General features: G+C 33.0%; 3 protein-coding genes and 3 long non-coding RNA genes across 15 annotated transcripts; 4 read left to right on the top strand and 2 right to left on the bottom strand.

Annotated features, from left to right (window-relative positions):
* Positions 1-920: 920 nt before the first annotated feature.
* On the top strand, positions 921-12,393 carry LOC126882420 (uncharacterized). The gene is made up of 2 exons (XR_007697336.1): positions 921-2,033; positions 8,822-12,393. It is a non-coding gene; the product is annotated as an uncharacterized LOC126882420 (long non-coding RNA).
* LOC126882418 (uncharacterized) lies at positions 4,049-5,472 on the bottom strand. The gene is made up of 3 exons (XR_007697334.1): positions 5,269-5,472; positions 4,908-5,169; positions 4,049-4,560 (listed from the first exon to the last, which is right to left on the bottom strand). It is a non-coding gene; the product is annotated as an uncharacterized LOC126882418 (long non-coding RNA).
* On the top strand, positions 5,557-6,933 carry LOC126882419 (uncharacterized). Its single transcript, XR_007697335.1, has 3 exons — positions 5,557-5,698; positions 5,798-6,063; positions 6,411-6,933. It is a non-coding gene; the product is annotated as an uncharacterized LOC126882419 (long non-coding RNA).
* Positions 12,394-30,681: 18,288 nt separating the features above from the next.
* On the top strand, positions 30,682-108,170 carry LOC114332915 (ubiquitin carboxyl-terminal hydrolase 7). Of its 4 annotated transcripts, none has more exons than XM_028282698.2 (14): positions 30,682-31,187; positions 44,601-44,785; positions 44,896-45,150; positions 45,205-45,355; positions 45,415-45,683; positions 51,090-51,264; positions 64,267-64,605; positions 73,349-73,820; positions 76,558-76,933; positions 79,278-79,540; positions 82,539-82,823; positions 87,137-87,378; positions 94,659-94,802; positions 96,990-108,170. In XM_028282698.2, exons 1-14 carry the CDS (start codon positions 31,097-31,099, stop codon positions 97,088-97,090), a joined length of 3,348 nt encoding a protein of 1,115 aa, XP_028138499.1. In that variant the 5' UTR covers positions 30,682-31,096; the 3' UTR covers positions 97,091-108,170. The 4 variants fall into 4 exon arrangements, with proteins under 4 accessions (XP_028138499.1, XP_028138498.1, XP_028138501.1 ...); XM_028282697.2 differs by having other exon boundaries at positions 96,987-108,170; XM_028282700.2 differs by lacking the exon at positions 30,682-31,187 and adding an exon at positions 31,261-31,461 and having other exon boundaries at positions 96,987-108,170.
* A 26,952-nt stretch (positions 108,171-135,122) lies between these two features.
* Positions 135,123-175,312, top strand: LOC114332916 (serine hydroxymethyltransferase). 2 transcript variants are annotated; one of them, XM_028282701.2, is made up of 8 exons: positions 135,123-135,318; positions 135,812-136,077; positions 142,378-142,523; positions 149,796-149,926; positions 163,781-163,976; positions 164,078-164,263; positions 165,732-166,037; positions 174,990-175,312. In XM_028282701.2, exons 1-8 carry the CDS (start codon positions 135,259-135,261, stop codon positions 175,226-175,228), a joined length of 1,530 nt encoding a protein of 509 aa, XP_028138502.1. In that variant the 5' UTR covers positions 135,123-135,258; the 3' UTR covers positions 175,229-175,312. The 2 variants fall into 2 exon arrangements, with proteins under 2 accessions (XP_028138502.1, XP_028138503.1); XM_028282702.2 differs by lacking the exon at positions 135,123-135,318 and adding an exon at positions 135,400-135,628.
* A 40,811-nt stretch (positions 175,313-216,123) lies between these two features.
* On the bottom strand, positions 216,124-473,142 carry LOC114332917 (myosin heavy chain, non-muscle). Of its 6 annotated transcripts, XR_007697311.1 has the most exons (17): positions 472,538-473,142; positions 299,340-299,496; positions 292,769-292,893; positions 290,885-290,899; positions 284,901-284,921; positions 273,662-273,754; positions 272,883-273,045; positions 269,493-272,285; positions 266,113-266,269; positions 265,867-266,056; positions 261,301-262,075; positions 260,943-261,242; positions 260,564-260,886; positions 248,877-249,169; positions 232,317-232,358; positions 230,513-232,138; positions 230,017-230,474 (listed from the first exon to the last, which is right to left on the bottom strand). XR_007697311.1 is itself a non-coding variant. In XM_028282707.2 (16 exons), the coding sequence occupies exons 1-15, from the start codon at positions 472,889-472,891 to the stop codon at positions 247,537-247,539; spliced, it is 5,769 nt and encodes a 1,922-aa protein (XP_028138508.2). In that variant the 5' UTR covers positions 472,892-473,142; the 3' UTR covers positions 230,017-232,138; positions 247,515-247,536. The 6 variants fall into 6 exon arrangements, 5 of the variants coding, with proteins under 5 accessions (XP_028138507.2, XP_028138508.2, XP_028138504.2 ...); XM_028282707.2 differs by lacking the exon at positions 232,317-232,358 and adding an exon at positions 247,515-247,546 and having other exon boundaries at positions 230,017-232,138; XM_028282703.2 differs by having other exon boundaries at positions 230,017-232,138.
* Positions 473,143-529,140: the final 55,998 nt, after the last annotated feature.

The following is a 529,140-nucleotide window of genomic DNA, read 5'->3' as shown; positions in this document are numbered from 1 at the left end:
TTTTTTATATATTTTGACCCGCAGAATACGAATTTTTTGGGTAACAGTTTATCCGGATCCGGATGTCGATAAGATTGTTATAGACAAAGAACTTGAGGAATTACATAACAGCGATTTCTCGCAAAACAAAACATCTTTTTGTATTTTTTGGGTCATTTTAAACAAAAAATATTCCTACAAGTTTTTTCGTAGAATGCATAGTTTTCGAGATAACCGCGGTTGAACTTTCAAAAAATCGAAAAATTGCAATTTTTGAACCCGAATAACTTTTGATTAAAAAATAAAGTAGCAATTCTGCTTACCGCATTTGAAAGTTTAAGTCAAATTATATCGGTTTTGATTATTTGCATTGCTAAAAATTTATTATTTTATTGTTAAACAAAGCTATAAACACCTAGTATGTGAGTGATGTTTTCTATGATTTCTCATTTAAAATCGAACGAGTAGGTAGAGTAGCTACAAGTGCAAGCGAGGCAATTTCTACGTAGCATGCGTTAAAACGTATGTATTAGGCACGGGAAACACTATGTGTTTATAGATTAGTTTAACAATAAAAAAATTAATTTTTAGCAATAAAAATAATCAAAACCGATATAATTTGACTTAAACTTTCAAATGCGGTAAGCAGAATTGCTACTTTATTTTTTAATCAAAAGTTATTCGGGTTCATAAATTGCAATTTTTCGATTTTTTGAAAGTTCAACCGCGGTTATCTCGAAAACTATGCATTCTACGAAAAAACTTGTAGGAATATTTTTTGCTTAAATTGACCCAAAAAATACAAAAAGATGTTTTGTTTTGCGAGAAATCGCTGTTATGTAATTCCTTAAGTTCTTTGTCTATAACAATCTTATCGACATCCGGATCAAGTGTTACCCAAAAAATTCGTATTCTACGGGTCAAAATATATAAAAAAAACTTGGGTAAGTCCATCTGAATTAAGGAGGCCGTTGTACCCCCCCTGGCGACAGGACTAATTTCCCTGGTAACACATAAAAAATTCGCAATTGAATAAAAATGGTATACATTTTTATCTTAATTTTCAATTGGAAATATTGATAATTAATTATTAAAGATTGTCGATCTCTTGTCCCGACAAATTTACAGCCTCGTTTCTTTAGTCGGACAACGTAAATATGTTAATTATGGCAGGTTATGTTTTGCGATTACAAAATTTCGGACACCAATAACAAGTGATATATTGGAGGGTCCTTTATCCAAATATAGCACTGTCCGACAAAAATTGGGTATCAGATAGCCCAGTCCGACAAATTAATTTCAAAACTTTTTATACCGTAACCGCCGCGCTACTAGCCACACGGGTGGATTGAGCTAATACAGTCCTGGACCCTTCACACTTGTTGCACTGTTTACTTTTATGTCTAGAACGTCAGAAAATGTATAGAAACCAACGAACTGTCAACACTGATGGAATCGCCATGAAGCGAACTTAATGCCTTCAGGATGAGATAGAAGATAATCAGGTAAAGGAGGGAAGATAATCGCCATCTTTCGTAAACAAAACAAATTGACAGTGCTAGTCAGGGTTGTCAGATTGGGGTATTCAATTTTGAGGTAATTTAAAAGCGTATAGGGGAACTTCTCTAAGCAGAAATGGTTGGGAGATTTTTTGGGGTGAAAATTATGGAAGATTTTAAGGGGTCATGGGAAATTAAATTTGCGAATTTACACATAGAACTGTATATTATACTCTCATATAATCGAAGAAGATAGGACCTATGAATTATTTCCAGGGCCCTCTGTTGATAAGTAGTATAATTTTTGTTTACTGTTCTCTACATTTGATTACTCATTTATTAAAATGCGGCAAAAATTTAAATTTGGGTGATTTGAGCTTCAATTTGAGGGAATTTCAGTTTCTAAGTGGGGGATTTATAAAATCACATCTGGCAACTCGGGTGGTAGTTGCAGCAAATTTTACCTGAAAAATTCTCTGTCTCTCTAGGACCTCTCTCTTGTATGTTACAGGCAATCTCGCTTCACTGTTTGAATGGGACGGGGCCATTCCATTAGTGTTGATTAGGGAATCCATCGACCTGTCAAAGTTAAATCACGTGATCTTTGGTTGGCACACAAAACCGTTTTTAACCTAAACTCAATGTAATTTTGGATTTTTCGTATTTGTTTTTCGTCGTGATTTTTTAGCTAATTTAGTATTAAAAGACATTCATTAGATTAATTAGTTTATAAACTTTACGTTTTTGGTGATTTTGAGTGCTGACAACATGCCTGTGACTTGTATAGTAGTGAACTGCGGAAGTCCAACTGATCGGGATAATGTTAATTTTAATTTGTTTTTTGTCGTGATTTTGAGCTTAATATAGTATTTAAAGACATTCATTGGATTAATTATTTTATAAACTTTACGTTTTTGGTGATTTTGAGTGCTGACAACATGCCTGTGACCTGTATAGTAGTGAACTGTGGAAGTCCAACTGATCAGAATAATGTTAATTTCAATTTGTTTTTTGTCGTGATTTTGAGCTTAATATACATAGTATTTAAAGACATTCATTGGCTTAATTATTTTATAAACTTTACGTTTTTGGTGATTTTGAGTGCTGACAACATGCCTGTGACTTGTATAGTAGTGAACTGTGGAAGTCAACTGATCAGAATAATGTTAATTTTAATTTGTTTTTTATCGTGATTTTGAGCTTAATATAGTATTTAAAGACATTCATTAGATTGATTATTTTATAAACTTTTCGTTTTTGGTGATTTTAAGTGCTGAAAACATGCCTGTAACTTGTATAGTAGTGAACTGTGAAAGTCGAGCTGATCGGATAATGTTAATTTTTTTCGTCTTCCCTCTATAGGGCTTTTCATTCACAGTCATTTGTTTTGAGCTTCTGTCATATGTCCTATAATCCGTGTATAGTAATATTATACACGAATTATACAACATCTAACAGAAGCTCGAAACAAATGACAATCGATGAAAAGCCCTATTAGAAACTCATTTATGTTTCCTCGCCTAACTAAATTATCAAAAAACAGGACGCACTCATGCTAGGAATTATGGTTTTTATTAATATTATTACAATTATTTATATGTGACACTAACGTAACTAGTGACATTAATATTAGGCTAATGTGACAAACTTTATTAATACTAAATTTTAACATTTATCCCCTATTTTGTTAAAACAATATTATTTTGTTTTTCATTCTATTCAAAATAAATGCAGTTTTGACAGGGAATTTGTTTTGTTATTTATTTATTCCATATAGACCTGGATCCCGTGTACCAAAAAAATTTGATTAATAGCAAGCTGAAAATTTATTAATAGCTTAACAGTGTCTAGTCCGACAAACTTTGATGTATGGGAACACTAGAAGTTTTAACTGTGGAACAGGTTAAAAATTTGGAACGTCAAACTACGAAAATGTTTATGTAATTTGTCAGATAAAACTTCCAATTGATTTGCTACCAATTCAATAAAACCCTCATGCAAAAACCAGATTGGTGAAAAAATCATCAACTGGGCATTTTAATGAGTAGAACACGAAGACCATGTCAAACTACAGGAATCATGTTGGTTAGTAATAGCAGTCTGATTTTTGCATGACAATTTAATGAAAGGGTAACAGATCAATTGGATGTTCTGTCCGACAAAATATATGGGATGTTTTTGTAATCTGATGTTCCAAATCTGAGTTTCCAAACTGTTTCACAATTAAAACTACCCCTGTTCCAGTGTCACAATACATCAAAGTTTGTCCAACTGGACACCGTTAAGCTATTAACAAATTTTCAGCTTGCTATTAATCAATTTTTTTGGTACACAGGATCCAGACCTAATAGGTTTGTTCGTAGTACGACACAAACGATTAGCAACTGCTGTCAACCATCAGATGCATGAGCAGTTAACAGTTAGTGTTGTGCAGTTAATAGTTAGCATTCATAGACTACAAATGCGCATGTGTGATGGTTGGCAAGAGTTGCTGATCGTTCTACGAACAAACCTATCAGTAAGCACAATTTGTGATATCCATGGGTAGTTACTAACAGAAAGAGGCAGGATTCGATTTTTAAAACATTTATTTTAGAGTCAAAACATAGTCGTACCTTAAACAATAAATGTATATTATCATTACAAGTTGATACTAATTACAAAAATAAATACACATCTAAAAGACCAATACATAATTACTCATGATGAAGAAGTACATTATAATTAAAAATGAATAACCATTTTCATATCGCTGCAACACAATGCCAAAGCCATCTTATATTTCAGTTCGTTTAGTGAGCGCAACAAGCACTCTGACCGAACAGTTTCAAAACTCATTAGTTTTTCATCAGAGAATGCATATGTTGCTATCTCCAAACCATGTAGCTGTAACATATGTACATGCATTGGGTTCTTCTTCGTCTGTCTTGCTCTGGGCATACTCAGCTAAAAATAGGATTGCTGCAGACTTCACTATTACCGGCCATACGCATACAATGTGCATTTGCTATGTCATCAGAACTGGCTATCACCCCACCCAAGCATTTAGTCGTTTAGCATTAGCTTTTTGGAAATGCTTCACCTAAAAAAAATATTTTATTTTTTTTGGAAATTCTTCAACTACAAAAATTTATTTTTATTAGAGTATTTGCGTTCTTTACAATGATTGAGAATATTTTATTTAAAATCAGACATTCATATAATATAATTTTAGAACAATCATGACAGTAATTCAAATCGATGGCAGTAATAAATCATTTTCAGAGAATTATGGAGTTCGCAGTTTACATATTAGGACAACGATATGTCTGGTTTCATACAGATATATAAACGTAAATAAATCTAATATTTAGAACCAATTTATCCAAAAGACACTAATACTGTTATCCATATATTTCTTAATGGTGAATAAATAAAATAAAGGCATACCTTTCCAACAATAATATGGAAATCAGGAAATCATTAACAATTTTTACTCCATTCAAAACAAATCCAGCTGTAAAATATTTATGTGCCTGAAGGCTTTTGTATGCTTTCATCTGCTGCTTAGAGTAGCAACTATGAGACTCCACCAGATCTGTATAAATATCTATAATAGTAACTTGATGGACTGCACTTTACTGTAAAATCCAATTCTGACTGAATTCCGTATGGATCTAAATCCCCAATTATTTTCAGCTTCAATAAATATCTAAAACAATAAAAGAAATAATGTTATTGCTTGCAAAATTCATCATTATTGATAAATATCGGGGCAAAATGAACAGTAAATAAACATTGTTTCGCCTACCTTTCTCGCAACATCTGGAGTTTCCAATAATAATTTCCTTAAATAATCAGTTTGCATTGTGGTAAAGTTTATAAAGTTCACAAAAACAGGAAACGAAATCCAAATGAATTGAAAATAGACAAAATACGACGATAAACAATGAAAAATCATTGAAAAATAGATACAAACATAACCTCTTCGTTAGTTTGTGTGCCAACCAGAGGTCACGTGGTTTGGATTGCCTAATTAGGCAATCCAAACCACGTGACCTCTGGTTGGCACACAAACTAAAGAAGAGGTTATGTTTGTATCGATTTTTCATTGTTTATCGTCGTATTTTGGATTCATTTGGATTTCGTTTCCTGTTTTTGTGAACTTTATAAACTTTACCACAATGCGAACTGATTATTTAAGGAAATTATTATTGGAAACTCCAGATGTTGCGAGAAAGGTAGGCGAAACAATGTTTATTTACTGTTCATTTTGCCCCGATATTTATCAATAATGATGAATTTTGCAAGCAATAACATTATTTCTTTTATTGTTTTAGATATTTATTGAAGCTGAAAATAATTTAGGATTTAGATCCATACGGAATTCAGTCAGAATTGGATTTTACAGTAAAGTGCAGTCCATCAAGTTACTATTATAGATATGTATTTATACAGATCTGGTGGAGTCTCACAGTTGCTACTCTAAGCAGCAGATGAAAGCATACAAAAGCCTTCAGGCACATAAATATTTTACAGCTGGATTTGTTTTGAATGGAGTAAAAATTGTTAATGATTTCCTGATTTCCATATTATTGTTGGAAAGGTATGCCTTTATTTTATTTATTCACCATTAAGAAATATATGGATAACAGTATTAGTGTCTTTTGGATAAATTGGTTCTAAATATTAGATTTATTTACGTTTATATATCTGTATGAAACCAGACATATTGTCGTCCTAATCTGTAAACTGCGAACTCCATAATTCTCTGAAAATGATTTATTACTGCCATCTATTTGAATTACTGTCATGATTGTTCTAAAATTATATTATATGAATGTCTGATTTTAAATAAAGTATTCTCAATCATTGTAAAGAACGCAAATACTCTAATAAAAATAAATTTTTGTAGTTGAAGAATTTCCAAAAAAAATAAAATATTTTTTTTAGGTGAAGCATTTCCAAAAAGCTAATGCTAAACGACTAAATGCTTGGGTGGGGTGATAGCCAGTTCTGATGACATAGCAAATGCACATTGTATGCGTATGGCTGGTAATAGTGAAGTCTGCAGCCATATTGCAGCAATCCTATTTTTAGCTGAGTATGCCCAGAGCAAGACAGACGAAGAAGAACCCAATGCATGTACATATGTTACAGCTACATGGTTTGGAGATAGCAACATATGCATTCTCTGATGAAAAACTAATGAGTTTTGAAACTGTTCGGTCAGAGTGCTTGTTGCGCTCACTAAACGAACTGAAATATAAGAAGTCTTTGGCATTGTGTTGCAGCGATATGAAAATGGTTATTCATTTTTAATTATAATGTACTTCTTCATCATGAGTAATTATGTATTGGTCTTTTAGATGTGTATTTATTTTTGTAATTAGTATCAACTTGTAATGATAATATACATTTATCGTTTAAGGTACGACTATGTTTTGACTCTAAAATAAATGTTTTAAAAATCGAATCCTGCCTCTTTCTGTTAGTAACTACCCATGGATATCACAAATTGTGCTTACTGATAGGTTTGTTCGTAGAACGATCAGCAACTCTTGCCAACCATCAGACACATGCGCATTCGTAGTCTATGAATGCTAACTATTAACTGCACAACGCTAACTGTTAACTGCTCATGCATCTGATGGTTGGCAGCAGTTGCTAATCGTTTGTGTCGTACTACGAACAAACCTATTAGGTCTGGATCCTGTGTACCAAAAAAATTGATTAATAGCAAGCTGAAAATTTGTTAATAGTTTAACGGTGTCCAGTTGGACAAACTTTGATGTATTGTGACACTGGACCAGGGGTAGTTTTAATTGTGAAACAGTTTGGAAACTCAGATTTGGAAAATCAGATTACGAAAACATCCCATAAATTTTGTCGGACAGAACATCCAATTGATCTGTTACCCTTTCATTAAATTCTCATGCAAAAATCAGACTGCTATTACTAACCAACATGATTCCTGTAGTTTGACATGGTCTTCGTGTTCTACTCATTAAAATGCCCAGTTGGTGATTTTTTCACCAGTCTGGTTTTTGCATGAGAGTTTAATGAATTGGTAGCAAATCAATTGGAAGTTTTATCTGACAAATTACATAAACATTTTCGTAGTTTGACGTTCCAAATTTTTAACCTGTTCTACAGTTAAAACTTCTAGTGTTCCCATACATCAAAGTTTGTCAGACTAGACACTGTTAAGCTATTAATAAATTTTCAGCTTGCTATTAATCAACTTTTTTTTGGTACGCGGGATCCAGGTCTATATGGAATAAATAAATAACAAAACAAATTCCCTGTCAAAACTGCATTTATTTTGAATAGAATGAAAAACAAAATAATATTGTTTTAACAAAATAGGGGATAAATGTTAAAATTTAGTAATAATAAAGTTTGTCACATTGGCCTAAAATTAATGTCACTAGTTACGTTAGTGTCACATATAAATAATTGTAATAATATTAATAAAAACCATAATTCCTAGCATGAGTGCGTCCTGTTTTTTGATAATTTAGTTAGGCGAGGAAACAAATGAGTTTCTAATAGGGCTTTTCATTGATTGTCATTTGTTTCGAGCTTCCGTTAGATGTTGTATAATTCATGTATAATATTACTATACACGGATTATAGGACATATGACAGAAGCTCAAAACAAATGACTGTGAATGAAAAGCCCTATAGAGGGAACACGAAAAAAATTAACATTATCCGATCAGCTCGACTTTCACAGTTCACTACTATACAAGTTACAGGCATGTTTTCAGCACTTTTTTTTTTATTAATGGCTTTGACATAGCCAATTAGCCATTTTCAGCACTTAAAATCACCAAAAACGAAAAGTTTATAAAATAATCAATCTAATGAATGTCTTTAAATACTATATTAAGCTCAAAATCACGATAAAAAACAAATTAAAATTAACATTATTCTGATCAGTTGGACTTCCACAGTTCACTACTATACAAGTCACAGGCATGTTGTCAGCACTCAAAATCACCAAAAACGTAAAGTTTATAAAATAATTAATCCAATGAATGTCTTTAAATACTATATTAAGCTCAAAATCACGACAAAAAACAAATTAAAATTAACATTATTCTGATCAGTTGGACTTCCACAGTTCACTACTATACAAGTCACAGGCATGTTGTCAGCACTCAAGATCACCAAAAACGTAAAGTTTATAAACTAATTAATCTAATGAATGTCTTTTAATACTAAATTAGCTAAAAAATCACGACGAAAAACAAATACGAAAAATCAAAAATTACATTGAGTTTAGGTTAAGAACGGTTTTGTGTGCCAACCAAAGATCACGTGATTTAACTTTGACAGGTCGATGGATTCCCTAATAGAAACCGAATGTAAACATAACCTCATTACTAGACGTTTCATATCCAAACAAAGCGTTGTCATGAAGCATCTATACTAGAGGTACAGTTGAGTCCGGTAATCTTTACCTGTGCGTCATAATTTAAAGCATACGAAATAAGACGATGATAAGTCGGAAATTGAAATTTACTAAACGCATCAGCAAGTCACTTGCTGTTGCGTTTAGTAAATTTCAATTTCCGACTTATCATCGACTTATTTCGTATGCTTTAAATGATGACGCACGGGTAAAGATTCCCGGCCTCAACTGTAGGTAGCTGATTTGTGACGATACCGACAAAGTATAAGTAGACTACCACTGTTTAAAAATAATTTTGTTTTTTATAAGTTTGCGTCATTTTTTTTATCGGACAATTACATTTTTAATAACCATGTATTATTTGAACGTTAAAAAAATTAAAATTATGACTTTTGTAATCGCAAAACATTACCTGCCATAATTAACATATTTACGTTGTCCGACTAAAAAAACGAGGCTGTAAATTTTTCGGACAAGAGATCGACAATCTTTAGTAATTAATTATCAATATAGGGGAGTACAATTAGAACGAAGACATGCATTGTTTCGGAAAAATTCAAACAAGCTTATATTTTTCTAAAACTTTTTTTGTTAGTTTATATACATGTTAAAGTAAACAGTTCTTCTCGCAGATTTGGCCGCTAATTGTTTATTAATTGTTTAAACAATAACAATTGTTTTGTATAAATAATTTTAAAAATATCGTTCAATTCATAATTTTACTTTGATTAAATATGTTTCTATTTTGTTTCTGATTATGCCGAATCCGAATATGGCATTGCAATTTGAAAATTCTTTTACAGAAGCTCTTATACAGTGTGTCTGCGTAGCTAGGAACCACATGGAACACTTTTTTATTATCAATTTTACGAAAAAAAGTTATTATTCTTAATGAAAGGCTCTGAATAGTCAAAAATCTAAAACTCAACCATCAGATATCAAATTTTATCAATTTTGTAGGAGTTATGTCAAAAATATGAATTTCGTTAAACAGTAAAGTACCTTTATATTCCAACATATCAAAAAATGCTATTATGAAAAGTTGTTTGAAATTAGAAACTATGTCTAAATATACAATTATATCATTCCAATCGAAAAAAAAAAAAATTAAATTTTTTCTCAAATTACGGATACTCATCATCATTTTATTACAATTATGATAACTATTTTATTATCACTTTTACGAAAAAAAGTTATTTTTTATAAAATGTTCTAAAATCTAAGATACAACCATCAGACATCAAACTTTTTAATTTTATAATATGTAAAAAATATGAATTTTTCTTAAGAGCTAAGTGCCTTTATTATTCACAATATTTTAATTAGAATGATGTAATTGAATACTAAAACAAATTTTTTAATTCCAAACAACTTTTTTTAATAACAATTTTCGATAGTGTGAAATGTAATGGTACTTTACTCTTGAGTGAAATTCATATTTTTTGACATACCTCGTATAACATTAATTAAATTTGATATTTGATGATTGCGTCTTAGATTATATACGATGCAAAGTATTTTATAAATAATAACTTTTTTTCGTAAAACTGATAATAAAAAAGTTATCAATAGGTTCCAAGTTACGCAGACATACTGTATAAGAGCTAAAAAAATTTTTTTTGCTGAACGTTTATTATTATTGAAGCTTATTATTAAATGTATTTTAGGTAAGTTTTACAGAAAAAAGTTTTGATCACTTTGTACAAACATTTTTTAGCTGGTAATTTTCGGTTTTTGTCTTACATTTTTGTTATCTTTCTTAATTTTTTTAAAAAGAAATAGTTTATTTCATTTCTAAAGTAAAATAATTTAGTACATTTTAGAGATTACATCCTAAGCTTTAAAAAAGCACTTATAAAACTGTAATAGATCTGTTCAAACTTGAGTAATACCGTCTTAAAGTGGTGATAATTCTATAAAACTACGAAGATTTCAAAAATTACATTTTTTGAGACGTCATATCATTTGAATTAAATTATTGAGATTTTTTTTAATGAAACATCATTTAGTAAGATGCTTGAAAGGTAAGTTGTGCAAAACTGAGAGTGTTATAAGAAAAACTGTATGATCAACTATTTTTAATGGGAAATACGCCACAATTTTACCAATTTGGGCTTCGAAATGTTAATAAAATCATTTTTTTGGTAAAATTGTGGCTTATTTTCCATTAAAAATAGTTGATTATAAAAATGTCACAAGGAAATAGCTTCAGAACAACATTAAAAAACTATTAGTTACACATTTTTAAACAAAATTCATGTAAGGCACCCTTTTCGCCCACACCGTAGTTATGCCCATACATTTTATTTTTTTCTATTATAACCATAAGATAGCTTAATTATTCTTCTTTCGCGGAAACGCGTCCAACCTGCACTCAGACTCTTGGTGGTAGACTTGCTCAAACGAAGCAATTACATAAAACCATTTTTAAGACTTTTGTTTTGTAATCATTTTTGAAAAAGGACGATGTACTGTGGAGTAACAATATAAGTGAATAGAGGGTGACTTGTTTTGTAATCTATCTAGACACTAATGGTCTATATTGTTCACTTTTATAATTAACGTCGAAACGGTCTTTTAAGCAGCATTTTCAATTATGAAATCACGATAAAGTTGAAGCTCTGGTGCTCCTGGGTTTGACTATTCAATCCTCAGGTCTGACTTAACGCCTTCTTAGTCAAAGCCCAAGTAAATGACGTTAAACGGCCTTTAAATAATTTTTGTCAAACCTAGGAGAGACTAATTTGGCCAGGCAAACGTCGAAACTTAATTTCATGAAATGGGGCTTTGACCAGTCAAACTCCAATCGGGTATTAAAATATCATAATTTGTTAGATTAGGTTTAATAAAACGTAATTTTTTTATTTTAATGTTTATTGTTTATATATTTTCGTAATTAAAATAAAAAATGAGTCTTTATTCTCACTAGTCCTGTCGTCAGTGGGGATACAACGGCCTCCTTAATTCAAATGGACTTAATCAAGTTTTTTTTATGTATTTTGACCAGTAGAACACGAATTTTTTGGGTAACAGTCGATCCGGATGTCGATAAGATTGTTATAAACAAAGAACTTGAGGAATCACATAACAGCGATTTTTTGCAAAACAAAACACTTTTTTGTATTTTTTTGGGTCATTCTAAGCAAAAAATGTTTTTACAAGTTTTTTCGTAGGATGCATAGTTTTCGACATAAGCGCGATTGAACTTTCAAAAAATCGAAAAATTGCAATTTTTAAACCCGAATAACTTTTGATTGAAAAATAAAATAGCAATTCTGCTTACCGCATTTGAAAGTTCATGTCAAATTCTATCGGTTTTGATTACTTTCATTGCTAAAAAATAATTTTTTATTGTTAATCAAAGCTATAAACACGTAGTGATTGAATGATGTTTTCAATGCATTTCTCATTTGAAATCGAACGAGTAGGCGCGCATACAGACAATTTCTACGTAGATTACGTACATTAAAACGCATGCATTGGGCACGGGAAACACTATGTGTTTATGGCTTTGTTTAACAAATAAAAACTTTTTTTTAGCAATGCAGATAATCAAAACCGATAGAATTTGACTTGAACTTTCAAATACAGTAAGCAGAATTGCTATTTTATTTTTTAATCAAAAGGTTTTCGGGTTCAAAAATTGCACTTTTTCGATTTTTTGAAAGTTCAACCGCGTTTATCTAGAAAATTATGCATCCTACGAAAAAACTTGTAAGATCATTTTTTGCTGAGAATCACCCAAAAAATACAAAAAAAAAATGTTTTGTTTTTCGAAAAATCGCTTTTATGTAATTCCTCAAGTTCTTTGTTTATAACAATCTTATCGACATCCGGATCAACTGTTACCCAAAAAATTCGTGTTCTACGGGTCAAAATACATAAAAAAAATTTGGGTAAGTTCATCTGAATTAAGGAGGCCGTCGTACACTCCCTGGCAACAGGACTACACATGGTGAGGTCTTATGCCATTTATAATTGCACATTACGTTAGATATTTTACATTTACATAATTTTGAAGAGCATTTTTGAAGTTATACTTCTTTAGGCGCGATTGGGAAAAAATTGAGAGTTAATTTCTATAAAAGCGACAGTATGAAGTACGCGTACACCGACAGTATGAAGTACGCGTACACCGACAGTATGAAGTTAGTTGCTAAATTTTTAGTTTGAGATGAATAAGAGTTTAACTGAAATAACTAATTTTTTTAATTTTTGGTATTGTTTTAATAAAATTTTTTGGAAAGTATTAAAAATTAAAATTAGTTTAATATTTAAATAAAATACAAATAAACTGTCTAAAATATATTTATTTCGTTGAAATCATATAATAGAAGTATAACTTCTAACGTGCGTACAAAGTACACACATTCTTTTTTAATAATACAGTAATAAATTTGATTTCAGATTCATATTTTTAGACCAGGGCGCATCTGTAAAAATATTAGTACATTTGGACGTTGAGAGGTGACTCAAATTTTTTTGCAAAAATTGCTTGAAAATGACTCAAATAATAATATATGAGTTATCCTCCCTCTCAAAAAGGTCCGGAGCATTGCTTAAATAATCAAAATGTCAAAAAATGAAGGAAAAATTCGATTTTTTCTTCGTTTTTTGATTATAACTTTAAAAGTATTCATTTCCGAGAAAAATTGTACTGACGTAAAAGTTGCATAACTAAATTTCCTACAATATAGAATTAGTTAAAAATTTAAAAAATAGTTACCCTTGTTGCAAAATAGCAATAATTGCGAAAAAACCATACAAAAACAAGTATTCGCATTTTACGTTTTTCAACCATTTATGCTACACTTAGGACCTTCATATGTTACCCAGAAAAACTTTATGATACAGTAAAACAATACTGTAAATTTCATTAAGATCGGTTTAATAGATTTTGCAAAATAAATTTTAGACCAGGGCCCATCTGTAAAAATATTAGTACATTTGGACGTTGAGAGGTGACTCAAATTTTTTTGCAGAAGTTGCTTGAAAATAACTCAAATAATAATATTTGAGTTATCCTCCCTCTCAAAAAGGTCCGGAACATTGTTTAAATAATCAAAATGTCAAAAAATTAATGAAAAATTAGATTTTTTTCTTCGTTTTTTGATTATAACTTTAAAAGTATTAATTTTAGAGAAAAGTTGTACTGACATAAATGTTGCGTAATTAAATTTCCTCCAATATAGAATTGGTTAAAATTTTAAAAAATAGTCACCCTAGCAATAATTGCGAAAAAACCATACAAAAACAAATATTCGCATTTTACGTTTTTCAACCATTTATGCTACACTTAAGACCTTCATATTTCACCCAGAAAAACTTTATGATACAGTAAAATAATACTGTAAATTTCATTAAGATGGGTTGAATAGATTTTGCAAAATAAATTTTGCAATCCAGCTTTCGTCAAAAAAATTCATTTTTTCAAAAACAGGACTGATAATAAAGCAGATAGCAAGTTGAAATATTTTTTGCGTATAGGAGTGTACTGTACCTTTCATTTGCAATTTGCAATATTAAAATCGATTAACTACCACGGCGTCACGAATTTTTTTAAATAAACATTAATTATTGGTGCTACGCGCAGGACAGCGGATAGTTTGCTCTGATTGGGCATTCCAATGACCTTTGATAACGATTGATACTTTTTAATTTTTATTACATTTCAATATAAATAAATAAATTTGTTTATTGCAAAATAAAAACACATACTGTATCCTTTGAAATAACACTTTTTTTAGCAAAAACTTTCATTGTTCATATATTTTAACTTAGAGAATAAAAGTTAATTATTTTTAAACATATGCAATTGTTTAAACAATATTTCACAAACAATAATAAAATTAGTTTGATTTTTGTGGAATTAAAATATTAAAATACAACAAAATATAGAGTAAGAAAATAATATATTAGATAAAAATTGCAAGAAATTTTTTTGGAAATCACCTTGTTAGGTCTGGATCCCGCGTATGAAAAAAAGTTGATTAATAGCAAGCTGAAAATTTGTTAATAGCTTAAGGGTGTCTAGTCTGACAAACTTTGATAAATGGGAACACTGGAACAAGGGAAGTTTTAATTGTGGAACAGGTTAAAAATTTGGAACGGTCAGACCACGAAAACGGCACATGTATTTTGTCCGACAGAACAGACTTAAACTCTACGAACAGAGATTAAACTCTCATGCAAAAATCAGACTGCTATTTATCACCAAATGGGCGTTTTAATGAGTGGAACATGTAGAATATGTCAAATGACAGGAATTATGACAGGTGATAAATAGCAGTCTGATTTTTGCATGAGAGTTTAATCTCTGTTCGGAGAGTTTAAGTCTGTTCTGTCGGACAAAACAAATGTGCTGTTTTCGTGGTCTGACCGTTCCAAATTTTTAACCTGTTCCACAATTAAAACTGCCCCTGTTCCAGTGTTCCCATATATCAAAGTTTATCCGACTAGACACCCTTAAGCTATTAACAAATTTTCAGCTTGCTATTAATCAACTTTTTTTTCATACGCGGGATCCAGACCTGTGTGTGAATCGAACATCGCTGTCCTGCGCGTAGCACCAAAAATTAATCTTTATTTAAAAAATTTCCTGACGCCGCCGTGGTAATCAATCGATTTTAATTTTGCAAATTGCAAATAAAAGGTACAGTACACTTCTATAAGTAAAAAAAATTTCAACTTGCTATCTGCTTTATTTTCAGTCCTGAAATTAAAAATAATGATTTTTTTTTGCGAAAACTGAATTTCAAAATTTATTTTGCAAAATCTATTAAACCGATCTTAATGAAATTTACAGTGTTGTTTTATTATATCATAAAGTTTTTTCTGGGTAAAATATGAAGGTCCTATTTGTAGCATAAATGGTTGAAAAACGTAAAATGCGAATACTTGTTTTTGTATGGTTTTTTCGAAATTATTGGTATTTTGCAACAAGGGTGACTATTTTTTAAATTTTTAACCAATTCTATATTGTAGGAAATTTAATCACGCAATTTTTATGTCAGTACAATTTTTTTAGTCAGTACAAAAAAACCAATAAAAAAATCGAATTTTTCCTTCATATTTTGACATTTTGATTATTTAAACAATGTTCCGGACCATTTTGAGTGGGAGGATAACTCAAATATTATTATTTGAGTTATTTTCAAGCAATTTCTGCAAAAAAATTTGAGTCACCTCTCAACGTCCATCTCAAAACAGATGCGTCCTGTACTATTTTGTAATACAGCTTTCGCAAAAAAAATTCATTTTTTCAAAATGTTACATGACTAAAAATAAAGCAGATAGCAAGTTGAAAATTTTTTGCATATAGAAGTGTACTGTACCTTTCATTTGCAATTTGCAAAATTAAAATCTATTAACTACCACGGCGTCAGGAATTTTTTTAAATAAACATTAATTATTGGTGCTACGCGCAGGACAGCGGATAGTTTGCTCTGATTAGGCATTCCAATGACCTTTGATAATGATTGATACATTTTAATTTTTATTACATTTCGATATAAATAAATAAATTTGTTTATTGCAAAATAAAAACACATACTCTATCCTTTGAAATAACACGTTTTTTAGTAAAAACTTTCTTTCTTCATATATTTTAACTTAGAGAATAAAAGTTTATTATTTTTAAACATATGCAATTGTTTAAACAATATTTCACAAACAATAATAAAATTAGTTTGATTTTTGTGGAATTAAAATATTAAAATACAACAAAATATAGAGTAAGAAAATAATATATTAGATAAAGATTGGAAGAAATTTTGGTGGAAATCAACTTGTGTGAATCGAACACCGCTATCCTGCGCGTAGCACCAAAAATTAATGTTTATTTAAAAAATTTCCTGACGCCGTGGTAATTATTCGATTTTAATTTTGCAAATTGCAAATGAAAGGTACAGTACACTTCTATAAGCAAAAAAAATTCAACTTGCTATCTGCTTTATTTTCAGTCCTGCAACATTTTAAAAAAAATGAATTTTTTTGCGAAAACTGGATTGCAAAATTTATTTAGCAAAATCTATTAAACCGATCTTAATGAAATTTACAGTGTTGTTTTACTATATCATAAAGTTTTTCTGGGTAAAATATTAAGGTCCTAAGTGTAGCATACATGGTTGAAAAATGTAAAATGCGAATACTTGTTTTTGTATGGTTTTTTTCGCAATTATTGCTATTTTGCAACAAGGGTGACTATTTCTTAAATTTTTAACCAATTCTATATTGTAGGAAATTTAATTACGCAACTTTTATGTCAGTACAACTTTTCTCAGAAATGAATAGTTTTAAAGTTATAATCAAAAAACCAATAAAAAAATCGAATTTTTCCTTCATATTTTGACATTTTGATTATTTAAACAATGTTCCGGGCCATTTTGAGTGGGAGGATAACTCAAATATTATTATTTGAGTTATTTTCAAGCAATTTCTGCAAAAAAATTTGAGTCACCTCTCAACGTATATCTCAAAACAGATGCGCCCTGGACTATTTATCATTTTAATGTTTACGCTAGATTACATACAAAAACCTCATAAAATTCTAAAATAAATGAAGATTTTAGACGTTTTCATCTTTTTTATATAAAACAATTTATTAACTATTTTATAAAAAGTTTAATTTTATTATCAAATGACTGATTGTGACATGGGAAACTGGAACAATTGACTAGGCTTTGTTTACAAGATCGAATGATAGAAATAAAATAAATTATCACATCAGAATGACGAGTTTTAAGTATTGCTTGTTATCACAATAATTCTAACCAATAAATTTTGTCATGAGTTAGATTTCCAATAATTTTATTATATAGTTCGTTCACTGTAACTTTTTCCATGCATGAAATTATTCACGAATTACTTTTTATACTAGGTCTCTTTTTTACTCACAGAAACTAGTATCGCAAAATTAAGCCGCTTGTCCATAGAAAAGCATAAACAAGGATAAACAATATGGCATGTCGTTGATACTTTGTTTACAATGAATTTTGACTTTTATGGTTTTAAGAGACAGTGACAATAGCGCATTTTTGTTGGTTATTATTTGAATTTATTGTTTAATTGGTTTTTCATATCATTTAACTTTTAATCTTTATATATGTTATTGTAATTTTTATTTTTAAACATAATTGTTGTTAGAACGACTAACTACTATCCTCTCTTAACCTTTAACTACACGCGCTGGCGTATTTTGTACGCCAGATATAAGAATTCACTGCAAATATATTTAAAAATCTAATTTTTGACCTTGCTTATCTCTCTAACCTATCCTTGGAATGTGCTTTACAATTTGGTTTTAGTTTCGTTATAATCGGCGTTCTGGGAAGATCGTAATTTACATTTTATTATTTGTTGTTTCCGGTGGTGGACAATAACCCCACGGTTATATTAATATAAATCGTAATATAAGTACATATTTCAATTGTTTTTTAGTCATTATGGCACAAAATATATTTTTCTTTATCAACAATACTTTTTCTCCTGTAAAAAATCACATTTTAAAAAATTTTTTATTAGTAATTTTTTTTATCATGGAATCCAGTTATTCCATGATTCCAGTTATAAATCCCAATTGGCTTACTGAGAAGGAACTCCAAGTATTCACTGATGCCGAATAAGGTTTATAACAAACAACTAAGTGTATTTAAAAAAAAAACAAATCCGCTGTTTTTAAGTGTATTATCTTGTGGCGTATAAAGTACGCCACGCGTGTAGTTATGTTATAACTTGATGCGCGGGTAGTTAAAGGTTAATTTGATTACTTCCGGTAAGTACCTATCTATTATTTTTTTTACAAATGGTTCTGTCGAATGGAAACTTACTTGTTTATGTTCGAGATTACTAGTTAAATTTTGTTTTTTTTTATTTATTTATTACCGTTCTGCGTTTATCTTTATACCAGTAATAGTCGGTATGATGTTCAAGCTGTTTAATGCTGAGTCCATCAAGCTCCTCAATAGTGAAAAAATATTAAACACTTCAATAAAATAACTTTATAAAATATGTCTACGTGATAATAACCATTTTGTTAATTATTACCACTAACAGTATGTATAGTATTTTTACTACAATAGCAAGATTACGTAGGTCAAAATTTCTGACGTAAAAGCACTGTCAAAACATTAGAATGTGACTTTTCATCATGACCACGTAATGTCATTACTTGTCAGATCCCATATAGCACACAACGTCCGATGTACGTCCATATAACGTACATTTAAAGTCCAAACGTCCATGGACCAAAACTGGACGTACTATGTACGTACATTACGGGACGTCCATTGGACGTTTGATTTCAACGTACATTGGACATCCATTTGTGGTCCATGGATATTTTACACAAAACGCTACTATTATATTAAGTCCCAATACAAACTAAATGAGAATCTTCTTGACAACGTTGTCGCTCTTCGCGCTATCGGTCGTGAAAGGTAGTATTAGAGAGGTACTTTTAGGGGATTATCGCTGTTAATTGTTGTGGAATACTGAAGGATGGTTTATTTATGATAATTCACAGAATGGCAACCGCGCTTGTAATATACAACAACGGTACTGACTCTAAAAATAGTTTGGAACAGAAACAGAACAGAGATTAAACCTCTTTTAATGTGCATGCTTCCTAGGGCGTCATTATCTGAATCTCGTCTTTATGAAAATACATCCTGTGATATATTTGTGTTTTCTGTTTATCGTGCAAGTGCAGTCGTGCATTAATGAAGTTCCTAGTTCCTATAATAAAGTATATATTATAATGAAGTTATAGTAAAGAGAAATAAAAAGGTCTTTTGTGTAATATTTTTAAGTATAAGTTTAGTATTATAAGGAACTATTTCCTATAAAGGCTTTTTGCTATGTATTCACAAAATTATGGATACTAGATTTCTTTCTGAAAAGTGCCCTACAAATGTCCATAAGACGTACATTGAATGTACATAAGGTGTACACTGAAAGCTTCAATACAACGTACAATGTACGTTTGTAGCGGACGTTCTATGGACGTCCAATTTTGTGAACTCTGGACATTCGTTGGACGTCCATCGGATGTCCATTGTACCTTAGCGGGACGTCCATTGGACGTTCCAATGTACACAGATGTACGTCCATTGGATGTCCATAAAACGTACTTGTGCTATCTGGGATATTGTTCTTTGTTTTTGTTTACTATACGCTCTGAGCTTCGCTGGTGTCGCTCCTAGCGGATTAGTAATGCAACTTTCACCGGTAATTTTTAAATGTATTATTTAATTGTTATCGCTTAATATTTACAACGCAAAAAAGTAATTAAATTGTAATCGATTTTTTTAAGATTTTGCTAATCATTTTGACGTTCTATTGATGAAATATTAATTTCTTACTTCGGATACTTTTACAATTATCGTGTAGATGGCGCTAAGATTGATAGATTAATTTATAATTACATATTACGGAACATTAAAAAAACTTAAATTCAGTATTTAAAACGTAAGTATATTTAAGGTAAAAATATATACCACAGCTTTGACCAACTAATATTTTTTATAATTAATGTTTTTAATTTTAAATTAATCACTTTGACATTTATGTTAAATTTCCACTAAACGTTTACAGACTTGTCACTACTGGCGCTCGCGAATTTTTAAATATCCCCTCTACGTACGAGCTCACAGCATATAAAAATAATATCTATAATTCTTTATTCTAATTAATGTTGTCAATCGGATTTCATCAATTGCCGAAATATATTAATCATATGCCAAAATATTTGTTAATGTTAACGAAAATAATGATATTCCATAACATCAACTCTAGAATTGAAATTTGTGTAGCACCTAGCACAGCTAAAATACGGCACCAACACGGAACTGCCCGATCTTGTATAAGCGTCCACATGGTAGTTTAATAAGAAAAACGTAATCGCGATTACATTGAGAATTTTAGAATTATATTAATTAAATAACAAAAAACATTTTTATTATTATCAATAATATAAATTTTCTAAAACAATTATTTAAGTTCAATATTCCAAAAAATACGTACGCTACTACATTCAAACGCAAATGACAGTTCAGTGTTGCTGGTTGCGGTCAATTATGCTATGAGCTGTGAAATAATCTATTTTAATGATTATACCTACACTATGATAATATTGTTGCTAATTAATATATTTCGGCAAGTAATGAAAACCAATTGACATCATTAATTAGAATAAATAATTATAGATATTATTTTTATAGTAAACAAAAACAAAGAAAAATATCTCTGACAAGTAATGACATAAACGTGGCCATGATGAAAAGTCACATTCTAATGTTTTGACAGTGCTCATACGTCAAAAATTTTGACCTACGTAATCTTGCTTTTGTAGTAAAAATACTATATCAATAATATTACACATCGACATACGTTTCACTTTATGTTTTGATTTAACTTGTTTGACAATGAATCATGACGCATGGGCAAAGATAAAATGGAACAACTATATGAGTTAGATTTCCAATAATTTGATTACATCTAATATTTCACTGTATTTGCATAGTAGTCCAAGTAATGAAGCTTAAAATATGACAAAACCTCGCAATTTTTACAGAATGGATCAATTTGGTTGAAAATTTGAGAATAAGTAGTGAATAGTCCAAGGATCAAAATCTATATGATGCTGAAAGGCGCTTTTACCATGGGGGTGGTTGCCACCCCATGTCGGGGGTGGAAATTTTTTGTTATATTTTGACCGCAAAAGTTGGTAAAACATTCATTTTAAGCAAAAAACGTTCCATACATTTTTTTGATAAAATTAATAGTTTTCGATTTATTCGCTATCGAAAGTGTTAGTTTTATATCGAGAAAATCAAGGTTTTTAATCAGTTTTCTGCTACTATCTCAAAAAGTTTTTGTTTTATCAAAACAACTTTACTTAACAAAAATGTAGGTACATTTTGAAAAAATAAACAAAACCGTTTTTTTAAATTTTCTAAGACCAATAGTAATCGAGCTATATTTTATTATATTTTAGCTCTTCTTCGTCAAATGCTATATATTGTAGTTTCAAAGTCAAAAGACGGGAAAACTATGCATTTTTCGAGGATAGCTTGTTGAAACTAATTTAAAGTATTTAAAAATATCTATCTCCAGAAATAAAAAAAAGTCTCTAGCTCAAAAATTAAGTGACTTATAATGAAAAGAATGTCAGTCCCTATTCTTTTCAGCGAAAAAGTGATCGGAAACAAGCCCGTAATTACCACGCTAATTAAAATTACTCATTGACCTTATTTGGCCTTCTTTATTTATGTATTATTAATAGGTTCTAGAAGTTTGACCGGCTTAGAATGCTTAGTTGGAGTTAAAAGCGAATGACGAATTTCTGTAGTTTGGTCAAAAATGCCCTTTTCTTCAGAATAGAAAGATTAGCATCAGAGATACGAAAAAATGTTTAAATATGAAATTGGTTTGCAAAAATTTTTTCTGCGGCAAAAATTTAGTGAGCTATTGACAATTAAAACTTGTGATCACACGCAAAAGTCACCTTTACCAACCCTTTCAAAGTCACCGCTTTTTGCGACTGAGGATTTTAAAAGGATTTAGTATTAATAGCCTTATAGATCTTGTAGAGACCTACAAAATTATTTTTTAACAAACTTTCTAAGATAATAGTTATTTATGTACCAAGTCAGTAAAGTTACTCTTTATCGAACGAGTCTGATGTTATGAGCAGAGCGAGAGAGGCGAATAACAGACGAGTTCGATAAAGAGTCTTTACTGACGTGGTGCATACAAAATTATCGCCAATCATAAAAAACATTAACACTTACTTAATTACATCCTAATGAAAAAAGAGTGTGTGTGTACTTGGTACGCACGTAAGACGTTATACTTCTATTATTATAATTTCAACGAAATAAATATATTTTAAACAGTTTAATCGTATTTTTATTTAAATATTAAAAATTAAAAATACCGTTATTGTTTATGAAGTGTAGCCTTCTGCATCGCAGTTGCTTTTCCCTTGACGAATAGTAGAAAATCTAAATAAATATATTTGCTAACAAATTATGATTAATATCTGTCACCGTCCTATATACATATAATCGAATTAACAAAAACACCATTTCATAATATATTTGCATTATTGCAAAACTTAAAAGGTTTAAGAATTTTCATGAAATTCATAAGAATTTCGTATGACAGTAATGACGATGACAGAATGCTTTTGCATGATGGCCGATTTCGATGTTTAATCGATAGTCGTTCAAGTAATCAATATTTACCTAATTACTAAAAATCTGTAAAGTTTCGATTTATGTTTTATGAATATATGTAATTGCAAAATACTACAGAAATTCACTTTCTGACATAAATTTAATTAATAATAAGGTAAATTTTGTACAATATTTTTAATAATTGAAGTAAATAAATTTGAAGTTCACTCAAATAAATAATCGATTACTGCCATCGACCGCTTACATTCAATCTCAGTTAATTTGATTATTCCGGCAGGTAAAGTAAAATTCTTCTTTCAGTACAATAAACTGTTACTTTACTGTCGCAAATGGCGTCAAATGAATACAATAATGAATAACTTTAGTGACGGTTGGCGATAAAAAATAAAAATTCAATATATACTTTTTGAAAATAAAATGAGAAATCCAATTGGAAGCATAATAATGTAAGTTAGCGGTGTTTTTAGTCATTGACCTTATTCATTCTTCTTTATTTATTTATTTATTATTAATAGATTCTAGAAGTTTGACTGGCTTAGAATGATTAGTTTAAAAAAAACTGGAGATAAAAGCGAATAACGAATTTTTGTAGTTTGGTAAAAAATGCCATTTTCTTCAGAATAGAAAGATTAGCATCAGAGATACGAAAACATGTTTAAATATGAAATTGTAGGTTATTTAATTCCCAACAACTTGGTTTGAAATAATTTTTTCTACGGCAAAAATTGATGAATCGTAAATGAGTATGTATGTATATCGAAAAACATTGATTTTTTCGATATAAAACTAGCACTTCTGATAGCGAATAAATCGAAAACTATTCATTTTATCAAAAAATGTATACAACATTTTTTGCTCAGGTTGACTTTTGCTGTCAAAATGTAATAAAAAATTCCCCCCCCCCTAGATGGGGTGGACTTTGATTTTGATCCTTGGACTATCCACTACTTATTCTCAAATTTTCAACTAAATCGATCCATTCTGTAAAAATTGCGAACTGAAAAGCTTCGGTTCCTGGACTATAGGTTGTTTCATTGTAGTTTGGACAGTAACTATGAGCATTTTATGTGAAACCCTCATGTAACAGTCCTATTAATTTTGTGCCGTTTTGCCATAAAGTTAAGACTCCCGTCTATATTATATACATAGTAAAACTGTTTTGGGAAATAACTTTAATAACTAAAAAAAATCATTTTTATCAAAAATTTTTAACTTGATATTAAAATATACACATGGTAACAAAGAAATATGTTGTCCTTGTAGATGATAATAAACATTCTGATCAATATTATTATTATTGTTTTATTTTACTTGACGACATTATCCTGTGCATTAAATATATTCAACTTTGCGATTATGAACGAAAAACTCCTTGACCAGTCCCATATATTATCCGTGCCAGTCTGAGATTATACAGTGAGAGCTCTTCAATACTCTGTATATGACAAAAAAGTAATGAGTAATGCCTACACTTACTCCAGGGTAATAAGCTAGAGATAGACCATGTTCTGGACACTCACTGACTACTTTTTTAGTTATTGTAGACCTATAGGAAGAAAACCTACCTATTTCCTGCCTAGAGTTCGCGTCCGTTTTCTAATTATTAACAATTTAGTGCAAATATCGCGATTTTTTCGATTTTTTGCACCCCATTCAAAAGCTAAACAGTTAACATAAAACTACAAAATTTAATTTTTTAGAACATTGAAAAACCTAAAAAATGCCGATTTTTGTAAGTTAAAAGATTAATTTGTTGCTACGCAAACTACAAAATAAGTGAAAATCGTTATTTGTTAATAACTTTTACTAATACTACTTTAGAACTTTAGTGTTTCACCCAAAGTTGTGTATTGGGGTACTTAACAAACCCTCAAAATTTGAGACCGATCCATTAATTAGTTTAAAACTTATTCTATTTGTTTATCCCAGAGACCTTTATTTTGTAATAACATAAGACAGAAAATAATGAAGATAAGGCAATTCTGCGTATGTCAAATGAAAGTAGAAAAGTGATACTATTAAAATGTACTAAAAAAAAGTAAAAAAAAATTATCTAATATAGTCAAAAACACTAATGCCAAATTTTTGAAATTTTGTAGTTTATAAATATTTAGAACAACTTTAAAAATATTGTCCGTAGAAAAAATCATTGTACATATTCGAAAAGTTGGTATTTTACACGAATTTTTAAAAATGTTGTTCAGTTGGTGACTAGTCGTGGTAAGTGAAGGGGGAGCTGGGAGCCGACAAATGCACGAGTTCAAAAACTGAAAAAGGCAACTTAATACTACTATCATTTTCTATATCTAGGGATCTACTGAATATATTTTGATCTTTCTTTTTTTAATTTGTATGTAATTTTTCTGTACATTACAAATATGTAATTTGTCTATTTGCAATTTGACATTTATTAATTAATAAAAAGTTTAATTTGTTGCAAACAATTTTTGAAAAAATAATTTTTTCCCAAAAATCCATGTTTTAATCAGACTATCATTAATAATCATACAAACAGTTAAGGTATACTTTAATAAATAAATTATCTTCAATAAATAATTATCTAATAAAAATAATGTATTTATTAAAGTGAACTTTAACTTTTTGTATGATCATTTTTGTAAAAAAATATTTTTTCAATAATTGTTTAAAAAAATTAGACTGATTATTAATTAATAACTTTATAAACAAATTGCATATTTGTAATGTACGTAGAAATTACATACAAATTAAAAAAAGAAAGATGAAAATCCATTGAATTGATCAGGAGATACAGAAAATTGTATTAGTTTGAAATTGCTTTTTCGGTATTTTAACTCAGTAGATTCGTAGGTTCCCCCTAGTAACCGTTTGAACTACAATTTTGAAAAATCGTTGAGGGTGCTGTGTTTATGCAAATTTTTTAACGAAAAATACAAATCCCATTATTTAAAATGGCATCAATGAAATTCCTTAATTATTATAAACGAGTCGTCGCTGGACCATCGAGGTGTAAACATCGTTAAAGCGCTCCGAAACCGGTGATTAAGAATTCTAATTATCTTATCAACAACAATAAAAAACCCATTAGCAATAAGTGAGAAAAACAAAACAATATGTTCCCTTCGGGGAATCTTATTGGGTTCAGCAATGGACAACCAGTTTATCAACAACGAAACATACAGAGTGATCCAATAAATCTACAAATGACACAAGCAACCAATAACCAACTACAGTGGCAGAAACAATGATGAACCAGCCAGAAAATTCAATGAACATGAATATGCCAACTATGCAACAACAGTATCATACAACTCCTATACAGACAGTAAATACAAACTATTACTCTCAACCAGTTCAGCAGCAAATACTGACATCAAGTAAAAATAGTGCAAATATCGAAGACAGAGAAACTCACTATATGACATCAACCAGCGAAGATGAAGAAGAAAATCAGACAAACAGTAAAAACGCATGGTAAGTCATGGGAAGCAATAAAAGGAAGAAAATACATAACAACAAACAAAATCCAAGCGAAATTGAAACAGGTAACCGATTCCAACCGCTGTCGAATGAAACAGAAGAAAATACTGGAAACGCAGAAACCAACAAAATAACAAAACCTCCACCAATATTTGTACACGGGGTACAGGATTTCAACGAGATGACAAAGCAATTAGAGGAAATAGCGAAAAAAGAAGAATACCAGACAAAAAGTTTAATAAACAACGTTGTCAAAATAAATTGTGAAACACCAGAAATATACCGAAAATTGGTTAAGGAGTTCAAGGAAAAAAATATATACCATCACACGTACCAACTAAAAGAAGATCGAGCCTACAGAATCATGATCAGATACTTACATCACTCAACCAATACTGATGACATAAAAAATAAACTATCTCAGTTGGGGTACAAAGTGAGAAACATAGTCAATGTAAAAAAACAAAAAACTAAAGAACCACTGAATCTCTTCTTTGTAGATTTAGAACCCGCGCAAAACAATAAAGATGTCTATAATATAACAGGCCTACAGAATAGAGTAGTACTCATAGAACCTCAACGAACTCAAAAAAACAGTATAATACAGTGCACGAGATGCCAACAATATGGACATTCAAAATCATATTGTAATAAACCATTCATCTGTGTAAAATGCGGAGGCTCACACAATACCACCACGTGCAAATAGTCCAAGGAGACGCCAGCCATATGTGCGTTATGCAATGGAGGCCACCCAGCCAATTATAAGGGATGTGATCACTATAAGAAACTTACCAAAGGAAGCAACAAAAACAATGGAGCGCATCAAAACCCATCAGCAATCTACACAAATGATATATACACAAGAAACACACAACAACGATCCAATCCACTGCTCCAGGGCTTGAGCTACGCTGAATAAACACAACCAAACAGAAGATACAACCACTGCGTTAAACAAGTTTTTGGAAGAATTCAAGAATATTCAACCAACTAATCCAACAAAATAGCATGATGCTTATCAACAAAATGAAATAAATGGCTAAGTTTCTACGAATAGCCCAATGGAATGCCAACGGCCTTCCAAGCCATACAGAAGAAGTGAAAATATTCCTAGACATAAATAAAATTGACATATTTTTAATTAGTGAAACGCACTTTACAAACAGAACTTATTTTAACATACCTAAATATAAACTATATCATACTGAGCATCCTGACGGCACAGCCCACGGAGGTACAGCAATACTCATCAAAGAAAATATTAAACATCATGAACTACTGAAGTACGAAGAAGAACACATCCAAGAAACGACAGTAAGCGTTGAAGCACTTCCATATAATGGCAACGTAACACCTGTATACTCGGTGGTGTAGCTAGCCCCACAGGGGCCCCATATCATAGTTTGGCGCGGGGCCCTTTTCCACAGATCTGGCATAGTGCTAAAAAAAATTTCAACAAAAGAAGCAAAAACGCTTGTATAGAATAGAATAGAAATATGCTTTATTGTCACTGAAAGTTTTACAGTTTTATGGACAAAGCTTACAGAGATTAGGAAAAAACAATAACAAATACAGTTTACTGAAATTACAAAAATCGTCAATATTATTACAAAATAAAACAATACAGGGTGTTTCATTAATAATTGGAAATATTTTAACTGTAGATTCCTGGGCTCAAAATATTAAGGATCAACCCTAATCACCTACTCCGAAAATGCTTCCTAAGGGAGCTGGAGTTCTTTGAAGATATGGTGACTTTGAATCAGTTTTTTTTAAATACCTCTAGAACACTTCTATTTATAAAAACGAAAACTGGTACGTCTATTTATCTTCCAGAGATAAATCGATTTCATAAATTGTGAATTTTTAGTACCGGTTATATGCGTCCTCTTTGGGTGGGTTAACGGTTATTTTATCGCATAACTTTTTTGTCTTTGACTTTTAAGTATTTTTGACACTGGATTATTAAAGCGTTAGGTATTCTAGTATGTACTAAAAGTTATTCTTACTTTAAGTCGGTAGGATACACCGTTTTCTAGAAAAATCGATTTGAAATTTTTTCGTTTTTTGAATTTGATCGAAATTTAAAAAAAAATCAAAAAAAGCGGTGCATTTTACGGACTCAAAGCAAGAGTAACTTTTAGTACTAGACTACCTCATAATTTAATAATCTAGTGTCAAAAATGTTTCAAAATTAAAGACACAAAAAATAATGCGATAAAATAATCGATGACCGACTCAAAACGGACGCATATGACTGGTACTAGAAATTCGCAATTGATGAAATCGATTCATCTCTGGAATAAACGTACCAGTTTTCGTGTTTAGTTGTTTTTCGTAATTTTTCTCACGTTAAAAAAACACAAAATTTTCAAATCGACATTTCTAGAAAACGGTTGTATCCTACCGACATAAAGCAAGAGTACCTTTTATTACTAAAATGCCTCACAATTTATTAATCCAGTGTAAAAAAGGCTTAAAAGTTAAAGATAAAAAAGGAATATAAATAAGGCGTACCAGTTTTGGTTTCTCTAAATAGAAGCATTCTGGAGGTATTTAAGAGAAAACTAATTACAAGACGCATATTTCAAAGAGCTCTAGCTTCTGTAAGAAGCATTTTCAGACTAGGTGATTTGGGTTAAATCTTAATACGTATTTTGAGCCCAGGAATCTACAGTTAAATTATTTCCGATTATTAATGAATCACCCTGTATATTGCAAAATTTAAATAAATTACAAATTGCATAATACAATCTTAGGGACTACTATAAGTTCAGCGTATAACATTCCAATATAGATAATAATAATAAATCTAATAAACTCTAATAATCCAAAGTCGAAAAACAGATTTTAATTGAGACTCATTTAAACAGATTCAGTTTTTTCAAGCCAAGGGTGAATATACATTGAAAAGGAGCGTAAACAAAGAAGCTCTATTCTTTAACGGCGAGCGACCGGCAAATAGATATACCTAAATACAATTTATAGATATAGAACAGATTACATGAAAATATACGCAAAACAATACAGTGTTTCAATGTTTCAAATTATCAAAGGTAAAGCGATTACAAATAATATTGCAATTTCGCATTATACGTTATACAATGTCTCACAGCCAACGGTGAATAGGCAATAAGAAGTAGCTTGAAAACAAAAAACCTCTGTTGTTATAGAACGGCGAGAGGCAGACAATATATAGGTACATGTACAGTACATAAATATAGTTTATAATAAAGAATCCATTACACGAAAACGTCGATATCCTAACAATATATGTACCTACACTGTTTCAAAGCGTTTTAATAGTGAAATAATTGCAGAATATTTTGTTCAATTTTTTGAATGGAATTTTATTTCGACATGCCGCGTTGGGCCCCTGAAAGTCGGGGGCCCCGTATAATTGATACGGCGGTAGCTACGCCTCTGTGTATACTGCCCTCCTCGCCATAATCTAAAACGAGAACACTATGAAGAATTTTTCCAAACCCTAGGACCAAAATTCATTGCTGGGGGAGATTACAACAGCAAGCATACCTTGTACAGTGTCCTATTATTAAAATCACTTTTTCTCTTTTCTAGATTATTAATTTTTATTGTATATAGTATGTATATAAATTATTGTAATCACTGAATACATAGATAGTGAAAAAATAATCCTATATGAATAATTTACGCGATTAAACAAGTAACTGTTACCAAAAACTGAACGAAATAGTCATATCTATGTTGCTGATGACGACATCGCTGTCAGCTAATGTTTACATCTCTTGCTGTTTCTGCATAGATTATGACCAATATTATGACACGTTTGTGAGTAAACTTTAGAAGAGTATGGTGTACCTACATAACATAAAGATTTGCTCTTGAAGAGTTATTGTAAACGTGAAAGTACACAATTTAAGTATATTTATAAATATATAGTTTACGTATATTAGGGTAAGTATCAATCTGTATAATGTTCAAAATGCTGGAAGAATATTGTTAATTTTTATAATTAGGTCAAAGTACGGTCCTGTAAACGAAGATGACATAATAGGGTTTGACATTAGTACATAGAAAACTGTTTTATAGTTTTAACACTTCAACTTTTAGGTACTAGATGGCATAACATTTCGTTGACAGCTAGAAGAAATTTCTGTCTAAAATCTGTGCGCAAGACTGTAGAAAATACCTCCATTTTGTTTATTTTCTTATGTGAAAAGTGTAGTGTCGGCATTGCGGTAAAACATCATTTAACAAAGCCAATGGGCGCAAAATAAACAAAAATAATTCGTAGCAGTCGAAAAATATAGTCGTATATATGTTCCTTGTTCGGTTCCCTCGTTTAGAGGGTTTACAAAATAGCAGACATTGGGCGCATCGCGAGTAAGCACTTTGTCAAATTGACTACTGTGTCCGGCACTAAAAATAATTCTCAAAATACTCCAAATAACAATAACTCCCTTCATCGTGGTGTTGTGGCAGACAAAGAAGGTGTTCTACATACAAAGAAAAGTAAAATCGTATTCGGCTCTGTTGGCAGAGATAAAACTGTGCCCCTTTTATCGCCACCCCCAATAATGAACCACGTGACAGGTCACTATCGCCGGAACGAAGACAATCCCCAGAATACTAACGTCAATGAAGTTGAGGACATGGAAACTCAAGAAGGTAAGTTTTTACTCTAAAAAGTTGTTATTTTAAATGTCCCGGCAGCCATGACAGTTCCATTTTCCATCTGACACATGACAAAAAGGTCTTCAACCAAAACTTCGTATCACATTTGGTGGAGTCATGGCCAGCCTTTTCTGCAGATTTTTGTACTTTTTACTATAAGGTACTAAGTGAATTTAGTCGGCTGTGCGGCCAAATGTCCTAAATTGAAGTCTCTGTCGGTTTTCAAGGTTCAGCAGTTGAAGTTATTTTGAATTTTCATTAATCTGAGGTAAGCAAATGTGAAGAAGAAGGATCAGGTTGAGGATGTCCCATAATCTTGGTTTTTTTTATTATACAAATCCCGGTTTAATTTCCAATGCTTACAACCACATAATCAAATAAAGTGATTAAGGTGCAGTGATCCTTGGACACATAATATTGACCAAAAATATAGACTGAACATGACATGTAAGGACATTCCCACTTCTTATATAGAATCCTATAAAATTGTTAGAATTGATTCATTAACATGAGTTACTTGTATTAGATTGTATTGCAAAAGTATTTTTATTGTTTCTAACATAACGGTATATAGTACAAAAGTAACAAAATACAATAAACATATATCCTAAAAATATCATCCATTGTTTTTCATAAATCTGGCAAAATTTCAACAAATTAAGGCTATATTATTCCTTTCTTTATCTGCTGTCTAACATTACTGTTTTTTTTAATTTATGGTAAAATTGGGACATAAGTTGCAGGTATTGCCTACATAGACCAAATTAAATACCCAGAAAATTTTCTCTTTATAATAAAATGTCTTCACTTATTTGTTGTTGATTCAAAAATGAATGAGTTTTAATATGTGCAACATACAAAATCAGGAATTGTGTATAAATCCAATATCATTTTTCTTTATTATCTTAATCCAGATTTTTAGAAAGGCTGTACTACCTTTTAATAATCCAGATTTTCAGAAAGGCTGTATTGCAGTCTTTTGTTTTTCTTACCATAAATAGATGGTCTTCTTATTTGATGGTTCTCTGTTTACTATGGATGTCACTTTGATGATTCTTGCAGTCAGCTTATGAGAATGTTTTTCTGTTGTTTATATCATATATTTCCACTGGTAGTATACTTTTCTTATTTGTAGACAATCCGCTAGTAGCGTTAACTATGATTATAGGTCACATGGTACACTCTGTCGATGCTGGGGATGATCTTATGTGTGATTTACAAAAACAAGAGATAATATAAAAAATTTTTATTAATTTTGTGCTAATGTATCAATACATTATTAGAAATTTGCTATAAATGCTCTATATGGTAGAAAATGTCTGATATAATACATAAATCTTTACCTCAGAGGTAAACTACACTATGTAATTTCGAGCAACTGTGTTTAGCGTGTGTTTGCAACGAAGTGTAGAGCACTTAGGATGTTAATAAGAATCTGATATATCCCATAATTGGCTGAAAGACAATATGACCATATTTTAATGATAATGTAACCAATTTGTATAATACAACTAATAAAATCAGTAGATTAAACGAACTTATTCAAAACAACACCTTGTCAACATAGTGTAGTTTACCTCCGAGGTACAGAAATATAGTTTAAATATATAGAATAATACGAAGAGATTTTAAAGCCAACAGCTGAAGTGTGAAGTCATGACAGTCATGTTGTTATTATCACTATGTAAACAAAGGTTGAAGAGCCAGGATTTCTCAAGCCTTTTTCATTCCTATAAAGTTGAAATTTTGCTTCCTCTGCTGCTTTTTCTACTAAAGTATAGTGTTTTTTAAGATAATTAAAACTACCAATATTCTGTCTTAAATTTCTATGAAATAGTTTTTTTGTGATATTCCCCAAGCAAACTCTTTTGTGAACCATTGTATTTTGTATAATAAAAATGGTAATGTGCTTGGCCTTGGGTTGTAAACATGTAAACACTATATAGTGAAAGAGGGATATGTAGATTTTTTGTGTTTCCAAAGGATCTGGTTGAAAAGAAGATGTGGATTTCATTACTAAGATAAAAAAATATAGTGAAGAAAAAGCACTGAATTTATCACTCATGGAGGATGGCTTACAAATTATGCCACCATGAGAAGCACTGTCGACATGTTCTATCCCCTTCATGTCAACCCTCCTAGCGGATACCAGTTTTAACCATATTTTCATTGATATTTTGATATTTGGTATTTTTTATTTTAAATTTTGATATTGGATTTTTGTCTCCTTTGTTTGTCCTTTTAGACCTGAATCCTGCGTACCAAAAAAAATTTGATTATTAGCTAGCTGAAAACTTGTTAATAGCTTAAAGGTGTCTAGTCCGACAAACTTTGATTTATGGGAATACTCGGAACAGGGGAAGTTTTAATTGTGGAGCGTAATTTTAATTGTGGAACGTGTCATCCTCACAAGTTTATGATTGTGAAAATTAGCAAGTGTACCGGGTGTCCCAATAAGAATGGCACTCGGCCATATCTCAGGAACCGTTTATAGTACAGCTTTATGAAAAAAAATTTATAAGAAAAGTTGCCTCGAGAAAAGCCTGGAAATTATTTTCATAATTGTAAGTCCACCGCTAGAGGGCGTAATTGAATATCAAAAATTAAAAAATCAAAATTTGCCTAATGAAACGGCACTAGAAATCCGATTATCGTATTCTTCATAAAATTCTGCACATATTTTATTTCACAAGTTTAAGTCTACCTGTGCAAATAAGAGGTGGGGGTGAGTGGGAACCTTGTTATTTATTTTTATTTTTATTTTATTTATCAACGGGCAATCACCCAATTAAAATACAGTATAAACATTAATCACAGGAGATTTATAACCTAACCTAAAGTAAATTTAAAAATTTTAATCATACAAACTAGGAACATTAAATAAATAACAAACATTAACAAAAAATGTACAAAACACAAGGATATCAAGTTATCACGCACAGTTTTTAAGATGAGCTTTAAATTTATTTGGAAAACTGTAACAATCTAAACCTTCCGAATATTGGTTCGCAAATCTAGGTGTTCTGGACATGAAGGAGTTGTGTCCGTAGTTAGTGCGATGCGGTCTAATGTAAAAAGGTTATGAAAATGTTGTTGTGAAAAAATCGCTCTAAGTCCGGTTCTGCTTAATCGATTTTTACAAACTTGGTCTTGTTGAAAACAGCTCTTTTTCATCAATGTAATAGTTATAATTTGGAAACAGCCTATTACGTAATATGCCGGCTAGGAGGCGCTATTTATTTTCTTTTTAGAAATCTACTTTTCTTCGGAAAATATTAAATACAAGTATTTATTTTTTTCCTGTATTACAAAATTAGACCAAAGTAGCAACAGAATACCGAAAACCGCATGTCTATACCTTTTTTCTATCTCGAGATATCTTAAGAAACGTGTAAATTTTAAACATAACTGTTGCTGTCATATAAGTGGAAATATATAGAAGCAAGTTTATTTACAAAATAATAGTGTGAAATTAATAGTGTTTATTTACAAAACAATACAGTGGCGTGTAAGTGAGAGTTTATACCTTCAAAACACTGCCCGGAAAAAGGTAATAGATTTATTATATTTTATTTATTATTATATTTAACGATATGGCCACGTGTAAAGAACTGACTCAGATGGATGGTGAAGAATCTGATGATAGTAAGAGAAAGAGGGATGGAAAAAAAGACGACCAAGATGAAAACCCTTTCACAAAAAGCAGAAAATTATTTAGGTCTCCAGCTAAGAAAGATTGTGATAATACAGAACTGAAAGAAATGATGATCGCTCTTATGAACGAAGTTAAGGGAATACGAAAAGACCAGCAGAGCTTTCAAGAGGAAATTCGCAATCTAAAAAAAGAAAATTGTGAGTTGAAGGGAAAGGTAAATTTCCTAGAAAGCAGGATAGAAAAGATGGATAAACAATTTCGAAAACAAAACATTGTGATTAAAGGACATGATTTCAAAGAAAATGAGGAAATTGAAGATGCCACCAACTTCATAGCAAATCAATTGAATGTGAACGTTAAAATAAAAGATGTGCAGAAAATAAGAACCTCTCAAGGGAAACTGCCAGTGGCGATAGTAAAAATGGATACAATGAAGGATAAAGAACTTATTATGAAGAACAAGAGTAAATTAAGAGGAACGCGGTACTTCATTGAAAGTGATCTAACACAAACCGAAGCCAGGCTACAGAAAGAGTTAAGAGATATGGCGAGAGAAGAAAAAGGAAAAGGTAATGAAACGAAAGTCGGCTATCAGAAAATATGTATAAACGATGAATGGTGGAAATGGAACCATAGTACCGAAAAATTAGAGAAAATGCAAAAAAACTAAGTCTAAACAAACACAGTGGACAGATAAATACGGAAACGAAAAAGGCACGAAATATGATTATGATAGGACAATGGAATGTTAGAGGGACTTTTGAAGTAGGGGCACTAAAAAATTTATCAGATACATTGGAGAAATATGAGATAGATATTGCAGCTATACAAGAAACTAAACAAAAAGAAAATTTCTGCATAGATGTGGGAAGCTATGTATTCTTCAACAGTGGAGACAATGAACGTATATTTGGAGTTGGATTCTTTATAAAGAAAAAATTTGCCAGTCTGGTGATAGATTTTGAGGCAGTCACAAGCAGATTATGCAAAATAAGAATGAGGGGAAAATACAGAAAAATATCCCTTATAAATGTACATGCACCAACGGAAAATACAGAAGAAGATGTTAAAGATAGCTTTTATGAACAGTTAGAGCATCTGCTCTACCAAATACCATCATACGACACAAAAATAATTGTAGGAGATTTCAATGCCAAGATTGGCAGAGAGGACGTATACAAACAAATAACAGGGGGGAAAAGTAAACACAGGGAGAGTAACCTGAATGGAAAAAGAGTAATAGAATTTGCTTTCGAACACAATATGCGAATTATGAGCACTTATTTCGACCACAAAGAAATTCATAAAGGTACCTGGGTATTACCAGATGGACAAACAGTAAATCAAATAGATCATTTGCTAATAGAAGCCAAACATGCAAGAGCCATACAAGATAGCCGAAGTTATAGAGGTGCAGATGCAAATTCTGATCACTTTTTGGTCAAAGTCAAAATGGAGCAAATAATTCCCACAATCCCTAAGACTAGTTGCACAAAAATGAAAAGATATAACGGTGCACTACTTCAGAATGAAGAGGTTAAGAAAAAATTCAAGCAGAAAATTGAAGAGAAAATAGAAAGCCAGACAACAGTAGATGATATAGAAAGCAGATGGGTACAGCTAAGGGGAAACATTCAAGAGGCAGCCGACTTAGTATTACTAAGAAAAAGACAAAGTAAACAAACAGACTGGTACGATGAAGATTGTAATAAAGCAATTAGGGACCGAAATAAAGCCAGAATAAACAGCATAATGAGAAATAATGAAGAAAGTAAACAAGCCTATGCTGAAAAAAGACGGGAAGCAAAGAAGATCTGTAGAAGAAAGAAACGGTTAAATCTAAAGCAGAAATTAGACCGAATTGAAGAAGATTTTTTAAATAAACAAGTCAGGAATTTCTACCAAGAAATAAAACGCGACAGAACCCAGTACAAAACCGCATCAAGATATTATAAAGATGAAGAGGGAAATCTGATAGGTGGAATAGATGAAAAATTAAGAAGATGGGCCAATTATTTCCAGAATATATTATGCACAGACGATCAAGACGAAATAGAGCAAATGCAACTACCACATGAAGAAGAAAGAGACCCAAATGTGAATGAAGAAGTACCTACCAAGGAAGAAATTATAGATATCATAGAAAGCTTAAAAAACAACAAAGCACCGGGAGAAAACGGTATCATTGCAGAGTTTTTAAAAGATGGTGGCGAAGGGCTTCAAGAAGAAATCACCGAGTTAATATGCGAAGTGTGGATCAAAGAAAATATACCCAATCAGTGGAAAGAAGCTATCCTATGTCCTGTACATAAAAAAGGAGACGTTACAGATTGTAGAAATTACAGGGGAATAGCTCTACAAGATACAGTATATAAGATTCTGGCCATATTAATTAGAAATAAAATTAAAACAAAAGTGGAAAATTGTCTAGGTGAATATCAAGCGGGTTTTAGAGCACAAAGATCGGTAATAGACCAAATTTTTGCAATGAAACAAATTTTATCTAGCTCATATGAATTCAACCTAACATTAAATATGTTATTTATTGATTTTAAACAGGCATACGATACCATAAAAAGAAGTAAAGTATATGAAACGCTAGAATATTTTGAATTTCCACCAAAAATAGTAAGATTGACTAAATGCATACTTAGTGACACTAAAAGTAAAGTTATGATAGAAGGACGGGTTTCGGATAGCTTTATCACCAATAGAGGCCTGCGACAAGGTGACCCGTTATCAACAGATTTCTTCAATTTAATTTTAGAGAAGATTATACGAGAATGCAATATCTATACTAAAGGCACAGTTTATCATCACAGGCATCAATGTGTAGCATACGCAGATGATATTACCTTAATAACAAGGAGACCTGCAGAATTAAGAGAAATCTTCAATAGACTAGAAAGAACAGCCAAGGAATATGGTTTAGAAATAAACGAAGAGAAAACGAAATATATGGTGATGAAGGGAAATGAAAATCATCTGGGACAGTCCTTTAAGATACAAAGCCCAAGTAAAGAATATAACTTCGAAATTGTCGGCCAATTCGATTACTTGGGAGTAACACTAACAAATAGGAACGAAGAGAACCAAGAAATAGCAAAAAGAATGGCGAAAGGTAGTAAGAGTGCTGGAAGTCTAAATAAGATACTGAGGTCGAAGATAATATCCGGAAAAGCAAAAAAACGAATATATACAACAGTTATCCGACCTACGGTACTCTATGCTAGCGAGACCTGGACATTAAATAAAGATATGGAAGTAAAATTAGATAGATGGGAACGAAAGATCCTCAGAAGGATATATGGAGGTTTAAAAGAGGGGAATATCTGGCGAAGAAGAACGAATGAAGAAATAATGCAAATATATGGACAACCAAAAATAACAACACTCGCCAAAATTCAAAGATTAAGATGGCTTGGGCATATAGCAAGAATGGAAGAAGGAAGAGTTCCCAATCAACTAATAAACACGGAGGCTGGTACAAAAAGAAAAAGAGGACGCCCCCGAAGAAGATGGTTGGAGTCTGCAAAAGAAGATCTGAAGTCGCTGAGGGTACATGATTGGAAAAACCTAGCACAAGACAGAAAGAAATGGAAGAAAACAATTGAAGCCTTGGGCCCCTAAGGCCTGTTGAGCTGAACTATATATATATAGAAGCAAGTAGTGTGCTATGGAAAAAACAAAGAAACATTTTCCAGGTGTCACCGTATATAATAAATCAAAACAAAATATGAAAAACTCTACTACTGGGGTAACGTCTTTGGGGATATTTCATTGCATATATTATTCTAGCCGCAACAGTTGCATTTCTTATGCATTCAAAGAATGTGGCAATCATGTCAAATGCTTCTTAGTTTGTAAGAATCATCTTGAGTTTCACTCTGTATAAATTTTATATAAAATTTAATAGAAACAAACCGCAACAAACCATCAATGAACAAATTTTGTATGTTTTACTGATTTGACACATAATTTGACACATGATGACTTCTTGAAGTTAATACTTCTAATAGTTCTATTTTTTTCCATAGCACACTACTTGTTTCCACTTTGACTTCCTTAACTTAGTTTACCGGTGACAATAACAGTTCTGGATTTATCTTAGTTGGGAATAGGATAATTGATATTAAAATACAATGAAATAAAAATTAAAAATTTGTGTAGAAAATCTGACGTTTTTACATTTTCTACAATTCATCGAGAGAAAAGCAAATGCGAGGAGGCAACAATTCATAAAAATTTACATATTAACGCTATTTTTTGGTATTATTTTAAGTATTAAAATTAGTGTAATATTTAAATAAAAATAAAATTAAACTGTTTAAAATATATTTATTTCGTTAAAATTATAATAATAGAAGTATAACTTCTTACTCGCATACAAAGTACACACACTCTTTTTGTTATATTTTATAGTGTTATTTGTCTTATTGTTGTTTTGATTCATTATATACGGTGACATCTGGACAATGTTCCTTTGTTTTTTTCCATAGCACACTACGTGCTTCTACATATTTCCACTTATATGACAGCAACAGTTATGTTTAAAATTAACACGTTTTTTAAGATATCTCGAGATAGAAAAAAGGTATCGACATGCGGTTTTCAGTATTCTGTTGCTAATTTGGTCTAATTTTGTAATACAGGAAAAAAATACATACTTGTATTTAATATTTTCCAAAGAAAACTAGATTTCTAAAAAAAAATAAATAGCGCTTTCTAGCCGGCATATTACGTAATAGGCTGTTTCCAAATTATAACTATTACATTGACGAAAAAGAGCTGTTTTCAACAAGACCAAGTTTGTAAAAATCGATTATGCAGAACCGGACTTACAGCGATTTTTTCATAACAAGGTTCTCACTCACCCCCACCTCTTATTTGCACAGGTAGACTTAAACTTGTGAAATAAAATATGCACAGAATTGTATGAAGAATACGATGTTTGGATTTCCAGTGCCCCTTCATTAGGCAAATTTTGTAAAACTTCGATTTTTTAATTTTTGATATTCAATTACGCCCTCTAGCGGTGGACTTACAATTATGAAAATAATTTCCAGGCTTTTCTAGGGCAACTTTTGTTATAAATTTTTTTTTCCCAAAGCTGTAGTATAAACGGTTCCTGAGATATGGCCGAGAGCCATTCTTATTGGGACACCTGGTACTTAATAGCAAACTTTATATACAATATATGAAAAAATGTTTATCCGACAAATATATTGGGCATTTTAGTAAGTCTGACATGTAGAACATGTCAAATGACAGGAATTATATTGGTGGTAAATAGCAGATACATAGGACGTTTTCATAGTCTGACGTTCGAAACCTGTAACCTGTTCCACAATTAAAACTTTCCCTGTTCCAGTGGTCTGGTACATCAAATTTTGTCCTACTAGACACTGTTAAGGTATTAACAAATTTTCAGCTTGCTATTAATAAACTTTTTTGGTACGCGGGAGCCAGGCCTATTTGTTTTCTGTCCTTTGTTGTCCATTGATTAATTTTTATCTGGAGCGTTTTTGGTATTTATTGTTTGTAATTAGATCGATGACTGGTGTATACATGAGTTTTCTGCCCAGAAAATTTAACTGCAAACTTATTTAAAAGACAATAATAACTTTAATTCTCTTTGGATACCCTAGCAAACTTTCATGGCATTTATAGCCAGTGCCAGAATCAATATAGTTAAATTATTGTCAGATTTTTTAGAATGTATGTTCCACGTTAAAAAATTGATGAAATTATGGAAAAATGATATGATCAATTAAGGTACTAGTACACTTTAGAAGACCAAAAACAAGCATTTATTCAAGATTTTTTTTCTCAGAACCTTTATTAAAAATGAACATAAATCTTTTTACATATTAATATCTAACTCTTAGAGAATACAAAAAACCTACCTTTTTTCATTTATGCACGTACACTAATATTGGAGAGGGCGTCAAAGTCGAGGCATCGAAAAAAAGGAGTTCCGATGGCGGACAGTTAATCTCAGGATTGGGATCTCTAAAACAAATAAATCGTACGGCATTAGAAAAAGGAAGGTTTCTTACGTGACAATTTACCACCGTTAGTAAAAAATTCCGCAAAAATAAGATTTTACGGAAATTTGAAAAAATTTTGTGAAAAAATCGCCCGTTTTTCTTCAGTTTTTCATGGTTAAAAAATATTTATTGTTTATTTTTTGGCCAAATTGTGGTAAATTGTCACGTAAGAAACCTTCCTCTTTCAAATGCAGTACGATTTTTTTGTTTCGGATATCCCAATCCTGAGATTAACTGTCCGCCACCATTTTTCGAGGCCTCGACTTTTGTGGCCTCTACAATATTACTGTACGTGCAAAAATGAAAAAAGATATATTTTTTGTACTCTCTAAGAATTAGATATTAATATGTAAAAAGTTTCATGTTCATTTTTAATAAGGGCTCTGAGAAAAAAATTCTTGAAAAAAATAATTATTTTTGGTCTTCTAAAGTGTACTAGTACCTTAAATGAGTTTAGAATTTTTATTGTTGCTGGAACAATTCAAATAAATCTCAATGTCAGGCAGTTGCCCTTAAAATATTATATGAAATTTTTCAGTGAAAGACTATGTATGTATTTGTAAAAGCATTCCCAATAACAACTGCTCATGTAATTATTAACATCTTTTTATTTGTGTTTATTAAGTATTTTTACTAATATCTGTTAATAATAAACACTATAACATTCAATGCAAATTTTGTTTATTTACTTAATATAACAAAAGTAATCTTCATGTTGATCTTTTTGTTGCCATGTTAGATTGTTTGTTGAAAATATTTGTATTATAATTTTTTATCAGGCTTAAACTTGGTTCATGCAAATTTTAATATACTTTTATAGTATATATAATGCTCCTTAATAAATAAGATATCTCTTTAAATGGCACTCCAGATTTTTAGTAATAATATAAAAAATTAAGCATAAGTCTTCCTAATATTTATGAGAAATTATTATTATTCCCTTATTAAGAGGTTTATATTTTATATTTTTTGTGAATAAACTTCTCTAGTCTGCTCTGTTATATACAGCTCTCTATTATTTCTACAATCTAATCTAATATGTCTCTATCTGTTTCATTTACCCAATATTGGACATAAGCCAATTTCTTCCATTCTGGTTTGGTTTGTGACATTTTTAAGGTCATCTGCCCATCACATTTGTGGTCTGCTAGGTATTCTTCTGATGTCATACAAATTGCCATTTTGTTTTGATAAGTATTTTTCTTTCTATATATCATTTAGTTTCTCCTCTAATCCATTTATTCGCATCTTTTACTTTTTAGTTGTAAATTTAGCAATTTTTTCCCATACCGTAAAATGGGGTTACTTTGACTGCTGGGGTGAATTTGACCGAAAACATAGAAAAATATCTATTGTAATATACTTCAACCACCCTGTATAATTTTTAAAATTATTTTTAATGATTCAAATTTATAAATATCTAAGAATTCATTTTTAAATTAAAAAAAAGAATTAATATTCCAAGGGTTGTTAAATCCACCGATATAACGAATTAAGAAAAATGGTTTAAAAACGGTCAAATTAAGCCCACCTAAAAGAAAAATAAGTTTAACAGGCAAAAACCATATACGGTCAACTTCCCCCCAGATGGGGTGAACTTGACCAAAGGCATTTTTTATTTTTTTTTTCAGTCATGATTATTTTCTTGTAATTATAATCTAAGCTACTGAAAGTAGACGCCTAAACCCATAACATATTTGCATATACAAAAATGTAGCAAAATTTAAATTTTTTTCCTATTTTTTGACAGTAGCAAAATGTATTTTGAGTTAAATAGATTACATAAATTCTTCTTTTTGCGTCAATTAATTATTGGCCAAAATATCCCAAAAAATTATTTTTTGGCCACTCTGTATAAATATTTATGTTAATGTTTAGGTATATTACTGAATAGAGAATTATATGGTGGTGTACAAGATCCATTGGTGCTTGATAGACATCCTAACTTTTTTTATGGGTATTACTTGATCAATATTGCTTACCTTCTAAATCAGAATTATCAATATCTGAGGTATCCTGTGAGTTCTGTAATTCATCATCACTCATAACTTCGATATCTGACAAATTATTGATAATATAAGGAGTTCAGCTTCAGTTAGTGGCTATGTTTTTAATATATTCTTAATATTTTTTAGCCATGTTGTCGAAATAAGAAATCTGAAAATTCAATTACCTTTGAGTCACCATGTTCATTTAAAAGAACACATGATTTTTTGTAAGAAACTATAAAGTATAATATTTTTCATGTTTATGTACATACATGTAAAAACTAACAACTACGTAAGTACAGTAGACTCGCGATTATCTGAGTCTGGATTAGCCGAGCCCCTCGGTTAACCAAGACAAAAGTCATAACTGGTGAGTTACAACTTTCAACTTTGGCACAACATCGCCGCCTCAAAAAGAGGAATGAAGCTTACGCAAAAATCAATCAAAAACTTTTTAAAACAGTAACAATGATAAGGTAAATGTTTTTATCTTTTATAGACAGTACTGTATTAGTTTTGTCATTAAAATATCCACAGTTATGGTTATTTACGTGTTTTTCTATCAATATAACCAATCTCAGTGTTAACCGAGTTTTTCCGTATCCGAGGTAGTCACGGTCCCAGTTACCTCGGATAATCGCGAGTCTACTGTATCTATAAAATAATATTTAAATCAGATTTTAACTAACCTAACAAGTTTAAACACAAAGGAAATATCATGAATTGCAGATAAGCCCAAAATATGTGTTCCCATGCGCTATTTATCAAGCAAACTAAGCTATTCAGAACAAGTGTGACACTGTGACTAATACATTGGACAAAGACGATGTGTGTCTAGAGGATCACAGTGATTCACTATAAAAAATGTGAATTAGCTATTGTTGGCGATTATGAAAAGTTGTTCGTTTAAACGAATATGGTGACTGAAAGGGTTAAAATGGTTTTTCCTATTATTCAAACTAACTAGTCTTTGTTTGTACATTTCATTTTAATTTATATTTTCAACCATAACTGTTAGAATGACTAACTGTTGCTCTCTTATTTGATTACTTCTGTTAATTATTTATTTTTAAGCTAAAGAGGCAGGAATATTTTTCAACCTACAAATTGTCATTATATTACATGAGTCTAGCTATAGTTCTGTCGAATGGAAACATATTTGTTTATTTGCGAGATTACTGTTTAACTCTGTTTTTTTTTTAAATTTATTTATTACTGTTATATATTTATCTTTATATTAGTAATAGTCAGTATGATGTTCAAGCTGTTTAATGTTGAGTGGGGTAATTTCCTCAATAGTGAAAAAAGATCAAACACTTCAATAAAATAACTTTATAAAATATGTCCACTGGGATAATAGCCATTTCCTAATAATTATATTGACAGAACATGCCTACATACAGTCGGAAAAATGAAAGAATACCCATGAACGATCACATCAATCACTTATTTTGTATTTGCTGTCTTTTTCTATAAATAACAAACAATTATAGAAAAAGATAGCAAATACAAAATAAGTGATTGATGTGATCGTTCATGGGTATTCTTTCATTTTTCCAACTGTACATTTTATTTAATGTTTTGACTAACTTGTTTGAAAATCAATCATTAAGTTTGCGCAAAGATCCATTGGAACAGTTTCTATGTATCTTTAATTTATATTGTTATAGAATCTGTTTAAAAATTTTGTTAAATATTATAATCTATATTGTAGTGACTACAATGGAATACATCACAGATACAGCTGGGGCAGACATGGATCAGACTCAGAATGGAGAAGTTTTAGTTGGTCCTCAGCCTGATCCAAATGCAGTTGTGCAAGATACAGAAATGGAAGAAGATGAGGCTCGTTCTGATGCAACATTCAAGTTTACTGTACACAATTTTAGTAAGCTCAAGGTAAAGTTTGCATTAATATTATTAAACATAAGGTGACCATTTTACCTAGATTTTTCTGTTGATCTGACTCAGAAAATCTATGTAAGTCAGTGACTATTGTATGCTTTTAGGACTCTGTACTCTCTCCTCCATGTTTCGTGAGAAATCTGCCCTGGAAGATAATGGTAATGCCTCGTAACAGTCATTCTCAAGATGCTAGGTCTGATAGACCAGCTCAGAGATCCTTGGGTTTCTTTTTGCAATGTAATGGAGAAAGTGAATCCAGTTCTTGGTCATGTTATGCAGTTGCAGAGTTAAGAATGCTTTCAGTTAAACCTGAAATAGAGAATTTTACTAGGAAAATTCAGCATTTGTTCTATTCAAAGGTTTGAGGATAAATAATCAATGTTGTATATTATATTAATACTTGAATTATTTAGGAAAATGATTGGGGATTTTCACATTTTATGTCATGGAATGATGTGTTGGATCCAGAGAAAGGTTTCATCAAAGATGATGCAATCACATTGGAAGTCCAGGTTGTAGCGGATGCACCTCATGGAGTGTCCTGGGATAGTAAAAAGCATACAGGTAAGTTAAAATAATATTCTTGTCTTAAAAGGTTAACTTTTTAACAATTTCTATTTTAGGATATGTTGGTTTGAAAAACCAAGGTGCCACTTGTTACATGAATTCCTTACTCCAAACTCTGTACTTTACCAACCAGCTGAGAAAGGCTGTCTATAAAATGCCCACAGAATCTGATGATTCCACAAAATCAGTAGCTTTAGCATTACAAAGGGTTTTTCATGAACTACAGTTCTGTGATAAACCTGTAGGTACTAAGAAGCTTACAAAGAGTTTTGGCTGGGAAACTTTGGACTCTTTTATGCAACATGATGTTCAGGAATTTTTAAGGGTAGGTTAGATTATATTTTTTAATGTGAAGATTGTACTGTAAATTATAGAGTGCAAAATTATTGAATTGTTCTGCACTTGGAAGAAAGTACAGTAGACTCTCTCTATAACAAACACAGGTATTACGAGGTTTTGCTTATAAGGAGGTACACTAGATGTCCCATGAAATTCCGGTTAAACTATAACACCTCTATAAAGAGGCATATTTGGTTATAACGAGGAAAAATGAAATCAAAGAATGTGTTTTTTTACCTGTTTTTAGCGCAGTAATGGCTAATCAAAGAATGTGTTTTTTTACCTGTTTTTAGCGCAGTAATGGCTATAAATAAATACCCCAACTGTCTGTATACAGGAATGCCCAACATCTGTGTGCTTATCGAGGCCAATGCTGTAATAAACTCCATCGCCTGTAATAAACTTCTTCCTTCCTGTTTATCTATCGACCGATATTGTAGGAAATTTACAATTTATGATGGCCAAGTTTCATTGTTTAGGTTGTCCATCTACACCTAATAAACTATGTAAGAGGCATTAAAACATTTCAGTGGTGGTGGTATGCACAACATTATTGTTGTGTGATATAACGAGATTCGCTTATAACGAGGTAATTAGTCCGCCATTTCAGTTCTCCTTATAGAGGGAGTCTACTGTAGTTATGTGCTGAGATCTCTGTATAGTTTCAAAATTGTAGGCACTAAGTTATGAGAAACATGAATACATTAAACAATGACATTGTTGCCAGGTTGTTATAGATATTTATCATACACATAATATATAATAATCATCTTATATTTTACTCTACAACACATGCTCCACATGTTTCTATGGATTTAAAAATGTATTTACATTCATTAACACATTGGTTTCGTTACGAGACAAATAGACCCCATACTAGATTAACGGTTGGCTGCGTCAACTTTCTTGTAACGCTCAGTGGCAAATGGGGTATACAGGACATATACGAACGTAATCAACGCAAGTTTATAAATATCTCTCATTGTAGTCAAAGTGTTGAGATTGCCAAATTCTTGCAAAATATCCTCACACAAAAATCACAAGGATTTAAATTAGGAGACCTTGCTAGAAAAGCAACTGGACCGTCTCTTCTGCTTTTGATCATCACTCACATGGCAATTATTATACATAAATGTATGGAGAAACATACTATAATGGACCAGACAATCGTCATGCAGAAACCATGAGTTTTGCTGAATGTTTAAATTAGTAGCATCCAAAAATCTGGTGGAAGCTTTTGTAAAAAGTTGTGATATCCTGATCATTTAAATGATTTGGTTATTCTACAAGCTCAAGCAGATTATCGCTAAAAACACATATCCATACATTACTCTGAACCTTTCCTAATGTTTTTTACACGAGGGAGGATTCTCACCAACAGGAATAATAATATTCATTATGCATATTAAAAATTCCACCACTTTTTAAAAACAGTAAAATATGTAGGATAGAGAAAACATTGAAATTTGAAAAATATCTTCTTGGTGCCTTCTCCATTACTGAAGGTTGGCTATAACTATAAGCCGACAAGCCAGTGCTGGCGCGTGACCTTGAGCGAAAATACACAGCGCCAAATGCAGAATACGAGAAGGTCAGCCGCCACCACTCGCTTGTCGCACTGTACAGCAAATTGCTTTCCAGCTTGAGCTGTTCTTAGTTCGAAAAATATGTGAAAATAAAATAAACTTGTAGCAATAAAGAAAAATCTTGATAAAGTATTTCTCCATTCACAGGAAGTCATAATATTGATCTCCTATTCACGTTGATAACTTATTCATTCAACCACAGAAAATGATTTAACCACAAAATATCAGTATTCTCATTATCAACAATTTTTTTTATGTGCTGACACCCCCAGCAAGTCAATTTATTGTTATTGTTTTGCAGTTATTTTCTTGTGATATTAATGCAATTTACTATTTTTATTAAGAATAAGCCATGGTTTTAATTAAAAAAAAAGTTTTTTTGAGACTTCGATTTTTACTTCGCAAATCATTCTCAAAATACCTCAGAATTGAAACATCAAATAAACTTATTTTAAAGTAAAATTGTGGCTTATTCCTAATAAAAATAGAAAACTACTTTATTGTGTCCTGCCAGCTGTTGAAGGTCTGTTTTTAGTTCCAAGTTGTGGACTTCATAACCTTAAGTACAGCTTGGTTGTCTAATGTAATAAATATTTTGGTTGAATTGAGGCGCATTTCAGCCACTCTTAATAGGGAACTTGCATAAAATTTTAAATTCGAAAAAAATGTTATAAATCACAACAGAACATAATTTAAAACATGTATCAAAGATAAAAAATTTTTGTTTGTCTTTCGTTTGGCCCCTAAAGACGATTAAAAATTCAAATTATACCAGCGAGCCCAAAACGCGTCGTGACGTCATCCGGTTGTATGTTTACATTCTGGCCAACAAGGTAAACAAAATTGTATATCATTTTAAATTAGACATTATAAATGTCAGTAGAAAATGAAGTTATGTGACGTCACAAGTGTTTTTGATCCTTTGAACTATTAATAGAAAATTTGTACTTTTACAAAATGGTTCCATTTTCCATAGTAAACCTTCTTTCCTTTCCTTCAAAAACTGTATCAAACTCCAATCTCAACAAACTGGTATATATTATTACAATGACATTAATGACATACGATAAATGTCATTAGAATATAAATATTTTTCACTTATACCGCGACGATGAGCTGGCCAAATACCCAAGTAGGTGGAGGCCAATAAACTAAAGAAGGAGAAGAAGAATATACCTAAATATAACGCTGTGTCTAGGTACACGCTAACGTGTACGCAAATAAAAAAGTTAGAGTGTCAGAGTGTTGGAATTTGTTTAATCGCGTTGTGTTTACACTTTAATTTTAATATTGATTAGTAAAGAGATTTCTTATTTTTTATTTGTGTTTTATTTTTTATTAGTGTTTGTTTTTAAATTAACTATGCAGTGTGGACAATTATTTAGTTGTTTTAATGAGTTTAACAACATTTTAAAACAGTATGAAAAAGTTAAGAGACTATAAATTAATATATATTTTTTTAGTTATAAGTGAAATAGTATTACCGTCCAAAATTAAAATAAAAGGAAGACCTAAAGCTTTCACAATAATAATTAACTTGTTCTGAAGCTATTTCCTTGTGCCATTTTTGTAATCAACTATTCTAAATGGGAACTAAGCCACAATTTAACTAAAAAAATGATTTTATTAACGTTTCGACGTCTAAATCGGACGTCGTTGTCAAAATACAAAATATTATTAAATTAAACAAAAATGTTGCTTAGTAAAAAATTTTTTCTAATAATTAATTTAATCTGACTAATTTTTGTATTTTGGCAATGACATCCGATTTGGACGTCGAAACGTTAATAAAATCATTTTTTTAGTTAAATTGTGGCTTATTTCCCATTTAGATTAGTTGATTATAATAATTAACTTAGGTATGTATAAAAATTATTTTAACAATATTTTGTACGTGTCATGTCAACTAAATACATATATTTATTTTGCTAACCTAAATATATACTTTTATATATATGTACATTGATTTATTACAATTAAGTTTGAAACATCTGAATAGTTCTGCTTCCCTTCCCTTAACAAATATTTTTGTATCAAACAAACACTAAACATATCAAAATAGCATGTACCAAAATATACAGTCATTGCGCACGCTAAATAATGACGTCACTGGCTTGATGAAGTTTAATTCGCGTGTACCTAACTTTTTTATTTGCGTACATGTTAGCGTGTACCTAGACACAGCGAAATATAACCATAATAATAACTAATGTAAAACTATGTGACGTCACGGGTCGTTTGAACTATTTTATACCACAGAAGACTTTAAATATGTATTTCTAAGTTATTACGAGTTTTTGAAGTGTGAAATTTTGGAAATCTCATTTTTAAACAAAACTGAACATTATTATGTAATAAAAAAAGTGCAAGTTTCCTATTACACAAATTGATTGCCAGCAGTTGTACTTAGGGGTGCGAAAAACCTACAGGTTATAACCTAAAACCAGTTTTTTTACTCCGCAATAATAACCACTAATAATAACTTTTTAATGGAAACTGATTTGACAACACTGATGACTGATTTCTATTTTCGATCCCAATTGGCTAGCTCTAACTTCCAGTTCCCTCGACTCAATATACTCTTTTTTTCAATAGTATTATAATATTGATATCGATTTGAATGTGATTCCAGTATCGCAAACCAAAGTGCAGTGTAAATGTTGGGTATTGGCTATTGATTAAAAAGAATTGAACTTTGGAATAACTTTCAGATGAAACTGGAAGTAAAAAAACCAGTATAACTGAAAATCAGTGTTTTCTCAATAACCCCAATTGCTAGTTCTGTTTGAAATATTGTAGTTTCGACAGTCTAGTGTTTGGATTAGTAATCCATATTCCTACTTCCTCTTTAGTTTTTGATCTTATAAAACTGAGGGCACTTCTTATGATTTTGATTCCTGTTAACTCACACTACACTAGGTTCGCTTTCAAGATGCAGTAGAAATAAACAAACCAAGACACATTAAATGCCACTAGGAGCACAACCGAATCATAATTTACAATGTATATACATTGTAAATCCCAAATCATGATTTCCAAAGTTTATACATTGTAAATTATGATTCGGGAGTGCTCCTAGTAGCATTTAACATGTCTTGGTTTGTTTATTTCTACTGCATCTTGAAAGCGAGCCTAGTATAATTTATGATCATTTTTACTTTGAGTTAAAAATCTTGTTTTGCAGGTATAAATTCTGTGGGAATCTTCATGAAATGCGTTGTTACAACCTTTAAAATTAGAAATGATATCCTGTCAGGTCGCCCGATTTTAGGTAATGAGCCTTTATTAGCCAAAAGGCACTTTGTACAGTGTATACACTGGAGAATGTGTTTCTAAAATACAAGGATTTGCAAACAGCCCAAACTTTAACATTAGTAACTAATTTTGAAGTGGTGCAACAGTTCTTTTTCCTGGGAAGCATGGTAAACACCATTAAGGTCTACGCTCGACTAGAGCGTCAACACAAATGTCACAAAACGTCATAACACAAATGATGATGATGATGATATGATCTGCCTGTGAAGTCTGTTATTCTTTCTCTTCTTTCCAATGCCAGTCTTACCAATCTTGAGAAGGAATATCAAGAATCGTTTTTATATGCATGCACATTGTTATTACTAAATTCTATTAATATCATAATCATAATCTACATAAAAGTAGATGATTCATAAGTAGCTTCGCCTGAACTTTTTATGAAATTTTTACTACGTAATTGAAAGATGTGAAAGTGAAAGATTATTGCTGACAACTTAGTGCCTACATAAGTTTTATGTCTATGTTTTGCTGATCTTTCCTCTTATTTTCAGGTGCTATTAGATAAGTTAGAAAGCAAAATGAAGGGTACTTGTGTAGAAGGAACTGTGCCCAAATTATTTGAAGGAAAAATGATTTCATATATAAGATGTAAAAATGTTGATTATTCCAGTACTAGATCAGAAACTTTCTATGATATACAGTTGAATATTAAAGGAAAAAAGAACAGTAAGTATCAAGTGTGGTCCCATTATAAAAAACATATTTTTATATTATATTTTTCCTAAAAAAATGAATTTATTAACGTTTCGACGCCCAAGTCGGGTGTCGTTGTCAAAATACAAAATAATACTAAATAAACAAAAATGTTGTTGCTTAGTAAAAAATTCTTCTAATAATTTATTTAATCCGACTCATTTATATCGGCAATTCAGGCATGTATTATACATTTTAAAGTAGAAAACTTTAAAATGATATTACCAATATTGATGAGTTGCGTTCCATTACAACGACACCCGACTTGGGCGTCGAAACGTTAATAAATTCATTTTTTGGTAAAATTGTGGCTTATTTCCCATCGAAAATACTTAATTATAAAAATGCCACAAGGAAATAGCTTCAGAACAATATATTTTTCCTATAAGAATTTTTCTGTTTATGAATGTGAGTTATTACTATGCTTTGTTTTTAAACCAGGAGGAGTAAACTAAAAAAACAGATTCACACCTAAGAAAGTCACTAGAAAAATCACCAAATACATCTTCTTTTTTGGTTGATTATGTCGGCCTTCGGAAGTAATCCATAAATATTATATTATACTAATAAGTCGCTAAAGAGTTCTAAAAACATTTGTTTTTTTATATAAAAGCAGACTAAAAATCTAAAAATTAAAGGAATAACAAAGAAAACAAAAAAATCGCTGATATAACTTAATTAACCTATGAAATGCCAATAGTATCAAAATTCCATAAATGTCAATAGTGTCAAAATTTCATAACAGTGGAGAAAACTTGCATGCGGTTGTACCAATTACAAACAAGCATTACAGCGCGGTAAATTTGAATTACTCCTGGTTTAAAACCAGAACAGGATGCTTCTTCTAAAAGAAAAAACGTTTAATTGCCATAAGTGGTTCCTGAGATACAACCGGTCAAAGTTGACCGGCATGTATGGCGAAGATATATTTTTGAACCATCACCTTTTTATTTCGGTCCTCTTTCTCCACACAAATTTTTATATCTTTAAAAGACTCATAACATCCACAAGGAAAAAGTTTTCCTGTAGTTGACCGTATACCATATAATACAATAAAACGAATAAAATCCTTTATAAAAGGTATATATTTAAAAATCCCTAAAAAGGTCTACATCACAGAACTAGTTTTCGATTGGATGACCAATCATCATCAGTGCTTACCTAAAATGAATATAACGTGATCTAACATGCTAACGACCAAAATACAATATTATAAAAATATATGGGTAAAAACCCTTTGAAATAATAAACCCTTTTATAAAATTGTATTTTGGTGGTTAGCATGTTAGATCACGTTATATTCATTTTAGGTAAGCACTGATGATGATTGGTCATCCAATCGAAAACTAGTTCTGTGATGTAGCCCTTTTAGGGATTTTTAAATACATACCTTTTATAAAGGATTTTATTCGTTTTTTTACTCATAACATAATTTTGTAGTCTCCCTTAAAGAAATAATATGGGCTTCATCTTCGTAACTGTATTTATTGAACATAAACGTTTCTTACACATAAACAAAAAAAATGAATCTTCTTCTTCTTCCTTTATTGGGTTATATCCCTCGGGATAATTCGCCCAGCTTACACCAGGGAAATACTCTTGTCTTGCTATGGGCAGTCGAATATTTCCAAATATATATGTTAAAGCCTCAATTTTTTTAAATATATATTAGCAGGAACATCTTCGTATAGGGCCAGACAGTCCCTACAGGAAAGGCAATATTATACCATAAGGGTTAAGACTTTTATCATTTGGAGGTCCAATATCTTTTTATATCTTTATCTTCTTAATTTTTGTAATTCAAATTTGGGAATTGATTAATTTATAAATTAAGTTTGGCTAAGTTAAGGAATTTAAGGATCAGGTTAATCCTACGTGGATTAAGGTTGGACATAAGTAGGCAAATTTCAATGGGAGTAGGGATATTTGTCTTGGCTAATTCTTTATATAGGTCAAAATTGGGTGACATATTTATAGGGCACTCAAAAATCAGATGATTTAAGGACCCAACTCAGCCACAGTCACAATATGGGTCATCTTTTACTCCTATCCTGAATAGGTGAACTGGAGTAGCACAATGACCTGTCCTCATTCTAATAATGGTGGTTATATGTCTTCTGTCTTGGTATGCAAAATTGTGGTACCAGGGGAGTTTATCTATCTGACCTACAATTTTAGAGTAAAATGAATTATTTCGATTTTTCCCCTGCCATTCTTGCTTCCACCGATTCCAGATGGAATGCTTGATGTCTGGTAGAAAGTTGGAATAGTGAAGAGTGATACCAGCAGCTACATTTAAGGTTCTACCTATATTAGCTAGTTTATCAGCCACCATGTTCCCTTTAATATTCGAGTGTCCTGGAATCCATGCCAGACTAATATTAACGTTATTTTCTTTCGCTTCAATGATGCCTCTCTTGGTCATAAACGATGAATGTTCTGTTTCCATAGAATAGGTTGATCTGCCTATTTTCTGTAAGGCACTTTTAGAGTCCGAGCAGATGATTGCTTGTTTAATCCCATTTTTCAAAATAATTTGGAGGGCATGATTAATTGCGACAATCTCAGCCGTACATATTTGGGTATACTTAGGTAGTTTACTGGTATAAGAATAGTTGATCTCTCGGCTAAAGACACCAAAGCCTTCTGATCCTTCATCATCAACCGAGCCGTCCGTGAAGAATTTGGTGTGACTAGGTTTATTTAGAATTATTTTTTGGAGTTGAACTGAGGCAAGTTCATCTGAACGATTAGATTCAATATTTATGATTGGAATTGTTGATAATTGATGGTCTAGTTCAAAGTTATGGCATGGGTATAAGTCACTTAAATATAAGTTGGGATAAGTACTTTTAAATTTGTTTTTTAAAAGCACTAGAAATGGAATATTTCTGTTTTTCCAATGATTTTGGTTCCTTTGAATTGCCGAGTCTAACAGGTCGAGAGCGGAAATAATTGGGTTGCCAATTAACATTAAATTTTTTAATATAAATTTAGAGCTAAGCCATTCCCATCTAGATTTAAGCGAGATCTGACCACTTTCACTTAAGAGATCATGAATTGGGGTAGATTTCATGCATCCAGTTATAATTCGGATACTTTTGTATTTTAGTTTCTCCAATCTTTTAATTAATGAAGTTGGACAATCGAAAATTACCTGGCAGCCATAGTCTAGATGGCTCTGAATCAGACCATTGTGTACAATTTGTAAGGTTTTTGGATCACTTCCCCAATAAGTCCCACAAAGAGCTCTCATCACATTCAGGCCACGATTTACTTTTAGTTCTATTGAGTTTACATATGAATTCCACTTTAAGTTTTTTTGAATATTTACCCCCAGGTATTTGACTGAATCCACCCAACCAATATTCTGGTTACAAAATATTACGTTAGGGGGAGAGATTTTCGTGTTTCCTTTTGTAAATAATATTGCAGAAGATTTGTTCTTAGACAGATTTAAATTGTGGTCTAGCAACCATGATTCCATCTGAATCAAGAATTTATTTACATTAATTACCAATTCATTAATATCACTCCCTCTAATCAGAAGAACCAAATCGTCTGCATACTGAATTAGTTTGCATGAAGAGGGGATTAAATTATACAGGGAAAGACAATATAGGTTGAAGAGGATAGGGCTTAATGGGGAACCTTGGGGTAGTCCCAGACTTGATTTTCTTGGGCCATGGGTTTGTCCCAGTTTGTCTTTGACAAATAGCTCTCTATCATTTAGAAGGCAGAAAATCAAATTAGCCAGTTGGGTTGGAATGTTATACTTTAATAATTTGGAATACAAGAGTGATATATTGACATTATCATAAGCAGAAGAGATATCTAGAAATATGCCAATAGTGTATTGATTTTGAGCGAAGCCTATTTGAATTGTTGAGGTGAGGTATGTAAGGCATTCCGTACAACCTCTACCCCTTCTAAATCCTAGTTGTAGTGGATTAAAAATCTTATTATGTTCCACAATCCACTCTATTCTATTATTTATAAGAGTTTCGAGCATTTTGCCTACACATGAAGAAAGAGCGATTGGTCTAAAGTTTAACGGATTATTACAATCTTTATCTTTTTTGATTATAGGTAAAATTACTGATTGTTTCTACTGAACAGGAACGATACCCGTTCTAAGACTTTCATTGAAAACTTGAATTAATAACAAAGATCCAACAACGGGAAGATTTTTTAACATTGAGTAGGAAATCTGATCCAAACCAGGAGCCGAGTCAGATTTAATTGAGAGGGAGTTCTGATACTCGTCGAGAGCAAATGGTGGTTCTAGGGCTTGAGGAGATCTAACCAATACTTTATTGACAGCGGAAAGGGGGGTTAAGCAACATAGAATTTCGTGGGATATAGGAGTAGAGGGCAATTGTGTATATATTGAAGGTTTCGAAGCCGATACCTTATTAATTTTCTCCCACACAACTTTTAGAGGAGTGTTTCTATTTAATTTACTGCAAAATAGTCTGAAACTATTTTTACGTTTTGATTTTGGAATTTTCTTGATTTGGCTATATTCTTTTTAGCCTCGATATAGTTTTCCATTGAGGGGATATTTTTAAATTTTTTTAAGGCAGGCACTCTCGCAGAGACGACTTCAGCACATGAGTCATCCCACCATGGAATGTGGTATTTGGAATTATTAGGAGTGTGAAGCCTAGTTATTGTTTCATCAGCTACCGATGATATGGAGTTAGTAAAAAATTCGTAATCTTCCCTGGGAGAAGCTAAGAAAATGCTGTTTAATTTGTTATGATAAGTAGACCAATCAGCTTTCTTTAGATTTCTTCTTTTACAAAAATGCGGGGGAGATTGAGGACATACACCTATCTGACATATTTGGGGAAGTGGTCACTAGTTCCAGTATCTGAAATAGTGGACCACTTGCCCACACTGGCTGCCACATCGACTGATGCCATTGTTAGTTCTACTACCGACTTACTGCCTCCTGGGGCCACCAGTCTAGTTGGGGACCCATCATTGAGAAATACTAGCTCAAGTTCCTCCAAAGAATCAAAAATAATCCTACCATTGTGACTGTCTCTAGAACTACCCCATGCCTTATGATTACAATTTAGATCACCCATGATTAAAAATGGCTTATTAAGTAATTTAACAAGGGAAAACCAGTTGGATTTGGAGATAGAGTTGTCTTGTAGACAGTATATATTAAGAATATTCAAATTACAGTTAGGGAGAAATGTGAGTTGGAATTGGACATCATGATTGAAGCCTGGATTGGCAATTTGAATTTCCCTATAATCAATATTGTTTTTGATAAGAGTAATTAATCCGCCATAGCCATCCTCTCGATCTTTTCTGATTATTTGATACCCTCTACATCTTATAACATGTTGGTTTGAGAGCCAAGATTCGCTAATAAGAATTATATCTGGGTTAAGGTTTTTTATAAGGATTTTTAGATTGTCAGAATTAGTGTTATACGAACGTATATTCCACTGAATAATAGTTATCGGAGTGTTAGGATTCATTATAAAGAGTATGTTTGCTAGACCAAGGAGTCAAAAGATCTCGAATCCTCAGGCTCGAGATCCTCTATTCCCCTCCGACCCTGGTTTACATTTGTATTGAAAGGTGATACACTTTTGTTTATGCTAGTCTTTAGATCTGCCATACTGTAAGGAATGGAGTATGATTTTGAGTTTATTAAGTCCCCAATGAAGGTCATGACGAGCTCCCTGTGAGATTGGTTCAGCATAGACATGGCCTGATTGAAATCCAAATGAAGTTGGGATAAAGATTGTGAGTTAGTGATTTGAGAATCAGAGTGAGCAGGATTGAATTTTGAAGTCGAGGGCTCATTTATTCTTCTACCTGATGGATTAATAAGTAGTCTTTGGTGGGAGATTTTATCATAACCTGTATTTTCTTGTATTGAAGGTCTTCTTCTTTTTGGTGGAGATTGAGTGACTTGACTAAAAGGTTTTGAATATTGAGCTGAGGCTGCAGACCTCCTCTCGTGTGGTAAGATGCCATTAGAATTATTCTGATCGCTATGTAAGGGGGGGGGGATCGTTTATGTTTAAAGATGAAATATTATGGATCCTAGGAACCTGCTGACTTGCCTCATAGAAAGATAGATTAGAAAAGGACATTAGATCCTTAATATCTTTTTGTCTGACTATCTCTCTACAATTACGACTACTTGATTCATGGTCAGAATATTTGCAGAAAATACAATATTTTGTACACGTATTAGATGAAGAATCCTCATGAGAAGTTCCGCATCTAGCACATTTCTTTTTTCCTCTACATTGGTTCGTAGAATGGCCATAAAGTAAGCAATTTCCACATTGAAGAACAGTGCTGATGAATGGTGTGACCCTCATTGGTAGTTGATATATGGAAATTTCTTTAGGAATAGTTTTTCCTGAAAAAGTTATGCTAATAGTTCCCGTGGAGACAAATTCAACCTTTGAATCCACTTGTACTCTCCGGTTCATTCGCTTTACACTTTATATCTTACATAAAGCCAAGTTGGTTTCTGATGCCTCCTTTATTTCTTCCTCTGTGAATCTTTTATTAACTCCCCTTACTATACCCCTACAAGAAATCTGATGAAATGGAATGAACACGTCATACCCTAGGGCTTCCCAATCTTTCCTCACAACGAAATCGTTGGCTGCTTTTCTAGTGGCAAATAATACCCCTATCCTGTTTTTACCTTTTCTACTGATTTTCGTGATGTCTTTAATTTTTAAAACAGAAATAGATTTAGCTATACTTAACACGTGGTAATCTCCAATATTTTTATCCTGACCCTGGACAAATACTTCATAAGGACCTATGTCGGTCTCCGAATATAGTATTTGTTTTTTTCCTTTAAGACTTTTCTGAATAATTGGAGGTTGAGATTGACATTCATGTTGGTTATACTTCCTGCCAAGTATGAAAATGATACGTCGAATAGTTTTAAAATACTGTAACTTTAAAAACCTGTAACTCAGTAAGGAACCACATTTTATTTAAGAGTTTTAGGTTAAATCTTCGTATTATGTGCTAAGGTTTCTCCAGTTACTATATGGACAATTATTAATGAAACACCCTGTAAGAATCCTTAGATTCGATTCCAGCAATAAAATTGCTGGTAAATAACTTTTCCTTGTATTTTGTTAATTAGCCCAGAGTATTTGTACAGTATGATCGCGCCATGAGAGAATATCTCTAGTGAAGCGCACTGACTTAACAATCGGGTAATACTAAGTCAACTGAACTACCATCTGAGCAGACGAATATATTTGTAGAGGAAGGATAATTAGGAGACTAGAAGGAACTACAGCGTGTGTAATTTACCAAGGAAAAAGTTGTGTGCAATATTCAGAAACCGTGAGAGAAAATCTCATAAATATAACGACCAATGTCGGGTTAACAATCGGGTAAATATTGTATTTCAAAATTAAATCTAATTCAAAACAAAATTACAAAATAAATAAAAAGAATTACGTATTTATCTTAGTCATTATCATATTATGATATGTAGGTAGGATACTTTATTTCTTCATAAAATCTACCTACGAATTTGGTAAAACAATAAAAGAATAATGGTTATTCATTGATTACTAAATTAGTTCACATACAAAAAATAAAAAAATACTCCACCCAAATGCACTGATACATCTGTTGTAACCCTTTTACTGGACAATGATAGGTTTACAGTATTTGACAAAAATATAAGCAAAAGGCTCTACCATCTGCCTCCATAGAAAATTTTAGCTTTTGTTTTATCAAAAAGAAAAAGGAAACAAGAAAGATATTGTAATCTACAGTTAAATCAGCTTTCACCATAAACTTGAAGTTAATAGAATGAAACTGGACCTTTTTATCGGCATATCGTAATTCCGCCATCGATTTTTGGAGTGGAATATGTCAGTTTGCATGAAATATGGGTTGTTGTTTTTCATTCTTTTTTAATATCTACTTTTTCTGTTCCCTTCGTATTTAATTCGATTAGAGCCGTAATTTACTTGTCCTCTACTCTCCTCTCTAAAGGTACGATTCCGACAACGACTGCACGTGAGTTGCAGTTGTCGCCGTGACAGACGTCACTACTTGGCACTATTAATTTGTATGAGACTGATTCCGACATCTGACTGCAACTTCTGTCCGGCAGAACATCAGTTGCTAATAATAATACAAATTAATAGTGCAAAGTAATGACGTCTGTCATAGTGACAACTGTAATTGTCGTCTGCAGTCGTTGCCGCTTAAATCTAATTTGATTGTTCGTTCTCCTCGCTCTTATTAGTATTGGTATTTTTGTCTTGTATATATTTTCCATCTCAAGATGGACTTATTTTCTTCACCAAGCTGAAGGGTGCGTAACCCACTACCTTTGTTGGTCAGGGCGTCTCTAATATTTTTAGGGCGGCCTGGTCCTTATCCATTGTGATAAGGAGCTTACCGTCCTTGGTGCTACGCAGCGTCCTGATTGACTCTGTGGCTCCCGTGGTCTTAACCGCCGTTTTGACCGAGCTTAATAAATCTTTGTATGATGTGTCTTTTTTGGACACAATCATACCATATGTGGGGCGGTTCTTCCTCGTTGCAGTGGTATAGATGTTTATTGTGACCTTGGTATTTCGGAATATCACCTCCCACATTTTCTGGAGCCCGACCACCGTAATAAAACTAAGGTGGTGCAGCGCAACTACCGCTTCCGGGTTAACTTCCTCTCGGATCTGTTCCAGGCGCTCCCAGAGAACCCGCTCGTCCAACGTAAGATTAACCCTTATAACCTTGCGTACCAATCCCGCCGATGCCTTAGACCGTACTGATGTTCTGCTCTCTAGGACGTCAAAGTCGTTTTCGATATCTGCCAGCTCTGGGAATCTATCCCTATAGAGTCTTTGAATGCTCCCCTCCATTTTTGTATCCGTCGGTTCGACGAAGACAACCTTGTTATATTCATCAGTCGTAGTTACCGGATTTCCGACTGCTATCTTGGTTCTCTGATATACGCTGTTTGCCCAATCTTGCTCTCGTGTTCCCAGGTCCGATTTGTTTTTAATCGGTACATAAGCAAAAACAAATCGGGGTTTAGGGTTGTAGATCGGGACAAATAAACAAACAAATAAATGACCGTTTTGGAGTATAATTTTCAGAGTCAACTCCGAATTGCATGAAAATCTGGTTTTAGGTTTTACTTACTGTCTACTTCAAAGTTACAGTTACAGGGTGACAGTTACAGTTACCCCTTCTCGGGGGTAAAAAAAACGCGCGTTTAAAGTAAGTCCCAAAATGGTCAATTGACTAACTCTAAAAAACTTTTGTTCTATATAATTTTTAAACTAAGTCAATACTTTTCGAGTAATTTTATCGAAAAAAATATGTAGCCTTTAAAAAAGCAAAAAAAATGTATGTTCAGAAAGTCTATAAAACCAGTAAAAGCAAAGTTGTAGCTCATCAAAAATACGTTCTTATTCGTCAAATTCCAAATCGAATTTTTTAACTTGAAATAACCAAAAAATTAATCAATTTTCGGGCAAAACCTATTGAAATTTTTTAAAATATTGGAAAATGCCCTTTTTTCAAAATAATTAAAAAGTATTAGGGATACTAAAAATCCCAAGGACTAATAAGTACGTAGGTTTTGCTTTTATAAATATGATAGATTCATTTTGATTTTCTGTAAGACAAAAATTGGTTAAAATATGGCTGTTCATATTTTGCATACACTCGTGATTAGTGACTCGTTCAGGCCCTTTCAATCATGTAAAAAATACATAAGTAAAGTAAATTGTTTGTAAAGCTGTAACGATTAATTTCATTTGGGGTGCTAGGTAGGGGGAGATTTGCACGCTTTTTTTACCAAAAAAATGGAGTCAACTCGATTTTGAGCATAATTCGCTTAGTTTTGATGCTAGAAACTTTTTTAAAACATAAAAATAAAGCTTTATTAAAAAAAGTTTTAAATGGTTTTTTCCGAAAAGTGCTTCATTTCTTGGTTATTTCACGTTAAAATATTTGATTTGGAATTTGACGAATAAGAACATATTTTTCATGTGCTACAACTTTGCTTTTGCTGGGTCTATAGACTTTACGAGTTCACCATTTTTTTCATTTTTTTATATTGGGTATGCTACATTTTTGCTAAGAATATCTTTTTCGATCAAATACTTACTTTTTGTGAAAATCGCCTGAAAACGTGATTTTTTTTGTCGAAAAATACACATTTTCAATCGTAAATAACTCGAAAAGTATTAACTAGGTTAAAATTCTATAGAACTAAAATTGCTTAGAATTAGTCAATTTATCCATCTCCGGACTTATTTTAAACGCGCGGTTTTTCACCCCCAACTAGGGGTGACTGTCACCCCCCGAGTAAAAGCAACCAATGGCACAAGCCGTCCAAATTTTCATGCAATTCGGAGTTGATCCTGAAAATTACACGGTATCGCCGTATTTCCCGTTGAGGTTGGGTGTATTTCCCGTTAAAAGGTGTTTCTATAATCTGTATTTAATCCTACATAATAATAATAATCAGACGAAATTACAAAAAACAATCGTAGATTAAGTAAATTATTTATTTTTTAGTAAAATTATATTTTTCATTCGATTTTGCCGCTTTAGGAGTGCCTTGTTTTTATAACATAGTTATAAAATTCGCTGCAAGTCCTCCTGAAATTGGTTTTCGTGGGTGAAAATCGGGACATTTGGTGTCCCGATCGGGTACAAATCGGTACGCGTCCCCAGATCCCTGAAAATCGGGACGTCCCGCGCAAATCGGGACACCTGGTAACGCTATCTGTTACCCTATTCCAATCATCAAAAGTGATGATTTCGTCAAGGGAACTTACAAACTGTTTGACGCCGAAACCGTGCCAAGGTTCTGTTTGAGTGCTAAACTCCCGAGTTACAGGTCTATCCCTACAGGGGCAAACCGTCCTCTCGGGGGTAGTTTGTGTTATTGCGCACTTCATAAGCTGCGCAGTAGAGTCAGAATGTGGATCGGTCTGAACGTCCACGTCTATCAGCATTATATCGGTTTCCTCAAACCGCCTTTTGTCTATCCATGTTTTTAGTGACTCATTTTTCATATTATTTGTGTTCTTCTGTAACGCGAGTACGCGAGCAAGTTTGGCATTTAATATTGCGTTAGTTAGATGGCTCTACTCGAGTTACTTGGGAACAAAAAAATAATGAAGAAAATTGCTCCATGGGAAGCCGAGAAAATGCATTTTTTTAACGTATACCGATTTTGAACTTTAAGATTACATTTTCTCCAACCTAATTTTTGATTGAAATTTTGCTATTTTTGTCAATTTTCACTCGTAATATCGATAGTTTTTATTATAACAATATATGTTGTGAGTATTTTAAAGATATGAAAATTGGTGTGGAGAAAGAGGACAAAACTAAAAACGTAATGGTTCGAAAATTATGATCCTATTGTTTATATCTTTGCCGTAAATTCCGGTCAACTTTGACCGGTTGTATCTCAGGAACCACTTATCACAATTAAACATTTTTTCTTGTAAAAGAAGCGTCCTGTCGCTTTTTTTCCAATACCGTTTTCATGATTTAATTTAATTTAATATTTTCCGAGATATTCTAATTGTTTATAAGCCAAAAAATTGTTTATAAATTTAAAATATTCCAGAGGCCGCTTAAATAGTCCAATTTCAATTCTGTAAAGTAGATTAGATAGGTACAGTGTCTTTTTTAACCAAAAATCATAGTAATTATTATGTATCATAATTATTGTGGTTATTATAGCGACCGTAAATTTTTAATTAATAATTCAATTGTTGCTTAACTGTTCATTCAATTTCCATGGGCTTCTGGAATTATCTATACGAAAAGAGCTTTTATATTACCAAGTTATTTAATTATTGATAAACAATTAGTTATCTAATACCGGGTGCGGCAAAAGTCAGTTCCCGCTATGTAGTTTCGGGCATAAGCGCGATAAGTACATGCTAACAATCGGCCTCGCATAACAGGTGTTCCCTACTGTTTGTAGGGTTCCCCTTAAGTTTCGTTCATTTGCCTGTCGCGTGTTGGTGTTCGTTGTGGGGTCTGCTGAATAATAGTGTGCAAACTCTCCCACAGTTGAAGACAATTATTGAGGAAGAGTTTGAACACCTCCGTCAGAACAAGGCAATCCTCAACCGAACATGCCGTAGCGTTGCGAGCCGTTGCGAACGTTGTATCGAGGAAGATGGACACCAGTTCGAACATAAAGCTTAAATTTTTATATGCACTTTTGTAACCCAAATTTGCGACTTAATTAAACGTTTTGCATTTTCATTTTCCGATATTTTTCGATTGTGCAAATCGGGGAACTGACTTTTGCCGCACCCTGTATTTTAGTTGAAAATTAAAGATTTTGTTGGAAAAACCCGCATTTTCCGGGGAAAATTTTCGTCGAAATAAATCGGGAAAAAAACGTCTATGCAGAATATATTTACGGTGAATTTTTATTGGGGTGTTTTTGGAGTTATAGAGCAAAAATTGAAAAAAAAAAAAACACGATTTTCGGGCGCCATTTTGTTTATAAAAAAAGTAGCACACTATCTGCGGACTTTGCATACCTATATTATTAATATATACAATCATAAGATTCGATTCCAGCAATAAAATTGTTGGTATTTTTGGCAACTTTTTCTTGTATTTTGCTAATTAGTCCAGAGTACACTTAAAACACGATACCACAGGTACACGATATAAAAGTGTATTCCAGTAGGCTTCTTGTAATAAATTATATTTTAAGTGGAGGTTTCTCCAAGTTTCATGTGAAATTGCATAGCAGTTCGTTGCCCTATCGTGATTTTAAACATTTTCTCAGCTATATGCATTGTTTACAAAAGCGGGGAACTTTATTCCAAATAGTAGGCGTCAAGCTTAACAGCTGTCGATCGCGGCCGTTTTACACATACATACTTTATTTATTCAATACCTAGATTTCCTTAATATAATTTTCGAATGATTTGTGAATTGTTTTAGTCGATGAATCCTTTAAAGACTACATAGCCAAAGAGACCTTAGATGGTGATAATAGATACGATGCAGGAGAGCATGGTTTGCAAGATGCTGAGAAAGGTGTCATCTTCAAAGAATTCCCCCCAGTATTGCATCTACACCTGATGAGGTTTCAATATGATCCTGTGACAGACAGCTCAGTGAAATTCAATGATCGGTTCGAATTCTATGAGAAACTCTCGTTGGACGCCTATCTCCAGGAACAGGATCCCAACAACCCTGCCAATTATACTTTGCACGCAGTTCTTGTACATAGCGGTGATAATCACGGAGGACATTATGTTGTTTTTATTAATCCGAAAGGTAAGGGTTTGTTTTATTTTATAATGATTTCCCAATCAGAAAAAAAGCGAGTCATCCTACATGTCAACCAAGCGCACAAGTTAGAAAACTTGTTGCCATCTAAAAAAAGAATGTGTGTACTTTGTATGCACGTAAGAATACTTCTATTATATGATTTCAACGAAATCAATATACTTTAAACAGTTTCTATACTACTTTCCAAAAATTTTTATTAAAACAATACCAAAAATAAAAGAATAAAACACACACAAACACATTGAAAAATGCCACAAATGATTTCTGAACAATAATTGTTGCCAAAAATTTTAATTAAATACGTATTTTCTGAAAAAAATTATATAATAATATACTTATGGTCGCCTCGTATTTCCGTGAAACTGTGTAAAAATATAATGTATCTTTAATAAAAGCAAGCCATAAAAATGAAAGCAAAAGTACCCTACCAGGAGTAGTTATTAACTGCAAAACTATCAATGACTAAGATGTGTAAAATATAAAAGTTTTAAGGTTCTACATTCAGATGTTCCTGGTATGATATTTTAAAATATGGGCAATCACCCAGTTAAGTTTTCATCGAACTGTTGATCAGTCCACGTGGACAAAGAGCCACTCAAAAAATCGGATATTGCTGTTGTGACCAATCATAATGCGGTATCTTTTATCGGAAGAACTACTCACCCTTCGCTCAAGATATAACAATATTTGACTGAGCGAGGCCATGCCATAAAATAGTTTATCACAAAGTGTCATCTTTCGGCTGATTGCAGCCGTCCAGTGGTGTGCACCAGGGACCCGGACCGTACCGCTAAAAACAGAAAACCGAACCGAAACGGATATTTTTTAGTGGACCAGAACCGAAACTGAACCCTTATTTGATATTAAATATAATTTTTGGAACCGAACCGTAACACTTAATTTTTCAAACGGTTTTATCGGTTTTTTTCGGTTTTGTTGTTTATAATATTGTTATTTTTGTTTTTTTTTTTATAAGTTAGTGCAAACAATTTTGCAGTGTTTTCCACTTTTGTTAATAAATAAAAAATACATTTCAAGATGTTTTATTATTTTTAAAATCAACTCAAAAACGATAAACAACAACTATGTTTTAATAATTTCCTCTTTTAATTCTGATCAACAAATGTTTCTGAAGTTGTTGAGGAAAATATTTTTTTTTGTATTTCAGAATATTGTCAAATATTTTATTTAACTAAATCGATGTCGCTTTAGCAAATTCTAAAATAATAATTTTTTTTTTATTTAAATTTATGTGTCTCGGCAGCAATGGCCATTGACACAAACAATATTGGTTATACAATAATTAATTACAATAAGGACTTAAAACTGATTAGGTATTATAACAGTTAATTTCTAAATTTTAAATAACATTACGTAAAAATTACGAAGAAAAAAAAATTGGATATACAATCATTGGATACTATAGAGACGTACAACTAATTATAAAATTGCTTCGGTCTTCTTGGGATACTTCGGACGTTGTTTAGTCATAGTAGCAGTTGCATATGAACTAGTAAGATTACTGGAACAATTGGGTCCAAACATGGTGTTGCTAACAGTGGGGGAACATTGATTTAAATTGTTACTCATGTAGTCAAAAGTAACTTGAATTTGTTTATATTAACGCTTTGGATGTCTGGAAATAAGTGATAACCTTGGATACACCACTGCAATACTGGTTGCCTAACCGTTGGCGTCCGTTGGGACGGGATAGCAACAGTGAAAAACTATTGACAGTTTGACACTGAATGGGTTTAAATTGGACGATTATTAAGTAAAACATCTCTTACTGACTGAAGTTACAACTTGTTCTTGATGATTAACACGTAACACAATTGTTATTAGTCACTATTTGAGCGAAAACTAATTTTAGTAACTAGTATTTACAGTAATAATTACAAATTTCGGCACCAATTTACAGATCGATACATACACGTTCTGACGTTAGTTTGACAGACCAAATAATAAAATTAATCTATCCATTGTTAACTTTTGTACCTGATCAGTGGTCACTAATAATTGATATTCGGTGATAAATCTTTGTTATGTTGGTTGTGACGGTAAAATATAATTTTAATAATGTCAACAATTAATTATTAGATTATGTAGAATGTAATAGAATACAGAGATATAAATGAATTGAGCCATACTGGTAGGGGAGCTCAAGCGGGCATTTTTGCAGTTACTTGAGCGAGCCAGAAAATCACATGGGGAGAAACCTTGTAGGTCCTATGTAAATGTACCCCTACCATATATTGGATCTTAATACAGGAGGATCCGAAAAAAAATATACCCTTAGAAAAATTTAAATTGTCACATTAAGATAAGGTAAGTTAAGTACATACAGAACAGTGTATATTTCAAAAATCTGACGGTTTGAGGGGGCGCGTAAGAAAATGTGCGAGTCACAAAGCTTCACAAGAAAAAAGCGAACATGTTGAGAAATAAACGTTAGATCGAAAAACTAAAAATTACGTGTTCAATATTTTTCAAAAATATATCGAATGATACCAAACACGAACTCCCACGGAGAGGAGTGAGGGTAAATTTTAAATAGGAACCCCGCAATATTTTGCGAAATGAACATCAGATCGAAAAAGTACAAAATACACGTATCAAAATACACTGTCGGAAAAAATACATGTGCCGTTTTTGTGGTCTGACCGTTCCAAATTTTTAACCTGTTCCACAATTTAAACTTCCCCTGTTCCAGTGTTCCCATATTTTAAAGTTTGTCCAATTAGACATCCTTAAGATATTAACAAATTTTCAGCTTGCTATTAATCAACTTTTTTTTCATACGCGGTATCCAGATACTAATAGATAAGCACCAGACTATTTAAAAGTATTACTAAGCTTTGTTTTTAAACCAAGAGGAGTACACTAAAAAGACATATTCACACCCAAGAAAGTCACTAGAAATATCACCAAACACATCTTCTTTTTTGGTTAATCATATCGGCCTTCGACGATTATCCATATTATACTAATACGTCGCTAAAGAGTTACAATCTAAAGGTCGATAAAGGTATATCTATCAATGGAGAATTTTGGAACAACTTATGAGTTGCAGATGATACAGTAAAGGCCGGGACACACACATCTGCACCGAGCCCACACCGAGCACAGACAGCATGGCCAGCCTTGCTGTCTCTGCTCGGTGCGGGCGCGGTGCGGACACGGTGCTGGTTCGGTGCGGATATGTGTGTCCCGGCCTTAATAATAACGGATTAAGACAATGATTTAGAATTTAGAGAACGTAATGCAACGCCTTAGTGAACGCTGTCATGAGTACGGACTGAAGATTAATTTAAAGAAAACTAAATGCATGACCATGACTAAATTAGCACACGCAAACATCCAATTGACTATTGAAGATACTGTAATTGAGAGTGTGGATACTACAAATAATTAGGAACATCAAATGTGGACCAAAGCAAAGAAATTAGGGAGCGTTCAAGTACGTACGTAACGCGGTTTTTGAAGATTTTTGACCCCCTCCCCCTTCGTAACGCACCTTAATGGGGCGTTCACGTATTACGTAACGCAATTTTTGAAGATTTTTAACCCTCCCCCCTTACGTAATATTTGAACGGCCCCTTACGACACGTATTGAAATAGTACGTGCATCATTCATTAAACTTACAAAGTTTCTTTGTTATTAGGATATAAGGTTAGAACTACGCCTAAGGATGCTTCTGTGTTACGTGTTCTCTACTCTTCTTTATGGCTTGGAAGCGTGGACACTAACAAGTCCATCAATTAGTCAAAAGATTACAATAACATGAAAGTTATCAGAGATAAAACAGTAAGGTTTACTACTTATGAGCAGTTGTGTTACTAAAACATATAAATTTGATCATACTTACTGTTTAATTATATGTGATAATTAATGTTATTGACAATTTTTTATACAGGTATTATTATTTTACAATAAGATCTGTTCAGTCGAGTCGATTAGTGTTATCACTATGTACCTAGGTATATCACAGATGTTGATAACACTGATATTTTTTTATTTAAACTTTTTCGTAAAATAAAATATTTACTCATACCCACATAATTTGAGGAGATGCGATGGTCTCATTTACAATTTACACTTAAAATCAAATGTTTGCAAAATAATAACTTTTATTAAATTTAAATTAGATATCTACGCTACTGTTCACTAAATTGTCACCCTGGTCACTCTTAACAGTGTTGCCATTTTGCTAGTATCTGGTCCGCTCTTGTTAGCGTAAATTTTCCAACGGAATCCCGTCTTTACCATACAATCCTAAAATCTATAAAAAAAAATAAAAAAAATGATATAACTTGCATTGGGCTTGAACCTACTTCCCCATGTATCCCGCCGTACGAGAGTCGAAGCGATTTCAAACTGCACCACCTTCGCGTATACGTCATGTGGGAATATACACAAACTGAACAACTTTTTGACATTTTGTTTATATGAATTATTATTAGTTTGATTTTTGTCGAATTAAAATACAACAATATATAGCGTAAGAAAACAATACATTAGATGAAAATTTGTAGAAAGTTTGTTCGTAATCAGATTATGTAAATTAAAGCATTGCCTACTAGGGGTATAGCATAGCAAGTACTAGGTAAGTACATTATTTTTTTTACATTTTCCAAATAGGTATGAAGATAATTTTTTATTGGAATACAACTGAAACATTTAGAATTACGTACCTGTGGCTTTTCAAAACTATTTAAAAAGTCACTATAATTATAAATTTGATTTTATTTCTGTCCTCACAACAATAAAAACTAATATATTATACAACATTTTTGTTTACCGATAACCTCCATATTGAACAATTATTGACAGATCATTTCAACACCCAATCAGAGCCCGTATAAAGACTAATACCAAACTGTCGGTGTGCGCATGCGCGCAGATCTAGGGATGTAAGAAGAGAATATTTTCGAGAATTTTCTATACTGTTTTCGCCAATTCACCTAGTATATTTTTTGCATCCCAAACATAAAGATTATTATTCTTGAAACTCAAACACCTACTTGCCGCTTCGCTCATGAAATGCTTTTTCACTTTCACGCGATTTTAGATCAAATCTTCGAAAATCTGAGTAGCCGGGGCTGGGGCTGGGGAATCCCATGAACCACTAGCTAGGGTATTTACAGTGTCAGTATTTATTGTTTTGGTGCTATATTAACGTGCAAATATTTAGAATGGATCGAAGTAAAGCATAATTTACTAAAAAACCTAAAACAATCACTATACTACTCGTGAAGTCGATCGAAGTTCAGCGAGTACGAGAGTGTAGACAGAGACTTCATGCGATTTTGCTGCGCCTCGGCTTATTTTTTATTTATTTATTTTATTTTTATTTATTCCTACTTGCATTCTGTGGCGGTTTTTGAGACCAAGTCAAAGGAACCGAAGTCCTTATCGCCCGGCGTGAATGTGTTCCTCACGAAGTAGAACGAGTGTCTAGTGACGGGTACTTCGGACTTCGGTAAACTTTCCCGAAGTAACTTTGCGAGAGTGTGGTGCTCGCTTTAAAAAGGAATATATGGAATTATTGTAAAATTAAAAGCGTACAAGGTAAAACAAGTACTTTTGTAAATTTTGTGATAGTCATTACTTGAAAAATGCAACAAGAATGACAAAACATTTAGTAAAATGTGTTAAATGTCCAGTGGCAGCGAGACAATTATTTGAAAAGGATCAACAGAAACATTCATCAACTGCTTTTCAGCTAACACAGTTGTTAGGTTTGTCCAATGATGGTAAGCATGCCTTCATCCAGTGCATCGACTGAAAGAAGTTTCAGTACTTATGGTTTTATCCACTCCTCTAAAAGAAACCGGCTTACTGGTGAAGGGGCTGATAAGGTAACTTTTATTGCTCACAATTTAAAATTGTTAGATGTAGACCAGTCCATGACTGAGCTGGCGACTAGTGAAAAACAAAATCCCACAACCTCTCATCAGTACATTGAAATGCAGAATGTAGATGACCAGGATGAGCTAATGATAGAAATAGATTCTGAATCTGAGGCCTCATCTTTTTCAGATTAGCTCACCACATCCAGTATTTGCTGTTAAGAAAATTTCATTTTTTTTTTGTCAAAAAAATTTTGTTTTCTGTTGTTTTTGTATTTTCTTATATATAAAGAACACTGTTGTTTCGTCTCATAATTTTGTATATAATTTAATGACTTTTAATACCCCATTTCATCTTTAAGTATATCCAAAAGCGCGTCATAAGGTTCATTCTCAGAAAATTCTCCATATTGAGAATATTCTCGGGAATATTCTCCGATTTTTCATTCTCGAGAATTTTCCAACACTACGCAGATCAATATAAATTCACCCTCAATCTCAATCGCGCCTAAAGAAGTATAACTTCAAAAATTACAAATGCAGGCAGGGGCTACTGAAATCACATCAGTGCATCCACTATTCAATAGAATCACTTTAATAATTTAATCATTTAGAAACCTTTGTCAGTAATTGTGTGTGTGGTTGGGATATTGACTACGAAATCTAAGGCTTCATTCGCCTAATCATATTTACCTTTGATTCTTATAACAATTATCAGTAATTCGAAAGTAAAACTGAAGAAACAAAATCAAATCACATCTTCTAATGGCGCTACAACCCTTTGTGAGTTTTGGCCTACCAATGTTCTTCTATTCTGCCCTGTTGGATACTTTCCTTAGCAACTACCTGATGTTCTTGGTTTTAAGATCTCCCTCTATGTGGTCTATCCATCTTTTATGGGGCCTTCCTCTTGTTCTATTTCCTTGGGGCTTCCATCTCTGGATTACTTTTACAGCTCGATTATCTGGCATTCTTTAAAAGTGACCAAATTTTTCTAGAAAATGGTGTATCCTATCGACCTAAAACAAGAGTACCTTTTAGTCGTAGAATATCTCACAATTTAATAATCCAGAGTCAAAAATGCTTAAAAATTAAAGATAAAAAAGTTATGCGATAAAATAATTGTTGCCCTACCCAAAACGGACGCCTATGACCGGTACTAGAAATTCTCAATGCATGGAGTCGATTTATCTGTTGAAGATAAATATGTGTACCAATTTTCGTTTTTATCAATAGAAGCGTTCTGGAGTTATTTAAGAAAAACTACTTACAAGACGCCATCTTCAAAGAGCTCTAGTTCCTTTAGGCAAGCCGCACACCAAAGAAACATGAAACGAAAAACATGAAACGTGAAACATGTTTCATGAAAATAAAACACTGCTAAACAAATTTCAAAGTCCGCCTACCAATAAAACAAGTGTGATTCATGCTCATGACACATTTTTATTTTCGGAGAGTTTCATAAATGGCCGGACGCATATTTGTTTAGCAGTGTTTTATTTCCATGAAACGTAATTTACGTTTCATGTTTCTTTGATGTGCGGCCTGCCTAAGGAATCATTTTCGGACTAGGTGAATTGAGTTAAAATATCTTAAAATTATCTGAGAAATCTCCTGTCTTCGTTTGTCGGTAGAGTTTCTGGACATCCTGTATTTGAACACATTTTTGTAAATTTGTTTAAGTCGATAATAAGTAATAACAATATAATAATTTATCTTTTGCATTTAGCAATAAGACAAGTGAATTTTTCAATGAGTTTGATGAAATTTTCTCTTCAGTTTTTTAATTTCTTATGTAAGTTTTCTCCAATATTTGAGCCAGTAATATTATTCAATCTTACATTAGCCATATCTTTCAGGTTAGATATGATTTCGATACTGAATTTATCCACCTGGATTTACGAAAAATATAGAGGCAAAGCTGCAGATAGATATACAGAGTGACTCAAAGAAAACAGTCCACCTCGATATTTGGCAGTATTTCTTAGTTTTTAAGGAAAACGACACAGGTCGGTTTTTGATATAAGGGGAACACATTTTTACGGTACATACATCTGTCATTTGTCAACCCCCTCCCTTCCACATCCCCACCCCTTATTTTAAATAGGGAATAGGGGTCGTGTGCTACCTCATTTGAAAGCTTATTCAATTCTCTATTCAGTAATATTAACATTGACATAATTATTTATACAGGGTGTCCAAGAAAAATTATTTTGAATTAAATTAATTGACACAAAAAGAAGAATGCATGTAATTTATTTAACTCAAAATACATTCTACTGCTGACAGAAAACAGAAAAAAATGTTTATTTGATAAATAAACATTGTTTGTTGCTTAAATTCAATATTCAACCTACCAAGAGGCAGATAGGTGGCAGCTTGAACATTGAAATTAAGCAAAAAACAATGTTTATTTATCAAAAAACATTTTTTTTGTGTTTTTTGACAGCAGTAGAATGTATTTTGAATTAAATAAATTACATACATTCTTCTTTTTGTGTCAATTAATTTAATTAAATTTTTTTTCTTGGACACCCTGTATACATAATTATGTTAATGTTTATATTACTGAATAGAGAATTGAATAACCTTTCAAATGAGCTAGCACACAACCTCTATTCCCTATTTAAAAATTAGGGGGGGGGAGTGGAAGGGAGGGGGTTGACAAATGACAGATGTATTTACCGTAAAAATGTGTCCCCCTTAGATCAAAAATCGACCTGTTTCGTCATTTTCTTAAAATCTAATAAATACTGCCAAATATCGAGGTGGACTGTTTTCTTTGGCCCGCTCTGTATTAACTGATAACATATATTGGCACTAACTCATCAATAAGTGATATCGTGTTAAGTCAATCTAAGGTGTATTATTTTAGGTGATGGTAAATGGTGTAAATTCGATGACGACGTCGTTTCAAGATGTACCAAACAAGAAGCATCTGAGCACAATTTTGGTGGACATGATGAGGACATGAATATGACAGTAAAACACTGTACTAATGCTTACATGTTGGTGTATATAAGGGATTCTGAAATGCCCAAAGTATTACAAGATGTGACAGATGCAGACATTCCCACAGAACTGGCCGATCGCTTGGCAGAGGAAAAGCGAATGGAGCAGGTGAGGCGTAAAGAACGTAACGAGGCCCATCTGTACATGACGATAAACGTTCTTTTGGAGGATGCGTTCGATGGTCATCAAGGCAACGATCTTTATGATCAAGAAAGGGCTCTTTTTAGGGTGTTCAAAATCAAAAAGATGGCCACTGTTGCCGAACTAATGGAAATGCTGGCGGACGCCTTTAAGTATCCTCCAGAGCAAATAAGACCATGGCCTTTTAGTCAGAGGTTAGTAAATGTGTTTCTATTAAAGCATATTAGCGGACTCATACACCAAAGCAATATCCAAACGCAACATGAAACACTCAACATCAGGGTTGAAAGGTCAGTTTTTATTTCGTCAGTAGTTTTGCTTTCAAAAAATCAATAAAAATAAGTAGATCTTTTAAGACATGTATAATACAGTAAAACCTGTGTTAACGGCCACCTATACTAACGGCCAGTTTCAATATTCTCCAAACCAATTATAAGTAGATTCACTTATTTATGACCTGGTATTTAAGGCCACCTGTATAATACGGACGCGGCCAAATAATCTCATATTTGTAAAAGCCTTCATAGAAATTTACCTGTTAAGCTTGTCAGGCACGGAGAGCTAATTAATTGTTAATCATTTCGAACTAATAAATTAAAATTTGTTTTTAATTTATTAATTAGAAATGATTAATAATTAATTAGCTCTCCGTGCGTGACAAGCTAAACTGGCTTGGCCATTTAGAAATAATGCCAGATAATCGAGCTGTGAAAGTAATCCAGAGATGGAAGCCCCAAGGAAATACAACAAGAGGAAGGCCCCGTAAAAGATGGATAGACAATGTAGAGGGGAATCTTAAAACCATGAAAATCAGGCAGTGGCGAAGGAAAGTATCCGACAGGGCAGAATGGAAGAACATTGTTAAGCAGGCCAAGACTCACAAAGGTTTGTAGCGCCATTAGAAAAAGCAGAAGAATTATAAATAATTAATAATTAATTAGCTCTCCGTGCATGACAAGCTTAACAGGTAAATTTCTATCTTCTTCTTCAAGTGCCATCTTCGCGACGGAGGTCGGCAATCATCATAGCTATTCGGACTTTAGAGATGGCTGCTCTGAAAAGTTCATTTGATGTACATTGGTACCATTCACTGAGGTTGCGCAGCCATGCTATTCTACGTATCCCTATGCTTCTTTTTCCTTGGATCTTCCCCTGCATAATGAGTCGGAGCAAGTTGTATATTTCTCTACGTGTAATATGTCCGAGATATTCCAAATTTCTGGTTTTGATGGTATTTAAGACTTCCATTTCTTTATTCATCTTTCTCAGAACCTCTTTGTTTGTGACATGTTCTGTCCGTGATATTTTCAGAATTCTTCTGCGCATCCACAACTCAAATGATTCCAGTTTTTTCATTGATGCCGCACTCAAGGTCCAAGCCATTCCGTAAAACAAAGTCAAGAAAACGTAGCACCTAGCCAACCTTACTCTTAACTCTAACTTTAGATCTCTTGTGCACATTTTGTTAAAATTAGCTCTAACCTTTTCTATTCTAATTTTAATTTCCTGAAAGAGTTTGAAAGAGTAAAAAATTTAATCATTTGAAGAGTTGATCATTATTTCAAGATATACATATTGGTCTACTCGTTTGACATTGGTACTGTTATGAGGAGATTCTCGTTATTTCTTTGCGTTTTAGATATTCTCATAAACTTTGTCTTCTTGATGTTTATTGTTAGCAGTGGCGGATCCAGAATTTGGGGGGGGGTCTTAGATCTTGAGGGTAATTTAATAATTACAAAATTGGAAAAAATCCTTTGTAAAAGGTATAAAATTTTATTAAAATTCCTTTAAAGGGCTACATCACAACAAAACGTTTTCGATTTTTATAAAAAAACATAATCAGTGTTAGATAAACTGGATGCTAGCTGAGCCACAAAAGAGCTAGCATCCAGTTTGTCTAACACTGATGATGATTTTTTATAAAAATCGAAAACGTTTTGTTGTGATGTAGCCCTTTAAAGGGATTTTAATAAAATTTTATACCTTTTACAAAGGATTTTTTCCAATTTTGTGATTGATGGTATACAGCCAACTACAGGAAAAACATTTTCTTTTCCTTGTGGATTTTTTAATTTAATAATTACTTTTCTCTGATGCAAGCTCACTTAGTGGGTTTTCAATTATTTTTTGGATGGACCTAAAATGTTTTTTTGTTGTTTGACGGCTCCCGGTTTTTATTTTTTTAGGCTTATTGAATTGATATTTATTTTCGTTTGGCGGGGAGGGGGGAAGTCATGACCCCCCGTGATACCTCCCTTGGACCCGCCACTGATTGTTGTTAGACTGTATTCTCGGCTATACACCGCTATTTTGTTCACCAGTCTCTGAAGATCTTCAATATTTTCGGCTAAGATGACAGTGTCATCCGCATATCTAATGTTGTTAATGGGAACTTCATTTATTCCAGCAGTTTCGCCCTCAAGAGGATCTCTTCCGAGTAGGCATTAAAAAGAACTGGCGACATTACGCATCCCTGTCGCACCCCATGTCAATTTCAATCTGTCGTAATTTCAATTTCCTCTAACAGCTGTTCGTTAAATTTCTGTGAAGGCTTTAAAAATATGAGATTATTCGGCCGCGTCCGTATTATAAAGGTGGCCGTAAATACCAGATCATACATAAGGGAATCTACATATATTTGGTTTGCAGAATTTTGAAACTGGCCGTTAGTACAGGTGGCCGATTTTGACAAGTGGCTGTTAACACATGTTTTACTGTATTGTACATTTCTTAAAAAATCTACTGATTTTTTGAAAGCAAAACTACTGAAGAAATGAAAACTGACCTGGCAACCCTGCTCACTGCCTATCTTTCCGCAATGTATGTTATATGTGATTTCTTTAGGATATTGCTTTGGTGTACTAGCTCGCTTAACTCGGCCATACAACATATTTTGTGGCACAGAAAATAACATTGTTGCTTTTTCAGGTCAAACCAAACCATCCGACCCAGTGTTTTAGATCTCGAAACAGACCTCCACAAGCCTGTAATAGACACAGCAGAAAACGCGAATCCTTGGAACATATTCCTCGAGCTCCTTCCTCCTGATTCGGGGCAATCGACACTTCCGACGTTTGACAAGGAAACAGATGTATTATTGTTTTTCAAAATGTACGATCCCAAGCAAAAGAAAATCCACTATTGCGGTCACAGCTATTTACCCGTTACGAGTAAGTTAGTGGATATTATACCGTTGCTGAACGAAAGAGCAGGATTTCCGCCAGATACCGAATTGTTACTTTATGAGGAAATACGACCGAATATGATAGAGAAAATTACAAATTTTAATGATCCTTTAGAAAAGGTAAGTTTATGTAACACACAAGCTATATAAAAAAGTTTTTTTATACAGTTCATCTAATAAGTGCCTTGACGCGTTTAGATACTTTATATTCAATTTTTGTTCCGACGTGAAAAACCATGACATCCAACGTTATGAACTTTTTCATTTCCCATTCCTCACTTAAAATTCTCACTATTATTCAGTACGATACAGTGTACTTTTTCAATATACATATCTGTTGGCGATCATAATGTTTCAATCATAGTGTTGGCGATCATCATGGCAATCTTTATCTTGTCTGCAGCAACGAAGAAAAGCTGCACAGATGTTATGTTGAACCAAGTTCTGAGGATCTTTAACCAGGATGTTCTTCCTGGACCTCGCCTTCCAAATATTTTTCCCTGTAGAGTGGCTTATAGGAGGGTAAACTAGAATTCAAACAGTAAGGAATGCACCTAATTTTCCCCTTCTTGCCATATTCTAAATTTGAAGAAATATATAGGGAATAATCAGATTTTTTTTGACATGCCATTCCTATAGGGCTTTTCATTCAGTGTATATTAATATTATACACAGATTATACAACATATGACAGAAGCTCCAAACAAATGACAATCGATGAAAAGCCCTATTACAGCGACCATTTTATTGGCTAGAAGCAGTGACGATTATATATGATATTCAGATATTATATTTGGCCAGATGGTAAATGGTAACTGACGTCTGTCATAATATTGTAGGTTAAATATAAAGTCAAATTATATTTTATTTATTTAGTTAATATTTTAACAACAGTTTATTTTTTAACCAACTTCACTTTCCTTGCCCTATTGGGACCGTGCAAGTTCGGCAAAGCGACCTCTATTTCTACGCTCTGTACTTTTATTCGCACTTTTAATTATATTGGCCAATTATATTAGTCCTGGTTGCTGGATAATTGTCAAGGCCATAGTCCAAAAAAATAATAAGAAGAAAAAATAAGATGCAGGTTATGTTATGCAAACGTAAACACTTGTATGTAGTAAATAAAATTAGTTATTAAAATGCAGTACTGCAAGCAAAATACAATTAATTAAATTTACCTTTATATAATAATTGCATATCATATCAATATTGTGGAGCAATATATAATTTTTCTGCTTCAATGACAGAAGGTATGAAATATTACGTCAATTTGACAATTTCAATTGACAATATGAATTATTTAAGATAGTTGCAATATTTCTCCGCGACTCGCGCACGGTCGTTTCTCGTTTCCCTTCCAAGTACTTGCACACCGCGAATCCTTGATTGGTCTTGTTGTATGGTCGGTTTAATTAGGCGTTATTTTAAGAAATGTTGCTGGCTAAATGGGCACGGCTCACAAAGGCCATAAAAGAAGATGAAAAAAAAAAATAATCAAACATTTTTTTAAAATGGCATGGACTTTATGTCAATCAGCCAGTCACAACATGAGGTATCTAGTGTCATGTGTAGTGTGTGTGTTGAGTAAGTGTCTTGTTACTTTGCAAAGTCGACGTCATTGTCTTTGCAAAGAGACGCTAATTGTATCCGAACGTCTGCGGTCCCTCCGGTGACAAACAAACATCTTAAATAACCTTATATCGGACAATGCCAGTTTGACACTTATAGTAAAGATAGAGATAGTAAAGATCTTTGTTTCATACTCTTAAAGACAAAGAGAAACAGTGTAGGCTGGTTTGTTAAATAAATGTTTTTTTATTTGGCAACAGGCCTTGCCAAACTTGACGGTACCAAAAAAACTAATATATGAGGAAAAATTTGTTGAATTTGTTTGCCGTTAAGTTTGTACCAGTAGGTTATGATGTCATTAAATCTATGACGTGCATTCCTAATTGTTTGACTTCTAGTTTATATCTTGGATTCATTTCCTATAATGTGTCCAAAGTGCTGTAGTTTTCTAAATTAGATGGTATTCAGTACCTCTTGGTTTTTCTTCATTCTTCTGAGGACCTCTTCATTTGTAATTCAACCAGTCCACGGGATCTTGAGTATTCTCTGATACAGTCACATCTCTTGAGTCACATCTCTTCCAATCTCTTGCACATATTTTTGTTTAAAATCCACAATTCAACACCCTAAGAAAAGGACAAGACGTAGCATAGCAACATTCTTACCTTTATACCAAGAGATAATTTGAAAGAATGCGTTCATCTGGTTGAAGGTGGATTTAGTTTTTGTAGTGCGTGCTCATATCTCTTGGTTGTTGGTCCATTCTTCATTTATTATGGTGCTGAGGTAGTTGTAGTACTTCTGTTATCTTTTTCTTGCTAATTATCATGAGCTCTGTCTTTTCGACATTTATGAAATAATTCAATCGTTATACAAACTTTATAACTTTCAGGTATTAGAAGAATTAATGGATGGTGATATAATAGTGTTTGAAAAGGAAGAAAGAGAGGAACTTTCCGACCTTCCGACATGTGTAGATTATTTCAAAGATTTGTATTGTCGCGTTGAAGTGACTTTTGTAGACAAGTGCATACCCAACGACCAGGGATTCACAATGGAGCTGTCACAGAGAATGACATACGATCAGTTCGCCAGAGCCGTAGCGCAGAGGGTAGGAACCGATCCCTATTTGTTACAATTCTTTAAATGTCAAAGGTAAGATCTTATTGTCGAATAAACGTTTTTATTCAGTTTCTCTCCCTTTTAATGTCGACGTCGCAACTGCAACTCATGCATGACCCCCCTTGTCAGTGATTTTTTTAAAAAATTCAATGTTATTTCTGGCTTTTTAAAATCATAAAAATTTATTTACGAATGTATCCGAACAAGAATAATTAATTAATAATTCACTTAAAAATAATTTAACTTAATAAAAAAATATGAACATACTAATTAATGAAGAACATAATTAATAATATAGCATACATATAAATTCATTTTAAAAGCCTTTTTCTTTTCCCAACCATTTGCAGATGTTATTAATAATAAAAAAATCAATGGGAAAATCAAAGTAGCTGGCTGTATCCCATAGTTAAAAAACTAATACAGAAGTAAAAACTTCAATTTGTATCTTGGTATAAAAATGTTTATTAAAACTTTTTAAAATGTTGTCCAAATGGATTGCAAAACGTTTTCGATCTGATTTAGATCATCCTCAGTTTCTAGAATGAAGTATTTCCACGTTAAATTGAAAGCAAAAGGAAAATTATGACTGTTAGTTAAAGAAAAAACATGTGGCAAATACTTACATTCTGCTAAGTCAATGAAACTAGCACACTAATGAAAGTGGTGACATCGAAATATATGGTTTACATAATATAATTTTATAAAGTAAGGCGACGTTAAGTCGATGTTAATAGATTTTATCCTAGTACTTAAAGTGCAACATGGTCCCTTGCTCGATTGGAAAGCGTGGTTCTTGCCAGTTCAAAAGACATAGAACAACTGAGATGTAGGAAGTAAAAATCTAGTTGTCAAGAGTGACATGACATGTCAAGGTAGTCAGATTTTGGTTATGACCTTAACATGAGTGTAGTTTTGAATTTAAATTTTAGTTATAATGTAATGGTTGTTATTAAATGTCTTACAATGCAATTCTAAAATGCAATAAGTATAATTGAGGCGGTAGCTAGAAGAAGGGCCTATCTGCCAAAAGTGTATTTTGAGAAACAAGCATTTAAAGATTTAACATCTATGCCATAAGCGAATCAACACTTGCATTTTTTAAGCGTTATAGTTTGAATAATTTCGATAATCCATTGATAAAATAATAGAAAACAGTTTAATAATATACCGGGTGGTGAATTGGAAAACGGGCCATAGGAAACCCAATGTAAAATTCTAAATTGTTGAATTCCTGCTTCCCTAATTATTTTACATCAAAATTCATGAGAAACTATTTGTAGAGGATTAAAAACTGTATTAAAAACAAAAGTTAAAATTGTTCTACGATTTAAACAGAGTCCAAAATTTTGAAAAATATAATACATTTGCCATACCTAAGTACTATTTCTGACAGTACGCAAACTATTGACTTTATTATTATTACGTGAATAAAACATCTTTATTATTACTACTTTCTCCTCAACTGAGGACATCTTTTCGACTTTATTGTTTTTTAAACAATAAAAACGATAAAATAAAAATACTGACAGCTCAAAATATGGTTAATATAATAATTTCATTGTGACCGAAGGCCACCTTATACACATTCTTGCACTGTGTGTGGCCTAAATTTGGCAAATACTTTGATAAAATTTATTATATTTTACAAAATTTTGGAATGTGTTTAATTCGTAGAACAATTTTAACAATTGTTTTCAATAAAGATTTCAATCCTCTACAAATAGTTTCTCATGTCTTTTGATGTAGAATAATTAGGGAAGCAGGATCAACAGTTTAGAATTTTACATTGAGTTTCCTATGGCCCGTTTTCCAATTCACCACCCTGTATATTTATATTATTTATATAAATGTAATATAAATATTATAACCAATATATAAAATATAAATAATAATACCGATATAAATCTTTCTCAGCTGTTCCAACACTTCTCTAAAAAAAGTGTTGTACCAACATAAAAAGCCGTAATATGTCAAAAAATTAGGTGGACTGACAGAGAACAACATGAAGAATTCAATTCTGTGTTCTCCAGAAAAAGGGCCTATAGAACTATAGACCCTTATTCTAGCTACCGCCTCAATTCATGGTTAAATCTATGACATCATAGATGGTATGAAAAGATTAATTTGTTTTAAAAACGAAATAAGTGAAATATGTTTTACTGTAAACATCATAGTTTGTAAAGGGAAAGAAAAGAAATGACTATGGTTTGTTTTTTAACCCAGAGGAGTGATTCAAATTTACCTCGCCGTAATGCTTGTTTCTAATTGGTCCAAACGAAGGCAAGTTTACTCCACTGTTATTAAATTTTGACACTAATGACATTTATGAAATTTTGGCACTTCTGTAATTTAATAGGTTAATTAAGTATATCGGCGATTTTTTCTGTTTTCTGCATTATTCCTTTAATTTTTAGATTTTTAGTCTACTTTTATATAAAAACAATCGTTTTTAGAACTCTTTAGCGATGTGTTAGTATATTATAATATGTATGGATTATCATCGAAAGCTGATATGATCAACGAAAAAAGAAAATGAATTTGGTTACTTCTCTAGTAACTTTCTTGGGTGTGAATCTGTCTTTTTAGTTTACTCCTCTTGGTTAAAAAATCAACTATAGGCTGATGTAAAACAAAAAATAAGAGTAAAATAAAAGAGTAATGTTGGTTGCCTAATATGAGGGTGGAAAGGAATAGTGTGTATTCATGTGAATTAGAAATATAAATTAGGATATCCTAATTTAACGTATATTTTTTTTATTTTTGAAAAATGGCTTTGGCAGAGCCAATTAGCCAGACTTGTTTGTGATTGATTGCAGATTCATAGTCATAAATTTCTTATTTCATAACATAAGTACATATTATAATATTATTTGTAGGTACATTGTGTTGCTTTTTTTTTATTTTAACGTATATTGATGCGCACATTTAAAGCATTACTTATTCATAAAAATCATAACTTTATTTATGAGAATACCAAACAATTTTCAATACATACATTGCCCCTAATAGAGTTTCTTTTGATTTTCAGTTATAAAGATAGTCCTGGTCACCCGTTGAGGTGTACATTCGAAGGTACTCTCAAAGACCTACTAGTATATTCAAAGCCAAAAGTCCCGAAGAAAATATTTTATCAGCAACTTAGTATTCGAGTCAATGAATTAGAAAATAAGAAGCAATTCAAATGCGTTTACGTGGGCTCGAAGTTCAAGGAAGAAAAGGAACTGATATTATATCCAAATAAAGGTGGAACCGTGGCAGATCTCTTAGAAGAGGCGAAAAAGCAAGTCGGAGATTGTGGTACTGGAAAACTTAGGTAAGTTTATTCCTAGATATTATAAGTATGGTGCTTCTTAGAGGCTTTTTTCAGTGCGACACAAAAAAAGGTACGTCCGTGATACATACACATTTATAACATTTATTCCAGTTGTTGATAGATGGCGCTATAATCGGAAAAAATATTTAGTTATTTAGCTATTATCTATACGACTATAATTTAAAGTTCTTCTCAGTCTTTCAGTGTGTCATCATTAAATGACGTAATATATGATTTTAAGAATGTAGAGAATCACAGCATGACATTTTAGTTAAATCTGACAGTTGTCAGAATCGTAATCGTAATTTGGTATAAAAACAAATCAATTGTGTTTATTTCATTTATAAAAAGGTATGTTTTTGATTTGTATAGTCTCAATAAATTGTACAGATTGTAATCGTATAGATTATAGCGCCATCTATCAACAACTAGAATAAATGTTATAAATGACTTTAATCAATAGCGTACCTTTTTTTCTGTCACTTCCAACTTAATGCGTTAGCAAGGAATCGAAAAACTGTGACGCACTGAAAGATGCCTCTGAGGAGGAGTTTACCTAATAAAAAGTAAGTAAAAAAATTAAAATTGGTTTTATACTAGGGTCATGCGTAAAGTAAGGTTCCCCATGCCGCAGAGAAAGAGTGCGACATGCTGGGAGAAATCTGGCACACTGCCTACACATCAACTTTCTCTCTCTCACCCCATCACATTTCGCCTCGCTGCATTGCTCAGGGTCGGCCTAGTAAATAACTCGTAAAGTATTGACAGTGAAAAAACTCTGAACAAAAGTTGCTAAGAATTAATCAGTTTATCCAATTCCGGACTTGAAGAAGCTGTGAAAATCAGGCAAAATCACGCATTGGCACAATATCACTTTTTTCTTTATGAATTCTATGTATATGCCAAATATCACTTCATTTCAAGCAGTATGATACAGTTGATCCAAAAAACGGCACAACCCAGACATCCAAAGTGAAAGTTATCCTTCAACACCAAATTGTTCTATATGCTCCACATGTTGTTCAGTAAAAAGTCACACCATTTTGAGCGTCGGGTTTGGGTGGTAGGTGCGGGAGAAGTCGGTAAATTAGGAGTTTTTTACGTTTTTCGTCAATATTTCTAAAACTATGCGGTTTAGCGTAAACAATGTTCTATACAAAAATGTTCTACATTCAATTCTAAGTCCAAGTCCAAAAAAAGTCCAATGCATAATCCTTCTAAAATGAACGGTTCAAAAGTTATGGAGATAGTGTATCGTGGGCTTACAACCAAAAGGCACTAAGTCAGAATTTTAACTTTTGAGATAAATGGATTTGAAAGTTTAAACACTCGTGATAATTCATACAGACATAATAAGCTATTTGAAACATTAAATATATGAAGACTACTTTAAGAGTTTTTCAAATAGTTTATTATGTCTGTATGAATTATCATGAGTGTTCAAACTTTCAAATCCATTTATTTCAAACGTTAAAATTCTGACTTAGTGCATTTTTGTTGTAAGCCCACGATATTATAATTGGTCCAAAAAAGGCCTAGCCCCGTCATCCCAAATTAAAGTTTTCCTCCAACACCAAATTGTTCTGTATGGTCCACATATTGTCCAGTAAAAAGTTACACTATTTTGAGCGTCGGGTTTGGGAAGCAGGGGAGGGGAAAAGTCAGTAAATTAGTGGTTTTTTAGATTTTTCGTCAATATTTTTAAACCTAAGAGGTTTAGCGTGAAAAATATTCTATACAAAAATGTTCTACATTAAATTTGAAACGAAAAAGATCCTATGCATAATTGTTCTAAAATCAGCGGTTCCGGAGTTACGGAGAGTGTAAAGTGGAGGTTTTCCATATTAGACAAGGCGGAAACGGCGGGTTCGTTGGGAAAAATATTCCCATGAGATATTTTTGCATAATCACATTTGTGAGACATCCCAGAATAAGGTTCAAGAAGTCGCCCACGTGAAAAGTGGGCCAATTTTTTTTTAGCAATTTTTTTTATTCAAATTGCAAAAATCAATATTTTTGGTCCGGACTATTTTTTTTAGGTTTTTTGGACCATTATGGACAAAAAAGGTCTCTTATAATTTGTCTCTAAAGTTGATCTTTTTCGAATCTTTTTCGAGTTATAAGCAATTTAATATTTGAAAAACGCGAAAATGGCCATTTTTAAGACTTAATAACTCGGTTAAAAATTATTATTATGAAAGTCAGAAAGTGACTAAATCAAAGTTTAAAGTCTCCGCTACATGATTCTGAAGAAATCTGTGTCATTAATTTACTACTAAGCTGCTATTTTTAATTAATAACAATGAGCTGTTAGATCGTATTGACGCGGTTGTAAATGTGAGTGCGAGTAAGATGCACAATTGGACTGCTGGAATGGCTTCTCTCTCGCACTCAGCATTTACAGATGCCGCACACGTGCATGACGCTTATTATTTTTACTTAAAAATAACACCTTAGTAATAAAATAATGACAAAAATTTCTTCAGGATCTTGTAGGGGGGGCTCTAAACTTTGATTTAGTCATATATTGCCTTTTATAATAATAACTTTTAACCGAGTTATTAAGCCTTGAAAATCGCCATTTTTCGTTTTTTTCAATTTTAAATTGCTTATAAGTCGAAAACGATCAACTTTAGAGAAAAATTATAAGAGATCTTTTTTGTACAGAATAGTACAAAAAATCAAAGAAAAAATTGTTCGGGCCAAAAATATTGATTCTTGCAATTTGATTAAAAAAAAATTGTTAAAAAAAAATTGGCCCACTTTTCGCGTGGGCGACTTCTTGAACCTTATTCTGGGATGTCTCACGAATATGATTATGCAAAAAAATCTCATGGGAATATCTTTCCCTTCGAACCCGCCGTTTTCGCCTTGTCTATGTGTTTTACACTCTTTGGACAAATTATAACATTACGGAAGAAACTAATTTTTTAACAGGATTTTGTTTTCTAAATATAGTTTGCTATTTCATTGGCCGGTGGTATATTACTGATAAGCCCTTGATGGAACGTCAATCTCACCTAGAGGCTTCTACAGGCACAGGCCATATATATCTCTGGTACGGAGAAACCTAATCTGAACTTTCTATGGACAATATCGCATAAATATCTTTCCAATAGTAAAATTTTCGTTTCAAATTTAATGTAGAACATTTTTGTATAGAATATTGTTCACTCTAAACCGCTTAGGTTTAGAAATATTGACGAATAACGTAAAAAACTACTAATTTGCCGACTTCTCCCCTCCACCTCCCTCCAAAACCGACGTTCAAAGTGGTGTAATTTTTTACTGAATAATATGTGGACGATATAGAACAATTTGGTGTTGGAGGAAAACTTTTATTTTCGATGACGGGGTTAGGCCTTTTTTGGACCAATTATACCATACTACCTCTGTAACTTTGGAACCGTTCATTTTAGGATTATGCATAGGACCTTTTTTGTTTAAAATTCAATGTAGAACATTTATGTATAGAACATTAGTCAAGCTAAACCACATAGTTTTGGAAATATTGACAAAAAACCTAAGAAACTCTTAATTTACCGACTTCTCCCCCACCTCCCTTCCAAACCTGACGCTCAAAATGGTGTGATTTTTTATTGAACAATATGTGGACCATATAGAACAATTTGGTGTTGAAGGATAACTTTCACTTTTAATGTCTGGGTTTGGGTCTAGGTATACCATACTAAAGTGGTTCACTAAAATAATTCACTTTTAATTAGTAAGGCAGACCTCGTTTTTCTCACCTATCTTTTTTAATAAATTTTTTTGATTTTTTTCCATTTTTTTATTCATATTAAATTCAATTCTAAATGTATTCCATCCATTACAGCATTTAAAACTCTGTGTTTACGTGCTTTTTTCAAAAAAATGACTTGGTGCAAATGATGAAAATTTGGAGCTAACAGAGCTACGGGACAAGGTCGGTGTTACTTTTGTCGGAGAAAAAAGACCGAAAGTCCAGGCATAACTGTATTGTGTGTAAAAATTTTGTGTTGCTCATTCTGTGAAAAATTTCATGTGTTTGTCTTGCGATGATAATAATTTTTTTTGAGTACTTTTTTGACTCCTTTTTTGTAGAATTATGTTTCGTACTATAATAAATAAGTCCTAATTATCTTTCAAATTAATTTCCACGTTCACATATAAAAAAATGGATATACAGATGGGGTGCAAATGCACCCCGCACCGTTGTTTACGTAAGAATCTAAGCACCGCCTTACGAGGGTTAATACTTGCTTCTTCTTTTCTGTGATTACTCTTTGGTTTTTTTTATAAAAATGTTTAATTAATGATTTTGTTTTTTTCAGGTTAACAGAAATATGTAGTAATAGGGTATCAATGGGGCCAAAGGAAGACACGCCTTTAGAGCAGCTAGCAATTACAGCTACGAAAATATATAGGATCGAAGAGGTGCCTCAGGAGGAATTGCATCTTGCCGAAGACGAAACGTTAATTTCGTGTGCTCATTTTCACAAGGAGGTCTTTTCGACGTTCGGCACTCCTTTCCTCATAAAAGTCAAACAGGGAGAACCGTTCGCTAAAGTAAAAGGTATGTTATTAAGATCAGATTCTTATACTAGACTTTTTAACCCTTTCACCCCCAGCTACTAATTTTTTTGAGGTAAATAATCCCAGCGATTTTAAGTTTGGACATACGGCGTAAGTTTTCATGCTTATATACCAACGGCCGTACGTTGTACGTCATAGGAACGAACCTACACTGAAAAATGTAATAACTTGTACAAAAAAAAAAAGATATTTTCTATTAAAATGCATGATACCGTATAACGTTGAGTGAAAAGTATAAAGAGACGCAACCAAATGTACTACTTTGTGCCAAATTTTTCTCACGGATAGATGGCACCTGTACATAATTCTCCAGGATTTCCCACACTTTTTACTTATTTGGATTAGAGATTCAGTGGCGTATTGTTTTATAATAGTATGATACAATTGATTCAAAAGATGGCATAACCCAGACATCCAAAGTCAAAGTTATCCTCCAACATCAAATGTTCTATATGGTCCATATAATGTTCAGGAAAAAGTCACACCATTTTGACCGTCGGGTTTGGGTGGGAGACGGGGGAGAAATCGGTAAATTCGTAGTTTTTTATGTTTTTCGTCAATATTTCTATAACTATGCGGTTTAGCATGAACAACCTTCTATACAAAAATGTTTTACATTAAATTTGAAATAAAAAAGGCCCTATGCATAATCCTTCTAAAATGAACAGTTCCAAAGTTATGGAGGTAGTATAGTATAATTGGTCCAAAAAGAGGCCAAACCCAGACATCCAAAGTAAAATTTTTCCTCCAACACCAAATTGTTCTATATGGTCCACATATTGTTTACTAAAAAGTTGCACCATTTTGAGCGTCCAGTTTAGGGGGAAGATGGGGGAGAAGTCGGTAAATTAGTAGTTTTTTTTACGTTTTTCGTCAATATTTCTAAAACTACGCTTTAGCGTAAACAATGTTCTATACAAAAATGTTCTACATATAATTTAAAACAAAAAGATCCTATGCATAATTGTTATAAAGTCAACGGTTCCAGAGTTACGGAGGGTGAAAGGTGGAGGTTTTCGATACTTTTTATATATTTTTTTTCAATTGATGATGATTTTGTGTGGTGAGGTTGACGTTTCTTCAAGGGCTTATCACCATCGGCCACTGAAATAGCAAATTTTATTTACAAAACAAAATCCTGTTAAAGAAAATTTCTTTCATCAGTAATAATATTATAAATTGCCCAAAAAATATAAAAAGTTTCGAAAACCTCCACTTTACACCCTCCGTAACACTGGAAACCTTAATTTTATAACAATTATGAATGGGCCTTTTTTGTTTTATATTTTATGTAGAACATTTTTATATAGCACATTGTTAACGCTAAAGCATAGTTTTAGAAATATTGACGAAAAACGTAAAAAACTACTAATTTACCGACTTCTCCCCCATCTCACCCCAAACCGAACGCTCAAAATGATGTAACTTTTTACTGAACAATATCAGAGGCAGAGGTGTAAAAATAACACAGAAAGAGAAATACAATTAAGTTTTTTATTGTTATGATACATAATTTATACTTTTGTGATACAACAAAAAATCGGGGTCTGAATCACTGTCACTCATGATAAGAAATAGTTTTCGAGATAATATAAAATAATTTCAAAGAAGACTGCACTTCGAACTACAGTTTAAAATTAAATCGAAAACTAATATCTTTTCGATTTTATTTATTTATTTTAACCGTAAGTAGCCTATCAGCCGGGACAGATAAACTTTTTTCCGGATTATTAATTTAATCCTCAAGAAACTCTGTACCTGCAAAATATACATTCTCTGGATCTAATTCAGTCATTCAGTGTTTACCTGATTGTATTCAAATTTTGGGTAAATATACCTGAAATCTAATGAACCCCTTTTAAAACACAGTATTTATCAATCATAAAATAGGTTTTCCCAAAATGTACTTACTAATTCTGATTAACTATTACTAAATATAAAGGTCGCATATTTTTCTGCCTGTCTTTGGACAAAATTGTTTGTTTGAAAAGGGGTCGACCCACGATATACTAAACTGTGACTAAACTAAATAATTGAAGACAGATACTAATTTTCAATATTTATTTACAGTGGAACCCCGATAAGTCGGCCTCCGATAACCCGGATCGATTTTCATCAGATAAAATAAAAATGTTTTCACTTTGACTGAGTTTTTTTACCAAGAAATAAACAATAATGTATACAACTGTACGTAATTTAGATTTACTGGACATAAGTATTTAATTTTTTTTGGCAATTATAATTACCTTTATCTGTAAGAGTACCGTATTTTATTAATTTTTACCATATTCTCCGGCTAACCCGGATCAGCCGCGGTCCCGATTAATCCAACTTACCGAGGTTCCACTGTATTTATTTATTTATTTTGAAACGTTTTTTTCAGTGTAAGCAAAAAATCCAAATAAAAACAGTTGAAACGTAATAAAATAAATTTGACGTACGTCGTACGTCCTGAAGTATAGAAAGTGGACATACGTCGTATGTCCACTGGTGCTGAAAGGGTTAAAGGCATTTTATATTAAGCAATGACAGATAATACAATTTCTTTCTAAGACTGATAATAAGCAGCTTATGAACTAGCAATTACCATTTATATGCCAAAACAAATATCACATCTAAAAAACGAGTGCCAAGTCTAGACAAGTAATTGGACTTAGTAAGTTCTAGGTTTTTACCCAAAGTGACCGGAGATTGATATCTGAACTCTTCGGGTAACTTTACATCGATTGATGTAAAGGAGGACACAAAAAGTGTAATAGATAAATCTTTGTATTGAGAGAGACTGTTTTAAAACTTTTCATGTAAATAAATTTTTTCTGTTTTCATTATTTATTAAGGCGCTGTAGTACCCATTACTCATTTGGGTACATCTATATCTAAGTAATTCTATTTTTTCATATATAGTTTTACATTTGAAGTTGTGTTAATATAGTTGTTCCATTTTATCTCTGCCCATGTGTCATGATTCATTTCCAAACAAATTAAATAAAACAAAGTGAAACCTATGTCGATGTGTATATACATTGTGTATACTATATATACAGTGATGAGCGTGCTAATAACCGGCAAAATAGCGCAAAAGATGGAAAACGTATTAAGTTGTGAAAAAGAAATGAAACTAGTCGAGCTGGTAAATTTAGCGATATTAACATAAAAATTTATATTTTTCTTTACATCAAGAACTTCCTCCGCCACCTGAATACATATTTAAATATAACCTGCCAAAGCAAGATATTTCTACTATCGTCAGATTAAAAACTCGACACGGGAAATATGAGGCACATCTGCACAAATTAGGAATAATTAATTCATCAGTATGTTTTTGTGATAATGTTTCGATTAGAGATTTAAACCATATTTTCTTGGAATGCAAAATTAACGAGAGATATATAAATCAATTATATTACAATTTACGACAAACACAAGTTTATTTTCCAATTAGTATAGAATATCTACTAAGTTGTCATAAAATGGAAATATTTAAATTACTCATAAACTACTTGAAAGAAACAAATATAATCATTTAAGTGAAATACGTATAAATATAACAAAACTAATAAATTGAGGTAAAAATAAAATAAAAATCTGTGGCTAACGGACTCGCATCCAAGCCATTTTTTCACACACACACACACACACACAACATAAAAATTTACATTATATTGATTGTTTCCCACCTTTACACGTATCAGTGGAGCATGTCAACTAAAACTGTCACTGGCAGTTGCTAAACTCGTCCAATTGACCATTCCAGGTCACGTGACTTTCGACACCGTTGCTGAGGGGCAAAAATTGTGTTTTTGGTGTTATTTTTGCTATTTTTTCGCCTTATTATAAAAAATCTGTGGTTTTAACTACAAAATTTCAAATATTGGATAGGACACCCTCGTAGGGGATGCAAAAACCCGGTATAATCAGAAAATCAGTTTTCTTGGCCCATATCGTCGTTCTGTTTACAGTGTATTGTGATTATAGTGATTTAAAACATTTCGGTCTTTAAATGCGGCTGGTATTATAAAAAAAACTTACTTTATCTCTTTTACCTTTACTGGAACACTTTCAAACTGAACAAAACGCTGGTATTTTAATCATATTCTTAAATTAAACACTGGTTTTCTACACTTTATCTAGTTTGTTTACAATATTTTGCCCACCAGTCGCTGTCAAATGACGTCACCCTGGAATGGTCTATACGTCTAAAGGTGGGAAACAATCAATATAATGTAAATTTTTAGGTTAATATCGCTAAATTTCCCAGCTCGACTAGTTTCATTTCTTTTTATCTCACAACTTAATACGTTTTCCATGTTTTGTGCTATTTTGCCGGTTATTAGCGCGCTCATCACTGTATACTATACACATCGACGTAAGTTTCACTGTATGTTTTGATTTAATTTGTTTGAAAATTAATCATGACGCATGGGAAAAGATAAAATGGAACAACTACACTCACCGGCACAAAAAACGGGCACCCCAAAAATGGGTAATTTTTAATGTCTTGTATTTCCTAAACCTGATGTCCGATTTAAGTATTTTTTTTAATATGTTATAGCCTTATTCTTTAACAATATCGCTGTAATAATATTGTTGCTAGACAGGTACATTGTCATTGTATACAGGGTGTACGAATCAAACTGTGTTTTTTTCTCAAATTTTGGAACACCCTGTGGAATGTTCTAGCTTTTATAAAATACTGAAATTAAAACCCAACTATAGCCTCAGGTTTTCTTAACATTCTGTTTTCTGATTCATTCGCTTATGTTGGATAATGAAAAGGTTAGGCACTTTAACAACTACCCCTGTTTTTCGTCAATTTTTAAATAAGTACGCCAAACTTTAAGGGGTAATTCGGCATGATAAAATAATGACAGTTTGCTTTATAAACGTATGCCCGCAAATGCTTCGTTTCCGAGATAGGGGGTGTTGAAATTGTTCTTACAAACTGACGATTTATTCATTGCTCTAGAACGGTTTGTGATATGCAAATGAAATTTGGTAGATTTTAAAAGGTAGTTATTGCGCATTTTTTGGCATACAATTAAGAATTTTATATTCACCATTGGCGTGCATACGGGTATAAACATTTTAGATATATCCCGTATGCACGCCAATGGTGAATATAAAATTCTTAATTGTATGCCAAAAAATGCGCAATAACTACCTCTTAAAATCTACCAAATTTCATTTGCATATCACAAACCGTTTTAGAGCAATAAATAAATCGTCAGTTTGTAAGAACAATTTCAACACCCCCTATCTCGGAAACGAAGCATTTGCGGGCATACGTTTATAAAGCAAACTGTCATTATTTTATCATGCAGAATTACCCCTTAAAGTTTGCCGTACTTATTTAAAAACACCCTGTATTGACGAAAAACAGGGGTAGTTGTTAAAGTGTCTAACTTTTTTTATTATCCAACATAAGCGAATGAATGTTAAGAATGTTAAGAAAACCTGAGGCTATAGTTGGGTTTTAATTTCAGTATTTTATAAAAGCTAGAACATTCCAAAATTAGAGAAAAAAACACAGTTTGATTCGTACACCCTGTATACAATGACAATGTACCTGTCTAGCAACAATATTATTACAGCGATATTGTTAAAGAATAAGGCTATAACATATTAAAAAAATTACTTAAATCGGACATCAGCTTTAGGAAATACAAGACATTAAAAATGACCCATTTTTGGGGTGCCCGTTTTTTGTGCCGGTGAGTGTATATAAATAATATTACCACATATTACTAATAGTCGGAGAGATAGAAATGGATTTTGCTCGTGATAAGTAATATGGACAAATTATACGGGGATATGTTGAATTAGTTGTGTACATGACTTTACCCAGCGGGCGGAAACCAGAGTGGAGGACGAGGGTGTTTATAAGGGGTCCTAATCGCGGTTTTGATTATTTTTTTTTGCGACGCTCATGATCGAGATAATGCACCAAAATTTGGGAATAGGTAGGTCATGACATAACTAAGCAAAATCTTTAGGGACGGAACGCTGTTTGGGGGACAAATGGTTGGGGGCAGGAGTGAATATAAAAATTATAAGGTGTCTTTTGTGACCTTAGTGATCGAGATAGTGCACCAAAATTTGGAAATAAGTAGATCATGATCATGACGCAACTAAACAAAATCCCCAGAGGCTTAATGCCGAAGAGGGAACAAAGGGGTAGGGGCAGGGGTAAATATATTTATAATGGGTTTTTTTTACGTTCGTGATCGAGATGGTGATGATGACCAAAATTTGGGAATACGTAGATCATGACGTAACTGAGCAAAATCTCCAGGGGCGGAACGCTGCGTGGGTGACACAAAACAGACCCCTGCCCGCCACCCCTTTGTCCCTCACGTAGCGTTCCGCACCTGGAGATTTTACTTAGTTATGTCATGATCTACTTATTCCCAAATTTTGGTGCATTAACTCGATCACGAACGTCACAAAAAACTCCTTAACATTTTTATATTCGCCCCGGTCCCCACCAAGCAGCGTTCCGCCCTTGGAGATTTGGTTTAGTTACATCATGACCTACTTATTCCCAAATTTCGGTGCATTATCTCGATCATGAGCGTCACAAAAAAAAAATAAAAACCGCGACTTTGACCCCTTATAACTACCCTCGTCCCCCACTCTGGTTTCCGCCCGTTGGGTGAAGTCATATACACAACTAATTCAACATATCCCCGTATAGTTTGTCCATATTACTTATCACGAGCAAAATCCGCTCCCAGCTCTTAGACTATAATAAATACCTAATGCAAAATATATTAATTCTTAAAATCAGATCTCGTGGGCGCAAATGGGTTAATCATTTTATGGTACTGTGCACCTATAGTGACTTGACGAATTATCTTAAGATCAGACGTCTGTCTTTTGAGGCATGCAACAGTTCGCCAGTGTTATTCATGCCTGTCCAATTCTTTATATTTCGTAGCCATTGCATTTGTTTGCGACCTACTCCTCTCTTGTCCTCAATCTTTCATTGGATGATTAGTTGAGTAATTGCGTATTTTTCCCCTCTCAGGATATGGCCCAGGTATCCAATTTTTCGTGCATTGATCAAGATGAGCAATTCTCTCTGAGATCTTTAATAAAAAGAAAAATATTTTGAACACAACCAAAGAATTTGATTGTGAAGTTATCAAGTCAATCAAAGAAATATTGTAATTTTGCCTGTTTGTGACTTTAGTCATTGCTCAACTAACCATATTAATTTTAAAATAAAAAATTTGGTAGTAATGGTCTTCTTTTTTACAGAACGAATACAGAAACGATTGGCTGTGCCCGAAAAAGAATGGGAGAAATTTAAGTTTGCAATCGTGGCGATGGGTAGGCCACAGGTTATTCAAGAAGATGAATATGTAATTAATTTAGCTGATTTTAAACCTGTTCCTAATCAATGTAAGTATCTAGTAAATGTTTATACGAGGACTTCTCTCTTTCAGTTGTGGCCAGCAAATTAACAGACTTGATAAATATCTTCTTCGTTTTTTCGAAGAAGGAACTGTCACAGAATAATGTCTCGGACAGAATTCTGTCTGCCGTCTCAACTCCATCCAGATCCAGATGGTTGGGTGCTTGCATCCGTACCATGATCAAAACTTCCTAATGGGTTTTTTGTGAAGTCCTTAATTGCCGTTTGTTAGATGTTTTTTCAACCATCATCCAAGTTTTTTAACTTCGGAGGAAGAGTTTTATAATTTTTTCAATAAATTTTTTCACCAATGGGATCCCCCTTTAAGTCTTTACTAGTAGTACTTTTTAAATTTTGACCATAGCTCTGAAGATGGCTTTGTAAGCCGAAAGCGATCAGCTAAGAATTAAAATTATTTTACACACTTTAAAATGCTTTTCTTTTCCCATTCATTCTTTTCTTTTTGTATACAGGGTGTCCCGAAAAAATTGGTCATAAATTATACCACAGATTCTGGGGTCAAAAATAGGTTGATTTAACCTCACTTACCTATATACAATAGTGCACACAAAAAAGTTACAGCCCTTTGAAGTTACAAAATGAAAATCATTTTTTTTTCATATATCGAAAACTCTTAGAGATTTTTCATTGAAAATGGACATGTGGCATTCTTATCACAGCAGCATCTTAAATAAAAATTAAAGCGAAATTTGTGTACCCCATAAAAAATTATGGGAGCTTTGTTCCCTTAAGCCCTCCCAAACTTTTGTGTACGTTCCAATTTAATTATTAGTGTGGCACCATTGGTTAAACACACTGTTTTTAAAACATTTTTGCCTCTTAGGACTTTTTTGATCAGCCAATTATCAAGATATTTTGAATATTTATCGAATCAACCACATATTTGTATATGGTTAAGTACGATTATTGGGACCATGCAAGTTCGGCAAAGCGACCCTTATTTCTACGCTCTGCAACTTTATTCGCACTTTTAATTATATTGTCCAATTATATTAGTCCTGGTTACTGGATAATTGTCAAGGCCATAGCCCAAAAAAATAATAAGAAGAAAAAATAAGATTCAGGTTATGCTATCAAAACGTAAACAATTGTATGTAGTAAATAAAATTAGTTATTAAAATGCAGTACTGCAAGCAAAATACAATTAATTAAATTTACCTTTATATAATAATTGCATATCATATCAATATTGTGGAGCAATATATAATTTTTCTGCTTCAATGATAGAAGGTATGAAATATACGTCAATTTGACAATTTCAATTGACAATATGAATTATTTAAGATAGTTGCAATATTTATCCACGACTCGCGCACGGTCGTTTCTCGTTTCCCTTCCAAGTACTTGCACACCGCGAATAGAGACCTGTTAACAATCTGAAAATGTATTTATAATTTACATTTTTAGGTATATTTTGAAGAAGAAGCCACATCTCGATAAAAGGTGACTTATCATAAAAAGACTAAGAGGCAAAAAAGTTTCAAAAACACTGTGTTTAACTAATGGTACCACAATAATAGTTTAATTGGAACGTACACAAACATTTGGGGGGTTTAAAGGAACAAAACCCCATAAAATGTTTATGTGAATATATTAAAAAAGTAGCCGCATCTCGATAAAAACTCGCTTATCGAAAAAATACTAAGAGGCAAAAAAGTTTTAAAAACGTGTTTAATGGTACCACAATAATTAATTAATTGGAACGTACACAAAAGTTTGGGGGGGTTTGAAGGAGAAAAACCCCCATAAAATTTTTATGGGGTGGACAAATCTCACTATAATTTTGTTTTAAGATGATCCTGCCATAAGAATGATACATGTCCATTTTCAATAAAAAATCTTTAATAGTTTTCGATATATTAAAAAAAATCGATTTTCATTTTGTAACTTCAAAGGGCTGTAACTTCTTTTATGAGCACATTTGTACTAAGGTAAGTTAGGTTCAATCGAACTATTTTTGATTGCAAAATGTGTGGTATAATTTATGACCAATCTTTTCGGGACACCTTTATATATTCTCCAGATAAACATACATAGATAATATAGCAGAAAGGTAGTACATAGCCCTAAATTCAAACAATAATGATAATAGATCTCAACCTATTCTTTACTTTAAGTTGTCTTTGTTAATAATTTTTTTCTTGCTTTAGCAGCGGGTAGTCCTCGACCCTGGTTGGGATTAGACCATGTGAATAAAACTCCAAAAAGGTCGAGGTTCAATTACCTGGAGAAGGCCATCAAAATCTACAACTGAGACTGACAGAAGAGACATTTAGTGACAAAATCTCTATCACCACCTAACCAACCGATGACCACCAAACCTTCGAGTTATGGCCGACATGTACCCCCGCCTACAACTTTCCCCCCTACAAGCGAGGTGTTGCACGACATTGTCACTATACCGCGCTAAATAGTCAAGACGCCTGACGATAGGACTCAGTGTACATTGTAAGGGCGCCGTTTTTCTTTCGAAGTCTTGTTTATAAGAAGTATTACATATTGGAGTCACCCGGTGCTTTATTTTTATATTAGGTGAGCTTTGATTTTGTGATAATTAAGAAATGGAGGCATCGCCTTTTTAAACCTGATTTTAGTCTATGTGAAATTGATTTAGGCCTTGTTGCGTTGTTTTTTAATTATAGCTACCATAAAAGAGCTAATAGATAAGATCATTAAAACCTACTAATGCATTTTGATCATTAAAACGTTCTAATGAATTTTGATTAATAAAGCGTACTACTATTAAAACATTTGATCATCTGGTATAAAAATAAATCTCCGGGTGTATCGGGGAGGAAGGACATTGCGGAAGACCAACTGCGTCTTTTAGACTTAAACTTGTCGCCAGCATCTCGACTAAATATGCTTATCCAGATTATTCTCAGAGTAACTTAAAAACAGGCAATTATCAGCTATATATAACACTTGTAAATATTTATTTAACTGACAAATAAAAAAGTCTGTCTCTTGTTTTTTAGGGTGTATTCACATGTTGATATTTTGTAGAGGGTTATTCAGGATTTCGAATGAAATCATGTTTTTAATTAATAATTATATTATTTATCACAGGTCACAGATTTTATATTATCTTCAAGGTTGTACAAGATATCGATAGTTATAAAGGTTATGGCAAAGATGTTACTAAAAGGGATGTTGCAGTGTGCGTTGAATGGTAGCAAAAACTGTTTATGGCTTTAGAAAGACGAACATCTGTCTGATGGAAGAAAGTAATGATGTTAATGTAAAAAAGCATTGTATGATGTAAACAATTACATGAGTCGCATTCTCAAAATATTTATTATTTATATATCAAATATTTGACAGGAACCAAATTTTTTTGTTGATATTTGCTTTGGTTTATGCAAACACTAACTAAATCTATTCGCCAATCTTACTAACTAGTTATTAGAGAGATATTGCAAATTTAACACAGCCTACGTTGCGCTATTTACACCGCGCCATTTTGATAGAATTGACATTTCTCAGACGTTTCATAAATGCAGATATTGCTTAACATTTTGGTTGCGGTATTTTACGGCTCGATTACGATTAGTTGTTTATCTAATTTGTACTCAAAATCCAGAATTTAATGTAGATGGAAGAAAGGTTTGTATTTTCTTCCAAATATCGACCAAGAAGAAACAAATGATCCTTGAATGTTCTTATAAATAAAAGATTTTCCTATTGCACTCTTCATGTTTTCCTGAACTAACGTCCAATTTTCTGGAGAAGTCAATGGATTTTGACAAAACTTGTTTTAATAAACATAAATCGTCATCAGACGTAAATCTAATTCGTTTGCTACTGTCTGAGGTACCCATTTTAGCAAATTATTACGAATAAATTTGGTTTAAATGAAAGATAAACAACAAACATAACCTGAAAATAAAATAGCGCAACGAATACCGCACAACGTAACGACTCCCCTAATAACGGCAGGCCGTATTTCCAATAACGCAGCGTAAGCCAGATATCACATCTGCGCATGCTCTACTGTCAAAATAACGCGTGCTGCAATACAGCAAGTGCAAAAAGACTCTGCAATATCTCTCTATTGTTTCGTCTATAATCGTATCGAAATATGTTAAATTTAAGAATATTTCTTTCAAAATGTAAGCGTTCTATTCGCGGTGTGCAAGTACTTGGAGGGGATACGAGAAACGATCGTGCGCGAATAGCTGAGAAATATTGCAAATTTCTTAAATAATTCATATTGTCAATTGAAATTGTCAAATTGACGTATATTTCATACTTACTGTCATTAAAGAAGAAAAATTATATGTTGCTCCACAATATTGATATGATATGCAATTATTATATTATAAAGGTAAATTTAATTAATTGTATTTTGCTTGCAGTACTGCATTTTAATGACTAATTTTATTTACTACATACAATTGTTGACGTTTTAATAACATAACCTAAATCTTATTTTTTCTTCTTATTATTTTTTGGACTATGGCCTTGACAATTATCCAGTAACCAGGACTAATATAATTGGCCAATATAATTAAAAGTGCGAAAAATGTTGCTGAGCGTAGAAACCAGGTGTCGTTTTGCGGAAGTTACACGTTCCCAATACTTATTCTTAAGTAAAATCGTTTTATTGATAGGATTGGTGAAAAAGATAATTATACAATTTTATTATATCTTTTCTCATACCACCTCATTATACAGCTTTCAGTTTTGTTTTCACGATGGTACATTTACTCATCAGAGATTTGTTGAAAATTACGAAAATGTAACATTATTAACACGTTGGCTTCCGTGACACACAAATGTTTTGTCTCAATAGCATAGAAACGGAAGTCTCGTGGCCGTAGGGACCCATTTTGAAGTGAATACTTCTTATCGTTCGGTATGGAATTTTGGCGGGTGTAAAGTCATATTGGTCGTCATTCAAAATCGAGACGCAAGAGTGTAATTCAAAAATCGTAGCGCGAGAGGTTAGCTTGCGGTTACCCCTCTTGGTATATGTAGGTATGTTACTTAACGACGTTCTACACCTTCGTTGCGTGGTATGCCTCTCAGAGGAAAGGGGGGGAAACTTATATGCAAGCGAAAGTTCGTAACAATGCATTTATACGCTCTGAGCTTCGCTGGTGGCGCTCCTAGCGGATTACTAATTCAACTTTCACCGGTAATTTTTAAATTTATTATTTAATTGTTATCGCTTAACATTTACAACGCAAAAAAGTAATTAAATTGTAATCGATTTTTTAAGATTTTGCCAATCATTTTGACGTTCTATTGATAAAATATGAATTTCTTACTTCGGATACTTTCACAATTATCGTGTAGATGGCGTTAAGATTTTTAGATTAAATTACAATTACGTATTACGGAACATTAAAAAAACTTAAATTCAGTATTTAAAACGTAAGTATATTTAAGGTAAAAATATATACCACAGCTTTTATGTCAAATTTCCGGTAAACGCTTACAGACTTACCACTACTGGCGCTCGCGAATTTGTAAATATCCCCTCTACGTACGAGCTCACAGCCTATAGCAGAATACTTAAATCATATGTTTCAGTATTGAATACTTTGTAAAAATAAATTATAATAAATTACGGAATTAATTATAATAAATAAATTAAAAATAAATGGTACGGTAAACAATCCTCATTTTTTAATATGGTATTCCTTACAAAAAAACCTTTAATTTAAGCACAAATAATTAAAAATCGTAAATTTGTTTCAAAAGTTATTAACTTTTTAAGAATTCCCATAAGAGCCCGTGTTAAAACTTAAATTTGACCCTTAATAGTAATTAAACGGCACGGTAAAACAATTTTTAAAAAATCAAGTCTTAGTTTTTTGAAGTAAACTATAACATACTAAAATTTCATGCAAATCCTTAATTCTTTGCCGAAGGTGTAGAACGTTAAGTTTATATATACTTAAACAAATTATACAGGGTGTAACAAAAATACAGGTCATAAATTAAATCACATATTCTGGGACCAAAAATAGTTCGATTGAACCTAACTTACCTTAGTACAAATGTGCACCTAAAAAAAGTTACAGCCCTTTGAAGTTACAAAATAAAAATCGATTTTTTTCAATAGATCGAACACTGTTTGAGGTTTCTTATTGAAAACGGACATGTGATATTCTTATGATAGAAACATCTGAAAAAAAAATTATAGTGAAATTTGTGTACCCCATAAAAATTTTATGGGGGTTTTGTTCCCTTAAACCCCCCAAACTTTAGTGTACGTTCCAATTAAATTATCATTGTGGCATAATTAGTTAAACACAATGTTTTTAAAACTTTTTTGCCTCCTAGTACTTTTTCGAAAAGTTAGTTTTTTTTGAGATATTTTGAATATTTTGTCAAATACACCACATATTTGTGTACCTACTGTTAAGTACGATTTTAGAGACTTGGTAATAATATGAAAATTTATTTATAAATTACAGTTTGAGGTATACTTTGAACCATATTAAAAAAGAAGCCACATCTCGATAAAAGGTGCCTTATCTGAAAAATATTAAGAGGCAAAAAAGTTTTAAAAACACTGTGTTTAAATAATGGTACAGCAATAATAGTTTAATTGGAACGTACACAAACATTTGGAGGGTTTAAAGGCACAAAACCCCCATAAATTTTTTATGTAAACATATCGATTAAAACTGGTTTATCGAAAAAGTACTAAGAGGCAAAAAAGTTTTAAAAACATTGTGTTTAACTAATAGTACTACAAAAATAATTTAATTGGGACGCACATAAAAGTTTGGGGGGTTTAAGGGAACAAAACCCCCATAAAATTTTTATGGGCTGCACAAATTTCAATATAATTTCTTTTTAGGATGTTCATGCCATAAGAATGCCACATGTCCATTTTCATTAAATAATATCTTTCTATATATCGGAAAAAATCGATTTTCATTTTGTAACTTCAAAGGGCTGTAACTTTTTTATGTGCATATGTGCTAAGGTAAGCTAGGTTCAATCGAACTATTTTTGGTCCCAGAATATGTGATTTAATTTATGACCTGTATTTTTGTTACACCCTGTATAGGTACGTTATATTAAAATAATATACGTATTTAAAATTGAATAAATGAATTATATTGCTTACATAGATTATGTTATATTCAAATAATAATTAATATATTTGTATTTATATCAGCAAAGCATATGTTATTTACGATTGATTTTGACACATCTGTCAATGTCAAAATAAATTTTAAATTATTCATAGCTATTAATAAAATATAAATGACATTTGTTAGTAAATTTAATTAGTATATAAAATAAATAATAAATTTAAAAATACAATTTGAGTATTTTGAAAAAAATAATTATTTAGTAACGACTTTAAAAAGGTTTGTACACTTTTGTCTAACGGGCACCCCTTTAACGGAAGTACCTAATAATAATGGACTCTTCCATCTATTGTTTACGATTCACATGCGTTGACGATTTACTATACTTCATCAGTAATTACATTTTTCGCCAACTTAAAAAAAAATATTAAAGAAAATAATTAAAAGTTTTGCGGTACTTTATTTATACTTATTTAATTGGTTTAGATGTACGTAAAACATTTATTATTTTAAAAATTTGAAATTGTTTTATATATTTATATTTATATATTTTATTTGAAATAAAAATTGTTTTGAAAGTTTGTTAATGGTAAAATTAACGGGTAAAATCACTAGTATATATTATATTAAATTGGATATATATTAAATTATAGGCATAATGTATATTAAATAAAATTAAATCTAATGGAATCGAATTGAATCGAACCGAATATAATCGAATATATAAGAAGTATTCATACACTCCGCAAGTGCCCCGCTCTATTTTTATTTTAACATTATGGAGCCAAGGAGCCAAAATTTTCATGTTTTGTAATTAGATTAATTGATTTAATAGCTTTCCTCTACTTTCTTAATTTGATTATCTTGTTTCTCTCCCATTTCTGCAGTTGTTCCCAGCTGTGATTCCATTAGTTAAGTCAATAGGGAACTTACACATTTTTTTTATTACATAATAATGTTCAGTTTTGTATAAAAATGAGATTTCCAAAATTTCACGCTTCAAAAACTCATAATAACTTAGAAGTACAAATTTAAAGTCTTCTTTATTTTAAAATAGTTCAAACGACCCGTAACGCCACAGAGTTTAACTATGTGGTTCTGTTTATGGTTATATTTACGTATATTCTTCTTTAGTTTATTGGCCTCCACCTACTTGGGTATTTGCCCAGCTCGTCGTCGGGGAATAAAGGAAAAATATTTATATTCTAATGACATTTATCGTATGTCGTTGTAATAATATATACCAGTTTGTTGAGATTGGAGTTTGATACAGTTTTTGAAGGAAAGGAAAGAAGGTTTACTATTGGAAATAAAACCATTTTGTAAAAGTACAAATTTTCTATGAATAGTTCAAACGATCAAAAACACTTTTAACGTCACATAACTGTATTTTTTACTGACGTTTATAATGTCTAATTTAAAATTATATATACAATTGGTGTAGAATGTAAACATACAACCCCGTGACGTCACGACGCGTTTTGTGGTGGCTGGTATAAGTTGAATTTTTAGTCGTCTTTAGGGGCCAAATGAAAGTCAAACAAAACTTTTTATCTTTGATACAGGTTCTAAATTATGTTCTGTTGTGATTTATACCATTGATTCATGCCATGGATCCATACAGACATGTCATGAAACAATGGATCCATACGTTCTGAAATAAAAAGAGATGAAATTATACCCTGTTTTTTAACTAGGAGGAGTAAAGTCAAAAGACAAGTTTACACCCAATAATGTCACTAGAAAAATCAAAAAATATTTCTGTTTGATCATGTCGGCCTTCGACGGTAATCCATAAATATTATATTACACTAATACATCGTTAAAGAGTTCTAAAAACAACTGTTTTTTTTTATATAAATGCAGACTCAAAAACTAAAAATTAAAGGAATAACGCATAAAACTCAAAAAATCGCCGATATGACTTAATTAACCTTTTGAATGCCAATAGTGTCAACATTTCCTAATTGCCAATAGTGTCAACATTTCATAATTTAGTGGAGTAAGCGTGCCTGCGGTTGGACCAATTACAAACAAGCATTACGGAGAGGTAAATTTGTATTACTCCTCCTAGTTTTAAAATGAGGTATAGTATTGGTGGAAAATTATCTCGATAGAAACCCACTAATTTACATTGCAATTGTCTTCAATCAGTTTTTAGTTTATGCGAAATAAAAAAATGTCATTTTGACATCATATGTATAATTATGATTAAAGTCAACTACTATCTTAGGCTAACGTGTAAAGGTGGGAACTAACTTTTGATATGTAAATTTATAGGTTTGTATCGATAATTCGACTACCCACCTCTACAAGTTTCATTTCTTTTTATTTCACCGCGTATTATGTTTTCCATCTTTTGCGTTATTTTACCGGTTATTAGCGCACTCATCACTTGACAAGTTCCTTGGTGCTTATTTTCGAGATGTAATCGATAAACTTTAGTGAAAATTTTGATCGTGCAAGCATTAAATTGAGCAGCAGTAGATCAGTAGTTCCGCGATTCAATCTCACTATACTGCAAATTTGATAAAAGCAATTATGTGAACTAAGGTCAGAAAAGCTCAATTTGTCCCATGAATTAATTGGTTAGTGATAGTTTTATTAATTATTGAATTTTGTTAAGATTGTTGGAAAGCTAAGAACATTATATTCATTAAATTCCAGAATAGCATAGCATATTTTATAGTAAATGTCTTAAATAATTGGTCACATAAAGTAAATAATCGGCAATTGATACACTCACAGGCAACTTTTTGTGATTTGTATTGAAGAACTACATTACAGACAAAAGTTAATTTTTGTTTGTGTAGTTTTGATATCCAACTGCTTAATACAAATCATTTGACCAGTTGTTTATTTTAGTTGACCTATTATTATCAGCGTTTTGTAGTCTATAGAATATGGTCAGTTGACCTGTAATTTAATGAAGATGAAGTTTATTACTCACAAATGATTTGCTTGCTCATATTTTGACCTTTAGAAAAAAAAATACTCGTTATGAGGTCACAAATATCTTAAATTTCGTTTCGTCTTGTACAACTCTGAACAACCTTTCGCTAAATTTTGAATAACCTGGTCTAATATGTTTTGAAATGTAAGTATCATCTCTAGTTTTATAGCCATTTTGGTTGACTTTTTTAAATGTGTACAAGATGGCCAGCTTTTTCAAATTTTATTGGTTAACTTACTATACATTACGTTCCTCTTGATCTGTTCAAATTCTTGTCCTTTTCTTTATTTAACAATTTTGTATACGTACTGTGAACATATTGGGGAATCGAAATAAAGTTTACTTTAAAACTTTATTTGTGATAATCTTAGTTGAATCTATATTATGAATTTTAATTGTTTCAAAGAAATATACTAAGGAAACGAATATGAAAAGGTATTTCAGCATTCTACAAAAAATACTAATGTGATGTTTTTAATTTTTGTATAGTGTGTTTATTTATTTTTTATTGTTTTACCCCGCCTGAATGTCTGAAACTACCTTTATATTCGATTATACACACGCGCTTTTAGGCATCTGTCCTTTAGTTTTACGTGTCATTTGCTAATGTGATTCGTTTTTAAAACTGGACATCTTGTATGTGTCCTTTAATAAACTTTTTTGAACGTTTCTATCCCTTTTATTGGTCTTTGTTTTATTTTTGTGTGGTTTAAATTCTGAGTTTCGCCTTATATTTTAAACCTGACCTTGAATAAAGCAAAATGTTCACCAAAGTTAAAGTAAAATATTATTCTTTAAAAATCTTTTATAGATCAAGTTTTATGGTAAAAATCACATAAATGGGGAAAATAAAAACTATTGAGAGTGTTGTACAATCATCAAATTTTTCGCAGTTTGTTTACGAGTGTAGTAAACATGAGAAGGACACAACGTCCAATCTAAGTTTCCAAACTGAACCAAATTCATCATAATTCATCATTCAGTACCATTGCCATAAGTTCATTAGCCAAGAAGTTCTGCTATAACATGGATCCCTTTTACCATCAATCTTGTGGTATCTTGATCAGTGTGTATATTTTTACATTTGTTTAGGTAGTTTAATACTTCTGCGGAACTTGTCGATAACCTGCATGTGTCTGTAACACCATATCTCGGATGCCTCGAGTTTTCTTGAAAAAGCTTTGGGATGTGTGCAGGCCTCTACTCCGTATAACATAGAAAATACATAGCATCTGATGATAGATATTTTGGTAGCAAGTGGTAAATTGCGACTTCTGAAAAGAGACTTCATCATTATGAACTCTGATTTCGCTTTTCCTACGCTTTGTTTTATTTCACAAGAGTGGTCCCATTACCTGTTTATATTGGTACCAAGGTATGTGTAGCTGTCCACCCTGTCAATTGCTTGTTGGTTAACCAAAATCCGTGTATTAATATTTCGCGCTTACTGAAAACATGTACTTTGTTTTTTTCGTATTGAGATCAAGTCCCTGTTCTCTACTTATATCTGATATGCCAGACATTATTCTTTGCAAACGATCGAGGCTATCTGCAAAGTATTGCAGGAGTTTTTATCATTGTGGTCTCCAGAATTCCCTCGGTTCTATTTGTGTTGGATGGTGTTGATGATGTGCCGTTTTTGGCATGTTTTTGTACATTAGGTTTTTCACTTCTCAGTGCAAGAACTGCTACGTGCTTTTTAAATTGCCAGATCAAATATCTTCATTTAACGATCGAATGATAAAAAACAAACAAAAAATAGTAAGTTCCTTTGTAAGAGGTATATTTAAAAAATCCCTAAAAAGGGTTACATCGCAGAACTTTTTCGGAATACTAATTCCATCATCAGTGTTAAATTCCAGTAATGTACATGCCTGAGACTCCAAAACGTTTGGGCAAAAACCCTTAAAATGTTATAAAGATTAAAAAGAATGTGTGTGTGTACTTTGTACGCACGTAAGAAGTTATACTTCTATTATATGATTTCAACGAAATCAATAAAACAGTTTATTTGTATTAAAAAAAAAGTAATAACAATTGTCCGTTCGTGTCCGGATTCGAACCAGGGACCTCCGCGTTACGTAGTCGAATCCTCTACCAACAACCCATCAGCGTTTTGTTTTGACGGCTGCTCGGACGTAATTACAAACGACGGTGACAAATAAATCAAGTGAAGTATAATTATATAAAAATGTTTAATACTTATTATCTTATTCCCAAGGATGACAAATTTAAAGACACAAAAATTCTAATAAATATATTTACTAAAAACACTAATATATTCTTTTTAAACCTTAGTTGCGCTGATATAGACATAACTTGGATGATTTAGCAACTAACAACATACTTTCTGTGTGCGCATGCGCCGAGGATTATAAAATTTCACTCTCGATAGTAAAGAAGTATAACTTCAAAAATTTGTTACATATTCTTATTTAAAAGATGTGATGTATAAAATATTCCTGGATTTAACCTAGGACATCACAGGACTCTTCCCACGTGGGTTGCAATGTCCAGAGGGCAGATCCTCACATAATGGACTCTAATTGGCAACTGGAGTTTACGGTTGTACACGTTAGAGTTGGTAACTAAGTTGCCAATTAGAGCTCATTATGTGAGTTTATGCCCTCTGGACATTGCAACCCACGTGTGAAGAGTCCTGTGATACCCTAGGTTAAGTCCAGGAATATTTTATACATCATATCTTTTAAATACCAATATGTAACAAATTTGATCTTTACGACATTTAAGGGGTTTTTACCCAAACATTTTGGTATCTCAGGCATGTACAATACTGGAATTGTACACTGATGATGGAATTAGTATTCCGAAAATGTTCTGTAACCCTTTTTAGGGATTATTTAAATATAATTTTTACAAAGGAACATACTATCGTTTGTGATTTATGGTATACAGCCAGCTACAGGAATTTATTTTCCTCGTGGATTTTTTTAAACAAACATTTCGTGAGCTACAATTCTTATTGATAATTATTAGTGAATTTTGTTATATTCAAAGCTCAGGTATATTTTTGCAGATTTAAACCAGAGTTGAAACCGATGTGGACTTTCTCCTTATTTTTATACTTTTTTGTCATTACTACTAACAAAACAAGATTTAATTATTGAAAATGAAATATACTTCTGTTTCGATCCAAAGCCGATTTTATTTTTCAACATTTCCAGGTCCTAGATTCGTTTTGCTTGTACAATATTTTGTATCAAATAGAAAATGTATTTATTGCAACTGTGTATATTTCGTCATTTCAATGAAAATACTTGCTTAGATTTTAAAAGTACTGCAATAAAAAATAATGAAAATTATATTTTGAGTTTTCTTGTTAAACATGTGTAAGCAGATTAATAATATAAAATAAAAAGAATTGTATGTTGATTTGCGAGCTTTTAATTCATTTTTTGTTTCGTTATTCTTAACAGAAATTAAGACTGAGAAAGCTTCAGATCATCATAAACGTTCACACCTTGATAAAAATTGGAAAAACTGGAGCATTGTGACAATGTTTAAAAAAAATCGAAGGTTACAATAAACAATTGAGACATTTTCCTGACACAGATGGAAAAAAAGCTCACGTAATAATGATTGAAAAACCAGGAAAAATGGCTTATTTCCACAGAATTATCGACCGCTAAGCATATTAGCCAGGCGCTAAAAGAAGAATCTGAAGCAATCGGAACAATACCTGAAGCACAGTTCGGATTCAGATCTGAGCACTCATGTGAACTTCAAGGGCTGAGACTAACAGAATATATCATGAAAGGGTTCAACGAAAAGAAATATACAGCGGCCGCCTTTCTAGACGTCAGTAAAGCATTCGACGGAGCCTGACACGACGGCCTGCTGTATAAAATGAACCAATATGGTTATAGTGAGGTGATGACATGTCTTCTTCCGTCATACGTAGCCAACAGGAGGTTCAGAGTTCGAATAGGGCCGACCCTGTCCGAAGTTGGAACCATGGAGGCTGGTGTGTCACAGGGGGCGGTATTATCGCCATATCTATATACCATATATACGGCAGCTACCCCAACCGAACCCAGATCGTTGCTAAGTCTATACGCAGATGATGCAGCGATAGCTTTTAGCAGTACCACCCAGATTTAGCAACAAGACACAAAAAGCTCTTGACGAACTACAAGAATGGTGTGTGCAGTGGAAAAAAGCTTCAAACCCTGACAAAACACAGGCCGTCATGTATGTACCAAAAAAAAAGAGGCAGGCCAAATGAGGTACTATCCCTTTTTGATACCCAAATTGAATGGTCAAATCAAACCAAATACCTAGGCGTAATGTTGGACAAAAGGCTAACCTTTACAGAACACGTGAAACAAACGATCAACAAAGCTAAAGCCCTTAGAAGTCAACTCTCATCGCTAATAGGTCGAAAAAGTAAACTGAGATTTAAGACAAAGATTAGGATGGCAAATTTGCCGACACTATCATACGCCTCAGCCGCATGGGGGCACACGTGCAAAACCAACAAGAAAAAAAATACAAACCATCCAAAACCACATGATCAGGGAAGCTTTGAATATATCTAGATATATCCTATTAAGATACGTATTTGGACATACGCAACAAAAGAAAGTTCTGAGAATGATAAGACGAAAGAGCACACGAAATATTCAACAATATCAGGAACTATCCTAGCAGATTATTAAGAGAATTGACTTACTATGACGAAAACCAAAGAACGGTACATATACGGCCCAGACAGCAGTTAGCTGGATATAGAGAAAACCTGGATATTTGGGTCACATTACCAGAGGAGAGAAATATGAGCTGCTGAGAGTTATTATGCAAGGAAGGACCAAGGAAAAAGAAGCATAGGAAGAAGACGCATCTCCTGGCTAAGGAACCTTAGAGAATGGTTTAACTGTAGTTCATTACAACTGTTCAGAGCAGCAGCCAACAAAGTGACCATAGCCATTATGATATCCAACCTCCGCTAGGAGATGGAACTTTAAGAAGAAGAAGAGAAAACCCTTAAGAATGACGAATTGAGATAGCCACGGAATAGTCGAAACACAAACGTCGCCCTTCAGGTAGGTCAAATGGACCATAGTCGCGGAAGTTGAGCATCGAGGTCACGTATCGACAGACGTGGGCTTGATGGCCACACCTTTCGGGCGCTCAGCCGTCGAGAACAAAATTTATATAATTCGCCGGCTGAGTGACAGAGCAGACACGGTCCGGACAGCGAGACACCGATCTAGATCGGTGCCTTGATGCCCGGAATATACTTTTTTTTTGGACACAAGTCCAAAGTCAAGTAATAAATTAACAAGTCATTAAGATAGAAAAGCTGTTCTAGCTACCCCTAAAATCAGGTGGCTTAACCACATGAAGTAATACAGAGGATGTCCCATTACCCAGGGCATCCAAAGTAACGTTAAGTACAACGTCTCCCCCATTCGGTATGTCCTTTGATGAGGTGGGGTGGTGGTATAGCTTGGGGGTCAGATAGGTACCACTCCATTACGGAGTGTGGAGATAGGATAATGGAAAATGTTATTGAACGTGTAATAGTAAAGGTCGGCGCCAACAGTTAGAAGACAATGAATTCCCATGGTTATCCCAATCGCATTAAATAATGGTTATTAATCCTTTTTTTTAACAAATAACGAGCTGCGCCAGAGAGACCCTCTCTCCTGTAGACTATTCAAAAAGGCTCTGGAAAAAGTAACCAATATGTATAAGTACAGTTCACCAAATATAGCTGAAAGTGTGAAATTCCCATTGCCTACGCTAACAATGAAGTGAGAACGCACATACAAACGGTCTGGACCGTCAGTGCGAGTGCGAGGTCCGTCGTTTGACGAATGCACATCATGATCGTCACGTGTTTTCACACTTTCAGCTATATTTGGTGAACTGTATGTCACAACTTACAATCAGTTGTTCAATACATATTATATAAAAACCGCACTAACAGCAAGTGCGGATCCAGAGAGGAGGCCATGACCGCCCCCCCCCCCCAATCCCGAGAATTTAGACAAATGGGAATATGTTGCTAGAGAAATAGGAATACTTTAATAACGATACGTTTTGAATATCTTTATGGCACTCGAGTGCCAATTTTTAAAAATTTTTGACAGACCCTCGGTATTCCCCCAAAAAAGTTCATGCCCCCTCCCGAAAATCGGTCCGGGATCCGCCTTTGACTAACAGAAGCGGGTACAATAGTCCAATCAACAGTTATTTTCTCGTGGAATTTTGAGAATCGAGGTCGATTTCCTTGAAAATTTGGATTTATGTAGTATTTATAACCTTTGTTAAAATCTACCCTACGCCGAATACCTTTGAAATTTTCTGCGAGACGATAAAACAAAACGCGCCTGCCAAACACGTATCGTTATCGCCAGAGGTGTGAATGCGCTAATAAACAGAGCGACTGAAATAGAAGATGGTCTTGTAGTGCGTTTCCAACTTATATTTTCGGAGAAATCGAGGTATTCCATATAGGGCTTTTCATCGATTGTCATTTGTTTCGAGCTTCAGTCATGTGTCACATAATATTAATATATCTACGTCATACGTCTTTGGTTTGTATCATTGGTTATATCAATAACGTATGACGTAGATATATTAATATTATGTGACACATGACAGAAGCTCGAAACAAATGACTGTGAATGAAAAGCCCTATTAGGACACTATTCCATATTTGGTTACTTTCCTCTAAATGATACTGAATAATAAAGTAATTCCTGGTGAATATATGAATATTCTGAAAGATACAATATACTGGGAGTAAAAATTAGTATTATGACAAATGTGGGACAGTCCTATTTCATGTAATACAGTATTTCTCATTATCATTTTTCAGTGCGTAACAAATGATAGGAAAAAGGGTAAGTCCGTGATAATACACATTTATGACATTTATTCTAACATGACATTTTAGTTAAATCTGACAGTTGTCACATTTTATTTTCAATTTGGAATAAAAACAAATCAAAAGTGTTTCTTGCATTTATAAAATGGTATTTTCTTTGATTTGTATAGTCTTATAAATTATACAGATTATATTTGTAATATTATTATCTAATTAAAAAAAAAATATTTTTTTATTATGGCGCCATCTATCGACAACTAGAATAACTAGAATAAATGTTATAAAAATGTCACCGACGAAATGTAATCACCGACGTGCCTTTTTTCTGTCACATACAATTTAATGCGTTAGAAAGAAATCGAAAAACTGTGACGCACTGAAAGATGATCATGAGAAATACTGTAGTAAGATTTTGTCAGAGATCAGTGTTAAAGCCATATCTATAATCATTTCAAAAAAATTTCAAGTAATTATATTATTAGGTCTGGATCCCGCGCATGAAAAAAAAAAGAATGTGTGTGTACTTTGTACGCGCGTAAGAAGGTATACTTCTATTATATGATTTCTTAAAAATAAATATACTTTAAACAGTTTGTTTTAATTTTTTTAAACACCAAACTAATTTTGTGCTTACCGCTTTCAAAAAAAAAAATAAATAAAAAAAGGTATAGGATTGCTCCGGATTCGAACTCAAGACCTCTCGATCTCTGGCCGAATGCTATACCAAATACGCTACGAGGACTGTGTCTGTATCGGTTCGGACGTACCTAATGACAATTCACGGTAACAAACAGACAAGGTGAAGTATAATAAATATACAATAAAATGTTTTAATAATACTCATCTTACTCTTGAGGAAGAATATAGTCTTTTCGGATATCTTGGATATTAGTGCACCCTATGTAACGCACAGCTGAATCTTATGTTTGTGCGTCACAGTGTTGCCATGCCATTTCTTTCATAATTTCAATCAATGTTAAATGTACCTACAAGAATAATAGAATAAGAACGTTTACTTCTCCGTCATTATACTAGGTAGAATGACAAATGAGGTGTCAAATGAAAGCTTATAATCCAAGAATAGTACTAAATGTGAGAAACTAGACCTAGATTGTCTGTCCCTCAAGAAATAAGCGTTATATTGGGGATTTCTAATGTCGACATTAAAAGTTGCACTATTTTTTTTTTCTATAAAACATTTTGATCTAAAACTTACCAAAAAACTTCTTTGTACTCTGTACTTTCAAATAAATGTGATTACGAATCTAAATTTTAAACTTCGTCATACAACTTTTGCGATTAAACTTTGCAATGCACAAATCCGCACCTTTTTCTTTGAAAAATTCATAACCTTTATCATGATAAGAGTAAAAACTTAAAGCAGGTACCTTTGTCTTCAGAAATGTTAGAGCTATATACTGTAAAAATTTCAGAAAAAAATATTACAATGGAACAGAGTTGTAGCGAGGTAAACGTAAAAAACGTGATTTCATTTTTTTTTATTTTTAGGTTAAAATTGCGATTTTGACAATGTTCCCCCGCATAAAATTTAAAATAAACCTCATTTTCGTTTTCAGCACCCTCGAAAATATAAAGTATGAATAAAATTAGCCATTCACCCCTCCGTGGTCAGTATTTCGAAAACTAAGCGCTTTTTTGAGGGTGTCCCGCTCGTGTATAATATCACAAAAAATTGTACCGTGATAGTATGAAAAAATAGAGGATACAGCAACGGTGTTACAAGTGATGGTCGGATCCAATGCCAAAATCTACACAGACATATTAGGGTGCACTAATATCCAAGATGTCCTTCTTTTCACTTCACACCTTTTCTTGCACTGATATATTTATACATAACTTGAAAGATTTAGCAATTAAACGCCATACTGTCTGTGTGCTCATGCGCGCAGTATTATGAAATTTTACTCTCAATCGCGCCTAAAGAAGTATAACTTCAAAAAGTTGATTAATAGCAAACTGAAAATTTGTTAATAGCTTAAGAGTGTCTAGTCGGACAAACTTTGATATATGGGAACACTAGAACAGGGAAAGTTTTAATTGTGGAACAGGTTAAAAATTTTGGAACGGTCAGACCACGAAAACGGCACATGTATTTTGTCTGACAGAACAGACTTAAACTCTCCGAACAGAGATTAAACTCTCATGCAAAAATCACACTGCTATTTATCACCAAATGGGCGTTTTAATGAGTGGAACATGTAGAATATGTCAAATGACAGGAATTATGACGGGTGATAAATAGCAGTCTGATTTTTGCATGAGAGTTTAATCTCTGTTCGGAGAGTTTAAGTCTATTCTGTCGGACAAGATAAATGTGCCGTTTTCGTGGTCTGACCGTTCCAAATTTTTAACCTGTTCCACAATTAAAACTGCCCCTGTTCCAGTGTTCCCATATATCAAAGTTTATCCGACTAGACACCCTTAAGCTATTAACAAATTTTCAGCTTGCTATTAATCAACTTTTTTTTCATACGCGGGATCCAGACCTATATGTGAGGTTTCTTCATATAAACTCATGTTTTTAATGTTTTATTCCATAAACCGTTTCAAATTTTTATCAAAGAAAGCATGGGTTATTATGGCAACAGCCATAACTAAATATAACAAGGCTAGTTGGTAATTTATCAGCATATCTCCATATTAGTTCATACAATGTTATTTGTAATTATATGTTGCACACATATCAATTTTAAAGCTAAAAGAAACTAAATTTATATATCAGTATTTGTCAAAACCTGATAATTATTTAAAAGAAAAGAGCTTAAGCGTGAAATAACAGGCTACGCTATATAATAATGATAAGAGAACCAGAAAATACTCATCAATATGAAAATATTTCGTAATTATTTTTATCTTTATTATTATCTTCACAGTCCCAGAGAAGTGGAAAAGTTTTTTTTGTGTTTATGGCATAGACAAGAAGTGGCATAAACTTTTAAAAATTTTGTAATAATACACTCACCGGCACAAAAAACCGCCACCCCAAAAAATGGGTCATTTTTAATGTCTTGTATTTCCTAAACCTGATGTCCGATTTAAGTAATTATTTTAATATGTTTCTTATTCTTTAGCAATATCGCTGTAATAACATTGTTGCTAGACAGGTACATTGTCATTGTATACAGGGTGTACGAATCAAACTTTGGAACACCCTGTGGAATGTTCTAGCTTTTATAAAATACTGAAATCTAACTATAGCTTCAGGTTTTTTAACATTCTGTTTTTTTATTCATTCGCTTATGTTGGATAATCAAAAAGTTAGGCACTTTAACAACTACCCCTGTTTTTCGTCAATATAGGGTGTTTTTAAATAAGTACGGCAAACTTTAAGGGGTAATTCTGCATGATAAAAGAGTGACAGTTTGCTTTATAAACGTTTGCCCGCAAATGCTTTGTTTCCGAGATAGGGGGTGTTGAAATTGTTCTTACAAACTGACGATTAATTTATTGCTCTAAAACGGTTTGTGATATCCAAATGAAATTTGGTAGATTTTAAGAGGTAGTTATTGCGCATTTTTTTGGCATACAATTAAAAATTTTATATTCACCATTGACGTGCATACGGGATATATCTAAAATATTTATACCCGTGTGCACGCCAATGGTGAATATAAAATTCTTAATTGTATGCCAAAAAATGCGCAATAACTACCTCTTAAAATCTACCAAATTTCATTTGGTTATCACAAATCGTTTTAGAGCAATAAATAAATCGTTAGTTTGTAAGAACAATTTCAACACCCTCTATCTCGGAAACGAAGCATTTACGGGCATACGTTTATAAAGCAAACTGTCATTATTTTATCATGCAGAATTACCCCTTAAAGTTTGCCGTACTTATTTACGAATAACAGGGGTAGTTGTTAAAGTGCCTAACTTTTTTATTATCCAACATAAGCGAATAAAACTAAAAACATAATGTTAAGAAAACCTGAGGCTATAGTTGGATTTTAATTTCAGTATTTTATAAAAGCTAGAACATTCCACAGGGTGTTCCAAAGTTTGAGAAAAAAACACAGTTTGATTCGTACACCCTGTATACAATGACAATGTACCTGTTTAGCAACAATATTATTACAGCGATATTCATAAAGAATAAGGCTACAACATATTAAAATATTTACTTAAATCGGACATCAGGTTTAGGAAATACAAGACATTAAAAATGACCCATTTTTTGGGGTGGTGGTTTTTTGTGACGGTGAGTGTAGTTTATTGCAACATTTATCTTTTATTACAAATTTATTTTTGAACGGGGACTGTTGTTTCTTTTTTTTTAGATTTTTAGTCTTATTAACGGGTCTCAGGTGAGACTCGTTATAATATATTGAGCGAATATCTGGCACTTGGTCGTAAGACCTGTTCCATTAACTCTTGTTTATAACAGCTACAGCTAAAAATCCAGCTTCAGTGGATAAGGATGGAGTGTAATAAAGATTCTTATAGGTATGGAACATAAAACAAATTATTTTTCACTGTGTCTTCTTCACTATTAGTATGGTATAACTAGACCCAAACCCAGACATCCAACGTGAAAATCTCTTCCAACACCAAATTGTTCTATATGGTCCACATAATGTTCAGAAAAAAGTCACACCATTTTGAGCGTCGGGTTTGGGGATGGGAGAGGGAGGAGAAATCGATAAATTCGTAATTTTTTGCGTTTTTCGTCAATATTTCTAAAACTATGTGGTTTAGCATGAACAAACTTCTATACAAAAATGTTCTACATTAAATTTGAAATAAAAAAGGCCCTATGCATAATCCTTCTAAAATGAACGGTTTCAAAGTTACGGAGGTAGTATAGTATAAATGGTCCAAAAAAAGGCCTAACCTAAACATCCAAAGTAAAAGTTTTCCTCCAACACCAAATTGTTCTATATGGTCCACATATTGTTCAGTAAAAAGTTACACCATTTTGAGCGTACGGTTTGGGGGGGGGGAGAAATCGGTAAATTAGTAGTTTTTTTAAGCTTTTCGTCAATATTTCTAAAACTATGCTTTAGCGTAAACAATTTTCTATACAAAAATGTTCTACAAAAAATTTAAAACAAAAAAGGTCCTATACATAATTGTTATAAAATCAACGGTTCCAGAGTTACGGAGGGTGAAAAGTGGAAGTTCTCGGTACTTTTTATATTTTTTGGGCAATTTCCTACTGATTTTCTTAACAGGATTGGGTTTTATAAATCAGATTTGCTATTTCAGTGGCCGATGGTATGTTAGTGATAAGCCCTTGAAGAAACGTCAACCTCACTACCCAAAATCATCATCAATTGCCCAAAAAATAAAAAAAGTATCGAAAACCTCCACTTTTCAACCTCCGTAACTCTGGAACCGTTGATTTTATAACAATTATGTATAGGACCTTTTTTGTTTTAAATTTTATGTAGAACATTTTTGTATAGAATATTGTTTACGCTAAAGCATAGTTTTAGAAATATTGACGAAAAACGTAAAAAATCTACTAATTTATCGATTTCTCCCCCATCTCCCCCCCCCCCCCAAACCGGACGCTCAAAATGGTGTAACTATTTACTGAACCATATGTAGACCATATAGAACAATTTGGTGTTGGAGGAAAACTTTTATTTTTGATGTCTGGGTTAGGCCTTTTTTTGGACCAATTATACTATACTACCTCTGTAACTTTGGAACCGTTCATTTTAGAAGGATTATGCACTGGACCTTTTTTATTTCAAATTTAATGTAGAACATTTTTGTATAGAAGTTTGTTCATGCTAAACCGCATATTTTTAGAAATATTGACGAAAAACGCAAAAAATTACGAATTTACCGATTTCTCCCCCCTCTCCCAACCCCCAAACCCGACGCTCAAAATGGTGTGACTTTTTTCTGAACATTATGTGGACCATATAGAACAATTTGGTGTTAGAAGAGAATTTTCACGTTGGATGTCTGGGTTATGCCATCTTTTGAATCAATCTTATCATACTATCATATGTCTTCTTACTATTCTCTGTAGGCTTATATGTCGGTGCTTCCTTAGGATTAATCCTTCGTTTTAGAAATTATCTGACATCGTCTCCTCGGTCTCTCCGTTGATCTCCTTCCGGCTGACGATTTATATCTGCCTATCTGCTATTTATCTTCTGCCATTTTGGATGTGTCATATCTTCATTATGTACTCTGCGTCTTACTTATAATGTTTTATTTGTTAGAGCAGAGGTTCTCAATCTGTGGTACATGTACCACTGGTGGTACATAGCATTATTGGCGGTGGTACACAAAACACAGAAAAATTAAAATAGTAGTACTTAGTAAGTATTGATAATACAATTTAAAAATATAGGTGGTACCAAAAATAATAAAAATAACTGTAGGTGGTACATCACTCAAAAAGGTTGAGAAGCGCTGTGTTAGAGGAAAGTAACCAAATATGGAACAGTGTCCTAATATGGAATACCTTGATTTCTCCGAGATTATAAGTTGGAAACGCACTACCATACCATGTTGAGCTAGCTACATGTGATAAAATGGCTAAATGCTAGGTGTGATGAGATAAATGTGATATAACCAGGCGAATTAAATTTGGTACAGTACAACCAGAAGTTTCAGAAACCTCAGGTCTTCATCTTCAGCCTGTTTGCATCCACTCCTGGACAAATGCCTCCCCATGAGTTCTCCATTCTTCTCATTTTTGTGCTATTTGGTGCTAGTTTGTTCCCATTTTTGCTTTGATGTCGTCTAGGCATAGTTTTTGTGATCTTCCTCTACTACGGCTGTGCTCGCGTGGTCTCCAATGTACAACGTTTTGTCGTGCCACGTGTCCTACCCAGTTCCATTTCATTTGCGCAATTCTTCCAATTACATCTTCCACATTCGTCCTGCTTCGCACGTCCTCATTTCGTATGTTCCCTCAGAGATACTCCTAACATAGCTCATCGTTCGATCGCCCTCTGTGTCATTCTCAATATACAGCGTGTCTACTTGAGTTGGAAACATATGGGAAACTTTTTTATTATTAATTTTACGAAAAAAAGTTATTCTTTATAAAAAGTTCTGCATGCCCCAAAACCTAAGATTCAATTATCAGATATCAAATTTTCTCAATATTATACGAGGTATGTCAAAAAATATGAATTTCGGCTAAGGGTAAAGTACCTTTATTTCTCTCAATATCGAAAATTCTTATGGTAAAAAGTTGTTTGGAATTAAAAACTAAGATGAAATATGCAATTACATGCTTCTTATTGAAAAAAAATATTTTTCTCAAATTTATGGATACCCAACATCGTTTTTAATTATTACAAATATCATAACTCGTTTATTATTCATTTTACGAAAAAAAGTTATTCTTCATAAAAAACTTTGCATGGTCTAAAATCTAAGACACAACCATGATATATCAACTTTTATTAATTTTATACGAGGTGTGTCAAAAAATATGAAATTCGCTCAATATTATAGCACCTTTATATTTCACAGTATTTCAATTAGAAGGATGTAATTGCATATTGACACATAGTTTTTAATTCTAAACAACTTTTTTAATAACCGTTTTCAATATTGTGAAAAATAAAGGTACTTTACTCTTGAGTGAAATTCATATTTTTTGACATAACTCGTATAAAATTAATAAAATGTCATATCTGTTGGTTGAATCTTCGGTCTTAGGACATACAGAGATTTTTATAAAGAATACCTTTTTTTCGTAAAAGTAATAATAAAAGAGTTATCGTATGTGTAATGAATAAAGACGAAGTTAGTATCAATAAATTTGAGAAAAATTTGGAAAATATTTTTTTCCAATTAGAAGCATGTAATTACATATTTGAGCTTGGTTTTTATTTCCAAATAACTTTTCATAATAAGAATTTTCGATATTGAGAGAAATAAAGGTACTTTACCCTTAGCCGAAATTCATATTTTTTGACATACCTCGTATAATATTGAGAAAATTTGATATCTGATAATTGAATCTTAGGTTTTGGGGCATGCAGAACTTTTTATAAAGAATAACTTTTTTTCGTAAAATTAATAATAAAAAAGTTTCCCATATGTTTCCAACTCAAGTAGACACGCTGTATATTGGCTGATACCTCTGTAAATGTCATGGTCTCCATTCCATAGGTCATAACTATTAGAATACTAACTTTAGATTTATTGGTATCTTTTTGTTTTTCAACACATCACTGAGTCTTCCTACTGCTGCTCAAGTCATTCGGATTAGAACCGCAGTGGCGGCTCGTGACCTTCAGTATCCGGGTAGGCAACACATATGGTGTATAATAAAATGTACATACCTATATAGGTACAGGGTGTTTGGTAAAGAATGGGCCATAGCTTAACGTTACATTCCTGAGCTTAAAATTGGTCGATTTAAGCTAACTTACTTTAGTACCAAAGTTAATAATAACCGAAATACAGGGTGTCAAACTTAAACTTTTATTTTATTTATTCTTGAATATTTCCTGACAGACATGGGATAACAACACGAAATTTGGTAGGTAAGCGGGGTTTTTTTCGGATTAGAAATCTAAATTTGCCACCAAAAATGATCTATTACCCAGAGGGCGCTACATACGTCTTTCAGCGCTCATTTAATACGTTCAATTTTTTTTTAACTCCCACGCCACGTAGTTTTTGAATCAACATTTTTATTCTCTTAATATTTTTACTTTAAAAAGGACTACATTCATCTCGCTAAACTCAACTATTTTCGAGATAAACGCATTTTAAGTCTGCGATACAACATAATTTGTGCATATCATTGTAGTTAGACCCGAAAAATAAATAAATTAGTTACAAATATACAGGGTCTTCCATAACACTATACCGCATCAAGATATGTTTTTTTAAATTTATTATACACAGGGTGTTTGGTAAAGAATGGGCCATAGCTTAACCTTAGATTCCTGAGGTTAAAATAGGTCGATTTAAGCTAAGTTACCTTAGTACGAAAGTTGATACTTACCGAAATACATAGGTATCAAAGTTAAACTTTTATTTTATTATTCTTGAATATTTCCTGACAGGCATGGGATAACAATACAAAATTTGGTAAGCGAGGGTTTTTTGGGATGAGAAATCTACATTCGTCACCAAAAATGCCAGAGGGCGCCACATACGTCTTTCAGCGCTCATTTAATACGTTCAATTTTTTTATCCCCCACTCTACATACTTTTTGAATCAAAATTTTTATTTTTTTATTATTTTTACTTAAAAAAGGCTACTACATTTATCTCGCTAAACTCAACTGTTTTCGAGATAAACGCATTTTAAGTCTGCGATACAACATAATTTTTGCATATCATTGTAGTTAGACCCGAAAAATAAATTTGAAACCATAATAATTGTGCCAGTTCTCATATTTATGTCGCAAATTCCATTTGAAGAAATTTGAGATACATTTTTGTAAATTTTTATGATTTTAAGTTATTTTTCGGGTGTAACTGTAACTACAATGATATGCTGCAAAAAATTATGTTGCCTCGCAGATTTGAAATGCGTTTATCTCGAAAACGGTTGAGTTTAGCGAGATGAATGTAGTATACTTTTTTTAAGTAAAAATATTAATAAAATAAAAATTTTTATTTAGAAAGTATGTAGAGTGGGTAAAAAAAAAATTGAACCTATTAAATTAGCGCTGAAAGGCGTATGTGGCGTCCCCTGGATAATACATAATTTTTGGTGACGAATTTAGATTTCTCGTCTCAAAAAATCCCCGCTTACCAAATTTTGTGTTATTATCCCATGTCTGTTAGGAAATATTCAAGAATAAATAAAATAAAAGTTTTAACTTTGACACCCTGTATTTCGGTTATTATCAACTTTCGTACTAAGGTAAGTTAGCTCAAATCGACATATTTTAACCTCAGGAATCTAATGTTAAGCTATAGCCCATTCTTTACCAAACACCCTGTATACAGTGTGTCGCATTTAAGATGAAGACACCCTTATATTTCGGTTATTAAAATAAATACAGATTTGAAATTTTGCAGTCATTGATTTTGATGGTTTACACTTCTTAAGATAGTCAACTGAAATTGAAATTTTAAACGCGGCCTACTGCGAATTCACAAACAGGACGAATTTTCAATATTTTGTTTCGCTTTAGAGATATCGCAAAAAGTTATTTGGAAAAATTGTTAGAAATATTATTCTGACCCCACATACCAAATTTCATGACAAAATTCGAACTTTTCGTTTTCTTCAGAATTGGTAGTCAAGATCCTAAAACATGCAATTAGTCCTGTCGCCAGGGGGGGTACAACGGCCTCCTTAATTCAGATGGACTTACCCAAGTTTTTTTTATATATTTTGACCCGCAGAATACGAATTTTTTGGGTAACAGTTGATCCGGATGTCGATAAGATTGTTATAGACAAAGAACTTGAGGAATTACATAACAGCGATTTCTCGCAAAACAAAACATCTTTTTGTATTTTTTGGGTCATTTTAAGCAAAAAATATTCCTACAAGTTTTTTCGTAGAATGCATAGTTTTCGAGATAACCGCGGTTAAACTTTCAAAAAATCGAAAAATTGTAAATTTTAAACCCGAATAACTTTTGATTAAAAAATAAAGTAGCAATTCTGCTTACCGCATTTGAAAGTTTAAGTCAAATTATATCGGTTTTGATTATTTGCATTGCTAAAAATTTATTATTTTATTGTTAAACAAAGCTGTAAACTGTAGTAAACACCTAGTATGTGAGTGATGTTTTCTATGATTTCTCATTTAAAATCGAACGAGTAGGTAGAGTAGCTACAAGTGCAAGCGAGGCAATTTCTACGTAGCATGCGGTAAAACGCATGTATTAGGCACGGGAAACCTATGTGTTTATAGATTAGTTTAACAATAAAAAAATTAATTTTTAGCAATGCAAATAATCAAAACCGATATAATTTGACTTAAACTTTCAAATGCGGTAAGCAGAATTGCTACTTTATTTTTTAATCAAAAGTTATTCGGGTTTAAAATTTACAATTTTTCGATTTTTTGAAAGTTCAACCGCGATTATCTCGAAAACTATGCATTCTACGAAAAAACTTGTAGGAATATTTTTTGCTTAAAATGACCCAAAAAATACAAAAATATGTTTTGTTTTGCGAGAAATCACTGTTATGTAATTCCTCAAGTTCTTTGTCTATAACAATCTTATCGACATCCGGATCAACTGTTACCCAAAAAATTCGTATTCTACGGGTCAAAATATATAAAAAAAACTTGGGTAAGTCCATCTGAATTAAGGAGGCCGTTGTACCCCCCCTGGCGACAGGACTAAATTGGCAGTTCCGAGATGTAGCTCGACACAACCAATGTCAAAGGCTCAAAAAAATCTAGCCTACCTATAGCCCGAAAATACACGGCCAGGCAAGCGACAATACAGCCGCTGTGCTTAGCGTAAAGAGTGAGACAAATGCCCCACCCCCTCATTTATGGACAAATGCGAATTCGGCTACTTTTTAGAGAGCCTGCCCTAGGGTAAAGCCGTCGTAGTAATGCTACGCTACGGGGAGCGTACAATAATTATTACAACTTCAGAGATGAATTAAAAAGTAGCTTTGCTTTATTTTAGATTTTTAGATACTTCGGTATTGTCTCAAAATGTATAAATTACAGTTTTGAAATAAGTAATTTATATTAATAAATAATTTATCATTGTACATTTGAAGAGGTTAGGCGGCGCCTACCTTGCCTACCCTGACGGGCCGCCCCTGTAGAACCGTGTGACCTAGGTAGGATACTCTTCGACATTTTCGATTTCACTTCCATCTAAGTCGATTGTGATATATTGATTGGTCATCACTTTTGTTTTATTTAAATTCATTTTTAAACCGACTTTAAAGGTGTATAAAGTCATTCTAGCCTCAGCCGCAGAATTACCTCGTGCAGAGAAAATATCATGGTGTTGGAGGTAAATAGATATTCACATTTTTAAAGAAATTCCTCAAAAGGAAACAAAAAAGACATCAACCTAAGACACAGTTAACAGAAATTTCTTTTTGAAGTGAAAACTTCTTTAGGGACGTTGTGCGATTTTTGGATAGGGGAAAAAGCATTGAATTCGCGACCGTCATCGCTTATGCTATATATTATTTGTATGTATATATAAATTGTATAGAAGTATTTAAATTTAAAATAAATGTAAAACCTATTTTAGGATGGGGAAAAAAGATTTATTTCGCGACCGTCATCTCTTCAGCGAAATAAATTTTGTACGTATCTACAGCGTGTCTACTTAAGTTGGAAACATATGGGAAACTTTTTTGTTATTCATTTTACGAAAAAAAGTTATTCTTTATAAAAAGTTCTGCATGCTCTAAAACCTAAGATTCAATCATCAGATATCAAATTTTGTCAATATTATACGAGGTATGTCAAAAAATATGAACTTAGTTCAAGAGTAAAGTACCATTATTTCTCTCAATATCGAAAATTCTTATTATGAAAAGTTCTTTGGAAATAAAAACTAAGATCAAATATGCAATAACATTCTTCTATTTGGAAAAAAAATATTTTCCAAATTTTTCTCAAATTTATTGATACTAACTTCGTTTTTATTATTTACACATACGATAACTCTTTTATTATTACTTTTACGAAAAAAAGGTATTCCTTATAAAAAGCTCTGTATGTCCTAAGACCGAAGATACAACCATCAGATATCACATTTTATTAATTTTATACGAGGTTTGTCAAAAAATATGAATTTCACTCAAGAGTAAAGTACCTTTATTTTTCACAATATTGAAAACGGTTATTAAAAAAGTTGTTAAGAATTAAAAACTATGTTTCAATATGCAATTACATCCTTCTAATCGAAATATTGTGAAATATAAAGGTACTATAATCTTGAGCGAATTTCACATTTTTTGACACACCTCGTATAAAATTAATAAAAGTTTATATATCATGGTTGTGTCTTAGGTTTTAGACCATGCAAAGCTTTTTATGAAGAATAACTTTTTTTCGTAAAATGAATAATAAACGAGTTATCATATTTGTAATAATTAAAAACGATCTTTCGTATCCATAAATTTGAGAAAACATTTTTTTTTTTTCAATTAGAAGCATGTAATTGCATATTTGATCTTAGTTTTTAGTTCCAAACAACTTTTTATCATAAGAATTTTCGATATTGAGAGAAATAAAGGTACTTTACCCTTGACCGAAATTCATATTTTTTGACATACCTCGTATAATATTGAGAAAATTTGATATCTGATGATTGAATCTTAGGTTTTGGGACATGCAGAACTTTTTATAAAGAATAACTTTTTTTCGTAAAATTAATAATAAAAAAGTTTCCCATATGTTTCCAACTTACGTAGACACGCTGTATATTATGTGTATCTGTTACCGGCCAAACCCGATTTCAGGACAAACTAGTTTGGCCTAGGCCAAACTAGTTTGTTCTAAGCGCGTTAGGATAAACTAGTATGGCCTAGGCCAAATAGTTTGTCCTATCGCGCGTAGGCCAAACTAGTGTGTCCTAGGCTAAACTAGTTTATCCTGATATAAACACACACTGATATCCTGATATAATAAAGACTCACACTTCAGGATAAACTAGTACGGCCTAGTGTAAACCAATTTAGCCGAGTTGAAAGTAATTTAGCGAACATGTAAGGACTTTTACATGCGGGGAATTCCCAAATCACGTCCCAATAGGGATGGCAAAAAAAATTATACATCGATATATTGTATCATATTATGATACATCGAATGAAGATATTGATACATGCTATAAATCAATATGCTTCTTTTCATGAGCATATTTCAGTGCGTCACAAATGATTGAAAAAAAGGTAAGTCCGTGATAATATACATTTTAGTGACATGACATTTTAGTTAAATCTGACAGTTGTCACATTTTATTTGATTTTATGCCAATTTGGCATAAAATCAAATCAATTGTGTTTATTGCATTTATAAAATGGTATTTTCTTTGATTTGTATAGTCTTATAAATTGAACAGATTATATTCGTAGATATATTTTATATAATTCGTAAATAATTTTTTTTCGATTATAGCGCCGTCTATTGACAACTAGAATAAATGTTATAAATGTCACCGACGAAATGTAATCACCGACGTGCGTTTTTTTCTGTCACATGCAATTTAATGCGTTAGAAAGAAATCGAAAAACTGTGACGCATTGAAAGATCCTCATGAGAAAAAGCGTACATATATTCTTGTATAATTAAATAATATAAAAAATTATCAATAAAAGCATAAGGTTATCTCCAAAAATGAAAAGAAAAGATACACTTACGAATAAAATCGAGTACGAATTAATATTGTTTTCACCAATTTTGAAAAAATGTGAAAACGTTGAATTATCCACGTACGTCTGTTCGTCCGTCTGTCCGTCCGTTCGTCCGTCTGTCCGTGAACTCAACTCCTCCGTCATTGTACCAGGTAGAATGACAAATGAGGTGTCAAATGCAGGGCCGCGTTTAGGTCAATTGACACCCTAGGCAATTCTCTAGTAGCCGCCCTTCAAGCATGTACCATTTTTGCGAAAAAAAATGCAACCAGATTTTTTTATTTAAATACGAATACATAAAAATTGTCATTCCAGTTCGATCATATCAGATTTCTTTCTTGATTTTTCTTTGGAAAAATCATCTATAATGTCATCATAATTTATCGCCTTTGTTACGTCACTTTCTATGGACAAACTCGACAAATTGTTAAGAAGTTCTTGCATCATGCTTGATCGGAAATTATTTTCACGACTATTTTCAATTCTTGACATTTTCGAAAATGACCTTTTAGCGGACACGTTCGTTGTCAACTGGGAAGCACAAATAAATGCGCAAAGCAATATCAAAATTAGGGAAAATATCTTTCAATCCCCTCTTCTTTAAATATTTAGATATGTCAATTATTGGTGATTGGTGATTTTATTGTGGTATCCAAATGACCCTTTAAGGGAATGCATTCATGTATGAATGATGTAGGTATCTATTAGTGCAGTCAGTGAGGGTGTTTGGCTCTGAATTCCATCCTACTGCATCAATTTACTTGATATTTTCACTGTAAGTAGGGAATAGCTCAAGAAACAAAGTCTATCCTATATCCTATGGCGCTTTTAACTTAGGGGTGGTTCCCACCCGTTCTCGGGGGGTGGAAATTTTTTTTATCAAACTAACACCGGAAGAGACCTGAGAACGTAATTCTAAGCAAAAACTGTTTTGTAAATTTTTTTGAAAACTCGATACTTTTTGAGTTATTTTTGGTTAAAAATTTGCCATTTTCATTGAAAAATGACACTTTTCGGAGACTGTTTTTTGGGAATACCATAAAAATTATGCATCTAACGAAAAAACTATATAAAACATTTTTTTAGTTTATGAAAAATCAGAAAGATTCATTTTTTCATAAATCTTCTAGTTTTAATAAAAAAAGACATGGTAGGTGAAAAAAGATTTTTTTTGGTGCATGCTCAAATCGGTGTATTCAACTTAAAATAACAGAGAAATGGTCCATTTTAGGGGTATAGGTATAATGCTACGAATACCTTGTGTAGCGCTTGAAAATACCTTTAAAACGAGAACTGTTAAATGTCAGTTACATTCAAACTAAGCGAGATAGGGTGCAAAAAAACTTACGACTAATGTATTTTAAGGAAAAATCAGTATAAAATAAGAAAACGTATATATAAATTTAGAAAAAAAAAGTATATTTAACCCCTCATTCACCAGAATTTAAATGCATCGTTATCCCTCTACAATACCTTCTACTATAGTATTATATCTATATTCAAAAAGTTGGGCAAGTTTAAAATGGATGGTTTTTGAGAAAAACAAGATCAAATTATAGAGCACATTTTTAAATTTCCTTAAAAATCTTCCTTTTTCTCCATGTGATTCGAAAGTGATAAAAGATACGTAAAAAAATACCTGACAAAAATGTAGGTTTTCTTTTAGATAACAATTTTATTTTTCTTTCATAACTGTATCTCATTATCATTTTCGAGTTACATGGAGAAAAAGGAAGATTTAAAAAAAAAATTAAAAATGCTCAGTAGTAATTGCACAAGAGCTCTAAAATTCTATATTAATTTTAGAGATCGAGTGCAATTTGTTGCGATTATTTCATGAATAAAACTGTTCAAAACCAAAATTTTATTGTAATTTATTTATGTAAGTACAAATTAATACTGTTAAACACACAGTTGATATAAAATATTTTACGGTTGAAAGTCATCACTTTTATAACTTTTAAAACATTAATTGTCATTAATGCCTCTGAATGTATTTTTTCGTAGCAACGAAGGGCATCTGACGTAATATACTTGACGACGGGATATTATCAAAAATTATCACCTTAATTTGATCTTATTTTTTTCACAAACCATACATTTTAAATCCGTCCAACTTGTTGAACATAGAAATAACACTATAGTAAAAGGTATTGTAGAAGCAAAACGATGCATTTAAATCTGGTGGATGAGGGGTTAAAATATACATACATACTCCGCATTTTATCTCAAAATAAATTATTTATCCTTTTTTGTTGCACCATATCTCGCTTAGTTTGAATGTAATCGAAATTTAACATTGCGGTCGTTTTAAAGGTCTTTTCAGGCGGTACTTACAAAAGATATTGATAGCATCATACCCTTAAAATCGACCATTTCTCTGTTATTAAGTTGAACACACCGATTTGAGCATGCACAAAAAAAATGTCTTTCACCTACCATATCTCTTTTTATGTTATCACTAGAAGACTTATGAAGAAACGAATCTCTTTGATTTTTCATAAGCTACAAAAATGTTTTATATAGTTTTTTTCGTTAGATGCATACTTTTTAAGGTATTCGCAAAAAACCGTCCGAAAAGGCGACATTTTTCAATTAAAATGGCAAATTTTCAACCACAAATAACCCAAAAGGATTGAGTTTAAAAAAATTATAGAACAGTGCACCCACCGCCTTTGCGGTGCTGCCGACTGCCCAATAATCCCTAAATTTACAACTTCTGTCCTTTTTGGATGAATAGTGTTAAGAAAATGCAATTTGTTTTCTAGAAATGAATGCCCACTTATATTCCATTGATGGATGTACGATGTACTTAAATGTTATTCGATTTCAATTTTATAATATGTACAAATATTTTTTGTACAGTATTTTTGTCGCCCTCTCATAATTTGCCGCCCTAGGCAACTGCCTATATTGCCTAATGGATAAAGCAGCCCTGGTCAAATGAAAGCTTATAATCCAAGGATGGTACTAATGGTGAGGAATTTGACCTAGGCTGTTTGTCCGTCGGTCCGTCCGACCGCGAACATAACTTAATATTATTGTTTGTTTGTTACGAATAATTATAATTTTAATAAAAATGATTTTTTTTTCTTCTTCTTGGTTTTTTTTCATTATGAGTTTGCCGTTTTCGTCTTCCATGGCACTCTATTCTCCCAGTCGCCATCTTTGAGGTCTCTATCTACCATAGCATTTCCTATGTGAGTTTTTCATCTCACAGCAGGTCTTTGTCTCCGTCTTCCTCCTCGCGGGCACCAGTCCAGTAATCTTTTCGGCCACCTGTGCTCCGGCACAGGGCCGTCTTAACCCGGGGTGCAAGGGGTGCGAAGCACCCGGGCGCCAAGTCGAAGGGGCGCAAGCCCCTTCGACTTGGCTTGCGCCAAGACCGACCTAACTCGACAAGACTCGACCTAACTCTTGTTAGGCTCAAACTTGCGCTTCTTGTCCTTAAAAAAACTACAAATAACAAAATTATACAAGTGCACTTTCGGTATTTTTTACAAAGGCATTAATGCTTACTACACCTACGATATAAAAATGAAATATGAAACCAATTTAGATTAGGAGCAAAGTTCCAATTCTGCTGACAAGAGTATAATTATTGCGGTTTTGCGGAGCTATATATGTAAAAGCGCCGCATTACTATGGCCCTTTTCACAGACATTTTTCAGTGCGTCACAAGTAGTGAGAGAAAAAAAAAAGGTAAGTCCACGATAATACACATTTATAACATGACATTTTAGTTAAATCTGACAGTGACAGTTGTCAGAATCGTAATCAGCCAAATATGAAACGGGTATTGCAGTATAACCCTTTTATTTGCAATTTGGTATAAAAACAAATCAATTGTGTTTATTGCATTTATAAAATGGTATTTTCTTTGGTTTGTATAGGCTTATAAATTGTACAGACTATAGTCGTATATATATAATTCGTAAATCATTTTTGTTCGATTATAGCGCCATTTATCAACAGCTAGAATAAATGTTAGAAATGACTGTAATCACGGAAGTACTTTTTTTCTGTCACTTCCAACTTAATGCGTTAGAGAAAAATCGAAAAACTGTGACGCACTGAAAAGTGCCTATGAGAAAGAGATTAGTCGTTATTTTTTAAAGTTGGCGGTAGAATCTTTTATGATGGCCGAAGTTAGTCTAAGTTTTTTACCGATACTACCGGACAAAGATTAGCAAATTACTTGTTAGAATGTTTGAAATTAATGAATATTGATTTAGATGATTTACGACGCCAAGTGTATGATAATGGGATAAATATCAGAGGAAAAAATATGGGCCTTCAAAAAAATGTTTAGCCTTAGATTAATCCTAGTGCTCTTATGTTCCTTGTGCAGCTCACAGCCTTAATTTAGTGCTAAAATTATGCTGTTAAATGCTCATTGGAAATAACAATTTGTTTTTTCAATTGTTCAAGAAATTTATGTTTTTTTTTCTCATCAACATTACGGTTGAATGTCATAATGAATAAGATATCTACCCACTTTTACATTAAAACCGCTTTCAAATACGCGATATGAGAGTAGAATTGACTCATTAAAAATACTTAGTTTTAATATGGGGAAAATTTACGATGTATTATCCTCAATTTTTGACAACAACAACAACTACGACAATGACACAAGAAACATCGCAAGCTGAATTAAAGAACTTAAGAATTAAAGAATAAGTTTATCGGCTCTGCCGTGACATGGTACAATATTTTAGCAAAGGTTTAATATTATTATCAACAAAACTTTGCAAACGAGCGATATCATTATTTCCGAAGCTGCCAAGATGCTTGATCAAGTCAATAAAGATTTAGACAATAACCAGAGGAGGATTTGAAGATTTGCTGTCCCTAGGCTATCCACAATTTACCGCCCTCCCCTCCGCATTTTTTACCAAAATTTGCCGCCCTGGGCTATACCTTATTCAGCCCATATGTAAATCTAGCCCTGTCAATAACCACACTGACACTGCGTTTGAGCAGATATTAATTTACTCAGTATCAATTGCTAAAGAACTAGATTGTGAAACTAAATTTTCTGAAACCGTTCATCCATGTCCCCGAAAAATACATCTCAATCTCAATTACGAGGCTGCAGACGAGCCTCTTTTAGACTCAGAACAGAATGTTAAAGTTAACTTATTATTATTTATTGGACATTGTCATTGCAAAATTAGGTGAAAGATTTGAAATGTTGAGCAAACCTAATTATATTTTTTCTTACCTGGAAAATGTATTGAGTTGGAGAAACTCCGAAGAAAACTTAAAAACAACGCAATGTTTAAATTGAAAAAAAAACTAGCGCATGAAATGAGAATGAATTAGAATTTCTTACCAATATTTTTTATAAATAAAGACATAACCCCACTCGATATTATCGGTTATATATGTATATTCTAATAATTTACTCTGTGTTTCCCAACTTTTCTAGGTGTCTAAGGATATATTTAACACTTCCAGTAACAGTAGCTGAAGATAAAAGGTCTTTTTCTAAACTTAAATTGATCAAAACTTATATCTTATCTATCTGCACTCAACAATGGACCAAGACAGATTAACAAACCCGGCTTTAATACTTAAGTATAAAAAAGCAAGTAAAAATAGGTACCACCGAAGTAATAAAAACGTTTGCCAAATTAAAAGCTAGAAAATTTGACTTTGATATGTGTTATAAAATTGATCTTGTTTGAATACTGAAACCACGTTTTTTTTTAATATAGTTTAATTAGTTTTAATTTTACCGTAACTATAACCTATATGATCTTCTGACCAAAGGGGGCGCAAAGATGAGTATTGCACCCCGGCGCCGTGTGTGCTTAAGACGGCCCTGTTCCGGCATTATTTGCACATGCCCGTATCATTTCAGGGCTCTACTTTTATTACCATAACTTTTTTGTAATTGAGCATTCTACTTCTATTCCGTTTCATATTTCCTCTGTTCTTATTCTATACTACCTGGTGATTTTTAGACACCTTCTCGTTTCTCATAAACTCCAATTCAACTGTTCGTATTTTATTTCGTATTATTGTTGTCACTGGCCATTCTTCCGCCCTTGTAGGGTAGTATCAGGGCCGGATTTAAGGGAGGGCAGGCTGGGCAGCTGCCCGGGGTCCCCACATTTCGGGGGCCCCCACAAAGTCCTAAACATAAGAGATTCATTTAAACAGATATTGGCAGGAGATACAGGAACAATGTATGACAAGTATAAAATGAAGGAGCGAAGGAGTGATAATATTGCATTGTTCATGGTTATGTTTTTGACCTTCCACCGGGTGGGTGTATTGCTTCGTTTGTAAATTCTTATCAAGTGATGAGAAGAGAATTTTGTGATAGGAAACATGCAGATGCAGATAGTAGGCTTATGGATCACGAAATGTCTAAAGCACACGAAAGAATTGGGCGTATAGATACTGAAGTAGCAAAACAGGCCGAAGAAATAAAGAATTATTGGAAAATGGTAACTCAAAGACTATAATTTTAGCGTTATAAAGTTTATTTGTGAACGAGATTTAGCATTTCGCAGCGAAAAGGAGTTGTCGAGTTCATCACAAAATGAAAATTATTTGAAAATACTCCAGTTATTAGCTGAATATGATCAATTTTTGAAGCATTATATTTTAATAAATATTCAAATCCTGGAAGCGGACATGTCAACTATCTTTCATCAACCATATGTGAGGAAATTGTACATCTGATGGGTCAAAACGTATTAAATGAAGTAGTTTCAAGGATTAAAAAGTCAAAATATTATTCAGTTCATACAAATCAATTAACTGTGATATTTCGTTACGTAGAAGGTTTCACTCCTGTTGAAAGGTTTACCATATTTTTGCCAAATCTAATGAAATTTTTGCAAGAACATGATATCGATCTGAAAAACTGCAGGAGACCGTTCTACGTTAATGCGTCAGATATCAGTGGAAAATACAATGGTGTTCAGGCTGGAATTATAGAACAAAAAGGTACATATCATACGTGGGTGCTCCGTGCTCGGTGAAGCTGCTTAAATGGATACGGCATGCGCTCCCCTACATATAAACAACAAACCGGTTAAATCACTGATTGGCGATCACCAACGTATCTACTATGTGGAGCTGCTACACCGAGCACGGAGCACCCACGTATGGATACGTACCTTAACATCTTGGAGTTGTGGATTCCTTGTGTCGCCCACTCTCTAAATTTAGTTTCAAAAGCTGCAACTGAGTGTTATCATGCATTAGCATAGCACCGCATTCTTTAATTTCTTAGAAGAACTAGCTTATATGTATTTTTCACTTCCTCTACATATAGATACAACTTAACAGAATGTTTAAAAGCTTCGTCTTAAATAGACAGCAATACAGACCGTGCCAAAAATATTATTGTTCCTATAAAAGAGCAAATACTAAGTACTAGATGGTGATCGAGGTAATGCCGCAAAAGAACTAGTTAAAGGTTATAATCAGATTAAAGGAGCATTATCCAAAATTTCGGAAGACTATGAGTAACAATCTAAAACTCATTGCAAATGGTTTGTTGTACCTATAATCGAATGTGTTTACTGGAAACAGAGAGTATATCAGGGGGGACAAACAGCACAAGTCGTATTCTTCAAAATCCAAATATTGACCTTAATTCAGGAGTGGCAGCACTTAGATCACTTATACAAATTTTACAGTCAAGACGTGAAAATTTCGAAAGATATGAGAACATCGGGGAAGTTTAGAACTCAAAATTTTATCGCTATTATAGATTACGTCTAAGTCAGAGGCTTTCTGCATATGATTCTATCCATTCCAATTTTGGATTTTTACATCATTTTGGAAAATTGGAAAATTTAACTCTGAATGAAATTGAAGCTCACTCACTAAAGCTTACCAACATTTATAGCAATGATTTAGATGAAAACTTATGTGTCCATCTGGTAACAGTTTGTAAGATTCTTCAATTCATTTAAAGAGGAAATCAGCTCATCAAATATAAGCAAAGAATTTCAAATGTACCAACTGCTAAAAAAAAAGAATATGAATGATGCTTTTCCAAATGTTGAGGTGACACTTTGTTAATATTTAGGTCTGATGCTAACTAACTGCAGTGGTTAGAGATCATTCTTAAAATTTAAGTTAATTAAAAAACGACTTCGGTCTATGATGGGCCAAGAGTGTTTGACTCATCTCTCTACAATGAGCATTGGTCACGATGTCTAAATGCAACTTATGTCCCACATAATCAAGAAATTTTCAATTAAAATATCTCGAAAAGTTCCCGGACTTTAACAATACATCTTACTATTATTTTTAATATTTTACTGTAACGTAACAAGTTACAGCTCTTGTACTTTTTATTATTTAAAATTATATTTATAAAAGTAGATCAATATTTTTTAATGGTAGGAGGTAGGGCCTCCACACCAATTCTGCCCAGGGGCCCCCACAGGCTTAAATCCGGCTCTGGGTAGTATTCAGCACTATGCCCTGAAAAATCCTTTTTTGTTTTCTTTAGTTAGAGTGTTCTTCCATACCACTCCATGGAGTGCTTTCGTGACTTGTTTTCCCCGTGCTATTTTCATTTCTATATATTTCATACAAGTGCCATCTCGGCTTATCATTTACCCTAAATACTTAAAAGTCTTACAACTCTTAATAGTGTCTTCTAAACTTACGTTTAAATCAGCAACCAGTCTGTAATCAATTACTTTCGACTAGATTAAATTGGTTTTGACTAGGCTAAACTAGTTTATCCTGATATAAAAAACATACACCTCAGGATAAACTAGTTTGGTCTAGGCCAAACTAGTTTGGCCTGAAGTGTGCGTCTTTATATCAGGATAAACTAGTTTGGCCTAGGACAAACTAGTTTGGCCTACGCGCGATAGGACAAACTAGTTTGGCCTAGGCCAAACTAGTCCTTTGGGGTTCTGCTGTGATCAAAGGTGCCTTACAAAGCTTTCGCTTCTTGTTGGTTGGGGTATTTCTGTGGAAAATTCTCAATTAATAAATAAATAAAGTAATTATTAAATAAAATAAAATTGTTCCCCAGAATACTTATTATAACGCACTGATAACATAGTATATACATTTGGTTCTCCTATATATTTATAAAAACATATTTATCTTAAACCGGCCCTTGTAAACAAGTGTATATACCACCAGCAAATTTAAATGTTTTATTTGTCTTAAACAGCAACCAGAAGGTTATATAATGATAATGAACGACAAACAGTTACGAAAACTGATTACATAGTTAATTTATTTTTCAATATTTTAAGATATCTCCAAGCAACACTATTAGAATTTTTAAATCCACCATGATTTCCCGCCGCGCCTTTTTCAAAATCAACAACCTGTTGATTTACCACGTTCCTCAGGTAAGTGAAAGAATGTAGATAATTGTAGTAATTAAATAAGTTTTTTTATTAACGATGAATAGTAGGAAACTGTTTCTTTCTCCTTTCAAGCTTGTGTTAACGTTTTAGATATTGTTGTTGACCTCTTTCTTCATTAATTTGACCGGTTGCTTGTTTGCGTCTTAGGGTTATCGCATGGTCTTTTATAGACGTCTTTTTACAATTGATTAATACAATCAAAAGTTAGTGAGATATAAAACGAATTTTAGTAGTAAATAATTTATAATCGGTGTTATAAAGCAAGCTAAACGTTTGTAGATATTTATTTGAGGTTAGTATACCATAAGTACCATAACCTTAGCTGTTACCAATGTACACATAATGTACATTACTGTTGGTTTTTAATTTGCTACTTTCTCGTATTTTATTTTAATTCATCGAGTTTATGAATAATAATTAGAATTAGTTTATATTGTTGACAATGAAAAGTGTTAAAATATTTTTTCAACCACAGGTCCAAAAAGTGTTATTCACCCAGTTAGTTCCAAGAAGTTTTAGTACAGCTACTAACAGAATGGCTAATGCTGATATCTCCAAGACGTTGAATGCCAACCTTTGGGATTCAGATCCTGAGTTGTGGGATATCATCAAGAAAGAGAAGAGGAGGCAAATTACAGGAATAGAGCTGATCGCATCAGAAAATTTTACCACCTTATCAGTATTACAATGCCTAAGTACTTGTCTACATAATAAGTATTCAGAGGGATTGCCTGGAGAGAGGTGAGTTTTATTTATAAAGTTTTTAAATATATTTTTGTATAAATTTTGTCATTCACTAGTATAGAGGATTACTATTGGTGTTCCTGAAGCTTCTTAAGACTTCTCAAAAGCTGGAATGTATTTGTTTTTCAATTCTAGTAAATAGGTGTGTACTGTAATGATGTACTGTACTGGAAAGTCCATTTTACACAATAGAACTTTGGTTTCAAGAACTGGACTGCTTTCTGGTCTAATTCAACCGCTGCCTGTGTACAGGTTTTAACTTAAATCAAGTTTATTTTTCCAAGAGTTGGAGACACTACTTTCTCATTAGATCTAGACCCAATTGTTGTTCTAGGTATTTGTGCTGTTGTTATAAAAAAAACCATCATGTTTTGCAGCAGTCTTTTTAAAGCTCCAGCAGATCACTGAGACCTGTCACTCCTCTCCAATAGGAAAGTATAATCCAAACTTTGTAATTTTTTATTGACAACATGGAAACCCTAGATACCTTTTCTTCTTCTTCTTCTTCTTTTGGCATCATAACCCTGGATGGGTTTTTGCCTATCTGGCTATGTCCTTCCATTCAGACCTCTCTTGAGCCCTTCTCCATTGTCTTATATTCATAGTTCATAGTTTTCAGGTCGTCTTCCATGTCATTCAACTAGTGATGTTGATTATAGTTACTTTCGAGTATTCATTACAAATCGTTACTTTTGTATAAAGTAATCATTTACAGTATTCGTTACTTTGATTATTATGATTACTCTAGTCTCATATCGAGAATCGCATTTCTCAGTATTTCATATAAGTATAAGATCCGATATAACGACCTTCACTGATCTATTTAATAGATAGAAATTAAATGATATATAATTGTTCTGTCATTGCTGCTCCACAATATCAGTAATCTCGAGTAATCTGTTTGCATCAATTAAGTGCCAAAAACAAACCCTCGAAACTCTAGATGACGTACCTTAGCAGTAACCCTGGGCACCCAGGTGCTTCGGAGGTCGGTTCTGATTGCAAATTCGTGTTCAGTGACTTCAAATACCCCGAAATAAGAAAATCTGGCCCTTAATATACTGATTTTAACATCTTTATGCATTTTTCGATGCGTTTTATACACTTTAAAATGTAGTACAGTGGAACCTCGATAACTCGGATTAATCGGGACCGCGGCCGATCCTGGTTATCGAAAATCCGGGTTAGCCGGAGAATATAGTAAAAATTAATAAATAACCTCCATTACAATTACAAAAACATGAAACACATATGCACAGTACACATCTAAATTACGTATAGTTGTATAGAGTGTAGAGTTTTGTTCATTTCTTGGTAAAAAACTCAGTCATACTGTAGAGATGTACCGACACCATAATATGGTAGGTCTGGATCCTGCGTACAAAAAAAAATTGATAAATAGCAAGCTGAAAATTTGTTATTAGCTTAAGGGTGTCTAGTCGGACAAACATTAATATATGGGAACACTGGAACAGGGGAAGTTTTAACTGTGGAACAGGTTAAAAATTTGGAACGGTCAGACCACGAAAACGGCACATGTATTTTTTCCGACAGAACAGACTTAAACTCTCCGAACAGAGATTAAACTCTCATGCAAAAATCAGACTGCTATTTATCACCAAATTGGCGTTTTAATGAGTGGAACATGTAGAATATGTCAAATGACAGGAATTATGACAGGTGATAAATAGCAGTCTGATTTTTGCATGAGAGTTTAATCTCTGTTCGGAGAGTTTATGTCTGTTCTGTCGGACAAAACAAATGTGCCATTTTCGTGTTCTGACCGTTCCAAATTTTTGACCTGTTCCACAATTAAAACTGCCCCTGTTCCAGTGTTCTCATATATCAAAGTTTATCCGACTAGACACCCTTAAGCTATTAATAAATTTTTAGCTTGCTATTAATCAACTTTTTTTTCATACGCGGGATCCAGACCTATGGTAGCATAATATCATATTATGATGCTGCAATAAATTTATTTTAAAGATTCGTCTTTATCAATCCTACCTATAAAAAAGTTATAATGTTTCTAGTTTCTTTTCCATTGTCACTGCAACATTTTTACGTTTTGTTACCATTACGTAGACAAAGCAAACACAATCTGAAGCACGATTACATTACAGAACGGAAGTGATTAATAGGCTGTACTACACACAATACAAGAATTTTTAAATAGTCACGTCTTTTTTAAACAATGCTAAGACAGTTTGACATAAATAAAGAAAAAGGAATACAGACAGGTGTCTGTTCTTTCCGATAAGCTGAGACGGTCGCTCTGGCTGCCGCCGTGTGCATGAATCATTTTTACTATTGTACTTATGTGTTCAAATTACACAAATACACATTATCTCTGAAATATTATTTGGCCTACATACATTTTTATTTGATAAAATTGTTAAATTGTTTATTTGTTAAATTTTTGTCTGATGAAAATCGGTCCGGGTTAGCCGGACTTCCGGGTTATCGGGGGCCGACTTATCGGGGTTCCACTGTAATGCATTTCCACCTATTTTTTTATTGTAGACTTTTTTCCAGACGTCATCCTAATCCTAAATACAATGCAAAAAGTTGCAAGTCTCTATGTACCTACTATATTTAAAAATATATTTATTCCTGTGTTTTTAGTGTTAAATGTCCTGGTCTAATAAAAACAATGCCATACCTACATGTAAAATTAAAGTTGATGATCATAGTCTAGAACAGTGGTTCCCAACCTTTTATGTCTGGCGACCCACCTTCTGATATTTTTTCATACTCGCGACCCATCCCTCACCCATGATGATATGCTATTCTGTACTCTGTACGTCACTCAGCTACTGTAAAGCCGATGCCGCACTGCAGGATGCTAGATGGTGGCTTGGATGGTGGATTGTAAAGGTGGAAGGTGGAGGGTCGCTGCATCCTGGACGCAGTGAAAAGATTGAAATACACAGTATCCAACTGACTGCTGAGGAGACATCATGCCTCTATCTAAAGTTGCAAAAAAAATGTTACTATCTTCGGCAATTATAATGGCAAATATTGTAAAAAAAAATTTTTGTCATTATTTTATTACTAAGCTGTTATTTTTAAGTAATAATAATGAGCGCCAGCACGTATTAGGCTGCCGTCTATGGTGAGTGCGAGAAAGATGCCATTCCGGCAGCCCAATGGGGCATCTTACTCGCACTTACAGCCACGTAAATACGATCTTAAGCCACGTTTACACGATGACAATTGTCGCGACAAATTGTCAGAAGACAACTGACTGGCATGAAATGATTGTCTTCGTCTTAACACTTCAGGCCAATTGCCTTGCCAACTGCCCTCACAATTGGCCTAAAATTCAGTTGTCTCCGGGAGTAGACTGAGGACAATGAGCTGCGCCCAGTGAGCCCCCCACCACTCGAAATCTCAATTGTCGCGACAATTGGCGCCGTGTGAACGGTGTAGGCCAGTAGTGCTGTCTTGTTTTTTGCCAGTTCCCTCTAGTTCTCTTGTGCCAGTCAAAACATACACGTGGTTTGTTTTATTAGTGTTACGTCTGGTTATTCTTTAGCAAAATGGCACCAAAGTGGAGTGACAAAATGAATTTAAAATTCGTTGAACTTTACAAAGAACACAGGTGTTTGTGGGACCAGCAAGACGACTTGTACAAGGATAGAAATGCTAGGATAGAAATAACTCCTCTTCTAGCACATTGCAAGACTCACTGATAAATTCCCGGTAAAGCTGATTTAACATTAAGTTTTAAGTCCTCACCAGATACAACAGATGACGAGCAGTCGGCCATGTTTTAGCTGTCTACTGTCATGGCAATAGTTGGCCCCGTATAAACATCTTCTCGTTCAACTGGACTGGCCTCCGACAATCTGCAACCACGTGATGACAATTTTATTGTCCAATGACAATTGTCTCGCCAATTGTCATCGTGTAAACGCGGCTTTACGGCTTATTGTTAATACTTAAAAATAACAGCTTAGTAATTTTTAACAGCTTTAGTCACTTTCTGACTTTCATAATAATAATTTTTAACCGAGTTATTAAGTCTTAAAAATGATCATTTTCGCGTTTTTCAAATTTTAAATTGCTTATAACTCGAAAACCATCAACTTTTTAGACCAGAATGGTCTAAAAAAGGTAAAAAACCATTTGTCCGGACCAAAAATATTAATTTTTGCAATTTGATTAAAAAAAATTGTTAAAAAAATTTGGATCACTTATTCTGGGGTGTATTACAAATGTGATTAGGCAAAAAATTATTGCCCTTCTTTTATAAACAGCACTTATTACGCTTTCCTCCATATATGTAATATATTTATAGCGAGGCTACCCGGATGGATTATCAAACACGACTGATATGGGTGGATAGACGCCTGGCGGACCACCGGATGGGTAGATGGTAGTGAGAGGCCACTGCGGCTACCCTCGTTGTATTATTCGTGGTATAAGTAGCTGGATGGTCGCCAGGCGGGTATCTACCATCCACCATCCTACCAAACTTCCTGCACTACGGCATCGGCCGAAGAGCCACGCCGTGACCCACCTGAACTCTGCCCGCGACCCACTAGTGGGTCGCGACCCACCGGTTGGGAAACGCTGGTCTAGAACAGTGGTTCCCAACCTTTTATGTGTGACGACCCACCTTCTGAGATTTTTTCATATTCGCGACCCATCCCTCACCCATGATGTTATATATTTACAGTATTCAGCTACTGTAAGAGCCACGCCGCGACCCACCTGAAATCCGCTCGTGACCCACTAGTGGGTCGCGACCCACCGGTTGAGAAATGCTGGTCTAGAAGTATTATCATTTCTACATATGTTCCGGTCAATCTAAGCTATTTTTTTCTAGGGCTGATAAGAATAGTGTGTATTTATTATTAAAATCTAATGTGTTGCATTTTTATTTTCAAAAGAACTATCATCAGTAAAATTCTGTGAATTATCTACCTCGACAAATTGTAAAGAAATCTGTTTCTGGGTACATGCTTTGTTAAATGATATACCTCCCTCTGTTTCAGCTACTTCTCAGTGCCCTGTAATCCTATAAAACTCTTCACAGCCTTCGCCCTTCATAGATAAAATTTTAGTTAACTGTACTGATACCGAACACTCGTGGGATACCGGTCTGACTCTGATATCAACTGAGTAGATACGATACTCAAAATCAAAATAAGTACTCGCTCTGATACGATTGGTACAAAGTAACGAAGTAATCAGAATAATTAAAGTAACGATTTACCTCTGTATAGTAATCGTTACTTTCAGTATTCGTAAGTAACGAGTATGTACTTTGTAACGAATAGTTACTTTTTCAACATCACTACATTCAACCACCTTATTCTGGGTCTTCCTTTTTGTTCTTCATCCTATCGGCTTCCATTGCGATATTTTCTTTATTGATTTTGAATCTTCTTGTCTCTGCACATGTCCCAGCCAGGAGAGTTTCTGACTTTTAACAAATCTTAGAATATCTTTTATACTCAAAAAAAGATACATGGAACTTGAAATACAATAGAACCCTGATTATCCACGCTCCGTGGAACCGTGTTCCATGGTCGTGGCATGGATAATTGAAAAGCAGAGATAAACTGAACATTTATTTCTTATACAGTGATGAACACGCTAATAACCGGCAAAGTAAGGCGAAAGATGGAAAACATATTAAGTTGTGAGATAAAAAGAAATGAAACTTGTAGAGTTGGGAAATTTAGCGATGAAAACCTATAAATTTACATTATATTTATTGTTTCCCACCTTTAGACATATCAGAGGAGTATGTCAACTAAAACTGTCACTGCAACAGAACAGTGGCAATTGCCAAACTCGTCTGATACGTCTAAAGGTGGAAAACAATAAATAGAATGAACATTTATAGGTTTTTATCACTAAATTTCCCAACTCTACTAGTTTCATTTCTTTTTATCTCACAACTTAATATGTTTTCCATCTTTTGCATTATATTGCCGGTTATTAGCATGCTTATCACTGTATATTGTACATATGTATATTTGTACCTACCGTAAAAAGATTTCAAACAAATCTGATAAATTCAAACTAACTTTTAACACCTTGGCTTCGTTATGAGAAAAATAGACCTCATACCAAACCAATTTGTATAATCCAACTAATAAAATAAATGGATTAAAAGAACTTATTGTGTAGTGTAGTTTACTTTTACAATACCATGTTGACATAGTGTAGTTTACTTTTGAGGTCCAGAAATATAATTTATTACTACTTTATTACATTGAAAAGTTCAATATTTCATATACAAAATAGTAATGACTTAAAAATATTTCATTTTAATTATAGATATTATGGTGGAAATGAATATATTGATGAGATTGAAAGATTGGCCCAAAAGAGATCTTTAGAAGCCTTCAACTTAGATCCTGAACAGTGGGGAGTAAATGTCCAACCTTATTCTGGGTCACCTACCAATTTTGCAGTCTACACAGGTAATTTCATAATTTTATAATTGAATCAGTTGTTTAAAAAATCGACCTGTTCAAAGCAAAGTTGTGGAAAAGGACAAAAACATCTCGAGGTTGCCGAGTTCTCTTGATACAGAAACATTTTCTCCACTCTTTAGGTTCATTTAGAATGTTAAATCGGGTCGGGTTTTTCTTGAAACATGTAACTCTGTATCTAAAGCGTCGTTTAAACACAACGACAAGTCACAGCAACTAGTTGTGATGACAAGTTGAAACGCTGTTTAGACGCTGCGATTCAATGCGATACCACCTTCAACCCAACTCCAACTTTGATAAGTTGTGCGATGCACCGTTTACACACAATGATAAGTTGCAACAACTCGATTGACCTTGATAAGTTGTTTGATTTATCGCTGTGTTTAAACGATCCTTAAGGGTAGTATAAATACAATAAAACGAAAATCAATTTTTTTGGACGTGTTGGTTTTCTGAAACGACTGATTAAATTATTAATAGTCCTCTTCTTACACAAAATGTAAGATTACTAAGGCCATAATAACAGTTCATAGCAGTAAACAATAATTTCTATTGGATATATGCCAATATACTAATAATATGTGAGTGAAAACTGGTAATTACAGTGTAAAAAAATCATATAAGGACAGATATATCTCAAATAATGATTTTAATCAAAGAAGTTAAGAGATTTTTCATGTCTTGGATGATCACCACATCATTCTAGACTTCCTCTCATGTGTATATAAAAAACAAATCTTAACACATTCACGGACATGACTTCATACGAAGTCACTTACTCCATAAGAAGATGTGAAGCGTGTCCGTGAATGTGTTAACTAAACCGAATGAAAAACAAAATAGCAAGCAGGTCAAAATAAAATATAATTTATATAAAAATCATATTATTATCTGAAACAGATTATGACTATTATTTTCTTTCTGAATATTTGACTAAGTGAATTTACATATAGGGGTAGAATTTTAAAAGATATTATAAAGACAGAAAAAGCAAATTTATGTTTATATGTATCTTCTAGCCCTAGCCTGTATTTAATTTATTGTTTGATAGTTATATTACTTTCATAATATCAGTTTGGTTATTCATTTTTTTCTCAAAATAGTTTTAAACAATGAATACTGTCTTGAAGCCTTAACTCTTTTTGAAGAGTAACGCAATTATCAATATATCACAAGAAGATTAAAAATGTCATTTGTTCTAATATGTGGATAATTGAGCAGTTATTTAGGAAAATGGCACCAATGAACAAAGGTATGAAAGTGGTTGAAAAAGTATGACATCTGATGTAAATACAAGGTTCATTTTTTTATAAAGGAACATTTAACAATGCAGATCAAAAATCAAGTTGTAGACCAGTTAGTGGTTCAAGTTGCTAAGGCATTACTGGGTGGTAAGATTGGAATTTTCTCCTTCAAGATCTCATAATTGGAATAATGCACAGTGGCAAAGTGTTATGTTTACAAATGAATTATGATTTTGTGTGCATTCTATGGATAGTACTAATGATGTTTTAATTTACCACAGTGTCCAATGCATATTGATCTTGCTGACCATATTCGCATATTCTAATCTTACGGCAACGTTATTCTCACGCAAGACTATATTATGTGATACCACATAGGGGTCCGGACAAATAATCCCATACAAAAAATCCACACAAATTATTCCTGGACAAAAAATCCCCGGACAAATAATCCCTGGACAAAAAATCCCCACAAAAAAATCCCGGACAAATAATCTCCACAAATTTTTTTGGACAAAATATCCCCACAAAAAATCCCGGACAAAAATCCCCAAGAAATATTTGCTACCGATTAGTTCTCTAAAAATTTTTCCCGAAATTTTAACAAATTTCGAATTCCAATTCCATGCTGAAAACTTCAAATTTTACATGACAAAAGAGTGTGAGTTTTTTCAAAAATCGTGGAAGATATGGGGAATGAGCTAAGGCCCCGTTTTCATGACAGGCGCTTAACGCGAGTTTTGATAACGCGCAATTACAACTACATACATTTTACTGAAGACCGTTCACATGCTAACGCGCGTTTTAGGTCATTTTAGACGCGCGTTGGCATGTGAACGATCTCAAGTAAAATGTATGTAGTTGTAATCGCGCGTTAAGCACCTGTCATGAAAACGGGGCCTTAGCTCATTCCTCATATTTTCCACGGTTTTTGAAAAAACTTGTTAAAATTTCAGGAACACTTTTAGAGAACTATTCGACAGCAAATATTTCTAGGGGATTTTTTGTGGGGATATTTTGTCCAAAAAAAATTTGTGGGGATTATTTGTCCGGGATTTTTTGTGGGAATTTTTTGCCCAGGGATAATTTGTGGGGATTTTTTGTCCGGGATTATTTGTCCTAGCTTCACCACATAATAATATGTTCAGTATTCTTTTTCTCATGATCATCTTTCAGTGCGTCACAGTTTTTCGATTTCTTTCTAACGCATCAAATTGTATGTGACAGAAAAAAAGGCACGTCTGAGATTACAGACATTTACAACATTTATTCTAGTTATTCTAGTTGTCGATAGATGGCGCCATAATAAAAAAAATAATTTTTTTTTAATTCGATAATAATATTACAAATATAATCTGTATAATTTATAAGACTATACAAATCAAAGAAAATACCATTTTATAAATGCAAGAAACACATTTGATTTGTTTTTATTCCAAATAGAAAATAAAATGTGACAACTGTCAGATTTAACTAAAATGTCATGTTAGAATAAATGTCATAAATGTGTATTATCACGGACTTACCCTTTTTCCTATCATTTGTTACGCACTGAAAAATGCTCATGAAAAGGACAATACCTCCCAATCTGTAATTGATATAATATTTTTTCTTTCCTGGTATTATATTTTCATGCTTGTCTCTTATTCTTTATTGAATATGTATTACCTTTTCTTTTTTGCACCACTTTTAGGTCCCACTATATTTTGTAAGAAAAATATTAATATGAAAATATTTATTTTTACATGATAATAAAAAAGTCATTATTAAATTCAAATACTTTATACAATTTAAAAGTCCCTCTAAAGATATCCATTCCAAGTTCAATGACAAATATTTGAGATAGGGGATTTAATTACCAATATTATGCTCTTATCTATAATAAACAAAAAATGATTATTTAAATTCCTATCTATGAATGTTTCTAATAGCCTGAAACTGTGTAAAAAAATAATACTGAATATTTAACCATATTTTGTAAGTAAAAATAAACATGGTGAATTTTATTTTTCATCTTATTATTTGAGCTAGATTACTTTTTAACATAATTTGTAATATATGTATTATACCGGGTGGACCAAAAGTCAGTTAACGCTGTCAAAAAAAGTCACGCGCACGTTTGCGGCGTCTCCAAGAAAATATATCATGCTCTGTGAAGGGCCTTGCAAATAATCCACAGTTACAAGGTATTCGATATTTTAAGCAAGACGGTGCACCGCCTCATTACGGATTGCAAGTTCGTGAGTTTTTAAATGACCAGTTTAGTAATTGGATAGGGAGAAGAGACACAATTGAATGGCCCGCGCGTGCGCCAGATTTGACACCCTGTGATTTTGCCTTGTGGAGAGTACTTAAAGATGAAGTTTTTGCCAATTTGAAGTTCTCCGTGCCAACTTGGAAGTCTTTAGAAAGACTTGTTTCACTGTGTATAAGCGTTGCCAAAAATGTATTGATGAAGGTGGTTTACATTTTGAACATAAAATATAAAGCATGCACTTCTTTGTAGCTACTTATTTACAATATACAATAAACGTTATTTTTACTTCCGTTATTTTTGCTTTTATTAATATACAAAACGGTTAACTGACTTTTGGTCCACCCGGTATTTTGTCATTTTCTATTGATCCTTTCCACAATTTTCTGTTTTTATTTCGCTTTTATTCTGTTAACTTTGTGATTTTGACATTTTACTCTATTGGATCCAACCATCTTTTTTCATTGATTTTCTTTGTTTCTTCTTGATATACACTGGAGTGTAAAATTAACCGGACACCTTAAAAATGGGTCATTTTTGATGTCTCGAATTTCCTAAACCTGTTGTCGGATTTAAGTGATTTTTTAACAAGTTATAGCCTTATTCGTTAGCAATATCGCTATAATAATATTGTTACTAAACGGGTAAATTTTCATTGTATACCGGGTGTACCAATGACACTGTGTTTTTTTCTCAAACTTCGCATCACCCTGCATCTAGCATTTATAAAATACTAAAATTAAAACCCAACTATAGACTCATGTTTTCTCAACATTCTGTTTTTTATTCATTCGCTTATGTTGGACCATAAAAAAGTTAGGTACTTTAACAATTACCCATGTTTTTTTTTCATGAATACAGGGTGTTTTTAAATAAGTGTGGCAAACTTCAAAGGGTCATTCTACATGAAAAAATAATGACAGTTTGCTTTATAAACCTATGTCCCCAAATGCTTCGTTTCTGAAATAAGGGGTGTTGAAATTCTTCTTACAAACTGACGATTTATTTATTGCTTTAAAACCGCTTCAGGTATGCAAATGAAATTTGGTGGGTTTTAAGACGTAGTTATTGTACATTTTTTGACATACAAGTAAGAATTTAATATTCACCATTAGCGCGCATACGGGTAATATGAGCGATTATATTATCCGTATGTGCGCCAATGGTGAATATTAAATGCTTAATTGTATGTCAAAAAATGCGCAATAACTACATTTTAACACCGACTAAATTTCATTTGCATATCTCAACCAGTTTTAAAGCAATAAATAAATCGTCAGTTTGTCAGAAAACTTTCAACACCCCCTATCTCGGAAACGAAGCATTTTCGGACATACCGTTTATAAAGCAAACTCTCATTATCTTTTTAAGCAGAATTTCCCCTTAAAGTTGGCCATACTTATTTAAAACACCCTGTATAGATGAAAAACATGGTTAGTTCTTAAAGTACCTAACTTTTTTATGGTCCAATGTAAGCGAATGAATCAAAAAACAAAATGTTGAGAAAACGTGAGGCTATAGTTGGGTTTTAATTTCAGTATTTTATAAATGCTAGAATGTTCCACAGGGTGATGCGAACTTTTAGAAAAAAAAAACACAGTTTGATCGGTACACCCGGTATACAATGAAAATTTAACTGTTTAGCAACAATACTACTACAGCGATATTGTTAAAGAATAAGGCTATAATATATTAAGAAATCACTTAAATCGAACAACAGGTTTAGGAAATTCCAGACATCAAAAATGACCCATTTTTAAGGTGTCCGGTTAATTTTGCACCCCAGTGTAGATGACCCCAAATAGTTATTACTCTTATTATTCTAGTTGATTTTCCTAATAGATAAAATCCATCCAATGTTCATTAACTTTTTCATATGACTTTTTTAATGATATGTTCTCGACATTAATATTACAAGAGAGTGAGAATAAATTGACAATATGCGACAATTTTTCATTGGGCAATAGACACGTCGTCGTGTCTATTGCCAGACAAGTTTGAGAAAAAGTGAAGCATTATTTTGTTATTTATTCTTACTGTCGTGTGATATTCGAAAGGTTATTTTTTAATACTTACATATAAAATTCAAGTCTTTGTATAAAACCATTCAGCGACATTGATCCCAATTAATGTAACACACATTTTTCAACTTGTCAAAGTGAACAGTTCAGTTTTGCAAATATTTAGACGAACATATTAATCAAATATTAGTTAAAATCATTTATAAATACAGTTTTATTCATGAAATAATCTTACCGAAGTAAATCGAGCGCTTAAATTTGCCGATTTGTGTTCTCCTCGTGACAATTTGACATTAGATGCAGAACTAAAAGTTTATTATGGATATTTTCTTAAATGTGACAGTTGTCAAACCTAGAAAACTAGTTGCAATTAAACAGAAGCAATCTACTTAAAAAAATTCCACTGTAATTTTCTACAGTAGAAAAAACCAATGTAATAATAATCTGATTGGACAGAATTAAACACGTGATGACAAATCTTACTACACGATTGGAAGTTAAAATCATTAAAAAATAATCAAGTAAATTATTTCTACATGTTTTCTACTATATGTAGATTTAGAGAAAAAAGTGGTACTCTTTAAAATTTTTGAATTTGTTTTCTTGTATCTTTATCCATTGTTTTTTATAGACATATATTGATAACTTTATTAAAAGTCTTTTATTTTTATAATGTGTAAAATCTCAAACAAATCAAGAAACTAATATCAATTTCGATAATCTTTATACACAGGGTATGCCACTGATAATGTTTAAAAGAATTAATACAGAACACAGTCAAATTGACCATTGGTACTGTTACAAAACTGACTTTTAGGCACTAATGTTTAGTTTTAGTTGACTTTATTTATTTTTAATAACTTATGTACTTCTAAACAAATGAAAAACACTGAATTTATATCCTTTATTTTACAAACTACGATATCTAATTTATTTATTACACTAAATCTAATAATTTATCTAATTACAAATTCAAAAATATACCGCGCCCGTTACATATCAAAGTACACCGACGTTTTCAAATTCACAACTGAACTGCTAATTACAAAAACCTACTATTTATACAATTTTCAATGTTCTAGAAATAAATAACATCTCGAATAGTATTTACACGAAACAAGAAAGAATTTACTCCAAAAGTCGAGAAGGAATAGAACATCATAAATCATAAAAAGGTTACTTGGTAAACAACACTCGGGTCTGTTAGACCGGGAGCTGAAAACAGTCTGCGACAAATTATGTCACAGTACTATTATTGGAATTATCTGTAACACATACAAACATGCAACAACCAAGCTAAAAATTCATAACACTATTGAAAACACGACTCCATGCCACCAAAGATAATTACCGCCGTTTTGGGACACGCTTGTAAAATAAAGTGGGAAATAAATCCATACAAACAGAATGGCAGCGATTGACTTAATAATCTTTGATTTGTTGACGACCTAGTATTCATTATAGACAACCTAGTTGAAGCCAGGGAAATGTTAAAAGAACTACAAAGTGGTACACAAAAGTGTAAAACTCAAACAAAACAAAGATAATATTCAACTTGTTCCTCAGTGAAATCATTCATATTGATCAAACAGAAGTAGAATTGGTCAAAAAATGTACATAATATATCCAAAATATGGACATATTATATTCGAGTAAGAAGGTTAGAAACATATTGACACAGCAAACTGATTATATTAATTTGATAACTTATAACTAATGTTTTGTTTTTTATATTCTGTAGCTGTTGCTGAACCACACGGCAGAATAATGGGTTTGGATTTACCAGATGGTGGTCACTTAACACATGGTTTCTACACCCCATCTAAGAAAGTTTCAGCTACTTCCTTGTTCTTTGAATCACTGCCATATAAGGTAATATTTTGATATTTGCTATGAAAATTACAATTTTTTTTAGAGAACACTCGAGAGTTACTTCCTTTTGAGATGTCAAACTATACACCTAAATCAACGCCAACTATGCATTTCCAAAAATTTTAGTTTTAATTCCTTAAATCAAGCCGCGGCACAGTGGTGAATTACGCCGAAAACCTGGCCAAAATGTAAAAATTTAAGTTTGTAGGTATACCTATACCCCGAGAAACTTTATATGAACATTGCTCTGTAGGTTTTTGAGAATCATAAACGGCCGTTAAGGGTAGACCAATACAAGCAGATCATGCATGGGCGCCCATATAAAAAATCTTTAGGGGAGGGACCAGACGTGAAGATGTTGCACATTACATTTTGTATACTTTGGATGACAATATATAGTTTAAAGCAACAAAAAAGCTAGGGGGCCGTGGCAGTGAGATCATATATTTATATTAGTGTAAAGTTGTGATTGAACGACAGCGGACCGTATAAAAATTAAGTGTGTTATACAATAATATTGGGGCATTGTTTGGTTTTCTTTAGAACTATAGACGTGTATTATTTTGTTAGTTTATAGTGGTTGCTATGTCTGGAGGTAAGTGAATTATTTCAATATACTTTTTGGACTTTTTTTTCGTAAAATAGACTTTATTTACAACATATTTGCAAAATATTGGCAAGAATTTTCAATCGTTTTAAGTTTTCCAAGTTTTAAAAAGGGAAAAGTAAAAAAGTCTACCTTGCCCAGCAAAGATATTTTTCTTAATAAATAGTTGAAAATGTATATAAATAATCCGCCAAAAATCATCTGTATCCGGTGCATCCTTAGCGGAATTTTTCATTAAAAAAAATATAACATGCTGGAGAATTTCTACATTAAGAGACTTTAATCAGTTAATAAAGTAAGAACAAAATATGAAGCATCTGATCCCAGTAAATTTACAGTTTTTTTACACAAGAGCCGCCGTTTTTTGTTATTTTTTTTGCTTTCTTCTTTTTCTTAATCTCTAAGTCCTTTTACTTTATGTATAATCCTATGTTTTTGCTCCCTTATTTTTATATTTTTTTATAATTTTGGTCGTGTGAGCCAAAAATTTTAATTTTTTAAAAATGAAATGGATAAACGAAACTTTGTGTTAAGAAGCCACACATTGGTAGGTAATAATTATAATTAATCGCATCCATTTACAAAACAATTAAGATGTATTAAGAGTTGACCTACCTATTTTTGGCTTCTTAATAAAAAGTATCGTTTATGCATTAAATTTTTAAAAAAGGCAAAATTTTTGGACTCACACGACCAAAATTATTAAAAAATATAAAAATAAGAAAGCAAAAAGATAGACCTATACATAAAAGTAAAAGGACTAAAAGATTAAAAAAAAATAAGAAGAAAGCAAAAAAAAATAACAAAAAAGGGCGGTTCTTGTGTAAAAAAACTGTAAATTTACTGGATCAGCTGCTTCATATTTTGTTCTTACTTTATTAACGTACCATAACATTAAAGTCTCTTAATGTAGAAATTCTCCAGCATGTTACAGTTTTTTAAAATGAAGAATTCCGCTAAGTTTGCGACTTGTTGCAGATGATTTTTTGAGGTATATTTATGCACATATTGAGTTAATTTAATAAGTAAAAAATCTTTGCTGACCAAAGCTGACTTTTTTACTTTTCCCATTTTAAAACTTGGTAAACAGAAAACGATTGAACATTCTTGCCATCATTTTGTAAATATGTTGTAAATAAAGTTTATGTTAGGAAAAAGAATCTAAAAAGTATATTAAAATACTCCACTTACCTCCAGAAATAGCATCCACTATAAAATAACAAAATAATACACGTCTATAGTTTTAAAACGAAAACCTAACAATGCCTCAATTGTATAACACACTTTAATTTTATTCGGTCCGCTTTCGTTCAATCCCAACTTTACACTAATATAAATATGTGATATTATGCTTGTATTGTTCTACCCTCAACGGCCCTTTATGATCCTCAGAAACCTACAGAGCAATCATATAAAATTTCTCGGAATATATAAACTTAAATTTTTGCATTTTGGCCAGGTTTTCGACAAAATTCACCACTGTGCACATCTGTTTTAAAACTACTCTGTTTGGCTTTTAAGCCAAAGTTTCACAATTATTGCTTCACCCTGTATAATTATTATTTATACCATTGAATAGCATTTTTTATAGCCTTTTCAATGATGTATCACAAGTAGGGGTTTGCAATTTAAACTTTTTTGGTTGTGATGGGTGGGGCTTAGGGGGTTGATGGGGGTGAGTTCTCTTTCATATCATTTTAGTTCCCCCTTACTATCCTAGAAACGGTTTCAAGCATTTTTCGATATCAGCTTTTGTTCGTGAGATATAGCCATTGTAAGTTTTAAAATTGACACACTGTATGGTTTAAAGGGTACACACTTTGTCTGGTAATGAATAATAATTGGCAATGCTCCTGGATGATAATTTATAATGGATGGATGATAAGTTTATTTCCACTAAAGCGCTTATCAAGCAAATTTTCCAAAAAATGAGCTGGGGTCAAAGCCATTTCCATACGCTCCTTGAGCTCCTTCGTATCATGTACAAAAATTTGCCATTTACATGTTTCAAACAAACACTAATACTCTGGGCTAATTAGCAAAATTCATGGAAAAATTATTTACCAGCAATTTTATTGCTGGAATAGAATTATAAGATCCTATATATTAATAATATAGGTATGCAAAGTCCGCAGATAGTGTGCTACTTTTTTTATAAACAAAATGGCGCCGACAAATCGTATTTTTTTCAATTATTGCTCTATAACTCCGAAGATTTTAACTTTACAACAAAAACACCCAAATAAAAATTCACCGTGATTAAATTCTGCATAGAGACGTGTTTTTCCCGATCTGCTCCGACGAAAATTTTTCTCGGAAAATGCGGGTTTTCCTAACAAAACTCTAATTTTCAAATAAAGTTTTAGGTAAGTAATTATTAATCAATAATTAAATAACTTAGTGACATCAAAGCTTTCTTGGTATAGATTGTAATTCCAGAAGCCGGTGAAAATTAAGCGAATATTTTAGCAACAATTCAATTGTTAATTAACAAATTATGATCGCAATAATAACCAAAATAATCATGATACATTGATCAAACTTCTAAAGATTATAAAGATGAGATGCTTATTTAATATTTTATCGACAAAATATAAATTTTTCTTTTTTTTTGCATAATCTTTAAATTTTGAAAAAAAAATAGTTATAATACGCTGGTCTAATTAGTAAAGTACAAAGAAAGGTTATTTATCAGCAATTTTATTGCTGGAATCGAATTATCAGATCCTATATATTATTAATATAGGTATGCAAAGTCCGCAGATAGTGTGCTACTTTTTTTATAAACAAAATGGCGCCGACAAATCGTATTTTTTTCAATTATTGCTCTATAACTCCGAAGATTTTAACTTTACGCCAAAAACACTCAAATAAAAATTCACCCCCATTTAATTCTACATAGAGGCATGTTTCTCCCGATTTGCTCCGACGAAAATTTTCCCCGGAAAATGTGGGTTTTCCCAACAAAACTCTCGAATTTTCAAATAATTTTTTTGGGCCAGTAATTATTTATCAATAATTATATAGCTTGGTGAAATAAAAGCTTTCTTGGTATAAATTATAAATTCAGAAGCCGGTGAAAATGAAACGAATACTTTCGCAACAATTAAATTGTTAATTAACAATTTACAGTCGCAATAACAACCGAAATAATCATGAGACATTGATCAAACTTAGAAAGATTATAAAGGTGTGATGCCTATTTAATATTTTGTCGACAAAATATAAATTTTTCATTTTTTTGCATAATTTTTAAATGTTTAAAAAATTGTTATAAACAAATTAACATTTCTCAGAAATTGTTTATTATATTCTAATTTTAAAAATACTTAAAATGCGTATTTCATATTTCTTGAAAATGAATGCTTTAAAAATTTTTCCAACCATTTGCCAAAAAGTTATGAAACAGCAAAGTAAATATACGATTTCTCCGTTGTTTATAATTTGTTTTAATTGTTTCAAAGCTTAAAAGTGAGTCTATGGTACAGTCTAATTACTCACAAAGAATGTCAAAAATTAGTGCAATGGTTATATTTTAATCAAAGATTAAAAATACTTTTTTTTTTTTAATTTTTAGCGCAAAAGTAGGCCTGATACAGAGTCGGAGCTAAAATGTTCACTCGAAGCGACTGACACGCAGCATACATTATTTATTAAAATACGTCGCGCGGCCGCCGGTCGTTGCTCCGAGTGAAAATTTTAGCTACAGTACTGTATTATTCTACTTTCGCGCGTGTAAATTACAAAAAAATATATTTATAATCTTTAATTAAAATATAACCATTAAACTTATAATCTTTATTTTTTTGTAAATAATTAGCTTGTACTTTAAACTCACTTCTACGCTTTGAAAGAATTTAAAAAAATTATAAACACCGTAGTAATCGTATGTTTACTTTGCTGTTTCATAACTTTTTTACAAATGGTTGCAAAAAAGTTTTAAAGCATTTATTTTCAAGATATTTGAAATGCGCATTTTAGCTATTTTTTAAAATTATAATATAATAAAAACTTTCTGAGAAACGTTAATTTGTTTATAACTATCTTTTTTAAACATTTAAAGATTATGCAAAAAAATAAAAAATATATTTTGTCGACAAAATGTTAAACAGGCATCTCATCTTTATAAGATTTCAAAGTTTAATCAGTGTATCATAATTATTTTGGTTATTATTGCGACCATAAATTATTAATTAACAATTGAATTGTGGCTAAAATATTCGTTTAATTTTCACCAGCTTCTGGAACTGCAATCTAAACCAAGAAGGCTTTTAAGTCACCAAATTATTTAAATATTGGTAGATAATTACTTATCTAAAACTTTATTTGAAAATTAAAGATTTTGTTGGGAAACCCGCATTTTCCGAGGAAAATTTTCGTCGGAGCAGATCGGGAAAAACACGTCTCTATGCAGAATTTAATCACGGTGAACTTTTATTTCTGTTTTTGTTGTAAAGTCAAAATCTTCGGAGTTATAGAGCAATAATTGAAAAAAATACGATTTTCGTGCGCCATTTTGTTTATAAAAAAAGTAGCACAATATCTGAGGACTTTGCATACCTATATTATTAATATATAGGATCTTATAATTCGATTCCAGCAATAAAATTGCTGGTAAATAACTTTTCCCAAAAATGGCCTATTCTCCGATAATCAGCGCAGACTATAAACACCACAAAATAACTTACAGTAGGCGTTATTGCAATAGCCAACTTGCAATGCGAATTGATAAATAGTAAATAGTCTGGGGTTCCTCCAGGCAATAGCTCCTAATTGCAATTGGTCTTATTATTATTATTATTATTAAAATCAAAATTATTAATATTATGTTTAAGAAATATGATTTAAACAATGTTTTTTTCTAAGTTTTATTTGTTTAAAACAAAAAATTGAAAAACAAAATAAAACATGCTTTTTTTCAACCCTGTTGTCAGGAATTGGGTAGAGTACTAATTTTTTCATATGAATCTACACTTACTATAAAGCTTTTACGATTTAAGTTATCTTTTGATCCATTGTAATTCCGTTATTTATGACGCCGTTTCCAATTTCGTGATATATGCCTCCGAAATAATTCAGCATCATCAGCCGTTTTGAGTCCACTGTTGAACATAGGCCTACCGTAAATGATTCCATTGCATACTATTTTGTGCATCCTCGACCCAGTCATGCTGGATGCTCTTGATGTCGGAGGACGTCCTCGATTACGATAAGCATCGTGTCTAGGTCTCCATTTTAGAAGTTTCTTTGTCCATCTTCTATCTTTGAATCCGGCAACATGTCCTGCCCAGTTCCATTTCAGTGTTGTAATCCTTTGAACTGCGTCCGTAACACCAGTTTTTCTTCTAACTATTATAATTGAAACTCTGTCTCTGAGGGATATTGGGACCGTGCTAGTTCGGAAAAGCGACACCTTGTTTCATAGCTCAGCAACATTTTTCACACTTTTAATTATATTGGCCAATTATAATAATCCTGGTTGCTGGATAATTGTCAAGGACATAGCCCAAAAAAATTATAAGAAGAAAAAGTAAGATTTAGGTTATGTTATTAAAAGGTAAACATTTGTATGTAGTAAATAAAATTAATTATTAAAATGCAGTACTGCAAGCGAAATACAATTATTTAAATTTACTTTTATATAATAATAATTGCTTATCATATAAATATTGTGGAGCAACATATAATTTTTCTTCTTCAATGACAGTAGGTATGCAATCTATACGTCAATTTGACAATTTCAATTGACAATATGATTTATTTAGGAAAGTTGCAAGATTTCTTCGCTATTCGCGCACGAATATCCCCTCCAAGTACTTGCACACCGCGAATATTCAGCATTGAGAAATCCACGAGGAAAAATTTCCTGTAGTTGGCTGTATACCATTACAAAAACATAAAATCCTTTATAAAAGGTATATTTATTAAAATCCCTATACAGGGCTACATCAAAGACAGAACTAGTTTTCAATCGGTTGACCGATCATCATCAGTGCAATCCTAAAATGTGTACAACCAGATAAAATGATGCAAAGTATTTGAAATGTTGACTAAGGTTAAAAAATTTTTATAGGTTATACTCACTTAGAATCTACATGCAAGCCACCAAAGTAAAAATAACAGGGTAAAAACCCTTTACAATTGATCCGTCATCGGAACATATGACTAAGATGTGAATTATAACATGGATGATTAAGATATCCAATGTTTTTCGCCCGAGGTACCAATGAGCTCTATCTGACAAGTTCACATAGAGCTCATATAGAGATAGAGCTCATTGGTACCTCGGGCGAAAAACATTGGATATCTTAATCATCCATGTTATAATTCACATCTTAGTCATATGTTCCGATGACGGATCAATTGTAAAGGGTTTTTACCCTGTTATTTTTACTTTGGTGGCTTGCATGTAGATTCTAAGTGAGTATAACCTATAAAAATTTTTTAACCTTAGTCAACATTTCAAATACTTTGCATCATTTTATCTGGTTGTACACATTTTAGGATTGCACTGATGATGATCGGTCAACCGATTGAAAACTAGTTCTGTCTTTGATGTAGCCCTGTATAGGGATTTTAATAAATATACCTTTTATAAAGGATTTTATGATTGAGAAATCATTATTTGTACGAAAATATGTTGTATATGTTACGATATATTCGTATTTTTCATTACACTATCCGGTTGATTATCTAAATGTCAGCATGATGCAAAATTCTATTTACTTGCCATAAAAACAAGTACATACCTACGTATCGTCGATTGTGTCATTCAATTATTGTTGTGGATACTACGAAATTGGGTAATCACAAAGATATTATTATGAAATTTATGATGTTGTTAACTTTCGTTTATTATCTTTGATGATGAAATAGTTGAAGAAACTGTAGTTTTTTTAAATAAATTCTAAAAATAAAATTGATATACATATTATGTAGTTTTCTCTATGAAAAACACAGTAGATATATTTAAATAAAACAGATGAAACAGAGAATGTGGAAAAATCCCCTTACGAACATTTCACACATCCACTACTTCGGGATGGGAAACATTTTTTGAATAGAATCAAAGATCCAAACACCAGTTCTTAGACATGTGTTTCGCCCTCTTCAACCTCTCTGGGCTCATCAGTGAAGGTGAGAGGTTTATTTTTTATTTAAATATACATAATATATTCCTGAAGAATCGTGTGATTCCTTGAAGAATCGTGTGATATGAAAAGCATTGGCTAGTTTATAGTACAACGGAACGGGGCGACAACGGGGACGTACGCCGTCTATTGTTCTAAGGCACGTGCCGTCCACGTCCCGTCGTAAGATAAATTTAGCTTTAAGCAGTTATACTATGTTCGTTCCCAAGGTAAGCTCGAGGTCATACTGATTAAAGGTTATGTCGTGTCGTCGCAGCTTGTCATTGGTCAGAAATTGATTTCCCAATTTCAGTTTAGAAATTAATTTCTAACCAATGACAAGATGCGATGACTACACGCGAACTGCACTTTTTCTAGCAGGGACATCTATGTTCCCTTAAGGCCATCGGTACATAATTCACAAATATTTTACGGCTATCCCTACTTTTTCTGTCTTTACACGGCAAATTACGTGTAGTAAAATTCACACTGGTATGGATATGTAAACATTACTAGAATGTAACTTTGGTTTGAATGTACTTGGATAACTGTTATTTATATAATTGCAAATTATTAATTAAGTTAATAAATGTCATAATTTTTTCACTAACTATGTATTCTTTCTTTCTTTCTTTCTCCCCTTCCTTGTACCCTATCAGGGTGTCGGATTTGGGATCGCTATTTTAATTTACATTCACCCATCTCTTCCATTCTTTTCTGTTTTCTCTACTATTTGCTGTATCCATTTTTTTCTTGGTCTGCCTCTTTTTTTTTGCAATGTTCCTTGCTTCGTGGATTCTTCTTGTAATTCTGTTGGGTTGCATCCTCATCAAATGCCCATACCAATTCATTTGTCTCTTTTTTAGTTTATTCATTATTGGTTCTTGGTTGGCCATTCTCCTAATAGTCTCGTTGCTTAATCTATCCCATTTTGTCTTTCCAACTATCTTTCTTAAAATGTCTCATCTCCATTGCATTTATTCTGCTCTTATGTTTTTCCAGAATTGTCCAGTTTTCACTTGCATAGAGCACAGTCGGTATCACTATTGTGTTATATATGTTTATTTTTGTCTCTCTTGCAAGTTCTCTTTTCTCCAGTATTGGGGATAAAGCATAGTATAACTTGTTTGATTTCTTTGCTCTATTTGTTATTTCCCAGTCTATTTCTCCGTCGTTAGTAATGATACTTCCCAGGTATTCGTAAGTTGTAACTATTTCCAGTTCTGAGTTTTTGCATTTTATCTTTATTTCATTATCTTCTTTGCCGTTGATTATCATTATCTTACTTTTTTCCTCGTTTATTTCCATTTTTAGCTCTTCTATTTCCTCTACCATATATCCATTATTTTCTGCATTTTGTTCTCGGAATCTGCTATTAGTACTATGTCGTCCGCATACATTAAGGACTCTATTGTTACCGGTTGTAATCTATGGTATCCTATTATTGTCTGTAGTTGGTTGGTTGTTGCTCTAGTTTTTCTTATTAATTCATTCATTACGATTATGAATAGCAAGGGGCTGAGCCTATCTCCTTGTTTAATACCTCTATTCCAATTAAATTCTTCTGATCGTTCCCCTGCTATTTGTACTCTTCCTTTTGCCTCTTTGTAAGTGCTTTCTATAATTTTTATCAATCTGTTTGGTACATTTATTTTCCTCAAGCATTCCCCTATAATTTGTCTTTCTATCGTGACAAATGCTGCTCTTAGGTCTATGAATGCTAATACCAGTTTTCCCCCCGTGTCTAAGCATCTTTCGATTAGGTTCCTGATGGTATATATCGCTCACTGATTTCTATAGTGGCACAACCGCAAAAATGAAGTTCTGAGATAATTGACCATGAAGTTTCGTGACATCATAAAATACCATTCAAAATTACAATTTATGGATCAGAGGTCGACAGAAGAAACCAAATACTTGTCAATGAATGGTTACATATTACTTTTTTTTTCATTGTATGAATTTCGAGAATTTTGATATACATATGCCAGTATTGAATTCAAGTTTTATAGTGTTTTGGCAAAGATGGTCGGTCGTAAGTAGTGGCATAAAAAGTTCATAAAATAAACGTTTTTATTTTTTAATTTGTTAATCATGTTTTTATTCGCAATAAAGATATAATATATATGAACACAACAATATTTTTCTTACTAATAACTAAAAAGAATTTTAAAATGATTATCAGTTATAGAAAAACCTTGTTTATAGAAACAAGAGTAAAAACGTGGAATGTAAGTTGATGTAAAATTCACTGTGACTTTTATTAATTGCATTATATCGAATAAGATACATTAGATCCTCATAGTTTTTTCTGGAAATTGGAATTTTATTTTGATAGACCCTATTAATTTCAATGTCTTTAAAAAAGAATATTTTGTTAGGATTTATGGTCCGTATTTCTTTGAATAAGTTGACCATTTTAATATAAAATTCGTTAAAGGAAGTTTTATACAGGAAAATGCTATGATTATCCTTTTTGACTTCCAGTATTGAAACATCACTTAACAAAGACTTCTCCCTAAAGACCTAAAGTATCTAATACATAAAGTCGAAATGAAAAAAACTTTGCACACCATTACTTGTGTACCTTGTTTAACAAAATAAAAAGCATTGTTATTGGTTCTTCTACCACTCTTTGCTACATTAACCTGTTCCATCAATGCAATTATAATGTTTAGCTGATTGGAAATATCTCCCAAATCATAGTATAACTTAAAAACGATCGTCTCTCTTCTTCTGTGCATATCCGGTACATGTTTGCCTACATTTTGTGATGTCACACGGATCTTTAACTGGTCTGGCTGGAACGTCTATCTTCCTGTTGTACATTGTACATTTGATAAGATTGTCCAGAGTTTCAGAGGCCTTTAATTCTGTTTTGTATCCACTTCTTACATTCTCCTTCTTCTTACATTCTGAGTGAAATATAAGAAAAAGTAAACCTATACTGACACAACTTTTTCTTTCATGGCATAAAGTAAAGTATTTAAATTAAAGTAAATTCTATACCGACACAACCTTATATTTTGCTGACACAAAGAGTATGTTTTTGCCAAAAAATTCATTCCATACTAGCACAACTTTTAATGTGCCGGTATAGACTAAAAAATAAGATATTTTTATTGAAGTTTATAAAAATTAAAAAGTGGCATAACATTAGTTTTATGAAAATGTGCCGGTATTCCACGTAGAAGCAACAAAAACACACCTAAAGTCAACGTCATATTAAATATGTGACGGTATAGTGCTGCCGCTCGAGCGAAATGGAGGGAAATATGCACGCGGTACAACTCTATCTAGGGGATTCTATGCAAGCTACCTTTATGCCGGTTTCTTTCAATTATAAAGTAAAATTTCGTGATTTTTAAGTAGTGGTTATCACAAAACACCATTTTCTGAAAATGTGCCACTATAGAACTCAGTGAGCGATATGTTGTCATTTGTTTGTCTTCCTGGTCTAAAGGCCGCTTGTTCATCTCCCAATTTCATTTCTACTTCTTGCCTTAGTCTTTTCTCTATTATTTTCGTATACATTTTAAAGCATACCGATGACAGACATATAGCTCTGTAGTTTTCGCAGTTTATATGTTCTCCTTTTTTGTATATTGGTACAATTATGTTATTCTGCCAGTCTCTAGGGATTGCTTGTTTTTCCCACGCCTCTTTATATATTGTCCATAGCCAGTTTATTCCCTCTTCTCCCATGTATTTTACCATTTCCATTTCAATTTCATCATCTCCTCCTGCCTTGTCTGTTTTTATGTTTGATATTCCTTCTATTACTTCTTCTCTACTTATTTGGTCTATCTCTGTGTTTTCTTGGCCTTCATTTATTACGTTGTCAATCTGTGTCAATATGTGTCAACCATAATATTCTTTCCATACCCTAGCTATTTGTTCTGGGTTTATTTGAATTTGCATTGATCTATCTCTTACTGCATTTATCTCCTTTCGTTTTCCCCCTTTCATGTGTCGTATTGTCGTCCAAAAGTTTCTATTATTTGTTATATCCTTGTAGTTTTTCTCCAAATTCTTTCCATGATTTTGCTTTTGCTTGTGTGACTGTCTTTTTTACCAATCGTCTCTGCTTGTAATATTCTTCTTTATCTTCTTCTTATCCCGTTTCGATTTATTTTTTCCATGCCATTTTCTTCTTTTTTATTTCTGTTTTCACTTCTTTATTCCACCATCTTGTCCTTTTCAATTGATTATTACATTTTTTGATTCCACATACTTCTGCTGCTGTTTTCTTTAATACTTCCTTGTAAGTTTTCCATCTTTCTTCCACTGTCCATGTTTCTTTTTGGCACTCTATCTGCCTCAATCTTTTATTGTTTTCCTTCTTGTAAAGTTCTCGCACACGTTCTATCTTTAGTTTGCTTACTTTTACTTTCTTGTACTCTTTTCGTTCCACCTCCTCAATTTTTTCATCCTTCAGTTTTGCAGTGACAAGCCTGTGTTGTGTGGACAGCTCCGGCTCTTTTTCCGTTAAGATATTTTGTATTTTTTGTTCCAAATTTCTCGTATATACGATATAGTCGATTAAGCTCTTTGCATTTCAGTGATTCAGTGATTCAACTATGTATTCAGTGATTGCAATAATTTATATGTACAAACAAAAACTAATACTCAATCGAGAAAAGAGGAAAAGTGTTAAAGTGATTTTTTAATAATATATTGTTACTATGGAACGCTTACAATTTTGAACATCTTTAACAAAAAAATACTTGGATCACAGATATATCCTGCTGTATTCTCTGCTTGGATCTTCCATAAATAATAAACATAAATAACATTTTATTAAGTTCACGTCTTAAATCAATTATTTATCAAAAATACACTATCAATATTATTTAATCAACAACTCAAAATATTCCCGATGCCAAGTGTCACTGTCTTGTCATCATATTTTATTTGACTCAGTGCGTTGTATGACAAAGATAGCGAATTTTCGATTGGTGTCCATTTTTTTCGAATCCTGAAAAAACTAATAAATATTTTTAAAAAGTTTAAACGCAGAATGAAAGACTAAATTATTATCGAGGGCCGAAAGTCCCTTAGAATAAACAAAAAGTTTCTTTTGAATGAGATATTTGAAATTAAAAGTCACACTACATTTTCTCTTAGTTTTTCACCCCTGTAATTTATTAAAATAAACATTATAGAAGTTTTCAGGGACTTTCGGCCCTCGGTAAGAACGTAATCTTTCATTCTGCGTTTAAATTTTTCAAAAATACTTATTAGTTTTCTCAGAATTCGAAAAAAAAATGAATCCCTATTTAAATAGCATTGCAGCCGAAAATACGTACCCATCCCCTTAAAGTGAATCCTTTAACATCGACCTAGTGTCATATCACTTTCACAACTGATTGTTATTTCACAATGTAATTTAAAGATTTTAACACCTTGGCTGCGTTAGGAGGCAAATAGACCTTGTATTACATTAACAGTTGGTTTCGTTGACTGTGTAGTAATACGCTCTGGCAAAGGTTCATTAGGGGACATATATGCCTCGTAACGCACTCAACGCAAGTTTTAAAAAATCTCCAAACGCAGCCAAGGCGTCAACCAAAATGTGGGCCAGTTTCAACTACTAATAGAATGTTTCACTGATGATGCTCCAACTGGACTGAAGACGTTCTGAAGAATTGTAACCCATTTGGATGAATTTAAATTTTGTTTAAATAAACCATACCATCACACATTCAAAGTTTTTTAATTCATTGTAAGGTTAGTTACTTTTTTTATCCTGTTTTCCATTTTTTACTTGTTTATTTGTTTCAACCAGCAGATCCATTTTGTTCGTATAATCATTCCCATAATCGGATCTAATCGTATCTTTTTTTTAATGTTGTTTTGAAGCTATTTTCTTGTGGCATTTTTGATAAATTTCACGGATCTTTTTTGATAAATAGTTAGAATTTAATTACGATACTATTCTATAATATCTTTATTAGTCCTTTTGAATGGAGTATGTTTTAACATTATTATCCATATATTTATCTTGATTTCGATTTTCCTCATTTCCAGCTTTTTACTGTTGTGTGGTGTGTATTATTGTTGTACAAAAAAAGTAATTTTTACGAAACTAAACGAAAATTTAATTTTATCTTTTAGGTGAACCCAGAAACAGGTCTTATAGACTACGATAAACTCCAAGAATCCGCAAGACTGTTCAAACCAAAGATCATAGTAGCTGGTACAAGTTGCTATTCGAGACCATTAGACTACAAACGATTCAAAGAAATATGTGATGAAGTTGGCGCATATCTAATGTCAGATATGGCGCATATTTCTGGTTTAGTTGCAGCAGGTAATAAAATATTAAGTATTGTTGATCTAGAAAAGGCTTTTGATAATGTGATGTACATTAAACTAGTATAATGTAGTAATGACTATTGTGTGGTATTGCAGGTGTAACTCCAAGTCCTTTTGAATACAGTGATATAGTCACGACGACGACACACAAGAGTCTTCGAGGACCTAGGGCTGGTGTTATATTTTTCCGTAAAGGAGTACGGAAAGTCACTCCCAAAGGAGAGAAGATCATGTACGACTTGGAAAACAAAATTAATCAAGCAGTATTTCCAGGATTACAAGGTAACGCTATAACAATATTTATTAGGGAGTAATAAAGAATTGTCAAGTTTTTTGGTTTATTAAACTTTTTTTTAAAGCAAGCAGTAAAATCACATGTAAAAAGTTTTATGAGTTATTGTTACATCGTAGATTGTACCTAAAGGGACTGTTTAGCTTCTTAGACCCTTAGACACTGCGATCTGAGATAATACATACTGCTGTCAGTAATGAGTACTTAAACTACTGTTTCCTCGCTACGCTGATCATGCTCTCATGCTGTATTTTTTTTTTCAAACCTTAGCTTTATCGCTGTTTTTCTGGCCACTTTTCAGTAGTTCCTTTTCATATTCGGAAATATGGGCTTTAGTATAGTTTCGGGATGACTGCTGCATTTTTACTTCTTCCGTGTTTGCTTTACTTGTTTGTTTCTGGTCCATTTTTGTTTCACGAGAAGCTAGAGCATCGATGGACACTCCTGGTAGAGCTCATGTTGAGCTTATGACCTGATAGTAATTATGTAAATGACAAATGTTACTATAAAAAAAATTACGTTGTTATCCTATATCGCTACATGTGAATTTGAACATTTTCAAACACAATTTTCAAAACAGTACTGGACCTCTTCTGGCGACTATTGGTCATTTTTTGCACATTCTTAACATCTTGGAATTTTAATCCTTTTAGAGCAGAGCTGAGCTTAGCTTTGATTGACCAAAAAAGTGTTAGATGGAGCGATGTCAGTATGTATATTCATAAAAACATTATTTTTAACAATTTGTGTATTTTATTTGCTTTTACGTTATAAACATGAGATATGATGTTTATGATGTCGGCAACAAAGCAAGTAGTGATATTGGAAAAAAATAAAAACAATTAGCCAGTTATCTCTATTTACAATTAGTTTATTTTACAAAAACTATGACCTCGGTTACTGTACAACGCACGTAACGAAGAAATAATCGTTTACTTTGACGTTATCGCTAAAATTGATATGGAAAAATACCAGTGCTGCATTTCAAGCATATATAAATCATGTAATTATTGTGTTAAATTTGAAATAATTGTTTTTTTTTATTTATTAACCAGGGATATCTTTATATTTCTGTTCTTATATTTTTGATCAACACATTATGCCAGAACTTTATATTGGAAATGCTGTTTAGCATTTCCAGGAATGTAATCAACCTTCCGGTCTAAGTCCGTAATGTTCAGCGTTAACAGGGATACCTCTTGTATGGTGTGGCTCTTACCACTCATTATGATCTGGACTTGAAAGAGACTGAGGCTCTACTTGAAAGAGCTATATTCACTTTATCTAGTCCTATCAGCTTAGGAGGACTAGTTTTTACTCAAACTGATACAAAGGTATTACCTCTCCAAGACCACTCATCTCTAAAGGTTCAACTAGAGCTGTGCTACTGTTAATTGTGATTAAATAAAATTTTGAAACATCTTAAATACTGATATAAATATTAATCTTCATTTTTAGGTGGTCCACACAACAATAGTATTGCAGGCATCGCAACATCTATGAAAGCGTCCAAAACTCCAGAATTCGTTGCGTACGCGAAACAAATCGTAGCCAATGCCAAAAGACTAAGCGACGGTCTTCAATCCAAAGGCTACAAGGTGGTCACCGGTGGCACTGACCTTCACGTATTGTTAGTCGATCTGAGATCCGCAGGCTTGACAGGATCCAAAGGAGAGTACGTGCTGGAAGAGGTCAATATTGCTTGCAACAAAAATACCGTGCCTGGAGATAAGAGTGCATTTAATCCCTCTGGAATTAGATTAGGTTGGTAGTGGTTTTAGTGGTTTGTGATAATTTCAGACTAATGCTCTTTGGTTAATTTCTAAACTTGATTCATAAACCTAATAAATAATATGTACTGCTTTAGAAATTTGCCACAAAAAGTATAATATGTAGTTGTATGTCTGGACATGGTGCAGAGAATATGCACCAAAAAATGTAAAAAAAATAATTTTTAAAAGTTTATTAAGCAATATAAGACCCTCCTTCGGGAGAAATGACAAAAGTGTAAGTTAATTTTTACAAAAGTTATAAAAATTAACGATTTTTAGAACAACAGATCAGTTTAAAAAAGTTACGAGTACGCTATTTTGAGGGTTTCTCTATCTCTTAACAGATAAAATGTTTATCTTCTTTCTTAACCTTCTATCGTTCATGTTTAGACATAGAACCCTTCCAACTCCTTCCATCGGTCTCTATCCTGAGCAACATATTTCCAGTTTGTTCCAGCTATTCTTTTAATCTAAAAAGGGGTAGTTTCCTAGGTTGGCTGTATACCATATGGTTAAAAAATCTAACATGAAGTAAAAACCACTTCTATGCAAATAGTGGAGTCACTGAAGGTGGATATGAGCTATTACCTCCGATTTCGTTGAACCTCCATCGATTTTCATGAAAATTGGTGAGTGGTTAGAGGATATCTCGAGGAACAATGGTGACATGGTGCCAACTTGCGCTTTTACCCTGGGGGTGGATGCCACCCCTTCTGGGGGGTGAAAATTATTTTATTAAAAATAACCCCATAATTCGATAGAGGGACAAATTTCAAGCAAAATTTGTTATATAAAGTTATTAAAATAAATCAAAACTTTTTGAGTTATTAAAGATCAAATATTATAAGTTTTCTTGAGAAAAATGCATGTTTTTAACCAATTTTTCATCAATAACTCAAAAAGTGTAAGTTTTTACAAAAAAGTTATTATTAACAAAATTGAAGCTAATAAAAAATGAAATAAACCGCTTACTAGAAAAACCTTTTAGTTTTAACTAAAAGTGAGTTATAGGTAATTAAATGTATATTTTATTCGGCGAGTAAAAAACTCGCTAAGTATTCAAGCTGAAATAACGGGAAATTGATGCACTTTATAACATAAACTTATTAAATATTTGTCAAAGTACTTAAAAATATCTATCAAGTGAGCCCCCGAACATGTTGATAGCGTTAAAATGTATGCTTCAAAATTTATCTTTTAAAAATGTTTCCAAAAAATGTTATTGTTTTTTTTTAATAACTCCGTTCGTGTTTACGATATCAGGTTCATCTAAAACCTGTTTGAAAGTTAATTCCAAGTGCTATTTAAGCACGTTGAACCTAATCTTTTAAACCCCTTACTTTTTTAAAAAATAAAAGGTTAAATGACCCCGGTTGCATGGTTCCCACAGCAAAATTTAAGATTTAAACGTTTCTATCTCGGTTATTTTTTACCCTATTGAAATAGTAAAACATGTAAAATATTTGGCACATAAAAAACTAAACTTTGGTTATATATAATTTTTTACGTATATTGAGTAGTTTTGGAAATATTATCAAAAGAATATGAGAATTACAATAATTTTAAAAATTATGATTTTTTTAAATCATATCTTTTTTTCAAAAATATGCATTCTAAACCGGTCAAAATTATCGAAAACATTACTTATGCTAATATAAAGAAGTTCTTGTAAGGATTACTATAAATTTTAATTTTTGTGGAAATGGCGTATGTTTTATTTTTCACTTTTTTCTAAAAAGTTCGAAACGGTTCTTTTATTTTCATTATAACTTGCTTAATTTTGACGCTATTACCTTATTCTGAAGCTCATTTGATAGGTATTCCGAAGTACTTTGACAAATATTTAGCAGGAATATTTTATACATTGCATCGTTTTCCCGTTATTTAAGCTTGAATACTTAGATTTGAGTACTCGTCGAAAAAAATACACATTCAATTGCCAATAACTCACTTTGAACTAACATTAGTTTAGTTCTTTATTTCAGTTTTTTATTATCTTCAATTTCAGTAATAATAACTTTTTTGTAAAAGCTTATAGTTTTTGATATATACGTGAAAAACCGATTTAAAACATGCATTTTTTTACGAAAAAATAAAATCTTTTGTCTTTAATAACTCAAAAAGTGTTGATTTATTTTAACAACTTTATATAACAAATTTTGCTTATAATTTGTCCCTCTATCGACTTATGTTATTATTTTTAATAAAATAATTTTCACCCCCGAGAAGGGGTGGCATCCACCCCCAGGGTAAAAGCGCAAGTTGGCATCATGTCACCTTTGTTCCTTGAGGTATCCTCTAAATACTCACTAATTTTCATGAAAATCGATTGGAGGTTCAACGAAATCGGAGGTGAAAACCTTCAGTGACTGCACTAAAAAGGTATATTTACTAAAAATTTTAAAAAATCCCAATGGATTGAATAAAATATGTCCAATTCAGAACGTTTTCGGACCTATCAGTCCATCATCAGTGAATTCAAATACTTGCTAAATAGCCCCAGAACCAAACAATGGTTGTAATTATAATAGAAGATAAGATTGAAAAATAAAGATTGAATTATAATTACAACCATTGTTTGGTTCTGGGACTATTTAGCAAGTATTTGAATTCACTGATGATGGACTGATAGGTCCGAAAACGTTCTGAATTGGACATATTTTATTCAATCCATTGGGATTTTTTAAAATTTTTAGTAAATATACCTTTTACATAGAAGTGGTTTTTACTTCATGTTAGCGTTTTTTATTCTTTTAATATCATCAACCCATCTCATCTGTGGTCTTCCTCTTGGTCGTTGACTTTCGTAAGGTCTCCAATGTTGTATTGTTGCGTTCTAACGATTGTCTTTTTCTCTAGCAGTGTGACCTGCGAAGCTCCATTTAAGTTTGGCAATTATTGTTGTCATGTCCTCGAGTTTTGTTTTTGATCTTACCCAGTCGTTCCTCTTTTTATCTGACAGTCGTATATCTAGTGTTGGAAAATTCTCGGGTATAATATCACAAGAGAGTGGGAATAAATTAAAAATAATGCGACAGTTTTTCGAAAATTTATTGTCTGGCAATAGACACGAGAGCCCGCAGGGCTCGAGTGGCTATTGCCCAATGACAACAAATTTGAGTCAAAATAAAGCATTATTTTCTTATTTATTCTTACTGTCGTGTGATATTCGTAAGATTATTTTTTAATACGTATATTATGGATATTTTCTTAAATGTGACAGTTGTCAAAACTAGGAAACTGGTTGCCATTAAACAGAAACAATCTACTTAAAAAAATTCTATCGGCAATTTTCTACAGTAGATAATTCTCAGTATAATTTTAATCTGATTGGACAGAATTAAACACGTGATCAAATATCTTACTATTGGGACCGTGCAAGTTCGGCAAAGCGACCCCTATTTCTACGCTATGTACTATTATTCGCACTTTTAATTATATTGGCCAATTATATTAGTCCTGGTTACTGGATAATTGTCAAGGCCATAGTCCAAAAAAATAATAAGAAGAAAAAATAAGATTCAGGTTATGTTATGAAAACATCAACAATTGTATGTAGTAAATAAAATTAGTTATTAAAATGCAGTACTGCAAGCAAAATACAATTAATTAAATTTACCTTTATATAATAATTGCATATCATATCAATATTGTGGAGCAATATATAATTTTTCTGCTTCATTGACAGAAGGTATGAAATATACGTCAATTTGACAATTTCAATTGACAATATGAATTATTTAAGATAGTTGCAATATTTCTCCGCGACTCGCGCAGGGTCGTTTCTCGTTTCCCTTTCCAAGTACTTGCACACCGCGAATAGGATTGAAAGTTAAAATCATCAAAAAATAATCGAGAATAAAAAATTGGAGAATATTCCCGAGAATATTCTCGATATGGAGAATTTTCTGAGAATGAACCTTATGACGCGCTTATGGATATTGTTAAAGATGAGATACGATATTAAAAATCATTAAATTATATACAAAATTATGAGACGAAACAACAGTGTTCTTTATATATAGGGTGTCCCAAAAATTAGCGGAACGGTCGAATATTTCGCGAACTAAACATGGATCGAAAAACTGAAAAATACGTTTTCAATAATTTTTAAAAATCTATCCAACGACGTCAAATACGTTCCCCCAACCCCATTCCCTAGAGGTGGGGTGGGGGATAACTTTGAAATCTTAAATGTTAACCCCGAGTTTTTATTTCAGATTTGGATTTCTTATGTAAAAGTAAGTAACTTTTAGTCGAAACATTTTTTCGAATTACGGATAAATGGCGCTATAATCGGAACAAACAATTTATCGTGACACCATAGGTAAATTATAGAAACGGTCTGATATCTCGAGAAATACACTTCCAAATGAAAAACCAAAAAACATGTATTTAATATTTTTTAAAAACCTATCGAATAACGCAAAACACGACCCTCATCTCACCCCCTAGAGGTGGGGTGGGGGTAACTTTAAAATCTTAAATAGCAACCTCCATTTTTTATTGCCGATTTGGATTTGTCATGAAAAAGTAAGCAACATTTATTCGAAACATTTTTTAGAATGATTGATAGATGGCGCTAATAAATAGTCTTTTTCCAATTATAGCGCCATCTATGAACAATAATTGTAAAAAATGTTTCGAATAAATGTTGCTTAATTTTTCATGACGAATCCAAATCTGCAATAAAAATGGAGGTTGCTATTTAAGATTTTAAAGTTACCCCCACCCCACCTTTAGGAGGTGAGATGGAGGGTCAGGTTTAGCGTTATTCGATAAGTTTTTGAAAAATTTTGATACATATTTTTTGGTTTTTCATTTGGAAGTGCATTTCTCGAGATATTAGACCGTTTCCATAATTTACGTATGGTATCACGATAAATTGTTTTTTCCGATTATAGCGCCATCTATCCGTAATTAAAAAAAATGTTTCGAATAAAAGTTACTTACTTTTACATAAGAAATCCAAATCTGAAATAAAAACTCGGGGTTTCCATTTAAGATTTCAAAGTTACCCCACACCCCACCTCTAGGGAATGGAGTGGGGGAACGTATTTGACATCGTTGGATAGATTTTTAAAAATTATTGAAAACGTATTTTTCAGTTTTTCGATCCGATGTTTAGTTCACAAAATATTCGACCGTTTCGCTACTTTTGGGAACCGTGTATAAGAAAATACAAAAACAACGGAAAAAAAAATTTATTTGACAAAAAAAATTAAATTTTCTCAACAGCAAATACTAGATGTAGTGAGCTAATCTGAAAAAAATGAGGCCTCAGATTCAGAATCTATTTCTATCATTAGCTCATCCTGGTCATCTACATTCTGCATTTCAATGTACTGATGAGAAGTTGTGGGATTTTGTTTTTCACTAGTCGCCAGCTCAGTCATGGATTGGTCTACGTCTAACAATTTTAAATTGTGAGCAATAAAAGTTACCTTATCAGCCCGTTCACCAGTAAGCCGGTTTCTTTTAGAGGAGTGGATAAAACCATAAGTACTGAAACTTCTTTCAGTCGATGCACTGGATGAAGGCATGCTTAGCGTCATTGGACGAACCTAACAACTGTGTTGGCTGAAAAGCAGTTGATGAATGTTTCTGTTGATCCTTTTCAAATAATTGTTTTGACAAACCGGACATTTAACACATTTTACTAAATGTTTTGTCATTCTTGTTGCATTTTTTAAGTATTGACTATCACAAAATTTGCAAAAGTACTTGTTTTACCTTGTATACTTTTAATTTTACAGTAATTCCATATATTCCATATATTTAAAGCGAGCACCACACTCTCGCGAACTTCGGGAAAGTGCACCTAAGTCCGAAGTACCTGTCACTACACACTCATTCTATTTCGCGAGGAACACATTCACGCAGGGCTATAAGGACGTCGGTTCGTTTGACTTGGTCGCAAAAACCGCCACAGAATGCAAGTAGGCCGAGACGCAGCAAAGTCGCATGAACAACCTGTCTACTTCGATCGACTTCGCGAGTAGTATAGTGAGCGTTTTAGATTTTTTAGTAAATTATGCTTTACTTCGATCCATTCTAAAGATTTGCACGTTAATATAGCACCAAAAGCAATAAACACTGACACGGAACACCCTAGCTAGTGGTTCATGGGATTATCCAGCCCCGGCTACTCAGATTTTCGGGGATTTCATCTAAAATCGTGTGAAAGCGAAAAAGCATTTCATGAGCGGAGCGGCATGTAGATGTTTGAGTTTCAAGAATAATAATGTTTGGGATGCAAAAAATATACTAGGTGAATTGGCAAAAACAATATAGAAAATTCTCGAAAATAATTTTCTGTCCGATAATATTCTCGCTGAGAATTTTCTGGCCAAGAATATTCTCGTTGTCGAGAATATTCTCTTCTTACATCACTACGTATATCTAACATTGCTCTTTCTATTGTGGCTAGTTTATTCATATTTGCCTTGGTTGGGGTCCAGGATTGACATCCATATGTCATGATAGGAAGGATGCACTGGTTGAACACTTTGCTCCTTAAGTATTGGGTGTTTTGCGGTTCTTAAGTATCCAACTAAGATTTCCAAATCCTGTCCATGCTAGTCTTACTCCTCTAGTAATTTCCGCACTTTGGTTCTCTTTGTCAAGTTTCAGGATTTGGCCTAGGTAGATATATTCCTGGACTTGTTCTATATCACTGCTATTTATAGTTATACGGCTGGGGTCATCTGTGTTTGTCATTGTTTTTGTCATATCCATCTTTAGGCCGACGTATTGGGAGCTGCCTGCGAGTTTCTCCATCATAATTTGCAGTTCCTCGAATGTGCTCGCTAGAATTACAATGTCGTAAGCGAATCGGTGGTTTAACTTGTTGCCATTAATGCCATAGGCTGGCCAATTTGTAGTTTTGAAAACGGCTTCTAGGGTTAGGTTGAAAAGCTTTGGCGATATTACGTCTCCTTGTCTCACTCTCCTCTCTTAATGGGGATGGGATTTGTATTTTCGTTAATATTTATAAATGTTTATATTTAAATATAAAGTGGACTCTCTCTATAACGAACTCGAATATTACGAGGTTTCGCTTATAACGAGGTACATTAGGTGTCCCATGAAATTTCTATTGAACTATAACCCTCTATAACGAGGCGTATTTGGTTATAACGAGGAAAAATTAAATCGAAGAATATGTTTCTTTACTTGTTTTTAACGCAATAATGGCTATAAATAAATACCCCAACTGCCTGTATATAGAATTGCCCAACATCTGTGTTATTATCGAGGCCAGTGCTGTAATAAACTTCTTCCTGTTTATCGACCGATATTGAATATTGTAGTAAATTTACAGTTTACGATGGCGAAGTCTCATTGTTCAGGTCGACCATCGACACCTAATAAACTACGTAAGAGGCATCAAAACATTTCAATATTATTGTTGCCTGATATAACGAGATCCGCTTATAACGAGGTAATTAGTCCGCCATTTCAGTTCTCGTTATAGAGGCAGTCTACGTAGTTACCTTTTTAATGATAAGAGAATATTTTGCAAAATCGGTAATAAAAAACAACATCGAATTTTCTGTAGAAAGCATATAGGTTTTGTTACTATACGTATATATTAAGAGGAAACAATAGCGATCAACAGGTAGCGAAAACTCGTTCCAAAATTGCGGCTGTAATTTTGAATATTTTTTCGAGATATTTGGCACACGTATTCGTAATATAATAAAGAATGGCGGTACAGAGCCCAATTTGAAAAATATATTAATATGTGGAAATTACTCTGTAATTAAATAAAATATTAAAAAAGCGAGCCTGTACCGCCATTAAGAAGAACAAAAAAATACACTTTCTTCAAATAAACTTTTTTATTTGATGCCTAGATTTTGTGTCATTTTGGAACTACTAATGAAATAAAAAATTTTAGTAGTTCCAAAATGACACAAAATCTATTCATCGGATAAAAAAGTTTATTTGAAGAAAGTGTATTTTTTTGTTCTTCTTAATGGCGGTACAGGCTCGTTTTTTTAATATTGTATTTAATTACAGAGTAATTTCCACATATTAATATATTTTTCAAATTGGGCTCTGTACCGCCATTCTTTATTATATTACGAATACGTGTGCCAAATATTTCGAAAAAATATTCAAAATTACAGCCGCAATCTTGGAACGCGTTTTTGCTACCTGTTGATCGCTACTGTATCACCTTAACGGAAAAAGTCGTCAAATACCTGGTTATTGTGAAGTACTGAACAGTTAAATTTTGGTTATTTTCCATTTGAAGTATGACTTGTTGGACTATTATGTTCATTCTGCAAATAAACATTACTCTGAACTTAAAAATTGTGATTGGAAAACAGTTGGTTAATTAAAGAGATATCAGTCGTAAAGGAAGTTTTTTATGACCTAAACCCTCAAAGACACTTTCAGTTAGTGCAGATGGGATGGACAAGTTATATTTAACTAAAACAAGCCTAGTTTAGGAATGAATGCATTTCAAAATAAATACTCATTATTTCACACAATTTTCATTTTAAAGAAAGTTTAGTATCTATTCTGCGTTTCGCAGTCACTTTGCAGTGCGAGCAGTATATCCCCTTATAAAGCCCATGGAACCTTGCAGCTCAGTGTTGTCGGTTTTAAGTAGACGAACTTTAAGTCCGTCTAAATAGATTATTCCAGAAGCCCACAACATTTTGATTTGAAAATGTGTGGATTTTATTATTTTTATCTAATTTATAGATAGGTACTATGAAAGATATTTATACGATATTAACGCTGATGTTTATTTCTTAGAACAGAAAAATAGCAATTGCTTAAAATATATCTCTTGGCAACACCGTTCTTCGTAAGACTCTATACTGAAAAGTGACCGTGAAACGGAGCATAGATTTTTTCCCACGCCATTAATCATCCATTCTTCTTCATTATCCAGTAAATTCATAATGTATATTTGTATTTGTAGGAACTCCTGCCATGACAACTCGCAACATGAAAGAAAAGGATATCGATCAGGTTGTAGACTTCATTGATAGAGCTTTGAAAATAGCCAAAGAAGCAACAGCCCTTTCCGGACCCAAGCTTGCCGATTTTAAGAAAGTGATTCATGAAAATGCTGACATCAGCAAGAAAGTAGCAACTTTAAAGGATGAAATAAACAGATACAGCGAAAAGTTCCCTCTTCCGGGGTATCCTGAATATTGAGAATCTCCGTTCAACATTTATTTATTGTGTCATATTCTAATTTTTAAATTTTTAAGATTTATCAATAAAATATTTTAATAATAAGATTGTTGTTTTCAATTCCGTATTATGTGATATGGAGAACAAAAGTATGCTCTACGCATAGTTTGGGGCCAAATGTGGAATTTTAATATGTCTGCCGTCCTTAGCCAAAACGCCGTATCTGCAGAGACATCACATTTGAGTAAAATCAGTTTTTGTTTAAATGTCTAGCCGTTGCAAACTATTTAGAATTTTTTTTTATTTTCTACTTTATAATGTTGTTCTGAAGCTATTTCCTTGTGGCATTTTTATAATGAACTATTTTAAATGGGAAATAAGCCACAATTTTACCAAAAAAATGAATTTATTAACGTTTCGACGCCCAAGTCGGGTGTCGTTGTCAAAATACAAAATAATACTAAATAAACAAAAATGTTGTTGCTTAGTAAAAAATTCTTCTAATAATTTATTTAATCTGACTCATTTATATCGGCAATTCAGGCATTATTATACATTTTAAAGTAGAAGACTTTAAAATGATATAGCCAATATTGATGAGTTGCGTTTCCTGGGACGACTTTACTAAAAGATAGTTCATTCGATTACATGAAATCTCTGATTTTTCTCTTTTTACTATCTGTTTCTTGTTTCTGTATCAAAGAAGCGGCTCTAATTATGCTAAATGAAAACAATTGTGTCGCAAATTCCTCGGTAGAATGCAGTAGGATGTGGTTACCCATAGGAAGTCAATAGAAAGAAAATACCACGATTAGTAAGTCATTAACATATCGAGTTAATACATATTTTATATTTTAGTTTTATTTATATAATATCTATGTATTATTAATATTATTTATAATTTAAAATAGCATACATACATTAATGTCAGAATTTGGTATTAGTTTTGAGAGTAAACTAAATGTAAGCCCAAATACTTACGATGTCGGGATAGTATCACGAAGTTTTTCCTGGTTTTCCGTCGTGATTTACTATGGAATCTCTAACGCGAGAATTTTACTGCCATCGTTGCATTTGTTGTCTTTTTAACCCTTAACTTGGCGGTGTGTACTCCAGGATACGTTGTTTATTATAATTAATTTCTCTATATATACGTAAAGTTGCCGCGAGATTTTAAACGTACCTTCTCTATAAAGTATTCCCCTAACCAATAAATTAATTTGAATGTCATACACAGAAATTTCCACCAATGAGAGAGCGTTTTATGTAAGCGTGCTAAAAATGGCTTCCAAAAAAGGTGTTAGTTTGTGTCATTCGCAAAGTAAATTCATTTTTTAAATGTTTTAAGTTATTATATGAATTGGTAAACTATAATTCTAGATAATTAGGCTTGCAAGAAACAATCGTATAAAATAATATTCAGGATTTGTTTATAAACAAACAGATAGGATCACTTTGAAAAGTAGTATCTCTGAAAATACATTGCCAGGTTAGCGACAATTTAGATAGTATCCTTAAATATACATTGGCAGGTACTGATGAAAATTGAAAGAGTATCTTTTTGGATACATCACCCGGTATACGGACAAATGCTAACTGTTTCTTATTAGCTACTTTGCCCATTAGAGAATTAACAGAAAAGTGATAAAAACATTTGGTATATTATGTTTGTAATGATTTTTCGTATGTTCTACTCCAAAAGCTTATATGTATGTCCCAGCTTGTATGTATGAATCATATATGTATGTCCCGTCAATATTTCTTGAAAGTATTAGTATAAAAAAATGTTACAGTATGTTTTCATATTATCGAATTCTATTTTTTACATATTAGGTATATACAGTGCGTCTATAAAGTAACACATAAATTCATTAGATGTTATCTAAATAAACATAGAAATTCCCGAAACAGATCGATTTTTATTTTTAAATTACGATTTTTTGGCATAATACTAGTGACGTCATCCATCTGGCCGTGATGACATTATCGATGACACCGAAAAAGAAGATTTGTAGTCACGTCATATATTCGTAGAATATACCTGGAGAAGATGTCAGAAAAGATCTTTTCGGACACTTTCCAACTTTTACAACCAAAGGACGATGCCGAAACTGTTGCAAAGGGCAAACAGCAATGAGTTGTACAAAATGTAGGGCGAGATTATGTTTGACGGAATCCCGTAATTGTTTTTATGATTTTCATAATAACTAAATTTTGTAATTTTTTATACTTATAATTACTTTCTACTTTTATTTTTTGAGTGTTCCAAGTTTTATTTGAAGTTTTGAATTTAAGTTTTAAAAATAAATGTTTGATTATCATTGTAGTTTATTTATAATTTATAAATGTACATGATTATATATTAATTGATACAATACTATGTGTATGGTTGAAACCCCTACACAAAAAGCCATCTATTCATAATTGAAGTAACACAAAATTCCACAAAATAAAATGACAACATTAAACAAATCTACAAATGTTTTGCTAAAAGTCTTGAAAATTCTAAAGACTTTTAGCGGAACAAATTATTGTAGATTTGTTTATTGTTTTCATTATATTTTGTGGAATTTTGATAATTTTGCTTTAATTCAATGGCCCAATAATATTTAATATATTGGTCCAAACTACAAATATATATCTTGGCAATGTATCTTTCTAGATACGGAGGTATTTTTTTAATAACCTGGCAATGTATCTATTGGGCATCATTACTTGTTTTATAGTGTTCCTGGCAATGTGTCTTGCGAGGTACATTGTAATGTACGGTACGCCTAGTAGTGTATCTTATGGGATACAATGTCAATAAAATGTCAAAAAATTTAAAATAGAAAAAAAACTGTAATTGACTCTGATAAGGGAGCCCTCTAAAACTGACATCCAGTAAGCAAAAACATTTTTCTTACAGCGGTTATAGGCGCGCCAAGTTAAGGGTTAAAGACAGATCACATGCTATGATTTTTTGTGGCGGATATTCTTGGGTTGGGGTTGATTTCATGTAATCGAATGAACTATCTTTTAGTAAAGTCGTCCCAGGAAACGCAACTCATCAATATTGGCAATATCATTTTAAAGTCTTCTACTTTAAAATGTATAATACATGCCTGAATTGCCGATATAAATGAGTCAGATTAAATAAATTATTAGAAGAATTTTTTACTAAGCAACAACATTTTTGTTTATTTAGTATTATTTTGTATTTTGACAACGACACCCGACTTGGGCGTCGAAACGTTAATAAATTCATTTTTTTGGTAAAATTGTGGCTTATTTCCCATTTAAAATAGTTCATTCTACTTTATATACATAATAAATATTATAGAATTCATATTTATACATAAGATTGGTAAAAAATATATTATTTGCTCTAAAAAATCTTGTTACTGCGTTCTTTCTAAGTATACTACATAAATAAATTAACTTCTTCCTGTTTAGAAAGAATGCAGTGCTGCGTTTTCACTAAGCATCTCATTATTTTATATTATAATAAATACAATACAGTGCTAGTCAAAAGTCCGTACCCCCCCTCTTATCTTTTGAACGGTTATACGTACAAAAGTGAAATTTGGAGGGAGGAAATAAACGGACATAAGCTCCTTAACTAGTCATGACAGGTGACGTAATAGTGACAGATGACGTTACAGAGCCACTGTGACCGATAATTTTAAATGGGACCTTATGGCAAGTGATACCTCGTTTGAAAGGTATTTAAAATACCTATTCAGCCATACTAATTTTTTTGGGTGTAGGTGGATTTTTATTTTGGTGAATAAATTAAATAAATATAATATTGTAGTTTCTCATTTAATTAACAAAAATTCAAATGTCCATCTATGGTTTCTTTGTCAAAAAAATTTGACGTTTTTCAATTTTCTAGTAGTTTTTACGTAAACTTCAACCCTTTTGACAAGTAATCATAGGCAGAATTTTGAATTTTTATTAATTAAATGCGAAACTACAATTTTATATTTATTTTATTTTTTCATCAAAATTAGCTTAAACTCAAACAAAATTAGTATAAATGAATAGGTATTTTCAATACCTTCCAAACGAGGTATCACTTGCCATAAGGTCCCATTTAAAATTATCTGTCACAGTGGCGCTGTAAAGTCATCTGTCACTATTACGTCATCTGTCATGACTAGTTAAGAAGCTTACGTCCGTTTAATTCCTCCATCCAAATTTCACTATTATAGGTATAACCGTTCAAAAGATACGAGGGGGGGGTACGGACTTTTGACTAGCACTGTATAACGATGAAAAAGGAAAATAAAATAAACATTTGTTTGTTTATAAGAAGACAAGGTTTTATTACAAACGAAAGCAAAATATTGCGGCAAAAATATATATATATATATATATATATATATATATATATATATATATATATATATATATATATATATATATATATATATATATATATATTGTTATATTTCTATTTGATATGAAAATTAAATTTTGATAATTATAAACAGAATTCAATTTAATATAAAATATTTTCAATTTTCTCAAACCACGGGCATATAAATTTAGAACAACCTGTATACAACAAATTGTTATATTTAATTTTAAGAAGTGGTTAGACGAAGCTTACGAAACTCGGGACAATGCGCTTAGAATAAACAAAGTGAATGACGCGTACCATTATCGTAGTTCGCGGAAGGTTCGATCATTAGCCTATGCTAAATAAGACTCAGTTGAAAAAGATAATAGGTCATTATCGTTGTTCGCGGAAGGTTCGATCATTAGCCTATGCTAAATAAGACTCAGTTGAAATAGAGAATAGGTCATTAAAATTTGTAAATAGTAGAAAGTAATTTTAGAATGGGAATTAACTATTTCTTTTTTGAAATCCATTAAGCATATTTAGAAAGATTAAAAATTGGTTTTGAGGAATACTGCGAATGAGAGTTGGTGGTGGAAGGTTGATTTGTGAATCTGGAAGGGATATTTAGAAAGTAGGGGAATGAATGAAAAATAGAGATCAGAATGTTTTGAGCTGTCGAGAAGTGAAGTCCAGTAGTAGACGGTAGTGTACGGAGAGTGAGAAAGCCGGTGTAGTTCCGTGAGTGTGGAGTATCTATCGTGGAACGAGAGGTAGGCCAGGTTGAGAGTAAAAGAACCTCCTTGAGCCAAGAGTGTCCCGGTAGCTGATTGGAGTTTCGAAAAAGGTAGAAACACGGCATCACGACAGAAGCAGGAACGGGAGCTATACGAGCTAGTTTTCAAAGGAGAACATTACTGGAAGCCAGGACGAGGTTTTGATCGCAGCCAAGGATAGCAGGAAACGGGTCTTGTGTGAAGACATTCTCAGTTCACCAGAAAAAGGTCAGTCTCGTTTGTTTGGACATGAATGTATGGGTTTTTCGTATTAAATACCACATTATAAATTGAAGAACATAATAAATAATATCAGAAAAGCTTCATCAAACTTAAATAGAATTGTTGCTAATAAATCCTAATAGTTAAATGCTAATAAAAACTTTCAATTGGAAACCAAAAGGAAATAAGATTCCCATTTGTAAATGTTATGTTTAAGAATAATAAGATCTAGCAAATATTAAGCAGTGATTGCCATTTAAATAAAATAAACAATATTTTGATTATAATTGTAACCCATATGTGTGTATTATTTTACTCTTTTCTTTCCTATCCCGATTAGGAACCATTGAGAAATACTTAGAAGCCACGAGAGTAAGTAATTAATTTTATAATTCGCCCTGAGATTGAAAACATATTGATATGTGATCTGGTAAATTAATTAGATTATGATTAATGCATTGATTAAATTAAATGACATATAAGAATATTATCTCATATCAATAATCAGGATCACATCAACTGTCGTCCAACGTGGAAAGGCATTGAAAAGTATTTCTAGTGGCAAATTTGAAGGATAGAAAGAGTAAAGCCGGTATTTGAAAATTTATATGCCTGTGGTAAAAAGTGAGATACTTACATTTGATAACATAAAATTTTAGATATCTTTAGGTACAAATTTTACATAACTGATTTAATATTTTATTTTTACGATATTTACATTTGATATATTTATTGACAAATTATAATATTTGGGTGAGAAAAAGTCGTCTTGGTAACATACTAGTAAAATTTCATATTTGGCGGGGACAGTACTTCTTGAAAACAAATGTCTGTGACAAGAAGCCAAAGCAAAGACAACAAAAAACAAAAAGAACATTCAAATCAAGAGAATAATTCAGACCAAGAAGATATTTTAGACACGACAATCATGGCATCAGAACAGCAAGAATTATCAGGTATAGATAAATTATTACAAATGATGCAACTCCAGTCACAAAGAATGGAACAGAAAATGGATGAAACACAACAAAAATTGGATCAAAAAATGGATGAAACACAACAAAAAATGGATGAAACACAACAAAAAGTGGATCAAAAAATGGATGAAACACAACAAAAATTGGATCAAAAAATGGATGAAACACAACAAAAAATGAAACAAGCAATAGAAGAGAACAACAAGAAAATGGAGGAACGCATAGGAAAGTATGAAAAGGAAGTAAAAGGATGTTTGACAATGATCAAGAACGATATGGGACAACAAGAGACAGAGATTAAAGAAATCAAAAGCAAAATAAAGGAAATAACGAATTGCCAGAAAAAGGAAATAGAAAATTTGGAAAACAAGTTGGAAAATGCTATTCAAGTAGACAGAGAAGAAGTGGAAAAAAGAATCACAGAAATAGAAAAACAAGTCACCGAAAACAGGACGCAACAGAATGTCGGAGAAAGAAGAGAAATGGTTATACATAGCACAGATGACGTGAAGATAAGGTTTGGCGGGGATGTAAGAAGATTACACCCAGTGCCGTTCATAAATAGCCTGAAAAAGAAAATACAGCACATCGGAAATTTCGAAACAGCAAAAGAAACTATCAGAAACCATCTCAAATATGAAGCAGGCCTATGGTTCGACTGCAAAGAAGAAGAATTTGACAGTTGGCAACAATTTGAACAAAAATTTTTGAATTATTTCTGGGGAAAAGTCCAACAATTGGAAATTAACAAGGAATTGCAAAATGGGAAATACAATGATAGGATGGGTATATCAGAAAGGACATATGCATTACAAATTTACTATAACGCAAAACATTTACAATATAATTACTCATCGGAACAATTAGTCGAACTGATTGCAAGACATTTCGAAGAAACGCTGGAAGACCATATCACATTGCAAAACTACAAAGACATAGATAGTTTATGCCAATTCCTACAAATAAGAGAATCACGTTTAAGAGAAAGAAAATCAAGAAGGTCGCGAGAAGATTACAGGCCCCGAGAAACACAGGATTACAGAGATAGAAATCAAAATAGGAGGGACTATACAAGACGAGATTTTAATCCCAGAAGGGAAAACGAAAATAGAGACAACGGAAGAGGAAATTATGAACAAAGAAATAGGCAATGGAATGAGGACAGAAATCGAGAATACCAGAATAGAAACACCACACTCGCAAATCAAGAAAACAGAAATAATGGTAGACAAAATGAACAGGGATATCGAGAAAACCGAAACAGATCCGACAGACCAAGAGAAAATAGAAGAGAAGTAAATAATACCCAGACAGATGAATATGACGGAGAGAGACATTATGACGAAAATATAAACAACGATGAGCAACCGGCGTCTTTTCACGACGGCGCTCACTAAAAACCAAAAATCAAACAGGAATCTTTTGTAACCCCAAGGAGTTTATTAAATTGGCAAGAAACAACGAAAAGAAAAATGGAGTTAATTTAAAATTTGTGGATGGATTTATCAACGAGAAACCAATTAAAATTATGATAGACACTGGATCTGAAATAACATTGGTCAACAGAAAACTAATAGAAGAAGTTAACTTAACAAATTTAATTTACAAAATACCTAGGGTAAATTTAGTGGGCGCAAACAAACGGACATTGGCAACTATAAATGAAGGCATACGAGTAATGGTACGACTGGGTAAGAAGATGTATGCACTACAATGTGTAATAATGCCAAACATGTCACATGACATGATAGTAGGAGTTGACGAATTGGCAGAAAAACATGTAGTGATAGATTTGAAAAATAATACGATGAATCTAACAGAAGAAAAAGAAGAAGAACAGGACAAGGAACAGGAGAAACAAAATACGGACGAATCAGGTAAAGAACAAACAGTGGAAATGAATTTGGCAACGAAGCAAGGACAAAGAAGAAAAGGGAGAAAAAGTCAGAAAAAGACAAAAGAAAATGAAACCTGTGGCTCCTCAAAAGAAGAGTTGAGCCCAGAAGAAGAAAAATTGAGAGTATCAAAAGCAAAAGAAAACTGGGATTCCTCAAAAGAAGAGATGAGCTCAGGAGAAGAAGAAATAAAGCTAACAAATGAAAGCGAAAAAGATATGATCGAAACAGTGGCATTTGAAGAGGAGGCATATGAAAACGAGGATGCAGAATGCACGGTAAAAGTATGTGAAAAATCTGAGGAAAAAGACAGAAGATTGATATGGGAAAAAGGGAAAGACAACATAATAGCCGACACTCTAACACAGGATGAGGACACTGAAAATAAGGAAACAATTACTCTACAGGTGGGACTAATTAGAGTAATACAAGAAGAAGGGGTATAAGACGTAGATTAAAGTAAGGAAATATACAGGGAGTTGGTTTTGCCTCGAGAAAATTTATTTAAAAATGCAGATAAATTTTATCGAATACAAGGCGGGGATTTGTTATATTTCTATTTGATATGAAAATTAAATTTTGATAATTATAAACAGAATTCAATTTAATATAAAATATTTTCAATTTTCTGAAACCACGGGCATATAAATTTAGAACAACCTGTATACAACAAATTAGACGAAGCTTACGTAGACGCAACAATATTATTACAACGATATTCTTAAATAATAAGGCTATAACATACTAAAAGAATCACTCAAATCGGACCACTGGTTTATGAAATACGAGACATCAAACATGTCCCATTTTTAACGTGTTCGGCTAATTTTGCCGGTGTATATATATATATATATATATATATATATATATATATATATATATATATATATATATATATATATATAGTTCAAAGTGTTTCACTGAATAGCCCAAAAATTTATTGACTGCATTCCCCAAAAAAATTTTTATTACAATTCCAACAGTCATTACATATTAACAATCATATATATATATATATATATACAAGCTGTACGCTCCCGAGGAAGCTGAAGCTGTTTTCACTTGAAGATCCTTTTTGTGGGGGATCATCCCATTCTGACTTTGGTTTTACAATTGCTGGTGTGACTTCGCTGTTTCCACTACCTTTCTCCATTCTTCTCTCTCTCTGATTTTGCTTCCTATATTTCTAATTTCCATACTTCTTAAGTCTTCTTCCACTTGTTGTCTCCATCTGAGTTTAGGCCTGCCTCTGGTTCTTGTACCTGGTGGTATCCATTCGGTTATAACTCTTAACGGATTTTTCTTCTCTCTTCTCATTATGTGTCCATACCATCTAATTCTCTGTGCTTTTGTTGCTCTTACTATGTTCTCTTGACCCATCCATTCTTGTATTTCGTGGTTCATCCATTGCCTTGCATCCTCTTCGTTTTCCCTCTTTGGTCCCAGAATTTTTCTCATAATTTTTCTCTCAAAAACTTTCAGCTGCTCTTCTTCTCTTGCTGTTAATGTGAATGTCTCCAAAGCATATAGCACTATTGGTCTTATGGTCGTTTTGTAGATTTTCATTTTTGTATTTCGGCTTATCTTCTTATCTTTGAAAATTTTTTTATTTCTGTAGAATGCTTTGTTTCCTGCTTGAATTCTTCTTTTCATATCTACACTTTCATTTCTTCTGTTGACTAATACTCCCAAATATTTGAATGTTTCAACCTCTTCGAAGCTGTGTGCGTTTATTGTCATTTCTGTCAGTTGCGTCTTCTTTTTTTTACTTACATTCATGTATTTTGTTTTATTTTCATTTATTTCCAGACCTCTTAGTTTGGATTCGTTTTCTATTTCTTGAAAGGTTTTCTTTAATGCCTTTTTATCTGTTGCTACTATGGTTATATCGTCCGCATATCCAATTATTTGTACTGTATTTTTATTTATAGTTCCTGCGTTTGACAACTTTTTTATTATCTTATCTAATGATAGAATAAATAGTACAGTTGAGAGCGCATCTCCTTGTCTTACTCCATTTTTAATTTTTATTATTTCTGTTCTCTCTCTTCCGGTGTCTATTGTTGCTTGGGAATCTCGCATTGTCATTTCTATCATTCTTATAATTTTATTTGGTATTTTGCTCTCTTGTAAGTCTTGGATCATTTTTCTTCTACTTAGTTTGTCAAAAGCCTGTTTAAAGTCTAGAAAAAGTATATGTGCTTCTCCGTGGTACTCGTATGTTTTCTCTATCGCTTGTTTTAGTGTATGGATAGCATCTATCGTGGATCTTCCTTTTCTGAAACCGTACTGGTAGTCTCCTATGCTTTGTTCTGTGTATATTGTTAGTCTGTCTCTAATTATACCAGTCAGTACTTTATATGTTACATTCAGTAAATTAATTGCTCGGTAGTTTTTACATATCCTGTGGTCTCCTTGTTTTGGGATTGTCACAATAATTCCTTTCTTCCATTCTTCGGGCATTGTTTCCTTATTCCATATATTCTGTATTAGTTCATAAATCTTTCTGTATAGTGCTTCACCCCCGTATTTTATAAGTTCTGCACATATTCCGTCGTCTCCCGCTGTTTTCCCGTTTTTCAGTTTGCATATTGTATCTTTTACTTCTGTATAGGTCAATTCTTCTTCTTCACCTTGTTCCGGGTTCATTATTGTTTCTCTTTCTTCTTCTACATCCGTTTCTTGATACATTTCTTCGAAATAATTCTGCCATGTTTCTGCTTCTATGGCTACATTAGCTGTCCGTTTTCTACTACCTAGCTTTAAGTATTGGTACAGTGGTTTTGAATTGTGTCTCTTATTTTCTGTTTCGATCTCGTTCATAATTTCGGCTACTTTTTTATTTTTCTTTGATTTAAACAATTTCTTTGTCTTTTTCCTTTGATCTTGGTATTTTTCTCGTTCCTCTTCTTTACCTGTGCTTAGCCATTTCAATCTTGTTTTATTCTTTTCGTCCACTGCTAGTTTGCACTCTTCGTCAAACCAATTGTTTCTTCTTTCTTTTTGCATTTTTCCAACTACTTTCTCTGCTGCAGTGTTTATTCCTTGTTTGATTTTTTTCCACTGCTCCTCCATTTCTTGTTCCTCCTTGAACTGCATCTCTACATTTACTTCTTTTACAAATCTTCTTTTTACTCCTTTATCTTTCAATTTATCTACGTCCCATCTTCCCTGTGCTTTTCGTCTTTCATTCTTTGTTGTTTTTATTTTACATTTTGCAATCACTAGCATATGGTCCGAATCGATGTTTGCCCCTCTGTGAGATCTCACGTCATTTATCGACTGTTTGTGTGACTTTTTAATAAGTACATGGTCTATTTGATTCCCCTCCAGACTGCCTGGTCTCATCCATGTTATCTTGTGTATGTTTTTGTGTTTATATCTCGTGCTACTTATGTCCATGTTTAATGCCGCTGCTAAATTACATAATCTTTCTCCATTATTGTTTGTTGTGCTATGTAATGAGTTTTCCCCTGCAACCTCCCTAAAGCATTTTTCTTTACCTATTTGTGCGTTGAAATCGCCTATAATAATTAATATATCTTCTCCCGGGATTTTTTCGGCATTTTCTTCTAGTGTTTCATAGAACTGTTGTTTTATTAAGTCATCACTGTTTTCTGTGGGTGCATAGACATTTATTATGGACAACTTGTTCGGTTTGCTGTTTACTCTTATGTATGATAATCTTTGACTTATGGGTTTAAATTCCATAACTTTATGCCTCATTTCCCCTAACACAATAAAAGCAGTTCCTCCATATCCTTGTTTTTCTTCTCCAGCATACCATACTGTATAATTTTCTTTTTCGATTTTTCCATGTCCCCCCCACCTGGTTTCTTGAATTCCTGCAATATCTATATTGTATTGTTTCAACTGTGTCGCTAGCTCTTCCATTTTTCCTTCTTCTAGCAGTGTCCTGACGTTCCATGTTCCAATTTTTTTTGTCATTTTTTTAATTCTCTTCCTTTTTTTTGTATTTTTCTTATTATTTTGAATATACCGTAACTCATTTACCTCTTCGTTTGCATTGTCTGTTTCCTTTTCATCCATCCGTTCTCTTTTGTCTAGTTTTTTGGGACATTTTCAATTTCTATAAGTTTATTTTCTCTTGCATTCCATTTTAGCACTTTGTCATTTATTTCTAATTTCTGGTATCTTATTTTTACTTTTGCTCCTTTGCTTCTCTGTTGTTTTGCTATGTCTCTGATTTCTTTTTGTATCTTTGCTTCCTTGAACGTCAGCGCTGCATCTATGTATATTTCTCTACAGTCTCTTGTGTATTTGAGTTTACCTTTTTCTTGCAGTATTTTCTGTTTGTCTTCCCAGCTCTTCGTTTCTATTATACATTTCTTGTATCCTATCTTAAACGCACTTTTAACTTCTATTTTCAGTTGCAGCTCTGTTTCCATCATTTTTTGTATGTTTTCTCTTAGTCTAACTTCATCTTCCAGATCTACCTGAATTCCTGTTATGATTAATTTATTGCGTATTTTTTCTTTATCGATCTTCTCTAATCTATTCTCCATGAGTGTTAACGCTTTTTTGAGTTCTTCGTTTTCTTTCTCCCATTTTTGTTCTTTTTTTTTCTACTTCTCTTTTTAAATTTTCTGTTTCTGCTTTGTTTTGCTTAAGCTTCTGCTTAATATCTTCCAGTTCGTTTTTCATATCCTTGATTTCATCTTTAATCTCTGTTTTGCTTTCCAGAATATCTTCTTTAATTTCTTGCCTGATCTGGCTCAGCAATATCTTAATCTCCTCCATGTCCGCTAATATTGTACTTACTTTTTTTATGCGCGTGTCTGGAGCTTTTTTGCTTTTATGTTGCTCTTCTTTGTCTTCTTCAATCGAGCTGTCGTGCTCCGGTTTGTGTCTTTTTCCTTCTGTTTTATTTTCTTCGTTGTTCATCTATTTGTCTTGTTGTTTGTTTTCTAGACTGAAAATCTTTATCAATATAATGAGAGAAAAATATATTTTTAGTTCACTTAAAGCTTATAATATACACAAAAAATAGGAAAATGTAACCTGTGTCTAATAGTAATTATTATTATTATTATCTTCTTATTTTTAATTACGTTTTGGTAAGGTCTCAGATATTTTGCACACGCCGGCAACGTCGCAGAATATTTGGCCGTACTTCTGTTTGCTAATTTATTTATGGCTTTCAGTAATTAAATATTCATTAATGTTTAATTATACACGTTTTTGTTATATTCAATGTTTGTTGTATTTGTAACTTAAAAAAATATTGTTCTGTATAATATTATTGCAAATCTCCTCTCTTACGTGCATCAAATTAACAAAAAGATGACTTACAGTTGAAATGTTGAATTCACCACACACTTTGTGAAAATTTCACCAAAAACCAATGTTTACTTCCGTACTAAAACAACTTTTTTCACCAGAGAGCAAATCAACTTGTGTTCACACCAACTTTTAACACTCGAATCAATCGAAACAATCATATATATATATATATATATATATATATATATATATATATATATATATATATATATATATATATATATATATTGATAAGGGGTACCCTGTCGCCTCAGAAACGGTGAATCGGTAGACGTTGTCGCCTCATTTTGGTGAGGCGACAACGTTTTGGGCTGAAAATTTCAGGACAGCTTCCCAACCACCTTATGAGTCGATGTGCAAAAAATAGTTTTGAGGTGACAACGTACCCCTTTTCACTATTTTTTGGTTCGTTAGTTCGGCAGTATATCACTGGCGCTAGTATCGGCATTGCAGCAGTGACTGGCTGTATGTTATCGCCTCAGCATATAAATTCTACTTTTTGGTTAACAACCGGTACCTTGTCGCCTCAGATTTTGGCAACGTCGCTTTCAGTTTGGATTGGGTATTATGTCGTGAAATATAAAAATATGCGCCGTAGGTACCGTAACAAGGCAGCTAAAAAGTTTATGATATAAGTTGCAGCTTACGATTTAAAATTGTTGCCTTATACAGGGTGTCCAGAAACTCTACCGACAAACGAAAAAAGGAGATTCCTCAGATAATTTTAAGATAATTTAACCCAATTCACTTAGTCCGAAAATGCTTCCTAAGGGAGCTAGAGCTCTTTGAAGATGGCGTCTTGTAATTAGTTTTTCTTAAATACCGCCAGAACGCTTCTATTTAGAAAAACGAAAATTATTACGCATATTTATCATCCAGATATAAATCGATTCCATTCATTGTGAATTCCCAGTACCGGTCATAGCCGCCAGTTTTGGGTACGGCAACGGTTATTTGTTATTTTATCCCATACCTTTTTTATATTTAATTTTTAAGCATTTTTGACTATGGATTATTAAATTGTGAATTATTCTAGTACTAAAAGGTACCCTTGCTTTAAGTCCATAGAATATACCATTTTCTAGAAAAATCGATTTGAAAATTATTCGTTTCTTGAATTAAAAAAGAATTAAAAAAAAACTATATAGAAAACAAAAACTGGTACGTTTGTTTTTATTCCAGAGTTAAATCGGTTTCATTAATTGCAAATTTTTAGTACCGGTCATATGCGTCCGTTTTGGGTAGGTCAACGGTTATTTTATCGCATAACTTTTTGTCTTTAATTCTTAAGCATTTTTGACGCTAGATTATTAAATTATGAGGTATTCTGGTACTAAAAGTTACTCTTGCTTCAAGTTGGTAAAATACACCGTTTTTTAAAATTCTTTTCAAATTCAAAAAACGAAAAGTTTTCAAATAAATTTTTCTAGAAATCGATGTGTATTACCGACTTAAAGCAAGAGTACCTTTTAATTCTAGAATACCTCACAATTTAAAAATCCAGAGTCAAAAATACTTAAACGCTAAAGACAGAAAAGTTATGCTATAAAATAACCGTTGCCCTACCCAAAATAGACGCCTATGACCGGTACTTAAAATTCACAATGGATGGAATCGATTTATCGCTGGAAGATGAATAGGCTTACCAAATTTCGTTTTTCTGAATAGAAGCGTTCTGGAGGTATTTAAGAAAAACTAATTACTAGATGCCACCTTCCAAGAGCTCTAGCTCCCTTAGGAAGCATTTTCGGACTAGGTGAATTGGGTTAAATTGTCTTAGGAAAATATCTGAGAAATCGCCTGTCTTCGTTTGTAGGTAGAGTTTCTGGACACCCTATATAAACAAATTCCATAAGAGAGAGAGCATGCCGGAATAAAAATATTTTAGCTGGTCGCATAGGAATTAATAAAAATTACAAACAGAATATTAGTAATCATGGAGCGTATGTAATACTTAAGTAGTTATTATAATATGGAACTGAACAAGTCTATGCCCAAAGGATCATGAAGACGAAGGGATAGGAAAATTCTAACCAATTATTAATTTAATCCTAAAAATAAAAAAATCATTATATTATGTGACTTTATTACAAAAGTAAGAACATAAATGATTTTTTCTGTAACCGCAGTAGGAAAAAAAATAACAGTTATGACAGAGGATAAACACTGATATACTATCGAAATTACAGAAAGTTGAAAAACACAAAAATGAACCTGAAAGGGTTAACTCAAATAAAAATAAACTAAAACCAAAATAAATATCTTTATGTGAGTGACATGCAAAGTGCATGGGAGTGAACAGTTTCAAAAATATCAAAAATGAAACAACAAAACACTATCCAACATCAGAAGTTTATTACTTCTGCTCTGAAAGAAAAACCCGTATTCTGACATTAAAATGTTTGAATAGAAATGACAACAGTAATATTTCAAGCAAAAAAATATAGGACGATAAAATGAGAAACTAACAAAAATAAATTGACAAGACATCCAAAAAAACGTTGTCCCCAAATTAAATGTTAAGCGGCGTCCTCATTGAGTCGACGTTGTAGATCGACTGTGTTTATCGACAATCTCGACTGAGTGTGTACGCGGCAATCGACTTTGTCGATCGACAAAAGATGTCGATCGACGTGTCGACTGATTTTCCATGCTCTGTCGGTAAAATCAAAGGGTAGTCGAGTCGAATCCGAAGTGTGGACGTACATTCAACCTTCGACCTTCGACATTTAAAAATACAGTAAAAATAATTCAGCGTGCGGCGTAGTCTGCCTCATCTAAAGTCTCGTGTTTTGTACTTGTCGGCAAAATGGAATGGGAAAAGAAAAAGTGATTGCATTTATTGAAGCTTACAAATTAAAAACAAATGTGTACACTAGAAGCAAATATTATATGGACCGAAACATGAGACACGATGCTTTGATGGAAATTGCCAGTGAATTTAATATAGAAAAGCAGGTGATAGAATAGTCTTTTACGCGATGATTTACGTTTTTAGTTGTGATAATAACAAATGCGGCACAAACAATAATGGCGTCATCTTCGTCACAAATTTTCGTTTCGACTGTCGACAAATATTCTGCCTACCTGGGCCCTGATTCTAAATCAAATTTCGACACTAAACAAGTCGCTTTCAATATGGCGACGGTTGAAATGCGATTGTGCGAGCCTTGTGGATTTTAGTTGAACTAACGAAGTGACGTCATGAAATAGCGACTATCGAAATTAATAGCGACTTTAAAAAGGGTGTTGATATTATAATTTCGACTGTCGAAATTATTTGACACGGAGATGAATGAATGGCCAAAAGCGAGGTTAGGTTTAGTTTAGATGTGTTTTGTTTATTTCTTGCAAGGAAAACTAAAGCAAAAGGTATTATAATATAGCTGGTTTAATTGAAATTTGCTTGTTTTGAGGAATTAGATAGAATAGTATTAAATTAGAAATATAATAATTGAGAATGTCCACAACATGAATCATCAACTCAATGAAAGATGTAAGGTAATAATCTGGGAAAATTAGTAAAAAACAAGAAACATTAATTACCAGCTATTTTATTGCTGGACATGCTGAAATCAAATCTTAAGATTTCCTATATTAGTAATATAGCTGTGCAAAGTCCACAGAAAGTGTGCTATTTTGTTTATAAACAAATTAGCGCTCCGAAATCTTTTTTTTATTATTGCTCTATAACTCCGAAAATTTTAACTTTAAACCAAAACACTCACATAAAACTTGACAGTAATTTAATTCTGCACATTGATAATTTATTCCAATTTCCTTCGACGGAAATTTTCCTCGGAAAATTCGGGTTTTCCAAACAAAATCTTTAATTTTCAACTAAAATTTGAGGGAAGTAATTATTTATCAATAATTAAATAATTTGGTGACAGTGACATAAATCTTTTTTGTTATAAGTGTCTTGAAGATATGAAAATTTGTATGTACAAAGAGGACCGGAATTAAAAGGTATCTAATGGTTCAAAGATTAAAATCCTGTTGTTTATAACTCTGTCGCAAATGCCGGTCAAATTTGACCGGTTATACCTGGAATCACTCCTCGCAATTCAATTTGTTTTTCTTCGAAAAGGATCAACAGCGTTAACTTAATTTAATTAAATCTAATATTTTCTGAGGGGTTCTATTTGTTTATAAGCCAAAAAATTGTTTCTTTATAACATTGTACGTTGAATAGGTATAGTGCTTTTTTATACGAAAATCATAGTTATTCTGGTGTATCATAATCTTTCTGGTTATTATTTCGACCGAAATTTTTTAATTAACATTTTAATTATTGCTAAACTATTGGTTAGATTGTCGCCGGTTTCCTGATATACAGAGAGGGGCTAAATTATGGAATAAATTCATTTTCTCTAAAATGGACGATTTTAGAGAAAAATCCCGAAACAGGTCGATTTTTATTTTTAAATTAAATTTCTTGGCATATATTTCAAACTAGTGACGTCATCCATCCGAGCGTGATGACGTAATCGATTATTTTTTTTAAATAGGAATAGGGGTTCGTGTTGTAGCTCATTTACAAAGGCGTTCAATTCTCTATTCAGTATTATAAACATTAATATCATTATTTATACAGGGAGGCCAAAAAATTTTTGAATTAAATTAATTGACGCAAGAAGAAGAATGCATGTAATTTATTTAACTCAAAATACATTCTATTGCTGTCAGAAAATAGAAAAAAATGTTTATTTTGCAAATAAACATTGCTTTTAGCTTAAATTAAATGTTCAAACTGCCAATAAGTAGGAGGGAGGCTGTTTGTGATTTAATTTAAGCGAAAAGAAATGCTTATTTGTGAAATAAACCTTTTCTTCTATTTTCTGACAGCAGTACAATGTATTTTGAGTTAAATAAATTACATACATTCTTCTTTTTGCGCCAATTAATTTAATTCAAAAATTTTTTTTTGCAACCCTGTATAAATACCTAATGATAATAATGTTTATATTACTGAATAGAGAATTGAACGCCCTTTCAAATGACCTACCACACGACCCCTATTCCCATTAACAAAATTATCGATTACGTCATCACGCTCAGATGGATGACGTCACTAGTAAGAAATATATGCCAAAAAATTCTAATTTAAAAATAAAAATCGACCTCTTTCGGGATTTTGCTCCAAAATCGCCCGTTTTAAAGAAATGAATTTATTCCATAATTTAGCCCCTCTGTATAATCTACTATAATAAATCTTTCATGTCATCAATTATTTAATTATTGATAAATAATTAGGTACTTCCCTAAAATTTTAATTGAAAATTGCAGATTTTTTGGGAAAACTCGGATTTTCTGAGTAAAATTTTTGTTGAAAGAAATCGGAAAAAAAAATAACTTTGTGCAGAACTAAATTACGGTGAATTTTTATTTGCGTGTTTTTGGCTCAAAGGAAAAATTTTAGGAGTTACAGACCACTAATTGAAAAATAAAGAAGATTTAGAAGTGCTAATTTGTTTATAAATAAAATAACACACTTTCTGCGGACTTGTCATACCCCATATTACTAATAAAGTAACGCATAAATCCGTTATTTCGTAAACTGGTTACTTTAGGAAAATTCCCGAAACACGTCGATTTTTATTTTTAAATTACGGTTTTTTGGCATATATATCATACTAGTGAAGTCATCCATCTGGGCGTGATGACGTAATCGATGATTTTTTAAATGAGAATAGGGGTCATATGATAGCTCATTTAAAAGGGTATTCAATTCTCTATCCAAGAATATAAACATTAACATAATTATTTATACAGTGTGTTCAAAAAACATTTTTTAATTAAAATAAGTGAGACAAAAAGAAGAATATAATGTAATTATTTAATTCAAAATACATTTTACTACTGTCAGTAAACAGAAAAAAATTTTATTTGACAAATAAACATTGATTTTCGCTTAAACGAAATGTTCAAACTGCCAAACGACAGGTGGGTGGCAGCTTTAACATTGAATTTAAGCAAAAAACAATATTTATTTCTCAAATAAACATTTTTTTCCTGTTTTCTGACAACAGTAAAACGTATTTTGAATTAAATAAATTACGTACATTCTTCTTTTTGTTTCAATTATTTTAATTAAAAAAATGTTTTTTGAACACCTTGTATAAATAATTAGGTAAATGTTTATATTAGTGAATAGAGAATTGAATACCCTTTCAAATGAGCTATCACATGACCATTCTCATTTAAAAAAATCATCGATTACGTCATCGCGCCCAGATGGATGACGTCACTAGTATGATATATATGCCAAAAAATCTGAATCTAAAAATAAAAATCGACCCGTTTCAGGATTTTTCATTAATGTCGCTGGTTTACGAAATAATGAATTTATGCGTTACTTTATGGACACACTGTATATGCAATCTTAAGATTCGATTTTAGCAATAAAATAGCTGGTAAATAATTTTTCCCAAAAATGGCATTTTTTCGATAATTTTCCCAGACTATCAACAAGTTCCAATAAACGGGAGCGCCAACCCAAATTCTGAGCAGTCTCAACATGATAAGGTTAATATCCCCAGTTGTAACTAATATCGAAATGAATAAGAATCGCTATATTCTGCGGCTGTCATGGCGGTGTCGAAATGAAATTGCGACTGTCGAAATGAATTAGAATCAGGCCCCTGGTGTGAACATCGAAGCTTTTTCGATTTGTCGGTCGACAGTGTCGATAGACAGAGTCGATTGACAATGTCAACTCAATGAGGACGCCGCTTTAAGGAACAAGAGTCTTCGACAAAACGAAAGATGTATAGCATTTACATTTACGTTAATTTTGGTAATTCTTACTTAAAAAACCATAAGAGAGAGGATATAAACTATGCATGTAGTGGAAGAATGCGAACCCTCTCTATATTTCTTATTAAGTATAGAACGATGGTAAATAATAATACGATTGTTTTAAAGCATATTTTAAGACCCAAAAATTTTGACGATCTCAAGTGTTCCAAGAGTTTTATATGTCAAAAATGAATAACCATTTTCAATTTCGTTGCAACGCGAAACTACAGGCGCATCATATTCTAGTCCAATCAGAGAGCGCTGCAAGCGCCTCTACAGGTTTCGAAACTTATTAGTCTCTCATCAGGAGGCGGATATACTGCTCTCTCTGACCCAACTAGGACAAACCCCGGCGTGCAGTCACGAATTGCAACGAACGAAATGGCAGGGATGCTCTAGCGGCAACTGCTAGCAAAAGACTAAGTTTTCAACCTAATAGCACATAAAACAACACCAAAAATGTTGCTCCACATCCTACCAGATTGAAAACAATGGGAACCTTCTCTGGTTACACCTTTGAGGCTTCTAAAATTTCCAAGCCGTAACGGATGCTGAGACTAAGGAAGATGAGGGAATTTTATAATTCAGTCTCATCTGCTCAGCGCGGTAAAGTTCCAACGAGAATGGTTTCCTTCGTACTCCAATCAGAGTAAACATGTAAATCAAAAATGAATAACCATTTTCAATTTCGTTGCAACACGAAACTACTTAGTCTTTAGTTTTATATGTATATAATAGTTTTAAAAAGACGTTCAGTTCTCCTACTCGTATTATCGCGTTGCACTTGGGTACGTATCTAAAACTATGTTGCTATGAACACCTCCATTTAATACTAAAAGGATCAGCTGATTTTACGTGTTCAACAGAAAGACAAATACAGGAATTGCCCAAGGGCTATAAATACATAATTTGAAAACGTTGCTGACAAATCGTTGGAGTTTGGAAATTGCTTCTCTCGCTAACAAAGATATTCAAGAACAAAAATTGCCAAAGCTAGTACCACTTGTACGTGATATTAAAATATTCTGAGAAGAAAGTATTAAAATTGGTGTGAGGTGTCAGAAGACGTTTGAGAGCAATATTGATAATTTTGAAACATAAAAATTTAGTTAACTATGCTCTAGCATTAGCCATTATTTTTAACAGAAGACGAATAGGTAATGTTAAGTATTTAAAAATTCAGCACTAGTAACGAAAGATAAACGGACTTCAGTGATTTTGAAAATGTTTTAACTGAAGGAGAAAAGGCACTTACGAGAGGACAAAAAATTCCAGTGTGTTCTGGTAAAGGTTCTTGAGCTGTTGTTATTTTACTTCCAAAAATGTTGCAAGGTTTCATAGAAACTTTAATAAAACATAGACATAAATACATATCTGACGTCGTCCGACGTTAATAACTATATGTTTGCAGTTCCAGGCAGTAAGCTAAAATGGGACAAAGGGGATGTTTCGATCCGTAAATTGACAAGCAAAATGAATTTAACAAACCCTGAAGCTATATCAAGCAACAAATTACGCAAAAATATTGCAACAGTAGCACAAATTTTAAGTATGTCCAAAAATTAAACTAAAGAATTTGTCAAGTTTATGGGGCATGACGAAAAAATGCATGATGAATGACATGAATTACATGCTGACATTTATCAAACTGTAAAATTGTCAAAATTTTTAATAGTAATGGAAAGGGATTCTCTTCCTTTAGAATATAAAGGAAAATCGCTTGAAGAACTAGATTTTCACCACGATTTAGAAATGCGGAAGAAAATAAAAAAAGCAATCTTCAAAATACGAATATTAATTTTCCAAATATTGAAGGTATGCAAGAAGTTAAAAAAAGTAAAGCGTTGGTTGCAAAAGATAACGTTCTGGCTCAAACAAGTAAATAATTTAAAACGGACAGTGACGATAAGTACTATGCAAATAAAAAACTACTCAAAGCATCAAAAAACTAAGCAAGGGAACATTCCGAATGAGATTCATATGAGATTCATATGTGCCTTATTCATGTGTGTCAACACTTTTCAAATTATATTCAATATGGCGTATATCCATCTATAATAGATAAAAAGGTGAATTCCAATATTATAAAATCAAAAATTCAACATCTTATAAAAAGAAAATATTTATATCATATGTAAGTTTTTTATGCCCGGTTGCACCAACAGATCTTAGGCTTAAGTCGAGAATATCATAAGAATTAATATAATATAATTATAATATATTACAATAAGAATAACATAATATAATAATAGATATAATTGATAATAAGGTAAGAATCTAAAATTATGGTGCAACGTAAGTGATACTCAAGGAGGCCCTATTTATAAGTAGAGCTTAGCTAATCTGGAACTTAAGATTTGTTGGTGCAACCAGGCATTATATGATGCTTAAGTGAAAATATAGAAATATTTTATTTTACTTTTTGTTGCTATTTTTATAATTTTTTTTTATTCTTAGATATAATAAACATCTAACCAACGCCTCAATTAAAGGGTTTGACATTTAAGCAAAACATAATGAAATCATTTTTGTAGAAGAAAAAAATTAAATAGGTACCTAAAAACCTACCTTTGAGTTTTTCTCAAAATTTTTTGAGATTAGGATAAAAAGACCACTACACAAATTGTAGATTTTTTTATCGCCCACAGCTTTTGCGTTGAATTTTTTAAACGATGCAATGTTTAGCCAGAAATTTCAGAAAACCATTTTCGCCCTTAAAACCACCCCACCTTCACCACCTTATGGATTATTTTCGTACACTTTGCTGTAAGAATACGTTTTGTTGGAACATTTTTACAGCTATGTATACTAGTTCACTGGTTTTTAATTAAAATTTTTAAATAAACCGTTGACACTTTTTTCTGTAAGATAGGTAATAATATGTTTACTGCAAATAATAAATTATATCGTAAAGAGCCTTTATAATTTTACTGTATAAGAGCAATAATTCACACAAAATAATTTGGCTTAGCTTAATTTATTGCAAAATACTAGCTTTGGAATATCAACTAATAAAAAATTTTTAAACATATAATCCAAACAAGCCATGTTCATATCTTAAGCTTATTTAACCTTCCGATGACCAACCTTTTTCTGTTACACGGATGACCAAGGGGGGGGGGGAAATGACCCCAGGTCAAAAATGACAATTAACAAAAAATTAAAGTTTTTTTTTCTTTAGTTTTTTTTGGCATGGACTTTATGTCTTTCAGCCAGTCACAACATGAGTATTAGTGTCATGTGTAGTGTGTATGTTGAGTAGGTGTCTTGTTACTTTGCAAAGTCGACGTCACTAGCGTAAAACTACTTGTAATTACACATAATAGACGCCATTTTACTAAACATCAACTTCAGAATATATTTTTTATTCGTAAAATATAGGGAATTTTTTGTTATTTCAAAATATGAGGATATCTAGAATGATATTTAAGTCAAATAAAAAAATAATGAGTTAAAAATTGAAAATACTTTTGAATTTATTAAAGAAAAACATACGCTGGGGTCACAATTTCCCCCGCTTGGTCATCCGAAGGTTAAAATATCAAAAATAACCATCCTTTATTTTTAATGTAAACAACAATGGAACATGTGAACAAATTCCCACTATTTCTTTACCTATATCCGTAATAAATACCTATACTACCTCTCGCTGTGCACCAAAGTTCGACCCACTCAATCCTTTATTCATTTTCGAATATTTGGCAACGCCGTCTGAGGCAACAACGTACCGGCTTTCATTCTTAGTCATATATAGTTGTGAGGCGACAGCGCATTGGATTTAATCGTAAATTTATATATAAAAAAAACATTTAAAATCGTTTCCCCTCTTTAGAGATTCTTAATTAGAAAGTTCCCCTCATTGTATATATGCATATATTTTTTGAAAAATAGAACTACAAAAGGGTGAGGCGAGGTCGTCATAGTTTTCACCGCGAGGCGACAACGTACCTTTTATCGATATATATACGTATATTATATTGAGTTATGTTTTAATTAAGCGAACTTTATTCAGAAGTGGACACGGGCACATTTAACCAAAAGTCTTTTCTATTTTGTGGCAAAACCTGTTTAAGGTTTTTTAGTATAGTGTCCCTTTTTTCGACAGGAAATTCACAAGGCTGTGAATTGTGAACAATTAATTATTAGGCATTGATTTAACTACTTTTATGACACATTTTTATTTGGAAATTCTACGACCTACGACAACCAAAATACTTCGTACCGAATTCGGATTTCCGACACACGGTATAAACTTTGCGCTGTTTAAAAATGTCTGATGTAACGTAATAAAAGAATCTCGCATCAACAAACAACATACATACACTTACCTCAGGAAACTCTACATTTAATTGAAGTAATTCATGATATTCATTTTAAATGAGATATAAATATGTCATCTTCTGTGGTTATAGGCACAATTTCAAGAATATCCTTGGATAAACACAACAATTGGTTACTTATTTTGTTATTTGTCTCACCTAGTAAGTAGTACCGCATTGTCTTTTGTCTTTAGACCCATACATTATTTCTTAAACACAAACATCGGTGTTTAGATTTTCTGTTGATAAAGCAATCGCCCTCTGCTGTATTAACTATGTTCTATTTGACATTTTTAAGGTACTAGTACACTTTAGAAGACCAAAAATACAGTTGAGTCCGCGAATCTTTACCCGTGCGTCATCATTTAAAGCATACGAAATAAGTCGATGATAAGTCGGAAATTGAAATTTACTAAACGCAATAGCAATTCACTTACTGTCACTTGCTGTTGCGTTTAGTAAATTTCAATTTCCGATTTATCATCGACTTATTTCGTATGCTTTAAATGATGACGCACGGGTAAAGATTCGCGGACTCAACTGTAAGCATTTTTTTAAGATTTTTTTTTCTCAGGACCCTTATTAAAAATGAACATAAATCTTTTTACATATTAATATCTAACTCTTAGAGAATACAAAAAATATATCTTTTTTCATTTATGCACGTACACTATTATTGTAGAGGGCGCCAAAGTCGAGGCCTCGAAAAAAAGTAGTTCCGATGGCGGACAGTTAATCTCAGGATGGGGATCTCTGAAACAAAAAAATCGTACGGCATTTGAAAAAGGAAGGTCTCTTACGTGACAATTTACCACCGTTAGTGAAAAATTCCGCAAAAAAAAGATTTTACGGAAATTTGAAAAAAATTTGTGAAAAAATCGCCCGTTGTTATTCAGTTTTTCATGGTTAAAAAATATTTTTTTTTTTTGGTCAACTTGTGGTAAATTGTCACGTAAGAAACCTTCCTTTTTCAAATGCAGTACGATTTTTTTGTTTCAGATTTTTGCGCCCTCTACAACATTAGTGCACGTGCATAAATGGGTTTTAAAACATAGGCTGGGTTTCCCTTTCCTTGCAGTTTTAGATTCAGTTCATTTAATTTCTCTGTGATATCCACCATAAAGTAAAATTTTTGCAATCATTTGTCGTTCCCTAACTCAGGGTGATTAATGCCTTTTTCATTTAGGAATGTATTTATTTCATTCAAGCACAAAGCAAAAGGTTTCAACACCTTACCTTTGGAAAGCCATCGCACTTTATTGTGAAGAAGGAGGTCGGAATACTGTCTTTGATATACTCACCATCTGAGAATGGTTTGCCTTTTTTGTATAAGTGTAAGTGACTGAGAGAATCTGTGTCTAATCCTCATTAATCGATTAAGAAGGCATTTTAAATGTTTTTTTTTTGTAAAATAAATAATATTTGCATGTGGAACTAAAGAGCCGCATGCGGCTCGCGAGCCGCAGGTTGCCGACCCCTGCTCTAGGTGGATAACTGTAGCGACAGACAGAGAAGAATGGAAAAGGATTGGGGAGGCCTATGTCCAAAGATGGACAGACGAAGGCTAATTAGGTAGATAGATTTCCTACATATTGTTGATTTTTTAGTTTAGCTCTCTTACTTCGTGGCATATTTTTGTTTTGCATACAGGAACATGGGGGCGCCACTAATAAAGTGTCCCGAGACTTTTTTGCATATTGTACTGAAAAAACAGTATCATGCGTGTACTGTTACTTATAGCTATAACAAACAATCAAAGTGAGACATTACAAGAAATACACAACAAAGCAAAAGAAGGGCATCAGTGGCGAAGAGATTGATACCTTCCTAGACCCTACATCCGTAGAACCAGTCCTATATCACACGCCAAGAGCCGTGCCGTTATATGGAGTTCCCGGTAGAGATAATCTTTAAGAAACTCGTAAGAACAGATGTAGTCCAGAGAAATAAGGTTTTTCTCGTGACACATCCCCCTCCAGGCCAAAACCAAATTTTTTGAGTAGTATGAACATCTACATTAATAACCTATATATTTCCTGCAGCCGATTTTGATGATATACATAGTTATAAACAAATGAAGATCAAAAAACGCTAAATTTTCGCTTTTTTCGTCTATTACTAAAAAGTGAAGCACTTTAAACAAATTTGAGAGTAAGAAGCTGATAAATCATATAAAAAACTTCAATATGGCTTTCGCTGCATATGTCTATCCTTATTTGTTGCTTAGAAAATTGCAAATTGAGTCATAAATTTTGAGATTTTATAAATGTTCATAACTTATGCAAAAATTAAGTTAGAATTTTCTTATTACACGAAATGCTGAGACTTCTAGTGCTTAAATTATATTCTAAATTTCAAAGCAATTGGTTAAATAGTTTAAAAGTTATTTAATTTGTTTATCCCAAATTAATTTTTTTTGCAACACTGTAAGTCAGAAAACGATGAGGTTACAGTAATACTTCGGACAGTTTATGAAAGAAGAAGATTTATGCTATAAACTTAATTTAAAAAAAATTACAAAAAATAATTTTAAATAGTGTAAAATTATTTTGCAAAAACATGTCGATTTTTTGCCTATAAACAATTTGAATAACTGTTTAACCCTTACCCGTAAAAAAATTGTTTTTTCATATTTAGAAAGACTTAATTTTTATACATATTTAGAAAGAAAAACAATTGTCCTAGGACAATTAGGGACGAAGTTAGCCCCCTTCTTTTTTTAATTCACAGCAGCTTTGTTTATAACAATTAAGAAATCAAATTAGCCGTATTTGAAAGAACATACTTCAAAGTTTTAAAATACCAAGTATACAAAAGATTTCGTTTCAAGGAAATCGTCCACAAAGCTTACAAATATGGCCCTTAAAATCGGCTGGCCTTGAAACTTGGGATAGCGATGAGAGGGGGGAAGGAGCTGTTAGCTGTATCTCTGGTTCTCGATTATTTATTTCGTTGTTTCTTTTTTTAATTTGTATGTACTTTTTACGTACATTACGAATATGCGTTATTTAAATAAACTAATTGTTATATACACCATAAAATTTGTTTAAACAATTTTTTAAATTTTTTAAATAATATTTGATGTAACTTTTATTGTAAAACGTACATATTAGTTATACAGGGCATAACAAAAATACAAGTCATAAATTAAATCACATATTTTGGGACCAAAAATAGATCGATTGGACCTAACTTACCTTTATACAAATGTGTACATAAAAAAAGTTATAGCCCTTTGAAGTTACAAAATGAAAATCGATTTTTTCCAATATATCGAAAACTATTAGAGATTTTTTATTGAAAATGGACATGTATCATTCTTATGACAGGAACATCTTAAAAAAAAATTAAAGTGAAATTTGTGCACCCCATAAAAATTTTATGGGGGTTTTGTTCCCTTAAACCCCCGAAACTTTTTTGTACGTTCCAATTATTATTGTGGTACCATTAGTTAAACTCACTGTTTTTAAAACTTTTTTGCCTCTTAGTATTTTTTCGATAAGGCAGTTTTTATCGAGTTGCGGCTTCTTTTTTAATATGTTTACATAAAAATTTTATGGGGGTTTTGTTCCTTTACACCCCCCAAATATTTGTGTACGTTCCAATTAAACTATTACTGCGGTACCATTAATTAAACACAATGTTTCTAAAACTTTTTTGTCTCTTAGTATTTTTTCGATAAGGTACCTCTAATCAAGATGTGGCTTCTTTTTTAATATGGTTCAAAATAGTCCTAAAAATGTAAATTATAAATAAATTTTCATACGATTACAAAGTCTCCATAATCGTACTTAACCATATAAAAATATGTGTGGTGGATTTGACTAATATTCAAAATATCTCAATAAAAACTGACTTTTCGAAAAAGTACTGAGAGGCAAAAAAGTTTTAAAACCATTGTGTTTAACTAATGGTACCACAATAATAATTTAGTTGGAACGTACACAAAAATTTGGGGGGGTTTAAAGGAGCAAAACCCCCATAAAATTGTTATGGGGTGTCAAAATTTTACTATAATTTTTTTGTAAGATGCTCCTGTCATAAAAATACCACATGTCTATTTTCAATAAAAAATCTCTAGTAGGAATTTTCGATATATTGGACAAAATCGATTTTCATTTTGTAACTTCAATGGGCTGTAACTTTTTTTATGTGCATATTTATTACTAAGGTAAGTTAGGTTCAATCGAACTATTTTTATGAATAGTTATGCGATTAAATTTATGACCTGTATTTTTGTTACACCCTGTAATTATTATATACTAAACCTATTCAATTATTCCTAAATCTAAAATTGGCTTATAATATTGAATTGAAAATAAAAAATCTCAAATAAACTAGGTTTTATTTCTTGATAAACATGCTACTAGATAAACGAAAAATGAAATGTAACAAAATTAGAGAGAGGATAAAAGAACAAAATTATTTTCAGAAATTTTCTACAATATGGTATTAATTGTATCTTACAACATTGAAAGTTATAATTTTAAGATTGCAAAACAACAAAAATTAAGATATTTCATACATTTTGGAATGATAACAAGACTATTAAAATAAAATTAAAGAAGATTTATCTAGGAATACTTGTATTTTTATGAAAAACGTAACAATTATCAGTTACCTATTTATTATAAGCTATTGTAAAGTCAAGTGCATATGATCCACTCCTATGATTGCCAACAAAGTCATCCTAAAAATATCGTAAAAAAATTTCCAAAAATTGTTTACACAATTTACATAGTTAATTAAATAACCACTTTATTAACAAAAAACATATCCGTAACGTACGCAAAGAGTACATACAGATTAAAAAAGAAACTCCAAAATAAATAATAGAGAAAGATTGAGGTTTTGGTTATCGAAGTCCATAAACTATTTATATCTCTGTACTAACAAGAACTCGGTACAACCAGTTTGGCAAGAGCATATAGTTTATTTTAACAAAATATCTGGTATAAAGAAGATCTGTTGATCGGATCGGTACTAACGGTTCTTAGCTTAATATCCAACCCCAATCAATTACGTTTATCTCTTGTTTGGTGGTTCTGTAATTTCAGTTTTTCATTCATCTAATAGCATGTTTACCAAAAAAATAAAACCTAGTTTATTTGAGATTTTCTAATTTCCATAGACCAATACTATTTTTAGAAACAATTGAATAGGATAATTTGTTTTTTCATACATTAAATTATTACTAAGTTTAATAAAAAACTATGTATTATTATATTATTCATAAATATTTATGTTTTGTGATTAAAATTATTTCAAATATTATTAAAAAAAAGTTGAAAAAAATTGTTTAAACAAATTTGATGGTGTATATAACAATTAATTTATTTAAATAATGCATACTCGTACTTTACTCAAATAGTACATACACATTAAAAAAAGAAACGTCAAAATCCATAGGCGAGAACAAGAGATACAGCTAACAGTTCCTTCCCCCTTCTCATCGATCTCCCAAGTTTCAAGGCCGGCCGATTTTAAGAGTCACATTTTGAAGCTTTGTGGACGATTTGTTTAAAAGTATATATTTTTTATATTTGGTACATTAAAATTCTGAAGTATGTTTTTTCAAATGTGACTAATTTGATTTCGTAATTGTTATAAATAAAGCTGCTGTGAATTAAAAAAGGGGGAGGGGGCAACTTCGTCCCTGATTATCCTAGGACAATTTTTTCTTTTTTTAAATTTGTATAAAAATTCAGTATTTCTAAATATGAAAGAATAATTTTTCTACGGGTAATGGTTAAAAAGTTATTCTAATTGTTTATAAGCCAAAAATCGACATGTTCTTGCAAAATAATTTTGCTATACTTGTAATTATTTTTTGTCATTTTTTTTAAATTAAATTATTAGTATAGATCTTCTTCTTTCATAAACTATCCAAAGTATTACTGTAGCTTCATCATTTTCTGACTTATAGTGTTGCAAAAAAAATTAATTTGGGATAAACAAATTAAATAACTTTTAAACTATTTGACCAATTGTTATAAAATTTAGCGTATAATTTCAGCACCAGAAGTCCCAGCATTTCGTGTAATAAGAAGGTTCTAGGTTAATTTTTACATAAGTTATGAATATTTATAGAAACTCAAAATTTATGAATTATTTTGCAATTTTCTAAGCAACAAATAAGGATACACATATGCAGCGAAAGCCATATTGAATGCGATGTTTAAAGTGCTTCACTTTTTAGTAATAGACGAAAAAAGCGAAAATTTAGCGTTTTTTGATCTTCATTTGTTTATAACTATGTATATCATCAAAATCGGCTGCAGGAAACATATAGGTTATTATTATAGATGTCCACACTACTCAAAAAATTTGGTATTGGCCTGGAGGGGGTTGTGTCACCAACAGGATATTTTTTGCCTTATTTCTCTGAACTAATGGGCATAGGCGTAACCAGGATAATCCTAAGGGGGGGGTTACATCTACGTGAAAGGGGGGGGTTACAACTACTGGAAATATCTGAGGGATATGATGTTAAGCGTATAGAGCTGAAAGTACATCCCAATGGGGGGGGGTTACAACCCCCAAAACCCCCCCCTGGTTACGCCTATGCTAATGGGTACATTGTTACAAAACTGACTTGACTACGATCTTTTAGGCACTAATATGTAGTTTTAGTTGACTTTATTTATTTTGAATAACTTCTAAACAAATGAAAACACTGAATTTATATCTTTTATTTTACAAACTACAGTATCTAATTTATTTATTACACTAAATCTTATACTTTATCTACATAATTACAAATTCAAAAGTAGACCGCGCCCGATACATATCAAAGTACACCGACGTATTCAAATTCACAACTAAACTTACTAATTCCAAAAACCTCTATGTATACATTATTACAATGTTCCAGAATAAGAAAGATTATTACGGAAGAATTCATCTTATTCTAGAATAACAATCGAAGGGTTATTTACATAAATATCAAATAAGCATTTTCTAGAATGAAAAAGAAATATCGAGGTGTGTACCTTTTAAATAGGTCCCCCTTTTAACTGCATCCACAAACACATAAATCAAATTCGGTAAACAAAAGAGGTCTGTTAAATTATAATAAATAGGCAAGGAGCTGAAAACAGTCGTCTGACAAAATTATGTCACAACATACAACATAATATTCGAAGGATCGTCATGCAAGACAGAATTACAAATACACCCATCCAAGAAAAGCTTCAGTAAGTACACACCACTTCGGGAGGTGATCATAAAGAGCACTAAAAATTCAAAATTAAAAAAGACAGAATTCAAGGAGAAGAATGTTAAAGCATCCGAAAAAAATGTTAAATGGCTGTCAGATAGAGCTAACATTTTAATAACCGGGAGTCAAAACCAGATGAAAGCTCCAAAGATGAAATGTCTCTTACATTACATCAGATATTATTCCATTGTCAAAACTAACAAAAAAAAACAGAATAGGAAAAGGATTAAAATCTGTATTTCTGACATCAACTTCACATAAAACAGCAAATTGAAATATTAGAGCTGGAGAATAAATACAAAATTGAAGAGAAAAATGAAAGAAGATTAAGAAAAATAAAATACAGTAAGAAAGGTATTTAAATAAACGCCAACTTTATAAAAAAGGATAATATGAATATTCTTCTGAATCGAAGGCGCAAATGTCACCTCATGATAATAGCAGCAATTAAGGCTTTCCTGAAAGTGATGCCAAAAATAAATTATCTGAATTAAATCCCCGAGAGTTTGTGGGGTAAGTTATAGTAAAAGTTTACGGCAAAACCAAAACCATTTCGAATGATTTTGATAGAATAAAGGATTTGTATTTGATAAATTAAGAGCCATCTTAAGAGCTTTGAGAGATTGTAGAATCGACTACCGATATTCCAATATTATTCAATATATACGTCCCGAAAAGATTGGTCATAAATTATACCACAGATTCTGGGGCCAAAAGTAGATTGATTGAACTTCACTTACCTATATACAATAGTGCACACACAAGAAAGTTACAGCCCTTTGAAGTTATAAAATGAAAATCGATTTTTTTTCATACATCGAAAACTCTCAGAGATTTTTTATTGAAAATGGACATGTGGCATTTTTATGGGAGCAACATCTCAAAAAAAATTAAAGTGAAATTTGTGCACCCCATAAAAATTTTATGGGGGTTTTGTTCCCTTAAACCCCCCCCCAAACTTTTGTGTACGTTCCAATTAAATTATTATTGTGGCACCATTAGTTAAACACAATATTTGTAAAACTTTTTTACCATATTTTGAATATTTGTCGAATCCACCATATATTTGTATATGGTTACGTACGATTATAGAGACCTGTTAATAATCTGAAAATTTATTTATAATTTACATTTTTAGGTATATTTTGAAAAAGAAGCTACATCTCGATAAAAGGTGACATGAAAAAACGACTAAGAGGCAAAAGTTTTAAAAACACTGTTAGTCGAGGAAATAAAGCTAGAAAAATGGCAAAACCTCGCAATTTTTTCGTCCAGCATCGATTTGTACAAAAATTTGGGATTAGGCTCATTTCATCCTCTAGTTCATTTTCTATATTGAGCCGTTGTACGCTTTTGGTTTTTTAAGGGTGAAAATGACCCCTAAAAAAACTACTTGTAAAAAATTATAAAACAACATTTTAAACTTTAATATTGTCAACATTTGGTTCTTATTAGTTACATAATGATTGTTTTATGCTTTAAGATATACTATCATAATATTTAAACCCTTAAAACCACCCTTGTTGGAGCTATATATAAAAAATTACTTATCCTAAAAGAATAATTTCGCCTTGCATCGATTTACATTAAAATTTGGGATTAGGATCATCTCACCCTGTACTTCATATTCTATAACATGCTCAAGGGCGTCGATTATTTTTAGGGGTGTAAACTACCCCTTATTGTCAAAAATTATATAAAAACATTGTAAACTTTAATATGGGTAAAATTTGGTTTTGATTGGCTAAAAATAATGATTGTTTTATGCTTTAGGATATAATATCATAATATTTCAACCCTTAAAAACCACCCTTAAGAACATTATAATTTTTATAAGTAGATAATTTAATAGATCTATACAGAAAAAAAGTATAATTAAAGAATTACAAAAACATTTATTTACAAAAAAATACGAATTTACAAATATGTATGTAGAAGTACAAATACACATTGTTTTTAAGTCATCTTCCAGTATACGAACCAGTTCTGTGGTATTATACTATTATACATGCATTGAAAATGTTCCACAAGCGGACTATTCGAATATTTCAAAAAAACGCGTTTTATAAACATAGCTCTTTCATTTTTGGCGATAAAAAGTTTTTTTCAAAAATGATTTTGTAGGATTTTTGAAGAACTATAAGACTGTGTAAATTAAATTCCGTTAGATCCCTTACTTTTTAATTGCGGTGGTTTTAAAGGGCTCGAATAAGGGGGTGTTTGCTCGTAAATAGAGGTTTTAAACAGCTATATCTCGCTAACTATTCACTGTAATGAAAATCTATGCAAAATATAATTTTAGTTATTAAAAAAGCTATAATTTAGTAATCTATCATTTTTTTCGTATCTCCAGTATTTTTTGAGATATTTGGAAGTAAAACGTGAAAAATACGAAAGTGCAAAAAATTAATTTTTCTTTATTTTTTCCAATTTTTCTAAATTTTGGCCTTTTAAATAGGTGAAACTTCTTGGGTGTACTGACAATATAAATATACAAGGAATTACAGAAAGGTGAAGACCAATTTTTTATTAGGAGGGTAGTTAGGGGTTTATTTTCAATGATTTTTTCGTAGAAAAAAGCAGGTACCGACTTTTTTGAAGTTATACTTCTTTACCGGCGATAGAGGGTGAATTTTTATATGTTGAAACCTATCAGCCCGGCGCATGCGCATTATAACTTTGTTCTGATTGGATGTTCAAATGACATGTCAAAAATTATCCGATATGGCAGCTGTAGGACAGCTGTGGTTTGGAGGTAAAGGTAAAGGCAAACAAATGTATAATATATTAGTTTTATTGTTGTGAGGACAGAAACAAAAAAGTTTATAATATTGTAGTGACTTTTAAATAGTTTTTAAAAGCAACAGGTACGTAATAATTGTTAATGTACCATGGGTATAAACCTACCTATTTGATCTGCCAAAATACATAGTATGTAATACTTTTATTCAGTGGCGGCTCGTGAGTAAAAATATCGGTGGGGCACTTTTATTTTGAGCGGCAAATACAAAATTATGAACACCGAAAAAATGTTAGTAAAAGATAAATGTTGCTAGTAGCTACATGTATCTTACTCATGTACTTACCCATGTATCTAAGGATTCTAGTGAATAGCCTTTTTTTTTCATCACTAAGTGGGGAATCTGCTAACAGACGTCGGAGGTAAACATTTCCGAGAGTGCTGGGTTCCTGAGCTAAACCCTCATAAGTGTTAAGTCGACCAGTTTGGCCGCAAGTCGGACCTCCCTGCCCTCCGTAACTCCGATGTGGCCGGGACCAGCTAAACCCCACCCCTCTCATACTAGGGCATCAGAGTGGAATCGCTCGTTAGAGCATAACTTCTCCCCGATGTCCTTCTTTTGCCCGATTCTCAGCCGCTCGTCATCACGCATCAGCTTCCATCTCTCGCACTCATCCGACCACCACGTCCTTTACCACTTTGCTATCAACCACTCCTTCTTCCTATCTCTACTTTCTCTTTTATCGACAGCACCTTTCTCTCATAAATGTGGATGTTATCCCACCATCGCTCATACATCACCATATTTTCTACCATTTCTCTCACAGACTCAAAGGCTCTCTCTAGCTCATTCCTATCCCTTGCCTAGTCAATAGTCCTTGTTTATTAGTAGTTATAAGTTCACAATACTTCCAAGCACATCACCACTCCAATATAAAAAAAATGTCTTATGCCCTAAACAGTTTTTAATTAGCACTATTGTATTTTAGACGCAGGATTTATAATTCAGTTCAATGCGACGTGTTTTTTGGCTTGCAAAATGGTCAATTACGAGTTCGTTAAATTTGTGGCAGTTAGACATTAATTGTTTTTCAATGGACAGCATCGCTAGGGCATTGAGTCGTTCTTCTGACATCGTATTCCGTAGAAATGTTTTTATCCTCTTTAGGGTTGAAAAGGATCTCTCTGCTTCTACTGTTGTCATAGGAGTTGTTCATGCAATGTTAATTAATTTAATGGACTCTGAAAACAAATCAGTAAGATTGTTTTCAACAAAAACCTCAAGCAATGGCACGAGACCACTCGCCGTTCCAAAGTCAGTCCTAGCGTATAGTACACATAGCTCCGATTTTAATTTGGTGGCATCTACAAACGGATAATGTTGCAAAACAATCTTCAGCTTTTCTTCGGGAAAAATAAGTTTATAGTCTGGAAATAATTTGGGATCGAATAGTGCTGCAAGAGTTAAATGGGCCGTGAAAGAAAGTCGATCCTCAATAGTGACCCTTATTAGATCACAAAAAATTTCTTTCGCCGCCACGTTGTTATTTTGCTGGGTTCGTTTTCTTTTCCCAGTCGAAACGCTTGGACTACTGTCATCAATTATTATGTTATCCCTGATAGTTTGAATTTGATTTTTAAATTCCTGTATAAATATTTGAATTCTTGCAGGATCTAGGGCTCTTATTTGCAGTTGTTTATAAAGAATCTCAACGTGCGGCATAATATTATTAAAAAAATTCAGCCAGTATAAAAACATATCATCTTTTAATAACATAAGTAAGCCCGAAGCTTATTGAATGGTTTGAGTATCTCGTTCGTTTTCAATGATTTGTTCAAAACATTGCATGAGATCGTCTTTGTGACTGAATATGGTGATTACCGCTCGGCTGTTGAATGTCCAACGAGTATCGGATCCCCGGGGGGCGTTTCGGAGAACGAGAAAAGAAAGAAGAAAACCCAGCTAAGTTAGCAAAAAAAAACTTTTACTATTTTATGCTCAGAAGCTGCCTTCGAGACAATCAAATTAAACTGGTGTGCATAACAATGGATAAAATGAGCATACGGAAAAGAACGTCGAATTATTTCTTGAACTCCATTGATTTTGCCTGACATGACAGCGGCGCCATCATAACTTTGGCCAATTAACTTATTAGGAGTATGGTTTAAGTTTAAATTATTCAATTGCTCCAAAATACACCTACTAATGCCCTCTGCATTATGAGAATCAGGTAAAAAATATCCCCAAAAACGTTCAAAGATTTGGTTGCCAAGGGTATATCTCAAAATTAAAACCATTTGATCTTGAACGGAAACGTCAGTAGTCTCATCAGCCTCGATTGCCACATAAGGAGCCCTTTCTACCTCTTTGCTTATTATTTCACGAGCTACATATAACATTGAATCCAGGAGTTCGTTTTGAATAATTTTTGAAGTTCCCAAAAATGTTGTATTATTTTCGGTTAAATGTTTTGCCAATATCGTGTCAACTTCTCCCATTAAGTTGACAAGTCCCCTAAATACTCCAGGATTCGTAGATGTCACACTTTCATCGTGACCTCTTAAAGCTAATTCAAACGCTCCGCAAAATTTAATACAGTCGATTATTCTATTTAAAACATACCTGTTTTAGGTCACTATCTCGTTATGTTCCTTTATTGATCTTCTAAAAGCCGAATCTAACTGTGATTGAATATTTATTGACCCTAATAATTGGTATTCAACACAATAGTGGATGTGTTTGGAGCTAACATTGTGTTTTTTAATTTTCTCTGAGAGATGTTAGGATATCGACAATAATGAAGTCAGAATTGAGAATTGTACACTTAACAGATCGAAAACTACGCTCGGGCTGTGTCCTAGGAGAAGTATACTGGTGCGATACCGACTGCTAAGCCATACACCGTAACGTTGCCAGTTAGTACCTGCATCTGAGGATATTTCTTATTTCGCACACGCAAGTCATCATCTAGCGAAACGATATTTTTCTAACTTGACAACAGTGAGCCCGGTCGCTCAGGAAAGAGCCCTTCCTCGGGTGCGGGTATAATTAAAAATTACACTGTGTAGTAGTTTTTAATCAATGGTGCCAGTGGACGCTGTTAATTTATATTTCTAAACTTTTTGGAGCTTCGCGTCGCATCGACTGAATATTTATTAGAATTTTAAATAAAGAAAAATTCATTAAACATAAATTGTATGAGATATCTACTACATTACATGAGCTAGTGGGAGGGCAGTGCCCCAAGCGCCTCCCTGCCACAGCCGCCCCTGCTTTTATTTATATAATTTGATTACCATCAAAATTTCTATCAATATTCACCTAATATATTTCTTACTCTATGTTTTGTTGTATTTTTTCAATTTTAAATCATTTCAATTCAAAATTAAAATAATTTGTTAAATTTTCAAAATATCAAAATATCACAAGTTTAATCCGTTTAGTTAGTCGATCTTCGTAAATAATGACACATAGTGTCCGTGGCTAAGCGTTGAAGGCGAATGTATTCCAATACCAACCGCGCTTATCAGCGCTGGTTCGAGTCCCAATAGAAACTTTCTTTTTTGTTTTTTTTTAATACATTTTATATAAGTATATTTATTATATAATTGTATTTTCAGAAAATACGTATTTAGTTAAAAAAATTTTCGACAATTAATGTTCAGATATCATTTGTGGCTTGTTTAATGTGTTTTTGTGTGTTTTATTCTTTTATTATTTTAATTTTTGGCACTGTTCTAATAAAAATGTTTGAGAAGTAGTAAGTATAAATTAGTTTAATATTTAAACAAAATATAAATAAAAAGTATATTAATTTCATTTAAATCATATAATAGAAGTATAACTTCTTACGTGCGTACAAAGTACAGACACATTCTTTTTTTTTATCATAAATCGCTCTATTTTCATGTTAGAAATTTTTTATTACTATTCTTTGAAAGGTTTAATTGTATACTTGAAAATAGATAATTTAAGTTTTCCTCGAAAATGCAAAGTTTTCCCCTTATTTAGCTTTGAATATGTCAAATTATGCATTTGACAAGAAAAGCTAACCTTTAACATGCCGTATCTCGGTTTGTATTGGTCTTAAAGCTATTATAGAAAAAGAATTTAGTTTGTGCTACTAAAAGATACAATTTTGTTATCTGCAGTTTTTTTGGATTAAATGCATATTTTTCGAGGTACAGTGGAACCTCGATAAGTCGACCCCCGATAACCCGGAAGTCCGGCTAACCCGGACCGATTTTCATCGGACAAACATTTCAACAATAAAAATGTATGTATTATGTTAAAACATTTTATCTGCAGCCCAGCCGCTTCTGGAATGTCTTAAAAATATCGAATTTCATTGATAAAACTTCCATTCAATCATAATATAATATTTGAGAGATAATGGGTATCTGTGTAATTTGAACTATATGATAGTAAAAATGACTCATGCACACGGCGGCGGCAGAGCTACATTCATTATCGCAAAAAACAGACACCTGTTATTCCTTTATTTATTTTCAACTGTCTTTTAAAAAATTGTTTTTTAAACAATGGTCTTTTAAACAATGAAAGAGTCACTGTTCTTAAATTACATAAGCAGACCAGACGAAATTATTGACACAACTAAACTGACTGAGTTTTTTTACCTAGAAATTAATAATACTCTATTATTGTCTATACTAAACTCTATACAACCATAGGTAACTGTGCATATATATTTCATATTATTTTGCTTAGTATACTGTATTTTATTAATTTCTACCATGCTCTCCGGCTAACCCGGATTTTCGATAACCCGGATCGGCCGCGGTCCCGATTAATCCGGGTTATCGAGGTTCCACTGTATTCTCAAAAAACCCTCTAAAAAGTCGATTTTTTCGACGAAAACCGTTACTTTCAAGCGCGAATAACTCGAAAAATATTAGTTTTACGAAGAAAATGTAAAAAATATTTTTTTCTTAGAATTACTTTTTACATCGATTTACATGGTTAAAATGTAATAAAAATTCCCACCTCAGAGATGGGGTGACAACCACCCCCAAGGTTTTAGCGTACAGCGGCATGATATAGAAAATGATCCTTGGACTATTCCCTACTTTCTGTGAAAATTTCAAGTAAATCCATGCTGGACGAAAAAATTGCGAGCCAAAATGCTTCATTTCCTCGACTATGTGTTTAACTAATGGCACCACAATTACAGTTTAATTGGAACGTACACAAACATTTGGGTGGTTTAAAGGAACAAAACCCCCATAAATTTTTTACGTAAATATATTGAAAAAGAAGTCGCATCTCAATAAAAACTGGCTTCTCGAAAAAATACTAGGAGGCAAAAAAGTTTTAGAAACGTTGTGTTTAACTAATGGTACCACAATAATGAATTAATTGGAACGTACACAAAAGTTTGGGGGGGTTTAAGGGAACAAAATCCCCATAAATTTTTTATAGGGTGGACAAATTTCACTTTAATTTTGTTTTAAGATGTTCCTGCCATAAGAATGATACATGTCCATTTTCAATAGAAAATCTCTAATAGTTTTCGATATATTAAAAAAAATCGATTTTCATTTTGTAACTTCAAAGGGCTGTAACTTTTTTTATGAGCACATTTGTACTAAGGTAAGTTAGGTTCAATCGAACTATTTTGACCCCAGAGTGTGTGGTACATATAATGTATGACCAATCTTTTCGGGACACCCTGTATATGCAAATACCACAAAAGCAATAAACCTCCATACCCAAACTCAAAAAATAAAACTAAAAAGGGGAGTTAGACAAGGAGACAACATGTCACCAAAACTATTCAATGCCGTAATGCAGCATGCATTCCAGGTGTTAGAATGGGAAAAAAGAGGGAACCACCTACGATTTGCAGATGCATAGTTCTAATAACTGACGACTTAAAGGAAGCCCACGAAATGCTGCAAGAACTGCAACGATTTTCTCAAAAAATAGGGTTTCTCCCCATCTTTGGTGTTCCCCTCATACTCTTCCCAGTAACTTGCAAATCAGCAATTCTTCATAGTGGGTGATTAACGATAATTTATTGGGTTTGTACGTTAAGCATGCCCGAGCCATCTTAGTTCATGCTCTATCATTTTGGCATGAATTTGTGCCACTCCAAGACTTGTTCTAATACTTTCATTCTTAATTTTATGCTTTTTTTGTCACCGTAGTCATCGATCTAAGCATTCTCTTTTCCTCAACGCGCATTCCGTATCTCTCTTTTTTCTACTTCTTTTATGTTTCTTTTACTTTAAACGACTAAAAGCATTGTTGTTTAAGGTAAAAGAAATTATAAAAAAGCAGTATAAAATTTGACACATAAATAGTACTACACGACATAATAGCATAAAATATTTATTTGAGCCAAAAATTTGTTGAACAGAGAACAATCTAACACTATTTATCCTTAAACATACTACTGCTTTATTGACTCATCTCTCACTACTGAATCTTTTCTTGAGTTTATATTCTGTACTATTTATTTCTTCCTCGTGTAGAAGACGGTGCGAAGAACTAGAAAGGAAATAAGTTGTTAAATAAGCTATGTAGCAACATTTATTAAGGGAAATCTAATCTAAATCTATTAAAAGCAATATTAAAAGTGGACTAAGTTGTGGTCTAAAAAATTAAGAACACTATTTTAGGTACAATAACTGCTTTAACAAAAATGTTATGCGAGTAAATTTAATAAATTTTCCTAGATATATAAAAAATAAATCATAAAAACTATTACAAATATTTACCAAGCAGAAACATACATCAACGACAAGAGTTTATTTTTAACTTAATAACATAAATATGTGTCCTCCTTCAACATTAATTGTTGCAGAACATAATCAATTAGCCTATATTTGTCCACTGCTGAAAATAGGTTTCCAGTAAAATTTTCCACTTCTTCTCTGTATTGAGTTCTTGCATTCAATTTGTGGTGATGAGCTTTATATCATCTGTCCACAGTCCATCTAGTCGGTGATCTTCCTCTGCGTCGAGATGCCTCTTATCTTGATCGCCATTCCAGAATCTTTCTGGTTCATTTCATTATTCCATTTTTATATAAGGGAGATTTCCACGTATAGGAGAGCCATCCCAACAGTGAGACAGTTTTTTTTAGTGTAATTTTGTTTTTATCCATCCAAAATGAAAAAATTAAACGCCAGCATAGGCGTTGACATTTATATTAATCTCTCTTCAAGTGAAATATTTGTAACTTTGAAGTTTGATATTTTTTTGCAAGAATATAGATAGGTGCATTTGTCTAACTGTAGGACATATACCTATGCAAAAAATCCACAAGGAAAAAGTTTTCCTGTAGTTGGCTGTATACCATGTGATACAAAAAAACAGTAAAATCCTGTATAAAAGGCACTTGCCGTCTCACTTCCAACATGTGAACAAGTCATTATAGATATCTAGATCTCAGATATTACCTAGGGCAAATTAGATAATATTTTAAACAGCCAGGCTTAAGGTAGCATTTTATACCTATGTTTCCTTGACGGACTACTTTTACTGGGCTTTGACCCACATATTTTTGTATAATACTATCTTGGTGGTTAGCATGTACATTGCACGTAAGCACTGATGATGACTGGTAAACCAGTCGAAAACTAGTTATGTGAATTTGATGTGGCCCTTTTGAGGGTTTTTGAATATACCTTTTATATAGGATTTTACTGTTTTTTTCATACCTATGCCTTACAGTGAGACACTTTAAATCCAACAGTGAGACAGGGAAAATAAATGAAAATATATAATCTAGCATGTCAAAAAATCTTATTTAGGCTGTTGTGTTTTGAAAAAGTTTATTGAGGATATTATTATTCAGATTAATATATCATTCTCATAAGATAATTTTGATACTGATTGTTGCGAACATAGTTTATAAATCATATTTATTGAACACAAAAGACACTTCCAAAATAAACAAAAAAAGATACAGAACATCGTCGGCTAGTGTGCCCACAAGGAATTGGGGGTGGCATGATGAGCTTAATATCTTTTAAGGCAACAATAGGTTCATCTGGAATATTAGGAAATACAAATTTGCTGGTGCCCTTCGTTTGTTTTCTAAGATACGAAATTTCATACTCTTCTGACTCATTTCTTTTCAGGACTTTTCCAACATAATACACCTTCTCCAATTTTCCAGGAAATTCCACGAACACAAAATCATTTTCTATGGGCTTTCTATGAAGCTCCTCAAATCCATCTGGATTGATTGTATAGTAGCAGTCATCCGCTGAGGATGAACCAAGTTCATGTTCCTCTTCTGAGCTTTCAGAACTATCTTCAAATATTTGTTTCTTGACCTTTTCTACTTTTTTCACTTCGATTTTATCAATTTTTCTTTTCTTCGTAATGCTTCGTTCTTCTATGGCATCTTTTTCGGGTGTGTCAGTAGCTATAATACTTTTGCCCGTTCTTCGCGTATTTTTAGTGTTCTCCTGCTTTTGGAAAGCCCTTAAATTCTTCTGGGCTTTTAAAAACATCTGTGACAGTCTTGCCATTTTTATCGTTCTGTTTTTCTTTGTTGATGTTGATGTACTTGGTAGATCGATGGACTTTTTTTGGCTTACATCATCTTTTAAATCGCGATCGGTAACAGCGCTTGGTAGAAAGTCTATATCTGTGAAGACATTGGCATCGTATGGATATATACCACACTTTTTGAATGCATTTATAATATTGCTCGGTGTGAGAGCTTTTTCATGAGCAAAACCGACGCACTCAGCTACCTCATATATTAGTATAGTATAGTTGATCCAAAGGATGGCATAACCCAGACATCCAAAGTGAAAGTTATCCTTCAACACCAAATTGTTCTATATCGTCCACACAATGTCCAGAAAAAAGTCACACCATTTTCAGCGTCGGGTTTGGGGGGAGAGGGGGGAGAAATCGGTAAATTCGTAGTTTTTTAAGTTTTTCGCCAATATTTCTAAAACTATGCGGTTTAGCATGAACAACCCTCTATACAAAATTGTTCTACAGTAAATTTTAAATAAAAAAGGTCCTATGCATAATCTTTCTAAAATGAATGGTTCCAAAGTTACGGAGGTAGTATATTATAACTGGTCCAAAAAAGGCCTAACCAAAACATCCAAAGTAAAAGTTTTCCTCCAACACCAAAATATTCTATATGGTCCACATATTGTTCAGTAAAAAGTTACACCATTTTGAGCGTCCGGTTTGGGAGGGAGATGGGAGAGAAGCCGGTAAATTAGTAGTTTTTTTACGTTTTTCGTCAATATTTCTAAAACTATGCTTTAGTGTAAACAATTTTATATACAAAAATGTTCTACATGAAATTTAAAACAAAACATGTTCTATACATAATTGTTATAAAATCAACGGTTCCAGAGTTACAGAGGGTGAAATGTCGAAGTTTTCGATACTTTTTATATTTTTTGGGCAATATTTATGATATAACTATACCAAAAACCCAGACATCCAAAGTGAAAGTTACCCTCTAACACCAAATTGTTCTATATGGTCCACATAATGTTCAGAAAAAAGTCACACCATTTTGAGCGTCGGGTTTGGGGGAGGAGAGGGGAGAGAAATCGGTAAATATAACAAGTATCGAAAACCTCCACTTTTCACCCTCCGCAACTCTGGAACCGTTGATTTTAAAACAACTATGTATAGAACCTTTTTTGTTTTAAATTTTATGTAGAATATTTTTCTATAGAACATTCCTTACGCTAAAGTATAGTTTTAGAAATATTGACGAAAAACTTAAAAAAACTACTAATTTACCGACTTCTCCCCCATCTCCCCCATCTCCCCCATCTCCCCCCCCCCCAAACCGGACGCTCAAAATGGTGTAACTTTTTACTGAACAATATGTGGACCATATAGAACAATTTGGTGTTGAAGGAAAACTTTTACTTTGGATGTCTGGGTTGGGCCTTTTTTTGGACCAATTATACAATACTACCTCCGTAACTTTGGAACCGTTCATTTTAGAAGAGTTATGCATGGGGCCTTTTTTATTTCAAATTTAATGTAGAACAATTTTGTGTAGAGGGTTGTTCGTGCTAAACCGCTTAGTTTTAGAAATATTGACGAAAAACTTAAGAACTACGAATTTGCAGATTTCTCCCCCCTCTCCCCCCCCCCCCAAACCCGACGCTCAAAATGGTGTGACTTTTTTCTGAACATTATGTGGACCATATAGAACAATTTGCTGTTGGAGGATAACTTTCACTTTGGATGTCTGGGTTTGGGTCTAACTATACCATACTATATGGAGATTCATTATAACATGTTGAGAATGCTTTGAATACCCCCACATCTAGTGGTTGCATCTTATTTGTGGAATGAGGAGGAAAGATTAGAATTGTTACTCCGGTGTCTTTGGCCAAATTAAGAACACGAATACTAAGATGACTTTCATGATTGTCATAGATTAAAAGCGATGGATTTTCTTTAGAGCTGTTAGAATATTTTATAAAATGCTTTATTACTTCTAAAAAAAGATCAGCATTCATCCACCCACTTGGAGTAGCAAGCCCAACGTTCCTGATGGGGAGCCTCGTAGCATATGCTCCTTTAGATGCACCCTAGGAAAAACCATTGCTGGTGGTAGGTATTGTCCCGTGGCATAAACGATGCAACAAGTGGTAACCAATGTACCTCTCTCCCCACTTGTTACCTTGCTAACTTGCTTTTCTTAGCCCCTTTCTCAGCAACAACCTTTGCTGATTTTTGAACCGTCGTAGTCGTAGTGTCATCCAAATTGTAGATTCTTCTTCCGTCAGCAAACGCATCAGTTCTTGAATATATATTCTTCAAATTTAAGTAAAAAATTGAAACATTATGTCTATTAAATGACGTCGCACGGGATAAACTACATTCTTCGGGGGTGCGAAGCGACAGTCGAACATGTCCCTACACCCTCTTATTCCCCCTCCCTGTCTTAGACCATCTTTTCTTATAAAATTTTCTGACTTAAGGTTTCTAGTTATATGTACTACTTTTTTTTCTTCTTTTATGGCCTTTGGGATTATATGTACTTACTTCAATAAAAATGAGGATGTGTGGTGTAATGCTAGTTACATGCTAATGATAACTAGAATCCACACCAGTGACACCAAAATCCACAAAGTTTGTTATTTTGTTTTTGTATAGATTGGCCGATATACTTTGTATCTCAATTTTGTTTTTAGTCAAATTAGCTCTAGTTTATTTGTTAGTAATTAGTGTTCTATGTACTTACTGCAATAAAAATGAGGAAGTGGCGTCTTCTTCTTCTTCTAATGGCGCTACAACCCTTTGTGAGTCTTGTTCTGCTTCCAATGTTCAATTCCCTGTCGGATACTTTCCTTCGCCACTGCGTGATGTTCATGGTTTTAAGATACCCCTCTACGTCGTCTATCCATCTTTTACGGGGTATTTCTCTTGTTATATTTCCTTGGAGCTTCCATCTCTGGATTACTTTTACAGCTCGATTATCTGGCGATCTTTCTGAGTGACTAAGCCAGTTTAGTCTTTGTGACTTTAAAAATGTAACAATATCTGCGCTCTGCATTAGTTCATCCAGCTCGTGATTCATTTTAATTCTCCACGAACCATCGCTGCAATGGGTTGGTCCAAATATCTTCCTTGGTATTTTGCGCTCAAATATTCTCAGTTGATTTTCATCAGTGATTGAGAGGATCCACATTTCACATCCATATGTGACCACTGGTCTAATTAGTGTTTTATAGATTCTAAGCTTAGACTCACGATTCAGTAACTTACTTACTTTTATTAAATATTTGTATGCATAAAAATACTTTTGTTGTCATTTATTATTGAGCCTAGGTAGGGAAATTGGAGGCACATTCGTAGGTATGGTTGTCTACCTTCAGATTCTCATGTTGATTCGACTTTGTGCACTCCATATATTTTGTTTTACTTTCATTTATATATAGACCAAACGTAGCAGCTTCCCGTTTCAACTCTATAGCTTTTTCGCTTAGTACACTTTTGTTGCGGCTTATTATGGCAACATCATCCGCATATGCGCATAGATCTTAGAGGAAGTGGCGTAATGATAGTTTATAACTAGAACTAGCTCACAAATAATTTGCTGGTATGTCCTTAGTGACACCAAAATCCACAAAGTTTGCTATTTTGTTTTTGTAGGCTATTGTGGTTTCACTCGTATTACGTGATTTAGATATTCGAAAGACCTACCGTTATCATTGTGACTTTACAATCTTATGTGGTGTGGATGCTTTCGGGAGGCCCTAAAGTAGTCTGTAGGTTAGCATAAAGATACCGAAAAGAATTCGATAGACTGACGGAGCCTAATCATGTCACAGTGGTATGGGTGATAGGTCATTGTTTATTGTGCAAATTCTGTAGTTAATCTCTGCGCTAGTGCTATTTCCATGTATGTGTTGACAAATGCTCCCAGATATACAAATTCGTTAACGGTTTCAATAACTTTGCCTTCTATAACGAGTGGCGAATTCTACATGCATTTCATTTTGTTGTTTATTATTCGGCTGCTTTTAATACGACATAAGCCTCTCGTATGCCGTTCCTTGTTCTCCGCAATATATCAATATCTTTATAGCCAAGGATTTGCACTGATATGTATTATATTGAGCTTGTGGTTTGTGACATGTGCGCATTACTTTATGTGGTGGGTATCTATGCCATATTCCAGCGACTTTTTCTAAAATGTTTCTCAGAGTGTAAATCTGATATTGTCGATTTACCAGCTATAAAATCCGCTTGGTACTTTCCATTATTTTCGTGCATATTGCGTCATACCGTGGCCATATTTTAGAGTAATAGGATGTCGGTCTCCATATTTCTTTTAAAACTTGGCTGTCATGCTGTAATTATATCTAGGTCACCATATTTATACAGGGTGTTTCATTAATAATTGTCCATATAGAAACTGGACAAACCTTAGCACAAAATACGAAGATTTAACCTAAAACACTTAAATAAAATGTGGTTCCTTACTGAGTTACAGGGTGTTTTATCTAAAAATTTAAAAACTATTTTTGCTCAGCATTTTAAAACTATTCGACGTATCCCTTTCATACTTGGCAGAAAGTGCGACTACTATACACCCTACTAAATTATGATAAACAAACATTTCTAGGTACTACCAGAGGCGTGCGACAGGGGATAGTAAATGGTTGACCCTTCTCAAAATCTACGCCACTGGAGGAATTACTATTTTAGTGATGGAGGAATAATATACTCTTCATTGGTAATGATAAAGCCATAAGTTTTCGAGATATTTGAAGTTAAATATGAAACGGCTCAGTTATTTTGATTAATTTATGATATGATTCATATGATTAAAATTTAAAAATTATTTGTACCCAGTATTTTAAAACTATTTGGCGTACCCTTATCATACTTGGCAGAAAGTGTAAGTACTGTACACTCTACTAAATTAAGATAAATAAACGTTTCTAGCTACTACCAGAGGCGTACGACAGGGGATAGTGTTTGGTTGACCCTTCCCAAATTCTACGCCACTGAGGAAATTGCTATTTTAGTGTAATTTTTTGATTTTCCAATACTTTTTATGTAAATAATATACTCTTCATTCGTAACGATAAAATGATTAGTTTTCGAGATATTTGAAATTTAAAATGAAGCGACACAAAATACATTAATCAAAATCACCGTGTCGTTTCATTTTTAACTTTCAAGATCTCGAAAACTAATGACTTTATCGTTACCAATGAAGAGTATATTATTTTCACAGAAAGTATTGGAGAATCCAAAAATTGAACTAAAATAGCCATTTCGCCAGTAGCGTAGAATTTGGAAAGGGTCAACCATTCACTTTCCCCCGTCGTACGCCTCTGGTAATAGCGAGAAATGTTTGTTTAACATAATTTAGTAGTTTGTATAGTACCTATACTTCCTGCCAAGTATGAAAAGGATAAGTCGAATAGTTTTAAAATGCTGAGCAAAAAATGTTTAGATAAAACACCCTGTGAGTCAGTAAGGAACCACATTTTATTTAAGTGTTTTAAGTTAAATCTTCGTATTTTGTGCTAAGGTTTCTCCAGTTACTATATGAACAATTATTAATGAAACACCCTGTATAGGTATGCCGAAATTTATCCATTCTAGGTAATGTTTATGGGCATGTTTCAACTGAATTGACGGGAGTCAACGTCAGTGACGTTCATTTCTAACGTCAAAAATTGTTGGTGGTTCCGTTTCACTCTCATCTGTTCTGCTTATTACCTACTTACCTCATCTCTTTCGTCTTCAAATTTGTCTTCCTCTCTAACCTAAATAAAATGTTCCATCTTCGAATTAATACGTCTTTCCTTGCCGGTAAAAGCTCTATATTTAGGATTTCTCATCAAAAACTCTTGATTCTTCCTCGCTTTTATGGATTTCTATATCTTTAAATTCCTTATTTAAGTGGTTTCCTTTGTGCATCATCCTGTTTTCTTCTCTACTCTGGTTCTACTTCTTTAGGAAAGCATTTTTCTATAGCCTTCCTTTTTTCTCAGGTTGTATTCATCATCAAACCAATGATTTTATATGCTATATGGTGACTTATGGTGTAGATTTCTATTTCTATTTTTACTGTTGCTGCTGCATTAACTTCTTTTATTCGAGTCCAGTAGAGATCTATTTATTTCAATCCTTCAATCACATTTTGATTCGTTAGTGTATTGGTAATGTTTTCCAAGTACCAACCGGCATCTGTTGTATCTTCGTTTACATTTTGATTCATTATTCTCTTGCTAATGTTTTCATAGTACCGTTCAGTAATTATCACATGTGTCAACTTTTGTACATTCCAATTTTATGTACTTTGTCTTCTGCTTTGTTGGCGTTTGGAATCCCAATGTTGAGATCACTAAGTAGAGATCCGAGCCCATATTGACGTGTCTATAACTGCTTCAGTTCATTACGTAAGTCCCGTGTCTTGGATATATGAAGATGTAAGGCAGGGTTTAACCCTCATGAATATGTAAACCCGAGCAATTTATCGATCGAGTTGTTTCAATTTATCGTCGTATGTAAACGGTACATCGCAGAGATTTATCGCTGCGATGTAACGTAAATAAAAAAATCGATAAATCGTAGCGATTTATTGTCACGATAAATTATCACATTTACCGCAGCGTCTAAACCAGCTTTAAGAAGGAATCAAACTTGTTATTCCATAACTGGACGTTTTTATTTCTTGTGCATGTCATCGTGTTCAAAATAGGTGTGATTGTCATGTTTAGTGCTGCCACTAAGTTTATCCGCCCTAGTCCATTATAGGTACTGTCGTTGTTGACTATTCCTTGCAATCGTGGGGACTAAAGCCGCTCTCATCCTATTCTCTAGTACCTATTTTGATATCATCATTCCTCTCAGTCTTCCCACAAATGGACTTATATTTCTCTTTCTGTGATCTCTGCCAATGCCTTCTCTCTTAGTCTTCCTCTCTCTTTATTTTACCTTGTGGTGTTAAGAGTTCTTTCTTTCAGCAGCCATATGTCACTGCTATAAGTTGTTATACTTTTATGATGCCGTTATATAATATCCTTTGTTTATTTTCTTTTGTTATATTTCTAGCTTATATTCTTCTAGTTTTTGTGTTTAATAACTTCATTCATCATTCCTATTTCATGTTGATATTTCTCAATTACAACGCTTTGTTGTTCCCGCCGATACGAAACAAATGTTTCGTATACACATGATACGAAATGTGTTTTCTCGATGTTTGTCTCGTAAGTCCCACATTTTGCATTATTTTATTAATTAGTACTCAGCATCTTCATAATCCTGTGCAAGTACTATCTGGGTCATCTACAAAGCATAATGTGTACACTGTATGTACTATTGAGGGATATACCCATATTTTTATATTTCCCTTTACAAATTTCTATAGCTTTTTCTAATAGATTTCTCTTCCATTACCTTTTGGTTTTATTCTGGCAGTGTTGTTTTGTTTTAAAATCAGTAACAGTATAAAATCAATAGTCTTTTATTCTCAGACTTACAATGAACTCTACTTTATCCATATGTTGACGGTCATTGCAGTTGTAATACGCGGTTCTTTCCAACGAATAATTATACGAATTGGTTTTTGTGTATTTTATGTCGTGGTAGGAGTAGATCACTGCTAGCTAAGTGCAAACCATTTTCAGTGGTTTTACTATGCTCATTATACTTACTTTACTCCTCTTGATTTCATTTGGAACATAGGGCCTCTACAGTCCCCCTCCATTCATCTCTGTTTCTGGCCAGGGCTTTCACCTCTTTTCATGTTAACCCATTGTCTTCTAGCTCTCTAGGTAATATTTCTTTTCCAGGATGTCATTGGCCTGCCTTGTTTTCTTTTTCCAGTTGGTTGGTAATCCAGGGCTTGTTTGGTTATATCATCTTCATTTTTCCTTAATGTGTGTCCAATAAACTTCCATTTGCGTCTATTTATCGTTTTGGCTATCGGCTCTTGATTAGTTTTTCTCCCAAGTTCCTTGTTACTTACACGATTTGGCCAATATAATATTTGCAATATTCGCCTAAGGCATCTATTTACAAATGTTTGAACCTTTTGTATAATCTTTTTCTCTATTTTCCAAGTTTCTGCTGCATATAGCAAAATGCTCTTTACATTTGCATTAAATATCCTGATTTTGGTTTTGGTTGTTAATTTATTGGACTCCCATGTTTTCTTCAGCATATAGAATGCTTTAGTTACCCTTCCATTAATTTCCTCTTCTATTCCACCGCTAGAGTCAATTATGCTTCCCAGATAGCAAAACTTCTGTACATTTTCTACTTCTTCTCCTTCAATGAATATCCCCATTTCTCTTTCCGTATTTATCTTCATAAGTTTGGTTTTCCTTGTGTTAATCTCTAATCCTATTTTTCTTGCTTCTTTTGTCACCTTTTCTGTTTTTTTCTGCATTTGTTGTCTTTTTTCGGACACCAGACATATATCATCCGCAAAGTCTAGATCTTCAAGCTGACCGAAAGCATTCCATCTAATTCCTGTTTTATTTTTCGTTGCCTTCTTCATGACCCAGTCGATTAAGATAAAAAATAGGTTGGAGATAGAATACACCCCTGTCTGACTCCACTGTCTATGTTGATTGGTTCTGTGAGTTCCATTGTGCACGATTTGTGCGGTATAGATTTCATAGAACATTTTGATAATTCTTATGTATTTTAATGGAATTCCATATCTCTTTAATATTTCCCACATTTTTTCTCTGTTAATCCGGTCAAAGGCTTGTCTAAAGTCAATGAAATTTATATAGACTTTGCTCTGCCATTCTCTTGTTTGTTCTACAATGTTTCTTAATGTGTTAATATGATCTATGCATGCTTTATTGCTTCTGAAGCCCGCTTGATTTGGTCTTAACAACTGGTCTATAGTTTCTTTCATTCTTTCTAGTTATGCTATTATACATATTTTATATATTTTATTCTTTGCAGTTGTAATACAGTATACGTTCTTTCTAACGAATAATTGTACGAATTGGTTTTTGTGTATTTTATGTCGCGGTAGGAGTAGATCACTGCTAGCCAACTGCAAACCATTTTCAGTGGTTTTACTATGCTCATTATACTTAACGATAATTACTGCAGTTCCACGGTGTACCGGGTGTCAAAATAAGAATGGCGCTCGGCCATATCTCAGGAACCGTTTATAGTACAGCTTTGGGAAAAAAATTTTTATAACAAAAGTTGCCTCGAGAAAAGCCTGGAAATTATTTTCATAATTGTAAGTCCACCACTAGAGGGCGTAATTGAATATCAAAAATTAAAAAATCGAAATTTTACAAAATTTGCCTAATGAAAGGGCACTGGAAATCCGATTATCATAATCTTCATAAAATTCTGCGCATATTTTATTTCACAAGTTTAAGTCTACCTGTGCAAATAAGAGGTGGGGGTGAGTGGGAACCTTGTTATGAAAAAATCGCTGTAAGTCCGGTTCTGCTTAATCGATTTTTGCAAACTTGGTCGTGTTGAAAACAGCTCTTTTTCGTCAATGTAATAGTTATAATTTGGAAACAGCCTATTACGTAATATGCCGGCTAGGAGGCGCTATTTATTTTCTTTTTAGAAATATAGTTTTCTTTGGAAAATATTAAATACAATTATGTATTTTTTGTCCTGTATTACAAAATTAGACCAAATTAGCAACAGAATACCGAAAACCGCATGTCGATACCTTTTTTCTATGTCGAGATATATTAAGAAACGTGTAAATTTTAAACATAACTGTTGCTGTCATATAAGTGGAAATATATAGAAGCACGTAGTGTGCTATGGAAAAAAACAAAGAAACATTTTCCAGATGTCACCGTATATAATAAGTCAAAACAAAATATGAAAAACTCTACTACTGGGGTGACGTCTTTGGGGATATTTCATTGCATATATTCTAGCCGCAACAGTTGCATTTCTTATGCATTCAAAGAATGTGGCTATCATGTCAAATGCTTCTTAGTTTGTAAGAATTATCTTGAATTTCACCCTGTATAAATTTTATATAAAATTTAATAGAAACAAACCGCAACAAACCATCAATGAACAAATTTTTATGTTTTACTGATTTGACACATGATGATTTTTGAAGTTAATACTTCTAATAGTTCTATTTTTTCCATAGCACACTACTTGTTTCCACTTTGACTTCCTTAACTTAGTTTACCGGTGACAATAACAGTTATGTATTTATCTTAGTTGGGAATAGGATAATTGATATTAAAATATAATGAAATAAAAATTAAAAATTTGTGTAGAAAATCTGACGTTTTTACATTTTCTACGATTCATCGAGAGAAAAGCAAATGCTCGGAGGCAACAATTCATGAAAATTTACATATTAACGCTATTTTTTTGGTATTATTTTAAGTATTAAAATTAGTGTAATATTTAAATAAAAATAAAATTAAACTGTTTAAAATATATTTATTTCGTTAAAATCATAATAATAGAAGTATAACTTCTTACTCGCGTACAAAGTACACACTCTTTTTTTGTTATATTTTATAGTGTTATTTGTCTTATTGTTGTTTTGAGTCATTATATACGGTGACATCTGGACAATGTTCCTTTGTTTTTTTCCATAGCACACTACGTGCTTCTATACATTTCCTCTTATATGACGTTTCTTAAGATATCTCGAGATAGAAAAAAGGTATCGACATGCGGTTTTCGGTATTCTGTTGATAATTTGGTCTAATTTTGTAATACAGGAAAAAAATACATACTTGTATTTAATATTTTCCAAAGAAAACTAGATTTCTAAAAAAAAATAAATAGCGCCTTCTAGCCGGCATATTACGTAATAGGCTATTTCCAAATTATAACTATTAATTGACGAAAAAGAGCTGTTTTCAACAAGACCAAGTTTGTAAAAATCGATTAAGCAGAACCGGACTTACAACGATTTTTTCATAACAAGGTTCCCACTCACCCCCACCTCTTATTTGCACAGGTAGACTTAAACTTGTGAAATAAAATATGCACATAATTGTATAAAGCATACGATTATTGGATTTCCAGTGCCCTTTCATTAGGCAAATTTTGTAAAATTTCGATTTTTTAATTTTTGATATTCAATTACGCCCTCTAGCGGTGGACTTACAATTATGAAAATAATTTCCAGGCTTTTCTCGGAGCAACTTTTGTTATAATTTTTTTTCCCAAAGCTGTAGTATAAACGGTTCCTGAGATATGGCCGAGAGCCATTCTTATTGGGACACCTGTTACAATATCTATACCTTCTGGTGTAGTTTTTTAATTGTACACGGCGTTTAGTTATTTCATAACTAAATAATGTACATTATTTAGTTACGAAATTTGAAATAACTATGGTTTGTGAAATGGAATTTAGATATCAGCATTATATCTATGTTGATAACATGTCAGTAATGAAAACGGCATTAAGAAAACTTCTTCGGCATGTTAGGCTAGCTCGTTGGCGTTTTAAGTGCCATTTCGAAACACTTAATGATTTGGATAGTTCAGAGATCACTGTAATCAAAAGGTGATCACTTTGCACCCAATTGTTCAATGAGACCTTTCATAATTTGTGTTTGTTCGAACATATTTATCACCTTTTGCTTCGTGAGACGTTCTTAATTGTTCTTGTAGCAATATGACAAAAACTGCGCTTTATTTTTGCCGTTTCTTAAATTATTGTTCCTGTAGAAGTCTTAGATAGAAAGTCATAGGATAGAAAGGAAAGGGAAAGTTGTTGTGAAAGGTTTTAAACAAACGGTCTAAAGTGATGATGTAGATATAGTTTTATTCAACTCATCAAAGAATAATGAAAATGAGCCCTGAACCCCCATAATTACGCTTAAAGATATTTACAAAATGCAAGAAGTTGTTTATACAAAAACATGCATATCAAAATCATGTTTCGACTAAAATATAGATGTCTTTACAAAATATATACTCTACAAATATACTTGTGTATCAAAATGTTAATGTCTATACTATTTTTCATTATATATTATTACATTAGCATTGACTATACTTTCGAAGTATGTAAAGATGAAATATATTAAAAGAATAATTGGTATTGGTACGCGATAAAGATAACTTTACCCAATTAAGAAAAATACTCGTCATCAGACTAAAAAGTACGTAGATAATTAAATCAAAATAAGTATCAAGATGAAGTTTATATAAATAAAAATCTTAAAACATAAAAATTCAATATGTAAAAAAATAATGTACGCTAGCCCATTCGTTTTAGATTGAAAGAACCAGCTTTACCAATAAATCCATTAAATGGTAGGCCCCTTATAGTAAATAAATGCTTCTGGCCAATTTTCTGTAAGTAAAGTTGGATCAAGATGGCTTTATTTCACGACTGGCTTGATGCTGGGAAGCAATTATAATCCACGTTTTATCGAAGGTTTATCAAGACTTCAGTAAATAAAAACTGTAACTGATTACAGTAACTAGAATATATAATTACATAAAATAATTGGCGAATAAAGGGGAATAAATAATTAGGATGACGAAACATGAAAAAAGTAATCAGAATATTCTTACGTTTCCTAAATGCCAACAATCCGAAAGAAATATAATCGAATCATGGTAATACCGAATAAACCAATAGTTATACTAAAATCACAATAAAGATACACTAGAAATAAACAAACCAAAACACGTTGAATGTTACGAGGAGCACTCCCGAATCATGATTTACAATGTATATACATTATAAATCATGATTTGGGATTTACAATGTATGTATATACATTATAAATTATGATTTGGGAGTGCTCCTCGAACATTCAACGTGGTTTGGTTATTTCTAGTGTATCTTTATTGTGATTGTAGTATAATTATATTCTGCAATAGTTACGATGTTTTAGTATTATAGTAGAAACTTGTAAATTAGCATTAAATTTCATTTTTCACCAATCAAACAAGCTATTAATCATCAGAACTATAAATAGAAGTATCCTCAAGGATATATAACACACCCACTATCAGTATACCTATTTTTGATATATGTACTACATATGTACATCAAACCTTTGAAGTAAATTCTTTTTAAGTACGAAAAAATTACGTTTTAGAACAAGTTTTTAGCCAGATAATAATTTTTTTACCAGCTTTAAGATACTATCAACTGAAAATACGTCTTGATCCAACTGAAAGTTTATAAATATCTTGCTAAGTACTAGAAAAACATAAATGTATTTACAAAGAAGCAAACTTTTTCGCTAGGTGAATGATATTTTATAATACGTCGATTTTAGATAGAAATGAAAATTTTTTGGCCAAATATGTGTTGAGAGTAGTGTTAAGGTAAGAATGCACATATAAGTGAATGGTTTCTCTGCAATTATGCTCCATATGGATTGAAAATTCACACGGCAGTAATATGTTACATTATTAGTGTCACAAAAGCATCCAGAAATAAAGAATTTACAGTATACATAAATGTATGGGTCATTTTACGAAAGAAAAGCAATTATTGCAAGCATTTAAATCAGAAAACTGCTTTGGTCTTATACAATACAATCTGAAAATTGCATAGAGTGTAATAATTCTATATTATTGGTCTTAATAAAGAACAATACTAGTTTGGTAAGAAGTATATGTACACGAAGTATGACATATGACGTGTACCTCAGCATTTTGTCACTCTAACCTTAATACTCATCGAAATGTTTATTTCCACTCCTATCTAATTATCTGTTGTTATTAATGGATAAAAATTAAATGGGCAATATTTTAATATAAATAATTTAGTTGGGGGCATCATCCCCATCCATGGCCTCGTCCTGCGTGGTGGAATCGTCACCGGAACCGTTTCCACTGGTCTGGATGGAGCCCCGTTTCGTGGAGCTCAGTCGTGACGATGAAATGCCCATAGTGCCTCGCCTGCAAATATGTCCAATTGTTATTAGTACTACAATAATATTTCTGTTGGCATATACAGTTTATAAAAAAAACATGCAATAAAAAATATTCATAACCTTTCACAAATAATAATAAAAAAAATCATTCTAACAAATACGTGGGTGTGTGGAGCATGCTAGAAATCGTCTGTATACTGTACCATTCGTAGCAGGGGTGTGAAAAACCCTCGCACCTCGATTTTCTAGAATGAAAAGAAATATCAATTTGCGATCGTACACAGATTCGTACTTCTACTGAATATAGCAATTACATTTTACAAGGAACGTGATGATTGAGCTCCTAAGGCAGAATGGCTCGAAATAAATAGTACTGATACAGAGCGTATAGTACCCAAAACAGTACGGATTTCATATCTTCAAGGTACATTTTTTGTGAAAAAAGAATGTGGCACTCCAGGAGTGATCGAGGAGGGGAAGCATAACTCTCTTACCTTAATGAATTTGATTTTATTTTAATTTATTTTATTAATAAATACCCATGTGCCTGCGTTTACTACACTACGTAGTGTGTGGTCGCGCAATCTTCCATTACCTCTTCGAATAATTATTCGAACATTGTAAAAATTATTGAAAATATGTTTAATTAAGTCCATCTTTGAAATGCAACAGTGCCAACGCTGTAAATATGTACAAAGAACAATTGTTTAGTCTTAATGTGATGTGCCTAAAAGGCAACACGCCCTTTTAAGCTCATTTTCAGTGTGTTTATGTGTTTCAGTACGAGGTCGATGCAACACGCTGTTGCTCCCTCAACGTCACTCAAAAGTGCTCATCGTCATATCAGACGGTCAAGATCAAGATGCAAGTTGCATGAGCCACTCCAGCGCATCCTCGCGCTGTTGCCGTCTGCACTCAAGAGTGTGTTCTCAGTCAACATCACGTTGGAAGTGTAACAAGTGAATCCATCAAGGATAAAAAGTTTGACTCCACGCAAAGTGCACCTTCGTTCTCTATCTCTAAAGATTCGTCAAGGACAAAGTGTCAGTTCCGTTAAAAGTTAACGCAACACTCTGTTGCATCTCGACACATCGGTCAAGAATAAAGCATTCTTCAGAAGAAGTCCTCTCTCTATTAGTGCTACGAAGCACTCTCTATTACCAGTGAATTTGGACAGACAATATAGTGTGATTTGAGTCGACATCCCAGCAACACGCCCGTTGCTCGTAGCGGTCAAAAGAGTGAGCAAAGCAGTGTGACTTAAGAAAAAGAAATCTCAATATCTCAACCTTATTGTGCTTTAGTAAACTCCGTCCCGGACCTTTCTCCAATTAAAGGTACAATCAATCAAAAGTATAGTGCCCTTTGTGTATCAAGGTGTTAGATGCTCGCTTTGTTCTTGGCTGGTATCTGTAAAAATCCACAGTTGGCACATCGCCTCCACAGCCACAGCCTATCAGTGAATTTGGACAAACAATATAGTGGGCACACGCATAGACATTTTGAAAGTCTCATTACACTAGTAAGTAACATAGTTTATAGTCGTTTGTTTCTATGAATGATCATTTGTTTGATTTATTTGTTTATATGTATTGTTTTGTTTTCTCTCTATTTCCTAGTGTGTTGTGTTCCATTTTGTTTTTCTCTACAATAAATTATTTTGTATTCTTTTTGTAAAAGCTCTTTTTGAACCCTAGTTCTAGAAACCCCCTTTATTACAGGTAATAGCCTTATATTCCTTTACAACCAGCATCCTATAGCAATATATACAGTCTCTCTCTCTCTTTTTTAGGCTTTATGAACGTCCTATTGTCATGTGATAGTATTATTATCTCAACAAGTGCGTTTCTTTAACTAAAATTCGGGATAGGTAAAATTCGCTAATTATTTTAGGCACAGTAAGAGTCTGTATCTAAAATAGTAGGACCAAAAAGAAGACGTATGAGCACAATGCGTTGGCACAATGAGCATTTTTCAGTGCGTAACAAATAATAGGAAAGAGGGTAAGTCCGTAATAATACACATTTATGACATTTATTCTAACATGACATTTTAGTTAAATCTGACAGCTGTCACATTTTATTTTCAATTTGGAATAAAAACAAATCAAATGTGTTTCTTGCATTTATAAAATGGTATTTTCTTTGATTTGTATAGTCTTATAAATTATACAGATTATATTTGTAATATTATTATCTAATTAAAAAAAAATATTTTTTTATTATGGCGCCATCTATCGACAACTAGAATAAATGTTGTAAATGTCTGTAATCACGGACGTGCCTTTTTTTGTCACATACAATTTAATGCGTTAGAAAGAAATTGAAAAACTGTGACGCACTGAAAGATGATCATGAGAAAAAGAATATGAGTCCATTTTCAGTAGCACATGCGTCGACAGTAGAAAAGCAAACTTTCCACTCATGGACGGGATAACTATATTAAAGGGTACCCCCGTTAAGACAGGCAAAATGCTCCCACTCCCAGAATTAGAAAAAATAAGACTCAGGACACTTTTGCACACCGGATTAAAATTTGAACCACCAAATTTTTGCTACATGTTGCACAGTGGTCCATAAAATGAACCACGTAAGTACCAATCTATTTTTATCAAGTTACACCTGCGCAAAAGGTTTGTATTACTTATTCCCTCTGTTCCTATTAAGTATAATCATTAATTGGTAAAATTCCCACGGGTTAGTTATCAGCCAAACGCAAATGGTTATCAGTTGTTTCTTGAAAAGCGAGGTCATTTTACACGTGCAATTGAATGTTTCTGTGCCGCAAGTATCTAGAAAATCTATAAAATCTCGTGCCGCAAAGAATTAACCCACCACCCCCCTTTTCCCACCATCAAAAAAGTCACTTTTCGTTTTTATTTTTTTAGGTGGAATACAATCAATTTTAAAACTTAAAAAATTCACACGCATAGTTGAGGCGTTTACAAAACATCTCTAGTTTTATAGATATGTAGCTTAAGTATACATAACCTCAAAAAATTTTTTTTTTAAATAGTAGGTATAACTTTTTTTGGAGATGGCTGCAGGTCTAATTTTTTTTTATTTTCTGTATTTTATCAACAAATATATTTCTAATCTTTTCAGATTTTTCCATAAGGTTAGCCCACCTTCAAAAATCCAAAAAACTATTTCTTATGGGGTATTTATTGGTTTGAACGTGTTCTTCCCATTTTTGAATGTTCTAGAGGACTCAGTTACTTCAATTTATATATAATCTATAAAAAACCTTGATTTGATCTATCTTGAAGTCTATAAAATATGGAAAATAGATACGTGTGATAAACAAGAACGAAAATCTGAAATATAAAACATATAATTTGGCATTTACAGTAGACATATTTAGTTGGGCGCACGATAGTGGAGCTTCAGTTGAAAACTTATACACTTCAAACGCCGTGAAACCTCTTTTTTTTTCGAGTCATTCTGCCTTATAGTCCTGTCGCCAGTGGGGGTACAACGGCCTCGTGAATTCAGATGGACTTACCCAAGTTTTTTATGTATTTTGACCCGTAGAACACGAATTTTTTGGGTAACAGTCGATCCGGATGTCGATAATATTGTTATAAACAAAGAGCTTGAGGAATCACATAACAGCGATTTTTCGCAAAACAAAGCATTTTTTTGTATTTTTTGGGCCATTCTAAGCAAAAAATGTTTTTACAAGTTTTTTCGTAGGATGCATACTTTTCGTCATAAACGCGGTTGAACTTTCAAAAAATCGAAAAATTGCAATTTTTGAACCCGAATAACTTTTGATTGAAAAATCAAATAGCAAATCTGCTTACCGCAGATGAAAGTTCAAGTCAAATTCTATCGGTTTTGATTACTTTCATTACTAAAAATTAATTTCTTTGTTGTTAAACAAAGCTATAAACACAGTGATTGAATGATGTTTTCAATGCATTTCTCATTTGAAATCCAACGAATAGGCCGCATACAGACAATTTCTACGTAGATTACGTACATTAAAACACATGCATTGTGCACGGGAAACACTATGTGTTTATGGCTTTGTTTAACAAATAAAAACTTAATTGCTAGCAATGCAAATAATCAAAACCGATAGAATTTGACTTGAACTTTCAAATGCAGTAAGCATAATTGCCATTTTATTTTTTAATCAAAAGTTATTCGGGTTCAAAAATTGCACTTTTTCGATTTTTTGAAAGTTCAACCGCGTTTATCTCAAAAACTATGCATCCTACGAAAAAACTTGTAAGACCATTTTTGCTGAGAATCACCCAAAAAATACAAAAAAATGTTTTGTTTTGCGAAAAATCGCTGTTATGTAATTCCTCAAGTTCTTTGTTTATAACAATCTTATCGACATCCGGATCAACTGTTACCCAAAAAATTCGTGTTCTACGGGTCAAAATACATAAAAAAACTTGGGTAAGTCCATCTGAATTAAAGAGGCCGTTGTACCCCCCGGCGACAGGACTATTAATGGTTATTCATTTAATTTATTGTTTCAAGTCTGTATGATTTCTACTTCAGTTCTACGATTAACAATTCTATTTGGGATAACAATATGTTTATATATTATATGTATTACATCTCAATAGAATGTTACATAAAATCATCTTCTACTTTCTACAGTAAAATTCACGAAAATAGTACAGCGTTAACCTGAGGACATTGTAAATGATCTTGAATATTTCTGAAACACGGACTCTCAAAAAAAATCGACAGAAGATCGAAGCCTTTGAAATGTGGGTCTACAAAAGAATTCTACGTGAGTCCTGGACAGAACACAGAACCAAGCTATCAATTTTGGAAGAGATTCATATAAAAGACAGGCTATTTAAAAAAGTAAATCGAGCATACCTAAATTACATAGCCAGAAGAATGGGGACCATGAAATTAACTTTCGTAAGAAAAGGTAGAAGGCCGAAGATCAAGACGATGAGCAGACCAAGGGCCTGATTCTAATTCATTTCGATGTCGCAATTTAATTTCGACTCCGCCAGGACATATACAATTTATAGCGATTCTTATTCATTTCGATATTAGTTCCAACTGGGGATATTAACGTTATCATTTTGACACTGCTCAGAATTTGAGTTGGTCCTCCTGTTTATTGGATTTATTGGCTATGCAACCACCGCAACGTTTGTTGATAGTCTGGGCAAATTATCGAAAAAATGTCATTTTGGGAAAAGTTATGTACCAGCTATTTTATTGCTAAAATCGAATCTTAAGGTGATACAGTAGCGATCAACAGGTAGCAAAAACGCGTTCCAAGATTGCGGCTGTAATTTTGAATATTTTTTCGAGATATTTGGCACACGTATTCGTAATGTAATAAAGAATGGCGGTACAGAGCCCAATTTGAAAAATATATTAATATGTGGAAATTACTCTGTAATTAAATACAATATTAAAAAAGAGCCTTTACCGCCATTAAGAAGAACAAAAAAATACACTTTCTTCAAATAAACCTTTTTATCCGATGCCTAGATTTTGTGTAATTTTGGAACTACTAAAATTTTTTATTTCATTAGTAGTTCCAAAATGCAAAAAAAAAGTTTATTTGAAGAAAGTGTATTTTTTGTTCTTCTTAATGGCGGTACAGGCTCGTTTTTTTAATATTGTATTTAATTACAGAGTAATTTCCACATATTAATATATTTTTCAAATTGGGCTCTGTACCGCCATTCTTTATTATATTACGAATACGTGTGCTAAATATCTCGAAAAAATATTCAAAATTACAGCCGCAATCTTGGAACGCGTTTTCGCTACCTGTTGATCGCTACTGTTTCCTCTTAAGATTGCAATATATTAGTACAGGGGTGGCGAACGTGCGGCCTTAAGGCCGCATGTGGCCTTTTCTTGCCCAAGTTGTGGCCTGTTCATAAATTAAAAATTATAAAAATTTTACGATACTAAACGATAAAAAAAAGTTTACGATACTAAAAATACCATTAGTAATCATTTATTCAAACAAAAAAATTGTTTCAAATACCGTTCAATTATTGGAAGGTACGCCACTGACTAAGAAGGAAATGTCACATGCTATCTGCTATCACCTCGATTCCTTCCCCGCGCCTATAAAATGTTTGGCTTCAAATTTCGGTGAACAAAGAGTAGAGCATGCCTAGTCCATCTTTATTTATCCGTCCATGAAAACGATCCTCGCAGTTGCATAAAGGAACGCAGCCAAGTAACGTCGAGGCGACGAAATTGCCGGTGTATAACTGTATCAACTTTACTAAATGTTGTTTATTTTTTGAAGAACAAAAGAAATATTGCGATTTATCAGATAAAGAATTTTGTAGAAATGCTGCCTTTTTATGTGACATGACAATGAAGCAAAATGAATTGAATTTGAATTTAAACTTGCAGGAAAAAACTAACGAAATGTGGCAAAAAATTCAAGCTTTTCGAAAAAAACTTTTATTCTTTAAATCTGTACTAAATCGATTAGAAATTTCTAAAGAACATTTCCCACAGTTATCGGAAATTATGATGGAGCAAAATTATTCCCCTCAAAATTTGGATGAGTATGTTTCTGTTCTGGATATATTAATTAAAGAATATAATAAAAGGTTCTCAGATTTTGAAAAACTTGTCACACTTAAATTAACTTTCGAACCACACCTTGTTGATATCGACGTAGCGCCCAAAGAATATCAAATGGAATTATTTGAGATAGGAGAAGATAATATCTTTAAATCACAATTCGATTCAAAAAAAGATCCTATTGAAATATGGAAGACTGCAGTTATTTATCCTCGTCTAAGACAACACGCACGAAGAATTCTTTCATGTTTTGGAATTACATATTGTTGCGAGGCAACATTTTCATACATGACTCAAATTAAAACCCGCCTAAGAAATCAAATAAGTGATGTTCATTTGGAAGATCAACTTAAATTACGTACCACGTCAATTGAACCAAATATTTCTTTTTTGTCATCCAATAAACAACCACAGAAATCCCATTAAATTTTCTGGATCGTAAAATTAAATGTCAAATTTTTTGGAATTTATTAATTGTATGTCATTTTAAAAAATAAACTATTTAATTGCAAAGAAAATTATGCATTTTAATTTTGCATATAAATCCCTTTAATTAAATCGTATATCTATATGGATGCGGCCTTCTCAAAAATGGTAAAATGAAAATTGGCCTTCTAATATAAAAAGGTTCGCCACCCCTGTATTAGTAATATGGGGTATGACAAGTCCGCAGAAAGTGTGTTATTTTATTTATAAACAAATTAGCACTCCCAAATCTTCTTTTTTTTTCAATTAGTGCTCTGTAACTCCTAAGATTTTTCCTTTAAACCAAAAACACTCAAATAAAAATTCCCCGCAATTTAGTTCAGCACAAAATTTTTTTCCGATTTCCTTCAACAAAACTTCTGTATATCAGGAGGCCGACGACAATCTAATCAATAGTTTAGCAATAATTAAAATGTTAATTAAAAAATTTCGGTCGAAATAATAACCAGAAAGATTATGATATACCACAATAACTATGATTTTCGTATAAAAAAGCACTATACCTATTCAACGTACTTTACAGAATTAAAATTGGTCTATTTAAGCGGTCTCAGGAATATTATAAAGAAACAATTTTTTGGCTTATAAACAAATGGAACCACTCAGAAAATATCAGATTAAATTAAATTAAATTAACGCTGTTGAAAAGGGCACAGCTTCTTCTTCGAAGAAAAAAAAATCGAATTGAGTGGTTCCAGGTATAACCGGTCAAATTTGACCGGCATTTGCAACAGAGTTATAAACAACAAGATATCAATCTTAGAACCATTACCTTTTTATTCCGATCCTCTTTGTACATACAAATTTTCATATCTTCAAGACACTCATAACAAAAAAGATTTATGCCACCAAGTTATTTAATTATTAATAAATAATTACTTCCCTAAAATTTTAGTTGAAAATTAAAAATTTTGTTTGGAAAACCCGAATTTTTCGAGGAAAATTTCAGCCGAAGGAAATCGGAAAAATATCTATGTGCAGAATTAAATTACAGTGAATTTTTATGCGAGAGTGTTTTTGGTTTAACGTTAAAATCTTCTGAGTTACAAAGCAATAATTGAAAAAAAGATTTCGGAGCGCTAATTTGTTTATAAACCAAATAACACACTTTCTGAGGGCTTTGCATAGCTATATTACTAATATATGAAATCTTAAGATTTGATTCCAGCATGACCAGCAATAAAATAGCTGGTACATAATGTTCCTTGTTTTATACTAATTTTCCCAGATTATTACCTTACATCTTTCATTGTGTTGATAATTCACGTGGTGGAAATTCTCAATTATTATATTTCTAATTTAATACTATTCTATCTACTTGCTCCAAAACCAGCAAATTTCCATAAAACCCAGCCATATTAATACATTTTGCTTTAGTTTTCCTTGCCTTGCAAGAAACAAACAAAACACATCTCCTAAACTAAACCTAACCTCGCTTTCGGCCATTCATTCATGTCCGTGTCACAATAATTAATAATTTCGACTCGAAATTATAATATCAACCACTTTTTTGGAGTCGCTATTAATTTCGATAAGTCGCTATTTTATGACATCATTTCGTTAGTTCAACTAAAATCCACAAGGCTCGCACAGTCGCATTTCAACGTCGTCATATTGATTGCGACTTGTTTTGAGTCGAAATTTGAATTAGAATCAGGGCCCAAATGAAAACTGGTGGGTAAATTCCTACAAGAAGCCGTCCATCTAGCACAGGACCGCAGACAATGGAGACAGCAAGTTAACAATATTTAGAGTTTCACCACGCCCCGACAAGGGCTCAAGGAATGAGGAGGAGAAATGTGCCTACTATCTTTAAAATACATGCATATGCTTATTTCTAAAGACTCATAACAGATGATTTAGTTTAATGAACGCGAATCTTATTCTTTCTTCTTCTTTTGGCATCATAATCCTGGATAAGTCTCTTGTGCCCTTCTTCTCCATTGTCTTATGTTCATGGTTTTCAGGTCATCTTCCACGTCATCCAACCATCTCGTTCTAGGCCTTCCTTTTTTCGCCTTCCATTGTAATATTTTCTTTGTTGTTTTTGCATCGCATCACAGTCTTTGACTTTCCACAAATCTTACAATATCATAACCTTCATTCAATTCATTAACCTCGTCGTTTCTCCTGATTCTCCATCTTATTACATATTATTATTATTTTTTAGTGAAAGACTTTCATATTGACTAATTCGTATTTTTAAAATTTCTGTATATTCTATCAATATAAACTCACGTGCATAGAAATCGGCCCACTTAAAAATTTGGTCATTTTTGATGTCTCATATTTCCTAAACCTGTTGGCCGATTTAAGTGATTTTTTTAGTATGTTACAGATTTATTATTTAAAAATCTCAATATGTTAATATTGTTGCTAGACAGGTAAATGTCATTTTATACTGGGTGTAACAATCATACTGTGTTTTTTCCTTACAGTTCGGAACACTCTGTGGAATATGTTATAGCCTGAGTCTTTAACAATACCACTGTAATAATATTGTTGCTAAACAGGTAAATTTTCATTGTATACCGGGTGTACCAATCAAACTGTGCTTTTTTCTCAAAGTTCGCATCACCCTGTGGAATATTCTGGCATTTATAAAATACTGAACTTAAAACCCAACTATAGCCTCACGTTTTCTTAACATTCTGTTTTTTTTATTCATTCGTTTATGTTGAATAATAAAAAAGTTAGGTACTTTAACAACTAGACATGTTCTTCATCAATAAACGGTGTTTTTAAATAAGTGCGACAAACTTTAAGGGATAATAATTATGTAGAATTATTCTGCATGAAAAAATAATGACAGTTGGCTTTATAAACGTGTGTCAGCAAATGTTTCGTTTCCGAGATACGGGATGTTGAATTTAAGACGTAGTTATTGCACATTTTTTGACATACAATTAAGAATTTAATATTCACCATTAGCTCGCATACGTGTAATATGACCGATCATATTACTTGTATGCACGCTAATGGTAACTATAAATTTCTTAATTTTATGTCAAAAAATGCGCAATAACTATCTCTTAAAACCTACCAAATTTCATTTGCATATCTCAACTGGTTTTAAATCAATAAATAAATCGCCAGTTTGTAAGAAAAAATTCAACATCTCGTATCTCGGAAACGAAACATTTGCGGATATACGTTTATAAAGCCAACTGTCATTATTTTTTCATGCAGAATTACCCCTTAAAGTTTGTCGCACTTATTTAAAAACTCCGTGTATTGATGAAGAACATGTCTAGTTGTTAAAGTACCTAACTTTTTTATTATCCAACATAAACGAATGAATCAAAAAACAAAATGTTAAGAAAACCTGAGGCTATAGTTGGGTTTTAATTTCAGTGTTTTATAAATGCTAGAATATTGCACAGGGTGATGCGAACTTTGAGAAAAAAACACAGTTTGATTGGTACACCCGGTATACAATGAAAATTTACCTGTTTAGCAACAATATTATTACAGTGGTATTGTTAAAGAATCAGGCTATAACATGTAAAAAAAATCACTTAAATCGACCAACAGGTTTAGGAAATATGAGACATCAAAAATGACCAAATTTTTAAGTGGGCCGATTTCTATGCACATAAATTTAGGTACGAGAGTCATTCGTAAAATAAGGTTCACTATGCAGCTGAGAAAAATTGCCAAATGCTGGAAGAAATCTGGCAATGCCGCCTTATACATTAACTCTGCCTCTCTCTCACCACACCTTTTTCGCCTCGCTGCATTGCTCAGTGTCGGCTTAGCAGCCTTCGAAGATCCCGGTCGCTGTTACCGCCAATGTGAAATTCATGCTGTGATACGTGTTTTACATGCAAGACGGATTTCACCTATTGACACTCATCATCAGTTAATCGAAGTTTATGAGTAAAATTGCGTATCAACATGTTCACAATGAACGGAAATTCTCAATGAAGATGAAGAATTCAGATTCATCATGAATTTCCGTTAGACCTTCATGGAATTCTCTACACCATTTGCGAACATGTTGAACAGATATGGACTTTTACTCATAAACTTCGATTAACTGACGATGAATGTCAATAGGTAAAATCCATTTTGCATTTAATAAACGTATCACGGCATGAATTTCAAATTGGCGGTAACAACGACCATGGCCTCCATCTTCGAAGGCTGCTAGGCCGATACTGATCAATGCAGCCAGGCGGAAGTGGTGGGGTGAGAGGGAGGGAGAGTTTATGTGTAAGGAAGTGTTGCCAGATTTCTCTGACGAATTCTCTTACGAATTACATTAGTACTTAATCTTGGAAAAAATTACAACAAAATTAATATATTCTTGAATTTTTTTTATTACTTTTTGTGTCATGAAATAGCGTTTGTAGTTTTAAATACCACGTTATAGAATTAAATGTATACATAAGAGCCAAAGTGGCTGTCTTTTGTAAGTGCGGTTCAATGTTTACGGAACTAGCCTGCCTAAACGCTAACACTGAGTATTTCAGGTGAATTTTACTATAGTCTAGTCTTATATAGTTTACTATATAAGACAACTTTGTTGACCATTTATATCTCTGGGTATACACACACAAAACATAGATGCTTATTAACAATTCTCTCAAGACTTTGGTAACTTTGTACATAGATAAATTCTTCTGTTATAGTAGCAAAATAGAGAGTGGTGGACATAAAATGGATTATGTATTTCTTTCAACAATACGTATTAACCAAACCTATCGTAGGTGGATTAAAAATTAATTAAAAAACAACTTACCATGCAAAATAAGGACTGTTGCAGAAACTACTTTTAAATATGTCTCAACATTTTTATTACATATAAATTACAATTTTCCCAAAATAGCTGCGTGGAGGATACGAATGAAAACTAATTAATTATTATTGATACCAGCTTGTGCGAGTAGCCTTTGCGTACCTTTGTTTATTTTAATGCATCTACCTTTTGCTGCTGCTAGCCTACCTAGAATCTGGAGAACATATTCGGCCAAACCAATTTTCAAACACGGAGACAAAGATGCAAGAAACCAACTACAGGCCTATCAGTTTAGTTGCCATAGCTGCTAAAAACATGGAATCAATTATTGCTGATGTTTGAGCGAGTTTTCCAATAGAACAACACGGTTTTACTAAAGATAGGTCTTTGGCGGCAAGAGGCAAGACACATCATATAACTTTATGTGGAGCTTGAAGAAATAAGGCTAGCGTCAACGTAGATAAAACTGAAGCCCTAATACAAGCAAGGAAACAACGAAACTTGCAGAATTTGACAACATACGACGCTAACATCTTTTTCTTTAAGTGCCATCTCCGCGGCGGAGGTCGGCAATTATCATAGCTATTGGAATTTTAGAGACGGCTGCTCTGAAAAGTTCATTTGATGTACATCCGTATCACTCTCTCAGGTTGCGCAGCCACGATATTCTGCGTCTCCCTATGCTTCTCTTTCCTTGAATCTTTCCCTGCATAATCAATTGGAGCAAGTTGTATCTCTCTCCACGTGTAATATTTCCGAGATATTCCAATTATCTTGTTTTGATGGTATTCAGGATTTCCGTTTCTTTATTCATCTTTCTCAGAACCTCTTTGTTTGTGACGTGTTCTGTCCACGATATTTTCAGAATTCTTCTGTACACCCACAGCTCGAATGATTCTAGTTTTTTCATTGATGCAGCATTCAAGGTCCAAGCTTCCATTCCATAAAACAAAGTCGAGAAAACGTAGCACCTAGCCAACCTAACTCTTAGCTCCAACTTCAAATCTCTTGTGCAGAGCACTTTTCTCATTTTGTTAAAATTTGCTCTAGCCTTTTCTATTCTGATTTTGATTTCCTGTAAGTAATCTCCTGTAGAGTTGATCATTGTTCCAATGTATGCATATTGGTCGACTCGTTCGATATTGGATCCGTTTATGAAGAGATTTTCGTTATTTCTTTAAGTTTTCGATATTCTCATAAACTTTGTCTTCTTGACATTCATTGTCAGGCCGTATTATTGTCCAAACTCTGCTATTCTAGTCACCAGCCTCTGAAGATCCCCAATATTTTCAGCTAAGATGACAGTGTCATCCGCATATCTAATGTTGTTAATGGGAACTCCATTTACCTTTATTCCAGCTGTTACACCCTCAAGAGCTTTTTTTCAAGATCTCTTCCGAGTAGGCATTAAAAAGAATTGGCGACAAAACGCATTCCTGTCTCACTCCACGTCTGATTTCAACTTCCTCTGACAGCTGGTCGTTAACACGTACTTTTGCTCGTTGCTTATAGTATAAATTCAATATAATCCTGAGGTCATTGTAGTCCAGCTTCTTTGATTCCAGGACATGCATTACTTATTCATGTAGTACTATGTCGAATGCTTTATTATAGTCAATAAAATACGCATACATATCTTGATTGACGTCCAGGCACCTTTGTATAAGTATGTTAAGTGAAAAAAGAGCTTCACGAGTTCCCAGGCCTTTGCGAAACCCAAATTGCGTACCATTAATGTCTATGTTCAGTTTATGATATATTCGGTTATGGATGACTTTCAGTAGCAACTTTAGCACATGGGACATCAAACTAATGGTGCGGTAGTCGCCGCATTTTCTTGCCTTTTTCTTTTTAGGGAGGCAAATTGGTCGACGCTAACATAGAAGTAGTAAAATAGCTCACATACCTGAGCGTACAGATAACTGAAGACGACAGCGAGAGGGAGGAAATACGGAAACGGATAATGCTGACTAACAAAGCATACTTCTCTCTGTCGCAGGTATTTGGATCCAAAAACATCCATCAGAAAGTAGAGTTCAATGTACATGAAACTATCATACGGCCAATAGCAACATATGGCACAGAAACATGGATCATGTAATTTACTAATACCTTTGAAAGTAATATATTGAGAAGGATATTGGGAGCCATCTGCGACAATGGTGGGACTTTGGAGACATACTGTGGTGACAGTAGGGGAGAGAGGTCTTTGGTGACAAACTTATCAAACCATTTATCGGACTGAATTTTGGCAGATGACAAATAAAACAAGATGGACATAGTTTAAATGGATTGTAGTAAAGTGCCTAGTAACCAATTGCTTGTTAAGTTGAATCACTGTGGAATAAGGGGATAGCTATTGGAATAATTATTGATTTCAACGTTTTTTACCGATCGTCATTTTCCGGAAAATATCAATCTTACTCTTAACTGACGAGAAAGAAGTAATAAGTGGCGTTTCAAAGGAATAGGTGCTCGGTCCTATATTTTTTAACATATACGCTTGATCTCCGTTCTATTGTTTTCCCTAGTGTGTTAATCCTTTGCAGATAACAAATAAATATATAATCTAGCAGAAAACAGTGCTACTATCTAAAAAGGTGTTTGTTGGTATGTTTTAAACCAATTGGACTCACATTCTGATCTCCGTATTTTTTAGACTAGTTATTTTTAGACTATCATAATGCTATCAATAATACAGTTCTTTTGTAGTTACCAGAAGAGCTATTTTGGGAAAACTGTTTTTTTTGCTTTAATCAAAATTAAAAAAGTTCTTTACGAAGTGCTATAAATTTTTCAGAACAGTCCTTAACAAAACGCAAACCAAAATTGGGACAATTTATACAAAACAAAGCTCTATACAATCGTTATGTTCACTTCTGTGGAAAGTTAATATCCCATGGGAATGGACACAATTATTCGGATAGGCTCAGGGTCACAGTAACTTAGGTGTGGGGACACTCAAACTCACTTAATTTCGAAAGCAACCCCCCACATTTTCTTTATTGCTTCCGGTAAACTCGTTTGCAATTGTTCGTTTGTAGTGAAAGCTGGCGGGGTTGTGAGCTGAGATATGCTAGATAATAAAATTTTTTGGATGGTTTAAAGTTCGCATTTTTTGTTTCTTCTTGGGAAGTAGTACTACAAAATAATTAAAATTATCCAAAATGTAATAAATCTAATCGTTTTTTTAACTCTTCCGAGATAGTAGAGTTGATGGCGCTTGCATAATATGATATTAATATTATGTTTAATAAAAGGAGACATGATAAAAACACTAGAATTATTATGCACCCAATAATCTAATTTTTTTTTTAGAAAAGTTAGTAGAAATTATTTTTTTATTCTCTAGTACTGCTCCAAAGTAAAAACAAAAATAACTAATGTTACATATATTCCCAGAAATCCTTAAATAATTAGGAATATTTACAATGGTTAGAAGATATAATATAGTTATGAATAATAAGTAAAATATGGAAATATAAATGAATTTTTTTAATTGTGAAGATGAAAAAATAATGATAATTGTTGTTATATACAGTTGCCAGCCAATTAAAGAGTTATTTCAAGCTGTTTTTGGCACAAAATTTATTCGCTTTAAAATTTTTTCGATTATTTCAATGACATACCAAAATATACCTCCGGCTTTGATCATTTGAGGCTAAAAAAATAATTATTTCATTTATATAACAAAAAAAGGGAAATTTGTAATTTTATTGAATTGCAAAATAATATATTTTTTTATATAGATAGTCAGGTTTTATTAAAAAATTATAAAAACAACACTTTTTTAGCAGATTAAGATATAAGAATAAGAGAGATAGATTAGAGAACTCATATGTGAGCGGAAGCTCCAATGATCGTTTAAGAAGCAATGCCTTTAGCAAAGCAGATTTGCTTCTGTTTTTTCTATTATCAGACCTATGGTCTATTCATTGTTCTGATCCTGTCTTCTTGCTACGTAGGTTTCTAGCTCTCTCCACCTTTCTGGAGATGCAGTTTTCCGAAAGGAAGATAAATGACTTTGCCATCAAAGCACTACTTATACTGATCACCTCCTGTCCGTTCTGAACAGACTTGATGCTAGAAACGACCTCTATAAAGCTGGAACCTTTATTTAATTCCTTACTCTAAACATAAGGCGTTTGGGTTCTTATACATATTATTCACAATATGTAATGGTCAAATGAGCAGCGGACAAAAACAGATTGGGTAATAATAGTTTTTCATGGTTTGAATTGAATGGCTATTTTGAGTTAGCCAATCATGAATTCTGCCTAATAAACTAATAATTATTATATTTTATGAAGAGTTTAAAGTATCATGATTCCAAAAATGGATTATTGTTTAACAGTAACTCAATGCCCCCAAAATCGAAAAAAGTAGTCAGGTGAAAAATTCATGAGCAGTAACTCAACATATCACTCCACGTGAGGGGTAATTTGATGAGAGAGAGACAAGTACTACGTAGAACCTAAGGAGTAACCTTGCTTTATTTATTTTTTTCCATGTGATAGACTCTCAAAAACGAGGCATTAATATTATTCTCTTATTTTTGGAGTTTTCTAAAGTTTTATCAATCTTTAACGTTCTTGGATGTAGTTCAATGAAGATGTGGGAAATTAGGTCATTATTTAGATCTATTCCAGCTTTCTTAAATTTTAGCATTAAATTTGTAACATGCATTTGCTGTATGAATTGTGTGATGAAGAAAAATAGTTCTACTAAAGTAAGATATATTATGAAAAAGTGTATACTCTGATTGATTTTTTACACTTATGACACGAGATAATTACATTGACAATATTTTTAGTCGTTATTCTGATGGACATATTATGAATTGGTTTTCCGATAATTTCGACTTTAATATACAACTTGTATGTAGAGGGATATAAATAGATATTTTATTTAATATAATTTAACAGAAGCCTCAACTTTCTTGAATATTTACAGATTCTACACAATTAAAAAAAGTACTATTTTTAACTCACCTCAGTTTGCTCTTAAGGTTATTAATTTCCCTGGTCATAGACTCGTGTGACTCAAGCATATCTTCGCATTCCCTTTGCGCCTTTCGTTTCTGTGCTTTTTCTCTCGTAACTTCTTCTTCGGCTTCGTCTAACTGCCGCTTTAATGCCTTGACTCGGGCGTTGCCCTTTTCTACCTGCTCTTTGTATTGGTCTGCATGTCGTCGTTCGTCTTCCAGCTGCATAACCAATTCCTTTGTTTTCTTGTCCAGTTTTCTATTGGTTTTTTGTTGGGCCAGGCGCTCTTTCGCTTCAACCTATAAAGCACAATCAAATTAGCAAATTTCTCTTTATATAAAAACAAATTAATGGCATGATCATAAATAACATCGAGATACGCTGATGATACAGTTCTTTTAGCCAAATCACATGAAGATTTACAGATACTGCTTAATAGAGTGACCGCAGTCAGTGGTTATATAAATTTCTCATTAGGTCTCTTTGCGGATTCCTATTCAAAAATGTCCCCTTTAAACAAATCTGGTGCCGGGCTGAATTTTTGGGCAGAAATTATTTGAACAATTTTTTTAAACAAATAAAAAGATCACCTTTTTTGTTCCAGAAAATATTTTTTAGGTTTTTGAGTAATTCTAAACAATAAAGGTAGCTTGGGATTGTTCTCAAAAATTGATAGTTTTCGTGTTATAGGCGATTTCAAATCTGAAAAATGGAAAAATACGCACATTCGAGGCTTAAAAACTTATATTGAAATTAGTATTTTTGAGGTTGCCAAAGACTTAAATTGAAGTTTAAACATTCTAGACCAGTAAGGATCTGTTTTTAGGTGGATGTGAGAGGTGGCATTCAGATTTTTGCGGATAAGGTTAGGTGATAACTTCATTAATAATAATTGATTTATGCTCCTTCTCAAATATGCCCGGAAAATTAATAAAAAAAATAAAATATTTAAAAATTTAAAAAAATTTCGTTTTTTTTCTACTTTTTTTGCTTATAACTTAAAAACTATTCATTTTAGAACAAAGTCCTATAGGAATAAAACAAAGATAATTAAATTTTCTATCAGATGCGATTGGTTAAAAATGTCTTAATTTATCACCCTTACTTCAAAATAGCAATAAATATAAAATAATAACAGGGCAAAACAAGCCTGTCCTTATTCAATGATTTTCCATCACTTAGGTTACACTTGGAACCTTCCTAATTCGCTTAGAAAATTTTTGTAATGTGCTAAAACCGTACACCAAATTTCATTAAAATTGACTTACTAGATTTTGCATAATAATTTTGCAATCTAAACTTTTTTAAAAAATTAATTTTTTAAATCTTGCACAACAAAAACTAGAACATACAAAGATTTGTCAATTTTTTTACATATAAAGAAGTACTCCACCTATAGTATTTTTACTACAAAAGCGATATTACGTAGGGCAAAATTTTTGACGTAAGAGAACTGTCAAAACATTAGAATGTGAATTTTCATTATTGCCATGTTTATTATAAACAAGGATATAATGAAGAGTCACATTCTAATGTTTTGACAGTTCTCTTACGTCAAAAATTTTGACCTACGTAATATCGCTTTTGTAGTAAAAATACTATATCTAATGCACTTTACACTTTACAGAAATGAAATCGGATTATTTAAGCAGCCTCAGCAATGTTTTAAAGTTATAAACAATTTTTTGGCTTATAAACAAATTAGTGCTGTGGCCAGGAGGGGGTGCTACGGGTTCCTTTATTTAGATGGACTTACCCAAGTTTTTTTATGTATTTTGACCCGTAGAACACGAATTTTTTGGGTAACAGTTGATCCGGATGTCGATAAGATTGTTATAAACAAATAACTTGAGGAATTACATAAAATCGATTTTTCGCAAAATAAAACATTTTTTTTGTATTTCTTGGGTAATTCTAAGCAAAAAATGTTCTTACAAGTTCTTTCGTAGGATGCATAGTTTTCGAGATAAACGCGGTGGAACTTTCAAAAAATCGAGAAATTGCAATTTTTGAACGCGAATAACGTTTGATTAAAAAATAAAATAGCAATTCTGCTGACAGCATTTGAAAGTTTAAGTGAAATTATACCGGTTTTAATTATTTGCATTGCTAAAAATTAATTTTTTTATTATTAAACAGCTATTTGTTTATAAGCCAAAAAATTGTTTATAAATTTAAAACATTGCTGGGGCCCCTTAAATAATCCGATTTTAATTCTGTTAGATAGGTAGAGCACCTCTTTATATGTAAAAAAATTAGCCAGCTTCTAAATGGTCTACTTTTTGTTCAGAAAGATTTTAAAAAATTTGAACTTTTTTAAAAACATTTAGATTGCAAGTTTATTATGCAAAATTTATTTGGTCGATTTTAATAAAATTTGGTACACGATTTAAGTATGCTACAAAGAATTTCCTAAGCGAATTACTAAGGTTCTAAGTGCTACCAAAGTGGTTAAAAAATATTGAATAACAATAGACTTATTTTGCCCCCTTATTTTGTATTTATTGCTATATTGCAGAAAAGGTAATACCTTAAGACATTTTTTACCAGTCGTATATCATACAAAATTCAATTATCTTTATTTCATTTCTCTACGACTTTGTTCCAAAACGAATCGCTTTTAAAGTTATAAGCAAAGAAAACAGAAAAAAATCGATGTTTTTCGAAATTTTTAAATATTTTAATTTTTTCATTAATGTTCCGGGCATATTTGAGAAGGAGCATAAGTCAATTATTATTACTGAAGGTGCCACCTAACTTTATCTGAAAAAATCCGAATGCCACCTCTCACATCCAAAAATAGACGTTTTTTCGCAGATCCTTACTGGTCTATTCAGTTTCAAAATTCTGAAGAGTGATCGGGCCCAACTTCAATTTAGACCGTTGTTTTTTAATTGTTAATTATGCGTGTCCATCCGATTTTTTTTTTGCCGGTGCGGCGCGCTCTATTTCAACAATCTTCTATTTTCCCCCGAAAAATATTTTTTAGATTTTTTGGGACATTCCAAATAAAAATGTTTTCTTGTCATTTTTCTCAACAGTTTTGGAGTTCTAAGCGATATAAAATCCTAAAAATGCAAAAATACGCATTTTCGAGGCTTGAAAACTCAAGTTAGTATTTTTGAGGTTAGTAGAGGCCAAGTACTTCAATTGAAGTTCAAGATTCTGTAGAGTAATCGGGGCATTTTATAGATCTTAAGGCGGCGCCTACATTGGATCCGTTTTTCTCCGATCCGATCTGATATCGACCGACGCCGACGTCGAACTGCTTCTCTGCTGTAGCTTCTCCTATCAATCACCGGATATCGGGCGATTTACGGATCCAATGTAGGTGCCGCCATTTAATACCATGAGTTTGTTTTCAAACCGACGCACTGTGGTTCTAAATGCCGAAAACGTGGTTATAAACCTTTAAAAGCGTATATTTTTTATACAATTCGGAATTATATTCGTTCTTAAGGTTTTTTGGCATCGCTGATTACGAATCTGACATTATTTTTTCTAGAAAACAAAATGGCGGATTAAACATGGAAGAAAAAAATTGAAAATATCAATCAAAACGCAAATTTTTTTGTCACAATTTGGTAGTTTAAGGTCGCTGATTGCAAATATAATATTACTTTTTTTTTAAACAAAATGGCGGATCCAATATGGCCGAAAGAAATTCGAAAACTTTAATTTAAACTTATATTTGTTTAAAATTTTATATTACAAGGGACTTTTGAAATTGCTGATTACCAGTACATTTTCTTTATTAAGTACAATATTCAGAACCAATTACTTGTTGTACAACCGCCCATACATACTCAACAATCGCCAGAATCATGTAATATGTGTCATTTCCCACTTTCGTATTTAAACAACTGCTAGCAATGCATAGGCAGCTAAAACAAAGTGATTCTGTATGTTCTTACTATACATTTTAAGATTTTAAGATTAATAAACATTAGTCGCAGAATTTTGTACTTTTTGAATGTTTTGAATTTTTAAAAAATTTTGATTATTTCAAGTATATTTTCACTATTTATGCATTAACAAATTTAAGGCATTTATTGTTACTAAATCTTAAGTTAATTTACATCTTTACATTACTACACACTTAAAAAAGAAGAACATGGTTTACAGCGATAAAATTGATAAACTACAAAACGTTTTAAAGCATTTTCAATATATGCGTTCTTTTTCACTTTCTCTGCCGGCGAAAATAACCTCGGACATGGTTTATTTGTTCCTGAGCTATGAACCAGAATACATTCAGACTGATCCTTATAATATAGTCGGTTCGCTAAATTCAGACACAATTGGCTAGTGATTTTAATAAGTAATTTAGATAATTTGGTAAAATTGGCAAAAAAATAATTACTAAATAGTTAATAATTACCTACTAAATAGTTAGTAATTTTGCCAATTTTGGCAAAATTGTCCAAAAACAAAAAAAAAACCTACTAAAATCACTAGCCAGTTGTGTCTGAGTTTAGCGAACCGACTATTACCTGCGTATTACGACTGTACGATAGTATGAGAAAACAACTGCAAACATGAAAATGGACTTTTTTTTCGCCTCATGACCACGTTTTCTGCATTTGGAACCACTATGCGACGTCGGATCGGATCGGAGAAATACGAATCCAATGTAGGTGCGGCCTTAATCGAAAACTGTCAACTTTTGAGAAAAATGAGAAGAGATCTTTTTTGTTTAGAATTACGCAAGAATCATAAAAAATATTTTCCGGAACAAAAAAGGTAATCTTTTGAATTTGTTTAAAAATTGTTTAAACAATTTCGCCTGACGTCTTCAGATTTGTTTAAAAGAGGCATTTTTGAACAGGAATCCGCAAAGAAACCGAATACTTCACATTAATTAAAGTTTTGTATATTATTAACATTTAGTTAGGAAGAAATTGGTAGGAAGAAATATGCATGGCTCCGAAACCTTCGTCAATGGACTGGCTTATCAGCAGATCAATTATTACATGCCGCGCAAGTTTGAGAACGATATCGGCAAATTTTCATGGAAGCTATTCACGCCTAAAATTGGGGCACGGTACTTAAAGAAGAAGAAGAATATATTATTAACATAATTTTTAGGGCCGGTTGTTCGAACGCTAATCAACATTGATCACTATCAAATACTTAATTACTGTCACAACTGTCAATGTCAACTTTGGTTGGGTTGCTGAAAACATAGTTAATTATAATTATGAGATTAGTTAGTCAATTAACATAATTGATTAACTAATTTCATAATTGTCATCAATAATTATGTTTTCGGCAACCCAACCAAAGTTGACATTGACAGTTGTGACAGTAATTAAGTATTTGATAGTGTTCAATGTTGATTAGCGTTCGAACAACCGGTCCTTAGAGTTTTTAAGCCACAAAAATGGTTATTTTCGCATTTTTCAGATTTTAAATCGCTTAAAAACTCGAAAACTGTTAAGTTCTGAGAAAAACGATAAGATATCTTTTATATTTAGAATGACCCAGAAAACCTAAAAAATGTTACCTGAAGCAAAATAGGAGGTTGTTGAAATATAGTGCGCCGCACCGGCAAAAAAATCGGATGGACGCGTATAATTAACAATTAAATAGCAACGGTCTAATAGGCTATTGATTATGTATTTTAGAAAGGAACTACAACGTTAACGGGGTTTTATTATTTCATGCAGTAAAGGGACCTCTAACTATGAAAATCCTGCGGAGTGCTACCATTTAAAGGGGTGCGTTTTTGAGGAAGGGGTGAATTAGTCCTTAGGCACAGGGCGAATTAGGGTGACTTCTATGCACTTTTGGTACAAACATGTCTACAGGATAATTGTTCTAGGTTAAATTTACTATCGAAACATCACATTTTAAAGTAAAAAATATTTTTTCTTACAAAAATAATATATTTAAAAGAAAAGCAAGAAAAAAACATGAAAGATAGCAATGTTGTTTTTTGTCCCTGAACTTTTTTCCACGGAGATATAGTATAGGTATAGGCATTGCTTCAAAGAAAAAAACTTCCATCCTTCTTCTTTAAAGTGACGTTTGGTAGAAGTCTCTATGATATACAGTTTCTAAAATATGATTTTTCAAAGTTCGCCACTCACAGAGATTTTGGCCCATTTTCCTTGTTACTTCTCAAACATTGTTCTGTAACTTTTTTCTGCGTAGCTTTAGGTATACGAAATGTTACATTATAGAAAGAAAAGTTAATTGCCTTAAAATGGTCTATGTTAGAAGGCTTTATGCCCATTTTTAAGCAAGATATGGTTGTTCAAAGTTTTATACTTTTAATGATTTTTGATATATTTTACGATTATTTTTAAATTTCTCATTATAACTTTTTTTATTGTATATTTAGGTATGTATATTGTACAATAAAAAAGAAAGCTTATTTTCTTTACTTTAAAATGGTGTAGGGTAAAAAATTCTAGGACTATTTTTAAACAAAATATGCTTTTTCAAAATGTGACATATACACATGCAGTAGGTCCCACTAAGTTGGAACCACATGGAAAACTTTTTTAAAATTAACTTTATGAAAAAATATTATTCTTTATAAAATGCTCTGCATAGCCTAAAACCTAAGATGCAATCATCAGATATCAAATTTTATCAATAGTATAAGAGGTATGAATTAAAAAATATGAATTTCGCTCAAGTCAAGTACCTTTATATTTTACAATATCGAAAAGTGATATTAAGAAAAGTTATTTGGAATTAAAAATTACATTATAATATGCAATTATATTCTTCTAATTAAAAAAAAAAATAAAAAGAACCTTAAATTTTTTCTCAAATTACGGATACTCTTGGAAATCCTACGAATATCTTGTTTAAAAATAGTCCTAAAATTTTTTGCAATAAGCCATTTTAAAGTAAAGAAAATAAGTTTTTATTTTGTTCTACAATATATATACCTAAATGTACAAGAAAAAAGTCATAATGAGAAATTTAAAAAATAATCATTAAAAATATCAAAAATCATTAAAAGTATAAAACCTTGAAAAAGCATAACTTGCTTAAAAAGAGCCCCGTATAACTTTATACAATAGACCATTTTAAAGGTACTTGACTTCTCTTTCTACTAAATGTACCAGTATGTATACCTAGAAATGCGTAGAAAAAAGTTACAGAACAATGTTTGCGAATTAATGGGGAAAACGGTCCAAAAATCATGTGAGCGGCGAACTTTGAAAACTACTATTTTGGAAACTATAAATCCTAGAGACTTTTACCAAACTTCATTTTAAAGAGGAAGGATGGAAGATATTTTTCGCTGAAGCAATGCCTATACCTATATTCCCGTGGAAAAAAGTTATGAGGAAAAAAACAAAATTGCTTTCTGTCGTGTTCTTTTCTTGCTTTCCTTTTGAAAATATTTTTGTAAAAAAGAATATTTTTGACTTTAGCATGTGATATTTCGATAGTAAATTTAACCTGGAACAATTTTGCTGTAGACGTGTTTGTACCAAAAGTGAATAGAACTCACCCTAATTCATCCTGTGCCTACGAACTAATTCACCACTTTCTCAAAAACGCACCCATTTAAATGGTAGCACACCGCGGGATTTTCAAATTTAGAGGTCCATTGATCAGATGCGATAATAAAATCCCGTTAACGTTGTAGTTCCTTTTAGCTTTCTTATTTTGAAGATAATCAGTAGCCTATAAATTGAAGTTAATAGTTAGACCGGATCACTCTTCAGAATCTTGAAAATGAATGTTTAAACTACAATTTAAGTACTTGGCAACCTCAAAAATACTAATTTAAATATGAGTTTTTAAGCCTCGAAAATGCGCATTTTCGTATTTTTCAGATTTTAAATCGCCTTTAACTCGAAAACTATTAACTTTTGAGAAAAATGACAAGATACCTTTCTTGTTTAGACTGACCCAAAAAACCAAAAACATATTTTCCGGAACAATAAAAGGTGATTTTTTTGTATAATTTGTTTAATAAAATTCTTTAAACAATTTCTGTCCAAAAATTTCGACCAGCACCCTTCAGATTTGTTTAAAAGGAACATTTTTGAATAGGAATCCGCAAAGAAACCGAATCAGAAATTTTTTCAGACGGGAGCTGTCTCACCACATGAACTATATGGACTATCGCTCAACATAAGCAAGACGAAATAATATATGACAATAACAAAGACAACTCAGGACATTCGTGAGATATATGTACAGAATCAGTCTATTGAAAGAGTAAGGGAATTCAAATATCTGGGTACAACCAGTAATGAAAACAATGATCTCAAGAAATACGAATCAGAATCGAACAGGACAGAATAGTCGAGGAAATGAAGCATTTTGGCTCGCAATTTTTTCGTCCAGCATGGATTTACTTGAAATTTTCACAGGAGGTAGGGAATAGTACAAGGATCATTTTCTATATCATGCCACTGTACGCTAAAACCTTGGGGGTGGTTGCCACTACCTCTCGGGGGTGAGAATTTTTCTTTAATTCTAAGAAAAAAATGTTTTTTACATTTTCTTCGTAAAACTAATATTTTTCGAGTTATTCGCGCTTGAAAGTAACGGTTTTTCGTGGAAAAAATCGACGAGGGTTTTTTGAGAATTACTCGAAAAATATGCATTTAATCAAAAAACAACTGCAGATAACAAAATTGTATCTTTTAGTAGCACAAACTAAATTCTTTTTCTATAATATCTTTAAGACCAATACAAACCGAGATACGGCATGTTAAAGGTTAGCTTTTCTCGTCAAATGCATAATTTGAAATATTCAAAGCCAAATAACGGGAAAATTTTGCATTTTCGAGGAAAACTTAAATGATCTATTTTCAAGTATACAATTAAACCTTTCAAAGAATAATAATACAAAATTTCTAACATGAAAATAGAGCGATTTATGATCAAAAAAAGTCGGTACCTGCTTTTCTCTACGAAAAAATCAGTGAAAATAACCCCCTTACTACCCTCCTAATTAAAAATTGGTCTTCACCTTTCTGTAATTCCTTGTATATTTGTATTGTCAATACACCCAAGAAGTTTCACCTATTTAAAAGGCCAAATTATAGAACAATTGGAGTTTAAAGAAAAATTAATTTTTTGCACTTTCGTATTTTTCACGTTTTACTTCCAAATATCTCCGAAAATACTGGAGATACGAAAAAAATGATAGACTACTAAATTATAGCTTTTTTAATAACTAAAATTACATTGTGCATAGATTTTTGTTACAGTGAATAGTTAGCGAGATATAGCTGTTTAAAACCTCTATTTACGAGCAAACACCCCCTTATTCGAGCCCTTTAAACCCACCCCAATTAAAAAGTAAAGGACCTAACGGAATTTAATTTACAGTCTTATAGTTCTTCAAAAATGTTCAGCTATGTTTATAGCTATGTTATGGGACTTAAAAAACAATGTGTATTTGTACTTCTACATATTTGTAAATTCGATTTTTGTGTAAATAAATGTTTTTGTAATTCTTTAATTCTACTTTTTTTCTGTATAGATCTATTAAATTATCCACTTATAAAAATTATAATGTTCTTAAGGGTGGTTTTTAAGGGTTGACATTTTATGATATTATATCCTAAAGCATAAATCAATCATTATTTTTAGCCAATCAAAACCAAATTTTACCCATATTAAAGTTTACAATGTTTTTATATAATTTTTGACAATAAGGGGTAGTTTACACCCCTAAAAATAATCGACTCCCTTGAGCATGTTATAGAATATGAAGTACAGGTTGAGATGATCCTAATCCCAAATTTTAATGTAAATCGATGCAGGCCGAAATTATTCTTTTAGGATAAGTAATTTTTTATTTATAGCTCCAACAAGGGTGGTTTTAAGGGTTAAAATATTATGATAGTATATCTTAAAGCATAAAACAATCATTATGTAACTAATAAGAACCAAATGTTGACAATATTAAAGTTTAAAATGTTGTTTTATAATTTTTTACAAGTAGCTTTTTAGGGGTCGTTTTCACCCTTAAAAAACCAAAAGCGTACAACGGCTCAATATAGAAAATGAACTAGCGGGTAAAATGAGCCTAATCCCAAATTTTTGTACAAATCGATGCTGGACGAAAAAATTGCGAGGTTTTGCCATTTTTCCAGCTTCATTTCCTCGACTAGAATATATACAAGAAGAGAAAGAGACTTCTCTGCTATCGAGACTCAAACCTTGAGTTAAAAATACGACTGCTGAGATGCTATGTGCTATCCGTATTATACTACGGGATTGAAGCGTGGACACTGAAGACAATTGACGTGAGGAGACTGGAGGCATTCGAGATGTGGATCTACCGAAGAGTGCTGAAGATCTCATGAGTAGATAGAATAACCAACGTAGAGGTAATGAGACGTATGCATAAGGAAAGAGAAGTATTTCTAATAATTGAGGGGGTTAGAATTAAAAGGTTTTAAGTGCACTTTTTAAAATTTTACTCTAAGTACAGATTCGCATACTTAAATGGTATGAGAACTTGGTGGTAAAATGATTTTTTAAGCATATTTCGCCCTACAGTCGCCATTAATCGCCATTACATTTAGTTCACTGAAAACAATTGCAGTTTGCTTTGGTAGTAAATGGGTTTAACCGTGCGCTTTAACCGTTTTACCACAAAACTATTTTTAGTATTCTGTAAAAATAAATAGTAATAAACGGGTTTAAGTGCGCTTGAACCATTTTACCACAAAACTATTTTTAGTATTCTGTAATGTGTAAACACATGTTAATACAGGATTAATTTGAAGTAAGTAAGTATTAGATATCCTCGACACCTAATGGTAAAAGAGGCAACCGATTATGATGATGATGAAGTATTAGATTTGTGACCAGTTTTGAAGACTAATTAAGTATTATACAACGTGCCAGTTGTAGTTACACTGTGGATAACAGCTGGGACAAAAATGATAGTAATAAATATGTAGTTAACATCTGCACTTAAACCGTTTTACCAGTAACTTTTGTCAACACCATGTACTGATTCAAGTACATTTTTTAAATACATAATTGAAAAAAAGGAAGGATATAGTAAGAGTAATAATGTACCGTTATATTTATATCATTTTATAGTACATTGTACACTAGACATATTTTAGTTTAATGACTCCTAGAATTGATAAAACTCAAACAACTTTGAAGCTGATTATCTCAGAACTATCAAAACTGCACTTAAACCCTTTTACGTCTGGCCCCCTCAATTAAGATAATAAAACTGAGATATATGGGACATGTGATGAGATAAGATAAATATCTAATACTCCAGGTCATTATGCAAGGAAAAATCCAGGGAACAAGATGCACAGGAAGGAGACGGAACTCATGGCTGAAGTACCTTAGGGAATGGTTTGGATATAATATGGGCCATTCCACGAACATACGCCTGTTTTGGATTACTTCGACAACGAATATTTTACTGTGCAACATAAGAAGTACGAAAGTAAATGGCGCTAATAATTATTCCAATAAACAACAATGTAATTTGCAATTTACTTTCGTTCTTCCTATTTTGTACAGTAAAATATTCGTTGTCGAAGTAATCCAAAACAGGCGTATGTTCGTGGAATAGGGTATAACAACGAATTATTTAGAGCCACGGTCTCAAAAGTAAAAAAGTCGCTCTAATGATTGCCAACCTTCGAAGCGAAGACGGCACCTAGAGAAGAAGGAATAAAAACAAATACAAGCTTTTGACAAATAGGAATAAGTATGTAACTCACCTCAAGTTGTTCTTCAAGATTGGCAATTTTACTCTCCAACGCAGCAATGGTTGCCTTAGTCTTGGTTCGTTGAGCCGTTTCGAGTTCGGCCAGTTTAGCCTTGAGCTCCTTGTTCTGCCTCTCGAGTAAAACTCTTTGGGATTCCTGTTTTTGCGCCGTTGATCTTTCACTAGTAAGTTCAGCAGTTAACTGTTCAATATTCAATTGAGCTTTCCTAGTTCTATCTTGTAGAATTTCGTTAGTACTTTGTTCCTCTTCGAGTTCTTCCTCTAACGTTGCTATTCTTGCTTCTAATCTGCGTTTTTCATCGATAAGTAGTGTACCTATAATATAAAATAAAATTAATAAGCATTACGTTTAAATATATTTATTAACATACCCTTATTATTGCTATTGCTAATTTCTTCCAGTAATTCGTCCCTCTCGGCCTCGGCTGCCCTTCTGAGTTTATCGGAATTCGTGAGATCGTCCGTTAATTGAAGTACTTCCGCTTCCAAAGTCTTGACTTTCCTTTCAGCCTCTTTACTTGCCGCTGCATACTCATCTCTGGCAGCTCTGCATTCTTCGGCATCCCTGATAGCTTCTTTGCACTGTTGTTGTGACTTCTTCAATTGCTTGAGAGCATCTTCCTTTACCTTACAGTGAAGTTCGATCTGTCCCTCTAACTCTTTAATATCGCCTAATAAATTAATATAAAAATAACAAACAAAAACAAAATAAAACTGAAAAATACTTACCCTCGAGCTTCTTTCTTGAACTAACAGCTGCTGTTCTTTGTTTTCTCTCTTCGTCTAGTTCGGCTTCAAGGTCTCTGAGCTGTTTGACAATGCCCCGGCGTTTTTCTTCAGCCTGCTCTTCTTTAGCTTGTATGTCTCGTTCGAACTGTGCTCTAAGTGCCTGCATGTTGACCTCTAATCGAAGTTTGGCGTCTTCAGTCAACTGTAGTTCATCTTCAAGCTCTTCATTCTGAGCTTTAAGTTCGGCCAATTGACTTTCGAGCGATCTCTTGGCCTTTTCCAATTCATGTACATTTTTGTCAGCCGTTCCTTGGTTGTTGACAAGTTCATCGAGTTCGCCTTGTAGCTGTCTGCGAATTCTTTCTAGCTCTTCGATTTTAACGTTAGAGTCGTCCAGTTCCCGTTTCAAGGAGAGTACTAAGGTTTCCTTGTCTCGTGCTTCTCTTTCAACAATGTCCTTTTCTGTAGCCAATTGTTCACTAACAGCTTTCTCTTCTGCCAACACTTTATCGAAATTTTTCTGTTTCTTTTCTAATTCAGATACTTTCTGTCTTTGAGTTTCTAGATCGATATTGGCGTCTTCTAATTCAGCAGCAATCTTCTTTTTACTTCTTTCCAGTTTATCGTTTATTGTTGTCAACTCTTCGACTTTACTCTGGAGAGCTTCAAGGTCTTTGGCCAATTTCTTCTTGCTTTCTTCGAGTATGGCGGCCTGTTCGGCTTCGTCTTCTGCCTTTTTCTTGGCTTCGGCCAGTTGAACACTCAATACAGCAACCTAAAATCCAGAAACAATTAGGAAATATGTCAACATTGGTTTTAACACAATAGATTAGTATTTTTTATGTAAACAAATAAAGGCTTCACTTATCCGACAATATTAATTTATTTAAGAGATGTACAATCTAGCATTAATCTACTCTTATACAGTGATGAGCGCGCTAATAACCGGCAAAATAGCACAAAAGATGGAAAATGTATTAAGTTGTGAGATAAAAAGAAATGAAACTAGTCGAGCGGGAAATTTAGCGATATTAACCTAAAAATTTACATTGTATTGACTGTTTCCCACCTTTAGACGTATAGGACGAGTTTAGCAACTGCTACTGTCACAGTGACAGTTTTAGTTCACATACTCCTCTGATACGTGTAAAGGTGGGAAACAATCAATATAATATAAATGTATAAGTTAATATCGCTAAATTTCCAGCTCGACTAGTTTCATCTCTCTTTACTTCGCAATATATTATGTTTTCCATCTTTTGTGCTATTTTGTCGGTTATTAGCGCGCTCATCACTGTATACCTAATTAATTATTTCCATAACAGGTGTGAGTTATTAAGCAGTTTCCCTAAAATAGTTTACGTCACAATGGAAGATATCAAAGAAGAATTTAGAAAACTAATGGAAAAATAGACAAAAGTAGATAACAGGAAGAAAATGAAAATTGATTATATATGAAAATTCCGCCACCCAAAATTTTTGATTAAGTTTGATAATTTATAACTTTATTATTTGTGCTCCGATTTTGAAGATTCTTGCACCAGTTTGTAGGTACATGTATTGGCATCGTTTGATATTATTCCGGTAACAAAAAAATTTGCTTGCTAGGCATTATACAGGGGTGAATGGAAGCGTTGTATTTTCTCCTAACTTTAAAAGTGATGTGGAAAAATGTAATTGCTGATTTTGTTTCATAGTCCTATCATATCCCGGAGGCATCACTAAAATTTTATTTTTTGAATTATCCGAATATCTTTTTTCTTGTAAGAGCTGTACCATTTTTTGTAAATAAAACACTGACTCATAAAATAGAGGTTGGATTGATAAGATTAGAATTGCCCGTATGCAGTCCAGATCTCAATCCTATCGAGCATTTTTGGGATGAATAATTAAAAAAAAAAGCTATTAGCCGTCATCCTAGGCCTTCAGAAAATTTGGTACAGTTATGGCCCTGGTAGAGGAATATCGGGCTATTCCCCAGGCAAGGATAACACATCTTTATTCGATGCTAAACAGATTTCGAGCAGTCGTTGCTGCAAGAGGTGGACATACCCGCTATTAAATTGTTTTGTTGTTAATTTTGTTTCGTTTTGTTAATTTTAGTGAGTTTGATGTTTTTAATTAAATAAACCTTCAAAGCAGTGTTTTCATTTACAGCTTACAAGAAAGAGATATTCGGATAATTTAAAAAACAAAACCTTAGCGATACCTCCAGGATACTACAAAAGAAGTATGAAACAAAATCAGCTCTCCAATTTTTCCACAGATTTTTTTAAAATTAGGAGAAAAAAACAACGCTTTCATTCACCCCCGTATAATGCCATCTAAGCAAAAAAATTTTGTTACCGGAATAATAACAATCAACATCAATAAATGTACCTACAAACTGGTGCAAGAATCTTGAAAGTAGGAGTACAAAATAAAGTTATAGATTGTCAAACTTAATCAAACATTTTGGGTGGCGGAATTTTGTGCCGGTGAGTGTAGAAACCAAGTTTCTTAAAGGAATCTTAATAGAAGTAGAAGTAGTAATTATATATTTGCAAGCCTTCCATATACAGTATGGTGCAAATGAAAGGAATAAATTCCTTATTTCGTAAACCGGTGACATTAAGGAAAAATCCCGAAATAGGTCGATTTTTATTTTTAGATTCTAATATTTTAGCATATATATCACACGCGTGACGTCATCTATCTGGGCGTGATGACGTAATCGATAATTTTTTTTTAAATGAGAATAGGGGTCGTGTGCTCTCTCATTTGAAAGGTTATTCAATTCTCTATTTAGTAATGTAAACATTAACAGAATTATTTATAAAGGGTGTCCAAAAACAATTTTTTAAATTAAATTAATTGACAAAAAAAGAAGAATGTATGTAATTTATTTAATACAAAATACTTTTTACTGTTATCAGAAAACAGAAAAAAAATGTTTATTTGAAAAATAAACATTGCTTTTCGCTTAAATTTAACGTTCAAGCCAGCTCCCGGTAGGCATATTAGGTCTGGATCCCGCGTATGAAAAAAAAGTTGATTAATAGCAAGCTGAAAATTTGTTAATAGCTTAAGGGTGTCTAGTCGGACAAACTTTGATATATGGGAACACTGGAACAGGGGAAGTTTTAATTGTGGAACAGGTTAAAAATTTGGAACGGTCAGACCACGAAAACGGCACATTTATTTTGTCCGACAGAATAGACTTAAACTCTCCGACCAGAGATTAAACTCTCATGCAAAAATCAGACTGCTATTTATCACCAAATGGGCGTTTTAATGAGTGGAACATGTAGAATATGTCAAATGCCAGGAATTATGACAGGTGATAAATAGCAGTCTGATTTTTGCATGAGAGTTTAATCTCTGGTCGGAGAGTTTAAGTCTATTCTGTCGGACAAAATAAATGTGCCGTTTTCGTGGTCTGACCGTTCCAAATTTTTAACCTGTTCCACAATTAAAACTGCCCCTGTTCCAGTGTTCCCATATATCAAAGTTTATCCGACTAGACACCCTTAAGCTATTAACAAATTTTCAGCTTGCTATTAATCAACTTTTTTTTCATACGCGGGATCCAGACCTATATGCTTTTTGGAAGTTTGAACAATTAATTTAAGCGAAAAGCAATGTTAATTTTTCGAATAAACATTTTTTTTTGTTTTCTGATAACAGTAAAGAGTATTTTGTATTAAATAAATTACATACATTCTTCTTTTTTTGTCAATTATTTAATTTAAAAAATTGTTTTTGGACACCCTTTATAAATAATTCTGTTAATGTTTGCATTACTGAATAGAAAATTGAATAAACTTTCAAATGAGCTAGCACACGTCTATTCAAATTTAAAAAAAATATCGATTACGTCATCACGCCCAGATAGATGACGTCACGCGTGTGATATATGTTCTAAAATATCATAATCTAAAAATAAAATCGACCTGTCTCGGGATTTTTCCTTAATGCCGCCATTTTACGAAATAACGAATTTATTCCTTTCATTTGCACCATACTGTATATTGTTTACACTATTTTCCCCAACTTTTTGCACTTAAAAAGCAAAAAAAAGAAGATAAATGCATAAAGTAGAATATACGTGTATAGAGATGGAGAGAAGATAGAAAATTATCAGGAAAAATAATAATTAATCAAGGTAGAAAACTGAGAACATAAAAATGTCTTAAACATGATGCTATGTAGGAAACGTTTCAAATAGAAAAAAATAAATAGTAAATATTTTTCAAAAATATTTAATGTATTTATATTTACAATACGTTTCACCACACCGCGGCCGGTTCAGATGATCAGGTACATCTATTGTGAAGGTTGGGAATGAGGTCAAAATCTTCTCAGAATCTCATTTTGAGAATTTTGCAACTAGAGCAATACAATACAGATACACTCTAGCCAACTACTTTATTACAAGAACTATTATTTACCCAGTAGTTGTCCTTAAGCGATTTTTTAATAAAAATGATCAAGTTAAATTAAATCAGTAAAAGAGACTAATAGTTTTGATGAAAATATACTTCGAATTTTGACAAAATTTGAAACAAAACGACAGAGTAAACTTACCTGTTTTTCTATGTTTCTCTTAGCCTCCTCTTCTTCCTCCATCTGTTCTTGAAGAGCTTCTTTTTCTGACTCTAGTTGTCGCAGTTTAGAACTTAGAGCCAGTTTTTGCTTGGTTTCTTCCTCAAGAGCAGCCTGTGCTTCACTGAATTGTGATTCTATCGTTGTTTGACTCTTAACAGCAGCAGATGCCCTGGAAAATCAAGTAATATAAATAGAGGAAACTATTGAAATATATGTGGTACTTACTTTAACTCAGCTCCTTCAAGTTGTTGGGCGACGTTTTCTAATTCTTGCTGTAATTTGATTGTCTTCTCTTGTAATTCGACCTTAGATCTTTCTACTTCTGTTAGTTTTGCGGAAAGTTCCGCTAATTGACCCTCAGCTTGTTTACGACGTCTTTCACCTAAAATTCAAAAAGTTCTAACTATATTTTAATGAAATAATAGATTTATATTTCGAAATTACAAATATCTAAGTCTACCGCTTCGAAAGAAGTATCTGATAAAAGAACAACCAATAAATCATAAAATTGCTATGTTTTACGTTGTGAACAATACACAATTTCCAAAAATAATGACAACTTAAGCAAAAATTATGTACCTCCAATACTTATGATAAAATTTCCCAAATATTTTCCAGGTTATAACATACGGTTACTGTTTATTAGCAAATTATGTTCCGTATGATCAACCATTCCAATGTACGGTATGTTCCGTATGATCGGTATGATCAACGATCATGGGAAATACAGAAACCAATTTACGTCTGTTTTATAGATTTTGAGAAGGCGTTTGATAGGATTCAGCATGATAGTCTGAATATCTAGAAATAATTGGAATATATGATAAAGATCTGATACTTGTACAACATCTATATTGGAACCAAAAAACTTCTAGTCTGATAGACAAAATTTGCACTCACAGAAATTTCAGACAGGGTTGTGTGCTATCCCCAACTGTTTAACGAAATAATATTTAACGAAGCCTTGGAAGGACAATGTACAGGGTGTTTGGTAAAGAATGGGCCATAGCTTAACCTTGATTCCTGAGGTTAAAATAGGTCGATTTAAGCTAACTTTTAGTACAAAAGTTGATAATAACCGAAATACAGGGTGTCAAAGTTAGGCTGTCATTTTATTTATTTTTGAATATTTCCTGACAGGCATGGGACAACAACACGAAATTTGGTAAGTGGTGCTGGTACTGTACATCCTACTAAATTATGTTAAACAAACGTTTCTGGCTACTACCAGAGGCGTACGACGGGGGAACGTAAATGGTTAACCCTTCCCAAATTCTACGCCACTGGCGGAATTGCTATTTTAGTCCAATTTTTTTATTCTCCAATACTTTCTATGTAAATAACATATTCCGCATTCGTAACGATAAGGCCATTAGTTTTCGAGATATTTTAAGCTAAAAACGAAGGAGCATAATACACTAATCAAAATAAGTGCCTTTTCATTTTTAACTTCAAATATCTCGAAAACTAATGACTTTATCGTTACGAATAAAGAGTATATTATTTGCGTAAAAAGTATTGGAGAATCTAAAAATTATGCTAAAATAGCAGTTTCATCAGTGGCGTAGAATTTGGGAAGGGTCAATCATTCACTTTCCCCTGTCGTACGCCTCTGGTAGTAGCCAGAAACGATCATTTAACATAATTTAGTAGGGTGTACAGTGCCTACACTTTCCTGCCAAGTGTGACATGGATACATCATATTATTGTAAAGTATTCATATTTTTAAATAATTTATTCTTTATTTAAAACTTTAAAAACTATGTGTGCCCGGTACTATAAAACTATTTGTCATATCCTTATGATACTTGGCACAAAGTATAGGTACTGTACACCCTACTAAATTATGTTAAATAATCGTTCCTGGTTAATACCAGAGGCGTACGACAGGGGAAAGTGAATGGTTGACCCTTCCCAAATTCTACGTCACTGATAAAACTGCTATTTTAGCATAATTTTTAGATTCTCCAATACTTTCTATGAAAATAATATACTCTTCATTCGTAACGATAAAGTCATTAGTTTTCGAGATATTTGAAGTTAAAAATGAAAATACACTATTATTTTGATTAATGTATTATGCTCCTTCGTTTTTAGCTTCAAATATCTCGAGAACTGACGGCTTTATAGTTGCGAATGAAGAGTATGTTATTTACGTAGAAAGTATTGGAGAATGAAAAAATTGTACCAAAATAGAAATTCCGCCAGTGGCGTAGAATTTGGGAAGGGTCAACCATTCACGTTCCCCCGTCGTACGCCTCTGGTAGTAGCCAGAAACGTTTGTTTAACATAATTTAGTAGGGTGTACTGTACCAGCACCACTTACCAAAATTTCGTGTTGTTGCCCCATTCCTGTCAGGAAATATTCAAAAATAAATAAAATAAAAGTTTAACTTTGACACCCTGTATTTCGGTCATCAACTTTTGTACTAAGGTAAGTTAGCTTAAATCGACCTATTTTAACCTCAGGAATCTAAGGTTAAACTATGGTCCATTCTTTACCAAACACCCTGTATGTGGAGTTCGAATTGGGGGAGAAACTACTAACAACATCAGATATGCAGATGACACAGCGATCATGGTTGACAGTATCGAAGATCTTCAATTCCTTATAGATCGGCTCACTAGAAAATGTTCCAATCACGGACTTAGCATAAATACAACAAAGACAAAGTTACTTGTGGTTAGTAAACAAGACGTTGGCCCTATGAAACTATGTAATTATCAGTAATGAACCGATAACAGTTAACCATTTTAAATACCTAGGATGTTGGATAAACGAGACACTAAATCCTGATGAAGAAATTAAAACTCGTATAGAAATTTCCAAGAGGAGCATTTAAGAAACTTAGATCTATTCTGAGCAATTCTCAGCTGAACTTACAACTAAGCATAAGTTAGTAAAATGTTGTGTATCCTGAATTATTATATGGATGTTAAACCTGGATCATTAAGGTTAATATGATGAACAAATTAGAAGCCTTCGAGATGTGGTCATATCGTAGAATGCTCAGAATATCATGGATTCAACGCGTCAGAGTAGGTCAATGATAAAAAAGAGAAAACTTGGATATCTGGGGAATATAATGAGAGGTAGCAGATACTGGATATTGCAGTTAATACTCAACGGAAAGATCGACGGAAAAAGAGGAATTGGTAGGAGAAACATTCATGGCTCTGAAACCCTCGTCAATGGACTGGCTTATCAACAGATGAATTGGTACATGACGCGAAAGATCTAGAACGATAAAGGCAAATTGTCATGGAAGCTACTCACACCTAAAATTTGGGCATGGTACTCAAAGAATAAGAAGATGATCAACCAAGCGAAAGCTTACAGAGATAGAGAAGAGTTTCTCGTTAAACAAAAGCATTAGCTAAAATTATTAAGAAGAGTCGTGTCTTACGAAATGTTATGAAAGATTACCCAGGAACGATCACATCAATCACTTATTTTGTATTGGCTGTCTTTTTCTATAAATAACAAACGTTTGTTATAGAAAAAGACAGCAAATACAAAATAAGTGATAGATGTGATCGTTCATGGGTAATCTTTCATTTTTTCGACCGTATTTGGACCAAATATGAAATATTGAAATATTTACCTTCTTGTCTGCTCGCTCCAACATTTCTCAGCTCGCTTGTAAGATCTGCATTTTCGGCTTCAAGGCTCTGTTTGGTCTTCTCCAAGTTGGCTTTTAGTTTCTTCAGGTTCTCTAACTGTTCATTTAAGCTACCCAGCTCTTGTGAATGCTTGTGACGCATATCAGTTACAGATACTTCGTGCTGTTGAGCCTCTTCTTCCAAAGTCTTCTTCAGTCCTGCCAATTCTTGTTCTCTCTTCGATCTGAGCTCTTGTTGAGCAGCCGTTGTATCTAAAGAATCCAAAAGTTCGTTTTTCAGTGCTTCTAATTCTTCATTCAAATCACGTTTCAATTTTTCAGCTTTGCTTCTGGCTGCTTTTTCAGCCTCTAAGTCTTCCTGTAGCTCGGTAAGTTGACTTTCTAGTTCTCGTAAAGCTTTTTGTGATACAGCTTTTTGAGCACTTTCTTCGTCAACTTTAACCATCGCTTGAGCCAATTCTTCCTCTCTTTTGCCCAATTGTAGTTGGAGTTCTTCAATTTGTAGACGTTTTTCGTTGACTTGCTCCTTCAAATCATTCACTTCTGTTTCTACTTTTCTTTTTGATCTATCAGTTTCTTGTCTTTGTTGGTGATCTTTTAATAACCTTTCTTCTAGTTCAGCAATTGTAGACTCGTGTTTAGCTTTAAGTTTGGACAGATGTTTAGCTTTCTCTTCTTCCTCGGCCAATGCCTGGCTTAAATCATTGCTCCTTTCTTCTAATACTTTCTTTTCCTTTATTAATTTTTGATTTGTATCGTCGCTCAGAGCCAAATCCTCTTCTAATTTCTTTAATTTGTTATCACATTGAACTTTTTCCAACTGTATCTTCTGTCTGGCAGCTTCTTCTTCTTCTAGCTGTTCTTCCAAGTCTTGAATAGTCAGCTGTAATTTCTTTTTATCATTATTCAAACTAGTAGCTCGCTCTTCTTCTTCTTCAATTCGAGCTTCAAGATCGTGTAAAATTTCTTCTAATTCTTGTTTGCGGGCTGTTAATCTTGCCCTCATTTCTTCGGCTTCGGCACACAGCTCAACTTCAGCTTGGAGCTGTTCTTGAAGAATGACCTTTTCTTCTTGGGCTTGCTGATACTTCTTCTCGAATTCCTGTGCTGTTTTAGCATGATGTTCTAATTTATCTTTGACCTGTTTAAGTTCGTCTTCTTTTTGCATGAGTTTTTCTTCCTGTTTAGTGACCTCAAGAAGAGGTTTAACTTTCGTGTATAGTCTCCACCACTGCCAGTTTCTAAGTTTTAAGTAAGCAGAACAGTTTCTTTGAATGATGCGAATAGCATTAAGTTGTTGTACCCTCTTTTGGTAGTTTCTTCTAGACAAGAAACCTCTACAGAAAGCTTGGAAGTTAACGATAAGATCGGTGATTTTGTAATCTCTTTCTTCTTCGAGATGAGCTAGGACTCCAGCTCTGAAGAATATTTTCGACTGTCCTACTCTATATAGGTTTTTGTCTAATTCGAGTGACTTAATCATAGCCTCGCAAGCCTTCTTACCGTCCATGAAGCCTTTGTTAATAACATTTGGAGTAAGTAGTTCATACCGTTGCCTGAATTCTTGGAATGGTATTCTGTTTGGAAAACCTTGCCTGCAAATACGAATTCCTTCCAAAACACCGTTACATCTCAATTGGTCCAGAACTAATGGAGCATCGATTTTTCCAGCCTTCTTATCGTGGTTTGGAATAATACACCGAACAAAGTTGGGGTTAGTATTGCGTAAGGTAACCATCAAGTTGGCCAGTTGTTCTTTGTATAAGTAAGAAACAGTTCTAAACATTCCTTTAGCTCTTCCTATGGTCTCAGCATCTTTCCAGATGTGTACAACGAATGGATCTTGAGACGTTTGTAACAAAGATACCACATTTTCGTTTTGTGGATCCATGTTCTTCATCAGCCATTGATTGGCACAATAATCTACTTTTCCTGCGTAATGAATTATGGAAAAGTCAGCAACGCCACGGAAGTCACTCTTTTTGAATTTAGGATGCGCAGAATGAGATGCAACTAGCTTGTCAACAAATGTTTTGTCGGTAGCTTTAGGGAATAAACATTCTTCATCTAACAGAGCCATGATACCCATTGGTTTGTCAATCAAGTCAATGGTAGGTTGTAAATCTAAGCCAAAATCAATAAATTTCCATTCAATGCCTTCTCTTTGATATTCTTCCTGTTCTAAAATGAACATAGTGTGATTGAAAAGTTGCTGGAGCTTCTCGTTGGTGTAGTTGATGCATAATTGTTCGAAAGAATTGAGTTCGAAAATTTCAAAACCTGCAATATCGAGAATACCGATGAAGCTAGCTCCTTGCCTCTTTGTTCTTCCTAGAGATCTGTTGATGCGGGTAACCAACCACTTGAACATACGTTCGTAACACGCCTTGGAAACAGCTTCTACAGCAAACTCAACTTGCTCTTTGGTTTGGCTCTTGGTGACGAAATCTCTGCCAACTTTGATTCTCGGTTTCAAGAATGCCCTGGTCATGTCCGTAACAGACAATCCTAGCAAATGGGCGATCTTCTGAGCAACAGTGTTATCTGGAAGAGTGGCTTGATCAGAACTGCGGTCTTGTTTGAACTCCATTTTGCTAAATAACATCACCGCTGATACGACTCTGAAAATGGCACTGAAGTCTTCGCTAGTCATTCCCATGATATTCATACTCTTGACAGTTTCATTGAATTCGAGTGAATCATCCACTCCTGGAACGATATGATTGTCTTCTCGGAGAAAGCCGTACGATCGTGGGTCTTCCAAAATAAATTCCTCTGAAAAATAATTAATATTAATAGACATTCGTGATTATACAATAGAAAATAAAATTAAAACATTAAGTACAACTTTTATTGAAACTAGCGAAGTAAAAAACTTCACTTCTGGTAAATGAGTAAAATATTAAAAAAATACTAAAAAATGAAAATATCCAAACGGATTATAACTTTCATCAGAACGTTTGCGGTCTTATCAGACCACCATCAGTGAAAATATAGTTAGCAACGTGCAAATAGGTTTGTTCTAGCAAACAGTCAAACTAGTCAGAAACCGTCAGCAAACAGTTGGTCAGTGAGAGAACATAATAAAGTCACCAGTGCTATCCCCTCTACTCGCGCTGGTCCACTATTCGCTGATGGTTTCAAACCGTTTGAAACTGATGCTAGAACGAACCTAATAGCTACTTTTATGGTAATCCGTTTGAATATTTTCATTTTGATGTAGAAAAGTCTTTCCGTTGTAAAAACGAAAACCTATCCAATGTATCTATAAAATAGTTTAAATAGTTTTGTTTAATTCCTTCCCTTTGTAACTAGAAATAAAAATTTATAGAAACAAAAAAAATTGTCAGAGAGAAAAATAGTATGACTTACTTCTCTGGGCATCGGAAGCTCCTGAAAGAAGTTGGTAGAAAATATGGAAGGTTCTCTCCTGTTTCGCTTGTCTAATGGCACGGGATTTTTCTAATAGGTAGGTTTCTATGTTGGCTCCAGCAATGAAACCAGAGGCATCGAAATTGATCCTGATGAATTTTCCCTAAAATATATTATGAAATTAAATTTAGTTTTGAAAGGTTATTATTTTTTTGTTGAAAACTTTGACAAAACGTTTTATAACGACCATTTATTTTCTCTCTCCTATGGTGTTACGGCCCAAGTCGGGCCCTGGCCTTACCCAGCATCCGCTTACCTTGGGTTTTAGTCCTATTTTGGCATTTAAATCGCCTTACATATCGTAAAATTTTCGTGGTCTTCTGTAACAGCTGTATACACGTCATTGTCATCAGAAAGCCGTTCCATTTCTTGTACCGATGTTGGTACATAGACTTGAATAATCTTCATGGAGTAAGGGGTGTTACTTATGCCTGGTTGCACCAACAGATGTTAAGCTCCAGCTTAGCTAAGCTCTACTTATAGATAGGGCCTCCTCGAGTATCACTTACGTTGCACCATAATTTTAGATTCTTACCTTATTATCAATTATATCTATTATTATATTATGGTATTCTTATTGTAATATATTATAATTATATTATATTAATTCTTATGATATTCTCGACTTAAGCTTAAGATCTGTTAGTGCAACTGGGCATTAAAGGCATATTTAGACGCTAGTCGAAGTTTGGCAGACAAAATAAAATATAGATACTTACGAAACGCGAAGAGTTGTCATTCTTGATAGTTTTGGCGTTACCGAAGGCTTCTAAAATTGGATTCGCTTGAAGCAATTGCTGCTCTAGGCCACCCTATAGAAAGAAATAAAAAAATCTATAAGATTAAATTAACACACATTATAAGGATACAAAACACGCAAATTAGTTTACCTTTAGCGTCTACTATGTAGGGCACACATACTTCTTTTTTTTATTTAAAATGTCCACATGTGTGAACAACATAAATGATAAAAAGGTAATGTCTATTAGATTACAATTTTAGTACATATAATGTAATGAGTTAAGCCGAGGCCCTGATGTATGGCTTATATTGAGGTCCCTTTTACAATGAATGAAATACTCCTTAAATAAGCCAATGTTACATAGTGCCTTAACTAATGGGCAGTTATGCTAATAAAGAAATATGAGAAAGAAGTATGAGCAACCAACAAACGAAATTAAGATGATATAGATTTGTATAAAACACCTAAATTTTAAGCCTTTTCAAAATACTATTTCTTGTGGTCAATAAATCAGGTATCATTTTCGCTAGAGGTAGTATTTTTATTTATAAATTATGTATTATATTATTAGTAAGTTTTAAAAATACACACACCGGCAAAATTAGCCGAACACCTAAAAATGGGACATGTTTGATGTCTCGAATTTCCTAAACCAGTGATCCGATTTGAGTGATTATTTTAGTATGTTATAGCCTTATTATTTAAGTATATTGTTGTAATAATATTGTTGCTAGACAGGTAAATATCATTTTATACCGGGTGTACCAATCATAATGTGTTTTTTTCTTAAAGTTTGGAACAGCCTGTGGAATATTCTAGCATATGTAAAATATTAAAATTAAAACTCGATCGTAGATTTAGGCGTTCTTAACATTTTCCTTTTTGATTCATTTACTTATTTGTGATAATAAAAAAGTTATGTGCGTAAACAACTATCCATGTTTTTCATCAATAAATCCTCATACTAGGAAAGGAAAGTATGCTGATGTTCATTTCGCGAAATATCGCAGGGTTCATATTTAAAAGTTTTAATTTACCCCCACCCCTCCCCGTGGGGTGTCGTGTTTAGTATTATTTGATAGATTTTTGAAAAATATTGAACAAGTATTTTTTAGTTTTTCGATCTGACGTTTATTTCGCGAAATATTTGCTTTTTTTTTGTGAAACTTTGTGACTCGCCCATTTTCTTACGCCCCGCTCAAATCATCAGATTTTTGAAATATACACTATTTTGCATGTACTTAACTTACCTTATCTTAATCAGACCATTTCGAGTTTTTCTAAGAATAGATTATTTTTTTTCGGTCTCTCCTTAATGAATTCCATCTGCAAAATACACGTATTCAATGTTTTTCAAAAAACTATCGAATGGCACCAAAACGACACGACCCCCACGGAGGCAACGTGGGGAGTTACTTAAAATCTTAAATAGGAGCCTCCAATTTTTATTGCAGATTTGGATTCTTGACGTAAAAATAAGCAACTTTTATTCGCAACATTTTTTCCAATTATGGATAGATGGCGCTATAATCGGAAAAAACGATTGGTGGAAATTGAAAATTAAATTAAAAAATGGAGTGTCCCACACTTTATGGAATACTTAGCTTAACTTTTTTTTGGTTTTAGCACATACTCTTCACAATCCAATAGGTCCCCATAACGCTCGAGTAACTGCAAATTTAGCATACTGCCCTCCCCTACTATGAGGATTTATTGATCAAAAACATGGCTAGTTGTTAAAGCACATAACTTTTTTATTTTCCAACATAAGCAAATGAATCAAAAAAGAAAATGTTAAGAAAGCCTAAGGCTATAATTGAGTTTAAATTTCAATATTTTATATATGCTAGAATATTCCACAGGGTGTTCCGAACTTTAAGAAAAAAACACAGTTTGATTGTTACACCCGGTATAAAATGACATTTACCTGTCTAGCAACAATATTATTACACCGATATTCTTAAATAATAAGGCTATAATATACAAAAAGAATCACTCAAATCGGACAACAGGTTTAGGAAATTTGAGACATCAAACATGTCCCATTTTTAAGGTGTTCGGCTAATTTTGCCGGTGTGTGTATTATATTCGTTGCTTTATCTGCAAGACAGTACCGAGCATTGTGCAATATTTGCATGTGCAACAAAATCTGCTTAAACTACACAGCAAACCTGGAATCTTTCTCGCGACCTAACATATGTTTCCACAATTCGAATGACTTTTGTCCACCTGAATCCATCATTTTACTCCTAAAACCAAAAAAAGTCCAAACGATGGACAAACATTTTCAACCAAAGACAAGGTAAAACGAGTTTTTCAATAGGAAAGTTGTGAATATGTGTTTTATGTGTCTGTACAAATGTGTTTGGACTCCAAAACAATTCCATTCAAGAAACATCCAAAGAACTAAAATTGTTATATACAAAATACTGCTGGGACCGGTCCTCACATATGGAGAAGAAACATAAAACATCTTTAGGAATATTCGAGCGTAAAATACTCCGCAAAATATTTGGATCTATAAACGACCAAACAGTGGCGCAAAACATATATCTACGACGGAAAAGCAGGAACTCGTGTGGTAAGATGATGATTTTACAGGAGACCAAGAAAACCTGGGTGTTTCATTTTTCATTTAGGGCGCATCTTATTATGTTTAGTAGTATCGTTTTCTGTAATTTAAAGCCTTCCGGAAATTTTCCCAGCTTTAACCGCTGGTTAATAGGTGCCGATACACTTATTCTAAAGCGAAAACCGAAGTATAGTTGGTTCGCTAAACTCAGACGCAACTGGCTAGTGATTTTATTACTAACTATTTAGTAATTATTTTTTTGCCAATTTTACCACATTGGCAAAATTACTTACTAAAATCACTAGCCAGTTGTGTCTGAGTTTAGCGAAGCGACTGTAACTCATTTTATACAAATCTTTCAGTTACGATGTCCTGCCTTTCCGCCGTCGATATGTAACTTTGAATTATACCAATTCTTTAATGAACCACACGTCGTAACATACATTAAAATACGGCGGCTTGCTTGCTGCTGACACAGGAACACCTGCAGGAAGATGAAGCAGAGGCAGGCCGTGAATTAAGTGGTTAGATGGAGTTCAGGATCCACTAAAGAATGTATTGCTAAAAATAATGATGACAATAAATGTGATTATGAGTATTATTCTAATTTTTTACATCAACTTCGCGACAAAATGAAAGTGAAACAACCTCACTTTGTAAAAGAGATTTATGGTTCATTTTCATCAGGATAGCTCACCTGTCCACAAGTCTGTTATTGCATTCTATTCATTGCACTCTATCTAATCCCTTAAAACGACCAACCTCGTAGTTTGGAATCTTGTGGAGGCCGTAGCTCTGCACTTATAAATAATTGGTCCGAAATAGTCTTTCTTGTTTTTTTCGCTTTCGTACACTTTCGTGCATAAAAATCGATTCAAGTCACAATTTGGGAGTTCTTTTTTAATTTCTAGAAACTACCTAATTAAGGTTTTATAATTTAATCATTGTAAAATTTATTAGTACAATGCATATAAACTGAAAAACACTGCTCAACTTGTTTTAATAGCTAGCGGAATGTTTGTTGTAGATAAGTTATCCCTCTAGAAGGAGAGGCTCTAAGAGTCTGTGAAAAATATAATATATCTTATATGTCCATAATATATCCATAATATATCCATATTATGGGCATTGGAAACTATCATCTTCGACCAGGAACAGGCAGAAAACGTAAACTGCAAACGAATCCGACAAGGGTTTCATTGTATCAAGTTAGTTGAATAACTGTTACCTAATGCAGTTCACGTGCATAGTTGTATCTAGTAATTGAACAGCATGAAGAAGACTAGATCATCCACATTACTACATTAGAGCAGTGACTTTTTTCTCTGACGAGACCTGTATATGTCTTCATACTCTTTATCTAAGGATGAAAGTATACAGGGGATAAAGTGGGAGGTTAGCAGAGTGCTGCATTGAGAAGCAAATTTGGTATGGTGGCGGTTCAAGCGTGATCTGGGGTTGCATTCAATGGACGCACAAACGGATCGTGTTTTAATTATCAGACGCACTCACGATAGAGAAAGTTTAGTAGCCATTAAGTATATTGATTATATTGGAGAAAACTTTATTTTTATGCATGAAAATGCAAAGTAGTATAATGCTAGAATTGCCCAGGACTACATTCCAGAAGTCGGTTTTCAGATTCAGTAGTCAGCTTGTAATATCCCGAAATAACCAAAGTACGTGCCTCCTAGCGGCGGGATACGGGCAACAATACATTGGCTTATAGGGCAGTCCTTACAGTAGGGATCCTGGCCTATACAGAAAAATGCAGGCGGGTGTGGGGTAATACTGCACTTTGGTTGCATTGGTGGTGTATTGGCTAAACGTGCAGGGCAGGGTATGGTGCTGATAGAAAAGGCATTCAGGCATCAAATATCCAAAAATATTTTCAGGCCATAATAATGAAAAGACCTTCTCCAAACGCAGTAAAAACTTATACTGAAATGATGGCATCTCCTGAGGTAAAATGTTCCGGAAGTAAAATGAGCCTCCGTTCGGATCTCCGGGTGAGGACTATCTCAGGGGGAACACCATTGCAGGTTAGAAAAATCAGGATAGGGTCTTGGAATCTTGGTAGTCTTACAGGTAAGAGTCTGGAGTTAGTGGATGCGCTCAAACGAAGAAGAGTTCAAATTGCTTGTATTCAAGAAACTAGGTGGAAAGGACAAAGGGCGAAAGAACTAGGTGAAGGATACAAATTGTAGTATGTAGGGAGTAGTAACACTAGAAATGGAGTTGGTATAATTGCTGATAGTGAAATGAAAGATAACGTAGTAGAAGTTGTAAGAACGAGTGATAGAATGATGTCAGTGAAATTTGTAATTGATAAAGAGGTATTGAATGTTGTTTGTGTGTATGCTCCCCAAACAGGTCTGGGTGAGAATGAAAGAAGAGCTTTCTATGATCAATTAGGAGACGTACTGAGTGATATTCCAGCAGAGGAGAAAGTTATAATAGGAGGTGATTTCAATGCACATGTGGGCCAAACCAAGACAGGATATGAAACAATACATGGGGGATTAGGCTTTGGAACTAGAAATGAAGCTGGAGATGACATGCTTGAATTAGCAACAACATTGGATATGGCGATTGTTAACACATCCTTTAAAAAGAGAGAAACTCAACTTATTACCTACAAAAGTGGACAACATCAATCCCAAATAGACTACTTCATGATACGGAAAGAAGACATACGTGAATGCAAGGACTGCAAGGTAATAGTGAGTGAGACAGTAAGCCAACAACATAAGCTGCTTGTTCTGGACATCGAAGTAAAAAGCGAAACTAAACAAAAATATCGGAGAGGACCACAAAAAATCAAATGGTGGCTGCTGAAAGATGAGAAAGAAGGTCTATTCAGGAGAAGAATAGTAGAAAAAATATGTTGGAACATGAAAGGAAGCCCTAATACAATTTGGAGAAAAATGGCCAGTAGTATTAGAGAGACTGCTATTGAAATACTTGGGAAAACGTCAGGAAAAAAGTTTGAGGATAAAGAGACTTGGTGGTGGTCAAACGAAGTACAAGGAAAAATAAAAGAGAAGAGAAAATTATATAAAAAATGGCAAGAAACCAGATCCAACACAGATCTTCAAAACTATATGGTGGCGAAAAAGGAAGCGAAAGTAGCAGTAGCAAAAGCCAAAGCAGAAGCGTATTCAAACCTATATGATCAACTTGATACCAGGGAAGGCGAAACGAAGATATATAAAATAGCCAAACAGAGAGCAAGGAAAGCAAAAGATTTTAATCAGATTAGATGTATCCGTGATGAAAATAATAAAATACTAGTTCACGAAAGGGAAGTCAAAAAGAGATGGAGAAAGTACTTTGACAGCTTATTAAATGAAGAATTTGACAGACAGCCTGTAGAGTCAACGGAGACAGTAGCAGCAATGGTCACCAAAATAACCAACGAGTAAGTGGCTCAAGCGCTTCAAAAAATAAAGAAAGGAAAAGCGGTAGGACCAGATGATATTCCTGGGGAAGTATGGAGAGCATTGGGAGAGACAGGAACAAGGTGGCTAGCAGGTCTATTTAATAGAATTATGGAAGTCGGACAAATGCCAGACGAATGGAGAAGCAGTATACTGGTACCTGTTTACAAAAACAAAGGAGATATACAACAATGTACAAACTACAGGGCTATAAAACTGCTTAGCCACACCATGAAAATATGGGAAAGAGTAATTGACAGACGGATACGTGAAGAGACCGAAATATCCGAGAATCAATTTGGCTTTATGCAGGGTAGATCAACAACAGATGCAATTTTCATTATAAGGCAGTTGATGGAAAAATACAGGAGTAAAGAAACAAACGCTCATATGGTATTCATTGATCTTGAGAAAGCATATGATAGAGTTCCTCGAGAGATTCTGTGGTGGGCACTCAATAAGAAAGGAGTCCCTGGTGAATATGTAAAGATTGTGAGGGATATGTATGAGGGAGTAACGACTAGTGTTAGGACAGGTGTGGGAGAGACTGATAAATTTCATGTGAAAGTAGGATTGCACCAAGGCTCTGTGCTTAGTCCGTATTTATTCTCATTAGTTTTGGACCAGATAACAGCGAAACTACAGGGTAACATTCCATGGTGCTTAATGTATGCTGATGATGTCGTGTTAGTAGGAAATAGTGAAAGAGACTTAGAACAAAAACTGGAACAGTGGAGACAAGCTCTGGAGGAAAAAGGTTTAAAACTTAGTAGGACAAAAACAGAGTATTTGGAATGTTCATTTAAAGATGGAGCTACTACAAATAAAATGGTATCTTTGGATGGTGAAATGATTGTGAAAAGCAATAGTTTTAAGTACCTAGGATCGGTATTACAGAGTAATGGAGAAATAGATGGAGATGCATGCAGTAGAATTAGGGCTGGATGGATGAAGTGGAAAGAAGCGAGTGGTGTGTTGTGTGACAGAAAAATTCCAATGAAGCTGAAGGGAAAATTCTATAAAACAGCCATAAGACCGGCTATGATGTACGGAACTGAATGTTGGGCAGTGAAAAAGAAAGAGGAACAACGAATGCATGTGGCGGAAATGAGAATGCTTAGATGGATGAGTGGAGTGACAAAGAAGGATAAAATTAGAAATGAGTATATTAGGGGAAGTCTAGGTGTGGCACCAATTGATGCCAAAATGAGAGAGCATAGGTTAAGATGGTTCGGTCATGTTCATCGTCGAGACGTTAATCACCCAATACGAAGAATAGCTGAAGTGCAGATTCCTGGAAGGAGTAGGAGAGGAAGACCAAAGAAGGCCTGGGGGGAGGCGATAAGGCAGGACATGTTGGTAAAGGGGATTAACATTGATATGACCCAAGACAGAATTGTGTGGAGAAATGCAATTAGGGAAGCCGACCCCGCATAGGGATAAGGCAAAGAGAATGATGATAGTCAGCTTGTAATATAGTCCCAACCTAAACGAAATCGAATACTAAATTTATAGAATGAGCTAAAACAAAGATGGTTTCAGTCCCAACATCGATTTCACGGCTCGAAGAAAAAGGTTGAAAATAATTTTTTTTTGATATTTTTGGTCTTGTTTTTTAAATCTTATTTCTTCTCAAAAAGAAATAAATGATGTTCTATTAATTTAATTACAACATTTTTACCTCAACGCTGAATGTACATACTTGTTTATTATCATTTTAAAGTAAATTAAATTATCTATTTTTGACGTATAATTTCTCAAAACAACAATAAAATTCAAAATGGTGACGTGGGCTTATTTCTGTGGACGTAAATGTATTTGGAAAAAACAATTGATCACATAATTTTTTTTAGTGATGAAAATGATATCCAATTTTTGTAATTTATAAAGAAGTATTTTCATGTATTATCGCTTAAAGTGTTTTATACAATCTATATAAGTTCACAAATTCGTTTGACAATTGACATTTATACTGAGGGATATGGTAGCAAATTACTGTTAGGACTGTTTTAAGATACTAATGATTTAATAGCATAAATGTTTTAAAAACGTATAAACATTTTCAATTTCTTTGCAACCTGAAAACGCAGCAGCATTATACTCTAGTTAAATCGGTGAGTACAGGAAGAGTCTATACCGGTTTCGGGGCTTTTTTTGCCCCTCATCAGTAGCCCCATATCCTCTTCTCTCCAATTCAACCAGGTACCTCGATCTGTGCCTTCCCAGATTGAAAAGAAAGAAATGTCACGGATATCGTAGCGACATCTGCTACATGTCCGAAGGCACAGATCGAGGTACCTGGTTGAATTGGAGAGAAGAGGATATAGGACTACTGATGAGTGGCAAAAACGCCCCGAAACCGGTATAGACTCTTCCTGCACTCTCCGATTTAACTAGAGTATAATGCTGCTGCGTTTTCAGGATGCAAAGAAATTGAAAATGTTTATACATTTTTAATTCATTTACTCTTTTGTGGAGTACTTAGGAAACCTTCTAGGTTGCAGTGAGCACACCCTTAGATATATGATCTTCCCCATTAAAGTTCAATCTTTTGTTTTGACCTAACCTATAGCTTTTATATTGCTTTTGGAATTATTTCTAGTAGCTCAGTAAATGAACGGGAAATACGGCGATACCGTGTAATAATTGTCAGGGGCAACTCCGAATTGCATGAAAATTTGGATGTAGGTACTACTTACCCTCCACTTCAAAGTTGAAATTGTGCCGTTGGTTGCTTTTACTTGGGGGGTGACAGTCACCCCTTCTCGGGGGTGAAAAAACATACGTTCAATATAAGACCGGAAATGGATAAATTGACTGATTTTAAGTAACTTTTGTTCTATAGAGTTTTTTACGTGAGTGAATATTTCGAGTTATTCGCGATTGAAAATGTTTTCGACTAAAAAAAACTACATTTTCAGACGGTTTTTCGCAAATACATAACTCAAAAAGTAAATATTTGGTCGAAAAAAATGTTCTTAGCAAAAGTGTAGCTTATAAAAAACCAAAAAAATGGTGTATCAGTAAGTCTATCAATCGAGTAAAAACAAAGTTGTAGCTCATGAAAAATACGTTCTTATTCGTCTAATTCCAAATCGAATATTTCAAGGTGAAATAATTGAAAAATTCAGCACTTTTCGGGAAAAACCCATTCAAACTTTTTAAAGTGTTTATAAGAACGTTTATTTTAATTGTTTATAAAAGTTTATAGCATTAAAAATAAGCGAGTTACGCTCAAAATAAAGTTGGCCCTCTTTTTTTTTGGTAAAAAAATCATGAAAACCTCCCCGTGTTTAGCTTCCCAAATGAAATTAATCGCTACCTCTTTACAAACAATTTACTTACTTATCTATTTTTTATATAATCTGCCAGTCTCAACGGTTTAAAATGCTTATTTTTGAAAGGGTTATAGTTGAAAAAGCTTGAACAGGTCACTAATCACGAGTGTATGCAAATTTTGAACAGCCATATCTTAACCAATTTTTGTCTCGCGGAAAAACAACATGAAACTAGCATATGAAGAGCACAGGGGAAAAACAAGGAATATCACTTTTTTATTAATTTTGGTTTTTCTCGCCATGTGGTAGCAAAAACTAAGTACTATCGACTAGCCTATCGATTCAGGACCATAAACAAAAAGATCAGTCTAATAAATATTTTCTAAGAATTTATATCAAGGCGAATGACCAGGATTGTCCGCACGCCACAGGACAAAAATAAGGAATATTAGCAATTTTTTGGTGCATTATTATATCAATAAGTTAATATAGATTCATATTACATTAAGATTATAGAATAAGAATTACTAGAATTCTGCTAAGAACCTCCCAAGTAGTTTTTAGATATCATAAGAATTAAACCGTTATTGATGATTATCTCAATATGTATAAAACGTGACATTCCTTGTTTTATAGCTAGTTTTTAATAGCAAAACCTACATTTTTTACTGTTTAAGATTTTTCTTATCACTAATACTTTTTTTAAGCTATTTTGAAAAAAGGAAACTTTTCAAAAATTTTTGGAAAATTTTTTTTTACTATAAAACCAATTTTTTTTTTAAAATAAGCACTTCAAACCAGTCAAACTTACAGATCATATAAACAATGCACATACAGTTAAACTAAATGGTAAAGGGGTAACGATTAATTTTATTTAGGGTGCTAAATAGAGGGAGGTTGTCACGATTTTTTTTTTACCAAAAAAAAGGACCAACTTTTTTTTTCAGTGTAACTCGTTTATTTTTTATGCTACAAACTTTTGTAAAAAACAAATATAAAGCTTTTTTTAGATACTTTAAAAATGTTAATAAGGTTTTCCCGAAAAATGCTTAATTTTTCGGTGATTTCGCGTTGAATTATTCGATTTGGAATTAGACGACTAAGAACGTATTTTTCATGAGCTACAACTTTGCCTAATTTATAGACTTTACTGATACACCATTTTTTTCGCTTTTTTATAAGCTACACTTTTGCTAAGAATATTTTTTTCGATAAAATATTTACTTTTTGAGTTATTTGCGAAAAACGGTCTGAAAACGTAGTTTTTTGTCGAAAAATCAACATTTTCAATCACGAATAACTCGAAATGTATTGACTTACGTAAAAAACTTTATGGAACGAAAGTGGCTTATAATCCGTCAATTTATCCATTTCCGGGCTTATTTTAAACACGCGTTTTTCACCCCCCGAGAAGGGGTGACTGTCACCCCCCAAGTAAAAGCAACCAACGGCACAAATTCAACTTTGAAGTGGAGGGTAAGTAGAACCTAAATCCAAATTTTCATGCAATTCGGAGTTGCCCCTGAAATTACACTCCAAAACGGTCATTTATTGGGCTATAAGGCGGGTATAACTAACAATATAGATAATTTTGTTCTCTACTAAAAATCCATGAAAAAAGCACTGGAATTTTGAGTAAAAAAGTGTAATATTTTAATGATAATTATTATCCTCCCTTCATTTCTGAAATGCTAATAACAGTAACTGACTCATCAGTTGATAAAATGCCAACGTGTGAATATTGTGAACTTGGTGTACCTATGTGACGCAGCCAGGTGATAAAATAATAATTAAATACGGGTTATTCTCGAAGCCGAATTTTTCCAATGTTAACAACAACGAAAATTATTTAAAAAATGTGGGGAATCATGACACTATGCATGATTTAGTCGCAAAAAACATTGTGCAAACATCAATCTTACATACCGAGAATTCCCTTGTAGGACTCTGGCATTGACCGCATGTAAAATAAGGAAAAATGGTGCTGAGAGTTTTAAAAACAATTTAGGTAGTGTATATTAAACCATACAACGGAAATATTTTCAAAATATAAATACATATTCTCAACAGTTTTATGTATAAATTAAATGAGTCGAAGCTAAATTAATTGATCAATAAAAACAGACCGTTTACAAACAGTTTGAAATTTTGATGAACGGATTTTACATAAACTACATACTGTAAATAGGTCTTTTTTAGTGTAAGTATATTTTTATTATCTACCTTGTTCTACTGAAAGTACCTATCATCGTCATCATCAATGGCGTTACAACTCTTCATGAGTGTTTGTGCTGCGTTTTCCCATTATCTTACTCCCATCTTCTCCAGATCCTCTCAAACTGCATCTTTCCATATTTTTCTAGAGCGTCCTACAGATAAAGTGTCTATCCTCTATGGGTATTGACTATCACATTGGACCACAAGTCTATATCTACTGCCGTTCTGAATAAACCTGTTGACGCCATTCCCAACCATATTCCTAAGTTCCGCAGTTACGATGTTCTGCATCCTGCATCCTGACGACCTTTGACCATCTACTTTTCCCTGCCGAATAAGCTGCAACAGGTGGTACTTCTCATTTCTCATGATGTGCCAAAGTATTCCAATTTTCTACCTTTGATAGTTTTTACCTATTCTAGTTCACCACCGATGCGTTGTAAGATGGTCCCATTAGATATGATGTATCTATGAGACTCTGAGTATATTTCGATGGTACCATTTATTCGTTTACATGAGACGTCTGTGAGAGTCCACGCTTTTGCTCTGTAAAGCAAAGTCGGATTACAGGACACTTTTTACGCATATTATTGAATGTTGATTTTTCGACTCCACATCGTATTTCTCTTGAGTCGTCCTAGTCTTTATTTAAGGAGCCTCCTAAGTATGTTATTGTCTCAGCTATTGGGGAAACTACATTGTTGACATTAAATTGTGCACTGACGATGTCGTTCTCACTAATAGTTAGTCTTTGTGTTTTGTTAGGCAGGCCGCACATCAAAGAAACATGAAACGTAAATCACGTTTCATGGAAATAAAACACTGCTAAATAAATAAACGTCTGGCCATTTATGAAACTCTCCAAAAATAAAAATGTTTTATGAGCATGAATCACACTCGTTTCATTGGTAGGCGGACTTCAAGATTTGTTTAGCCGTGTTTTATTTTCATGAAACGTGTTTTACGTTTCATGTTTCATGTTTTACGTTTCATGTTTCGTTGGTGTGCGGCTTGCCTTAGCCCAGCCGCACACCAAAGAAACATGAAACGTAAATTACGTTTCATGGAAATAAAACAGTGCTAAACAAATAAACGTCCGCCCATTTATGAAACTCTCCGAAAATAAAAATGTGTCATGAGCATGAATCACACTCGTTTCATTGGTAGGCGGACTTTGAGATTTGTTTAGCAGTGTTTTAGGTTCATGAAACATGTTTTTTGTTTCATGTTTCATGTTTTTCGTTTCATGTTTCTTTGGTGTGCGGCTGGGCTTAGAGTTCATCTTCATACCATATTCACAGCATTTGAAAACCCTGCCACACTCCTCTGATGTTTCATTCTCGACTCATACAATGGTCTTTTGTTGTATTATATAAGATATAGCATTTCTTTTATCTCTGCGTCTCTGTCGTCTGTTCCTGACTCTTGTAAGATTGAGATGAGTTTACTACGCTTGACTCTATTGAAGGCCTTTTCAAATTCGATGAAGCACGCGAAGACTTCTGCATTAGTCGAATCAATAAAGTACTGAACCTCCGAAAAAAAAACGACAAGATGGATCTTAATAATTCTTTTTGCATTCGATTCGTGAATGCGCAGGAAACTTTGTGACCCCGAGCCATGATATAATATTGAAAAACTGCATACAAAAAGTGCATCTCAAACAGATAATAACAAAAATTCAGAACTCGTCAATTATCGGCGGAAATGAGTTCATTTTGTTACTTGGGGTTTTTTGGGGTCGCTGAAAACGAATATGACGTCGAAAGTGATCTCCGCAGTACCTGGTGCCCTTACCTCGTCTTGCGGAGTTTTCGGCAAATTCATTAAAAAATTAGTCAAAAATCATTACTTGGTGGTTTTGGGGTCGCTAACGACGAATATGACATCGGAAGTGATTTCCGGAGTACCTGGTACCCAGGGACCCCAGGGTATCTACTGTTTATCTCGTCTTGTGGAGTTTTCGGCAAAAAATTTATTAAAAAATTAGTCAAAAATAATTACTCTGGGGTTCACTAACGACGAATATGACATCAAAAGTGATCTCCGGAATACCTGGTGCCCAGGGTAACTACTTCTTCTGGAGTTTTCGGCAAATTCATTAAAAAATTAGCCAAAAATCATTACTTGGGGGTGTTTGGGTCGCTGACGACGAATATGACATCCGAAGTGATCTACGGAGTACCTGATACGCAGGGTACCTACTGTATACGTCGTTTTCTGGAATTTTCGGCAAATTCATTAAAAAATTAGTCAAAATTCATTACTCGGGGGGTTTTGGAGTCTCTGACGACGAATATGTCATCGTAAGTGATCTCCGGAGTACCTGGTGCCCAGGGTACCTATTGTTTATCTCGTGACTAACGATTTTTGACTAATTTTTTAATGAATTTGCCGAAAACTCCAGAAGACGAGGTAAACAGTAGGCACCCTGGGCACCAGGTACTCCGGAGATCATTTTCGATGTCGTATTAGTCGTCAGGGACCCCAAAAACCCCCCGAGTAATGAATTTTGACTAATTTTTTAATGAATTTGCCGAAAACTCCAAAAAACGAGGTAAACAGTAGGTACACTGGGTACCAGGTACTCCGTAGATCACTTCCGATGTCACATTCGTCGTCAGCGACACAAAAATCCCCCGAGTAATAGTTTTTGACTAATGTTTTAATACATTTTTTGCCGAAAACTCCACAAGACGAGGTAAATAGTACCTGGGCACCAGGTACTCCGGAAGTCACTTCCGATGTCATATTCGTCGTTAGCCACTCCAAAAACCCCCGAATAATGATTTTTGACTAATTTTTTAATGAATTTGCCGAAAACTCCACAAGACGAGGTAAATAGTAGGTACCCTGGGCACCAGGTACTCCGGAGATCACTTTCTACGTCATATTCGTTTTCAGCGACCCCAAAAACCCCCGAGTAACAAAATTGAACTCATTTCCGCCAATAATTGACGAGTTCTGAATTTTTTTTATTGTCTGTTTGAGATGCACTATAAGAATGCATTTTTTGTATGCAGTTTTTCAATATTTAAAGAATTATTAAGATCCGTCTTGTCGTTTTTTTTCAGAGGTAAGGCCGATTTTAGTGCTTTATTGCTTCGCCTATATTGACGTCAGGCGACCGAAAAATAGGACTTGTATGGAGAGTACAGCCAGACCCCCTTCTAACGCAAAAATGTGTGTTGCTTATGTTTTCATCTAGATTTTTGTATACTCGTGTTTATTATAATAGTAACGAAAGCTTTCAGGGCGTGGCTCGTCAGACTAATTATGCCGGATTTATGTTACAACGGGGACATGGACGGGACGGGGCACGTTCAAGGATAGTCCGATATGAAAAGCATTGGGTGATATATCTTACGACGGAACGGGGTGAGACCGGGATGTGCCGAGGACGTACGATTTCATTTGTTCTGCGCGCCGTGCCGTCCACGTCCCGGTGTAACATAAATCAGTCTTTATTATTCTATCATCGGAGTATTTATTTGCATTTGCTTTTTTGGGAATCGGAATGAACATTGGTAATAAAATGAATCATTTGGTATTTTTCAAAGGAAACTATTGAAATTTATTGATTGAGTTTTGGTCAGGTTCGAAGAACATTTTGAACTTGGTATCAAATGCTTAGTTCTTATTGTAAGAAATTTGTCACAAGGAGCAGATATTGGAAGTGATTCTATTTGAGAGAAGTGTGATTTGAATATTAATACATATACATAAGAATATTTTCTTTTTCTGAGAATGAGTTTGACCCAATATACTCGTTAGCAATTAAACAATCAGTTTTCATCGTAGAGACGAAATGCCGTCAAGTTAGACTTAATAAATTACACAATTTTTCCGTTTTTAGTTTAATATTCATTACCAAAAATTGAGAGAATAAATATACTATATGTGAGATTTTTTAAGATACAATTACAACTATAAGCATATAAGCAAAGAAACGTATATACAAATATATAGATTCAATAACATTCACTCTTCGCTAAATTCTAAGTCACAAAAATAACGTTTTTGTGCTAGAGGTAGTTTGGAGATGTGAAAAAATTTCAGATACATTTTGATTTGAACATCTCATTGAGCACTTATGATTTTTATATTCTCTCTTAATCGAATTCTAGACCATAATTTTATACTTTTTCTATAATAAGTATTTGGCCTGAAGGGATGTGCTAATATGTTTATTATCACAGACTTGAGAGATTTACGTAAAAAACTGAAAAGGTTAAAAAACTGAAAATGTAAAATGTATTGATTTTTCTGTTGATTGCCCAATCAGAACAGTAACAATAATACAGTACGGACAAAGCAAAAAAAGCACAGTGTGTGTTAGTAGAACTGTATGTAAACAAACGGTGGTGAAAGATGAGACCGTAGGAACTTTATTCTTCAGCTGACTTCTTCGTTTTAAAGTTTGGTTATCATATTTGAATTTTAGATATAGCTGGCCTCAATAGTTGATTGTAGCTGCGATTAAACTGCACTCTCAAGTTTCGTAGCCATGATCTTGGTCTTTTTTCTATTTTCCAAAATATTTCCTTCAAGAAATACCTGCACTTCTTCTTCTTGCAGTACCGTCTCCTATCGGAGGTTGGCTACCATCACAGCAATCTTAACTTTGTTGGCTGCAGCTCTGAACAACTGTATTGAACTGCACCCATACCACTCTCTTAAATTTCGCAACCAGGAAATCCTCCTACGTCCCACATTTCTCTTTCCCGAGATTTTTTCTTGGATGATGAGTCTTAGCAGAGAGTACTTTTCTCCTCTCATTATGTGGCCTAGATATTCCAGTTTTTTCCACTACCTGCACTTGGTGTGATTTTATTTCTTTGATGCTATTTCTATATCTAGTATCAATCATCAAGTAGTGTATTTGGGATTTCGTAAGATTTTTCAGTATATTGTAACGATGTCCAGGTGTAAAGTAGTCTCCCTATTGGAAGCCTGCAAATGTATTTGAGATTATTAAGTCAAGTTCTCGACAAAATGAATTACACGATGACCTTTTTCATTACGAGTTCTCAATTCGTAGTTTCATATACATTCTTTTAGTGTGACTTGTCTAACCCTAGGATTCACACCTTCCATTACCATTGTAGTATCTTTGAACTTTATTTTATAATAACGTTCTTTGCATCTTCAAAGAAACGTTATAGTTCTCTATAACTAAAATTCGCTATAATTATAATAACGCTTCACAGCGTTTGATCTTTAGAATACAAAATGAACACTTCGGTAACATACGTACCTACTTTGTTGCTAATGAACAAATGTTCGGAATCCACAATAAATACCAAAAAGAGACTAACCATGAAACGTACCACCTACCCAAAAGTAGTAGGTACCTATATTATAGAAAGAAAATCTGAATACATTTAATTGTTAATTTGATATACATAATTTTGGATACACTTATTTTTATAGATACCATCTAGACACCTTTAATTATATCCTTCCAAAATCATTAAATCAATTTCTAGATCAAATAATGACTCAATAACAAATTATTACATATACTTGTATCTTCAGGCTCATAGATACATTTATCGCTCCTTATCAGACGGTATCGATAATTTTTTCACTTTCTACAAACGATTATCTATTACCAAATACACTTATTTACACAACAAATATGTTGCTAGCCGAAGCGAAAATAAAAGTAATAAAAAATATGTACTACTTACGATAAGATCTTTCTGCTGTTTATCCCCAAAAAACGAGACCATGCAAAGAAAATTCAATATTAGATAAAACGACAATCACCTTTTAGAGAAATAATAAAGTATGTACATTAAATTAAATCTGAATTGCTACTTCTAGGTTTTTCAGTTGATGGAAAAAACATAACTATAATCATAATATCAACGCATATGAAATTTGGTTTTCAAAGATTGATAACTTTACTTCCTTACGTTCTTATATTTGCCATCCAATTTGCTATTATTCGAAACCACGGCCAAATATCTAGCTCTCCTAGTTACAAAAAGCGATATTTATTTTGATCTCTACCGACCAAATTTGAAAATATAAATATACCATGGATGATTTAACATTAACTAATTACACATCATGTATTATTGAGTATCAAAATGATTAATAGTTATTTCTTTCCTCGTTGATAAGATGGACAATAACATCAAAAATGATAACAATAACAGTTTACGGACCGATTAAAAGTTTGGAAATTATATAAAACTTTGACCATAAAAACCATTCAACGGTTCTTATGCTTCTTTTATTGATTTATTTATTATGTTTCGTATTATGTCCTCTCCTTCCAAGTTGGCGATCCAAATGGCAATTCTATGTTGGAAACTGCAGCACGAAATATTTCTGCAGATGCGCGGCCAAACCATCTACTTACGGTCCATGAATTCTGGCGGCTTCCTACTGACCTTTACCCTCTATTTAGATAGAGGTGAAAGATACGAAGTAGTTCGTACCCTTCACCTCTTCTACTTAAGACTCAAGTACGGCATTTTTATTTCTTCAATCATTTAATAGTTCTTTTTATCTACCTCGTGCACCGGAGAACTTTGTAGTTGGTGATATTTTGTATCCATGAAATTCGCAGTATCCTCCTGTATACACACGTTTCGAAGCCTTCTATTCTTTTTCCTATTTGTGAGACAAAATGTATCATTTGATCATGAGAGTTCTTAGCTTTAGAGTAAGATTCTTTTCCTCGCTTTTTGGTTTGGATAGGTTTAGAGTTTAGATGTACGCCGAACATTTCGTTATAAAGGTGCGTACTGAGCGTGCTGTAACAAATTGCTCTGGTCAGTACGTGTTTGCGAGCAAAATTCTGCCGAACCGAACGAGTCGATCATTTTCGGAGGAGTGTCGGTAACTCTTGAAAGATCTTCTTCTTCTTAAAGTGCCTATCCGTTTCGGATGTTGGCGATCATCATGGCTATCTTGACTTTGTTTACCGCAGCGCGGAACAGTTTAGTGGTAGTTGTGTTATACCAAAGAATGTTGAAAGATCAATAGTGAGTATTTGTTCGTTGATGTACAGTGGGTACGGGCGTACTCAAGTTTCTCTCAACCACGGTCGGACGAACACTGAAAGAATATGAGCTAAAGATGGGAACGAGGCGAATATAACGAACACTTCGAATAACCTGAGAATTTACTTTTTTGTGCGCACTCGGCTCGTTTGGAAGAAAATGCTTTAGTCAGTACGCACCTTAACGGACGACGGAATTTATTATGTTTCGTAACTCTGGTACGTTGTGTACTACTAGGATGGTGTCGTTTACGTACCTATACCTACAAAAAGATACGACTGATAGATAAATTGATAATACAAATACTCATTATGGACAAAAATTTGGTTACTGCCTTTTCAACCAACAACTAAAACTAATCAGGAAGTAGCAATTTTCTCTTCTTTATCATAAATAAACCTTAATCCCAACAATCACCTTTCCAGCAAGAAAAATACTCTATAGATGCATTTAACTCATGCTTCTTGTATTTTACAAATTGAAAAGTGACTTTTCTATATGTACAGAACTTATCTTGAGCTCGAACAAACTTTGAAAAAGAAAAGACGAACGACTTACCGCTCCTGCTCCTTTGGGTGATTTAGAGGCCGCTACGTAGGCCAAATATTGGATTACCTTCTTTGTGTTCTCTGTTTTACCTGCACCTGATTCTCCCGTACAGAGAATAGACTGGTCTTCTCGTTCTGAAATATAAAACAATAAGTTAGAATGAATGATGTTACAATATTATTAAAAAATGTAACGGAACACCACACACGCCCGTTTGTATACTTAACAACTAGAAAAATATTCGTTTTATCTTAGTTAATATGACAGACATAATAATAACAGTCTTAAGTTTTATACCGCTAATGCGGCTTTGGGATTATAGCAAGAGTAGTCTGCTATATCTAGGGCCTACGGTATACAAGGAAGGTAACAGGGCCAGTGCTACGCTTCAACTGCCTATTATTACCCCTGGTTTTACCCAAGGTACTCATTTTTATTCAGGCTGAGTCAACCTGGGGCCTAAAGACATTTTAAAAATGTCTAGATGTTCTCACCGTCGTCGCTGGGTTTTGAACCCCGGCCTACCTGCGTGGAAGTCAGACATGCTACCGCCTGAGCTATTCGGGCCCTTACAGATCCCCCTAATATGACAGACATCCTTACATAAAATAGAGATTAGCGAGAGGTACGTAAAGCGAAGAGGTAAGTTCCGTAAACATCTAAACATTCCGATGTATTTGGTACCTAGGAGTTTTCTATTGGTTCCTTGCAGCACGCGGCCATAATTCAACCAATAGGCCGCGAGGTGCCATTCGCGTATACGGAATGTTATTCGGTGCGAAATTCATATACGGAATGTTAAATGTTCGTAGACGGAAAAAGACAACTTTTTATTAGAGTCGATTAAAAGGAGATTGATTAAATACTTGTTAATGTATTATTAAATAACGGTGAATAAAAAATGAATAAGAGTATGTTATATATAAAAAATGATTGGCTAATGCGAAATAATTCCTTCGGTGTGGAATTGGCCATATTTTGTATGTGGGTTTTTTAAAGTCTTCTTCTTTTTCTTCCTTCATGTATGTACCGGGTGTCCCAATTAGAATGGCTCTCGGCCATATATCAGGAACCGTTTATAGTAGAGCTTTGAAATAAAAAATGTTATAACAAAAGTTGCCTCAGGAAAAGCCTGGAAATTATTTTCAAAATTGTGGGACCACCGCTAGAGGGCGTAATTGAATATCAAAAATTTAAAAATCTAAATTTTACGAAATTTTCCTAATGAAGGGGCACTGGAAATCCGATCGTCGTATTCTTCATAAAATTCTACGCATATTTGATTTGACAAGTTTAGGTCTACCTTTGGAAATAGGAGGTGGGGGTGAGTGGGAACCTTGTTATGAAAAACTGGCTGTGAGTCCGGTTCTGCTTAATCAAATTTTGCAAATTTGGTCTTGTTGAAGACAGATCTTTTTCATCAATGTAAAAGTTATGATTTCGAACCAACTTACCGAGTAATATGCCAGCTAGAAGGCGTTATTTAATTTTTTTCAGAAATATAGTGTTCTTTGGAAAATATTAAATACAAACATGCATTTTTAATACCATATTACAAAATTAGACAAAATTAGCAACAGAATAGCGAAAACCGCATGTTAATAGCTTTTTTCTATCTCGACATATCTTACAAAACGGGTAAATTTAAAAACATAACTGTTACTGTCACCGGTAAACGAAATAATTCATTAAAAGTAGTGTGCTATGGAAACAACAAAGAAACATTTTCCAGCTGTTAACGTATATTAGGTCTTTTCAACGCTTCTCATTTGTTTCGAGCCTCGTTCATATCTCGTATATTAATATTATACACGGATTATACGGCATATGACAGAGGCTCGAAACAAATGAGAAGCGTTGAAAAGCCCTATTACAAAGAAATAAAAACAACTATTTAGTGATGACATAAACGTTCAAATTTTTACCCATCATTTTCGTTGCAAACATTTACTCTTTCAAGAGTAGATTGAACAGCAGTCTCAATTTCTGCTCTCGATATGCTTTGAATGGCTTTTAGTATTCTCTGGATAATGTATTCTAGAGTAGTGTATGATGGGCAACAATTTGAATATTTAGGTCGTCACTAAGTAGTTCTCTTTGTTCTGTGTTATATTTAATTTTAATAGTATTGTTTCTCTTTATATTGTTGTTTTAATTAATTATATTTTTATACGTTGACATCTGGAAAATGTTATTTTGTGTTTTTCCACAGCACACTACTTTTCATTAACTTAGTTTACCGGTGATAGTAACAGTTATGTATAAAATTTACACGTTTCTCGAGATATCTTGAGATAGACAAAAGGTATCGACATGCGGTTTTCGCTATTCTATTGCTAATTTAATCTAATTTTATAAAGTATGATTAAAAATGCAAACTTGCATTTAATATTTTCCAAAGAAAACTAGATTTCTGAAAAAAATAAAATAACGCCTCCCAACTGGCTTATTACTTATTAGGATGGTTCAAAATTATCACGCTTACATTGAAGAAAAAGATCTGTCTTCAACAAGACCAAGTTTTCAAAATTTGATTTAGCAGAACCGGACTTACAGCCATTTTTTCATAACAAGGTTCCCACTCACCCCCACCTCTTATTTGCAAAGGTAGAGTTAAACTTGTTAAATCAAATATGCGCAGAATTTGATGAAGAATACAATAATCGGATTTCCAGTGCCCCTTCATTAGGAAAATTTTGTAAAATTTAGATTTTTTTATTTTTGAGATTCAATTACGCCCTCTAGCGGTGGACCCACAATTATGAAAATAATTTCCAGGCTTTTCATGAGGCAACTTTTGTTATAAAATTTTTTATTTCAAAGCTCTACTATAAATTGTTCCTGAGATATGGCCGAGAGCCATTCTTATTGGGACACCCGGTACATTAGGCTTTAAAGCCTGTTTCTTCTTCAATATTACCCTCCTAAATTGATTAAATTATCGCACCATCTTTTTCTTGGTCTGACAATACTTATTCCATCCATTATACATCATTCGTACTATCCTATCCTCTGCCATTCTACTAATGTGCTCGTTCCACTCCTGTTTCCGTTTTGTCACCCATCCATTTATATCTTCTACATTGCATGCTCTTCTGATGTTTTCGCTTCTCTCCCTATCCAACAGACTTTTCCCTGATATTCGTGGAAGTATTTTCATCTCTGTGGTTTCTAGTAGTAGTCGTCTCGTTTTAGATGTGTCAGGTCTTGTCTCCGCCGTGTATGTCAATATAGGTATATGTAATTGCTGCTTTTGTGTCTTGTCTCAGGGGTTTGTTCTTCCGGATTGTGTAATTAAGAGACCCCGCCGCTTTACTTGCTTTTGAACTTTGTTGTCGTACTTCTTCTTCAACATCTCCGTAACTAGTTATATCTATTCCTAGATATCTAAACCTTGCTTCCTGCTTTATTATTTTTCCATCAATTTCGATTTTACATCGTAGTGGGTATTTAGATGTTGTCATACATTTAATTTTTTCTGCTGATATTATCATATTGTATTTCTTGGCTGTTGTATTGAAGATGTGAGTTAATCTTTGGAGATCGTCTTCTGTCTCGGCGATTAATGCGGCGTCGTCTGCATAACATAATATTTGGATTTCTTTGTTCCCCATTCTGTAAGGCCGATGTCAGATTATGCGTTTTGACCGGATGCGTTTCCGCCGCATCCGGTGAAAACGCATAGTGTGACAGATCGGTCCGGTTGCGTTGGAAACGGATGCGTTTTGAGTCATCGGTACGCGCTTACTAACTGCACCAGACTAAACGCATAGTGTGACAGGTCGGTCCGGTTGCGTTGGAAACGGATGCGTTTCCGCCGCATCCGGTAAAAACGCATAGTGTGACAGATCGGTCCGGTTGCGTTGGAAACGGATGCGTTTTGAGTCATCGGTACGCGCTTACTAACTGCACCAGACTAAACGCATAGTGTGACAGGTCGGTCCGGTTGCGTTGGAAACGGATGCGTTTTCACCGCATCCGGTCAAAACGCATAATGTGGCATCGGCCTAACCATGACCTTTACGTACTGCTTCTATTATTTCGTCCATTATTATATTAAAGAGCAGTGGGCTTAACGAGTCACCTTATCTGACTCCGCTTTGTACTGGTATAAACTGTGTTAGTTTTCCATTTATCTTTGCCTGTATTCGATTATGGAAGTAGATGTTTTCGATGGTTTGTATAATATTGATTGGTATGTTTCTTCTATACAGTAGGTGTAAGACGTCTTCGACTTGGATGCGATCGAAAGCCTTTGTCCGGTCTATAAAACATAGATATGTTGCAATCCAATATATCCGTGGAATATATTTATATAAATGCAAAACTATTTTGATCTGGAACCCCTCTCTTCTTCTTCTTCATGGGCCATCTCCTTTAAGAAGGTTGGCAACCACCATGGCAATTCGCACTTTCGATACCGCTGCTCTAAAGAGATCAGCATAAGTGCAGTTAAATAAGCTCTCAAATTGTTTAACCAGGAGATTCGTCTTCTTCCATGACAACTTCTACCCTGTATTCTTGTATTACTAATTGCAACAAGTTATAACGCTCGCCTCTCATGCCATGTCCCAGATATTGCAGTTTTCTAACTTTAATTGTATTTAATTAAAACCTCTTTATTTTTTCTCATTCTTTTCAACACCTCGACATTCGTGACTCTATCCACCTTATTCTTAATATCCTTCTGTAGGCCCATAACTCAAAGGCTTCGAATATGTCCGAAACATCTTTCTTTAATGTCCAAGCCTCTAATCCATAAAATAATAAGGAAAACAAGTAGCATCTCAGAAGTCTTATCTTTAAAAGAAATTGTAATGTCCCTGCTACAGAATACTTTTTTCAGTTTGTTGAAAGCATCCCCTCTCTTACGAACAATAACACTCTAGCAAACTATATGCTCCCGTAACAGATCGTCACTCCTACGAACCATTGGTGATGGCATGTATAGAGTTGTTATTTTATAAAAAAAACTTATTTTTAATTTGCCTGCATTTAATCTATGATAACTCATTCTGTTGGTAGATATTGTGTGTAGTTGTTAATACAGTTGTATAGCAGAAAATTAGTATCATTATATTTGAAATACAATAAGGAGATATTTATTAGCTATTTTTAGTAAATAAATGAGAATTATTCTAAATAATAAGCACTCATTATGATATGCCAAACAGGTGATTAAAATATATAGCAGTGAATATGTAACTCATACGTTCATGGTAGTGTCTACTACTAGTACTAATACGTACTAATAGTACTACTATAAGTATGCAGCCTAGAGTTGAAATAGGTATACGTTATACGTTAGGTTAGACGTTAGACAGAAGCTTTTTAATTCTTGTTTGATGTACTTAACCAACATTTTTAAGTAACTCCTTAGAGGGATGGATCTTTAAGAAAACAGAACAAAAATAGATACAGGACTAATAAACATGCACTAAAATCAGTGAGAAGCAGTAAAAATTGGGGGAGAAATATCCAAAGAAGTCGAAATTAGGTGAGGAGCCAGACAAGGATGTATATTGTCACCTCTATTATTTAACGCTAACTCTAAAGAAATCTTACGGGAAGCTGTCGAATTAGCAACAGCAGGGATAAAAGTAAATTGTTTTTAATTAACAATATTAGATATGCTAATGATACTCATACTCGTAATAATAGCTCATAAAATCTAGAAAAAATACACTGGCGGGCAAAAAATTTAGGTCACTAGATGAATTATACACGTTTGATGCCTCGAATTTCCTAAACCTGTTGTCCAATTTGAGTGATTTTTTAGTATGTTACAGCTTTATTATTTAAAAATCTCAATAAGTTAATATTGTTGCTAGACAGGTAAATGTCATTTTATACTGGGTGTAACAATCATAAATACTGTGTTTTTTCCTTAAAGTTCGGAACAAACTTTAAGGGGTAATTCTGCATGAAAATATAATGACTGTTTGCTTTATAAATATATGTCCACAAATGCTTCGTTTCCGAGATACGGGATGTTGATTTTTTTCTTACAAACTGACAGTTTATTTGTTGCTCTAAAACCGGTTGCGATATGCAATGAAATTTGGGGTAAGTTTTAAGAGGTAATTATTTCGCATTTTCTGACATACAAATAAGAATTTTATATTCACCATTGGCGTGCATACGGGTATAAATACTTTAGATGCATCCCGTATGCACGCCAATGGTGCATATAAAATTCTTAATTGTATGTCAAAAAATGCGCAATGACTATCTCTTAAAACCTACCAAATTTCAGTTACCAACCGTCAGTTTGTAAGAAAAAATTCAACATCCTGTATCTCGGAAATTAAGCATTTGTGGACATATGTTTATAAAGCAAACGGTCATTATAGACCTGGATCCCGCGTACCAAAAAAAGTTGATTAATAGCAAGCTGAAAATTTGTAAATAGCTTAACGGTGTCTAGTCGGACAAACTATGATGTACGGGAACACTGGAACAGGGATATCTCGATAACTCAAATGAAGAATAAATTATTAAAAGGGATCGTTGAAATAGTAAATTGTACGTGTTCTACGACAGAAACTAACTTCCTTTCTAAAGTAAAAAAATATCTTACCTTGTAGCATAGATCGATAGGCAGTGTCTGTAATGGCGAACACGTGAGGAGGAACTTCATGTCTCTTGATTCCTTTATACCTCTCCATGATTTTATCTGTGTATATGGGAAGCTTTCTGTACGGATTCACGACCACACAGAACAAGCCGGAGTAGGTCTGCAAAAAGGAAACAAAAAAACATTACATACGTCAGAGAGATGACCTGAGATTGATTCGGTTAATTAAATTGTCGGTGGTATTAAGGTAGTTGCATTAATTCCTTACAGATGTTTAAAAACCAAACTTGCGATTGATTTTATCGTAAGACATAAATTCCACTAAGACCTTTTTATTTAATTTTAATTTATTTTGTTTTATTTAAGTTTTAAAAAAATAAGTGTAATGAAAATACCATTATATAGTATGTCCCTGTAAGTTGGAACCGTACGGAAAACTTTTTTATTATTAATTTTACGAGAAAAAGTTACTCTTCATAAAAAGCTCTGCATGGTCCATAACCTAAGATTCAACCATCAAATATCAAATTTTATGAATTTTATACGAGTTATGTCAAAAAATATGAATTTCGCTAAAGAGTAAAGTAGCTTTATTTTTCACAATATTGAAAATTGTTATTATGAAAAGTTGTTTGGAATTAAGAACTATATTATAATATGCAATTACATTCTACTAATTGAAATTTTTTCTTAAATTATAGACAACCAACATTCAGTTATTTCAATTAAAATCATTCTTTTGTTACTAATTTTACGAAAAAAGTTATTCTCTATAAAATGTTTTATATGTATAATCTGCATTTTCTAAAACCTAAAATCTAACCAAATTTTATCAATTTTATACGAGGTATGTCAAAAAATATGAACTTCGCTCAAGAGTAAAATACCTTATTTTTCACAATATCGAAAATTATGATTATGAAAAGTTGTTTGAAATTAAAAACTATGTTCCAATATGTAATTACATCCTTCTAATTGAAATATTCTAATCTAAACTATAAAAGTACATGTACATTACTCTTGATCGAAATTCATATTTTTTGACATACCTCGTATAAAATTCATAAAATTTGATATAAGATGGTTGTATTTTAGTTTTTATACCATGCAAAACTTTTTATGAAGAATCACTCGAAATATTAATAATAAAAGAGTTATCAGAATTAAGGGGCTTAAAATAACTAAAAATAATGTTGAATATCCATAATTAAATAAAAAAATTAAATTAGAAGGATGTAATTGCATATTAGAATATAGTTCTTAATTCAAAACAACTTTTCCCAATAGCAATTTTTAATATTGTGAAAAATAAAGCTACTTTACTCTTAAGAGGAGACAGTAGCAATCAACAGGTAGCAACAAACGCGTTCCAAGATTGCGGCTCTAATTTTGAATATTTTGTAGAGATATTTGGCACACATATTCGTAATATAATAAAGAATGGCGGTACAGAGCCCAATTTCAGAAATATGTTAGTATGTGGAAATTACTCTACACCTAAATAAAATATTGAAAAAAGGAGCCTGTACCGCCATTAAGAAGGACAAAAAATACACTTTCTTCAAATAAACTTTTTTATCCCATGCCTAGATTTTGTGTAATCTTGGAACTACCAAAAATCGATTTTTTTATAACAAGAAATCGAACGTCACTGACTTGGCAACATTTCGCGCCTATGTGTATAAAAATTATTGTTTTTGATAGTGTAAACGTCACTGTCAGTGTCGAATTACCGACGCAATGTTGCCTCACTTTTGAAAGTTCGCAGAACTTTCGCAATATTGGACCGCGTTTGTTGCCACCTGTTGATCGCTACTTTATCACCTTAAGCTAAATTCATATTTTTTAAAACATACCTCGTATAATATTCATAAAATTTTATATCTGATGGTTGAATCTTAGGTTTTAGACAATGCAGAGCTTTTTATGAAGAATAACTTTTTTTTCGTAAACTTAATAATAAATAAAAAAGTTTCCCATATGGTTCCAACTTACAGGGACATACTGAATTTTAGATGAAGTGTTAAAAATGTTTGAAATATCGTAGAATATATAAAAAAAAAACCTATAAAACACATCCATCAAACTAAATTTGGAATTGGAACTGTTTATAAGAAAGGGAAGCAATAGTAGTATGTAGTAGTCTAATTAGTGAAAAATTGACGTTCTAAAAAAAAGATACCAAAGCCTTTCTATTTTAGATTAAAACAAATTAGCTATTTCTAAACAAAATTTAAGAACCAATATGTAAGTGATGGTTTCAATATGAATTCATGCTGTAGAATATTCTCGTTAATTTTTGGTTTTTTTAAGAAGTGGTCATAAATTTTGTTCTTTAAAACAAATATTTTTTAAAACTCAAATTCCGTAATATTTTCAGCCGGAAAATGAAATGAAAAAGGTATAAACTAATTGACTACGTAGAAAACTACATATAATGAAATAATTATAAATGCTACTTATTCTCAAGAGCTACAAGGGTAATGGACGTGGATGTCATCAGATGGAAATACTAAAAATGAAATTGACTACTTACTAGCAAATAAAAAAAAACATTATACAAGACCTCACAGTAAAAAACCCAATATTTGGGGTAGTGATTACAGTTAAGGACAAAAATAAGTATTATTCAGAAAAAAGATATGGTTCATTCCACCAACATACGACTGTTTTGGATTATCGCGACAACGAATATTTCAGTGTGCAACATAAGTACGAAAGTATATGGCTCTAATAATTATTCCAATAAACAGCAATGTAATTTGCAATTTATTTTCGTTCTTCATATTTTGCACAATAAAATATTCGTTGTCGAAATAATCCAACACAGTCGTATATTCGTGGAATAGGGTATAGAAGACTGATGCACTTACTCTATGAAAAAATATTATAGTAAAATTAAACGATAATAAGGAACCATATCAAAATAAATTAAGAATAGTTGAGGAACTTAAACTGACAGACTATAAAAACGATTAAAAATTGTTAAATTGGAAGAACGAGAAACACAGGAAAAATATAACACCAAAACAGTGTTGAGAGAAGAATTTACTGGAGTAGAATTTAAAAAAATGTTTTTTGGGTTGCAAACTGAAAGTAAAGCCTGGTGGTGACAACTACGGCTAAGTGGTTCTTGAATATTTGTTACTATCTTCATTATTTTTAAATATGTACTCTTGTACTCATATAGATTAGGTATATTTATGTTATAACACATAATGTATTTCTATCGTAAAAATAATGTTAATTTCTTTCGATTCACAGAATAACAACTTTTTCAACATTTATGGCCGGTTTCACCAACGACAAATATAGTAGCTTATTCGATGAATAAGTTATTCGACCAATAAAACTGACATTTCCCTATTTTACCAACGTCAAATAAGACTTATTTTATTTATTTACCAAATAAATATTTACTCTTCGAATAAATTGACAAGTTAATCTCGCTGTAAATATCTTATTTAGCGTCTCTTTGCAAAGACAATGACGTCGACTTTGCAAACTGGCCAGTTGGTTGTGAAAACCAGTGCCAATAAAACACAAAACACACACACAACTTTAAACTATCAAAATTGTATTGAAACAATAAAAATATAATCCACTAATAAATTGTATTCGATGATTTATTTGTTTTTGGTGAAATCGGCCCTTAGTCATAAATATGAAAGAAAAATATATAGTATTTCCTTAAGGGGAATTCTAATAATTATGTAATTATTACAATATTTTATAAAGTATTACATTTTGTCATTAAAATCGTAGAAATGTCTCCATCATATGATGCAATCGACAGGTAAAATAAAAAAGGAAAGAAAGTAACTAAGTACTTTTCTTTCATTTAGTAATAATTAATACAACTTCTTAATACCTCCTCTATCTTAGCCACAAATCAAGACCTTTATTTTATTCAAAGTATTACCAAATAATATGTATAAAGGAAAAATGATTGTCTTTTCCATTTTAAATTTTTCTTTACTCAATAGCCAACGACACTGAATTGAAGTTTAGTTCTATTGGTGTCAAATGCTTTTTGCTGAAACAAAAAAAATTAAAAGAAACCTGTTAAAAATTATAGTTTACCAATAAAAAGAAAATGTTAGAAATAATAAAGTCTACATAATAATAGGCTCCCAATGAGCGACAGATCAAATGCCCTTATGTAATGTATTTGGGAGCAAATTTACGCAAGTACTTTCAACACATAAAGATACGGATCTAATGGAGAAACTAAGTGTGTTACGTTGCCTAAAAATTCGAACTACATAGTCGCAAATTTCTTAGTGTGATTAGTGAACTGATAACTCAAAGCTGGATTTCCATAATTTACTTGTAATTCACTAATCTTTCCATTTGTTCTTTCAATTAACTTGTTATATAATTTGGTCATCAAGTAACAAATTTGCCACTTGATAATGTGTAGCCGGTGGACCTAATTGGGGAATGTGTGACACTACTAGATTGCCTGAACGAGTACGTCTACACAGGTGGCTGCACGAGTACGTCTACACTTTTTTGTTCTTGCTGTGGCAGAAATTAGATTCGTCCAATAATTATTGGAGATAAGCTAGTATCTGATGTTGCCAGACTTCATAGTTTTTCCAATAGATATAATTAATTGTTGGTAGGGTCAAAAATGACCCTGTCATTGTACACTAACAGTGTAAGTACCCCTAACAGTGTAGGGTTCATTTGTGTTTTCTGGTTTATTTACCTACTTATTTACTTTTTTAAATGTTACTATCTCTGAAAATTGCAGAGTCTACACAGTAGTAGATAAATAATTTTATGACTTCGTAACAAAAAAATAGATAATATAAACAACCGACTATTTTAAAAGATAAGTCGCTAACTAATTATTAATATGTTTATGGGTTTATTTCTTAGAACTTGTTAGTGTACTCAGTGGTGTTTTTGCATTTATATACATACATAATATTATATTTTACTATTCCACGATAAGTTTAGGAAAATATCAAAATTGTTTGCATTATGTAAATTTATATTCTCGTTTTCAAATATATTGATGTAGAATGTAACAAAAAAAATGGTTGAGATATGGAACATGAACTTAGCTGTGATATTAACACATTGGGAGAAACCTTGTTCCCTGAAAATGTACCTCTACCATATATTGGCTCTTAATGCAGGGGAGTTCGTTAAGGGGCGGAGGGGCGAGCGAAAAAAATCTGTCCTTAGAAAAATGTCAAATTAAGAGTCAGATTAAAAAAAAATTTAATGGTACTAGTTAAATTTTAATATTGACTTATAAGCTTTCGTAGTTTAAAAGATATTAGGTCTGGATCCCGCGTATGAAAAAAAAGTTGATTAATAGCAAGCTGAAAATTTTTGTTAATAGCTTAAGGGTGTCTAGTCGGACAAACTTTGATATATGGGAACACTGGAACAGGGGAAGTTTTAATTGTGAAACAGGTTAAAAATTTGGAACGGTCAGACCACGAAAACGGCACATGTATTTTGTCCGACAGAACAGACTAAACTCTCCGAACAGAGATTAAACTCTCATGCAAAAATCAGACTGCTATTTATCACCAAATGGGCGTTCTAATGAGTGGAACATGTAGAATATGTCAAATGACAGGTGATAAATAGCAGTCTGATTTTTGCATGAGAGACAAAATAAATGTGCCGTTTTCGTGGTGTGACCGTTCCAAATTTTTAACCTGTTCCACAATTAAAATTGCCCCTGTTACAGTGTTCCCATATATCAAAGTTTATCCGACTAGATACCCTTAAGCTATTAACAAATTTTCAGCTTGCTATTAATCAACTTTTTTTTCATACGCAAGATCCAGACGTATATGTAAAATTATAAACCAACAAAGAATACAAGTTATAACAAACCAAAAATCGACTTACGAGGTTTTGCAGTTTAACCGTCGATTGTCAAAATCGCAATTTTACCCAAAAAAAAAATGAAATCACGTTTTTCTTATAATTACAAGTTGCATTATTTTGTTTCTATAAAACATTTTATTCTTTGTACAATATATTTTAACATAAACCTGATTAAAAAGCTAAATTTTAAATTTTGTCACTCAACTTCTGCGATTAAACTTTGAAATTCAAGAATCTGCACCTTTCACTTTAAACAATTTATAACTTTTATTATGAGACAGAAATATTGAAACAGGTACATTGTCTTCATAAATGTAAGAAATATATACCTACTATAAAAATTTCAGAAAAAAATATTAAAATGGAACAGAGTTATTAAAGGCAAAAAATGTGATTTATTTTTTTTTTATTTTTAGGATAAAATTGCGATTTTGCCAATGTTCCTCCACGTAACATTCAAAATAGACCTAATTTTCGTTTTCAGCACTATCAAAATCATAAAGTATGACCAAAATTAGCCATTCACCACACTGTGGTCATCACACCACAAAGTATCTCGAGAAATAAACGTTCTTTAGGGTGTTCCGCTCGTCTAGAAAGTCACATAACTTTTTTCCTATTGAATATTTTGACTTAAAATTTTCCAGAAAACTTCTTCATGAATTATGTTTTATTGCTGTGTTGGTTAAAAATTATAAGCTAAAAAGTTTGTCACTTAACTTTTTTAAGTAAACATGAAACTAACGAAATCTGACAACAAAATGTTTAAAAGTTAACAACTCGTCTTTTAATGTGTATAAACATTTTGTATGAAGCTCGTTGTTATCTAAATACTTTAAAGATGACACAGTAAAATTTTCAAGAGGAAATATTTACCGCGACCAAAGATACAGCGAGGCAAAGTTGAAAAATCATCAAAATTGTTTTTTTCGCATTTTTGCATAAAATTTGATTTTTGAACATGTTCCACCAATTCTAGATAAAAATAAATTTCATATTCAGATTCAGCGACCTCGAAAACATAAAGAACCACCAAAATTAGTCATTCACCTTAAAGTTGATTTTCGTGGTCGGTGTAACGTAATTTTAGGGGTTGTTGCCGCTCGCCTATAATGGTTTGTTTTATTGGAGATAATCGAATACATTTGGTGCACAGCATAAAATAGTAAGCATGGAAAATTGTATTTATATTATAAAAGTGTTTTATATATCTTATATTATGTAAAAGTGTGATGTAACCTTTGCAAAAACTCCTGCACACATTGAAAACTACTCTTATTTCTCTAACAAATATATCACTTGCATCTGTTAATAATTTAGAATCGTTGCAATGAATCCATTGCAAAAATTTAAAATCTGATCCACGCCTATCGAATAATACTCGAAAGAAATCAATACTTTTTCTCGAATCCGAGAAACGACTCGTTGGAGTAGAACGTCTGGTGTAGTAATTACATACTCGTAACGAGCGTACCAAAAGAATCGCGGCTGTTTTGCGACTCCTTAATCTCATTCAAATGACTACGGTAAACGAACATAACAAAGATTTTTTCCAAATGCTTTTACACACATTCACCTACAGATTATGTTGATGAACTAGCTAGACCAGTTCTTAGACGATTCCAATCGAAATAAAGACGCCTTTTTTAGTTGGGCTTAATTTTAAGTTGATTGATTTTATGTTTTACAGAGGTAAAACTGCTTTCTTGTGACATGTTTAAGAATATTTTTTTGTATGGGATTAAACCACAATTGATTGTAATGAGAATTACCTTTTACATTTTTTGTTGGCAGTGGCTTACTTGGCCTCGATCTTGTAGACAGATAGCCATATTTTGAGTGAAATTCTAAGAGGTGATGTTGTACCCTCTGATTGATATCAAATTCTGGTCTTCCTGTGCTCATGTAAATAATTGCAGATGATGGATATCTGATCTATTAACTCATTATTGTTGGTATATTCTTACTGCTGACTTCGTCTTGCAATAGTGGTAACCGGAGACTGCTATATTCTATTGATGAGTTTGCTACACATTTTTCTTCAGTTAGTAAGATAAGTACTGCTTCTTTGATTTTCCTCTTTTTGCTGACTGTTTCTTTCATTTCTATTGATGCATCTTTCCATTGTTTGCATATGTGAGATCTGCAAAAGTCTCTGTTTTTATTGTATGATTCATGCATATGCATGTGTTCACCATTTGACATCATGGAGCAGAAGCACTGAATAAGTATTTTATAGACATTAACTGCAAAGAAGAATAAATTAAGAATCAATCACCAAGAAAAAAGAAAACAATAACTCATTATCTTTTCTGCGATGTGTTAATCACAAAGGAGGACACAGGATATATGTATAACCAAAGTCTACAAAAATCCAACACACACCAACAGACATTTCAATTATTACATAAACCACAACATAATATCAAAAGTGAAATCATCAAATAATATATGATAGAGAACACATCTTCTTCTCGTAGCGCTACAACCCGGGGTGGGTCATGTCATGGCTGACTGCACAACTTACTTCCATCTCGAACTGTCGTCCATGGTAAATATATGCCAGTGGATAGCATCATTGTTCTTAAATCTGACCATATGCTGTGTCTCAAAGCAGTTATTAAGGAGTCTGGACATGCCCAGCCCATCTTATACGTGGGGATTTAATTTCGTCGCTCGCCCCATACATCTGCTTGGCCTCAGCATTTGTTCTCTTTCGATATTGGTTGACTAGAGAACACATGCTTTAACTAAAATGAATTTCAGGAAAAAAACACCGGAATAAAATAAATAAATACAACAACAAAACAACCAACACACAGATCTATTGTTTCCAAAACCAAACCCACCAACACACATAAAATACCCATATGATACGATTCATTGATACTCCTATTGTCACACTGACTGTAACGAATTATAATAAAGTCGTGACTGTCAGCGCTATTAGGCCTGGATCCCGCGTAAGAAAAAAAAGTTGATTAATAACAAGCTGAAAATTTGTTAATAGCTTAACGGGGTCTAGTCGGACAAACTTTAATGTACGGAAACACTGGAACAGGGGAAGTTTCAATTGTGGAACAGTTTAAAAATTTGGAACGTCAGATTACTAAAAAGTCCCATGTATTTTGTCGGAGAGAACATCCAATTGATTTCTTACCCTTTCATTAAACTCTCATGCAAAAATCAGACTGCTATTACTAACCAACATGATTCCTGTCATTTGACATGTTCTTCGAGTTCCACTCAGCCCAGTTGGTGATAAACACCAGTCTGATTTTTGCATGTGAGTTTAATGAAATGGTAACAAATCAATTGGAAGTTCTGTTCGACAAAATACATGGAACGTTTTCGTAGTCTGACGTGCCAAATTTTTAACCTGTTCCACAATTAAAACTTCCCCTGTTCCAGCGTTCCCATACATCAAAGTTTGTCCGACTAGACACCGTTAAGCTTTTAACAAATTTTCAGCTTGTTATTAATCAACTTTTTTTGGTACGCAGGTTCCAGGTCTGTCTAGGCTCATAGCTTCGAAATTCTTTTACTCAATTATTTGTTGGCCGTTCTATCTTCTTTCTCCCCATTTTTCCGTCATTTATTAATCATTTGATTTGTTTTTGTTTTGATTTTCGATGTAACATTTGGTTTTTCATATTACATCCTCATTACCTCCATATTTGTTCGCTTCCTCCAAGTAAGTATTATCTATCCTTTTTATTCCCCCAAACAATTTTCTTACAATCTTTCTATATCTTTAGCTTTTCTCGTTGGTTCATGATTTATGTTTTGCTCGCATATACAACCGATGATCGTATTACTGTTTTATAGTTTTTTTTGTTCTCTAGCATTATTATAAATTATAGTCTGTTCAGTGTTAATGTTTGTTCTGACGATTTCTTTCAGTATTAAGGTAAACAAATCCGTTAATAACAGGTCTCAGTATTTTAAGCCTCTATTTACTGTGAACTGTTTTGAGAAACTTATCTGCATTACCTATAATTATGTTTTTGAAGTTATACTTCTTTACGATCGAGAGTGAAATTTTATCACATGCTGGGCGCATGCGCACACAGACAGTATGTACTTCGTTGCTAATCTTTCAAGATGTATGTATCAGCGCTGTCAGCGCAAATAAGTCATATTATATCATATAAAAGGATATATTAGTGTTAAGTAAATGAATTATTTATTATAATTTTTGTGTCTTTGGGTTTGTCGTCCTCGGGAATAAGATATTTTATAATAATAGTAAGCATATTTAAAGTATTTTTGTATACTTCACTTGGTCAGTATATGAGAAATCTTATAACCTGTCAAAGCAGAAGGGATATAGCTCAGTGGTAGAGCGTGTGACCGGAGATTAAGAGGACCCGGGTTCAAATCCCGGACGATTCATATTTTTTTTTATATTTTTGGTATCGTTTTAATAAAAATTTTTTAAAAGTGGTAGGTAAAGAAAATTAGTTTAATATTTAAATAAAATACAATAACCTGTTAAGTATATTAATTTCGTTGAAATCATAATAATAGAAGTATAACTTCTTACGTGCGTACAAAGTACACACACAATCTTTTTTTGTATTATGTAGCGTGATTTTCACGAGTCTAAAGAAACGTATCCATTAAGTTGGTGCTCCGCGCTCCTCCACATAGTGGATACGTTTGCGCCCCCCCTCGGTGCAACAGTACGGGATCCGTCTCTGTGCTCCAATCGGTGGCGGTTTATACGTAGAGGAGCGCCTGCCATATCGATCGGAGCAGTGGCACGGAGCGCGGAGCACCAACATGATGGATACGTGCCTTATATTAGCGATCTTTTGGGATCATATTATAGCATACTTCGATCGATAGAGTCGTAGGTTTGTTTAAAGTAAATAAATAACATGTGTAGTCCCAAATTTTGTTTGTGACCACTGTTCTGTATTAATTTTCACATAAATGGTGATTATAAGGAGGGTCAAATGTTGATTATAAGGCGACTACTGTCACTATAGAATTCTAAAACTCAATATATTGAATTTTTTGAATTTAGCATACATGTAAACAAGGACAATTTTTATCAGAATTAACAATGAACGACTGTAAAAAGTTTATATTTTTTATAGGAATATTTTGTAAAAGAATACTCCTGGAAGAACAAGTCATTTTTTTAATTAAATTGTTTTTAGAAAAAGTAGAACAAGTCATTTTTTTTAATTAAATTGTTTTTAGAAAAAGTAGAACAAACATTTTATTTTATTTGGGCGGTGCGACTACTATAAGTATTTATTTTGTTATCACAAATTCCTTACAAAGTGTTACTTTGTAAACTATAATCTAGAAATTAACTGCCAGCAATAATTGTTAAGATATATAGTATGGTATGGTATAACTAGATCCAAACCCAGACATCCAAAGTGAAAGTTACCCTCCAACACCAAATTGTTCTATATGGTCCACATAATGTTCAGAAAAAAGTCACACCATTTTGAGCGTCGGCTTTGAGGGGGAGAGGGGGCAGAAATCGGTAAATTCGTAGTTTTTTTATGTTTTTCGTAAATATTTCTAAAACTATGCGGTTTAGCATGAACAACCTTTTATACAAAAATGTTCTACATTAAATTTGAAACAAAAAAGGCCCTACGCATAATCCTTCTAAAATGAACGGTTCCAAAGTTACGGAGGAAGAATAGTATAATTGGTCCAAAAAAGACCTAACCCAGACATTAAAAGTAAAAGTTTTCCTCCAACACCAAATTGTTCTATATGGTCCAGATATTGTTCAGAAAAAAATTACACCATTTTGAGCGTCCGATTTGGGGGGGGGGAGATGGGGGAGAAATCGGTAAATTAGCAGTTTTTGTATGTTTTTCGTCAATATTTCTAAAAATATGCTTTAGCGTAAACAATGTATACAAAAATGTTCTACATGAAATTTAAAACAAAAAAGGTCCATACATAATTGTTATAAAATCAACGGTTCCAGACTTACAGAGGGTGAAATATGGAGGTTTTCGGTAATTTTTATATTTTTTGGGCAATTTATAATATTTTTACTGATTGAAAGAAATTTTCTTTAACAGGATTTGCTATTTCAGTGGCCGATGGTATGTTAGTGATAGGCCCTTGAAGAAACGTAAACCTCACCATCTAAAATCATCATCAATTGCCCAAAAAATATAAAAAGTATCGACAACCTCCACATTTCACCCTCCGTAACTCTGCAACCGTTGATTTTATAACAATTATGGATAGGACCATTTTTGTTTTAAATTTTATGTAGAACGTTTTTGTATAGAACATTGTTTACGCTTAAACCTAGTTTTAGAAATATTGACCAAAAACGTAAAGAAACTATTAATTTACCGACTTCTCCCCCATCTCCCCCCCAAACCGGACGCTCAAAATGGTGTAACTTCTTACTGAACAATATGTTGACCATATAGAACAATTTGGTGTTGGAGGAAAACTTTTACTTTGGATGTCTGGGTTAGGCCTTTTTTGGACCAATTATACTATACTACCTCCGTAACTTTAGAACCCTTCATTTTAGAAGGATTATGTATAGGGCCTTTTTTTATTTCAAATTTAATGTAGAACATTTTTGTATAGAAGGTTGTTCATGCTAAACCTCATAGTTTTAGAAATATTGACGAAAAACGTAAAAAACTACGAATTTACCGACTTCTCTCCCCTCTCCCCCCCAAACCCGACGCTCAAAAAGGTGTGACTTTTTTCTGAACATTATATGGACCATATAGAACAATTTGGTGTTGGAGGATAACTTTCACTTTGGATGTCTGGGTTATGTCATTTTTGAATCAATTCTATCATACTAATAGATACTATAAGAATAATAAATGATGATGGTAATAAACCTAAATGGTCGACTAATAATAAGTTTGCCATAATGCTTGTTTAAGGTATAAGGTGTACTTTTAGTAAAGTTTGACGTAATTTTCTGCATTAGACAGCATCTCAATCATGTCTAAATTGTAATTAACAAGACCTATCCCCAATAAATAAGATAACGCATACGCTTTTATTCAAATATGCACAATGTATAAATAATGCACGAAGCGGTCATCTCAGATCTTGTCATAATATTATGTACAATTATTTATTGTTTTTGTTTTTCATATAACTAATTATGTAATTAAAAATCATTATAACAAATCATTTATTGATTTTTATAAACTCTACTTTTCTTATGTAATACGTTCAAACAAATAATTACACTGGGATATTTTAGGTAAACATAACATTAAAACACTCTTAGAAATAAATAGAAATGAAGAGGAAGTACGGAAAAGGTAAAAACAAAATTATTTTCTTCGCCTTATCTCTATCTGGGATCCGATTTTCTAACTACATTTCTCCACGTTTATATCTTGAGTCAATCTCCTTCACATCGAATCGTTCCACCGTTTAGTTTTCATCTAATATCCTTTTTAAGCTTTCTTTATACCTTTCTTTCTTTTTCACTGTACGACCCATTTTTCGAGCGTCATTTTACTGCTCTTACAGCGCTGTAATTGTCGCTCGTCTGGCCGTAGGCTAAATGCTGACGAACTGAAACCAGTCACAAAGGCATGGAAATTCAAAAGGCATCAAGAATCCACTGCATTAAAGGTCATCAAGGACATCTCTAGTACAACTACCATAATAACTAAGAGCAAAAAACAAAGATTCCTCACGTGGGCGGATGTCTACCTAGAAAGATGCTTCCTAATACAGTGATGAGCGCGCTAATAACCGGCAAAATAACGCAATAGATGGAAAAAATAATACATTGCGAAACAAAAAAAGATGAAACTAGTGGAGGTGAAAATTATCGTTATAAACGTATCAATTAACATTACATTACATAGGGCCGGTTGTTCGAACGCTAATCAACAATGATCACTATCAAATATTTAATTACTGTCACAACTGTCAATGTCAACTTTGGTTGGGTGGCTGAAAACATAATTGATTATAATTATGAGATTAGTTAATCAATTAACATAACAATTATTAACATAATTGATTAACTAATTTCATAATTGTAATCAATAATTATGTTTTCAGCAACCCAATCAAAGTTGACATTGACAGTTGTGACAGTAATTAAATATTTGATAATGATTATTTTTGATTAGCGTTCGAACAACCGGCCCTGAGTTTCCCACCTTTAGACTTATCAGAGGAGTATGACAACTGTCACTGTGACAGTAGGATTTTATAAAATACTCTTGTCACAGACGTCTAAAGGTGGGAAACCATGTCTGTAACATAATGTGAATTTATACGTTTATAACGATAACTTCCACCTCCACTAGTTTCATCTAAAGGTGGTTTCATCAGGTAGGTCTAAAAATGAATATATCAAAAAAGTAATGGTCAATCGCGAATATGTAATGTAAATACAAGTCTAAGAAGAAAATATGGAGACAATCAAAGTTGTTTATTTAGGTCAAAAACTAACCCTACACGATCAACATAGAAAACCTTGCAAGTAACTCAACGAAAACTGGAAAGGTATACATTTGAAATAGGACTGAGACACATGGAAAACAGACACATGGATTTACAATAAGACAAGGGTTTAATATGTAGGAAAATGATAGCTACCTAAAGGTGGGATGGACAGGGCAGACAACATGACCAAAACGGTCGGAGTACACTGAAGACGAGATCGTAAAAAAGCAACAATTGGAAAGGCTTTGGGATATATCTAGGAATGGAGTAATTGATGTGTTGGAGAATGATGATTCATCACATCAAAGAAGTATGTGTAGTCATTCAACACAAAAATGTTAATTTATTTTTGGATTTGGATTGCCTGATCCATTCAGCACGATATACAGGGTGTCCCGAAAAAATTGGTCATAAATTATACCACAGATTCTAGGGTCAAAAATAGTTCTATTGAACGTAACTTACCTTAGTACAAATGTGCTCATAAAAAAAGTTACAGCCCTTTGAAATTACATATAAAACGAAAATTGATTTTTTTCAATATATCGAAAACTATTAAAGATTTTTTATTGAAAATGGACATGTATCATTCTTATGGCAGGATCATCTTAAAACAAAATTATAGTGCGATTTGTCCACCCCATAAAAATTTATGGGGGTTTTGATTCCTTAACCCCCCCCAAACTTTTGTGTACGTTCCAATTAATTCATTAATGTGGTACCATTAGTTAAACACAACGTTTTTAGAACTTTTTTGCCTCAGTATTTTTTCGATAAGCGAGTTTTATCGAGATGCGGCTTCTTTTTTAATATATTTACATAAAAATTGTATGGGAGTTTTGTTCCTATAAACCCCCCAAATGTTTGTGTACGTTCCAATTAAACTATTATTGTGGTACCATTAGTTAAACTCAACTTTTTTGCCTCTTAGTCTTTTTTTGATAAGTCACCTTTTATCGACATGTGGCTTCTTTTTCAAAATATACCTAAAAATGTAAATTATAAATACATTTTCAGATTATTAACAGGTCTCTATATTCGTACTTAACCATATACAAATATGTGGTGGATTCGATAAATATTCAAAATATCTCGATAAACACTGGCTTATCGAAAAAGTCTTAAGAGGCAAAAATGTTTTAAAACAGTGTGTTTAACTAATGGTGCCACACTAATAATTAAATTGGAACGTACACAAAAGAGTTTGGGGGGGGGGGGGGATTTAAGGGAACAAAACCCCCATAAAATTTTTATGGGGTACACAAATTTCAGTTTAATTTTTATTTAACCCGCGAGTAGTAGCGACGTTAGATAGGATCTCACATTTTATCCTTTTTCGCGATAACTTGATAAAAAATTTTGCAATTTTGAAAAAATTTCTTAAGTGCCTCGAGGTAGGGTGTAGTAATACGTAGGATTTTTTTTATTTTTTCTTCTTCTTCTTTTTGTGGAACTTATGGCTTTGGGGAGAGCCAATTAGCTTTAATAATTGTTAGAAATAATATTTCTAACATACCAAGTAAATAAAAATACTATAAAAAAAATTTGTTGTAAATCCGTATTTAAATTCGTATTTTGAGATAGAATCTAACACGCGACTATTCACGTTACAGAAGTGAGCGCGACTACTCCTGGGTTAAGATGCTGCTGCCATAAGAATGCCATATGTCCATTTTCAATGAAAAATCTCTAAGAAATTTCGATATATGAAAAAAAATTTATTTTCATTTTGTAACTTCAAAGGGCTGTAACTTTTTTTGTGTACACTATTGTATATAGTTAAGTAAGGTTCAATAAAACTATTTTTGACCCTAGAATCTGTGGTATAATTTATGACCAATCTTTTCGGCACACCCTGTATAATAAATAATGATATAAATAAATAATAATATATAATATTGATAGAATATTATATTACATAAAGATAAACATAAGAAACAAATGCTAAATACATTCAAGAGCAGACTCATTCAATAACAAGTTAAACTTTTTTCTTCTTTGTCCTTTTTAAAAATTCCCAGATAATTTGTTTTATTTTATAGTTTCGTCAAGAAAAGTATAATAAAGAAGCTTGATTCTATGGGAAAGCCGGAAAGGTATTATTAAATTTGTTCTTGCGCCAGAGTGTGCATCAAATACTTAATTGAAACATCTTTATGTTTGCATTCAAACAGCCAATGATTAATATCATCAGCATAACCATCGCAATCTCCAAAGTTCTGATTCGGATAGTTTGAGTCTATGGAGATATGTCTTGAAAGTGGCATTACTGAATTTAGATATTAGCAGTCTAATTTTTAAGTTTTTAGAATCAATTTCAGCTGTTTACGCAGTCACACGATTAATGACTTAATGTCATAACGAATTCACATCGTTGAAAATTGGCTAATGAAGGTATATCACAGTATTGACAACTACTTTAACTAAAAAAAAAATAACATCTGCAGGAAATCGTGTCCTCATAACTAAAAATAACAAAGTATAATATAGTAATATTATGTATACCGGCAGATAAGTTAAAAAAGTTGTTAAGTAAATCCACTGAACACATTTTTAGACATAAGTCAAGGCATACAATGAGTCATTGGATAATTATATTATTTGCATGATATACATATACATACACAGTCTGCTTACATTTGTAGTATGTATGTCCTTTATTTGCCAACGATAATGCTCATACTTAAAAAAGGAAATGGTACTGATCCTTTACACTTTTAACAAAGTGATTTATTTAGATTTTATGTGGATAAAAAGGAGAAATAGAACGTGTTTAGAATTTACTTTTTCGTTTATAAAGGGTGCGGCAAAAGTAATCTAATTACGAAAAAGCACAAAAGTCATTTAAAAAAACAAGAAAGTGTTCTGTAAAATGGAGAATATCAACATAGACAACGGTGTAACCATGCTCCTAAAGGAGGGGGTTACAACTACTGGAGTGTCTCTAGTCTCTAGGGGGTATGGAATAGTAATGGTGTTAAGCGTATAGAGCTCAAAGTACATCCCTGGTTACAACCCCCAAACCCCCCTTGTTACGCCCCTGAACATAAAAAATACTAGACGATCAATAGCTTTCGAAAATATTTCTACAATATTTGAAAGCGAGTTACTAGAAATATAATATTATTTGCTCAAGAATAGCTAGCTGAAAAAACATCTAGCTCCTTTACAAATTGACAAAGGAACTTTGTCAGGACTGGTAGGAAAGGAATAATTGATGGTAACCAGATTGGGTGGATTGATTTTCATACTGAGAAGAAATCGTAACATAAATACTATTTCGAATGAACACAAGAGGAACCATCGTTTTGGTCATGTAAGTTAAGTAGTCATCGTTAGAATGTAAGTTCTATTGAACAAAAGTTCAATGGTACCTAAACACATAAAAGTATCGGCTCTCTACTAATAATAAATAGACCAGGGAGCATCTGTAAAAATATTAGTACATTTGGATGTTGAGAGGTGACTCCCATTTTCTTGGAGAAATTTGCTTGAAAATATCTCATATAATAATATTTGAGTTATCCTCCCACTCAAAAAGGTCCGGAACATTGTTTAAATAATCAAAATATCAAAAAATGAAGGAAAAATTCGATTTTTTTCTTCGTTTTTTGATTATAACTTTAAAAGTAGTCATTTCCGAGAAAAGTTGCATTGACATAAAAGTTGCGTAATTAAATTTCCTACAGTACAGGGTGCGCCAAACCTCTGGTCTTCTTTGATTACGGCTAAACTATGAGATATACAAAAGAATGTTTATAACAAAACTAATGTGTATCAAAGAGGTCTATAATTTAAAATTATTTTCAATTATACAGGGTGAGTCAGAACGACGGTATGAACCAAAGTTATATATTTTTAAATGGAACACCCTGTATATTAAATCATTTTTAAATATATTATTTAAAAATATGAAAAATTTGTATAAGGTCTTATAGGCCTAAAGTTAATAATTTTCGAAATATTTACATTTTTATTGAGAAAAATGGTAATATTTATAGGGTTGTGGATTATGTTTCCAAGGATTATAAAAATTTAGGTGATAGGTCAAAGTTTTTAAAATATAGTGTTATTTTTAAATAATTTAATATTTTTTACTTTTAGCCATCAAATATATAGTGTGATCACTATTTGCAAATACAAAATTTTCTCATTTTTTTAAAATGGGACACCCTGTATATTAGTTTTGCGTTTTGTAGTAAATATTACAACCTTTCTTTTGGTATAAGGTTATATGTACCTAGCATGTTTCGTTTTGTAGATATTTTTAAAAAACTATAGATTTTACGTTTTTGCGGATTTTTTATTTAAAAATTTTTTTGCAAAAGAAAATAATTATAATCTGGTTTTAGAAACATACACTAAAATATAAAATATGAAAATAAAAATGTAATTAAAGATTAAAATAAATCGTATGCTAGTATAATTCAATTGAATTTAATAACTTTAAATTATTTTACAAAAAATATTTTACCATATTAATGAATGCATAAATTAGTTACTAAATTAAATAAACAACCAAATTTTAAATCAACCGTAGTAATTCTTCTACCGCAGCAACTTTCCTGTACCAAATTAATTGTTAGTTATATTGTATTTACGAGTAAGATCAGTTAATAACTTTTTAATTTACCTACATCTTGAGAACGTATAAAGTATGCTTTGAAACAAATGAACGTTATGGAAGTATATTAAAAAGTAAATAGTATTTATGTACCTACTCGTGTCACAAAAGCTGGTAATAATTTCTAATGGTTTCGCCCAAAACAAATGTCATATCCAAAAATTTTTAGGTTAAAAAATTAAAATGTAAAATATAAGAAATTGTTACAAAAATTTCAACTACAAAAGTATTACCAGCTTTTGTAACACCAGTAAATACTATTTATATTAATAAATAATTTGGCTGATACATTTAACATTCATTTGTTTCAAAGCATACTTTATAATAATTTTTATATTCTCAAGATGTATGTAAGTAAATTTAAAAGGTAAATTAAAAGTTTAACCAAATAAAATTTAACTAACAATTAATTTGGTACAGGAAAGTTGCTGTAGTAGAAAAATTACTACGGTTGATTTAAAATTTGGTTGTTTATTTAATTTAGTAACTAATTTATGCATTCATTAATATGGTAAAATATTTTTTGTAAAATAATTTAAAGTTATTAAATTCAATTGAATTGTACTAGCATACGATTTATTTTAATCTTTAATTACGTTTTTATTTTCATATTTTATAATTTAGTGTATGTTTCTAAAACCAGATTATAATTATTTTTTTTTGCAAAAAAATTTTTAAATAAAAAATTCGCAAAAACGTAAAATCTATAGTTTTTTTAAAATATCTACAAAACGAAACATGTTAGGTACATACAACCTTATACCAAAAGAAAGGTTGTAATATTTACTACAAAACGCAAAATTAATATACAGGGTGTCCCATTTAAAAAAAATGAGAAAATTTTGTATTTGCAAATAGTGATCACACTGTATATTTTATGGCTAAAAGTAAAAAATATTAAATTATTTAAAAATATCACTATATTTTAAAAACTTTGACCTATCACCTAAATTTTTATTTCCTTGGAAACATAATCCACAGCCCTATAAATATTACCATTTTTCTCAATAAAAATGTAAATATTTCGAAAATTATTAACTTTAGGCCTATAAGACCTTATACAAATTTTTCATATTTTTAAATAATATATTCAAGAATGATTTAATATACAGGGTGTTCCATTTAAAAAAATACAACTTTGGTTCATACCGTCGTTCTGACTCACCCTGTATAATTGAAAATAATTTTAAATTATAGACCTCTTTGATACACATTAGTTTTGTTATAAACATTTTTTTGTATATCTCATAGTTTAGCCGTAATCAAAGAAGACCAGAGGTTTGGCGCACCCTGTATAGGATTAGCTAAAAATTTTAAAACTTGTCACCCTTGTTGCAAAATAGCAATAATTGCAAAAAAAACATAATAAAACAAGTATTCGCATTTTACGTTTTTCAACCATTCATCCTAAACATAAAACCTTCAGATTTCATCCAGAAAAACTATATGAAATAATAAAACAATACTGTAAATTTTATTTAGATCGGTTTAATAGATTTTGCAGAATAAATTTTGCAATCCAGCTTTCGCATAAAAAATTCATTTTTTCAAAATGTTTTAGGACTGAAAATAAAGCAGATATCAAGTTGAAATTTTTTTGCATATAGAAGAATACTGTACCTTTCATTTGCAATTTGCAAAATTAAAATCGGTTAACTACCACGGCGTCAGGAATTTTTTTAAATAAACATTAATTTTTGGTGCTACGCGCAGGACAGCGGATAAGTTTGCTCTGATTGGGCATTCCAATGACCTTTGATAATGATTGATGCATTTTTATATTTCGATATAAATAAATAAATTTGTTTATTGCAAAATAAAAACACATACTCTGTCCTTTGAAATAACACTTTTTTTAGCAAAAACTGTCTTTGTTCATATATTTTAACTTGGAGAATAAAAGTTTATTATGTTTAAACATATGCAATTGTTTAAACAACATATTACCAACATTAAAATATTAAAATACAACAAAATATAGAGTAAGAAAATAATATATTATTATTAGATAAAGATTGGAAGAAATTTTGGTGGAAATCAACTAGTGTGAATCGAACACCGCTGTCCTGCGCGTAGCACCAAAAATTAATGTTTATTTAAAAAAATTCCTGACGCCGTGTTAGTTAACCGATTTTAATTTTACAAATTGCAAATGAAAGGTACAGTATTCTTCTATATTATGTAAAAAAAATTTAACTTATTATCTGCTTTATTTTCAGTACTGCGAGATTTTGAAAAAAGGAATTTTTTTTGCTAAAGCTGGATTGCAAAATTTATTTTGCAAAATCTGTTGAACCGATCTTAATGAAATTTACTGTATTCTTTTATTATATTATATGCTTTTTCTGGGTAAAATATGAAGGTCCTACTTGTAGCAGCAATGGTTGAAAAACGTAAAATGCGAATACTTGTTTTTTATGGTTTTTTCGCAATTATTGCTATTTTGCAACAAGGCTGACAATTTTTAAAATTTTTAACCATTCCAATATTGGCAATTTAATTGCGCAACTTTTATGCCAGTGCAACTTTTCTCGGAAGTGAATACTTTTAAAGTTATCATCAAAAAACGAAGAAAAAAAATTGAATTTCTCCTTCACTTTTTGATATTTTAATTATTTAAACAATGTTCCGGACCCTTTTGAGTGGGAGGATAACTCAATTATTATTATATGAGTTATAGGTCTGGATCCCGCGTATGAAAAAAAAGTTGATTAATAGCAAGCTGAAAATTTGTTAATAGCTTAAGAGTGTCTAGTCGGATATACTTTGATATATGGGAACACTGGAACAGGGGCAGTTTTAATTGTGGAACAGATTAAAAATTTGGAACGGTCAGACCACGAAAACGGCACATTTATTTTGTCCGACAGAACAGACTTAAACTCTCCGAACAGAGATTAAACTCTCATGCAAAAATCAGACTGCTATTTATCACCTGTCATAATTCCTGTCATTTGACATATTCTACATGTTCCACTCAATAAAACGCCCATTTGGTGATAAATAGCAGTGTGATTTTTGCATGAGAGTTTAATCTCTGTTCGGAGAGTTTAAGTCTGTTCTATCGGACAAAATACATGTGCCGTTTTCGTGGTCTGACCGTTCCAAATTTTTAACCTTTTCCACAAATAAAACTTCCCCTGTTCCACTGTTCCCATATATCAAAGTTTGTCCGACTAGACACCCTTAAGCTATTAACAAATTTTCAGCTTGCTATTAATCAAATTTTTTTTCATACGCGGGATCCAGACCTATTACTTCCAAGCAATTTCTGCAAAAAAATATGAGTCACCTCTCAACTTCCATCTCAAAACAGATGCGCCCTGGACTATAAGGATAAGACTGACAATTACAAAATTTCTTCTCAAACGCATCGAAAATTACAACATGTACTGATTCGAATCAACCAATAGATTCCGATGGGCACATGACTTTCTTTTGGAGAAAGATAATCAATGGGTGACATAAGCGATAGAAGGTTATGCCTAAGTCCGCTCCCGCATCCCCATTGATAATGTGTGTCGTATTCCAAATCAAACATCAGGAAGAAACAACTCCAGACCATGACCTATAAATCCTGAACATATCTATCTAAAAACCGTTTTAGATCCAAGTTTTGATACAGACTCCCATCTTTCTCTGTCCATTGCGATTTCCATGCATCTTGGATCGGCATGTATCTTTAAATCATCTGCACAGCTCATCTGTAGCCTTCCTTTGGCTCGTTTTGATTCCCAGGGTCTCCAGTGTAACACTTGTTTGTTCTACCTATAGTCCTTCTGCATGTTATGACCTGCGAATTTCTACTTTGTCTGTTGCGTTTTCTATGATATCTTTCACCTTCGTAACATACCATATCCACTCGTTACAATTTCTGTCTTTCAAGACTATTGCCAACATTTGCCTTTCCAACGCTCTTTGAGTCTTTGCTGATAAATTACCATGCTCAACCTTGTCATTGTCCGTATGTCATTACTGATGGGACGAATTGGTGTCGAAAGAGTTTTCTTTTAAGGTATTGCGGATATTTATGGTTAGTTAATAGGAAACTCAGCTTTCCAAATGTATACCCCGAATACAATTTACCATTACCATGAATTAGACATTACACGACATATCCATGACTGAAGAGTCGAGATGAAATAGTGAAGAACTGACCAAATCACATATCTTTATTGTGATAGTTTATGTCATTTGATTTCTATACATACAAAATACAAAGGAACAATAATTGGACTATTTCGGTTGTCTTGGTGTTGACTAGGCGATTTATTTGTATGGAGCTCTTTAACAAGTTTAACTGATTATAAAATCAAAAACTAAATACATACACCAATTTCTTCGTAACACTGGTATATTTGAAATCATTCATGCCAATCATCAATCACAGAAAGAATGTATTGAAGACGAAAAGAAAGTGATGACACAAACAATGACACAAACAAGGGTTAGTATGGATTTTAATTGTCATATCAATAAAAGATCAAATAAATACAGCATAATATGAACCAAATGGGCACGTTCCTGAGAGACTATATAAACTGTGTTTTATTTCAAAAATAAATATGCAACGAATATGTAGAGTTGGGATATCTTAAATATTTTCGGTAGCAGAGACAGTGCAATTACTGCGATATTATTACTCATGGCAAGCAGCAGTGCTTTTCAGAGATGCACTTTCTGAAAAACAATAAGGAATAGTTGTGAACAGTGAAGTCATCAACAATTTGCGATATGCGAACGACACAGTACTTCTAGCTTCTACTCAAGCAGATCTGCAAACACTACTTGATAGTGTCGTTGACAGCGCTGGATCTGAACATACGGAAAACCAAAATACTCGTAAAATAAATAACAGAATATAAAACCGTCTATATACGTACACACTACCAAACTTGAGCAAGTACCAAATAATTGTTTACATTGGATATCAGTTAAATTGTAACGAAGAGTCACGGTGAAAATAGATTCAGGATAGAGCAGGCCAGGACCGCTTGTAGAAGGATGTTTAATATTATGTAACAAAGATCTAAAATTGGTATTCAAAGAATAAAATCGTTTAGTGATTGTGTATCGCCTGGTAGTTTAATAATGGTAGTGGTTTTTTAAACTCCGCCATTGCCTGGTCCCAAGTCCAGGATGAGAAAGGAGGAGGGTTGTGCGTTGGGCTAACAACCCAACCACGTAAAAAATATTTTGTTATGGAATCGTCAAGATGCCTCGGAACTGAACTGAATAAAACGATGACGACAAGTGCTATGGAAATGGATACGAGAAAGGTTATATAATATGCTGGTTATAAACTAATCAGGTAGCTGCCGAGATGGACAAAAACAAAATAGAAATCCTAGGAATAAGCGAGGTAAGGTGGAAAGGATGTGGAAAAACGAGACTACAAAATGGAAAAACAATCTTATTCTCGGGACATACACAGGAAACTGCCAAACATGAGGGCGGAGTGGCCATAATGCTGGGAAAAAACGCAGCACGAGCATTGATAGATTGGGAGGGTGTGACAGATAGGGTTATAGTAGCAAGGTTTAAAATAAGATTTCGCAACCTCTCAATAATAAATGTTTATGCTCCCACCAACGACAAAGAACAGGTAGTAAAAGAAGAATTTTACGAGCAACTGCAAGCCGTATATGATAGAATGGAGGCAAATAATAAAAGTGATATCTTAATAGTGATGGGGGATACGAACGCCAAAATAGGTGGAGAAAATGAGGGAAAAGAGTTTGTAATGGGTAGGGAAGGCTTAGGAGAAATAAATGAAAATGGTGAAATGTTTACTGACTTCTGTGCTCCAAACAACTTAATGATTGGCGGAAGTATCTTTCCACACAAGCGCATACACAAGATAACGTGGATTTCTCCAGGAGGTGAAGTACAAAACCAAATAGACCACATTACAATAAATAGACGATGGAGGAAGTCACTACTGGATGTAAGATCTATGAGAGGGGCAGATGTAGGGTCCGATCATGTATTAGGGAGAGCGAAATTTACAGTTAAGCTGCGAGCAGCAGCAAAGAGAACGCCGAATAGAGAAAAATACAATGTTCACTGCATCAGAGATGGAAATGACGTACAGAATGAATTCAGAGAGCGAATGCAGAATAATTGGAGAACGGTCGGCGACATAGAGGAAGCCACTGTTGAGGAACTCTGGAACAAATACAAAGAGACGATAAAGAAAACGGCAGTGGAAACAGTTGGCTACAAGAAAAACAGTAACAAACCCTGGATGACAAAAACAACATGGGACAAGATACAAGAACGTAAACAAATTAAAGTCAAGTTACTAGGAATGAAAGACGACGATGAGAAGCAACGATTAGAACAGAAATACTGGGGAAAAAATAAAGAAGTCAAAAGAAGCGCAAGAAATGACAAAAGATCATACCACAATGGACTCATTAATGAAGCTGAAAATGCGGCAAGAGAAAACGACCTAAAAAAATTGTATGACATCACAAGAATCTTGACAAGAACAAGCCGAAATGGTACCACTAAAATAAAAGATAAAGATGGTGTCGTACTGAAAACAGAACAACAAATTCTTACTAGATGGATGGAATATTTCAAAGAAATTTATGAAGAACAGAATATAATAAACGAAATAGAGAAGAGGAACCTAACAGACAACCAATGAACATGAACACCGAAGAATTCACCCATGAAGAGATAAAAGATGCAATTAATCAATTAAAAAGAGGAAAAGCTGCCGGAATAGACAATATCCCTGCTGAGTTAATCAAAGCTGACATCGAAACGTCCACCTCTATACTGTACACACTTTTAAATAAAATTTGGAGAACCGAAGAGCTACCCAGAGAATGGACGCAAGGCTTAATTGTAAAAATTCCTAAGAAGGGCGACACATCCAAATGTGAAAATTGGAGGCCGATCACCCTGCTATGCCCAACAAGCAAAATAATGACCCGAATCATGCTTGAAAGAATGAAGAAGGAATTTGATAAAGTTATAAGAGAAAACCAAGCTGGATTCCGGGCACGAAGATCCTGCATTGACCACATTTGTACGATGAGAACGATTATAGAGCAATCATTAGAGTGGCAGAATAAGCTATATGTGAACTTTTTGTTGTTGATAGACTTCGAGAAAGCGTTTGATCGTGTAGATCGCAAAGCCTTATGGAAATTGCTAGAGAAATACGGAATGCCTCCCAAGTATATCAGAATTATAAAACTGTTCTACGAAGGGTCCACAGCACGCTTAGTCCACGAAGGCAAGCTAACAGAACAAATAGATATTGGTACAGGAGTGAGGCAAGGCTGTGTGCTCTCTCCAACCTTATTCCTGATAGTAATCGACTGGATCATGTCTAAGGCTACTAGTAATACGACTGGAATAAGACGGAATGTTTTTAACCAACTTGAGGACTTGGAATTTGCAGATGACATATGCCTTTTAACAGAAAAAAGACAACACATGCAACGCAAAACTGAAAAAGTAGCAGAGGCAGGGAAGAAGGTCGGACTTAACATAAACGTCAGAAATACTAAGATAATGAAAATAAATACACCAAGAGAAATGGGAATATCACTGGGAGGCACGGAATTAGAAACGGTAGAGAAATTTAACTACTTGGGCAGTATTTTGAACAACAAAGGAGGGACGGAGGAGGACGTAAAACGGAGAATAGGAATAGCTCAAAACGCATTCAATATGCTAAGGAAAATGTGGTCTTCACGTCAGATGACAAGTAAAACCAAGATAAGATTATTCAACAGCAACGTGAAGACTGTTATTATACGGAGCAGAAACTTGGAAAGTGTCAAGAAAATGTATCGGACAGATGCAAGTGTTTATAAATAAATGCCTAAGGAAGATTCTTAACATTTACTGGCCAAACCGCACATCAAACCAAGAATTATGGACAAGAACTAACCAGGTACCTATATCTAAGACAATATGCAAAAGGAAATGGAGTTGGATGGGGCACACACTAAGAAGACCTGATACAGACATAGCGAGGCAAGCCCTAGAATACACACCACATGGCAAGAGAAGACCAGGTAGACCCGTAGAAACGTGGAAAAGAAGTGTGGGCAAAGAAATTAATGCTATTGGGAAAACCTGGACAGAAATAAAGATTAGTGCAAAGGATAGGACAGAATGGAGGCAGACAGTTGACGCCCTATGCTCCGCATGGAGTGAAGAGGAATAAGTAAGTAAGTAAGTGATTTTTTTATGTATCATCCTGTAATATTATGAGATATTTGTAGCAGTTACAAAATAACCGAATATTACAATCAGGCATAGTTGGGGAGGTATAGAGGCATCTAAAGAACGACGAGACTAAGGACAGTGGCAGTCTACAAAACAAATTGAAAATGAACACCATGCAGCTAAACCAATTAAATAAAAAGAGCACCCACACTGGTTACACATGGCTTAAAACATATAAAATTTAGAAATACTGAAGAAGGTCCACATAAAAAAATGTTCCAAATTGCAGCCTTCAAGAGAACAACGCATCACATCTCTACAGAAAATCCATTATTGACTGACGTCTCATGTACAACTGAATAGATCAAAATTAAACTAATTGATATATTTATGGACTGTCTAAAAAGAATTATTAATAAATCCGTCATTAAACAAAACGTTTCTAACTGCAGAGAGAAAAAACAACGCGTTGGTGGAGATTTTTCGTTTCCGTTAGACAAGGTTTAAAATTGGTAGTTTGCAAACAAAATTATACATTTTTATTTAGTAAATTGTACGTGGGTACACTATAAAAATGTTCAAGTTTGTTTTATGGGCAATTAGGAGAATAGAGTACCCGTTTTTAATTAGAATAATGGGATAATTTTAAAACTTAGCCAAAAAGAGTTAATAAGAATTTATTTAAAGTTCGTTCCAATGAGAAATTATATGACAGGCCTTGAATGGATTCTAAGTATATATGTCATTTTTTGTTAAGGAGAGCCATAAAATGTGTGGTTGAATGAGCAATACATTCTAAAATAAAAGAAACAATATACCGCAATATGTGAATTAAACCAAAATAAAACGATCAAAACATAAGAAACCGTCACTTCGAATCGGAGTGTCGAATTATATTATAGAATATATTTATTATCTTGTCTAACAGTCGCCTATTGAATAGCAGTAACACTACTTCATCAATTCTGCTAATTCAGTGATTATGATTATCATTTGGCATCAATTGGTACTACACCTATACTTCATCTCATTCTTAATTTTAATCTTTTTTGTCACTAAGCTCTTAGTATTGTCTTCGTTGTTGTTCGCTCATTCGATGCATCACACCGTGCCTTTGATGGATGTTTTATAGATTTTACCACTCATTTTCGTTTATTTTCATTTTTTTTTTATCACAGAACGTTAATTTCATTTCACCAATACTGCGTGCATATTTAACTGAACTTACGTGCATAGAAATCGGCCCACTTAAAAATTTGGTCATTTTTGATGTCTCATATTCCCTAAACCTGTCAGCCGATTTGAGTGATTTTTTGAACATGTTCTAGCCTGATTCTTTAACAATACCACTGGAATAATATTGTTGCTAAACAGGTAAATTTTCATTGTATACCGGGTGTACCAATCAAACTGTGTTTTTTTCTCAAAGTTCGCATCACCCTGTGGAATATTCTAGCATTTATAAAATACTGAAATTAAAACCCAACTATAGCCTCAGGTTTTCTTAACATTCTGTTTTTTGATTCATTCGTTTATGTTGCGTAATAAAAAAGTTAGGTACTTTAACAACTAGGCATGTTCTTCATCAATACACGGTGTTTCTAAATAAGTGCGACAAACTTTAAGGGATAATTCTGCATGAAAAAATAATGACAGTTGGCTTTATAAACGTATGTCCGCAAATGTCTCGTTTCCGAGATACAGGATGTTGAATTTTTTCTTACAAACTGACGATTTATTTGTTCCTTTAAAGCCAGTTGAGATATGCAAATGAAATTTGGTAGGTTTTAGGAGATAGTTATTGCGGATTTTTTTATATAAAATTAAGAATTTTATATTCACCATTAGGGTGCATACGGGTAATATGATCGGTCGTATTACACGTATGCGCGCTAATAGTGAATATTAAATTCTTAATTGTATGTCAAAAAATGTGCAATAACTACGTCTTAAAACCCACCAAATTTCATTGGCACATCTCAACCGGTTTTAAAGCAATAAAATAAATCGTCAGTTTACAAGAAAAAATTTAACATCCCGTATCTCGGAAACGAAACATTTGCGGACATACGCTTATAAAGCCAACTGTCATTATTTTTTCATGCAGAATTATCCCTTAAAGTTTGTCGCACTTATTTAGAAACACCGTGTATTGATGAAGAACATGTGTAGTTGTTAAAGTACCTAACTTTTTTATTATCCACCATAAACGAATGAACCAAAAAACAGAATGTTAAGAAAACCTGAGGCTATAGTTGGGTTTTAATTTCAGTATTTTATAAATGCTAGAATATTCCACAGGGTGATGTGAACTTTGAAAAAAAAAACACAGTTTGATTGGTACACCCGGTATACAATGAAAATTTACCTGTTTAGCAACAATATTATTCCAGTGGTATTGTTACAGAATCAGGCTATAACATGTTCAAAAAATCACTTGAATCGGCCGACAGTTTTAGGAAATATGAGACATCAAAAATGCCCAAATTTTTAAGTGGGCCGATTTCTATGCACGTAAGTTTATTTCTATATTACCGATCCTAGCTATCTAAGTGATAGCTATGATATTTCAAAATCATCTTAACATTTTAAGTTCCATCGTAATAATAACACATCTTCATCTTCAAGCTAACTTTTAGATAAAGCAATAAGACTAGAATATTACTTATATCTGTATCAAGAAACAAGCACTTAGTAAACTATATAACATGCTAAATAGACTTTGCTAATGCGTTCTGATGTTAGTGTATGAGCTACAACTAGAGATCAGTAAATCAAAAATAAAAAGAATGGATAAGTTCTGCACATCTTAATAACAAAATATTAAGCACAAGAGACATACACAGCAGCTGGAATGAAGTAATACCGCTAATATTTTTCAAAAGAGGAGACAAAAATGAACTAAAAAATTACATATAGATGGGTTACTCTACTTCATGATATGTATAAACCACTAACTGAAATAACCACCAACAGACTAACTTCTAAAGGCTATAGCGGGATAAGATGGTAAAAAATGCCCCCGCATCGATCAGCCCCGCTACTTATGTTTTCGATAAAGGATATAAAATTATGCCCTCATGCAAATTTTTAGCTTCCCAGAGGTCCTAAAACTTTTTAAATCGAGAAAAGAAGAATTTTTAGGTTTTATTTTTTTGTGAGCGCAGTTTTACTTTAAAAAATCTGAAAAAATTCAACAAGTTGTATCTTTTGAATACAAAATAACTTGATTTTTTTCAGATTTTTATAATAAAAAATGAGCCCAGGAAAAATTTTTGAAATGTTCAAAAAATTTTTAGGTTATGATAATATAATTTGGCCAACTTTTAACTAGTATTTTTTGTGTACTTTTTGCCGTTCTTTTGAATGGCAGAGGCAAAATTTTTAATATCTGAGCGGAAAGAACGAAACAATCGAAGAAACCGTTTTTGGCTGTCACGAGATGCATCTCGGGACAGCCAATTATAGGATTTAGGATCCTGACTGCAACAACTGAAAAAAACTAGAAGTGTGAATTTTGTCATAAAATTTGGTATGTGGGGTTATAATAATATTTGGAACAACTTTTCCAAATAACTTTTTTCGATATCTCTAACGCGAAGCAAATCGAATCGCATATCGAAAATTCACCCTATTTGTGGATTCGCAGTAGGCCGCGTTTAAAATTTAAAATTCAGTTGACTATTTTAAAAATTGTGAACCATCAACCTCTATGACTGCAAAATTTCAAATCTGTATATATTTTGATAGCCGAAACATAGGGGTGTCTTCATCTGAAATGCGACACACTGTATCTTATCCATTCGATAATTTATTGCAACTAATATAGTCGTAATTTTTGCAGATTCAAAATATACAATGAAAATACTGACTAATTCACTAATTTTATCATAAAAAGTTCAAATTGATTGCATTGAAATATTGAACCAATTAATGCGTATTAATATAATAATATTATTATAATTATTATATAATATAATAGAGTGAGTTTTATGTATAGAGACCCTGAAGTATGTCGGAAACGACTTGCACGTTTTTCATAGGTTTTGGTGGGTAGGGGTTTTTCCGCAATGCAGCCGATATTACAGTGATAATTACATTGTTGTCAGATTTTCCGTTTTTATGGAAATCTAATGAACTTTCTTATTTCAAATGGAACACCCTGTATATTTTTTGGGTTTCGAAGTCCTTAAGATATACTGGTTATTTTCTATATTATATTCCCTATACCTAAATGCCATAGTTTCGGAGTAATTGCTACATTGATTTAAAAAAAGATTTAAAGACATTATAAAAATCAATTTTTTAGGCCCGTGTAGGCATTATTTTACGTTATTTGGATCATTGGGAACAAAAAGGTCTTTTATACTTTTTCTCTAAAGTTAATCGTTTTTGAGTTATAAACAATCTAAAACTGAAAAAAATCGAATAATGACCATTTTCAAGGTTCAAAAACAAAAATAAAAAATATTATTTTTGAAACTGTGGTGTACCCAAATTCAAGCTAAATCCTTCTTCCAGCAGCTCGCTATAAATTTTTTTGGCACGTTTCATTCTAAAACATTGCTTTTTAATAAATGTTAACGAAGCGCATATGTGAGGACGGGTTATCAGGCTGCATTAACAACTAAAAAACAATATTTTAGAATGAAACAAGCTTACCTACAACAAATTACTTATTGTTAGCTGATAAAATAAGGCTTCAGCTTGAATTTCTGTACTTCGCAGTTTCAAAAATAATATTTTTGATTTGTGTTTTTTAACCTTGAAAATCGTCATTATTCGATTTCTTTTCAGTTTTAAATTATTTATAACTTTATAATAATTTATTTATTATTTATAACTTTAGAGAAAAATTACAAAAGAACTTTTTTGCTCCCAGTGGTCCAAAGAACCTAAAATAATGTCTACACAGGCCGAAAAAATTGATTTTTTGTTTAAAAAGTTTTTTAAAATAAATGTAGCAACAACTCTGAAATTATGGCCTTTAGGTATAGGGAATATAATATGGAAAATAATCAGTATTTCTTAAGGACTTCAAAACGCAAAAAATATATAGGGTGTTCCATTTGAAATAAGAAAGTTAATTAGATATTCAGAAAAATGGAAGATCTGACAACAATGTAAGTATTACTATAATATCGGTCACATTAGAAAACCCCTACCCACCACAATCTATAAAAATCGTGCAAGCCATTTCCGAGATAATTGAGGGTTTCCATACATAAAACTCACTCTGTATATTATATCATAGTATAAATATTTATATTAAGTATTACACATTAATTGGTTCAATACTTCAATGCAATCAATTTGTACTTTTTATGATAAAATTAGTGAATTAGTCAGTATTTTGATTTTATATTTTTAATCTATAAAAAATACGACTATATTAGTTGCAATACATTATCAAATTGATAAGATACAGTGTGTCGCATTTAAGATGAAGACACCCCTATGTTTCGGCTATCAAAATATATACAGATTTGAAATTTTGCACAGTCGTACAGGATGATGGTTCACAGTTTTGAAAATAGTCAACTAAACTTTAAGTTTTAAACGCGGCCTATTACAAACAGGGTGAATTTTCGATATGCAATTCGATTTGCTTAGCGTTAGAGATATCGAAAAAAGTTATTTGGAAAAGTTGTTCCAAATATTATTAAAACCCCACATACCAAATTGTATGACACAATTCACTTTTAGTTTTTTTTTTCAGTTGTTGTAGTCAGGAAGTTGTAGTCCTAAATCCTAAAATTGGCTGTCCCGAGATGCATCTCGTGACAACCAAAAACGGTTTTTTCGATTTTTTCGTTCTTTTCGCTCAGATATTAAAAATTCTGCCTCTGCCATTCAAAAGAACGGCAAAAAGTACACAAAAAAATACTATTTAAAAGTTGGCCAAATTACATTATCATAACCTAAATTTTTTTTGAAAATTTCAAAAAATTTTCCTGGGCTTATTTTTTATTATAAAAATCTAAAAAAAAATCAGGTTGTTTTGTATTCAAAAGATACAACCTCTTGAATTTTTTCAGATTTTTTAAAGTAAAACTACGCTCACAAAAAAATAAAACCTAAAAATTCTTCTTTTCTCGATTTAAAAAGTTTTAGGACCTCTGGGAAGCTAAAAATTTGCATGAGGGCATAATTTTATATCCTTTATCGAAAACCTAAGTAGCGAGGCTGATCGGTGCGGGGGCATTTTTGACCATCTTATCCCGCTATAGCCTTTGACAGCTACCAAACCAAAGTAAAGATTCAGAAAAGGCTACGGTACATGATGTGATCACCTATTTACAATTAAGGTACAAATTGAGAAAGTAAATAAATATCAAATACCCTTATATACAGAGTGAGTTTTATGTATGGAAACCCTGAATTATCTCGGAAACTGCTTGCACGATTTTTATAGATTTTGGTGGGTAAGGTTTTTCTAATACGGCCGATATTATAGTGGTAATTACAATGTTGTCAAATCTTCCGTTTTTCTGGAAATCTAATGCACTTTCTTATTTTAATTGGCACACCCCATATATTTTTTACGTTTTGAAGTCTTTGAAATAATGATTATTTTTCATGTTATATTCCCTATACCTAAATGCCATAATTTCGGAGTTATTGCTACATTTAATTAAAGAGAAAATTTAAACAAATTATAAAAATCATTGTTTTTGGCTTGGGCAGACATTATTTTTAGATTCTTTGGATCACTGGGAACAAAAAAGCTCTATTATAATTTTTATCTAAAGTTAATCGTTTCCGAGTTATAAACAATTTAAAACAGAAAAAACGAAAAATGACAATTCTCGAGGTTCAAAAACACAAATAAAAAATTACTTTTGAAACTACGAAGCGCCTAAATTCAAGTTCTAACCTTATTTTATCAGTTACCGATAAGTAATTTGGGTTTGTTTCATTTTAAAACATTCATTTTTTAGTTGTTATTGCAACCCGATCGTACGTCCTCTCATATGCGCTTCAGTAACAATTAAAAATCAATGTTTTAGAATAGAACGTGCCAAAAATTTTATGGAGAGCTGATAGAAGAATAGTAGGGGAGTAAAGTATGCTAAATGTGCAGTCACTCGAACGTTATGGGGACCTATTGGGTTGTGAAGTCCTAAAACCAAAAAAAGTTAAGTAAAGTTTTCCATTTTAGTGGGCGCTTGCCATTTTTTAATTTAATTTTCCATTTCCAACAATCGTTTTTTCCGATTATAACGCCATCTATCCATAATTCAAAAAAATGTTTCAAACAAAAGTTACCTATTTTTACGTAAGGAATCCAAATCTGCAATAAAAAATGGGGGCTCCTATTTAAGATTTTAAAGTAACCCCCACCCCACCTCCGTGGGGGTCGTGTTTGGTGGCATTGGATAGATTTTTCAAAAATATTGAATAAGTGTATTTTAGTTTTTCGATCTGATGTTCATTTCGCGAAATATCGCGGGATTCGTATTTAAAATATTAAATTTACCCCCCACCCCTCTCCATGGGAAGTCGTGTTTGGTATCATTCGACAGATTTTTAAAAAACATTGAGCACATATTTTTTAGTTTTTCGATCTGTCATTCATTTCGCGAAATATTCGCTTTTTTCTTGTGAAACTTTGGGACCCAACCATTTCCTTACGCCCGGCTCCAATGGTCAGATTTTTGAAATATACACTCTTTTGCATGTACTTAACTTACCCTATCTTAATCTGACAATTCAGAGTTTTTTTAAGGATAGATTTTTTTTTCGGGCCCCCCTTAACGAACTCCCTGTGTTAAGAGCCAATATATGGTATAGGTACAACTGCAGGGTACCAGGTTTCTCCCCATATGATAATCTGACGCGCTCGAGTAACTGCAAAAGTCCCCGCTTGGGCTCCCCTATCAGAAGGTTTAAGGTTGAATTTAGGTATATTTTATATACTTCATAATTTTAAAAATGATATTTTTTTTATTTGTGTTTTGAACCTTAAAAATCGTTATTTTTCGTTTTTTTTTTTCAGTTTTAAATTGTTTTATAACTCGAAAACGATTAGCTTTAGAGAAAATTACAAAATACCTTTTTTGTTCCCAATGATCTAAAGAACCTAAAATAGTATCTACCCGGACCGAAAAAAACTTATTTTTATAATTTGCTTAAATTGTTTTTTAAAATAAAAGTAGCCATAACTCAGAAAATATGGCATTTAGGTATAGGGAATATAACATAAAAAATAATCAGTATTTCTTAAGGATTTCAAAACGCAAAAAATATACAGGGTAGGTATTCTATTTGAAATAAGAAAGTTCACTACATTTCCAGAAAACCAGAAGATTTGGCAACAATGCAATTACTTTTATAATATTGGCCGCACTAGAAAACCCTTAACCACCAAAACCTATAAAAATCGTGCAAGCCGTTTCCTAGATAGTTGAGGGCTTCCATACATAAAACTCACTCTGTATATATATTATATAGCATTTACAGAAGGTACAAAGAGCAATATAAAGACAAATAAACAACATAATACTACTGTCAGAAGGAGGAATACCCCGAATACCTGGATAAGAAACGTCGCAAAAGTTAAAGATACTACAAGACACACAGCAAAACTAAAACTGAAATTCGCCGGTCACACTATTAAACATAAAGAAGGAAGATGGATTAAGTTATTACATACATATTTCATACCTGAACATAAAACTTGGTTAAAGTTTCATCTTTCAATAAAGTCGTCAAAGGAACGTAACTCATAAATATTGGCAATAATATCATTTTAAAGTCTACCGGCACAAAAAACGGCCACCCCACAAAATGGGTAATTTTTGATGTCTTTAATTTCCTAAAGCTGTTGTCCGATTTAAGTGATTTTTTAAATATTTTATAGCCTTATCTTTTAACAATATTGCTGTAATAACATTGTTGCTAGACAGGCAAATTAACATTATACCAATGTAACCAATGGTTTGTGTACCAATCAAACTGTGTGTTATTCTCAAAGTTCACCACACTCTGTGAAATATTCTAGTATTTATAAAATATTTAAATTAAAACCCAACTATAGCCTCAGGTTTTCTTAACATTCTGTTTTTTGATTCATTCGCTTATGTTGAATAATAAAAAAGTTAGGTACTTTAACAACTAGCCATGTTCTTCATTAATATAGTTGTAGATGTTCTTCTAAACAAGTGCGACAAATTTTAAGGAATAATTCTGCATAAAAAAATATTGACCATTTGCTTATAAACATATGCCCGCAATGCTTCGTTTCCGATATACGGGATGTTGATTTTTTTCTTACAAACTGACGATTTATTTATTGCTCTAAAAACCAGTTGAGATATGCAAATAAAATTTGGCAGGTTTTAAGAGGTTGTTATTGCGCATTTTTTGACATACAATTAAGAATTTTATATTCACTATTGGCGTGCATGCGGGTAACATTACCCGTCATATTACCCGTATGCGCGCCAATGGAGAATATAAAATTCTTAATTGCATGTCAAAAAATATGCAATAACTGTATCTTAAATCCTACCAAATTTCATTTTCATATCTCAACCGGTTTTAGAGCAATAAATAAATCGTCAGTTTGTAAGAAAATAATTCAACATCCAGTATCTCGGAAACCAAGCATTTGCGGACATGTGTTTATAAAGCAAACGGCCATTATTTTTTCATGCAGATTTACCCCTTAAAGTTTGCCGCACTTATTTAGAAACACCCTGTATTAATTAAGAACATGGCTAGTTGTTAAAGTACCTAACTTTTTTATTATCCAACATAAGCGAATGAATCAAAAAACAAAATGTTATTAAATCCTGAGGCTATAGTTCAGTTTTAATTTTAGTATTTTATAAATGCTAGAATATTCAATAAAGTGTGGTGAACTTTGAGAATAAAACAGTTTGATTCGTACACCCGGTATACAATGATAGTTTACCTGTCCAGCAAGAATATTATTACAGAAATTTTGTTCAAGAATAAGGCTATAACATATTAAAAAAATCACTTAAATCGGACAACAGGTTTAGGAAATTCAAGAAATCAAATATTACCCATTTTTTGGGGTGGCCTTTTTTTGTGCCGGTCAGTGTATGTCTGAATTGCCGATATAGATGAGTCAGATTAAATTAAATTATTAGAAGAATTTTTTACTAAGCAACAACATTTTTGTTTAATTTAATAATATTTTGTATTTTGACAACATCCGATGTGGAAGTCGAAACGTTAATAAAATAATTTTTTCAAGTTAAACTGTGGCTTATTTCCCAGTTAGAAAAGTTAATTACAAAAATGCCACAAAGAAATAGCTTCAGGACAATATTTTTAGACGTCCACACTGTTAGTACGATCTTGAAATAAAAGAAAAAAAGCGGACTAGTAATTAGGTTCTAAACACCGTCATTAAGCTAATCGAATCAGAATTAGCGTTAGGTCCGTAAAAGGGCAAAATTAGACGTTGCAAAACGAGCAAGCCTTCTCGACGAAGATATTTAACACCGAATAGTCCGTTACCATTAGGTAAATCGGTTACGTTTATGGTAATATGGTGACAATTATGCAATTTGTTAGCATAGCTATATTAAACATGTGTTAAGTGGCAACGTGTAACATGTCTATCCATGGAAATAACGATAACTAATTTGGGTAGATCATGGTTATAAAAAAAATGTGATTTTGTAGAAGAAAGGTCGCGATGTCCTCGATTTATGTAAAGCAGATGCTTGTATGTACGGCGTTTACTCAATTCGAGTGTTGATAGTAAAGTCCCCGATTAGGTACATGTGGAAAACTGTGTTGGTCCTTGTGTTTTTTTAAATTTTGTTCAACATACCACAGATCACATTTATTTATTCCATTTATTAACCACATATAATTTTATAATTATAATTTACTATTTAATTTACGAATTTTTCACTGTCCTCTTAGTCCACGTGGTGAGACGAGCAGATTCGAGCAAATATTATAAGAATTGTGCATTTAATGATAGAAACATATAATTTGGACCACATATACTACACATATAAAGGTTCAAATTTAGATACGAGGCCATCTCAGATTTTACCTTTTACAAAAATGGCGGGCATTCAAACTGGCTACGATACATATGTGGCTAATAACACGATAACTTTTGAACGAAAAGTCCAACTTCAACCAAATTTGGTATATGGATTCTTTTTTTTTTGGTGTATAAGATTGAGCTCTTAAACCGGAAGAATCGGTTTACCAGAATCCAGAAGTTGTGTTTTTCCTGATTTTTTTCAGTAAAAATATGTTGTTTTTTTTTTCAATTCTTTCACCCTGTATATATTAATTTTTCAAAAAGATAATACCGGCATTAATACGCGCGTAAAAATATTTTTTAGTAAATATTTTGAACTTTTTAGTTATGTCAATTACCATTTAATAAATGCATAATGTACCTATGTGCGGCAGATTCCTGCAAATATTATAAGAATTATTGTGCATTTATTGGTAGAAGCATATAATTTGGACAACATATACTACACATACAAAGGTTCAAATTAAGACATGAGGCCATCTCAGATTTTGCCTTTTACAAAAATAACGGGCATTCAAAATGGCGACTATACGTATGTGACTAATAGCACGATAACTTTTGAACGAAAAGTACGATTTCAACCAAATTTGGTACATAGGTTATTTTTTAACGTAAAAGATCAAGGTCTTGAACCAGAAGAATCGTTTTACCAGAAGTTGTGTTTTCCAAATTTTTTATGTAAAAATATGTTGTTTATTTTTTCAATTCTTTCACCCTGTATATATTAATTTTTCAAAAAGGTAATACCTGCGTTGAAAAGAGCTTATAAATTTTATTTAGGAAATATTTTGAACTCTTTCGTTATGTTAATTACCAATTAATAAATGCATATCGTATCTACACATGTACCTATGAACCTATTTGCGGCAGATTCGTGCAAATAATATGAAGAATTATTGTGCATTTAATGGTAGAAGCATATAATTTGGACCACACACTCTACACATACAAAGATTCAAATTTAGATATGAAGCCATCTCAGATCTTGTCTTTTACAAAAATGGCGGGCATTCAAAATTAATCTGCCGCACATAGGTACATGTGAAGATACGTTATGCATTTATTAAATGGTAATTAACATAACTGAAAATTCAAAATATTTCGTAAAAAATATTTTTACTCTCTTTTCAATGGCGGTATTACCTTTTTGAAAAATTAATATATACAGGGTAAAAAAATTGAAAAAAAAAACAACATAGGTACTTTTACATAAAAAAAACAGTAAAACACAACTTCTGGTAAACCGATTTATCCGGTTCAAGACCTCGATCTTATTCATCAAAAAAGGAACCTTCATGCCAAATTTGGCTGAAATTGGACTTTTCGTTCAAAAGTTATCGTACTATTAGTCACATATGTATAGTCGCCATTTTGAATGCCCGCCATTTTTGTAAAAGGCAAACTCTGAGATGGCCTTATATCTAAATTTGAACCTTTATATGTGTAGTATATGTGGTCCAAATTATATGCTTCTACCATTAAATGTACAATAATTTTTATAATATTTGCACAAGTCTGCGGCACATAGGTACATGTGAAGATACGTTATGCATTTATTAAATGGTAATTAACATAACTAAAAAGTTCAAAATATTTCCTAAAAAATATTTTTACGCTCTTTTTAATGGCGTTATTAACTTTTTGAAAAATTAATATATACAGGGTGAAAGAATTGAAAAAAAAACCAACATATTTTACATAAAAACCAGGAAAAACACAAATTTTGGTAAACCGATTCTTCCGGTTCAAGACCTCTTGTCTTATACACCAAAAAAAGAACCTATATACCAAATTTGGTTAAAATCGGACTTTTCGTTCAGAAGTTATTGTGCTATTAGTCACATATGTATAGTCGCCATTTTGACTGACCGCCATTTTTGTAAAAGGCAAAATCTGAGATAGCCTCGTATTCATATCTAAATTTGAACCTTTATATGTGTAGTATATGTGGTCCAAATTATATGTTTCTATCATTAAATGCACAATTGTTTCACATATCGGCTGCACTATAAAACTATTAACTTTTGAGAAAAATGACAAGAAACCTATTTTATTTAGAATGTGTCAAGTAATCTAAAAAAATATTTTTTTGGTGGAAAATAGGATATTTTTGAAATAGAGTTCGCCGCACCGGCAAAAAAATCGGATGAACACGCATAATTAACAATTAAATAACAATTGTGTAAATTGAAGTTAGACCCGATCACTATTCAGAATCTTAAAAATGAATGTTTAAACTAGAATTTAAGTACTTGGCAACCTCAAAAATACTGATTTAAATATGAGTTTTTAAATCTCAAAAATGCGTATTTTCGCATTTTTCAGAAAATTGTTTAAACAATTTTCGCCCGGCACCCATCAGATTTGTTTAAAGGGAACATTTTTGAATAGGAATCCGCAAAGAAGCCGAATCAGAAATGTTTTCAGACGGGAGCGGTCTCACCACATGGACTATCTAAGACCTTTCCAAATCATCTTTTATGTGGAAGGTCTTTTTGCTTTTCTGAACATTGCTGAAATACAGATGTGTAGATGCTACTGCAACTGCAATACTGAATGCTAGGAGGCATGGAATTAGAAAGGACGAGCATAAACAGTCAGAGGCATAGGACGAGCTGGTAAAAAGAAAACGCCACGATCGTCGCCTATGATTGTAGATTAAAAAATTAATTGCGCCTATTAAAAGATCGCTTCTCCGCCAAAAGATCGATAGTTGAATAATTAGAAGTTTCGGATTTTTCTCTTACCGACAGCACTGAATACTACCTATAATAATTGCAAAACATTGGCGTAATTGGTTTGAATAGTACAGAGTGAGAAAGATTACTGGGAGATCAAGAGTGTAATTCAATACACTTTAGTTTCTAAGTCTTTATTTTGTTGTATGGCGGTTGGCCAAGGTTTGCGACATGGTAAAGGAAGAAGTCTATAGTATTTTGCAGGAAGGTATGTTGAACACACCACTGTTGGAGAGGATGTGAGCCTCCACTATTTATGCCTCTACGTGCCCTATTGTGTTAGATTAGATTAGATTATGTGAGGTCGTTAAGGCTATGGAGCCTCGCAGCATTTCGACCTATAAAGATCTTTTGTGCATACCTTAATCTAGTTAAACTCTAGGATGCCAATACTTCTGATGAAATTGATTAGCATCCTACGTGATTTGTTTCCTATGTCAGAGGGCGTTAGGGTGACCTCTTCTAGGAATTTTAGTCCTTTGCAGAACAGTGCTACGCAATTGCATAGAATGTGTTCTGCCGTTTCTTTTTCGTTGTCACAGAAACGACAGTTCTCACTATCTGATTTGCCCATTTTTTTGAGATGATATCTCAGAGGCCAATGACCAGTGAGAAGGCCAGTGACCATTTTTATATCTTTTTTACTCATTTCAAGAAGGCAGTTTGTTGCACTAGGCGACACCTTTATGAGCCTTTTTGCTTGCCTTTGTCCTGGTGTGTTGGACCAGTATAGTTGTAGCTGATTGAGTTCCCAGGTCCGGAGCTCCTCTCTGATGTGGCTTTTTGGTAGTCCACAGAAGGGTTCTGGACCTTGGAATGGGGTATTGGCCCCTTCTTTTGTGAGGCTGTCAGCTTCCTCATTTCCTGCAATTCCCTTGTGACCTGGCACCCACATCAAAGTTACTTTGTTGCGTTCCGCCAGCTTCTTAAGGGATTGTTTAAATTCCCAAACCAACTTTGACTCACAAATGACTTGGGAGCCTTTAAGGCAGCTTGGCTGTCTGATAAAATGAAGACTTTTGCCCTACGAGTGTCTCGGTTGAGACATTCTTGGGCACTAATCTGTATGGTATGTATTTCTGCCTGAAAGATAGTTGGGGCGTTTCCAAGAGATTTGGATAGCCTGAAATTCGGCCCAGTAACTCCCACTCCTGCCCTTTCATCTATCTTAGATCCATCCGTATACAATACGAGCGAACCTTCCTCCAGTTTCGGTTCAACTGTTTCATCCATTTGGTGGTTTTTTATGACCACTTCAAATGGTGTTTCGAAGTCGAATTTGACTGGCATGACGTCTGTCGGCTTATCCTTAGAATTCAAAGGAATTTCTTCCAAGATTTTAAGATGGCCCACTAGATCGCCAGGTTTCATTATTTGTGTCTGTCGCAGCTTTAAGGCGGTGGTTACTGCCTCCCTCCTTATGCAGAACTGCAGGGGAGGAAGGTTCAGCATCGCCTCTAAGGCTGCCGTGGGACATGTTTCCCTATTGTGTTAGTCAGAGTTAACATAAACGCAGATCGTTACCTCCAAGAAATTGTTGAACCAAAGCTTCTACTTAGACTTCTACCATATAAGTATCAGATCCTTCTTCTTTATTGCAGCAATTAGGCATGTGTTGCCTGTTCCGGCATTAAACTTCAATCCATTCTTTCGGGGAGTGTTCCACACTTCTTCTTTTCAGTTTGTAACTTAGTATTTGATGAAAGAGAGACAAAACTTGTGTAACATACTAGTTGATTGAAATGGCTTACGTGTTCTAGTAAATAGTACAATAAAGACAGTAATTTTGTCTCTAAAAATCATAAAGCTCCTGGCCCAGACGGAATTTAGGCAGAATTACTTCGAAAAGGAAGAGAAAAACTTCATCTGAAAATATTATATCGTCTCACAAGTCTGACAAAAAGGATATGCCTCAATAGTAGCATGAAATATGAAATCCATCTATGAAAAAAAATAGTTCCCATCCACAAAAAGGGAAATAAACACATAGGTAAAAGTTATTAGACGAATCTAATACATTATAAACAGTTATGCTTTATAATAATACTGAGAAGATTATTTCCCTACACAGAAGATATAACAGATGAAAACCAGTGAGGATTTAGACGTGGAAGATCATCCATCCATACACCAGATCTTTGTCCTACGCCAGATTTTAGAAAAAAAAAACTGAAAAAAAATCGTGACATACATAAAATCTTTGTAGATTTTAAGCAAGAGTACGATTCTATAGGCATAGATGTCTTGTGGAAGGTTATGGTGGAAATGTGGGTTCCTAGAAAGCTGGTACGGTCAGCACAGGTGTTGTACGCGAAAGATCAAAATTAGCAACACCATATCAGAAGAATCTCTTATTGACACTGGTTTTTGGCAAGGAGATCATCTTGCGCCAGTTTGTTGTTTAACTTCGTCTTGAAAAATGCAGTACGAAACGCACATCCAGAGCTGACAAACAGATTTGTTGTCCAGGGATCAAAAATACTACTAGCTTTTGCTAACTAAGAAAAAGATGAAAGTATACAGTAACAACTGATCTACACACAAAATGGGAGCGCAAAAAAAATAAAAAAAAAACTAGTGGAAAAAATGAAAACGTCATATGATTGTGAAAGAAAAATCGCAATGAAATGGTATTTGCCACATAAAACGATTTTCAAGTGAAAACAAGTACAGCTTACACGAAACCGTACTGCTTTTACATTAAATATATGTATGTATGAGAATAAACGGTTACTAAATGCAAACAACCATGCATATGAAAAACTAAAAATAGTAATTGTTAATAAACATAAAGCTTATGATTGTGGTGAACGCCCATTTAAATTCTGGTGTTCACAATTTCAAATTTATAAACAATTAAAAAATAATAAACCGAAAGATTAAGTAGTTCTCTGTTGATTGTCGTTTTCATTTAAAACAAATTATATGTATTGGAGAGCTAACGGACAAGACAATTTGGAATTTTCTTCTTGTTGTAAATGACATTTTTAATATATTTTATCGGAAATTAAGTCGTTATGAAAATTGTTAAACATTTTATATTAACTATTTTGACTAAATTATTTAATTAGTAAATTTCTATTCAATTTTGTATTCTACGAACACAATAAAATGTCAAAAATATCTACAATAATCATATTTATTAAATAATGTGAATGTTTGAACATTTAGGAAGCGAATAGACGAGCGTAGATAACTTGCGAGAGTTAGAGCCCGTTCACATGACAGGCACCTAACGCGCGTTTTAATAAAGGGATCTTTAATGTGTTTTTTAAAACTCTCGTTGGCATGTGAACGGTCTCAAGTAAAATGTATGTAGTTGTAATCGCGCGTTAAGCGCCTCTCATGTGAACGGACTCTTATACAAATAGAACCAATGCAAGTGGGATCCGCTGGTTACCCATCGCTACGATTTCTACGCCCATCTATTATCACCAATACTAATACTGTTCAAGAAGAAATAGCATTCTCAGCACAAAAAGCTACATCCTCTACTACAGTGGTAATACCACTAGTGGTAGGACCATACATTTGACACGCCAATTTTTCCTACTAAACAATAGAACCAATAGTTTTTATAATAAATTGGACGAAGTGTGTGATGATGCTGCTACGTAGGATATAAAAAATAGTATTTGGCAATTTAAAAGCTAAGGTTGTTAATACAACTAGAAGCCTACCACAATCGTTAATTGACCTCAAACCTACGATATGGCGTAAAAGTCCTTATCATAAGCTCAATGCAACTGGAAACAGACTCATAGATTTTTGAAACAAGTAATGGAGCAATGAGTATCTATTTCGCGCACAAATATATCCACGAGCCAACGTGAATATCGCCAAATGGAATATCAAAGAATCGAATTGATTATGGCTTCATTGACATAGGACACGCTTCGGATGTCATTGATGTCAGGTGCCACATGTGTGCCCACCTCAGACCACAATCTGGTTAAAGTGAAATAACGGTAATTTTTTTCACAAAGTCGACAAGAAGTAACGAAATAATAAAAATAATGGAAAACACGAAAGCCTCTGGTGATTTTCTGATTAATACCGAGCTTATGAATATGTACAATATTCTGACAAGGTTAGTTGCAGTGCTAGATTATGAGTATGGTTCCTAAATAATTGATGGATTCGATCGTTACTTGATGGAAGTTCATTTTATCTAACAATAAAACACTGAAAACGTTTGTTTTCTATACTTCCACAAAATGTATTACAACTATGTGACTACAGCTGTTTCGGCAGAGTGCCTTTCTCAAATGATTTAGTTTACTATGCGTTTGCCTTTTAAAAGTCTTTAACTGAAGAGGTTGAGGAGTGGGGAGCTGTTTGTCTCGAGTTGGTCATTCAGAATTATATCTGTATTTTTCAATTTATTAATTTCCATAGATTCTATAAAGATAGCTTAAGGCCTTTACTTTGAATATGCAGAATTTGAAACTGTTCATTAAAAGAATGATTATAACTCTCTAAGAACTAATTCAAGTTAAAACTTCTTCTATCAGGTCCCGATAAGAATTTTTGTTATGTTTTATTCTAAAATATATTTTTTTAATTGTTAATGAGGAAGGTTTCTTCTGGGAAGACGGGCATTAGTAACTAAAAACCACTGTTTCAAAATGAAATACATAAGTCCAAAATACTTATCAAGAACTGATAGAATAAGGTTTGAACTTGAAGTTAAGTACTTCATAATTTCAAAAATGATATTTTTTACTTATGTTTTTGAGCCTTGAAAACGATCAACTTAAGAGAAAAATTACAAAAGTCCTTTTTTGTTTAGAATGGTACAAAAAATCTGAAATAATATCTGCCTGGGTCGAATTTTTTTTAATTTATAAAAAATCATTTTTTAATTATCAATTAATTAGTCAGAACAAAATTAGATCGGGCACCCCTTGTTTTTTGTAATTGTTAACATACTAAATTACATATCCAATAATTTTGATCCATTAAACAGCTCGGTGCCGATCGACCTTATATCTTAGTAGACTATTGGATCAAATAAACATGGTCATGTAATTCATAATGTTGCAAAAGAACAAGAGAAATAACCTCAGTGTGTACGTTTACATTCAGTTATCGCACGAAATAATCTCGGCACCCAAGAATACCTATAAAAGTTTATACTTATTGATGATTCATCTATAATTTTTATAGTAGATTTTATAAGTAATTTATATTTTTTTCTCATGAATTCCATTAGAAAACTGGTTCTGGTCATCGTCCAGCCTTGTAAATTTATCGATCTATAGACTAATAATTTTAAAATACGATTTGAAAATCCCATTGATGATGCTTTGGCACTCCCACCCATGTTACTTTTACTACAAACGATGATTTATATACGCTGTGCAAAAAGTTCACGCCTAGCTAGAAAATGTATCACAAGGAAGTGAAACAAAGTGAATAATTATTATGCATTCATTTTTACCTGTAAACGGAGGATGAGTTCTGCACCCACTATGATTTGCAATAATATTACAAGATTATAAAGAAAGATATAGAAAGAAAAAACTTTAACAATGTACGTTACATATTGGTTACCTAAAAAAGACATACCCACAAAAATATGGTATAAAACAAAATGCAAGGACGAAAATCAAAGGTAAACTACAAAAACACGAATACGAAGGACCCCAACATGAAACGTACGGGATAAAATTAGAAAAAAAAAGACAGACGAAAATGCGAATTATTATTATTATTATTAGAGCAAAATGAGAACTCTAAAATCGATACCTATTATTTATTGACTTATTTTTAATGGTAAAAAACTTACGATTAAAAAATTCGTTCGCTGTATAAGGGACAAAAAAGTGGATGAAAAGATCTGGGTGAAGACAACTTGCATGGGATTTTAAGAAATCGGGGACTTTAAAGTATTGGAATAAATAGAGAAAGTAGACAAGAAAAACAGAGATTTGTATGAAATATGTACTAGAGAGGATTGAAGTTACAGACCTCAAAAATACCGTTTAAAATCCTCAAAACCGTAAAAATGTTGTTAGACTGACATAACTAGGAAACGTTAAAACAATTTGTGACGAACAAGATAAAAATTGGTTATGTGACTGTATTTGGAACGTATGAACAAAAAGATGATTGTTTTAAGTTTTTTGCCATGTCGCTACACAAAAATCAAAGCTTCCTAGAAGAAATAAATTAGGGTTCCATGACATCTCGTAACGCGACAGTTCGTAACCGGACAATTCGTAACAGCGACAGTTCGTAACGGCGACAGTTCGTAACGGACAATTCGTAACGTCCAAATGGAATTATTCTGTTTATTGTTGTTAACGTGGAAACTAACTGTTATTACAGTTATAAATGGAATTATGTATCAATTTAACGAATCAGTATCAGGATAAACATTTTTAAGGCATTTGATATTTCGTGTTTCAGAATATAATAAAAGTATTTAAACCAAGTATTAAAGTATTACAAGCCATCCCTCTTATCAACTATAACCGTTGATTGAACGCCCCAAAGCTATTACCAATCACAAGGTTTATTATAATAACAGGTAATTATAATCTTTTCTTTACAAAATGTTTATTTAAAAAGTTTGGAATGTCTAAAGACGGTTGTCAGATTAAAGATTTCAGGAATTAAGTACTTCATTATACCTTTGTCTAGGCATATGCAAATTTAAGGAACAATAAGAGGAATAAACTTTTAAGAATATTGTTAAAAGTTTGTATGCATTTAAATATTTGTTTGTGTTTAAAGACTTTTAATATACACTGAAACACGAAATATAAAGTGTGTTAACATGTTTATCCCCGTACCGATTCGTTAAATTGATAAACATAATTTCAATTATAACTGTAATAACAGTTAGTTTCCACGTTAACAAAAATAAACAGAATAATTCAATTTTGACGTTACGAATTGTCCGTTACGAATTTGTATAGTTACGAACTGTCGCCGTTACGAAGTGTCGCCGTTACGAACTGTCGCTGTTACGAATTGTCCGTTACCATCTGTCTGGTTACGAACTGTCGCGTTACGAGGTGTCTGGTCACGATAAATTAGAACCGGCTTAGAATACCTATGGTTAGAGTATGGGCTAATGCTAAAAAGGAGGAAAACAAAAATCATGATAATAGACCTAGCACTGAAAAATTCAGAATATTAAGAGATCGGGGTTTGGAAGTAGTAGATAGTTTCATATACCTGGGGCCTCTTATAACTATAACAAACGAAGGAAGCTATGGTGAAACTTATAAATAACAATTTGGAAAAGCTCAAACCATAACAGCACACACAAAATTAAGACTGGTAAGAGCACTCATTTTTCCCATAGCTACGTATGCACCTGAAACATGGACCTTGAAGAAAGCAGACAACAAAATAGAGGCTTTTGAGATGTGGGTATACCGCCGCAAGTTGAGAATATCCTGGATTGAACAGCGAACAAATGTATCCATATCCATAATAGAACAACTCAATATAAAAGATAGATTGTGCTTAAAAAAGTACAGCAGATATACTTATAGTATTTTGGACGCATTGCCAGAAGAAGAGGCACGATGGAAAATCTTATCATCGAGGAGGCTTAGGAAGTAATCCTGTGCTTTTCTTTACATTTTTTGAAGTTAACTAATTAGTTGCATTATTTATGTCTCAGAATTTCAAAGAAATACTTTCTGGAATTGTTGATTTTTACATTCACCAGAGAAATTTCATAGGTATGCTGTTCCACTTTATCTTTACCCATGGATCATGATTCATTTTCAAAGAATTTAACTCAAAACATAAAGTGAAACGTACGTCGATGTGTAGTATCAATGATACGTACTGTCAGTGGTAATAATTAGGAAATGACTATTATTCGTGGACGTATTTTATAAAGTTATTTTATAAGTGTTCGTTTAATCTTTTTTCACTTTTGAGGAGATTGATGAACTCTCAGCAACATACAGTTGAACAGCTTGAACATCATACCGACTACTACTAGTATAAACATAAATATAGAACGGTAATAAATAAATTTAAAAAAATCAACAAAGTTACATCCTTGTTATCCTTGTTTAACTTATTGTGGTTTCTATGGACAAGCGGCTTAATTTTGCGATACTAGTAGTTTCTTTGTGTAAAAAAGAGACCTAGTATAAAAAGTAATTCGTGAATAATTTCATGCATGGGCAAAGTTAGAGTTTTGTATATTTTTCCAAATAACATTTTACACGGAAGTGGCTGGAAGAATACCAATTACATATTTCCGAATTTCGTTCTAAGGGTTCTAATCATTCTGGAATCTTAATGTTGGGTCCTTCAAAACGCCAATTACAGTAAAAGCAGTAAAATTACAGTAAATTTGTGTATTTTTTATTTTGGTAGTATGATCCACTAAAATCAATTAGATTGAGAATACTAACATTACAAAAGCAAATAAAACTAATGAGTATTGAAAACCAAGTAATGATGAAAGTAGATATATTGAAAAGTTATAAACACAAAAACCTAAAACTTATGTATGCAATGTCGTGTAATGCGCTGAGAGAAGTGAGAGTCCTTGTTGACAATTTACTCTTTAAATTAATATATGCCAAGATCTGAATAACCACGAAGCCCTAGCCATAAAGAGCACCTGATCGAAAAAAAGGTTCTAAAGAAACTGATTCAATCTAAAAATCCAGTCACGATCCACGAACCGTTTCTCAAAAAGTCCTCTGATTAATTTCTCGATTATAAAAGGCAAGACAAGATCATTAACACATCGTGCTGGCTCTCCGACGCAACGGGAGTCGTTGTGTGTGCGTCGTAGTAAATGAAAAGTACCACCGTTTCTTCTAGCCCTGGCCTGGTGACCTGGGTACTGCGTCCATATATGGACTAGCTGCAATCTCCATTGAAACATCGACAATCGAAGGTGAGTCAGTTATTATGCGAGCACTGAATTACTTGGTAACGCGAAAGAGCCAAACGCACTTTAAGCTAGATTGACCAACAAATCCGACACTCGGGAACCAACTGTCGGATTTGTTAGCCAACTATGTATATAAAAACTCCAAATACTAAGTATTAGTATGATGACAATATTAATTTTTATTTTATAATACGTACACAATAGTTTGACTGTCAAAAAATTAATCTATTCATAAATCATACTCAGAAGCGCAAAAAAGAAAGCTACATAATATGAATGACAAGAATAAAATAAATTTGTGACAACTACATAATATACGAGGATATGGCAAGACTTTTAAAGTTTATAAAATAAATTCAAAATACATTTCTGAAAATTTTCCGCCTTTATATTCCTCGCCTAAGGCATTTCCTGAAAAGCTTCATTCATTATAGGAGGAAATGTCAATTCTAAAAGCATAAACTATGGCTCTAGGTTAACTACCGGTAAGGGTAGCCAGCTTGTATTAGCTATTAAAGAACATAAAGTACGAATCACTGTCTTCTAGTATACCAACTTCTTGTCCTACATATAGAAACAAGGTCCAAGATCCAAAATATTTGTTTATTGTTAAGAATAGTTCAGCTAATTTCTGGACATTGACGATTGCTGGGACATGAATTCTGATTTATACCCAGTGAATGAAAAGAAAAACTGATGAGTGTTACGGCTTTTGTAACATATCCACAAGACATATTCCTTTTTTAATACGTTCTGAATATATTTCTGTGTAAATGTATGTTTCCTGCAAAAAAAGGTCGAGATTTCCTTATGTCTTTTAAGTTTTTTACCACATAAATCTCTCAAATTTGTTATCTCAAGACCTGCCATATAAAAAAAGATGATTTGCATAATGTCTCGTTGGGGCCGATCCGCCCCCCCCCCAAAAACAACGAAGCGAACCTCTCACAATTGCATATAAAAATTAGATCTTTATTAGTTACAAAATACCGAAAATGCGAACTCTAGTCGTTAGTTAGTTTAGGTCAAGCTTTATAAAAACAATGAAATGACCCTATATGGAGACACCTGCATTTTCTATTCTCACTAAAAGGTTGTGATAGACGATTGTAAAGTATTTTATTGCTTTGAATTTACCAAACTATAAGCCATAAACCATACGCCTGTATTTTTTATCGGTCTATTTTTACTAAAAGGTTTCTTAATAGCTGATTATAAAAACATGATTCACATAACTTTTGCAGTATTACAAAACTGAAACATACTTTAGAATAGACAGTGTGACTGTTAAACACATACACGTGTAACTACTCCTGTTTTAGAATCAGTAGGAAAAACGAAACTATTCGCATTCATGTTACTAACTAAAATAATAACATATTCTAGTTGTATTTAAAAATATCCAATATTACATGCAGGTATAATATTACAGGTGTAATATTAGATGCAAAACTTCCCTGGAAGGTTCAAGTCAAGAAACTATAGGCATAGTTGGAAGAAACTTCACTCTCTCTATAATAAACTTCCATTTTATTTACATTCTTACTGTAACGCATCAAGGAGCATCGACTACTACCTAACACAAACATTATCGATGCTCCTTGGTACATGACAAGCCATTATCTCGGTAAGGATCTGAGAGTAAAAACTGTGGGACTGTGGTTACAACCACAGGAAGATACATATGTAGTAGAAAGTCGAGAATGACTGCTTCATAGTCATCTGTAGGTTTGAGGCAATTCAGCTCCTCGATAATACAGGGCCCTGATTCTAAATCAAATTTCGACACTAAACAAGTCGCTTTCAATATGGCGACGTCGAAATGCGACTGTGCGAGCCTTGTGGATTTTCGTTGAACTAACGAAATGATGTCATCAAATTGCGACCTATCGAAATTAATAGCGACTTTAAAAAAGTGTTATAACAGTGTTAAAAAAAAACTATTATAATTTCGATGTCGAAATTATTTGACACGGAGATGAATGAATGGCCAAAAGCGAGGTTAGGTTTAGTTTAGATGTGTTTTATTTATTTCTTGCAAGGAAAACTAAAAAAGGTATTAATATGGCTGGGTTTAATTGAAATTTGCTTGTTTTAAGGAATTAGATAGAATAGTATTAAATTAGAAATATAATAATTGAGAATGTCCACAACATGAATCATCAACTCAATGAAAGATGTAAGGTAATAATCTGGGAAAATTAGTAAAAAACAAGGAAAATTAATTACCAGCTATTTTATTGCTGGACGTGCTGAAATCAAATCTTAAAATTTCCTATATTAGTAATATAGCTGTGCAAAGTCCACAGAAAGTGTGCTATTTTGTTTATAAACAAATTAGCGCTCCGAAATCTTTTTTTAATTATTGCTCTATAACCGAAAATTTTAACTTTAAACCAAAACACTCACATAAAAATTGACAGTAATTTAATTCTGCACATTGGTAATTTATTCCAATTTCCTTCGACGGAAATTTTCCTCGGAAAATTCGGGTTTTCCAAACAAAATATTTAATTTTCAACTAAAATTTGAGGGAAGTAATTATTTATCAATAATTAAATAATTTGGTGACAGTGACATAAATCTTTTTTGTTATGAGTGTCTTGAAGATATGAAAATTTGTATGTACAAAGAGGACCGGAATTAAAAGGTATCTAATGGTTCAAAGATTAAAATCCTGTTGTTTATAACTCTGTCGCAAATGCCGGTCAAATTTGACCGGTTATACCTGGAATCACTCCTCGCAATTCAATTTTTTTTTCTTCGAAAAGGGCACCGAAGCCGTGCCCTTTTCAACAGCGTTAACTTTTTAATTTAATCTAATATTTTCTGATGGGTTCTATTTGTTTATAAGCCAAAAAATTGTTTCTTTATAACATTCCTGAGACCGCTCAAATGGTCCAATTTCAATCCTGTAAGGTACGTTGAATAGGTATAGTGCTTTTTTATACGAAAATCATAGTTATTCTGGTGTATCATAATCTTTCTGGTTATTATTTCGACCGAAATTTTTTAATTAACATTTTAATTATTGCTAAAGTATTGGTTAGATTGTTGCCGGTCTCCTGATATACAGAGAGGGGCTAAATTATGGAATAAATTCATTTTCTCTAAAATGGACGATTTTAGAGAATAATCCCGAAACAGGTCGATTTTATTTTTAAATTAAATTTTTTTGGCATATATTTCAAACTAGTGACGTCATCCATCCGAGCGTGATGACGTAATCGATTATTTTTTTTTAAATAGGAATAGGGGTTCGTGATGTAGCTCATTTACAAAGGCGTTCAATTCTCTATTCAGTATTATAAACATTAATATCATTATTTATACAGGGAGGCCAAAAAAATTTTTGAATTAAATTAATTGACGCAAGAAGAAGAATGCATGTAATTTATTTAACTCGAAATACATTCAATTGCTGTCAGAAAATAGAAAAAATGTTTATTTTGCAAATAAACATTGCTTTTAGCTTAAATTAAACGTTCAAACTGCCAATAGGTAGGAGGGAGGCTGTTTGTGATTTAATTTAAGCGAAAAGAAATGTTTATTTGTGAAATAAACCTTTTTTTTCTATTTTCTGACAGCAGTACAATGTATTTTGAGTTAAATAAATTACATACATTCTTCTTTTTGCGCCAATTAATTTAATTCAAAAATTATTTTTTGGCAACCCTGTATAAATACCTAATGATATTAATGTTTATATTACTGAATAGAGAATTGAACGCCCTTTCAAATGGCCTATTACACGACCCCTATTCCCATTAACAAAATTATCGATTACGTCATCACGCTCAGATGGATGACGTCACTAGTATGAAATATATGCCAAAAAATTATAATTTAAAAATAAAAATCGACCTCTTTCGGGATTTTGCTCCAAAATCGTCCGTTTTAAAGAAATGAATTTATTCCATAATTTAGCCCCTCTGTATAATCTACTATAATAAATCTTTCATGTCATCAATTATTTAATTATTGATAAATACTTAGGTACTTCCCTAAAATTTTAATTGAAAATTGCAGATTTTTTGGGAAAACTCGGATTTTCTGAGTAAAATTTTTGTTGAAGGAAATCGAAAAAAAAAAATAACTTTGTGCAGAACTAAATTACGGTGAATTTTTATTTGAGTGTTTTTGGCTCAAAGGAAAAATCTTACAAAGGAGTTACGGAGCACTAATTGAAAAAAATAAAGAAGATTTAGGAGTGCTAATTTGTTTATAAATAAAATAACACACTTTCTGCGGACTTGTCATACCCCATATTACTAATATATGCAATCTTAAGATTCGATTTTAGCAATAAAATAGCTGGTAAATAATTTTTCCCAAAAATGGCATATTTTCAATAATTTTTCCAGACTATCAATAAATTCCAATAAACCGGAGCGCCAACCCAAATTCTGAGCAGTGTCAACATGATAAGGTTAATATCCCCAGTTGTAACTAATATCGAAATGAATAAGAATCGCTATCCTCTGCGGCTGTCATGGCAGTGTCGAAATGAATTAGAATCAGACCTCGGGACTAACTGGAAGACTAAGAAAAGAGAACGAAGCATAGCGTTAAAAAACGTTGGTGTAAAAACAGAGCATACATAGTGTGAATGTTAAATTTATAAATTATTTTTTAAATTTTGATACAAGAGATGCCATTTATCATTGCAACAAACATTGTACATATTTATACATGTTTAGTGTTGTCTGAAAATTCAGTACTCGTAGACCAAACAGAAAAGATATGATTAAAAAATACCAGACAGTACATGTTCAAATAGTATTTTTTAAAATAGCTTAAAAAAAAGATAAAAAGTTAAGAGATATGGGACATGGTCAAACTTAGGTAACAGACAGCATTATAAAAAGAAAATAAATACATCCAGCATGTATAATATATTTTAAAATTTTGATCAGTCTTTTTTTATTAAAACACATTAGTAGACCCATCTTTAAATAATATCAAGCAGTGAATCGATAAGGCAATTATTTGTGTTATTCGAAGAACGACGTTGTGGTTCACGACTTGACTCAAACATAATTAAATTGTGATTGTCTCCAAGTCCCCTTTCCGTCGTCATCATGCACTTATGTATATGTGTAAATATACCTTATTGATCAAGTCCTAATCACCAGACATGACTTTCTAACACTACAACGGGGCTGGGAGCTCTGGCGACGATGATGCATCACCGAAGAGTTCAATGGAAATTATTAGTCACTTTTTATTCCGCGGTTGAGGTCATTGTGTCGTTGAAATTAAACTATGCAGTGGGATAATAAAGAAACTTGATATAATGCAGTATTAAAAGATTTATTTTGAATATTGTATTGATTATTTTTAAAACCAAAATCTAGAAATCAGGGTTTGTATCGTTAGTCCAGGAACCGAAGCTTTTCACCTCGCAATTTTTACAGAATGGATCGATTTACTTGAAAATTTGAGAATAAGTAGTGGATAGTCCAAGGATCAAAATCTATATGATGCAGAAAGACGCTTGTATCATGGGGGTGGTTGCCACCATGCCACCTCATCTCGGGGTGTGGAAATTTTTATTATATTTTGACCACAAAAGTTGATAAAAACATTCATTCTAAGCAAAAAATGTTCTATACATTTTTTTGATAAAATTAATATGTCGTAGTTTTCCATTTATTCGCTATCGAAAGTGTTAGTTTTATATCGAAAAAATCAATGTTTTTCGATATAGGTACTCATTTACGATTCACTCAATTTTTGCTGTATAATAGTTATTTATGATATAAGTGTTACAAGTACACGTTTAAGGCACGCATGTGAAAGTTTGCAGAATGAGCAATAGCGAGTTCTGCAATTCACATGAGTGCCTTAAAAATGTACTTTTTAACACGCATATCATACAGTATTTTTTCTACAAACGTAATTACAGGACAATATCTACAAAAACTTTTACTTAAACTTGACTGACATTCCATTTTTATATTTTTTTGACATTACATCAAAATTGTCTATACGGTCAATACGAACTGCAGTGCCATAAAAATTTTAAAGCACTAGTGCCTTAAAGTAGCATTTTTAACGCTCGTATGCAGTGCTAAAAATTGCATTTTTAACACGGTTGTAGAAAAAAAAATTTTCAAACGAAGTTCATGGGTATTAAATAAACTACAATTTCATATTTAAACATGTTTTCGTATCTCTGATGCTAATCATTATATTCTGAAGAAAATGGCTTTTTACCAAACTACAAACATTCGTTATTCGCTTTTATTTCCAGTTTTTTTAAAGCTAATCATTCTAAGCCAGTCAAACTTCTAGAATATATTAATAATACATAAATAAAAAAGAATGAATAACACCAATGACTAAAAACACCGCTAACTTATATTATTATGCTTCCAATTGGATTTCTCCTTTTTTTTTTTTTCAAAAAATATATTGATTTTTTAACCGTAACTTTTTTACTTTTTATCTTAGAAAGTTTGGTAAAAAAGAATTTTGTAGGATTTTACAAGATCTATAAGTCTATTAATATTAAATCTTTTTAAAATCCTCAGTCGCAAAAAGAGGTGACTTTGAAAGTGTTGGTAAAGGTGGTTTTTGCATGTTATTACAAGTTTTAATTGTCAATAACTCACTCAATTTTTGGCGTAGAAAATTTTTTTGCAAACCATGTTCTTGGGAATTAAATAAGCTACAATTTGATATTGTAACATTTTTTCATATCTCTGATGCTAATCTTTCTATTCTGAAGCAAAGGCCATTTTTTCCAAACTACAAAAATTCGTTATTCGCTTTTAACTCGTTTTTTTTTAAACTAATCATTCTAAGCCGGTAAAACTTCTATATAGAACCTATTAATAATACATAAATAAAGAAGGCCAAATAAGGTCAATGACTAATTTTAATTAGGGTGGTGATTAGGGGGTTGATTCCGATCACTTTTTCGCTGAAAAAAATAGGGACTGACATTCTGTTAATTATAAGTCACTTAATTTCTTGAGCTAGAGATTTTTTTTATTTATGGAGATAGATATTTTTAAATGCTTTAAATTAGTTTGAACAAGTTATCCTCGAAAAATGCATAGTTTTCCCGTCTTTTGACTTTGAAACTACAATATTTAGCATTTGACGAAGAAGAGCTAACATATAACAAAAAATAGCTCGATTACTATTGGTCTTAAAGAAAACCAAAAAGAACGGTTCTGTTTATTTTTTTAAAGGGTAAATTTTTGTTAAGTAAATTTGTTTTGATAAAACGAAAACTTTTGGAGTTATTAGCAGAAAACTTTTGCTTAGAATTAATGTTTTTACCAACTATTGTGGACAAAATATAATAAAAAATTTCCACCCTCGAGATGGGGTGGCAACCACCCCCATGGTAAAAGCGCTTTTCGGCATCATATAGATTTTGATCCTTTGGACTATCCACTACTTATTCTCAAATTTTCAAGCAAATCGATCCATTCTGTAAAAATTGCGAGGTTTTGTCCTATTTTAAGCTTCATTACTTGGACTACGTGGGAAGTAGAGATTACTTAGGCTGAAAGATTCTGGAATGTGGATCTTTCAGCGGTGTTTAAAAGCTACTTGAACATATTAAACAATTAAAATTATTTCATACGTAGATAATAACTGAAGTTAAATTTGAAGTAAATTTATTTTAGAGTAGGAAAAATGGTACCAATGTTATTAAATTATGTATTGTTAAATGTACTATTAAATGACTTGTGTCAAACACAAAACCAGTTATCTCTACTGAAAACGTAGCCCTTTGTAACTATGGATAAAGTAACTTGGTAGACCTACATAGTCGCTGAAAACTGCATAGTTTTTCTACTAAAATTCACTCATTTCAGTCACTATTCACTGGCATTCACTGCTCATCAATTTCTCAACGAGTAAAGACGTATGTATCATTGCGACGCCGTGGGAGGTTAGTTAAGGATACGCATAGAACATAGAACATTATTGTTTGAGAAGTATGTTGCTAAACAACAATGTTTAATATTAGTTTAATTTCGCTCACGCTGTATATTAGTTTTAAGATATAGACTTTCCTAATTTTCCTAAAATTTAATTATCTTTACGGATGCCGGTACTTGCTTGAAAAGTAACTTTCTAAATATAATCATAATGCGTTCTTAAGAATTATAACAATGACAGTACACAGTTAGAAATTTTTATCTCTCAGTCTTTGTTATCCAAAAATTCCAACCAGGCCATTTCATGAGAAAGACCGCTGACGTAAACTTTAACCAAAAAAGGAAATTTTGAAGGTCAAGGAAGGCGGTTGCGATGAAAGGGGGTTGGGGTGTGTGTATTCGGAGACAGTGGACACAGTGGACAGTACAATTGCAACTGCGAGACGGAGGAGTCGAAAAGTTGGAGCTCAACGCTCTCGGTTCAGCGCAAACCGGATTCTTTAATACGTGTTCAGTAACTAGTGCCAACTCTTTTTGTTTTCGTGCTCATAGTGTATTCATTGAGCTATTGCAAGCAAGCTATCGGCGTCCAAAATTTCGTTATTGTAATTGTCTTTGGTAAATAGACTTAGTAAAAACGTTCTTCTCGTATATTTCATTTGTCCCAAAGCTTTGGGTGGTCCTTCGCATAAGTAGAGAAAAAGTGAAACCATTTCCCTAAGGAAAGAAAATTCAATTTCCCCAAGGGGAAAAACCAGCGATCTATAACTGGTGCGCGAAACAAAGGCACCAGGACGAAGTGTAAGGCCAACAACACCTACATCTTCGCACATGTTCCTTCGAGACCGGATATCTTCATATTTTAACTTCGAACCAAAGATCTTCGCTTGGTTCACCTTCAAGTTAGACATCGACGCACCTTCAGGATCTTCCAGTGGACGTCTCCAGACTTCTTCATCGTGGTAGCTGATTCAACGCATCGCATCAAACTCACAACAAACTGTAAGCTTTTTAATTTTAATATTACTTGTGAAGTGCACACTATAAACTCTCTTTGAATATTTATTGAACACTTTCGTTATTTCGCTGTTTTTATATTTATTGGACATTAATATATTTTCTTGATTTTATTGGACATTCTCATATTTCGTTAATTTCTCTGTTTAATATTATTTTTTGGTTTTTAATTCAAAGATCAAATCGTTTCACGTAGTTTTCGCTCATCAAATTTTTGTCTAATTTACGCAGTCAACCATGAATAAAACCGTTGACGATCTCACTAAAGCAAGAGATGACCTTGTTAAGGCAAGGGGTCGTAGCAAAGCTTCGATAACTAGATTGGAGAATTGGTTAAAAGATAATGGAAATAAAAATATTTCAAAAAATGAACTTATTTCTAGAAAAGATTATTTATCAAAAGTTTTTGACAAGTACCTTGACGTTCAAAATGAATTAGAAATATTAGATGATGCATATGCTGTTGACATGGCAGATGTAGAAGGGAGATTTCTAATCTTGGAATCAGCCTTAAATGATAAAATTGATCAAATTTCAGTAAATTCTGTTATGAGCACCTCAGCTCAACAAAGTCCCACAAACTCAAATAACCGTCATGTCCGCTTACCGGAGCTAAAAATTCCTCATTTCGATGGGACTATAGGGAATTGGCCTAGTTTTTCCGAGATTTTCACAAAACTTATCGTAAATGACACTCTTCAGATATTGAAAAACTAATCTACTTAAAATCAATTCTCAAAAACGAACCTCTACAACTAATTGAAAATTTGGAAATTGTGGGTTCAAATTTTTCTGTTGCTCTCGATATACTTAAAAATAGATTTGAAAATAAATGTTTAATAATTAATACTTATTTAAAACAACTTTTGAACGTTCCTTCAATAACAAAAAATACTGCTCAAAACTTGCGTGAATTCTTAACTCACATAAAAAAGAATTTAAGTGCGATAAACAATTTAAATATTTCCGACAATCTTGCAGATTTAATTTTAATTCATATATTCACACAAAAATTAGATTTTAATATGAAACGATCCTTTGAATCAGAAAGAGATTTTAACGAACTTCCTACGATAGATGAGTTTTTGAATTTCATTGAAAAGAAATGTAAGATATTGGAAAATTTGATCTTTGAAGAAAAAACAAATCATAAACCAAAACCGTCTCTGCATACTTCTGCAGATAACAGAGATACACTTTTTAAATGTTTTGTCTGCAATTCTAGCTCACACAAGGTATACTCTTGCCAACAATTTTTAAATTTGACTGCTCAAGAGCGTATACAAAAAGTAAAGAACAAAGGTTTCTGTCTCAATTGCCTTGCTAGTGGCCATAAATCTAATATTTGTCCCTCATTGTCGAATTGCAAAACCTGCAATAGGCGCCATCATTCTTTGCTCCACATTTCGCATCCGTCGGAAAATAATGCAAAGCAAGTTTCCGATAGGTCAAATCATCAAAGTCAACCCGCCCAAAATCAATTTGTTCGTAATTTCCGTGACCAACGTCAAAACCAGCATCCTTCTCAATATACCTCGGAGAATATTCAAGAAAATTCGCAGAACAATTCTGTTCTAAATGCAATTCCGCAATCTTTGCCAGATATGCAAAATCCCCAGGTCCGAGCAATATTTCGTCTCACTCTGTATATTCGAAAAACCTACAAGTTTTACTCGCAACTGCTTTGGTAACTGTTTACGATGTTCAAAATAATCCCATCTCAGTTCGTTGTTTAACAGACTCCGGTAGCCAGGTTTCGTTCATAACAGACAGGTTAGCCAAAAGAATTTCTTATTCACCATATACCAGAAATCTTCAAATATCAGGCATAGCTCAAACTTCTTCTGTTTCAAACAGGATGGTAGACCTTCAAATCCATTCAAACACATCTCCTGACAAAAATTTTTATCTGTCTTGCGCTATCCTTGAAAGCATTACGTGCCAGCATCCACAAGTCGCGCTTGATTTAAATTTATTAAAAATACCAAAAAATGTAAAACTCGCAGATCCACATTTCTGTACCCCGTCGGACGTAGACATTCTTTTAGGAGCTGATATCTATTTCGATCTAGTTACGTATGGCTTAATAAAACTAGGTCCCAATCTTCCTATTCTTCAAAACACTCATTTGGGGTATATTGTAGGAGGAAATATTCCATACTCTCGTAATGCAATGTTAGGATCAAACTCGAATCCTTCAACTAATGTTCACTCTCATTACTCAAATGTTTCATTACACGCACAAACTGTTGATCTCGATTCTCTTTTAAAGAACTTTTGGGAAATAGAAGAGACTAAACCTATCAATCCTATTCATGCAAAAACATTAACTCCCTCAGAACAGCAAGCTGAGGACATATTCAAATCTTCGTTTACAATTCTTCCCAGTGGCAGATTTCAAGTAGACCTACCTCTGAAAACTCCTAATGAATATCGAAAATTAGGCGAATCATTTCATTTGGCAAAAAGACGTTTTTTCAATCTTGAAAAAAGGCTTAATAAATCAGACGAATTACGGCGTCAGTACAATGATTTCATATCAGAATATGTATCTTTAGGTCATTGTAAATGCGTTCCTCTTTCTAAAATTAATGAATCGTCAGTACATAAGTTTTTTCTTCCACATCATTGTGTTCTCAAACATGATAGCCTAACTACCCGACTCAGGGTTGTATTTGATGGATCAATGAAATCAACCTCAAATGTGTCTCTCAATGATATTATGCTTAAAGGTTATACCGTACAACCTGATTTATTCGAAATCCTAATTCGTTTTAGACTTTACAAATATGCTCTCATCGCCGACATCGAAAAGATGTTTAGGCAGATAAGAATCAATCCGGAACAGACATTTCTGTTAAACATTCTATGGCGCAATTCCCCGCAAGAAGAATTAAAATGTCTAGAACTTCAGACCGTGACTTACGGCACAAATTCAGCTAGTTTTTTAAGCACTAGATGCCTCAAAGAGTTGGCAGTTCGTAATCAAGGAAATTACCCATTAGCTGCTGATGCACTACAAAATTCTTGTTATGTAGACGACATTTTACATGGTGCAAATGACATCGACACTTTGCATAAGACTTATAAACAGCTTTCTGTGAGTTTAAATTCCGCCGGAATACCACTCCATAAATGGAGTTCTAATTCTTCTGAGTTTCTCGACTCCATTTCCACTGAATCACAAAATTCTAATTATGTGGTAAAACCCGAAAATTCGTCAAATAAAGTTCTGGGGATATGTTGGAATTCTAAGTCTGATTTGTTTTCTATATCTATCCCTGACATTTCCAATGAAACAAAATACACAAAAAGAGAAGTTCTATCCATTATTGCCTCTATTTTCGATCCTCTTGGTCTAATAAATCCGATTACTGTATCTGCAAAGTTGCTAATGCAAAAAATTTGGATGTGTAACTTAAATTGGGATGACAAACTCACACAAGAAATTTCCTCAGAATGGTTAAATTTTTTAGCTCACATTCCTGATCTCGCCAAACTTGCAATTTCTAGACCTCTGCTCAATCCTCTCAATATTTCTCGAATTGAAATCCATGGTTTCTGCGATGCAAGCATGAAAGCATATGGTGCTTGTATTTATTTACGAGTTTTACATGAAAATGGAACCGTTTCGTGCAACCTAATCACCTCAAAGAGCCGTGTAGCTCCGTTAAAAATCATTTCCCTACCGAGGCTTGAATTATTAGGTGCTGTTTTGCTCTCTACCTTGATTTCAAATATTGTCCTTATTATTTCACCAAAGGTTTCTCCCATAGCTTCGGTTAGGTTGTGGACAGACTCCCAAATCGTACTTGCATGGATTAATTCTCATCCTTCTCGTTGGTCAATCTTCGTAGCAAACCGTATATCTCAAATACAGGAGTTAACGCAAACTTATTCATGGAATCACATAGGGTCTAAAGATAACCCTGCAGATATTCTTTCTCGCGGTACCACACCCGCTTTGCTGATAGAAAATACATTATGGTGGCATGGGCCTAACTTTTTAATGAACACAACCACTAAATTCAATGAATTCGTTCCAAATACTGACTTAACAGGTGTCCCTGAAATAAAAGGCACTCTTCACACTGTAAATAATTCAAAGCCAACTCTATATACAACATTTTGCAAATTTTCATCCTTCACTCGTTTACAAAGAGTAATTGCATATTGCAATAGGTTTATCTACAATCTTAAGAATAAGAAAAACAAAAGAAATGGTGTACTTTCGGCTACTGAACTGATAGAAGCTGAGCAAAGGATAGTCAAAATTATTCAACTAACATTCTTTCAACCAGAATTTAACGACATACAGCTCCAGAAACTAGTTAAAAATAAGGCAATTTTAAAATTGAATCCATTTATAGACACATCTGGTTTTATAAGAGTTGGTGGAAGACTTCGCCACGCAAATGTTTCATATAATCAAAAATTTCCACTCCTTCTTCCTTCAAAATGCCATGTAGTTAGATCGTTGCTTGAAAGAGAACACATTCGCCTATTGCACACCGGCCCTCAAAATACATTGTCAAACATAAGACTCACTTATTGGCCTCTTGATGGACTAAGAGAAATCAAGAGAATCATATACAAATGTAAGAGCTGTTATAGATTTAACGCAAGGCCGGCTTATCAAATAATGGCCGATCTACCCAAAGAGCGGTTTCAGGTCTCTCGACCGTTCACTAATGTTGGTATCGATTACGGGGGCCCACTTCAAATAAAATCTTCAAGATTGCGACGTGCACCCATTTGTAAGGCTTATATAGCAGTATTCGTATGCCTCGTTACTAAGGCAGTCCATATAGAGCTAGTGTCCAGTCTCAGTACTGAAGCTTTCCTACTAACTTTGAAAAGATTCATTTCACGCAGAGGCATCCCTAAAACGATATATTCGGACAATGCGACCAATTTTCTCGGAGCTCGTAATCAGTTGAAGGAACTTTACGACTTCTTTATGGGAGCGGATGTCCTACCTACCATAAAGGCATTCGCAGCCTCAACATCAATTGAGTGGAAGTTCATTGCACCTCGATCTCCACATCAGGGTGGAATTTGGGAAGCAGCAATAAAAAGCTGTAAGTATCACTTGGTAAGGATGATAGGCAATAATATTTTTACATTCGAGGAATTAACCACTATTTTAGCTCAAATAGAAGCAGTTTTAAATTCACGACCACTTTGTCCATTGTCAGACAGCCCAAATGACTTCTTATTTCTAACCCCCGGTCACTTTCTGATCGGCAGCAGCATGACTTCCTATCCAGAGAAAGACATCTCGTCAAGATCCGAAAATAGTTTGTCACTGTGGCAGAAATGCAGCAAAATTCAGCAGCATTTCTGGAAGTGCTGGTCCAGGGATTATTTAAATCGTCTCCAAAACAAGCCCAAATGGTTTACGCCCCAAGAAAACATTAAAGTTGACGATCTTGTACTCCTAATCGATGACAACGCTCCCCCTCTAAAGTGGCCATTGGCAAGAGTAATTGAAACATTACCAGGTAAAGACGGCAAGGTTCGAACCATAAAAGTAAGAACTAAAGACGGAACATTCATAAGATCTATTGTTAAAGTGTGTCCTCTACCTCATACTCATTTAGATGTAGGTCACATCAACGGGGGGACTATGTTGCTAAACAACAATGTTTAATATTAGTTTAATTTCGCTCACGCTGTATATTAGTTTTAAGATATAGACTTTCCTAATTTTCCTAAAATTTAATTATCTTTACGGATGCCGGTACTTGCTTGAAAAGTAACTTTCTAAATATAATCATAATGCGTTCTTAAGAATTATAACAATGACAGTACACAGTTAGAAATTTTTATCTCTCAGTCTTTGTTATCCAAAAATTCCAACCAGGCCATTTCATGAGAAAGACCGCTGACGTAAACTTTAACCAAAAAAGGAAATTTTGAAGGTCAAGGAAGGCGGTTGCGATGAAAGGGGGTTGGGGTGTGTGTATTCGGAGACAGTGGACAGTACAATTGCAACTGCGAGACGGAGGAGTCGAAAAGTTGGAGCTCAACGCTCTCGGTTCAGCGCAAACCGGATTCTTTAATACGTGTTCAGTAACTAGTACCAACTCTTTTTGTTTTCGTGCTCATAGTGTATTCATTGAGCTATTGCAAGCAAGCTATCGGCGTCCAAAATTTCGTTATTGTAATTGTTTTTGGTAAATAGACTTAGTAAAAACGTTCTTCTCGTATATTTCATTTGTCCCAAAGCTTTGGGTGGTCCTTCGCATAAGTAGAGAAAAAGTGAAACCATTTCCCTAAGGAAAGAAAATTCAATTTCCCCAAGGGGAAAAACCAGCGATCTATAACTGGTGCGCGAAACAAAGGCACCAGGACGAAGTGTAAGGCCAACAACACCTACATCTTCGCACAAAGTATATGAAACTTTGTTTTAAACAAATGAATCGTTTGAAAAGGATAGTGATGTTCACTGATATTGTACTAAAACAAAAAAAGACAGATCCGTTTAAATAAATGTAACCATGCTGGCTTTAAAATGTATTCTTTTTATTATACATACACTAAGCATCAAAATTAACGCACCACCTTAAAAATGGGACATTTTTGATGTCTCGTATTTCCTAACCCTGTTGTCCGATTTGAGTGATTTTTTTAATATATTATGGCTTTATTCTTCAAGAATATTGATGTAATAATATTATTGCTAAACAGGTAAGTGTCATTGTATACCGGGTGTAACAATGATAGTGTGTTTTTTTCTCAAAGTTTGGAACACCTTGTAGAATATTCTGGCGTATATAAAATATTGAAATTAAAACTCAACTGTAGCCTTAGGCTTTCTTAACATCCGCAAATGCTTCGTTTCCGAGATCCGGGATGTTGAATTTTTTCTTACAAACTGACGATTTATTTATTGCTCTAAAACCGGTTGAGATATGCAAATTAAATTTAGTAGGTTTTAAGAGGTAATTATTGCGCATTTTTTGACATACAATTAAGAATTTTATATTCACCATTGGCGTGCATACGGGTCATATAACCCCCAAAGACCCCTGGTTATGCCACTGCGAATAAAGTACTTCTTTTTCTTGTATATTTTGTATGTTTTCCTATCAAAATGGTTCAATGCCCACTTTTAGTGCATTGAAACACATAAAAGCAGTTGAAAATGAGGAATTTGGACAATATTATGTGGGCTTAGAGTCAAAATCTGCTGAATCTAAACGAAGAGTACAAATTTTTAAAGATGTAAGGGTCATGCAGAAAAATGACCCTGTACCAAATTAGTGTGCCATTTTATGACATTTATTGATGCTCCTTTGATTGAGAAATGCCGGATAATTTTTGTAAAATTTACGTTTTTAATGTTTTTTTAGTCTCCTGAAAAATTCAAAACATGGATCTAGCAGGTTTTGATTCTATAGGCCTCAATTGTTAAAGACTTTACAGACTCCCACGCAGATGCGATTTCGTAAATAAAGTCGATAATAGTGAATGGTTTCCAAAACTCTTTTATGTCGTTATATTCCTTAATATTAAAAAAAAGCGTCTTTGAGTCGCGGATAAACGGGAGTTGACTGTACTTTGGACATGTTATGTCAGACACAGAAAACATGGAAAGACCTATTATCTACGGAAGGGTAGAAAGGCGAAGATCACGGGGAGGATCCCAAATCAACCAAATTACAGGAATATGCAGAACACGTATGAATGAGTTAAAAGAAATGAATAGAAACATAGGTCTTTGCAGACGAACAATAGACATCACAATAACCACTACAACACTCTCTCTGGGAGGCCAGGACTGAAGAGAGAATATAATACAATATGTGTTCCTGTACTTATATGCTGATGATGGCTCTTGCTGAGCCGAAACGCGTCCAATTTTATTGATCTTTTTAATAAAAAAACTTTGTGGTATTTCTTCGAGCTTTTGTACTTTGTTATAATAAAATATTTATATATGTATAGCGGTTTATTATTATTTATATTTATAACAGGGGTTATTGAAAAATCACTGGCATTTAACTATAAAGTAATATCCATTACAGGATATATTACTATATTAATATTAACAACAGACAAAGGAATAAAGTGAATTATTCAGATTCCACTTGTCGCACACGTTTCCATAAACACAAACAAAACGTGTTCGCGAGGTTATTGTCCAACAACAATGATCATAATTGAAGCAAAAAATAAAACGCTAAATAAACTCATTTTCACAGTGAATAACGAGCATAATTTATTAAGGAATTTCAACAAATTGTGGTGTAAGTAAAGTTCGTTGATTACTACCGTTCAGTACTGGATTCAATGTCAAGTTTTCTTGTATGATGACGCCGCCGATAATTTCATTAGATATTTTAATTTATTCTTTCGGAATAGTTTGTTCGGATATTCGTCACCTTTTAAGAATTCATTCACGGTATCTATCAAAACGTCTTCCCGTATCTTAACTAAAATTAATACAATTATTATTTTAAAAATTGTAATTATACTAAAGATTATTCTGAATCGAATAATCAGGTAGGAAGAACATATATACGAGGATTAGTCGATAACTACTGTTCAACAAAGCCTCGTAATTAAACAAACATGCCTCACCGCCGAGCTATCTTCCTATTATAGTTTGGTAACAAATGATAATTAATCGCTGCGAAACAAATCTGGGAAATAGGGCGAAGGAAGCACTCAGGGCACCCGAAGTCCCATTTAACGACAATGTTAACATTATGTCACATAGCTCTGTAACCAAAGCACTTAGAGACTTAATTTTTGCTTTATTTTACTTAGATGTATTGTTTAGTCCCGCGTAGACTTTTGTAAAGTTAGGGTGAAGGTAACATTTATTTTAAAATTTTTTAAAATACTCTTACAAAAAAAATCCAAAAATGTTTAGATTTTATTTTTTATTTTACTTGTTTTTGTACATTTTTCAATAAAACTTTACGCGGGACTTGATATTATCTATCTACAACTACTGTAAAAATTTGGACCTTCTACCATCTAAGGATCCAGAGATATTTGACATCAAAAGTTAAAAAACCTAGTATGTATTCGGGAAATTGCAAAAATATAATACACTCTAATAGGCTATAAAGAAAGCTACAGGTACCAGTGGCGTAACCAAGAAGGGTTTTGTGAGTTACAACCCCCATTGGGATGTACTTTGAGCTTAATCCATACCCCCAGAGACCCTCCAGTTTTAACCCCCCCCCCCTTTGGATCATCCTGGTTACGCCGTTGACCGGTACACGGTAAGTTGAGTGCGGATGTTCAAAAAACAAATATTGTAGCCATGGATATTTTCTACTATAATGTGTTTATATATCGTTGGAAAGAGAAGATTTCAGAGAATAATTTTCAATCATAACCCAAAAACGCTGGACGGAAGGGTCGCCCGAGAACTTTATCGTACCGATCTATTATCGTTATGGTACTAGATACGGGCATTCTATAAAAATAACAAAGTTACTCGTTATTTTGATATTTTAGAATTTAAAATTAGTTCATTTTTCTGAGAAATTAATAGCTTATATTATTTACATTTCATTCTATTTCGATTATGCCAGTCAAGATATTATCTCCGAATTCTATCCTACTGCATGGATTTTAAGGAAATTTTGGGAGTAGTCCAATCTCCTAATTCAAAGTCAATCCTATATACTATGGCGCTTTTATCATGGGGGCGGTTCCCACCAATTCTCAGGGGTGAAATATTTTTATTTTCGAATTACATGTAGAAAAAGGAAGATTTTTAAGAAAATTTAAAAATTCATTCTATAATTTGATCACATTTTCTACAAAAACCATTCATTTTAAACTCGTTCAACTTTTTGAAAGTAGAAGTAACAGTATATTAAAAGGTATTGCAAAAGAAAAACAATACATTTAAATTATGTTGGATGGGGAGTTAAATGTATATACTTTTCATTTTTCCTTAAAGTACATTAGTCTTATATTTTTTTACACCATATCTCGCTTAATTTGTATGTAACCGACATTTAACGGTGCTCTTTTTAAAGGCCTTTTCAAACACTACAAAAGGTGTTGGTAGCATTATACACCTAAAACCTACCGTTCCTCTGTTATTTTAAGTTGAATACACCAATTTGAGCATGCACCAAAAAACAAACTATTTTCACCTACCATATCTATTTTTGAATTATAAATACAACATTTACGAATGAACGAATCTCTTTATTATTTATAATCTAAATAATGTTTTATATAGTGTTTTTAGTTCGATGCATAGTTTTTAAGGTATTCACAAAAAATCAGTCCGAAAAGGTGTCATTTTTCAATGAAAATGGCCAATTTTCAACTACGCATAACTCAAAAAGTATTGAGTTCTCAAAAAAAAGTATAGACCAGTTTTTGCTTAGACATAGGTTCTTTAGCCACTTCCGTGCTTATTTTGACCAACAAATTTTCCACCCCCTTGAAGAAGTGGGAACCGCCCCAAGATAAAAGCGCCATAGTATATAGGGTAGATTTTGTTTCTTGAGCTATTCCCTACTTACTGTGAAAATATCAAGTACATCAATGTAGTAGGATAGAATTCGGAGCCAAATACCCTCATTGAGTGCCCTACAATAATGCTCTGCTATGATCGCGTGAGAGAGGACACACTTAAGATTATAGCAAAATTTCTATTTACCGTAACTTTTCGAGTTTTTGAGGTACAGCAACGAATTTTATGTCATTGGAAAGGTAATTTTGCATTCTTTCAAAATATGTAAAAATATACAGGGCGCATCTAAAAAGATTAAGATTTTTTATTCATTTCCGGTTCAACCGGAAGCCATATTTTTGGTAAAATTTATTGTGATAATAGATAATAAAGTACCATATATGTCTGCAAAATTTAAGTTTCTATTATGAAGGAAGTTACGGGCACTCAAACATTTTTTTATAAAAAATACATAACTCGCCTCCTATAGGGAGTTAAGAAATCTGACTAATGTCATTCAATTTAGCGATAGGATATCAAAAACATATCAAAAAATAAAAAAATTCCTTGGAGCCATTTTTGAGAAAATCTAGTTCAAATTTATGTCAAATTTTGACCCCTTAAATATAGGCAACCCGTAACTTTCTCTGAAAAACGATAACATTCTTCTTATAGCCCCATCTTTAAGCTATATAACGACGTTTTCAAATTAAACTTATCTTAAACAAGTTTTTAGATAGGTAGCGAAATGTGTCGGGTGGGCGGTCGGCCATGTTGGCCGCCATTTTGAATTTGGAAATGTCAAATTCCGTATTTTTATTTACCTATAGATGAGCTTACTTTGAGTTGAATTTCATTCATTTCGGTAAAAATTTGCAAAAATGGGCCCTAAATAACCCCCCTATTTCGGCCCCCCTTTGAGAGGTTTTTTTTAAAAGCTTAGTTTCTCGACAAAATTCTCTTAAATTTACTCATACCGAATTTCATCAAAATCGGTCCGGTAGTTTTTGCTGGGCGGTGGCGACATACGTACGTACGTACATACGTACGTACGTACGTACGTACGTACGTACATACTTCCGACATGTTTTTTTTATTTGCTTTTTAGACTCAGCGGGACTCAAAACGTCGAAAAAAAGTGAAATCTGAAAAAAAATTTTTTGCACGATCCTATAACTTTTTCTATTATACTATACTACGTATATAGTACGATAAAGTAAAAAACTTAAAAAAATACAATTTTCGGACTTTGGCTGCCCTTAAGACGTTTATTAACTTTGACCGTTACACTCACCGACTTGTGGGGCTGATTTACCAGCACCACTTTACCAAATGAGCCCACTTCCATTTGATTTTGTTGCTACGGTGATGCAAAAATTTGGCAAAAACTATCCATTTAATATTTTACAAAAAAAATTCATTGAGAACCAGAAATGGACTGTCTTGAAAAGATAGTCCAAGAAAAAAGTGGGGTTTCTCCAAGACAATGCACCGGCTCACTAGATCGTTATGACTTTATGACACTGGCAAAAATTCATGAGTCCAGCTCCGAAATGCTTTGTCATCCGGCTTATTCGCCCGATTTGGCCCTCTTCGATTATTATGTGTTCCCAAATCTGAAAAAGAGATGGCTCGTAAATAAAAACTTCTGCTCGAACGAAGAGATTATTGACGAAACAAACTCCTATTTTGCAGAGTTTCCAGAATTTTTAAAATAGCTGGAATTCTTGTATCAAGCTAAATAAAGTCTATATTATTGAATTACATAAAATAATTTTCTGGAAAACAATGTTTTTCATTTGAAACGAAGTTACTTATGAGACCACTTAGTATTCTATATAATATAACCTAACCTAAAATTGTGTAATATACATATACATATATATCAAACAGCCAAAATGACTAAATTATGTAATGCCGTCGGGAGGAAGGCCTCAATAACAGTAGTACTCTTGCGGATGATATCGGAGGCATGTGAAACATAGTCGTTGCCATGTGTGCACAAAGTGCTTCAAATAGAGAAAAATGGGAGTGCTTCGGACAGGCCAGAGTCCAAAATGGGATGTAGGGGCAGAAAAGAACGTTACATTTCTTTCCCTACCTTAGCTATTATTGTTTCATTTAGAACAAGAAATTGTTTAATAATTTTTTTAGTGGCTGATTGTTATTAAAAATATATTTGAATGAATACCATAAAAATATTACCGCTTTAGTAATATCAATTTGCTATTTCTGACAAAATATTGTATGTACTTGATAATTTTTGACCTTTATAATATTTTACAATCATCGCTAATGCCTCTAGTCGCAATTGCTTGAAGGAAGAGTGTGAACCCATTACACTTTACACAGATAAAAATAAATAATTCAACCGCCAAATAAATAAAATCTCTATGTTTGTCCTCTTTAAAATATATATACTCTGGGCTAATTAGCAAAATACAAGGAAAAGTTATTTACCAGCAATTTTATTGCTGGAATCGAATCTTATTATTGTATGTATTAATAATATAGGTATGCAAAGTCCGCAGATAGTGTGCTACTTTTTTTATAAACAAAATGGCGCCCGAAAATCGTGTTTTTTTTCAATTTTTGCTCTGTAACTCCAAAGATTTTAATTTTACACCAAAAACACCCAAATAAAAATTCACCGCAATTAAATTCTGCATAGAGACGTGTTTTTCCCGATTCATTTCCACGAAAACTTTCTCCGGAAAAAGCGGGTTTTTCCAACAAAATCTTTAATTTTCAACTAAAATTTTAGATAAGTAATTGTAAATCAATAATTAAATAACTTGGTAATGTAAAAGCCCTTTTCGTATAGATTATAATTCCAGAAGCCGATGGAAATTAAATGAACAGTTTAGCAACAATTGAATTGTTAATTAAAAATTTACGGTCGCTATAATAACGACAATAATTATGGTGCATAAGAATAACTATGATTTTTTCATAAAAATACACTATACCTATCTAATGTAATTTACAGAATTAAAATTGGAATATTTAAGCGGCCTCAGGAATAATTTAAAATTATAAACAATTTTTTGGCTTATGAACAAATAGAATATCTCCGGAAATATTAAACTAAATTAAATTATGAAAACGGCATTCGAAAATCAGCGGCAGGACGCTTTTTTTAAAAGAAAAAACGTTTAATTATTACGAGTGGTTCCTGAGATACAACCGGTCAAAGTTGACCGGAATTTACGGCAAAGATATAAACAATAGGATCATAATTTTCAAACAATCACCTTTTTATTTTTGTCCTCTTTCTGCACACCAATTTTCATATCTTTAAAATACTTATAATATATATTATTACAATAAAAACTATCGATAATACGTGTGAAAATTGCCAAAAATAGCAAAATTCCAATAAAAAATTAGGTTGGAGAAAATGTAACCCTTAAAGTTCAAAATCGGTATACGTTAAAAAAATGCATTTTCTCGGCTCTTCATGGAGCAATTTCCTTCATTCTTTTTTTGTTCCCTAATAACTCCAGTAGAGCCATCGAACTAACGCATTATTAAATGTCAAACTTGCTTTTGTTTTGTTATAATAGATTAATTTATTTATAAGAACAGAAAACTACATATTTTTTCCAGTTGTAGGCTTTTTTTAGATAAACTTACTACAAGTGTACCTTTTAAAGTTAAAAACATAAATATTCTCATTTGAAAGCTGTATAATTATTTAAACAATTTTTATTTAAACAAATTAAAATTTTGTGTTATAATAAATAAATAAATTTATTATAACAAAACAAAAGCAAATTTGACATTTAATAATGCGTTAGTTCGATGGCTCTACTCGAGTTACTTGGGAACAAAAAAAGAATGAAGGAAATTGCTCCATGGGAAGCCGAGAAAATGCATTTTTTTAACGTATACCGATTTTGAACTTTAGAGTGTTACATTTTCTCCAACCTAATTTTTGATTGAAATTTTGCTATTTTTGGCAATTTTCACACGTATTATCGATAGTTTTTATTATAATAATGTATGTTATGAGTATTTTAAGGATATGAAAATTGGTGTGGAGAAAGAGGACAAAAATAAAAAGGTGATGGTTTGAAAATTATCGTCCTATTGTTTATATCTTTGTCGTAAATTCCGGTCAACTTTGACCGGTTGTATCTCAGGAACTACTCATCATAATTAAACGTTTTTTCTTTTAAAAGAAGCGTCCTGCTGCTGTTTTTCGAATACCGTTTTTACAATTTAATTTAGTTTAATATTTCCCGAGATATTCTATTTGTTTATAAGCCAAAATTTTTTTTATAATTTTAAAATATTCCTGAGGCCGCTTAAATAATCCAATTTCAATTCTGTAAAGTACATTATATAGGTATAGTGCCTTTTTATGAAAAAATCATAGTTATTCTTATGCACCATAATTATTGTCGTTATTATAGCGACCGTAAATTTTTAATTAACAATTCAATTGTTGCTAAACGGTTCATTCAATTTCCATCGGCTTCTGGAATTATAATCTATACAAAAAGAGCTTTTCATTACCAAGTTATTTAATTATTGATTAACAATTACTTATCTAAAATTTTAGTTGAAAATTAAAGATTTTGTTGGAAAAACCCGCTTTTTCCGGGAAAAGTTTTCGTCGAAGTGAATCGGGAAAAACACGTCTCTATGCAGAATTTAATTGCGGTGAATTTTTATTTGGGTGTTTTTGGTGTAAAATTAAAATCTTTGGAGTTATAGAGCAAAAGTTGAAAAAAACACGATTTTCGGGCGCCATTTTGTTTATAAAAAAAGTAGCACACTATCTGCGGACTTTGCATACCTATATTATTAATATACCATGATAAGATTCGATTCCAGCAATAAAATTGCTGGTACAGTATTTCTCATGATCATTTTTCAGTGCGTCACAGTTTTTCGATTTCTTTCTAACGTATTAAATTGTATGTAACAGAAAAAAAGGCACGTCGTTGATTACATTTCGTCAGTGACATTTTTATAACATTTATTCTAGTTATTCTAGTTGTCGATAGATAGCGCCATAATAAAAAAATATTTTTTTTTTAATTAGATAATAATATTACAAATATAATCTGTATAATTTATAAGACTATACAAATCAAAGAAAATACCATTTTATAAATGCAAGAAACACATTTGATTTGTTTTTATTCCAAATTGAAAATAAAATGTGACAACTGTCAGATTTAACTAAAATGTCATGTTAGAATAAATGTCATAAATGTGTATTATCACGGACTTACCCTTTTTCCTATCATTTGTTACGCACTGAAAAATGATCATGAAAAGGACAATAAATAACTTTTCCCAAAAATGGCCTATTCTCCGATAATCAGCCCAGACTAATGTTTTCCCAATATAGTAATTGTTTACTTATGGATACCTAAAAATCCTTCACCGAATCAATATTGACACGAACTTTTGCAAATAACTATGTCGAAACATTCTAGGAAGCATAAGATTTTTTTTCTTGGATCGAGAACATACTTGAATAAACAGTAATTTTATTAAAAAATGAAAATTTCCAAATACAAATTATTTTTCGGAAACCCAGCAAATTGTTTAGATACGGTGAATAATAATTATTTATATACATCACAGACTTGGGACTTAGGTATGACATATATTTGTGCTTGAAGTGGATAGATACATTATCTACAATATTATAAATGTATCAACGAAGATTAAGATAAACGAAAAATACGCAAAAAACTACGAGAAAAATATTGAAATTCAAACGTGGCAAATATTTGAAATTCTGTGTTCGATTGTCAATACGTATAAATATACTTTCAGCAAAATTTGAGGTATTTACAAATTTTACCGAATCTCAAATTTTACTGAAACTGTTTCTAGAAAATTTTCAATTTATACTGGAATAGTGGGAAATATGGGTTAATGATATTCTAACATCAGATTATCAAGAGAAGAAACGGCTTCAACCTGGCCAAAATATTTATTGTCAAACAAACTGCACAGAAGACTCTAAAGACTACAACTTCTGAGTCCGTAAAAGCTTGCCGAAGCACAACAAAATAACTTTGATATGGGTACTAGATCATAAGCAAATGGCTGGTAACGAGCTGCTGCTATCTTACTAAAGAAGGAGCCAGTAGTCCTTTTATCGGAGCAAAATCATTCTGCGGTATACCCAAGTAGCACAATAAAACATTTTAGTTTTATTTAAGGTTTATAAAGGTTTTATTGTGGTAAATAAGAAGACAATGGTTCTAAAGTTACCTTGTAGATATACTGCCAGAACTTTAAAACTGTTAAGCATTTGTCACTAGTTTTAAAGTATCTAATAAGAGTATCAAATAAGACTAATTAATCTTAATAGATAATTTGTCTTATTGTAGTTTTAAAATGGTTTATTCTCAGTTCACTTTAAAACTAATTAGTTTTATGAAGAACTTCCGGACTGTTTGGTTTTATTAGATTCTAGTTTGTTACCTTTTAGTTTTATTGCAGTTTTAAAGATTCTCCTAATATGACTAATAAAACCTATTATTTAAACTACTTGATCTCAAGACTATTATGTCAGTAAAACATATGCTTTAAAACTATTAAAATTTTTAGTTTTCTTTAAAGTTGCTTTCTTAAAAGCAATTAGTAGACTATATTAAAACCAAATGCTCTTAACTGAATCAATTTGGTTATCTTAAAGATTAAACTATGCTTCTTGTTATAAACGATAAAGCTAAACTCATCCCCTCTTCTTGCATGTCCAAAATGGTCGGCCATTTGTTTTAGAGCGAAACAGTGGTGTAGTGTGTTGTAAAAAGTGGGAAATACAAAATACAAGGAAAAGTTATTTACCAGCAATTTTATTGCTGGAATCGAATCTTATTATTGTATGTATTAATAATATAGGTATGCAAAGTCCGCAGATAGTGTGCTACTTTTTTTATAAACAAAATGGCGCCGGCAAATCGTATTTTTTTCAATTATTGCTCTATAACTCCGAAGATTTTAACTTTACAACAAAAACACCCAAATAAAACTTCACCGCAATTAAATTCTGCATAGAGATATGTTTTTCACGATTTGCTCCGACGAAAATTTTCCTCGGAAAATGCGGGTTTTCTTAACAAAAACTCTAATTTTCAAATAAAGTTTTAGGTAGGTAATTATTAATCTAACTTATATCCTAGACAGCGCGGAATGTCCCCATGTATCGTTCTCTAAAGAACACGTCCAGGGATATTCCGGGTCGGAAGAGGGGGTGGTTTTAGTTGGTAGGCGGCTGGTTATGGGGATCATGCAGGACGCATGGATCATACTCTGGTCTGTGGGCCCTAGCGTGTTCTCCTCTCCTGTCCGAGTCCAACAGTACTAGGGACACCTTCCCTAGTCTGCTAAGAGCGTTCCACCTCAATCCAAAAAAAGGTAATTATTAATCAATAATTAAATAACTTAGTGACATCAAAGCTTTCTTGGTATAGATTGTAATTCCAGAAGCCGGTGAAAATTAAATGAATATTTTAGCAACAATTCAATTGTTAATTAACAATTTACGATCGCAATAATAACCAAAATAATCATGATACATTGATCAAACTTATAAAGATTATAAAGATGAGATGCTTATTTAATATTTTATCGACAAAATATAAATTTCCCTTTTTTTTGCATAATCTTTAAATTTTGAAAAAAATAGTATTATTAGTAAAGTACAAAGAAAGGTTATTTACCAGCAACTTTATTGCTGGAATCGAATTCTAAGATCCTATATATTAATAATATAGGTATGCAAAGTCCGCAGATAGTGTGCTACACTTTTTTTATAAACAAAATGGCGCCGACAAATCTTTTTTTTTCAATTATTGGTCTATAACTCCGAAGATTTTAACTTTACACCAAAAACACTTAAATAAAAATTCACCCCAATTTAATTCTACATAGAAGCATGTTTTTTCCGATTTGCTCCGATGAAAATTTTCCTCGGAAAATGTGGGTTTTCCCAACAAAATCTCGAATTTTCAAATAAATTTTTTGGGCCAGTAATTATTTATCAATAATTATATAGCTTGGTGAAATAAAAGCTTTCTTGGTATAGATTATAAATTCAGAAGCCGGTGAAAATGAAACGAATATTTTAGCAACAATTCAATTTTTAATTAACAATTTACAGTCGCAATAACAACCAAAATAATCATGAAACATTGATCAAACTTAGAAAGATTATAAAGGTGTGATGCCTATTTAATATTTTGTCGACAAAATATAAATTTTTCATTTTTTTGCATAATCTTTAAATGTTTAAAAAAATTGTTATAAAAAAATTAACATTTCTCAGAAATTGTTTATTATATTCTAATTTTATAAAATACTTAAAATGCGTATTTCATAGGTCTTGAAAATGAATGCTTTACAAAATTTTTCCAACCATTTGCAAAAAAGTTATGAAACAGCAAAGTAAATATACAATTTCTCCATTGTTTATAATTTGTTTTAATTGTTTCAAAGCTTAAAAGTGAGTCTATGGTACAATCTAATTACTCACAAAGAATGTCAACAATTAGTGCAATGGTTATATTTTAATCGAAGATTAAAAATACTTTTTTTTGTAATTTTTAGCGCAAAAGTAGGCCTGATACAGAGTCGGAGCTAAAATGTTCACTCGAAGCGACTGACACGCAGCATTATAAAAGTGTACGTCTCGCGCGGCCGGTCGTCGCTCCGAGTGAAAATTTTAGCTACAGTACTGTATGATTCTACTTTCGCGCGTGTAAATTACAAAAAAATATATTTATAATCTTTAATTAAAATATAACCATTAAACTGATAATCGATATTTTTTGTAAATAATTAGCTTGTACTTTAAACTCACTTCTACGCTTTGAAAGAATTAAAAAAATTATTAACACCGTAGTAATCGTATGTTTACTTTGCTGTTTCATAACTTTTTTGCAAATGGTTGCAAAAAAGTTTTAAAGCATTTATTTTCAAGATATTTGAAATGCGCATTTTAGCTATTTTTTAAAATTACAATATAATAAAAACTTTCTGAGAAACGTTAATTTGTTTATAACTATCTTTTTTAAACATTTAAATATTATGCAAAAAAATAAAAAAATAATATTTTGTCGACAAAATGTTAAATAGGCATCTCATCTGTATAAGATTTCAAAGTTTGATCAGTGTATCATAATTATTTTGGTTATTATTGCGACCGTAAATTATTAATTAACAATTGAATTGTTGCTAAAATATTCGTTTAATTTTCATCAGCTTCTGGAATTATAATCTAATCCAAGAAGGCTTTTAAGTCACCAAATTATTTAATTATTGGTAGATAATTACTTATCTAAAACTTTATTTGAAAATTAGAGATTTTGTTGGGAAAACCCGCATTTTCCGAGGAAATTTTTCATCCGAGCAGATCGGGAAAAACACGTTTCTGTGCAGAATTTAATCACGGTGAATTTTTATTTGAGTGTTTTTGTTGTAAAATTAAAATCTTCGGAGTTATAGAGCAATAATTAAAAAAAACACGATTTTCGGGCGCCATTTTGTTTATAAAAAAAGTAGCACACTATCTGAGGACTTTGCATGCCTATATTATTAATATATAGGATCTTATAATTCGATTTCGGCAATAAAATTGCTGGTAAATAACTTTTCCCAAAAATGGTCTATTCTCCGATAATCAGCCCAGACTATTGCCAATGTCATGAATACCAGGAAGAGGTCTTTTTATAACCTGATGAGGTAACAAACGAATATCCGAAACACAATACCCATACCATCAATTAACAATTCCGGGCAACATTCTCGCTGAATATTGCTTACTCAGATATCATCATCGATCAGTTCTGGGGCCTGATTCTAATTCATTTCGACAGTCGCAATTTCATTTCGACACCGCCATGACAGCCGCAGAGTATAGCGATTCTTATTCATTTCGATATTAGTTACAACTGGGGATATTAACCTTATCATGTTGAGACTGCTCAGAATTTGGGTTGGCGCTCCGGTTTATTGGAATCTGTTAACGAGAATAGTCTGGGAAAATTATCGAAAAAATGCCATTTTTGGGAAAAATTATTTACCAGCTATTTTATTGCTAAAATCGAATCTTAAGATTGCATATATTAGTAATATGGGGTATGACAAGTCCGCAGAAAGTGTGTTATTTTATTTATAAACAAATTAGCACTCCTAAATCTTCTTTTTTTTCAATTAGTGGTCTGTAACTCCTAAAATTTTTCCTTTGAGCCAAAAACACTCAAATAAAAATTCACCCTAATTTAGTTCTGCACAAAGTTATTTTTTTTTCCGATTTCCTTCAAAAAAATTTTACTCAGAAAATCCGAGTTTTCCAAAAAATCTGCAATTTTCAATTAAAATTTTAGGGAAGTACCTAATTATTTATCAATAATTAAATAATAATTGATGACATGAAAGGTTTATTATAGTAGATTATACAGAGGGGCTAAATTATGGAATAAATTCATTTCTTTAAAACGGACGATTTTGGAGCAAAATCCCGAAAGAGGTCGATTTTTATTTTTAAATTACAATTTTTTGGCATATATTTCATACTAGTGACGTCATCCATCTGAGCGTGATGACGTAATCGATAATTTTGTTAATGGGAATAGGGGTCAGGGGTCGTGTGGTAGGTCATTTGAAAGGGCGTTCAATTCTCTATTCAGTAATATAAACATTAATATCATTAGGTATTTATACAGGGATGCCAAAAAATTTTTTGAATTAAATTAATTGGCGCAAAAAGAAGAATATATGTAATTTATTTAACTCAAAATACATTGTACTGCTGTCAGAAAATAGAAAAAAAGGTTTATTTCACAAATAAACATTTCTTTTCGCTTAAATTAAATCACAAACAGCCTCCCTCCTACCTATTGGCAGTTTGAACATTTAATTTAAGCTAAAAGCAATGTTTATTTGCAAAATAAACATTTTTTCTATTTTCTGACAGCAATAGAATGTATTTTGAGTTAAATAAATTACATGCATTCTTCTTCTTGCGTCAATTAATTAATTCAAAAAATGTTTTGGCCTCCCTGTACAAATAATGATATTAATGTTTATAATACTAAATAGAGAATTGAACGCATTTGTAAATGAGCTACAACACGAACCCCTATTCCTATTTAAAAAAATAATCGATTACATCATCACGCTCGGATGGATGACGTCACTAGTTTGAAATATATGCCAAGAAATTTAATTTAAAAATAAAAATCGACCTGTTTCGGGATTTTTCTCTAAAATCGTCCATTTTAGAGAAAATGAATTTATTCCATAATTTAGGCCCTCTCTGTATATCAGGAGACCGGCGACAATCTAACCAATAGTTTAGCAATAATTAAAATGTTAATTAAAAAATTTCGGTCGAAATAATAACCAGCAAGATTATGATACACCAGAATAACTATGATTTTCGTAGAAAAAAGCACTATACCTATTCAACGTACCTTACAGGATTGAAATTGGACCATTTGAGCGGTCTCAGGAATGTTATAAAGAATCAATTTTTTGGCTTATAAACAAATAGAACCCCTCAGAAAATATTAGATTAAATTAAATTAAGTTAACGCTGTTGAAAAGGGCACGGCTTCTGTGTCCTTTTCGAAGAAAAACAAATTGAATTGCGAGGACTGATTCCAGGTATAGCCGGTCAAATTTGACCGGCATTTGCGACCGAGTTATAAACAACAGGATTTTAATCTTTGAACCATTAGATACCTTTTAATTCCGGTCCTCTTTGTACATACAAATTTTCATATCTTCAAGACACTCATAACAAAAAAGATTTATGTCACTGTCACCAAATTATTTAATTATTGATAAATAATTACTTCCCTCAAATTTTAGTTGAAAATTAAAGATTTTGTTTGGAAAACCCGAATTTTCCGAGGAAAATTTCCGTCGAAGGAAATTGGAATAAATTATCAATGTGCAGAATTAAATTACTGTCAATTTTTATGTGAGTGTTTAGGTTTAAAGTTAAAATTTTCGGAGTTATAGGGCTTTTCATCGATTGTCATTTGTTTCGAGCTTCTGTCATGTGTCACATAATATTAATATATCTACGTCATACGTCTTTGGTTTGTATCATTGGTACATACCAATAACGTACGACGTAGATAAATTAATATTATGTGACACATGACAGAAGCTCGAAACAAATGACTGTGAATGAAAAGCCCTATAGAGCAATAATATAAAAAAAGATTTCGGAGCGCTAATTTGTTTATAAACAAAATAGCACACTTTCTGTGGACTTTGCACAGCTATATTACTAATATAGGAAACCTTAAGATTTGATTTCAGCATGTCCAGCAATAAAATAGCTGGTAATTAATTTTCCTTGTTTTTTACTAATTTTCCCAGATTATTACCTTACATCTTTCATTGAGTTGATGATTCATGTTGTGGACATTCTCAATTATTATATTTCTAATTTAATACTATTCTATCTAATTCCTCAAAACAAGCAAATTTCAATTAAACCCAGCTATATTATAATACCTTTTGCTTTAGTTTTCCTTGCAAGAAATAAACAAAACACATCTAAACTAAACCTAACCTCGCTTTTGGCCATTCATTCATCTCCGTGTCAAATAATTTCGACAGTCGAAATTATAATATCAACACCCTTTTTAAAGTCGCTATTAATTTCGATAGTCGCTATTTCATGACGTCACTTCGTTAGTTCAACTAAAATCCACAAGGCTCGCACAATCGCATTTCAACCGTCGCCATATTGAAAGCGACTTGTTTTTGGTCGAAATTTGATTTAGAATCAGGGCCCTGATTTGTCCATTGTTGAACATAGGCGTCCTCCAAATATTTCCATCTTCTTTTCTGCGCCACTGCTATCCAATTGGTCACGAGGTAAATACAGTGGTTCCAAATGCTGAAAACGTGGTCATGAGGTAAAAAAAGTCCTTATCTAGGGATTTTCATGTTTACATTTGTCTTCTCACACTATCGTAGAGTCGTAATATGCAGGTCTAAGGATCAGACCGCATGTATTCTTATTCATAGTTCAGGGAGCCCTGTACCATGTACAATGTTATTTTGGCTAGCAGTGAAAATGAAAAAGAAGCGTATATTGAAAACGCTGTAAAACTTTTTGTAGTTTATCAATTTTATAGCTGTAACGCAGATTCTTATTTGTCAAGTATGTATTAATGTAAGATAAAAGTTGAATTAAGATTTGATGACATAAATGCATAAAATTTGTTAATGAATAAACAGTAAAAATATATTTGGGCGTCGAAACGTTAATAAAAATCATTTTTTAATATTATTGTGGCTTATTTCCCATTCTAAATAGTTAAAATTGTAAAAATGCCACAAGAAAATAGCTTCAGAACAACAGTAAAAATATACTTGAAATAATCAAAATTTTGTAAAAATACATTAAAAAAGTACATAATTCTGCGATTAACGTTCTCAAAATACGATTTCCGAAGTGGATGTGGAAATTTCAAATAAATTTAATTTCAAACTTAAATTGTTGCTTATTCCGAAATAAAATAGTAAAAATACAGTAACAAAGAAGTAAAAAAATAAATAAATAACCAAAAAGGATTGCGATTTGACAATATGGTAAGAAATATGAAATGTGAGGGTGAAAAGGGATTAAAATAAGGAAATACATACCGGGTGGTGAATCGTAAAACGGGCCATAGGAAACTCAATGTAAAATTCTAAACTGTTGAATTCCTACTTCCCTAATTATTTTACATCAAAAGTCATGAGAGAATATTTGTAGAGGATTGAAATCTGTATTAAAATCAAAAGTTAAAATTGTTCTACGATTTAAACGCATTCCAAAATTTTGAAAAATATACATTTGCCACAATAGGTATGTGTGTAAAAGTTAGGTAACACGTTACTATTTAACTGACAGTGCTCACACCATTGACTGAATAAAATTTTTTTATTATTAATATTTTCTCCGCAACTGAGGGTATCTTATCAACTGTATTTAAACAATAAATGATAAAATAAAAATATTGACAGTTCAAAAATGTGAAAATAATAACTTCATTGTGACACATTATTGCACTGTGTGTGGCCTAATTTTGGGCTGAAAAACGTATTTTTACAAAATTTTGGAATATGTTTAATTCGTAGAACAATTTTAACAGCTGTTTTCAATATAGATTTTAATCCTCTACAAATAGCTTCTAATGTCTTTTGATGTAAAATAATTAGGGAAGCAGGAATTCAACAGTTTAGAATTTTACGAGTTTCCTATGGCCCGTTTACCAATTCACCATCCGGTATATGTATGTAGTAAGTTAATAAAAAATAATTAAGTAAATATGTACTGACATAGTGAAAACAAAATAGAAAAGTGGTGGAAAAATATCCGAATATAACGGTTCACAACTCAATAACAAACGGCATGTGAACAAAAGCACTACAACCAACCCGGTGGTGGGTCTTGGCTGACTGTATAACTCACTTCCATCTAGAACGGTCCTCCATGATAGTTGGACCAGTGAGTAGCCCCATTGATTTTAAATCTGACTATATTTGTTTCTCTATCGCATTCGTGGGAGCCCCAAGGGCCTTCTTCCTGCGGGGGCTTCCTCCCAGATTAAGTTAGCAAGGCGGTTATTAGGGAATTTATGGACATGGCCATCCCAGCTTAAACGTTAAGATTTAAATCAAAAATGAATAACCATTTTCAATTTCGTGGCAACACGAAACTACAGCCGCATCATTATTCCAGTTCAATCAGAGAGTGCAGCAAGCACCTCTACCGGTTTCGAAACTTATTAGTCTCTCATCAGGAGGCACATATGCTGCTCTCTGACCCAACCAGGACAAACCCCGGCGTGAAGTCACGGATTGCAACGAACGAAATGGCAGGGATGCCCTAGCGGCAGCTGCTATCAAAAAACTAAGTTTTCAATCTAATAGCACATAAAACAACATCCAAAAATGCTATTATACATCCTACCAGACTGAAAACAATGGGAACCTTCTCTGGTAACACCTCCGAGGCTTCTACAATTTGCAAGCCATAACGGATGCTGAGACTAAGGAAGACGAGGGATCCGGCATCCGTTATGGATTGCAAATTGTAGAAGCCTCGGAGGTGTTACCAGACAAGGTTCCCATTGTTTTCAGTCTGGTAGGATGTAGAATAGCATTTTTGGATGTTGTTTTATGTGCTATTAGATTGAAAATTTAGTTTTTTGATAGCAGTTGCCGCTAGGGTATCCCTGCCATTTCGTTCGTTGCAATCCGTGACTGCACGCCGGGGTTTGTCCTAGTTGGCTCAGAGAGAGCAGCATATGTGCCTCCTGATGAGAGACTAATAAGTTTCGAAACCGGTAGAGGTGCTTGCTGCACTCTCTGATTGAACTGGAATAATGATGCGGCTGTAGTTTCGTGTTGCAACGAAATTGAAAATGGTTATTCATTTTTTATTTATGTTTACTCCCATTGGAGTACGAGGGGAACCATTCTCGTTGGAACTTTACCGCGCTGAGCAGATGGGACGTGAATTATAAATTGTAAAATTCCCTCATCTTCCTTAGTCTCAGCATCCGTTATGGCTTGCAATTGGTCCTTGTTGCGGAAAATTGGAGGAGCTAACCAGCTAGAATCCAGAGAGTCTAAAATGTCTCCTAACAAGGTTGCCTCCCATGAGACTTAAGGGCATTAAAACAAATGAACAGAACGAACTCCGAATATTCAGCAAGAATACTTATTTCTGAAATCACACATGCGCTGAAAGAAATGAAATCAGGTAAAGCACCTGGCTTTGATGGTATCCATCCAGAGTTCTTGATACACAGTGGTGCATACACGAAACAGTGGCTTGCAATGTTCTTTAATGATATACTTCAGTCAGGTAACATTCCTTTCTCACTTAAGCGAACAAAGATAATTGCAATTCCGAAACCGGGCAAATCAAACGATAAGCCAGAAAACTACCGCCCCATAGCTCTACTCAGCATGGTATATAAACTATTAGAAAAGCTTCTCCTCAACAGAATTAGTCACAGGATACTAGAAAATGTCCCCATTGAACAAGCTGGCTTCCGCCCTCATCGAAGCTGTACGGACCAAGTGCTGTCATTAACAACTTTTATAGAAGCTAGTTTTCAAAAGAAACAAAAGACAGCAACAGTATTTATAGATCTAACAGCAGCATATGATACTGTTTGGAGACAGGGATTAATATATAAACTGGCCCGCATTATCCCCTGCAGAAAGATAATTAACCTCATTGACAACATGCTGACCAACAGGGCCTTCCAGGTTATAATGGGAAAGGAGACGAGTAGACAGATGAAACTTAACAATGGTCTTCCACAGGGTTCTGTCCTTGCCCCTTTACTTTTCAGCCTCTATATTGCTGACATGCCTGAAACCGAATCTCGGAAGTTTGGATATGCTGACGACTGGACCCTTACAACAAGCCACCAATCTTTAGAAACTACAGAAATCACTCTCACGAATGACTTATCCATCCTCAGCGAATACCTTAAGAAATGGAGACTACAGCCAAGTACTACAAAAACTGAAGTATCAGCTTTTCATCTAAACAACAAGTTGGCAAACAGAGAATTGCGAGTATATTTTAATAACAAGCTGTTAAAACACAATAAATACCCGAAATACCTTGGGGTTACTCTAGACAGAACGCTCACATTCAGAGAACACCTGACGAAAACAGCAGCAAAATTGAAAACACGCAACAATATAATACAGAAACTCTGCGGCACTACATGGGGGTCCACAGCATCAACATTAAGATCCTCTGCTGTTGGCCTGATATATCCGGTGGCAGAATACTGTGCTCCAGTGTGGCTAAATAGCAGGCATACCCACCTGGTCGACACCCAACTAAACCGTACTATGCGTATGATAACAGGCACAATTAAGCCCACCCCTACAATGTGGCTACCTACCCTTAGTAATATAGCACCACCCAACCTACGCCGCGAACATGCATTGGTTAAATAATATAACAAAATAATGGACAGTCACCAGCTTCTAGTCCACAACGACATCCCCGATATTCTTGGAAACCGTCTCCGATCCAGGTTACCCCCTCTACAATCTGCTCAAGCGCTGCAGCAATTCAACTTTGACTTAAATACCCGATGGAGAGAAGATTGGGAAAGTAGGACAGATCCGCATTACCATAGTCTACCGGACATCATAGGGAAACCTGGCGAATTTGAACGTCCCCGTAAGATTTGGGCAGCCCTTAATCGAATTCGAACAAACTGTGGAAGATGCGCCGACTCCCTCCACAGATGGGGTAAACTCCCCTCGCCTTCTTGTGACTGCGGCGCTGCAAGACAGACGATCAGTCACATTGTTCAGGACTGCCCACGCAGAGCATACACAGGCGACCCTATAGACTTTGTAATGGCAACCGAAGGGTCAATCGAATATATAAAAAAAATTGGACATCTGTTTGTGATGCATTGTATAATGCATAAATCTAAATATATTCTGTGATATACTTAAGCCATACGCTAAATAAAAAAAATAAATGGCTTGCAAATTGTATAAGCCTCGGAGGTGTTACCAGAGAAGGTTCCCATTGTTTTCAGTCTGGTAGGGTGTAGAATAACATTTTTGGATGTTGTTTTATGTGCTATTAGATTGAAAACTTAGTTTTTTGTTAAGATTTAATTTCTTGGACTACGTCGCTCACCCTATACATCTGCTTGACATCGGCATTTGTTCTCATTCGGCATTGGTTGCTATTTGGGTCGTGATAAGGCCGAAATATTATTCTTCTGAGAATTTTTCTCTCAAAAGATCCAAGTTTTCTTTCAATTGCTAAATCCACGAGATTAGATACAAGATGATAATTACAATGACTATAAATTATTTCTTGGTAGTTTAGCTAGACCCAATTCATAAAGGATTTGTAGAGGTCAGCTCATAACTTCGAAATTTGTAGAGTTTGTTTTATTCAATTTGCCATTAAGGATTAAATATTTTTAACTAAATTATCTATTTTAGATTGTTTACACCTAAACGTATTACTTCTTTCTGTTAATTAAACGTATCATCTAGTTATAGATCCATTTATAAAACGAATTAAAAAGTATTACTTAAATTGCCCAATTTATCGTCTTGTGGCTAATAAACACCTTTCTGATCATAATCCTATCACATTGTAACAGCTCAACAACATTCTGGTTAATCCTACAAACCAAACTATTTTCTCGAGATCTAAATTGAGATACTCGCGTTCTATTCTTACAACTTCGAGTGATATATTTATAGTGAAGATTCAAAATAAAACCTCTTTCACCTAAGATAAACTCCTAATCTAAATTTTATAATTATTCCCAAGCTATCACGGATTTCGATGACAAAATCATTTATTGTCGATTAATTGGAAGCAGGTAGATAATATTATGATTCATCGGAATGTTTGGGTTAATTAGAAAAATACGAGGTAGCTAAAATCTTTATCACTTAGGACTACTGTAAAAGATAGATTAGAAAAACGTATCTAAACAAGTCAAGCAGTCTATTCGGTACGGTTTCGATATGTAAACATTGAATGACGTTTAATAAACGTCATTTTATTTTGTTATATCTCTTTTATAACAGCTCCAGAATGACAGACAGTTAGCTAATATCGATTTTAAAACATTTGTAGAAGTTCAAGGAAGGTTTAAAAAGTGAGAAAATGTGATGAAATTGTAAAGAAAACACTAAAAACAACAATGGTATTGTTATTAACACAGTTATAGGTATTATACTCCTTTAGATTTACTAAAACTGCGGCTAACTTCGGGTCTATTTACTTTTTTACGTATCCCGTGAAATCCATGCTTTTGGTACTTTCTTAGATCTAAATATGGTATGTATTTAGAATTGTTTCATTAAATTTATAATTATTAAAATGTAATGCCTTAATGCACAAACTTAAATTTTCAACTTTATCGCAGAGAAAATGTTGAAAAATAATTTATTTCTACAACCGTGTTAAAAATGCAATTTTTGGCACTCCATCGAGCGTTAAAAATGCTACTTGTAAGGCACTAGTGCTTTAAAAAAATTTTAAGGCACTGCAGTTCGTATTGACTGTATATGCAATTTTGATGTCTGTGGCTAAAGCGGCTAAAGGTTATAAACCAAGGCCAGAATCAGAACAAAAAAAAATTTTGATGTAATGTCAAAAAAATATAAAATTGGAATGTCATCAAGTTCAAGTAAAAGTTTTTGTAGATATTGTCCTGTAATTACGTTTGTAGAAAAAATATTGTATGATATGCGTGTTAAAATAGTTATTTATGAAACAGTTCGTGAAATATGCTTTTTGCGAACGCACGCGATTTTTAGAGCACGAGCGACAACGGGGCGAGTGCTATAAATTGCGTAAGTTCGCAAAAAGTACTTCACGCACAGTTTCATACAATATTTTATCTACGATAAACAAATAATAAAAGCTTTAACTCTTCGTCACTGGAATTCATTTCTATTCTACAATTTTTAGAACTATGACATTTAAAAATTCTAACTACTTTCAAACCACAAAACTGTCAAAACTTTTGTTGTAATTAATTGCTCATATTGTCATCAACATGACAACGCGAAAGTTAAGGATTGTCACCATGACAACGCGAAAGTTAAAAACAGTGCGAAAAAGTAAATCCCATTTAAAATACATTGTTACTTCACGCACACTTTAAATCCTTCACGCACTGCTATCTTAAATGACAGTTTTCACAAACTAAAAACTTATACATAATATGACATAGAGTAGATAAAGTACATTTTTAAGGCACTCATGTGAATTGCAGAACTCGCTTTCGCTCATTCTGCAAACTTTGTAATAACTATTATTACTGTAAGTAAATAATTTTTTAAAATTATTTTTAATTATAAACATATTTTCTGTAATTAATTTTGGATATTGTCAAAAATAGAGATACATATTCTTGAGCAAGGAGCACATTTTTTACACACTTCCTTTCCTATACAACTAATAAAATTTGATATCTGATGAGTGATAGAATATTGTAAAAATCTTCTTCCTTAGACTTCTACAAATATTTCAAAATCAAAAGTAGCCAAATCAATCCAGCCCTTCTCAAGTTATAAAATAAAAAAAATATATAAAAAGAGGGTCAGAAAAAATGGAAAGTATCAGATAAAATTGGAGGATGTCAGAAAAAATGGAGGGTGCCAGAAAAAATTGGAAGGAGATGCGATAAAACAGGAGGATGTCACAAAAAATTGAGTAGGTACAGTGATTGTAGAAGGCAATTTATTGTATTCCCGTCGCATGGCGACGGGCAAATTCACTAGTAATAATAATAATTGTGAATTAACTAGTTTTGATAGGAAATAAGCCACAATTTTACTAAAAAAATTTAACATTTTGACAACGACACCCGATTTGGGCGTCGAAACGCTAATAAAATCATTTTTTTGGTAAAATTGTGGCTTATTTCCCATCAAAACTAGTTAATTGCAAAAATGCCACAAGAAAATAGCTTCAGAACTACAACAATTGTGAATTCATGTTTGCGTAAACTACATTTATTAGAAGAATTTTATTCAAATCCATTAACTACAGTCACAATCATCATTCTCTTTGCCTTTACCCTTTTCTGGGGGTGGCTTTAGGGTACACGTTTCACGAATTTGTCACTCGGTCATTCTTCGCACTGTATTTAACATGCTTTTTCTCATTTTTTTATGAGTTCCTTTCTAATCCTTAAACAATTTTCATTTGGACTGCTGCGTTCCTCTTCCATAAAACGCAATTCTGAGGTTTTTCTGTCCTAATTCTGGATGGTTGCAGTTTTGTAAAAGTTATATTCTTTAATTATTTACGTCAAGTTCATGGATGAAATAATAAAAAAAGTATAAGAACTAAAAAATGATACTAAATGGGAGAAAAACAACTTAAAATAATCTGCTATGCAAACGATGCAATACTCTCCCAAAGTGAAGATGATTTACCGCGTATGCTGCACCAATTTAATATACCCGCCAGAAAATTTAACATGTTAATTTCCCCGAAAAAAACAAAATGCATGGTTATAACAGCAAATCCAATAAGATGTAAATTTGAGCTGGAGGGCCAGATAATAGAAATAGTGATGGAGTTTAAATACCTAGGCATCACACTATCTAGCTACGGAAGGCTCGAAACAGAAGTGGAAGATCAAGTGAATAGAGCAAACAGAGCCGCAGGTTGGCTGAATGACACAAAACAGTCATCAGACCAATAATGACAAACGCGGCAGAAAAACGAGCCGACACAGAGAGGACAAAAAGATTGCTCGAAACAGCGGAGATGAAAAACCTTCGAAAAATAGATGGTAAGACTATGGGAAAGAGCTAGAAATACAGATATACTACGGAGATGCAAGGTGGATAACATTAATAACTGGGTAATTAACAGAAGAGTTAAATGGAATGACCACATAAAAGCCGAATGACATCAAGTAGAGTAGTAAGGACGGCGAGAGACGGTTCCCCCAATAGAAAGACGAGCAGTGGGAAGACCACGAAGCAGTGGGAAGACCACGAAAACGATGGAACGACAAGTTACTGGAGGCACATTGAAAAAAACAGACAGAGTCATGTCTATACAGAAAGAAGAAGAGCAAGCAGAAGTTAGTGTTTTATTGATATTGGAGAAGTTGTTTCAGTTTTAGGGCCTGAAAATATATTTACATGACATTTGATGCCTGAATGTCTTTTCTATCAGTGCAATGTCCAGCATGAGTTTTCTTACATACTACTATACTAAAATCACAATAAAGATGCACTAGCAATAAACAAACCAACACACGTTGAATGTTACGAGGAGCACTCCCGAATCATGATTTAGAATGTATGTATGTATAAGCTTTGTAAATCATGATTTGGGAGTGCTCCTCGTAATATTCAACGTGTCTTGGTTTATTTACTTCTAGTGCATCTTTATTGTAATTTTAGTATAATACCATCAAAATACAAAATATTATCTCACAACCGGTTACATTTTTCTGTACGGACAGAGATACCTCCAAAGGGCTGCCGTGACAATCAAAACATTCTTGCCTGTATCCCGTCACTACGATGCATATCTTTGGGATGTCAAATCCTATAATTGTAATAAGGTAACGATACAGTCTTTTCTGTTCGTGTAGATTCAGCCAGATTTTTATAAAAAGTGAGGTTTTTGTTCCAACTTAACATAATATCTATTAAAACTAAAAGAACACAATAAAAACAAATTTACAGCCAGTTTTCAGTAGACGCAAACACGATTCGGACAATGCTTTAACTATTCTTCTGCTATTATTTGTACAATCTTATAGCCAAGATCTAGTGAACCCTCCGACTAACGGTCTTCCTGTAAGGCTAGAAATTTGTATAGCGATAATTCATAGCACATCAAGGCTAAAAACCATGACCTGGCAGGCATCAGCCCTGCACGTGTATCTACCAGGTGAATCGAAAAGTGCAAATTTATAGGGTAAAATAAACTTTCTCCTGTAAGGTTTAAATTTAAGTATGTGTTTGGGTAAGTCATTTAGAAGAAATGTGTACAATGACAGGCGATTCTGAAGAGCATAAGACCTTGCCAGGCGAGGGGAAAGATTAGGGGTTTTTCCTAAAATTATTTTTTTTGCATCGAACAAAATTTTTTTAGGTTTTTTGAATCATTCCAAACAGAAAAGGTCTTTAGTGATTTTTCTCTTAGGTTAGTAGTTTTTGTTACATAAGCGATTAAAAATTTTGAAAATTGCGAAATCGGCCATTTTTAACCCTAAATCGGACATTTATCTAAAAATTTCAATGTTGCCAAGGTACGTAGACATTCTTTAAACATTGATTGATGAAATCCCGAAGAGTTTTTTGCAATAAATTATCGAAAACCCCTTTGTTTTTTTAATTGCTTATCAAGCGGGCGCGACACTGTAGTATAAGTGAGGACGTTTGAGTTTGCATAAATTCATTATCTCGAGAATGGGCAAATTTCAAGAGGAATCCTCAGACAGGTCGATTTTTATTTGTGAATTAGGACTTTTTGGCATATATATTTATTACTAGTGACGTCATCCATCTGGGCGTGATGACGTAATCGATGATTTTTTTAAATAAGAGTAGGGGTTGTGTGATAGCTCATTTGAAAGGTTATTTAATTCTCTATTCAGTGATATAAACATTAACATAATTATTTATACAGGGTGTACAAAAAAAATGTTTCTTCTATTTGTCAAATTTAATCAAAGTTAATTTAATAAAAAAAATGTTTATGTATACCCTGTATAAATAATGATGTTAATGTTTATATCACTGAATAGAGAATTAAATAACCTTTCAAATGAGCTATCACACAACCCCTACTCTCATTTAAAAAAATTATCGATTACGTCATCACGCCCAGATGGATGACGTCACTAGTATTATATATATGCCAAAAAGTCCTAATTCAAAAATAAAAATCGACCTGTGTGAGGATTTCTCTTGAAATTTGCCCATTCTCGAGATAATGAATTTATGCAAACTCAAACGTCCTCACTTATACTACAGTGTCGCGCCTGCAAAGGGGTTTTCGACAATTTATTGCAAAAAACTCTTCGGGATTTCATCAATCAATGTTTAAAGAAAATCGACGTACCTTGGCAACATTGAAATTTTTAGATAAATGTCCGATTTAGGGTTAAAAATGGCCGATTTCGCAATTTTCAAAATTTTTAATCGCTTATGTAACAATAGCTATTTGTATAACAAGGGAGGAAAGTGCTACTTTTCCTCCCGAGAATGAAGTTTACTGCCCGACGCGTAGCGGAGGGCAGTAATCATTCAAGGGAGGAAAAGGCACTTTACTCCCATGTTATACATATGATTTTTCCACCTTCCTCAAATAACAAGTAATTTTTTCATTTTTACTTAATTTATTTATGTATCTAACCAACAAAATTTATTAGAACTAAAACTAACAAGTAGGTACAATATAACTGTCAACTGTCAAATATAAGTCAAATTATTAATGTAAACATTGGTAAATTAGAATAACAATTTACTGCTTTTTACCATTCTGCAAAATAGAGAGTGTTTTTAAATAAACGTTAAAATGTATAGATACTTACGTAATAGAAAATAGATATTATACAGGGCGTCAATAAATTATATTTCATGAATGACATACCATGACGTCACTTTTACTTTTCCTCCCTAGGGAGGAAAAGTACAACTTTGCTCCCTACAGTCAGGTCCGGAAAAGTATACTTTCGGTAGAGATAGGTGGAAAAAACTATTAACCTAAGAGAAAAATCACTAAAGACCTTTTCTGTTTGGAATGATTCAAAAAACCTAAAAAAATTTTGTTCGATGCAAAAAAAATAATTTTAGGAAAAACCCCTAATCTTTCCCCTCGCCTGGCAAGGTCTTATGCTCTTCAGAATCGCCTGTCATTGTACACATTTCTTCTAAATGACTTACCCAAACACATACTTAAATTTAAACCTTACAGGAGAAAATTTATTTTTCCCCTAAACTATGCACTTTTCGATTCACCTGGTAGATACACGTGCAGGGCTGATGCCTGCCAGGTCTAGGTTTTTAGCCTTGGTGTGCTATGAATTATCACTATACAAATTTCTAGCCTTACAGGAAGACCGTTAGTCCGAGGTTCACTAGCTCTTAGGCTATTAGATATCCCGATGATACTTGTAATCCAGATCATTAGTAACCGTAATACAGGAACTAATAATCGAGGCCATCCATAAACAGTCATTCAAAAAGAAAAATTAAACAGAAAGAAAATGGCACACAATTTATAAAAAATATCTTAAATAGGACAGTACAGAGTATTAGACGAGACTTTCAAATTAAACTAGATGCTACACTTAACATTTCGACGTTGTTCGACCGTTATAAAACTTTAAAAATTTATCTAGCACTCAAAGGTTTCAACCAAATAAAATTGTTTTCTATCTTCAGCAGTCTCGCAAAATTCTAATTTGACCAATTGTTTAACTTACGAGATATCTATGTGTAATAAATAATACTTAGTTATAAATTCTTGAGTTTAATTGACATACATTTCGTGTATCTGTAAGCGCTTTTGGTAAAAGTCAATTATCTGGTTGCGAAAACGCCTGCCTAATTACTTGACAAACGGATCAAAAATGTGTACTAGAACGAGTGAGAGCGATTTTTAGGACGACTTATATGGATACGAAATTTTGAGGAATGTCTCCAGTAGTTGAGGAGGTATTGAATGAAACAAACAATAAGGTAATTATTGCTGCTAACTATATTAGACACATATCAACGAATTTGATAGTTGAATAATAAGGGAAAATACGAAGCTACGAGAAATTACGATATACATATGTCTCTCAATGGACATAAACCTATTGCTTTACAGAGACTAGAGAAGAAATGGGATTTCTTCTTTGCCTTTCGTAGCAGATTTATGAACTAGAGTCCAGCGACTGCAATTGCCATAAATATTGAATTTTTAATTATTAACTTATTCACTCTATTCTCCTGATTTGACACAAGGTGATTATCACATGTTTCCAAACCTTGTAAAAACGATTCGGCGTAAACGTTGTATATAAATTATACGATGATATAAATAACTGCCTTGAACTCATAGCCCTTATAGTGAAGACGTTTCTAGTATGAAATATCGTCGGAATATATGTGTTGAGTGACCAGGAGAGTAAGTATACTGAAAAATATAATGTTTTCGTCGTAAAAACTTGCATTTTATTTGTTAAGACAACAAATTATCGAATAATCCTTTTCAAGACGAGGAAGGTGAAGCACAGTTTTGGCATTATACACTAAAAAACCTATCAATAGCAACCTATGCTTTCCTTGTATAACTCCTAAATTCCAATAACAATGTTGGCAGACTATTTATGACTATACCCTGTATACTAAACACGAGACAATATCTGCATTATTTGTGCTTGTATGCAAATATTTAAACTGCAATTATCATGTATTAATACAATATTTGATGACTTTTTAAATAGAAACGGTGTTAATAATGAAAATTAAATATCTACAAAGTATATGTCGGTGGAATGTATAATGAACCTATAATTTTTATTGTTTGCGTTTTAAATAAAGAGTATGAATCATTAAATAGCAAACGTTGTTGAAAACTTATTAGAATCATTAATATTTATGACAGTAATTTTGAATTGCAATTGGAGACTCTTGATAGTTATATATTTGTCTTCTTCAGGTGAAAATAAAACAGTTGATAGATATTTTACAAAGTACTTTGAAGAATAAGCATAAATAGGCGAAATACCGTGTATGCCATATCAGAATGCCTAGCGTTTGGTGTAGACTCCAAAATACACTATTAGTTTAGTAAATTAACGTTTCGGAAGGTAAATTGCAGGGGCAACTCCGGATTGCATAAAAATTTGGAGTTAGGTTATACTTCTTACCCTGCACTTCAAAGTTGAATTTGTGCCGTTGGTTGCTTTTACTTGAGGGGTTACAGTCACCCCTTTTCGGGGGTGAAAAAACGCGTGTTTAAAATAATCCCGGAAATGGATAAAATGACTTAATATACGCAACTTTCATTCTATAGAGTTTTTTTTATGTAAGACAATACTTTTCGAGTTATTTGCGATTGTTTTACGTTTATTTTTCGACAAAAATTACGTTTTCAGACGGTTTTTGGCAAATAACAAATAAAGTAAATATTTTATCGAAAAAAAATATTCTTAGCAAAAATGTAGCTTATAAAAAAATGAAAAAAATTATGTATCAGTAAAATCTATAAACCGAGTAAAAGCAAAGTTGTAGCTCATAAAAAATACGTTCTTATTCGTCTAATTCCAAATCGAATATTTCAACGTGAAATCGCCAAAAAATTAAACCATTTTCGGGAAAACTTATTAACATTTTTTAAAGTGTTTAAAAAAGCTTTATTTCTATTTTTTACAAAAGTTCGTAGCATCAAAAATTTAGCACCTATTTAGCACCCTAAATAAAATTAATTGTTACCGCTTTACCATTTACTTTAAATGTATGTGTATTGTTTATATGATCTGTAAGTTTGACGTGGTTATTGTTAACAAAATATGGTTTCATATTAAAAAAAAATTTCTAAAAATGTTGCTCGTATTAGTGATACGAAAAATCTCAAACAGTCAAAAATGTAGGTTTTGCTGTTATAAATATGCTACTTTCATTTTGCTTTTCTGAAGGACAATAATTGGTTAAGATATGGCTGTTTGAAGTTTGCATACACTCTTTCAAGCCCTTTCAACTACAACTCTTTCAAAAATAACCACTTAAAACCGGTGAAACTGACAGATCATATAAAAAATAGATAAGTATAGTAAATTGTTTGTAAAGCGGTAACGATTAATTTCATTTAGGGAGCTAAACATGGGGAGATTTTCATGATTTTTTTTTACCAAAAAAAAAGGGGGCCAACTTTACTTTGAGCGTAAATAGCTTATTTTTAATGCTAGCAACTTTTATTGACAACTACATTAAAGCTTTTTTTAAACACTTTAAAAAAGTTTAAATGGGTTTTTTCCGAAAAGTGCTTCATTTTTTGGTTATTTCACGATGAAATATTCGATTTGGAATTGGACGAATAAAAACATATTTTTCATGAGCTACACATTTGCTTTTGATGGCTCTATAGACTTTACGAATACACAATTCTTTTCGGTTTTTTCTAAGCTACATTTTTGGTAAAAATATTTTTTTTCGATAAAATATTTACTTTTTGAGTTATTTGCGAAAACCGCCTGAAGACGTAGTTTTTTTGTCGAAAAATAAACATTTTCAATCACAAATAACTCGAAAAGTATTGACTTACATAAAAAACTCTATAGAACGAAAGATGCTTATAATCAGTCAATTTATTCATTTCCGGGCTTTATTTCTTGAATTATCTTGAACGTATGTTTTTTCACCCCCAGAAAGGGGTGAATGTCACCCCTCAAGTAAAAGCAACCAACGGCACAAATTCAACTTTGAAATGGAGGGTAAGTAGAACCTAAATCCAAATTTTCATGCAATTAGGAGTTGCCCCTGAAAATTACACGGTATCGCCGTATTTCCCGTTCATTTACTGGGCTATATAGAAAGTTCTTGCGAAAAATAAATAAATAAGAATTTTTTTAACAACTAAATGCTGAAGACCTCCAAACAGCTTAGCCGAGGCAAATTGGCAACTAAAAACAAACCAATTGAATAAGTTATGAAGATGGATTATCTAGGAATAAAATTATATAAAGGCGGCAAAGTAGAAGAGGGAAAACAGCAAATAACTGTATCGGGCATATTATATGGCTGCCAATACGACTCTATTTAGAGAAAAAGTTTTTATCAATAGAAGTAAAAACCCAACCGGATATAAAAATGTAACACGAAAGTAATTGGAAACACCAGAAACGAGAGTATGTACTCCGCATGATAAACAAAACATGATATAGGCCACATACGCAATGTTGAGAAAATTAACAAACGGACCATGGATAAACAAATAGGTGGAATCCGCACATAAAAGCGCATGACAGTAAACAGAGTAGTAAAAATATCAAGAAACAAATCACCCTCTTACAGGCGATCAAATGAAGGCCAAGAAAACTGAGGATTAATTCGAATTATTGCAAATGTGCCTATATTAGTCCTGTGGCCAGGGGGGTACAACGGCCTCCTTTATTCAGATGGACTTACCCAAGTTTTTTTTGTGTATTTTGACCCGCAGAACACAAATTTTTTGGGTAACACTTGATACGTATGTCGATAAGATTGTTATACACAAAGAACTTGAGGAATTACATAACAGCGATTTTTCGCAATACCAAACATTTTTTTGTATTTTTGGATCATTCTAAGCAAAAAATGTTTTTACAAGTTTTTTCGTAGGATGCATATTTTTCGAGATAACCGAGGTTGAACTTTAAAAAAATCGAAAAATTGCAATTTTTGAACCCGAATAACTTTTGATTAAAAAATAAAATAGCAATTCTGCTTGCAGCATTTGAAAGTTCAAGTCAAATTATACCGGTTTTGATTATTTGCATTGCTAAAAATTAATTTTTTTATTGTCAAACAAAGCTAAAAACAAATAGTGTTTCCCGTGCCCAATGCATGCGTTTTAACGCAAGCTACGTAGAAATTGCCTGTTTGTCAGCTCGCCTACTCGTTCGATTTTAAATCAGAAATGCATTGAAAACATAACTCAAGCACTATGTGTGTATAGCTTTGTTTAACAATAAAAAAATTAATTTTTAGCAATTCAAATAATCAAAACCGGTATAATTTGACTTGAACTTTCAAATGCTGCAAGCAGAATTGCTATTTTATTTTTTAATCAAAAGTTATTCGGGTTCAAAAATTGCAATTTTTCGATTTTTTGAAAGTTCAACCGCGTTTATCTCGAAAACTATGCATCCTACCAAAAAACTTGTAAGAACATTTTTTGCTTAGAATGACCCAAAAAATACAAAAAAATGTTTTGTTTTGCGAAAAATCGCTGTTATGTAATTCCTCAAGTTCTTTGTTTATAACAATCTTATTGACATCCGGATCAACTGTTAACTGTTACCCAAAAAATTCCGTGTTCTACGGGTCAAAGTCAAAATACATAAAAAAAACTTGGGTAAGTCCATCTGAATAAAGGAGGGCGTTGTACCCCCCTGGCGACAGGACTAAAAAGGGCGAAGAAGGATAAGATAATATTAGGAATTAACTCAGCTTTGTTTAAAATAAAGAGCTTATGCACAAGAAAACAGAGACTATTTTTACATGAGACTGTTTGGTGCATAATTATGGGGGCTTAGCATCCCCATAGGTGTATGGAACTAATATTAAGAGTATAAATGAAACTAAAGATTCCTATACAAATTTTTGGGCAAGTTTGTCAAAAAATACCAAAACTCAAAAGATAATCGGAAAGACTTACACATTACACCAATCAGAATAGCCGACCAATTATTTGGATTGGGTCAATATTGAAACTGATCTGCACAAAGCTAAATATTATTTTACGCGTAGGTTCTATCAATGATGTCAAAACGGTCTTTGTTTTGACATCATTGGATCTTTAAAACATACAAAAAATGTTATCTGGCAGATAAGTTTAAGTATATAGATTTTATCAATCACAAAAGCTAAATGGTCTAAATAAATAAATACATAAAACATTTGGGGACCCATAAATTTTAAATTACTAATTTGGTCAGGTAGATATATCCAACAATAACATTTACAGACTATGAAAAATTTCTAAAAATAATCGACCCATTAAATCATTTAAATTCTTCAAAAGTTAATTACAGGGTTCCGTACAAGAATGTAGAAGTGTTACGTGGTGCATTCGCTCCAAAACCAGTAATTATGACTTTATCTTCAAATAAATTCATATTTAGACTATTACAGGGCAAAGAAAACAAGAAGATGAAGATAATATAGACTACATGGGTGGGAATTGACGAAATTCTACAATTCTTGAATGATTTATAATTTTTAAGAAACACCGCTAAACTTGAAACGAATAAATCACAATAGTTGATAATACTGCAGTACCTACTTAACACTACCAGTTCTTTTGGGGCGACATAACTGTGTTTTGTACTGCGACTGCTGTACCTACTCCCCAGTCCCGAGGTGTAAGGGTTTGCTCACTACGGAGAGCAATGGATTGTATCCTCGCTCCGACCCTTGCTCCCTGGTATTTATATTCGTGAATTCTCGCATTTAAAATAATGTATTTATTTTAAATGCGAGAATTCACAATTATAACGAATATAAATACCAGGGAGCAAGGGTCGGAGCGAGGATACAATCCATTGCTCTCCGTAGTGAGCACAACTTAACACTATCATGTCCAGGATATGCATAGCACAGAGGGAAAAATGTTGCTTAGCGATGCGATGCCTCAGAAAGCAGCATTTCATTATGCCGTCAAAGAGACGGTAAAGAGGAAACTCAAAAATTAGCGACCAGGTAGATTCGTAAGTGCTATGGCAAATGTATCCAACTAGATGGTGGATTGGCAACTAGAATCTTCTTCTTCTTCAACAGCTTTTTCCCATTATGAGGTCGCCGTCTTCGTCCTCTACAGCACTCTATTCTCCCAGTCACCTTCTCTATCATTTTCTATGAAGTTTTCCAATCCAGTCCAATATTCTTTTCGGCCACCTAAGTTCAGGCGTTGTTTGTATATGCCCGTACCACTGCAGGGTTCTGTTTTCCAACTTTTTTGTAATTGAAGATTCTACTTCCATTCTGTTTCATATTTCCTCTGTTCTTATTTTATCTTCTTTGGTGATTTGTAGACATCTTCTCATAAAGTCCCATTCAACTGTTCGTATTTTATTTCGTATTGTTTTTGTCATTAACTAGGATCTAAAGTGAATTTTACACCTTAGTGTGTGTTTGGGAAGTGAGTTTTACACTTAATTATTACCTAGTTAATAAAATTTTAATTAGGTAATGAAGAAAGTGCTGTTTTATTGGGATTTACTAGTTCTTCTTTAACACCAGGTAGTTACTAGTTTTAAGACATCTTGCATGCGATCAGCAAGACTATCATGCTTACCTTTAATCACTATAACTAAATCGTCGCATAGCACAGATCACGAAATCCTTCTCTTTTTGAGCTTTTAAACCGCATTTATACTCAGTCCTGTTGGATAGAGAATTGGGCAAGGAAGTGGGCAGCGTGAATGTGTAAATAGCTCACTCGCGCTGCTGCTCCTCATGCTACTGCCATTGCACGGCGCTCCCTCAAAAATCGGTTTTCGAGATGGAAGTCAAAGGACTGGCAGCGCGAGCACGAGTGGGTATTCACATTCAACAACTCTCTCTCTCTCTCTCACTTTGCCGCCGGCAAAGCGGCAAGTGAATAAGGGAGCAAGACGATGCTGTCGTCACATTCCATTCTTGTGAGTCGTTCGGTAAATAAGTTGTGAGGACATTGGCGAGGAACTGATGTGAACACCTCACTCGCGTTGATATCGTATTTCGGGCAATATTTCTGTCAGCGACAGCAGCAGTGGCAATAGCTGAGTATAAATCCGGCATAACCATTATCGACCGCCGTGGAGGTGATAAGACTCCTCCTTGAGAACAACCTTTTACTGCTCTTATAGTGGCTCACTGATCTCCTAGATAGGTAATTATCTTCCTAGTACTAAGCATGGCTTGAATCCGTTTAATGATAGAAGGTAGCCTTTTCTGCTGCGGCAACGATAATAGACTCCAATTAAGTGTTATAAAATGCCCCTCTCTATATCTACGAAAGCATATAATGCCACTTATTTTTGAGATGACTCTTGAACCTTATCTTGAAAATTTTGTTAGGTGAAGCAGAAGGTTATCCATTATCTGCTTTAGCAGAGCCGAAAAGATGCCATCCTCCCCAGAAAACTTGTACAGCTTAAAACTTTTGATAGGCATTCGATTCTATTCTAAGTATTAATATCACAAGATAGTGGGAATAAATTGAAAATATTGCGACAATTTTTCGAAAACTTGTTGACAGGCAATAGACACGAGAGCCCGCAGAGCTCGAGTGACTATTGCCGAGTGGCAACAAGTTTGAGAAACAAACTGGAACATTATTTTCTTATTTATTATTATTTATTGCAAATAATATACAAAAGGTTTTAAACGAACGGGAAAACACAATTTATTAAAAAAACCGTTAAATATGACAAAAAACTATTTGATTTTCGAAGTTAAAGAGATACTAGTACAAGAGAATCTGCACCAATGGATCAAAAGGGACTAAAATCTAAGAGTTATTATTTTCTTTATTGCGTGGGTAATGAAACAGTTCGTTGCAAAAGGATTGCACCGTAATTTATCAAAACCGGCGAAGAAACTAAAACAAAGGTCACAGTTCACGAATCATAACCGCTTTCAACTAGAGATGTGTCGTTTCAGAAGTGCTTATTTGCAAATGTAAAAATGTTCTTATGCTCAATTCATTAAAATATCTCAATTGAAATAGAACATCTGAACGTTGACTCTTTAAAAACACAATGATTTGTGTAACTTGTATTTTGAGACCTTAATAAAATTTACAACGAAGGAAAAATACCAGACGATTTTAGACCAATCAGTTTGATGAGCCACGCACTTAAGATACTTTTACGAATTATACAAAACCGAGTATTCCTTCTGTGCGAAAGTAGAATGGGTGATAAGCAATTTGGATTTAAAAATGCTCTAGGAACTAGAGAGGCACTATTTTGCATGTGCGTTCTCTTACAAAGAAGTTGTGAGGTGTGAAAGAACGTTTATGTTTGTTTCATCGACTTCGACAAGGCATTCGATCGAGTTCAACACGGTACACTATTCGATTGCCTGCAGGTAACACGACTTGACCGCTACGATTTAAGACTGCTAAGTAGCCTAAAAACTACCCATCAAACGTGGAGTACGATAGGATTGTATTTTGTCAACCAATCTCTTTAATCTATACTCTGAAGATATTTTTAGAGAGACTTTGGATGACAGACAAGAGGGAGTAAAACTAGGCGGAGAAATAACCAACAATATCAGATTCGCTGACGATACAGCTGTTCTTGCAGAAAATTTAAAATATCTCCAGACATTAGTAAATCTAGTCAGTGAAACAAGTTATCGGAGAGTCAGAGGCTTTAAAATCAACATTTCGAAGATAAAGTGGATGGCAGTTGGAAAGATCAATATAAATCAAGGTCTGCGTTCTCTTAATGGAGAGGAGATAGAACTTTTAAACCATTTTAAATACCTTGGCAACTGGTTAAATGTAAATTATGATTCTGATGAAGGGATAATAACCAGGATCCAAATATCGGTTTTAAGACCTGGAAACCAGTTTTATGTAACAGAAAATGTCGATGCATATTCGCAAGAATGTCCTCAAATGTTATGTGTGGTCTATCCTACTGTATGATTGTGAGACATGGACGTTAAAAATCTTCTAATGGAGATGTTCTTAGCTTAGAATGATAAATTCAGAACTTCTGCTCATAAACATCATAAAGGAAAGGAGGAGAAAAACAGAATAATTTGGCCATATAATTAGAGGACCTAAATACCATCTACTTAGCCTTAAAATACAAGGAAAAGTGAAGGTAAAGAGATGGATTGGTCGTAGAATAATTATTTCGCGTGGCAGCCGATAGAGAAAATAGAGAAGTGTCAGGAAATTGTCACAATAAACGTATGTATTTTAAATTGAAATTGTGGTTCATTCCCGTTAAAGGTAGTAAATAATATTAAAATGCCACGAGAATAGCTTCATAGCCATAGCATATCTATTTTGTTCAAAAATAAACTGTTCTCTTTGCGAGTATTGATTCACGGGACGCAAATACGTTTTTGGAACGATTGTTGGAATATGTAGCTCCAACTCGAGCCTTCAAACAAATACCGACTTTAAAAATTAAATTAGCACACCAATTAATTCATTGATACAGATCTGTGAGTATGTGTGAAGTAAACAAGGACGAGGTTTTCCTGGAACAACACTAACATTTCTAGAGATATACAAGAAAAAATTGGTTTTATTGCTGTCAAAGATCAAGATATTGACCATATGTTCAAACACAATATTTTGACTAATTTGCATGAAATTATCTGCAGTTGTTATTACGCTATAATGCATTTTTTATTAAAACCTATAACTTTAAATTGATTTCATCTTGGTATTTTCTTTTTGGGATTTTTTAATTCCATGAAATTTATCTAACAATAATTCAAAACAAGTGACAATGGCTAAACATGCTGGAAGTTACAACAATTGACAAAACCAATTGGCAATAAATCTGGAGATTTGGTTGGCGTTTAGTAATATCGAAAAGTAATTACACAATGACATTGGTATTGGTATACGGTTGTTATAATATATACTTTTAACTAATTATATTATATTAAATATATACTTCTAACTGGAAAACATTGTTCGTACATATTGTATTCGTCTAAGGGAGTAAGATTATAATATGCTCGAAGTCCCACAAAGTTCTCCTGAATTTCTGAAGTTCTCTACGAAGAAAAAACAAACCGTCTACCTGTACGAAGTATTTTCGGAATAAATATATGTTGGAAACGTATATGGAAAAGTATATGTGAGAAATATATGTCTATCTCACACTATAGAGATACAAAGACCATTAGACTAGAACCCTGTAATGGGACATCGCCAGGATGAGTCCCAAAATACTTTTTCCACCAACGGATGAGAATATTCTACAGTACCAAATAGTCTTCCAGAAGAACCATTAAAACATCATATTACGGATCCGGCATATTATACCGATAAATAACAGTATTAATACTAACCAATGTCGAGACCACACGACATTCGTCGTGTGATTCAATACTTACTCTCAAGAAAGACCAGAAAGTCAAAAAGGATATAGATACATATGCAAGGTCCCGACAAGTGTATGTACCACTCCAGCAAAGTTCTAGACCAGAACAAAGAAGCCATGAAGCAATAAATTCCACAAAGCTTTGAAGTCAAAATCTTGATGACAAATACATTTCTATTTTACTTTTAAACCGTTTGTTACATACTTTAAACATTTGCTTAGTTATTTCTGTTTAATAATGTATTACAATAGAAACATTTATCACTTAGTAGTTGATTCATTAAATTGTAATTTAAAATGATTTTATAATGACTAATAACAATTAGTTTCACTTCGGGATCTCACTTAGTTATTAATGAAAATTGAATTGCTATTATATGGTGTATTTACTTTCAGATTCAGTGTATGATTGCTAATTATTGGTATTTTCCTTTTAACCATTGTAATAGCACATTTTACTTCGATTCGAAAAACGCCATGAGAAAATTATTTATCATACATATAAATATGCAAATATTTTAACAAATGTAACGAGCAAATACAAGGATTTACGCATAATTTGGACAACTCAAAAATGAACACAAAAATTAAGGAAATTTCTGAAGGCAGCAAATATGGTCAAAATAAGCAAATACGTACTTACGTCTAAGTATGAATGTCAGGATGTCGGGATTTTTTTCTTTCCTATGACTTTCCTCAGAATAATCGATCTTCTATTCATAATATAATATGATACCTTACTTTTGATAGGATACTGGTATAGTAGATATGAAACTTTGTCAGAATGCGCAAAAGAGTGGCCGTATCAATGTTTGGTATAAATGTGTATGAAATTTGATACGTTGCTTTGAAGATAAGAGCTTGCCGATATTTTAACATACCATTAATCATAAAAATTAGTCATTAGTACAAACTTGCATATTAGGCATATTAGTACAGTTAAAATTATTAGAGGATAAAATATTAAACATTAGTAATTAAAGTTTTTTCCTACCTTTAGGACAAAAAAAAGCAATTTTATTAGCGGAACCGAATTTAAAATTATTCTGCACACCATTTTTGAAACGCTATTTGTTTAAAATATCTCATTTTTGTTGGTAAAAAAATATATTAATTCATCTGGACTAAATCACCTCGTAGAAATATATGATTTGTTTCTAGAAACAGGGAAAAAAGTATACGATCTGAATATACGGACATTTCTAGTGGTTTTTTCACGCATTTCCACATTTTCCACTAAAGAAAACAAAAGTATCCGCCTGTATTTTCCAGTACATAATTATTCAAAAACAAAAATTCTTGCAGATGTCATGACTAACGAGATTAAATGAATCGTTTATTTCAGAAAGGGGTCAAGTGACAAATCTTGACAAAATGAGTGCAAAAATTTAATATTTTTTTCTTAGACAAATTAACAAGATACATTTTTAAAAAATACAACACTTTTGACAAATACTCCAGGTTGTTAGGTAGAATTTTTATTTTATATAAAGTGATTGTTTGTTGAATGTAAACAGTGTGTAAACTTGATTTTCTCAAAATTAGATACTTCTGACTTGACCCCGTTCTGAAATAAACGATTCAAATCATTTGAAGTATAGTAGTATAAACTGTTTAAATAAATCCATTCGAACGTTTAAAACTATTCAAAAATATTTTTAATTTAGTAATAAATATGTTTGACATTTTTGACAAATTTTACCAAACGTGGCAAAACACATAAATATAAATATGTAAATGATAACAGTTCCAGGTGCATAAAAGACATATTATGTAGTTTTCAAAAAATACTTCCCAAACACCAGGCACCCGCCTACAGCTCACAGCAACTTAAAACATGGACCAAGCAACAAAAATCCGTCAAGAGTTTTAGGTCTGGATTCTGGATCCCGCGTATGAAAAAAAAGTTGATTAATAACAAGCTGAAAATTTGTTAACAGCTTAAGGGTGTCTAGTCGGACAAACTTTGATATATGGGAACACTGGAACAGGGGAAGTTTTAATTGTGGAACAGGTTAAAAAATTGGAACGGCCAGACCACGAAAACGCCACATGTATTTTGTCCGACAGAACAGACTTAAACTCTCCGAACAGATATTAAACTTTCATGCAAAAATCAGACTGCTATTTATCACCAAATGGGCGTTTTAATGAGTGGAATATGTAGAATATGTCAAATGAGAGGAATTATGACAGGTGATAAATAGCAGTCTGATTTTTGCATGAGAGTTTAATCTTTGTTCGGAGAGTTTAAGTCTATTCTGTCGGACAAAATAAATGTGCCGTTTTCGTGGTCTGACCGTTCCAAATTTTTAACCTGTTCCACAATTAAAACTGCCCCTGTTCCAGTGTTTCCATATATCAAAGTTTATCCGACTAGACACCCTTAAGCTATTAACAAATTTTCAGTTTGCTATTAATCAACTGTTTTTCATACGCGGGATCCAGACCTATTTACTGTATACTGTACATTTACAAATTACTCTCCAATATATCAAAGATTGTCCCGCTTTTGTTGAAAGTGCAATTAATTAAAATTTTTGTAGTGCGCTTTTTGTGTAAACAAGTGTTAGAAGTTTTCGCATTGTTTTCTTGGTAGCCTTTAGAGCCAAGGTTGCCATATCTCCACATCTCAACATTCAGAATCTGCGTGACAGTGACTTAGAGAGACAATAATGCACACAGACATTCAAAAGAACTATAGTAACTAAGAATTATAGTATCATAACTAGTAAGTAATATTGTAGTTCTAGGAGTTTGTTTATGTTTATTTCGTCTATCTATGTTCTAGTTTGTTTGATCTATTTGTATTTTCTCTCTCTCTAATAAATTCTTAGTACCTTTGGAAATCTTTTTGAACCGTTAATGTTTAGGGCAGGACATTCCTAAATTATAGGTAAGAGTTCTCACATTATTGTATCCAGTAACCTATGATATACTCTCTCTCTCTCTTTAGGACATTCTTCATGTTTGTTCTATCTATTGTGTAGATATTAATTTTATATACAAACACGATTGAAAAAAAGGTAAATAAAGCCTCTACTACATCCCTGATAAAACAAAAAATAGTTTGGGCATGAAGCGAAAATGAGTACTGAACTATAGTCTGTTTTTAAACAAAGAGGAGTAATTCAAATTTCCCGCGCCGTAAAGCTTGTTTGTAATTGGTCCAACCTCAGGCAAGTTTACTCCACTGTTATGAAATTTTGACACTAATGACATTTATAAAATTTTGACATTATTAACATTTCATAGGTTAATTAAATTATATCATCAATTTCTTGTATTTTCTGCGTTATTCCTTTAATTTTTAGATTTTTAGTTTGTTTTTATATAAAAAAAAAAACAGTTAGACCTGGATCCCGCGTACCAAAAAAAAGTTGATTAATAGCAAGCTGAAAATTTGTTAATACCTTAACGGTGTCTAGTCGGACAAACTTTGATGTATGGGAACACTGGAACAGGGGAAGTTTTAATTGTGGAACAGGTTAAAAATTTGAAACGTCAGACTACGAAAACGTTCCATGTATTTTGTCGGACAGAACTTCCAATTGATTTGTTACCATTTCATTAAACTCCCATGCAAAAATCAGACGTGTTTACCACCAACTGGGCATTTTAATGAGTGGAACACGAAAAACATGTGAAATGACAGGAATCATGTTGGTTAGTAATAGCAGTCTGTTTTTTGCATGAGAGTTTAATGAAAGGGTAACAAAACGTTTTCGTAATCTGACGTTCCAAATTTTTAAACTGTTCCACAATTAAAAGTTCCCCTGTTCCAGTGTTCCCGTACATCAAAGTTTCTCCGACTAAACACCGTTAAGCTATTAACAAATTTTCAGCTTGCTATTAATCATTTTTTTTAGTACGCGGGATCCAGGCCTAAGTTGTTTTCAGAACTCTTCTGCGACGTATTAGTATAGTTATAATATTTATGGATTACCGTCAAAGGCCGATATGATCATTTGGTGATATTTCTAGTGATTTTCTTGGGTGTGAATCTGTCTTTTTAGTTTACTCCTCTTGGTTTAAAAACAAAGCTTAGTATAAATGATATACTGTACCTACATGAAAAGCTAAAAAGACTTATTTCTAGTTTTTTTTTTTGTTTATTTGGGTTTATATGACTGCGTTATATTGTTTATATTTCTAGTTGTGGAGTTATGTTGTCATTAGTAACCACTAACATATTTTTGAGTTTTTGACTGTATTTTGCACTTAGTGTAATAATTATTATTAAATAAGGTAAAATCGTATTCACTTTACATTCGTTGCCCTTATTCGACCGACATACCATTCATTCTATTTCGTAATAAAATCAACAAGATTTTTTATATAAACTATGGCGAAATATACGAATACCCATGCAAAATTCTTGCCCGATTTAGAAAACTCGTACATATCTAAATCTAAGCATCTCATTAACCGCTATTGGCTAATAAATCCATATTTAGGATGTTACTACACATGGCGAACGATATTCCGGAGCCAGATTGCTATTACAGTGATTCAGACATGGCCGTAAAAGGTCCTGTACATCTTTGCACACAGTCCGGTCGTTAAAACACATCGAAAATTGAGAACATGCATACAATACTTGTGAAATTAAATTATTATAAGTTATTTATGAGACGTGTATACTATCACCTAAATAGAGATAGAAGAAAGTAAAATTTCCTTAAAGACAAAGATTTCACAAGAAATATTTCACAAAAACAAAAGACCTAATAAATAAAATAAAAATACTAGATTTGTTGTGAAAGGTATATTTTAAAATACCCTAAATAAGGGTCACATATAGTAAATAAGGGACAAAACGTTTTCGGATTAGGAAATCCATCATCAGTGTTCTAAAAGCCCTAAAATTAAGTATAACCTAATTAATTGAGAAAAAATTAAAAAGTTGACAGAGGTTTTAAAAAACAAAAGGCCATACTTACAAAAAATAGCATGCCTGAGCCACCAAAATGTGTTGGGTAAAAACCCTTTAAATGTGAACGGTTATGTTACGTTACATATTTATACAGTGATGAGCGCGCTAATAACCGGCAAAATAGCGCAAAAGATGGAAAACATATTACATTGCTAAACAAAAAGAGATGAAACTAGTGGAGATGGAAATGATCGTTATAAACGTATAAAATAACACTCAATTGAATAGTTTCCCATTAAACGTCTGTGACAGGAGTATTTTATAAAATTCTACTGTCACAGTGACAGTTGTCATACTCCTCTGATACGTCTAGAGGTGGGAAACTATGTAGTTTAAGGTTATTTTAGACGATTATAACAATCATTTCCAACTCCACTAGTTTCATCTCTTTTTGTTTTGCAATGTATTATCTTTTCCATCTTTTGAGCTATTTTGCCGGTTATTAGCGCGCTCATCACTGTATAATGGTTAAATGATGTTCCAGATATGCCTGGATGTTACCCAGGGCAACACAGGACTCTTCCCACGTGGTTGGAATTTTTTTGGAGAAATAAAACCTCACGTATTGGTTTTCACTGGCCAACTGACAACTGAATTCAAAAGCGACCCAGAATAAAAGAAATAAAAGAAAAATATTGATGGCACAGAAGATAAAGTTCTAAAAAATTCACGGAAATGAACAAAATCAGGAAATCAAAATAAAAGACGATAAAAGAAATATTCTGGAAGACACAATGAAGAATTATGAAATTATTAAAGTCAAAAATCAAAAAATTATACCAGACCAAAAACACCTCCACCTCCACAAAAACATTAAAAGACAAGCAAATTAAATAAAAAACATTAATTGTAAATTTTAATTAGAAACATAATCTCAGAAATTTTATTATCCATAATATCTATATATATAAAAGAAAGTCGAGTTATGTTAGTTACACTGATAATAACTCGAAAACGGCTCATCAGATTGTTATGAAATTTTACACGTGTATTCTACCGGACTGGGAATAGGCATAACTCTGAATTCATGCCCGTACGTCATAAGGGGGCTTGCCCCCCCTGATATATTTTTTTAATTTTTTGACAAACCGTTTTTTCTTAATTTTGAATGATGTAGAAGCAAAAGATACATACAATCCTAAATTTTCACTTTTTTATCTTCAACCGTTATTTTTTAATAGCCATTTAAATATTTTACATCTATATATATAAAAGAAAGTCGAGTTATGTTAGTTACACTGATAATAACTCGAAAACGGCTCATCAGATTGTTATGAAATTTTACACGTGTATTCTACCGGACTGGGAATAGGCATAACTCTGAATTCATGCCCGTACGTCATAAGGGGGCTTGCCCCCCCCCTGATATATTTTTTTAATTTTTTGACAAACCGTTTTTTCTTAATTTTGTATGATGTAGAAGCAAAAGATACATACAATCCTAAATTTTCATTTTTTTATCTTCAACCGTTATTTTTTAATAGCCATTTAAATATTTTACATCTATATATATAAAAGAAAGTCGAGTTATGTTAGTTACACTGATAATAACTCGAAAACGGCTCATCAGATTGTTATGAAATTTTACACGTGTATTCTACCGGACTGGGAATAGGCATAACTCTGAATTCATGCCCGTACGTCATAAGGGGGCTTGCCCCCCCTGATATATTTTTTAAATTTTATTGACAAACCGTTTTTTCTTAATTTTGTATGATGTAGAAGCAAAAGATACATACAATCCTAAATTTTCACTTTTTTATCTTCAACCGTTATTTTTTAATAGCCATTTAAATATTTTACATCTATATATATAAAAGAAAGTCGAGTTATGTTAGTTACACTGATAATAACTCGAAAACGGCTCATCAGATTGTTATGAAATTTTACACGTGTATTCTACCGGACTGGGAATAGGCATAACTCTGAATTCATGCCCGTACGTCATAAGGGGGCTTGCCCCCCCTGATATATTTTTTTAATTTTTTGACAAACCGTTTTTTCTTAATTTTGAATGATGTAGAAGCAAAAGATACATACAATCCTAAATTTTCACTTTTTTATCTTCAACCGTTATTTTTTAATAGCCATTTAAATATTTTACATCTATATATATAAAAGAAAGTCGAGTTATGTTAGTTACACTGATAATAACTCGAAAACGGCTCATCAGATTGTTATGAAATTTTACACGTGTATTCTACCGGACTGGGAATAGGCATAACTCTGAATTCATGCCCGTACGTCATAAGGGGGCTTGCCCCCCCCCTGATATATTTTTTTAATTTTTTGACAAACCGTTTTTTCTTAATTTTGTATGATGTAGAAGCAAAAGATACATACAATCCTAAATTTTAATTTTTTTATCTTCAACCGTTATTTTTTAATAGCCATTTAAATATTTTACATCTATATATATAAAAGAAAGTCGAGTTATGTTAGTTACACTGATAATAACTCGAAAACGGCTCATCAGATTGTTATGAAATTTTACACGTGTATTCTACCGGACTGGGAATAGGCATAACTCTGAATTCATGCCCGTACGTCATAAGGGGGCTTGCCCCCCCTGATATATTTTTTAAATTTTATTGACAAACCGTTTTTTCTTAATTTTGTATGATGTAGAAGCAAAAGATACATACAATCCTAAATTTTCACTTTTTTATCTTCAACCGTTATTTTTTAATAGCCATTTAAATATTTTACATCTATATATATAAAAGAAAGTCGAGTTATGTTAGTTACACTGATAATAACTCGAAAACGGCTCATCAGATTGTTATGAAATTTTACACGTGTATTCTACCGGACTGGGAATAGGCATAACTCTGAATTCATGCCCGTACGTCATAAGGGGGCTTGCCCCCCCTGATATATTTTTTTAATTTTTTGACAAACCGTTTTTTCTTAATTTTGAATGATGTAGAAGCAAAAGATACATACAATCCTAAATTTTCACTTTTTTATCTTCAACCGTTATTTTTTAATAGCCATTTAAATATTTTACATCTTTGTTGCTGTACTCCTCCGAAACGAATTGACCGATTTTCATGAAATTTGGCAGGTAGACTCCCTGCTGAATTCCGAACAAAACGCTGCTATTTTTTCTTCTCTAGCGCAGTCCGTTTCCGAAATAGCGAACCGTAAGCCGTAGCAAAATTCTGAGCACAGAAGAAGAACGAATCGGAAATTTCATAAAAGAAAAGTGCAACAGATTAACTTTTGGACTCAAATTGGATAAAATATGAATTTTTTAATTTTACGAATTTTCAAAAAATCTTGCTTTCGCGTGGGCAAACCATCCAGTTTATTTAGGTTTATTAGATGAACTAACGAAATATATCATGTACACTACTGCATGTATTAAATGATTGATAATATTTTTTGTTATTGTGATAATTAATTAAAATTTAGGGTTTTAACCTTTAACTACCCGCACATCAAAATATAACATAACTACGGGCGTGGCGTACTTTATACGCCATAAGAAAATATACTTAAAAACAGCGGATTTGTTTTTTTTTTTTGAAAAATTACACTTATTTGTTTGTTATAAACCTTACTCGGCGTCAGCGGATACTTGGAGTTCCTTCTCAGTAAGCAAATTGGGATATATAACTGGAATCTGATTCCATGATAAATAAAATTGCTAATAATATTTTTTTGAAACGATATTTTTCACCTGAGAAAAAGTATTGTTTATAAAGAAAAATATATTTGTGGCATAATGACTAAAAAACATTTGAAATATGTACTTATATTACTAATTGTATTACTATAATTGTGGCGTATGTTATCCACCACCTGAAATAACAAATAATAAATTGTAAATTACGATCTTTCTAGAATGCCGATTATAACGAAACTAAATCCAGTGTAAAGCACATTCCAGTGATAGGTTAGATAAATAAACAAAGACAAAAATTAAATTTTTAAATTCATTTGTAGTAGAATTCTTATATGTGGCGTACAAAAATACGCCAGCGCGTGTAGTTAAAGTTTAAGGTATGAATTAAAATAATAAAATTTATTTTACTTTAAAACCTAAACAGTTTTTCCATTCTCTTAGCCAAGCCGCACACCAAAGAAACATGAAACGAAAAACATGAAACATGAAACGAAAAACATGTTTCATGAAAAGAAAACACTGCTAAAAACATCTCAAAGTGCGCCTACTAATGAAACGAGTGTGATTCATGCTCATGACACATTTTTATTTTCGGAGAGTCTCATAAATGGCCGGATATATATTTGTTTAGCAGTGGTTTATTTCCATGAAACGTAATTTACGTTTCATGTTTCTTTGATGTGCGGCCGGGCCAAGGCCAAAAATATTTAGCTACCTACTACATTCTCATATTTTGACGTTTATTTTGTCAGTCGAAATGATTTGTAAATTTTGAGGTTAATGCCCCTTAATGCTAACAACCATATTGTCATCGAGAAAACTCAGTTGCCTCAATTATCTCAATTTAATACAATGTATGTATTTATGTATCTAAATCTATATATTGTATGTTCCCTATGTCCAGTTGAACGATTTACGTACTGTATACGTGGAATATCATATAATTTGTCATATTATATATCTTTCTTATGTATTGTACCCTCGGAGATCGCTGGGAAAATTTACAAAATCCAGTTTGGCAACACTGTGTGAATGTTGATAGTATCATATCCCTTTTAAGATAAAGAGAACTGTAATTTAGTCCAGACAAATTAATATATTTTTGGCCAGCAAAAATGAGATTTTTCAACCAAATACTGTTTCAAATATGATGTGCAAAATAATTTTTAATTGTTTTCCACTCATTAAATCGTTATCGTCCAGTTATTGTCTTAATTATTTTAACTTTTAATAAGTGTCGACTAATTCTGAATGATTAATAAGTTGTTAAAACATTTTATCTGTAGCGGCTTCTGGAATGCCTTAAAACTATCGGATTTCATTCGAGCATACTTACAAATTTTGCATAAAATATTTGGACATATAATTTTCTTTTTTATTCGAGGAAATTGCATTTCGATCAATTTTCATGTCTAGAAATTCATTTTCGAGCAGTTGATTTTGAGTAATTGATTTTTAGCCATTGCGTTCAAGCAACTGATATATAATCAAAATTATGACAGATTATCTAATTATGACACACTATCTAAGGTGCAACGAAGTTCACCGGGTCAGCTAGTAGAACATATAAAAAATATGATAGATCAAGATGAAAAACCGTTGTTCAACATTCTTTACACGTTCTTCACTATGATAACCATTAGACTAAAGTAGAATTTACTTACTACAGTGATATACAGTGATTAGCGCGCTAATAACCGGCAAAATAACACAAAAGATGGAAAACATAATACATTGTGAAGAGATATATAAAGAGATGAAACTAGTAGAGGTGGAAATTATCTACATATATAAACTTCTTCTTCTTTTTGTATAGACCTGACTCTGTCTGTTTTTTCAATGCGCCTCTAGTAAGTTGTCGTTCCATCGTCTTCGTGGTCTTCCCACTGATCGTCTTCCTATTGGGGAACCGTCTCTCGCTGTCCTGACTACCCTATTTGTTGTCATTCGTCTTATGTGGTCATTCCATTCTTCTGTTTCTTACCCAGTTATTAATGTTATCCACCTTGCATCTCCGTCGTATATCTGTACTTCTAGCTCTGTCCCATAGTCTTACCATCGATTTTTCGAAGGGTTTTCATCTCCGCTGTTTCCAGCAATCTTTTTGTCCTCTCTGTGTCGGGTCGTGTTTCTGTCGGGTCGTGTTTCTGCCGCGTATGTCATTATTGGTCTGATGACTGCTCTATTCACTTGATCTTCCACTTCTGTTTTGAGCCTTCCGTAGCTAGATAGTGTGATGCCTAGGTATTTAAACTCCATCACTTGTTCTATTATCTGACCTTCCAGCTCCAATTTACATCTTATTGGATCTGCTGTTATAACCATGCATTTTGTCTTTTTTGAGGAAATTAACATGTTAAATTTTCTGGCGATTATGTTGAATTGGTGCAGTATACGTTGTAAATCATCTTCACTTTGAGAGATTAGTATTGCATCGTCCGCATAGCAGATTATTTTAAGTTGTTTTTCTCCCATTTGGTATCCTTTTTTAGTTCTTACTTTTTTTATTATTTCGTCCATGATCAGCTTGAACAATAAAGGACTCAAGGAATCCCCCTGTCTTATCCCGTTGCCGGCTTCCAATTGGGTCAGTTAGTTCATCTTCAATTTTAATTTTATTGTGTTGTTCTGGTAGATGTTTTCTATCGTTTTAATTATTCCCAGAGGTACCTCTCTCGAGTATAACAAGTGGATAACGTCCTTTAATGTGATATATCGATATAACGTAGGTATAAATTACCATTACATTACATGGTTTCCCACCTTTAGACGTCTGTGACAGTTGTCATACTCCTCAGATACGTCTAAAGGTGGGAAACTATGTAATGTAATGTTATCATTTTAATACCTAAAAGCACGTATCCATTACGTTGGTGCTCCGTGTAACTGCTCCAGTGGGTACGGCATGTGCTCCTCTACATATAAACCGCCACCGATTGGATCGCCGAGGGTGAGCGCCGAGCGGGAGCACCATCGTATCCACTATATGGAGCAGCTACACCTAGCACGGAGCTCCAACGTGATGGATACGTGCCTTCACAAAGCAGTATTGTTCGGAAGCTATTTCCTTGTGTCATCTTATGTAATTTACTATTTTATTTGGGAATGAAGCCACAATTTAAGTTTGAAATTAAATTTATTTGACGTTTCGAATTCCAATTCGGAAATTGAATCAAAATACAAAACATCAATAAATTAAACAAATTTTGTTTTTGTTGCTTTGACTCATTCATATTAACAATTCAGACATAAATTATACATTTTTAAGTAGACGACTTTAAAATTATATTATGTACCAATATTTATGAGTTGCGTTCCTGGGAAAACTTTATTGAAAATCATAGCATGTAATTTATCTTTATAAAGACAACCAATATGAAATGATGACAGTAAAATTCTCGTGTGATTCCATAATAAATCACTATATTATGGGATAGTTCCTGAGGATTTTCCTTGTGATTTACTATGGAATCACTAATACGAGAATTTTACTATCATTGCATGTGGTTGTCTTTTTAAAAACAAATCACATGCTATGATTTTTCTGACGGATATTCTTAAGTTAAAGTTGATTTCATATAATCCAATGAACTATCCTTCATTGAAATATCGATCATTATTTTTTGAATAATAAAATGTTCTGTTCATAGTTATTGTTGTTCCTGAGTCAGAAAATTGTACGTCACTCAAACCTAAAATGTCTATATTTAGTCTGTTCCTTTCTTTGCACACATTTGCTAGCTTTCCAGCTTCATCGAGGCTTTTGATGTCATAAGTCACTATATTGACATCATTGTTCGATATAATTTTGATTTTGTTTTTTATTATATTCCTCCCGGGGATTCTTAGCACCCCTGAATATTTAAGTTCTGCCTGAACACAGAGACTCCAAGAAGAACATTTATTATCTTAAATGGGAATTAATCACAATTTCAGTTGAAAATACGTTTATTTTAACGTTTCCATTTCCACTTCGGAAATCGTATTTTGGGAACGCTTTTCGAGGTAGAAATCGTTCAGAACAAGAAAGTAGCTTCCGAACAAGTTTTCGAGAGCCAAAAGCCTGATTACGTTATAAGATGTAAATGGATATTTTGATGAAGTCATACATTTCATTTTCCGCGTATAATAAACACTTATAAAATATTCTGATTACTACTAGATGCACAGCATGTACCTTCATAAGATTATTTCAACTCTTAGATAAGTCAAAATGATTACAGTTAACGACTTATTACCAACTACCTAAAAAGATAAAAGTTATATCGAGTAAACAAAAATCTCTATAAATTGATACTGCTTACAAATTGATAAAATGGGTGTGCCTGAGGAATGCATATTAAAAAAGAACGTGACTTACGTAACGAGAACATGCAGCTAACTGTTTGACACATTTTTGCGAAATTAATAAAATAAAACAAAATGAAGTGAAAAATGTAGAAGTAACGGTGCTGTTACGTCTTCTGTCAAAGGTCATTGGAATCGAGTATTACTTTCCTCGTCATTTTAAAGATTAAAAGAGATATTAACGATTCTCTGCAATTTTATGATTTTCTTTATTGCAGTTGCAAGCATAAAATCATTTGCGAACAGTCGAAAGCCCGGCCATCGTAAAAACTATCCAAACGAAATACATACAGGTAAAATGAAAATTACAAACAATAATTGGAAAATTACAAGAGTCTATAACTAACACCAAATCAAGTATGATGCTGATGTAATTAGAGTACAGTAGTAAAGTAGACTGTCTGAGGTTTGTAATAAAGAACCAAAATCGACCATCCAACCAAAAAAGATCATCAGCACACGATAATCTTTTAACCCATGTAACTTTCCATTCAGTAAAATGGTCCACTATCATACAATACACTGAAATACGATCAATTGATCATAATCATTTTACCATGAAAGAGGTATGTTCCATAGATCTCCCTCTCCTATGGAGCTTCAGCTCAAGTCGGCCCTGGCATTCCCCAGCATCCGCCTCCAAGTATCTCTGTCCCTGGCTGCTCTCCTCCAGTTATCTACCTCTTTCTTGGTCATCCTACTGGCCAACGTCCCACTAGATGTTCTGTCATTATCCATTCTTATCTGCCCAGCGCAATCTTTGTATTTTGCATAATTTGCTATAGAGTTTTTTGGGTTTACTGTAAAGAGACCGAAATCATTAGACCGAAAGCAGTAGACCGAACTCATTAGACCGAAAAGCACTTTACCGAAACCTCACTATACCGAACAGCAGAAGACCGAAAAGCAGTTCTTTTTACTTGTCGCAGTAAAAGAGATAATACTAATGTAATTACAACTAAATGTTATTTGGATGGTTATTATAAACAGTTAAAATGGTGTTAACGTCACTCTACCCTTAATTTATTTTTACCTTCACTAATTTGTTTGGCTATAAAAAAGGAGACAAACTCCAGTGCAAAAACTACCGTGGAATCTCTCTACTATGTACAGCATATAAAGTCCTCACGTATATTATAAACCAGCGGCTCCAACCACTAGCAGAAAATATTATTGGAGAGTATCAGACGGGCTTCCGACGGGGAAGATCGACACTGGATCAAATATTCACAGTAAAACAGATCTTGAGCAAAGCATGGGAACACGATATTGATGTTCACAACGTGTTTGTAGACTTCAAACAGGCATACGACTCAGTCAAAAGGAACAAACTATACTATATATTGGCTGAATTGGCAATACCACACAAGTTAATAAGACTCATTAAAGCCACAATGGATGAAACTCAGGCATGTGTACGAATACAAAACCACTGGACAGACTTTTTTAACATTTCGCAGGGACTAAAACAGGGAGATGGGCTGGCCCCAACATTGTTTAACCTGGCAATGGAGTATGCGGTTAGGCAAATGCAAACTGGACGAGGAAATCTACTGACCAACCGAACGGTTCAACTGGCCGCTTATGCTGATGATATTAATATTATGAGTAGAACATCAACAGGAGCACAGGAAACATATGCAGAGTTAAAAACACAAACAAAAATGCTAGGTCTGGAAATTAACACAGAAAAAACAAAAATAATGACTCAGACGAGAAGAAATATAGTCCCAGAAAACATTATACATGAAGATGACATTGAAACGGTTGAAAAGTTTACATACCTGGGAGTAGAAATATATGCCGACGGATCAGAAGATGGAGAAATAAGGAAGAGAATAACGCAGGCAAACAGAGCTTATTTTGCCCTCTCCCATATATTTCGGTCAAAAAGTGTCCACCGAAATACAAAGATGAGAATCTATAAAACCTTAATTCGACCAATAACATGCTATGGCAGTGAAGTCTGGGTGCTGAAAGAAACATCCAAAAACAAACTCGACACATTCGAAAGGAAAGTACTTAGGAGAATACTAGGACCTGTGAGGGAAAACGGAATCTTCAGAAGTCGATACAACAACGAGCTTTATCAACTTTATAAGGAAACGCCCCTGTCAGACTTCATTAGATTACAAAGATTGCAATGGGCCGGACATGTGATAAGAATGGGAGAGGATAGGCTACCAAAACGAGCACGGAATGCTAGAATGCAAGGAAAGAGACCGGTTGGGAAGCCACGAAAGCGCTGGAAAGACACAGTAAACAGCGACGCACAAGCCCTTTTAGGAGTCCGTGTATGGAGAAGAGCAGCCACAGACAGGCAAGGGTGGAGGCAAAAAATAAAGGAGGCCAAGGCTCAATTTGGGCTGTAGTGCCGTAGAAGAAGAAGAAGAATTTGTTTAGCGGATGAAAATTATTGCATATCAGACTGTCCAGAGTAACAATTTACACAGTCTATATATAAAATAATACAAAAAAAAAATACAATAAACAAACTTTTTAAATTTATTTACCATTTCGGTCTAATGCTGTTCGGTCTAGTGAGGTTTCGGTAAAGTGCTTTTCGGTCTAATGAGTTCGGTCTACTGCTTTCGGTCTAATGATTTCGGTCTAATTGTCGTGTACCAGTTTTTTGTGATATTGATACGACTTGTGGTTGAACCTTATTCCCCACATATGTACCATTGTCGCAGATGGGTCCCAATCCCAATATGTGTTCCATATATCGTGGGATTACAACCAAAGGCACTAAGTCAAATGAAATGTGAAAAATAATTAAGTCCATTTAATGCTATTTGGTCGTACAACAGTAACAAAACTGACTTAATGCTATTAATGGAAATTTACCAATGAACATAAACGATTCTGACTTAGTGAGTTTTACTGTATAAAAGAGCATGAAGAAATGTATGACTTAAAGCAACAAAACCATTTTCGCCAATTTTTGACTTAGTGCGTTTTGGTTGTAATGTAAGCCCACGATAGATTGTGTATAATTTAACAAAAGCTCAAAAACAGTCTCCTACGAACTCACGAAAAGGAATACTGAAATAATGATTCAATCTACAAAATCCTTTTACGTTTCGTCTGCATCTTCGACAGACTCCAAAAGAGATGCGGGAGCGGATGTAGATGTAATTTCGTATCGTTCCCCCAACCAGGCAACCACTGACTCCATAATATACTCCATGTTCAGGAAGGAATCGTACAAGCAAATGCAAAACTGCATTTGCGATGTAGGGGAAACAACAATATTGGGATAGCATCAAGAGAATTACATTTGGAAACATACCCAACTGAAGATCATGAAACGAAATTAGTGTCGATCAATTCTTCTTCTTCTTTCTCATAATCCTTAGTGCCATTCAGGGCGTCCGATGTAGGGTTCCGCCTCTTATCCATTTCTTCCATGCACTTCTATTGGTGGCCAGGTTCTTCATATCTCTTATCATGTCTCTCTTTTGCCCTTTATCATGGATTTGTTCCATCTATGTCTTCCTAGGCGTTCCATTTCTTCTTTTGTTTCCCATTTGAGCTTCATGTACCTTCATGTTTTTTAGTCTCTTTTGTTCCATTCGCTATATGTGGTCAAACCAGTTCAACTGTTTGTTTTCGATATTCCTCATTATCGGTTCTTGCTCCAGGTTTCTCCTTATATCTTCATTTCTAAATTTTTCAAACTTCAGCTATTCTCATGTATTTCATCTCGTCGCGTTTATCATTGTCGATCAGTTTAAAACTAAAAATATTATAGTTATTAGACCATATCAGTTATTAGACCTGCGGTAACCTATTCGCCCGAAACGTGGACTCTGCCAACATAACGATAAGAACAAATTGAAAGATGGGAAAGGAAAAGACTAAGAAGAGTGTAATCGGCTATAAGAGAATGGATAATGGGAAATATTAATGGACAATGAAATGAATCTTTAACAGCAATCTTTATTTTGGAGGACCGAATAACAGTTAACGTCGAATGATACACAATTTGTTTATCAATAGCTTTTGATAATAAATCATCCAAAACAATAGAAATAAAATATCCTTTTTATCATAACAGTACCACATATTGATATTAGGATTAATGATCAAAACGACTTTTTGATCTCACGAACAAAAATTGTTAGACATTTTTGGAACTACATATGTACTAACTTCAGATGGAAGGAAAGCGTTCTAGAATAAGTTTGAATCGGTAAAGAAATGTATAACTATTAAACGTTTAAATCTGTTAAGGAAAAATCTATTGATCCTAGATAATATAGAGTTATAGACAATACCAATACACATGGCAGATTCGTAGAATAAACATTATCAGAAATAACACTGAAATAGATAAACAATCGTCTGTATTGTATTAAATGTTATCAAGCTGTGCTAGAATATCAAAATTACATTTGGTTATAACCCAGAAAGAAGGAGAAAAATCGTGAAAACAAACTAAGTCTATGAGGAATAACAAAAAAATCTTCAAAATAAATAGCAGGATCGACGATATCAAATAATTTATTTCCATTTCCTCCACTGGTCAATACCGTGGAGGAATCACGTAATACATGACTACATATTACCAAACATGATTATTGGCCAAACAATACTATTATATGGGCAGCTATTGAAAGGAGAGAACTATAAGGAGATAAATAAAAAAGGATACCATAAGATAAAATATAAAGAAGATCGAATAAGACGAGGAGAAAAAAGTAGAAAAAAACAAAAAATAAGAAAGAATACATAAAAAGAAAAAACATTAAAACGTACAAGGTATTTTAACAGAAAACATAACTAACGATGTAAAATAGAAATAAGAATACTGGGAAATTCAGATAGGCAAACAAGTGAGCACAATATTTTTAGCTTTTTTGACTTCGCTAACATGGAAAACTAGCATAGAACAATGCGTAAGACTATGTAAGTGGTAAATTTCGCAAAACTAAACAGCTAAACGAAGAGTAAAAAAGTATAGTCGCAGTTACATTTCGATTTTCAAAATCAGAAGAGCCGAGACTGAGAAGTTATAGACTATAGAGGATTCATTTTTCAATTTATCGATAGACAATCTTTTCCAGAAATGTTTTTAAAAAATTCTATACCCTTGTAACATTTTGTTTGTAAAACTTGTGTTTTATTTCTTTTTTACAGTTTTGCAAACCGGGAATAGCTGAACCTCTAAGCCACACCTCAATCCGTTTTACAATCGATTTTTTACACCCTTGCTTTTCCTCTCCATATACACAATTAAGAATGGGTAGGTAGTTGCAAAACGTTGAGTAGTTTTATGCACTCACGGGAATATCACTTTGAAAAGATTTTTACAGTCTCACTTCATTCGTGCGACTTGTTAATTACTGAAACCAAAGGTTTTTGTTAAACCTTTATGAGTTACCCGTGTTGAGCTGGCCCCCCCCACTTGCAAAAATTAAAAAACAAATAGCCCTGATTTATGAGCTATTTATGAGCTCTCATATTCCGCAAACTAAAAATTTTGAGCTCGTTCCACTGAGCAGGAATTTAATACCCTAGTGGGGGGCTGAGTCAGCCCCCCCCCACTACTTAAAAATAGGAATATTGAATCGGTTTTTGCGGCAGAATTACGAGCTATTTATGAGCTCTTGAAATTATATAGTTTCGATATTTGAGCTCATCCCCTTCACCCCCAAACAACCCTTTAATTGATTTAACTTAAGAGAAAGATGCTAAGAAAACTTAAAATATATCGTTTTGCGGATATAATTCCTATAGCTTATATACTCTAAGAATAAACTATTAAATCAAGGGCATTTCGATTATTGAGCTACAACCCCTTCGCAAGAAAACCACCCTATCTTCCCGGCTTAAGAAAAAGTTGTACATTTAAATGCGTTAAACTAATTATTTGGCGACTACATATCATTTAATAATTTATAAGCTTCCAAATTACGCGCATTTAGATCAGTAAATTGCAATTTATTTTGTATAGTGCAGTCACTGAAGGTAAAAATCAACGATTACCTTCAATTTCGGTGAACCTTCATCGATTTTCACGAAAATTGGTCAGTGGTTAGAGGATACGTCAAGAAACAAAGGTGACATGGTACCACCTTGCGCCTTTACCCTGAGGGTGGATACCGCCCCTTCTCGGGGGTGAAAATTATTTTATAAAAAATAATTGCACAAATAAATAAAAGAACAAATTAAAAGCAAAATTTATTATATAAAGTTAATAAAATAAGTCAATACTTTTTAAGTTATTAAAGATCAAAGATTTTAATTATTTGTGAAAAAAATGCATGTTTTGAAGAGGTTTTTTGTAAATCACTGAAAAACTGTAAGTTTTTACAAAAAAGTTAATAGTAGTTTAATTCGTATAGCTTATATTCTAAGAATAAACTCTAAAATCACGCGCCTTTCGATTATTGAACTACAACCCCTTCGCAAGAAAACCATCCCATATTCCCGCCTTAAGAGAGGGTTGTACTTAAAATAATTTAAATTAATTATTTGTCGACTATATATTGCTTAATAATTTATGAGCTCGCAAAATATACGCATCTCAATTATTGAATTGCCATTTTCTTTCTATAGTGCAGTCACTGAAGGTAAAAATCAACTATGACCTTCGATTTCGGTAAATCTCCATTCATTTTCACGAAAATTCGTGAGCGGATTTTGATACTATCAACTTTTTCTGGATCTTATTTTTGATGGGTATTTCTAAGTACTTTGACAAGTATTTAGTACCTAAGTGTTATAAAATGCATCTTTTTCCCGTTATTTAAGCTTGAACCCTTAGATTTGAACAGTCGCGGAAAAAATATACATTTAATTACCAATAACTTACTTTAAATTAACATTAAAGGTTTTTCAAGTAAGCAATTTATTATATTTTTTATTAGCTTCAATTTTAGTGATGAAAACTTTTTTGTAAAAACTTACAGTTTTTGAGTCATTTATGAAAAATCGCTCATGCATTTTCTTTCCAAAAATTAAAATATTTGATCTTTAATAACTCAAAAAGTATTGATTTATTTTAATCACATTATATAACAAATTTTGCTTAAACTCGATTTGTGGGGTTATTTTTAATAAAGTAATTTTCACTCCCGAGAAGGGGTGACATATACCCCAGGCTAAAACCCCAAGTTGTTATTGTCAATTCGTGAAAATAAATGGAGATTTACCGAAATCGAAGGTAATAGTTGATTTTTACCTTCAGTGACTGCACTATAGAAAGAAAATGGCAATTCAATAATTGAGATGCGTATATTTTGCAAGCTAATAAATTATTAAACGATATGTAGTCGCCAAATAATCAATTTAAATTATTTTAAGAACAACTCTCTCTTAAGCCGGGAAAATGGGGTCGTTTTCTTGCGAAGGGGTTGTAGCTATATAATCGAAAGGTGCGTGATTTAAGAGTTTATTCTTAGAATATAAGCTATACGAATTAAACTACTATTAACTTTTTTGTAAAAACTTACAGTTTTTCAGTGATTTACAAAAAACCTCTTCAAAACATGCATTTTTTTCACAAATAATTAAAATCTTTGATCTTTAATAACTTAAAAAGTATTGACTTATTTTATTAACTTTATATAATAAATTTTGCTTTTAATTTGTTCTTTTATTGATTTGTGCAGTTATTTTTTATAAAATAATTTTCACCCCCGAGAAGGGGCGGTATCCACCCTCAGGGTAAAGGCGCAAGGTGGTACCATGTCACCTTTGGTTCTTGACGTATCCTCTAACCACTGACCAATTTTTGTGAAAATCGATGAAGGTTCACCGAACTTGAAGGTAATCGTTGATTTTTACCTTCAGTGACTGCACTATACAAAATAAATTGCAATTTACTGATCTAAATGCGCGTAATTTGGAAGCTTATAAATTATTAAATGATATGTAGTCGCCAAATAATTAGTTTAACGCATTTTAAGTACAACTTTCTCTTAAGCCGGGAAGATACGGTGGTTTTCTTGCGAAGGGGTTGTAGCTCAATAATCGAAATGCCCTTGATTTAATAGTTTATTCTTAGAGTATATAAGCTATAGGAATTATATCCGCAATACGATATATTTTAAGTTTTCTCAGCATCTTTCTCTTAAGTTAAATCAATTAAAGGGTTGTTTGGGAGTGAAGGGGATGAGCTCAAAAATCGAAACTATATAATTTCAAGAGCTCATAAATAGCTCGTAATTCTGCCGCAAAAACCGATTCAATATTCCTATTTTTAAGTAGTGGGGGGGGCTGACTCAGCCCCCCCCACTAGGGTATTAAATTCCTGCTCAGTGGAACGAGCTCAAAATTTTTAGTTTGCGGAATATGAGAGCTCATAAATAGCTCATAAATCAGGGCTATTTGTTTTTTAATTTTTGCAAGTGGGGGGGGGGGGGGCAGCTCAACACGGGTTTATGAGTTGTCGTAAGCACGACTTGGAAAGCTATGCAGAGCTCTTGTTTCAGTTACACGTTGCATTCAGTGCACATGCTATTTTTGCTGTATATTTAAAATACAAAACAAACCATTATTACTACACATTTTTTTTAATCGACTGTAAAATCTAAACAAATAATAAATTGAAAGTTTTAAAATCAGAGATAAATTAAAATCAAGAACGATCAAATGAGTTAGTCAACTACAAAGGGACACAGAAATCAAGAAGAAAAAACAAAATTAGCAGACTAAAACTACTTTGGTTTTAAACAGAATTTATGAAGTTCTCAAGAAATAGATACCTACCCCTTAACTGAATGATGATTTCATGTAACATATTATTTATGACTATTTAGTGTCAGGGAAAGGAAATTCTAAAATCATTTGTATGTCGAAGACTTAAGATAGCAATCTAACTACATAACCATCCTCAATGTCTAAACACAATTTCATAGTTATCGCATGTGCGAAAAGACAAAGTGAAGGACTTTTATTTAAAGCTATGGTTTATTTTTTAACCAAGAGGAGTAAACTAAAAAGACAGATTCACACCCAATGAAGTCACTAGAAAAGTCACCAAATACATCTTCTTTTTTGGTTGATCATGTCGGCCCTCAACGGTAATCCATAAATATTATATTATATTAATACGTCGCTAAAGAGTTCTAAAAACAACTGCTTTTTATATAAAAGCAGACTAAAAATCTAAAAATTAAAGGAATAATGTCATTAGTGTGATTATTTCATTCATAGGAGATTCTGACTAATAGAAAGCTACAGAAATAAAAATTAAACTGATTATTTCATTCATAGGAGATTCTGACCAATAGAAAGCTACAGAAATCTGAATTAAATCGATAATTTTTGATAATCTCCCGTCGTTAAGTATATTACGTCAGATGCCCTTCGTTGCTACGAAAAAATACATTCAGTGACATTAATGACAATTAATGTTTTAAAAGTTATAAAAGTGATGACTTTCAATCGTCAAATATTTATAAAGACTGTGTGTTTAATGGTACTTACATAAATAAATTACAATAATATTTTGGTTTTGAACAGTTTTATTCATGAAATAATCGCAACAAATTGCACTCGACCTCTGAAATTAATATAGAATTTTTGCTCTCGTGACACTTTGACATAATTTCACTCGCCTTCGTCTCGTGAAATTAAAACTGTCAAAGTGTCACTCGGGAAAAATTCAATAATTTCAGAGCTCTTGTGCAATTACTACTGATTATTTTTTGATGATTTTAACTTCCAATCGTATAGTAAGATATTTGATCACGTGTTTAATTCTGTCCAATCAGATTAAAATTATACTGAGAATTATCTACTGTATAAAATTACCGATAGAATTTTTTTAAGTAGATTGTTTCTGTTTAATGGCAACCAGTTTTCTAGTTTTGACAACTGTCACATTTAAGAAAATATCCATAATATACGCATTAAAAAATAATCTTACGAATATCACACGACAGTAAGAATAAATAAGAAAATAATGCTTCATTTTTACTCAAATTTGTTGTCATTGGGCAATAGCCACTCGAGCCCTGCGGGCTCTTGTGTCTATTGCCAGACAACAAATTTTCGAAAAACTGTCGCATTATTTTCAATTTATTCTCACTCTCTTGTGATATTATACCCGATAATTTTTGATAATTTCCCGTTGTCAAGTATATTACGTCAGATGCTCTTCGCTGCTATGAAAAAATACATTCAGTGACATTAATGACAATTAATGTTTTAAAAATTATAAAAGTGATGACTTTCACCCGTTAAATATTTGTAACAACTGTGTGTTTAATTGTACTAATTTGTACTTACATAAATAAATTACAATAAAATTTTGGTTTTGAACAGTTTTATTCATGAAATAATCGCAACAAATTGCACTCGATCTCTAAAATTAATATAAAATTTTTGCCCTCGTGACACTTTGACATAATTTCTGTCTGATTAATTTCTGACAAATTAAATCTGTCAAAGTGTCACTCGGGAAAAATTCAATAATTTTAGAGCTCTTGTGCAATTACCTACTACTGAAAATTTTATAACAGTGGAGTAAACTTGCCTGCGGTTGGACCCATTACAAACAAGCATTACAGCGCGGTAAATTTGAATCACTCCTCCTGATTTAAAAACAAACCATAGTTTAGTTAAACTGGTAAATTTGTAAGTTGTAAGTTTTTTCCAACTTACTTACAACAACCATAGTTTAGTTAAACTGGTAAATTTGTAAGTTGTAAGTTTTTTCCAACTTACTTACTTACAACAACCATAGTTTAGTTAAACTGGTAAATTTGTAAGTTGTAAGTTTTTTCCACTTACTTACTTACAACAACCATAGTTTAGTTAAACTGGTAAATTTGTAAGTTGTAAGTTTTTCCAACTACGTAATGTTACAACTTAACAACAACGTTCTCAGTCGCAATTGCAAGATGTCCGTTAAATACCGCACCGCAATCAGGAATTCGTCTTTTACGACATGAAAATGCAAATGCCACATCAAACCATTTTTGTAAAACAGAGTCAAAGGACACCGCACACATCTTATGGAAAATGTAATGTAACTCAAATGAAATAAAATTTACATGAATAGATTCGTCTCTAAATTACAATCATTTCATAATCATTTCGCCAACTCTGAATTTCGATTAATAAAGGCGTAAATTGATATAAATAAATCTAAAATCAAATGGGAGAGTGTACGTGAGTCAAAGAAAGAAATGAGATTTTGTAAATTGCCAGTTCATAAATCTTTTTTCAGGTATTAAGGCAGAGGCTTACTAATAAAGTACAGTCGGAAAAATGAATGAATACCCATGAACGATCACATCAATCACTTATTTCGTATTTGCTGTCTTTTTCTATATACAGTGCTAGTCAAAAGTCCGTACCCCCCCTCGTATCTTTTGAACGGTTATACTTATAATAGTGAAATTTGGAGGGAGGAAATAAACGGACGTAGGCTTCTTAACTAGTCATGACAGGTGACGTAATAGTGACAGATGACTTTACAGCGCCACTGTGACAGATCATTTTAAATGGAATCTTATGGCAAGTAATACCTCGTTTGAAAGATATTCAAAATTTCTATTCAGTCATACTAATTTTTTTGGATATAAATTGATTTTGATTTTGGTGAATAAATGAAATAAATATAAAATTGTAGTTTCGCATTTAATTAATAAAAATTCAAATGTCCGCCTATGGTTTTTTTGTCAAAAAAGGTCACGTTTTTCAGTTCTCTAATAGTTTTTACGTCAACGTTAACCCTTTTGACAAGTAATCATAGGCGGAGGTTTGAATTTTTATTAATTAAATGCGAAACTACAATTTTATATTATTTCATTTATTCATCAAAATTAGCTTAAACTCAAACAAAATTAGTATGACTGAATAGGTATTTTCAATATCTTTCAAACGAGGTATCACTTGCCATAAGGTCCCATTTAAAATTATCTGTCATAGTGGCGCTGCAACGTCATCTGTCACTATTACGTCACCTGTCATGACTAGTTAAGACGCCTACATCCGTTTATTTCCTCCCTCCAAATTTCACTATTATAAGTATAACCGTTCAAAAGATACGAGGGGGTACGGATTTTTGACTAGCACTGTATAAAAAACGTTTGTTATAGAAAAAGATAGCAAATAAGTTATTGATGTGATCGTTCGTGGGTATTCTTTCATTTTTCCGACTGTAGGTATAATTTGGTCAGTCGTACAAACGTATATAGTTTCTCCAATCGGCTTAGCTCACGCTGCGTTAAGCTGTTTTCAGTAGCCACTAGACTAATAGTATTTATGAATAACAGTTCATTACTCCTATACGTATAGAATATAGACCGTCTTATTTCAATAGAAGTTTAGTCACGATTACGATTTTATCCCTCATGCCTTTGAGAGTACTGAAAGATGAAATCAAGGAAAGTAAAATATATGTGAAAACTGTGGAGTTTGCTAGGGAAATCTGCGCGAAAATTTAATTTTCTTTTGTAAAGAAAATCGTATGTGCTGCAACGATTTTCTCCCTTATGCTATTTTACGTATCGATAGAGGAGTAAGTATTGATTCTATGTATTTTTAAAAATTTTGGCATAAGTGCTATTGGTTTCCTAAGTGTGTTAATTACGATATAAACATCGTAATCTTAATAGGTCAGTGTTCGTGAGTTTCTTCTTCATGCCACTTGACAATTTGTTAGTTTTCACGAAGGAACCTGCAAAAAAGGCATAACGGCAGGTGGTGAAAACGGAAAATTTTACCTTGGAAAATTTTCGAAAAATTAGGAAAGTTCGATTTTCAAGAAATCGCTTCCTGGTTCAACTCTAAATTTCCTTTTTTTGCTTATCTCGTATGACATTTTCAGTACACAAAAAGGTATAAGGGTTAAAATCGTGGTTGAATTTCTTGAAATCTGACCGTCTAATAACACAAAGTTTTAAATTATAGAAGGATTAAAATTATTCTATTTTATTTGTAAACTCGGTGAAGGTATCCCTACGTACCTAGTTCATTGTGAATAAGATTCTTTTATTCCTCGAATTTTGTCCATAAGTGTAGTATTAATAAAACTAATATTAAACATAACGTTAATCACAAAAAAAACCTATTCATCATTCTCATTTTCATCGTTTAATTTAAACCCATACTTAACCATGGTAGATCAATATAACAAAAATACACTAAACTCGGTGCACGCAGCCTTGATCTCCTTTTATTGAGGGTTTTTAGTAAAACAAGAGAAACCACTGATAAACATTTGCATGACGAACATGTATATGAACTGTAAATTCCATGGATATGATTCATTGAGGAATAACAAATAAAAAAGGGTTGAATGGCGGACTGAGAGTGCGAAACCAGCCACAACTTTCAGATCATTCTGGGAAGCGGACCTGATAGTCAGGAGGCCATTGAAAATGAGAACTTTAATAATTTGCGAGACAGACTGGGAATGTAGGCAATGTTTTATTTACTGGAAATAAAGACCATTAGTCAAACAATTTACTGCCAATTGTGGGAATATTTATTTTAAAAAGTATTTTAACTAATACACGATATTAATCCAAGAAACGTTTAAGTACTTGTTGTTATAGTACAGTCTTTTTCTTCTTTTTTGAAGAATTGCTGACTGGCAATCAGTGAGATGGGATGAAGGCTCCCATGATTCAAATGAATGAAAATGATCGTCAGCCAACCCCTACCGAAGAAGAAATAGAGAACCCATTTTAAAACTGTAACAAGTAATTGGACTTTGTAAGTCCTAGGTTTTCACCCAAATTGACCGAAAGTAGAACCGGAAGTCGATCTTTGAACTCTTCGTGTAACTTTGCGTCGATTGATATACGATTTCGCTGATTTTGAGTCAGTTCTACTAAACTTTCGGCCATAACTGTTTAAATGAAAATGACTTCAAAACCGGAAATAAAGATTCGAGCAATACGCTTCGATTTATATGTCACATGTACTATTTCTGCGACTAAAATATGGCACTTCCGGTTAGAATTTTTTAACCTGAAATGATAATATTTGAATGCTATGATAAACGAGAAAAGTGATCAAAATATCGAGATCAAAAGACGTATTGAGGTTGGTAGATTCGTTTTCATAAAAATGAAGAAATTGTTTACGTTTACTAATCGAGATTTCAGTCTCTAAGAATATGGGTCTCTAGGGGCCTCATATATTAAGAACATATGAGGCCCCTAGAACACAAGGGAGTGTAAGTGACAATTCTTAGAAAATTGGGTTGAATACAAAAATGGACTCCCAAAAATAGAGAAAACATGATGGTGGTGGCTTCAAACTTTCTACATAAACTAACAATAACATGATCAAAAATGACATGTCATTGAAAACATGCTAAGTAGTACCTACCTATCTTCATTTAAATTTGTCTAGATCTTTGAACAAAGTTTTCTTAAAACTTATCATTTTCACCTCTTGTGTTTTAAGGGCCTCATATGTGTTTAGTGTACCTTGTTGTAGGACGTGGAAACATGGACCCTCAAACAGAACAATATAAAAAGTACTGCGAGTTTCGAAATGTGGTGTTATCCACGAATAAGTTGGGTTGATGAGTCACAAATAATACAAGTATTACGGCGAATGGACAACAGACCCGAAGTAGCTAATACTTACCATAAAAAGAGAAAATTGAAATACTTGGCCATCTAATGCGGGGACTAAAATACACATTCCTACAAAATATAATGGAGGGAAAGATTGAAGGAACAAGGAATCCGGGCTGAAGAATGTCCTAGATGAGAAATCTTAGAAAGTGGTTTGGTTGCACCACAAACGAAGTACATACCGGGTGGACCAAAAGTCAGTTAACCCTTTTGTATATTAATAAAAGCAAAAATAACTGAAGTAAAAAAACGTTTGTTTATTGTAAATAAGTAGGTACAAAGAAGTGCATGTTTTACATTTTATGTTCAAAATGTAAACCACCTTCATCAATGCATATTTGGCAAGCTTATACACAGTGAAACAAGTCTTTCTACAGACTTCCAAGTTGGCACGGAGAACTTCAAATTGGCAATAACTTTATCTTTAAGTACTCCCCACAAGGCAAAATCACAGGGCGTCAAATCTAGTGAACGCGCGGGCCATTCAATTGTGTCTCTTTTCCCTATCCAATCACTTAACTGGTCATTTAGAAACTCATGAACTTGCAATCCGTAATGAGGCGGTGCACCGTCTTGCTGAAAATATCGAATACCTTGTAACTGTGGATTATTTGCAACGCCCTTCACAGAGCATGATATATTTTCTTGGAGACGCCGCAAACTTGTGCGTGACTTTTTTGATGATTAATTATTTATATGGGAAATAAGCCACAATTAAATTGAAAAAAATAATTTTATTAACGTTTCGACGCCCAAATCGGGTGTCGTTGTCAAAATACTACTAAATTAAACAAAAATGTTGTTGGTAAGTAAAATATTCTTCTAATAATTTATTTAATCTGACTCATTTATATTGGCAATTCAGACATATATTATACATTTTAAAGTAGAAGACTTTAAAATATTGCCAATATTTATGAGTTGCGTTCCTGTATTATACATTTTAAAGTCTTCTACTTTAAAATGTATAATATATGTCTGAATTGCCAATATAAATGAGTCAGATTAAATAAATTATTAGAAGAATATTTTACTTAGCAACAACATTTTTGTTTAATTTAGTAGTATTTTGTATTTTGACAACGACACCCAATTTGGGCGTCGAAACGTTAATAAAATTATTTTTTGTTCAATTTAATTGTGGCTTATTTCCCATATAAATAGTTAATCATAAAAATGCCACAAAGAAATAGCTTCAGAACAACACTTTTTTTGATAGCGTTAACTGACTTTTGGCCCACCCGGTATTTAGAACAGCTTTAAACAAATTTCAAATAGCCTTGATGATATCCAATATCCGATAGGAGATGAACGGAAAGGAGAAGGAGGTATAAGCTTTTTCTGAAACAGTCTGCTATAAACCCGTCATACTACAGCCATTTGGCTTATTGTAAATAGGTATAACCTTAATTACTAACGAAAATTATATTTTCACTTCTTGAATGTAAGTTTATTCCTCGCGTGTACGACTGGTACTGTTCCAACCAATCTCAACATAGCAAAACAGGCAAACAAAAATTCAAATCTACCCTTTTTACTTTTAAACAATAGTTACTAAAAGCGAGAAGGTTAAATTCTTGATCCATGTACCATAATATCAGCCAGCTTCCAGATTATAAGTTTTGTTTCGAGAATTTCGATCGCAAGATTCGAAGCGAGGGCGGAGGTGGGGTGTGGCAATGACCCTGAGAGAGAAGGAGCGAGAAGAGAGCAAAGCACGAATCGAGTCAGCCGGTGTCCGTCCGTCCCGTTGTTGTTCTTATAAATTACTTCTTTCTTCTTGCAGTCCGAAGAAATACTATGAATATGGGCCCGCATTCCAGTACAAGCACAACGACAACGTTTTGACTGGTGCATATCAAATTAGCAACGAAATGCGAGGCTCTCGAGCGACAATCAAATCCGTTATTGGGAGAAACGCACATTCAACATTCAATGAAGCAGATTAGATTTTGGTGCGTTTCTGCCACGGTAATCATAGATCCAAGCCATAATCCTAGATGAACTTCATCATAATTTATTATTTTGATGTCATATTATATGAATGCTGATATTGATGCGACAGAGTTAGACAAGAAATTACTACGAAGTGATCGATGAGATGTTGTAGGTATCTAACTATGGAATTACATGCAACTCAGAAACAAATTAAGCAAGAAGTAAAGCATCAATAATGTTCAAGACTGATGAATAGAAGAACAGCACCACTAATCTAAACATCAATAAATAAACCACGTTATAAGTAAAAAAATTGGGCGCTACTATATATAGTATGCAGTCTATCGTCGCGTTTATAAACGCGATAACTACATTATTATTTCTATGGAGGGCGGTAGAATAGACACAAGTCCAAAATGCAACTTTTACAGGAGAGACATTTAAAGTTCATTTATTTTTTACTAAATCGAGTTTTTTTATTTTTTTTTTATTTATTTAGCCTGTAAACAAATATTTAACTAAATAAAAAAAAATAAAAAACTCGATTTAGTAAGAAATAAATGAACGTTAAAGATATCTCCTGTTAAAGTTGAATTTTGGACTTTTGTCTATTCTACCGCCCTCCATTAGATTTTAATTTTACAAATAATACTTTAGTTGGGAATAAGCCAATTTTGTGGCTTATTCCCAATTAAGATAATAAATTGATATGACAATGACAAAGTATTAATTTGCAAAATTAAAACAATAGTTCTTCTGATTTCTGCGTTTTATTCACTTTGTAAAGATTTTCATTATTGTGTACAAACCCTTCTGAGAAAAGATTATGGTATTGTTTAGCCACAGAGGAAGGTATACAAAAAAATCTTTACAAAGTAAATAAAACGCATAAATCCGAAGAAATATTATTTTACTTTTACAAATTAGAACTTTATCATATCAATCAAAAATGAATAACCATTTTCAATTTCGTTGCAACACGAAACTACAGCCGCATCATTATTCCAGTTCAATCAGAGAGTGCAGCAAGCACCTCTACCGGTTTCGAAGCTATTAGTCTCTCATCAGGAGGCACATATGCTGCTCTCTCTGACCCAACTAGGACAAACCCCGGCGTGCAGTCACGGATTGCAACGAACGAAATGGCAGAGATGCCCTAGCGTTACCAGAGAAGGTTCCCATTGTTTTCAGTCTGGTAGGATGTAGAATGACATTTTTGGATGTTGTTTTATGCGCTATTAGATTAAAAACTTATGTTTTTTATCATATCAATTTACTATTTTAGTTGGGAATAAGCCACACAATTGACATATTTTGCACACTATAACAGGTAGACCGCATAGGTACTATAATTATTACGATTCTTAAGTCAGGAAAAGAGCTCAATTTAGAAACGTCTTATCAGTCTACTCCCAACCGTAAGCAAAGTTTTTGAAAGATTGCTGCTACAAAGGATATACGCGGATCATGAATTCCTAACATTACTACCAAAACATCAGTTTGGTTTTGGACTACATCTGTTGACAACATTTGGTTTTGAACATCAGTTTTGGACTACAAGTCTATCGAATGATAAATGAAATATCAAAAAGTATTGAAGAAAAGATATACTGCAACACTATATTCCTAGAAATATCACAAGCATTTGACAAAGTCTGGCACAGAGGTTTGTTTCACAAAGTAAAAATAGCACTATCCAGTAAAGTAAATATTTCCTCCGACTCAAATCTTGAGTGACCAACAATCCAACCTCTGTACTATCAACTCCAAAGTCCCGCAAGGTAGTGTTCTCGGGCCGCTGCTTTTCTCACTTTACACAGCCGATATACCAAACTCTAATAATACTATAATCGCTTCCTTTGCTGGCGATATACCAACCCTAGCTGTAAACGAAGATCTCATACAAGCCTCACAAAACCTGTAAAATCATCTAGACATACTCAGTGATTGGATATACAAAATGGCGAGTAAACCAAACGAAATCAACTCAAATAACATATACCAACCGCCACAACCGGAATGGGACGTTTCGATGCCGCCGGTTCATCGCCGGCCGTTTCGATGCCGCCGGTTCACCGCCAGTCCATTTAATCGCCGTCATATCTCGCATTTCCTAGAATTCCTAATTCATACTAAAAATAACTAATAATTGTAACTGTCGAAAATTCGGAAATATATCAGATAGCGATTAATTGACTGGCGATGAATCGGCCGGCATCGGCATCGAACTGGCGGCATCGAAACGGCGGCGATGAAACGTCCTAGACCCGCCACAACACATGCCCACCTGTAAGAATGGACAATGTAAGAATACCAACAGTAACAGACGCTACATATCCAGACCAAAAGAAGACAGCTCGACTTAAAATTTCAGCAAATATATTGGCTCTTTGGAAGCAAATCAAAACTCAACATCCAAAACAAAATTCTTCTATACAAAGTCACACTCAAACCTATCTGGTACTACATCTATGGGGCTGTGCTAATATCATCCAAAGATTTCAGTTTAAAGTGCTAAGATCGATAGTGGATGCACCATGGTACGTAAGTAATCAAACACTTCACTACGACTTAAAGATTCCTTTCATCAGAGAAGAAATACATCGAGCAAGGGAGTCACAAAATGAGCGTACTCCTGCCACTAGGAGCCCAGGAGTCCTGCCATAAAGGAGACTAGATTGAACCTGGCCCCAAGACCTACTTCAAAACTAGTAACACATTTACTTAATACTATGTAATGATGTAGATTGTAAATAAACAGTTATAAAAAAATCTTTCAATTTTTAAATCCGATTTATGTTCTACATCAATTTTATGAGATAAGTAAACGTTAAAAAACATAACAAATACGTTCAGACGTTATTACTTATTACACAACTCGTAATATCGCTCTTGACGAATAAAAAGACACGAAATCAAATATATTTACTGCTTACATGTGACGTAATAATGACATGTATCGACAGTAGGTAATAAATCGGTGTGATTTGTGGTTGCTTTACTGGGTTAAGCCGTATATGGAAAGTAAAAGTTTTAATGATCTGCTAACAGATTGGAAAAACTGCACTTAAATCTCCCAAGATGCGTCACTTGCAACAATAACGACTTCACTTACATTCGAGTGACAAATTATTAGTGATGAAAATACTCTTTATATTTAAAACATCAAAGTAAACAAAGAAATAGGTTAAAGAAATTGTTTTGTTCGATATGTGACGATTGCACCGATTTTACCTGGGGTGCTTTCAGCTGATGACACCATTGTGCCGAACCAACTCGGAGGGCCCCTAAATACTGGGTATGATTACTCCACCTCCTGTGGTGACGTAATATCGTAATGTCTTACTTATGTGACTGTACCGCTGCACCGTAATGCAATAAGAGACGAAATAGGTTAGACTAATTAAAATATAAGAAACGATTTCAAGAATATTATTGGTAGAATTGGAATTGGAATTAAGAGGAATTGGTAGCAAAAAATATTCATGGCTCCGAAACCTTCGTCAATGGACTGGTTTATCAGCAGATGAATTATTACATGACGCGCAAGATCGAGAACGATATCGGCCAATTGTCATGGAAGCTACCCACGCTTAAAATTTGGGCACGGTACTTAAAGAAGATAATAATTATCCTGCTGTGAGAATTAAATCTGCTGCCGGAGCAATCGTGCTCACAGCTTAAAGAACCCTTTATCGAGACCGGATAATAGCACCATCAGCTCAATCGTCCCCCGTCCGTTTTGTTAGTAGCCTTCAAGCCTTCATGTTACCATACAAGCTGGAAAAATGGAATTCATTAATTCTCGTTGGGTGATGAACAGCTGGTATTGCTGTAGTGCTGTCAGTATCTCTCAAAATGTTCCTCTAATTTTTCCTTAATCTTCCTGCATACCTTTCTTTTCGTAAATATTTTGATCTTAGCCCTCTCTTGATATTTCTCCAATCTTCCATCTTTTCTTTCTGTTTATTCTTCTATTTGCATCTATCTTCGTCTACACCTTTCTATGTTTTCTCTATCCCTCTCTATCGGTTTTTTTGTGTTGTTCCAGGGTCCAGGACACCGCTCGATTTTCCTTAATCTCTTCCCAATTTAGAATATCCCACTCAGTCCTCCATTGCTCATTAAATTTATTTCTTATCAGCATCAGGATACCGGAATATCGTTTGGTTTCTTAGATTTTATCTTTTGCTTTTAGTAAATTTTTTACTCCAGCAATTTTAGGCGCCCTTTCCCAAATCCGGCCCTGGTCATCCGCCTTATCAATTTACCATGTTCACAGAACTTATCAATTTATTAGTTTGCATTGAAATTGTATACACATTATCATAAGAAGTGTTATGAAACCCTTTATCAAGAAACAATCATTCAGAGTGCAGCAACACTTTCAGCGATGTTGCATTATCACATGAAAATTAAAAGTTGTAAAAAAGATTCGAGAAATGAAAATCCGCAGTAACTGAAACGACTACAATCGCGAGTTTTTTTTTCAATATCCATTCTCCTCCACAATAAACAATGGATGGCTTGTTAGCTTTATGGGAGAACCAAAGCACTAAAACTGAAATAAACATCAATAACGGAAATGAATCAGACGCAGTCAAGGAAAAGTCGACCATCCTGTGAAATGTAGAACGTACCTACAAATAAAAATACGGGGGAGGAAATTTATGTAGTCGTAATTATTATGAATTAATTATGAAAGATCACGCCAATTACTAAATAGGGCGAAATTTCTTGTACAAATACAGAAAAAAGTTTCTTTCGACGAAAAGAGATTTAACGCTATTATATTTTATGTTTGTATCTTCCATTAATATACCCATATTTTATATTAAATTATGTTATTAAGGCAGCTACCTCTTTTCATAAACAATGATCACGACTTATTAACAAGTTGAACCATTTTAAAAGCATAAACATTGACAACATCAATTTTCTAGCTGTATATCAGTTTTCTGAGATATCAATTCGAAGGTATTTTTTAGATGCTATCCAAAAATACCCTCGATTACATACCCTCGATTATAAAGATACATACTGAACACAACATTCAAACTTATAACAAACCTTATTAGAAATAAAATCAGTACCTACCTAGTCTCATTTCCCCAAGATATAAAAAAATGTGTAACAGCATGAATACAAGCTTGAAGTATACAGAACAATTATTAAGGAAGAATTGAAATTTGACTATTTAAGTACATAATATAAATATCGCTGGAATAAGAATCGTTGGAAAGTTAACACACTTTTCTGCAAAAAAAATTTGTAAGTCTAAAAATGCACTATTCGAATAGGACAACAGATTGATAAACAATTTTTGAAGCAATGTAACAAAGACAAATATGTTGATAGAAGAAAGAAAGCAAATGAGCTATGGAAGGGCAAATGGAGAGAAAACTAATAAAAGAGAAATAGAAAAAGAATTCCCAAATCCAAAATGTCAATTTGCACGATACATCAAATATGCAGAAGGTGGAATAATCTAATGCTGAATTGAAACCTTGGGAAAAGTGGAAAGGACAAGGAAGACTGGCAATACTGGCATATCCAGATAGATAAATCTCCAAAACCCAATAAAGACATTATGTGACCTAAAATACTTTTCTCCGACCTGACGGAATGTGCATAAAAATTCAAGTTATTACGTTTCTTTTTTAAAGCGAGCCAATAAGGCGAGATATTAATTGCAGATCTAGCCAATTAATTGATCAAATGTTCAATTTAGCAATCTTTTTATAAGGAATTTCCTTTTTTGAATTATCCGGCGTCTAGTCGACTTTCAGAAGAATGTCAATTTTACAGAACCGTACTCAGGACAGTATAACGCAGTAGCTTCAATAATAGAGAGATATTAGAGAGATATTGCTGAGTCTTTTTTGCACTTGCTGTATTACAGCACGCGTTATTTTGACAGTAGAGCATGCGCAGATGTGATACCTGGCTTACGCTGCGTTATTGGAAATACGGCCTGCCGTTATTAGGGGAGTCGTTACGCTGTGCGGTATTCGTTGCGCTATTTTGTTTTCAGGTTATGTTTGTTGTTTACCTTTCATTTAAACCAAATTTATTCGTAATAATTTGCTAAAACAGTAGCAAACGAATTTGATTTACGTCTGATGACGATTTGTGTTTATTAAAACAAGTTTTTTGTCAAAATCCATTGACTTCTCCAGAAAATTTTACGTTAGGAAAACATGAAGAGGATCAAGGATTCAATGATCATTTGTTTCTCTTGCTCGATATTTGGAAGAAAATACAAACCTTTCTTCCATCTAAATTAAATTCTGAATTTTGAGTACAAATTAGATAAACAACTAACAACTAATCTTAATCGAGCCGTAAAATACCGCAACCAAAATGTTGAGCAATATCTGCATTTATGAAACGTCTGAGAAATGTCAATTCTGTCAAAATAGCGCGGTGTAAATAGTGCAACGTAGGCTGTATTAAATTTGCAATATCTCTCTATTGCTGAGTCTTTTTGCACTTGCTGTATTACAGCACGCGTTATTTTGACAGTAGAGCATGCGCAGATGTGATATCTAGCTTACGCTGCGTTATTGGAAATACGGCCTGCCGTTATTAGGGGAGTCGTTACGCTGTGCGGTATTCGTTGCGCTATTTTGTTTTCAGGTTATGTTTGTTGTTTACCTTTCACTTAAACCAAATTTATTCGTAATAATTTGCTAAAATGGGTACCTCAGACAGTAGCAAAGTAGATTTACGTCTGATGACGATTTGTGTTTATTAAAACAAGTTTTATGTCAAAATCCATTGACTTCTCCAGAAAATTTTACGTTAGATCAGGAAAACATGAAGAGGATCAAGGATCATTTGTTTCTCTTGCTCGATATTTGGAAGAAAATACAAACCTTTCTTCCATCTAAATTAAATTCTGGATTTTGAGTACAAATTAGATAAACAACAACTCATCTTAATCGAGCCGTAAAATACCGTAACCAAAATGTTAAGCAATATCTGCATTTATGAAACGTCTGAGAAATGTCAATTCTGTCAACATAGCGCGGTGTAAATAGCGCAACGTAGGCTGTGTTAAATTTGCAATATCTCTCTATTAACAGAATAAAAAGTAACATAAGAAAAAAGTTACTGATCAGTAACGTTAAGAGGCCAAACAGGAAGTTTACAGAAACCAGAGAGGAAAGCACGAAAAGGATTTTAAATCCTCGTCTTTACTTTCCTGGCGATATGTTTTCCTTCAACATTCATTGAAGATGAAGCAAATATTGAGCTTGACGAGTCCTTCTACAGATCAAGAACATCAATGAGTGTATTGAGCAAGATCTTCACAAAAAATAGAATGGAATTTTCTGTCAATAGCTCTAAGCCCTACAAATTTTCTAATGGGGATGGTAGCCTTCCAGCCTAAATGAAGGCATTTATCTCCTTCTTCAACGAACGAAAATATTTAGAATTAGTTTCATTTTAAGCTATATTCCAAAACAAGGGTGTCAGGTTAGAATCTACATTATTTCAAGAGTGACAAACGTCCTACTGAGGAACCAAACTCGTATAGGTCTATTAACATAATCTTCCTTCTTTTGCATAACCTGTTTGCCTATAACCAATTTGCATTTTCTTGTTACAGATCTTGAAAAAACCATATCACCAAAAGAAGTGGTATTATAAAAGGGTAAAATAAATTCTAATAAAACTGCATGTGCTTCATTCAACAGGAAAAAATTAGGTACATTCCATGTCAAATCACTCAGGCAAAAAATTTTGGATCTCCGATTTGTCTGAAAATTGGTATATAGCTTCTGCGGGACGTAAAAATAAGATATTTAAAGTCAAAAAATCTTCTTCTTCTTTTTTTCTCAAAATGTTATTTTATGCGATTTTACAGTGATTTGGTGTTTATTTAAACAAATTTGCATTTTCTGTCGTAAAGTATCAATGAAAAACATAATATTTTAATAGAAAGAACTCAAAAATGTCATTATATGGCATTATAACAAGTTATTTTGAATCAAAACAAGTTTTTGATGAACTTTTATAGTGTAAAAAACGTTAAAATACCGTTTTTTACATTTTCCTCCATTCCCAAAATACATTATCATCGATTTGGCTGAAAATTTGCCCACAGATAGCCAAAAGATAGGACTTTAAGTGGTTAGAAGGATTTAAATTATATTTCAATACCAAAAAAGTTACATGCAGTAATATCAGACTCAAAAGTATATATTAGTCCAGTCGGGATAGCATTTGACCTTGAATGCCGAGCTGCCCAAAATTTTATTTTTCTGATCTTTACGGGAGTCAATAGTAGCCTAAATTTAAAATCACGAATGAATTCCTCCGTTACGTTAGCCGCCATCTTGATTTTAAAGGAGAACCTTTTTTGCTCAATATCTCCGCCATTTTTAACTTTTCGACAAAAATGGTAGGAACTGAAATTGTTCCAAATAAATCGTATTTACAATTATTACAATTTCTTTTTAACAATTTTTGTCGTGAGGTCGATATTTTCGAGTTAATTGTACTTACAGTAGACGACTATATTTTTGACTATAATATTGCAAGTAACTTTTTTGGTATTGTAATATAATTAAAATCCTTCTCACCACTTAAAGTCCTATGTTTTGTCTATCTGTGGGCAAATTTTCAGCCAAATCGATTATGATGTATTTTGGGAATGGAGAAAAATGTAAAAAACGGTATTTTAACGTTTTCTACACTATAAAATTTAATCAAAAGCTTAGAAAATTGCTTAGAAGCAATAGAAAATGCAAATTTGTATAAATAAACACCAAATCACTGTTAAATCACATAAAATAACATTTTGAGAAAAAAAGAAGAATATTTTTTGACCTTAAATATCTTATTTTTACGTCCCGCAGAAGCTATAGACCAATTTTCAGACAAATCGGAGGTCCAAAATTTTTTTGCTCCAAAATTGAGTGATTTGAAATGGAATGACCCATTAACAATTCAACCTCCGGCTATGAATGGAACAACACTATCATTCCCGGAAGACGGAAGAGGCTAGGTATCTCGGAGTTATCATTACCCTGATAGGAAACTTACGTTGAATATTTTATTATATTTATATTAAATGGCGTACTGTATGAACGTGCCGTAGGCTTTGTGATAAAACATTAGTCTGAAACCTAAAATGATCTACTGGTCAACGTTTAGAGAGGTAAGGCTAGGCGTTCACCCTTTGCTTATTCAAGGAGGACCGCTCTAGAAAATGCTCTTAGACTCTCACGGCTTGGTATCTAAAACACGAAACCCTAAATGAACATCTAGGAATTTTAAAGATTAAAAAAACGCAATCCATGATGACAAGATTCCGAACTCTCACTAGATATCATCATAAACGAGTGTGAGTTAACGCAAAAAAGAAATCGCTCAAATCACGCAGGATGTCCTTACTTATACAGGGGTTAACACCAGATTATCAATAGCCCTCGGAAATATACCTACAATATCTCAAAAATAACTACTAACAATAGATTTTTATGCTCAGAAATGCCTCAATTCGGCCAAAATATTTATTATCTTGACAGCTAAGTTGCACTGAAGACTCGAATTCTAGAAATCATGAATTAATAAGAGCCTAGAACTACAAATAAACTTGTGTTAGAGTCTAAAGGAATTGCTGGCAACAAAATCGCAGAATCTGCAAAAATTCAGAGGATGTGGCCGAACATATCGCCTGTATGCAAGGCAATAATTGTTCGCCAATGCCATATATACCTGAACCATGATTTTTAATACCTTTGCAGGTACTTAACAAACGTAGGTATCTCTGAAACGAATAATAGGATTTCTTAAAATTGTCTCGCTCTAATCGCCATAGTTAGAGTATATGCCGAAATATAGGCATTTAACTTCACTTGACCTGACAAATCTTCTGAATGAAGTGAGAAATGTAGATGGAAGTAGATGGATAGTTCGTCTACGACTTAATGAAGGTAATGTGTCGTCCAGAAAACCAGCCCTACATAATGTCCACTGGCATCCGTAGAATATCTAAGCGTTCGATTTGCTTTTGCAAGAGAATCCTAAAACGGGACTGACGCTGATTGGAGCAACGTGTTGATCGCGGATGAGTCCTGGTTTTGTTTGATCATCAGAAGGTTGCGGAAGAGCCTGGAGAAGACAAGGAAAGTAATTTGTACAATGCATAGTGCACAATGAAAAAGAAATCGAGGAAGCTCAGTTATAGTTTGCGCCATTAATAGGGTACAATTTTATTTTATGGATATTAATTCAGTAACATAATTTTTTATAACCGTTCTTTTATTAACGATATTATCTTCATTATTTCGTAACTTCGAATAAGACATTACTTCACAAATACATAATTTTTTTTATATAAACTATACTTTTTATTCATATTTAATGTTCCCTCTTTCCTTCATTTCTAATCTAAAACTCTCATCTCAAAAGTGCTTCTTCTTCGCTAAAAATGGACCAGAAATGAATTTTTAACACTTGAGTGAAGTTATATTGGCTAGCTAAAACCTTTTGGAATAAATATTCATAAAATGGACAAAACTGGCTATATTAATAAACAAGAAATATGTTCATATCTGCTTAATTTCCAATTCCTAGCGAAATTGTACCCGTAAAACCGCCCAACATTGAATAACGCCCCTAAATTCGACTCTGTACCCTAATTGCATATACTGCCGTAATCATTTCCCTTCCATGTACCACGAGGCGCTTTACGCAAAATAGATCGGTTTATTCGATCCGTTCGGTACCGTTAACGATAGAATATAAGCCTATGGAAGTGAAGGTGTGTAGTTGTGGTAGTACTCCATAAAAAACCATAAATAAACTACAAACCTTGTAGCAAATTACGTCTGACACTGCCGAGAGTTATGTAAAGTGTCTCTTTACCTCGACAAACTACTTAATCCGATTCGATGTATGTTATCACCGACCATTTGAGGAATTTAAACAACGGGACAGAAACATAAGAAGTTTATCAATAGTTGAAGACATACATATTATTATGTCTTTTATTAGAAATAATTTTTTAAGAAATTTCTCGCATATTACAGTGGAACCTCGATTATCCGTCTCTCCATTAACCGCCACCTCTGTTAACCGTCAGGGTCCGTACATAATATATGTACAATACCTGCCTGCGAATACAATATCATTAATACACCAATCGATTAAATTAAAACTTTCAAAAAAAGATACAAAAAAAAATATTTGAAACCTCGTTATAGAAGAGGAATCTTTTTTGCAAAAATTCTGGAACATACAATTTAAAACACGCAGTCGACAATACTGCGGATGCTTGGTCTGATGTTTCGGAGGTAACGCTGAACAGAACATGGAATAAATTATGGCCTGGATCAACCGAAGATGAAAATGCCCCCATGACAGCTGAACTTGATGCGGTAACAAATGAAGTTATGGCTGAATCAACTGTTTTGTTTTCGTTGTCTAAAGATGACATAAACGAATGCTTAATTTGTGATGAGGGCGCAAACGGCTATCGACTGCTGACAGAAGATGAAATCGTTGAAATTGCAACGGAGGCGGACAAAACAGATTCAGAAGCTGACACAGACTTGAAATTTGACGATGGCGATGATGCTATTGGAACTGACAAATATTTGTGTAAGGAAGCTGAAGAAGCTGCATTGCACATGCAACAATTCCTCGAGTGGTATTCTCGACAAGAAGAAGCCAATAAAGGACAGGGGTTGCAAAATGTGAGGCAACAGAAAAACAAACAAAGAATTCAGAATACTTTAAACCAAATTGATTCCATTGTACTAACACAAATCCCTCTTATATTGTAAAACAAAACATACAAATAATAGTCTAGGCGCCAAATAGAGGTCACCGTGTCCTTTTCAATTCTGATGGACAAACTCAACGGTTTCGTATGGATTTTTGGCTGCTGATTACGAATTTCAAGGGTGGATTTCGATCCGAGTGGTCAAAAAATTGTTATAAACAATTTAATTGTTTATAAAACTCTGGCTCATAAACTAAAAGAGATAAAAAAAAATTTTCAAATAAAATTTGTTCCTTAATAAAAAACGAAGAAAAAAAAAACGTTTACTAAACTTAAATCGAACAATTAGAACTTAATATATTGTAAAATTAGTGCACAATGCAAATTGCAAAATAAGTATTTTTCGAAGCTTTATCGATCGTAACTCGGCTTCTACGCCAGCAAATGAGCCTTAGAAGAAATTTAATTAATGAAAGCTTAATTAACGGGCTTCCAAAAAAGTTTGTTAAATTACTTGATCTTCATTTGTTTTGAAGTTATACCCGTTTGAAGCTATAATTTTCTTTAAAAAATTCTACATTAATTTGTTTATAAGGATTTCAAGCAAATTTGCGCTATAAACATTTATACTTTAATTAACAATAATGATAGAAGAACTCAAAAGGAACAATTTGAGCTTATGAAAATGTTCGTAAATTTATTTTTGGCCAAGATGTCGATATTTTAATGGGGCGCTATGAGGCGCAAGATTGGCTCACAGCGTAAAGGTTCACCCGCTAACTTCTCGATGCAAATTATAATAATTTCTATGTAATACATTGTATACAGTGATCCCGTAAAGGTTGGAATAAATTCATTTTCTCGAGAATGAACGATTTTGGAAAAAAATCCCGAAAAAGGTCAATTTTTATTTTTAAATTACGACTTTTTGGCATATATATCATACTAGTGACGTCACCCATCTGGGCGTGATGACGTCATCGATGATTTTTTTTAAATAGGAATACGGGTCGTGTGATAGCTCATTTGAAAGGTAATTTAATTCTCTATTCAGTAATACAAACATTAACATAGTTATTTATACAGGGTGTCCAAAAAAACATTTTTTTAATTAAATTTATTGACACAAAAAGAAGAATGTATGTAATTTATTTAGTCCAAAATACATTTTACTGCTCTCAGTAAACAGAAAAAAAAATGTTTATTTGAAAAATATTCATTGCTTCTCGCTTAAATTAAATGTTCAAACTGTTAAGAGGAAGGTCGGTGGCGGCTTTAATATTGAATTTAAGCAAAAATCAATATTTATTTGTCAAAAAAACATTATTTCCTGTTTTCTGATAGCAGTAAAATGTATTTTGAGTTAAATAAATTACACATACATTCTTCTTTTTATGTCAATAAATTTAATTAAAAATTTTTTTTGCACACTCTGTATAAATAAATATGTTAATGTTTATACTACTGAATGGATAATTGAATTACCTATCAAATGAGCTATCACACGACCCCTATTCTCATTTAAAAAAATTATAGATGACGTCATCACGCCCAGATGGGTGACGTCACTAGTATGATACATATGCCAAAAAGTCGCAATTTAAAAATAAAAATTGACCTTTTTCGGGATTTTTTTCCAAAATCGTTAATTCTCGAGAAAATGAATTTATTCCAACCTTTACGTGCTCACTGTATATACGTTATCTTCATTTTTCATTTTTGAAGATCCTAATAAAATTTTATCATATATTTTTTATAATTAAATCATCATACTGTACTCATACTCGTATCACCTTTCATTCTATTTAATTTGTCTTCTATTTTTTGTACTAAATGAGAAAAAAACCATTAAAAACTAATATTTCAGAAATACAACTAAAAAGTAAGTTGATATTATTTATTATTACTATTTTTACAGACAATTTCTTTCATACGTCTGCATCGAGATATACAGGGAATCTCAGCTTTTTTACATCTAGAGCAATTTTTACAGACACATGGTGGTACTAATTGTATTGATCTTGAAGGCATTAAAATTAAAACTTTTTGGGGCTTCAGAATTTCGTTATCTTTATGATATCTATATACAAGTAGATCAAATTCTTTTGCAGTATCTTCGAGGCACGTTATTTGTTTGTACACCACATAAAATGCTCGTTTAATTAAGCTTTAAAATGAGACCATGAAAAGCTCATTTTAATGCGTTGAAGCCGAGTTACGATCGATAAAGCGTCGAAAAATACTTACTTGATTGTGAGCCGATCTTGCGCCTCATAGCGCGCCATTACAATATCGACATCTTGGCCAAAAATAAACTTACGAACATTTTCATAAGCTCAAATGGTTCCTTTTGAGTTCTTCTATCATTATTGTTAATTAGAGTATAAATGTTTATAGCTCAAATTTGCTTGAAACCCTTATAAACAAATTAATGTACTTTTTTTTAAGAAAATTATAACTTCAAACGAGTATAACTTTAAAACAGATAAAGATAAAGTAATCTAACAAACTCTGTTTGGAAGCCTTCAAATTAGGCTTTAAAATGAGATTTTCTAAGGCTCAATTTCATGCGTAGAAGCCGAGTTACGATCGATAAAGCTTCGAAAAATACTTATTTTGCAATTTGCATTGTGCACTAATTTTACAATATCTTGAGTTCTAATTGTTCGATTTAAGTTTAGTAAACGTTTTTTTCTTCATTTTTTATGAAGGATCAAATTTTATTTGAAACATTTTTTTTTATCTTTTTTAGTTTATGAGCCAGAGCCTTATAAACAATTTATAAACAATTAAATTGTTTATAACAATTTTTTGACCACCCGGATCGAAATCCACCTTCGAAATTCGTAATCAGCAGCCAAAAATCCATAAGAAACCGTTGAGTTTGCCCATTAGAATTGAAAAGGACACGGTGACCCCTCTGGTGCCTAGACTATAAAATTTGAAAGTTATACTATGAATTTTTAATTTTAATGTTTTGTTAACCGCCTTTTCCGTCATACCCTTGGTCCGGTGCCGACGGATAATCGAGGTTCCACTGTAATAGATATTTTTCTTCCTTTTTTGTCACCAGAGTCAGATGAGAGACTTGGTTTTTTAAATAGATTGCTTAAATTTATAGTTCAGTAGTTGTGTTAAAAGTATAAGCAATAGATAAATCCTTGAGCAACTAACAATCAAAGAAGCTGACTAGAGAAAAATATATAATTAAACGATCTACAGATCCAAAAAGAGTAAAGCGCAATGTCGATTGACAATGAGAATCAAAAGGTACAACTTTCTAGACAATCAACAAACTTTCAAACCAATTATAGTATGGTATAGATAGACCCAAACCCAGACATCCAAAGTGAAAGTTATCCTCCAACACCAAATTGGTATATATGGTCCACATAATGTTCAGAAAAAAGTCACACCATTTTGTGCGTCGGGTTTGGGGGGGAGAGGGGGGAGAAATCTGCAAATTCGTAGTTTTTTACGTTTTTCGTCAATATTTCTAAAACTAAGCGGTTTAGCATGAACAACCCTCTACACAAAATTGTTCTACATTAAATTTGAAATAAAAAAGGCCCATGCATAACCCTTATAAAATGAACGGTTCCAAAGTTACGGAGGTAGTATGGTATAATTGGTCCAAAAAAAGGCCTAACCCAGACATTCAAAGTAAAAGTTTTCCTTCAACATCAATTGTTCTATATGGTCCACATATTGTTCAGTAAAAAGTTACACCATTTTGAGCGTCCGGTTTGAGGGGGAGATGGGGGAGAAGTCGGTAAATTAGTAGTTTTTTTACGTTTTTCGTCAATATTTCTAAAACTATGCTTTAGCGTAAGGAATGTTCTACAGAAAAATGTTCTACATAAAATTTAAAACAAAAAAGGTTCTACACATAATTGTTATAAAATCAACGGTTCCAGAGTTACGCAGGGTGAAAAGTGGAGGTTTTCGGTACTTTTTATATTTACCGATTTCTCCCCCCTCTCCCCCCCCTCCCAAACCCGACGCTCAACATGGTGTGACTTTTTTCTGAACATTATGTGGACCATATACTATATAGAACAATTTGGTGTTGGAGGATAACTTTCACTTTGGATGTCTGGATTTTTGGTATATTTATATCAAAAATATTGCCCAAAAAATATAAAAAGTATCGAAAACCTCGACTTTTCGCCCTCCGTAACTCTGGAACCGTTAATTTTATAACAATTATGTATAAAACATTTTTTGTTTTAAATTTTATGTAGAACATTTTGTATATAACATTGTTTACGCTAAAGCATAGTTTTAGAAATATTGACGAAAAACCTAAAAAAACTACTAATTTACCGGTTTCTCTCCCATCTCCCTCCCAAACCGAACGCTCAAAATGGTGTAACTTTTTACTGAACAATATGTGGACCATATAGAACATTTTGGTGTTGGAGGAAAACTTTTACTTGGGATGTTTGGGTTAGGCCTTTTTTTGGACCAGTTATACTATACTATTGCAAAAAATGCCCTAGAGTGGAATCCCCAAGGAAAGAGAAAAAGAGGTCGCCCAGCACAAACTTGGAGAAGATCCATCATGGACGAGATAAGAAGTCAAGGAAAGTCTTGGAATGAGGTGAAGGCCCTAGCGCAAAATAGAACCCGATGGCGCGTTTTCACTGAAGCTCTATGCTCCACTTAGGAGTTCAAGAACATTGTATATATATATATATATATATATATATATATATATATATATATATATATATATATATATATATATATATATATATACTATACTACCTCCGTAACTTTGGAACCATTCATTTTAGAAAGATTATGCATAGGGCCTTTTTTATTTCAAATTTAATGTAAAACAATTTTGTATAGAAGGTTGCTCATCCTAAACCGCATAGTTTTAGCAATATTGGCGAAAAACCTAAAAAACTACGAATTTACCGATTTCTTCCCCCTATCCCCCCCAAACCCGACGCTCAAAATGGTGTGACTTTTTTCTGGACATTGTGTGGATCATATACACTGTGTCCGTAAAGTATGGAACAAATTCTTTTTTAGCTAAACAGAGCATTTTAAGAAATAATCCTGAAACACGTGGATTTTTGATTTTAATTTACGGTGTTTTAAAATAATATTCTGATATACAGGGTGAATTACTTTTGAGTAATGACGTCACCGTCATTTTTTTTTAATGGAACACCCCCATTTTGTCTCAATTTTCGGATTACTCTAGCGGAGCTGATTCCAAAAATGTATCACATATTGATTCAAATTGGTACAGGGTGGACAAAAATACAATAGTTTTGTGTATGCTCATATTATTAAAGTTTAATTAATTTTTTATATTAAATTAAAATATTCAACTAAACAATATCAAAAATTAATTAAAATTAAAATATAATTAAAATATCAAAAATAAAATAAGTATTTTTGAAAATATTGTTAATTTAACTAACGCGTTACTGTATGAACACACACAAATCTATTGTATTTTTGTCCACCCTGTACCAATTTGAATCAACATGTGATACATTTTTGGAATCAGCTCAGCTAGAGTAATCCGAAAATTGAGACAAAATGGGGGTGTTCCATTTAAAAAAAATGACGGTGACGTCATTACTCGAAAGTAATTCACTCTGTATATTAGAATATTGTTTTAAAATACGGTAAATTAAAATCAAAAATCGACGTGCTCAGGATTATTTCTTAAAATGCTCTGTTTAGCTAAAAAATAATTTGTTCCATACTTTACGGACACAGTGTAGAATAATTTGGTGTTGAAGGATAACTTTCACTTTGGATGTCTGGGTTATGCTATCTTTTGGATGAACTATACTATACTATTATGATAATACAAGAAAGTCTAAGATCGGCAAAAAATCCCGTTGCCCATTCCACTAGTTTACCACATTCCGTATACAGTACAACCTGCCATATCCGGACCTGTCATATCCGGACCTCCCCATATCCGGACGGTTCTGCGACGTCCGGATCTACCGAAATCTACCGAGAAAGGTAGTCCTGCTGTTGGACAACGCACTAAAAGAAGAACTAAAAGATGGCGAAATAATGTATTATAGAATCTATAAAACGTGTCTATCGACGAAAGTTATTGACGGCGTTGATTACTGGAATGTATGAAGGAGAAAACGTTTCAGTGACTATAAAAGAAGTAGTGGTCTTGATATCCGGATTTTTTCATATCCGGATCGGTCTGTCGCCACATTGATCCGGATATGGCAGGTTTTACTGTAGTTGAGGCTCAGTGTACTGATCCGAAGAAACGTAGCGAAAATAATCTAAATAGGTGCTTAATAGAACATCACGATAGTATTCATAGATGTTCAGAAAGGCTATTGAAATCCAAAAACACAATTCTTCTGTGGGAGCACGCAAAATAGAATTATATTTTAGTGACGTCACGTTGCCTAGCAACCGTCGATTCTCGCATTGTGAAATTCGTTTTGTGACGTCAGCAAAATAGAATTCTATTTTGCGTGCTCCCACTGCTGCATCTAACCATGCTCTGGATCTCAGCGTTACAAAATACAAAAACTGTACTTGAACGTACCGAAGCCAATATAGTCCAGAAAGAAACTGCACATCCGCTAGGAAAAATATTCCGATTCGGATTTTTTGCGCAATCTTACTCAATTTAACAAATTTGCATGTTGCCAGGACCAAAAGTGGGTCAAATATTTTTTAAACGTTTTTTTTTTTTGTTTTTTTCCCAAATTATTTTTTTTTGCATTGAACAAAGTTTTTTTAGGTTTTTTGGATCATTCTAAAGAGAAAAGGTCTTTAGTGACTTTTCTCTAAAGTTGATAGTTTTTGACATATAAGCGATTAAAAATTGAAAAATTGCGAAATTGGCCATTTTTAACCCTCAAAAACTATGTGAAAAACTGAAAATTTTAATGTTGCCAAGGTATGCAGCTAAGATATTCTTTATCGATTGATGAAATCCCGAAAAGTTTTTTGCAATACAATATTGAAAACTCCTTTGTTTTTTAACTGCTAATTAAGCGTGCGCGACACTATTTTCCACCGTTGCATGTGTATACAGTATGGTGCAAATGAAAGGAATAAATTCGTTATTTCGTAAACCGGCGACTTTAAGGAAAAATCCCGAAACAGGTCGATTTTTATTTTTAAGTTATGATATTGTGGCATATATGGTATACTAGTGACGGCAACCATCTGGGCGTGATGACGTAATCGATGATTTTTTAAAATGAGAATAGGGGTCGTGTGCTAGCTCATTTGAAAGGTTCTTCAATTCTCTATTCAGTAATATAAACATTTACATAATTATTTATAAAGGGTGTCCAAAATTTTTTTATTAAATTAAATTATTTGACAAAAAATATGTAATTCAAAATACATTTTACTGCTTTCACAAATTAGAAAACAAAGTTCATTTTACAAATAAACATTGCTTTTCGCTTAAATTAAATGTTCAAACTTCCAAGAGGCAGGTGGCTGGCGGGAGCTGGCTTGAACATTGAATTTAATCGAAAATTGTGAAATAAACATTTTTTAGTTTTCGGGTAACAGTAAAATGTGTTTTGAATTAAATAAATTACATACATTCTTCTTCTTTTTTCAAATAATTTAATTAAAAACTTTTTTTGGACACCCTGTATAAGTAATTATGTAAATGTTTATATTACTGAATAGATAATTGAAAAACCTTTCAAATGAGCTAGCACACGACCCCTATTCTTATTTAAAAAATCATCAATTACGTCATCACGCCCAGATGGATGACTTCACTAGTATACCATATATGCCACAATATCATAACTTAAAAATAAAAATCGACCTGTTTCGGGATTTTTCCTTGAAGTCGCCGGTTTACGAAATAACGAATTTATTCCTTTCATTTGCACCATACTGTATTGCAATATTGTATTGCAAAAAACTTTTTGGGATTTCATTAATCGATGTTTAAAGAATATCTATCTACCTTCGCAACATTCAAATTTTCAGTTTTTCACATAGTTTTCGAGGGTTAAAAATGGCCAATTTCGCAATTTTTCAATTTTTAATCGCTTATATGTCAAAAACTATCAACTTTAGAGAAAAGTCACTAAAGACCTTTTCTGTTTGGAATGATCCAAAGAACCTAAAAAAACTTTGTTCCATGCAAAAAAAATAATTTTAGGAAAAAAACAAAAAAAAACGTTTAATAAAATTTTTGACCTACTTTTGGTCCTGGCAACATGCAAATTTGTTAAAAGGGGTCCTTTTTGAGTAAAATTGTGCAAAAAATCCGAATCGGAATATTTTTCCTAGCGGATGCGTAGTGGCTTTCTGGACTAATACCGATTCGAACCAAACGGCAGGAGCCCGGGTCCACTTGAGAAGACAATAAAATAGCGCAGATATTTATGAGATAAGTATTGTCCTTTTCATGATCATTTTTCAGTGCGTAACAAATGATAGGAAAAAGGGTAGGTCCGTGATAATACACATTTATGACATTTATTCTAACATGACATTATAGTTAAATCTGACAGTTTTGTCACATTTTATTTTCAATTTGGAATAAAAACAAATCAAATGTGTTTCTTGCATTTATAAAATGGTATTTTCTTTGATTTGTATAGTCTTATAAATTATACAGATTATATTTGTAATATTATTATCTAATTTAAAAAAAAATTTTTTTTATTATGGCGCCATCTATCGACAACTAGAATAACTAGAATAAATGTTATAAATGTCACCAACGAAATGTAGTCACCGACGTGCCTTTTTTTCTGTCACATACAATTTAATGCGTTAGAAAGAAATCGAAAAACTGTGACGCACTGAAAGATGATCATGAGAAAAAGACTATACCATCAGTAAGCGGGCGACAATGTTGATGTTGCTGTATTTCAGTATATGTGTATATAACAAACAAGAATTACTCTGACGACCTTGGTATCGCTGTAAACAGGAAAACACTCACACAAGTAGAGTCGACAATGGAAGAGGCTTTAAACATGATGTCAACTTACTACAAACACAACTCATTAAAACCAAACCCTACTAAAACCCAAGTATTCCATCTCATCAACCATTTGGTGCATGTAAAACTGAATGTATCTTGGGAGGGACAACACTTGGAACATACTAATAGACCCAAATATCTTGGAGTCGTACTAAACCGGTCACTAAAATATAAATTCCAATGTCAGAGACAAGACAAAAGATTTTTACGAGAAACAACCTTCTCCGGAAACTTGTAGGGAGCAAGTGGGGTGCAAACCCATAGGTCTTAAAGTCAATAGCTAAGGCGTTATGTTTCTCAGCATGGAATATGCTTGGCCCGTCTGGGGTAGATCTAGACACGTCCAACAAGTCACCACGCATTAAATGAAACATGTAGAATAAGCACCGGCTGTATTAAATCTACCCCTCTATTCCTACTGTACCGGGCAGCTGGATTCGCATCACCAGACGACCGTAGATGCGCCTCGCAATATGTGGAGAAGTTCAGACAAACTTTAGATGAAAGGCATCAATCAGAACCACCTAATGGAATGAACCTGGCCGACACTCGACACTCAACCGCATACGCACCGGTGTTGCGCCCTGTAGAACAGAACCTATTTATTGGGGTATAAATACAGATAACGACGAATTTTGTGAATGTCGGGAAATGCAGAATGTGGAGCACCTGAGAGTATGCAGACTTTGCCCATCACACTACACCCTCGATGATTTATTGCTCGTAAATAAAAAGGGTGTAGTCGTAGCCCGATACTGGACAGAAAAACTGTAGTTGGATCCAAACTCAAAAAAGTAAATAGTCCAGGGCGCATCTGTTTTGAGATGGACGTTGAGAGGTGACTCAAATTTTTTTGCAGAATTTGCTTGAAAATAACTCAAATAATAATATTTGAGTTATCCTCCCACTCAAAAAGGTCCGGAACATTGTTTAAATAATCAAAATGTCAAAAAATGAAGGAAAAATTCGATTTTTTTCTTCGTTTTTTGATTATAACTTTAAAAGTATTCATTTCCGAGAAAAGTTGTACTCATATAAAAGTTGCGTAATTAAATTTCCTACAATATAGAATTGGTTAAAAATTTAAAAAATAGTCAACAAGTATTCGCATTTTACGTTTTTCAACCATTTATGCTAAACTTAGGACCTTCATATTTCACCCAGAAAAACTTTATACAGTAAAACAATGCTGTAAATTTCATTAAGATCGGTGTAATAGATTTGGCAAAATAAATTTTGCAATCCAGCTTTCGCAAAAAAAATTCAGTTTTTCAAAATGTTACAGGACTAAAAATACAGCAGATAGCAACTTGAAATTTTTTTTGCTTATAGAAGTATATTGTACCTTTAATTTACAATTTTCAAAATTAAAATCGATTAATTACCACGACGTCATGAAATTTTTAAAATAAACATTAGTTTTTGGTGCTACGCGCAGGACAGCGGTGTTCGATTCACACAAGTTGATTTCCACCAAAATTTCTTCCAATCTGTATCTAATAAATTATTTTCTTACTCTATATTTTGTTGTATTTTAATATTTTAATTCCACAAAAATCAAACTAATTTGATTATTGTTTGTAAAAAATTGTTTAAACAATTGCATATGTTTAAAAATAATGCACTTTTATTTTCTAAGTTAAAATATATGAACAAAGAAAGTTTTTGCTAAAAAAAGTGTGATTTCAAAGGATAGAGTACAGTCGGAAAAATTAAAGAATACCCATGAACGAACATATAAAACACGCTGTATTTTCCTGTAACTGTGTCACAAAGAAAATTGTCCAGTGCAAGTACTTGTAACAATAATTATTACATGTACTTGCGCTGGCCAATTTTTTGTGTGACACGGTGACAGGAAAATACAGCGTGTTTTATATGTGCGTTCATGGGTATTCTTTCATTTTTCCTACTGTATGTGTTTTTATTTTGCAATAAACAAATTTATTTATTTCTATCGAAATGTAATAAAAATTAAAATGTATCAATCATTATCAAAGGTCATTGGAATGGCCAATCAGAGCAAACTATCCGCTGTCCTGCGCGTAGCACCAATAATTAATGTTTATTCAAAAAAATTCCTGACGTCGTGGTAGTTAATCGATTTGAATTTTGCAAATTGCAAATGAAAGGCACAGTACACTTCTATTCGCAAAAAAAATTTCAACTTGCTATCTGTTTGATTTTCAGTCCTGTAACATTTTGAAAAAATTAATTTTTTTTGCGAAAGCTGGATTGCAAAATTTATTTTGCAAAATCTGTTAAACCGATCTTAATGAAATTTACAGTATTTTTTTACTGTATCATAAAGTTTTTCTGGGTGAAATATGAAGGTCCTAAGTTTAGCATAAATGGTTGAAAAACGTAAAATGCAAATAATTGTTTTTGTATGATTTGTTTCGCAATTATTGCTATTTTGCAACAAGGGTGACTATTTTTTAAATTTATAACCAATTCTATATTATAGGAAATTTAATTACGCAACTTTTATGTGGGTACAGCTTTTCTCAGAAATGAATAGTTTTAAAGTTATAATCAAAAAACGAAGAAAAAAATCGAATTTTTCCTTCATTTTTTGACATTTTGATTATTTAAACAATGTTCCGGACCTTTTTGAGAGGGAGGATAACTCAAATATTATTATTTGAGTTATTTTCAAGCAATTTCTGCAAAAAAATTTGAGTCACCTCTCAACGTCCAAATGTACTAATATTTTTACAGATGCGCCCTGGTCTAAAAGTAAAGTAAGCTGTATTCCTTTTTATGTCTACTGGAATTATAGACGACACATTAGGGACCACTGACGAAATTCGAGACCACGGCTCATAAACATCGAAAACACTGTACTACAGCGGTGCTCAGAGTCGATCGCGATCGACAGGTCGATCGCCAAAGTTTTTGAAGTCGATCGCGATTCTCGGAAAAAATACAAATGAAAAAGATGATAAGAAGATAATTTACTTCTGCATACATATGTGAGGTGGTTGAAATAATTAGTTCCGAAATAATTTCTTTTCTAGAAGAACGAGGGGAAAATTTACTTCAAAACGAAAAGCTCAGTGATCTGGCTTTCGTATCAGATTTAGCAAATCATTTGAACCTCCTTAATTTGGAACTACAGGATAAAAATAACAATTATCGATATGCTGAGCGCAGTACATTCCTTTGTCAACAAATTGTTATTATTGATTAATCAAATGAACAGAAAGGATTTAAACAACTAAAAAAAAAACATCATCTAAAACTACATCTAAAAAAAATTTTAACCGCCCATTTGAATTATATTTATTATGAGACGAAGATGCAAGTAGTTCATGGCGAGTTTGAAATATGCTTGGCTGATTTTAAGAAACTGACAGATATCTTGATATTTAATATCGTGAGCAAACCCTCCTCGAAAACCCGACGTTTAGGCAGGATTTTTTCCACCCGGAACTTTCGTAATTTCCAAAATTTATGCTTAACCTCTGAGTGGCGCTTTCCTGCTATGGACGTGGATAATAATTTCAGTGCTTTTTTGGATAAGCTTGTCCGTATCTTCAATAAAGCATTTCCTTTAATTGCAATTAAACCAAAACATCGCAAACCCTGGACTACTAAAGGTATCCGAATATCTTCCAAGAATATGCGATCTCTTCTCTATATCAGGAAATTTACTACCAACGTTTCTATCACTGAATATATCACCAAGTACAGGGCAACCTATCTTAAACTTATAAAATCAGCTAAAAAAGACTACTACCATAACCGTTTGGGAAGCTCAAAAAGTGTTGCAAAAGAAACTTGGTCCATAATAAACGATCTTCGAAATAAAACCCACACTTCTAAAACAATTTCCCTTCCAGACCCTGAAAATCTAAATGAATACTTTGTTAATGTGAGTAAAAATATTACATCAACTATTTTGCCACAACAAGATCCCATTGCTTATCTCCCTAATTCAGGAAAGGTCTCGAATTCATTCTTTATAAAACCAGTCGATAAATCTGAACTGATCCAAACAATCAATAGTATCAAAAGCAAATCCTCCTGTAGTACTGATGGTCTATCGATAAAAATTTTTTCTAATCTCCCAGAAAATGTGTTAGAAGTCCTCATCTCACTAATTAATGATTCCTTTGAGAAAGGTAAATTTCCAGAGTGCCTGAAGACAGCCATCATTATTCCTCTTCATAAGGGTGGTGAAATATCTAATACCTGCAATTATAGACCTATTGCACTACTACCGGTACTCTCCAAAATTATTGAGAGACTCATAAAAGCCCGACTTATGTCCTTTCTAGTTGAAAACAACATTTTATCACAAAATCAGTTCGGCTTTTTAAATAATAAATGCACCACTGATGCCATATTTTCTGTACTACATGAGGTTTATCAAGCACTGAACAATAATCTTCACACTGCCACCGTTTTTTGTGACTACGCCAAAGCTTTTGATTGTGTAAATCATAACATTTTGATAAGAAAACTAAATTTCTACGGAATTCGAGGTATTTCTTTAGATTGGTTCCAATCTTACTTGGATGATAGGAAACAACTGGTTAGAGCAAATGATACAGACTCTAGTCTCAAAAACATTGTATGTGGGGTACCTCAAGGTTCAGTATTGGGTCCTCTACTTTTCCTTATCTTTATTAATGACATCACTAGTTTAAAAATCGATGGAAAAATCTTTCTTTTTGCTGATGATACCAGTATCACTTGGAGCAACTCAAATATTGCAACTCTTCATGCTACTATAACTTCTGATCTACTTACAATAAAAACCTGGTCTGACTCTAATTTACTCTCGTTTAACGTAGATAAAACAGTAGCATTGTCTTATAAAGGAGTCCTTCAACCCTTACCTCTTAATAACAGCCAGATCAGTACCGTTGATTCTGTGAAATTTCTTGGTATTTTTTTAGACAGCAACCTTAAATGGTCCCACCATATCGATTTGTTAAGGAAGAAACTATCCTCAGCTTGCTATGCTATAAGATCTGTTTCGAATGAACTCAATTTAGCATCTTCCAAAATAACATATTTTTCTTTGTTCGAGTCACATCTTCGTTATGGTCTTCCTTTTTGGGGTTCTGGTACAGCTGCCCAATTCGATGTTATTTTTAAATTACAAAAAAGAGCAATTAGACATCTGTTTGGCCTCAGAAGAACAACACATTGCAGAAGTTACTTCAAAGATCACAGAATTTTAACCCTTCCATCTTTGTATATTTTAGAAACTGTTTGCTTAATTCGTAAACATCTACATGTCTTTCCACCAAGACCTAATCATGACTACTTCACGAGAAATTCTACGTTTGACGTCTATATGCCGACCCCGTCCTCTGAGTTAGTAAAGAAATCTATATTATATTCCGCAAAAAAACTTTACAACCATCTCCCTCTACAACTTAAATCTGCAGCATCTTTCCCCAAATTCCGTAAACTGACAAAAGCCTACCTATCTGAAAGACCATATTATTCAGTAGAAGATTTTCTTAATCAATAACTAAGAAATTACAGTACCCTTTGCACAAGTAGTATTTTTATCATCATTTTTTTGTCTATATTTGGGTGTCATATGCAGCAGCTTAACTTTTAAACTTATTAATTACTAGGTAGACTATGCATTTGCAATTTACTTAAATTTTGCAATTGACTACTTCTGTTTAACTTCATTATTATTGTTATTATTGTAAATATATTGACGATTTATGTAATTTTAGTAAATTGGATTGTTATTGTTTTGTTGTCTTGACTTTTTATAAGCTTTGTCGATAAAATTGTACAATTTTTCATGACAATAAAGCATATTTCTATTCTATTCTATTCTATATTGTAACATTCATGTCTAACCCATTTACTTGCGAGGACGTGGAAAAAATTGCCACTGAAATATTAATTACTTTCAATATGGAGATCATTTCCGTCCAAAATGAGGCACTGAAAATAATTTCGGATACTTATATACACCTTAAGTCCAAAGCGACTGATAAGAAATTTGGGTCTTTCATACCGTATAAGAAATATCCATCTTTGAGGCAAAGAGCTCTGAAGCTCATAGCATTCTTTGGATCAACGTACTTGTATGAGTCTGCATTTTCCCAAATGAAGGTAGTGAAATCAAAGTATCATAATCGGCTAACTGACGAACTAACTCTCTGAAGTTACAACTTTTTATCAAATAGAAATATGCAACAAAGTTTTTTATTTTCAAAACTGTTGTTTTTTACTAGCAGTCGATCGCTGGACGCTTCCAGTTTATGTGGTAGATCCCACACAGTATAAGTCTGAGCACCACTGCTGTACTACCATTACAAAACACTAGCCGAGAAAGATTGTATCCCTTGATAAAATATGCATTTAGTGATGAAACGAATGTCATTTTTTGAACATTCGCGAATACGAATGCAAATATCTGCTACCCGGCATTCGCGAATGCGGATGCAAATGCGAATATTGAGTTTTTTAAAAAAGATTTCTATTTTTGTAATGTTTTCTAAATTTATAATGAGAAGTTAATTGATATTTAATGTAAATCAAACTGAATCTTAAGCTTTATTAGGTACATAATACCAAATAATAAAATAAAGTGAGGGTTGATAATGTGATTATACGAGGTTGTTACCTTTTCTTAAGAGCAAACAGTAGCGATCAACAGGTAGCAACAAACGCGTTCCAAGATTGTGGCCCTAATTTTGAATATTTTGTCGAGATATTTGGCACACATTTTTGTAATATAATAAAGAATGGCGGTACAGAGCCCAATTTCAGAAATATGTTAGTATGTGGAAATTACTCTATAACCAAATTAAATTTTGAAAAAAGGAGCCTGTACCGCCATTAAGAAAGACAAAAAATACACTTTCTTCAAATAAACTTTTTTATCCCGTGCCTAGATTTTGTGTCACATTGGAATTACTAAAAATCGATTTTTTTATAACAAGAAATCGAACGTCACTGACTTGGAAACATTTCGCGCCTATGTATATAAAAATTATTGTTTTTGATAGTATAAACGTCACTGTCAGTGTCGAATTACCGACGCACTGTTGCCTCACTTTTGAAAGTTCACAAAACTTTCGCAATCTTGGACCGCATTTGTTGCTACCTGTTGATCGCTACTGTGTGCTCTTAATAAAAAAAGATGATAAGAAGTGGATAGATTTTGATTTTATTAACCTAATGTTATCTTCAAATTATTTTCGCTTTCAATCAAAAGTTCTAAGGCAACAACTGTGCCAAGCTCCTTGGTACATTTCAAACGACAATATACATAGGGATCTCCAAGGCTAAACCGTCAAAGAAGAAATTATTTCTCTGTGCTCCAAGTACCACAATAGACTACAGGTTCACCCAAATATATTGGTCACCAATCTCCTGACACTCCTACAGAACAGAAGACTAAAAAGAACAGACACTCTTGACCTCAACACTAACTAATCATTCCAACTTATTACTATTGTACTATGTATTCAAATTAATTCAATTAATTATTAATAACTGTATAAATTCTATTATTATTGTACTCTTTTAGGGTTTTAGGTATTCACCACTGGGTGAATACTAACTGACTGTGTCACTTTCTTAACACTCATATGTATTGTTTATTATTTTGTATGAAATAAATTGCAATAAAATGGATGTCAAAAAAATTTTTTTTTCTATATTCATATTCGCAAAACATTCGCACAAATTTCGCGAATGCGAATAAGGAAAAATATGCGAATATTCGCGAATGCGAATACGAATATTCGTTGCATCACTAAATGTATACAAAGCTACAGAGTTGAGTTGCAAAGTTGAGTTGAGTATTAATATTGTGAAATAGAAAAGCGGGTTCAAAAATTTTTAAGCAAATGCGACATTGGGTGCGTTCGGACGACCATAGCGGCTGGCTGTCAGCAGAAATCGGCTGAGTGGTTGTATCCAGCCGTGATAGGGAAAGCTTAGTAAATCTCTCAGCGGCTGACTTCCAGCGGTGACGTCTGACAGCTATAGCTGGCTCAGCTGTCCAGCCGCTGTGGTCGTCCGAACGCACCCATTGAAACACGTAGGTTGTGCAATGTGTCATAATATACATTATCTGTCCAGTAAGCACTTTTTTAATTTTGTATCGATAGACCTTTATATTATTAAGCTCTCTTGACGTCGTCTAAAGATTTCATTTTCTGTTAATAACCAACTTCCATTCAAATACTTTTAAACTACACCTTGTATATATTTACCTTCCGATATTATAGGTAGAATAAAACCGCATACTTATCAAATTAAATAAACGTTAACCATATACGCCACTTTTGTGGCATACGCTTAGCTAACCAGGATATCCTGACCATAAATCCTAAGAATAAGAGTGTCACACCTCGCGACTTATCAGCAAATGAGATGTTTGGAATTTCAGAATAATCTATATATTGTTTAGTTTAGTTACTTTGCACTTTGTTTAACCTTACGTGATAATACCTAGAACTTACTGTGATGAACAGGGAAAGAATCTACATTTCAATCATGTTGTTTATGTTATACAAAATGAAAATGTATAGTAGTCCAGGTGGTGAGACCGCTCCGGTCTGGAAAAATTTCTGATTCGGTTTCTTTGTGGATTCCTATTCAAAAATGTCCCCTTTAAAAAAATCTAAAAGGTGCCGGGTGGAATTTTTGGGCAGAAATTGTTTAAACAATTTTTTTAAACAAATACAAAAGATCACGTTTTTTACTTCAAAACATATATTTTTAAGTTTTGTGGGTCATTCTAAACAAGAAAGGTATCTTGTAAATTTTCTCAAAAATGGATAGTTTTGGAGTTAAAGGCGATTTAAAATCTGGAAAATGCGAAAATACGCATTTTCGGGGCCTAAAAACTCATATTTAAATTAGTATTTTTGAGGTTGCAGATACTTAAATTGAAGTATAAACATTCAGCTTCAAGATTCTGAAGAGTGATTGCGAGAACGAAAATTGCAAATTATATTGTTGTTTATTGGAGTAATTATTAGAGCAAAATACTTTCGTACTTCTTATGTTGCACACTAAAATTAAGAAAATAGAATTAGCAAAAATAGTAATTAAAGCGATAATCCAAAACAGTCGTATATTCGTGGAATACACCATAGGTAATTTTTTTGTTTTTTTCCCAATTTTGCCAAAATTGGCAAAATTACTAACTCTTTAGTAATTAGTAACTATTTAGTAATTATTTTTTTGCCAGTTTCAACAAATTGGCAAAATTACTTACTAAAATCACTAGCCAATTGTGTCTGAGTTTAGCGAACCGACTATAATTAATTTTCCATGTTTGCAGTAATCAGTAAATATATAAAATAAATGTTTATAAATATATTCAATGATTTGCAAGATCAGTATGAAATTTGTTTACAACGTTATGAACATAATATATGCATCATATTATATAAATATAGCTATTTAGTTTTTTGTTCACATTGTCAAAAACAAATTAATTTCTATATTGGTTCAGATACAAGATTACAAATATCGTGATAAATATTGAAAACTATGAGTCTGAAAAAAAAAGGAGTTAAATATTTGATGGAGTTTATTTTCTGAATATTACTGATAAGAATATTAATTTTCATTCTGAATGGCACCATAGATATGTTTCTAATCATTTGTCCCCTTTAAGTATGTACTATTTTTTTTTTCATAGTTATACCCATGCCCCAAGTTTATACCCATGCTACTCAATTTCATGCAGTTTCTAAAAATAAAAAAGTAGTTTTTTAATTTCTACATAATTCCACCTCAAAACCACCTTTTCTTGATAATGTATTCCCAGAATTGGTAGGATACCTATACATGAACAGGAAATGACAAACCATTATGATAACAGGCCAGTTCTTTGAAAAATAAAATTATTCAGTGTTAATAGACTAAAGAGTTATTTTGAACACAACTCAGAATCTAGTTATCAGAATCTTTTTAGTATTTTAGTGGATTAGTAAACATAACACAAATAGTTATAAGGGGTGCCAACCTTCCCAAAAAGACATCCAATTTTTCTGTATATTTAAAAGTATATTTGATGTATATTTATTTAATGTTTCAAATCTACTATAAAAATTGAATATGTATTGGAAAATATGATAAGTTAATCTTATTTGAAGAAGTTTAATAGCTTTCTGCTTATCTAGAAATCAATCATTGATACAGAAATATATATTAGATCATATTTGCACACCATAATTTTTATAATGATGTATAATATTTATTATGGATAGATTATATGCTTTGAAGAGAGTTTATTATCATTACTTACAGTTTAACTGTATGTAGTTATTTTTAGGCAGATACAATGAGGTTTCAGTGAACAAATGGTGTAATAAAATGAGTATTACTTGTAAAATATGTTATTGTTAGATGTTTTATACACATTTTATGTTTTATGATACAAGAATTTACTGTTCCTTTTAACATTTTTCCTGGTAATTATATCACTTGAACATGTTCATAGTAATTTTTTAAGTTTTCCAACATTTTTCATGTTGACTATTCATTTAGAAGACTAAAGACCATTCAAGCAAACTTAAAAGGAGCCAAGAAAAGAGAAAAAGGAAACTTAAAATTTGTATAGGAAAAAGACAAATTTTTGAAAAACAATTTGAAGTTTTATTTCCGGAGAAATAAAACCTCTAATGAGAGCAAGTTTCTGCTTATGCCTATTTGTGGTTTCTATTACCTGTAAACAAAGCAAATGGTGAATAAAAGAAGACAGGGGGATGTCTAAATCTCACTACCTGTCTATTCATCATGGCCAAATTCCAACAAAAACATGGTCCCAATACTCAGTTCGGAGTAAAACTAACACAAAATAATTCGCTGTAAAACGAAATTAAGAGACATCTTATGTTTCAGTATGTTCAGAGAGCACCATGAATGCCCTTATGTATGTTTCACTCTCATTAGAGATCCTCAAAGGGTGTATTGTATATTATGACTACTTCCAGAGGTAGATACATATGAAGTAGAATATCACTATAAAACTACTTAAAATTTACAGGGGGACCAAAAAAACTTGTTTTTCTGTCTTTCCAGTACAATAATTACATACAGTCGGAAAAATGAAAGAATACCCATGAACGATCACATCAATCACATATTTTGTATTTTCTGTTTTTTTTTCACAAATAACAAACGAGAGATAGATTATTAATAATCTGAATAATATGTGATTGATGTGATCGTTCATGGGTATTCTTTCATTTTTCCGACTGTATACTTGCAAAACAGCACATTGTATTTCACTTTTATATAGGTACCTATCTGCTGATAAAATTACTTTTAGTATAATGTAATTAATTTTTATTTCATTTATATCACATTTTCCTATCACAGCATTGTGTGGTAAGATAAAAACCATGTTGTCTGACTTTCAATAGCTACCTGTAGTACTAACTAATAGAACAGGTGATAAAAAAATAATTACTGAAATCTGAAAATATCATGACAGAAATTCAATCAGAATACCAAAACAGTACAGGAATATTGTAAATTATAGATATAAACTGTATTTTTTCTTCTGTAGACATTTTGATTCTATCTAGATATTTTGTTTTAAAATACCTGTTATGTTTTTATTTATTTTGTTCAGTAATTTTATCTTTCCTTATTACCTGGTAATCTTTTGATGCAGCAATAAGCAAAGAACAGGTTTTATACTATTTTATTAAATTCTAAAATGTCAGTTTTGGGATATTATCTATTTTTTTTGTCCAAAGACTTTGATGCCAAAGTGGCCGTTTTACAAAGTGCTAGTCACACCCAATAAGTGACAAAAATGTTTAATGTTTCTTAGGGAGTGTCAAAGAGAATCAACATTTATATAGGTAGATAGCCAAGCAGCTATTCTGGCCATAAAGAACCTACTCACTCAATTAAAATTGGTGAAGAACTGTAAAGGTCTCAACCTGGACTCAACAAAGACAACAAAGTGTCTAATATGAATGAAGAGAAGGGGTGCATGGACATCAAGGACAAATCCAAACTAAGAAAATAATAATTATAAGAATACAGTAGAACCCCGATTATCTGTGTGCGGATTATCCGGGCTGCGGATTATCCGTGCTATGCTTTTCTATAACTCAAATTGCATTTTTGAGAATTTATCAAAATAGCATCACCGTAAATCACTCGTTCGAAACTCTACACGCCGAGAGGAAGACTCATAATGAAAGATTTATTTTTTCTGTTATCTTTTTATGGTAGGTACATATGTATGTATATACGTACATATATGTATTATATATAAGAAATAAATGTTCGGATTATCCGTGCTTTTCAATTATCCGTGCCACTGTCCGGTCCCAAGGAGCACAGATAATCGGGGTTCTACTGTACTGATAAAAAAATTTTTGACAAAATAAAAAAAGACAATTTGATGAATCTCAATAAACAAGAGAGGAAAATAGTCAGAAAATGGTGACAGGACACTGTTATGAACCATGGTTCAGAAAGGATGGACTTATGAGAATGATAATGAAAAAAGAACAGGGTGTGGTGCAAAGGTCTTATGACCAAGTGTCAAGAGATAAATATTGTTTGTCAATTGTGATTGAAATCACAGTACTGTTGACAGTACCGGCGCTAGGGTATAAGGTGCCCGCCTGCAAAAATAGGGTAGGCGCTCTTCAGTTTTTTTATCAATTAGTTTTCTGTATAACACCAGAAGAAAAAAAACTCATTTTGGTGCCCCCCAAAGAGGGGCGCCTGCCTGCAGTGCATCACTTGCAGGCCCCTATTTATAGCCGGCCCTGATTGTTGATATTCAAACAAATTTTTTAAACTCATTGTGATATTGGCACAGAACTAACTTCTCATATTCTCAAATATTTCAACAGTATTTATAAATTTCTGGTGTTTATTAAACATTTCCATTCACTGAAGGATGTTTTTATAACCCACTTAATAATGTTGTAAACATGTGGGTACCTCTACATAATAAATGGGCAAAAAGCTGATTCAACAAAATAATATTTTAAATATGCAAACCTATAAGTAAATTATATCAGTTGAAATTATTTAAAAAATTATGATAGCCTATAAAGAAGGCTGTTACAGCTTGGCTGCCAAGCAGAAAATTCTATTTTTTTTTTCTGTGGGGCCAAAGTAATTTTTACTAGAAAGGTGTATTCCAAAATAGTTCTGCACAAACTAAATTTTGTTATAAATTAAAAGAAAAAAATTACAGCCAAAATTTAAAATCGGCTAAAATGGTGCTGACTGAGAAAATAACATGACTGCTCTGGTGTAGGCAGACGAAATAACCACCAGAGCAGTCAGCTGTAGGACCACCTCTATCCTTCTGCTAAAGTAATAGTTCAGTAAGGAAATACTGCAGAGGTTGCTACGAGAAGACTACAGGAGAAATATTAGAAAACAAAGTAAAAAAGTTACTACATATTGCACAGACTGCCAGGGACATCCTCATTTTTGTCTGCCTTATTTTAATTTCAAGTATCTAACAATGTATTGACTTTTAAAATCATGTTATTTTTCAATTATTTCAATAAACACTTATTTCTATCTAAAATTATCGATTTTTTACTTACAATGTACAATTTTTTGTGGTATGATATACATGTAATACATAGCATATATGCAAATAAATATAATATTTACTCACATACCTATCCATTCAGGCCAGGCGGTCATGTTGCCTATGCATTTTTAACGAAATCGGCGGTCGTATACCTTTTACAGACATTTTTGTTAAGCCATGCATGGCGGACACTATGACCGCCATGGTGTGAGTTACTAGTACTATGAGCGACCATAATGACCGCTGTGGCAGTCAACCTGTTAAAAATCAATATGTCTAGTAAAATTACTGTGTTTGAGGCCTGCATTTACTTTAGGAAATTAATATAAATTGAGTGCATAAATCATGATCTAGTAAAAAGAAAAAAAGTAAAGTTTTTGTAATCTTCTGGTTAACACTAGACCTTAGTAAAAAGTAGACCAACCAAATAGAAATTCAAAATAACGGGAAACCTTTGGAGTAAATATAGGAAACTGAAACCTTTAGCAAAATGTGAAAACAGAAACAACTGAATGTCAAATGGGTACATGAACAGAGACTATGGATAAAAATTTGAATACTTAGCATGCTCCACTTAGAATCAAAAAGGACAAATTTGTACTATAAATATACAATTTTGGTTATACATTAGGAATATAATATTTTTTTTTAATGTTTCATTATGGTCTAATAGGTCTGGAACCTGTGTACCAAAAAAAAGTTGATTAATAGCAAGCTGAAAATTTGTTAATAGCTTAAGGGTGTCTAGTCGGACAAACTTTGATATATTGGAACACTGGAATAGGGGAAGTTGTAATTGTGGAACAGGTTAAAAATTTGGAACGGTCAGACCACGAAAATGTCACATGTATTTTGTCCGATAGAACTTCCAATTGATTTGTTACCCTTTCATTAAACTCTCATGCAAAAATCAGACTGCTATTTATCACCTGTCATAATTCTTGTCATTTGACAGATTCTATGTGTTCCACTCATTAAAATGCCCAGTTGGTGATACACACCAGTCTAATTTTTGCATGAGAGTTTAATGAAAGGGCAGCAAATCAATTGGAAGTTCTGTCTGACAAAATACATCTGACGTTTTCGTAGTATGACATTCCAAATTTTTAACCTGTTCCACCATTAAAACTTCCCCTGTTCCAGTGTTCCCATATATCAAAGTTTGTCAGACTAGACACTGTTAAGCTATTAACAAATTTTCAGCTTGCTATTAATCAACTTTTTTTTCTTATGCGGGATCCAGACCTATAACTATTATCTTTCTATCTACTAATATGACATTTTCTTTTTGTTTTCTGAATGTATTTTTTCATCTAGATTATGTTATCTGGTTTTTCAGTTAGCTCTCCATACTACATTTTATGGTAGCATAAAGAAATTGATAAAATTATTAGCAAAATATTGTTTGGGTATACCTGCACCAGGTATCTAAAAGACTCATTAATATTCAGTTCACTGGAGTGCTATAAGATAATACCTTAACACCTTGGTTGCATGTAAAGATATTTATAAACTTACCTACACTGAGTGCATTAGGAGGCATATATGGCCCTTATACACCCCATTTGCCACCGTGCGTTACGACATAGTCGACACAGCCAACTGTTAATCTAATACGAGGTTTATTTGTCCCATAATGCAACCAATGTTAAAAAAAATGAAACAAAGTTAAACAAAAGGCAATGATATTTTTACAGGGAGACATTGTTTATGAATGATTACAGTCCCCATAAAATCAATATACCTAAGAATTAAGAACAAAATAGTCTATACAAGTAGAGTTTGAAGAGTCTTCTTTGTTAACAATTTCCAACAACCTTTCTTCAAATGAGGCATTTAAAAGATAACTTACAATGTTCAAAAATTCATTTTCAAAAAAATTGTTTGTAAGATAAGATCTTTGATAAATTCTTCTTCTTAAGGTTTTATCGTCTATAGAAGGGTAGATATCAATATGGCAATTGCTATTTTACTTACAGCAGCTCTAAACACAGTGAAACTTGGATAATTCGAATCTCAGGGGACCGTTAAAAAAATTCGAATTATTCAAAAATTTGAATTATCCAAAAATTCGAATCAAGAAATAAATCTACAAAAACAAGGATTACCTACAAAAACATATTATGCAAATAATGATAAATATCAGTAGTTGATCAGCAAAAAACAGTAGTTGATCATTTTTATCGCTGGAAGAGATGTTTTTGTTCCTATTCTTGCCCGAGTTTTGTCAACCTAAAAAAATGGGCCAACAAAATTCGGACAAAAATACCAATTAAAACATTTGCAAGCTATAAAAAGACCTACTTTATTTTTTTAAAACTTTTAAAATTATGAGGTTACAGTAAGACTTCGGACAGGTTATGGAAGAAGAAAATTTATACTATTGACTTATTTAAAAAAAATGACAAAAAGTAATTTTAAACAGTGTAAAATTATTTTGCAAAAACACGTCGATTTTTTGCTTACTTATAAACAATTAGAATAACTTTATAACCATTACCCGTAGAAAAATTATTTTTTTAGATTTGGAAAGACTGAATTTTTATACACATTTAGAAAGAAAAATAATTGTCCTAGGACAATTAGGGACGAAGTTAGCCCCCCCTTTTTTTAATTCACATGTTTTTACAAAATAATTTTGCAGTATTTAGAATTATTTTTTGTTATTTTTTTTTAATTAAATTAATAGTATAAATCTTCTTCTTTCATAAACTATCCAAAGTATTAGTGTAACTTCACCATTTTCTGACGTTGCAAAAAAAATTAATTTGGGATAAACAAATTAAATAACTTAAACTATTTGACCAATTGCTTTGAAATTTAAAATACCTATAATTTAAGCACCACAAGTCTCAGCAATCCGTGTAATAAGAACGTTCTAAGTTAATTTTTACATAAGTTATGAATATTTATAAAAACTCAAAATTTATGATTTATTTTGCAATTTTCTAAGCAACCAATAAGGATAGACATATTCAGCGAACGCCATATTGAAGTTTTTTATAGGATATATGAGTTTCTCACTCTCAAATCTGTTTAAAATACTTAACTTTTTGGTTATAGACGAAAAAAGCGAAAATTTACGGTTTTTTGATCTTCATTTGTTCATAACTATGTATATCATCAAAATCGGCTGCAGGAAACATATAGGTTATTATTATAGATGTCCCAACTACTCAAAAAATTTGGTTTCGGCCTGGAGGGGGATGTGTCACCAACATGATATTTTTTTTCCTTATTTCTCTGAACTATCGAGCAAAGTTGTAAAACATAGCAGTGCAACAACCTTATCCTTAGAGATCCATTCTTAGGTCTCTACTACATAATAGATCAGGGGTGGCCAAACTCCCAAAGGGTGGTAAATAAACAATTATTTAAAAAGTGAAATAAAATGGTTTACATCGTTGTTTCAAATATACAAATAATTCTACAAGCAACCTTTACTAATTCAGGATACTTCGATTCTTCATCATCCTTCCATCTTTTTCTGGGACGGCCTAATGATCTATCGTCTCTCAAAAAACACCGTCTTTAACACTCTTCTTCCTCTAATCTGCCACATGACCTGCCAATCTTATCTTAGCTTTTATATGTCTGACGATGTTTTCAGTACTATACACAGTCACCAATTCAGCTTTTTGGCGCATTCTACACTCTCCTGCCAAATAATTCATCTCTTTGAGGGCCAAATATCATTGTGAGAAATTGGCTTTCAAATATTTGGCCATACAGTCTTAATTTAGATTGTCTTTTTAGCAGCTTAGATCTTAATAAATGATGATGGGGAGTATAATTCTCTATTCCATGCAGTTATCCTCTTTTTATATGTTGTTGTCATCTGTGATTACCGCCCTAGATATTTAAACTCTTTTACTACTTCGAAGTTGTGGTCATTAATAGTTATGTTCTGCCTAACTCTTGGTCCTGGATTTTTGGTTACTAGCATGTATTTCGTCTTCTCTTCATTTATTCGAAAGTCTAGACTACTTGTTTCTTCTTCGAGTTGTGAAAACACCTCTCTTACGTCTCTTGTAGAATGAGCGACTGCACCTACATCATCAGCAAAGGCCAACAATAGTTTTGATCCTCGATTCGAAAATTCTCCTGTCAGTTCAGATGATATTTTACCTATTACATATTCTAAGGCCAAATTGAATAGCAAAAGTGATAAAGCGTCTCAGTGTCCAAGTCCTGATGTTACACTTAGTCTTTTATTTTATATTTATTGTCAGTAACTTACGACATTTTGCAACACAAAAATTAATAGTAAGTCAGGTACATTTATTGAGAGCCACAAATAATCCTTCAAAGAGCCACATGTGACTCGTGAGCCACAGTTTGGCCACCCCTGTAATAGATGCTTCATTTTCCTAGATATTTGTATTTATCTACCCTTTCTGCCTGGATATTATTAATATGGAGTGTCTTGTTGTCTTTTGGATGTTTTGTAATGACCATGAATTTTTCAATTCCTTTATGTCTTTTGTAGATTAAATTGGATGTCCTTAATTTTGATATGAACCTTATAAATTTGTTAGAATTTCAATGACACTTTAATTCATGATTTGTAAAATAATTATTGGTTATTGACAACAAATAGGGAATTCAAATACCACTGCTAGAGCAGGGCAGCACTGGAGAAAGACATTAAAAGTATTTGTTTTTGTTTTGTCAGTCCTCAGTGTATGACAAAGAATGTTAACCTATAAATCTTAATTTCAACTACTAAAGTATCTTTTAAACCATTTTTTTATACATATATACAGTGGTTTTATCTATTCACCCACTGCTAGCTCTTTATCTAGGAAATTCCTAGTAATGACATGAAAGAATGCAAGATATTTCTACATTACAATTATAGGTATTTAAAGATACATGAAGAATGAAGACATCCACTGCTCTTGGGCTGGGCGATACTGAGTAATTAGAACTCATGAATCTTTTGGTATCTTTAGGGATTTTATGTACTTGCATAGTAAAACAAACATAAAAGATAACTATTAAGTTTTTGTTATTGTTGTCAGATTTGTGGCTTGATAGGAAAGGTTGTTATAAAAATAGTAAAAATGGGAAATAACTCACGTAAATGAGACCAGAATAGTATCGGTCTTTGAGGTTGTGCAGAACGCAAGCTTCGTTCAGACAGGTGAGTTCGGCCATGTCCTCGACCTTGTCGAATTTCGGCGGATTCATCTTTTGGATGTCGTCCTTGGGCACGTTGGTCCTCTTGCCGGTCTCCTGGAGCTCCACTTCGACTTCATCGCCCCGTTCTCCTTTGATGCTGGCCGCGACGAAGCCCTGCGATTCGTGGGGCACCCAAACTAACCTTTTCTGCGTCCATTCCGCCTGGGTGGCCGGGTCATTGTAATGATTCCTGTCCACGCAAAGAAATTTCAGTTCTGGATCAAAACGATCTTTCGTTTCCGCGTCAGCCATGACTAGGGAAACAACAAAAAACCGCACTCACACAGAAAAAACAAGTGTCGATCACAAAGGAAATCACATCTACTGTCGGTCTACGATGTAAGAAAATTCTCGGGTTCGCGCTCGTATGGAAAAATAATGCAATTTACAACGAAATACGGTTTTTCTTTTACTATAAGGACCGGTTTTGTTTCTTTACTTAAGTTGGACACCGATCTCTCACCGTCTGCGAATGACAGTTTCGCTGTGAGTCCTAGTTGAAGTTGGCTGTTGTGTACGAAGTCGAGTCAGCAGTCGCAACGTTGCCAGTTCCACTCTCTTGATTTCTGTTAGTGATTTATTTTGACCACGCCTCAAAATTCGTTAGGTATAATAACAGGGAATCAAAGAATTCAATTACAAAAATATATTCGTTAAGGTTTATAGTGTTCGTTGTTGATCGATGATTAATATTTAAAGTAGATATTTTTAAGTATAGTCGGTTCGCTAAACTCAGACACAACTGGCTAGTGATTTTAGTAAGTAATTTTGCCAATTTGGTAAAATCACTAGCCAGTTGTGTCTTAGCGAACCGACTAAAGTAATAAAATAGTACTTTTTATTCTATATGCTCGTCAGTTGATAAAATCAATAAAAAAGTATGGAGAATAATACAATTCGTGTTTTGTGGACCTTAAGAAGGCATTTGACAGGGTCACATTAAAGGACGCTATCCATGTAAAGAGGTACCTACCTCAGGAGAGGTACCTCTACGAATAATTAAAACGATCGAAAAGATCTACCAGAACAACACAAAAAAGTAAAAGTAGAAGAAGAACTAACTGATCCAATTGAAGCTGGCAATGCGATAAGACAGAGGGATTCCTTGAGTCCTCTATTGTTTAACATGATCATGGATGGAATAATAAGAAAAGTAACAACTAAAAAAGGATACCAAATGGGAGAAAAACAACTTAAAATAATCTGATATGCAGACGATGCAATACTAATCTCTCAAAGTGAAGATGATTTAAAATGTATGCTGCACCAATTTAATATAACCGCCAGAAAATTTAACACGTGATTTTCCCCACAAAAGACAAAATGCATGGTTATAACAGCAGATCCAATAAGATGTAAATTGGAGCTAGAATGATATTTATAGTACCATGGTTATAACAGCAAATCTACTAAAATATGTAAATTAGAGCTAGAGGATAGAACAAGTGATGGAGTTTAAATATTTAAGCATCACACTATCTAGCTCCGGAAAGCTGCAAACAGAAGTGGAAGATCAAATGAAGTGAGCAAACAGAGCCGCAGGTTACCCGAATGAAACAAAATGGAAGTAATAAAAATATCAGAAACGAAATAAACGGCAAAATTTACAATACAGTCAACAGACCAATAATGGCACACGCGTCAGAAACACGACCTGATACATATAGAGAGAACAAAAAGAATGCTGGAAACAGCATAGATAAAACCCTTCGAAAAATCGATGATAAGACACTATGGCACAGAGCTAGAAGTACAGATATACGAAGGAGATGCAGGGTGGATAACATTAATAACTTGGAAAGAAACAGAAGAGTAGAATGGAATGACCACATAAGCCGAATGACAACAAATAGAGTATTAAAGACAGCGACAGCAGAGACGGGTTCCCAATAGAAAGTCCATGAAAACCATGAAATGACAACTTACTGGACTACTAGATTGAAAAACAGACAGAGTTATGTCTACACACAAGGAGGAAGAAGATAAAACTGTAACTGAAAACAACGAAAACGTAAAACTGATTACTGAAACTGAAATGCATTAATATATGAAGATAATAAAGATTAGAGAAAGAGAACAAGAAAAGACGGATAGCTACAACGAAAGTAACAAAATAATAAATATACGAAGACCTATTTTTCTTCAAGTCATAGTGAAAACAAAAATAGTTATATAAATTATCTAACACTGAGCAAATTAATAAAAACTAAATTAGGTACTTCTGTCAAGTATTTTTGTTTTGGCCCTGAAAAGATCCTAGCTGTATGAGTCTGTTTGCATTTGAACATGAATTTCTCAGAGATTTACCTCTGTTGTGCCTCTGTAATTTGGTACACAGTGAAAGCACAGTTATGTTAATCGGTGGTGAAAGTTAGAAAAACATCATACCTAAGCCATATACTGAGAAATAATAAGTACCTACCCTACCAATATGCTCAACTAGCTCAACTAATACTGAAAGGAAAGATCGAGGGAAAGAGAGGACTTGGAAGGAAAATACTATCATGGTTAAGGAACATCCGCCAATAGACAGGGCTAAATTTTGAACTTCTGAAGACAGAAGAGTTTGCAATTTGTAGTAGCGAACCTCCACTGAGGAGAAGGTAGTTTAAGAAGAAGTTTGGTACCGAATAATACTAAATATACACACTCTTATTTTAACTTCATTTATTCAATATTGTGTATAAGTCTCCCTTAATTTATTCAGTTTTTCTCGGTTTCTCGCTACAGGTATTCATCTACCTCAGGCTTGCGAATTTTTGAGGTTGTCTACTCATCGCATCAATAGCTTTTCTTGCCCGCTTCTGTTTTCACAAGATTAGATTGTTTCACTTTTTATGTTTATATCTGATATTATGTCCTGTAAAGTTCCTTTAGGCCAGGGTAATAAGACAAAAATATACCCTGTTTGTGACACTTCAACAGCCAGGGTACTGAAGCGTTTTTTCGACAAGTAATACCTATAACTACAAATTGTAACTATTTCGTGCGTAGGATCTGGCGGCCATTTTTATTTATAAACAATTTAGTGTCAAAAACGGCCTTTTTTCTGTTATCTTTTCAAATTAATGGAAAACAGTAAGACTTATGGTTTTCTTAGTAAAGACATCTTCGAGAGAATGGAAAAAGCTTTAAAATGCCGTATTACAAAGTTTAATAGACTCATTTATTGTTAATATAGGTAATTGCGAAAATAGGTGGAAATTTAAAAAAAAAATAATTTCGCAATAACTAATGTAAAAATAAGTGTACCTACAGCTTTGAAATTTTTGTCAAATGAGGGTTATTTGGTGCTTAATATGTGACAAAAATATCAAAGCGATTCATTCAATTGTTTAAATTTTATTCAAATTGTTTTTCCCAGAGAACTTTTTTTTTGCAATAATATAAGTCAGAAAAAATAATGTTAGAAGCGTTCTACAGGCGTCAAATGAAAGAGCATGAACTAAACTTTCAAACTGGTTTTAAAAAAGTGAATAAAAAATGCATTTATTAGTAAAAAAAGAATGTGTGTGTACTTTGTACGCACGTAAGAAGTTATACTTCTATTATATGATTTAAACAAAATTAATATACTTTTTATTTATATTTTATTTAAATATTAAACTGATTTATACTTACTACTTCTCAAACATTTTTATTAAAACAGTGCCAAAAATTAAAATAATAAAAGAATAAAACACACACGAACACATTAAAAATGCCACAAATGATTTCTGAACATTAATTGTCGGAAAATTTTTTAACTAAATACGTATTTTCTGAAAATAAAATTATATAATAAATATACTTACAATCATAAAATGTATAAAAAAATATAATAATAAAAGTTTCTATTGGGATTCGAACCAGCTTATCAGCGCGGTTGATATTGGGGTTGTATTGGGGTTCATTCACCTTAAACGCTTCGCCACGGAGACAATGTTTTATTACGTGCGAAGATCGACTAACTAAACGGATTAAACTTTTGACATTTTTGAATTAAATCAAATTATTTTGATTTTGAATTGAAATGATTTAGAATTAAAAAAATACAACAAAACATAGAGTCAGAAAACAATATATTAGGTGAATATTGATAGAAATTTTGATGGTAATCAAATTATGTAAATAAAAGTATTACATACTAGGTATGTATTTTGGTAGGTTCAAATAGGTAGGTACCTACGATACATTTACAATTATTACGTACCTGTTGCTTTAAAAACTATTTAAAAGTCACTACAATTATAAACTTTTTTATTTCTGTCCTCACAACAATAAAACTAATATATTATACATTTATTTACCTTCATATTGAACAATTATTTATTATTGACAGATCATTTCAACACCTAATCAAAGCCCGTATAACGACTAATACCATACTGTCGGTGTGCGCATGCGCGCAGATTAATATAAATTCACCCTCAATCTCGCAGATTAATATAAATTCACCCTCAATCTCAATCGCGCCTAAAGAAGTATAACTTCAAAAAGATTAGAAAACACCAGGATTCGAACCGGGGTCCTCTTGATCTCCAGTGCAACGCTCTACCACTGAGCTATACCCTTTTGATTATCCGGGCTACAAGATTTCTCAGACATAGTGACAAACAGACGAAGTGAATTATAAAATACTTTAAATATTACTTTTATCTTATTCCCGAGGTAGACAAGTCCAAATACACAAAAATTATAATAATAGTTATTTATGACATAAATGTTAAAAGTACAATTTTAAGGCACGTATGTGAAAGTTTCGTGTGAAAGATTCGCTTCGCTCATTCTGCAATTCACATGAGTGCCTTAAAATGTACTTCTTAACACGTACCTATATCATACAATATTTTTTCTTTTCTACAAACATCTTATACATCAACAATTATAATTTATTCATTCTCAATTACAGGACAATACCTACAAAAACTTTTACTTAAACTTGACTGACATTCCATTTATATATATTTCTTAACATTACATCAAAACTGCCTATACTGTCAATACGTAAATCAGAATAACATCTACTTTTATTTTTGTATATTCTAACAAATTTTAATAGTTTTTTTTCTAAAAACGTGTTAAAAATGCAATACAGTTTAAATTCAATTTTAAAATACCTTTTAAACCACCTTTTTCAAATTGCGCAAGTTGTATTAATCTATTAATGTTAATAACTGAAATATAAATATTTTGACTTTTCACAATTTGACAATTCACTTTTAACTGCAATGCCTTAAAATTTTTAAAGTAGCATTTTTAACGCTCCTATGGAGTGCTTTTAATTGCATTTTTAACACGTTTGTAAAAAAATATATTTAAAAACACTAATATATTGTTTCCACACCTTTTCTGAGCTGATAAATACATAAATTAAAACATTTAGAACGAACTCCATACTGCCTGTGTGCGCATGCGCGCAGATTAATAAAATTTCACCTTCAATGAAATCGCACCTAAAGAAGTATAACTTCAAAAATAATTATGCAAAAGTATCTTCAATTTTTCCTTTTAAATTTTTGAATACCTTTTTTCAAAAAAATCTATTTTTTTACCGTTTTTTTGGTGCGCAACTACCAAGTAATGTTATGTATATGACAATTGATGAAAAATTGTAATAAATATATATAATTTATTATTATAAAAAAATAAAACGTTTATAAGGAAAAATTGAACATACTTTTTCATAATTATTTATTACTAATAAATACATTTTTTATTCACTTTTTTAAACCAATTTGAAAGTTTAGTTCATGCTCTTTTATTTGACGTCTGTAGAATGGTTCTAACATTATTTTTTTCTGACTTATGTTATTGCAAAAAAGCTCTCTGGGATAAACAATTTGAATAAAATGTAAACAATTGACTGAATCGCTTTGAAATTGTTGTCACATATGCACCAAAGAATCCTCATTTGACAAAAATTTCAAAGCTGTAGGTACACTTATTTTTACAATAGTTATTGCAAAATTAATTTTTTTGAAATTTCGACCTTTTTTTGCAATTATATTAACAATAAATGAGTGTATTAAACTTTGTAATACGCCATTTTAAAGCTTTTTCCATTCTCTCGAAGATGTTTGTACTGAGAAAACCATAAAGGCCGCGTCCCACCATCAAATAATTTGATCAAACTGGTTTGAGAAAACTGAAAGTGACAGAAAGTGACAGTTAGTGACGTCACATCCTGAGTGTTCATTGTGGATAATAATGAAAAATTTTAATTTTAAATAAAGTACAAACAAGTTAGACAACTCAATACAAAAAATTTGATCAAACTAGACTGATAGTGAGAGCACAGATTTTTAGAATTTCAAAAAAACTGCAATTGTGACGTCACTTTGACGTACTTCCTCAAGTACGTCAAGTTTGCTCAAACTGTTTGATCAAATTATTTGATGGTGAGACGCGGCCTTAAGTCTTACTGTTTTCCATTAATTTGAAAAAAAAGGAAAAAGAGCATTTTTTGCCACTAAATTGTTTATAAATAAAAATGGCCGCCAGATCCTACGCAGGAAATAGTTACAATTTGTTCTTATAGGTATTATCTGTCGAAAAAACGCTTCAGTACCCTGGCTGTTGAAGTGTCATGGAAAAAACCTTATTACCCTGGACTACCTCTCTTCCATCATCTCTTACTTTAGTTACCAATAGAATAACGCAATCAAAAAGAATTTACTACGGACTAATACGTCCAGAGGCGTAGCTACCGCGTATCAGACGTATTAATTATACGGGGCCCCCGACATTCAGGAGCCCCAGCGTGGCATGTCGAAACAAAATTCCATTCAAAGAATTGAACAAAATATTCTACAATTATTTCACTATTACAACGCTTTGAACAGTGTATAGTGTATATTGTTTGAAATGGATACTTTATAACCTATATAAACTATATTTATGTACAGGTACCTATCTATTTTCTGCCTCTCGCCTGTCTATAACTACAGAGCTTTTTTGTTTTCAAGCTACTTTTTATTGTCTATTCACCGTTGGTTGTATGTGAGACATTGTATAATGTATAATGCCAAATTGCAATATTTGTAATCGTTTTACCTTTGAATATTTGAAACATTGAAACATTGTGTATTGTTTGCGTATATTTTCGTGTAATCTGTTCTTTATCTATAAATTGTATTTAGGATATCTAAGTATTTGCCGGTCGCTCGCCGTTAAAGTACAGAGCTTCTTTATTTACGTTCATTTTCTATGTCCATTTACCCTTGGCTTGAAAAAACTGAATCTGTTTTAAAACAACGAGTCTCACCAATTCAAATATATTTTTCGAGTTTGGTTTATTAGAGTTTATTAGGTTTATTATTATTATCTATATTTGGGTTTTATACGCAGAACTTATTAGTTTCTAAGGTTGTATTATGCAATTTGCAATTTATTTAAATTTTGCAATATACAGGTTGTTTTATTAATAATTGGAAATAATTTAACTGTAGATTCCTGGGCTCAAAGTATTAAGATTTAACCCAAAAACAAAAAACGAAAAATGGTACGATTATTCCAGAGATGAATCGATTTCATCAATTGCGAATTTCTAGTACCGATCATCATATGCGTCCGTTTTGGGTAGGTCAACGGATATTTTATCGCATTATTCTTTGTGTTTAAGTTTGAAGCATTTTTGACACTAGATTATTAAATTATGAGGTATTCTAGTACTAAAAGTTACTCTTGCTTTAGGTCGGTAAAATACACCGTTTTTTTTTATTTTCAAATTTTGTTCAAATTCAAAAAACGAAACATTTTCAAATCGATTTTTCTAGAAGACGGTGTATCCTACCGACTTAAAGTAAGAGTAACTTTTAGTACTAGAATACCTCACGATTTAATAAGCTAGTGTCAAAAATGCTTAAAAGTCAAAGACAAAAAAGTTATGCGATAAAATAACCGTTACCCTACCCAAAGAGGACGCATATGACCGGTACTAGAAATTCACAATTTATGAAATCGATTTATCTCTGGAAGAGAAATAGACGTACTAGTTTTCGTTTTTCTAAATAGAAGTGTTCTAGAGGTATTTATTTATATACATATATAGAAGTATTAAAAAAAAACTGATTAAAAGTCACCATCTTCAAAGACCTCCAGCTCCCTTAGGAAGCATTTTCGGAGTAGATGATTTGGGTTAATCCTTAATATTTTGAGCCCAGGAATCTAGAGTTAAAATACCTATTTCCAGTTATTAATGAAACACCCTGTATTGTTTTGTTTTATTTTATTATCTTTTATTTTGTAATAGTATTGACGATTTTTGTATTTCAGTAAACTGTATTTGTTATTGTTTTTTTTTAACCTTAACCTGTAAGCTTTGTCCATAAAATTGTAAAACTTTCAGTGACAATAAAACATATTTCTGTTCTATTCTATATAAGCGTTTTTGCTTCTTTTGTTGACAATTTTTTAGCACTATGCTATATCAGTGGTCGAAAAGGGCCCCGCGACAAACTTTGATATGGGGCCTATGTGGAGCTAGCTACGCCACTGAATACGGCTTGTAAATACTTTAACTTTAGAAGACACTGCCTAACAAGGAAGACAAAGATCATGTTATATAGAACCTTAATAATTCCAGTTCTAATGTATCTACGGTTGTGAGACATGGGTGTTTTCCAAAACATATGAAAATAAGGTACTAATATTCTAGAGGAAAGTCCGGAGGAAAACACTAGATCCAATAAATGAAAATGGAACCTGGCGTCATCGATATAAGTTTGAAATATACAATAAGTATAAAAAATTAGCCGAATCCAGAGATGCAGACACTGCAATAAAAATTAGACGCCTGCGGTGGGCAGAACATCTAGCCACAGCAAACGAGAACTACCCTGCACGACATATTTTGTTAGCGAAGCCCAAAGGAACTAGAAAAAGAGGTAGGTCGAGGTTGAGATTAAAGTATGGTGTAGATAAGGATGCTAGAAATATTGATGTTGTCAACTGATATCAAGCTGCACAAAAGAGGACCGAATGGAGTAATCAGCTTAGGAAAGTCGAGGCTCAACCGCTCAACCAATGATGATGCTGATGATTGAACTTCTTCTTTTTCTAATGCCGACTCCACTAATGAAGGTTGGCTAGAACCATTGCAAATTCGTCTCTATCTTCTGCTCTTCTTGTTCCTTTTCATGTTCTTGTTCATGTTCTTTTAACGTATGTGTTTTAACCCGGTCCAGTCGCGAATGTTTTTTAGCCAGGATATTTTTCTTTTACCAGGATCTCTTTTCCCTTCGATTTTAGCTTCATAATCAGCTGAAACAATTCTTACTTATCATTTCTAGGTGTGTGTCCCAAAATAGGCTGTCTTTAATGGTGGCAAAAAGTTATCAGTCTCTTCCCATTCTGTGCAACACAATTTCGTTCGTAATATGATGGTTCCATGGTATTTTCAAATTCTTCTACAAAGCTACATCTCAAAGGCTTCCAGCTTTCTCGTTAAGTCAACATTAACAAGAGCTTCGACAAAAGAAAGAAGAATAGAGTGGATATAACATTTTACCATCCGATATCGGATTTGCAGACGGAGTCTCTGGTTACTCAGAAATTTCCTCATCTTCAAAAAGGCTGCTTTTGATTGCTGTATTCTTGATCGAATTTCTGATTTCGGATTTATATCTTCAGTAATCCAGATTCCTAAGTATCTTATTATTTTGTCCACTTGTTCAATATCTTCATTTTTTACCTGGATCCTTTACCCCTCTTACTGATAACCATGGTTTTTGTTTTCTTTATGTTTATTATAAATACTGGGGAACAGTTTAATCAAAATAGGAGTTTAATCTAATAAGATGAAAATCAGAGGGGGGAATAATAGAATAAGTCATGGAGTTTGAATATCTAGGCATCACACTATCTAGCTACGGAAAACTCGAAACAGAAGTGGAAGATCAAGTGAATAAAGCAAATAGAGCCAAAGGTTGCCTGAATGAAACGATATGGAGAAATAAGAATATCGGAAAAGACGTGAAAGGCAGAATTTACAAAACAGTCATCATATAAATAATGACATACACGGCAGAAACACGACGATACAGGAAGGACAAAAATAATGTTAGAAACAGCAAAGATGAAAACCCTTCGACAAATCGATGATAAGACACTACGGGATAGAGCTAGAAGTGCAGATATTCGACGGAGATGCAAGGTGCACAACATTAATAACTGCGTGACTGCGTAAAAAAATAGAAGAGTGGAATGGAACGACCACATAAGCCGAATTACAAGAAATAGAGTAGTAAGGACGGCGAGAGACGGTTCCCTAATAGGAAGACGATCAGTGGAAAGACCACGAAAACGATGGAATGGAATGAAAAACAAACAAAAGAAGAAGAAGAAGAAGAAGAAGAAGAAAAAGATATCTATACATTTTACGGCCCTTTTATATTTTGTTGTTTGACATTATTGTAGCAAAAAGGGTACGTAGGTACTAAAATATCTTTCAGTCTCTCCTAGCAATTCATTTCATGTTTTAAAGTGTGTAAACCCGGAAAATGCTTTATTCAACTTTATATGAACATATAAATAATGGTAAATTATATATACATAAATATAATTATCCAAAAACTGACATTCCTAAAGAAATTTAGTTTAATTGTACAAAATAGAATAGATAATTAAATGTCCATGAATCACAAATGTTTTTTTCAACGTGACAACAGCGCATCAACAACTTTTCCTTCCATACCGGCCGAGTCAGTTCGTATTCAACAAACGGCGCCAAATGGCATTCAAATCGATTTTTATCTGCGGATTGAAAAGTGGATTCGCGACAAAAACCACCTGTTGTTAATCCGCTATGTAAAACTGTTAATTTTCGCCCTTAAACCGGGGTTGAAATTCAAAAATTCTAACCCAACGAGCTGGGTGTCGTCGTCTCAGAGTAAACATATTAATTTAACGGAAAGCGAATGGACGCGACGACAATATTTGAAGAAGATGACATCACCGCGGTTACGAAAGTGGTTATAAAAAACAGAATCTTTAAGCGAGATTATTATTTTTACACTTCTGTTATCTATTTATCGAAAAAGAACCGGATAAACCGATATTATGTCGCTGTCTTTTCGCCAGGAAGTTAAATAAACCAAATAAACTGACTTTTAGAATGAAATAAATTTTTCAATATTTTTATGAATGATGTCTCCAGACATTATTGGACAAAATATATAAATAAGTAGTCAATAATCAATTATCAATACCATGAATACTACAATCGCTATTAATTATTAATCACTATTAATATAAATATTATTGCTATTAATAAACTATACTAATAAAAGTAGAAGAATTTACATAATATAACGAAATAGCGACAAAAACCACTCGTAAACATTTTAAAGATATGTACGTAAATATGGACCGACTGACTGAAAAATATTAATATTTTCAAAATTAAAGGGGCTCCTTCTTTGTTCTTTATTTTTGGGCAGAAATTGTATAAACAATTTTTTTAAACAAATTCAAAATAAACAAAAAAAAAATATGTTTCGATTATTCTCAAAAGTTGATAGTTTTCGAGTTATAGGCGATTTAAAATCTGAAAAATGCGAAGATGCGCAATTTCGAACCCGTGTTGAGCTGCCCACTTGCAAAAATCAAAAAACAAATAGCCCTCATTTATGAGCTTTCATATTCCGCAGACTAAAAATTTTGAGCTCGTTCCACTGAGCAGGAATTTAATACTTTAGTTGGGATAAAATAACTGAGTCAGCCCCCCCCCCCCCCCCCACACTACTTAAAAATAGGAATATTGAATCGGTTTTTGCGGCAGAATTACGAGCTATTTATGAGCTCTTTAAATTATATAGTTTCGATTTTTGAGCTCATCCCCTTCACCCCCAAACAACCCTTTAATTGATTTAACTTAAGAGAAAAATGCTGTGAAAACTTAAAATATATCGTATTGCGGTTATAGTTCCTATAGCTTATATACTCTAAGAATAAACTATTAAATCACGTGCATTTCGATTATTTAGCTACAACCCCTTCGCAAGAAAACCACCCTATCTTCCCGGCTTAAGAGAAAGTTGTACTTAAAATGCATTAAATTAATATTTTGGCGACTACATATCATTTAATAATTTATAAGCTTCCAAATTACGCGCATTTAGATCAGTAAATTGCAATTTATTTTGTATAGTGCAGTCACTGAAGGTAAAAATCAACGATTACCTCCAATTTCGGTGAACCTTCATCGATTTTCACGAAAATTGGTCAGTGGTTAGAGGATACGTCAAGAAACAAAGGTGACATTGTACCACCTTGCGCCTTTACTCTGAGGGTGGATACCGCCCCTTCTCGGGGGTGAAAATTATTTTATAAAAAATAACTTCACAAATCAATAAAAGAACAAATTAAAAGCAAAATTTATTATATAATGTTATTAAAATAAGTCAATACTTTTTAAGTTATTAAAGATCAAAGATTCTAATTATTCGTGAAAAAAATGCATGTTTTGAAGCGGTTTTTCGTAAATCACTGAAAAGCTGTAAGTTTTTACAAAAAAGTTAATAGTAGTTTAATTCGTATAGCTTACATTCTAAGAATAAACTCTTAAATCACGCGCCTTTTGATTATTGAGCTACAACCCCTTCGCAAGAAAACCATCCCATATTCCCGGCTTAAGAGAGGGAGTTGTACTTAAAATAATTTAAATTAATTATTTGGCGACTAGATATCGTTATGAGCTCGCAAAATATACGCATCTCAATTATTGAATTGCCATTTTCTTTCTATAGTGCAGTCACTGAAGGTAAAAATCAACTATGACCTTCGATTTCGGTAAATCTCCATTCATTTTCACGAATTGACAATAATAACTTGCGGTTTTAGCCTGGGATACATGTCACCCCTTCTCGGGGGTGAAAATTACTTTATTAAAAATAACCCCACAAATCGAGAGAGGGACAAATTCTAAGCAAAATTTGTTATATAATGTTATTAAAATAAATCAATAATTTTTGAGTTATTAAAGATCAAATATTTTAATTTTTGTGAAAGAAAATGCATGCTTTAAAGCTATTTTTCATAAATAAATGAAATTAGTTAATCAATTAACATAACAATTATTAACATAATTTTAATCAATTATGTTTTCAGCAACCCAATAAAAGTTGACATTGACAGTTTTGGTGACAGTAATTAAATATTTGATAGTGATCATTGTTGATTAGCGTTCGAACAACCAGCCCTTAGGTACTAAATACTTGTCAAAGTACTTAGAAATACCTATCAAAAATAAGCTCCAGAAAAAGTTGATAGCATCAAAATTTATACTTATAAAGTATATAGATATAAAACTAAAACATTTAGGGCTGGTTGTTCGAACGCTAATCAACAATGATCATTATCAAATATTTAATTACTGTCACCAATTGTCAATGTCAACTTTGTTTGGGTTGCTGAAAACATAATTAATTACAATAATTATGAGATTTATTAATCGATTATGTTAATAATTGTTATGTTAATTGATTAACTAGTCTCATAATTGTAATCAATTATGTTTTCAGCAACCCAAACAAAGTTGACATTGACAGTTGGTGACAGTAATAAATATATGATAATAATTGTTGTTGATTAGCGTTCGAACAACCGGCCCTACATCTTTCAAATATAGATTATTTTAGATCATATTTAAAATAATAACTCCAACAATACACGATTGACGTAAAAAATGATAGATAACGAAATTTGAGTTTTTTTTATTAGCAAAGATTTTACTTGTCTTTTGATTTATGTATGAATCAAAATAACGAAGATAGAAACCTTTAAGCCTAAATTTTACTACGAGAACAATGTAACTGGAGCCCTTTAAGCTATTATCCTAAAAAATAAAGTATTTAAAAGATTAAGCCGGTACTTTATGTCTCGGTTGACAGCCGGTTAGTTAACCGGAGTTTAATCGGGATCTCTTTAAGGTCTCTTGCGGTCTTGCGTTGTAATAAATGCAATTACAAGTATTATTATGATTATAAATAAGAATAATAATAATACTTATAATTGCATTTATTACAACGCAAGAGACTTATTAAAACTTATAATTGCATTTATCGGGTCTAAATGTATGTAATACAGTTTTATAGCTCTTGAAATTACCTTTCAAATAGTTGGATGTGCCTGATATCATAAAAATTAAGAGTGATTAAAAAAAATTCATTTTTTTGAAAACATTTTTGGAGTATAAATTTTGATGCTATCAACTTTTTCTGGAGCTCATTTGATAGGTATTTCTAAGTACTTTGACAAGTATTTAGTAAGTGTTATAAAATGCATCTCTTTCCCGATATTTAAGCTTGAATCCTTAGATTTGAATAGTCGCAGAAAAAACTATATATTGAATTACCTATAACTTACTTTAAATTTACATTAAATGGTTTTTCAAGTCAGCAATTTATTATATTTTTTATTAGCTTCAATTTTAGCGATGAAAACTTTTTTGTAAAAACTTACAGTTTTTAAGTTATTTATGAAAAATGGCTTTAAAGCATGCATTTTCTTTCACAAAAATTAAAATATTTGATCTTCAATAACTCAAAAAGTATTGATTTATTTTAATAACATTAGATAACAAATTTTGCTTAAAATTTGTCCCTGTCTTGATTTGTGGGGTTATTTTTAATAAAGTAATTTTCACCCCCGAGAAGGGGTGACATATACCCCCGGCTAAATTGTTATTGTTAATTTTCTTTCTTGACGTGTCCTCTATCCGCTCACCAATTTTCGTGAAAATGAATGGAGATTTACCCAAATCGAAGGTCATAGTTGATTTTTACCTTCAGTGACTGCACTATAGAAAGAAAATGGCAATTCAATAATTGAGATGCGTATATTTTGCGAGCTCATAACGATATCTAGTCGCCAAATAATTAATTTAAATTATTTTAAGTACAACTCTCTCTCTTAAGCCGGGAATATGGGATGGTTTTCTTGCGAAGGGGTTGTAGCTCAATAATCAAAAGGCGCGTGATTTAAGAGTTTATTCTTAGAATGTAAGCTATACGAATTAAACTACTATTAACTTTTTTGTAAAAACTTACAGTTTTTCAGTGATTTACGAAAAACCGCTTCAAAACATGCATTTTTTTCACGAATAATTAGAATCTTTGATCTTTAATAACTTAAAAAGTATTGACTTATTTTAATAACATTATATAATAAATTTTGCGCAGGGTAAAGGCGCAAGGTGGTACCATGTTACCTTTGTTTCTTGAGGTATCCTCTAACAACTGAGCAATTTTCGTGAAAATCGATGAAGGTTCACCGAAATTGAAGGTAATCGTTGATTTTTTACCTTCAGTGACTGCACTATACAAAATAAATTGCAAGTTACTGATCTAAATGCGCGTAATTTGGGAGCTTATAAAATTATTAAATGATATGTAGTTGCCAAATAATTAATTTAATGCATTTTAAGTACAACTTTCTCTTAAGCCGGGAAGATAGGGTAGTTTTCTTGCGAAGGGGTTGTAGCTCAATAATCGAAATGCACGTGATTTAATAGTTTATTCTTAGAGTATATAAGCTATAGGAATTATATCCGCAATACGATATATTTTAAGTTTTTTCAGCATTTTTCTCTTAAGTTAAATCAATTAAAGGGTTGTTTGGGGGTGAAGGGGATTAGCTCAAAAATCGAAACTATATAATTTCAAGAGCCCATAAATAGCTCGTAATTCTGCCGCAAAAACCGATTCAATATTCCTATTTTTAAGTAGTGGGGGGATGACTCAGCCCCCCCACTAAAGTATTAAATTCCTGCTCCGTGGAACGAGCTCAAAATTTTTAGTTTGCGGAATATGAAAGCTCATAAATAGCTCATAAATCAGGGCTATTTGTTTTTTAATTTTTGCAAGTGGGGGGGGGGTGGCCAGCTCAACACGGGTCAATTTCGAAGCTTGAAAACTCATGTAAATTTGTATTTTTGAGGTTGCCAAGATGCCAAGTGCCTAAATTGAAGTTAAAACATTCATTTTATTTTAAGATTCTGAAGAGCAATCGAGACTCATTTCAATAATTTAGACCGTTATTTTTAATTGTTAAATATGGGCGTCCGCTCGACTATTTAGACGCCGCTGCGTGCCCCCGGGCCTCGCACTGTATGATGCGTCTCTGTCGCACTATATAATTGGCGTATTTAATTAGCACATTGGCAATAATTAATTTAATAAATAAATGATATATTAAAAAAACTGTGTTAATAATAAAATATAAAATTTTAATACATGTCATGTATTTGTTAGGAATTTTTTGCAAGTACGTATAATATGCATAAGTGAGACGCACCCCATAGTGCTTAAAAGTGGAGTGGACGAGCATATTTAACATTAAAAAAAGAATGTGTGTGTGTACTTTGTACGCACGTAAGAAGTTATACTTCTATTATATAATTTCAAAGAAATAAATATACTTAACAGGTTATTTGTATTTTATTTAAATATTAAACAAACTTTCTTACCTACCACTTTTAAAATTTTTTTATTTAAACGATCCCCAAATTAAAAAAAATATATGAATCGTCCGGGATTTGAACCCGGGACCTCTCGATCTCCGTCACACGCTCGACCACTGAGCTATATCCCCTTTACTTTGACAAGTTACAAGATTTCTCATACATACAGACCAAGTGAAGTATACAAAAATACTTTAAATATACTTACCATTATTATAAAATATCTTATTCCCGAGGAAGACAAATCCAAAGACACAAAAATTATAATAAATAATACATTTACTAAAAACACTAATATATCCTTTTAATGACTTATTTGCGCTGACAGCGCTGATACATACATATCTTGAAAGATTAGCAATGAACTACATACTGTCTGTGTGCGCATGCGCCCGGAATTATAAAATTTCACTCTTGATCGTAAAGAAGTATAACTTCAAAAACGGTCTAAATTGAAATAAGCCCCGATTACTCATCAGAATTTTGAAATTGAATATTCAAGATTCAATTTAGGCACTTGGCAACCTCAAAAATAATAATTTACATACCTATGACTTTTCAAGTCTCCAAAATGCGTATTTTCGGATTTTTCAGATTTATCGCTTATTAGTCAAAAACTAAACCTTTTTGTTTAAAATAATCCTAAAAACCTAAAAAAAATATTTCCGGAGCAATGAAGAATCTTTTGAATTTATTTTAAAAAATTGTTTAAATGTTTTATGCCCAAAAATTTCGCCCTCTTCTCTCCCTTCTCCCTTCTAATTTGTTTAAAGGGGACAATTTTTAACAGGAATCCGCAAAGAAACAAAATTAAAATTTTTTTCATATGGGTGGCGGCCTCACAACATGTACCTACTATTAACACTAATTAACAGTTTAACTACTACTACTGCCTATATATACACGGGGGCATTTAGCACAAAATAAATAAATTTTTAAATACAGCACCTAGAGACTTACAGTTTTTTGCATTATGTTCAGGATGACGTCAGGAAAAAAGTCTACTATTCAAAAATGGGTGGAAATGCATAATTGCACTGTAAAGAGCATAAAATGCATCCCAAATTGCATAAATATAAAAATAAAGTCAAAATCAGTGTACTAAGGAACAACATTTATTATTTGGGGGGGTTTTGGGGTCATTGAATACGATTACGCAATCAGAACAGACCTCCGGATCACCTGGTGCCCAAGGTCAGTGCAAGATACGTCAGCTTCTGGAGTTTCGATGGTTTTCGGCATTAAATCGATGCAAACAGATAACTCACGGGTTTTAGGGGTCACTAAGTACTAATATGCCATCACAATTGACCTCCGGAGTACCTGGTGCCCAGGGTCGCTACTAAGGCACGTCATCTTCTGGAGTTTCGAGGGATTTCGGCACTAAATTGATGCAACTGGACTATTCGGGGGGTTTTTGAGATGGTTAAACACGAATATTCCATAAGAACAGACCTCTGGATCACCTGGTGCCCAAGGTCACTGCAAGGGACGTCATCTTCTGGAATTTCGAGTGCTTTCGGTATTAAATTGATACAAACGGATTACTTACGGGTTTCCGTTGTCGCTAAACACGAATATGCCATCAGAATATTGAATTCATTTCGGGAGTACCTACCTGGTGTCCAGGATCGCTACTAAGGCACGTAATCTTCTGGAGTTTGGAGTGTTTTCGGCATTAAATTGATGTAAACGGATTACTTACGGGTTTTTTGGGGTCGGTAAACACGAATATGATATTAGAACTGAACTCAGGAGTACCTGGTGCCCAGGGTCGCTACTAGGGCACGTCATCTTCTGGGGTTTCGAGGGTTTTCGGCATTTAATTGATGCAAATGGATTACTGCAGGGTTTTGGGGTCGCTAGACACGAATATGCCATCAGAATTGACCTCCCGAGTACCTGGTGCCCAGTGTCGCTACTAAGGCACGTCATCTTCTGGGGTTTCGAGGGTTTTTGGCATTTAATTGATGCAAATGGATTACTGGAGGGTTTTTGAGGTCGCATAACACGAATATGCCATCAGAACCGACCCCCTGTTTACCTGGAGCTCAAGGTCACTGTAAGTGGCGTGCTCTTCTGGAGTTTTGAGGGATTTTGGCATTAAATTGATAAAAATGGATTACTCGGGGGTTTCTGAGGTGTTAGACACGAATATGCCATCAGAACAGACCTCCGGATTACCTGGTGCCCAAGGTCACTGCAAGGGACGTCATCTTCTGGAGTTTCGAGGGATTTCGGTATTAAATTGATATAAATTGCAAGATGCATTTTGAGGTCGGTATACACTAACATGCCATCAAAAGAGACCATCGTAGAACCTGGTGCCCAGGGTCACTGCAAGTGGCGTCATCCGCTAGGCGAAGTTTTCGGTACTAAATTGATGCAAACAGATTACTTATAGGTTTTTGGGGATGCTGAACACGAATACCTGATCAAAATAAACACCGGAGGGCCTGGTGCCTGAGGCACGTCATCTTCTGGAGTTTCGAAAGTTTTAGGTACTAAATTGATGCAAACAGACTACTCACGGGTTTTTGGGGTTGTTAAACAGAAATACGCCATCAGAAGAGACACCGGATTACCTGGGCCTAAGACACCTTATCCTCTGGAGTTTTGAGGGTTTTTGACATTAAATAGATTCAAACGAATTACTCATGGGTTTTTGCATCATTTGCATCAATTAAGTACCAAAAACCATCGAAACTCCAGAAGATGACGTGCCCTAGGTACCAGGTGCTCTGGTGTCTGTTCTGATGACGCAATCGTGTTCAACAACTCCAAAATACGATTAGTAAGTAATCCGTTTGCATCAATTGAATGCCGAAACCCCTCGGAACTTTAGAAGATGACCTGCCTTAGGTACCAGGTGCTCCGAGGGTGAGATCTGATGGCATATTCGCGTCCAGCAACCCCAAAAACCTATAAGTAATCCGTTTGCATCAATTTAGTATCAAAGACTCTCGAAGCTCTAGAAAATGACGCCTCTAGCAATAACCTTGGGCACCAGGTTCTCCGGGATTCGGTTCTGATGGCATATTCGTATTTAGCGACCTCAAGAACCCCTCAGTAATCCATTTGCATCAATCTAATGCCGAAATTTCTCGAAACTCCAGAAGATGACGTTCCTTGCAGTGACCATGGGCACCAGGTGCTCCGTGGGTCTGTTCTAATGGCATATTCGTGTTTAGTGACCTCAAAAACCCCCCGAGTAATCCATTTGCATCCACTTTATGCTGAAAACCCTCGAAACTCCAGAAGATGACGAGCCCTAGTAGCGATCCTGGTCACCAGATACTTCGGAGTTCAATTCTGATATCATATTCGTGTTTAGCAACTCCAAAAACACGTAAGTAATCCGTTTGTATCAATTTAATACCGAAAGCTCTCGAAACTCCACAAGTTGATGTCCCTTGCAGTGACCTTGGGTACCACGTGATCGAGGGGTCTGTTCTGATAGCATATTCGTGTTTAACGACTCAAAAACCCCCGAATAATCCATTTTTATCAATTTAATGCCGAAATCTCTCAAACTCCAGAAGAGGATGCCGCTTGCAGTGAGCTTGGGCTCCAGGTGCACAGGGAGTCAGTGTTGATGGCATATTCGTGTTTAATTACCTCAAAAACCGGTAAGTAAACTGTTTGCATCAATTTGATACCGAAAGCCTCCGAAACTCCAGAAGATGACGTCCCTTATAGTGGCCTTGGGCACCATGTGATCCTAAGGTGTGTCCTGATGGCATCTTCGTGTTTATCCACCTCAAAAACCCCCCGAGCGAGTAGTCCAGTTACATCAATTTAATGCCGAAATCCCTCGAAACTCCAGAAGATGACGTGCCTTAGTAGCGACCCTGGGCACCAGGTACTTCGGAGGTCAATTCTGATATCATATTCGTATTTAGCGACCCCTAAGACTCGTGATTAAACCGTTTGCATCGATTTAATGCCGAAAACCATCGAAACTCCAGAAGATTACGTCTCTTGCCGTGACCTTGGGCACCAGCAGGTGATCCGGGGATCAGTTCTGATGGCGTAATCGTATTCAGTGACCCCAAAAACCCCCCAAATAATGAATTTTGTTCCTTAGTATACTGATTTTGACTTTATTTTTATATTTATGCAATTTTGGATGCATTTTATGCACTTTACAGTGCAATTATGCATTTCCACCCATTTTTGAATAGTAGACTTTTTTCCTGACGTCATCCTGAACATAATGCAAAAAACTGCAAGTCTCTAGGTGCTGTATTTAAAAATTTATTTATTCGGGTGTTTTTAGTACTAAATGCCCTGGTCTAATACCCCAGACTGGTTACTTCTTCATTACATCTCTTTTTTGTAAAGGCAAAATCAATTATTATATACGATGTCAATAAAGGAACCCAATATATCTATGACGCATATAATACTTTCGCACAAACAAAAAATAGTACTAAATTTATCTTTAAAACAGAACACGTGCGTTTAACAAATGTTGGATTTCAATTTCAAATAAAATAATATTGTCATATATTGCACGTACACCCATCATTCCATTCAATGATATAATATAAAAAAATATGTACCAGAGAAGGCACACAACATGACATGTAGTGAGTGAGTCATTTTCGACGAAAGTGTACACGAATCTGGAATACCAAGAACAATAAGTGCGATTTTGTCGAAACTGCTGGTCCTCGTAAGCACAGAAATATTTCTAAATAAGGATGTATATGTGTATATTGCACATAAATGCAAGGAAACATAAATATTTTTGTTTCATGAGGATATCATGGTTTTTAACGCATATACATGGTGAAACAACTACAATTTCATTATATCCCGTATGATGTTCAGAACAAATAAAAGAATATTGAAGAAATGAAGAAAACATTTATATAAAATAAAGAACTCATCATCATCACCATCATCATCATCATCATCATCATCATCATCATCATCATAATCATCATCATCATCATCATCATCATCATCATCATCATCATCATCATCATGATCATCATCATCATCATCATCATCATCATCATCATCATCATCATCATCATCATCATCATCATCACCGTCATCATCATCATCATCATCATCTATCTGATATATTTCCGAATTTTCGACAGTTACAATTATTATTTATTTTTAGTATTAATTAGGAATTCTAGGAAATGCGAGATGCGAGATATGACGGCGATGAAATGGACTGGCGATGAACCGGCGGTATCGAAACGGCGGCGATGAACCGGCGGCGATGAAACGTCCCATTCCGGCAGAATCAGCTTCCATTCCTTCCTACCCTTCGCCTTGGTTTTCTAATTTCGTACTCTTAACACTCATAAGTCGTCTTCCACCTGGCCCTTAAATCGCGCTCTAGCCCTGCCTTTTTTCCTCAGTCTATCCGGTCTTTGTTTATAAATGTCTTTTGTCGACGCCATCTCGTTCATTCTTCCTAAGTGGCCTAAGTATATTATATATATACAATAGCACTAAAGGCCTTAGAGGCCCATGGCTTGAAAAGTTTGTTTTTTTTTCTTCATTTTCACGTTTCTTTATGTGCTGAGCTCTTCTCTGGCTTGATATGTGATTTTTCTCCATTCCTTCCTGTTATTCATTTTTCTTTTTTGGTCCTCTAGCCCCATTCTTTCCAAATCTTTTTCGACGTCTTGCTTCCATTTATTTCTCGGCCTTCCTCTTCTCTTTCTTGAACCTATAGTGTAGTTTAGTACCCTTTTTGGAGTCCTCGTGTTTGGCATCCTTTCAATGTGGCCTCGCCATCTAAGTCTCTGTGCCTTTATCGCTCCTATTATATTAGGTTGGTTGTATAATCTCTTTAACTCATCATTTGATCTTCTTATCCATAAACCGTCCCTTATTTTTCCTCCACATATCTTCCTCAGGATTTTCCTTTTCCAGATCTCCAGTAAATTTTGTTCATTTTTTGTCATTGTCCATGTCTCACTGCAGTATGTTACTATTGGCTGTATAGTTGTTTTGTATAACTGCATTTTGCCCTTCTTGATAGAAACTTGCTTTTCAACATTACATTAAGCACATGTACACTTCTATTGCCTGCCATTATTCTAGCTTGTATTTCTTCTTTAATGATAGGTTTACGTGATATTATTGCTCCTAGGTATGTAAATCTTTCTACTATTTCGAATTCGTATGATGTTTCTTCTTCTACTTCTACTTTAAACTTTTGTCCATTCCTGAACTGACCATCTGTCCACTCCATACATTTTGTTTTAGTTGCATTTATATACAGTCCCATTTTCTTTGCTGCTTTTACTATTCTCTGTACCATCTCCTGTAGCTCGTTTTTTCCTCTTGCCAGTAACACCACATCATCCGCAAACGCCAAAACTTGGTGTCTGCTTTGATATATGAGTACTTCTCTATTGATTTTCGCTTCTCGCATTACTTTTTCTAGGCATAAGTTGAAGAGTAATGACGACAAAGGTGTCTGCCTTAATCCTTCGTTTACTATAAATTTTTCTGATGATTGATTGTTTATTTTGACTCTGTTTTCTGTATTCTCAAGAGTAAGATGTATCATGTTACGTAACTTTCTGCTAACTCCCAATTCCTCAAGCGCCTCTTTTAATTTCTTCCTCTTAATTCTATCGTATGCTTGTTGGAAGTCGATGAATAGCGCTATCGTTGGTAGGTTGTGTTCATAGCTTTCTGCTTGTAATTCTCTTATTACGAATACTTGGTCCGTTGTGCTTCTCCCTCTTCTAAATCCGCACTGATATTCGTCTATTATATTTTCAGCTTCTTTTTCAAGTTTATCTTTTATGGATTTTGATAGGATTTTGTATACGGTATTTAGTAATGCTATTCCTCTGTAATTACTGCATTCTGTTTTGTGCCTTTTTTATGTAATGGGCAGATAATTGCTTCCTTCCAGTCCTCTGGTATTCGTTCTTTTAACCATATATCTTTTATGATTTTGTGTATCCAATCATTCAGCAATTTTCAATCATATTTCATCATATCTGCTGTTATGTTATCGCTTCCAGGACATTTGTTGTTTTTAAGATTTTTAATGATTTCCTCGATTTGTTCTTTGCTGGGTGAATTATCTTCTATGTCTTCTAACTGTTCGTTTTCTGTCTCTGCTTCCATGGATTTACTTTGGTTTGGCTTATTCTTGCCATTTAGTAATTCGTCAAAATACTCTTTCCATCTCTTTACTATTTCTGCTTCACTGCTTATATTATCCCCAGCTTTGTTTTTAACGAATATGGGTTTTTGCTGGTATCCTCTTTTCTCGTTTTTGGCACCTTGATACAGGTTTTTTATTTCTTTATTTCTATAGTTCTCTTCTATTTTTTTAGCCTATTATCTAAGTGTTTTCTCTTCTTTTCTCTCAACAATCTCTTTACTTTTTGTCTTTGCTCTATATATCTATTCTGTGTCTCTGTTGTTTCTTTCTTGATCATTTCCATCCTTAATGATTTTCTTAGTTCTATTTCTTTTTGGGCACTCTATGTCGAACCACTCCTTCCTCTTTTTAATCTCTTGTTTATTACATTCTTTTGCTGCTTTATTCATTACTTGCTTTATGATTTCCCTGTTGTTCTCCGTTTGTTCTTCTATTTGTATCTCTTTCCATTGTTTCTCCGTATGTTTCTTGCTCTTTTTTTGTTGCAAACCGAATTGGTTTATGTATAAATTTCTTTTCCTTTTTTTTTGTTTTTGTTTTCTGGTATCAGTTGCTTCATTTTGATACCCACCATCAGGTCGGAGTCGGCATCTGGTCCTCTGTATGTTCTAATCTTCTTTATACATTGCTGCTCTTCTTTTTCGATCAGCACTTGTACTATTTGGCTTTTGGTCTTTATATCTGGCGATATCCATGTTTCCTTGTGTATTTCTTTTCTTTCGAAATATGTGCTCATTATGATCATATTTTTTTCTCTTGCAAAATCTATGAGGAATTGTCCGGTCTCATTAGTTTCATTGTGTTTACTATGTTTTCCTATTGTCGGTCTAAATACTTCTTCATTCCCTATTTTGGCATTAGCGTCGCCTAAAATAATTTTCATGTCGTATCTGGGCATCTGGGTATACTTTTGATTGTTCTAGTTAGTTCACTGTAGAAAGATTCTTTGACATCATTATCTTTTTCTTCAGATGGTGCGTGAATATTTATGAGAGTGAATTTTTGGTATTTTCCCTTGATCCTGATACTACATATTCGATCTCATATTGGTTTGAATTCTACTATTGCTTCTTTAGTTCTTTTCTTAGCATAAAACCTGTGCCTAATGTTTTATTATTTCCGCCGCTATTAAAAAACACTGTATCTTCTATTTATAATATATCATTTCCCAGCTGTTTCGTCTCCTGCAAAGCTGCTATGTCAAATTGGAACTTTTCGATTTCTCTCGCTAGATGTTTAAGTTTACCTTCTCCATATGTGCCTCTTAGATTCCATGTTTCTAAAAGTAAGTGTTCTTTTCGACATGTTCTCTTGTGTTTTTGTCCGGTTTTCATTTTTTTCCTTTTTTTCCTTTTTTTGTATTATCGTTATCCTTTTTCTGTGCTTGTGTCGTCAGCGTTATTTCCATGGTACAATTGTTTGCTAGTTTTTTTTATGTTGTTTTGATAATTTTTATCCATATTTTTTTTACTCCAATCTTGACTTCATTTCCTTTGTTTATTTCTTCCTGAGCAATGTTTTTAATTGTTTTCTATATTTCTCGTTCTCTTATGGTTGCATCTTCGTTAATATATACCTTCTGCCCTCTTATTTCATTTAACTTGTATTTTTTTCCATTATTTTTCTTTTTTCTTCTTGGTTTTCTAATTCAATGAGGTATGTTTTTTCTCCTAGCTTATGAGCATTCCTTATTTTAACCTCTACTTCTACGTGTTGTTTGATGAAATTGTTTATTGTTTCTTTTAACCCTGCTTGCTCATATGTGTCTATCCTTAGACCGTTCATAACCACGTTATTTATTCGTCGGTGTTTTTCCATAACTTCCATGTGCCTAAGTATCCGCTGTGAGCTCGTACGTAGAGGGGATATTTACAAATTCTCGAGCGCCAGTAGTGGCAAGTCTGTAAACGTTTACCGGAAATTTGACATAAAAGTCAAAGTGATTAATGTAAAATTAAAATTAAAAACATTAATTATAAAAAATATTAGTTGGTCAAAGCTGTGGTATATACTTTTACCTTAAATATACTTACGTTATACTGAATATATAATACTGAATTTAAGTTTTTTTAATGTTCCGTAATATGTAATTATAATTTAATCTAAAAATCTTAGCGCCATCTACACGATAATTGTGAAAGTATCCGAAGTAAGAAATTCATATTTTATCAATAGAACGTCAAAATGATTAGCAAAATCTTAAAAAAATCGATTACAATTTAATTAATTTTTTGCGTTGTAAATGTTAAGCGATAACAATTAAATAATAAATTTAAAAATTACCGGTGAAAGATAATTCCAGTAATCCGCTAGGAGCGCCACCAGCGAAGCTCAGAGCGTATAGCAGTCTGTTTATTTTTAAATGTGGATAGCCCAGGGGCGGCAAATCTTCAAATCCGCCTCTGATGTCTTCTCCTTTTGTATAGAAAATTCAAATACCAAAGTCTAATCAGAAAGAATTATTTAAAATTCGTAGCTTTTCAAAAAAGCAACTAGACCTGGATCCCGCGTACCAAAAAAGTTGATTAATAGCAAGCTGAAAATTTGTTAATAGCTTAATGGTGTCTAGTTGGACAAACTTTGATATAAGGGAACAGGGGAAGTTTTAATTGTGGAACAGGTTAAAAATTTGGAACGTCAGACTACGAAAACGTTCCATATATTTTGTCCAATTGATTCCAAAATAACTTCCAATTGGTTTGTTACCATTTCATTAAACTCTCATGCAAAAATCAGACTGGTGTTTATCACCAACTGGGCATTTTAATGAGTTCAACTTCAACACGAAGAACATGTCAAATGACAGGAATTATATTGGTGATAAATAGCAGTCTGATTTTTGCATGGGAGTTTAATAGTATGATCAATTGATTCAAAAAAAGGCATAACCCAGACATCCAAAGTGAAAGTTTTCCTTCAACACCAAATTGTTCTATATGGGCCACATACTGTTCAGTAAAAAGTTACACCATTTTGAGCGTCAGGTTTGGGGGGGGGGGAGTGGGAGAGAAGTCGGCAAATTGGTAGTTTGAACGTAGAGTAGTACGACTGAAAATGAAGTGGCTTGAAAATGTGGTTAAAGATCTGATCTAGAGCTTGTTGTCCGCGGTTGTAATTATACCTTATTATACGGCCGAAGTGGTTTAAATAAAGCCGAGTTATGGAACCTGTACCAGACCAAAGCTATTACTTACCATAAAGTAAAGCGATTTGTAGGAAAATATTCTTCTTTTGAAGGCATAATATATAGATGTTGTTTACTAACAAAACTAAAGTTTCTCAAGAACTCAAAATTTCCTGATGACGATGGGCTCAATGTATAAAATACTACTAACTTTCATCAATTAGTGCATTACTGTCTAATATATGGCAAGGAAAAAGGAAACAAGAAAACTAAAAGGCGAATATAGAAATTGGGAGGCTGGAAAAACATAACACTAAATTTATGAGGATATCAAAAACCAAAAATAATGATGAAAGCCTGACAATTAAAGGTAAAACTTTAGAACAAGTTGAAAACTACAACTATCTTGGCACAATAATTAATCACACAAACGAGTACTCCAAAGAAATCGTTCGAAAAGAAAGTTTGAATAGAGAAAGCAAGAACAAACTTCAATAAAATGAGAAAGGTACTTTGTGCAAGAGAACTGAAATTAGACTTGAGAGTTAGGTTTGCAAAGTGTTATATTTTCTCGACCCTGCTTTACGGGATAGAAGCATGGACACTTAACGCGTCGACTACTAAAAAGTTGGAAGCATTTGAACTGTGGGTGTATAGAAGAATCCTGAAGATATCATGGACCGAGCATATTACAACAAACAACGAAGTCATGAGAAGAGTCAACAAAAGACTGGAAATATTGGAAACTATCAAGACACGAAAGCTGCAATACCTGGGGCATGTTATGCGTAATGAGAGTTACAACATACTTCAATTTATTATACAGGGGAAAATCCAGGGCAAGAGAAGTGTAGGAAGGAGAAGAATCTCATGGTTGCGTAACTTGAGGAAATGGTACAGATGCACATCAACCGAACTATTCAGAGCAGCAGCATCTAAGATTAGAATAGTCATGATGATTGCCAACCTCCGTCGCGGAGATGGCACGTGAAGAAGAAGAAGAGAAACATACAAAAAAACACAATATATACAGGGTGTTTCATTAATAATTGTCCATATAGTAACTGGAGAAACCTTAGCACAAAATACGAAGATTTAACGTAAAACACTTAAATAAAATATTGTTCCTTACTGAGTTACAGGAGGGTGTTTTATCTAAAGATTTAAAAACTACTTCTGCTCAGCATTTTAAAACTATTCAACGTATCATTTTCATATTTGGCAGAAAGTGCGACTACTATACACACTACTAAATTATGATAAACAAACGTTTCTATCTACTACCAGTGGCGTACGACAGGGGATGGTGAATGGTTGACTCTTTTCAAATTCTACGCCACTGGAGGAATTACTATTTCAGTGCCATTTTTAGATTCCCCAATACTTTCTACGTAAATAATATACTCTTCATTGGTAACGATAAAGTCATTAGTTTTTGGGATATTTGAAGTTAAATATGAAACGGCACAGTTATTTTGATTAATTTATGATATGATTCATATGATTAAAATTTAAAAATTATTTGTACCCAGTACTTTAAAACTATTTGGCGTATCCTTATCATACTTGGCAGAAAGTGTAGGTACTGTACACTGTGTACACCCTACTAAATTAAGATAAATAAACGTTTCTAGCTACTACCAGAGGCGTACCCTTCCCAAATTCTACGCCACTGGCAAAATTGCTATTTTAGTGAAATTTTTTGATTTTCCAATACTTTTTATGTAAATAATATACTCTTCATTCGTAACGATAAAATAATTAGTTTTTGAGATATTTGAAATTAAAAATGAAGCGACATAATACATTAATCAAAATGACCATGTCGTTTCATTTTTAACTTCAAAGATCTCGAAAACTAATGACTTTATCGTTACCAATGAGAGTATTATTTTGATAGAAAGTATTGGAGAATCCAAAAATTGAACTAAAATAGCAATTCCGGTAGTGGCGTAGAATTTGGAAAGGGTCAACCATTCACTTTCTCCCGTCGTACACCTATGGTAATAGCCGGAAACTTTTGTTTAACATAATTTAGTAGTTTGTACAGTACCTATATTTCCTGCCAAGTATGAAAAGGATACGTCGAATAGTTTGAAAATGCTGAGCAAAAATAATTTTTACATTTTTGGATAAAACACTCTGTAACTCAGTAAGGAACCACATTTTATGTGTTTTAGGTTAAATCTTCGTATTTTGTGCTAAGGTTTCTCCAGTTACTATATGGACAATTATTAATGAAACACCCTGTATACACGTAGGAAGGGAAGGAACGGAGAACCTAAACCTGGACAGGCGACAATTACATATTGCAAGCTGTAATGAGTATGTATATCTGGGAATAAAACTAACGAGTACAGGACGAAACGAAGAAAAGGAAGAAAGGAAGAAAGGATAGAAAAGTAAAGACGGGTGGTAGAGGTAGGAGCTGCGAATTCGGTACTGGAGCAAAAAATATAAGAATAAAATAAAAGACGAACTTACAACACAATATTAAAACCAGTATATTAACCTGTGGAGCTGAAGTCTGGCAATTAGCCACGAAATTTTTAAATAATACGACGTGTTAGAAACCTCTAATAATTTTAGTGATGACAACTTTAGTATGGTTTTGATTAATATTCGTTCTATAAGAAATAAAACTGACGAATTATTTTTGTTTCTAGAGGAATTAGGATTTCCCCAGATAGTTGCTTTTACAGAACACTGGCTTGAAGTCAACGAGCCTTTTTTTGTAGAGAAATATACCACAATTGCTAGGTATGATCGTCCAAACTCAGCTTATGGAGGCACCCTAATTCTTTCTGCAAACAATGATTTTTCTCTGATAACAAAATATGACTTTCTGTTGAATGAAGCCTTCTTTGAGTTTTCCTTAGTTTTTAAAAAAAATCTTAATCTTTACATTATTTGCATCTATAGATCACCTGACTCTTCCATGAAACTATTTTTTCAGAACCTGCTAAATTTGTTAGATGACTTGCCTCACAAAAGCAGAAAAATTCTATGCGGAGACTTCAACATAAATTATGCTGCTGCTTGTGCTACCCAAATGTTCTTGGTCAACATATTTGAATCATATGGTCTCTCAATGCACGTTAATTCTCCTACAAGGATTACAAAAACTACATCTACCATAATCGATTATATTGTCTTCGATTTCTCACCCCTTGATATCTGCTCTACAGTTATTAATGCGGAACTATCGGATCATGAAGCAGTATATACGAAATTTAACATCTTCAGCAAACCCTTCTCGAAAACCCGACGTTTAGGTAGGATTTTCTCCGCTCGGAATTTTCATAAATTCCAAAATTTATGTTTAACTTCTGACTGGCATTTTCCTTCTACGGACGTGGACTATAATTTCAGTGATTTTTTAGAGAAGCTTGACTGTATCTTCAATAAGGCATTTCCTTTAATTACGATTAAGCCAAAACATCGCAAACCCTGGGCTACCAAAGGTATCCGCATATCAGCAAAAAATATGCGTTCACTACTTTATATCAAGAAATTTACTACCAACGTCTCTGTCACTCAATCTATCACCAATTACAGAGTCACATACCTAAAACTCATCAAATCAGCTAAAAAAGCCTACTATCAAAATCGTCTGGGAAGCTCCAAAAGTGTTGCAAAAGAAACTTGGTCCATAATAAACGATCTACGAAATAAAACCCACGCAGCTCAAACATTTGCCCTTCCAAACCCTGAAAATCTAAACGAATACTTCATTACCGTGAGTAAAAATATAACATCAACTATTCAGTCTCAACAAGATTCCATTTCCTATCTCCCTAATTCAGAAATTGTCTCGAATTCATTCTTTATAAGACCAATCTATAAATCTGAATTGATCCAAACGATCAATAGTATCAAAAGCAAATCATCTTGTAGTACTGATGGACTATCCATAAAAATCTTCTCAAATCTCACAGATAATGTGTTAGAACTCCTCGTGTCACTAATTAATGATTCCTTTGAAAATGGTAAATTTCCAGAGTGCCTAAAGACAGCCATTATTATTCATCTTCATAAAGGTGGCGAAAAATCTAATGCCTGCAACTATAGACCTATTGCCCTACTACCGGTACTCTCCAAAATTATTGAGAGGCCCATAAAAACCCGACATGTCCTTTCTCTTTGATAACAATTTTTATCACAAAATCAGTTCGGCTTCTTAACTAATAAATGTACAACTGATGCCATGTTTTCTGTACTTCACGAGGTTTACCAAGCACTAAACAATAATCTTTATACTGCCACTGTTTTCTGTGACTATGCCAAAGCTTTTGATTGTGTAAATCACATTTTGATTAAAAAACTAAATTTCTATGGAATTCGAGGTATTTCTTTGAATTGGTTCAAATCTTATTTAGATAATAGGAAACAACTGGTTAGAGCAAATGATATTTACTCTAGTCTCAAAAACATTGTATGTGGAGTACCACAAGGTTCAGTATTGGGTCCTCTACTTTTCCTTATCTTTATAAATGACATCACTAATTTAAAAATCGATGGAAAAATTTTTCTTTTTGCTGATGATACCAGTATCACTTCGAGCAACTCAACTATTGCAACTCTTCATGCAACTATAACTTCTGATCTTCTTACGATAAAAACCTGGTCTGACTCTAATTTACTATCCTTTAACGTGGATAAAACGGTAGCATTATCATATAAAGGTGCTCTTAGTATTCTTTTAGACAGCAACCTTAAATGGTCCCTTCATATCGATTTGTTAAGTAAGAAACTCGCCTCAGCCTGCTATGCCATAAGATCTGTTTCGAAGGAACTCAATTTAGCATCTTCTAAAATAACATATTTTTCTTTGTTCGAGTCTCATCCTCGATATGGTCTTCCTTTTTGGGGGTCTAGTACAGCTGCCCAATTTGATGTTATTTTCAAATTACAAAAAAGAGCAATAAGATATCTGTTTGGCCTCAGAAGAACAACCCATTGCAGAAGTTACTTTAAAGATCACGAAATTTTAACCCTTCCATCTTTGTATATTTTAGAAACTGTTTGCTTAATTCGTAAACACATGCATGTCTTTCCAGCAAGGCCTCATCATGACTACTCCACCAGAAATTCAACTTTTGATGTCTATTTATCGATCGCGTCTTATGAGTTAGTAAAGAAATCTATACTATATTCCGCAAAAAAACTATACAACCATCTCCCTTTACAAATTAAATCTGCAACATCCTTTCTCAAGTTTCGTAAAATGACAAAAGCTCATTTATCTAAAAGACTATATTATTCAGTAGAAGAGTTTCTTAACTAAGAAATCACAGTAATGTACAAGTAGCACAGTAATCACAGTAATGACTAACTAAGAAATCACAGTAATGTACAAGTAACTAAAGTGTATTTATCTATATTTGGGTGTCACATACAGCAGCTTAAACTTATTAGTTCCTTTGTTCGTGTTTTATTTTATGTTGTATGTTCAATTTTGCAATTTATAGTAATTTTGCAATATATTGGTTTTGTTTTTTACTTCACTTTTTAACTGGTTTATATTTTTTTTATTGACGATTTATCTAATTTCATAAAATTGTATTTGTTATTGTTATGTATATCTTTTTTGTGACTCTATGTTAAGCTTTGTCCATAAAATTGTATAATTTTCAGTGACAATAGAGCATATCTCTATTCTATTCTATTCTATTCTATTCTATTCTATTCTATTCTATTCTATTCTATTCTATTCTATTCTATTCTATTCTATTCTATTCTATTCTATTCTATTCTATTCTATTCTATTCTATTCTATTCTATTCTATTCTATTCTATTCTATTCTATTCTATTCTATTCTATTCTATTCTATTCTATTCTATTCTATTCTATTCTATTCTATTCTATTCTATTCTATTCTAAGTACAACGCTACATTACTACATAGCCACTGAAACTGAAATGGATTTTTTGGAGGTCAGCAAGAACATCTAGACTAGAATACATAAGAAACGACGACATTTGACAACAAATGGAAATACAAAGAACAATCATGAATTATATAGAAAGAGAAGGTGTAGTACGGGCAATTAAGATGAATGGAGAAAATAAGAATGCCTAAAACGTGCTAGAATGGACCCCCACAGAAAAACGAAAACGAGGAAGGCCAGCAAACACATCGATGAAGGCCATCTTCAAGGCGATGTTGGAAAGAAATTTAAGAGATGAATACCTACTACCTCAATAGAAGGGAGTTGCGATTAGGAACAGAAAGGCGTATAACGCTATAAAAGCGGTTTATTGTATGTATTTATATGTTTTATAACAATTTCGAGTGTAGTTTATACCTACAACAATATGTTTTTGTTTTTTTATAATCTTATAAATTGTCTTAAGATTGCGAACTTCAAAAAGTAGCACACACATGACGAACGACGTTTTTTCGCGTGAATCACCATAGACGGTAACCGGTCGGTCGATTATTGTAGTAATTTTTAACCGATTTGCACAAAACGCAAGACTCCCGATAAGGTATAGATGGATATTTATGTAGACATAACGACAGATGTTCTGATTTCCCTTGTTCGATTAAATCATTGCGAATTAACACATTCAATCCGGCTGTCATGACAATACAGAGTGAACAAACATTAATATCAATTTAATTTGCGATTCCATTTGATAAGATATAATATTTATATTTATAAATAAATTTACTATATACACTAACATATCTCCTAATAAAATACTAAGTTGGACAAAAACCCTGTCAACTGATTCTGGTTATCATGTCTATTGTCATTATTGTTAATGTGTCGTAAATCAATTGTGCACCTTTTGATTTATAAAATTCGAATACAACAATCCGGCATATTTGTGTTTCGTGCATCTTAAAAAGGCATTTGACAGGGTAAAATTAAAAGACGTTATTCATTAATTGTATACAAGAGGGGTACCTCTAGGAATAATTAAAACGATTGCCAGAACAACACAATAAAAGTAAAAGTAGAAAAAGTACTATCTGACCCAATTGAAGCTGGCAACAGAGGGATTTCCTGAGTCTTCTATTATTCAAACTGATCATGGATGAAATAATAAAAAAAAAGTGGGAAAAGTAAAAGAAAAGAAAAAAGTAAAAAACGATACCATATAAAAAAACACAAGAGCTGCAGGTTGCCCGAATGACACAATATGGAGAAACAAAAATACCGGAAAAGAAATGAAAGGCAGAATTTACAAAAACAGTCATCAGACCAACGAACTGTCAATCATCAGACCAATGTCATTATTGACAGCGGCATATATACGCGGCAGAAACACGACCTGACACAGAGAGGACAAAAAGATTGCTCAAAACAACGGAGATGAAAACCCTTTGAAAAATCGATGGTAAGACTCTATGGGACAGAGCTAGAAGTACAGATATACGACCGAGATGCAAGGTGTATAACATTAATAACTGGGTAAGAAACAGAAGAATAGAATGGAATGACCACATAAGCCGAATGACAATAGATACAGTTGAGTCCGCGAGTCTTTACCCGTGCGTCATCACTTAAAGCATACGAAATAAGTCGGAAATCTATTTCACGCAACAACAACTGACAGAAAGTGGCTACTGTTCCGATTACGGGTTTTATTATAAAATTTGACGTTATCAAATATATAGACTAAGAGCCGCTATAGGTGAAATTTCTTAATCATTTTAGGCACGATGGGACCCTATAACTTAAATAGTAGAACCTAAAAGACAACGTTTGAACACTGTGCCGTCACTTTTCAGTGGCACATGCGTCGACAGTGGCGCATCAAACTTTCCACTTATGGACGGGATAAATAAATTAAAAGTTAACAGAACTTACTAACAGAATTAAATTTTTTTTATTCTTTTAAGTTCTATGTGATTAACACATAGGATTCATCGTGATTTTAACCCACCACCCCCTTCCCCCTGCCCCCACCATCAAAAACTTCATTTTTCGTTTTTATTTTTTTTGGTGGGATGCAATCAATTTTAAAATTTCAAAAAATTCACACGCATAGTTGAGGCTTTTATAAAACATGCCTATTTTTTATAGACCCATAGGTAGAGTGTACATAACCTCAAAAAATTAAAAGAAATTTTTTTTTCAAAAAAGCGTATAACTTTTTTTGAGGAATAGCTGTAGGTCTAATTTTTTCTTAATCTTGTGTGTTTTATCAAACACTATATTTTTAATTTTTTTCAGATTTTTCCGTAAGTCTCCCCACTTTCAAAAATCCGAAAAACTGTTTTTTGGGGGGTTTTGGGGGATTTTCCTTATTTTATAGAGTTCATAATATATCAAATCAATTTTGTTTTTATAGGTTATATGTAACTTGAAGTAACTAAGTTCTTTAGAATATTTAAAAATCAGAAAAACACGTTCAAACCCCCCAAAACCCTCTTAAAAATTTTGACTATGCGTGTAAATTTTTTGAAATTTTAAAATTGATTGCATCCCCAAAAAAAAATAAAATCGAAAAATAAAGTTTTTGATGGTGGGGGTAGGGAGAAGGGGGTGGTGGGTTAAAATTACGATGAATCTTATGTCTTAATCACATAAAACTTTAAAAAATGAAAAAAACTCAATTCTGGTAATGAGGGAGGGTATTTTTTAATTTAAGTATCCCGTCCATAAGTGGAAAGTTTGATGCGCCACTGTAGACGCATGTGCCACTGAAAAGTGACGGCACAGTGCTCAAACGTTTTCTTTTAGGTTCTACTATTTAAGTTATAGGGTCCCGTCGTGCCTAAAATGATTAAGAATTTTCACCTATACACTCTGAGCTTCGCTGGTGGCACTCCTAGCGGATTACTAATTCAACTTTCACCGGTAATTTTTAAATTTATTATTTAATTGTTATCGCTTAATATTTACAACGCAAAAAAGTAATTAAATTGTAATCGATTTTTTTAAGATTTTGCTAATCATTTTGACGTTCTATTGATAAAATATGAATTTCTTACTTCGGATACTTTCACAATTATCGTGTAGATGGCGCTAAAGATTAATTGAATAATTTATAATTACATATTCCGGAACAGTAAAAAAACTTAAATTCAGTATTTAAAACGTAAGTATATTTAATTTAAAAATATATACCACAGCTTTGACCAACTAATCTTTTTTATAATTAATGTTTTTAATTTTAATTTTAAATTAATCACTTTGACATTTAAGTCAAATTTCCGGTAAAGGTTTACAGACTTGTCACTACTGGCGCTTGTGAATTTGTAAATATCCCCTCTACGTACGAGCTCACAGCGTATAGCGGCTCTTAGTCTAATATAGAATGTCAACTGTAAGTTTTGCTTCAAAATTTTTGCGCAGAATTAGAGCTACATTTGAAGTAGCTTAATAAATTCTTTTATTATTATTGATTAATAAATAAATAAACAATTTATAAAAAAATCCAATAACATATTTTATTTTTGTTATTTTATTCACTTTGACGGAAATCTAAACACAGTCATTTCTTTACTGTGTGAATGACGTTAGCTTTGTATGTTTTAAATATTAATTGCCTAAATATAATTATTTACCTTAAAATTTCGAAGCCCAATATAAAATTAGTTGTGAAAACAACTGTTTGTGTAATATAAAGAAACTTCAAAACGCAAAAATTCGACAAAAACCGCAAAAAGTTCAACTGACTGACAGCCACAAAATTAAACAAATCAGAAACGTCAAACAAATTGTGCTTAAAATAGGAAAACATACCGAATCGTCTTTTTTTGTACCTATCTCTTTTCAATGCACTGAGTCTAGATGGTTCATAAAAATAACATGTGTTGTTACTTAATAACAAACGGCAGCTGGTTTGTCATGAGTTTCATGCATGGAAGAGAATGATGCTAGATAAAAAGTATGTGTTTTATCTCGCAAGGTATTAATGACGCACGGGTAAAGACTCGCGGACTCAACTGTAGAGTAGAAAAGACGTTTCCCCAATACGAAGACGATCAGGTGGAAGACCACGAAAACGATGGAACGATAACTTACTAGAGGCACATTGAAAAAACAAACAGCGTCATATCTATACAATAAGAAGAAGTTCCTGCTGTGAATATAATATATTTTTTATTCTACTTTTATTATTATAAATTGGCCTTCCATGTCTTCTAAATTTATTCGTTTTCAAAATATTCTACCTATAAATTTTCATCTTTGTTACAATTAACTTTTAAATTACTTGAGATTGGTAGATACTTTTTAAATATAAGTTTAAAAATGTAAATACGAAAAAAATCCTATTGTTTTAATTATGTTAGTTCGGATAAATATTACTTACCGATTTTCCTTTTCTTCTTGATTAAATTTATTGTGCCTCTTTCCTCTTTTCCCGTTTATCTGCTTCTTCGGTTTTCCTTCCCAGCGTTCGAGAATGTCCGCCACTTTAACCGATTGATTCTCCATGATGCAAACTTAAAGATGAATTTGTCACTGACTTTTTTTGTTGGGTTAATTGAAGGAATTTTTTATTTAAATGCAATTACTATTGTTCAATAAACTTTTATCTGGTATTAACCCATTATCGAATGAAGTAAACTTGACTGAGTGCATCGACACTGAACAAATTTTGACGGTTCAAATTTGACATCTAATATCTATTTTGAAAACATATCGCTCACGCTGACTCACTGAGTTCTATAATGCCACATTTTTAGAACATGGTGTTTCGTAATAACCACTACTTAAAAATCACGAAATTTCACTTTATAATTGAACTAAACCGGCATAAAGGTCGCGTGCATAGAATCCCCTAGATAGAGTTGTAGCTAGGGATTTAAAATTTCCGGAAAAATTGGATGCAGGAAAAAAACCTGTTTTTTTCCGGAAAAAAACAGGAAAAAATACGGAAAAATTGACATTTGGTACAATATACTAAACAAATTCTGCATCCCGTATCAAAATTGATAAATTTAGTAGAATTCGATAGATCTATATTATCAGAAGTGCCTTTTGTCTTTAAGTAAGTATCTATATAAAAGACACAATATTAAAAAATATTCCCCAAGTTAACCAGACTAGTTCTCTTATCGAAAGCTTGCTAAAATATATATGTTGAAAAACGCTACGAATTTTGTTCTAAGCTGATTCACTTTGCAGCCTTTTGATGCTCGCTTTAAAGAAGAATAATTGAATGAAGTTTAACTAATGGAAACCATACACTTCATTTCTGAAATGGCTTGTTCACTAAGGCCCGGTCTTTTCACCTCCGAATAACTAGTTATCGGGAAGTTTATTTGACAGATTTATATGTAAGCTGCCGGATAAACTTCCCGATAACTATTCATTTGGAGGTGAAAAGACTGGGCCTAAACCTAGATGTAGGTAAGGTGGTGGCAAATCTAGCCCAATTTAGAACCAAAACTGGAGTTTTTAGTCGAAATTCTTTATGGGATAGTGCAAATATGTAGTACTAATCCCGTTATATGGTAGCAAGGTTTATGTAGAGGAAAGTCGCCAATTATGGAATACCATTTTGTTTTGGGAATATAAAAATTATACCCTTAAACAAATGAAAACAATTTAATGTTATGACACATCAGTCATACATTTTTATGTAGTAATTAAAAGCCTTCTATTCAATATCTTAATTAACAAAAAAAAGTCGAACAAAAAACAAAATCCCAAATGAGTAACCAAATATGGAATAGGTATCCATATATGGAATATAGGCATAAACCAACATATCAATAACAAAAATAGACCTAAACATCTGAGATCAAATAAATTTAAATAAGAAAATTGGGAAAAATGAAAGAAGTAGCTTAATTCACTAGCAGACATCACAGATCCATGTACGAAACTCTGGACCAGCACAATCATAATGAGCCTACTTACACTATTCCACTATTCCATAATTAGGCACAAACGACTGTCCATATTTGGATTTGTACATTAGTTGAAACTAGTATCAACATTTTTTCAAGTCGTAATGTTTTAATTACAGAAGGTCTTAAAATGTCAAAATAAAGGTACTATTGATACACGCAATAGCATAACAAGTCTGTATCCATGCATAATAACCAATAATACTCGTTGAATATATTTACCTTTAGAATTTTCTGTGAGACGATAAAACAAAACGAGCCTGTCAGACACGTATCGTTCGTGCATCTGACATAGAGGTGTGAATACGATAATAAAGAGAGCGACTGAAATAGAGGATGGTCTTGTAGTGCGCTTCCAACTTATATTTTCGGAGAAATCAAGGAATTCCATATTAGGGCACTATTCCATATTTGCTTACTTTCCTCTACAGCTGGTTCCAAAAAAAAACTGATACGACTCTTAAAGCGTATTTTGTAGAAAATTGAGCAGTGTACTTTCTTCTTCTTCTTCTTTTTGTTTTGGTCTCGCTGCAAGGCAATTACCACCACGATTTGTAGGCGATCTTGATGTAGTCTGGCTCTAAGCCATATCAAAATCGCTGACTATGTTCTTGTAAAAAGCTTTTGATGAGGTGTGATATAATGAGTATGAGTTTAATTATATTTAATTTATTATATTTTGAAGGATAAATACTTATTATTTACATACTGTCACTGTCACTGCCAAATCTTAAAATTTGTCAGATAACTTCAACCTCAAAAAATGGCTGTTTGTTTGTTTATTTTATTATTTGTCTGTCATAATAAATATAATATAATGTCAGACCAAGCATACACTGCTCAAAATGATCAAATCTTACTAAGAGTCGTATTAGTTTTTTTTGGAACCAGTAGTACATCGCAGCCACTTATGCCAATTGCCTCCCGAATTTTAAATGGACCTCCATATTCCGCCTCTTCAGAAAGAAACTGGTCTTTACACGGCCTCATATATACAAGCAAAAAAAAATATGTTATCACAGGACAAAATTTATATGTAAGTTGTTGCTATTCATTCAAGTCTCAATTAAAAAATATTTTCAAATTTTCCAATTTTTTCCAATTTTTCCAATGGTCTGGAAAAAAACGGAAAAAACCTGTTTTTTTCCCAATTTTTCCTGTTTTTTCCGATATGTTAATTCTCTAGGTAGCACGTGGATATTTCCCCCCATTTCGCTCGAGGGGTAGCACTATACCGGCACATATTGCCGTTGACTTTACGTCTGTTTGTGTTGCTTCTACTTGGAACACCGGCTCATTAGAGTTTTACCACTTTAGAGTTCTTATAACCTTCAATAAAAATATCTCATTTTTAGTCTATACCGGCATATTAAAAGTTGTGCCAGTATGGAATGAGTTTTTTGGCAAAAACATATTATTTGTGTCAGCAAAATATAAGGTTGTGTCGGTATAGAATTTACTTTAATTCAAATACTTCACTTTATGCCACGAAAGAACAAAGTTGTGTCGGTATAGGTTATAGGTTTACTTTTTCTTATATTTCACTTAAAATGTAACAAGAAGAAGAAGAAGAATGTAAGAAGAAAACGAGAAAAAGGAAAGCCCAGTCTTATCAGTGGATACAAATCCGAAGTAAACGCCTCCGAAACTCTGGACAATTTTATCAAATGTACAACAGGAAGATAGACGTTTCAGCCAGATCAGTTAAAGATCCGTGTGGAAGTCAAAGTCACGTATCCATACAAGGGCGAACCACGCTCCGTGTAGCAGCTCCACATAGTGGATACGTCGGCGAACCCCGCTCGACGCTCACCCTCTTCGATCAACCGGTTTGCGGTTTATATGATGGTTTATATGTGGGGGAGCATAGCGTATCCATTCGAGCTGCTACACGGAGCGGGGTTCGTCCTTGTATGGATACGTGACTTGTGACATCACAAATTGTAGGCAAAGAAATGCGGAAGCAATTGCGGAAATGTACAGAAGAAGAGAGACGAGGGCTTTTAAGTTATACTACATATTTCCAAGCAGCTAAACTCATGCTAAACCACGATTCTTAGACATTACTAATGCTAAACTACATTATAATGTCATTGATGGAACAGGGCTAATGTAGCAAAGAGTGGTGGAAGAACCAATAACAATGATTTTTATTTTGAGTGTGCAAAGTTTTTTCACTTCGACTTATGTATTAATTCAGGTCTTTAGGTATAAGTCTTTGTTAAGTGATGTTTCAATACTAAAAGCGTTGCTAAAAGTCTAAAAGGATAATCATAGCATTTTCCTGTACCTATAAAACTTCCTTTAACGAATTTTATTTTAAAATGGTAAACTTATTCAAAGAAATCCGAACCATAAATCCTAACAAAATATTCTCTTTTAAAGACATTGAAATTAATAGGGTCTATCAAAATAAAATTCCAATTGCCAGAAAAAACTATGAAGATCTAATGTATCTTATTCGATCCAATGCAATTATTAAAAGTCACAGTGAATTTTACATCAACTTACATTCCACGTTTTTATTCTTATTTCTATAAACAAGGTTTTTCTATAACTGATAATCATTTTAAGATAACGGCGTTCTACACCTTCGGCAAAGAATTAAGGATTTGCATGAAATTTTAGTATGTTATAGTTTACTTAAAAAAACTAAGACTTGATTTTTTAAAAATTGTTTTACCGTGACGTTTAATTACTATTAAGGGTCAAAGTTAAGTTTTAACATGGGCTCTTATGGGAATTCTTAAAAAGTTAATAACTTTTGACCCAAATTTACGATTTTTAATTATTTGTGCTTAAATGAAAGGTTTTTTTGTAAGGAATAACATATTAAAAAATGAGGATTGTTTACCGGACCATTTATTTTTAATTTATTTATTATAATTAATTCCGTAATTTCCGTAATTTATTATAATTTATTTTTATAAAGTATTCAATACTGAAACATATGATTTGAGTATTCTGCTATAAACGGCCGACCATCTTTGCCAGAACACTATAAAACTTGAATTCAATACTGGCATATTTAATATTTATATCAAAGTTCTCGAAATTCATACAATGAGAAAGAAAGATAATATCTAACCCTTCATTATCAAGTATTTGGTTTCTTCTGTCGACCTCTTATCCATTAATTGTAATTTTGAATGATATTTTATGACGTCATGAAACTTCATGGTCAATTATTATCTGATCATTTTTGCGGTTGTGCCACTATAGAAATCAGTGAGAGTGAGCGATATATTTTATGACGTTTTGAACCCAAAAATGTTGTGAGTTCGAAACCCAGCTGGGTAGGAATTTTTTTTATTATCAATTTATATTCGGATGTTGGCGACCATCATGGCAATATGTACTTTGCACACTGCTGTTTGAAGATATTTGTAGTTGTTGTGTTGAACCACGTATGTATATTTTTCTGCCAAGAAATCCTTCGCCTTCCTGGTCCACTTTTTCCTTCTTCTTTTAGATTAGTAGTTTTTCTTCCTCTACAAGATTAGTTGCAGCAGTGCATAATATTAGGGTGCATCGAAAAAATAAAAGTTGAAAATCTAATAGCGTGAAAAAGTTGCTAGTATTATTTTTCAGCATATTAGTATTTTTAATTTTTTTTTCTAAGCGAATTTTCTGCACCCCCCCCCCCCAACGACCTTGAATTTTATTAAATATCTGATTTTTATGGAAATTTCAATTTATATTATTTGGAATAAAATATGTGCTAACTCGATCTAAGATCAATTAAAGAAAACTTAAAATGTTGTCAATTACAAATTTAAACGATATTCAAAGTATTATTTGTTTTTTCAGTCTCTCCAACCCCTTTGAAATGTCCCGCTTCGTGAGTCCGTGCGTGTAATTTTCACTCATGTTTGGTGCGATGCCTTACTTTGTTATTATTGTTGTTTGTAAATTAAATATTTTTAAAATAGATAAACCAGGACCATGGGGAATAAATTCAAGATGTGCTGTGGACCGCCCCATTTTTGGGCAACCACCAAATATACCTGAAAATGTTTTACCGAAATACAAACAAGCGATGAAGTTTTGTGGTTGCAAGAGAATAATAAACTCAGCAAGAAAGAGCCAGAATTTTCTGATATTGCCGAACAGGTTGCAATTAAATTGGAGGAAATATGGAAAAAGTCTTTAATTCCAATAATATAACATACAAGAATTATTCAGCTTTTAAAAGCCTATCATGACAAATATATGAAACTTATGAAACCATTTTATGGTCAATCGATCGTGGAAAAACACATAACACTTGCATGAGCCAGGGCGTGAATATTTCGGATATGGGTATTCGCTGTCTGGTATATCAAAAAGTATCAAATCCAGCTATTGGCCGTGACGAAACAGTCGTAAATACTGGCGTTAAGGGTGATGTAACACTGCTGTTAGAAGAACATTTTAAAAACCGCTTCAGTGGTTTGTATGTCTGCGACATTCAAATGATCTACCCTTTGGACATCAAAAGAAGTTTGCCAGTGACCAAATCAAAAAACGTGAGGGTCTTCAAACTTTCTCCTACAAAAATTTTGATTCAAACGACTACTTTGACTAACAAGAATATCACCTTACAGAACCACCTATATTCTCTAGATTTTCGAGTGACAATCTGCGAGATTTTATTAAGAATCCTAACTTAGACCCTTTTAACATTGAGATTGAGAAATATCACTGGCACAAACAATCTGTAGAACGATGTGTCAAGCTTGTGACACAAGCTTCTCTAGCAGTTTGTGGAGCGTATTCGAGGGATGGATTTAAAAAATCTCGAATTGATTCCACAAAAACTATGCCTCATTTTAATGCTAAATCGAAAGACATCTTCGAATAGAATGCTTTTACGATATTTTTTTGTAATATTTGTATACCTAATTTTGTACTTTGCTTTTTATTCTAGTGCATATATCTAGCTGTTCCTCACGATATGACCGAGGTATTTAATTTTGGCTGTTTCTATTGCGGTTAACAGCATTCCTTTTTGCATTCTTGTTTCTTTTTGCGTTCTCGGCAAAACACCCTGATTAGTATCGTGATCGGTATAAGTATCTTCAGGATTCTACGATAAAGTCACTTTTCGAAAACCTCAATTTTCCTGCAGGTGGCGTCTATGAGAGTCCACGATTCGACTCCGTACAACAGTATAAGAAAGATATAACATCGTAGTTACCTAATTTAATCAATTAAAATAACTTCTTTCCTTGTCGGATCGGTACTCACATGGGGGACCGCAGACAGAGCTTCACGATACGATACAATATCGATACTTTTTAAGTATTGAGTATTGTATTGGTTATGCCAATGAAGTATCGTATCGAGTATCGATATCGGCAATACTTTCTTGTAAAAATATCGTATTGATATTGATTTCGATAGATATCGATACAATACTCGATAAAATATCGACATAAAAAGGATTATACATCTGAGCTGTCTAGCCTCTTTATGCCCACTTTTGCATGTTTGGCAAATGGATATTATTCTAAAAATATTTGCGTCATCATCACTCACTTCCATAATATTGCCACAAATGCCACATGATATAAACAGTGTAATCATAACAAACAGTCATTTACTCACTCTCAAGAGTTTCAAGTTCAGGCACTAAAGTGTAAAATATTATAACAGCTGATGCTTGGGTTGCAGATCACTTATACGTTTATGTAATAAATAATTATGATCTAAATACCTATTCCACAAAATATAATCAAACAACTGTGGCGTTTTATTTTTTTTCTCGATATCGATATTTTCAATAATGTCGAGGCAAGCGTATCGACAATACAAGAGTATTGTATTGATTTCAAATAATGAGTATCGTATCGACATTAATATTGCTAAGGTATGTATTGTATCGGTATCGTATTGGTTTTCGATACGATATCAATACAATATCGATATTTTTATCGAATATCGTGAAACTCTAGATACAATAAGCGATTCTTTGTAAAAACAGTGAAGTCGACCTTACTCGGTAACAAGCCATTTACTGAACACATACACTACATAATATTCCCCTAAGCTAGTGACAACTGTACATATAATATAATTCCGTGGGTAAAGGTTCAAACCCAAGGCCAAAACAAAAAAAAAAAATAAATATGACATCTCTCTCCCTGTTCTTAATCACGGATGTTGGTGTTCAACCAATCATTAAAAAAATTATTAAAACAATTATTATAGGTATCTTTAATTTTTTCGGATTGTAGATTTTAACGTGGTCGATTGGTCTCGTAGATCGTTTCACACTACGACCTGATAGTTGTTTTGTGCATACTCTACTCTATATCTATATTCAGTGCAACAGATCTAGGCTTCTAAGAAAAACTATTATCCGTTTAGGAGAGATATCGATTAACCGACAAAGAGAAAATGAAGATCGGGAAATACAAGGAAGCCATAAAAATATATGGAAAAATTGGAACTAGAAGGTCTAAAAGGAAAAAGGAACAACAGAAAAGAGAGGAAAAAATTACATATTAAGCCATAGAAAAACTCAACACACAAAAAGAAGTACATAGGTATAAATACAGCAAGCAGATAGAAAATTATATTAATATTATAATTACAGTAGTGACACCACGAATATTCGGCTACTATTCGCACTATAGTTGAAGCAATAAAGCACTGAACCTCCGAAAAAATAAAAAAACAAGACGGATCTTAATAATTCCTTTTGCATTCGATTCACGAATGCGCCAGGAAACAGGAAAAAAATGCATCCTTAAAGTGCATCTCAAACAGACAATAAAAAAATTCAGAACTCGTCAATTATCGGCGGCAATGAGTTCAATTTTGTTACTCGGGGGTTTTTGGGGTCGCTGAAAACTAATATGACGTCAAAAGTGATCTCCGGAGTACCTGGTGCCCAGGGTACCTACTGTGTACCTCGTCTTGTGGAGTTTTCGGCAAATTCATTAAAAATTAGTCAAAAATCATTACTCGGGGGTTTTTGGGGCCGCTAACGACGAATATGACATCAGAAGTAATTTCCGGAGTACCTGGTGCACAGGGTACCTACTGTTTACCCCGTCTTGTGGAGTTTTCGGTAAAAAAATTATTAAAAAATTAGTCAAAAATAAATAATTACTCGCGGATTTTTGGGGTCGCTAACGACGACTATGACATCGGAAGCGATCTCCGGAATACCTAGTGCCCAGGGTACCTGCTTCTTATGGAATTTTCGGCAAATACATTAAAAAATTTGCCAAAAATCATTACTTGGGGTTTTTTTGGGTCGCTGACGACGAATATGACATCGGAAGTGCTCTACGGTGTACTTGGTACCCAGGGTACCTACTGTTTACCTCGTGTTCTGGAGCTTTTGGCAAATTCATCAAAAAATTAGTTAAAATTCATTACTTAGGGGTTTGTTTGACTAATTTTTTAATTAATTTGCCAAAAACTCCAGAAAACGAGGTAAACAGTAGATACCCTGGGTACCAGATACTCCGTAGATCAGTTCCGATGCCATATTCGTCGTCAACCACCCAAAATCCCCCCGAGTAATGATTTTTGGCTAATTTTTTAATGAATTGGCCGAAAACTCCATAAGAAGTAGGTACCCTGGGCACCAGGTATTCCGGAGATCGCTTCCGATGTCATATTCGTCGTTAGCGACCCCAAAAATCCGCGAGTAATTATTTTTGACTAATTTTTTAACCAATGTTTTGCCGGAAACTCCACAATAGAGCTAAAAAGTAGGTACCCTGGGCACCAAGTTCTCCGTAAATCACTTCCGATATCATATTCGTCGTTAGCGGCCCCAAAAACCCCCCGAGTAATGATTTTTGACTAATTTTTTAATGATATTTAATGACGAGGTAAACAGTAGGAACCCTTGGCAACAGGTACTCCGGAGATCACTTTTGACGTAATATTCGTTTTTAGCGACCCCAAAAACTCCCGAGTAACAAAATTGAACTCATTTCCGCCGATAATTGACGAGTTCTGAATTTTTTTATTGTCTGTTTGAGATGCACTTTAAGAATCCATTTTTTGTATGCAGTTTTTCAATATTATATCATGGCTCCGGTTCATAAAGTTTCCTGGCGCATTCACGAATCGAATGCAAAAATAATTATTAAGATCTGTCTTGTCCTTTTTTTTTCGGAGGTAAGGTCGATTTTAGTGATTTATTGCTTCGTCTAGTATGTGAATCCGTTAGAGAAAATTGGGGATAATAATTATAATTCGTTTTTATTTATTGTAAGAGAATAAATTAGTTTATTATTCATTTAAATGTATCTTTACAAATGTACAAACTGATGATTAAGCAATTTAAACGTTATCAGTGCATAATAGAAATTAAGAGATAATTGTTTTGATATCAGCTGATTTTTAAATAAAAGTATATTTAGATTTTTTTTATTAAATTTATAATTATTCAATTTATAACATTAATGTGCAAATTTAATTTTCAACTATATCGCAGAGAAAATGTTAAATAAAATACACTAATCACAAAAAGTATCGCATAATTTTTGAAAAAGAGAAAAAGTTGAAAAATTATGTTTAATTTTTAGCAGAATGTTAAAATACTCGTCTATTTTCTCCTTTAGTTGTCTACAAACCCATAACATTTCACGTTGAAGAGTGTTTTTTCCAAAAAATGAACAACCAGTAAAGAAAACGTTGTTAAAGGAGAATATTTATACACACCTGAACTTATATGGAATCACCATGTATTTCAAAACAATAATTATTTCTTTCGAAAAAACTTATTATAAGGTACATGCAGCCAATATGGCCATGCTAATACGTTTTATTTTTTTACATAATAATGTTTTCAGTTTTTCAAAACTTTTGATATGCCATAGTATAAACTACATTATTAGACAGATATTCTAAGTAATTAAAAGTCAACCGTAAGAACCGTTACAAAAATATGAGTAATGTAAGATATAATATGAGTTGGCCATATTGCCAACCGGGTGTATGGCAATAAGGCCATACAAAATATTCATTATGTACAGAATTACAAAAAAATGTTATTCGGGAATAATTGAAATAAAAGGTCAAAATAATAACATAAGCTCAAAAATTTATTATGACAGGTCAATATAGGGTAACTGCAAAAACAAATTTTTTATTCATAAAAATGAAATTTTTATCCACAATCTGGACACATGAAAATTTCTATGACATCGTCTTTAGTGAGTCCCATGCACTCCTCATGGACGTAAGTCTTGCATTTAACACATAAGCGCATATCTGCTTGTCTATCTTCCCTGCAGAGTTTACAATACCAAGACTCATTTAAAATTTTACATTGTGGATTTGGTGCTCTAGATATTTTTGATTTTTTTTTTGATATTCGTACTTGATACTGAAATATCCTTAAGAATTTTGTTTTCTTTAGTGAACAAGTTTCTTGTGACAACTTGGGCTCTACTGTTCAGAGCAGGTTTTCTGGGTTTCTTAGCTTTGGTTAGTACCATATCTGGAGTTGGTAGCATCTCAGTAAACGAATTGTTCTCGTTCAAGGCAGGATCTTGTACAATTTCTTCGTCAGAATAAGAGTTACTAGATTCATCGTGTACACTGAAATGACTGTCTGAATCACTGCTACTGTCATCATGCGTACAAGTTCTGGCTCTAGTACCGTTTTTCTTTTGTGATCTTACACCAGATGTGGATGGACCAGCTTCTAAAGAAATTGAGCGATCGACATTATTTTCCTTATTCTCTAATAAACCAGATGTATTAGATGGAACTGTTTCTTGAGACATTTGCTGTTGCTGTTGAGGTTCTTGGTCCTGATTTTGACTTGCAGTGCTTGGAGCAAATGCAATCTCTGGAATTGCTTCACGATTTAGAGGATATATCCCTGTTGCTCTGAAGCCTGCTTTAATATTTGACATTGTCATTGTTTTATCCCAAACAGTTGAAAATATGCCTCCAAAACGCATCTTACTAATTGAACGTTCGTCTGGATGCGTGGAAAAATATTTTACTACCTCATCGTCCCAGTAATACTCAAACGCCCTAAATACAGTCTTATCCATTGGCTGGAGTTCGTGAGTCGTATTACTGGGCAAACAATACAACGTTATATCAAATCTGTCAGCGGTTTCCAAATACTGTAGTCCAAGTGACACTTGGCTCCATCAAAAATAAGCAGACATTGACCTTGACCTTGAACTTTAAACTTTGCAAAATACTCTATCCAACGGGAAAATGCTGCTTATGTCATGCTACCTTTTTCGGTCATAAGTACTGAAGTCCCTGCAGGCATTGAATCACTTCATTCTTGTTTCATGCGCTTCCCTTTAAATAAAATTACGGGAGGTATTGCTGTTCCGATAGCATTACCACAGGCTACAATTGAAACATTTTGTGCGTGTTCGTTCGTAACGAGATGTACCCGCCGTGACCCTTTTGCAGCTAACACCTTTTGTTGATGATGCAAACAGAGCCTGCATCCTTTCTCGTCGATATTATAGATTCTTTCAGGATGTTCCATTATATGTAAAGATCGCAATACTTTTTCTAGCTTGGTGAAATGGTCATTTACAATGAATTTGTTTAGTTTTTGGGCTCTTGCCGGATTTAGATTTTGTGCTTTTCTAACTCGAATTTGAGGGTTTCTTTCCATAAATCCCTTTAGCCAATATCGCCCAGCCTTTTCTTTTTCTTCTCTAAAAGGAATTGGAATATTATTCAACTTGGTATACCGGTAAACACATCGACGAAGTACACTTGCAGTTAGCGGGTAACCTACTTCGGATAACCGAATGATTCTTCGACTTAATTCAGCTTCTTGTTCTTGAGTTAAGATGGGTTTACGACCCATGGCGGCTTTTCCTGTCTTACCTTGCTCGACATAGCGCCTAAGGGTTCTCCTTGGTAGATTATAAGTTGTACTGGCCCTATTTACTGACATACCCGCGTTCACAGCTTGAAGCGCTTGGGTTAAGTCTTCTTCATTCCATTGCCCTCTTATGCCTCTAGAGCGAATACGACCCATCGTTATTCCTTAAACAATAGAGAAAACATTACAAAAAAACTGGTATGATACATACGCTATTAGGAAAATGTATGCATAGCAATATGGCCATGGCCATATTGCTGTCTATCGATAATGGCCATATTGCTCACATGAACCAAATCAACTGTTTTTTCAAATATAAGGCACTATCATAAACTTATCCAAAAAATAACTGCACTCATTTATTATCGTACCTTTGCACAATCTAAACGTAATATCTACTTAAAAAATACTTACGTGATTGTTACTGTAAAAAGAGATATAATAAGTGTCACGTTTATAATGACGCACTTACGAGGCACTATTTTCTTCTGTAATGCAGCACACACTCACAATGTCGGCTTAAGACTGATTACTCTAGCGGCTGTCGTATTTGGCGAACATACTGTTTATATCTATTGCGCCATCTACTTCAAATTCAAGGTAGTTACCGAGTTATAAGGAAGTGGCCATATTGCCTGCTTGGCCATATTGGCTGCATGTACCTTATAAAGGTTTTTATTGAAAATAAACAAATCGATAAAACAATCAGATAGTACAGCTCTCTACGGTATAGGTTAATTGCTTGAGTTGCAAATTGAACGAAAATAAATAAACCAACTTTTGCTTCCAAAAACGAAAATATGCCTCCTGTGGGGTTATAGAACTTACAACGGGAAAATATTATTGGTCTTGTGAAGCAAGTAATGTTCTCAGAGGGACATAGCTGCAGAGCTAGGCGTAACATAGGTCGATCTGTTCAAAACCTATGCTAGGTAACAGGAACTAGGAAAGCTCAAAAATAAATCAAGGCAAAGTCGCCAGCACGTAATAACGGCTCGCCACGATCGTTTAATTGTCCAATCAGCTGGAAGACACCCAACCGTTTCTCACAAGCAGCTCCAAAGGCAGCTTTTGGAAGCTACACGTGCAACTGTTTCAGTTGAAACGATAAGAAGAAGAGTTCGTGCCAAGAAGTATACAGCAGGAGACAGTTATGGGTTCCCGAGTTATCCAGGCAGCACAAGATTGATCGCCTAAATTGGTGTCTTCACCACCAAAACTGGAGTATTGGGAATTGGACAAAATGTGCTATTTTCAGAAAAAGTCAGGATTGAAGTAAAATCAGATGACCCACGAAATCGTGTAGGTACTTAGTGGTCGAAGAAAACAAGCAAGAACGAAAACTGTCAGATCTGTTCACAAATATAAAAGGGGAAGTGCAATGTGCTGGAGAGGAATTGTGGTCCGTAAAAAAACTCCTTTAATTTTCATCCAATCAACTTTAACTGATCACAGGTATGTTGGTAGTTAGGCTCTGAAGAGGTGCAACAGAAGACAATTTAATTTTCATGCATGATAATGGACCTCCACATCCCATTAGAGTGACTAGAGGCGTCATTGAAGCAGAAGGTATCCCTTGTTTGGAGTGGCCTGCTTGCTCACCCGAGATTAACCCTATAGAGTATTTGTGGGATATGCTTAAAATAAAAATTAGAGCTTGCCGGGAAAATCCACAAAACACCGCACGGCTAGTACAAGCTACTCTTGAAGACTGGAGAGACCTACCACAACAAAATGTTGATAATTTGATTAGGAGCGTCCCACGCAAACTGAAGCTTGCATAAGGACTAGAGGTGATAAACACTGACTACAAAAAAAAAACAAAAAAAAACAAAAAAAATTAATAAAAACAATTTAAACATTATTCGTTTTACATTGAAATTGTTTATGCTATATTGACTCTCTTCTAAAACAACTAGTTTCAATTTTAAATACTTTATTGTTGTATTTAATTGTTTTGTATTTGTTATTAAATTGCTTTAAAATAAATATTGTTTGACTTTTTATGTTCATTTTTTTAAATCCGCACGAAATAATAAGAAATATCAGATGATTTCATAATAAGTTTGGTTGTGTGTATTTTGGACATTTGTGTTCGAGAATTTGATCTATGCACTATGTCTGCTTAAGTTTTCAATTAAGAGATGCGTTCTTAAAAAAAATAAGTAATATAACGTTAGAATAAGCAGCCCAAATTGTAGGTTTAATTGGAGATGGACTATCGCAGCAATATCTTCCTGATTTTATGGGGCTTCAAAAGCTTTAAGAAGGTATAGAGAAAGTGAAGTAGAGGATACACAAGAAGACCAGTCCAGGACGTCCCAGGTGCACCAACCCCGCAGATGAACGTTATTTACATCTGCAGACTTTGCCTACACAACATGTTACAGCTAGACAACTGTGAAATAATCGTTCCACAGCCCGTAATATTCGAATAAGTGCCAATTTGATTGCTGCTGCGCCACCGTTAACGAGTGCACACTGTATAGCACGTTCAAGTTTTGCACCAGAAAGTATCGATTTGGATATTAACGAATTAACGACTGGACTAATATTCTTTTTACTGATGAGTCAAGATTTGCACTTTGTGGATCCGAAAGACACTTTGCACTGTCGGATCCACAAAGGGCAAATCTTGACTCATTAATAAAAAGAATATTAGCCCAGTGGTTAATATCCAAATCGACATGTCCTGGTGCAAAACTTAAACGTACCATACGATGTGCCCTCATTCACAGTGGAGCAGTAGCAGGCATTCTGACTCTGACTACAAATTCCCTTAATATGTTTCTAACCGAATTGGCACTTATTCGAATATTACGGGCTATGGAACGATTATTTCGCAGTTGTCTAGCTGTAACATGGTGTGTACGCAAAGTCTGCAGATGTAAATAACGTTCATCTGCGGGGTTCGTATAACTGGGACGTCCTGGACTGGTCTTCTTGTGTATCCTCCACTTTCTCTATACCTTTTTAAAGCTCTTGAAAACCTGGATTGTTGGACCCCCTAAAAATCAGGAAGATATTGCTGCGATCGTACATCTCCAATTAAACCTACAATTTGGGCTGCTCGTTTTAACGTTTTATTACTTATTTTTTTAAGAACGCACCTCTTCATTGAAAACTCAAGCAGACATAGTGCACAGATGTCCGAATTCTCGAACACAAATTTCCAAAATAAATATTCTCCTTTAACAACGTTTTGTTTACTAGTTGTTTTTTCGGAAATCACACTCTTCTACGTGAAATGTTATGAACAAAGTGAGTTATCAATCGAAGTAGCACAGAAAACGACAATAAATATCGTCTCCATACCACCAGATTGACATCAGGTGGAATACTTTCTTTGGTTACACCTCCTGAGATTTTCAAAATTTATAAATCAAACAGGATGCCGAGGAAATTAAGATGGGAGAATTTTAAATAATTCACAACTCATCTGCTCAGCATGGTATATGGATATGGGACTACTGATGAGGGGGAAAAGACCTCCGAAACCGGTATAGACTCTTCCTGCACTCTCCGATTTAACCAGAGTATTATGCAGCTGCTGCATTTTCGTGTTGAAAAGAAATTGAGAATGTTTATACATTTTTAATTCATTTACTCTTTTGTTTGGAGTATTAAGGAATCTTTGTTGTTGGAAATTTTATCACGCTGAGCAGATGAGTGGTGAATTATTTAAAATTTTCTCATCTTAATTTCCTCGGCATCCTGTTTGATTTATAAATTTTGAAAATCTCAGGAGGTGTAACCAAAGAAAGTATTCCACCTGTTGTCAATCTGGTGGTATGGAGACGATATTTATTGTCGTTTTCTGTGCTACTTCGATTGATAACTTACTTTGTTTTTCGGTAGATGGCTCTAGTTCATCCGTGACATTTCTTTATTTGCAGTTCGGAAAGGCCCAAAGTATGATACGTGGAGAAATCGGAGAGAAAATGATATGGGACTACTGATGAGGGGGAAAGGACCTCCGAAACCGGTATAGACTCTTAGAATCGGTCTAGGAACGCAAGAAACGATCTACCGTAACGAGCATCAATTCATGGCCTACGCCAACGACCTTACGCTACTAGCAAAAACGAACAACGAATTGAAGAGAATCATAAAAAGATTAGTGAGAGAGGCAAAAAAATTCGGCATAGAAATAAATGAAGAAAAAACTAAATAAAGGTGCTAGGAAATAGAGAAAGAGAACCTGAAGATATGCTAAAGTTAACAGCGTTCGATGGTAAAGAGTATACATTTAAAAGAGTAAAAAACTTTACAGATCTAGTAGTCATAATAGACGAAAAAGGACACGAGCAAAATAAACTAAAGCACAGGATAGCAAAAGGTAATCGGCAGTTTAAAAAAATTATTAAAGTCAAAGTACGTATCGAGAAAGACGAAAATTGGACTATACAAAACTGTAATAAAAGCAACAGTCACCTAAGGATGTGAGACATGGGTACTAAACAAAACAGAAGAAGAAATGATAGAGAGGTGGGAGCGAAAGGTACTGAGGGCTATTTTCGGGGGAAAAATACAGAAGACGGTTGGCAAAGAAGAACCAATCAAGAACTAAGGATGCTCTACAACGAACCAAGTATAGCAAGATACACAAAGGCACAAAGAATCAGGCGGGCAGGTCATATCGAGAGAATGGATAGAGCAAGAATACCAAAGATGGTACTGCTAACAAGACCAGTTGGAAAAAGGAGGCGAGGTAGACCAAGAAAAATATGGCAAGAAAAGTTTCAGGAAGATATAGGATCGATGGAAATTACAGACTGGAAAGAAAAGGCGAAAAATAGGATACATTGGAGAACCATAGTGCAGCAATTTTTACATAGACATTAAATAAAATTATATAATAAGACATTATAGTATATACTATCATGTGTATTATGTAAAATTGTAATTGTAAGGCCCTAGACCTACAAGGCCTGTAGAGCATTATTTTTCCGTGGCCCGGTTATTTTTGTGCTTATCCTTCGTGACCCACTATTCACATACTACATACTCACTACATACACTGGTGCGCGAGGTGTGTGAATGAGAGTGCGAGGTCCGAGGTGCGTGGTGCGATGTGCAATGTGAGAGTGTGAGAGGTGCAAGGTGCGATGTGCATGGTGCGAGGTACGAAGTCCGAGGTGCGTGGTCCGAGGTGTGAAGTCCGAGGTACGGGGTGCGTGGTCCGAGATGCGATGGGCGAGGTGCGTGGTGCGAGGTCCGGGGTGCGTGGTACGAGGTGCAATGTACGAGGTACGATTTGCGATGTGCAGCGGGGGCCCGGGTTTGCGATGTGCGTGTGTCTCACACTTATAAGTCGTAACAAAAGGAATTAGAAACTTTATCGCTTTTTCTGCTAAAATTGGGTACTCCTGGCGGCGAGACAGCCAAAAATCTATCAGTGCCCTATCACACAATAGTTTAATTACTGACTCAATATCTAACTCCAGAAGTCCTGTCTCGGATTCTACGTCCATTGGAAATGGAATCCTTATCGATGCTTTGTTGCTGTGGATGGGAGGAAAATCTTTCTCCAGATTTGCCTCCAGTCCTAGCAGGTGTTCGTTGAAAGCCGCTGAAATCTCATCCGGCAATGAATTCACGTTATTATTTTTTTTTGTAGTTCTGTTAGATTTGTAATTTCCTGCTTCCGCGCGACGGGTCCACAAATTAAGATTTTTTGTTGCAGCTTCCACCTTCTCTTGTACTTTAAATACAGTTAATTGCTACCTTGTAATGTTATATTTAGATTGTTCAAGAAGTCAAAAATACCACAAAGATAGGCTACCTTGATTAACCAATTGACATCATTAAAACTGTCTTTAAATTGAAATATTGCATCCCTAGCCGTTGGAGGATGTTGTTCTAAGAATAGTGAAATTTCTTCCATTAATTCAATAAGTCTTTTTAAAACATTCCCTTTTTGACAGCCAACGTACTTCGCAGTGTAAAACGTGTTCACGTTCACTTGAAGATCTGAAGCGCCGAGGCGACTCGGCATTTTGCTTTCGTGGCCCGGTACTGGGTCGCGACCCACCGTTTGGGAAACGTTGCTGTAGAGCATATTAAATAAAAAAATATATGATCATTAGTTGTTTAGCATTGTTTATTCTATTATCCCAGCTCTTGTGATGTTGATGTTCAATTGTCATAGCGCATCTTCGGGGGACTTCCTAGTGATTCTTTACTTTGTTTTCACATTTCATTATTATTTACCTAATTATTACTGCAAGAATTTTATAGATCACTTCTACACTTGAGAGCAAAATAATCGACTCACTTGCTGAATAATTGTACACGTGGAATTTCCTAAACCTGTTGTCCGATTTGAGTGATTTTTTTAGTATTTTTAGTATCAGAAAATCGATATAATATTATTGTTGCTATACAGGTAAAGGTCATTTTATACCGGTTGTAACAATCATACTGTGTTTTTTCTTAAAGTTCGGAACACCCTGTAGAGTATTCTAGCATATAAAAAATATTTAAATTCAAATTGAACTGTAGGCTTAGGCTTTATTAATATTTTCTTTTTTGACTCATTTGCTTATGTTGGATAATAAAAAAGTTAGGTACGTTTAAGGGCACCCAAAGTCCCATTTAACGACAATGTTAACATTATGTCACATAGCTCTGTAACCGAAGCACTTAGTGACCTAATTCTTGTTTTATTTTGAAACTACATGTATTGTTTAGTCCCGCGTAGATTTTTGTAAAGTTAGAGTGAAAGAAACATTTATTTTAAAATTTTTTAAAATACTCTTACAAAAGAAACCCAAAAAAGTTAAGATTTTATTTTTTATTTTACTCGTTTTTGTACATTTTTCAATAAAATTTTACGCGGGACTGGATATTATCTATCTACAACTACTGTAAAAATTTGGGCCTTCGATCATCTAAGGAACCAGAGATATCTGACATCAAAAGTTAAAAACCTAGTATTCGGGAAATCGCAAAGACGTAAAACACTCTAATAGGCTATAAAGCTACCGGTACACGGTAAGTTGAGTGCAGACGTTCAGAAAACAAATAGTTTTGTAACCATGGAAATTTTATACTATACTGTGTTATATAGCGTTGGAAAGAGAAGATTTCAGAGAATAATTTTCAATCATAACCCAAAAAACTTAAAAATTT

Source organism: Diabrotica virgifera, chromosome 1, assembly GCF_917563875.1.
Source record: "Diabrotica virgifera virgifera chromosome 1, PGI_DIABVI_V3a".
NCBI lineage: Eukaryota > Metazoa > Arthropoda > Insecta > Coleoptera > Chrysomelidae > Diabrotica > Diabrotica virgifera.
Note: the sequence above shows the minus strand (reverse complement) of the source record. Positions and strands in the feature narration are given on the sequence as shown.

What these genes read in the sequence shown, in the direction of transcription:
- LOC114332917 (XM_028282703.2), bottom strand. Translation starts at nt 472,891, where the DNA reads ATGGCTGACGCGGAAACGAAAGATCGTTTTGATCCAGAACTGAAATTT. An exon ending in TAGCAATAGCAATAATAAGG is followed by an intron (nt 260,887 to 260,942) that starts GTATGTTAATAA and finishes TTTATATTATAG; the next exon opens with GTACACTACTTATCGATGAA. An exon ending in AACCTTAAGAGCAAACTGAG is followed by an intron (nt 232,359 to 248,876) that starts GTGAGTTAAAAA and finishes TTTTCATTCTAG; the next exon opens with AAAATCGAGGTGCGAGGGTT.
- LOC114332915 (XM_028282697.2), top strand. Translation starts at nt 31,097, where the DNA reads ATGAACCACGTGACAGGTCACTATCGCCGGAACGAAGACAATCCCCAG. An exon ending in ACAATTTTAGTAAGCTCAAG is followed by an intron (nt 44,786 to 44,895) that starts GTAAAGTTTGCA and finishes GTATGCTTTTAG; the next exon opens with GACTCTGTACTCTCTCCTCC. An exon ending in TATTAAAGGAAAAAAGAACA is followed by an intron (nt 51,265 to 64,266) that starts GTAAGTATCAAG and finishes GAATTGTTTTAG; the next exon opens with TCGATGAATCCTTTAAAGAC.
- LOC114332916 (XM_028282701.2), top strand. Translation starts at nt 135,259, where the DNA reads ATGATTTCCCGCCGCGCCTTTTTCAAAATCAACAACCTGTTGATTTAC. An exon ending in GAGGGATTGCCTGGAGAGAG is followed by an intron (nt 136,078 to 142,377) that starts GTGAGTTTTATT and finishes TTTTAATTATAG; the next exon opens with ATATTATGGTGGAAATGAAT. An exon ending in TCCCTCTGGAATTAGATTAG is followed by an intron (nt 166,038 to 174,989) that starts GTTGGTAGTGGT and finishes TTGTATTTGTAG; the next exon opens with GAACTCCTGCCATGACAACT.